At 35.7% G+C, this 576,716-nt stretch overlaps 5 protein-coding genes, 1 long non-coding RNA gene and 7 pseudogenes across 12 annotated transcripts in view; 8 read left to right on the top strand and 5 right to left on the bottom strand.

Moving 5' to 3' along the window:
• Window positions 1-8,948: 8,948 nt before the first annotated feature.
• Window positions 8,949-58,472, top strand: NFXL1 (nuclear transcription factor, X-box binding like 1). Its single transcript, XM_016161204.2, is given in 24 exon segments — window positions 8,949-9,018; window positions 9,377-9,563; window positions 9,566-9,610; window positions 14,543-14,716; window positions 17,933-18,042; window positions 20,006-20,136; window positions 21,469-21,647; window positions 21,872-22,033; window positions 22,121-22,221; window positions 22,843-22,957; window positions 23,713-23,837; window positions 24,558-24,680; window positions 28,043-28,133; window positions 33,023-33,143; window positions 33,368-33,527; window positions 34,255-34,346; window positions 37,224-37,245; window positions 37,708-37,848; window positions 44,502-44,668; window positions 47,488-47,557; window positions 51,184-51,288; window positions 53,988-54,074; window positions 54,876-54,929; window positions 57,107-58,472. Coding segments are annotated over 23 exon segments (2,736 nt in total). The 5' UTR covers window positions 8,949-9,018; the 3' UTR covers window positions 57,281-58,472.
• Window positions 38,385-38,503, bottom strand: LOC118609197 (annotated as a pseudogene).
• A 6,259-nt stretch (window positions 58,473-64,731) lies between the features above and the next one.
• CORIN (corin, serine peptidase) lies at window positions 64,732-262,389 on the top strand. Of its 3 annotated transcripts, XM_016161189.2 has the most exons (23): window positions 64,732-64,939; window positions 65,214-65,417; window positions 100,924-101,068; window positions 112,647-112,847; window positions 131,994-132,201; window positions 152,200-152,381; window positions 192,852-192,965; window positions 201,088-201,195; window positions 202,408-202,518; window positions 204,348-204,464; window positions 207,227-207,334; window positions 214,019-214,250; window positions 217,686-217,831; window positions 218,607-218,714; window positions 225,831-225,944; window positions 227,794-227,904; window positions 228,940-229,069; window positions 241,692-241,808; window positions 244,220-244,269; window positions 244,431-244,605; window positions 254,041-254,312; window positions 256,349-256,482; window positions 260,428-262,389. In XM_016161189.2, the coding sequence occupies exons 1-23, from the start codon at window positions 64,868-64,870 to the stop codon at window positions 260,608-260,610; spliced, it is 3,342 nt and encodes a 1,113-aa protein (XP_016016675.2). In that variant the 5' UTR covers window positions 64,732-64,867; the 3' UTR covers window positions 260,611-262,389. The 3 variants fall into 3 exon arrangements, with proteins under 3 accessions (XP_016016675.2, XP_016016676.2, XP_016016677.2); XM_016161190.2 differs by lacking the exon at window positions 65,214-65,417 and having other exon boundaries at window positions 260,428-262,388; XM_016161191.2 differs by lacking the exons at window positions 254,041-254,312; window positions 256,349-256,482; window positions 260,428-262,389 and adding an exon at window positions 249,461-249,545.
• Window positions 188,592-188,710, bottom strand: LOC118608770 (annotated as a pseudogene).
• Window positions 193,792-194,367, top strand: LOC107519002 (annotated as a pseudogene).
• A 770-nt stretch (window positions 262,390-263,159) lies between the features above and the next one.
• On the bottom strand, window positions 263,160-365,629 carry ATP10D (ATPase phospholipid transporting 10D (putative)). Of its 5 annotated transcripts, none has more exons than XM_036227963.1 (23): window positions 335,976-336,301; window positions 334,961-335,287; window positions 332,557-332,751; window positions 319,381-319,585; window positions 317,287-317,372; window positions 310,053-310,159; window positions 309,632-309,763; window positions 309,104-309,231; window positions 308,732-308,984; window positions 303,649-303,887; window positions 296,962-297,150; window positions 294,974-295,208; window positions 293,872-293,978; window positions 292,976-293,102; window positions 291,209-291,393; window positions 287,593-287,899; window positions 284,806-284,882; window positions 283,699-283,824; window positions 280,837-281,037; window positions 276,117-276,197; window positions 274,854-274,958; window positions 270,824-271,011; window positions 263,160-265,088 (listed from the first exon to the last, which is right to left on the bottom strand). In XM_036227963.1, the coding sequence occupies exons 1-23, from the start codon at window positions 335,993-335,995 to the stop codon at window positions 264,731-264,733; spliced, it is 3,978 nt and encodes a 1,325-aa protein (XP_036083856.1). In that variant the 5' UTR covers window positions 335,996-336,301; the 3' UTR covers window positions 263,160-264,730. The 5 variants fall into 5 exon arrangements, with proteins under 5 accessions (XP_036083856.1, XP_036083855.1, XP_016016669.2 ...); XM_036227962.1 differs by having other exon boundaries at window positions 294,599-295,208; XM_016161181.2 differs by lacking the exon at window positions 335,976-336,301 and adding an exon at window positions 365,356-365,629 and having other exon boundaries at window positions 264,426-265,088; window positions 294,599-295,208.
• On the top strand, window positions 336,192-336,310 carry LOC118608728 (annotated as a pseudogene).
• On the bottom strand, window positions 336,413-336,531 carry LOC118609145 (annotated as a pseudogene).
• An 11,964-nt stretch (window positions 365,630-377,593) lies between the features above and the next one.
• On the top strand, window positions 377,594-377,712 carry LOC118608744 (annotated as a pseudogene).
• A 1,757-nt stretch (window positions 377,713-379,469) lies between these two features.
• On the top strand, window positions 379,470-391,171 carry COMMD8 (COMM domain containing 8). Its single transcript, XM_016161180.2, has 5 exons — window positions 379,470-379,602; window positions 382,826-382,981; window positions 386,687-386,839; window positions 389,208-389,363; window positions 390,438-391,171. Exons 1-5 carry the CDS (start codon window positions 379,537-379,539, stop codon window positions 390,456-390,458), a joined length of 552 nt encoding a protein of 183 aa, XP_016016666.2. The 5' UTR covers window positions 379,470-379,536; the 3' UTR covers window positions 390,459-391,171.
• A 17,455-nt stretch (window positions 391,172-408,626) lies between these two features.
• GABRB1 (gamma-aminobutyric acid type A receptor subunit beta1) overlaps window positions 408,627-576,716 on the bottom strand; it is a 368,322-nt gene continuing 200,232 nt past the window's right edge. The window contains exons 5-9 of the mRNA XM_016161179.2: window positions 503,352-503,434; window positions 435,245-435,382; window positions 434,989-435,141; window positions 431,891-432,135; window positions 408,627-409,369 (exon numbers count right to left, since the gene is read on the bottom strand). Of these exons, the coding sequence (XP_016016665.1) occupies window positions 409,025-409,369; window positions 431,891-432,135; window positions 434,989-435,141; window positions 435,245-435,382; window positions 503,352-503,434 (964 nt within the window). The 3' untranslated portion in view covers window positions 408,627-409,024. The remainder of the gene's footprint in view (window positions 409,370-431,890; window positions 432,136-434,988; window positions 435,142-435,244; window positions 435,383-503,351; window positions 503,435-576,716) is intronic.
• LOC107518999 lies at window positions 462,973-470,611 on the top strand. Its single transcript, XR_001598998.2, has 3 exons — window positions 462,973-463,058; window positions 463,301-463,347; window positions 467,838-470,611. It is a non-coding gene; the product is annotated as an uncharacterized LOC107518999 (long non-coding RNA).
• Window positions 514,343-514,461, top strand: LOC118608869 (annotated as a pseudogene).

Consider the following 576,716-nt stretch of genomic DNA (forward strand, 5'->3'; position numbering starts at 1 on the left):
CTCCTAAGTACTTTTAAATATACAATACCGTATTATTAACTATAGTCACTATGCTGTACACCACATCCCTATGACTAGAAATTTATATTTATAACTAGAAATTTGTATTTTTTGACCCATTTCACTTATTTTACCCACTCCACCTTGGGCAACTCTCTGTCTGTTTTCTATATCCATGAGCTTGGAATTTTTGTTTGTTTTAGATTCCACATATAAGTGAGGTTATATGCTAGTTATCTTTTTCTGTCTAACTTATTTAACTTAGCATGTACCTTTGATACCCATCCATGTCACAAATGGCAAGATTTTATTCTTTTTTAAGACTTAATAATATTCCACTATATGTAAAATATGTATTATATAATATGCATAATTATATGATATATATAATTTTACATATTATATATATAGCTCACATCTTCTTTAACCTTTCATCCATTGATGGACATTTAGGTTGTTTCCATATCTTGGCTATTGGAAATAATGCTGCAATGAACATGGGGATGCATATATATTTTCAAATTAGTGTTTTCATTTTATTTGTATAAATACCTGGAAAGGAATTGCTAAATCATATGGTAGTTCTATTTACAATTTTCTGAGAAATCTTCATACTGTTTTCCATAATGGCTGCACCAGTTTACATTCCTGCTAATAGTGTACAAGAGGTTCCATTTTTTCCACATCCTTGTCAGTGCACAAGAGGTTCCATTTTTTTTCCACATCCTTGCCAGCACTTGTTATTTCTTTACTTTGTGATAATAGTCATTCTAAAGGTGCGAGGTGATATCTCTTTGTAGTTTTGATTTGCACTTCCATAATGATTAGTGAGACTCAACATCTTTTCATATGCCTGTTGGCAATTTGTATATCTTCTTTGGAAAATGTCTATTCAGATCCTCTGCCCATTTTATAATTGGATTGTTTTAAAATTATAATTCCAAAATGATTGTCTCTAAGTAATCAAATGCAGTACAGACCTAGATAAATTGTGTACCTTATAATGTTCTCAGTGAGAAATTTTAAAAGATCACGAAAAGGCAAGGCTTGATTAGGAAGTCTTAAGAAGAAATATTTTCTCGCTTTTATAGAAAGTCATGGGACATCTGAAGTTAGAAAACTGTATGCATTTTGTTTCGTGAACTCTGAATACATTTTATTAGAGGTGGGTGTAAAAAATGATTAAAATGGTGGCATGTGAATAAATGGTGGGGGAAAGGGAGTACTAGTCCAGAAAAGCGAAGGCTGAGAGAAATATGCTTAAAAAGCAAACAAACAACAACGGCAACAACAAAGAAAACTAGATGATTACTAGGAGAGTGGAATGACTCATTGTTGACTAATTCACCACGTTGTCTGATACTCCATCTATAAAATTGCCCCCGAAGCTGAAAACTCCCAGACCTCTTTGATGACTAAGAGGAAAGAAATATCTGTCTCATGGGGTAAAGAGACCGTAAGGCTCATCTAGTCCTATAGCCAAAAGTAAGGTAAACAGAGTGATCTAGTAGCCCTTGAATTTGCTTTACTGATTGGACTTTGCTGTTTGCTGCAGTTTTAGGATACACAACAGATAACGGTACAAAAATTCCAGGAACAATGTTCTCAGGGGGGATCAAATAATTCTTAGAAGTGAATATTTACCAGAGTTTTGAAGAAAACAAAAAAATATTTCTGAGTAGAGAGAGGACAGGTGCAATGATGGTCTAGGGCGATCTGTTCAAACTTTCTTAATTATGATCCATAATAAATGACCCATATAAAATGCATTTTGTATTGTGACCCAGAAAACACACAGCTATAACAAATCTTTCAGAAAAAAATACTCACCCTTATAACCCTTATGTAATGCACCAGGAACTTTTGCTTTTATCTATTCTATTTTTTTTAATGTCTGTTGAAAATTACTAAATTGGTTTCATGATTAATTAATGGGTCACTACTGGCAATTTGGAAAAACGAAAACAAAACACAACTCTTTCAGAGACTGGTAAGTAGAATTGCCTAGAAGAGGAAAGAATTCACTTTAGCCTAGGCAGAGATGAGGAAAATCATGTGATGGGGGAGAGAAGGGGAAAATACACAATAGTAGAGGTTCTAGAAGTCTCTTCATGCAAAACATCAAGACAATAACCCCTCACAGTGCTGTCACTAGGAATGAAACATAGCTTGGTTAGAGTGGTTGCTTTTTATTTCTTGAGACCACAGTGTACCAATGAATTATCCTGCTCCCAGGTCTCTCTCTCTCACTCTCTCTCTCTCTCTCTCTCTCTCTCTCATATCTGAATGTCAACCCCACTTGAAGAGATTTCTCTTCTACTTTTTAGAGGATTTTCTTTTAACACATTCGGAGAAATAGTGAGTCTTTTAATAGATTACAGAGGAATGGCAAGCATCTTATACAAGATGCATTGAGTTTACTCAGAATTGGAATTTCTGCTAGACTTTAACTCTGGGCTGGGAAGAAGAAAAAAATATCTGTTGGTTTTTTGGGTGCTCCAGGGCAGCGCCCCAAGGCTGTAGCAGTTCCTAAGAGGAAACAGGCAAGTAGAGCACTAGGAAGTCTGGATTCCATATGGAGTTCCCGGTCTCCAAAAGACTCTTATGCCCAAAACCATACACTGGCGCTATATTAGACCTCAGGTCTCAGGGATGAAGGCAAGCCTGAAGAATGTCTGAGATAAGTCCGTTACAATGGACAGATGTTACAAGTTCCTGTCTAAGAAACTACATCTTTCACTTGTGCACAGGTCCCTAGACTTCCCCTTGTACTCAAGAACATTGCTCTTACAATTTGCTCCCTTCCCCTGGCCCCCCCGCCACTGTGCATATTTCCCCCCCCTCTATGGAATTTTCCCTATCAGTGTGCAATGGTTCAGATCTTGAACATCTACCTGCCACTTGACCCTGTATTTGCTTCCTGCTAATGCCTCATTTCTTTGCTCTCCTTTGCTGTAAAACTTTTTTTGTGGAATTTGTCCTTGCAGGGTTCTTCTCTTACTGATCTTTCTTGAATCTGGTGCATTTAGGTTTTTCTAGTATTGCTTTATTGAAACCTCTTGTCAAGGTCACCAATGATCCCTACATTGCTAAACCTAATGGTCAGTTCTCAGTGCGAGACTTACAAGACCTCTTAGTAGCATTTGGTAGAGATGATTGCTCTCTCTTTCTTGAGAAACTTTCTTCACTTGCCTTTTGGGATACTTGGCTTTCAGTCACTTTTCCAAATGAACTTTCATCTCCCTTGGTTTCCCTCCTTACTAAGTCTTTGTCCATGGCCACAATATTCACTCCTTAAGTGAACTCATATATCTCATGACACTATAACATCTATATTCTGAAGACTCCAACTTTATATCTTCCTCTGAACTCTGGACTTGCATAACCAACACGGTAGTTGATATCTCTTTAGGTGAATACAATATAATAAGAAATATATATTTTGGTCTTTGTCCTTAGCTCCTGATCTGAGTTCCTAAACCCCTTCTAATTTCCTAAGTGATAATAGCTATAGGAGCATCTTTTATTATATTTGATTTTTGTCCTGACTCTTGAAACAGCTTCAGAGTGATAAAAGTGAAAAGAGCATCTTTTGTTTTCATAACAAGCTCCTTTCAACCATATCTGAATTTATGTTAATCAGGTTGCTTCTAGGAAGCTTCTAAGGATGGAGGCACTGGTTGCCAGGAGAATCAACCAGGTGATAAGAATTGGAACTTTAAACCCCAATCCACTGACCTTGGGCAGGAGTATGGAGGCTGGAGTTTGAGTTAATCACTAATGTTTCAATAACTTAATCAATCAGGTCTATATAATAGAGCCTCCAAAAAAATAAAACAAAAACAAAACCCTAACTCAAGGGATTCAGAGAGCTTCTGGGTTGTAAACAAATGGTAGTTCTGGGTGGTTCTCCCAGAGAAGCTCTGTGCCACTACCCACATGCCTTGCTCTGTGCAGCTCTTCCAGTTAGATGTTCCTGAGTTGTATCCTTTATATTAAGTTAGTAATAGTAACTAAACTGTGTCCCTGGGTTTTGTGAGCCATTCTAGCAAATACCAGATATGAGAGGGGTCATAAGAAATCCTGATTTTATAGCTGGTTGGTCAGAAATACAGCAACAACTTGGGACTTAGGACTTGCAACTGGCATCTGAAGTGGTGTGTGTGTGTGTGTGTGTGTGTGTGTGTGTGTGTGTGTGCGTGCGCGCGCGCACGCATGCACACGCGCGTTGGAGAGCATTCTTGTGGAAATGAGCCCTTAACCAGTGGGGTCTGTACTCTCTGGGAAGTTAGTATCATAAGTGAGTTAAATGTAAGATACCTAGGTAGTGTCTGCTGAGAACTAGACAATTGTTTGGTGTGGAAACCCCATAAATTTGGCGTTAAAAGTTTTGTGTGCAGAGAAAAACAGGAAAGTTTACTTTAAATGAGTACTTGAAGTGTCCTAAGTAGAATTCATAATTTTCTTCTCAAACCTGCTCCTTCCCCAGTATTCTCTATCTTAAACACTCCTATTGACTTAGTTCCTTAGCGGAAAAACATGGAGTCATCTTTTTTTTGACTCTTAATCTCATACCCCTAAACTAATATGTCAGCGAATGTTGTCAGCTCAATCTTGAGTCTGCCTTTAACTCACCACTTCAACTTCTCATCTAAACCATCTTTCACCTGGCTTACCATACCAGCCATTAACTGGTCTCTAAGTTTAGTAACTTGCTCCCTTTTCTTCAGTAGTCCATTTCCACAGAACAGTCACCGTGATCTTTAAAAACAAAATCAAATTTTGTCATTTTCTTGCCTCATCTTGCTTAAAATTGAATCCCAAATTCTCACCATTTTACATCAAATGGCCCTGTTCACCTCTCTGATTAGGTTTCCTGCTGCTCTTCTGTCTGCTCATGCTCTTTGTTATATTGGCCTCCTTGCTGTTCCTCAAACAAACCAAGTACGTGCCCTTTTATGGGTCCTTGTAGTTTCCATTTCCTCTTCCTAGTAAATTCTTTCCCCAGTATCCAATGGATGTTGTACCTTCATTCAAGTCTCTGCTCAAATGTCACTCTGATAGAGTACCCTTCCTGACTACTTGCTCTAAATTGAAACCCTCTTCACCTTACCTCCCTACACAGATAACTACTTGACATTAAACTTTTTTTTTGTTTGTTATCTATCTCCTCCACTAAAATGCAAGTTCCATGAGGACAAGTGCTTTGTTTCATTTATTGCTTCATTTCCAGTGACTAGAAAGTGACAGGGATGTAAAAGGGGCTTTAAAAATTTTTGTTGAATAAATAATTACATGAATTTTCTAACCAGTCTTGAGAAGATAAACTCAGAGTTTAAAAATTAAGTTGATTGTAAGATTATGATTACCGAAACATGATTATTTACACATCCGAGTTTATAAACCGAGAGTCATACTGACTACACTTTTAATCACATAAAGCCCTTCCCAGCTTAGATTTTTCTATTATTTCTACATTAGTTTTCCTAAAAAATCTTCCTTTTATGATGTCACCTCCCTTCTCCTGAACCTCAGAGTGGCTACTTACTGTCAACATTGAGACCAAATTTTCTACTTCTGATTTCAAGTTCCTCTCCAAACCTATTTATACCTTTGCCTTTCCTCTGCTGGGATTCATCTGTCCACTTCTGGGATTCAAGGAGATTTTTTCCTTTCTGGTTCAAACATGTGTCATGTTTATTTTCATGTCTAAACTTTGGCTTATGCTGGTTTCAGACTATCACTCAGAATGCTTCCTTCCATCCCATTTAAATCTTACTCTGTCCTTTATAATTTCCTCAGTTCCCAGTATTTTCATGAGCTTCTACATCCTGATCCTGGTACTTACAGCAAACCCTTCCCATACCCAGTGCCTGTCAGTATTGAATATTGGCTAGACTCAATTACTGATTGATAGATGGATTACTTAACTGAATATTTTGAAGAGTTTACATTAAATATGAGTAGATGTTAGGTCGATTTCGCCTGTGTTATGAAGGTTTTCCTAGAAAAAGTAAAATAGCACAGTATAAAGAAAAATATTTTATTTCCCTGAAATTTACATTATATAATACTGTTTATATCATTCAATTCTTCATATTACTTTTAAAAAGACACACACACACACAAAAAAAAGACAAAAAAAAAAAAAAAAGAAAAAAGAAAAACGAATCAGTCCCCTAAAGTTATGTGCATTTTAACCTGGCTGGGAAAATTAACATAATTATTTAATTTTTCTAAACCTTCTCTGCACCACATTTAACAGAACATCTTTCTTACTTATTTTGGCTGGTATATATTGCACTTTATGTCATATATTTCATTCTCAACACTTTTTCCTTGTGTGTGTGCGTGTGTGTGTGTGTGTGTGTGTGTGTGTGTAAGTTGCAGTCAGTTTGGTTGGGTCATATTCAGTATTTCAAGTAAAACTGATATAAAATGTATACAGTGCCTGTATCAGTCTGGGTTGAATCAGGAATAGAAACCACACAGTGAGTTAAATTTAGTATAAAGAATTATTAAGCCCCAACAAAAGGATGATTATAAGAAAACCATATGTAATATTCTAAGGCTGATGGAGAGTACCCAAGGAAGGACAAACTAGGAAGGGTCCCCCTCTCCAAGGTCAGGGTTCAGATCTTATTAAAGAAGGTGTAGTTTCAGCCCACTGGATAGCAGACAAGCTTGCTGGTTCATTCTGGCCACAGCAGCTGTGCAGTCCTTCTGGATTGCAGGTGATCAGAAACCTGTGGGGTGGGCATGCAGAGAAAATGGGAGCTAAGGTACAGTTGTACTGTGCCTGGGTCTGAAGTGAAAGTGTTGGCAGGTGAAGGGCATGTTGACTGCAAAGTGAATGGGAACTCATAGTGTTGGTGTTTGCAGGAAGCCCTAGGGGCAAATTCCACCTTGAGAGGGCTGCTACAAGGTGATTACAGGCCAGGAGGAGGCTTCAAGGCCGCTGACCCACTGTGCCTTAGCAGGAAATACGGGAGAATACTTTCCCTCCTGTAATATCTCTCCAGTGCCCTCTGCTGAGAGAATTTAATCTGGTGCTCTCTGTGGAGATGCTGAAAGGAGTTCTGTCCATTATCACAGAGCATATATTGAAGGGTGAATTGAAGCTGAGGGGCAATAAATTGATAACTGGCACAGTGTTTAACTAAGCATAGATAGATTTGTTAAGGATAAATGTATTTGGGGAGCTATGTATGGACACACTGGCAAAAAGAATCCATATTAGGATATGCCAGTAATGGACAAATTAATACAATTAAATCACATTTTTCAAACGGCTAGACAATAAAAGTGCTCAGATGTATTATTTTTCCTATATTTATTTTATAATTATTTTTAAAATTGAGGTGTATCATATAGTTAATGGCACAAACCATAAATATATAATTTTTTTGAGTTTTTCCATATGTACATACAAGTGAAACTACTACCCAGATAAATATAGAATTTTTCCATCATTCAGGAGGATGGATATCTCATCCTTCTTCCCAGTTAAAATCCTCCCACTCCCACCAGAGGTAAGCACTAATTTGGCTTCTATAACTTGTTCAAGAACTCATGAAATTGGAACCAAAAGTAACTACTCTGTTGTGTCTGGCTCCCTTTGTTTAACATATCTTTGAGGTTTACCAATCTTGCTACACGCATCAGGATTTTTTTTTTTTTAGTAGTATTCCTTTACATGTATATATCATAATTAATTTTCTATTCTGTTAATGGACATGAAGGTTGTTTCTAGTTTTTGGCTTTTATGAACAAAGCTGCTATAAGGATGAGTTTTTGTGGAGCTATACAGTTATTTCTTTTAGGACTATATCCAGAAGTAGAGTTGCTTGGTCATAGTGCTTTAGAAATAGGTCCATGTTTAGTTTTAATAAATAATGCCAAACATTTTTGAAAGTGTTTGAACCAATTTCTGTTCTCATCAGTAAGTATGAGAGTTCCAGTTTTCCATTATTGTCAACACTTACTATTGTCAGTCTTCTGTTTTTAGCTATTTGTGTAGCATCTTTTTTAAGAATTAAAATTACAACTGTACATTTTTCAGTCTTTGTAATCTTTAATTATATTTTTATCTTTTTCATATATTTCTCGGGTTCTGTTTTGATTACTACAAAGAACTTTTATTTACTCCAAATATCTGAAATTTCAAAGTAAAAATATCAGCAAAGGTAGTTTTGAAAATGTGTTCTAACTTACATATGCTCCGTAGTCCCAAATAGCAATCAATATATTTCTCAATCCCAGACAGACCCCCACATTTTTGAAATCTATCTATCTAATCTATCTATCCCTTCTTGGAAAACTCAGCAAAGTCAGAAGGTCCTGGCTCTCAACTACTTTCCTTAACAAAATCTAATTTAGAGAGCTGTTGTGAAGGTAAAATCGGCGTGCTCAGGAAAAGCATATTATAAATTATAAAAGACCATTATAATAGGCGTTAGATTTATCTTCTACATCGCTTTAGCAATTCAGAAGGCAGCAATATTCCGTTTTCCCGCCCTCTTCCCTAACATAGACTATTTTCATTTTAAGTGCTTTTAAACGTCAGTAAGAAAAGTTTTCTGTCAGGTAAAAGCCCACAGGCAAGGCTAAACATAAAGGGCAGTCAATTACAGACACACCGACAGAATGCTGATACCCAGCTGCATTTAGGCAGAAGCAACACCATCCTCTAGGGTAAAGAACTTCTCAGGGCCGACACACCTCTCCACCTTGTGCCTCTCTGGCCGTCAACCTCAGCGGAGACCGAGAGCACGCCGGGAATTGTGGTCCCCGAAGGCCCGGCTCAATCAGCGCACGCGCTCAGCGCTCCCTCTAACCGCTCCTCCTCTCCCCACCCCTGACACTCCCGGATAAGGAAGCAGCCAGTGATGCCACGCGTTCTGCGGCCCGTGGACGGGTGCTTCTGGGAGTTGTAGTCGTCAGGGGCAGGCACTGTCGGTAAGGAGACGTAGCTTTTCTAGGGGTCCACCACTGCAGTTGATTCTCCGGAACCAAGGGGTCAGTCGGTATCTCTCCCCTCACCGCGCTCCCTCAGAGGCGGAGGAGGCGCTTTCCTTTTCTCCCTCTCTCACTATCTGGTGCTGGATGCTCCTTGTCCCGCAGTCCATTTCTCTGCCTAGCCCTCTCCTTCGTCGGTCCATCTCCAAAGCCCGGTATAGCAAGCAGGGACGCGCCCTCCGGGAGAGACAGGGCCGCGACCTTTTCAAATCTTGTCCCCGCCCTGCGGAAACCCCTCTCATTCGGCACCTCACACCGGCTTCCCACGACTGCTCGCGTTTTCCCCGCCTCGGCGCTCCTGCGCTCACTCTCATTCCACTCTTCACCTCCCCCCCCCCTTTTTTTCCCCTTTGCACAGATGGAAGCTTCCTGGCGTCAGGTGGCCGGTGGCCGAGGCCGAGCCCGAGGACGGGCCACTGCAGCCCCCTCCTCAGGAAATGGAATCCATCTCCGCGGCGCCGGAGGAGGGCGAGGGAAGGGGTCTGTGGGCGCAGGTGGTCCTGGCTGCAGCCCCGGAGGAGCCGCGACCGCTGCGGCTGCAGGTACCGCAGCCCCGCGGGATCTGAAGCACCGTGGACTTCCGTAGCCAGGGGTGAGGGTGGCTTCCGACCTCCGTCTCACCTGGAGGGCTGCTAAGGCACTTACTCGTCAGAACTGCCTCTTCCTTTGCTCTCACTCCTTTTCTTTTCCTTCGGGAGTTTATTATTGGCCCCACCTCTCAAACCTTTTGGGCAGCTACTCTTTGGCATTCTAGGCAGATTCCCATCTTAATTTTATCTTATTTTTTTAATCTTTAATTTTAATTTTAATTGATATCAGTCTTTGTTACTTCTTTGTCCAGTGTTCTTCCCCTCACTCTGCCTACTGAATCCCTAGACCGAAAGTTGCAAATTGTGGCCCGGGGGTCTTATTTAGCGTATACGGTGGTTTGGTTCTGTTAGCAGATACTTTAGATCTAAATTGGTTCTGATCTTTTTTGTTTTTGTTTTTCCTTTTCTTTTAAAAATCTGGTAAGCAACTTTTCTTGTAAAATAATATACGTGGTTTTAGTTCCTTTGTATGTGGCAACAGTCCCTTGGACTGAGTAGCAGAAATCCCATTTAGATTGGGCTTAGAGACTCCATTTCACATTGTCTCTCTTACTTCTGGAGCTAGTTGTCATTTGCCCTCTTTACCTGATTGCTTTAGTTTAGTAACTTCAGTTGTCTGTATCCTGTAAGCACTTTAGCTGTGGTACTTTTCTCAATTCCTAGTTGTAAATTTCATGTCCTTTCCTGGATATAACTGGTGTGTCCTCCTCTAGCCTGTCAATAATGTCCAGGGCTGTGTTTTAGTGGAGCCTGAGATCATACACACGACTCTTAAATTGGCCTTGGTAGTGGAGTATTTGGGGCCACAGGAATAATCCTTGAAATCATTTCATTTTTGTGTTTGGAATGTGTTTTTCAAAATATATTTTTTGGAGGGAAGAGGAAATGGAGCTTCAGAGTGTTTATTCTCCAAAGCTGATTTAAAAGTAGAGAGTGTTCATACACACAATTTGAAATTTTCCTTACTTATAGAAGAGTGCATGGGGCCATGGGAATAATCCCTGATATTTTATTTTTGTGTTTGAAATGTATTTTTCAGAATATATATTTTTTGGGGGAGGAGCAAATTGAGTTTCTGAGTGTTTTTCCTCACTAAGCTAATTTTCAAGTTAGGTGGTATTCTCTTAGCTTTCATTTTCTAAGTTTATGATGTTGGTGGTGAGGTTAGCAAGCAGGGAGACCTGTGAACAGTTTTGGTAAACTTTCTTGGATTTTACAGGTAGTAGAAAAGCAGGCATTCTGGATGATTGAGATTTGACTCTAAGAAATAATTTATGGGAAGATTGCTTTGTCAACTTTCCTGGAGAAAATCTTAGGTAGATAAATTGATCAGGTTATGAATGTTTTTATTTTGTAATTCAGCCATTTAAAAAATATATTTAAGTGCTAATTTCCCATAATTGATATTCGACATCTCTTATTATATATCAAGTTTGAGTCATGTCTTCTAGCCATTACTTTTCTCATAACATTCAAAGATTCTTACATGGGCACTGTACATTTTCCTCCAGTTTTATTTGAAGTGCTACATAACCCTCAAAGAAACTGTCTGCAACAAGAAAAGGAAAACATTTCATGAGGAAATAAAAGATAAAACATCATTAAGTACAAATACGCCACCTAAAATAAGAAAGCTTATTTTGGTGGTGGCTCATCAATCGCAAACATAAAGTAAATTCCAAATTAATAATTAAAAATTTTAAATTAGTAAACTTAAAAAATCCTCTCAGTATGGGGCCTTATGAGTTCAGATCAATTCAATGTTTGTGCCGTCAATAGGAGTTTATTAGCACTTAGTCTTTGGTCTTTGGTCTTGAGGCTTTGAAGTCTCATTGGGAATGTGTTATGAGGTAATCTATTGGTTTTTTCATTTGTTTGTTTTTTGCATTTAACCAAGTAACAAAATGACAAGTACAGACAGTGCTAAAGAGAATAATGGAAGAGCTAATCCAAAACTTATTTAGCATTTCTTTTTGGAATAAAGTTGTTAATACGAAGCATATTTTCTGTTAGCAACATTTTGTGTGGATGAATGTTATTTATATATGTTTTGTGACCACATTTTAAAAAATTTATTTTAATAAGTTTCAAGTATACAGTATATTCGTTAGACATCTATATAGTTTGTAAAACGATTCCCCCAATTGCTCTGTCTCTTCCCTCACCCTCCACCTAGCCAATGTATTAATGCTAACTGCATTCCCTATACCGTGCTCCCCATCCCCGTGACCATCCATCAGCTACTAATTTATACTTCTTTAACCCTTCACCCCATTCTCCTAGCCCCCTAACTTCCCCTCACCTCTCTCTGTCACCAAATTATCCATTATATTTGTGAGTCTGTTTTTGATTAGTTTGTTCTTTTTATTCCTTAGATTCCGCATTTAAGTGAAATCATATAGTGTTTATCTTTCTCTGTCTGACTTAAATACCTTCTGCGTCCATCAAAGCAATATCTTTTTTCATCTCCTTCCTTTTCATAAGTAGAGGTCTTGTTTTCTTATCCTTTCAGCCGCTCTATCTTTTGGTTGGAGCACTTAATTCTATTCCATTTAAGGTACTTATTGATAGGAATGTAGTTGTTACCATTCTTTATTCCTATTTTTGATACATTTTTTTCTTCTTAAAGAAGTCCCTCCAACATTTCTTGTAATACTGGTTTGGTGGTGATAAATTCCTTCAGCTTATTTTGGTCTGGGAAGCTATGTGTCCTTTAACTCTAAATGATAGCTTTGCTAGATAAAGTATCCTTGGTTGTAGATCCTGGGTTTTCTTCCTGTCGTATATTTTGTGCCAAGCCTTTCTGTCCTGTATAGTTTCTTTTGAGAAATCAGCTGCCAGTCTTATGGGCGTTCCCTTATAAGTAATTATCTTTTTCTCTTGCTGCTTTTAATAGTCTTTCTTTATATTTAACCTTTGGCATTTTAATTATGATGTGCCTTGGTGTGGACCTCTTTGGATCCCTGATTTTTGGAATTCTCTGAGCTTCCTGGGGTTTAATGTCCACTTCCTTCATCAGGTTAGGGAAGTTTTCTGCCATTATTTCTTCAAACGCTGTTCAACATATTGATTTTCTTCAGTTACGCCGAACAGACAGATATTTGGAGCCTTAATAATGTCCCATATTCTCCTTAAATTATTTCTAAAGTCTTGGCATCTTTTGCTATTCTGATCGCATGTCCTTGGCATTCCCATCCTCTAGATAGGGCGTTTGATTCTTTTCTTTATTCACTTTGTTTATTTCTTTGTTTATTCCATTTAATATACTCTCATCTCAGATAATGTGTTCTTAATTCAGACTGGTTCCCTTTTGTAATTTCCATTTCCATTTTTATGTTTTTTATCTTTGTTGAAGTTCTTAATTTATCTACACTTCCCAGAAGTTCATTGAGCTTCTTTATAACCAGTGTTTTGAACTCTGCATCTGTTATGTTACTTGACTCCATTATATCTGGATCTCTGTTCTGTGCTCTCATATGGTTTCTCATTCTTTGTCTTCTCATTTTGGCTGCCTTTCCGTGTCTGTTTCTATGTACTAAGCAAAGCTCTTAAGTCTCCTGGTCTTATTAGTATGGATTTGTGAAGTAGGTATCTAGTGGCGCAGTCCTGAGAGGGGTTCAGCTGCAGGCCAAATTTAGCCCAAGCCTCTGCCCCTCTGAGTTTACCTGTTAAGATTCAGCAAGCAATCCACAGATGCTGTGCTTATAGTTGCCTCAAAAGGCCACACCAGAAACTGAGGCCAGCTCCCTCCAGTGTGAGTCTAGGGGCTGCTCAGCAAAGAGCACCTGACTTGCTGAGGATATACCTGGATGAGGCTTGGGTGGGGCCGCCAGTTGGAGGAGTGGAGTTTCAGGGAATCCTCTGGCCGAGAGACCTCTGTTATCCAGTTTGATGATGTCATGGCTATGGTGGCACTCTGTTTGGTACACTGGGAGTGGAGAAGGCTCAACAGGGAACAATGGATACCACAGGCACTTCTGTACAGTGTGAGTCTCTCCTTGACCCTCATTCCAACAGTGTCTCCCTGTAAGTCTCTGGTTCCCCCTGCACGTAGCTGAATTGGCACTGGTGCTCAGAGCAAGAAGGTCCGTCACTATGAAAATCTGCTCACGGACATGGTCCATTTAAGAGGCTTCTGCCGCTCTGTCTCACTCAGCCACTTGAGACCAGGCAGCCCCACGTCCTCACCCTGTCCTATGTTCTGCTGTTGCAGGGTGCTTTCTTGCATTTCTCCCTTGTTGTATGGCTTGTTCATCTAGGTCCCAGGTGATTTTTCCTTGCTATTGCTTCTTGTTTCCGTCACAACTTTGATTTGGTCGCCAGAGAGATGAACAGAGTCTCTATCATCTATGCCATTTTTTTCCTCCCCTCATGACCACATTTTAATAAAGGCAAAATGTCCTTGAGCTTTCTAAGACACAGATTATGTAAACATAGTGGGAAAACAGTGAATATTGTTTGGCCAAGCCAGGATAGGCTGTAGTGAGGAAGGGGTTTGTTTAAAAAAAAGCACCCACCTCCTGCTGAACTGAGTGTGTTACCAGTGAGCATGTATCCCACCTCCTAAAAAAAATCACTGTATATAATTTATTTTTTAAACATAATTTTGTTACTGTCCTTATCTTGAAATTATTTACCATTTTTTGATATTTTTATCATACCTTTATTATTGATTTGTTAGTCACTCAATTTTTAGAACAATTCATCACATTTAGCAGGATATTTAACAAAAGTCAAATTTTCATCGTGGTATTCCCTTTAGTTGTGTGACAAGAAATTTGAAAATACTTTTTTTCATGGATGATAATAAAATAGAATGCTCCAAAGGTGATTTTTAAATCTGTGTTTTAAAATAATGTGTTAGAACATCATGCCTTACATTTCAAGGGATTGTTTTGCAGAAATAAAACTCATTTTTATTTTCTTTTAAGCAGAATTAATGTCTCAAAAGAAATTTGAGGAAATCAAGAAGGCTAATCAAGCTGCGGCCAAAAAACTTGTTGAAGAACACTTTAGCTCTTCCTCTGAAGAAGAAGGAGATGAAGATTTTGAAGGAAAACGAGGAGAAATAGTTGCTAATACATTTATAACTTACACTACTCAGACAGGTACTGTATGATCTTTTAATTTTGGACTTTTCGATTTGATATTAATAAAAATATATCCCTGACTTTTTAAAAACACTTTTACTCTATATGGAGTAGTTTTTGCATCTTAAGAATGGACATTGTAGGGTTGTAGAGTTGATTTTTATATATTTTACTGCTTGAATTATATGTTACGTAACACTAATCTTTCTATAAGGCAAATAGTATGGCAGTGCCCCTCACAGCCTTAGAAGTTCTTCTCTGCATTCTATTTGGCATTTCATTAGAAAGTTAGGAGGGGGATGTGAAATCTCCCTGTGAGCTGAGTAGGGTCAAGTTGTTTCTGGTTATGATTTGAGTAGGCTTGAGGACTTTGATCACTCCTTTAAGTCTATGCGTCATTTTTTTCTTTTTCATTGTATTAAATGTGTCTTGAAGTCAGTTTCATTTCTCAACTTTATTCCTTTATATCTTTCAACTTTTGACTTTCATACTTTTTTTTTAACTAAGTCTTCCCAAGTTTAATGTGTATAATCACATTATATGTTGTTTATACTTGGGTTACTCTTAAAGCCATATTCATTTATGAGAGAGAGGAGCCAAAGTGATGCTACTGTGAAGGATTTGGTACTAAGTGTAAAAATAGATTATTTTAAAGGTAAGTGTTTTACACTTTCCACATTTTATACTTACAGTCATTAGAAACATTTTTGCATGTATTACCATTAGTTGACTTATTATACTGATGACATCATAGGGATAGGTACACATCATCAAGTAGGTTTCCAAGGAATTTACCATATTTGCTAAGGAATTAAAGATTAAGAAGCTTGACTAAGAAGTCTGGCTCAGCCAGGTAAAAGTTGATAAAGAATAACCTTAGGATAGGAGGTTTCTTGCTTCTGGAGGGCTTCATCATGGAAAGTAAACTTAAGAAGTTTTCTGCTTCAAGAGGACCTCATTTAAAACATTCTAGATAGAGAATGACTTTGTTTTTAAATAGGAAACTGATAGATGTAACTCAGTATTTCTTCCTAGTGTTTCGGAAACATAAGTTTTATTCATTTTTATTATGGCTTTCTACATGGTAAGGCAGTTTTTCCTATGAAATTTTGTGTCACATCCATAAATACTGATTGTTTCTTTGTGTAAGTAAGGATGTTTGATCACTTGATTTAAGAACAATAAATATCAGGATAATGAGATGGTTTTCATCTCATGTTAGAGAATTGGGCGTCAGAACTTTACCAAAGAACTTTATTTGTTTTGTCTTAGCATAGCCTTTGTGCTTTTGTGACTCTTCTCTCAAATTTCAGACTTGCATGTTCAGCTTTCTGATGGGTATCTCTCTCTTGCTGGCCCATGGACACATCAAACATATGTTGAGAGATACTTTATTTCTTCTCTTATTTTCTTTATCTCAATGAGTAGCACCACAATTTTCCCAGTCACCTATCTAAGCCAGAAACCTGGGAGCCCCGATGGTACATACATGGCATGAGTGCATTTCATTCACGATCACTCCTCCCCTCTGCCCATATCAGACATCTCATCCAACACAGCACTCTTTCCTTCTTAATCTTGACACGAACATCAACTTTTAAAAGAAACACAATCTCAATGTTACCGAGTCCTGCTGAATTTTACTTCCTAAATTTACTTCCTAAATTTCTTAAATCACCCTCTTCTATCCACTAACATTGCCATAATTCAGCCCCCTACAGCTGTTTAATATGTGAATTAAATCCACATGATAACTGTAAGGTAGCTATTACTATTACTATTTTAAAGGTGAGAAAACTGAGACATAGATACATTAGGTCATTTTTGATTTATCTACTATAACCTCCTCTTAACTGGTACTTTATGCTTTTAGTCTTGGCCTTCCTGTCCTCAATTTTCTTCAGTTGCTGGGGCGATCTTTTTAAAAATGAATAACTTCAAATGCCATGCTATCTACCTTGACATCTTGGGCAGTATACTTTATTGTTGCAGCCAAACTTTAATACAGTTTTCAAAGAAATCTTGCATAAATCTTAAAAGGTTCATCTTTATTTTGTTAAAGCCCGATTCATCTTGTTTTCTTGTTTTACCTGTTTGCTGTTAAATTAGGGGAAATTTCAAATGTTATACATTTATTAAAGCTAGCTATGCTAAAAAACAGAATAAGCATACCAAATATGATTATTAAGTCTGCTTTTAAGGATACTCTTTAAACTTCAGTGTTTATTTACAATAAAGCAATTATAATTTATAATATTTTATAGTTTTTAGAGTAATTTTATGTATATTTTGCTTACTATCCTTAATTATATTTGTAAATATTATGGTAGAGCAAATTTTTATAAGGTCTGTGCTTACTTAGATGATTTTAGAAAGTAAAGAATTATCCACATGTCCTATTAATTTTGGTGTCATGTGTGCTTTTGGTAGTTCTGCCTCTCATTTTGCTGTTACTTGGTATTTCTTGGACCTTCCTCTAGTAACCCCATGTTGCAGCTTAGCATAGTAGTTAAGAGGGTTCACTTTGGAGTCATACTGAAGTTGCTTAATTGTTCTGTGCTTTAGTTTTCTCTCTGTAAGATGAAGATAATACAGCTCATTTAATCCTCCTGAAATACTAATAGTACAGTGCCTGGCAAGTAAATGATCAATAATTGCTTAAAGAAAGTATAGTCTAATAACTTTTTTTTCCCTTAGAAGTTCATGCTTCTTTTTAAAGCAGAAATAGTGAACATAATTTCATGAAACAAGGTTATTATACTGTAATGATCTCAGGATCTTTTCATTCAACAAGTCTTTATTGAGAATATGCTGTGTGTCAAACAGATAAACACACATGCTTGTATTTAGGTTAAATGGGTCTGCTGAGCTTTGACTTTCAATTCCTTTCACTTAGCTTTCTGATATGCTTTCCCTTGTCATGACAGCTTCTTGCTCTTGCCTATGGCTCTGCCCCCACCAAAGTTGTTAAGGACTCCAACAGCAATAAAAGCAAGTACACTCTGAGAGAGGGTTAAGGTACTGTTTTTGAATCAAAGAGAGAAGATTTAATGCATGGACTTTGTGACCCTGTGGCAGCTCAGCCAGCTCACTGGTTATTTTTTTAAACTTCTAATTTTTAGCTATATTTTGAGCAATTGATACTTCTAGACAGTTCTCACATAATGTGCTATTAGTGAGTTTGTGTTATTTTCAGATATTGCTTAACATGGTTTTCAATTTTTAAATTTCAAGATGGAGATACTTGTGAATTAGAGAGAACAAAGCAGTATGTAAATGAAGCCTTTCAAGCAGGGGCTATGACATGCTTAATTTGTATTGCTTCAGTGAAGAGAAACCAAGCAGTAAGTTTTTCTCCTTATCTGTATTAACATATCTCCCCAAAATATTTTGTTGCATTTACAATACTTAACCATTTATTATGCCTTTGCTTATTTTTGTTTAAAAATGCTTCATTTGAGAACTTTATTGATCTTCATTTTATAAATCTGTAATTAAAAAAAATTATCACTAAATGAGCATCAATATTTTTAGCACTATTAATATAACTGAAGCATGTATCTTCAGTTTTAATTCACATATCAATTTGATAAAGCATTTTTAGTATCTTTATACTTTAGATATTCCCACTAATACTGAAATGTTAAAATAGACTATATTCCATTACTTTCAGCAGGTTTTAAAAAAAGATAGATATGGTCCCTGCTTTCAAGATAAGTAGAACATAACAGTGACACTTATGGTTTATTGGTGAGTTTCTCTTGTGCTAAAGGCACCGTGGAAAGTGGCTGGGGTCATTAGGGAGAGATGGATTCAGACATAACTCATGTAGTTATGTACTCAGAGGCACTATGGCCTAATGGCAAAGTTATCTATATGTAAATTTAAAGGAGCATTAATGAAGAATTAAGGAGAAGAGATGACTGAATATGATAAACTCAACATTTAGATATCAGATCAATCCATTGCTACTATAGCAGCATTACCTGCAGAAAGAAAATCAGGCCAGATGAAATAGGTTGGTCATATAGAGTAAATCAGAAATTTAACAGGTTGGATAGGATAACTTAGCAGATGCAAATGCCTTTGGAACCTGGAGTCACATCTGGTTGGTTTATTATAATTTCATCTTTAATGGATGAATAGTCTCTGCATGGGAATACAATCCCACCTTAAACACTTGCTGTGTATGTGGATTTTTTTTTTAAAACATCAGTGCTTTCTCCTTGGGAACTCAGCCAGGACATGGGTGTACTGCAGAAGTACTGGAGAGTTAATACTCCTTGGGGCAACATTCTACCACAGGGACTTGATAGATGAGTGCCCTAGCCTCCTCTTTATTAGGGATTGAGGCTGTGAGGCTGGAGTAGTCCCAGGAATGCTTTCCATGGTTCTTTACAGGGTCTTAGCAGGACGACACTTTGGCTCTTAGTGGTAAAGTTTAACAGCAAACCATTTATTGGCATTTTCCCTTCCCAGCTTGTCCCCCACTCTGAATTTTAGTCTTTTCTCAGTCATTGATCTGGGAGGAACTCTTAAGAAGTTGGGTTTTTTTGTTTTGTTTTTTTTAGTGCTACTGCCAGCTTATGCAATATACTACATGTCTGATTTTATTAAATAGTTACAAAATGTTATAATTAAAGGAGAACTGAATTTTGTCAGTTACATCAAAGTGTTGGAAGGTTTTAAAAATTAATTTACTATTACTCCTTAAACTTTTAAATTATACATATATATTCTCAAGGTTTCTTACCTAATTTTTAGAATTTAGCATTAAGTCCTAGACTAATAGGTTTTATATAACAAAAGGGCATTCCTTTGTAGTATTATTTATATTTGGACTAACCAAAATGTCCAACAATCAGAAATTGGTTAAATAAATTATGGTATATAAATCTACATGATATATTGTATAGCTATAAATATCATGTTGTATTTGATAAGGGTAAATGCTTATCCTATGTTAAAAGAAAAGGCTATAACATTTCGTATCAGTATAGTATGACCTCATTTTTTTAAAAAGTATGAATATATTTTTTAAAAATATTAGAGACTATCCAGATTGTTAGTAGTTATTCCTACATGAATGAATCTGGATAAGTAATAATATTTTTCTTAAAAGTGTTCTCCATTTAAATAAATTTTTATAAAGAACATTTCTTCTGTAATACTGGAAGGAAACTTTTTTTTTCTTTAATCCTTGGTTTGCTCTTGAAAATAATTTTGTGTGGTGTTTATTGTAAAGTATTGTATAATTATCAAAGAAAATCATTGCATATGTGTTAATTTCTGATATTATTGTCTTAGGTTTGGAGTTGTTCAGGATGTTTCTGTATATTTCACATGCCCTGTATCCAGAAGTGGGCTAAAGACAGCCAGTTTCTTGTATCTTCTTTGACGGATGATGATTTTGGAAAGAAAGATTATCCCTGGCCTTGGTAATTTTTCTAATTTAGTTAGACTATCAAATTGTAAAATAAATGAAAATCATAGCTCATAAGTTGCTTTATTGGCAGTTTCAGTATCCAAGTTTGGTCCTCAGTTAACCCTGTGGTTTGTGAAGACCTAGAACTCAGTGATGGCTTTTATTCCCCTCCAATTTATGTAACTACTAGTTCCTTTCAATAACTAAAAAATCATTCAGACTCTTTTTCCCTGCAAAACAACTTCTTTGTTATCCTTTTTAAAGAATTTTTTTTTCTACAGGACTAAAATCCTTTACAATTCTGGTACTTCTCTTCTGGAGTCCATATTAGTATACATGAGTATCACATTGTATAAGATTCTGTCATCTAACATTTTAATATTAGGCTTCTCAATTTTATCTTCAAAATCTCTCAAAACTGCAGGTATATATAATTCAGTCTTACTAATTTTTCTACATTTATTTTATTAGTTTGGCTTATTCATAATTACTTGATCCTGAACTTCGATTATATGTCTTAAAAAAGTTCAGGAGTGGAAACTTTATATCTCTGCTAAATAAAGACAAAAGCAAATTTATCCATACTGGCAACCTGAAGGGTAGATTTATTGTCAAGGTAATGAGGCATAAACATCAGAGGCTTTGTATGTTCATATATTCATTTTTGTAACTACTTTTATATTTGTAAATTCAAGTTCTTAACAGAGGCCCTTAAATCATATAAGGTTCAGGCTTCAGAAAACCTGGATCCGTATCGACCTCCCCTTATTACCATAAATAATGATATACTTGTAAAGTCGTGGTAGTGTAGTTTTTAAAAACATTTTAGATGCACTAGTTACTTTGTAAAAATAATTCTCAGTTATCTGTGAGAGATTTTATTCCCATATTACTAATGGGGCTACTGAAGTTAATTGAAGTAAAATGTGTTCAGACTTCTTTTTCTCATAAGCAGTGAAGCCAGGATATAGCTGTATTCTAGATATGTGCTGTCTAATACAGTAGCAACTATCCATATGTAGAATTTAAATTTAAAAAAATTATAAAAGTTCTTTTCCTTTCTCAGTTGTATGCATTAGCCACATTTCAAGTGCTCACTAGCCATATGTGGCTAATGAATACTATAATGGACTTGACAGCTATAGAACAGTTCCATCATCTCAGGAAATTGTGTAAGACAGAGCTGTTCTGGATGATTGAAATGGATTTTAGTAAAATCTTGTTTTTTACTAATATATAAATGGAAGAGAGTACCCTACAGAAAACTGAGTATTCTGTGTTACTTTATATTCCTGTCTCATGTCACTTTTAAAAAATGAAATTAACCAATAATTTTCCTTTGTAGTCCAAAATGTAGGTTTGAATACAAACGATCTGACACGCCTAGTAGGTACTATTGCTATTGTGGAAAAGTAGAAGATCCGCCTTTAGATCCATGGCTTGTGCCTCACTCATGTGGCCAAGTATGTGAGAGAGAATTTAAACCTCCTTGTGGCCATAAATGTTTACTCCTCTGTCATCCAGGTAAGTTATATCATTGTAATTGTTTGAGGATGGTTATTTCTTCTTATGCTGAGGCAAAAAAATTATGCAAGTTAAATTCAAAACTTAAATTTACATAAGAAAATATTGGAAGATAATGCCTTTTAAAGTACTAGTAAAGAAAACTTTAGAAGCCGCTGGTAGGGGTAGGACTTGAAAGTTTTAACTTGATTTCTGATTTCTTTTTTTCTCTCATTGGCTTCTAGGGCCCTGCCCTCCTTGTCCAAAGATGGTCACAACTACTTGTTACTGTAAGAAAGCAAAACCCATCCCTCGTAGGTGCAGTGCCAAGAAATGGTCCTGTCAGCTGCCATGTGGACGAAAGTTGCTTTGTGGACAACATAAATGTGAAAATCCTTGTCATGCAGGTGAAAGGTCATAACTTTTAGCCAAAGTCAAAGTAGTCTCTATAGCTTTTATAATGTTTCTGTGCTAATTTATCATTATGATTTTAGGAAGTTGTCCACCCTGTCCAAGAGTCAGTAGACAAAAATGTGTTTGTGGTAAACAAGTAGCTGAAAGAAGCTGTGCAAGTCCACTATGGCACTGTGATCGAGTAAGTATATATGTGTTTTGGGGGGTAGGTATTAAAGAATTAGAAATGCGTATTAGGTTTAGTTGGTTAAAAATAGAGAAAGAATGATAACCCAGATGGATTATATTCACATTTTAGGAAACTCTTTCAATTTAATATTGGAAAGGGGGGTAATTTTTTTCCAAATAAACAGCTATTTGTTGAATTTTCGATTCAGTACATATGTACTGTCTTGCTAGCTCTTTCACCCTCTTCAACCAATATCCCTCCCCACTTCTTGAGTTAATCTAAATGAGGAAGTAGGATTGGTTTTATAGATTTGCTTATTCTAGAATTGGCATGGTTTTAGTATCATTTAGAAACCTTTAGTGGGTGGCCATATGAAGCTGTATATACTTTTTTCCTTTATCATATTTTAAAAATAAGCTCTTTGATGCATAAGAAATATGTGCATGTATAAACATGATATAAATCTGTATATATGTTTATATATATATATAATACCTATGTAAAATATAAAATATAACATGATGTGCATAAAGAAGTTGCTTATATGTGATTGAAAAATGGATTATGTCAGGTATAAAGTCTTTCTGGTTAACTTTTAAGTCCTTCATTAGTGCTTTTTGCATTTTATTTTAGGTATGTGGGAAAACACTGCCATGTGGTAATCATACATGTGAGCAAGTTTGTCATATTGGTGCTTGTGGAGAATGTCCTCGATCTGGGAAAAGATCCTGTCCTTGTCAGAAGTCAAGTAAGACTTTAAACGTTCAATGGGATATGATCATTTTTCATGCTAACTAGAGTACTTTCTTAATTAAATTTCTCTGGGAGTTCACAATTTATTTTCAATAATAATACAAATTTGATGTGTGGTTTCTGTACAGTTGGATGAGAAGACAATATAGGATGTGGATTAAAAACTCAGACTTTGGCGTCAGACATATCTGGGTTCAAATCCCACCTTCATGAACTATGGTTTTCTTAGGTTAAATGGGGGCAGCGATAGTACCTTCTTCAGAAATGATTGTGAGGATTTAGTGATAAAATGCACATAAACTATTTAGTGTACTGCCTAACTCATAAAGGAAACGTAAGACTCATAAGCTGTTGTCTTGTGTATCAGGTTATAGACAAATTTAGTTTGGGTTGCTTTGAGATAGAGGCTTTTTAAAATATTTCTATATCGTGGAATTCTTCATAGAGGTTTACATGATCTTACTCATTTCTTTAGATAAGTATTTCTGAAGTAGTTAGCTTATAAAAATGAGCTTTTTGAGGATGGTAACTTGTCATGTGGCAAGTTCTTTTTAAAAAGCATTAACTTTACAAATATTAGGGATAATTTTCATTAATTTTTTTTCCAATAGTTATGCAGATGCAAAAATTCATAGTCTGAAAGGGCTATCATTCTTTAGGGAGCCAAAGGAACATGGCCTGTCGTTAGTGCTTACTATCACTAGTGCTTACTATCTTACTATTAACATTAACTTTTCGTGTGTTTTTTAGAATTTTCTTTGCCTTGTACAGAAGATGTACCAACTTGCGGAGACAGTTGTGACAAAGTACTTGAATGTGGAATTCATAGATGTTCACAGCGTTGTCACCGAGGTCCTTGTGAAACATGTAGACAAGTTAGTCATTTCTTGTAATAATTACTTTGAAGAGCTATCTATTATAATATGTCAAATGGAAATGTACTGTAATTGTTTTCCATTACTTAGTTTCATAAACATCTGTGTCATCTGGTTGAGTGTGACCTAATATTTATGGTGAAGAAGCAGGAGAGTATGCCAGAAATCAATCCAAAAATTACCTTTTGTTTGTTTTCTCTTGGTAATAGTTTGAACATTCTTATTTTTGTAGTCTAGAGTGGAGTAATTTGTTCCCAGAAGACATTCAAAGCAATGATGAATTAGGCATAGTGATGATGGAAAGAAACAAATGCCTAGACTTTATTGAGACTTTAAAGTAATGTATGTCCCTTTGGTTATGACTGTACTACCAAGTCAACAAATTAGCTTACTAGATAATCCAATTTTCTTGCTTTACTATAACAAGATGTGCAGATATGGTGTAACTAGATGTAAGTGATTTTAATGTGTGGTGTCATTTTACTATTTAATATCAAATTCATAATTTAACAATGGAAATTCATGTGAAATCTTTTTTAGGACAAAATAAGATACAAACAAACATTTCAGGAAATTTACCTTTCGTTTTGGTAGTCTTTCTTTCATACAAATTTGTGTTAAAACTTTCCTTCATTTTTTTAGTAATTATAGAGATTACAATATAAAAAAAAATCAGGTTAACACAAGTTAGTTTTTATAGTGTTTATTTTATTCTTCCAGGAAGTAGAAAAGCATTGTCGTTGTGGAAAGCATACAAAACGAATGCCATGTCATAAACCTTATCTGTGTGAAACTAAGTGTGTTAAGATGCGTGACTGTCAGAAGCATCAATGTAGGAGAAAGGTATGTGTAATAAGATTGGGACACTAATTTAAAAATTGTCTTGAATTTTTCCTTTGTGGGCCTGTGATAAGCACCATCTTAACATGTTCCTTAAATATTCAGGCATATTCTATGCTCCACATATGAAATGTTAATAAATATTTTAGATTGATCCTGATTGTTTGTATTAGTGGGAAATCTTACCAAGATTTTTAAATGAGAAGGGGCTCTTTTTGTCCTGTGTATAATTCTCTCAGCTGGGTCCTTGAGCTGTTTCTGTTCCCTGACTTTAAAACATCATATTAGTGTTAAGAATGATAGTTCATTTGGTGGAAGAGGCTTAACTTCTGTTGTGATATCTTATTTGTAGACACTTGGTTCAGTACATGGTCGCCTGGAATATTTTATTGTGTTCATAGATTTGAGGCTGTTTTAGGTCCCTTTTATCATTATGAATTATCTCTGATAAGAGTCCTCGCTCTTAAATCTATCAAAATATAGTGATTTCAGCTTTCTTTTGCTTAGTATTAACAAGGTATATCTTTTTTATTCTTTTACTTTTAACTTATGTTTTATACTGAAAGTGGTTTTCTTATAGGCAGTTCAGATTTATTTTATTTTATCCAAGCCAAACAATATTTGTCTTCTGATTCAAGTGTAAATCATTTACATTAATGTGATCTTTAATATGGTTGGATTTAAATCTGTTATTTTACTATTTGTTCATCTGTTCTTTGTTCCTTTTCCCTCTTTTTCTAATTTCTATTTTATTGGATATTGTTTTTCATTGATTCCATTTTAACTCCTTTTATTCTCATACATTTTATACCCAAATACAATGTTTTTGAAAAAATACGAAAAATGTAGTCTTTTATATTTATCATCAAACTCATTATTTTTGGTGCTTTTCATTTTTTAATATTAACCGAGGTTACTGTCTAGTTTCATTTTCTTTCTATCTGAAGTACTTCCTTCGTTAATTCTTTCAGCTTTTGTAAAATATCTTTAGCCTTTGTGAAAAATATTTTTACTGTCAAATTCTAGTTTGATAGTTTTTTTCCCCATTCTTTAAAGATGTTGCTCTACTATCTTTTAGCTTGCATTTTTTTTTTCAACAATGAGTATGCTGTGATTGTCTTTTTTCTCCTGTAATTTTTTTTTCCTTTGGTCATTTTTAAAGATTTTTCTCTATTACCAGTTTTCAGCAACTTGTATTCCTTGCTATAGCTTTCTTTATGCTTCTTTAGTTTAGTTTTTGTTGAGCTCCTTAGATCTGTGGGTTTATAGTTTTCATCAAATTTGTGCAATTTTCAATCTGTATTTCTTAAGACTTTCTCACACCTGTTGCGTTCTGAGACTGCAGTGATTTGTATGTTATGCTACTTGAGGTCTCACAGCTTACTGATGCTCCATTTATTATTTAGTTTTTAAGAATTTCTGTGTTTTATTTAGCTTTGTCTTTAAGTTCATTAATTTTCTTGTCTAATCTGTTTTTTATTGCATCTTCTGTTTATTCATTTCAGATGTTATATTTTTTCATTCTGAGAGTTAGATTTGGGTCTTTTTTTTTTTTTTTTTTTTTTTAATATTTTCCATGTCTGTCCTGAGCATGCTCATGCCCTCTATCTTGAATATACAGATGGACTATACTTACAAGGTCTATTTTAATGTCCTTGTCTACTAATTGTATTATCTGTCATTTCTGGGTCTGTTTATTGTTGATGAATTTTTCTTCTTCCTTTGTATTATATCTTTGTGCTTCTTTGACTGCTGGGTAAATTTTGATTGGTTTCCAGACATTGTGAACTTTGCATTTTGGGGTGCTTTTTTTTTTTTTTTAAGCTTTGTTCTGGGTCGAAGTTAAATTACTTAGAAACTATTTAGTTCTTTCAAGTCCTGAGTTTCGTTAGGTGTGACCAGAGTACTCTTTTATAGGGCTAAATTGGTTCCAGTACTGAGAAAATAACTTTTCCAAGTACTCTACATGGTTTCTGTGTATTAGGAAGTTCTTCCACTCTGGCCATAGGGAACACAAAGTATTCCCAGCCTTGATTAATCTCTGGAAATTTTTCTATCTTCTCTGTCCAGTGGTTCTTTCTCAGGTTTTGGGTAGTTTCTTTTTACAAATGTACAGACCAGTATTTGGCCAAAGACTCAATGGGTCCCTTCTGGAATTCTCCAATGCTTTCTTTATACTGCTACCACTTCTCTACAAATACTAGCCAAAATGGCTTCTCTGAACTATGAATTTTGACTGCTCAACTTGGTAAGACCACCCGACTCTGCCTGTGATTTTTCTCCCTGTACTGTAGCTTGTAACCTCCAGGTCTAAGCTGGTGCTAACATAGGACTCACTTTGTTTCTTTTCAATGAGGGATTGCTGTCCTGTGCTGCCTAATTGTCTAATGTCTGAAAACTGTTGCTTCATATATTTTGTCTGATTTTTAAGGCAGGACAATAAATCTAGTTGTTGTTTACTCTATCATAGTCAGAAACAGAAGTGTCTCATGGCTTATTCAAGCCACGGACCTCAAAACCTTTTACCACATTGCTGCTAGCGAAGTGATAGGCACATAGTTTTGGTAAATATTTGTCTAATTGATTGAACTATTTTGACTTTCAGTTGCTTTTCAATAAGGGGTATTTTGTTTTCAGCTGTTTTTATATACTTAAACTTATTCTTAAGGTAGGTTACAACCCTAAGTTTTCTTAGGACAGTTGTAGTCTATATTTTTTTTTGTAAAGTTTCGGTACATGAGAAGTTAGAATGGCAAGATAGATTTTAAGCAGTTACCTTTTGTTCATGAATGAAAGCTGGGACAGGGCATAGACAGCTATATTTTTCACAAACAAATAGGGAATCATAGAAGTGACAAAATAATGAAAGCTAGAAGTAAGCAGCCTGTCTCGGCTTTTCTACTTCAGTTTCTGATTCCATGGTTCGAAAATAACTGCTAAACTAATTTATACATTTAACTGATTTTATTTTAATGAATTTTTTAAAATAATCAGGCTAATTGTTTGCTTGACTTGACTAGGGTTTGACCAGACCTGTTTCTTTGATTAATCTTGTCAATCTCTGCATAGATAAGTAGAAATAAAATTATCTTATGGGAATATTTTAAGTCATAGAATAATTAGCTGAAAGGCAAGAAAATTTAGCTTGATATTATTAAATTAGGACATTTTCTGTTTAAACTTACAAGTTCTTAATATAGTGTATTAACTCGAGAAGAATGTTGATACTCTTGAATACTTTTATTCTTATATTGAAAAGAAGTATCTTTTGCTTTCCATAAGTTCTGGGGATAACTAGTTAATGACATTCATATTATACATGATTTTCAAATTACCTGTTTTTTTATATATTACTTTCTCTTCAGTGTTGTCCTGGAAACTGTCCACCTTGTGATCAAAACTGTGGACGGACTTTAGGATGTAGAAACCATAAGTGTCCATCTGTCTGCCACAGAGGTAAAATTTAACAATATCTATAATTGTGTTTGTATTTACATAATGTTTCTACAGTCGATGGAGAGCTTTCACATTGATTATCTTACTTCATCCTCTTAGCAACCTTGAGAAGGTAGGGCAGTTGCCAAGATCATGATTTTATGGACAAGGAGATTGAAGTTAAAGAGGGTTCAGTGACGTACTCAGGTAAATATCTAGTAAAGCAGTATAGTCAAGGTTTGAACCCAGATCTTCTGAATATAAAAGTTTTGTTCTTTCTATAACATCGTGTTGTTTCTTCCTCCCAGCTTTTCCCACACATTTTTTAAATTAATTAGTATGTTCTTAGTTTTTTAGTTTTATTTCGAATTTTAGACATTTATGTGGAATTAATCTAGTAAGGGATCGGATATATCCTAAGCTGATGGTTCTCAAACTTTTTAGTTTCAAGACCCCTTTATATTCTTTTGGGACCCAGTGAGCTTTTGTTAATGTGGACTATGTCTGTTGTATTTGAAACTGAAATAAAATGTAATATTCATTATTTTTTTTTAAATGTAGAAATAAACCCATTACTTCTAATACAGTAACAGTTTTTCTTTTGTGAAAAATTTTAGAATGGTATTGTTCACATTTTTACAGATGTCTTTACTACCTAGCTTAATAGGAGATAGCTGGAATTACACATCTGCTTTTGCATTCAATCTGTTTTAGTATCATTTGTCATATCGCTTCTGGAAAACTTATTCCATGCATGTGAGATCTTGCTGACCCCCCTGAAAGGCATGCCTAAGTTATTAGATATTGAAAACTGAGTTAACTTTACCCATTTGAAGTATGTTGATATGAAATGGAATCTACTAACAAGTTGTATAGGGTAATTGAAAGAGTGTAGACTTAGGGCAAGAGGTCCTGGTTCCAGTCCAGACTCTGCCTTGTTGTGGCTTTATGGCCTGAGACAAACTATTATGTTATTTTTGTTATCTTCCTTTGTGATGACATGCGTGCTAGATATCTTAGTTAATATCATAATCCACTCAGAAATCTTGCAACTGATATGGCACTACTGCTTAATATAATAAGGAAATAGGTGAAGAGAGACTGTTGGCCCAAGATCATAGATTTAGTGGCAGGATGTGAACCCAAACTTTAATGAAATTTCCATTATACTATATTTCCTCCCCTTTAGGAAAAGTGACAGATTCCATTAATCCCATATCCATTTTCCTATGGATGTTCTCTGATTTTTCAGTATCTTTGAATTGTGAAGTTTAGAACTAGTTTTTCGGTTCTCATCATTACTAAAAGGATTTTATTTCTTTTATAGTCACATTACATCGTTGACTCATAAAATTTAAATTTCATTAACATTCTAAAGTTAATCATTAATTTATTCAATAAGTATTTTTGAGTGTCTGCTAAGTACCAGGCATTGGGATTACATGAGTGAATAATATTGACAAAGTGTCTACTCTTAGGGAACTTATTTTTTTTACTCTCCCTAGTTAGAATACAAATAAATAATCCAATTAATATAGAATATCAGATAGTGCCAAGTAAAGGAAGAAAATTAGAAAAAAATTAAAATGGTGGTAGTTGTAGTTAGTATGTACTGTTTTATATATGGTGATCAGGGAAGGACTCTGAAATGATGACATTTGAGATGAGACCTGATCAAGCCATGTGGATGGAAATGGATGGGGTATTGTTCCAGGCAAGAAAGCAGCAATTTCAAAGGCCCTGAGTCAGCATTTGAAGGAACTGCAAAGGGACCAAAGTAGACACTCAAGCAGACAAGTAGTAGGAGAGGAGGTCAGAGAGATGGTGGGATAAAGGAAAGGATGACCAAGGAAAGGAAAATGTGTATAGGGTCTTATAGTTGTTAAAACACTGGCCTTTAAATAGAATACCTGACTTAGTTGTATGACCATTAAAGAAATTGGATCAGTAGTTTAAAATTTTCTTCCTAAGAAAATATCAGGCCTAGTTGATATTTGTACATTATTTTTAATGAACAAACATTTAAGATATATATAAGTTTAGTCTCCTCATAAACTATCTGAGAGTATTCGTAAAATGGGAATGTGCCCCCGCTCATTATATCATCTGAAAGTAAAGTAAGAGAAAATTATAAGCCCATCTAACTCATGAACATGTTTGTAAAATTAAAGGATTTTCGCTATTCAGATCCAGCTGTCCAGTACTATTAGCCATCCCAAACCTTAATCTATCATAACCAAGTTATGTTTATTCCAATAATGTGTGGTTAGTTTAACATTAGTAAATCTAATAATGCGATTCATCACATTAACAGATTAAATATTAACAGGTAGGAGATTATTTTAGTAAATGTCTAAAAAAGTTGATAAAATTCAACAACCATATATGATGAAAACTTAACTGGAAATAGAAGGGAGTGTCATTAACCCGATATAAAGTATCTACAAAAAAGCTAGAGCAAGAATCATACTTAGCGGAGAAATGTTGAAAGCACATCCCCATATTATTTTGAAGCAAATCCCATAAATACTTCAGTATTCATCTCTAGAAGATGAATTCTTAAGCTAAAAATAGTTAATATATTTCTTAATATCGGCAAATATCTGGTGTTCAAATTTCTTGTTTTCTCAAAAATGTCTTCATTTTATACTTTAGTATGTAAGATTCAAAAATCTATGAAGATTGACATGTTGTAATTGGTCAGTATCTCTAAAGTCTATTAATCTATAATTTACTCCATCTCTTACTTGTTTTTCGTTGTCACTTATTTGTTTAAGAAATGAGGTTGCTTCATTTAGTTTCACAGAGACTCGATTTTGCAAAGTACATCTCTGTGGTATTATTTGACATTTTCCTCTGTATTTTCTAGAAATTGTTCGTGGGATCTAGAGGTTTGATAAGACCCGGATTCAGTTGTTGTTTTTTTTAATTGCAGAGTGCTTTTTAAGAAAGGGAATTATTAGCTCCTAACAAAATTTACCTTAATGCAAAGCATGTAGAAGACACTATTGTGTAACTGTCACCATTTGTTTAATCTACATTATGTAAGGCATATAGAATCATTATTTCATACCATTTTCCATCATTCTAGATACCTTCTTAATCAAAGTAATTCTTTAACTCAGAGAGAGGATGCTAACTACATGTTTGCATTGTGAATATACGAAAGTTTGATTTATAGTTCTTTTAAGTTCAAGGTCATCTGTTTTTTACGGTTCTGGAATTACTGAACTAATACCCATGTTGGCTATTGATCCACTGGCCTCTCTCTATATATAGTTACATTTGGTATGCTGCTTTTTCATTTAAAAAGTATTATCCCTGAAGCTATTTTAATTTATCTGTTATGTTCTACAGGTATCTGTAACAAATTCTGTTATCAGTAGGAAGACTATTCAGAGAAATTACCCCTTATTGTTCTTAAGATTTAATTTTTAAAAAAGGATAAGTGATAGTGTGGTTTGGAGTGGTAAAAAGTTTATATTTGATAAGTTCCTCTTTGAATTGCTGAAGATAAATAAAATTTATCATTGTTAAGTGTTGAAATTGATATAATATGCTAAATGAGAATGGACAAATGTCAGTATTAACTTTAAAAAATGTGACATCTAATTATTTTTTTAAAAAGCTCAAAATAAAATTTAATCATGTGGGTCAGGATAACTTGGCTTGTATTGCCATTAGGGTAATACTTCACTGGATTATTTTTTACTTATCAAAACACTGAAGTATAAATTTGACAATTTATACAATACTTATATGTTTTTGACCTATGGTACTTTTTACCTTTATTTCCTTTTCCTCTGTTCATTATTTGAATCACAATTCTATTCTTTGTTTTAAGGAACTATTTTGAACTTTTAGAGGCTTTAACCAGGCTCATCAATTAATCTGTTTCTTATCAGTTAATTGCTATTCAGTAGTTTGCTTGGTCCTGACATCTAGGCAGCAAGTCCTTAAGATATTATTTACTGCTTAGTTGAAGACCAATTCCCTTATTTCCTTTCTGACGGAGTACTTGCTTGGGAAAACTAGAGTGGGAAGAAAGCCCTTAAGATGAAGTCAGGGCCTTGGGCAGAACTTTATATCCTGTTAAAAAAGGTTTCTTTCATTTTGTTTTTGTATATTTCTACCAATCCATAACAAAAGAAGGTAAAAAACTGAAACCCAAATAACTTTTTTTTTTGAAATGTTTAGAAGAAAAATACTTGGAATTATGGCCTAAAATGAGGGTTTAGAATTTAGTCTTTTATAAAGCATCAGTAATAGAAAGTTGATGGTACTTGTTAATAATCTGATGAGAGAAGTTACTCTTACTAGGGAATTTATCTAAAAATAATGTACTTGAATAGAAATATGTATGAAAATAAGCCAAAGAGGTTATTGTTAATATTAGAGTTCCCAAAAACTCAGATCTGTTTTGCTTGTGTAGTTTTACATGAGTAATGTGTTAAATTTGTTATTTAGAAAAAGAACACCTAGCAAATTTTAAAGAAAATTCTAAAACTTTTTATTGAAGCACAAGTATAGATACAGAAAAGTATATAAATCATAAATGTACAGTTTGAAGAATTTTTACAAACTGAACATAATGGTTTAACTAGAACTCAGATCATTAAACAGAACATTACCAACATTTCTAAAACCCTTCTCATGTCCTTTGTAACCATCCTCCTAATTTTGAACATTATAGATAAGCATTTCTTGTTTACTTTATGTAAATGGAATCATATGCTCTGTACTTCTTTTGCCCAATGTTATGTGTGTGAGGTTCATTCATGTATTGTCATTTCTTCATTCTCATTGTACAGTATCCCATTGTACAAATATACTAAACTTATTGATTCTACTGTTGGTGGGCATTTGGGTAGTAAAGCAAATTTCTTTTTAAGTTTCAGACTTTTTTTCAGGTAGTTGCTATCCCTGCCCAGAAACTGTAGATGTGAAGTGCAACTGTGGTAGTACAAAGGTGACAGTACCCTGTGGCCGAGAACGTACCACAAGACCACCCAAGTGCAAAGAACAATGCAGGTTAGTGTGAAACTTTCCACAAACTTACATTTGTGTCTTACAAATTTAAATTTATATTGACTTTTAATATTGTTAGTACTTTCAATTTTGCTTTAATGTTTTAAAATATTAATACAGTATGCTCATTCTATATGGAATCATAAAATATATAAAAAGATAATTGTACTTTAGATATAATTCTTCAATGATCAAAAGTAATTTAAAAATTGTACTTTATGATTTAGTCGACCACCGACTTGCCATCATACAAGTCAAGAAAAACATCGCTGTCACTTTGGCTCATGTCCTCCATGTCATCAACCTTGCCAAAAAGTTTTGGAGAAATGTGGTCACTTGTGTCCTGCTCCATGTCATGATCAAGCATTAATAAAGCAAACTGGCAGGGTAAGGGAATAATATTATTAAGAGATAGTGCATGGCTGTGGGTTATATTTTCTTAATTTTACTTAGTCATTCAACAAGCAATGAGTAAGTACTTAATGGATGTTAATCACTGTGATAGAAGCTGGGGTACAAGGTAAATAAGACTTGGCCTTTTGTCTAAAGGAGCTTACAGTATAGAAAAAGAGAGAAACCAATAAAGAAATGTTTGCAAATACAGTATGAGAGTCATGTTATAATCAAGATGTAGATAAATTTGGCAGTCTTCCTTCACATATACAATTTAGAGTCATAGATACTTCCTAGTGTCCTCAAAGATTCAGTCACATTTCGACCAATATTTATTGAGTCCGTAACTATATGTCAAGCATTCTTTTACGTCCCGGGGAGACAACAGTGGACAAAATAATAGAGATTATGTTCTACTGTTGGAGTTTATAATTCTGTTTCTCATTCGCCTTTTGGTTTATGAGGAGTGAAGAAGGCTATACTGTTTCTGTTCTGCCATTTAAAAACTGCATTCTGCCTCTTTTTTAAATATGTGTTTGGAGGGGAACAATCTAATAGACTGCAGATGGAACAGAGTATTTCAGTAAGCACAGTTTGTTGATTACTTTAAAAGTTTCAATCTGCTTGAGTGAAGGATACATGGAACTGTTTTCTTAGATTCTTATGCTGGCTATTTGATATTATCCCTTTGACGTAAACTTGTTGTATATTTTACTTGTAGCACCAGCCTACAGGTCCTTGGGAACAGCCTTCTGAGCCGGCATTTATTCAGACTGCATTACCTTGTCCTCCATGTCAAGTTCCTATTCCTATGCAAGTATTAGATTTTAACTTAAAAAAAAACACAACTTTTGACATAGTTGAAAGTGTATGTTAAGTCACTTTTTCCCATTTTCTTTGTTCTATTCATCATTTTAGGCCTAGCCTATAAACTAGTTTTTTGTCTTCAGCTTCATTCTTTTCCATAAATGTTTTTCCTATTGCTTAAAAACTTTTCTAGATATCTTTTTAGTCTTTTCCACCAACTGGAGTTTGATGCCCTTCTTAGCTTCCATAGCAACTTACGCTGACAGTAACAATAATATATCCAAGAGATCATTATCTGTTAGTTTTCCTGACTGATTCTTATGCCAGTCTGTAAGCAACTTGAGAACAAATGAAAACCAGATTTTAGCTGAGGTGAACTTGAAAGGAGGGTATTTGAGGGAAACGTTGGAAATGAAAGGAAGTAGTCTTCTGGATAGTTCAGCAAATGGCCTGGACTGAGTTTTAAAGAGTGAAACCTAGGATAATAGGGAATCTGTAATGATTCATACTTTCAGTAGAGGTTATGGAATATAGGGGAAGCATAGCATTAGGAAGCAACATAAAATTAGAAAAGGGGGTATTGTCTGTATCTAAAGTTCCAAATCAGATATTGGTATGTTTTGTATATTGGTCGTTTAAAGAGAGGGTTTTTGTTTTCTTCTAAATGTTCCTACTCCTGCTCTGTTCTTCCACAACTTTCCTCTCAGTTTAAATAGCACATATTTTTATATATTGGTTGTATGCAGTCAAGCTGGGAGGCAAAGTGTCGTTGGGAGCTATGTTTATAAACAGGGTGATTTTACTCTGTAGATTTAGTGGAGGAGGAGGTGTAGCTAACACAGAGGTTCTTATGTATGTACTCAGTAATTGTTAGAGACTCTTCTTTTATGAAGGACTTGTAGGTCATGAGAGAACAAGTTGTACATAGTATCTCTTACTAGTTTAAGTTATTAGTGATTATCAGTGGCCTAAATTTTTCCTTTAGGGGAAACAGAAGATGAGACATTGATGTTTTGATTCATAGGCACTAAAATTGACATATCATAATCAATTACCTTTGATTCCTTAATCTGTTTCATGGAAAGATTATTTAACATACATGTCATACAGAATAGTTTCACTGACCTAAAAATGCACTGTTTTATATCTGTTCATCCCTGGCTTCCCTCCTTCCTCAAACCCTTGTGCAACCACTGATCTTTTTACTGTCTTTATAGTTTTGCCTTTTCCAGAATGTCATATAGTTGGAATTATACAGTATATAGCCTTTTGAGACTGGCTTCTTTCACTTAGAAGTATGTGTTTAAGTTTCCTCCAGGTCTTTTCATGGCTTAAGAGCTCATCTTTTTATCACTGATTAATGTTCCATTGTGTAGATGTGCCACAGTTTGTTTAGCCATTAGCCTATTGAAGGTCATTTCCAAGTTTTGGGAATTATGAATAAAACTGCTGTAGACATTTATGTGCAGGTTTTTTTGTGAACATAAGTTGTCAACTCATTGCATAAATATTTAGGAGTGCAAAGCCTGTTTAGCTCTGTAAGACACTGCCAAACTGCCTAAATCGTGGCTGTACCATTTTGCATTCTCACCAGCAACAAATTAGAGTTCCTGTTTTTTTACATTCTTGCCAACATCTGCTATTGTCAGTGTTTTGGATTTTAGCCATTCTAATAGGTGTATAGTGATATCTTTTTGTTTTAATTGGCAGTCCTCTAATGACATCTGATGTTGAACATCTTTTCATATACTTATTTGCCATCTGTAGGTCTTCTTTGCTGAAGTGTCCTCTTTTCAAATCTTGCTCATTTTTTAATTGGGTTGTTTGCTTTCTTGATGACTTTAAGAGTTTTTTATTTTATTTTATGTTTTAGATACAAGTCCTTTAGCAGACACATATTTTCCAAATATTTTCTCTTCGTCTGTAGCTTGTCTTTCATTTAAGTGTTTTCATTTAATACTATTTCATTTGAGTGTTTTTCACAGAGACGTTTTTGATTTAATGAAGTCCAACTTAATTTTCTTTCATGGATCATGCTTTTAGTATTGTATCTAAAAAATCATCACCAAACCCAAGGTCACCTAGATTTCTCCTGTTTACAGTTTTGCATTTCACATTTAGGTCTGTGATCCATTTTGAGTTAACTATTGTGAAAGGTATAAGGTTCATCTGGTTTTTTACTATATGGCTGTCGCTTCCAGCACCAACCATTTGTTGACAAGACTATCCTTTCTCCATTCAGTTGCCTTTCTCCTTTGTCAAAGATCAATTGACTTAGATGTGTGGGTTTATTTCTTTGCTTTTTGTTCTGTTCCATTGATCTATTTGTTTTTTTCCCCAAATACCACACTGTCTTGATCACTGTAGTTTTTTAGTAAGTCTTTGTTATTCTTCATACTGGGTTGGTTATCTGTTTTTTTTGTCTTTTCATATAGATCTTAGAATCAGTTTGATGTCTACAAAATAATTTGTTAAGATTTTGATTGGCATTGTATTGAATCAAAATCAAGTTGGGAAGAAGTGACATCTTAACAATATTGCACCTTCGTATCAGTGAACATGGAATATCTCTCTGTTTATTTAGATATTGATTTCTTTCATGAGTATCATAATTTTTCTCATATGGGTGTTGTATATAATTATTAAATTTATTCCTAAGTATTTCATTTTTGCGTGTGTGCTAATACAAATCGTGTCATGTTTCATGTTTTTGATTCCAGTTTTTCATTGCTGGTATTCTGTATCCTTTCTGTAGTCACATATTATTTCCATATGTGTTCATCTTTTATTCTTAATAAAACAAATTAGTAGAGTTAGCATCTTTGCTTTAGGTATTCTCTTTGAAGAATTTATAATGTTTTCACTTCATTTTTTTTCTTACAGGCAATGTCTTGGGAAACATGAGGTGAGTTATAGACATAAGTTTTAAGAAGAGGTATAATCTATACCTCTTCTATACTAGGATTATTAGCAATAATGAAGTCAGAGTATTATTTCAGTATTAAAAAACAAGAGCTTGTCTACTAATTTAAAAAATATACAGTGCTTTTTTTGAGAATTAGTTATGAAAATGCATTTTCTATAGAATCATTGTATTGACTTTCTCTTTTAGAAATAGAATATTTTCCTTTTTGGTATTCACTTTTTGGATTTTTTTGATAGGTTACTTTGGTTTTGATAGTAACTGTTATTAGTGAAAATGTGTTAGAGCTTTGTGAAACTGTTCTCAGATGGTAAAAGTTGTTTTGGAAACATGGGTCCAAAAGGATATGTGTGTGTGTGTGTGTGTGTGTGTGTGTGTAACATGGGTCCAGAAGGGGTATGTGTTTGTGTTTGTATGTTGTGCTAATTTTCTTTTTTTTTAAAGGTGAGTTTACTACCATGCCATGCTGCAGGACCCTACTCTTGTAAGAGACTTTGTGGACGAACCTTAGATTGTCAGAATCATACATGTATGAAGGAATGCCACAAAGTAACTGAAATTGATGCTTCTACTGGCAAAAACAAGGTAATGTTCTAAACTTGGATATATATATACTTCCATATCTCTGAATTTAGTCTAGAGCATTTGCTCACAGCTATTTTTTAAACCTGACACATATGATAGATGGTGTTCACCATTTTGGTAAATTCCCAGTCTTTTGTTGGAAGTAAATAGCATCACAGATGTGGGGTATGTATGTGTGTGTGAAATTTAATAAAAGCATTTTAGAAATCAGCTATTCAAAGATTGTAAAAATTGCCATTTTATAAGGAAAAACAAATGTAACTAATCAACTTTTAAATAATATATAATTTCATTTTAAAAGTAATTCAGGTTTTTTTCTTAGACTTCCGTTCTATTAGGGAATCATAGTAATAGCTAGGGTGCTTAATGAGGAATAAGACAAAAATTTCAAGTTTCTTCTTATTAAGTAACATTAAATTTACAAATGTTTAAGTTGTTATTATTTTTAAAAATTTTTTTAGGAGAGGCAAACCTTGGTTGACCTCACAGATTGCAAGGACCTTGTCAGCTTACAATCCCTTATTTTTTAATTTTTACGCCTACAGCACCTGGTCTTCCTAGGTGGTCTCCCATCCTGGTACTGACCAGGCCTGACCCTGTTTAGCTTCTGAGATCAGACAAGTTCGGACTTGTTCAGGGTGACATGGCTATAGACACAAATGTTTAAATTATTAATATGAGTTGTATCATTGAAATTTAACTTCATTGTTCTAATTATAATGATTCAAAACCACTTTGACTAGTTAAAGTATATAGCTGCTATATGGCTTTCCTAAATTTTCAGAACATCAATGAATCAGAAAAAAACTAATTTTAAGAGCAGATTTGACAATGATTGGGGAATTCTCTTTGATTATCCCACCATTGCTTCCCACCTGGGTTAGATGTGGCAAAATATGGATTTAAGTTATGTGCAGTTTTTCTCAATTTAGCCACATGTCCATTCCTATCATTCACTCAAGAAAGGCAAGTGAGTGAAAATTATGTTATTTTGGGGATAACTTTGCAATCACTCTAATGTATATATTGAAAACAGAATACTTCAGAAATTAAAAAAATTAATTCTTTGCCATAAAGGCTCAATTGACACCCACTGGAGAAAGGTTACTAGTTTATATCTCTTAACCCAAATGCCTCTGGAATTTTTAATGCAATTTCTGCCTTGAGTTGTAACACAGAGCCTTCAACATAGCTGATGTTAAGTATGTATTGGTTGACTGGAGTCAAAGCTCTTGTAGTCCTATCATGATTATTCTTATGTGCAGTGGCTCTGATTGCTACCTTTATCAACAAATATTCCTGTTGTCTATTCATTGGCCATAGCGAGTGGAACTGTGGTTGACAGAGGAGAGGTGTGAGACTGATGGCAGTGGAAATGGTGTGTTTTTCAGGCCAACATGGGATCAAATATCTTTTTTTGTGACTGAAAGAAGAACTAGAGTAATGAGGATAGTGTTTTTCATTGGAGAAAATCTGTTACCAAAAGTAAATAAAAAATTTATATATACGTACGTAATCGCATGTACATATATTTCTTTGTAATTATGTATGTTATAAACTCTTGCCACTCGGTATTGTCCACAAACCAGCAGCATGGGTATCATCTGGAATCTTGTTAGAAATGCAAAATATTAGGCCCCACCTCAGCATTTTACCAAGATTCCCAAGTGATTGATAATGCTCAAAAATGTTTGAGAATACTGCTAAAGGTAATATGTGTGATGTGTCATGTTTCATTATTTTTTTTCTGGGGGGGTTCCTGGATTTATTGAAATGTAATAAACAATTAGTTGCTCGTATTTACATTGTACAATTCAATGAGTTTTTTAAAATTATAGTCGGCATGCTATATTACTTTTAGTTGTATGCATAGTGATTAGAGGTCTATATAACTCACAAAATGATCACCCCACTAAATCTAGTACCCCTCTTCCCCCTTACATATTTATAACAATATGGTTAACTATTCTCCTTATTCTACACTTTATATCTCCATGTCTATTTTGCAACTATCCATTTGTAATTTTAATCTCTTTGCTCTTTTTCACCATTCTCCCAACTTCCCTTCCATCTAGTAGCCCTCAAAATATTCTCTGTATCTATGAGTTTATTTGTGTTTTCATCGTTGTTTATTTTGTTCTTTAGAATCCAAATGTATGTGAAATCCGTGTGATATTTGTCTTTCTCTATCTGACCCATTTCATTCAGCACAATACCCTCTAGGTCCATCAAGGCAATATCTTTTTCCATCCCCTTCCTTTTAGTCTGTGTGTGTCTTTTAATCTGGAGTGAGTCTTTTGTAGGCAACATGTGTAGGAGTCGTTTGTTTTCCAATCTATTCAGCCACTCTATCTTTTGATTGGAGCACTTAATTCTTTTCCATTTGAGGTACTTGTTGATAGGAATGTAGTTATTACCATTCTTTATGCCAGTTTTTAATACATGTTCTTTCTTTTTTAAGAAAGTCCCTCTAACATTTCCTGTAATACTGGCTTTGCGTCGATGAATTCCTTTAGCTTATTTTTGTCTGGGAAGCTCTTTATGTGCCCTTCAACTCTAAATGATAGCTTTGCTGGATAAAGTATCCTTGGTTATAGATCCTGGGTTTTCATCACGGTGAATATTTTGTGCCATGCCTTTCTGTCCTGCATAGTTTCTTTTGAGAAATCAGCTGCCAGTCTTATGGGTGCTCCCTTGTAGGTAACCAGCTGCTTTTCTCTTGCTACTTTTAAGATTCTCTCTTTGTATTTAGCCTTTGGCATTTTAATTATGATGTGTCTTGGTGTGGCCTCTTTGGGTTCATCTTTTTTAGACTCTCTGAGCTTCCTGCAGTTGTATGTCTTTTTCCTTCACCAGGTGAGGGATGTTTTTTATCATTATGTCTTCAAATAGCTCTTTAACTTCTTGTTGTCCTTCAGGTACCCCCATGACATAGATATTTTTAGATTTAATTTTGTCCCATATGCTCCTTAAATTATTATTATAGTTTTGGCTTCTTTTTCCTTGCCATTCTGATTGAGAGTCCTTGGCTTCCCCATATGTTCATCATTTATGACTGGTTCCCTTTTATAATTTCCATTCCACTTTTATGTTTTTTATCTCCTTGTTGAAGTTCTCACTGAGTTCATTTATACTTCACCTAAGTTCATTGAGCATCTTTATAATCAGTGTTTTGAATTCTGCATCTGTTAGATTATTTGATTTCATTATCTCTCGATCTCTGTTCTGTTCTCTCATATTGTTTCTGCTTCTTTGTCTTCCCATTTTGGTTGCCTTTCAATGTCTGTTTCTATGTACTAAGCAAAGCTCCTAAGTCTCCCAGTCTTATTAGTGTGGCTTTGTGTACTAGGTGTCCAGTGGCACAATCCTGAGAGTGGTTCAGCTGCAAGCCAACTTTAGTCTCAGCCTCTGCCTCTCCTGGGCCACCTGTTAAAATACAGTAAGCAATCCACAGATGCTGTGCTTATAGTTGCCTCAAGAAACCATATCAGAAACTGAGGCAGCTGCCTCCAGTGTGAGTCTTGAAGATGGCTCCACAAGGAGCATCTGACTCAGCAAGGACACACCTGGATGTGGCTTGGGTGGGGCCATGAGTTCAGGGAGGCGTGGTTTCAGGGAATTCTCTGGGCAGAGTGACCTCTGTTATCCAGTTTGATGTCTCAGCTATGCCAGCACTGTGTCCACAAATTGGGAGAGGGAGGGCTCAACAGAGGAGCAATGGATACTGCCAGCACTTCTGCTGGGGACTAAGCCTCTCCTCCGGCCCTCACTCTGACAACTCAGTGTCTCCCTCTAAGCTCTTGTTGCCCCCTGAGCAGCCAATTCAGCACTGGTGTTCAGAGTGAGGAAGTCTATCACCTCAAAAATCTGCTTGTGGACACGGTCCCTTTAAGAGGCATCTGTCCCATTCACCTACCTGCTCTGGAGCAGGCAGCCTTGCTTCTTTGCCCCTTCCTACCTTTTGCCATTGCAGCGTAGTTTCTTATTTCTCTCCCTAGTTGTAGTTCTGTTCATCTAGATCCCACCTGACTTTGCTTGCTGTCTGCTCTGTTTCTGTCACAACTTTCATTTGGTCCCAAGAGGGGTGAACAAAGCCGCTATCATCTACGCCATTTTTTTCCAGGCATTCTCATTGCTTTTTTTAAAAAGAGAATTTTATTATAGTTTTTAAACTTGCTAAAAGACTAGAACTTAATTATTCCAACCACTAAAAAGAAAGGATAATTCTATAATGTGATAGAGGTGCTAATTATTGCTATGACAGTCATATTACAATATATAAATGTATCAAATTAAATGTTGAACACCTTTATACAATCTCAGATATATTTCAATAATGAGCAAAAAAGATTTACTTATCAAAATTAGTTTTCCAATTTCTGTTAATAACTCAAATGTTTTTTCTGCTTTCCTTCTCATCATCCCATTACTTAGAATTAATTGCTCTCTCCTCCCCCCTGGATTTCCAGAAAGTTGGATGAATCAGAAAAAGCTCATTTTAAGAGCTGATATGACTGATTGAGGAATTATTGTGGATAATTCCAGTATTGCTGCTTAGGTTAAAACAGCTAAACTTGTTTTATTTCCTAGGTAATCTCTCCTATTGGAAGTGATCCAAGAAGATAGCTTAGCAAGTATAGATTCAGTGATTTTTTTTTTGTTGTTGTTGTTGTTGTTTTCTCATAGCTGGAAAGAGGCTCATGTCATCAGTATAATTCTTGTTTTGCAGATAGAGAAACTAAAGCTTGTCAAATGACTTGTCCATGATCATACAAGAGGGTAGCAATTCAGAAAGGAGTATCCTTGATGTCTTAACTACCAGCCCTGTGTGCTCTTCTATTCATAGTATTTAAATGGAGATTATTGCAGATGTACCACATAGCCAGAAAGAAAAAATGAAATAGACTATATGTGTTATCTTTGGTTAAATTTGGAAATTCTGTGATTCATTGCCTGTCCTCCTCCCAATCTTTTCTATTTCAGAAAGTTTATTGCTGTTTTAACTCAGTTGTGCAGATCAAAGACGTAGGACCATTGCTTGATTTTTTTCTTCATTGTCGTTGTCTCACAGCAAGTCTTGTTAGGTTTATCTTTAAAATAGATCCTGAATCTGATAACTTCTCCTAACCTCTACCTCCAAGTCACCATCACCTCTTACCTAGATTTCTACAGTATTTTCCGAGCCACCTTTCTATTTCTACTTTTGTTATATTACATCAGCCAGATTCATCTTTTTAAAATGTAAATCAGATATCTGCCCACTCAAAAACTCTTTAGTAGTTTTCAGTCACTGAGAATAAAACCCGAAGGCCTAAACAATGGCCTGTAAAGCTTTATGATGATCTAACTTCTGAGTACCTTTCTCACCTCTTCACTCATTCTCTTGCTTGCTCACTTCTGCTTCTCTACTTGCTATTTCCTGAGCATTCCAAATTTGTTCTTGATCAGAGCCTTTGCACTTATTATTGCTTTTCTCTGGAACTCCACATTCTTATGGCTCTCTCCCTTGTTTAACTCAGTTTCTGTTCAAATTCTGTTCAGAATTTCCAGAAGGCTTCCTTCTTGTTGCATCACTCTCTCGTCCTGCTTTATCTTTTTCAGATTATCTATGAAGACGTTCTAGTATGTTCTTTACCTTTCCCGCTTAAATGACAGTTCCTTAGGCCAGGGATTGTTCCCATCTTGCATATTCTCAGTGTGTGAAACAATGGCTGGCACATAAACGCTGAGTAACTACTTGTGGAATAAATGAATATACTTTTTAAAATAAAAAAATAGAAATTGTTTATAGAAGAATTGTCATAATTTGAAACCCTTTTTCTTTTAAATTCTACATGCCAAAAATAGCTTAGAGTTTTATTGACATAACTCTTGTAATCAGGGCCGTACTTAGGTATGATAATAAAAAATGTTTAACCTTGAAGACCTAATATCCATATCTATAGCTTTATTTTATCTAATGTATGACGTGAAAAACAATGTCCTGCAATAAAAATCTTTAGCCTTCTTTAGTAGATAGATACTATTTAAATTAAGTTATTATGGCAGAGAGATGATTTGTTAAGTTACAATTGAGATAGATTTATTTGTATTAAATGTAATTTAGTTTTGGCTTATTGAACAGTACGTTAAAAAATAAACTGCTGCTCATTTTTTTTTCTCTATATGTTTTTCTCTTTGGTGAGATGAGAAGACTGTCTTTAGAACACTGACTACTACATTGAGAATTTTTATTTATGTGTTAATGGTATATTGGTTTCTTTAGTTTGATGGTGATTATGCTTATTGGGTGAAAATGAATTGATAATGTTATACTCTATTATTTTTTTCTGCCACTGACTATTCTTTAAGAAGTAATTTACTTTTTTAATAGAGATATTTTGTGTAATCAAGTTCGTTTTAAAGGTGAGGAAGTTTTGTTTAATGAGGTTTGTAAACATAAAAATCTTTGTGAATAACGGTCATATTGATAATCTTACTGTTCTTCATTTTGAATATTTTTAAAATGCATGAAAGCATGCATAATTTTATTAACTGTTTCTAAGAGCTGCAGAAGTACTTACTTTTAATTGGATGTGTAAGTTTTATAATTTTAATGCATAGAAACGTAAGATATCTGTACTTAGGTGATTTCTTTCCATGCTATTTATCAGGCTGGCCGAGAATGCCTTCAGTGTGAAGAAGGGTGCTCCAAATCACGGCCAGCGGGCTGTCCTCATCCATGTGTTTTGCCGTGTCATCCTGGGGAATGTCCTCCCTGTGTTCAGATGCTTAGAATAAAATGTCACTGCAAGATCACAAGCCTATATGTGGAATGTAGGTAAGTGGACAGAATAAATATTCTTGTTTTATTAAAATTATTTTAATTGATAACGTTTTATAATTCAGTACCCTTTATACATTGTATAGTCTAAAGCAGGGGTTCCCAACCCCTGGGCCATGGTCCAGTACTGGTCCATGGCCTGTTAGAAACTGGGCTGCACAGCAGGAAGTGAGTGGTGGGCAAGTGAGTGAAGCTTCATCTGTATTTGCAGCCACTCCCTAGCACTAACATCACTGCCTCAGCTCCACCTCAGATCATCAGGTATTAGATTCTCAGAGGAGCACTGGTCCCTGGTGCCAAAAAGACTGGAGACTGCTGCTTTTAGGAATAGTTTTCAGTGGTGGTTCTTAGACTCTAAAAGCCTAAGTTTTTCATAGAGACCTGGAAGGAAGAAATGTAGACTACTTTACCTTCTAGATACTTCACCCTGATTTCAACCAGGGTAATTCTGGTTTTTTCCATTCAGGAATTCTATATGAGATATTTGTAGGAAAAAACTTGTATAGCTGCTTTTGAAGAAATAGGAAAAGTATTCCTGTACCAGATTGTTCAGATAACAGTGTCAAAATAGAATTTCATTGGATCAAAATTGCCTTGTGCATAGTTACTTAGGCATATTTTTAAATTATAGATTTAAAAGGTAGAATTTATTACAAACGTTGCTGTTCTGGCGTTTTTCATACTATGATATGACCTCAATATTTTCCTTATTTAAGAAAAATGAAAATTTTGTGAATTATGTGGAAGGGAAAAAGTTTCCATTTTTTTCTATTTAATCATTTAATTTAATTTACATAACTTATTCAGTTCCATTTCACCCAAGTCTGTAAAGTGGACTTTTTGTAAATATGTTTTACTCAAGTTAAATTTGGGAATATAACTTTATTTCTGACATTTTTGAGTATAAATACTTTTTGGAAAATGCCTGTTAATATCTTAAATTTGTTTTTTGTCACTTATACTCTAGATTCATGCTTTGTTAAATTTTAAAAGTCAAAATTACTTTGTTGAAATTTTAAAAATAAAATATTATAATTTTTAGCTTCAGGAGTTTTGTAGGGAGAGTAAAGTGGACAATTTTGCTTTATTGATGGGTGATATTGATAAAAAGAGGTTGTTTTCTTTGGTCTTTTGGATCCTAAATCTTTCCCACTTGCCTCTTTTTCTCTTTGTCTTGTGGTTTTCCCAGAGTGTTGCCTTTCTAAGATTGGCTCTTTGATTGCTGCACACTTAAAAAAGTCTCTTTCCCTTAGTGCTCTGATCTACCAAGATTTTTCAGTATTTTTATACTTAGAGTGGACTTTCCTTTTTCTGGCATGATATTAGCTTCCCCTCTTTTCTGCTCAGTTTTTCCAGAATTTCACTGGCTCTCTGAAAAGACTTCTTATTCTTATGGGAGCTTCAGAAATAGCCATGCTAGGAATTAGTATTTATTTTTCAATAGATAATTTGAAGTTTGTAGACATTTCTGTTGTCTAATTATACCAAGATCATGGGATTTGAGCGATTTTATTTTTAATGAGCTGAATGGTTTTGGGGGGGGGGGAACATGTGGATACATTTGGATCGAGGTGGCTTCCATTACCTCAGCAATATCCAGAGTTCCTTTTTCCTTTTCTTGAATACCTATTTTGAAGTATATGTTTTTATACAGAATTCTTCATTTTCAGTATTCTGTTAATTTCTTTGCTTTAATTCAGCAAATTATTTCATAAGTCATCTTTTCCTTTTAACCCTTTTCTACTTTATGTATATTTCTTATATAGAAATTAGATGTAAAAGATACAGACCTTGAAAAGTAGTTAATTTTTTCTAATTATAGAGTAACAGGAACAAAATGATTTTAACTCTTAAGTTCAGAGGGGAGCACCATACTTGTAAGATTGAAAATATGGAACATTTAGTAGAGCAAGCATAAAAACTTTGTGATATTGTTAAGTAAAATTTTGCCATGAAGATTGCATGTTATTTTAAGAGTGCATTTATAGCCAATTTGATACAAATATTAAGATTATAGTTTCGACATTAGTGAGGCCAACTTTTGGCATATTTTGGAAATTGTGTCTAGTAAAGGGAAATAGAGAAAGCAGGAAGAGAAAGAATAAAGGAAAGGAGAAAAGAGTAATGGGGAGTAGAAAATTGAGAGGTATGATAGGGATTTTTAGATTATCACTGGTTACCGACTCGTGCAGTATCTATTATGGTTCTATTCAACTACGTATTAGAAAGTAGTTTTGTTCCTTGGTGTTTGTGATTATTTCTGAATTACCTATTGAGTCATGTGTAAAAGCACAGACTGATCTAAAATGATCTAACCTAAAATGAATTAGTTCTAACATTAATAGGTAGCTTATCCAAAAAGAACTGAAAAGGCTTTTCTAATAAGCTTACTGCATTTCCCACTGAATAGCCTAAATTTCCTAACTTGAAGTAATGTATTAAACCACTAGTTTTCAATCTTTTATGTAGAGGCTTTAAGAAGAATTGTAATTATGAATAATGATTGACCTATAGGGAAAGATGGTATAGGAACTATCAAAGAGAGGCAAGGCATAGATGGTATTTCTTGTGTGTTTTGTACTTCCTTCTTGCAATGATTGCCCTTTTGGGATTTGATTTCTAGGTAGTTGATGTAGGGCTGGAAGGTTCGATTTATCAGAATAGTTCAGTAATTTGAAGCAATTGTTACTGATAAAGATACAAAATATTTTTCAAGAAAAAATAAGTAATTTTATAGGTATGTTTGGAATTAGGAGTTATTTTCGGAAAATATGGTGTAAAAATGACTTTGTCATTAAAACTTCCTCTATTTTTAGAAAAATAACCACAGCTGATGTAAATGAAAAGAACCTCCTCAGTTGTTGCAAAAATCAGTGTCCTAAAGAGGTAAGCTTTCACAGAACCTTTTAAGTTGTCTCTCCTGGATTTTCTTTTCTCTTGTTTGGTCACTCTATTTCAGGTCTTTTTTGGACCTACTAAAAATGTGGGTCCAGAAAGAAAAATGTAATTGATGTCTATAAAACTCTATATGATTAGTGTAGATGCACATTTCTATATGAAATTTGGGGATATGCTGATTAGGAATGACCCTTTGAACATTTTTTAAAGCAGTTTTAAAGATAGGTTATATACTTTATGCAATAAAATATTCACCTAATTTATGTTTATCCTCCTAATGTGATTCAGACTTAAAATATAAATGGATCAAAAACTGTGTGACTCATAGGCCATTAGTAAATTCATGGTAGGTTATAAAAAAAAAAGGTGTGTGTGTGTGTGTGTGTGTGTGTGTGCGCGCGCGCGTGTACTTGAAAGTTCATTATTATTTTGAATGAATTAGTATAAAGGATTCATATATAAAGTTATTTTGAAAGAGTCAATGCTTATATATGCATTATTTATATTTGAACTTAAAAGAATTAAAAGTGGTTCTAAAAAATTGTTTAGAGTGAAATAGTAAAAACTCACTAATTGATTTATCCTGGCAATAATTTGAGAAACAATCTGTATTTGGCCAACCTGAAAGTAAGGTTGCACCATTTGTTGTTGTTGTAGATAGGGCAGTGACAATTATTTGATTTATAAAGTGGACATTTATAAAAGAGTCCTCTTATAGATGTACTAATAGTACCTCTTCTCTTTTAATTCTTGATCTTTGTACTCTTACCTAAGTGTTTTGCATCCTACTTAGAGTCAGGAAGAGATGACAGCAAAGTCGTAAATGTAATAGCAAGTCTCTTTGACTAAATAAAACAAATCAATGGATGATACATCTTTTTGTTAACTGTATTTTCTTTTAACTGAAACTTTGGATACTTTTTAAGGAATTCTGTTTGGAACTAGAACCTGAGAATTTCAAAATTTATGTAAGATTTAAAAAAAAGGAGACTATGTCAAGCAGTAAATGATTATTTTAATAATCCTGTCTTTGTTAATTTAAGTAAAACTAGAGGCATGGGATATTTCAAATTTAATTTTCTGAATTCTTCAAATCTTTAGTTTTTCTTGTTAAAATCAGTTTTCTTCTGTGTAATTGAGATTCCAAGTAAAAAGTAATTGAGACGGTTTTATTTTTAATTTGACACAGTAACTTGGTATGATATTGTAGTTAGAAATAAGATAATTTGGGGATTGCTAATTTGTAACGTACTCTTTCCTTGGCTGTGATTCAGTTTTCATGTTGTACTGACATCTGGTGGGACTAGACAAGTGGGCAATATTTACTTAAAAATTTGTTATCCATGCTCATGATTTTGGATTCTAGGCCATTATGGAGCCCCTGGTATTGCTAGTCTCCTTGGATTTTCTTGAGAAATATATCCTTAGGCTGAGAACAGTCAAAATGGCTATTATATTTTGGAGCAACCTAGGAGTGAGCAGGTGAATTTCGTCGTGTCTAATAGAACTCATTCTAGTTTATGGCCTCTTGATATTGGTAAAGCTACAGCAGTGGTTCTCAAACTCTAGTGTCCATCAGAATCACTTCAAGGGCTTATTAAAACAGATTGATGGGCCCCATCCCTGAGTTTCTGATTTCGTAGGCCTGGAGTAGGGCCCAAGAATTGTTAGCACAGACTCAAATGGTGTGCTTGCCTGCGCATATCAAAAAGAAAAAAAGAAAAAAGAAAAAAGAGGCATGAGCAGGAGTTTGCAGCAAAGTAAAATAAAGGTTTATTTAAGGAGTTGGCGCCAAGCCCAGAGACACAGGTGAGCTAGTGTTCTCAAAAACCAGGCCCCCCGATGGCCTCTAGTAGCTAGGTTATATAAGGGGAAAATTATTAATCATGGTGACTATGGCAGTTGAGCTTGTGGACTCTACTGAGTGGTTGGGGCTAAGGCAGGGAGTAGTTGATCATGGCTTCAGGTCCTGATGTCAGTCATAGCCTTGTTCTGTCTGGTTTCCAGGGGCATGTGGTCCATGGGGCTGTTCAGCTTTCATGAGTCCAGAGCTGAAACTGAGGCCAAAGTGTTATCTTTATTTAATGAAAACCTTATTCTAGTTTGAGGTTTAGTTATTGTAGCTTGGTCATGGTTGATGGACCTGAAGCTTTATTCTTAAGTGAGTTTGATGCTGACCAGAATGTCCTAAGGGCTTAATAATTGAAAGGAGCGGACATATAGTGTATGTACAGATAGGAGGATCTGGTGGCAGGAATGCAGGTGAGTCATAGGTCTGTCAGGTTAAACAAAGCTAGCTTGGATTAAAGCAAAATGCATGCTAAAGAAATGAAGTTCATTTGCAGTTACAGAATTTCCCTAAAAATTTACATAGCGGCGATACTGTTGGTCTAGGACCACAATTTGAGGACCAGTAGTCTATAGATTCAAGTCATACTTAACATCAGCTAAGAACCATGTCACTTTAATCTGCAGAAGATCTTGTACTCAGAGTTAAATATGAGATTCTGATAAATTCTGATGTACTAATAAATTCCTTTTACTTTATCTTCCCCTCCCTTGTGCTACAGATTTCTTATGAGCAGGGACTATATCATATTTATCTTTGTACTCAGTCCCTAGTTCCCTGATTGTACATATGCGGCAGCTGGTAAATGTTTATTGAATGTGAATGAAAGAATGACCAGTGGAAATGGCAAAGGCATATCCTTAAAGCTCTGCTACTTCTCTGCTGTCTTACTCAATGTGTCCTCTGGACTGTTGCAGTAGATTTGAATTTAATTAAAAGAAAATTTAAAGATACCATTGGGTCTTCCAACTTTAAACTCTGCCCCACATATATATTTCTACTTAAAATTTTTTTTTCTGAGTTTGGTTGTTTTATTACTGCATAAGCTTTTCCACTTTTTACTTGGGCAAATAGCCTCTCTGTAACTCAAATTGTTCACATTTGTAATGGAAGCAATAATAATAACCACTGCAGAGTATTAAATGTAAAGGTCTTAGTATATGGTAAGTGCTAGCTGTGGTGATAATGGTAAGGGTATTTATCCACAAACAATATTGTTTTGCAAGCTTTCCTTAATTATTTTTAAAGGGAGCTTTTTAAATTATTAAGAGTAAAATGGAACATTTGAACTAAATAGTATTGGTTATTAGTAAGCCATATGATATGTCTTATGAAAGTGATAGCAGAATGATGTTAAGGGCTGAGTAGGGTAGAAGAAAACCATCTCACTTTGAGTGGAAAGGGCAGGGCATCTCATCTTAAGTGAATATTAGGGTTGGATGTTTTAGAAAAACCTTTTGCTGTGAAATCTGTAATGAAGATACAGTCATTATATATTATGCATTCTAATTGGTTTTCTTTGTGACTGCTTTTCAGCTCTTTCAGAATATAACTTGGCTTTTGAGATAACACATCCTTGCACATCTAACAGGGAAATGGTTATGTGATTTGATTATAGTTAAGGTTAATTAAAGGGGAAAAAAAGCCAAAAAAATTAGCCAGTTATCTAGGATTGACTGACCCTATTGCAATGGACTATTGGAAGGAGAGGTAGAGTATGACTAAAATGCATATATGTAATTGCTTTATTTTGGTTTTATTTTAGCTTCCTTGTGGTCATAGATGCAAAGAGATGTGCCATCCTGGTGACTGTCCTTTTAATTGCAACCAGAAGGTAAAACTTAGATGTCCTTGTAAAAGAATAAAAAAGGTAAATATTTTAATTTATCAGAAATACCTCTCTATGTAAATTTTTTTTGATTATATTTTGGTATTCTGTGGCTTTATTCTTTGCCTTTTAATTTTAAGGTCATATTTCTTAGAATCTTTGTTATTAGTCCATCTATTTCTGTAAATGCTTATTTTAAAAATCAGCTTTATGTGACAATTTAGTTTTCTGCAATTTAATAGTAAAAGGCTATTTTATGTTGGAACCAAGTTCAGTGCCCTTTTTTTGGATAGAAAGAATTGGTGCACTCTACATCTGAACTCTGCGTAAGAACACCTGTGAGTAATAAAGTGAACTTCATGGTTTAAGAAATGATCTGGAATTAACCTTTATTGCTCTAATGAAAACTGTTTTTTTTCCATCAGTATTATGTTTCGAAAAAAAGACTTCCTTTTTTTTCTGCTTTAAATTCACTCTTTGATTTATTCTTTTAACAAATATTTACTGAGAATCTTTTATCGAGGATCTTTTCATTTATTTTCACAGCTCCTACTGTCATTATCTGGGGCTGATAACTTCTGAATTTAAATTTATAGGCTTGACCTCTTCTGGAGTTGAATTCCTGTGTTTTAGATATTTAAATTGGACCATTTTTACATGGAAATCAATATTTAGTCAAGCCACTTTAATCTGGGATGTCTCAAGTTTTCTCTCAAATCTCACGTGTCATCCTTATCCCTTATCTGCCGAGTGGGTGCAGTTTGCCGTCCATTAGAACTGTGGCAACGGCTTCATAACAGATTTCCTCGTCTATAATCATACTTCCCTGATCTAACTTCTTCAGTGGTTTTTCATCCTTTATGGGGAAAAAGATGCATTTTATTAGAAACGTTTACATATATATATGTAATATATATATACACACAGACTCGGCACACAGGACAATTATGCTGACACCTTTGCCTGTTTCTCTTGTCTAGTCTCAACCTCTAGCCGTCAGTCATCTCTGTGAATCTGTTTCTTAAGCGCCCTAACATTTATGCTATATTTCCCTTTAGTCTGTGGTTATATATATGTATGTGTGTGTGTATACATACACATATATACTTTTTTTCTGTGTAAATTACAATGTGCTTTTCCTTTTCTGCTCTGCTTCCTAGAATCCTGTTAATAATTGTCGTAAGCATTTCCTTGTTTGGAGAGTCTGCCTTTCCTGATTCCCTTGGGAAGACTTAGGTGTTCTTTCCTATTGGTTTTCTTTCTATTAGGTTTTAGAGAGTTTTCTAGAGAGTTTTGTGATTTCTAGGGACGTCTGTAACCTTGTTTGCTCATCTATGAAATGGTTTATACATAAATTAATTGAAAGGAATAAAAGAGGTAGTGCCCGTATAGCACAATGACTAATATGTTAAATAGCATAGCATTGTGTTTAATGTTTAGTAACATAGCAGTAGCTGCTAATAGTAGCTGCTATTATTATTGCTTTAGTACTTATCATTATATTCTTTTCTGTATTATACATCCCCTGTCCCTAACACTGTGCTCGGCATGGAATAGGCACTCTGTAAGTTCATTTTGAATGAGAAAAGATATGAGCCCTCTTTTAGACTGATAGATTAATGTCTGCAAACACACAATATTTATTTTTGTCTCTAATGTTTGTACATGATATTTTTCCTTTTTCTGGATCATCTTTGGAGACAAGACTGTGTTTATCACCAACCTCAGCCAAAGAACTAAATAGTAAAATTTCATTATATAAAGTGCCTTCACTGAAGTATATGTACTTTGTTCATAGGAACTGCTGATCTTGCTTCTTAACTCTGATAGATTTGAACTAAAAAATGAGTCTGAGGGTATAGTGAGAGAAGAGAAATTGATACAAAAAGATACCCTTATAGTAAAAGTGACATCTAGCAGCAAGAAGTAGGGAGCAAATAAAAGATAGATGAAAGATCTACAAAATCAGAGTCTAAGACTATTTAAAATAAGGACCACTTATTTTATGATAGCATAGCACACAGATTGATCATAGAATTGATATAAAGTCATTAAGAAAAGAGTAGTTTTATTTTTTATTATTTTATTAAGGAGGCAGTGAAGTACAAATACAAACTGTAGAACAATTTTCATCTAAATTTTTTTTAAAAAAGATTTACTAGTTGAGAGAAAAAATTATAGCTCTCTAGAAAACTCTATAGAACTGCACTATCTGAGTTGGTAGCCACTGGTCATGTGTGGTTCTTTAAGTTTGAATTTTAATGAATTATTAAATAATATTAAACATTAATTTCCTTGATTTCTTTAGCTGTAGCTGAGTGCTCAGAAGCCATACGTGGTTAGTGCTACCCTGTCGGTAGTGCAGATTTAGAATATTTCCATGATCTGAGAAAGCTCTGTTGGATGGCACTGCTCTCATTGTATTCCCTGAAGGCTTTAGAAGATTAGCAAGAAACAATAAAAACTGAAGTTAAGTTGATAGTGGCACTTAGTAAATAATTATTAAATGAATATTTTAATTTTATGGTATTTGCTTATTTGTAATTAAGAGAAATAAAGTAATAATAATTATACTTTAAACCAAGACATTTAATGCTTGCAACCATATCATTAAATATTAACGAACATGACTATTAAATAATTTGCTTAAGTTTAAAATTGTTAGGGAAATTTTGCTTTTTTTATGGTATATAGTTAGGATATTGAAGGAAAAAAATCTTAAAATCTGAAATTATTTATAGGAATTGCAGTGCAACAAAGTACGTGAAAACCAGATTTCAATAGAATGTGATACAACGTGCAAGGAAATGAAACGGAAAGCCTCTGCGGTAATGTCATGTTAAATATCATCTTAACGTGCTAATGGCCTTCCCTGTTTATGTTGTGCATTCCTTTATGTGCTTATTATGAATGACTCAAAATCTCATCTTTTTTGCTTTTGTAATTAAGCCTAGTTTTATAGGCCTATTTTGAATCCTCAGATGTGCTTTTTATTGTCTAGTATGTACTAGATTTTTAATTCTCTGTACCAGTTAGTGTATGTCATCTGGGACATATTTGTTGATCTTAATGCTAGTGTAAGCCTCCAGAAAATTTGATTAAAATAATACAAAAATAAAGTTTCAGATGTCTTTGCTGTGTGGGTTACCTCTTATGTCACTATTTCCCTCAGTCAACCCAATCACTGAATAAACTCTTAATTTTGTTTGAAACTAAGGTTTCCCTTCCAGACATTTGAAGTAAATGGTCAATTTCAGCTCTAGACAAAGAGTGGTGTTTAATAATTGATTATACCTTCTTACTGTGGTAACTCAAGAGAAAAATCCAGTTTTAAAAGCATTTCAGTTTATACTATTGTAACTCCTTGAATTGCGATCTAATATCTGTTATAACTGTTAAATTGAAATGTTTATATGAGATATAACATTCCACCTTTCCTCACCCTCAGTCTGTTGGACAGTACCTTGGTAATACTTTTCACTATAATATTTATGCTTCTTTAAATAATTTCAAATATAAAACTCCAAAGGGTTGTAATGGGTTAGGGGAGCCTTAGTGGGAAGATGTTAAAATTCTATTAAAAATTTGATGATTACAATGTTAATTTACTTTTAAATGTCTATAAACAGATAAAAGAAGCAGAAGCCAAAGCTGCTCTTGAAGAGGAAAAACGAAGACAACAGGTAACTGAACAAAATACCCAGATTTATGTTTCTTTTCATCGTTGTTAGTTTTGATTGAGACACAAAGTATAATCCAGGTACAAGCTAGGGGCTAGCCAATTCTATTCTGAACTGAAAATAACATAGTTCCTACAAAAGAAAATTCCCTATTCACTTACTTTAACCCAGGTATGCTGAACCTCTAAAGAAGCACAAGGTCTCATATATTCCCAGATATTTTGTATATTCCCAATTTACTTCCTTGCCAGTTTCATCTGTTCTCCAGCCATAAGAATTTTAACTCCTATTTTGGTTGGGAGCAAGGATTGCAGTACAGTGATGTCCTTTATAAGGCATCTCCCGAAGCCCACGTCTTCACTCATCTAAAATTATTTGAGTTCTGTTTTACTGAGCTGTAGATTTTCTGTAACAAATAAGTGTTGTTTACTAACCAATATATTGTTTTAATAATACATTTCCCTATTTCCCCATTAGGTTCTTAAATGCAGGATTATTATTTATTCTTTGTTATTATCTAGATAATAAATACATTCCTGATACCTCTAGTTTGCTCAAATACTATATTGAGCATATACTAGAAAGAGTGGCTTAACTTTCTAACAGTGACATGTAATTATTTGGCAGTTTGCATTTTGAGCTACTCTATACTTACCAAGCAAGGTATATTATATGTTTAAAAGCTACTTTTATGAATGAGGAAATTAAAACTTTCATGACATGAGGGAGGACATTAGAAATAATTCATGTAGCAAATACAAGTGGCCAAATGATCTCTGATATTTGATGATTTTATAAAGTTGATTTGCCTAATATCCCAAAACAAGTTGTCAGAACTAATGTAGTAAAACATGGGTTGGCCAAACTTGTGGGAGATTAAATTATTAAGAATAGTTTATAGTGTCCTTCACCTTCTTATAAACCATTATGGATGGTAATCTTAAATATATTCTCTATTTACTGACCTTTTAAACAGTATATAAAATATAAACATGATGACCATAGGTCATCATTAAAGCATCATTTGTTTTACTGTGTCAGTAATTGTCATGTTTGGCTGCTTTTAATATATTTTCACCCTTTTTTATATACCAGCAACCACTCGACAATATTCTTAATTTTGGTTCATTGAAGAATGTCACCTTTTATTAAGTAGATTAGGTCTTCTTCAAATGTAGTTCATAGTCAAAGTAGTAGATATATTAACTGAATTTTATATTTTCTATTAAATAAACATTTACAGAATCTTGCATGGATATTACATATATATTTTAGTTAACATGTTTTAGTTAATAACTGCACTATGGTGTATCATATTACATTACCATGTATTAAAATTTGATAAGTAAGTTCTTAACAGTAGAATAAAAACCCACATTTTATATGAATGTCATCAGTTATTCTTTTTTTAGAACCAAGGTTGGCCTCTGCTGTCTGGAGGAAGTGGTCACCTATCTGGTGTGATTTAAATGGTGCTGAAAACCTCCTCACTCATCCTCAAAATAGGTCACCACCTGCCAAAATAGGCTGATTTTCCCAGCATTAGGGTCATTCATAGGACCTTGAATGAAGGTGGTTATTCTCAAAAGAAAAACAAAAAACAACAACAAAAAAACCCCTTTTTTCCCTAAAATATCATTTTGATTTAAAGCATGAAGCAATTTTTATTTTTAAATGTATTTGATAAAGGGAAGAATCAGTTTCTGGCAGGTTTTTTCTCTACTCACTTGAATTTCTTCCACACAAACCATTAATGTTTATTACTAGCACTGAAGAAAACTATAGTTAAAGGTATCACTGGGCATCTCTTAGCACTTGCTAGAAGTCCTGTATTGTAGAGTCTCAGTAAATTAATGGTGTGTTGAAGTATAAAATTAATGTCTCTATTTTGTCAGACATTTCTGTATTTAGTTTCAAAGTCAAGCCTATGGTCTGAAATACTCTTTTCTCACTCCTTACTCCCTTTCTGCTTTTCTAAATGAAATTTGTTGAATTGAATTAGTAATGGGGAGAGGGTTTTTAAAAATAAATAAATACATACATACATACATACATACATACATACATTATATACTATTACTATTAAAATATTTCCCAAATTGATTTATTTTCATCTAAGTGGAAAATTTCAAATCAATATATGTAATAGATTTAATAAAAATAATACTCTCTTGATTTAGGCTGAACTGGAGGCTTTTGAAAACAGACTGAAGGGTCGTCGGAAGAAGAACAGGAAAAGAGATGAAGTGGCGGTTGAGCTAACGCTGTGGCAGAAATATAAATATTATCTCCTTCCGATGTGTGCAGTTGCAGTTTTAGTGTTTGCATGGTACATAGCCCACAATGTGGATTAAAGATTTTTTTTCTGTTAATATACCTCAGATTGGATTTAGATAAGTTGTTAAATTTGGAGTATTAGGAAGTGTCTGTCGTAGAACATGATACATAATACATTCATCTCTCTCTTCTCTTCCAGCTATTGTTAGAAGGACAGACTGTTAAGTTTTATCTTAATGTATGAGAAGTGGTACTATAACATAGTTTGGTATTAAAAGCATGACTAAAATCGTAAAACATTTCATAAGGCATAGTTAGTGGCAGGGTAACCTGTTCGTTGTTCATTGTGCTTCCTTGTATTAACAAGAGTTGTTTCATTTACTATTTCAACCTTTTTTACAAAATGAAATTGAAACTGAGCCATATGTGTAGTAAGAGGAATATTTCACAATGTTTAGTTACTTATTAAAAGGTACTTTTCTTTATCATGTAACTTTGTACTTTTTTAAAAAAAACGATTCTTTAAAAGACTTTAAATTGTAACATGATGTTATATAATTTGATTCCAGAAATTGTTTTATTACTGAGGTATTTTTATCAGTTATTGAAATAAATTTTTTTGTAGATGTTCCTCAGAGGAAAATATAATTGTTTTAAAAATATGCCAAGTTAGATTCATCACATGTGGCTATTGTGTAAAAAGCTTTCAACTAAAGTTGGCATGTTTTATAAAACTTATATGTGTTTTCAAGTCATAATAAAAGAAAAAGTAATATTTATGAGCTCTCTGTGCTAAGCACAGGGCTTATGAGCTTTATGTACTTTATTTTCATTTTTTCTTACCATTATCCTATAAGTAGATTTATCTGGAAATAATTATTCTTATGAAAACAAGGTGATAGAGAAATATCAGTATACCAAGTCTGTTTGAATTGTAAGTCATTTTAAATGGTTTGCTATTTAATTTTTTGTATGATTGTTTTCATTAAAATTTTTCATACCAAATTTATAATCTAGAATATTTACTATTATCTAAAATATTCAGGAGCCTATAATTTTAGGTTAAGTATTAGTATCCATGTATAAAACTCCAAAATTTGATGCAAACATAGTAACTGTTAGTAAAAAGTAGTAGGAGTATGTTTTAAATAGAAGTACAAAGAAGGATTTTTAAATTTTGTGAAATGTAACTCAGATTTTTAAAAATGTCTTGTTGATTAATCAAATATTAGCTGGTGTCTAAAATTAAAGGGCACTCATTTCTTTATAGGCTTTGTGTTTTGATTTTAGTTTTTGTTTGTTTGTTTTTACACCTTTCCCAATGATAGAGTTACCGGGCCATTGTTTCAGATGCTCTAAATTAGAGTTGCTACTCTCAAGTCATCACCTTACTCTGCTCTAAAATGAATATTAAAGAATGTGAATGACTAGGCATCTACCTGGGAAGCTGTTTTCATGTCTGTCAGACTCCTCTTGGTCTGTTAAGCCTAAAGCCTCGTTCATGTCTGTTTTATAAGCTTCCGTTCTTGCTACCTTTTCTTTATAATTTAGAAAAAAAGAGTTTAGTGAGGAAAGGAAGAGATTGAATGAATGACAAATTAAGCTGTTTGCTGGTTTTTTATTTGCTTGGCTAGTATCTCAGAGCTTAATTAATTTACTCAGAGTCACACAGCTATTCATTTATTCCATCAACAAATACATTTCCTATGTGACAGATACTTTCTAGGTATAGAGATAACAGGGATCTTTCTCCTGGGAAGCTGCAAAAAGAGAATGAAAGAAAAAAAAATAACATGATTTTATGTGTAATAGTGTTACTAAAAAATAAGAGAAATAGTACAGAAAGTGGTAAAAGTGGGGGTGAAGGGCACTCGCTACTTTATACTGGAAAAGTCCCTCTGAGATGGGGTCATTCGAGCTGTGACCTGAATGACTTTCACTTGAAGATCTGAGGGGAAAGTCTATGAGGGAGAAAAAGCAGCAAGTACAAAGACCTTAAGTTGGAGAGATGCTTGGCATGGCTGAGGAACAGAAAGGGCTGTAGCCCAATAAATAAGAGGAAGAAAGTTAAGGCTCAATTAATATGGTGCTTGATAGACTGTGATAAGGAACTAGAGTTTTATTCTAGTCACAGTGGTAGCACCTCCAGTTTTAAATGGGGAATAGTTTTTGTTTTTTAAAGATTGCTGGCTGCTGGAAGAAGAAAAGACTAAGGGAGCAGGGGTAAAAGGTGGGGGGAGGGGGAGGAGATGAGTTGGGAGGCAGCCTAGGCTGGAGGCACTGGCGATGTGCAAATTCAAAGAGTGATCCAGTTCCCACAGTTTCCCATTGCCCAGAATGAGTGGCATGAGGATGCTAGAAAAATCACTGCATGATGAGCAGAAGGAGAATGACTGAAACCTGATAAAAGAAATAAGTTCTTTAAGGGCAAAATGAAGTTAAATTTGGTGTAAGTACAATAATTTGTTCTGAGGGAAATAAAGCAGTACATGTCCCTTTTGCTTCAATGTGAGCCAATTACAGGAGACATGGAAAAAGTTATCAAATAGCCACTAAAAATAACAGATAAAATTGTGACTGTGATGGCCTTATTTTTGTCATCATAAAAGTTTATTAGCTTACTATTTGAAATTTATGGTACATCTACATTGAAACCTTTGAAGTTTTCCAGTTTAAACACTTAAGGATAGGCCAACACTTATTGTTTATATTTTAATTAATTTTACTATTCAAGTCTAAATTCAAATAATCTCAAATGATTGGCTATAACCTTAGCTGAAATTGCCAAATGTAGTTTATTGAAACAAGCATTGAAAAGGTTTGCTTTTTGCAGAGGAGTCTGATGCTTGAACTTCATGGCTATGAATATTAAAGATTTTAAACAGATAAGTATCTGTGGTAATGTTTAAAGATGACCTGTAAGAATTTTTTGGCTCTGCAAGTTATTTCAAATGATGCAGGTGACCCTGTCCACTTATGTTTGCCCTTCCTTGGGTATTGGAAAACAAGACAGGTGCCTAACCTCTCTGGAGCTAGAGTTGATGTAAAGTAACCATGTCTCTTCTCTGGTTTGTAGAAGTTGCTCTCTTTATTGAGTGCAGTGATTAGACCACCCTAAGCCTTGGGCCTTAGGGTCTACCTATCAGGTTGACGAACTTCAGAGAGAAAGGAAGAAGCAGAGAACTGGTTACTACCTCCTTGAAGAGATGTAAATTTGAAAAGGGTGGGAGAAACTGGGAGCCCCTCGGCTCTCCAGAAACTCTTAAGGGACAATAGAAAATAGGTGTCCATCTGGGAAACCATTTTTGTATATTTTAAGTCCAGTGAGCAAGTTTAGGTCTGTTATTTGCTGAGCTGCTGTTCTTGCTAAGTTTTCTTTCCAATTAATGTGGGGGCATGTATTTAAATGGTGCTGTGAAGAATTATCCATGTACAACCTGAAATTCCACAGTTCAGATTTATTTGAATTAAAACACTTCTAAAGAGACAGTACCTATCCTCATTACCGTCATCTGGCCATCCTCTACCTTAAAATACTTTTTCTTCATAGCACTAAACAGTACCTGTCCTTGTATTATGTATTTATTTATTGTCTGTCTCCTTTACTGTAAGCTCTATGAGGGCAAGGGTGCAGTTTGTTTACTGCTGTAACTCCAGAGTGGGGAACCTTGCCTAGCCACACAGTAGATGCACATTACTCCAGAATGACTTGAAAAAATAGAAATGTATTCTCTCACAGTTCAGGAGATCAGCAGTCCAAAATCAAGTGTCAGAAGGATTGGTTCTTTCTAGAGACTCCGAGGAAGTAACTGTTCCATGCCTCTTTCAAAGCTTCTGGTTGTGGGCATCAGTCCTTGGAGTTTCTTGGCTTATAGACACATCACTTCAATCTTGCCTCCATTTTCACATGTCTCTGTCCTTTCCTGTTTCTTATAAAGATACTCTTTGTACTTAGGGCTCATCCTCTACCAATATATTCTCATTTTAACTAATTACATCTAAAAAGAGCCTATTTTCAAATAAAGGTTACATTCTTAGGTTCCAGGTAGACCTCAAATTTGGGGAGGGACACTAGTCAACCCACTGATGTGCTCAATAAATTTATGATGAGTGAATGAATGAATTTATAGTATAATTCTAGGCTGTAAACATTGGGCATTTTTAAATTACTGTCTCAACAACTGGGCTACATACAGAAGGTAGGGGTTAAGAGGTCAGCCTAGTTCCAGATGGCTTGCGCTCCAATTCAGGTTCTGCTATTTCCCAGCTGTGAGATCTTGGGCAATTATTTAACTTCTGTGAGCCTCAGTTTCTCCCTCTTCTGTAAAGTGGTAACAAGGAGAAATAAGTACCCAATAAGTGTTATCTATGACTATGTGTCTGCAGCTATTTTAAAGCACTTTATATTTTAATCCCCATAACAGCCTATGAGGTAGGTTTATTACTATTCTCATTTTATAACAAAGGAAACTAGGTTCATTTCAAGAATGAAAAACTAAGAAAATAATACATATTGCTTTGTAAAGTGCCTGGCACATAGTGCTTAGAAATTCTTAACTAATAATAATATAGATAAATGTGACTTAATCTCATAACTTCAAGACTTCTTTGACAGATTGACTCACAAATCAGGAAAAAATTATTGTGAACTGAGGCACCTCACGTTTCGCTCATAGTGTCATTGTCCTTGAGGGGGTTACTGTTCCTGGGACGATGAGGCAGGATGCTGGCCAATGGTAGGGACATTGGGGTAGTCAGATTGCAGCATGGGGCCCTGGTGATGGGGAAAACTAGCTCTAGGTGTGTGAAGATGCTAAAAATATAGTTCCTCAGAAACTTTTTATGGGCCAGTTCTAATTCCTTCCCAATGACTGGTATATTAGAGTAGGGGATTGATGTCCCAAAAATATTACATTCAGCCAACAATGTCTACACGGGCTAGTTTTGTGATCTACAGAATGTTTCAGCGTGCTAGAATACATTACTTCAGATGTTATGTTGTTTTTCCTATCTAATTAAATTCCTCTCCCTGCAACAAGTAAATGTTAAGTCTATTCTTTAATTTTTTTTTTTTACTTTAAAGGTTTTGCATCTTCAGATATGAGCTAAAAATATCACATTCTTACTCTCTAAAGCCCCTTCCCACATTATTTGCAAGTATTTTTCCATAGTTTATTAATGTGTTTGTTTAATGTATGTATTCCATTCGACAAAGTTCTATGAGGGCAAGAACTCTATTTTCTTCATTTAATAGCTAGCAAACCCTAAGTGTTATTTGAATGAGTAACTAAATAGATAAGCCATGGAATAGCATATCTGTTTTAGCCACTGCTTGCCTGTTATTCTGGCTGCTTCTGTAAGCCAGCTAGCTTTCTTACTTTCAAATTGCCTTTATTTGTAGTACTAAGCACCGAATTGGTCTGTGATATGATGATGTGACTAAAGTTTGATACATAAAAACCAACCTTTTCAGAGGTACATTAACTACCTTTAAATAAATTTTTCCACAAATCCTCTTTAAGGTTTGTGTTTTTTAAATCATCTAATTAGTTGAATATATGCTTGAAATGCTAAATGATGAAAATTTCAAAAGACTAGAAATGTTTCTAAAATTAAAGCATTTTAAGAAACTAGGTGATGGTTGTCTCTGAGTTATAAGCAAATGTGACAGAAAATTTTTAAAGGAATAATTCAAATAGGTCATTGGAGATTACTGTAATTTCTCTGCATATTCAAATTGTGAAACATAACATTTTTATGATTTCTTACATTATAAAGGTTGATACGAAGAATATAAAAAGCTGTTTACCCTCATACAAAGAATATCTCAAATATTTGGTGCCATTGGTAACTAGAACTGGTTGGATTTTCTTGCTGAAAGGAAGTTTAAGGAATGCTTATTTTACACCATTATTTAAACAGCTTTAGTTCTCATAAGAACACAGTAGTGGAAGAGAAAGGGAGTCTTACCTCCTCTGGCTTTCTCAAAATCACCAATTTAGATACTTTAATTTTATAACTCCTGTAGCACCTCCACCAGAGGGCAGAATGTGGAAGAGAAAGGAGGTAAAAGAGATTTATTTTTGGCTTCAGAAGGCCTTGAGGATTGAATCCAACTCTCATTTTATAAACAGTTAACTGTGGGCCCCAAAAGGTATAGCTGGCAGATAAATTGCCTAGGCTCTTGATATTTTCAGGCTGGTGTCCCCGCAGTGATGACATGTGATAAGACAGTATCTTGGTCAGAAGAACACAGTCCTGAAATGACACTACCTTCAGAGAACCCCAGCTCAGCACTTGCTAGCTGTGTAAACGTAGGCTGCTTGCTTTGATTCCCTAAATCTTTCTCTTCTCTAAAATAATATTAACCTATTTCATGAAATGGTTGCTAGAACTAAAAGCTGTATGTTAAATGTTTAGTATAAAGCCTGCCACATACTAAGTTTTTGTGAATTATGAAAAAATTTTCAGATACTGGATTCCAAATCTGACATTTGGAACACTAATGGAATCAATGTTTCAACTGTTGTGCTATATGCACATGCAATATTTTCTACTTATTTCAGAAACAAAATTTTACAAATTATATCTCCCCCACCCCCAGCTATAATATTCGAGGAATAGGTGCTTGATACATATTTCATGGGCTATGTATGGCCTCCTCCAGAATAATGGAAATAGATTTACTCAGTAACCTCGAGAAAGTTTTGAAATTTCCATTACAACTTGACTGAGGTTGGATAAAAACATATTTTTAAGAAAAAGGCGAAGTAGTCCCCCCCCGCCCCCAACATTTGACAACTTGGGCTTCAAATGAAAAAGTAATTTTTATCGTTGTAAATGCCCGCAGTGCATTCCTAGACGCTGCCTGAGGAAGAGCGGCTGCTAGTGAACTCAGAAAGGCAGAGTTGTTGGTCCCTAAGGTTCAGCCTGCGGATACCCTCCGCAGGAAATCGCGAACCAGGTTTATGGAAGTAGGCTGGGGTTCTCCCGCTCCCTGAAGCCTCAGCAAAGTCTTAGGCAGTCTTGCAAAAGCAGTTTCTTCACTAAACATATAATATAAGGCAAGTTTCCATTTGCTTAATGCAAATAATGCTCGCCCTAGAAACGTTAAATCTTTCCTGAGATAACAAACTTGGCCTCTAATTTCCAGTGCGTGCGGTTGTTTTGATTTTTACTTAGCTAGCTCTGGCTAAAAGAAAAAGGTTTAGGATGTGATAAGGAGGTTTTGGAAAGTCCAGAAATAACTCCCTTGCTCCCATTTACTTCGTCTCCTACAGCCAAACTTTCTGGTCTCGTCCTTTTCGTGCTGCCATCATCGGGTAAAAGTTTGAGGTGTGTGGGGGGTGGGGGTGGGGGAACCGGCATTCGCTTGGCTTCGTGTCTGCCCATGAAGAATAACTTTTTTGAATGCAAAGAGGTGGGGTTGCGGGGGATCTGTTATTAAGGGTTCTTAATGGGTGGGGCCCAGGGACGGGAGTGAAGGGAGGGAGTGGTCCGCGGGTGGGATCTGTTGAACAGACAAAATGTGGGGCTCCTGGTCCCTTGAAGTTCAACTTGTCTCTTCCTGACTGAGGAACAAGGCATCTGTAGTGCTTCTCCGAGGCGCATGTAGGGGAGAGAAAGGCTACCAAGATAAGAGTGGAGAGAGGAAAAGGGGAGACATGTTCTACATGAAACAGTCCCCTGCCCTCCCTGCGGACAAGCGCTACCGCGGAGCCAGGGCCCCGGAGCAGGTAAGATCCACCAACTGCGCGCTCTGCCGACAAACAGGTCGGATGACCTCTCAGTCCGGATGAATTCAGGGTCAGCCCCTCCCGCCCCTCCTCCCCTTGGGTGCCACTTTCTTTTCCCGCCGTTGGTGAGCTTTGGCTTTCCCAGCCCCTCTCTCGGAGTCCTGCAACCAGTCCCCGGGCGCATAGTCCTCCACCCCAGTCGCCCACCATCATGAGAAGGGTTTTCTTCAACGTTCGAGTCAGGTCGGCCCAGGGACCCCGCTCTCCTTGGCAGGGGCGATGCCGAATCTGCAGAGTCCCTTCTCCACCCGGCGCCTTGCACGCATCAGGTGGACTCTGCGGCACGCGGGCACCTGGGGAGGCTGCAGAAGGAGCCGTCGCAAGCAGCCCCTCCGGGACCCTCGGCTTCCTCTCTGCGCCAGCGTCGCGGACGCCCGGCATCTGGAAGGACTGCGCAGCAGCCTTGCCTGCCCCAGATGTAAGCTTCCTATCCCTGTTGCTCTCGCCTCAGTCTTGTCCCTCTTAGGACCAGGACTGGCGCTCGGTTCCTCTGCAGCCAGCTCGTGCCCAGATCACTGGACCATTCTGGGCGTTAGCATCCCAGAACAGGCCCCCCTTGCAGTGTGCTGGACCTCCTGTGTCCCCTGAGTGCAAACTTTGTCTCGAGGGCGTGCCTGCCTAGGCTTTCCGGCTGTCGGCCGCCGGGGGGCGCAGGTTCTGAGCCGCTCTGGGTTTGGCCGGCTCCGATCCCGTCCGGGGAAGGTATAGCGTTGCTCCCGGTTCCGGAGAGGAAAGGTAGTGGTGAGGAGCACCCACGGACCGTCCTCATTGGCCTGAGCCCCTAGAACTGGTTCTAGTTTTCGGCTGCCTTTCTTCTCCTTTGGTGTCAGGAGGGTCCCGACCAGGTGGAATAGGGGAGTGGTGACCGCTCTGTGCGGCAGAGACTGAGGGCTGAGAGGACAGGAGGAAGGTGGTTTCGTGCCGGATCCTGTAGCCTCTTCTCCAGCTCCGGTGGCGGGCGCCTCACTCTGGTGCCACCCGCTCGGGGCCAGTGGATGGCGGTGTAGGCGCTTTTTGCGCGGCTCGTCATTGCAGAGGCAGAGCCCTGGGCACTCGGAGCTTTGAGCTCGTCAGGGAAGCGGCGGGGCTGGGCATTCCCAGTGGAAGCTGTCCGAGCAAGTCATTGAGGCGCTTTCCTTCCGCGGGAAAATTGAGAACAATGCGCTACAAAGACCAACTCTGGTATAAGTCTATGACTACTGTATGCACGTTGTAGTTTGTACTTTTAATTTTTTATTTTTGGACAGCGATTTACTGATGGAAGCCAAACTCTGTAAAGGAATACTGACTGCTACCAGAAGGGGAGCGAAGTCGGGATTTAGTGATCACTATCCAAAGACACATTGTAGTTGAAGGTGTTGAAATTAAAGTGCTGGAAAACATTAATTTTTGGCAAAACTCAAAATAAGAAACAATACATTTTTCAAAGTTATAAATATATATATATATTTTTGGTCACGGTCACAACATTCGACAACTTGTTTGCATTATTTGGTGCCAATAGTTTTGTTGTGAAATGACGCTAAACATCATTCTCCAAAACCCAGTTCCTAGGGGTTGAAAGGTTAGACTAGAAGTCTCCACAGACCCGTGTGAGCGCTGAGCTGAGTGGTCAGGTTTTCCAGAGACTCTTTTCCAGGACGTTGATTGTTGCACTAGGATGAGCTATTTTTAGAGTTATTTGGGTGTGGAATCACATAAACCTCCAAATGTTAATATGCCAGAAAGTTTTATTTAGGGGAAGGAGACTCTTTTCAGAAGGTTCCTTACAGGGTAGGATTACAGTACAAGGATGAAAGACTCAGTTAACCTTCCAGGAGGTTAAAGAGACAAAGATTGCTTTATTAATCTCACCAAGTGTATTTCCAGGCATAGTGTAACTTTTTTACAAGATGCAAAATTAATCCCACCAGAGACCTTTCTCTTAACGCTGTCGAAATCTTAATAGTAATGAGCCTGGAAGGCATCAGTGTTTCCAGCACAAACCAGCTGTGCTTTGGTTTGGGGAAGGCCGCATTTCCCACAATGGCTTCATCTGGATTTCAGCTCTGCTGACTCTGTGGCCCTACAAGCCCCTCAGTTGCCCTTCTCCACTGTTGGGACGAACGGGGAGGTTAGAAGAGAAGGTGGACATCTGGGTCTCTCCAGTTAGTCTCGCCAGTCTCTGAAACTTGTATTTTCATATCTCTATACTTTTAGTGAGGCTTTCTGTTGATCATTTTCCCTTTTCCCTTACCTCCAGCCTCCCTTCACATCAAGACCTGTGGCTTTAGAGATTCTGAGTGTCTCTACTGCTGGGTGAATGTGTGCTCCTGGAGGACCAGGACAGCTATGGTATAGAATTTTTGCTAAAACCTTTGGGGGAGAAGGTTTCTTTAATGTTAGTCAGCAAGTATGCATCCTGTTTGCTCCATCACTCTCCTTGGCATTCCACTTTGCCTGACTGAGTGGAAAACAGGGCTGGTTGGCTAATGGGTACTGACTTGTATAGAATATGAGGTCCACACTAAACACTTATGGAACCCCTGGATCTATCTACCTATTCCTCAAAACCCGTTCAGACATACATATGCATGTGCACGTACACACACACATGTAATTTAGACTGTTTCAGAAGGATGGGAATGGAAGAAAACAAAAGAGTAAAAGGTGCTGTAGATTATGTGTGTTGGTGGGTAGAGTATGAATTTTGGTGTCAAAGCTAAATTCAAATCTCTTAAAAGCTGCAAGGCCCTTGACAAGTCAAATAATCTTATTGAACCTTGATTTCCTCATCCAGCAAATGGGGATGATGTTACTGACCATCTAAAAGGACACTGTGAAGATTAAGTAAATCTTAATTATGTCCCAGCAACACCATGTATAATATTTGTACATTCTATAAAGTTTCCCTGACTTGTTTTAAATTATGGAGTTGGTCCCATCTCAGACTCAGTGAGTCTCCCAGGCTGTTCTTCAGAGCCAGCCTTCCTTGATTCTAGAGCTGTGCTGTCCAGTAGAGGAGCTGCTAGCCACATGTGATTATGTAAATTAATCAAGATTAAATCAAATTACAATTCCAGTTCTTCAGTCTACTAGCCACATTTCAAGTGTTCAATAATCACATGTGACCAGGATAGTGATCACTTTGGATAGTGATTATTGTATTAGACTGTATAGCTAGAATAGCTCCTTCATTGCTGAATGCTCTTTTAGTTCTAGAGCATTCTTTCGGCTGAGTGATAATTTAATGAGACTCCTCTATGATACAAGTTTTCCTGCCCAGCACCTCTCTTTGCTTCTTTTACACTTCTGGGGCATTCATTGAATTATACATGGCTAGGTACATTTGTAATCAGCCAATAAGTGTGTGTGTATCAGTCACAAAATCCTTGGGAATTCTCCCCTCAGCCTTGATTTTTACTAATTTATTAATTATTCTCTTCCTTTTGCAATGAGCTTTGTAGCTGATGATTTTCCTGCTTTTAGAGCAGAACCTTTAATATAAAAGAGGGCGGTTCTTCTCCCCCCCATATACCCTTACACATTGTACCATTTTTCACAAGAATAACAATACTAGAATACTAGGTCCAATGGTTGGATCAAAATCCACTGAGTGTCGATTTATTCAGATTTGAAATTAATGCTCCACCTGCTCTGTTGGACCCCTTTCTGAACTTATCACCATTTGAGCAACAGAAATTTCTTCACTCACAGTTCTGGAGGCTGTAAGTCCAACATCAAAATGTCATAAGGGCCATGTCCCCTGCAGGCCCTAAGGAAGAATGTTTTCTCCCCTCATCTGGGCTTCTGGTGGTTGCTGGCAGTCCTTGGCGTTCCTTAGCTTATGGCTGTATCACTCCAATCTCTGCCTCCATAGCCACATGTCCTTCTTCCCTGTTTCTCTGTGTTCTTTTCCCTTATTATAAGGACATCAGTCCTAATCCATTATGACTTCATCCTAACTAATTACAAAGGCAAAGGCCCTATTTCCAAGTCAGGTTACATTCTGAGGTTCTGGCAGATGTGAATTTTGGGGGACACTATTCAAGCCAGTACAGATGCATAGGTAGGTAATCCTTTCCCTGCCTCTATTCCTTACCCTCCAGAGGTTTATTCTGTTTCTGGATTTTGCCAAGCTTGCCTTAGAGCAAGTACAGTTCATAGTTTTTCTTATTCTTAGACAATCACCATGCAGGTTGGGAGATCGTGTGTGCTTTCCACGTGGGTGTGGAGTACATGGGATGCTCACCTTTGGATTGCTGGATTGGCTGCCCTGTCCCAAGCCTGTCACTGTCCCGAGCCCTGTTTCCAGCCTCTGCTTCTTTCTCTTTGCTTAAAAAAGAGCCACCATTGTGCTAAAGCACGGGCTCGTCTGCCTGCCTCGTCCCTGAACATTCTGCAGCGCTGTTTGCTCAGCCTGAGCTCTGCTGAAGAGAACTCATAAATTCTATTTTCCTCTCAGTCTGCTGGCATTTGCCTCCATCAGCTCACCTTTCAGCAGCTGTTTGAATATTCTTCTGGTGCTTTTCTACTTGTCCAAACCATCAGTGTCAGTGGTGACAAGCACGGTGTCAATGCATGATAGGACTAGGGGATCCAGGGCAGTCCTGTAGGTAATCCATCTTGCCATTCAATGTCAGTGCTGAAACTGTCAGCAGCTCAAGAGGACACCAGTGGAGAAGGGCCAGTCAGCCAACAGGCTGGTGCAGAAGTGGGGCAGAAAATATAGGGGTGAGTTTTGAAGACCTTTTTGGTGCCACTCGTTTGTGCTTAGCCCAGGACCTTTATTTCCAGAACTTGGGAGACCTATAACAAGAAGACCTCATGCAGCTATGAAAGTAAGCAATGCCAATCTCTCCACAGTCATGGAAATCATTTTGCTGTAAGTGTCACAGCAGCATAGTAAAGGTCGATAGCACTGGGAAATCTTAATCTGGGGCTCTATGAACCCCATGAATAGTGCAAAATCTTTATGGACAGTTCAATGTGAATTTTTCTAGCTAGGGCACCATAGCACTCCAGAGGTTAAGACCTGTGTGCGAGACCTAAATAACTTCTACTAATGAGAATTCAATTACATAGCCTAGCCAAAAAGAAGAATAGATTCATCCATTTAGGCAGCAAAGATTTAGGTGCCAGGCACAATTCTAGGCACTTAGGATGCACCAGTGAAAAAAACAGATAAAGATTCATGTGTGTGAAGCTTAGTTTCTAACTAAGCAATACATATTAAATCTCCAGGAGCACAGGGACGAGGTAGCTGTTGGATTAGTAGGAGTCATTTGGCTTGTCATTCTAGGCAGTTCCCTGGAGTGAGAGCACAGGAAAAGAGAAGGAACTCTGCTGTTAGTTTCGAACCTGGTGCCTTTTATACATATCCATCTTGCCATCCTACATGTCGTTCTTGTTTAGAGATCTGTGCCTTTTTGTCCTCTAACTTCAAGCCAGTTAATCTGGTACTCCACTGACGAGCCTGTTCCATCTCTGGAAAAACTGACTGTGTGGGATTTATTGACAGAAGCTATGCTGGTCTCCAGCATGGCACTTTCCTGAGGATTTTCAAGTATTATTTTGACTGTACATGATTTTCACCCTTGTGGGTCTGTGTCTGAGGCTCGTCCTGCAAGTGAGATGCCGCTCCTCTGTAGTGTGGTTTGGAATCAAAGCTACATGATTTTACTTAATTTCTATGAGGGCCTTTAAAAGAATTTTGTCCAAGTCTAAAAACATCCGAAATGGGAGTTCTAGTCTTTATCCGATACAAAGTTGCTATGAGACTTTACCAAACCAGTTAAACTTTTGATCTGGTTTCCTCACGTGTAAAATGAGGTAGTTGGCCTAGACACTCTCCAAAGGCCTTTCCAGGCCTAAAAGCCAAAGTTTGAGTGCGGCGGAGAGAATGAGCAGCACACCACACTGCGCCTTTTTATGTTTTCTTCGCCTCCTCCCTTTCTGGCAGTAGAGAAGTGCTGCCTAGGCAAGGGCATCCTAGCTGGCCTGAGTTTCCTTCCCTCTCTGTGGGTCTTTGCCGATTTTTCTTACAGTGACTTATTGCCAAAGGGCAAATTGCCAGTTCAACCCCAAGAAAGACGGATCAGAGGAAATCTGATCACTAGAGCCCAGGTTTGTTTGGGGATATCTTCTCTGGTCGTAGGTCAGAACTGAGCCTTTTTCCTAGGCACGCAGCTTGAGGGTGGTATAAAGAAAGGGAAGAGAGAGTCACTGGTGTTGGAGGCCTTCCAACAGGGGTCCCAGGATCAAGCTGGGAGCCAGACACACCTCTGGGTGCAGCTGAGGTGTTTTACACAGGAGTAAATCTTCCTTAAACAGCTAGGTAGGATATAACCTTTCTGCATTCAAAGTTACAAAATAAAAAATGATAATGTGTTCAGAGTAGAAAAGAACAGAATTTTCAGGTAAAGAGAGATCATTCTGTGATCTCTGAAATTAGGAAGATTGGATGTAAAATAACTCAGGATGTTGCTGAGCCTGATTGAATTGTTAAACCAAGCCAGGAAATAACCTAAAGGCCACCTGGCGCTGAGGCATGCAGACCTGGCCTCAGGCTCTGTTCATTGTTTATAAGCCAGCTGCCCCTCCACCAAGCTAATTTTCCTTAGGCTCAGTTTTTTTTCTCTGAAAAATGGGAACGATATCCCTTTCACGGGGTTGTGATTGAGGTGTCAGTGAAATAATGCTTTGTGAAGAAGCTTTGTAAGAACACAGGTTGTTAGATAAACGTATGGTTTTTTAAAAATTATTTTTTATTTTTTTGGCTACTGTTAACTAGTGGATATCTGTTATTTAGTTGTGCACATCCCTAATATAATATGCATCTTGGTTTAAAATCTTAATTCTGTGTGGTCAGTGCTCTCCCTTGGGAAGACTGGAAGAAGAAATGTTGCTTTCAAAATCTAGGCTCCCTTATGAGTATGAGCAAGACAAAAATAAAACAATTGAAATTTAACATCACCCTGCTTCCTTTATGGCCTATAGTAGCACTGTCCAGTAGAAATATAATGTCAGCCACGTGTAATTTAAATTTAATGGTAGCTACATTTGAAAAGTGAAATGAAACATGTAAATTTAATTTTAATGACATATTTTATTTAATTCAATATATTGACGATTTTATCATTTTAACACTAGGTCTTCAAATTTCAATAGTCTCGCAGCACATCTCAATTCAGATGAACCAGATTTCAAGTGCTCAACACTTACCTGTGGCTTGTGTCTGCCTCACTGGATAGTGACAAAGCTATATGCGTGTGGTAGATTGTTTCTAACTAAGCCCCAACTAATATATCCACATCCTAATCCCTGGGGCCTGTGAATGCCACCTTACTTGGCAAAAGGGAATGTGCAGATGTGATTAGTTAAAAATTTTGAGGTGGGGGGATTACCAGGGATTATCTGGGAGGGCTTGATGCAGTCGAGATGTTCTTAGAGGAGGGAGGCAGGAGGGTCAGAGTCAGAGCAGAAGGCAATGAGATGATGGATGTAGAGATTGGAGAGATGTTCTTTGAAGATGCAGGATGGGCCATCAGCCAAAGAATACAGATGGGCAGCCACTGAAAGCTGAAAAAGACAAGGAAACACATTCTCCCCTTAGAGCATTCAGAAGGAGGCAGCCCTGATCACAACTTGACGTTAGCCCAGTGAAAGCCCAGGTTAGACTTCTGACCTCCATAATTATAGGAGAATAAATTTGTGTTGTAAGCCATTGTCGCAATTTGTTATAGCAGTCATGGGAAACTAACACATTTTAATACCCCAATATTAACATCATTTTCAAGACCCTTTTGAGAAGGCTTTTTCCTCTGGCTACAGCAGCTTAAATAATTACAGTTGGCTTCACCACAGTTTGGCCAAGGGCACCCATGTACAGTTGTTCTGTGAGTTGGTGCCATCCTCACTGAGCACTGCTTACTCTGACTCAGTTTCAGCCTTTGATACCAAAAACTTGATGTCTTGTCACTACCCTTGAGGACAAACAGGGGAGAAAAATTTTTCACGTTAAGGTGCAGTACACAGGAGAGAAAAAAAATGACTTAGAAAGTTACTGGCTGTCTTTACTATATGTTCAGTGTTTCTGTAAATCTAAAATTATGCTAAAATAATGTCTATTAATTAAAAAAATGCACCACCATACGGGTTTGGTAGGGATAGTTTTGCCCTTACACCGTTATCTATGAAAGTTAAATGAATGTGTGATTAGGCCAGTAATTCTCAAAGTTTAGAATGCATCACAATCACCTGGAGGGCCTGACATACCAAGGTCCTTGGGTCCAACTGTCAGAGTTTCTAACTTAATAGGTCTGGGGTGGGGCCCAAAAATTTGCATTTCTAATCAGTTCCAGGTGATGCTGATGCAACAGAAACATAGGTAGGCAAGTAGGTGCGGAAGGGGCCCTGGGAACACCTGGCCTGTGAGAAGGACTCCCAGGCCTCTGGTTAGCTAGCGCAGGGAAAGGCCTGCAGGCTGTGCTTCCCTGCCCTACCAGGTGCACAGAGAGTCCTCTTCCAACAATAAGCTCAGCAGTCATTGCTAAGGAACTTCAGATTCAGCACCACTCCTCTTGTTTGGCTCTGTTTTGTATCTCTCGCCCTGCAGTCTAAAGTAGATGACAATCCTGAGATCCCCAAGTCTCAGCTAAAAATACCTCATTCACCACAAGCCAGCTGACTTCTCAGATTTCCCAGCTGGAGTGAATCCTTTGGACCTGGGGCTACCCCAGTGGAAAGTCAATCAACAAAAAACAGCAGGTTAAAAATAGTCCTGGGGAGGCCCTTCAAAGTTCTTATGCCCAACTGCCCACTTGGGGTAACTGATTCTGGATGTAAAGTCGGAGGTGGGAGGATTAAGCCAGGAGTGGCTGAATGACTGACCAACTGTGTCCAGTCTCATTCTGTAGAAGAGTTAGAGCAAACTTTAGTGACTAGCTAGCTTCCTCTCTCCCCCTGGTCTCTGTGTTTTTTAAATGTAAGTTCTAGATTTGATGACTATAGCCCTGGTCTGTGGTGATTTTTATCCTGACTTCTTTTGCATAATAATAAAGCTGGGCTTCTGAGCCTTTCTGAAGGTGTCCTTGGTGAGAAAGGAAAGCTGGCCCTTGGAAGGACCTACAGAGCTGACTTGTCAGAGTCTGGGTCATCTTATAACAAGCTTAGCTTGCCTACTTTCTCCCTCCTAATAGCACCAACAGTTTTGTCTGTATTGTTTTAAATTTACCTGTCAGCTGCATGTCAATAGGAAAAGCAAAAATACTGTCTATATTTCTAAGTGACAATATTCTCTGATTATTCAATCATTTTGTGTCAGAAATTCCTTAAAGCAGGCAAGTTTCTCCCCTCCTTCCTTGAAGAGAGCTTTGGTGAGAATAATCTTTCCAGAAAAACTGTTTATTCATCCTAATAAAAGTAAACAAAACCCATGGGACACTTTAATTTGAATTTTAAATTAAAAAAAAACTAATTTATTATCTAAATTTTTAAATGTGGACTGACTTTTCTTGAAAAAAATTTGTTGTTTTTTCACTCACATTTCTCAAAGACAAAGGAAAAGTATAACAAATTATCCAACTTGGCTTTTTTCCTCTTAATAGAGTGCTGAATGCTCTGTAGGGAGCTCCGGAAATAGGCCAACTTTGATAGGAAGTAATGAATGCAAGGCTTCTGTGATGGTCTGGCTGCTGAAGCATACAACATGAAATGCACACATTCACTTCCTACTACTTTAAACTAGCTGAGCAGGCTGAAGGATCCAGATCTTGTCATTTTATTTCTCTTTTATACATAAGGGAGAAAAAAGTGAATAAAGGAATAACATCGATTGCTTTCTATAGACTTTAAATCTTTGTTTAGATTTTCCTATTTCTTGCCCCTTGGTGAACAACTAGGTTGTGAATTTTTTCTGTGGATATAGCAAGACAGGCTTCGTGAGGTGGCCAAAGGGGCAGCATGGTAGCCAAGACTCCACAGGGTAAAGACGACCTAGGGTGGAGGGGTCAGAGATCAAACAGGATGAGGAAGGTGTGGATGAGTGTACCTGAGGTGAGATGTTGAAGCTCCAATAGGATGACCATGGAACCCTTGCAGGAGATGGCACTTGGACAGTGGGGGATTTGTTATACACCAGGGGACTGATCAAATAATTACACATGTTAAGAATAAGCCGTTTATGATAAAAACTCTCAACAAAGTGAGTTTAGAAGGAACTTACCTCAACTTGGTAAGGTCATATGTGATAAACCCATAGCTAATATCATACTCAATGGTGAAAAGCTGAAACCTTTTCCTCTAAGATCAGGAACAAGACAAGAATGCCCACTGTCGCCACTGTTATTCAACATAGTACTAGAAGTCCTAGCCACAGCGATCAGACAAGAAAAATAAATAAAAATAAATAAATAAAACCATCCAACTAGGAAAGAAAAAAGTAAATCTGTCACTATTTACGGAAGATGGAAAACTATATATAGAAAACCACCAAATACTGTATATAGAATCCACCAAAAAATTAATAGAATTAATAAAATAATAATATAGCTGGTTACAAAATTAATATACAGATTCTGTCACATTCCTATACACTAATAATAAACAATCAGAACAGGAAATGAAGAAAACAATTCCAACTCATGATTACATCAAAAAGAATAAAGTACATAGGAGTAACAATCAAAGAGGTGAAATATTTGTATGCTGAAAACTATAAGACATTGAAGAAGGAAAACTGAAGAGGATAAAATAAGGAAGGAAGAAGGAAACTGAAGAGGATAAAATAAATGGAAGGATACACTGTTCTCGTGAATTGGAAAGATTAATATTGTTAAAATGATCATATTGCCCAAAGCAATTTACAGCTTCAATTCCTATCAAAATACAAATGTTATTCTTCTCAGAACTAGAACAAATAATTCTAAAATTTATATGGAATGGCAAAGAAACAAACAAACAAATCCTGAATAACCAAAGAAATCTTGAGAGAGAGGAACAAAGTTGGAAGGTGTCATGCTCCCTGATTTGAAACTACACTACAAGCTATAATAATCAAAACAGTACAATTCTGGCACAAAAACAGACACATAGGTCAATGGAATGGAATAGAGAACCAAGAAATAAACCCTCTTTTTATATGGTCAACTATGATGAAGGAGGTACAGATATACATGGGAGTATCAACATTATCTTCGACAAAAAGTGTTGGAAAAACTGGACAGATACAGGAAAAAAATGTAACTGGACCACTCTCTTACACCATACACAAAAAGAAACAAAATCAGTTGAAAACTTAAATGTAAACCCTGAAATCAGAAAACTCCTGGAAGAAAACATAGGAATTAAACTATCCGACATTAGTCTAAGTAATATTTTTTTGGACACATCTCCTTGAGCAAGGGAAACAAAAGCATAAATAAACACATGGGACTACATCAACCTAAAAAGGTGCACAGTGAAAGAAACCTTCAACAAAACAAAAAGGCAACCTACGGAATGGGGAAATATATTTGTAAATGATATATCCAATAATATCCAAAATATCCAAAATAATAAGAAACTCATACAAGTCAATAACAACAACAACAGCAGCAACAACAACAAAATAAAATACAGAAAGAATCTGAATGAAAAATGGGCAGAGGACATGAAAAAAACCCATTTCTCCAAAGACTTACAGATGGCCAACAGACATATGAAAAGATGCTCAACATTACTAATTACCAGAGAAATGCAAATCAAAACCACAATGAGATACCACTTCACACCAGTCAGAATGGCTATTATTAAAAAGTCAACAAACAACATGTTCAGAGTTCAAAACACTGGGTATAAGGATGCTCAATGAACTTAGGGGAAGAGTAGATGAACTCAGTGAGAACTTTAGCAAAGAGAACATAAAAATAGAAAACATAGAAATGGAGATGGAAAACATAAAAGGGAAACAGTCATAAATAAAGACTACAATATCTGAGATGAAGAGTACATTAGAGTGAATCAACAGATTGGATGAAGCAGAGAATTGATTGAATCAGTGACTTAGGGGATGTGATAGTGGAGGACACGATCAGAAAAGATAATCCCTCAAAATGAAGGTAGTTTAAGAGGCTTTTGAGACAAAAATCATGCACAACAACATTTCTATCATATGGGTACCAGAAGGAGAATAAAAAGAGCAAAGCATTGTAAACCTATTTGAAGAAATAATGATGGAAAACTCCCCAAACCTGATGAAAGAAATAGACATACAATCCTGGGAAGATCAGAGAGTTCCAAAGACAGCCCAAAGAGGACCACACCAAGACATATCATAATTAAAATGCCAAAGGCTAAAGATGAAGAGAAAATCTTAAAAACAGCAAGAGAAATGCAATTAATTACTTAGAAGGGAGCTCCCATAGGACTGTCATCCGATTTCTCAACAGAAACTTTGTAGGCCAGAAGAGATTGGCACAAAATACTCAAAGTGATGAAAAGCAAGGACCTACAACCAAGATTACTCTACCCAGCCAAGCGATCATTTAGAATTGAAGGAGAGATAAAGAGCTTCCCAGAAAAGAAAAATACAATATTACAGGAAATGTTAGAGAGACTTCTTTAAGAAGAAAAAAGTTTGTATAAAAAATAATGAATAATAAAATGGAAATAACTACTTATCTATCAACAAGTACTACAAATGAAAAAAGCTTAAATTTTCCAATCAAAAGATAAGGTGACTGAATGGGTAAGAAAACAAGACCCATACATATGCTGCCTGCAAGAGACTCACTTTAGATCAAAAGACACACACAGATTCAAAGTGAAGGGATGGAAAAAGATATTTCATGAAAATAGAAACAAACAAAAAATCTGCAATACTTATACCAGACAAAATAAACTTTAAAACAAAGCCTATAACAAGAGACAAAGAAGGACCCAGTAATCCCACTTCTGGAGAAACCTCAAATACTACTTTAAAGGGACATGTACATCCATATGTTCATTGCAACATTATTTATGATAGCTAAGATTTGGAGGTAACCTTGGTGTTCATCAATGGATGAATGGATAAAGAAGTGATGGTACATATATACAATGGAATATTACTCAGCCATAAAAATAATAAATATATAGATAGATAGATAATACATAAATACATAAAAGAATGAAGTCCTTACATTTGCAACAACATGGATGGACCTAGAGGATATTGTGCTGAGGGGAGTAGTCAGATAGGGAAGGACAAATGCCATATGATTTCACTTACATTTGGAATCTGAAGAGGAAAATAAACAAAAGAGAAACAAACTCAGAGATTTAGAGAACTTTTGAGGGTTGCCAGATGGAAGGAGAGTTGGGTGAGTAGGTAAAAAATGGGAAATAGATGAAGTATAAACTGGTAGTTATGAAATAGTCATGGAGATGTAAAGTATAGCATAAGGAATATAGTCAATAGTATTGTAATAACTATATACAGTGTCAGAGGGGTACTAGATTTATTGGAATGATCATTTTATAAGTTTTATAAATGTCTAATCATTGTTTTACACCTGAAACTAATATAATATTGTATGTCAACTATAATTAAAAAATAAAAAATATTAAAAAAAACAAATGTGTTCTGAGAATTTGATGGGAGCAATGTAATTTGATGTACAATGTAATTTCCTGTGGTTATGTAAGAGAATGTCCTTGTTTGTAGGAAATAGCCACTAACATATTCCAGAATGATAGGACATCCAATTAGCAACTTAGTATCACATGGTTCAGAAAAAAATGTTCTTTGTACTGTACTCCTAACTTTTCTATAAATACGTGCTTGTTTCAAACTTTTTATAAAAGAAGAAAAAGGTAAATAAATTTTGTTGAATAATTTCAGGAGATATAAAAGCTTTAATACCTGTGTCTAAACTGGACAATTTTACTTGTAATTATGGTAACTTTTTTTCATTAAACTTATTGGGGGTAACATTAATTAAGAACATTATATAAAGTTTAACTGTACAACTTTATAATATGACATTTGTATACTCTAGTCTTCACCATATATTTGATCTGCTTTATATTCTTCATTCTCCCCCATTCTCCACTCCTCTGATAACTGCCATTCTGTTTTCTGTATCCATGGTTTTATTTTGTTTGTTTATTTTGTTTGTTTGATAACCTTTTTTTTGAAAGCAGTAAACAAGTTAATATACTGTTAATATACAATTTAATCTTATATTTCTTTTCCAAAAAATTTCTTTTCCAAAAAAATTAATTGAAGACAGAAGTATTTATAGTCACTTAATTCATGATTATAATTTTTAACTACATTTTCTTTGGAAAGGATACATTCAATACACAAAGTATAGGCAATAAGCAAACATTTAAACATATATTTTTTATTAATTTGTTTTAATTTGGATCCAGAGGTTTGTCTTTTCATAAACAAATTAGATACATTTATAATATAAATACTTTAAAAACATTTATCATTTATGTTTGGTTTTATCCCAAAGTGCAGACAACTTTAGCACTGAAGAGAAACTCAGGAGAATTGACAGATGTTATTCTTTGCAAAATACCGTATTATGATTTTTAAAATGTTTTATTACTTGGGAATACTAACTGGAAAGATGTCAAAACAAAATTTAAAAATATGACAAATTAATCAGTGAGGTTTATATTCTCAAAAGCCTTCTTTTTATCACCAGCTTCTTATAATTTTAGGAAATATTGTGCAATTCTTAATACTTTGGAGTCTTTTATCATAAATATTAAACATTCATCACAGTTTACATTGTAAATATGTGTTAACATTAAAAACATTTGAATCCATCAGTAGAAAGAAACTGGGAAAGCAAATATTTAATTATGGCTGAAATAATTCTAGTAATTCAATTTTAAGTGCTCGTAAGTAAATATTCATTAAAAGTTCTTGTCTTTGAAGTATTTTCAGTATTAGGCTCTCTATGTTGTAGTTAAATTGAACATGTTAAGTTTTAATAAAAGGGTGAAAGTCAGTTTTCTATGTTCATTTTCACATTACCACAAATTATTTACCTTATACTATATAGCACTCGTCACAATTATAATTAAATGAATATTTGCATAACTATTCTCTTTCTCCTCTGACAGATGTGTTCCATGGATATTATTTTTAATATCTGCTTGGCATAGCGGTCCAATTTTGAAGGTGTGGTTCCCTAACTGTTCTTACAATTAATTGCCTAGCTGTAGCCTTCAGGGGACAATCAATTTATATTTTCTTTGAGGTCTTGCCCTTCCTCTTCTTTTTTTATTTCTTTGGGTTCTAGCCATATGTTTATCTAGTAAACACCAAAAACATCTCCCTTTTTTTAGTAGCCTCTTTAAGAGTATTAGAGTTGGGTGCAACTCCTTGCCATTCTATATATAGACCTTTAAAGTCACATTTTCTCCATCCTATTTGCCCAGCCCATCAGCTCAAAGCTCAGCCTTTCTCTTAAGGAATTCTACCTTTTCCCTCAGCTTCATCAATTTATTGTTTGAAAATAAGACTAAAGTATGTTTTTCAAACGATTCCACATCTCCTTGACTTCCTGAGTTAAACTAATTCTGCCAAGACAACGTTCAATGCACAGGCCTTTCGAATTGACTATTTAACATTGCATTTGTAAAAATTTTATTGACTTGTGTTTCTATACTTTGCCCCAAGAAGACGGAATACACTATAATAAAGCTGTCCATTCTTTTTTGTTTGTTTGTTTTAAGTAAAAATCTGCCACCTTTCTCTGACATATTCAAAAATAAGGTCTCTAAAATCTAAAGCCAGGGTCAGAGGTTATTTAATTAACAAATCAGAATGAATTAGGACCATGTGATGGAGGACAACTAAAACTTGCGAACAAGCCCCATGCATCTGAGGCGTTGCTATCTCCACTTGTTGGTTTCTTTCTTTGGCTCCGAATATAGTTTAAAACAACATAATAAGGAATGGATATGGGGACAGCCCTTTTTCAATATCTGTTCTAGGACTAAAACAAGTAATCAAAACTAGAAGTTTACATCTATTCCTGGAGAACCAAAGGAACTCAGCTGTTTTGTAGTTTTCAGGCAATGTACTTTGTTCTGCTCACCACCAGGATCTACAGAGGTTTAATCCTACCTCAGTCTCACCTGATACACCGGACCAAGCTACACATGTGTAGCTTGGGGGCAGAGGCTGCAAGAGTTCTCCAAAGGCTAAAATCCTACATTGACCAGGTTTGGACAGGTTGACCAAAGCTTAAAGTCTCGTGCTTTGCCTGCCCAAGAAATAATCACTCCATATATATATTTTCTCCCCAAATACCACTCCTTATTCTTCCTCAAGATCCCTGGTTCAATGTAGTAGGTGTTAGGACCTAATTGATTATGCTTCTCCTCGTTGACATTACAATTCTGTGTTCTTTTATGTGCCAGGTAGGGTGATAATCACGATTAAAAGCCATAATGTTTGATCTCAAAAAATATACCTTCTCTCTGTGGAGAAAAAAAACAAACTCTTGGTGTTTACTTAAAGACCTAATCTTAGTTAATACCAATAGAACATGGGAGAAGTTCACTAACTTAAAATTGCATCTTGCATCAGAATGTAATGCTGACTGTGCACTACGTGTTCAGCAGATGCTTGCTGAACAGCCCAAGTGCTTCTCCATAAGGAAAGGTAAGTACCTTGAGGAATATTTGGAAATAATGGAGGACCTATTTTGGTCACAGTGCCTGGGAAGGGGGGTAGAGTTACTACTGGTATTTATTAGGCGGTGGCCAGGGATACCAAATGTCTTAAAATAATGTAAGAGATTCTCCTCAGTGAAAAATCGTCCTGCTCAAAATGTCAATTATATTACTTCCTCTTGACCTCTCCCACCCCTCAATCAACACACAGATGCTTTGAGACCTATGGGAATGAATACTCAAGAACTACTGTTGTTTTATGTTAGTGCAAAAGTAAAAATTTTATTTATTTTAAAATATAATAACGGTGATTCCATGCCCTAGTTCATTCTGCCCCTATGGTTGACTTGTAGTCCTGTACAAATCTGCATTGTCCGGTCACAGGGCAATGAAGTCACCTGTGAAGTTGCATATCTCCTCGGAGGTAGGTGCTCAACTCCCAGAGGACAGGGGCTGCCTATAGCGCAGCTGTGCACAGAATACGTGCTACATAAGCTTGAGTCTAATAAACGAAATTAGAGAGATTTTAACATGTAGCATAGGCATGTTTTGTAATGGAAACCTCAACATTAAACTTCTCTGTATTTTCCAACTAGAATATTCATGAAATGTAGCCAAACATATGATGAATGTTGAGTTTGGATTGCATCCTTTTGATCCAGGTATTCACAAAGAAATTGCTGCTACTTCTAATACATAAAACTCTTACTTGTGCTTTTTTTTTTTTTTTTTTTTTACAGCAGGATTCCTTTCAACAGGTAGGTTCAGTAGGTTAACTGTTTTCAACATCTGTTTATGTTTTACTTTGCACTGAAATGTCTGAAATGGATTGTTGTAGAGTATAAAATTTATTTTGTCTTGTATTCATTCTCTGATTATTTTCAGCTGTAGAAAGTCAATATTTTAGTTTTCTACTCACTTGACCAATCTGTTTCAATTTTTAAAAGTCACAACATTTCCATTGTTATTGGATCAGTGAGTCAATTAGGTCTCTAAGATTTACACAAATTCAATAGGTTCCTAAGTGCTACATGAAAAAATAGGTTTGGCTTCTTTTGTCAATGTTAGGCTCCTCTGGATTTTGCCATAGCTTCCTTAAAAATGCAGTAACTTTTAATCAGAATGTGAAATTTAAAACATTTTTATGAATAAATGTCAAATATTTAATTTCCTGAGGAATGAATAACCCAACCCTCCTTTTTTAATCCCCCAAATAGCCTTCATTATTTCCAAAAAAATACTGAAAAAAATTGACCTTTAAGACTCTTTAATATATGCAGGAAGAGTTCTGATATCTGAATTAAAATGAATGTTTTATTACTTTAAGACTTGTGTCTGCCATAAAATGATAAGATTAACATGTTTGAGATTGAGGCAAAGTCATCAAGATAGAACTCTGAGTCCTATTTATCTAACTGTCTAGATAAGGAGTTGCTTGCAGTTTCAGATCATCTTCTGTAACTATCAGAGAAATGACCTTCCCACTTTGTTCTGAAGGAAATGGGGTTTACTTTAAAAGGTTCTCCCAGTGCCTCTGAAGACATCTCCTCATTTGAATAAAGATTATAACTTTCCTCCAGGGAGGCTGAATTGAGCAAACTCCATATTATATATTGGAGAGAAATCAGGACTCAGAACTTTCTGAACTTGAAAGAATTATTATTATTATTGTTATTATTATTATTTACTTTCATTTTGCTTTATTCATTGCATTTTATTTTTAAAATATGTGTGGTTGAAACAAGACACTTATTTTCTATCCCTTATTTGCAGACATGAAATTTGATTAGGACAAGGTGATGACTTTATAAGTTCACCTTGGTTTTCATTGATGAAGACAATATTGTACAAATTGCCTCTGAAACATTTCAATCTTTTCTGTCATATCTCAGACTTCAGCTAAACAATACTACCCTCAAAGCAGAAACACTAAAGTGATATGGTGCCTGAGTATTGGGTTATTATTTAGTCTCCTCAACAGGAAAAATATTTTGTCAGTATTTAGCCTTCTTCTTGAATATCCATTCTGGGATGTGTGAATTTAAAAGTTGGGGGAGGACTATCTGTGCAGTTGTTATGTTAATTTTCAAAGGAGAAACTGTGGGCAGAGTTGGCTCACAGAACCATGTGTTCTGGTGTGAATTGAGTAATTTCATTTTTGAGAGAGTGCATTTGAACTTTGTATGCTTCAATTAAATGCCAGAAAATGGGATGAAAAGACTTACGGAAAACCAGATGCTTATTCTTCATGCCTCTTGGGACATTAAAAACAAGCATCACAACAGAAGACATTCGGGTCTGACATTGTTCTCTGATGGATGATTTTGGAGATGTTTTGTTTATTGGTAGAGTGGGAGCTAATATTGTAGAAAATTGACAGTTGCCTGATTTGAGAATTATCTAAATCACTGATGTCTTATTCAATAAATATACTTTTAACTTATGTAAGGAACTCTTTCACAATTTATTGAGAACAGAGACAAATGTCTAGCACTTATTTAAGAGGAACTTCTTAAATAAAGTGGTAACAATTGGCTTGTCTTTTGCTCAGTAGACAGTGGAGGCAGGTTGGAGAAGCTCCATCTCTAACACTGGAAAAACAATTCGGATCACATTTTAGAGTGATGGTCGTGTAGGACAATGTTTCAAGCTGAATATCTAATTACAAGTGGAATCTTAGTGTCTGCATTGTTTCAGGACTATGACTATATTAACAAGTGACAGTATAATATCCCCAACAGAGTTTAGAGAGAATTTCTGTGCCCTGTTCAGACCACACCAGTCAGAGCAACCTTGTCATCCTCATAGGATGTTCTCTGTACTGTTGAAACAGCAAAGTGTGATTGCAATTTGCAGTTAATCACCTTCCTACCTAGAGAACCAAGGTGCAAAATTAGTCTCAATTCAATTTATAGTGTGTATTTTGGATGAATTCTAATTTTAACATTGTAAGAAATTTTTCATTGTAGGACAGATGATCATCAAATTTTGCCATAATTTTGCATATAGTTCCATCCATTAAAATGTGCGCTGTCATTTTGGTTTAAGAATATTTTGATATTTTGACTTGGTCATATCATAAACTTCAGAACACTAAATAGAATTTTACTAAATCCATCAGATTGATATATGAATTAGGACAACTTTTGAGTAGCGCTATTTGTGCACCTAAAATTCATAAACTATTGATTTATCATCCTGTATTTTTTATATTTTTTATTGAAATATAATAGATAATTAGTTGCTCGTATTTATATTATATAATTCAATGAGTTTTTCATTTATAGTAGGGTAACAATAATATATTAATTTCAGTTGTACAGCATAATGATTAGAGATTTATATAACTCACAAAGTGATCACTCTGCTAAATATAGTACCCCTCCCCCTTTACATACTTATTACAACATTATTAACCATCTTCCCCATGTTATACTCTACATCTCCATGTCTATTCTGTAACTATCCATTTGTACTTCTTAATACCTTTGGTCTTTTTCTCCATCCCACCAATCCTCATCCCATCTAGTAGCCCTCAAAATAGTCTCTGTATCTATGAGTTTTGTTGTTGTTGTTTATGTTTTTAGATTCCACATGTACATGAAATCATGTGATATTTGCCTTTCTCTGACTTCATTCAGTGCAATAAACTCTCGGTCCATTAAGGCAATATCTTTTTCCATCCCCTTCCTTTTAGTCTGTGTGTGTCTTCTAATCTGGAGTGAGTCTTTTGTGGGAAGCATATGTAGGGGTCTTGTTTTCCTATTCATTCAGCCATTCTATCTTTTGGTTGGAGCACTTAATTCTTTTCCATTTGAGGTGCTCGTTGATAAGAATGTAGTTATTACCATTCTTTATACCTTATTTTTCATATGTGTTCTTTAATACATGGTCCTTCCAACATTTCCTGTAATACTGGCTTGGTGTTGGTGAATTCCTTTAGCTTATTTTTGTCCGGGAAGCTCTTTATCTGTCCTTAGACTCTAAATTAGATCTTTGCTGGATAAAGTATTCTTGGTTGTAGATCCTGGGTTTTCATCACAGTGAGTATTTTGTGTCAAGCCCTTCTGTACTGCATAGTTTCTTTTGAGAAAACAGCTGCCAGTCTTATGGGTGCTCCCTTGTAGGTAACTAACTGCTTTTTTCTTGCTGCTTTTAAGATTCTCTCTTTGTATTTAACCTTTGGCATTTTAATTCTAATGTGTCTAGTGTGGGCCACTTAGGGTTCATCTTTTTTGGATTCCTGGGGTTGTATGTTTATTTCCTTCACCAGGTTAGGGAAGATCTTCATCATCATGTCTTCAAATAGCTCTTCAATTTCTTGTTGTCCTTCAGGTACCCCTATGACATAGATATTTTTTAGATTTAATTTTCTCCTATAGGCTCCTTAAATTATTATTATAGTCTTGGCTTCTTTTTTCTTGCCATTCTTTGCCTTCCCCATTCTCTCTATCAGGGGTTTGATCCTCTTCTTTATGCACTCTGTTGATTTTCTCTAATATACTCTTCGTCTCAGACAATGTGTTCTTCATTTCTGGCTGGTTCCCTTTTATAATTTCCACTTACATTTTATGTTTTCTTTTTTTTATCTCTTTGTTAAAATTCTCACTGAATTCATTTATACTTCCCCTAAGTTTGAGTATCTTTATAACCACTGTTTTAAAAAAATTATTTAGTTTTAATTCTTTAATTTTACCCCATATTTGGCATCTACCTCTCCCTCTTCCCCTTACCCTCTGGTAAATAAACACTGTTTTGAACTCTGCATCTGTTAGATTGTTTGACTCCATTATTACTGGTTCTTTGTTCCATTTTCTCATATGGTTTCTGCTTCCTTATCTTCCCATTTTGGCTGCCTTTCTGCATCTGTTTCTATGTACAAAGCAAAGCTCCTAAGTCTCATTAGTGTGGCTTTGTGTAGTAGGTGTCCAATGGCATGGTCCTGAGAGGGGTTCAGCTTCAGGCCTAGTTTAGCCCCAGCTGGTGCCCCTCTGGGGGCCACCTGTTAAGATTCAGCAAGCAATCCACAGATGCTGTGCTTATAATTGCCTCAAGAGACCACGCCAGAAACTGAGGTCAGCTGTCTCTAGCATGAGTCTTGGAGTTGGCTCAGGAAGAAGCACTGGACTTGCGGAGAATACAACTGGATGTGGTTTGAGTGGGGCCGCGAGTTGGTGGAGGTGGAGTTTCAGGGAATCCTCTGGGTGGAATGACCTCTGTTATTCAGTTTGATGATGTCTCAGCTATGTTTGTGCCTGTGTCCACACACTGGAACAGGGGAGGACTCAGCAGAGGAACAATGGATACCACTGGTACTACTGCCCAGGAGAGAGCCTCACCTCTGGCCCTCGCTCTGACAACTCAGTGTCCCACCATAATTCCCTGGTAACCCCCCTCACACCCCCATGCACCGACCAGCCAGCATGGTGCTGGTGCTCAGAGGGAGCAGGTCCATCACTGGGAAAGTCCGGTTGCAGACACCATCCCTTTAAGTGGTGTCTGCAGCTGCTGCAGCCTCTGTCTCACTCAGCAGCTTGGAACTGAGCAGCCTTGCATGTTCGTCCCCTCTTACCTTCTACCACTGCAGGGTGATTTCTTATTTCTCTCCCTAGTTGTAGTGTTTCTATTCATCTAGCTCCCAGGCAACTCTGCTTGCTGTTTTCTCTGCTTTTTTGTCACAATTTTGATGTGGTTGCAAGAGAGATGAACAAAGCCTTTATCATTTACACCATGTTTTTCTGGCCCTGACCATTCTGTATTTTTAAGTGTACATATTTCTAATTCTATTTAAGAATGTAATCATTTTGATATTTTAGGAAATCCATAGTATAATGTCGCATTATGATGGTAGAATTAATCTTCCCATTTCAAAATACTCTGTTAACCAGCAGCAATTTATATACTATTTCAAAGTTGTCTGATTTTTGGTTGTAATGTAAACAAATCTCATTTTAAATAAAAACATCGACATATCTCCATGTTCAATGTTGCACCTTAAAAGTAGCAAACTGATGTTAATCTCTTTGTAAACTATATCTATAGGTGAATATTATCATTTCTAGAGCTATTGTAGGTCAAGGGTGGCATATGTTTACCAAAACTTTGGAATGCTAAGGAAATAGTATTTTTTTTTAATTGTTGTTATTAGGCTTTTGATCTATTAAATATGAACTTAAATTTCTTTTCTATTTCAATCTTTACTATTAAAAATGATGTTTTTTATACTATGCTCAGTGTACTAAGCAGAATGATATTCATATCTTTGAAAACTGATGATCAGGCCCAATCCGTGCATGCCATTTGCAGGGCAAAATATTCTAAGCTATAGAAATTGTAGAAGATTCTACATTTTTCAGAATTCCTTGTCATTCTCTGGCAATATTTTATAAATTTAATTCTTGACGATATGCTTATTTTTGTAAAATTTTCCATCTCTCAAAAAGATAAAGAAAATTCCAGGTAATTTAAGTTTTATTAGATAATTGATTAAGATTTTAAAGATAATTTTGAAATACATGGTCTAGAGGAAATTGAAAATGCCACCACAGATGGGTCATTTCTAAAACATATCTCTGAGAGAGAGAGAGAGAGAGAGATGGAGGGAGGGAGGGAAATGGAGGGGATAGAGGGAAGGAGGGGAAAATATGGTGACTACATGAGGTTATAGATATGTTAATTAGCTAGATTATGGTCTTTATTTCACATTGTATACACTATATCAAAATATCAAGTTGTATGCCTTAAATATAAACAATTTCTGTTTTTCAAAAAAAAAAAAATCTCTTATTGTCCAACCGTTGAGGTGGTAATCTTCTATTATGCCATGTCTGACCTGGGAGGAATTGCAGAACCATGAATACTCAAGAAAAAGTCTATTTCTTACCCCCAAAAGAGCAGCTATACTGAAGAATGGATGCTTTTGAAACTCCATATGTTGAGGGCTATGAGACCTGGTTCTTCATAGGTTTGAGGCATCTGGTGTCAGCTCTGCATGACTCAGTGGGTGAAAGCTTAGTTTGTCTTTGTAGAGACAGAGCTGGCATGGATAGTGTGTTCCAGGGAGCTCTGAAAGCTATAGTCTAAAGTTAAGGCCAAATTAAAACCATTTCTTGACACCTATTTTGGTTCAGAAAAGGAAATTGAGTGACCGAGTATCATTTTAGATTCTGCCTTTTTTGTTGATCACTTTGAATTATTTTTGTTAAATACTCAAACAAAGCCCTAAATTCTTCATCTGTAAATGGGTATGGTAATAGCGGCCGCCTAGTAGAGCTGCTTTGATGATTAAAAGCATTTCTATATGGAACCCATTTAGAGGAGTGTCTGGCTCACAGGAAATGTTCAATGGATTTCTTACTATGTTGTTATTATTACTATTATTATTATAACTTAGTAATCATTCACACATGGAAAACATTCGATTCTTCACGCTTCTAAGAATCTTCTGATCACCAGAGTGCATTAGAAGAGTTTACTCATTCATTACTTTAATGTTTTATGGAGTGCTCTTTGTAAGTACTGGGACTATAATGTTAAGCAAAGCCCAGAATGGTCCCTGACCTCGGGAAGCCTACAGTGTGGCAAGAATAATCAACATAATCTAATAATCACACAAATACAAGTTGTAATTTAACTGGGATAAAGGGCAGAAAGACTAGAAGTAGTCATGGGCCATGCAGAGTGAGTCCTGAGTGATTGTAGTGGGTTGGGAGTTTGAGAGAAGCTCTTCCAGGAAGATAGTACTTATAAGGAAGGAGCTGGAAAGAGCCAGGTGGAAGGTGAATAGGGAAGTACAGGGAATGAGTGGTGTGCAATGAGCCTGGTATAGGAAGGACAGACCTAGAAGTATCTTCAGATTTTGCTACTCAAAGTGCGGGACTAAGCCCACCAGCAGCAGTATCCCCTGGGAACTGGTAAGGAGTGCAGAATCTCAGGTCCCAGACCTGGTTCAGACTCTCCCCACATGGGTTACATGCACATTGAAATTTGAGAAGCATTGTCTTCAATATCATGTTAGGAAAGTTGGTCTTTGTTTTTCAAGTCGCTGGAGGGTTTTAAGCAGGAAAGTAACACATCCAAATGAGCATTTTTAAAAGATCACTTGGGGTACAGTGTTGAGATTGGAAGGGGAAAAGGGAGGATGTGGAGAAACAAGATAAGAGATTGCTAAAATAGGTAGAAAATGTGAAGACTGCAAGGTGACTTAATTCAGTGATTGCCTGCATTTTGACTAACTCTACTTTTCATTGTTTGCTCCCTATTAATCCCTGTTTGAAAGCATTTTTGCTATCACACTATATTTAGTAATTTATAATTAAAGATTGCTAAGTTGTAATTTACTCATTTATAAATTTTTTCTTCTGAGTTTATCTGATCAATGACGTATAAAAAGAAACAAGTTTCCGATTAGCAGAAGATAATCCACTGTGGCCACACTGAATTGCTGTTAATTCTTGTTGAAAGTAAGCAAATGACAGTTACATTACCTAGCATGAAAACCCTAGATATATGATGTTTAAAGACACCATTAATGGTTTTACTCACTTCCATCGAAAGTAAGTATATCAAAACCCCAACATTTTGTGGGGGCGGAATTTTGTTGGGCTTTAATTGTGAGTCATTTATTTATTTGAGATAATATATATGCATTCTGATCCTTCTGTATACTGCACACTGGTTAGTTGCCTAAGGGATAAAAATAATGTTCTGGGGACATGGTATAACTATTTGTTGAATGAATTAAAAATGGATCTTAGCATCCTGAGATTACAGTTTAGTAATTTTAATATGTACATACATGACCAAGATCCAAAGTAGAAAGTAATAAATGCCGTAGTTAATTTAGAATTGCTTCAGCTGCAAGTAATAGAATATTCAGGTTGATAGTTATTTAACAAGAAATTATTTATTTTTTTCTCATGTAAATTAAGTCTGAAAATGAATAGGTCTAGACTGATAGGGCAGCTTCATAAATCCATTGGGGATCCAAGTTCCCTCTTTCTTGATACTCAGCCATTGTCTGCACACGGCTTTCATCTCTGGGTTTAAGATGATTGCTTGAGTTCCAGCTATTACATCCATATTGCAGACATCAGGAAAGAGGAAGGATAACACTCCTCTCTTGGAGAACACTTTCTGGAAGTCACATTTACCACTTCCAATTTCATCTCATGGTCAAGAACCGAGGACATGGCCTTACACAGGTGTAAAAGAGGCCGGGAAATTCTGTCTTTATTCTAAGTGGCCATTAAATTTTCGCCCAACCAAAATTGAGGTTTCTGTTTCTAAGATTAAAGGAAAAAAAGATGGTGGGAGTCAATTAATTAGTCTGCGCCACATCCCAGCAATTTAGGTGAGGCAGAGAGAGATTACTTCTGTCTGGGTAATTAGGAAGGCTTTCTGATTGAGGTCAGATATAAGTTACTGATTTAAAGATTTGGGCTTATGCAGTTCGATGTGAGAGAAATAATTTGAATAGAACCATGAGTTTTAAACTATGTGCTGAGGTACCCCTAGACACTGCAGTGACTCAAAAATACTTCGTTGATTATTTTCAATTTTTGAGGGAAATACAGTAATACTTGGCATTTATTGGTTACCAAATAAAATACTAGCTTGAGGTAGTTCACAGTTTCAACATTAGATTGTGCTATATTCCTTCTGATGTTGTCCTATCCTCGTAAAGCTGGGTTGTTGGTGCTTACTGTGTAAAAAGTCATACCACGCAAAAGTCCATGTGGAACAGGCAATGAATGGTGGCAATTTCAAATGGGATTCCACAGTTAGAGGTGATATGCAGTACCCTAAAGATATACACATCCAATAGTAAGTAATTGCGGTCAAGAATGACATGAAAATATGGTTTAATTTTAATTTATGTGTAGTGTTTTTTCAAATGGCTACTAAGTTTTTAAGATACAAATACTTCTTATACAATTATTGGACTAAACTTTTTAATCAATTGAACTGTCAGGCATTTCTTTTGGACTAGTACCTCTTAAAAATTCCTAATAATGATAGTGCCATAAACCAAAAATGTCTGGGGATCTCTCATTTGGGGGTTTAATAGAGTTACAAGGATACTTCTTATGCTCTTAACATAGGTAGTGTTTAAAAAATATTGTCTGTAATAAAATCCATCACAATATACTTTTTGAAATGCAAACTTTCTGACTTTAGAGCTTGTAATAGGAAATGTGAGTGTGGAATTGTACTAATAGTCCTAGTAAAAACTCATTTTATTAATTTTAGTATATCTTCCCTAAAAGGGAAATGTTTTTACTTTTTTTTAACTAATATGTTTTTTCCTCCAAGTATTTTTGGATGACCAGGGAATAATCTTTATAAAGCATATATCGTTAAAAAAAGAAGCAGTTATTTACATTAATTATGTACAGATAAATTTTTTAGGTGATTTAATATATTCATTTATTCAACAGGTATTTTTTGTAATTTTATTTTTCAACTAAAGTTGACGTTTAGTATTACTTTATATGTTTCAGGTGTACCTACCTGGCACTAGACTAATGAATTACAATATTGACTATATTCCCTATGTTGTATTTCGCATCCTCATGACTATTTAGTAACTACCAATTTATACTTCTTTATCCCTTCATCTTTTTTACCCAGCCCCCCACCAACCCCGTTCCAATCCGACAATAACTAGTTTGTTCTCTGTAACTATGAGTCTGCTTTTGTTTTGTTTATTTATTTTGTTCTTTAGATTCCACATATAAGTGAAATCACATGGTATTTGTCTTTCTCTGTTTGACTTATTTCACTTAGCCTAATACCCTCCACATCCATGTCATTGTAAAGGGTAATATTTTATTTTTTTATGGCTAAGTAATTCCATTGTATGTGTATAGCACATCTTTATCCAATGTCTATTGATAGGCATTTAGATTGCTTCCATATCTTAGCTGTTGTAAACAGTGATACAGTGAATATAGGGATGCGTATATCTTTTTGAATTAGTGTTTTGGATTTCTTTGGGTAAATACTCAGAACTGCAATTGCTAGGTCATAAGGTAGTTCTATTTTCTGTTGTGGGTGCACCAATTTGCAATCCCACCACCAGTGCACGAAGATTCTCTTTCCTCTACATCTTCACCAACACTTATTTTTTGATTTGTTGATGATAGCTATTCTGACAGGTGTGAGGTGATATCTAATTGTGGTTTTAATTTGCATTTCATATGTCTATTAGCTGTCTGTATGTCTGCTTTGGAGAAATGCCTGTTCAGGTACCCTGCCCATTTTTTAATTGTGTTGTTTTCTGGTGTTGAGTTGTGAGTTCTTTATAAAATTTGGATATTAACAACCCTTTATGGAATGTATCATAGGCAAATATCTTCTCCCATTTAGTAGGATGTCTTTTTGTTTTGTTGATGGTTTCCTTAGCTGCGCAAAAACATTTCAGTTTGATGTAGTCTCATTTGGTTATTTTTTTCTCTTGCCCGAGAAGATATATCAGAAAAATACACTTCTAAGAGAAATGTCAGAGAGTTTATTGCCTATGTTTTTTTTTTCTAGGAGTTTTATGGTTTCAAAAATCATAAAAGATTTTTTTTTTGTATATGGTGTAAGAAAGCAGTCCAGTTTCATTTTTTTTTCTTTTGCATGTAACTGTCCAATTTTCCTAACATCATTTATTGAAAAGACTGTCTTTACCCCCTTGTATATTCTTGCCTCTTTTGTCATAGAGTAAATGACCACATAGATGTGGGTTCTCTATTCTGTTCCATTGATGTATGTGTCTGTTTTTGTGCCGGTACCATGATGTTTTGAATACTATAGCCTTGTAATATAGTTTAGTATCAGGTAGTGTGACACCTCCAACTCTATTCTTCTTTCTCAAGATTGCTTTGGCTATTCAGTGTCTTTTATGGTTCCATATAAATTTTTGGATTATTCATTCTAGTTATGTGAAAAATGCTTTGATATTTTGATAGGAATTGCATTAAATTGGGAGATTGTATGTCTCTAGGAATGTATCCATTTCTTTCAGATCGTCCAATTATGTTGGAATATAATTGCTTGTAGTGTTTTCTTATAATTCTTTGTATTTCTGTGTTGTTAATTGTCACTTCTTTTTCATTTTTGATTTTATTTATTTGGGTTCTTGCTCTTTTTTTCTTGATGAGTCTGGTCAAAGGTTGACCAATTTTGTTTATCTTTTTAAAGGACTAGCTCTTGGTTTCATTGATCGTTTGTGTTTTTTTTCAGATTCTATTTTGTTTACTTCTCCTCTGATCTATATTATTTCCTGTCTTCTGGTAATCTTGGGTCTTGTTTGCTGTTCTTTTTCTAGTTCTTTTAAGTGTAAGATTAGATTGTTTATGTAAGCTTTTTGTTGTTTCTTGACATAAAACTGTATTGCTATGAATTCTTTCTTAGTACCATTTTCTCTCTGTCCCATAGATTTGGGGTCATTGTGTTTTCATTTTCATTTGTCTCACAGTATCTTTTGATTCCCTCCTTGATCTCATCATTAAGGAAGATCTCATCCCAGTCATTGTTTAGTAGCATGTTATTTAGCCTACATGTGTTTGTGTATTTTTCAGTTTTTTTCTTGTAATTGATTTCTAGTTTATACCATTTTGATCAGAGAAGACACATGATATAATTTTAATCTTCTTAAATTTACTGAGACTTGTTTTATGGCCTAACATGTGGTCTATCTTGGAAAATGTTTCACGTGCTCATGAAAAAAAAAATGTATATTCTGCTGCTGCTTTGGGGTGAAATAGTCTAAACATATCAATTAAATACATTTGGTTTAATGTGTCATTTAAGGCTGCTGTTTCCTTGTGGATTTTCTGTCTGGAAGGATTTGTCTAGTGGAGTCAATGGGGTGTTATAGTCTCCTACTATGAGTGTATTACTGTCAATCTCTCTTTTTATATCTGTCAATATTTGCTTTATATATTTAGGTGCTTCTATGTTGAGTGTATAAATGTTTACTAGGATTTTATCCTTTTGTTGGATTAATCCCTTTATTATTGTGTAATTTTTTTCATTGTTACTTATTATAGTCTTTGTTTTAAACTCTATTTTGCCTGATATAAATATTTCTATCCCAGCTTTTTTTTTTTTTTATTACCATTTGCATGAAGTACCTTTTTCCATACCTTTACTTTCAGTCTGTGTATGTCTTTTGATCTGATGTGGGCCTCTTGCAGACAGAATACGTATGGGTCTTATTTTCTCATCTGTTCACTTATCCTATCTTTTGATTGGAGTATTTAATCCATTTACATTTAAAGTGATTATTGATAGGTACATAATTATAGCCATTTTATTATTTATATCTATGTTTTTTCCCCTTCTTTTCTTCTTAAAGAAGTCCCTGTAACATTTCTTGTAACACTTGTTTGGTGGTGATAAATTCTTTTAGCTTTTTCTTATCTGGGAAGCTCTTTATCTCACATTCAGTTTTAATTGATATCCTTGCTGGGTAGAGCAATCTTGGTTGTAGGTCCTTGCTTTTCATCACCTTGAATATTTCCTGTGAAGTACTTCTGGCATTCAAAGTTTCCGTTGAAAAATCAGCTAACAGTCTTATGGGAGCACACTTGTAAGTAACTAGGTGGTTTTCTCTTGCTGTTTTTAGGATTTTCTTTGTCTTTAACCTTAGACATTTTAATTATGATGTGTTTTGGTGTGGGCCTATTTGGGTTCCTCTTGTTCAGGACTCTCTGCACTTCCTGAACTTGTATGTCTATTTCCTTCACCAGGTTAGGGAAGTTTTCAGTCATTATTTCTTTAAATAGGTTCTCAATGCTTTGCTCTCTTTTTTTTCCTTTTAGTACTCCTATGATGTGAATGTTGTTATATTTAATATTGTCCCGGAGGTCTCCTGAACTTTCCTCACTTATTTTGATTCTTTATTTCTTTTTACTGTTCCAATTGGGTGTTTTTGGCTACCTTTTCTTCCAAATCACAGATTTTATCTTCTGTTTTATCTAATCTACTTTTGATTCCTACCAGTGCATTCTTCATTTGGGTTATTGTATTCTTCATTTTTGACTTTTTAAAATGTATTCTATGTCCTTTTTTATGATTACCACCTCTTTGTTGACATTCTCACTGAGATTGCCTATTCTTCCCCTAAGTTCATTGAGCATCCTTATAACTAGTGTTTTGAACTCTGTCTCTGGTAAGTTGCTTGTCTCTGTTTCATTTAATTCTTTTTCTGGAGTTTTTGCCTTTCATTTGGGACATATTTCTTTGTTTTCTCATTTTTGTTGCCTCTTCCCATTTGTTTCTATGTATAACATACTTTTGCTATGTCTCCCGGTCTTGACCAGGTGACCTTATGTAGTAGGTGTCCTGTAGGGCCCACTGGCACAGTGTCCCTGGTCACCTGAGACAGGTGCCCGAGGAGTGTCTCTTATGTGGGTTGTGTTTGCTCTCCTGTTGTAGTCAAGCCTTGATTGCTGTCAGCATGTTGGTGGGCAGGACTGACTCTCAGGCTGACTGGCTGTGCGGTTTGGCTACACCCATACAGTATGAGCTGTGTGTGGGCTGACCCTGTGGAGTAGGATTTGCTTCAGTGGACTTCTGTGCCTGTTGAGACCTCCCTTTGGGTGTGCTGCTTGTGGGGTTAATAAGGTGGTTCTTTGCAGTAGTCCGATGCCAGTCTCTGAATGTGTTGATTCTGGGGCCCCTTGAGAGAGGATCCCGTGCAGGCCAAGTTCAGCTGCTGCATGTGACCTCTCAGTGCTACCTGGTTGAAGTTAAGAAGTGATTTGTGATTGATCACTAATTGTGCTGGACCTAGAAGTCCATGGGAGAGGCTACATGCTGAATCGAGGCTGACTGCCACCAGCACCAGGCCTGAGGAAGCTCAGCAAAGGGTCTAGGACACTCCGAGTTCTGAGGCTGCCTACTGGCTGCCTGTAAGGCTCGACAGGTGAAGGAATCCTAGGTGGTATGTGAGTTGTGTGATGCTAGGTCCCAGAAAGTCACCAGGGTAGCACTCGCCAAGTTAGTGCAGACCCAGATTTGGTGCCAGTACTGAGCCTGTGGCCATTCACAAAAGTCCCACATCACAGCAAGGCTAGTTGCTGCCCATCTGGCGCCCACCGACCCTGGAGATTTGTTCAAGATCACTACATCTTGGGCTAGGGCAGGTCTCCGACCACCTGAACTGTCCCCGGAAGTGCTTGAGACGAAGTCTGCTGGTCATTGCCAAAAAAGTCTCCTGCAGAGAGGGCTGCCAGCCAGGAACATGCCTCCAACAATTCACAAGTTGTGTGGGGCGGGATCCTAAGGAGTCGCTGGGATGGAACGAGTGGACCTCACTATGCCAACACAGATTCAGAATTGGCTGTGTAGGTGAAGTGCTCAACATAGCAAGATGGCACTTATGTGCAGGCTGCACTGGAAGAGGTCTCAACACAAGGACAATTGTGGCTGTCCCTCCAGCACCTGTCCCAAAGCCGTACAACTCAGCCCTTCCCCAAATGTCTCTGACACCTCCCAAGCTACAATCTGTTTTCCAGAGCCCAAGGTGAGTGCCTGTGAATGAGTGAGTCATACCTGGGGCCCTTTAAGGTGATATCTGTGTTTCTAGCAGCTTTCACTCTCACCTGGATGGTCTGAATCCTCAATGATTTTTACAGCCAGATTTTGTGGGGACTCCTTTTCCCAGAACTGGAAATCTTGGCTGGAGAGTCTTAGTGTGGGGCCTCGTTCCTTTAGTGGGACTTCTGTGACTGAGATTACACTCCCAATACTCAACAGCCACACACGGGTGTGGGGCCAACCTGTTTCATTTCTCCGACCCTCCTACCAGTCTCAATCTGGCCTCTTTATTATATCCTAAATTATAGGAGTTAACTTTGCTAGTCTTCAGATGGTTCTTCAGATTGTTTGTTCTATAATTTAGTTATAATTTTAATGTGATTGTGGGAGGAGGCTAACACAACATTTACCTATCCCTCCTTCTTGACCAGAACTCTATTTAACAGGTATTAATCTATTTCTGACTATATTCAGATGCTGTCCTAGATGCTGGGCATACACTGATGAGAAAAGGGTGACATTTGCATATATATATAGAGAGAGATCAACTGAGTTAATAGTAGTTATGCTATAATTATGTTTTTATAGAAGCAGGAATAATTTTGTACTTTCTAGCTCTATAATATTATAAATATTTGTTGGTTCTTATAGTTTATAATATCCTTGAAATTTGTGCTTTCCTTTCTTCTAATGTATCACATATGGTTTTGATATTCCTCCCCCCCCCCCATTTTGAAGATTATTTTTATCTTTGAACTTTTGTAACCATGTATTACAATGACAATTAGGCAGTTCTGTCTGCCTGTAGCCACTTATAAAGTTATATCATGTTTCATTATGGACCTAATGAAAAGATTAAAATCTGATTTTCTTAAAAGAATTTATATTTTAATTTAGTTATCACATTAAATTTATAGATTTTAAAATACCCATATATGCAGAGATATACACTGATATTCTATGTCAATGGTTAGTAAACTTTTTCAGTAAAGGGCTGGATAGTAAATATTTTAGTCCTTGTGGGCCAGATGGCTCTGTTGCAGCTACTTAGTGCTGTTGTTGTAGCAGGAAAGCAGCTATAATAATATATAAATGAATGAACACGGGTCTCTGCCAATAAAACTTTATGTACTAAAACAGGCAGTGGGCTGGGTTTGGCCCAGGGGCTGTAGTTTGCTGACCCTGCTCTATATTTAATGTGTAAAATTTATCATGTGGGAAGGTTCAATGATTAAAAATTAGTTCTTATATAACCCATCAAAAAGGTTTAAGAGCAAGTGTGTACAGTTCCCATCCACTTATTCCTACTCTGAATTAGGGGATTTGTGAGGGAGGGTAAGTCTGTTGTCCCTAAGAAGGCACTTGGTTTCTTTTGTGCTTAACTTTTGCTTTGTTTTAGCCTGGTTGTTAGTAGCTATTTCCATGGCTAAGATATCTCTGGGTGAAGCTACCTAGAGAGGCACCCAATATCCCTAGTTGGATATTTCTGGTTCATTGACTCATGGGTAGGTCCTGACCTTGAGAGTGATTCTTTCATCTGAGGAGCTGATGGATGGAGATCTCTTTATTCTCAAGCAGTTTCTTCCACTGCTGCTGTGGAAGTTTCCCTAAGAATGTACCATGTGTTGATAGTGAAATGCTGCAGGAAGGTAGAACAGGATAAAGACTAATATACCTGAAATATCAACTATGGGCACCTTGACCCTTGAAATCTAAATAAAAGAAAGTCAAAAGCCCACACATCCTTGTGGAAGTCAAAGCCCTTCCCAAATCTCTGCTAATCCATTGGGCACATGGTTATTATGATCAACTCTGGTTCCAGGCTCTCAATCTCCTGAATTGGCTCAGTTTGGAGGTCATTTTTCATGGTGCTTTTTCTTGTCATCTAGTGATACACACAGCCTTTTTCTCACTCTTGCTGTAGTGTAGAGAACAAATTAGGGAGTACAAGAAAGGTTATAGGTAAACCATACAGGAGGAGCCATTTGCAGTGTTCCAGGCAAGATATGATGGTAGTGTTTACTAAGAGGCTGGAGATGTTTGCTTTGCACAGTGATATATTTCAAGTGCCCAAACAGTGTCTGACTCATGATAAATGCTCAATTACTTTTTCCTGAGATAGAGAACCCTGGAAGAACACCAGATATGGAGGTGAAGGTGATTTCTTTGGTTTCAGACCTGTTGATTTTGAGGTATTTTTGCAATATCCACTGAGGAGATGTCAAATGGCCAGCTGGATACAAAGGTCTAGAGCTCAGAGAAAAGGTTGCTATTTAAAGATATGTCCCATGTTTAGGGCTGGCAATTGATGCCATTTGTGTGGGTGACATTGGCTAGAAAGGGTGAATGTGAGAAGAAATGACCAGAGAAGTAGGAGAGAGAAATCAGAGGAAGAAAGTACTTGAAAAAGATGGGAGTGGCTAACCAAGAATTTGATCTCTCAAACAATACTGAGATGTCATTACAATGATGATTGAAAATGCCATTTGGATGTAGCAACATGGAGGTCATTGGTAACCCTAGCAAAAGCTGTTTTGGTACAGGGACAGAAACAAGTGCCAAATGGTAGTGACCTCAAGAGTGAATAATAAAAGAGGAAATTTGGACGATAAATATTAAAAACTCAGAGCATTTTGAATGTGAAAAATGAAGAGAGAGAGGATAGTGGCTGAAGTGGGATATAGGCTTCAGGATGGATAAAAAGATAACTGAGAGAAACCTAAGCATGGTAAAAAACTGATGGCAGTGATAGAGGAGTAAGGGAGATGCTGCTAAGCACCAGGCATTGAAAATGTACGATGTAACTTGAAAGGGAGTTTGGAACTCAGGAGAGATTCCGAAACAGTTACACAGAGGTTGTCATTCAAGCTCTGTCATTCGAGAAGCTGTCAGAGGAGAAAGTGCAAGGAGAATCAGAAGTCCAAGACAGAACCATGAGAAATACCTTCATTAAGGAGATCAGAAGAGTTGCTCATAGTGAGCGACTCAAATCAAATTTAATTCCATCTTAGACTTCTGTTGAAAAAGTCGCTGCCCCAAACTAGCTATTTGCAATAAATAAATTTCCAGACTTCATTTCTGGCAAGAGATTGAACTAAGTAAAATTTAAAGTATTTGAAAACGAGAGCTGTATCGGAACCATCACTGTTGCACCTTATCATCCTCCTATAAATGAATAGGCTGCGGGCGCTGTGTGGACAGCAGAGAATGTCCTGAGAGATTGTCATTGTTCAAGTGGCCAATAAGACAAGCTCTCTTTCACTGTTCAACTTGTCACTAAATACATGGTCAGTAATATTGAACCTTGCTGAATCATTAATGGCTGAGAAGTTATTTTATCCAGATTCATGCAGATTTGGGTTAGGACTAATGAGACTAACAACAATGAAGTCTGGATAACATCTTGTCTACACCTACTCACCAATATCTTATCACTGTACTAGACAGTCTTTGCTTATAGCTCTGGGCCAAGGTGAGTTCTTGCCATGGTAATTTATAGCTTTTTGGAATAATAGCAAACTGACAAATAGTTTTAAAAAATCAAGATGGAATATCATGAAAAGTTTGTGTACAACTGAAAAACATTTCAGAAATAGATGATTTGCTCTGCCTTGAATGTGGTTGTACCATTTTGTGTTCATTTATTAGTATGATTTGGCTCTAAATAGATAGCTGTACTCTACAATTTCATACTATGTATTGAGTTACTTTGTAATACTAAAACTATGTTTTATATTCTTCTTTTTTAGGTCATTGTATCTGATGAAGATAACCTAGATGATGGCTGCTCTCAGAAGCTGACGACTACTAATATTCTTCGTTTCCTATTGCTGGTCCTGATTCCATGTATCTGTGCTCTCATTGTCCTGCTGGTGATCTTGCTTTCCTTTCTTGGTGAGTGTTGTCGTTATTAAAGAAAAATAAAATCAATATTAAAATTAGCATGATTTATAAGAGTGATTTCTACTTAGCACTTATTTAACCTAAAATATCAACTCAATAAGAGGGTTATCTGTTGACTGTCTTATGCAATCTGCAGTTTCAGTTGCTATAATCACTATACTAGTTTTATATTAATTAATGTTAATTAATTCATATTAATTAATGTATTAATTAGTTCAAAACATTTAAAGAGTGATTACTAGGTAGCAGGAACTTTGAAAGTCCCTGAGAACTCAAAGATGGTTAAATTAGTCTTTCTTTCTCAAGAATTCACAGTTGTGAGGAAGAAATAATTATCATACAAGGCAACGCATGTGGATGATAGAGGTATATACAAGGTGCTTTGGAGGTAGCCCAAGAAGGCTTCATGGGGCATTTTAACCTTGGAATAAAATTAATAGAAATTTAGGTTAGAAGACAGTAAGTAGTACAAGAGTCATATTTGGTTGAGAATATCTCAAGTGCAAAAGTATAACCTTATGAAAGATGGAGGTGGACTTGGGAAACTGAGTGAAATTCTGGCTCTGGTAGGGAATGCAGCTACATTGATAGATAAAGTGCAAATGACACAGAATTTTGTATGTGGTCTTAAGGAGTTTGGGCATTAGCATCTAGGTCATTAGTTTTCACTCAATTACATAGAACCAAGATTTTGAGGAGGAGTCTCAAAGATTATATAATTGTTTGCTTTGACTTTCTATTAAAAAAAATAGATTTTAAATGCACACTGAAACTAAATTACACACTAATTTTTAACCAAGAGGAGACTGACAGCCAAGTAATTTGTACTGGATTCATTTGTTTGTATTTGAGTCTTGTTATCTGTCTTTAAATGAACAATATCCTAAGTTTAAAAGGTGAGCCATTGGAGAAAAACAAACAAAATATTGCCTTTGATAGCTACCTACTGCTATGGATCAGATTTTTTTTGAATGTGTACAATCAAGTAGAGAAATATATAGCAAGATGATGCAGATCTAATAACATTATCAAAGATTTTGAATTTCTGAATTTCACCAACACTACCTATTAGTTTCTTATTAATTGGTTCATAATAAGTTAAACATTTAGAATGTATAAAGTAAATCTCAATAAACTTCAGCTATGTCTATTTTATAGATATTAGGATTTTTAAATTAATTAATTAATTTTATTTAGTTTCAAGTATACAGTACATTGGTTAGACATCTACATAGTTCATAAAATGATCCTCCCAGTTGCTCCCTCCCTTCCTTGATTCTCCACCTAGCCAACATATTAATGCTAACTGCATTCCCTATACCATGCTCCCCATCCCCATGACCATCCATCAATTACTAATTTATCCTTCTTTAGTCCTTCGCCCCATTCTCCTAGCCGCTCAATCCTCCCTCCCCTGTCCCCGACACCAAATTGTCCACTATATTTGTGAGTCTGTTTTTGATTAGTTTGTTCTTTTTCTTCCTTAGATTCTGCATATAAGTGAAATCATAGTGTTTATCTTTCTCTGTCTGCCTTAAATACCTTCTAGGTCTATCAAAGCAGTATCTTTTTCCATCTCCTTCCTTTTCATATGTAGGGGTCTTGTTTTCTTATACTTTCAGCCACTCTATCTTTTGGTTGGAGCTCTTAATTCTTTTCCATTTAAGGTATTTATTGATAGGGATGTAGTTGTTACCATCTTTATTTCTGTTTTCGATACATGTTTTTTCTTCTTAAAGAAGTCCCTCCAACATTTCCTGTAATACTGGTTTGGTGGTGATAAATTCTTTTAGCTTATTTTTGTCTGGGAAGCTCTTTATGTGTCCTTCAACTCTAAATGATAGCTCTGCTAGATAAAGTATCCTTGGTTATAGATCCTGGGTCTTCATCCTGTCAAATATTTTTTTGCCAAGCCCTTCTGTCCTGCATATGTTTCTTTTGAGAAATCAGCTGCTAGTCTTATGGGTGTTCCCTTATCTGTTTTTCTCTCGCTGCTTTTAATATTCTTTCTTTGTATTTAGCCTTTGGAATTTTAATTATGATGTGTCTTGGTGTGGGCCTCTTTGGATCCCTGGTTTTTGGAATTCTCAGAGCTTCCTGGAGTTTTATGTCCATTTCCTTCACCAGATCAGGGAAGTTATCCATCATTATTTCTTCTAATAGCTGTTCAACATTTTGATTTTCTTCAGGTACGCCAATCAGATGGATATTTGGACCCTTAATAATGACCCATATGCTCTTAAATTATTTTAATAGTCTTGGCATCTTATCTCTTGCTGTTCTGATTGCATATCCTTGGCTTTCCTATCCTCTAGATAGGGCATTTAATCTTTTTCTTTATTCACTTCGTTTATTCCATTTAATATACTTCTCATGTCATATAATGTATTCTTCATTTCAGACTGGTTCCCTTTTTTAATTTCCATTTCCATTTTTATGTTTTTTATCTCTTTGTTGAAATTCTCTACACTTCCCAAAATTTCATTGAGCATCTTTATAACCAGTGTTTTGAACTCTGCATCTGTTAGATTACTTGACTCCATTATATCTGGATCTCTGTTCTATTCTCTCATATTGTTTCTTCTTTTTTGTCTTCCAATTTTGGCTGCCTTTCTGTGTCTATTTCTATGTACTAAACAAAGCTCTTAAGTCTCCTGGTCTTATAAGTGTGGATTTGTGAAGTAGGTGTCTAGTGGCACACAGTCCTGAGAGGGGTTCAGCTATAGGCCAAATTTAGCTCAAGCTTCAGCACCTCTGGGGCCACCTGTTAAGATTCAGCAAGCAATCCACAGATGCTGTGCTTATTATAGTTGCCTCAAAGGCCACACCAGAAATCGAGGACGGCTGCCTTTAGTGTGAGTCTAGGCAAAGAGTGCCTGACTCACTGAGGATATACCTGGATGAGGCTTGAGTGGAGTCACAAATTGGGGGTTTCAGGGAATCCTCTGGGCGGAGAGACCTCTGTTATCCAGTATGATGACATCAGGGCTGTGGCAATGCTGTGTCTTCACACTGGGAGGGGAAGGACTCAACAGGGAACAATGGACACCACTAGCACTTCTGTAGAGAGTGCATCTCATTTTTGCCCTCACTCCGACAATGTCTCCCTGCAAGTCCCTGGTGCCCTCTGCACGCAGCCTAATCGGCACTGGTGCTCAAGGTGAGCAGCCCATCACTGCAAAAATCCACTTGTGGACACGACTCCTTTCAGAGGAGTCTGCAGCTGCTGAAGCCTCTGTCTCACTCAGCCGCTCAGGAATGGGCAGCCCTGCATCTTCGCCCCATCCTACCTTCTACCATTGGAGGGTGATTTCTTGGATTTCTCTATAATCGTATGGCTTGCTCATCTAGATCCCCGGCATTTTTCCTTGCTGCTGCTCCTTATTACCATCATAACTTTGATTTGGTCGCCAGAGGGATGAACAGAGCCTCTATCATCTATGCCATTTTTTTTCTATCAGCTATTAGGATCTTATAATTATTTGAAAATAATATTTATTTGTTATAAAAATGCTTGAAAACCACTACTGTGGGTGATAGTTTACTATTGGTTGATCTTCTTAAGTGGGGAGAAATCTGATCATGTCTACATTTGCAAAAGCCAACAGACCTGATTACACTGCAGAGCACTGGAGCAGAAAGAAATAAAGGCAGGGAGATCAATTTGCAGCTCTAACTATAGTCTAAGATGATAAAGATTAGAATTAAGGCATTTGGTGCATTCCTCTCAACAGAAATTAAGACGGATTGGATTTTGGTAGGAGGGAGAGAAGTAGAAGTCAAGGTTGATTCCTAGGTTTCTTGCTTGGGCAACCAGTTTGATTTTTATTAATGTAGCAAGCACAGGTGGAGGAGTAGGATACAAGTGGAGGGAAGGTTGGAAATTTAGTTTGAACATTTTAAGTTAGGGACAACCAAATACAGTGGGATCATAATTTAAGTGCATTAACTTGAGCAAATTCAATAGTGCAGGACATAGAGGAATATAAGAACTCTAATATCTCACCTTCCTAATGGAATTTCAAGGGAAATTGTGACTTTGTATGTTTTTTGGCTTATGTGCTGACTTTAGAATTTAACTTCCACTTCACTGTTACTGGTCTGAAGATAGAAGTATCCAGAAGGTAAGCTGAGAAGGGCGTCCTAACTGCAGTTGTAAAGGTGGAGGACCCTTGGTAGTTGAAGCTGCAGGAACAGATGAATGGTGAAGAGAAAGCGTACCAATGAAAAGCAAAGCCCTGGAGGGCGCTAGTATTTAGGGGGAAGATAAAGAAATGAGAAGGAATAAGAGAGACGGGAAGAATGATCAGAGAGGAAGGAAAGGAACCTGGAAATGCTGGGTTTCACAGAAGCCAGAGGAGAGAAGCATTAAAGGTCAGAGGGAGAAAGTAAGAGGATGGCAGGAAAACATGCCTCAGCTCAGGGGACTGCGGGGTTTCTATTGCAGGTGTAGTTGTCCTGCCCTGTGTGCCCTGTGTGGCCTGCTGCAGCCTGCTCTCAGGCTAAAGGCAGGAAAAAACCCTGCAACTCATCTTGGTCCCTCTCTCCTTCCAAGACTCAGCTCCTCTCCAGGGTTTCCCTGCTTTTGTTTCCTCTCCAGTACCCTCCTGAAGTTATGTTTTGTATCTTGTTTAGAGTTTATATTTGCTATGCCTAGGAAGGTCTGTCTCGTAGAAGCTCTCTTAGTCATACCACTGTCATTTTAAAAGTTTAATTCTCATGATCTTGTGTTTAGTGGCTCACAGGCATTGGAGACTATTTTCTTTCACTCTCAGAGTTGAATATAAGTTTAGAAAATACTTTTAAATAGCTCAGTGATTCGAGGCATCTGACCAGAGGAGGGGTGTTATTAAAGTAGTGCTTTAAGTGTCCAATTTTAACTTAATTATTTATTAAATGCTTTAGCTTTTGTTTTTTTACAGCTTTATTGAAATGTAATTTACATAACATTCAATTGCTTTTAGTGTATTCACAGATAAGTATGACTATCCTCACAGTCAATTTTGAAATATTTTAATTACCTCAGAAATGAACTCTATACCCTTTAGCTATTGCTCCCCCTCTCTCCATTTCCCCCCACCCCTTAACCCTAAGCAGCCTCTAATCTACTTGCTTTCTCTATAGATTTCCCTATTCTGGGCATTTCACATGACCATATGTGGTTTTTGTGACTGGCTTGTTTCTCTTGGCACAATATTTTCAAGTCTTGTCCATGCCGTAGTATGTATTAGTAACTCATTAGTTTTTATGGACAAATAATACTCCATTGTGTGGATATACCACATTTTGCTTATCCATTTATCAATTGATAGACATTTGAATTATTTCTATCTTTTAGCTATTTTGAATAATGTTGCTATGAACATCCATGGACATATGTTTTGTGTGTGGACTTGTGTTTTCATTTCTCTTGAGTTTATATCTAGGAGTGAAATTTTTTTTCACTTATGTGTGGTATTAGATGGTATACCAAGTTGTAACCTTTTCTAGGTGCTATTTTGGCTAATACATAGGTAACCTTTAGAAAGTGGAGGTTTTCCAGACATCTTCAAATGTATTTGTTTCATAGTTCTGCACCAGATGATTTGATATTGATATATTAAATATATATAAATACATATAGCTGCCCAAATAAACATTTCCTATTTTATAACTGATTTCTTTGTCGTAATGAGCAATAAAATCATTTTATACCTTTGTTCAAGAAACCTCATTAAATTCTGCTTACTTTATAAAATGTTCTGTTTGATTTGAATTTATAACTATGCTCTTCCAAAGTTTCGTAGTTATTTCTGGGTCCATAAGGGTTGCTAAGGGATGCTGGAATGCCAATTATATATAAATAACAGTCACTGTAGCTTCATAAATCAGAGATAATAGTGAGAGAATTATTGATTAGGAAAAGATAATAAAAGCCCTAGGCTAACAAACACAGATGCACTATGTGTCTCTAATTTTGTCTGTTTGGCCTTCTGTCATATATAAAGTCAAGATGGTAAAAGACTCCTGAAGATAAGAGTTGGACTTTATGAATAATTATTTCAGCAACAAGCTGTGGAAGAGAGCAGTAGCAAATTGTTTCTCACTTCAACCCCTTAAACTGAAGCTGGAGCTACAGAGATTTAGTTTAGTTTTACATTTCTAAATTCAGTAGTCAGTCTAAACTATCTATTTGATTCCAAAGATTTGGACTCCAAGGATTCAAGTTTTTGAAAGAAATTGAAAGGAAAATTGAAAAGTGAGAAAAGTTTTCATTTCTTTAGTTGTAATACTGAAGGACCATTTGACATAGAAAAAGGACTTAGAATTTGACACTAGGAGATCTGGGTTTAGGGTCTTACTCTTCAATTTTACTAGATGTGTGACTTTGGAAGCACACTACCTTTTCTATGAGACAAAGAATATAATTCTTATTCATTTCACAGAACTGTTATGGAAGTCAAATAAAATATTTGTCAAAGTTCATTATGAAGGTAAAGAATTAGTTTTTGCTAATGAATATCATTATTAAATCAGATAACTCTTTTAATATATAGTTTTATTACACTTAAATTTAACTAAAAATGTGTTTATCTCATTTTAACTCTATCCATAAGAGATAAAACCTTTTTATTAAGACCCGTTGTCATAGCAATCCTATAATCCACAACCCATAACCTCATAAACCAAGCCATTGCCACCATATATTTTAATTGCCAATCAAGTAACTAGAAAGGAATAAAGTTGACTGACTAGTTGATTTGCAATGTGATGACAAGTTTTACATGACTTTCATGCTTAGGCTTGAGAGTTACTTTCAGAAGCTAACTAATTTCTTGTAAGAACTAAACCAGCAGTAGGTTGTACTGCCATCACATGACTAGAAGAGTTAGCCTATGCTGTGGAGTACTTATCAGGGATTGAACCTTAAATTTACATGTAATATTAAAAGTAAAATTACTTTGATATGTTGAGAAGCGTTTAACAAAACTCCAATTGCAGATATAAATTGGTACTATTCATTCCTCTAACAAACATTTGTTGAGTTCCTGTTATGTACAAGGGAGTGTGCTGTAGGCATTGGGCACAGCTCAAATAAAGCCTACCCTCATGGACTCCACATTCAATAAGGGAGGAAGGCATTAAACAAATGATTATATAAGTAATTAATTACAACAGAGATAACTCCTATGTGGGAAAGGACAGTTGCTATGAGAACTTATGACAGGGGACCGAACAGTACTAATGACCAGCACTCCTATCTTATTTGGGGGCACCCTCATATGCCCAGTAATTATAACCCAAAACCTTGAGGTATCTGACTCTTTCTCTAATGTTCTCACAATTTTGTCTCTGAAAGCTTTCTCTCCATTGTTCCTTTTATCCTCACTGCTTTTGCCTTGGGTCAGGCCTTACTCTTCTCTCACTTGGACTTTTGGAGTAGCCTTATAACTTTCTCTAGACTTGACCTCTTTCAAGCATCATGTTGCTGCCAGAGTGATCATTCTAATGTTCCACTCTATGTCAGATACCTCAAAAGTCCTCCATCACAGCAAAATCAATTCCAAATCTTTAATAGGAACTGCCCTTCACAGACTGGCTCGTCCTCCCTCTCCCTTTTCTCTGGCCAGTCCTCTGTGTGCTAGCCATGCTAAATTAACTGCTGCTAGGCTTTTGCATGTCTTTCTCACTTTGCTCTATCTAGAAAGTTCTCCATTCCCTATTACCACACCTCCCTCTTTATCACAAATGCTTTGCTCAAACCCAGAAGACTCCTAATCATCTTTTAAGATTCATATTGAGTATCATTCACCCCGAAGAAACCTTTCCTGACTTTCTCAAATGGAATGGCAGTTACTTCTCTACTTTTGTCACCAGATTTTCCTATGCAAATCATTCTCAAAGCACTTGTAACATGATTTGTATTTTTAGATTTCATGGCTGTCTCCATCAACTAATCTTGATGATAAGAACTCCTTACTAGATTTTGTGTTCTCAGCAAAGAGTAAATAAAAAATTCCTGGCATATAGAAAATGCAAAATAAATGTGTTACCACATGGATAGAGACATAAAGATAGGAATTAAATTAACTTCAAACTCACGTCATAGGAAGAGAAAATTTTTTCATATATATGGTGGTTGATTTTTTTTTTTAACCTGTGTACCTTGTTTAAAGTGAGAAGTATCTGTGGGTATATATGCATGTGTATCTGCAATGTCCCATCTCAATTCTTGGGTAAGTTAAATAACTTACAGATTTCAGTTTCCTTCTCTTGAAACTCCATGAGGTAGAGTAGCATCTGTTTCCTAGGGTTGTTGGAAGGCTAACTCAGTAGATGCTTATAGTGAGGATACTTAGCAAGGTGCCTATATTACTTTCCTATTGCTTCTGTAACAAATTATCATGAACTTGGTAGCTTAAAACAACACAAATATATTACTTTAGAATTATAGAGGTCAAAAGGCCAAAATAGTTCTCACGAGGCTAAAATTAAGGTGCTGGTATTCCTTCTAGGTGCTCTAGGAGACACTCTGTTTCCTATCTTTTCCATCTTCTAGAAGCTTCCTGCATTCCTTGGCTTGTGGCTCTTTTCCATCTTCAAACTGAACATTGGCACATTGAGTTTTTCTCATACTGCATGGCTCTGGCACACACTCTCTCACTTCCCTCTTCTGCTTATGGGGACCCTGTGACTACCTTGGGCTTACCTGAATAATCCAAGGTAAATTTATCATTTCAAATTTCTTAACCTACATCTGCAACATCCCTTTTGCATGTAAGGTAGCATAATCACAGGTTCTGAGGCTTAGGATGTGGACATCTCTGGGGCAGCATTATTTCACCAACCACAAGGCTTGATCCATTCATTGTAGGTGATTGCTAAAGCCTGGCTAATATTATTGGAATTATAGACAATTTCTTATACATTGTTAAGTAGAGCTGTGTTATAGGGCTGAAACACTTTTGAGCTACATAACCTCGATACAATGTGGTCTTTTATTAATAATTTAGCATAAAAGAGCCACAGTTATTTCACTTGAAAATTTCCTTAGCCATTTTGTTATGTGGGGATATACTTATAGTAAAAGGAAATTGGTACTGATTTACAAGTACCTTAGCAGCCCAAAGGAAAATAATTTTACTTTTATTACTATCATTGTGTAGTAATGACTAGAAGTTATTTAGCACTTACTGTGTGTCAGAAACTGGTGCAAGTGTTTATATATGTATCAATCAATTTGACTCTAATGACATGAAAGGAGGTACTTTTATTTTTCTTATTTTATGAAAGTTGAGAGTTTGCCCAAACTTTCAGGATGGTAAGTGCTAGAGATGTGTTATAAACTCAGGTGGTCAGGCTGTAGAACCTATACTTCTAACCACAACCCTATAACAATAGGAATGTGGAAAAGAATGGAGCAACGCTGGAAGAATGAACACTCTACTTGGGCTAATAACTCAGCATTTTTATAGCTCATTGTGGTATAGCTTGAGAGTACTTAGTCTTATTCAAATCTAATTTTTGTGCTAAAAAAAAAAATCCTCATAATAGACAAACAACTGTGAGTTGAGAGTTGGTCGGTTTCCAGAGATGCTTGAAAACAAATTGTCTAGTGAGTTCAGGCTTTTAAAGACGGGTCCTTTAGGCTTGTTCTCTCAATCTTTCTCTATTAGTCTGTCTGTCTCTCCCAAAAATATACTTTATGGACATTAGCTATAGCAACTTTTATATATCATGTATTTCTTCTCTCTATTCTGCCAGCCTGCTTTGTACATAGAGTTTAAGAGTAAGAAAGCTGCTTTTGTTAAAGTAGTTTAAGTCAGTGTTTTTTTTTAAGAAAGTAGGTGTTTAAAGGACTTCTTTGAGTAAAGAGATGTTATTAACACATTCATCACTGTGGTTAAATGAAAAAGATAAAGCAAGATTATTAAGGCTAATTAGTACAAACAAAATGTTAATAACAACTGTTGGGTATTTTATACAATAAGAATTCCATCTAAGTGATTACTCAGGGATGTAACTAGGAGGAATTGGCATTGCTAAAGGTAAGAGAGAACTGGGTCCTGACTCACAAGATTAGCATGATAAATAAATAAATAAACTTTATGGGCCTTACATATTCATTAGAGCCACATTGGTGGAAACATATTATGTGAAATATCTCTTTATGCCAAAACAAGTAAAGAAGAAAACAACTAACGAATGAGTAAAAAATTATATCTAATTGATTAGTAAAATTTTCTGTATGAATGAAATGTATATTATATGGTAATCAAGTCTATCACAAGATCCAGGATAAATTCTAAATCATTTTTAAAATGAAAACGATTAAATGAAGTCTTTCATTTAACGTACTGCATTTGATATTTACTCAGAATCACATAGACAGTTTGGACAGTGTGTTACCTGCACCACGTGGTCATGATTTAGCTTTAATGCTCTAATGTTTTATATAGAATCCCCTGGCAGATGAAACTGTTGACCTTAGTTAGCTAGAAAACAGCTGCTTTTCTATTTTGATTTGTAGTCAATGTTTTCCAAGTGTCAAACACATGTAGAGAAATTTTTTCCATAGACTGATATTAAACATTTTATTTATATTTTTTATTTTTAATGGTCCATGGACTGTTTGAAAAAGTGAGAACCAATTAGAGCATTTGCTGTAAATGCTTTTAGAAAAAAATCTCCCTTGAGTATTTCTATAATGGATCAATATCACATTCATTTATTTTGGTAGCATACTCAGCTACAGTGCTATGTTCTAGAAACAGTCTGTTGTCTATTTTGGCTGAGTTAAAAATATGTATCTCTTTCAAAATTTTCAAAAGTTTCTGCCTAAAGTCAAAGCTAGATGATTCCCAAAAGTCAAATTTGACTCTTTATTTTGTCAATGAATGAATACTTTGAAAAAGTGACTGTTGATAATCTTAAATGACTATTTCTTATAATTATATTTTATAACTTCTGGTTAAAGATGAAGATAATTTAGTTTCTTCTTTTAGTTTTGCTGAAATTAGAACTTTACTTTTTTTTTTTTGGTTTCAGTAAGTACTGATGCATAAATGAGCCCTATTATTTTTATTTTTATGTTATACATAGTTCACTGAAATATAGTGCAAAATGCAAAGAAATATAAGGCAGATATAGAGATATGACAGCATGTGTCCGGAATGCTGAATAACATAAAATGGCGGGTGAAGTTGAGAAACAGAAAGCAGAAAAGAAACACTGTAAGATTTACCTGACTTTATTTATTTGTGGTGAGTCTCAGAGGAGGTGAAATTGCCCTAAATTCTTGGAGAACCGAGAACCTGGAAATAGTCATTTAAGTTTATGAACTTCAAGCTCTTGAGAAAGCAATCATTTTTTTTTCACAGCATTATGTGATTTGCTATAGAAGAGAAGCTCTACTGGTTTGTCCCAAAGAAGTGGGTAATGGTGTTAGCTAGACATCATCTTTCTGTTTGTGCCTGGATAGAATGAGACGTGGTGAAGTCTCTCTAGAGTTTTCCTAATATTTTAAAAAATAAATACTTCTAGTAATGTTTTAAAGTATATTTTTTTAATTTTTATTTCTGTCTTTCAGGAACATTAAAAAAAGCCCATTTTAAATCAAATGGAAGTGAACCTATGGCCACTGATGGTAAAAACCATATGCCTGACATTATTCTTAGAAATATGATTTATAATGAGAGCGAGGTGACATCTGCTACACATCCTGACGAATACATGTCAGCCTGGACCAAGAATATTTCACTCCCAAGGGACCAAAGTCGCAAGAACACAAGTAAGTCTGAAGGTGCTGAATGCGCATGTCCTTTAATGTCTGTGGAACACACAGGTAGAATTTTAAGTGTGGCAATGGATGCTCTTAATTCACAGTCACTTACTGGTCACACAGCCAAAGCTCTTCTCACTTATCTGGCCTCGTGGGATGCCCTATTTCTAAACATGAAATGCCATCAGCCCAGCCATCCAGACAGGGACATAAGTAATGAAAATCTATTAGTGTTATTCAACATTTCTGAGGCATAAAATGTATGCTGTTTGCTCTAATATAATGGCATTAATTTTGTGGTAGTTTACCTCTGAAAATTTGTGCTTCTGTTTTAACGTTTTAAGTGACTTAATTTGAGATGGTTAAATTAATAAGTAAGTTATGTTACTTATTTTGTTATTGGTACCTTGTAGGAGGAATCCTAACTCTATAGTAGAATGCCAGGTGATTTAATAGGAGCTATTCCCCATTTTGCTTTTGATGTGTTCATGTATTCTTTTTTCCTTCCTCTTTTATTGGCTGTGCAACATATTTTGTGTGTTGGTGACTGACGAATAATCACAGCTTAAGGAAAATGGCATGTGCAAAACTCTTTTTTGAGGACAAATGGAAGGATTTGTCAGTTATTCCGGTAAAAGAGCTGGGAGAGAAAGAGAAGACAGAAAGTGTGGAAATGGGGTCAGTTAGTAAGATGGTAGCGGATGATATTCTCTGGAATGTGACTATTTCTCAATACCCCTCAGATTTTTTAGTAAAGTTACTAAGCTTCTAGAGTGTTGATGGGAGTGAATTTGTGTGGAAAGTGCCAAAGAGCTTAGGCTCTGATCCAGCCAGTACTGATAAAACATAATCAGACCAACGTCACCGTAAGAACTTTCTGTGCAGTTGTCTTGATTATTATTTTCTACTTCCTAAAACAAAGTTATGTGATTGAAACTTCTACAAAGCCCAACCATCCATGATCATTTTCTTGTTTATTCCTCTCTCTTTCATGAAAACCCACAAAGGGAACTCAGAACTGAGGTCTAGGAAGGAGTATTCATTTTCATTTTGAGCCAGGAAAGGAAGGATTAAGCTGACTCTTAGCAATCATGGTATGTGTTTGCCAGTGTCTGAAAAAAGCAGGATTATTCTATTTCTTTAGGTCCAAAGAGACAGACTGTTTGGATTCCATTGTTTCACACAGCATCTGTAGGTATTAACTGTTTCTTATGCTTGTTATTCACCAGCGATTCACACGGATTTGTGCTTATTACCTGACAGTAATGCTGCAAACCTGAATTATGCCAAGTAAAATTTATTTTCCTCATGAGTTTAATTTTGAGGTTTTTAATATTTTGATCATGTCTTAAGCACTTCATTTATAGGACAATAATTCCCTCTCAGAAGAGCAAAAGTAATTTAAGCAAAAACTCAGTCCAGTTAAAGTGGTTGCAATTATGGCCATTGTTATTTTCTTTTACTAAGTGAATTTGTTTCTATTTTGAAAGTTTCATTATTTGTTAAGATTCAGGTAGAGGTGACGAAAGCATATCCTGAAGAGTAAAGAAGCATATGGTACTCATTGCTCAGTTTGGAAGCTTGATGGAAGTCTGTTTGACTCATTTTCTTTTTCTACGACTGAAACATTGCTTGAGAATATGAACGAACGTAATCTAATATGTAAAGGAAATCCTAGCAAAATTGAAATAATTAAATAAAGGCTGAAATTTTTAAATATGTGTCATTCTGTGTTGTTAATATACTTGACAGCATAGAGCTTTACTGTTTGACCACACAGACCCCCACCAGACTGTCTATATTAACTAGAATTGTTTATTGCAAGAGATTCAATAGTTGTTCACACATTTGAATAATATTGCTAGCCTGTCATTATAGAGCTTTTGGTGGTTTTTCAGGGCATGTTTGAATATGTTCTGTGTGATTCTTAAATTAACTGATGAGGTATACAGGAAAGGTAATATACACCATTTTTCAAGGTATGAAATTAAGGCTTAGGGAGATTAAGTTGGCATATCCAATATCACTTGTCTAGTAGCTGGTGGACATGAAATTGGGATCCTGATCTTGAGGCTTTTAGACCAGTGCTCTTTCTAGCATTTCATGCTTCCTCATTTAATTTTATTTGCTTTCTTTGCAGTAACAGAGCATTACTGAGCAAATTTTAAACTCTAGAAGAATAGTAGTCTGTTTTCTTTACTGCAGTATATTCCATGATCAATAAAATAATTGTCAAATGAATAAATAAATGAACTATAATCATTTCAAATGTTAGTAGTCTGATTTATCAAATTTTAGTTATGTCTAACCACACTTCTTCACTTGATATGTATTTAACCAATTTTATTTAAAGCATCATTTAATGCCTTATATCTGTATTAACACCTAACATAGAATTTGCTTTATTTTTGAAGTATTCTCTAACAAAAGTGTCATTTTAAATTCCAGGCATATGTAAAAGTTATTTAAGTCTACTTCAGTACAAAAATACAGTAGCCAGACATTCTATCCTACCCACATATCCTGGGTAGGAAATCAAGGAGAGAACTCCTGGCGAAGGTACCAGGAAATAGCCTTTCCTTAAGACATTTCCTCCTGGGGTTCCTTAATATTATGCCAAAGCATAGAATATAGTAATTTGTAAAGTTTTAACCAGAACCCTCCCCCACTGCCCCTTACTACTCTGTGTAGCAGAATTAGGCTTTGTAAATGTGAAATAGGCTTTATGTGATATCTGTTACTTCTGGTGTTTAATTAGTTTCATTTTGAAAACCCATGGTAATACGGAAAGGAAAAAGGTCTGAGTTAGCTTTCATGCTATATTTTGGCAAGGGATTTTTCTGTATTTGTATTTTTGTTTTCATTTTTCATTTTTTTCTCCTTATATATTTCATAAATATTAAACATACATATTTTTATGTTTTTTAAGGAAAGAGATTGAATTGCTGATTAACCAGCCAAAAGCTTTTGGGTTAAAAATAATATGGCACACCGTACAATAAACTAGGAACTCTGATCAAGAATTAGTGTCAAGAGGGTGGGTTAATGTGCTGAAAACTTGAAATGTTCTGTTCTCTCAATATGCTCTTTGGTAACAAGCTTCTAAATCTATATCATATGAAAACACATCATACCTCTCATTCGCTTAAAAAAATGGTTTTTTGAGATAAAGTCAGCACACCATAAAATTCATGCTTTTAATATGTACAATTCAGTATTTTAAAAATATATTCACAGAGTGGTACAACTGTCACCACTAATTTTAGGACATTTTCCTCAGTGCAGAAAGAAATGCTGCATCCATTACTCCTCATTTTCCCATTCTCCCAGCCTGCGTCCAAAACTAATCCAGTTTCTGTCTCTATGGATTTGCCTGTTCCGAACATTCCACGTAAAGGGCATCATACAATAAATACATGGCTTTTGTGACTGGCCTCTCATATCTTTCGTGGATATGGGCACAGCTCTGCACATGTACCTGGTCTTCTAAGATCCCAAGACATATATGTTAGAACTTTTCAAAAGCCCCTTTGGACATCTCATTCTCCAGTTTTTACTTTTAAGGTTTTTGTAGGCCTCTTACTTCTAACAAGTGTTCTTGCTTCGGCTAGTTGTGATATTAAACAATTGCCACAGATTGTGCTCAACAAGTACCCTGGGGACAGAGATGTTTGAATAGAGAAAGCTCTGAATCAGATCAAGGAAGACAAGCTCTGGGAATGGATCCTTACCAAGGGACTTCCAGATAGATTGAATGGTAATAATCCCGTGGAGATGGCTTTTGTGGGAGCTTCAAACCTGTCCTTCCTTCTCCATTGTCTCCTAGATTGCTATTTTCATAGTCAGCATGGTTGCAAAGCCATTGGTTTTTAAGGCTACCATCAAGCAGAGAATAAAGGGAATGGGCAAGTTAAAATGCTACAGAACTCATGGTTCATATATTCACATATTTTTCTTGATAAAATATTTACTTAATTGATGCAAGCTTTTGGTTTAATCCCAAAGTTCTGAAAATTTTGATTTTGATCATTTTTTTTTTTTTTTTTTTTGCAGTTCTTTTACTGCTTTCATGGAAGAACAGATTTTTGGAGACTCTTACTGTGCCATTCTGAAAGTGCTTATTACCCTTCAATAAATTTTACCTCTCTTCTCTTTCATTTCTTCCAATATTAGAAGTTGAATTTTCTTCTTTTTACAAGGCATAAATATGACTATCTTATCCATATTCATTTTAAATAGAGGTCTTTTCCCCCACTTTTTTTTTGGTGTAAATCATTTTATTCCTTCTCCTTCCTTTTGCATCATATTACTCTATCCTTAACCTACAGTTACCCATGTTAACAATGTAGTGTATATGATTTTTGGTTTTCTTCATGCTCATACAATTACATATGAACACATACACACACACACATGCAAAATAGCATACATATAGAGGTGATTTTGTCATTGCTTGTTTTCTAAAAAATGGGATCACATTTTTTACAGATATTTTTTCACTTAATATTTTTCTTATTCAAAAATACATTATAACGATCTCTAATTCATTGTTACAATGACTGAATAGTATTCAATGTTGTCATTATACCATAGTGTATTTCAGCCATTCTTCCAATAATGAGCACTCACCTTATATTTAGTTTTTTGTTTTTTTTTTTCTCAGTGAACTGCACAGTCTGTCTTCAGAAGACAAAATGACCTCTATTACAGCAATGAAGCTGTCTAAATGAAGCTGATTGTTAGTACTGATAACTATGTACCAAAATGCTCTAAACACATATTCCAAATTTACTAAGCATAACAAGGCTCCTTCTTTTTTTTCCCTAATATTTTCTAATCCTATCAAAAATGGAGCCCTAAATGTTTTCATTATATTTTTCAAAAATTAGTTCTACTGCCTTCAGGGTCATGCACCCACCTCTGTAGATTCCTGTCTGGAGGTTATTATGCAGTTTGGAATGGGAGTCTATGCTTATATGTGTAGATGTGGATGGGTGAATGACTTCGATGTACCCAAGAATTGTGTACTTATCATTTCTCTGTTATGTTGTTGGACAGTATTTCTCCATCTGGGGTCCTATGGACCTCAGATATATTCTGGGGGATTTAAGAATTATCTATAAATGTTTTCCAAATGTATGCTTTCATTTCACTGATAATAAATAATTTATGTAAGCCTACTCTTAATAACCTGGATAATCTTATGTTATATAACAAGAACTTATACAGGTTTTTATGCCTATATTTGAATTTCTACTTATGATTAAGTTGCTGCTAAGCTATAATGCTTAGACTATTAAGATGATTGAAGAAGACAATTTAAGTGATAAAAACTTTATTTAACATTTTATGAAGTACACCGTTTCCTTTAGGAGAACTAAAAAATGGGGCAAAAGACAGGTAGCTTTTGTAGAATAAAGAATAGAGAACAAGAAAGACACAAATAGAAAATTCTGATTATCTGGGGCCATGTAGTCAATCTCGTTTGGTGTAAGAAGGAACAAGGAAATAAGTATAGAGCCCAGAGTTGGTTTGGCATTTGGAGGCTGGCTGGCTGGATGTACTGCGTTTCTGGTCAAGCAGAACATTTACAGGAGAATGACAGTTGTTGAAGTTTTGGCTTGCTGACCTGGCATCCCAGGCAGGAGTGCTCCTCTTGGGCCTACAAAATCATTTCAATAGACATTTGCCAGCCATCAAGTAAGGAACAGAGGCAGATATGACATACTTTCTTCCCAATCACAGAACAAAGTTATGTACTGGCATGTTGTACAAAGGTTATCTTTGTGGCAGTTCAAATAGAGAAAAATGGTGACACACTCAGCCAGATTATGTGATAGTATAAGCTCCCCAAATACAGAAGGACTTGTGCCTCAGGAGTCAGCACCATATTAATGGTATTTAAGAGAACAATGTTAATATTAATTCATTAATATAACTCATTTAAATTTTATTAGTTTAAGTTTGTTTCTATTTAATTTTTATATATTAATTTTATAGTTACATTAAACCTATAGGCATAAGGGAATTTATATATAATTTCATGTATGTCTGTATAACTTTCTGTGCAAGAACCTGTCCAATTCTTCAGCTTGCAAAATATGTTTTAAGGTATCTGAGTTCTAGTTGTTTGTGTCACCTTTCTAGAAAAAAGCAGCAATCCTCTATAGCAAAATTTCTTAACATTTATTTTTCCAAGGACTCCTTTAGCAATCTGGTAAAGCCATAGGTGCCTTCTTAGGATAATGTTTTGGTGCTTAAAATAAATAACACAGAATCACAAAGGAAGATAATATTATTAAAATGAAGTTATCAAAATATTAGAAATATAAATTCATGATATAGTAGTACATGATATAGAAATAATAATATCTAGCAGTAGGTCAATAACTATAATTTTATAAGAGATGAGCATAAATAATTTGAAATGTTTATAATAACTTCATGTTGATATGAATATAGCTATGATTTCTAATTTGCTTTTCTATGTTTGTTACTTACCTTGATAATTTAAGTGTGCTAAATTTCAGTTGGAGGTTAGTAGAAATAGAGATGCTATTCTCTCTCATCTAGGTTATTCACAGACAACAATTCTACCTATGGGTCTCTTGGGGTCTTTGTACTATGATTAAGGACATATAATCTAGAAGGAAAGAGTTTTTTGGTACCTGGGAGAGTCTGAGGCCTAAGAAAGGCTGAGAGTCTAAGCTGCTTTTTTACGAATTTGCTGCTCCAAAATCTATTTTAGCTATGATCCTGGATGCCATCCCATGTGTGCTCTGCTGGACACCAGTGTTAGACCCCAATGTTCAAGTCCAACTGACTTGCCTCTCCTATATAGTAAATCACATTCTACATACTTATAGAACAGTTATGAGATTCCGACATGGGCTTCTGGTTAACATCAACATTTAAGCAAGAACAAGTGAAGCATTTAAATAATTGTTGCATGCTTGAGAGGTTAGCATGGTCACATTCTAGCAAAGACCTGTACAATTCTTGGGAGGGAGAAAGGAAATTCTAATGTAGGAATGGGCTCTCTTTTTTACTTCTTTTTCCCTACTCCCTTTTCCTCCTCCTCATTTAATCTTTAGGTGACTCTGTCCCTAGGATGTATTCTCGAGTTCCAATCCGAGCGAGCAAACTCAATCATTTTCAGAGCTAGGCTATGAAAAGGGTAAATGGAACAGTGTGTGGTTCACTCTTCTTTGGCTACAATCCCATTTCCCCCTCTCAGATTTCTGGGCAAGACTTCATGACCCTCTTTTCAAAATGAATCCTGCAATATCCCCCACAGGCGACATGTACCCCCAAAGGTAATGTGCCTATAACACAAATGAGTGTCAAAGTTAAATAGTCATGTCAAAAAAGACTTTTGGCTCAAACTCTTTTTCTCCAGATTTATTATCACAGTTTCCTCTTTGGAAAGAACAGCCCAATATCCTTGATCTATGTACAGAAAAACAAAAAAACAGTAGCATGCTGATAACAGCACTGCGATAATAATTCTGATAAAGTTCAAGAACAAAAATGATCTTTTAAGAGCCAAATTCACAGATAAAAGTTAAAAAAAAATCCTGTAATTTACTTTATTCTCTTGTTCTGAAAGAAAATTGGCACTGTGTATAATATATTCTTTTTCTTGAATCATTCAACTTGCTGACTGTCTCAGGGTTTTGGTCTTTGTAATAATTTTGTGTTGAGAGCAAAAAACTCATCAGTAGGAATCTGTTTGCTGTTACTTGTGCCTTTGGAGAATATGCCTTTTCACTTCCTTGTAGTTCAAAGAAATATGGTAATAAGTTTTCCAAGCCAAAAGCTTTGCATCGATTCATATTTGATGCAAACCATTTCTTATCTTTTTAACGTTAGCATATTTTATTCTTCTATTTTGCTGGTCTGCATTATTAACTTAATATTTGCATGTAGCGTTTGAATTGATGACTTGCAGTACTTTTTAATAATTATATTAATTGGTATACACTTATTATGATGCCTATGTACCCTTCTAAGCTTTCTGAGACATCCCAACTTTTGAGAGCCTAGGTTAGTACTCTTGGAAGAACCATTTGTTCATCGACAGCTTTTTATTGGGTTCCAAGCTTTGGAGTTTGGCTATGTAGACTATAAATTTGGATCAAATAGAAATCCTGTCCTTGAGTGGCCAAGTAACTGCTTGGAGACAGACTTATTATTTGTAACTTGAGAAATTCTATAAGAGAGATTCATAGAAGGAAGGAAACGTGATCCATTTCAGTTCTTACTTCTTTAAAAGACAAGATTGCTTTTTCCTACCATTTTATGCTTTAATATAATATCTTTGTAAATATTAATGTTTTATTTACAATTATAGAAGTAAATTTTAGTTAAAAGGAGGTCCTGGAGTTTCCATTTTTAATCAAATTATACTGTTTTGTTCTTACATTTAAAAACTTATTTATAGTATAACTGTGTTAGATAGTTATAGGTAAGTTAGATAAATTGAACAGAGCCTTTGGTTTTCAATTTTATGGGAAGGCCAACCTTGCTTTTATAGGTATTAATGAGAATTTTATCACCTCAGGAAGTGAGAGGTCTAGAATTGTACAATTTTCTCCTTGTAATTAGTTTCCCATTCTTCTATCATTTATTAAGTAATCAAGCTCAGAGAGTCTGTTTCTGCTTGGATTATATGTTCATAAATGTGCACTGGATAAAGACCTTAGGATCTGCATTTCAGGAGACTGATTTATGATGACCCAATGGCTGTTAAGCCACAGTGACAATGTTACCATATTATGTGTCCTTTAAAGTCAACAAGATGTTTTAAAAATAAATGATATAAGAGGGTTACCATGGGAAAAAAATAAGGACCTTAAATCAGAACTCTTTGCTTGTTCTAGAGTTTGGGGATTGGGCAAATGGCCATGTTATAGCCAATCATTAGAGGTAGTGAAGCAGGTTATTTGTGGGAACATAGCAAGCAGCATCAGCATTCAAGTAGGGACCCATTAATCCTTCCTTCTTTCCTGTTTCTCCCTTTGTAATGGACAAGTCTATTGTCTTCCAGTCCCACCATTGTGTTTTGGAATAACATAACTTGTCTATTTTCACAGGTTCACAGCTGGAGAGGAATTTCGCTTCTGGAGAAATTGTACCTTGAGTCTCCTCTCACTCATATCTGATTTAGATGATATTTAGATGAGACTTTAGACTTTAGACTTCAGTTGATACTGAAATGAGTTAAGTCTTTTAGAGCTGTTGTGATAGAATGAATGTATTTTGCATGTGATAAAGATGGGGATTTTGCGGGGCAGCAGTGAAATGTTTTAGATCCGATGTTTTCAATTCACAGTTGCATTTCTGGAATCTTGTTATTTCCTTTTCTTTATAGAGTTCAACTGTTTAAGTAAAAGAAGTTTGTTTTATTTTACATAGTATTTCTGGACATTTATAATAAATAGGCTTTCAGGTTATTTAGTCCAGAGTATTTCAGAATCTTTTCTTTAAATAGTTATTTTGGAGCAGAGTGGCATTATAAAAACAATGCTATCTGGGACCAGGTGGGGCTATCTTCCCCAGGGACTTGCATACCAGTCAGTGAGTGGCAGATTGGATGATACTTTCAGGTGACATTAGCCCTACAATATTCTGCTAATAAAGAGCACACTTGTAACCTAAAAAAACTTAACATAACTTCTAAAGATCTACTTCACATTGGAAGATATGGCTACATTTCAATATAACGAAGTACTATTTTTAACTGGTAAAATTCCTCTAATATTTTCTTACTTATAAGAAAAACATTGGAATGAGACATCAAAAATAATACAATAACAATTCGAAAGTTTAACTTGTTAAAACAATTATATGTTCTACCATAAGTACAGTTGAGATTAGTCAAATAATTCAATCAGTTGTAATATTTTTCAAAATTAGGTAAAATAAATGACAGAACTTTCTAAAAGAAAAAAATAAAAAAATATTTCACACAGAAATTTTTAATCAAACACAGAAGTAGAAAGAATAGTACAGGGAACGCTCATGTGCCCTCTCTTAGTTTATCAACATTTTGTCAGTTTTCTCGGGATCCTTTTTAAAGCATTTTTTCCCCCCAGTGCTTCTTATATTAGAGTTTTAACTTGCTCTCATAATTGAGAGTAGGGCTGCTCTCTGTATTGTTTGTACAGAAGAATTTTGATATTAGCTGGTTTTTAATTAAAATACCCTACTTCATTAGTTTTAAGAAATCACCTGGAGAAAGCAAAGGCTTTACAGAGCAATATGTTAAATCTTCTATTAAATATTTAGTTAATTCATCATAATTAAAATACATATTCCAAAAAGTTCCAGTTATAGGAAAAATTACAGTATCCCTAGAAACAAAATTGATTTGATATTTCCCTCTTGGATTTTTTGTGTTGGGTATTCCATGCCTTTCCTGGTACCCTTTAGATCTCCACCTTTCTAGGTTACCATTATATCTGCCCCGTTTGAGCATAGGGCGGTCCCACTAATTTCAACTCTGATTCTTTGCTCTTCCAATTCATTCATTTCTCTGTTTAAATTTTCCATGTTTTCTTTTTTAGCTTTATTATTGCAGAGCCCTCTGTTCCAGTTACTGCCATCTCCATCCTAACAAGAAAATGTCAGGGAATGGAGAAATTTCAGAATTCACATTTTTCAAGGCTAAGTTTCACAGTCTTTTTTTTTTTTTTTTTGCCATTTGACAAGCGAATTGACATTATCTACTATAATTGGTAACAAGTGGGAGACAAGTATTCCAACAGTTCCTGTTGATATCTTCTTGATAAAGAAGAAACACTCTTCTTAATGCCCAACAAATGTATTCAGTTTCAGTTTGACCGAATTCATCTAATCTATCCATGGTAGAGATATGCTATAGTCATTAATATTTTCTTGAGAAACTCTCTATGTATCAAGGACTCAAAATAACCGACTTATAATGGATTGGCCTTACTATGTACACTGTAATTCAGAAGCATGTAAAAGGCAGCAAACATTTTAGCACAATAGTTGCCACACTGGCATCAGAATATATTTTCTTTCTTGGCTAAACTTGGGAAAAATGTGGCAACTTACAAGGGCAGAGCATGGGCTCCTCACTGGTCCTGAGTATGGACAGTTTCCTTGGAGAAATGTGTGACTCTCTAAGCTGTAATTGAAATGCAGTATGCAATATATGAATGAATGGACAAAGCCAGGGATGCTTGTGTGTTTGATTATCTTTGCCTCTGACGCTTTAAAGTCATTAAACAGGCAGAAGTCCTCTGACTTAACTGGAGTCCCCAATAGCTTTTAAAATGATCACCTTTATTTCTTACCTAATGTTTTGTTGAAATCCTGGGACTGCTGCTCAAATATTCCTTTGTGGAGAGTTACAGAGGTCCTGGAGGGAGGGCTCCTTCTCTAAGCACTGGCCGGCTTCATAAGCATGTCGACCTGTGTAGTTACATAGGGCCCTAAGCATAGGACTCCACACTTTGTTCAGTGCTCTACTGTCACCTTGTTCAACTTATTAACAGTAATATAAATAAATATAAATGTGATGAATAATATGTTATAAATAAATAAAATAATATAAATATACTTTGAGCAATGGGCCCCACATTTTTATAGTACCCTAGCTGCCCCAAATTATGTAGTCCATTCTGCTCCTGGATTTTACTGTGATTGGACCGACTTCAGTGTTGTATCTGCCCTTGAACTAAGCACAGTGCCAAGCAAAGCCATGAGCTGACTCTCATTAGCCATTCAAGTCCCACACCTGGAGCTGAAGGTAGGGAAAGGCCTCCCAGATATCATGGCTGCTATTCAGTTAGGAATGTGGGGAGTTTATGCTAAGGGTACAACCAAAGAGAAATCTTCTACTCTTCCCTTCTTTTTGTTTTATTGAATAGTTGCCCATGTTTTACTTTTAAATTTTCATCTTAGGTTGTCTTGTAATAAGATAGAAGAAATATTGATTAAAAAGAAACAGTATGTCATATGTATTCCAAAAAAACAATACTAGAAATTATTCTTAATATTTTCTTTTGAGTATGGAGGGCATACCTTCCCTCACAATCTTATTTCCAATAAAGTCTTCCTTTGCAGATTCAGAGAGTAAAAAGATAAACTTCAGCTCAGCTTGACGATGACTTGTTACAGATTTTAACTGCAGAGAATTCTGAGTTAGAGAGGGTTATCTGAATGAGCATTATACAAATATATTAAGAACCACAATACCTAGCTGGTATAATTCAGACCTAAATATGCCGGTCTGCCCTGTCATTTTGTTCTTCCAGCACTTAAACTTTGTGTGTTACTAAATCTAAAATGAGATTCCCCAAAAAACTATACAGGGCTGGAAAGTTCAATGAAATCCCATCACTTTTATGAGCAGTGAAGTTTAAAACTAACTGTGAGGTAGTGATTTTACAATAAACCTTGCCCTCAATGAACATTTCTAGGTCATTTCTTATATTCTCATTATTATGGAATTTATTTTTACTATAGCTGGCATAAAAAAACAAATAATTTTCCTATGTCATATGCATGAAATAACATCAGCTAAATAATAAATAATAAATTGTGGTTTAATTTCAAATTATTATTTTTAAATTATATAGCACAAGCCCAGTGACTTTATTAAATAAAGACTTAATAAATATTTTCTCAATGAATAACTAATGATTTTTAAATATTTAGGAGTGTTTTTTAAAAATATACTACCTCGCAGTGTTTTATTTTGCAAGTAAACAAAACTAATTAATGAAACTGTGAATTTTAATCCTATATATATTAGTCAATAATTTTTCCCTCTATAAATGGATTCATTATAGAATTCAGAGGAAAAAGGCAGAATGAAAGCTTAATGTCTCTGCCTCAGTTTTCCTACCTACATAACATGAATACAAATACCTCTCCTGTCTAGTTCACAGAGCTGTTGTGAGTCCTAAATGAGATAATAACGATGACGAAACTGTTATAGCTTATTGTATCTGCTAATGATAGGCATTGTGTAAACATCATTTAATCCTCACAATAACCCTGTAACACAGATATTATTATCTCCATTTTGCAGATAGGAAACTGATAAACAGAGAAATTGGGTAGCTTTTCAGAGGCTACCTAAATATAGACTAATAAAGGCAGGATTTGAATCAGACTGTGGAATCAACATACGATGTATAGGAAAGATATTTTACAAACTTGAAAATACTATACAAATTTGAGTTATTGTTATTAATCATTCATAATTGTAGGATAGATAAGTAGATGGGGACAAGATATGTAGTTCTTTTAAAATTAATGAAAAAAACTGATAAAGATGTGACAGCCAAAATATTATATCTTAGTTCTATGGAATATGAATAATTTATATATGTTATATGTTATATATATAATATATGATATATATGAAAACTTGAAGCTTGGCAAAAGACTTTACCAGAATACTTGAGGTTGCATTAAAAATGTTAAGACTGGAATATATGTAATTATGTAGAAAATATTAAACCCCAAACCTCATGCTTCCAGTAAAAGTAGCTAGCTCTGACTTAACAGTGATAATTTACACAGCAATGCATTAGGTGCTTACATTTTTTTTTTGCATAAATTAGCAAGACATTGGCTTACCTAGGTCTTAACTATGTCTGTAAAGACTTTACAAATATAACAATTGACTCATTAAGAAAATGCGTCTTACTTTTTTCTCCTTAATTATTTTATGAGAAATAAAATAATTATCATGTTCGGATTCAGAGATCGTTACAGTTCGTTAAGAAGCAAGATCTTCACAAAGAAGACCTGGCTTTAACTTTCTTTTTATTCATTCATTCATTCACTTAATATTTTTTTATTTGTTTGTTTGTTTTTTATTATAGTGACACTATTTAACAAAATCCAGTGTTTCAAGTGTACAATTCAACAGTAAGGCATATATATACTGAATTGTGTGTTCACCGCCCAAAGTGAAATTTCTTTCTGGCTTTAGCTTTCTGTTCCTTCTTATCTCTTTGTAATTCTCTTAGGGAACTCCAAGGAACATAATATCTTTTTGGATTGGTTTTTCCCAGAAATCGTCTGGCAAGACATTTCTTTTCACATGAGTTATCTCAAATAGAGAAAGACTTTCATTGTTCCACTCTGCTGATGTAGTCCTGACCTGGGCTGACTTCGTGGTGCAGCAAGGATAGGCACTAAGCACTCCCAGTCCAACTAGTCCCTCAGTGAAGATGAGTACCTTATTTTTAATAGCAGATTCATTTTTTTTTCTTTTTTGAGAAGGTTTAGTTTTTACCAATCTTGAAGAAGCAGCTCTACTGCTGGAATCCAAAAAGATTCATCAAAATATTGTACAATGAGTGAAGTAAATTTACAACTGTAAAAATGGAATAGTATACTTGACAGAATGACACAGTAGAAAAACATAGGCTATGGGATCAGAAAGACCTAGTTTTAATTTCAACTCTGAAGTTTAAAATGTGTGTAGCCTTGAATACTTTCTCACCCTCATTGACTCTGTCTCATCATCCATAAAATGGGAACAAAAACAACTTTTTCATAGGATATGGGGGCTTTAATAAAGTGTTATATATATAGTACCTAGCAAACAGCCAGCCTAGAAGGTGCTTAAGGATCTTTTATCTATTTCCTTATCTTTAAATTGTTTGATTTTACTATGAAACAATAAGGAAAAATGAAATTTAAAATATATTTTATATTAAAACAAAACAGATACTAATGGCTTATTCAGACTTTTATTGCAAAGTAAATTTATCTCATCTTATCCTCTCTCTGAATTGTGTACTTTGCTTGTGGAAGGTTCCAGTGCTATTGAAACAACAGTTGAACATCAGCAGTATGAAGGCATTGTCTTCAGTTCTTTACCTCTCTTGATAAAGTTGATCCTTACAACCCTATATTAACATTATTATTATTTTTCTTTGCAGATTAGGAGGTTTCAAAGGTTCAGTAATTTCCCCAAGATCACACAGCCCTGTGGGTGCCTGAGTTTGGATGCAGGCTCAATGTAGCCTCTTAGCTTCTCTTTCTCTCTCTGGAAGTAAGCTAGCTTTTACTTTGATAGTTTATAGTGTGTTACTCTTCTCAGCTACAATGATTATTTTTACCCCATTCTCCTCAGAGCTCTGCAGCATTCTAGTGTATAGGTGCTGAGCTATTCATAATTTGTAAGCGCATTGTCCTTTTTCTTGGTTATGGTGAGGTCTCATGCTAAAAGCAACTGAGCATGCCTAAGGGTAAGTAGATCATGTACCTTTTAGAGGAGAGGGAAGGTAATTCTTCTCTTACTTTTCAGCTGCTGCACTACAGTCCAGGGGTAGTCCAAGATAGGAATCAGTCTGGTGGAAGGAAGAGGATGAGATGACCCCCTAAACCATGAAAAATTCTAGGGACTATTAAAAACAATAGTAGCAATAGTAGCCATCAACATTCGTACCCTCAGGTCTCAGAAATACTGGCTTTTTATATCTACTCCCTACTCGTTTAATAAGAAACCTTTTAGTGTAAAGACTTCGTTCCATTTAATTTCCTCATTCATTCGGTGATTAACTGTCAGATGTCTGTTATTTGATATCCTAGTCCTTTCTAGTGAAGACAAAGTCTCTACTCTGATATGGGAGAATACTGGGAATAAATAAATAAACAAGATTCTACCAGGAGGTAGTCCTAATGTAACAATGAAAATAAAGCAGGTTGATGTTACGAAGAGATGCAGGAGCACTTTGAATGGGAGGATTTTAAGAACTTTTGCTGTCCCCTGAGAAGGCTGGTTCTCTGAAGCAGGGCTCTGCTGTGTGGCTCCCTACCCCTGCAGGGCAATTGACCTGACCTGATTGATCTAGTGAGAAGAAAGGAGTTGCTGCCCTTTGATGTTCGTATTTAATATCTGTGAATCCTAAGTAAAGGGGAAATGATGACAACTTACATATTATAACAGGAACAATGAAAACAGGATGCAACAAGCAAAACGCGTAAGCATGAATATGAATTATTGAAAAATCAAAAGACTAGGCCAAATTGCTTCTTGACATCTGAATTTTATAATATTCATATCGCCTAAATATTGAGTTCTGGTCTATTTCTTAGAGGAGAAATTCGGCTTAAAAACAAATAGTCTTAAACCTAATAAGAATAGGTTTAATCTTTTCTTAAGGAGTCACATCTGCTTCTTTGGTTCTTGCCAAGCATTAGGATGATGACTATGTGTATCAATGCCAGACACCGTTCGTTTGTTTGTCACCCCAGTCTAGGTGATAAGCTCCATAAGGGCAGGGACTTTGATTTACATGGTGTCTTGTGCTCTGCACCTAGAGTAGTGGTGTTTGAAACAGAGTAGGAACTCACTAGATATCAGTCGAATGAGCACTGAGGAAGAGCAGTGAGGAAGATCACACCTGCCTCTGTGGAAACTGTGGGGCCCAACACACAGTGGTATAAACCCAGATGAGAAGATAGATGCCTCTAACTATAATGTTTGGATAATGGGGGCTGTTGTTGGAGGAAAGATACCTGGATTTGGGATGGAATGACTTGAGCTGAATTCTGGCTTTACCGTTTACTAGCTGCTTGAATCTTGCAGGAACTTACTTAACCGTGTTTCCTCACCTGTAAACAGTAACTTGCAGGGAGGGCAAATGAACTAATATATGTGAAAAGGCCGAGAACAATGCCAGGGTGTTATAGATGTTCAGTAAATAATGAGGATAAAAATATACAGATCAAAGTGGTGAATATGAGAAGGTTCCAAACAATATAACCAAAAAAAGGCAAGGATTTAAACTAGAGAGGGAATAAAAGATATCATCTGGGAAGCAGTAACAAAATTAATGATGGGCTGGATGAGAGCCATGAAAAAGAAAAACTCGTAAAGAAGCCCAAACCTGCCATGACTTTCTTCTCAAACCACTAAAAAGGTCTGTGTACAGACAACTCTCCTTTACGACTCCATCATATTCTCAGGATATGGAAGTAAGATGAACAAATGTCATCCACGAGGGAGTCCTGTGAAGCAACTTTATGAGTTAAAGTGAGCCAATTTAGGTAAATTAAGACAAACCAACTGATAAAATATTGTCCCCTGATACGCTGAGATTCTCACTAGTAGCCCTTCAATTACATGTGCAATCATATGTAAGAAGTAAGCAAGGCTTCCAAGGTTCTTTGTTTAGTTATTAGTCAAAAGATGACAAAGTACTTTAGAAGGTTAATATTTTATTATTTTTAATTTAAGAAGTTATTTCCTATCAAATAACATTGTTATGATGTGATATAATTGCTATGGTTTAGATACTGTTTCGCTTTTTTTTCGAAACAGCTTTTTTATTTGATTTTAGGAATTTTTAAAAAGAACTCACTGTTAAAATAAATTCTGTGTAAGTCAAAATCAAATACAAATATTTAGTAGATTGCATCAATGGAGAATAAGATCATTTGTAATTAAGGGATGGTAGAATATGAGTGTTATAAAAATCATTAGTGTAAAAACTCAGTGCAGAAATGTTTGCTAAGTAAATTAGCATTTTATTTTATTTTATATTTTATTTATTTTATTTGATTTTATTTATTTCATTTTGTTTTATTTTATTTACCACTACCAGAGTGGTTTGCTAGATAAGATTGGCTATGGATATTATTATTTTAAGATTAGTTACTCAGGACCTTTGATTGTGTGTACATTAGTTTAGAAAAGTTAACCATTTATTCTTAAGTTAATTTTGCATTTAAAAATAAACATATAAATAAGAATTTCTAACTTTACATTACCTATTCTTCAAAATAGAAAAAACAGACTTTATCATAATTTCCAAATGAGCATATGGAACAATCTTACACCAGACCCATCTTTCATTCCTAATTCTAGTGTCTAGAAATATTAGCAGTATGATTTGAGTAGAGAAAGCCCCAATTTGATCTAGAAATTATTGTCAGATTAAGAAAACAGCAAAATCAGTAACTCATCTCCTCAAATCCAAGCAGCACTTTATTTTTATATTTTAATGTTTTCTAAAATTGGGACCCATCTTATAATCAATGCATAGTCTGAAAATTTTTTATTAGTTATTTGTCATTAAATAATATCTTATTAGCAATGGTGTTTTAGAATTGAGAAGTTAATAAAGATAAATATTTCTATTTTATTAGAAATCATTACTTCGAGAAGTGATTTTGTTCTTCAGATCTATTTCTAATTTTTTCCTCTTTAGTCTCCCACTTGAAGTAATTGTTATTTAAGAGGAGATACATAAATTGAGTATGATGTCTATATGAACTCTATCCATGGTGTCTTTTACACGTACATACATAGCATTCCTGACTTCTCATTTCCATTAGACTCAGTAGCAAGTTCTCAGGGGAGAAAAACAAGTTTTCCCCTTTTTCCTCTACCCTATGGAAACTAAGTTGTATGGAGTACCAACAATAAATGAGTCTATTTTTAAAAGTACCTTTCCCTTTCTTCAGAGGATTAGAAATTCCTGTATAAGCAGGTTTTTAAAAACAATATCCTGGTACACCAATTGTTTTGTGACTTGCTATTTTCATTTGTCACAAACATCATTCTATATGATTAAATAATCTCCTAAAGCATCTTTCATATATTCAAGTATTCTGTTGTATGTCTCATAATGTTTTAAACCAGTTCCCTTAGTTGAATGCTTAGGTAATTTCTATCTTTTAAAAATCGTAAACTATGCGATGATGAAGATACCTGTAGATAACCATGTTCACAGTCTGCATTATTTCCTTAGGATAACTTTTTTAAAGAAATGATATTACAGTTTCAAAAATATGAATGTTTAAAAGATTTTTTTTTGATATATACTTTACCACCCAGCTGTGATCCAAAACAGTGACTGCCAATTTATATGCCCACCAGCTAAGTGTGAATGTATTTTTCCACACATTTGTCCAGGACACAGATGCTCTTCCTCTGTGAATATAAATAGCTTGATTTTATTATCATAAACGTGCACATGTGTGCACACACACAGGCTTAAATGTATATATGTATGCATGTGTCTGTATATCATTTTTACTTACAGAATATATTTTATATTATGAACACATTTAACCTCTTATATCAAATGAGTTTGTAAACATATAATTCTGATGTGTCTGTTCCTAAATGTAATTATCTTGACTTCCCAGGTACCTGCATGAACATCACCCACAGCCAATGTCAGATGTTGCCCTACCACACCACGCTAACACCTCTCTTCCCAATTGTCAAAAAAATGGACATGGAGAAGTTCCTCAAATTCTTCACGTACCTCCATCGCCTCAGTTGCTATCAACATATCATGCTTTTTGGCTGTAGCCTTGCCTTCCCTGAGTGCGTCAGTGATGGTGATGACAGGTATTTTGGAACCAAAACCTTGTAGTGATAAGAGTCATTTGTAGCAGGTCTCGGAGAGGAACAAAATTATCCCAAGCTACTTTTGTTTTTGTTGTTGCTAAAGGAGGGGGAAAAAACACACACCACTCATAGCTGTAATTTTTTTAAACTACACCTTTTTTGAAAACCTGGAATAATTTTATATATGGTAAGAAATTATTCAGTATGTTAGATTGATACTATCATCTGGGCTACTCAATCTATTTCAGTAAGAGTCTGGCAGAAGACAGCATACTCAAAGAGGTAATTGGAAAGAGTTTATTGATAGGACTATTTATGAAGATGTGGTTAGAGTTAAGAGAACAAATAAGTAATGGGAGCCATGAGGGCCTCACTATAGTGGGGTGTAGTTCTACCTTCCATGCCTTGAATGGGAAAAGTGTGGGTAACACTTGGAGAGAGCTGTAACGGTGGGTGAGAAGTCTCCTGACAGACCAAGTGCTGCAACCCCAGACAGAGGTGCACAGCCACTGCCAGCCCTTTAGTCCTGCAGGGAGAGAAAAGAAGAAATAGATACCCTAACCTCATTCTCCTTCCGCCCTCTCATTTGCCAGAGCCTCATGCCAACTAAATTTATCAACAGCCTTTGGACAAGGGCAGGAAATAAATGTGAGCTCCATAGATAAGATGCCAAACCTTATCTAAATATCAACAGCTCAAATATCCCTTATCTTGTCATCTAAATCCCATATGGATGAGACACTGAGTGATTCTCATGGTCAACTCTGGAACCCAGAGCAGGGCAAGGAGGGTGAAGGGTAGACGCAGAGGCTGCCCAGCACAATATCAAATAGGATTAGAAATCGTTTTCTTTTCTTTTTTTTTACTTAAATTTATTTTATTTTTTTATTAAGTTTATTGGGGTAACATTGATTAATACAATTATATAATTTTCAGGTATACATTATCATTTGACATCTGTATATTTTATTGTGTGTTTACCACCCAAAGTCCAGTTTCCTTCAGCTACCATATATTTGATACCCTTTACCCACTTCTCCCTCCTCCTACCCACCTATATTTGACCCCCTTTACCCTGCGTACCTCCCCCTGCCTTCCCTACCCCACTACTAACCACTACTCTATAGTCCTCTGGTAACCACTAGCATTGTCCATGTCCATGAGTCTCTGTTCGTTTGTCCTGTTCCTTTGTTGCTTTTAGGTTTATATCCCACATATAAGTGATATCATGTGATTTTCAACTTTTTCTATATGGCTTATTTTGCTTAGCATGATTATCACAGGGTCCATCCATGTTGTTGCAAATGGCAGTATTTCATCTCTTCTTTTGGCTGAGTAATATTCTATTGTACATATGTACCACAGCTTCTTTAGCCAGTCGTCTATCGTAGGACACTTTGGTTGCTTCCATGTCCTGGCCACCATGAATAACGCTGCTGGGAACATTGGTGTGCAAATATCTTTTCAGATATGGGTTTTCAAATCTTTGGGGTAAATACCCAGTAGAGGGATTGCTAGATCATAGGGTAGATCAATTCTTAGTTTTTTGAGGAACCTCCATACTGTTTTCTATAGTGGCTGTACCAATTTGCAGTTTCACAAGCAGTGTATGAGGGTTCCTTTTTCTCCACATCCTCTCTAACATTTGTTATTACTTGTCTTGTTGATTATAGCTATTCTAACAGGTGTGAGATGGTATCTCATTGTGGTTTTGATTTGCATTTCCCTAATAGCTAGCGATGTTGAGCATCTTTTCATATAGTTGTTGGCCATTCGTATGTCCTCTAGGGAGAAATATCTGTTCATGTCCTCTGCCCATTTTTTTGATTGGATCATTTGTTTTTTGTTATTGACTTGTATGAGTTCTTTGCATATTTTAGATATTAGGCTGTTATCAGAGGCATTGCTTGCAAATATATTTTCCCATTTGGATGGTCGTCTCTTTACCTGGTGATGATTTCTTTTGCCGAGCAGAAGTTTTTTAGTTTGATGTAGTCTCATTCATTTATTTTAGCTTTTACTTCCCCTGCTTTTGAGGTTAAATTAACAAAATCCTCTTTAAGTCCAAGGTCCTTGAGTTTAGTTCCTATGTTTTCTTCTATGCATTTTATTGTTCAAGGTCTTATATTCAGGTTCTTAATCCATTTTGAGTTAATTTTGGTGTGTGGTGATAGACAACAATCTAGTTTCATTCTTTACAGGTGACCTTCCAGTTTTCCCAGCACTATTTATTGAAGAGGCTTTCCTTTCTCCACTGTATGTTTTTGGCTCTTTTGTCAAAAATTATTTATCCATATAAATGTGGGTTTACTTCTGGACTCTTGATTCTGTTCCACTGGTTCATGTGTCTGTTTTGCTGCCAGTACCATGCCCTTTTGATTACTGTCACTTTGTAGTATAACTTGAAGTCAGGCAGAGTGATGCCTCCAGGCTCATTTTTTTTTCTCATGATGGCTTTGGCAATTTGGAGTCTTTTGTGCTTCCATACAAATCTGATGATTTTTTTTTGTTCTATTTCTTTAAAAAATGCCAATGGAATTTCGATGGGCATTGCATTAAATATGTATAATACTTTAGGTAATATGGTCATTTTAACTATGTTGATTCTTTCAATCCAAGAACATGAAATATCTTTCCATTTCTTTATATTTTCTTCAATTTATTTTAATAGGGTCTTATAGTTGTCATTATATAGGTCCTTAACATGTTTCGTTAAATTTATTCCTAGGCATTTTATTCTTTTTGTTGAAATTGCAAAAGGAATAATTTTTTCCACTTCTTTTTCTGACACTTCATTATTAGAATATACGAATGCTATGGATTTTTGAACATTGATTTTGTATCCAGAAACTTTACTGTATTTGCTTATTGTTTCTAGTAGTGTTCTTATGGAATCTTCAGAATTTTCTATATAGAGAATCATGTCATCCACAAATAGTGACAGCTTGACTTGTCTGTTTCCTATTTGGATGCCTTTTATATCTTTCTCTTGCCTGATTGCACTTGTTAGAACTTTCAATGCTATATGGAATAGCAGTGGCAATAGTGGACAGCCTTGCCTTGTTCCTGATCTTAGAGGAAAGATTTTAGTTTTTCACTATTAAGTATAATGTTGGCTGAGGGTTTGTTATATATGGCCTTTATTGTGTTAAGGTACCTTCCTTCTATACCAATTTTATTAAGTGTTTTGATCATAAATGGATGCTGTATCTTGTCAAAGGCTTTTTCTGCATCTATTGATATGATCGTGTGATTCTTATCTTTTAATTTGTTTACGTGGTGTATCGCATTAATCGATTCGCATATGTTGAACCATCCCTGTGCCCCTGGGATGAAGTCTACTTGATCGTGGTGTATAATCTTTTTAAAATGTTGCTGTATTCGGTTCGCTAGTATCTTATTTAGGATTTTTGCATCTGTGTTCATGAGAGATATTGGTCTGTAGTTTTCTTTTATTGTGTTATCTTTACCAGGTTTTGGTATCAGAGTAATATTGGCTTTATAAAATAAGTAGGGAAGTATTACTCCTCTTCGATTTTTTGGAAGAGTTTGAGGAGAGTAGGTATTAAATCTTTGAATGTTTGGTAGAATTCACTGATGAAGCCAACTGATCTGGAACTTTTATTTTTTAAGTTTTTGATGATTGTTTCAATTTCCATACTGCTGGTTGGTCTATTTAAATTTTCCAGATCTTCTTGATTCAGTCTAGGAAGATTGTATTTTTCTAAGTACTGGTCCATTTCTTCTAGGTTAGTATATACTTTTTCATAGTGTTCTTGCATGATCCTTTGTATTTCTGTGATGTCAGTCATAATTTCCCCTCTTTCATCCCTGATTTTGTTTATTTGTGTCTTTTCTCTTTTTTATTTATTTAGTCTAGCCAGGCATTTGTCAATTTTATTAACCTTCTCAAAAGAACCAGCTCTTTGTTGTATTTATTTTTTCTATTTTTTTGTTTGTTTTCAATTTCGTTTATTTCTGTTCTAATTTTGACAATATCTTTCCTTCTGCTGGCTTTAGGCCTCTTTTTTTCTTCCTTTTCTAGTTTTTAAAGATGAAGCATTAGGTTATTTATTTGAGCTTGTTCTTCTTTTGGGAGATAGTCCTGTAATGATGTAAACTTTCCTCTTATGACCACTTTTGCTGTGTTACGAAAGTTTTGATATATTGTGCTATCATTATCATTTGTTTCTATGTATCTCTTGAGCTCTCTTTTTATTTTTTCCCTGACCCAGTTATTCTTTAGTAGCATGTTGTTTCATCTCCATATGTTTGTGGTTCTTCCTGATTTCTTTCTGCAGTTGATTGCTAGTTTCAAAGCATTCTAATTAGAGAATATGGTTGGTATGATTTCAACCCTCTTATATTTATTTAGGCTATTTCTGTGTCCCGTATGTGGTCAATTCTTGAGAATGTTCCATATGCACTAGAGAAGAATGTACAAGCAGCTGTTTTGGGATGGAAGGCTCTGCATATGTCAATTATGTCCAGTTGGTCTAATGTGTCATTTAAGGATGTTTTTCCTTATTGACTTTCTGTTGTTTTTGTCTGTTTCTCCCTTTAGTTTTGTTAGTAATTGTTTTACATATGATGGGGCTCCTTGATTGGGAGCATAGATATTAATAAGTGTTTTGTCTTCTTGGTGCATGATTTCCTTTAGCATTATGAAGTGTCCCTCAGTACCTTTCTTTACCTTTTTTATTTTGAAGTCCATTTCATCTGAAATTAGTACTGCTACTCCCACTTTTCTCTAAATGCCATTTGCTTGAAATATCATTTTCCACCCTTTCACTTTGAATCTACATTTGTCTTTGGAACTGAGATGTGTCTCCTAAAGGCAGCATATTGATGGGTTTTGTTTTTTGATCCATTCTGCAACTCTGTGCCTTTTTATTGGTGAGTTCAGTCCATTTCCATTTAGGGTGATTATTGAAATATGAGGTCTTCTTATAGCCGTTTTATCTTTTGCTTTCTGGTAGCTCAGTGTTTCTCGTGCTTCCTTGTCCTTGTGTTTCTGTTTTCTTTATTTTCGTTGGATTTTGTGGGTTTTGCCTCTGGTTCTTCATGTTTTATGTTATATACTTCAGTTCTGAATCTTTGGTGTGTGGTTACCATTACGAATATGCAAAGGATAGTTTTACACACACACACACACACACACACACACACACACACACATGCAGTTGTCCATTTTCTTCTGTATGTGCCTTATATTGTTTTAGATGAGCTGACACCTTTCAGTATTTCCTGTACTGCAGGCCTTGTAGTGGAGAATTCTCTCAATTTTTTTTATATCTGGAAAGGTCTTAATTTCACCTTCATATATAGAGGAGAGCTTAGCTGGATACATCATTCTAGGCTGGTATTTCCTTTCACTTAATAATTTAAATATTTGATTCCATTCCTTTCTGGCTTATAAAGTTTGCGCTGTCTGACGATAATCTAATGGATTTTCCTTTATAAGTTACTGTCTTCTTTTCCCTGGCTGCCCTGAGAATTCTGTCTTTGTCATTGATTTTTGATAACTTTAATACAATGCGTCTTGTTGAAGTCCTTTTTGGGTTGATATAATTGGGTGGTCTGACTTCTTGAATTCCAAGCTGCAGCTCATTCCTTAGATTTGGGAAATTCTCATCCACTATTTGTCTGAAAATTCTTTCTATTCTCTGCTCCTTTTCCTTGCCTTCAGTAATGTCCATTATTTTTATGTTTCCCCTCCTGATGGTATCAGCTAGTTCTTGTATTTCTCTTTCATTCTTCAGTTTTTCTCTTCTTCCTTCTGATTTATTTCTAGATTTCTGTCTTTGATATCACTGATCCTTTCCTCCATTTAGTCGACTCTATTTCCAAAGCTTGCTATTTCATTTTTCAACTCTTGCAGTGTATTCTTCATCTCCAGAAGTTCTATTTGATTCTTTTTGAGGATATCAATTTCCTTGCTCTGCCCATCTGCTTGTTTTTTAAATTTCTGAAATTGTTGATTTGTGTTGTCTTGGATCTCATTGAGTGCTTTCAGAAGTACCATCCTGAATTCTCTGTCTTTTAAGTCACATATTTCTATGTCTGTAAGCTTATATTCTGGAAATTTTTCTTTTTCTTTCTGAGATGCCTTGTCACCTTGGTTGTTCATGTTGTTTAATGGACTATTTATGTACCTGGGCATTGATGGAAGTGTATTCTGTTGTTTTTCCAGAAAGAAGATTTATTATATAAAGGTCTATCTTTAGCCTGCTGCAAAGAAAGCACTTTTTTTCCAGGTTTCCAGTAGGCGGCATCTAAGCTTCTTGGATCCCTACTTTATATGAAGCCTAAATGTCTTTTTCATTTCTTGTAGATATTTAATCACACTTGCTACTCTCAGTTTCAGTCCCTGTCAGTGTTAGCAACAGTTTTGGTAGCAATTGCTCAGATTCACCTGGGGTTCCGAGGTGATCGGTCTCGGTCTCGGAGGGTATGGGGGGAGGGCCCTCTAGATTGGGAGTTGGGAGCTGCAGCTCAGCCTTGGTTTTGGAACCAGGGCCTGTAAAAATCAACTGTTGTTTCTCTGCTGTCTCATCATGCTTCTCTGCCTTCTGCCCTGATGACTGGGCCCTGCTGCTGGCTGCTAGAAGTACTGGCACTTCCAGGCAGGCTGATAAGGGGAGTTGCTGCACCTTCTCCCCTCCCCCTCCCTCTCCCCCTGCAGAGAGCTCCAGAGGCTGTGAGAGGTAGCTTCAGTCTTGGTGACTTTCACTCAGATTCCCCTGGGGCTCCGCATTGATAATGATCTGATAATGATCGGTTTCAGAGGGTATGGGGGGAGGGGCCCCCTGGGTTGGGGGTTGGGGGCTGCAGCTCAGCCTTGGTTTTGGTGCCGGGGCGGGGCGGGAAAAGGCAAAAACATTGTTGTTTCTCTGCTGTCCTGTCCTGCCTCTCTGCTTTCTGCCCTGATGACTGGGCCCTGCTCCCAGCTGCTAGAAGTTCCGGCACTTCCAGGCAGGCTGCTCAGGGAAGTCGCCGCACCTTCACCCCTCTCACTCCTCCTTCAAGGAGCTCTGGCAGCTGTGAGAGGCAGCTTCTTTATTTGTCCCAGTCCACCACCCACACCCGGAGTTCTGACCTGTGGTAGCTCTTATGCACATATCCCACACTTGGATGTGGTGGTGTGCAGTTTGGGTATTTTTTGTTGCATTTTAGATGATCAGCTTATTCTTTTTTTCAAGGGGAGAGATCTGGGGACGTCTCTCACTCCACCATGTTTCTGCTGGAATAGAAATCATTTTCAGTAAAAGTAAATCAATGAACAGTTTGTCATAGAATATTCGAAATACTAAGTATAAATTTTTTTAAAGCATGTGCTACAATACATTATCGCATATAACATTAATTATTCTTTGGAGTAAAATGTTAGGAAGTTTTCAGAATAGTAATGTTAGAATAAATTGCATTTGCATTTTCGAGTACAAATAGAATGCATGTTATTTCTACTAATTTAATTAGTGTGTAAAATATGTTTTTGATAGAGCAACGCCATTTATTATTTTATTTGGAAAAAGCCAGCATTGCCATAGAATGAAACTAGGTAAAATAGAAACTGTAGATTCTGAATTGTAGAAGTAAGTAAAGAATTATTAGCAGACACAGCATTCAGGAAAACGTTTTGCTAGAAAGAACCTTTTGCAGAGGGTGCTTTCATGGTAAAAAGAGAGAAAAACTCTGTTAGGCTTTTCCTGGACTTAAAACGATGGATGATAGTAAAGAGGCCCCCTGTGTTCCTAGAACAGTAGCAGATGACAGGGTCGTTGTATTAATTTCCTAGGGCTAATAAATTATTGCAAACCGGGTGGCTTACACATCAGAAACTTATTCTCTCACTGTTCTAGAAGCTAGAAGTCCAAAATCTGGCAGAGCCATGTCCCTTCTGGAGCTTCTTGGAGGAGAACTCATATTTTCCCTTTGCCAGTTTCTCCTGATTTCAGGAGTTTGTTTTTTTCTCCCTCCATCCGAAGACAACGTAACTAAGGGAGATTAGATGAGCTGAGAGATGAGGGAGGCTGAGGATTAGGGTCTTTATTTATGTCTTCGTGTGTCTGTAGGGGGTGATGCTGCTTTTAGGGTACTCTAGATCTCTCTCTCTCTCTCTCTCTCTCTCTCTCTCTTTCTTTCTTTCTTTCACTTGTGACCACCTCACTCTAGTCTCTGCCTCCATCTTCGTATTGCCTTCTCTTCTGCATGTTTATGTATTCTCTTCTGCCTCGTATGAGAATACTTGTCATTGGCTTTAGGGCCCATCCTGACTCCTAAGATGATCTCATCTCGAAGTCCTTAATTACGTCCACAAAGACCTTTTTTCCAAATAAGGCCACATTCAAGGTTCCAGAGGTTATGACATGGACATGTCTTTTGGGGAGCCACCACTGAACACACTGCAGTGGCTGAGAAAGTAGGCTATGGAGTCACATCTGTAAAATGGAGATAATAGTTGCATTACAAAGTTCATGTGTGGAGTAAATCTCAGAGAGGGCTTGGAGCAGTGCCTGGCTTTTAGGAACAGTTTAATAGATGTCAGCAATAGTTATCAAATAGTGAGTTAGAAAGAAGAGGAAGCACTAATAAAATCAAAGGCACAAAAAGTATTAATAATACATGCTGAGTATTGAAGGATTGGGGGAAAATGTGGAATACTATGTGGATTAAAAGAAAATTAGGTAGAATGCTCAAGGATGCTGGACCTGGATTCTGTTTCCATTTCTCCTAAATTTCAAACAACTTCACTTACATTTCTTTGCTTTAATTTCTCTGTGGACTCATGTGTGTGCATAAATAAAACAACGAAAGAAAATGCATCCAGCTTCTAGAAGATTCACTTCATTTTGATCATGTTTCTTAATTGAATCTCTACTCTCAAATTAGTTGCAAAATCCTAGTTAAGTTGCTCATAGTCTTCATGGCACTTTTAGGTTAAAATTTTTTTTTTCTCCTGACCTGGTTCATCTTGAGAATTTTCCATTTTCTGTTATAATGGATAATAATTTATAGTCAGCTTTCAGGTGTCCTTTGGGGACTTATTCTATTTTTTGTTATTACATTTATTATCATATTTAATTTTATAATTACACTATCAGATCCATGCTTCGTATTGTCACTGATAATGTGCGTGAGAACTACAAGCTAAATTTAATAAGCAAAATAAGTTGAGAACAATAAAACATATTATAGTCAAACTTTTTTTTTTATATTTCACTACTGTGTATACTTTTATATGAATTTTCTCTACTATTCAAATAATGGAGAATTGCTTATATTTCATCCTAGAGAAAAATAGCTACTTGGTAACATTTGAAATTTAACTTAAAAAGATATAATAGGATGTTATAAATACTATAGTTTTTAAATTGATTTTTTGAGACCTTAGATGCTCATTAAAACTATATCGTGTAACAATAAACTTTAACAGCATCTACTTTAGTCTGGGTTGTACTTAATAAATATATGTATCATGTACTATAACACAGGCTAATGGAAATGGATTATAATCTATATGGATTCAGTGAAATGTATCTTAAAATATAGAGTTTTAGCTGATAAACCCTTTGGGTAATCCAAAGAAAAATATGTGGGTTAGAAAAAATAGCTTAAAATATTAGAGAGAAATTCACAATTCCTGGGCCCAGAGAATAACAAAAGCTTCTGGATGACTTTTGATACATGAGGTATACTTAAGGTCTCTGGTTTAAAAGACAAAGCAGGTACTGCAGCCCATGCTTCTGATGTGTGATTATCATCCTTTCCCACCTTATTGGATAACAGGCCTATAACTTTGTCAAAGCTGGAGTGGAGTTAATTTAGCCTAGAAGATACAGCCTTGGCTTTGCTTCTAGAACACACCCAGGAGACCCTGATGATTGTCATCACCCTACTCACATCTTCTAATACTTTGCAGAGAAATTCTCCTCCTGAAATGAGGCTTGACATGTTTTGCTATAGATTTTTCCCTCTAGAGTGTTGATTTGCCTCTGGGTCCTTAGCAGAAATTCTTAATAGTTGGAAATAAATAAAGTTTTTTTTTTTTAATCTAGCCAGATGACTAGAGATTAAAGATTATATCTCAAACTTGGGAACTACAGAATAGTTCTTTGTAGTATGCTCGATCCCTATAGGATTGTGGCGAGGATCAAATAGGCTTCCTCAATTCGTTTCTTCAAAAGCACTATACTTTTTCCCAAGTAAGTGTGTTCACTGGAGGTTAGAGAAAGCAATCTTAAGTTTGGGGGCAGATGAAACCTGATTCAAACCATAGCTCTGCCAGTTGCCACGTATAAAGTCTTGGGGCCCTTTTTTAACCTCGTTGACCCTCGGTTTCCTAATCTCTGTAATGATACTGACAATACCCACTTGATAGGGTTTGTTTGTGTGTATTAAACAATGGTTTTCATAAAGTTCTCATACAAAGTCTATACTATCTGACACAGTGACTTCTCCATAAACAGAACTACTATTATTCATATAGTGGTCAAAGATGGTATGTAAGTTTCTGAGAGGGTATAAACTTCAACAACCTCTTTTAGAGATGCAAGATTTGTATGTTTTTCTCATTCTTCCTATCTTCTAATTTATTTCACACTTAGCTGCCAAAGTAATAATTTAAAAACGCAAATTAGTGGCATTCCCCTGTTTCTAAGGCTTTCCAATAGACCTAGATTACAAGCTAAACTTCTTTCTCAGCTTTTGAAGCCTTCCTTGGTCCTCTAGTGTCATTGACCCTGCTCCAGCTGTGCTGGCCTTTCTGTTTCTCAAAAATGCCAACCTCTTTCCCACTTCATTTACATGCGCTGTTCCCTTTGCCTTTAAGGACCTGCCCTACCACACCACGCTCACATCTGTCTTCTCACAGAAATGGAGTTCTCATACTGTAATGTTTCCTCACACTGAACTGTCTACTCAAAACACATCTCTGCAAAGAAACCGTCTCTGATCGCCCTCAATAATTTCCTGTCCTCTTTCATTGCAGCAGATCTATGTTCTCTTTTGCTTGTTTGTGTGTCATCTGTTTTACTTTATAAACTCTTCAGTAACAGAGAACTTGTCAACTTTGTACATCATTATATACCCAGTGTCCAGAATAGTGCCTGGTACATAATATGTGCTCAATAAATATTTGTAGGGATGGGTGAATAAATAAATAAACTCTTCACTTAGGGAGCTCTCTTAAATGTCTAGGTAAATGCTAGTTCAAAATCTGTTAACCTTAGTTGTACATTGATCCTAAAAATTCATGCATAAATCTAATTCTCTACCTATATTAAATAAATTACAATTTTAAACTGAGTTGGATAATATTCCCAGAGATGATTTAGGTTCCTTCTGAGTGAGCTTCAGCTGGCAGAACAACTAGTTAAAATATATTAACTTGATCTTTTTCATTGTTGTCAAAATCCTGGACCTAAACTGTTTCTGAGGATTGTATTAGGGACTCAAGTGCTTTCTTTTTAAATGTTGACTTCTGTGCGCTTCGTTAAAAAGTCTTTAGGTCAACTCTAGTTGAAAATCTTAGCCTTTAGGTTTAGATAAAGAGCAGAGAAACAAAACAATCATAAAATGTCTAATGAATAATGGCCAGGATGGTGGTTCAGAATCTGTTTGTGTGAAGAACAGTTGAGGGACCTTGTGTTGTGAAGCTCTGAGGATGCAATGTGGCCATCCTCTGATATTTCTGGGCAGGGCCTGGAAGAGGGAGCACACTGTTTTTGAATGCGTCCACAGTGCAGAGATAGAACCAATAACTGAAAGTCACAGAGAAGTAAATGTCTAACTTAACTAAAATTAAGAACTTTATGGATAATAAAGCTGCATTGTATATGTATGGAATTATCATCTCAAGAAATGATAAGTTGTTATCACTGGAGGTAAAGAATCCAGCACCTTATGGTAAATTAGTTTCTCATTGGATTAAGGGGCAGATCCATTCATAATGGCCCATGAGCTCTGAAAACTTATGAAAAAAGATGAAAAAAATTAAATTTACCATAACTTTTCTCAAGGGTACTTTTATATTTGCTTTTGGAATAATAATGAGAAAATCCAGTGGAAACTTTATGGGGGGTTGTATTGACACCCCATGTTGCAAATCCGATAACAAGTGGTCACCTAACTGGCTTCATAAAGGATGAGTTGAATTAAATGTAGGACTTCTGCTTTGCCAGCTGGTTTGCAGATAGGGAACCTGCCATCCAAAGCCCTCTTTCTCTCCATTTTGACTCTCAAGTTCTCACCTAAATAAATGGTAAATATTTAAAGTGTATCACCTTGTGGAGTTGCTAAATTATCTGCTTTGGACACCTGTGTGTCTTGGCTCATGCTCAGAGTTAAAAATTCATAGTAGAAAATAGAACTTCTGACACTAAATAGTAAGCTCTGTTCCCCTGTTGCTATGCTTCTGATGCTTAATTCTGTGAGTTTTGCTTCTAAAATATTGATAATCAATCAAGATTGGAGCTATGCTATGTTACTATATTCCATTTGCCCTATATTCATCTTTTAAGCTTTAATTTTTGCTAAAATCCTGATAAGTAAATAAAAATTCTAGGTATAATTTTGTTTCAGCAACTAGGGAGGAATAAAAAAATGTTAAAAGAAACAAGATATATTAAAAATTTTTTTGGAAGGCACAATTTTTTCATTTCTTGTAAGTGCCCTAGACTTCCTTTTAGAAGTGGCAGTGTGCCCTGGAAATATGAGTGCATACTCCAGTTCTCAATATTTAAAGTTACAGTGAAAGTTTACTGTCATTTCAAATGCACAGATGATATGATTCTCCTGCTCTGACTCCATGTTACTGAAGATGGCCATAATATCAAGATTGCTTCTAGCTGAATAATCAAGATGGCACCAAAGTTGATACTGGAACAATTTTTTTAAAAAAATATTTCTATGCCAGCATTATAAAGCCTCTCTCCCACCATCCAAATTATACTCACAATTGCTACCACTGCATATTATTATTTTGCTACAATATTTTTGAGTTAAATTTTACTGATAATGTTTTCATAAAAAAGAAAATTTGTCTGCCTATAGTATAATTTCAGAAGGCTTACTATGTTCCTAAGTATATTATTTTATAAAACAGTATATATCAATCTCCAATGTAAATGTAACCTTGAAATCATCTTAAAAGCCAATTGGAAAAAATGACTTGATTTAAAACAATTTTTTGAAGAATTCAGAAATTATGTAAGTTCAACTAAACTTATTTTATTCTTATCTAAATGGAGAATAATTACATACTGCTAATTTATTTTAGTGGTTTATCTATGTCCCAATAACTTGATTGTGTCACATTGGGGAATATATGGAAACATTACCAAATTAAAATTTTTTTATAATTATAATTGTAAAAAACTTATATACAGTAGTAGATTTAAAAAAAGATAGCTTTTGCTATTACCAGCTAAATATTCTGAAAGTCATTCGTCGCTTACTTCCCTGATTTTATTAGAATTTAGATTGAATACTTGAGGTTCAGTTTATTCAAAGGTCCATATTTAAGATGTCATTTCATAATGTGCAAAAATCAAAACAGCTGCAAAAATAATTTAACAATTGCAGGTTTCTTTTGTGATTTATTAATCCTCTGTCCCATGGGTCCTGGTAAATATGCCAAGTAAAAATGAGAATTAGGTCTGTGTTGGTTAGAAGGGTATAGAATTTTCTATTTTTTTTTTTTCAGGGATGGTTGTGTGGTATTACAATATTCACACCAATCTTAATTTAAGCTGTGTTTTTCTGTTGATATTTCCTCGAGTCTATCTAAGGAGGACTGGTGGCTGTGGTAGTAGAGGGAAATAATGAGTTATTATTATTGATCTTATTCAAGTGCATGACAGTAATTTTCCTTTCAATAGACATAAAAAGAAGTTTCCTTTTGTAGGAGATGACATTTATACTTTTATCCAGTGGTCATTTACTTCTCCATATCCACTTCCCTCCATTCCACATTTCCTCACAGATTGCTTTCAACAATGGCTATTTTCTAGCTACCTGTAGGGCTCAGCCCAAAGGAGCCACCAACAGGAATGTAGGAAGAGAGGTTGGGTAGTGATGCCCTAGTTTCTTCTTTGCCAGATTACCTGGGTTGCCTGCATGCCACTAGGAGAAGCTATGGCTCCTGTCAGGCAGCCTTCCTTATGTAGCTCTCTGTAAGTTCCAGTAGCTGCCCCTTCCCTTTGTCCCTTAAGTCTGAGGGCTAATAGCAACCTGTCCCAGCATACGACACTAACCTTGCCAGCGTTTTTGTAAGTGACCCTTTCATTAAATGCCTTGCAGTGATCCTACTTCACCTGGTCATTTCTTTTCTACTGGAAATACGACTATTACCAATGAAAAATAAGGCAGATGCATTCCTGGTTTTTAAAGAGTTTCAGACTGATGTGATCCAAAACTACCGTGATTCTTCCCTTATTTCTCTTCCAATGTTAGACAATGACATGTGCAAACATTCCCCCACACACTTGTCCATCTCCATGTCTCTTAAATCCCATTTTAAGAGGTCTCTTAAGGCCATCAGAATGTGTTAACATAGAAAGCTGATGTTGGTCCATCACAGAGAGAACAGGCCATCTGTTCTTTTTTTGTCTTTCCTACCAGTAGTGATGAATCTATGCTTCTACGCCATTTGTGGATTTATGTTTCTGTGTTATCTGTGGCTCATATTTGTGAGAAGAGGCCAGCAAGGTGAGATATTTTGGAGCATTGGGGTGGAGTCGTAGTTTCTGGCTATACATTCTCTTTTTTAGCTTTAAGGTTTCTCACAATATAAAAAAGGAAACAGAAGTAAATTATCCTGCAAAACCTTTCCAGCATTAACATTCTCTTTAAGGCAGTGGTCCCCAACATTTTTGGCATCAGGGACCAATTCTCCTATGAGAATCTAATGCCTGATGATCTGAGATGGAGCTGAGGTGGTAATGCTAGCTGTGGGGAGCAGCTGCAAATACAGATGAAGCTTTGCTCGCTGGCCAGCTGCTCACCTCCTGTTGTGTGGCCCAGTTCCTAATAGTCTACGGACTGGTATCTGTCTGTGGCCCAGGGATTGGGGACCCTGGCTTTAAGACTAAGGTCTGCAGCTCTGGGAGCTCCCTGTGACTGTGACTATGTAACAATCATTCACTGAACAACCTAACAGAGACAAATTTAGGAATATATTTTTCTAAAAACAATAATGTGATTCCCATCAATGAATAGTACATCCTACCTCAATAGTATACCCCTGACCAAGTGACATGTCAAAGAAAAGTGTACTAGTTACCCACTGCTGTATAATAAATTGCCACACATTTAGTACCTTGAAAGAACACACATCTATTATCCATATTTTCTGTGGATCTGAAATGTGGGAATCACTAGGGTCCTCTGCTTCAGGGTCTGTCATGTGAGTACAATCAAAGTGTTGAATAGGGTTCGGGTCTTATCTGAAAACTTGACTGGGGAAGGATCCACTTTCAAGCTTATATGATTATTGAAGAATTTCAGTTTCTCAAGGGCAGTTGAACTGAGGGCCTCAGTCTCTAGCTGGCTATTGGCCAGAGGATACTCTCGAGTCCTTGTTATTTGGCCCTTCCTGATATGGCAACTCGCTTCATAAAAGGCAGTAAGGGAAAAGTCTGCTAGCAATAGAGAAGTCACAACCTTGTACTTGATGTACACGGTCTCAACTTTCTGTGTACCCTAATGATGGAAGCGACATCCCATTCCCTTCTCTTGGTTGGCAGAAGGTCTCTAGGCCAGCCCACACAAAGGGAGGGGCTTCCCCAGGGTGTGAATACCAAGAGGTGGAGATTGCTGGGGACCATCATGGAGTCTACCTGCCATGAAGACTCTGTTTTTTAATGGATAAAGAATTTTAAAACCTGAGCTCTCCTAATATATTTAAAGTAGTTTATTTGCCAAAAATAAAAAGTGGCAACTAAATGCAATGTGGGATCCTGAATGGGGATCTTGAGGTTATTTAAATAGGGCTCTTACTTTAGTTAAAGATATTGTACTAATGTTAATTTCCTGGTTCTGGTAATTATACTATAATTATGTAATGTGTTAGTTAGCCTTAGGGGAGCCTGGATGAAGGAAACTTTCCGTACTATTTTTATGACTTTTCTGTTAGTTAAAAAGTAATTCAAAGTAAAAAGTTAGAAAAGGTGATTTAAAAAAAAAAATTGTATCTATTTTGTAGCTGTATCTTATTTAATAATTTTAACATTATGTCTTTATCAGAACTTCATTTTTTGCAGATAAAATCTATAAAGTTTGTGGGAGAATGAGGATATGTTGTTCAAAGGGCACAAAAAAGAAAAAAGCTATAATTTGGGGGATAAATAAATTCAAAAATTGGGGGTAGATAAATTTCCTAAAAATTATATAGGTAAAATCCATAGTTTTTTGGTAGGTAAATTATTTTATAACATCTTTCCTAGTGGAAATACCAAAAAAACCCCCACTATTACTATATATTAGAACTATTCATATATATTTTTTTTCTGCTTAAACTGTAGTAGAAATGTGTTAGGAATTTTTGCACAATACCAAATACACATCACACATCAATTTAAAATAATCATCGTTTCTAAAATAGTATTCTGATAGCCAGATCCAGCTCCTCCCCTGTGCTGAGCACTCTTTTCAGATGTCAGTTGACTTGTTGCTTGGTTATAGACACTTATATTCCAAAATAGTGTGATCTGTCTCAGCACACTGTTCCACGTGCTGAAAAACAAAATACTTCAGCCCTTCATGGGCAGTTGGATTTCATGCAAAGCAAGAACAAATGGTTCTTCATTTTACTCACTGTTTGAAAGGACTGCTAGTTATTAATACTCTACCACTATTTCGCATGTTGTAGTGTGACGATCTAAAGCTTATGGGTCTCGGTTGGTTACACCTCTTTAGAGAGCTATTTGGAAACACTCTAGACATTTTTCTTAGGCTCTATTTTTAGAATAGAAGGCCTAAATGGTATTTTAATGTCTCTATATATTCCCAGAACAAATCTCAAGAAAAAAATGTCTATCGCCTTTTGAAATTTAGCAGAGCTGGTGGGATTATCACTGTTCCTCTGAGAAGCATTGTGTTAAAGGAGAAAATTTGATTTACAGAATGTTACTGGTAAAAGGACCATGAAAAATTAGCACTTCCAAATCCCTCACTTTTCAAATGAGGAAATTGAGTCTTGGTGTGAATGGACCGTTGGCCCAAGATCAAACAGTGAGGAGTGGCCATGTGAAAGTTTTAGGGTGGTGGGCTTACCCTTTCCTGCAGCAAATGATCGTAGTAAGAATCAATGAGAATAAGTCAGTTTCTGAGTTAAAGATTCAGCTATAGAACATGAAAACAATCTGCTGGGCTCCTGCAGGAACCTTCATCTCTCTTACTACAGATGATTCTGAGAAAATGTGGAGTGATCCAAAAACATATGGGTTCAGAAGTGAGGAATGGTCCAGGAATCACTAGGGAGAGTTGTGCCTCAAGTATTAGCTTTGTGGTGATCTCCCCACTTCATAATTTTGAAGAAATTCCAACCCTCCACCCCCTGTAAATGGCACCTGACATTTCATCAATTAGAGATCCTTTGCTCCAGCAAATCTTCTAATGATGCAAAAAACTTTGTGAGGGTTAAGCTTCCATCTGTTATTATGAATTACTCTGTGTTATTTTAATCTCTTTTCTTCTTTGAATGCCTGATTGTGATCTGCTCTCTTGGGGAATGTAATTTTGATTGTAGACAAAGAAAAAATGCTTAAGAGCACATAACATTCTGGTGGGGTGCTGGAGTGGGGGTGGTCGGGACGATATCAGACACGAGGACCCAGGTCAGGGACTAGAAGGCAAAGGAAGAATGCCAAAGCCAGAGCTAGCTTATTGAGCAGCTTTACTGCAGGCCGTCTCACATCTGGAAAGAAAAGAGGAATGACTTCACCTTTCCCTTATGTTTCTTACCCTTTTGACAAATACTGATTCTTTGCAGGTTAGCTAGGAGTTTTTAGAATGAAGGGAGAACCAACCACTGTATGTATGGCTAGTCCACTCAAAAAGCACAGATCAAGTTTTGAGCTAACCTTGAGTTATGCTTTTGGAACAGATGCTCCTGAAGTAAGCACGGACATGTAATTGAGTGGTTAATAGAGTGGGTCCTTGGGTTTGAATCCTGGCTCTTAGTGACCTTGGATGAATCTCTTATTTTTCCTGTGCTTTAGTTTCCTAATTTGGGTATAATATATAGTAATAGTATCTATCACTCAGGACTATAGTGAGAAATGCATGAGTTAATGCGTGTGAAACACTCAGAACAGAGCTTAGCAAAATGTGAGCAATTGTACAGGAATTCTAAGTTTGACACCTTTCTCAACCATATACTTAAGTTTTATTTGAAAAATTATAGTCTCTAAATTCTCTAGGATAAGTTAAAAGTATTATTTAAGTAATATTTTCTTAGTCTATAGATATTTAATATATTTCCTGAGCAGCAGCCAGATGTCTTCTTTACAGTGAGGTACTTGCTTTGACCATTTCATGTTTTATGTCCTAAACCTAATCTTTCAAATGCAAAACTCTCCTTCTACATCTTCACTAACAAACTTAATTATATATTAATATAGGTAGATAATTATTTGTCTATCAGGACTCTAAAAGATATTTAGTTTTAAGGCAGTTTCTGAAAGGAAGATCAAAAGCATTCGTACCTGAATGTAATTGCTGAGCACCCCTTTCCATATTTTGATAACAAGATCTTTCTCCCAAGATTCTTTTATAGGACTCTATCAGTTTTACTTTAATTCAGTGAATGGCACATCCTATTATGTTTCTGTAAATGATAGAAGTATAAGTTGGAGATTATAAATGTGCTTGTTGATCAAGGAATTTAAAGCCCTATTACTAGGCCCTTAAATGAGACTAGACAATATAGGAGAGTAGATGACTGAAAGTCCAAATATTTGGATTCTCTTTCCACTTCTGCCATTAGGATGCTGTGTGACCTCTAGTTCATCCCAGAATCTGGGCCTGTCTCAAATGAAGGATTTGAATGAGGTATTGTTTAAGGTTTCTTATAGATTGAATAGTGTGTGATTCTGCAGTATCTTAGTGACCCTACGTTTGTGAAGTGTGTGCTTTGTGTTGACTGACATATATATTTTCACTCCCAGTTTCCTTACAACCATTTGAAATGTCTCTCCAGATCACCGGCCAGAGTGAGGGATGCAGTCTATAGCTGAAAAGTAGAAAAAGCCACCTAGCTCTGCAAATAACAAGTCCATGGCCTTGGCTTTGTAATGTCCTAGTCCCCAGACATAGAGCTGTGGAGCCAGGAGTGTTTGATTGCCTGTCAGATGACAAGCTCTGGGCATCATTACTCTTACCATCAACAGACAGTTGTCTGCGTTTTTCTCTTTTGCAGAAGATAAAATAGAAAGATAATACTGCTTATAAACCGTAGATAAATACATTGTTTATAACTGTAGATAAAGAACTGAGTTGCCATTTATCTGTATGTTTCTTTTTCAGGGCTACAGTGAAAATTAAGGAACAGTTTTCTCTCTGTGTCTCAGAGATACTTTGGATTTCTCAAAGGGCAGATAAAGAAATGAGATTAACCTATTTTGTGACCTACTTTTGCCTTTCCAATTTAGGGGCCTTTATTTCCATGTCAATTTCCTCTTTTTGGTATTAAGTAGAGCTCTTTTGTTGGTTGACAGCTTTACTTTAGCACAGGAAATCTTTAAAAAATCATTGGAGATCAACGCTTCTATAGGAGATAGTTAGATATGTTATGGAACTAACTTATTCCCCCTAGAACTATGACAATAGGGTGGCTGAAATTCTTGTTATAGGATTGAATGTATAAATTTAAGTTGATAATTATAGTAAATATAAATTAAGATAACATTGCAGCCCTGGTGGCCAACTTTAATTTCATTAGTATTTCTAGAAGTAGTCTGTAAAAACATTAATTTTTACCTTTCTCTTTTCTTTTAGTCATGGACTTCTGCCTTGTAGATCCTTTTGTGAGGCTGCGAAAGAGGGCTGTGAATCAATCTTGGGGATGGTGAACACCTCCTGGCCCGATTTCCTCAAGTGCTCCCAGTTTAGAAGCCAAACTGAAATCAGCAACGTCAGCAGGATTTGCTTCTCACCAGAGCAGGAAAAAGGAAAGCAATGTAGGTGTCTGTGTTTCATTGCATTTTTAAAAGTTTTAATTGAAATAGATCATTTATACAAAGGTGTATACGAATAATGTTACAGTTCAGTAAACTTTACCAAAGTGACCAGACCCATGTAATCAGCATCTGATCAAGATATAGAACTTTAACAGTACCACAGAAACACTCTCAAGCCCCCTCCTAGTCATCTCACCCTCCCAAAAGAGCCTCTCTTCTGACTTCTAGCACCTTAGGTAGTTTTGCCTACTTTTGAGCTTGATATCGATTGGAGTAGTCCAGTGTGCTCTCCTTTTGCATCTAGTTGTCTTTGCTCAGCATATGTTTGAGAGATTCATTATGTTTTCATCTTCCTGCGGTTTATTCATTCTTACTGTCATATACCACAGTGTATTTTCCTATTCTACTATTGATGGATGTTTGAGTTGTTTCCAGTTATTATAATAATGATGCTATGACTATTCTTGCACATGTCTTTGATTGAACATGGTTATGTATTTGTTCAGCAAAAGAGTTTTTAAAAGCAGTTAAATCAATTTATACTCCTACCAGCTATGTGTGAAAGTGGCAGTTGCTCCAAATCCACCCCAGCACTTCGTAGTACCATCTTTTTCATTTTGGCAATTCTGATGATAGTGTTGTGGTATCCCCTTGTGGTTTTAAGTTGCATTTTACGATGAATTTGATTGAATTTAAAAAATGTTTTTGTTATTTGAATATCCTTCTTTCATGAAGTGTTTTCCAAGTATTTTGAACATTTTTTTTCATTGGGTAGTCTGTCTTTGTTCTTGTTTTAGAGTTCTCTATGTATTCTTGATATAAGCCATCTGTTGGATATATGTGTTGTTAAGATCTTTCCTCCCTCTTATTAGTGTCTATTATGGAATAGAAGGTCTTAATTTTAGTAGGTCTACATTATCAATCTTTTCTGGTTCTCAGATTTCTAGACTCTTATGCTACAGTATATAAAAGCATCTTTCTAAGCTACTAGGGGGGCCTTTTAGCTTTCACACATGAGTTATAGTTGCTCTTAGCTTTGAGTTATCCTTTTCTAGGACATTGATGCTTAGCAGTAAGCTATTCAATCCATTGTCCTTATAGTTACTTTCTTCTGTACTTCTCAAACACTTGATAAATTACCCCATTTAGTGCATTCCTTTCTATAGATATACTATCCCAATTAACCCCCATGAGGATTTTAACAATTAGACCATCCTTGTATGCTAGGGAATGTCTGTTTCTACCTGCCATCAAGGATGGCAAACTTCACTGCCATTTCAGCAGTGAGTGATCCAGATTGATGACCTATCACTTCATTCTCTTTCTTGGACCACTCCTGTGGCTGTTGCCAAGTTGGATTTTCCAGAAACAGTTACTGAGATGAAGTTTGTCATCTGGGGTATTTACTAGGCATCATCACTCGTGTACAAGAGGGGAGAGAAACACAGGATTGTGCAGAGGGAGATGTTGAAATGAGATCCAGACCCATTAAAGCCTTAGCTAAATCCACAGGGAGTTCTGGAGTGTATGTGGCCTGAGAGAGTTGTTCCAAGTTGGGACAGTGTCGTACCATGTAATGATGTTTCGATCAACGGCAAACCTCATATACAACAGTGGCCCCATAAGATTATAACAGAGCTGAAAAATTCCTACCGCCATGTGACATGTTGCTGTCATAGCGCCCTGGAACAATTCATTGCTTATGTGGTGATGCTGATGTAAACAGACCTACTGTGCTGCCGGTCATATAAAAGGATGACACATAAGATTATGTACAGTACATGATACTTGATAATGATAATAAATGACTGTGTTACTTGTTTATGTATTAACTATATTATACTTTTTTTACATTATTTTAGAGTGTATTGTTTCTGTTTATAAAAAAGTTTGCTGTTAAACAGTATGCTGTGTTATGCTAGCAACAGCTTCATACATGTTGTGTTCACCTCACTTTTTGATCGTATCATTTTCTCTTGTGTTTGATTTAATCTCATGTTGTTTTGTACAGTAACATGCTGTATAGGCTAGTAGTTTAGGAGCAGTAGGCTACACCATACAGCCTAGGTCTATAGTAGGTTACATCATCTAGGTTTGTGTAAGTGCACTCTGATGTTTGCACAATAAGACAATTGCTTAAGGACTCATTTCTTAGAAAATATCCCTGTTGTTAACCTGGGCATGACCGATTATCTGCCCATTAGACAGTCACTGGATGTGGTCCTTCCTGAGAAGGGTGTGGGTTGGGTGGGGCAGCTCTCTGCCCCTGAGGCAAAACCTGAAGGAGCTAAAGGCTGTTGACTGTAGATGAGGGCAATAAATTCTCTCCTGAAGGGCAGGCACATAGAGTGTGAACAGAGAGATCACCTTGATCCAATCAGATACTGAGCTGATTTTGCTGTTTACAAGACAGTATTAATAAGGCTCCATCAACCTCTGCTTTGTTTCCATTCTCAGGACTCACTTCTTGAGAGAGCCCTACTGAGAACCTGAGGTGTTTGCATTCTGCTCCTCCTTTGGCATCCCAGATTATAATATTTTTCTCCTTAGAACAACAAGATTGCTGGAATTTTCACTTTACTTTGCAGAGGTTTTCTGCTTAGCTCTTTAAGGCAAAAAAAAAAAAAAAAAATGCTCTTTCTGGCAAATGCCTTGAAGGGAAATCCTTCTGAGTGTGGTCTGTGTTTCCTTCCTCACTGCTTACTTGACCCCTGGATACCTAGCTCCTTTGGCAGCACCAAAATGCCTTTTTTTTTTTTTTTTTTTTTTTTTTTTTTTTGTCTCTCCACGCCTGTGGGACTGCCAAAAGCTCTGCTGGCTTCTCTGCGTCTTTGCAGAGGTCCCATGTCCAGATTCTGAGTGTCTAGCACCATGCTGAGAATTGGCAAATTCCACAAGGGAAAAAGCACCCACAGAATGTAGCTGCTGGTTCTGCAGTTATTTTCCCTCTGAGATCTTAGCCACTCACCTCCCAGTTGTCTCACCAGCAATTAGATGTCTTTAAAGAGATGTTTCTTGTGTTTTATCTGGCTTTTCTAGTTTTAAGTGATGAGGACATTGACCTACCACAAGTTACTACATTGTAACTAAAAGTAAGAGAGAGTTATTTGTTTGTTTGTTTGTTTGTTTGTTTGTTTTTAACACAGTGTTTACTAGAGGTCTGGTGCTATATTAGGATTCCCTCCAAAAGATGGTACATAGCAATAAGGTATCAGAAGGATGTGTCAGTGTATCTAAAAGAGAAGTCCTTTGAGTCTTTTATTTTCTCTTTCAACTATATCTGCCCTTGTTCTGATAAGAATGCTTTACTGGTGATCATTTAGAAAAAGTAGCCTAATGATACAGGACTTAAGAATCCACAGAGAAAATTTGGAAATCAAAACATTATTGGTGTTCTTTAACAGTGATGGTCAAAAGGCATTAGTTCTTAAAAATTAAAATAATGCCAGTAGTCTTTAATAGGTCATACTGAAATGCCACTTAATATAAGTTCTCTAAATATCAAAAGATATTACAAACCTTCTGATCTTGGAACAGACTGATGACCCATTTATATTTAAAAACATATTTAAAAAAGATAGAAACTGCCTAAGTATACCTATCTGAGATCCTCTATTTGTTATAGTCTTTTTAGAATTCTTGATTGTAATATTTTTTTCTAGAATTAATTTCCTGAAAACAGTTCTGATAATAGTTTTCAGAAATTGTTTGATGCAACATATTTCCAGAATTTAATTTTTCTGTCTCACACTCTATAACCAGGATGCTAGCCATCATAGATATGTTCATAATTTGTGTGTTAGGAAGAAAGCTACTGCTAGTTATGATCTTTGTGTATATATCAGAACATAATTTGCAGCATACACATACAGTTTCTAAAAATGTATTCATGCACTAAGAACATACTGTACACCATAAAAAGTTATTTATTATATAATATTGTCTTGATTATACATGGATTTATGCTGTAGGACCACTTATAAATACAACTGAGTTCTTTTCCCACTTTTTAATTCAATAAATATTGAATGTTCAGAACATTAACCTAGGTAAGCTAAAATAATACAAATAATTACAGTGTTTATAATATTAGTTTATACCCATCTAGTGTGTTGGTTCTCAACCAAAAATGATTTTATAGCCTCCACCCGGGAACATCTGACAATATTTGTAGACCTTTTAATTGTCACAACTCTGTGGACAGAAGGAGTTACAACAGATATCAGGTTGGTAAAGACCCACTGTGCTGCTAAACAACATGTAATGCACAGGACAGATTAAAACTACATGGCCCAAAATGTTAACAGTGCTCCATTTGTGGAACCCTGTCTAGAACTTTATGTTTCGCAAAGTACTTTCTAATAATAATAATAATGACAACAACAACAACAATCATGTTTCCTACCTTCAAGGAGCATTAAATCTAATCTGGTATACCTGTATTTGAGAAACACTGTAAAAAGAACATTTGTAACTACACCTAAACATGTCATCGCACAGAAAACTATAAAGGGACACAGGTTTAATGTTAATGTAGTGTAGTGGAGTCAGTTACATAAAGAAATTCTGAATTTAGGAAAAGGGAAGGGTCTCACTTGGCAAAGAGGAAGAGAGAAGTTGTCCTGGTGTAGTCATTCAGCCCTGTGAACTCATGTTGGGCTGCAGGTTCCTGCTTAGCCTTGGAAATGAATGATGATTAAAAGTTGACTCCCATCTTAGTCTGCTCCTTCCCACTTGTGTAATCATTCAGCCCAAGAAAATAGTAAGCTCCCCTTTACATCATGGAACCAATTCTCCTTTCCAAAGTGCTTTCACAGCTGTTAGCTCACTTTGCTTTTAGAGTAAATTTCTGAGGTATTATCATCTTCATTTTGTAAATTAGGAAACTGAGGTTCAGGGAGGTCATTCCAAGGTTATTTTAAATCCAGCTTCCCAGGCTCTATTGTCTACCCAATAGCTCACCATTCTGGGACCATCCTGATTTGATTATTAATCCTTGAATCATTACTCTGTCTTACAGCTCCCTTCTCACAAGAGCTTTCAAAATGTCTTTTCAGATTGAGTTGAGCCAAAACCCACAACTTTTAACAGCTGCTTTTTCCAGTTCACAGCTCTGTAAATTCAATTCTTCTTCTCTGAGCATCCTTTGAACCTATCTCTGGAGGTATTTTGTTCTCATATAGAATGGTACACAGTTGTCTTATCCCTTGTATCTTACATTGATGCTGGATTCTGCAAAGTAAATATGTACTAAAGTGATAATGCTGTGGGAACTGTTTTTCAGAGGTTTTAAAATAAATATTTGTGTATGTTTCCATAGTTGAGTTGTGAGAACTCAAGGAGCTAAAGGTCAAGGCCCATCAATCATTCTGAGCTTTCTGACTAATCTTTTACTGTACCTTGTCTGTGATCGTATATGGAAAGTAATTTTTTTAAAACGGTATTTCTGTGGCTCTAAAATCCTCTCCTCTGTCAGGAAAGAACTTTGGCTATTTGTTTTCATTTCCCACTTCCTTTTCCTAGTATCTTAATTGCTTTTCTAGCTCTGGTTGCTGATAGCAACCATTTCAGTGCATTAGCAGCAAAATTGTAGTTTCAGGATCTTGGTAAAACACATATTCTGAATTTCTCCTATTGAATTGTGGGTTCATTTGGGAGAAATTATGCAATACTATTTCTTTGAGATACTTAGGGTCAATGTTTTGCTGGAGACAGGTAATTATAGATAGCATCATGGAGTTACTAAAAACTAGCCATGTACTTTTCATTACAATAAGTAGTTGACTGAAATGAGGTTTTCCTAGAACTTCAAATTTTCCTACATTTATAATTTTAAATTATTAAAAAATTAAATTATAAAAACATTTTCTTTCTTCCATATATAGCTGCTTCTTTTAAGGGCATCAAACTTAGATCTGAAGACTTGTATTAAAGCCTGACCATTTAACTTAATAACTCTGTGGTCTTGACCAAGTTTCTTAAATGCTTTTAACCTCTCTTTCCTCATCTTTATAATAAGCATAACAATACCTTGATGGTAGAACTGTTTTATGGGCTCAATGAGATAACATATGTGAAAGAATTTTATAAGCCATGATGCATTATGCAAATGTAAATACTTCGATTTCACAGACATTTAGAAGCATATTTTATGTACTAGGCAGTTTATCAGAAACTGGAAAAAGAAAGATGACATGCATACTTTTAAAGAGCTCATAGGCTAGTGGAGAGATAAGCATAGAGGCAGAGCCTGAGAAAAAGATGTGAGCACAAACGGTGTATGTGAGAGAGACATGGGACATAGGGAAGTAGAGGTGCGATTCAGGGAAGGGAAGCTGGACGGCGAATAAAGGCAAAATTAGCAAACCAGCTACCATGGTGGGCAACTGGAGCTGGATCTTATGGGTCCCCAACCTTTTTGGCACTAGGACTGGTGCTCTTATGAGAATCTAATGCCTGATGATCTGAGGTAGAGCCGAGATGGTTATGTTAGCACTGGGGAGCAGCTGCAAATTCAGATGAAACTTCGCTCACTCACCTGCCACTCACCTCCTGCTGTACGGCCCTGTTCCTAACAGGCATGGACCAGTACTGGTCTGTGGCCTGGAGGTTGGGGACCCCTGACAACATATGGCTCAGAATTACCTTGCTAGAGGGGTGAGGTAGCTGTTGTATGTACTTACTTTCTTTAGCCTTTGAAATTGATAGTGTCTACTAAGACCAATAAGTACTATATCCTGTAAGAACAGAGACCTGAGATTGTGTAGGAGAAAGTGCAAAACTTGGTTGCACCCTGCAATGAAAGGCTTTTGTTCCTGTTGATTTCTGCTTCATCTGTAGCTTTGACTTTGGTTTCTAGAGCTCTGTTCTGTTTTGGGCTGCTTCTCACCACTTGGGCCAAACTACAGTCTCTTTCCTCTTCCTCTATTGACCTCTTAAATGTTAGCATTCTGCAGGATTCTAATCTCAACCCTCTTTCCTCAACATTCTATACATTTTCTCATACTTGATGGAAATCTCATACTTGCTTGTGGCCACATAAGTACTGATAACTCTCAAATCTATATGCCACTTCAAATTTTATTCCACTTCTCCTAGTTTCACACCCACATCCCAATATCCTTGCTTCCACCTCTCAAGCAAGGCTACATTTTTCCAGGTCTCCAAAAATTTCCATTTATGTTGCTGAATCCCATGAAAGTTCTCAGTTCTCCTCTGACTTGAGACCTCCTTCAGCATTTGCCACATTTAATCGCTCCTCGTTCTTGATGAACTCTTTTCCTTTGGCTTCCAGGTAGGTTTTCCCCCTTCTTTGACCACTTATTTTCAGGCACCTTTAATGTTTTTACCTCATTTTTCTCACCTGTAAATATTGGGGTACCCCAGGGTTTAGTCCTTGGACCTCTTCTCTTTTGAGGACCTAATTCAGGCTCATAGCTTCAAATACCACCACGCACTGACACCTACCAATGTGGTGTAAAGCCTGCATTTCCTCTAGACTCCAGACCTGCATGTATATTTATGCTTCACACACACACACACACACACACACACACACACACACACACAGCTTTTTATTTATTTCCACTTGAGTGTCTAAAAGTCATGTTAAATGTAATATGTACTAAACTGCCCTAATAGTATCCCCATAACTGCTCCTCTCCAAACTTTCCCCATCTAGTAAATAACTTTATTTTTCCAGTCGCTCCAGCCCAAAACCTTGGGTCATCCTTGGCATTTCTTTTTCTCCCACATCATATCTGGTTTGATAGCAAATTCTACTGACTCTATTGTCAAATATATACCTAATCTAACCAATGCTCACCACCCTCACAACTACTACTGGTCTGAGTCATCTCAACTCGTGTCCGGGTTATCTTTCCACGTCCTTGTTAGCTTCCTAGCTGCCTCTCTATGCCCCCGCAGAGCAGCAATATGTTTTTTTCCACTATTCAAATCGTATTAACATCTCTCCTTTCCAAGGTTTCTAAAGACTTCCTCTCTCATTCGATATAAAAAACATCATCCTTATTGTTGCATTGCATAACTCCAGGAGAGCACCAGTCACACAAAATTCAATGTAAATAATGCCGCCAGGAGTTGTGCAATATAGACATCCAGCCCTATATCATCTGCCCCTTTACCTCTCTGACTTCTCTCTTAATAGTTTCCTTTTTGCTCTCTATAGTTTTCTTTTTACTCTGTTCCATCTGCCTCCAATGCTCTTCCCCCAGGTATCTTCTCTCAGTTCTTTGAAGCACCTGTCTGTAGGGATGTAACATAAGCATGTTATGGAGAGCAGCCAAAGATAAGGAAGAGAAGCTATACCAGCAACAGCTATCATTATTATTGTTGTTACTTGGGTAGTCATAGAGCTAAGGACATGGAAGAATTCTTAATAAACTTCATGATCCCTCATCTGGTACTTGAATTTCATTTTGTTGTGAATTGAAGTTTGAAGTGTTTTTTTTTTTTTTAATCATTTAAAGTCCCTAACAACTTCTGTCCATCTGTGAACCATGAGAAATGTTCATCTTGTGGGTTTCCACTGTTTTTCTATGAGAACCACAGTCTTGTTTTGACTTCACTATGCCACATACCCAGCATAAAGAAGCAGTGCCAAACACAATAGATTTCTTGTCGAGCCTAAATACTGCCTGTTCTCTTTGGTCTCAGTAATTCTTGTTTATAGATCATTTGAGATTAGGTTTCTATTCTCTGTCAAACATTTCTTTGCTTGAGGTGGCACAGTGGTTCCAAAACAGAAATAAGGAGGTTTTCTTTCTGCACCTGGATTCATTCTTCTCTCTCTTTACAAGTTAGCTGCATGGTTCAGGGCTCAATAACTCATAAGCCCAAGATCATAGGTTGATCCCTGAGCTTCTTACAGAGTATTATTTTGTTCAGTGGCTAGAGACCAATGCCATCTACATTTTGTTTAGTATGGTGCCTTGCAATCAGAAATCTACATTTGTAGTCTTACAGATTATGATTAAATATAGAAATTTTTAGCTACAAGGCAAAAGTCTATTTTTGTTTCTGTTTTTTGTTTTTTTCAATATATATAATCATAAGTACATAGCTCTAAGCCTATTTGGTCAATAATCAATTTAATTACTCCAGTAAGAATGCTGATTATTCACACTCTAAACAATTCAAAACATTATCTATTTTAATTCTAAATCCAGCTTTACATCTTCCATGGCGGTCAATTTAATTATAGCAGATACATCTTTACAGAACCAGGTAGTTGAAAATAAATTGCTGTTTTTTTTTTTTTTTTTTTTTTCATGCAATGGAAACATTAGCTTAATTTTAAGTTTCGTTTTTGTCTCCAAAAATTCCCGAGGTAGGATACTTTTAATGTCTTTTTGGTGGACAGAGTTCCTTAAACTCAATCAGTCCTCCTTGAAATTGAGCTACAATAATGTGGCAATTGCCTAGTAATTCAGGCATTCTAGAGTTTAAACTCTAAATTCTGGGCTGCCCACTCAAACTAATGCATGACTCGGAGTCATCACATCAAAATCTGTGACTCTCTTCTGAAATTACAACTTCCTTATGTCAAATAGCATTGCGATCTTCATAACTTTAATTCTACTGAGCTCAGCGATTGGGAAGTAATTGCAGTTTCTGTTTTCATCTGCTCAATCCATATGTTTATTTTGTGTCTGAACCCTGACACACATTTAAACAAAATGAGCTAAATTCTTATTGAGGAAGAAGTGTACCATAGTGTTTTAAAGCCGTGGTCTTCTAAATATTTTTGCTTGTGTAACTATAAAATGATTTTGAAAAATTATATACTTGCACAATTTTAAGTTAATATTTAAACGTTTTTAATGATGACTGTAAATAGTGACAAAGACTACAATTTAAAAGATCTTATAATAATTGACATTTTAAAATGAAACTGTTACATCATTCTTTTAAATGTGTCCAATGGAACTTAAATACCATGGTGATTTGGCATGCACCAACCATTTAAAAATTACAAGCTCTTCTTTTAACACTCAGAAAATTTTACATAGCTCCCCTTACTCCCCAAACTCAGATTTCTATTCCCCTTCTCCCACAGAAGTTAATTTCGGTGTAATCTCTTTTTAATGCTTATAATTATTTTTATTGCCCTATTATACATCTCTAGAAAAAAACATGTAGAAAAATGAAAATCATTTCTTAAAATTTTTTTCTTCATTTATGAGGCTTTTGAGTGTCAATAATTTTTGATTAATTAATTATAATAATTGTGATTGAAATATAAGTGTTTATAAATAATTACTAAACTTAATAGTGACATTTGTTGGAAATTCATCTCTCGATGTGCTAGATGGGATGATTTTTTTCTTTTGAAATTGGTTGTGTAGAATATAACAAGGTTTGGCATTGATTCTATCTCTATTCTCTTGTCTTCTAGATTGTAGTGCTTTGTAAACTTATTCATAAAATTTAGTACATGAGAATAAAAGGAGTTTTATTATGATGATGGCGCTCAATATTTCTGAGTGACTTTCCAGTTTAATGTCAAAAGTCATAGTAATAATCTATCATTAAAATTATTTTTAATGATTAGATGACAACTTAATTAGATTCTTCTTTTGTTTTTGAAAGAACAGAGTTGGAAAGTAACTTACCTGCACATGAATTTATTATTCCATCAATAGAGACTATATTGACATCATGGTCTCAATTTCTGAGCCCTTTATTAGGATTTATCACATGTCTATGTCTTACTCTTTCAGTTAGAGGTACTTTGTTTAATCCTATGTACTCAAAAAGAATTAGAAAACCTAAAATATTATTAATAAATTAATCTTTGCTAATACAATATTTTTGATAAGAAGCTTTTCATATTATCATGTGCTTTAAATATATGTACTAAAACTTTGGAGTTGTTCATTTGATCCATTCAGTTTCTTTAGAAGTTAACTAATTGGTAAAGCTGGTTTCCAATGTCAAACTAGTCAAATTAAAGTTACTTTCTGCTAGAAACAGGCTGACTTTATTTTTTAGTTTATATTAGTCTGTTAATATGTGTTCCCATGATAAGAATCTTTCATTTATTTTTTCTTAAGTTATACAATAAAATTCACTGTTTTTCTTGTGTATAGTTCTATAAATTTTAATATATGCATAGATTAGTGTAACCAACAACATAGCAAGACATAGATAGTTCTATCAACCAAAATATGTCCTTATGTTGTCCATTATAGTCAAACCTTCATTCCTAACCCAAACCCCTGGAAACCGCTCACTTGCTCTCCAAATCTACAGTCATGCTGTTTTACAATGCCATATAAATACAATCATATGGGATGTTATTATTTGAGACTGTCTTCTTTCACTTAGCCTAATACGTTTAAAATTCATCCATCTTGTTACATGTATCGATGTTTTTTTGGTTTTTTTTTTTTTACTGTTTAGTAGTATTCCATTGTATGGGTGTACCTCAATTTATTTATTCATTGACATATTGAAGGACATTTTTTGTTTCCAGTTTTAGGTAACTATGAAAATTATTGCTAAATATTCACTTACAGTTTTTGTAAGCAAACTTCTCTAGGCTAAATACCTAGTTGGTTAGTCTATGTTTTATAAGAAACTGCCAAGCTATTTTTCAGAATAGCTGTATTATTTGCTTTCCTATCAACAATGTATATGAGTTACATTTGCTCCACAATCTCATCAGCAGTTGGTATTGTCAGCTTAATTTTTGTTGTTATTTTTGTGTTAGTCATTCTAATAGGTGCATAAAGGTATTTCACTGTGGTTTTAATTTGTATTTCTCTAGTGACTAATGATGAGCATTTTTTAACATGTGTATTTGCCATTGGTATATCTTTTTTATTGAGGTATCTGTTCACAACTTCTGCTCATTTTTTTCTTGGGTTGTTTGATTTCTTATTGTTGAATTTTAAGAGTTCTTTATATAATCTGAGTGTTTGTCTTTTGTTAAATAAGTAATTAGAAAATATTTTTCCCTAGTCTATACCTTGTCTTTCCTTTCTCTTCACATTGTCTTTTATAGAGCAAATCTTTTTAATTTTGTTGAAATTCAAAATATCAATTTTGCCTTGTATAGAACACACTTTTGTGTCATAAAACCTCTTTGCATCACTCATATGAACAAAGACTTCTTCCTATAATTTCTCCCAAGACGTTTATAGTTTTCATTTTATTTTGATGTATGGTGAGTTAATTTTTGCATAAGGTTTGATGTATAGGTCAGGTGGTAATGTTTTATTCTTGCACATGGATTACCAATTTTTCTAGGACCATTTGTCTAAAAGGCTATCTTTTCTATATTAAATTGCTTTTGCACCTTTGTCAAAAATTATTTGATAGAAGTATGGCTATCCCTGCTTGAGGTCTATTGATAAAATAGACTTCAAGATAAAGAAGGTAACGAGAGTCTAAGATGGACATTTCATAATGATAAAGGGGACAATACAGCAAGAAGGCACAATACTTTTCAATATATATGCTCCCAATTAGGGAGTACCAAAATGTATAAAGCAACTACTAACAGAACTAAAGGGAAAAACTGACAAAAACACAAGTAGGTGACTTACAGACCCTATTGATAGCTATGGATAGATCATCCAAACAGAAAATCAGTAAGGAAATATCATTCTTAAATAATACATTAGACCAATTGGAAATAATCACCATTTACAGAGCCTTTCATTCCAAAACACAAGATTATACATTCTTCTCCAGTGCATATGGACCATTCTCAAGGATAGAAAACTAGCCTCAACAAATCGAAGAAGATTGAAATCATACCAAGCATATTGTCTGTCTGCATGCTTTGGAACTGGAGATCAACTGCAAAAAGAAAGCAAGATAAACCACAAACGTGGAGATTTAACAACATGCTACTAAAAACAAATGGGTAAAAGAAAAAATAAAAGGAGAGATTAAAATATATAGAGAAATAAATGAGAATGAAAATATAATATAAAAACTTCTGGAATACAGCAAAAGTTGTATCCCAGAACTTTTAATGAGAGGAAGTAATAAGAGAGAAATATATATTGTTACAGGCTTATCTCAGGAAACAAGAAAAATCCCAAATAAGCAACCTAACATTACATCTTAAAAAGACTAGGAAATAGGTGAACAAATGAAGCCCAAAGTCAACAGAAGGAAAGAAATAATAAAAATTAGAGCAGAATCAAATGAAGTTGAGAAAAGAAAACAATAGAAAAAACAATGCAACAAAGAGCTGATTTTTTTTTAAAAAATTGGCAAACAAAATCATAAATGAAAGAGGAGAAGTTCTGACAGACAGATACCACAGAAATGTAAAGGATCATGTCAGAATACTATGAAAGAATATATGCCACCAAATTCAATAACCCACAAAAAAATGGGCAAATTTTTAGAACTATACAACCTTCCTAGACTGAATCATGAACTGGAAAATCCAAATAGACCCATCAAAGATATGGAAATTGATACAGTCACCATAACCTCCCAAAAAGTAATAGTTCAAGACTAGGTGGCTTCACTAGTGAATTCTACTAAACATTCAAAAATGATTTAATATCCATCCTTCTCAAACTTTTCCAAAAAATTGAAGAGAGGCAATACTTTTTGACTTATTTTATGAGGCCAACATTGCACTGATACTAAAACCTGGTAAGGATAACACACAAAAAGAAAACTACAGACCAATATCTCTGAAGAATACAGATGTTAAAATCCTAAACAAAATACTAGCAAATTGAATACAGCAATATGTTAAAAAGATTATACATCATGATCAAGTGGGGTTCATTCCAGAGGCACAAAGTTCAACACACAAATCAATCAATGTGATTACCACATAAACAAAAGGGTAAAAATCATATAAAAAGGGATTTGACAAGATACAGCATCTATTTATGATTAAAACTATTAATAAAATGGGCATAGAAGGAAAATACGTCAACATAATAAGGCCATATATGATAAACCCTCAGCTAATATCATACTTAATGGTAAAAACCTTAAACCTTTTCCTCTAAGATCAGGAACAAAATGAGGATGCCTGCTCTTGACACTCTTACTTCCATATAGTATTGGAAGTCCTAGATAAAGCAATCAGGCAAGAGAAAGAAATAAAAGGCACCCAAATTGTAAATGAAGATGTTAAATTGTCACTTTTTGCATTTGACATAATTCTCTATATAGAAAACCCCAAGTCATTAAAAACTATTGTATATAATAAATGAATACAGTAAAGTTTCAGAACATAGTCAATCTTTAAAAATCCACAGTGTTCCTATATTCTAGTAATGAATTTTCAGAAAAAGAAATGAAAAAAAAAAAACCAACCAATGATCCCTTTTGCAATTGCAACATAAAGAATAAAACACTTAGGAATAAACCTAACAAAGCATGTGAAGAACCTATACACTAAAAACTATGATATTATTAAAAGAAATAGAAGAAGACACAAAGAAATGGGAAGATATTCCGTGTTAATGGATTGAAAAAATCAACATAGTTAAAATGGTCATATTACCTAAAGCAATATGTAGATTTAATGCAATACCCATCAAAAACACATAGGCATTTTTTAAAGAAATAGGACAAAAAAACATCAGATTTGTATGGAATCACAAAAGATTCAGATAGCCAAATCAATCCTGAGAAAAAAAGAACAAGGCTGGAAGCATCACACTACCTGACTTCAAATTATACTATAAAGTTACTGTAATCAAAACAGCATGATATTGGCAGAAAAACAGACATACAGACCAATGGAACAGAATTCAGAGACCAGAAATAAACACATGGACATATGGGCAAATAATTTTTGACAAAGAAGCCAAAAACACAATGGAGAAAGGGAAGCCTCTTCAATAAATGATGCTGGGAAAATTGGAAAGCCAGAGGCAAAAGAATCAAACTAGACTGCTATCTGTTACCATACACCAAAATTAACTCAAAATAGATCAAAAACCTAAGTAAAAGAACTGAAACAATAAATTGCATAGAAGAAAACATAGGTACTGAACTCATAGACCTTTGGATTTAGAAAGGATTTTATGAATTTGGCCTCAAAGGCAAGGAATGGAAAAGCAGAAACAAATGGATGGGACTATATCAAACTAAAAAGCTTCTGCACAGCAAAAAAAAAAAAAAAAAACCATCAACAAATCAAAGAGGAAACCAACTGAATGGGAGAAGATATTTGCAAACAATACCTCTGATCAGGAGCTAATATCCAAAATATGCAAAGAACTTATGCAACTCAACAACCAAAGACGATCTAATTAAAAAATAAATGGAAGACCCGAATGGACACTTTTTCTAAGAAGACATACAAATGGCCAACGGATATATGAAAAGACACTCAACTTCACTAGCTATTAGGGAAATGCAGTTACTACCTCACACCTGGCTATTATCAACGAGACAAGTAACAGTGTTGGAGATATTGTAAGGAAAAAGTTACTCTCATAGACTGCTGGTGGGAATGTAAATTGGTACAGCTACTATGGAAAACATTATGGAGGTTCTTCAAAAAATTAAGAATAGAATTACCATATGACCCAGCAATCCTTTTTCTGAGTATTTACCCAGAAAATTTTAAAACATTTGTTCATAAAAATATATGCATCCTGATGTACATTGCATCACTATTCATGGTGGCCAAGACATGGAAACAACCAAAGTCTCTATTGATAGATGACTGGATAAAGAAGTTGTGATACATAAATATAATGGGCTATTACTCAGCCATAAGAAAAGGTGAAATACTGCCATTTACAACAACATAATCTTGAGATAATAATGCTAAGTGAAATAAGTCAGACAGAAAAAAATTGAGAACCATATGATTTCAATCATATGTGGGATATAAAACTGAAAGTAGCAAACAAATAAGAAAAACTAATAAAAATTTATAGACACAGATGATAGTTAAGTGGTTATCAGAGGTAAAGGGAGAGTGGGTAGATAAGGATAAGGGGGGTTAAATATATGGTGACAGGAGATTTGACTTTGGGTGATAAACATATGAAGCTATATACAGATGCTGTATTATTGAATTGTATGCTTGAAACCCATATGATTTTATTAACCAGTGCCATCTCAATATATTTAATAATAAAAAATTTTTAATGAAAAAAAGAAAATTAAAAAGATTATTTGAGCATATTATGTGGGTCTATTTCTGGGCTCTTTATTCTCTTCCCTTGATTTTTGTGTCTATCTCTCAACCAAAATCACTGTCTTAATTATTATAGCTTTATATTAAGGCTTAACATCTGTTAATGTGAGGATTCCAACTGTGTTCTTGCTCAACACTTATTTTTCGTTCTAGCACTTTGCTTTTCTATATAAATTTTAGAATCAGCTTATCAAAAAATGCTGCAGAGATTTTTGATTAGAATTGTGTTAAAGCTATAGATCAATATAGAGAGATGTCCATTTGATATTAAATATATTGAATCTTTTAAACCATGAATTTGGTTTATTTATTAGGTCCATCTTAGATCTCTTATTAGCACTTTATAGTTTTCATTATATAGATCTTGCACATATTTTGTTAGATACTTTTAGAGCTACTGTAAAAGGTACTGTTTTTAGAATATTGGTTTTCTATTGTCAGTTGCTTTTTATGAAAAGCAGAATTCTAAGGTAGTCCCCAAGATTCCAGTTTCCTGGTATATTCACCTTGTATAATCTTCCTACCTTTGAATGTAGGTGTGAACCATGAATATGATGGTATTCAGTCCTGTGATTAGGTAGTTATATGTCACAGTTGACTTTTAAGAAAGGTAGAGTGTCCTTGGTAGGGCTGACCTATTTAGGTGAGCCTTTAAACTAAATCTTTCTTCTGGTTTTCTGAGCATTTTTATCATGAAAGACGTTAAATTTTATCAAATGCTTTTCTGCATCTATTGTCTTGATCATGTGGTTTTTCTTTAGTTTGTTAACCTGTGGATTACATTTATTATCTTTTGAATGTTGAACTAGCCTTGCATTCCTGGGATAAACCTTGCTAGGCTAATTATTTTGTGTCTAGGTATGATTTCCTTTAAATTTATTCTACTTGGGTTTTGCTGAAGGGAAAATCAATTAATTTTAAATTAAGCTTCTCTCTGGTGAATATGGTTTAGGCCTTTAAAGAATTAAAAGAGAAAAAAATAATGGTGTTTTAATAATAGTGTTTAATGATAATATTATTATAATAATAATTATTATAGACAACGCTCACTGAGCATTTATTATATATGAAGTGCCATGCTAAGAGTTTTAGAGAGATTTTCTTCTTTACTCCTCATTATGGCTATTCTTATTATGGACTTGTTTGTAAACCTCACCCCCAAATTTATATGTTGAATCAGCAACTCCCAATAGAATGATGTAGGAGGTGGGGCCTTTAGGAGGTAATTAGGTTTAGATGAGATCATGAACTAATTCCATGATGTGATTAGTGTCATAATAAAAGAGACTAGAGCTTGCTCTCTCTCTGGCATATACTGAGGAAGGCTATGTGAGAACATAACCAGGAAAAGGGCCCTTGCGAAGGTCCTGACCATGCTGGCACCCTGATCTCAGACTTCCAGCTTCTGAACTGTGAAAAATAAATGTTGTTTGAGCCACCCAGTCTGTGGTATTCTTGCAGCAGCCCAAACTTACTGAAATACTTCCCATTTTCTAGATGAGAAAACTGATGCTTAGAGGGTTTAAGTAATCTCAAGAATATAGAAGTAAGACTGGGTAAAGCTGTGATTTGAATCTCTTTGAATCTGGACCTGTTGAGTTCATAGAACTAGGACATCACTGTTATAAAATAGTGCACATATTTTGAAAGGAGAAAAGAGGGTTTGTGTACATTTAATAGCATTCAAAATTAGCACAAAATAGTGGTTCTGTATACAGAGACTACTTATTTAAAAATTATTCTTTGCAATCACTTAATTAGAATAGATTAAAGATTAGACCTATAGCATTAGGCCCATAAAAGAAAGGAAGGGTTTATTTTTACAAAAAATACATGTACAGGAACATTTCTCTCTATATATAAATATGACATGATTACATATATAAATCAAATGCCATTTATTAACCATATAATTTGTGGTTAGATAAGCAATGATTACCTGAACATGCCCCAATCAGCTTCTCTATTTTCTTCTTCATGGGAATGTTCTTATTTTCCTTTTTATGGTTGGCAGTTCAAATAACTCTCAACACAGGGCAAAAAAAAAAATGGCTATCTGGATTAGAACTGCTGATACTGGCCTGGTAAAAAGAAGTTTGGAGTTTTGCTCTCAGTCTCTTCAGACAAGGTGTCAGAAATGTGTAGCTTAATTTAGGCAAAGACTTTGCACTGACAATAAGCCTGCCTACCGGCAGTCTTCTAATTGAAGAAAACATGCAATGTTCAGATCTGCCCAGTATAGAATAGCAGTGATAAAAATAGAAGAGCTTGACATATTTTTATTTCACGAAGTCCCTTATTCTGCAAGTCAAATACAGACACAGACATGAATGTACTGACATTTTTATTTCTGTTATTTGTAGCACATTTTTCTATTTTTATGAAGCAAAGCAATGCGAGTTGATTTGACTGGAGATTTTACACAAAGTAAAATGCAACATCATATACTTCCTAGCAAGAAAGCTTTAGAATACCGTTTTAGAAAAATCAGTTCAAATGGAAATGACAGAATGTTTTAGATGAAATATGAGGTTGATCACTCAAAAATCTTGGGAAACATTTGACAAGTTACTTCTGTCCACTTAATAGCACATAGAGGGTCTGAAAGAGTTAATATCTTCTGAAATTGCCTAATACACTCAGCCAGTGGTCCTACAGGATCTGGCTTTTTACTCCATAGGATTTTATGAAATATTATTCTTTTGGGTTGTTAAGCTGTTTCCAATTCTCTCAATTTGGATTTCAGAAGACTCCTTGCTAAGTATAACTTTTGAATAAAGGATTTTTACAGATTTTTATAGGCTAAAATCTGAAGACTGGAAAACTTGCTTAACTGTGAAACTCAACAGCCGGGGGATTAATGTTTGAATGTTATAACAAAACAAGTAGTATCTTGTTCTGATAGAAAACAAAACTGTTTCATATGATTTAATAGCCTTGTTTAGTAGAACAAATTACTAGAAAGATCTAAGTGAAAGAAATTATTTTTATATTCTTTTTGTTTTCTGAGAACTCAACTTGAAGAAATCCATTCACTAGATCTGAAGCAGCAACTATGTGCCATTCACACATAGAGCAAATGTGTATGGAGTGCCTGTGTGCTCAGGTTGTTTCAGGCACTCGAGTTTCAGGCACCCACAAGATAGATTGTCTGTGTTCCCACGGACTCACGCGTTGGAGACTTTGATCCATTGGGGAGAGGAAAAGGTAGAAGGAATGATGACAACCACGTGTTCACCACGCATCTAGTGCCCAGTTCTCCCAATTTCTTCTGGTCCTGGCATGATCCCTGAAGTTATATCAACTGAAATTCCTATAACCAACAATCATTAAATGTAATAGATTACTTCTTTACTGTTATGCCTCATATAGGTCTAATAGATTGAATATGAATGATTAAACTACTCTAGAAATTTGTTACTGGTATCCTGGTCCCATTTTATAATCTCTTTTGTACAGGGCAAATGTCATCGGATTTAAAAATAAAAACAAGACAACAAAAGCAGTTGGTCGTTTAACCTAACAAATGTAGGTTTAATTCCATTTTAGGAGAGAAGTAGGTTGTTGAAAGCGGTTCTGAGCCAGTGTTGTACAAGTGAGAGATAGTATGGATGGATTGGGGGCAGTGAATGAAAGGACTGAATGAAGGATTTCTTGGCTGGAAGAATACAGACTGGTTAGAGAGGAAATGAAAGCTGGGAAAACTGGAGGGGGCCTTTGAAACTAAGAAGTGGAGTCTGCGTTTGATAAGGAGGACAATAGTGAGGCCACTGGCAGGGAGGGGTGACCTGGTCAAAGCTGTGGGTGAGAAAAAACATTTTTCATCAACTGGTAAAATTGAATATGTACTGGTTTTGCATGCCTGAGTTGTCTGTTAGAGCCATTGTTGTTGCTGTGAAAAACCCTGAAGGATATTACAATGGAAAATAAATGAGAAAAATCCATGGTTCTGAGATCTGAGTTTCCACACAAAACATTACTTTTCCTTTAAGCAAATTAAACACAACTTCTTTTGTTCAAGAGGCAGGCATCTTTTTGGTCTTGCCAATTTACTTTTTAAAGATATGCTTTAGTCCTGATTTTCATAGTATTATTTCTATAGGAATTTTGTTTACAATGTCAGTTACAACTAATAGGTATTTCTCTACTTTCCATTGTAATGAATATATTCTCTTTATATATTTTTGTGCACATTATTCTTTCAGTTAACATTCATTTTTAACAAGTGTGAATGTGACTTCATTTTCATGTTCTTTTTTGTAATCTTTGTAATGTATCAATATTTTTGATACATTAATGATACATTTTTGATATTTGAAGACTTCTTTTTTTAAGTTGATGCACAGAAATAAAATGCCTATTATCTATATTGAAAAACTGAAGCTTTTCTAATAGCTGTATTTAGCTATAAATTATAACTGCATTGCAAGAGAACATTATAAATGGAAAAAATACTTTATATATTTTTATGGAATATGTGTAATATTTGTAAGATATATAAATATATTTATAAAATGTATACAATTTACATATTTGTAAAGTATATATATGAAGAAAAAAGTATAAGAAAAAATAATGGACTACAGTATTCAGACAACAGCTTTAATCTTATTTCTGAGAGAGAGCAAAGTGTTTAAATGCTTTTTGGCTAATACCATCATGTTGACTTAGAGCCTTTTGAATTGCAGAAGTTATATACATAAAACTTTCTTCTTCATTGCTATAGCTTCATTTTATGCCTTTCTTCTTCCAAAATCATGCAGTGAAACCAAAGTTTAGGTGTGTAAAAGCCCAAGGATAAATCAAATATTGCAAGATCATAGTTGTTTGCACTAAGCACTGAATACTCTGAATGAGTCTTGTATAAACTGAACAGATTTGGGGAGCAAGTTGGCATGATGTAATGAACCTTATTCTCATCATATATCTTTGGGTTACTCTTTAGTGCTTTTAGGGTAGATGTGCTTTTTAAATAACCATTACCATTACATTTAGTTCAACTGAGTATATCAAATGACAAAAAGTAGTAGTCTTCTACTTTTTTTTTCTCTTCAGGGTGGGTACCTCATGCCAAACAGTTGCAGAATTTAGTCTTCTCTCAAAGGCTCCCTAGAGGAAGCTTGAACAATATTCCTTAGCAAACCCGTTCCAATCTGTTGTACTTCTTAGCACAGGAAATTTGTCTGTGCCTCATATTGCAGCACAGGCATTTCGTCGTATTAGTTCTTAGTGGAGAAAAAGATATTTGGGCACTTTTCTCCATGAGAGCCCTCTTTATGTGTCTGAAGCATATTATGAAAATTGAGACGGTGGAACTAACATCATCAGGAGGTCCTGACAGAAAGCCAGACACAATTTTGGTGTGTTCTTACTTCTGGTAGATTATTCCTGGTTCCATGAGCATAGTCTTGGCTTCTGATGCTAAGGATGTGGAGATGGTGATGTGTTTTCAGTTTGTGATATTCAGCAGATTTTGATGGCAACATTTACTTATTTCTTCTTTAGGTTAGAGTATTCTGCTTTTTTTTCCCTTAGTACTTTGTATTTTAGCTACCCTAACTAAAATAAATTGTATCATTTAATGCTTATCATTATTTTAGTTCTCTTCACTGTTCTTATTTAGCCAAGATAATTTAGAATTCCATTTCTTTAAGAATCTTCTTTTGCTTTCTTAGAGCTTCTTTCTTTCATTATCCCAATTGCTACCTAGGAATATAATGGTCTTGAGGCCAGGACCGACTCTTATCAAACATTTAAAAATATTAGTCACAATAGTAACATTTAAAGCATGTATATAGTCACTCTTCTAAGTTCTTTTATTGCCATCCAGTTTTTTACTGTATTAACAATAGATTTGTTGATTTAAAATTATCCCAATTTTTTTTTTTTTTTTTTTTTTTTTAGCTCAAGAGTCAGCTTTGTCAGCTTGTTCTAAATCAGGGATGTATACATAAACTACAGCCCATAGCAAAATACAGTCTGCAGCCTGTTTTTATAAATAAAGTTTTATTGAAACACAGCTATGCTCATTCACTTATGTACTGTCTATGGCTGCTTTTGCTCTACAGTGGCATAGTTGAACAGTTGCAACAGAATCATATCTGTTGCAAAGCCTAAAACAATTTATTGTCTGTCCCTTTATAGAAAAAGTTTTCCAACCCCTGTTCTAGATTAATTCATGTTTGTTTAAGAGTACTGGATTGGACATTAGAAAACGTGAATTCCAATCCTGCTTCTGCATTCTAATTAGCTTTGTGACTTTGGCCAGGTCATGTTGACTCTCTGGCCTTTGTTTCCTAATCTATAGGATGAAGAGACAGGACTGTGTGAATATCAGTCTCTTCCAGTTTTAAAATTTAGAAAATTTAATCAACACTATTTTACCTAAAATAATTTAGAGTTGATTTTTCAGATTAAATTTTGGATTTGTAATAATAATTTTGGATTATATTAGATACACATCTAAATTTCCCCTAAATATTCGATGACATAAAAATAATAATGACACAGCTTGCCTACATGAGGTCAATATGTGCCAAGTACAGAGGCAGGTACCTTACCTTATTTTTCTTATCTTTGAAATACCTCTGCATAGTGGGAGTGAGTGTTCACACAGCTGGCAAGAGGCAGAGCTGAGACTTGAACCTGATTCTAACAGTAAAAGTCCACGCTCTTTCCACAGTAGCTAACCATCTCTTTTCATGTGCTACCTCTATTTTAACTAGGTTATTTGGATATATGGTAGCATCTCACTTATCCAGAGGTTGCCACCTAAATAATTCAGAATATAACCAATGATTAACAAAGCAAAAAATGATTAACAACAAAATAGATGTTCACTCAGAAATAAAAGTATTTCCCACGGTCCTCTTTCGTAGCCTGTTAACTTTTACTTTTGAAACAAATCTAAAAACTTGCTTTTTTTTTTTTGGCTTCCCAGATCTCTATACCTAATGACAAACAAATTGGAAATGGAGATGGGTAGAACTACTGGTGCAGGTGTCTCTACACCAGTAGAGATGCTGACTGCTGAGACTGCATATAACAGGCAAGAACCTAAAGCTGGCAGCAGTCTTAGGCAGCTTAGCACCGGGACAAGGTCACCCCAGGATCTTCCCAGTAGCCCTGGGAAAGTTTTGCTGTTAACCATAAAGGCCCCAAAGCAGCAAGGAAATGTTAAAAATTAGCACACTCAGTTTAAAAAGGTAGAGTACAAGTGTTCTGTTTCACAAAACTCTAATAAAATCTTGAAAGATATTTAAAATGTTAAACAGATATACTTTAGTTAACTGAATTTTTCACTATGTGGACTATTTGCTTCCTTAAAAGGGCTGAACAAATGAAATACTGCCAAGTCCAGACTATTTAAAAAATCTTTCTCCAAATTTTCACCTAGTTCATCTTACTTTTCTTCGTTATTACTATTCATTGTTCACTCTCTGAAAACAGTGCTCTAGAGATAAGTAATTAAAAGTCTGACTTCTCAGTTTCGTCTATTACCAGATTCTTTCCACACCTAATGAAGTGTTAAGATTTTCCATTACCTCTTTATATTCCCTATGACTTTAAAGAAAGTTTGGTTTTCCTAAGATTCTTTTTATTTTTATTTTTTTAAAGTAGAAGCCCATTTTCTTCTTTGGTTTTGTGGATATGGGGAGTGGATTTTGTGGCTCTTCCTTTTATGTTTCTCTCTTCCACTGAGTTCTTGGTTTCTTCTCTTTGATGCACAGGCTTTTCCTTCCATTTCAATTCTCTAACTCATCACTTCTGATTTTCTGTTTTGGAAATTTAGGGACATTTAACTAATTTATCCCTCATACCTCTGTGTATGGGCATCAGGGGAGACAGGCTTATTGCCCACTGATACCGCAAGCCTGAGGCAGTGTACTTCCTTAAAATATATCTCTTCTTCATTTTGCTGCCTAAATTATGTCAATTTAACAGTGTCAGTAATAATAAAGAAATTAAATTTATCGGAAGTTCACTTGGTGTCAGATACTGTGCCTAATGGTTTGCATGTATTGTCAATCTTCATTATAATTGTATAAGGTAGGTACAAAAGTACAGGCAGCCTTTATATTTGCAGATGAGTTATTTCAAACGTAAAAGATATTTTCTCGCTGAAGCAGTGCTGTGGATATGTCTCTAGGGGTGGGTTTCCTAAGCCTGTTAAACTCGAGGCAGACATGTGTAAATGAATGTCTTTGTGGGAAGGCACATACAGAGTCCTCACTGGAATGGGATGGACCCACCTTCTTCCTGGGTCCTAACTTTCAAACCAGGGACTTTATCCTCAGATCTTCTTTATGGACAAATGAACTATGGGAAGAAAATCTCCCCAGGTTCAAACCATTTCAATTCCTTATAGAAAAACTAATCTGCTGTAATAAAAGAGATTCTGAAATACAGCAACTTAAAGAAAATAACATTTTATTTCACTATTAAGCAATCCGAGATGAATTTTCCAGTTTGCCAAGTCAGGCCTGCCCTAGGAGGTCATCCAGAAACTTGGATTCCATACTCTTTTTGATTCATAGATCTCAAGACCATGGTCTTTAGCTGAGTGAGTGAAGCTGGCTGAGTCCTCTGTGCTCCAGCTTGTGGGAGGGCAGAAAGAGGAAGTATATGGCAGCGAGGCCCTTTTAAGTAGTCAAAGTAGAGAAAGAATCTGCTTATATTATATTGTGGAGACTTTAGTAACATAGCCACACCTAGCCCCAAAGGGGCTGAGGAATGTATTCTTTAGCTGGATAACCATGGGTGCACCTTAAACTCCACTACTATTAAAATGAACATAGTGGTCCCAGCCGTATCACAGTGGTGGTTCCCCGTCTAGACAGTGACTCCAAAAGGATGGAATTTGCTGGGTGTGGCAAAAGAGACATGGGTGGAGGATGGGTGCAATGACCTAGCGGTTTTAAGAAACAATGAGATACTGGGACCCCTGCCATTGTAACTTCTCAGACGGGCTTGTCATATCCTCATCTCGCCCTCTCTGCCTTTCTTTTCCTTTCTTAGAGGCTGAGGTCAGGGCCGTCTTAATGGGCTGGTGATCTGTGCAGTGCACAGGGCGCCGTGCTCAGAGGGGCTCCTGGCTTGGTTCAGTGCTCTGCTGCCACTGTTTTGTAATTCTTAATAACTTTGTCTTTATGCTTCTGTTTTGTAAGTGAGGTTTGACGGGACAATGGAACATGTGTGTGAATGGCAGAGATATGCTTGGTGGTAGCATGTGCACATGTAGCCATGTGCCAACTGGCACAATGGGTGCTGAGCACCCATTGGCCTGGTGAACCAAAGCACACATATATGCCTGAGGACTGTCTGGGGGCCCACAGGGCTCCAAGGTGGCCGGGCCAGGACCTGGCCCCAGATTGGTGGCCATGATGGTGCTGCAACCACAGAAGTAACAACAGAAGGAGGTTTCGAGGGTGGTAGCCCTGGGGTAGAGGACGGGCTCCACATGGGGACCTCCGGGGGCCAGCCTGGTCGATCGTCTCTGGAGCCTGTCCTTGTGACATCTGCACAAATATTAACTCTCCGGCCTGAACCTTGAGATAGGAGCTGCTAGTGCTTGGGCATCAGACTTTGTTAGTAAATTGTTATACATGAAAGCATACGTGTGAACATTGCAATAAAGCATGTATCAGGGACTTATTAGAATTTTTCAAAGATTTTAGAATCCTTGGTTTTAAATGCTCAAACATTGCAAAAATGGTTATCCACAGGCTTAGAAATAGAAATTACATTTTACCATTGTCAGTAGAAAATAATAGTATTTTCATGTGAACTTCGCATGAAACTTTTGTTAACGAGGAAGGTAATATAAAATGAAACTATTCCTTAAAATTGACGATACAGCTATAGAATGTATGAATGGATGTTTTGAATTATATAACATTTTGAAGCCACTTTCGATTTTTTGTATGATGTTCACAATTTACGGGAGATATCAGAAGAAATAATGAAATGCAGTTGCATTAATTTATAGTTAAAATTAAACTCATACTTACACAAAACTGATTCATATGAGGAGTTAAATCTCTTTATTAGATTTGCTCCATGAGAATCATCAGCTCTAGATATACTAAAATTTGTATTTCAGAATAATTTATCAGAAATTTATCTCAATATTATCACAGCCTATAAAGTACTCGTAAAAGGAACAGTAAAAGTTGCATACAAAAAAGATCTTCTTGAAATTAAAAATTAGCAAAATCGTTTGCAATCTTGCATTTTTTTTCAAGCATCAAGGCCATTTTCAGTTATATAGATTGAAAATAATTTTGCTACCAGTATACATTCTGATGAGTTAATAAATAAATTTGGAGAAAAATGAGACAGAAAATTCACAGTAATGCGTTGTTAGTTATATCATATTAAATTATGACACAAAACATTATTTTTGTGTAATTTATGAGTTCGTTTTTCTTCATATATCGCTATTACTGCTATTCTGTTTTATGAGTAATAAAATATTTTTAAAGAAAAATTTTATATTTTCATCCCCCTTCTTTGTCCCCCGCTGATCCCATGTTGACCCTTGGCACTCAAGGACCTTTACCCAAGTATGTCCTTGCCCAGGTATGTCCTATGTTCTTTTTGTGCCACCCTTTCTTATATTTTTTATGCTAAATTCTCAATATCTTTTAAAAATGTCGATAAAAAAAGATAAATATTTAAAGTACTTTCTCCAGAAATATTAATTGCTGATAATGGCTTTGTCTCTTGATGTCTCTGTAAGGCCTTATGATTTCTGCCATATCCAGCACTGTGCCTTCTGCAGACAGGCTCTGAAATTCTTGGTGGGGTAAATGAGGAGTTCCAGGAGCTGCCTTTTAATTGAGGACTTCTGACTTAAGTTAAATGAGTGAAACCAAACTGAAGAATTTCAGCTGGGAAATATTTTAGGCAGGGAGACCTCCCAAGATCCCTTAGAATCAAGCCAAATTTTATAAAGTATTTGGCCTCCTTTTCTGTCTATATTTGCAAATGGCTTTGGAATGGCTGTCACAAATTTTTCTTAGGATGATAATTGCTGAGAAAAATTGGCAGTTTTCTTCAGAGTTCTTAAAGCAGAGAAGTTTGGAGCTTATGGTACTAACATTTCTGGAGAACTTTTCTACGGTCATGAAGAGTTTCATTTAATCTGGGTGCTATGGTGAGATGTTCTAATAGGCATTTATAATGAGATTTTACTACAATGAGATCACCTGCTGTAAAATCCATTTTGATTTCTCAAAAGTCATATTATGTGTAAATTATAATTCTAAAAATACATAAAAAGCCACTTGAAGTAAAACTGGCTAAGTAAAAACTGGATTTCTGAAATTATAGGTTTTTATGAGAATGGAAATATCAATTCTGAAATAAATGCACAAGGTTTGAATTAGTGTTCTCTAATGCATTAATCTATGGGGATTTGTATTTTGAAATGTAAAATGATTTTTAAAATAAACGTGATTTTATTTTAACATAAATACTAAAAAACACATAAGATACAATTGTTTTCAAATACTGTCACACACCTAAACACTTCCCAAAAGTATATTACGAATTCTGTGATTTGGTTTATGATGTGGTCTCCCTCTTGTGGTTGGTATTAAGAAACGTACTGGCTTGAAAGTAGTCAACAAATTTCTTCCCTTTGCCATTTTGTTGAAACAAATCTAGAAAGCCTTGAGAGATCTTTCATTCTATTCCATATAGTACAAATCAGGCTATGTATTTTATATTTGGACCATTTCAGCAATATGGGCAACTTTCTTATTTCAACAAAAAATCAGTCAATCTGTGTGTCTTTCCTCTATGGCCATATCAAAATCAGTTTTGACTGTTAGGAAACCTGATCTGTTTTCCCCATCTCTGCGGCTTATTTTTAGTGTATTTTGGCCAGAATGTGTCCCATAACTTTGGCCATGGTATTTTCCATTTGCTCTAGAAAGGTCCTGGGTTGAATGCAAAGTTAATTTAGCCTATGCTATATGTGCCACTCTTCTAGGTCCTATGGCTATAGCATGAAATAAAAAACATAAACCACTGTCTTCATGGAGTGTCTGTTCTATGACACATATAGATATGGTTTAAAAAGACATAAATCGTAAAGGCTGAATATTTGACCTTATATGTATGTAAAACTTTTGTATAGCTAAAGAGACTACAAATTAAAAAACAATGATGGCCTGAGAGAAAATTAGTGCAACAAAAGGAGCTCTAATAAATGAATAAGGAAGAAAACCAATAGAAAAATGTGCCAATAAGAGTAGGCTTCAACTGTGGAAGACTTTTCAGTTCTCTGTAGTGATAATAAACAAAAGTGGGATTTCAAATTTACTCAGTCAGAGAAACAAGCAAAGGATGCCCTTTAGAAAAAAAGATAAGTCACCCAGCTGGAATTCCCTGTGAGTCCATCTCTATAAACTGCTCACCAGGTGAGGGCCTCAGGTGGAGTTGCTTTCACAGGCTCTGTGTGCTGAGTCTGGCTGCCATCTTGTGATCCTGCTTAGAATTACACATTCCCTACCCCTCTGGCGAGTGGGAGAAAATGGACCTTATTCGCAGCAGTATCACCCCCATGCTGAGCTCAGTCCCCTAATTCGTCCACCACTAACAACCCTTACATCATAAAGTTTCCCAGGGTTAATTTAAGCCCATTAGGTTGATCAGTAGAGTATTTCAGGCAGACAAGACTATGTCACTGTCCAAATTTCAGTTATGAGAATTTAGAGTGATAGGCACATAGTCTTAGACTTTCCATTCTCTGCAGCAATGTCTTTCCTCCTTTCAGTGATAAAGTAGATCATACCCCGTAGCCAGATTATTTGCTATACATTTGCTAGTCCCTGTATGTCTCCCCTGAAACTTTGGCCTCTCCTGACACTTCATCTCTTCCTGCCTTAGCTCATTCTGTTTCCCTGATTGGATTCCTGTATCTTGTTTACCAGGGGAATTATTCATGTTTACTAGGACAAAGGGTCATAGGAATCCTGAGAAGATTTGAGGAAATATTTTAGCAGTGTTTTCCTCTTTTCTCTGAGCCCCTGGGTGCTATGTACCCAATCTTCTGGTCTCAGCAAGTTGGCAGCTGTGACTCTGGAATGCAAGTTAATTAAATTGTGCTTATATTTAGTTTTAGGCAAGTTGACTTTTTTTACATGTTAGGTTTAGTCTGTGTAGCTTTGTTATATACAATCCTGGTAACTAGGATTCCTAGGAGAGATTTTATGTAGCTGTGCTACGAAAAGTATGCAGTGAGAGAAAATGGAGGAAGCACGGGACAGAAAATTCAGAGAACACCTCTGTGTTCCACCAGCTTGTAAATCATTTAGCAGGGCACAAATGATTTGACAGTAAAAGTCAACTTTCCTAGAGCAACTGACTCCCTTTTCTGTCTATGAGCCAAAGAAAAATTAGGAATTCTATCCCTAGGTGTTGTTTCATGAGCTTTCAGAACCATGTTGTTTTCCAGTTATCTTGGTTGTTACAAAGAATCCAGTTGCCTCCACCTTCCAGCTCTGCTGTATCCAGGAGACTGGACCCTCTAGTTATTTGTGGGTTAACCCTTTAAGCACAGGCATTTTTTTTAACACTTTGTGATGGGCATCTTGAGAAGTGAAAGACCTACTTCCAAGTCTTAGTAAACAGAATATACTGGGCTTTACCAGGTATGGTGGCACTTGATATCCATTATAACTTCCCAAAGAAGCACAAAAAGTAATATGCTTATTATATACTATATTTAATATTATTTATTATAATATAATAGTATTAATTATTATATAAATACAATATTAATATTATTGTTTATTATTAATATATTATTTATATTATATATTGTATATTTATTATAATACTATATGTAATAAAATTACTTCTTTTGTCTTTAGAGCCACTCAATATCAGTATGGGATATTAGGGTGAATGTTAAAAATGAACAGTTTTAAATCATAATAGAGTTTAGAATTCAAGTTACCTGAATATTTGGTGGTGGTTTAAGATTGAAGGGTCAGATAGCTTAGAAGTATCTGAGTTTTCCCAACTTTGCTTTGACCTAACCAATGGAATTTGTTCTGTGCCTGTGGGCTACTGCATGGAGGCAGGTAAGTGGGGTTTGTTGTGATCAGTTAAGAGGAAGGAAAGTAGAGAGGGTCTTGGGCAGAACTCTGACCTTGGCCTTCAGAATCTTGGAATTCAGTTATTTGATATGAAAGAGAGGTGACATCCTACAGCATCCTGAAGATCAGTGAATTTTTAAGAATGATAATGCTATGAAGTACTGTTACAATAATTAATAATAGAGAGTAGGTGGGAAAGAGATATAGTACAGTCTTCATGGGACTGGAAGTGAATTTTTCGACATTAGGATAGAACTATAATCTGTCTCAAAAGATATTTTTTCAAAGTTCTTTTCACAGTAAATTGTAAATATATCTGTTTATTCTACTTCTGGGTCTCAAGCCAAGTAATATTGCAAAGTCATAGGTAATTTATTCTAGCTTTTATTGCAGCTTTTGCCAATACATAAAATGAACTAAAATAAAAGAAACTAATATTAAAAATAAATTTGGTTTGAATTCCAAATGAAATTCACAGACTATTAACTTGTAAAATGCAATCAATCCAATTTGTGTAGCTGTACAAATAAAGAAGATAACATGAGAGAACTCTCCAAACTGATTATTTTTCTTTGTTCATCTTTCTCCTAAGTTTTCCCATAGATGTTGTGCCTGAATTACACATTTAATAAAGGTCCGAAAAAATATTAATATGTATAACTTTTCAGATACTGTCACATGCATGCAAGAGAGTTATTTTCTTTCCTAATCATAAATATCTCTTTTTTTTTCTGTTAGATTTAGATGCATGGATCTAACTCTTTTATAGGAAATATCCTACATTTGTTTGAAATTTGTCAAGGGTAATATATATATTGTTCCATCATTATTATTTTATGATTCTAAGTGAATAATTGTCAAATGTCATTTGAGACAGACTTATGTTTGTAGAAAATTGCAAAATATTTTAAAGTGCCATTAAATGATAATTATTTGTTTAGAAAATAAAGTGTTTATTTCCTAAAGCAAATTCAGAAAGTAGGACACCTCAAAAAAAATAAAACTAAATGTTTGAGCAATAATCTCTGAATTTAGAACTCTCTGTCAGCCTTGTTAAGAGGGTGGACTATAAGCATGCAGTTTCTAAATTGCCAATGTTCTTTAGGAAGTTGAAATTATGTTATTGTGCTTATTCGAAGGAAATCATAAATAACAAAGTCCTTGTGTACATGTTATTTTCCAATAATTTTTGACAAAATTGCTTCAGAGCTCTGTTTGGGACTTTCAGGCACTAAACCTTGAGGTAGTAAACTAGTATGTCTTTTTAATTAGACAGTCCTTTATTTGAAAGTTTTCTTTTTCTTTCTTTCCTCCTTCCTCCCTCTGCGCACTTCTCTCTCTCTCTCTCTCTCTCTCTCTCTCTGAAATGTTGAATGAATAAAGATTCTTTTAAAAAAATTTCTTTACACGTCTGCTTGTCAGTCTATTTCTGGCAGTCTCTGATCATAAACTTGACTTCTTGCTTTTTGCTCTGCTCTTTCTTTACTTACTACTCTGTAATTAGAATTAAAATCTACTGAGCAGGGTTTTGTCTAACTTGATTTTATACTGTGATTTTACTTGGGATGTTGAATGATGAGATAGAACTGCTCTCTAAACTCTATTTATATTCGCTCTCGTATCAGAATACCACCAGCAATAGATCAACTTTTGCTTCCTTCTAATGATTTTTAGATAATTTCACAACAATTTATTTTTTTCGTAGAAAGATGTATCTTCCATCATACTGTGTGTCAGACAGTATATATTTTTAGTTCTTGTTTGGGGGAATTTAAGCTGAAGGCCAGATGGCAAAGTCTCCATTGAATCAAAGCATAGCTTTATTTCAGAAGGAAAAAAAAAAAAAAATGAGTCAAGGAGTAACTTATTACTGAGGACTTTTAATTGGGGAAAATATTTTGGACTTTCTTCAAATAAATGGTTTCTCAGTAATTGAAACATGTTATATAATAGGCATTGAGAGAGTTTGAACTAAAGACTAGGACTGTAGTTAAGGGACCGCTTTTACCTTGTCTTTGCAGCAAGGTGGGCACCACAGATCATAAAAGAGGAAGTAGCTGTGGCACTTTTATTTTTAGAATATCTAAGACAAGAGCTCTGTAAGTGCATTCATTCAACAGGCATTTACTATCTACCATATACTACCTTGGAACAAAGTTGTATAAGGTGCTAATAAAGTCCTTTGCTCCCTGGGTAATAAATGAAAAATCTGTGTAATAGAGCAATCTACTAAGAAAACTAAAAAGGTATGTGTTATCATTTGTGGATTCTCAGAAAAGGGAAACTGGCATCGAGGAGAGAAGGATTGAGCAGGGCTTGTGTGGGCTTACTCTGAGGGGGGAGGATGTGGAAGTTTCTGGAGCGATAGAGGCGATATTTTGCAAGGGCCTCTCTCTCCTAAGGGTGGTACAAGGATCCAAGGGAAGAACAGAGGAAGAAGATTTAGCTTTCAGTTCCTCAGAGAACACTGAGGCCTCATGGTTCTAAGCCCTTAGGGTCCATTACATCTGTGGCATGCCAAGTCCAAGTCTAGTCCCTGTCTAGAGCTGTCCTAGATGCCCCACACAATTGTCTCCCCCTGAGATCGTGCCTCTCTCCCACGCACGTGAGCACTGGTTCCTGCTAGTGAGAAACATGTCAAAAATCAGTCCCCTTCTAAGCCTCTGGGAATTTTCCTACATCCTCTGCCTGAATAACATTTCTTTTCGCTTTTTTGAGTGGGGAAGTGTGAATTAATTTGATTTAAAAAAATAAAATGATGTGGCATTTCTGGCATCACAGTGGGACTGAGTTAGGTCCATGCCCACTACCCTTCCAGCAGGCCATTCTGAGCTTGTTTGTCTCATTCGTGGTTCGAGGTCTCACTTTTCACTCTTACTTCTCGTGTTTTATGTCCTTCCTGAACTCTGCCCCTTCCACCAGCACTCCCTACCCCCTGCTCCAACTCAAAAGGTACCTATCCTGTGTTCCTTTCTTTTAAGCTTATAATGAAAACCTAATAGCCCGAGAAGCTCCTGTGCTTCTCCTCGCTCAGCATCTCCCATCACTCAGACTCCCAAAACAGCTCCTACTCCTTCTCCTTCTCGTGCTCCAGTGGACCCAGTGTTAAATTATAAGCTCTTTCAGACTGAACACTTAAAATCCAAAGGGTGAAAAGTTGTCGAACTTTTTTAGGGGGCAGCAATAACTTACTTTCAAAGGAAATTTTACATGGACTCAAATGTGTAAAACAGGTAACAGAAGAGCTCTCTGGTAGAGGGAATGAAGACCCCCCCTGATCCCATGATGTGCCTACAAAGTCCCTTTGCATGGTATCCTAGAGTTCTTCTGAAAACCACCATTTTAACCCAAAGAGTGAGTATTGTGAGTGTAGGTTAAACACACTCACACAGGCCAGCGGGGAGATGATTTTAGGTAGAAGGGTCTTTTATATCATCCTAACATATGAGCAAATGCTGCTCAGGAGCCAGACTTTTGTGCAGGTGTGAATATCCCTCTGTCATAGCAGTTTATTACCCTAGCAATTTAAAGAATAAAATTGAAAGATATTTATTGCCTCCAAACCCACAGGACCAAGAAATAGGAACAATCATGTAGGCCTGCTAGGCACCTTGTATTGTCAGTTCATTTATTCATTCAACAATATTCGATTCTATTCTAGATTCAGGACGTAGAAGTGAGAAAAACTGCTAGGAGCCCTCTCTCAAGGAGTTCACATTCTAGAAGGGAGAGAGAGACAGTAAGCAAACAGTAAACAAACAAATATCTTATGCCAATGTAAATTATGTGAGCCATAAAGAAACAGATTTTGTTTGTTTGTTTGTTTGTTTTTAGCAGACTTTCATTCTGATGGTCTTTAGCATCAATGTTATTAGAAGTGACTAGCATGGTGCCCCATGTTTAATAGATGTCTAGTAGATGTTCAAGATGAAGAAGAGAATTAGGAGAATTTCTTACCTTGTCAGACAAATACTTTTGAGGAAGCCACAATACTTTTAGTGATTGAATTAGCAGACAGACAGTTATAAGACTGGCTTCATTTTTAGAGTATAAATATATTCCTGATGTCAATGATCCTCCATCCTGAGCTCTTGTGTCTTCAGGAGTGGTCATAGTTTATTTGACCTGAGCCAACTTGTAGGCAGAACTTAGTACCACCCTATGCTCCCCACAAAGAATGTACTCACACAAAAGTACTAAAAAATGTTTTTTAAAACTCCACTTTCCTTGCAATCTACCACCCTGTTTACTTGTTCTCTTCTGCAGCAAAAGAGTTGTCCTTCCTTTCAAGGCTACTTCCTCTTCTCTCCTTCTCCCTTGAACATTCTCTAGTCTGACTTTCGTCCTCACCACTCCATTGAAACTGCTCTTATGGGGATCCCTGCTGACCTCCACATTGCCAAATCCAGTTGTCAATTCTCAGTTTTATCTAACTTGACCTATCAGCAGTATTTGGCACAGTTGATCATTTTCTCCTCTTTGGTACACTTTCCTTTACTTGGCTTCCAAATACCATGTTTGGCTGCTTGTTTTCCTCCTAATGCACTGACCACTCTGTCTCAGTCTCTTGGGTGGCTTCTTCTCTTCTCTATAGCTACTAAATATGGGGTGTAATAGCTCAGCCCTCATTCATCTTCTCTTCACCATCTCACGAATTCTCACTCTTCACTATCCTCGCCAACTGTTTCCTTGGTGATCTCATCCAGGCACACTGGCTTTAAAATGATTTGCTGATAATTCACACATTTATATTTGTAGACTTGTCCTTGAACTTATGGACCTTGAACTTATGTATCCAACTGTCTATGCAGTATTTCCACTTGGAAGTTTACCATGCATGTCAGACTCAACCTGTCCAAATTCTAACTCCTGATTTTTTCTCATGGTCTTGCTCTTCTAGTAGCCTTCCCTATCGCAGTGGATGGCAGTTCCAGTCTTCTGACTGAAACTTAGTCATTAGCTCTTGTCTTTTCCACACAACTGTCATCTAATGAAGCAAGAAGCCCTCCTGGTCCCACTTTCATGCTACATTCATACAGCATCTAATCGGGTCTCAGAACCTTTACTGCTACCCCCTCCAAGCTGCCATCATCTCTTTCTAGATTACTTCAGTAGCTTCCTAACTGTTACCCTACCCCTCTAGAATATTTTCAAAACAACAGGCAGAGATCCTTGAAAACATCAGTCAGATTATGCTACTCTTTACTCAAACCTTGTAGTGACTTTTCTCTTTTTGCCTAACTTACAAAGTTCTTACAAAGCCCTATGTGGTTGGGTCCTCCCTTCCGCTCTCCCTCTTCTTTTCCTTTCCTACTCCCTCCCTCACTCATTCTGCTCTGGCCTTACAGATCTCCTTGCTAACACCCACTAGGTGTGCTCTTACCTCAAAGCCTTTGCATTGACACTTCTTTCTGCTGAAATCTTCCCCTCTGTTTTGATTAACTCCCTCAAGCCTTTCAAGTTGTTGCTCAAATGTCAACTTTCCATGAGGCCTACCTCAAACCCTAATTAATTTTGGGACTTGTTCTAGCCCATCCAATATCTATCTCTCTTAGCTGTTGTATTCTTTTTTTTTCTTTATAGCCTTTATTTTTTTCTTTATAACCTTTTGACCTAATATAGAATAATTTTCTTTTTTATTATCTTCATTTATATTAATTGTTTCTCTAGAATGTACCTCCACAAGGCAAGGGATCTATTCTGTATTCATTGATGTGACCCAGGCTCCTACAAGAGTTGGCTAAGTAACTGAGTGGAAAAATTAGGGAGCAATGCAAGCTTTGCTGATTTTATACAGCAGATGAGGGAACTGATTATACCTCCTGTTCCTCAGAAAACAAGTTGAAGTATTCTATTAGATATTTCTGTTTCCCAAAGGGTTTTCTCTATACTGTGCTCCTCAAGGAAGGTCAACCAACTTTTTTTTTTTTTTAACACCTACAGCACCTGGTATTCTGAGATGGTTGCCCATCCAAGTACTAACCAGGCCCAACCCTGCTTAGCTTCCAAGATCAGGTGAGATCAGGCACGTTCAGGGTGGCATGGCCGTAGACTTCAACCAAATTTTACATTTATCTCTTCTTTATGACAGTGCCCAGCACACTGACTCCTCTCTCTCTCTCTCTCCCCATGAGGATCCTCACTCTTTATTTATATAGAGCTTTCTGACATAATCCATACATATTTACTCCAAACATATTAATGTTCAACAAAATGAAGGGCCTTCCAGTATCTTAATAGGCAGGATAAAGACTAAGTTTGCTTACTTGAGCATAACTTTGGATTTTTTCCCCCTCTGCTCTGCACCTCTTGTCACCCCAATCATTTTATCAACTATTATGACCAAAGATACAGTGCTGGCCTCAAGAAGGATTCTTGTATTAGGGTGCTAAAAGATTGCACTCATTCTTTTTTTTTCTAGTTAAATAACTTTGCAAAAGGTAAGAGCAATATGGCTGACAAGAACTTCATTTCAAGCAGCATATACAATGAAGGACTAAGAAGCTCTTAGTACAGCTGCAGGTGATAATGCTCTATGCCCGTTTGGCTTTCACTTCAGAAGAAGATTTGAACCTGAGCTTCAGACTTTAAATTAGGACTCAAAGACAGGGGGAATGAGGATACTATACTATCAGAGATTGGTGAGTAATTTCTGAAATAGACTCTGAAAATTAGCAACCAGGGTAATGAGAGAATTTTCCAATATAAATGCTGCTTATAATACATAGGCAAAGAGAACTGAGAGGGCTGAAAGCAGTTGAAGAAAATCTAAATTCATTCAGGTTGTGGAGGTTATTTCAGCAGTCTGTTATCAGAGACAAGAATACTCAAAAGAGCTACTCATCCTCATGGGTATATACTCTTCAGAATCCATGGTATTCTGAAGTCCAGGTGATTCATAATTGACTCCATTATCTGGATGTGTAAACTAATGAGTCTTAGGCAATATGTATTTGTATATTGCTCTTGTTGCATTAATACTAATCAATTGTCACTTGTATAAATGGAAGTCAACTTTGGTAATAAAACATCTTTAGTTGATAAAAGTATCTTTTATCAGATGATGATCAGTAGAATATATGCTACATGAAGATGAGAAATTATTGTTGTTTTCTTCACTGATGTATTTCCAGGTGCTAGAATAATACCTAGTACACAGTAGATACTCAAACATTTCTTCAATTAACAAATGAATCTTCCATATATCAATCTGCTATTGATTTAAAGTGCAATATATACCTCTTAGAATTAGATGGTGTTAATGGAAATGGTATCAAGAATGTATAATAATGTGCCTTCATCTCAGGCAACCTCTCTTTGTCACCACAAGAGCTAAACCTAAAGGCTGTTGGAAGATGATTATTATAAAACAGTGAAATTTATGGTTGAAAAATCTCTAGAGAAACTTTTTAAGAGCTCTCTCAGGATGTTCTCCAAAAAATCCAGAGCCGACATTAATTTGTCATCTCATCTGATCCAATTCACCTGAAGGAAGAATATTTATCTTCCATTTAGAAAGAAAAATAAAGACAAGTTAGAACTTTTACTTGAATCTGTTGCCCTTGAACTGACCATATATCAGGTGACTTCACACCTGCCCCTATATCAGAAAAAAGAATTGGGTACGGTGTGGAAGATTGGGCCTGGAGCTAGGACCTTACTATTCTGGGGTGGTTTTGACCTTTTCCTAGATACTTGGCTTTGGGGAATTGCTATCTTAACCACTTGACACTTTAGTTTCTCTATTTGTAAACTATTGCTTTCCCCCAAGGAAGTTATGATAGAATGCCTACCTGTCTACTTTATGAGGCTGTTTGGAAATTCCAGATAAGATGTGTTTGAGGTACTTTGCTAGTTAAACAGCTTTTCACAAATAACAGTGGAAATTCTGAATATAGGTTAAGGAGGAATCAAATAGAATAAACAAAAGTTATTTCAGTTTTACAAAAATAATAATGATTTATGAAACTATGAACTTCTGAAGAAAGAATAAAGAAAGAATTAAAAATATCCTAAAACCGAGGGCAGGCAGCCTTCTCATTGAGGAACCACACAAAAGAAGTCAGTTTTTGCTGAATCGGCCAAGATATGAGATTCCGATAATCAAAACAATGCAAGCAATGCAATGTTTTAAATTTGATCCAGATTTGATATAACCATACAAAAGAAATGGCTTTACTGGAGTAAAATATATAGGGTCTTAAAGATGAAATCTACATGTTAGGAGACATTTAATGTTGAGCTTTCAGCTACATTTCCGAGGAATCATCAGAACCATAAGGTAGGGAATGCAATAATTCTTTTGAGGCATTGCAGCTGCTGAAATGCAGACAGATGGAATTTATGCACTCTCTAGTATAATGTAGAAACAGTCTCACATAGGATAAACACTATTTCTTGAAAAATTTCAACCCTAGAGAGAAGATATTGTATAGCCTGGCTGGTAAAATCTTAGTGTTTTTCATTTTATATCTGGTTTCCTGTGTACCCTCTAAGAGTTTGTACCTGTTGCTGTAGGAATGAAATCCTGTGCTGAATCTTCTAAGACTATACAAAATGTAAACATGTTTCATATTTTGGCTGTTAAAGTCCATAGATGTAATTTGTATTGATATGGAAATTGTGAGATATAGTGGAAAACCAGAATTTTGTTGTTAATAATGTTCAGATTACACAGGAAGTAGCATCATAAGAAACTTATCAAATTAACTAGTACTTAATGGTCAACAAATCAAAACTCTGATTTCTTTGATAGCATTGGAAAATAATCCGTTAATTCAATTTTTTCCCTTTGCTTCGCGTCAATACGTGACTTGTTCCCATCAAATATTAAGAACATTCTGAGTGCCAGCCTCTCTGCTGGGGCCCAGGAACCTGGGAGTTGTGATAGACTTGGGATTCTCAGCCTGGAACATTCAGTCTGTACTTTTCTGTATTTCAATTTCTGAGTTAAAATGTTACATATTTCCTGGTTCCTTTTAGTTTGTCAACAAGATTTATCTCAACAAGGAATACATGATTTAGGGAATGGTGATAGTGAAAAGGCAACTGACCACACTAGCTTTTGTGGAGAGAGGGAGACAAAAGGCACGGAGAATAGTTTTTAAGGGTTGTGTTTATTGTTACTCTGAATAGGGAACTCATGAAGAAAGAAGCTAGTGTTTCTTTTTTTTTTTTTTTTTCTGATTCATAAAGTAAGACACAGTCATTATAAAAACATTTGTAAAATATAGAGTAAAACTACAATGAAGATAAAATTTACTTTCAATTTTAATACCAGGGATAACCACAGTAACCTTTGATATACTTCTTTCTAGGCCAAATCCTATTATATACTTTTTAGAACTATATGGTGTTTTTCTACTTAAATTATCTTTAACTTTGTCTGAAGACATTAGGTATTTTCTATAATATTCTTTTGAAAATATCTTTCTACCTTTTTATCTTTCATCTATTGTTTACAGTAATTTTGAAACAATTCATTATTTGTTGAATTTTGAGAACAAAATGAGCACCGTTATACTAAAAACAAATACCAAAATGCAACCATTTTAGACAGAATAATTAAATATTATTAACTAATATTGTTTTGTAACCTCTATGCAAAAATAGACTTTGATATTTTTAACTGGCATTTTTATGAAAGCAAGTAAATATATTTCAAATACAGGGGCATAGAGTCTCTATGCCTATGTAGAACACACTTCAATTGACTATTTTTACTATAACTTTCTCTGTGCAACATTGAGTAGCATTTTAAAAGGTAAGTTTTTTCGTTTGTTTTGTTTTTTGTTTTAGTGTTTGTTCAATAAATAGCACTTCACTTTGAAGTAATTTTCAGCTATTAAGAAAAATACTCTTATTTGGTATTTTCCCCACGGCAGCTGTAAAACTGATGAAGGTACCCTCTGGTACTCTGAGAATGGGTGCCCGTCTCTCTGCAAGCCCACTGGTGAATTTTCTTGTGCTTTCGTCATGTAAACAGTCTTTGTATTATTCCCAACTAATTTCACAATTAAGGTTCATGAGGGCCAAAGAAAAACTGGTCACAATAAAACAAGGAATTCAGAAACAAATCTGTTGAATGACAAGAAAAGTTTTTCTTTCTGTTCTTTATTCATCCTAATTTTAAAAGGAAAAACAAAACCCCCAAATCCTTATTCTGACATTGTTTTTCTGCCTCCCTCTTTCCAGCGCTCTGTGGAGGGGGTGAGAGCTTCCTTTGTGGCAGTGGAACCTGCATCCCCAGGACACTGCTGTGTAACGGCTACAACGACTGCGACGACTGGAGCGATGAGGCTCACTGCAGTGGGTGACGGGCTGTTGGGGGCCGGGGCGGGTGGGGCTCTGCTCAGGGCCAGAAACCACAGCCATTCATTCCATGGCCGAGTCCTGACAACCATCTGCACTTGTGTAGACTACTCTTAGTTTGCCTTGCTAAAGTGAGCAAACACGTTTATCTTCTCCCTGTGTGACAGAAGAGTGTTTGCACACCTTTCAAAGGCGTGATTTCTGTAGCTCAACAGCTAGATGCTGCATTGAAACAGATCAGAGACTGAAGTGTTTTTACCTAAAATATCCTAAAATTGAAAGGTGGCTTTTTATTTATTTCGTTTGGGTGAGGAATTTTGCTTTTATTTTTAAAGCTTTATGAGTATAAAGGTCAACTTTCTCGAAAAGGACATTTTTAATAGGAAAAATTTTCGTCCTCATGATTCTTAACTTTTATGACACAGCAGATGCGAAGCCTGTTGTTTGTTTACAGTTCCTCTAAATCTGAAGATAGTCAATTGTTTTAAATCCATGGATTGGCGGATTCAGTCTTAAACACCTTCAGCTTACTTACCAGTGATTTGATTAGTTATTTCAACTGAATTGGTTGGTGGTTTGTGCACCATCGTATTAGCCTGCTTGAACAGACTTTTTGACTTAGGGAGCAGAAATTTATTTTTCACAGTTCTGGAGGCGGGAAAGTCCAAGATCAAGGTCCAACAGTTTTCAGTTTCTGGTGAGAATTTTCTTCCTGGCTTGTAGGCAGCGGTTCTCTTCCTGTGTGCTCACATGACCTATTTAGAGAAAGAGAGGGAGAGTCAGCAAGAGAAAAGGGAAAATGGAGAGAGAGGGAGTTCAAGTAAGGGAGGGGGAAAGAGAGAATAGATTTTTTCTTTTGCTTCTGTAGACTGTGAGCCTCTGGGGTCGGTAAAGGATCTCAGGATGGCTGGGAGAAAACTTGCTCTAAAAGCCATTGACTGGGCAGCTGCTGGGAATATCATCTTCCCAAACTGGAAGGCTATTGCCAGCTCCCCGAAATCCTGGAATGAGACACTCACCTCCAGGTTGGCTACTCTACCTGAGAATCCACTTGCTATCTACGGAGCTTAATATCAGGCCAGTGTAGTGAAGGCTGGCTTAGTAGATGACTTTGAGAAAAAGTTTAATGCCCTAAAGTCTCCTGTGCCAGAGGATAAATATAGTGTTTGGCGGATGCTGAAAAAGAAAATGTGAAAAGTTGTACCGAATTTTTATCTCTCTCTAAGACCAGGATTGAGCAATATGAGCTGCAGAAGATAAAGGACACAATTCCATTTGATCTGATGACCACTGAGGACTTGAATGAAGTCTTCCCGGAAACCAAATTAGACAAGAAGCCTCACAAAGCAATTCCGAATTTATTAACTTGAGTCTGGGAGCAAGCTCTGGCCCTTGAATTATAAACCCTATACATTAAATATAATTACATAGTAAAAAAGAAAGAAAGAAAGAAAGAAAGAAAGAAAGAAAGAAAGAAAGAAAGAAAGAAAGAAAGAAAGAAAGACAGACTAGAGAGATACTGAGAGAGGTTGGGGGAGGGGTGTTGCTCTGGTGTCTCATCCTCTCTCATAAGGGAACTAGCCCTATTGGATTAGGGCCTCATCCTTATGACTTCTTTCTACTGACATCACCTATTTGCAGACCCTGACTTCAAATACAGTCATGTCAGAGGTTAGGGCTTCAACATGAACATTGCGAGGACACAAACATCAGTCCATAACAAATATATCTTCAGATTTCAAGTTGTTTTGTATTTATGCAATAGGTAAAAAGGAAAAATTGGCCTCAAGAATATGTTGTAGGATCTGCATCCAAAACAGCGCCTTATGCAATTGTGTTCTAATTGTTTCTTAATAGTTACGTGACCAGCAATAGTAACTATGAGAAAAGCTGTTTTACTGCCCATAGAAGTTGCCAAGGCTTTGTAAGAGCTCATGATTGCTAACGACATTTGAGATTCCTCTGGTCTGTTTGCCAGGTAGACCAACTTTTCTTCCATCTGAAGAGTTAGAATGCTTACTCGTCATAACTTTTGAAAGGCAGTATATCATAGTAATAGTTCAGGTCAGTGTTTCCCAAACTGGTGTTTCACAGTACCCTAGTGTTGAAAAATTCTTGAGGAAAAAATAAGTTTGAGAAATGCTGACTGTCAGAGCTACTTCTTAGATAGTTTCAATGCATATTTATATCAAAGTTTCTAAGAAATGTTGCAGTTTAAAAAAGACAGTAATTTTGCTTAACTTGGTATTTCCTCAAAATTATTTGTTCATATACACCTTCACCTTTATTTATATATTTATTTATTTGTTCATTCACAGATTTTCTATTTTGCATCCTATAGAACTTTAGTTATGTCATCCATATTTTCAGAAATGTTTTTCACTAAGATTTTTTTTTTTGTAATTTGTAATTCTCTCTTTGGGAAAACCTATGGCAGATGACTTTACATGGAAAACATTTTTATAGGATGTATATTTACATTAAGAGAAAATATTGTGCAAAGCACCCTCACTAGGAAATTTAAAAATAATTCAATAGAATTATGTCCAATTTGTGGAAATTGTGGTGGAATCTCTTGTTATGGCCGATGTTGTGGCATCACTCAAATTCTGCACGTGCCCCTGCCCAAGCGGTGGGCCAGCACCGGCTTCCTCATTATGTCCCTCCATTGCACGGAGCATTGCACTTTCAAATGTGCTGCGTTTGCTGAAATGGAATGTGAAGCGCTAGATTTGAATATAGCCTTGAATGGATCCAAATCTAATGCTATTTTCTTTGAACTGTGACTTGTCTTTATCCACAAAAATTCAGATTTCATGAATGATTATGTTCTAATCATCCATATGACAAGACAATGTTTATTTTGTATCCTCTACTATACTTGGGAAATAATTGTCTATTACAGTGGCTCTCTGGGTATCTGGGGCTCCTTCCTGAGTTTCTCCCCCAACTAATTTTGTTGTGCTTATTAGTCTCTTCCTAAGTATTGGTAGAAGGAACAGACTTCCAACTACCTGGAACAATTTTAGCGATATAGTGAAAATTTTTGAAAATTAGGAAATTTTCTTTCAAAAGTTCCTAGCCCTATGACATTAGTACAGACAAATTTCCCATCCCTGATTTTCCTTGCCATCAAGACTGGCTGAACAGCAGCGCTTCCAGGAAGCTCCCTCCACATGCAGGGATGCTAATTTAGGTGGTTTCCAAAATTATGTTTCCAGGGAGGCAAATAAATACTTCCATCAAAATATTTTCATCAAAATAATAAAAAGAAGTCTACAGCCATGCCACCCTGAATGAGTTCATCTCATCCGATCTCAGAAGCTAAGCCGGATTGAGCCTGGTTAGTACTTGGATGGGAGACTACCTAGGAAGACCAGGTGCTGTAGGTGTAAAAAACAAATAAAAAATAAATAACAAAAAGAAAATATTTCATTCCACACTAAAGGAAGGAAGAAGGAAGACACTTCAGATAGCTGGGATTTTTACTTCTGTTTAGTGGCAATCTGCTCACGCTGCATCAATGGAACTATTAATATTCTTGAGTTTCTGTTATGTGTGAAGCACGTTCTGAATACTTAGTAAATATAAAGACTGTTAAGACATGATTTCTTTCTTTATGAGGCTTTTAGTCTAATCAGGGAAATGACATAAACATAGAGATCTTTGAGTGTGGTATTTTAAAAAAAGTATAGTAGGAGAGATGTCATTGGTAGGTCCTATGAGCAGGGAAGAGAGCAGGGTCACTAGGAGTGGGATCGATGTGGAGAAAACTGATGGAAAAGATGGGATTGAAAGCAATGCTTGGACTGATGTGATGTTTGCATACCCTGGCAGAGCGGTTCTCAGTTGGGACAATTTTGCCTCCCGGGAGACATTTTTCAATGTATGGAGACGTATTTGATTGTTGTATTTGATCTGTGGGGATCAGGGCCAGTGCTACTGGCATTAGTGGTTTGAGGCCAGGGATGCTGCTAAACATCTTACAGTGCACAGATTAGTTCCTCCTACAACAAAAAATTACACTGGCCAAACTGTCAACAGTACTGCTTTTGAGAAATACTTCTTTAGGGTTAGAAGTCAGCAGTTGAAAGAACATAAGGAGGCAAGAAGCCTGGCTTCATTTCATAACTCTGCTATTAAATAGCTGGGCAACTATGGGCAAAGGATTGAAACTCTCTGGCCATCTCAAAATGAAGGGATTTATGGGTAGCAATTGAGTGCTCATATTTGAATCTTGAATTGAGGCAACACATTTGTGTTTATAGACTCGTAGAGACTGAGCAAATTAAGTGAAACCCTAGATAAAAGGTTTTCTGTTCCTTAGAGTTCACCCTTAATTTAGTGATAATTTTAAGAAACAGCAGTTAATAGTGTGAGATGCCAAACTGAAGTAAATATTAACATGCATATACTTCAGAAGTAACATTTTATATCAAGGTGTGATGAAGAAAAAAGACCTAGAAAAACTTCACCTTAGGTCATGCAAAATTATGCTTGTATTGAGCAAGAAAATCACAGCAAGTAGCTTTTGAAATTTTTGATTTGTTGGCCCCAAATTGTGCTGACAACATTTCTTTTCAGTTCAAATAAACATTTATTCCAATAAAAGGAGGCACTGTGATCTTTGCTATTTGCTGTGTATTTCTGGCTGTGCAGTGCCTCTGGTTAAGGTTTTGTGTGTTTATTGGTCACACAGTCTTTAGGGAGGTAACAAGTTGTTTTTCAAATGCAGCTAATTTTGTCTCTAACCTCTGAGAATGGCTTCTAACCAAATAAGCCATAATAGTGGAAAGTTAAATCTGTAACTGTGTGAATAATGAGGAATTTTCATTAATGTGCGAGTCATTTTCATTCTGAACTCATTTAATGAATGGCAACATTAATTTAAAAATATTTCCAATGAGGTATCTTAGAATGAATTAGTGGGGATCTTAGAGTGACCTCCCAGAGGACACGTGAATATGTGGAAGTTTTTATGTTCTCAGGTTAATCAGATTCTGAAAGGCAAAGGCATGTTTGAGTCCCCATTCCTACAATCAATCAATCAATCAGTAAATAAATAAACACATAAATAAATAAATAAATAAATAAATAAATAAATAAAGTGTATAGTTTAAGAAAAATTAATCCATATGTGGGGAAATGCAAATACTTTTGCACTAATGGTCAAGTTGAGAACTCTGATTTTTGTCGATTCTAGTATACTGCTTCAAAACTTCCTGTAGGATTAACGTACACTGAAACAAAACAAAAATCAAATAGATCATTTTTAACTTCCCAAGGAAATGTATATATCTTGATACACAAATCCCCCAACTCTGCTCAGCAGGCTAGAGCACCAATGTCATCGTAACTCTTCTCCACTCAGCTCGCATGTGTGCAGTAGTCCCAGCCAGCAGTAGGGTGCAGGGCAGGGAGTTAGTGCCCTCTGCGGAACAGGGAAAAATAGTACTGTCGAGGTGAAAACTAGGACCTCTTTTTAGTTCTTATATTTTCCCTTATGATGGTCATTCTTGTTTGAAAATTAAACAGCCTCGGGGAAATTTTTAAAAGTACTTACAAATTTCTGCATGTGCATAAGTGTGACTATATGTGTGCATTGTGTTTGTGTGTGTACACTGCAGCCACTCTTAATGAAGGTGCTGAACAGATGATCTCTAAGGCCCATTTCAGTTTTAAAATGATGTGATTCTAAAAGTTTTTAAGTAACCTCTTTTTAGAAGAGTAGGACTAGTTGCTTGAATACAGGCTTCTGCCTGAAGAGCAATAATCAGCTGGAATTCAAAAGACTTATTTCTCACTTCTTTCCTTTGTTCTTGCTCGTCCCTCTGCCTGAAACATGGTGAAGTTTTCATTCCATCCATACTACCGAAATTCTGCCCATCTTCCATGATCCCTCTCCAGATCTAAGAATCTATTTTTGCACTTAATTCATTTTAAATAAGAGGAAAGATAATACAGTTAAGAAATCTAGTTTCTATTCGATTGAGGTTTTTTACATATATATTAATTTTAAACATTTTTACATCTAATTGAGGTATAATTTAGATACTATAAATTTACTCACTGACTTTTAATAAATTTATAGAGTTGGGCAACCATGACCACAATCTACTTCTAGTACTTTTCATCTCCCCCCAAATTTCTCTCCCATGTCTTTCCAATCAGTTCCCAGATAACCACTTCTACCTTTCTAGCTAACCACTGCTATGATCTCTGTCTCTATAAGTTTGCCTGATGAGAGAATTTCATAAGCGGGTCACCCACTATGTAATCTTCGTATCTGGTTTCTCTCACTTAGCACAATGTTTCTGAGTTTCATCAATGTTGTCACATGCATCAGTAGTTTGATACTTGTAACTGCCGAATAGTAGTCCATTATGTAAGTATACTACATTTTGCTTATCCGTTTGCCAGTAGTTGGGTGTCTGGATTGTTTGTAGTTTCTGGCTACTGTGAATAATGCTGCTGTGAACATTCACATACAAGTCTCTACTTAGATATATATCTCATTTCTCTTGAGTAAATTTCTAAGAGTGGAATTCATGAATCATGTGGTAAGGTTATGGTTAACTTTATAAGAAACTGCCAAACTGCTTTCCAAGGTGGTGTTATTATTTTATATCCCCACCAGCAATGTGTGAGTTCCAGTTTCTCAAAATCTTTGCCAATACTTGTATTCTCTGTCTTTTTTATTATAGCCATTTTGGGAGTATATAACAGCATCTTGCTGTGGTTTTAATATGGTTTTCCTTAATGACTAATTATACTGAGCACCTTTCCATGGACTTATTAGCCGTTGGTATTCATTCTGTGAAGACTTTCTTTTTAAGTCTTTTACCTATGAGTAATTGGGTTTCCAAAATTATTATTGAATGTAAGAGTTCTATATATACTCTGGATATAAGTCTTTTATCAGATATATTATTTGCAAGTATTTTTTTCCAGTATATGCCTTGCCTTATTTTCTTAATAGCATTTTTAGAAGCACAAGTATTTTTAACTTTGTGAGGTCTATTTATTAATTTTTTCTTTTATGACTTGTGCTTTTGTTGTCATACTTGGAAAATCTTTGCCTAACCCAAGGTCACAAAGATTTTTCCCCCTATTTTTTTCTTCTAGAAGCTTTATAATTTTGGTTCTAATACTTGTCTATATCCATTTTGAGATAATTTTTGTGTATGTTTGGAGGTAAAAGTCAGAGTTCAGTTTTGCACATTTAAAATCTAATTGTGCCATCACCACTTGTCGAAGAGCATCCTTTTCCCATTAAATTGCCTGGACATCTTACACGTTATTTTCCTATACCTTTTAAGTAACTGATCACATCTTAATTTCATAGATCAGTTAGTTCACAGACTCAGATTTTAACTAACACACTCAAATTCCCATAGCTAGTAGATGGCAGAACCAGGATAAGAGTCCTGGTTTGCCCAAACACAAGACTTATCTTCTTTTTAAAATTTCCTTGCAAGTTGTTTATTCCAACATTAAACCATAGCTCCCTGAGATTCTGTATCACTTATTCTTATCTTGCCACCATAACCTAGGACAATAGTTGCTTATTTAAGGGTTATGATATTAAACACTCAATTGACTTAACTGATAATGTTTGTGTGAAAGTAAATAATGATTCTATAATCTAAATATTTTTTTCTCTCTGTTAAATTTATGCTTATCATTGACAATACTAGACTTTCAGTATAAAGAAGACATTTCTAGAAAATAACTACTCACCATCTATTAAAATCATTGATTCTTTATGAACATGAACTTTATTAGGAAATATAACAAATTAAGAATGTCTTTTCTCATATTTGACTATAAAGGAGCTTTCAGGTGACATAGAGTAAAAGTCAGATAAAGACTTACAAAGTGATAAAAAACTTTGGCTTGGGAGCCAGTGTGTCCTAGTACTGGTTCTGCAGTAACTTGTTATGTGACCTTGAGCAAGTCATTGCATCTCTCTACACCAGTTTCTTCACCTGTAAAACAATAGACGTGGACCGGGTTATCATTATAGTTTCTCTCTATAGATATACTTTTGTTAAATAAAGTGTTACTATAATGCCCTGTTCTGTTCTAATGACACACAAGTGGCTTCTCTCATTTGCAGATTGTAGTGAAAATCTATTTCACTGTCACACTGGCAAGTGTCTTAATTATAGCCTTGTGTGTGATGGATATGATGACTGTGGGGACCTGAGTGATGAGCAAAACTGTAGTAAGTAGCATTGTTTTCCTAAATGTTTTCATTTAAAATCACAGAAATTTATAATCTAGAACTTATAGCTTGTTTGTTGATGTAATTAGCAGGTTAAATTACTAAATGGTTGGCTTCTCACTTTTTAGAAAATGTAAGTTTTTTCAGTTACTAGTCTTAACCATGTTTAATGTGTAAATGTAATACTTTTTACATAAACAGTCATACTAAGGACATGCTAAAGAATTTGAGTGAAAGGTATGTACAGGTTGTCAATATGTTAATATTTTCTCTCTGAAAATGTTCTGTTTCTTCCCTTCTTCTTCTGGTTGCTCGTGTTTAGATTTTGAGCACTTTGAGCAAAACTTTGCAGACAGACATACTACCTGCATCTTGATCCTCTTATTAAATGTAACCAAAATCCCTCCTTTATCACCAAGTGATACAGAGATGGCTTCCATAGTAGCGACGTGTAGGTTTAAGGCGACACATTTATTTGATGTACAAAAGCTGATCTTATCTTTTAAGAATGAACCTGCCTTATAAAGAGTTCCGTTCAACTCTGAATGCCATCCCATGAATTTAAACCAGCAAAATTCCTCTTGCTTATTTACCTTTTTGACTTTGAGATTAGCATTAGGATGTTTAGGTAAGATATCATTGTGTAGCATAGGAACTTTGTAATATGAACAGAAGAACAAGTTGGGATGATGAGGGGCACTGGACAAATGACGTGAGATAGTATTTAGCATTAGAGAACATCAAAAGGAATGTTGGGAAAGCATCAGTAGTATGATCGAGGAATGCTCCAGAGTGGCAAGTCAGAAACCATGATAAAGTTATCACAAATACGTTGAATCAGCTACCTACCTTGTGAAACCAAAATGAGAGTTCTGTTTATTTGAGCCAGTGTAAAAGTCACCAACTTTTCATAAGGAAAGAAAACAGTGATGAGACAAAACAAAAAACAACAACAAGAACAAACTATGGGTCTTGAGAAAGCTGGGCAGTTTTTTTTTTTTCATCTGAAAAACAGGTAGGTTATGGTGATGGTGGTTAGTGGGCCACACGCTTGGGTGGGAGGTGAATTGTGCCAGACCCATCATAGAAAAGTTGTTGAAGATGTAGGAACAATTGGAACAGACTCTCTTCAATTAGAACCATGAGCCAGACAGGTCTAAGTGTTTGTCATGCTGGTTCTCTACATCCTCAGGGACTTTTCCTTTTGTCCAGATTGCAATCTCACAAAAGAGCATCGCTGCGGAGATGGGCGCTGCATTAAGATAGAGTGGGTGTGTGACGGTGACCATGACTGTGTGGATAAGTCTGACGAGGTCAACTGCTGTGAGTGCCCTGAGGATTTTTATTTTTCTCCCCCCTCCCATTTCTTGCCTGTTTAAACCAATATACTCAAGGTTCACTAAAACATTGAAAGGGAAAGATTTTTATGCTTTGACCCTCACCCAGAAAGATGATTGAGTGGTGTGAGGACAATAATGATGTCGTGTATTTGATTTCCACATGTTTCTCACTAGAACTCCAAGCTTCATTTGGCCAGTCTGGCCAAGCAGGTGTCTGTTTTCTCTCTCCTTGTTCCCCGAGTCTCCTTTCTGCATCTGTAACTTTGTCAAGGGGGATGTTCTTCATTCACAAAGGCTGGGGGACTTTTTGTTTGCGAACAATATATGAGTGGTTTACCTTCGTGGCAAGAGCCTCCAAACATGTTCTCTGACACCGTTTGTGGGAGAACATGGGAAGAATTTTCAGACAAGAGATCTTTTAATGCTTATAGACTTAAGCAAAGAGTGTGATAATAATTATAACTTTATAGCCTATTATATTCTGAGTGAGTGAACAGTCTTCAGGTAGCTCTTATACTATCTAGCTAATAAAATCAAGTGTGGCTATTAATTATCTTGTCCCCTAAAAACTACATTATACTCAATAGGGAATAATAAAATGATTGAATAGAAGCAGCTAGGTGTTAAAAGAGAGTAATAGTAACCTGAAAGAGTTCATATGATACATTTTATGCATTTGAATAAATTAAACTTTTAACTCCATCTTTCACTATTCAATAAAAGTAGACAAAATTGATATGTAAGACACTGATTATATAATTTGCCTATAATTTGAGGCAAAAATAGAAATGCAGTTTGTATGTTTTTTATTTTGACTTAAGAAAAGTCATATAAATTAACAAATGCAATGCCGAGTTTTCTCCTTCCCTGAATTGAATTTGAACCGGAGTATCACCTGAGTCCTTGCTTAGTGGAACACAGCCGACCAGAGCAAACTATATCTTGACTATCATCTTGGGAAAGTGAGGACATGATGCTCAAGTATAGTGATTCTGGTGTTAAGCCTTGATCCAAGAACAGGGAGTTGCAATGTTCAACAGTAATTCATTGAAGGCTGAGGTCATATGATACATGGTTTCTGATGCTCTAAAGCGTGGGAGGGATAGAATTTAGACAATTTTTGGGAATTGGAAGGTTAAAGGCCACTAGACCATCCCTTTCCAACATCAGATGTCATAGCAAGTTTGAAATAAAGTGTTCATTTTGTGTTAGATACTGTGCAAGTTCTTTCATTTGTATCATTTCATTGGCTCATTAGGTCAGGTTGCATGGAATTAAATGCTGGGGCTAGGAGTCAGAGAAACGTGCCTGCATGTTCTGGCCCTACTTTTTAATAGCCATGTGACTTTGAGACACCACTCAACTCTCTAAGTTTCAGGTTCTTTATTCTTAACCAGGTTTGTACTATCTACTTTGCAAGTTTGTTATGAGGATATGAGATTAGATACATAATACTTTCAGCAGTTATTACCATATAGTAAGCCTTTACTAAATTGTGCCTTTTATGTTAGTATTATCACCACCTCCATCATTACTACTACCTCCCATCCTGAGGTTATAAAAAAAAAAAATGTTTATTTTCAGTAAATGCTATTTAATAAGGCATGAGAAATTTTAGAAAGGAAACTTTCCATTTCAAAAACACTTGGAATTTAAAAAATTAGTGATACATTCGTTTCTTCATGCAGAGCATTCAGGTATTCAGGATACTTCACTTCTTGGTGATACCAGATAAACCAGAACCATTCATGTGATCTGCAGACCGAAAGAAGTGCTGATAAATGACATGAAAATCATTTGTGCTTGTTCCAGCCTGCCACAGCCAGGGTCTGATGGAATGCGGAAATGGACAGTGCATCCCCGGTTCCTTCCAGTGCGACGGAGATGAGGACTGTAAGGACGGAAGTGACGAGGAGGGCTGCAGTGGCAGTGAGTGTGCGCTACAGCCCTGAAACGTTTCCCGGTTGGTGGGCCTTTGCTTGGCAACGAAGCAAAAGTTGGAAGTTGCCAAATGCTTAAACAGGACTCCCATACAGATCATTCCGGGTTGCCTAACACAGTGGTCCTCACGGCACTGGTGAGACAGAAAACCCTCTCTTGTCATAAATACGATTCTCAAGCTACTTATACTGAAAAATCACTCCTAACCGTGAAGATTAGAGGTTAAACACTTAAACGGCGTGGGAGGATTCAGTTAACTGCTTGATGGGGGAAGGCAACACCATGATAAAGAGAAAAGTTCAGTGTATACTATTTGATTTCATTAGATTAGATTCCAACGAGAAGAAATTGGCTTCCGAAATTAAATGTAACAGCTTCCTAAAATAACTATGTGTAGAGAAGAGGCTTATGCCTCACATTACCAAGCAACGTACTTAAATACACTTTAAGTGTAGTCTGATATCCATTTGTGAAACTCAGAGAGAAAAAGTAAGCCAAATAAATTGGTTTTTAAAATGTGACCCTTTCTGTCAGATTGTTTTAAGGCCCAGTTTGTGTAGAAGTGTCTCTCAGTACAGGGCTGGTAAGACCATTCCTAGACTTAAAAATCATTATGTTTGTGTATAAGTGACCTTGCCACTTACCTTCTTCATAGTCCAGTTATTAAGAATATGGTTGTTGCAGCCCAGGGGGCTGGTTCAAGCTCCGGCTCTGTTACCCACTATCTGGTTAACTTTAGGCCAGTTACTTAAGCCTGTATGTCTCAGTTTTGGTGTTTGTAAACTCAGAATAATAACTATTTCATAGAGTTGACATACGGTGAAAACTCAATAAATGTTTGCTATTATTACCTGGAGATAGGCATGGTACAAATAATTACGCACGTCCATGTCTTACCTTGAAGCGATATAGGCCATGGGGAAAAGTGGGGGTGCTGGGAGACCATATGTGGTATGCATGCCCTGGCAAAGAACCTCAGGGACCCTTCCCGTAAGAAGAGATACTGGAGCTAAGATCTGAAGAATGAATGGAATTAACAAAGGAGAGCAGGACTGGAGAAAGCCTTTCAGATACAGGGAACCATTTGGCCAAAGGTGCCAAGGAGGGGAGGAGCAAGGTATGTTCCGGGTACTGGAAGGAGGCCATTGTACTTAGAGAGGTGAGAATAAAGAGGAGCGTGCTGCTGCAGAACGACTGTCAGCGAGTGAGTGATTGCAGGCTGGTTCTACTCAGCAGGGCTGAGGAGGAAAGCAGACCCCTTCTTTTAGGGCTCTGGGCCCTGTTGAAAGTTGAGGACTTTACAACCCTCAGCTTCTGCTCTCTGCCTTTCTGTCTAGTCTCCCCTAAGCTCCGGTGACTCCAACCTTTTCGCTTTCCCACCCCAGGCTCTTGCATGTTCTGCTGTCTGCCTGGGAAGCACATCCTTCCTTCTCATCTCAACTTAGGCCATGTGCCTAAAAAACTCCTTTGAGAAGCTCTCCCCTTCCTGCCCTACTTTGTTTCTATTGCTCCTTATATGTACTTCCAGTGAAGCAAAGACCACACAGCATTGTAAATTTCTGTTCATAATGATATCCCTAATTAGAGCATAAACTAGCATCCTTTTTTTCATTTAATGCTCAGTACCTAGCTTGTCACATAGGAGGCACTTTATATGTACTAAAATAATGACTGTGTGTTGTCTTTAAAAAATTTCTTTAAGAGACCAAACTCATAGAAATTAGCCAGACTTACCTTGCAAAAAAGATTTAACTCTGCTGACTAAAAAAAAAAAAAAGAAAAGAAATAAAAGAAACAATGCCATCTCTTCTCTGCAAGACTATGGTATATTGCACATTGGAAATATTGCATATTGGAAACAAGAGTCCAGTATAATAAACATTGTCTTGGAATTATAGGTAAGAATGATGGTGTGTATACACATACTATCATTTATATGTAAAAATGCCTTACAGGTAGATGACAGGTCTAAAATTAATTGAGTGTAATGGAAGAGAGCTAGAAATAGAAAGGCCCGGTAATTTACGACCTTATCCATTTAATCTACAAATGACCAGGAAATCAATGGGAAAGGGAGTTTCCTCTCTACATACCTTAAGGAAAAGCAATTAGGCTGACATTACTGTTGTCATTCATTGGAAACAAGAAACCTAATTCTCAGGTCATCATAGCCAGGCCAATCATACTTTCCAAAGACATACAGAAAATGCGGATAACAGCTGCGCCACGATAAAGTGTCTTTATTGTGTCGGTGTTGATGACCTACTTCTTATTAGGGAAAACATTTTCTTTTAGAGAGAAGACTAGAGTTGGAAAGTTTTTAAAATAATACCATTTACATTCAAAATTTCAGGATCTTTATATTGGTCCACCCTCAAATTACTTAAATTTTATTTTGTAATCAAGTATATGCACCCATCCAAATATAAAACACTTTTTCCAATAAAAGCAGCAATACCTCGTTTTTAGTATTAGTTTTAGTTTTAGCTTTGTTTTGTTTTGTTTTAGGATAGGTTGACTCATTTCTTCATTCTTACAGAATCCTTTTGGAATAACTGTGTTGTATTTCATTGTCAGGAAAATGAATCCATAAAGCACCTATTTAACATGTGTTCAACATTTTCAGAGAAATTGGAAAGAAATTAACTTGTGTCATTCCTCAGCTACACCACACGTTCTTGATCCTTTAGATCCTAGTGTAAGGAATTTACATGGCGATGAAAACGAATGTGCTTTCCCCCCTTCTGTAGGTCAGACTCCATGTCAAGAAGGTGATCAAAGATGCCTCTACAATTCCTGCCTTGGTTCATGTGATGGTAGCTCTCTTTGTGACACCAACAACAATCTGAATAACTGTAGTAAGTACAGCAGCTGACAAATGCAATCCTTGTGTCAGGATGTACATTCAGCCTTTTTCTTTTGCATTAACTTTAAAATGATGAAATCTGGAATCTCTCCAAAAATATCTATATCTATTTTCTTTTTCTGTTTTAAAGGTTGCATGTGGTAGCAGAAAAGAAACAAAATGTTCTTAATTAACTGAAATCAGAAACAAATGTGTCATTATGAATGGACTATAAATCCACATCGCTTAATATCATTACCATTACTTTCAACTCAACATCAGCTCCTATATATTATTTTCTTGGCTCCATCTGCAGGCAGATGCTATCTTTCTTCCTTTTTAAAGCAGTTTCAAAAATGGAAACTTTATCCAAGAAGCAAACATGAAGTTCATCTAAATAGCCACATACAACTCTGGCTGTTTTTTAAATAAAATTTATTTTCACCTTTCCAGGAGCTTTGCTGACCTAAAATGATCTTACAGCCATTATGTTAATGTGTTTCCATGGAAACATAACAGCTCCAAATGGTGTGAAAGAGGGGCTCTCTATAAGTGGCTTTCAGGAGGAGGAGTTATTAGGGGAAGATGGAATGGGCAGGCATAGTAGAGGGCTATGTAGATTCTCATGGGAAATTGATAATGAATCAGAAAAGCCCCAAAGGCTTTTCTAGTTTTATATATATATTTTTTTGCTTCTGGGCCCTGCTTTCATATTCCAGTCACTGTTTTCACTCTTTGTAATGAAATTTGGCCTCGCCTTCAGCTTGGGGCTTGATATTTGAAAGCAGGTCCTTCAGCTTTTGTTCAGCAAGACTGGAAGCCAGGGAGTCGAAAGGCTGATGGGTTTGGATCCTTGGGTTTGCTAAAGTTTTGGGGTCCTGGTTTTACTCAGTGGCCTTTTTGGGTTGATGTAGAGCTCATAGGGACTATCCCCATAACCACTAGGGAGCCTCAAGGGATGAAACCTGTGTACTGGGAAGGAATTGGAGGGAAGCAGCCAATTAAAAACACAGACTGACAGGACTTTTTATTTTCATGAGCACTTAATGACTGTTTGACTGAAAGCACAATACCCAGCCTTCCTCCACTCATCATATGAGAAAATAGTTCAGATAGATATTAGTTCGACCAGTAAGAGCCACTGCCATTTTATTCACTCTGAAATAATTAAATGTATATTTAAATAAATGCATATTGTTTCATTTTCTTTATCTCTCAACCTGCTCTGTAACTTCTTTAGAGTTATTTCTTTACCTGGAACTTGAAATGAGTAATGGGGGTTGTCTGACATGAAATGTCACTTACTATTCAAAAAAGTCAAAAGAGCATTGATAACGCATGTCAAATTTGGGTGGAGAGTAACTGGATGTTTGTTATCCTACTTTTCCATATTTAAAATATTTCAAAATTATAAAAAAACCTGAATGTTATCTTTCGAAAAAGAAGTTATAGGAAAGGCACTAGATAACTCTGGTTCATACATTCGACCAACATTTATAGCATGTGTACGATGTCCTAGGCACTGGGGTGGGCACCGAGCACTTTCACGGTGAAGAAGGGAGATGTGTTTCCAATCTCCCTGCAGACAGACAGCTTTTTAATGTAGGAGGACATACCGCTACTACCGTCTTCCCATTCATATATACTACTTTGGTTTTCTCTTTATATTCTTCAAATATACTCATTTCCCTAGTGCCTCATTGTCTTATCAGCTTCCTCATTCACCATAGATGTTCTTGCCAGGTTCTCGTCATATATTTTCAGCACTGACATCCCTTCTTCTGAATGACAGGCACTGGACTAGTCACTGGTCCCCACTCCTGTGTTATTAAAAGCAGTGTAGATGCCTAACTTCTAGTTGAGAGTAAAGATGTTATTCCTTCTTTTTCAAAGAGCTTTAGGATGACAGGTGTGTTTTCTGTAAAGGTGGGTAGGTAGCATCTCCTCTTAGAAAAATCTTCATGTATTTGAAAATTTGATTAATTATTTAAAGATCTTTACCACTAGAGAGACGATTATTACTTAGATTCTGAGGCACAACTTTCTTTGGCCCCCTGACAGTGGAGAATATGAATTTGGAGAACATGGATATTCTGTCTGTTAGAGTCAGCATGTCACTGGAGTTGGGATTCTAGTCCTTGAAGTTACTGGTTCTAGTCATCCCATAAAATATTACATACCTTTCTAATGGTCCCAGGTAACTCCAATGTGTATCCAAGATTGAGAATTATTACTTTAGTGGCCTGTTCATGACCAGCTTGCAACGATATGTGACATCCCTGGAATTGGATGTAAAAAAGTCTCCACAGTATTCCATTTTTCAATGGAAAAGGTTCATGGCTTATCTCAGATTCTCAGACATGCCTACAATTTAAAAAATGCCTTAAAACCACATCTCTGATAATATTGTGTATTTATAATCTTGAAGTATCACAGTATCACCACATCTACTCATAGTCAAGAATTTTTTAACATCTTTGCACCCTGCTGGGAAGCAAACAACAGATATATCTTCCCCTTTGCTATGGAGGTACTAATCCATCGCTTCTGCTTTATAATATGCAATCTATAAAGCTGGGGAACCTGGTGGAAAGAGTAGCTCCCCATCTGTGTGCGCCCTTGATTGCCACGGCTGTTTGAAGCCAGGTATGATTGTCAAGCTTCAAGGACTCCCACAAGTTTCCCCTGGTGTTCCTCAACCTTTAGTTCTATGTGTTTACTCATGCATTTTTTTTTTTTTTGCCTCCAAGATCCAGGAAGAAATGAGCAACTTTGCTCTTCAAATAATTTGCAATGGTTTAGAAATTTCCTGTCCGTTTTTTTCAGTCTCTAGTTAGAGGGAACAAATAGTATCGGGTCTGCTAAAAACACCAGGTACCATAATGGGTGATGACTTCAGTCCTTGGGAGCAAGTAATAGATGAGTATAATGATCTCTTTGTAAGAGCATTCTCAATTAGTAAGTGAAAAATAAAGTATTTAGTTAGAATATTGTTATTTGGCAACACAATGGATGAATGGGTCAAAGCACTGAGCCATCTATAGCTGCAGGCATCACAAAAGGAGAGAAACACAATGTGCCTTCTGATGAGAGAACACCACAGCATCTCTATCCTGCCAGTGGGTGAGACCTGATCAACCCTCTAGGTCTGGATTCAGCTGCTGATACTCAGGAAATAGAGAGGATGGGGGAACGTGCTCACCTCACCAAGAGTGTGCAAGCAGAAAAATCCAGCATCCTCTACAGATGAAATCCTTGGGTTCTTCAACAGTTCAGCTGCAAAGGAAAAATAAAGGGATGGAAAGGGAACCCCGATATTATAAGAGACTTAAAAGACAAAAAAAATTTTTTAAATGAGCAAGCCTGAAATATAGTGAGCTGAAGGTGCTGCACATTTAGTTAATAAAACTATAAAGAAGAGCACTGAAGTGATAACTTTGAAACTTAGCAGTTACTTTTGCGGGGAGAGGAGAAGGCTGATGTAAGACAGTATATGCAGGAGCATCCTGAATGCCTGGCAAATGTCAGTGTCTCAACCTGGGTGGAAGTTACAAGGGTAGTCACCTTATAATAACCCACTAAACTATTAAAAATAGTAATGTACATATATTGAATCATTAGGTTAAACACTCACAACTAATGTGTTATATGTGAATTATAACTCAATAAAAATGATAGATTTAGAGCTTGAGGCAAGGATAAATCTTAGAATATTATATTTGCCAATGGACATTGAAAAGTGACATTTTTCATGTAAATGACCATCATTTAATACCTGATTTCCATTAGCTTCAGAGTAATGACAAGGATGTAAGATCATTTAGCTAACAAATTAGTTAACAATCCTGTCTTTAGGTTGAGTTTTAACAAATCTCGTTTCAAACTTTGGAAGGTGAGATATCATTAAGACTCCACCAGGATCATTGTTTTTTAAACAGATATTATTAAATCTCATCTAGGTTCAGCATATTATGCTAAGCACTGTGTCAAACTCCTATTGATAACACTACTGTGACATTTGAACGTTCTCACATGTTTGTGATATGATCGCCCTCTAGTGGCTATTGTAAACCAGGCTAGTGGGTGAGTCTCAAAAAGTTTATTGATATTATAAATCATAGAACTTGAGGTTGTCAGATATTATGAGAGTTTCTCTTACTTAGCACTTTATGAAAAATGCCTTAGGAATGAATAAAACACAAGATTCAATCAACCATATCACATTCAGTGAAGATCTCCCGAATAACATTATAACTTGATTCTTTCATCTCTCTTAGCTCTGAAACACTTAAAAGTTATGTCTTATTTCAAATCGAAAGCAATAAGTTCTCCACATGTCAAAGAGAGAAAAATTATCTATGTGTTATTTTTGTTTATCAACTAAATGAAATACACCAATAAAAAGTAAAACTTGGTAGGGTGATAGAGGAAGAGAGATAAAGGAAAGTCATATGCAATAAAAAAAAAGACTGCATCAAAAATCCATGTAAATAATCTCATTTTTATATAATTATAAGTATATTTTTAAAATTAGGAGAAATATACAATTAAACTGCATTTACTGACTTGAAAAATGGTCATGATAATTAAGCACAAAAAGTTGAGTAATAACAGTATAATTCTGCTTTCACAGAGACAAACATACATCTCTGTCTATGCATGTAAATGCTCATAGGAATAAAGATGAGCAGTGAAAGGCATCAGAGGATTCAAACTCATCCGTTGACTTTAAAAGAAAGTGAGAGAACAGGAAGTGGGAATATGAAGAACTTTTTCTTTACGCATCTTTGTAATGTTTTTATTGTTAAGAGGCATATGCATTTTTAAAGTAATCCGAAGTCAAAATACGTAAACGTTCCTCTTTCACAAATTAAAGGATATAGTAAACTCAACCAACCCCACACCTCCTCTGTTTCTTTCTCTTCCCTCCATCCTATACTCACCTTGTACTCACCCTCAAGATTGTACCAACTTTATAGTGTTACGTCTTCCCCAGTAAACCAAGAGTCTTGTTACACTTTGTCCATAAGACTTTACATCAGCCATCAACCCTCCTTATCCACATAATCTCTGTGAAGCCCTCAGATTCTTTAAATGGAGGAGTAGTCCTGGAACTGTTTTAATATTTCACACCAATTCTTACTGCTAATCTATTTTCATGCATACCATTTCTTAGATAAATAATTAAATTTAATTTGAATAATAACTCTTAATAAGGCCTGGAGTCTTCAGGCAGCCCAGGCTGTTCTCTGAAGATACTTGCTCAATTCACTCTCACGTCTGGGAAAGTGGCAATGAGGAAACAAGGGGCCTTTCTCTTGCATTCCCCAAAACCTGCCCAAACCCAGCTTATCCTTGGAAGTCTTCATAAGTCCCTCTTGCTCTATCTTGCCCCTCTGGGCTCCTAGCGTCTGTCCAAAGACACTATCCTAGCCTGTTCGTACTACTACAGCTATCAGAATGTGTGCCTTTCTTCCTGTGAAGATTGTGCAGTACATCTGTGGTAGAAACTTTATTTTTTATTATTTTTACATTTTAAGTGCCTAGGATAGTTCTGACACTCCCCTCCCCTCTCCCCTTTCCTTTCTTCATTCTGGCACTATCCTAGGTACTGACTTTGAGATCAAGAAATATAGTTTCATTTCTCAAAAATCTCCAAATTGTGTGTGTGTGTGTGTGTGTGTGTGTGCGCACGTGCGCGCGCACATGCACACACACATACGCACCTGCACATGGGGTGAGGCAAGTAAGTAAAGAACACAGTAAAAAGCAATGAGCATATGGCAGGAACATGCCTAAGATGCTATGGCACTAAGCAGAAACTCATACTGAGAGTGCGATGGGGAGAGTGGTCAGCCAGGAAGGTTTCCTGAAAGAGGTGTTTATGCTGAGTCCTATAAGCCAACGGCAATTTAGCTGGATGGAGAGGATGAGAAACGATCATCCCAGGCAGCAAGTGCTATATGCACCTGGCAGCTAGAACCATAACTGCATTTGAGGGGTGATTACAAGTATGTCAAGAAAAGAAAGGGGTAAGAGAGGAGCTAACAGTGCACACAAAAGCATGTGATTATTTAACTATCTGATGTCACCAAGGAAATACTGCTGTTGGGATAGACACAGGCAATCAGGCTGGAAAGTTAAGGTGTGACTGGAGTAGTAAATAACATGGGATGCCAGCCTAACGGGTTAGGATTTTATCTCTTTGGCAATGGATAGCTAACAGATAGCCTCCTCTGGCCCTGAAATCTTAGTCATGTTTAAATCTGTTGATCAACAATAAAATATAGAAAAAAATCATTTAATTGCCTACTTAGCCAAATTCATTGTTCTTTTTTAATGGCTGTGAAAATGAGAAATATACTAGTTTAGAAGTAATGAATACACTGGAAGAAGAAAACAAATTAAAGTAAGTGAAAGAAATCATGAAATAGAATCACTTTCAGGTAAGTTGAGCCTAGGGAAAAAATGAGAAAGACTTTCTAAAACATGGGCCACGTATACAGAAATGAATCTTGGTTTAGCATCTCCATCAACCAAAGTATTTATCTTTCAATAACAATATTATATACTGCTTGAATTGTAGCCTTAGCTACTTTAAAGAGAAATATACAATAGACTTCAATTTTGTAAGTTTTTAAGGAATTGTTTGTATGCAATATTAATATATATGTATGTATATGTGTTTTCTTGTTAGGTCAATGTGAACCAATTACTTTGGAACTTTGCATGAATTTGCCCTATGACTATACATATTATCCAAATTACCTTGGCCACAGGACTCAAAAGGAAGCCTCCATTAGCTGGGAGTCCTCTCTGTTCCCTGCGCTTGTTCAAACCAACTGTTACAAATACCTTATGTTCTTTGCTTGCACTATCTTGGTACCAAAATGTGATATGAATACAAGCCAGCGTATCCCCCCTTGCAGGTAATATGATGGGATCTCCCTAAGAAGCTAAGAATCTCTGTATTTAACAAATTACATATTTAAAAGGTTAAAAAGGAGGGATTCTAAGAGAATACTTGAGTGAGAACTCATTCTTGAAGTACCAAACAATGGAGGTATGAACTTTCTTTGATAATAGTTCATGTACTTTAATCAAATAAAATCGTTTGTATGCCATTTTGGTTGATTGAGAAGAGTTTTTAAAAATGTGAGTTAGCAGAAGATGGGGTAGTTTTTGCCTCTTTCTCTGGAACATCGATGTGATTAAAATGCTGCCTTCTGATAGCTCTCAGAAGTTAGAGACATTACACAAGGAGTGGCCTGAAGAAGCCATAAAACCATTGCCACCAATTGAACAGGGAATAGACATTGCTGATGATATTATACCTGCTTCAATGAAATAAGAGACAGTGTATCAAAAGTGCGGCTCAGACTTAAGATATGAGTGATATCCTACAAGTTAAGAGCATTACTATGGAGTCTACTGTCTGATTCTAGCTCTGGCTTTTCTCTACCTGCAATGTAGCCTGAGACAAATTTCTCACTCTCTCCCAGCCTCAGTTCCTTTAGCTGTAAAATAAAGATAGTAATGGTTGTCGGGTTGGGTTGTTGTGAGACTAAATGAATATACATAAATGTAATGTACCTTCAATTGATTTTAAGCCCTGAGTAAATAGTACCTCTGATGATAGGACAGGAATACAACTGATCAGTGGCAGTTTGGCCCTTCTCCAATGACATGTGTCAGAGAACATGTATGTTCGAGATAGCCCTCTCAGAGGTGGGTTGCTGCTTTCTCTTCCTAGTGCTGTTTTCCATCAAGGGGTGAACCTACAGATGTGCTTGCCTACATGTGAGTGTTAATTATGGAAACCATATGCTGGGATCAGAAGTCACTTAGAGGTTTAAGAAAAAGCAATAATATCAATATAGTAGACAGATGGGAAAACAATAAATTATAAACCAACTATCAAGTGGATAACAAGGTAGGGGTCACCTATAGAGTTGGGACAGGAAACAATAAAATTTCAAAATAACTGGGGGAACTGAACAATTTGTACAACTAAAGAGAATAAAACATTTTTGGCATGTGCAAATGTAATTCCGAAAATTTCTTTTAAATCTCTTTAAAAGTATCGTTAATAAAACATCTATCAATACTATGTTAAAAAGTTATTTTTAAATTTTATTCCACTTTTGCTAAGGTCAATGATTATGAATAATTACTGTTAATAGTACTTAACAAATTCTTGTCTTCGACTTTCTTTTCATATATATTTTAAAATTTCACTAATGCAGTATCCTCTAGAACAAATTTACATTTACAGATAATTATAATTTCAGGGCTTAAGTTTCATATTATAATGCCTAAGCTGAGACTGATCCTGAAATGTTTTTCAGTCAACATTTTGGCGAACTTCTTTTAGATACTTTGGTTCTGTTCCTTAGGTTTACACATACACATGCATCTTTCATTGTCAGGGCTAACAAAATGAATTAAACATTTTGATATTTATTTATAAGAAAAATTTGTATTATGAAGCAATACATAATTCTGTTGTCAAGTCTGTTTATTGATCTTAAAATTAGTTTTTAAGTTATGAGTTGGACAACTCTAACATTACCAAGCCCTTACTATGTTCTGAATACTTTAAAGTACTTCTGCCGTCTCGTCCTCAAAATCACCTTTTGAGGTAGGCCTCTATGGTCAGGGCTGCTATCTATAGCTGAGCATCACACAGGTAATGGTAAGAACAGCGCCCCCTGCAGTTGTAGTGCTATATAGTGTACTATCTCCATTTTTTAGAAAAAAAAAAGGAAATGGTAGAACCAGGCACTATATACTCTTCCATATAAATTAAGTATTATACAATTAATTTAAAATATCAGCAGCAATTGAGTTACATACTTTAAAAAATAAATCTACAACAAAAATATGCAGTCCAACAGAAAGCTATTGAACACATTGAACTTCCCGTTTTTGCAAAACTAATATGGGAAAGCCACGGCTTTGTCTTCTCTCCAAATCCCTAGGCCAAACCAGCATCGAGTTATGTTCTGTCTTGTTAAGACTTAAATGTAGACAGAACTTTCTTTGAAACTTACCCATTTGATTGCTAATCATTCCCTACCTTGTGAAAATTAGCTTATAGTTTAAATTTCAAAACTTTTGAGAAATTAGAATGTACTTGAAAGGAAATAAGAAATTTGCCTAAGAACTTCAGTAACATCTGCTTAAAAAAAAAACTATTTAACTAATTTCTTGGTATTATATTGAGGCAAAACCATGTCCTCTCTTTCTCGCCCCATACCCCTTAGAAAGTAAAGACATCTTTCATGAGACATGTTGATATATCAGTTTAAAAATATTCTGGTACAGATGAGAACACACATAAAGCACCTAGCACAATGCTTAGTATATCTTTTCTTTAAAATAAACTATTTTAACGAACTTGAGCTCAACAAAGATGAATTTGGGAGAAGTACCAAGCTTTTCAACAACATTGGACTAAGTTATAGGAATGAAGGCAATGAAAGCCTTAGATAAACCAGGTTGGCACATGCAATGGCTCACGTGGCTGGTCACCGGAAAGAGAGAAGGCTGAGGGCGTTGTATAGATTCCATGACCATAGGTGGTAGACTATCCACATTGATGCTGGGGATTTCCCTGCTTGGAACAAAATGTTAGGAATGTATCTGTCTGAAAAACGAAAGAGAAAAAGTGAGAAAAGCAAACCACATGGACTCAGAAGGGAATCCATGTTCTGAATGTTGTTTAGGGTACAGACCTGCAACTAGTAGACAAATAGGTCCTAGAGATCTAATGCATAGTATTGTGAATATAGACAACGGTACTGTATTGTAGTCATCAAACTTACTAAGACTCTGGATCTTAATTATTCCAACCACACACAAAAAAATATTAATTTTGTGTCATGCTAGAGGTGTGCTAACTACAACTGCTACAGCAATCTTCTTATATCATATAAATGCATCAAATCAACATGTTTTATGCCTTAAATTACATAATGTTATATGTCAAATATATTTAATAGAAAACAGAACAATCGTCTACTTCTGTTTCTGCGATGAAATTTCTTTTGTTGAAAGTATGTTACTGGAATGTGTTCTCTTTGTAGAGATATTGCTTGCTTTGGTTTCCCAAATACCTACTATGTGACTGTACATCTACATATTTTGGTATACACACTCACACACACACTCTCATACACTCACACTCACTCGCATACACTTTCACACATACACACACACACACTACACATACACATACACATACGCATACACATATACATACACTACACATACACACAGTATTAGAACCCGTTGGATTCCTAACACAGGTCGCAGATGTAGCTATTTCTTCTTCTAATGTTTTGTTTTTCTTGTTCTCTTAGAGCACTGTGTGAGCACTCCAAAGAACGCTGTGAATCTGTTCTCGGGATCGTGGGCCTACAGTGGCCTGAAGACACAGATTGCAATCAGTTTCCAGAGGAAAATTCAGACAATCAAACCTGCTTAATGCCTAATGAAGATGTGGAAGGTTAATTTTTAAATTAATTTCGGTGGGGTATCTAACATGGATTAAAAATCAGCTACCTTTTTTGAAGTCTCCATAGCTGTTGTTGGGGTTTTTTTTTTTTTTCTATTTAATTGTCAATCAGGCTGCACAGGTGAGTGAATCTATGAATTTGATTGCTTTGAAGAATTTGGTATTCACCTGTTGGACATTGTTTTCATTTTAAAAATAAATTGCAGAGATGAATTTAATAATCTAGGATTTAACTACACTTCATTTTAACCACATTTGACTAACAGAACCCGTTATATATGGGTGCTGCTTTTATGCCAGGGGTCCTGAAGGTAACAATCAGGACTTGGCTCCTTCATGTGCAAAGCATTCGGGGACCTTGGTAGTCCAGGATTTTCAGGTAGAGAGATGGAATCAGAGACCCGCCCACCAGGTAGAAAGACTGCGATGAAAAACACTTTTGGTACATTAAGGGCGGCTGGGTAGTTAAAACCATTGACTCCACAGGACATTTTAGGCTCTGTCAATTGTTAGGTCCTCCATTATGGAAAATAGTTAATTACCGGAACAGCTGATCTGAAGAGATGATGCCACAGGTGAAGGGGGAAGACACTGATAAGCGGACAGAAGAAAGCATGTTAACTCTGGCTGGTTCAGCGTCTCAGAGAAACATCCTTACCTTCAACAATAGCTCCTTAATGGCATCCCTCACTTAAATAGATAAATTAGCTAATGGTTCTGAGTTTTCTGTTTATTGACAGTAATATGACCCATTGCTTTTAAACAGAATGTTCACCTAGTCATTTCAAGTGTGGCTCAGGACGGTGTGTCCTGGCTTCCAGAAGGTGTAATGGTGAGCCTGACTGTGACGATGACAGTGATGAAGAAAACTGTGGTATGTATGCGAGATGGCACTTTTCTTGAATGTACACTAAGTGGTTAGGGTAAGGGAACGTGTTAAAAAATGTCAACTGTTCACTAATGGTTGTAAGTAGTGATTACAATTGAATGCTAATATATTTTCCTCTTAAATTATCAAAAGACAAGACATGAACTGATGTTTCTCCTGTTAACTCTATTGATTTTCCCTAAATTATATTTCTGTTTAAACCTTGATGATATATGTGCAAACTCTTCATAAAAGAAGAAGCACTTCATTAATGTAAGGAATTATTTTTATTATTAGAGATTATAAAGCTGTCGTCATCTGTTTTAAAGTCAGAAAAATAGTGTCTTTGCCTATCATTCCCATGTTGTTAGATAGGCATCTATATACACACAGACAGAGTTCAGGCTCCAACATACAAATTTAATTGGGATTTATTTTCATGCCCTCTCTGATTTTGTCTCTCTTGGCAAAGGATAAAACTCTTCCTGACATTTCTGTCATTATGCTCCAAAGTCACCAGTGGAAAGGCCAGAAGTGCCAATAGTAATTTAAGTGGAGCTAATTTCCATTTTATTTCTCTGCAAGCTTTTATACTTGTAACCTCAGAATGTGTCAGGGCATAGAAAACAGATAATGCTTTTACTAAACAATATTCTGGAGTAAAGCATTTTCTGCTAAATATATTGACACTTTTTGCCATTGAAAGCACATAAAAGCAATACATCTTTTAAAATCATTTTATTCTTTTGGCCTTTTAGGCATGAAATATTTTTTTTCTTCCAAAAATAAATTTTCCATAGTAAACATTGCCCTTCTGGTCTAGACAAAATGTCACAAACAATCAACTGAAATCCTATCAGCTGCTATAAATATGGACGAGTGCTTCTTCTAGAAAGCTAGTGCTGTCAGAATAATGGTAAAATGACCAGGGACGAACATACGGTGTTTTGAGAAGCTACTGTTATTTGCTCATCTGTGGTCTTTATGTAGAGAAATAAATAAAGACTCATTGAATATCCCTTATATAAGTGGTTTGTTAAGAATCTATTAGGTTTATTTGCTAAACAATGACTTTGATGGGTTATGATATTCTGAGATGCAATTTTAAATGGATTATTTTAGATGATTCAAAGAGGTTACATGGTATTCTGTTGCGGGGTAAGGCTAAACCTAAGTTTGAAGTAAGGGACTAAATATTTAAGAAATGTAAAAGATTAGTTTAAAAAAGAAAGCCTTACCAAGACTAAAAGACTAAAATATAGAATATATTCTGCAAAAAATTAAATAATAAAAATTTCAAAACACTATAGGATTTAAATGATCCTAAAATATGAGGTTTCTAGTTAACTAATGAGTTTTCACCCATGCTTTAATCACACAAAGGCACACCAGAATGACACAATAAATTGTCTAATCCCTAACAGACACTCAAAATATTGATGGGACTACTGAGAGTTCTAGTTAAGGAAAGTTAAAAATGGGTAGGGAATTAATACATTTGGAGTTATAGTAATTACCCCAACAGTATTAAGCTACGAGAAAACTCTCATTACCTTTTCCAAAGCAACTAATAACAGAAAATTTACATACATTTCCCTTTGGAATGCATGTACACATTTGAATGCACATGTCTGATGCTCTGCGAGGATGTGACTCTCAAAATCATATAAGGGAGTCACATAGAGGAAGGCTTAAAGGAGGACTATTGGGAAATCGTCCAGTTCCCACTTTGCCTACTTGCTTCATTTGTCTGTTTCCATAGGCCTGTATGGGCATAGCATCGGTAGTGCAAACGTCAGTTCCTGTGAATCTAGGTTTTGCCTCAGGCTTCTTGTTTTTCTGATTTATTCTGTCCATTGTTGAGTTGAAGGCATTTAAATGCTTGGATTTTACTGACTAATGTGACAATTAACTATTCACTCTCACACATCTGCATTATTGGGTTTTCTCCTCAAAGCAAGACTTATTTAATTTAGTTACAAAATAATTGATGTTTTGGAAATCTGCCTTGTATCTCTTTGGCACATCTGCAGGAGGAAAACATAGTTACAAAGGCACATCATTAATAAATACACTTTTGAAATATATGCATTAGAATTTAGCAATGAACAATGTTCTTGTCTGCTCTTATAAATTTTTGTTGTTGATGTTTTCATTGTTTAATTGCTAATGTAAACAACAATTAAAAACATTATCAGTATTAGTAATGTTTCAGCAAGTGTTTGGAAGTATGCAAATCTGAACACAACAATACAGAATTGCTTCATGGAAGGGAAGCCTAAAAGATGGGAGTAGTTTGTAGACAGTTGTATCAGAACAGAAGCCCTTCATTGTCTTAAAGGTTGACGGTTGTTAACTGAACATATACTGTATAGATGGAGATGTCTGTAAAACTAGCGACTTGATGAAACAAGTTGATTTTCAATCTAATATTTTGAAAGTATTGATATTTGAGCAAAAAAGGCAAAGATCTGGGCAAAGAAATAAATGAGAATGACATAAAAGAAAGGAGACCTAAGGAAAAGAACAATGGAGTTCTATTTCTGAACTTGGGTTTCATTGCTATAGATTAGAGTCTGTGAGACTGATGTTAGTTTATGCTAAGCCTATGCCCACAATTTGTGTAAGGTACCAGCAGGAGCAAGGTGCTGCCTGGGCTGTCATGTGAACAGAAAATCTTCTCAATAGGGCAGTTAAATGAGAATATGGGTAAAACAGTTTCTTTATACCTTCTGTAGAAATAAAACCCTTTATCACATGAATACAGCATCATGATTACTAATTGATCACACTCTACATAAAAGCATATACTCCATAAGGAGAAAGATTGACAGTACAAATGTCCAAATGTAGTAAGTGCATTTTTGTTTATCTTCAAATAATTAAAAAGCATCTTGTCATCTACCTTTGATCTCCTCTTGGACTCAAATAAAATAAAAACTTCAACCTGATCTTTTTTTTTGGAGTCAAACCCCTTTAGGCTGTATTTAAAGCCTCGGACTCTGATATTTGTGGATTTTACAGCTTGACTTTAAGTTTTCCAAAGGCTTTTCTATTCATTTGGACACTTTAATAGTATTCGTGTAATTTCTCACAAAGAAAGGCTTAATTAGCTTTTTTTTTTTTTTTTAGCACTCCAAGTAGCCAAGCTCCATGACTTTATATCCCTTTGTCTCTTTGCTTATAGAAGACATTGACTCCTTGCTCTGTGACTAGTAGAAGACAGAGTGAGAGTCATTGTGTCATATCATGTGCTTTCGGGATGAATTTTCAAGATTGATATCTAATCGCGCAGTAGGGTTTAATTTTTCCATGTTAACAGAGAGACATTCTCGTTCTCTTTAGATATTTTGCTACTTGGTTAACTCTTTGCTATCTTAACTGGTGTCTTGGGGAGGCAGCCGGAATGGCAGAGTGTTCGCATAGACTTGGGCTTGGATTTAAATCCTGACTCAGCCCTGAGAGGCTACGTGACTTTTGGCTAGTCACTTAACTTTTCTGGGCCTCGGTTACCTCACTTGTGAAATGTGGAAAACACTCACTTTATTCCCCACAGCTTGGAATGCTTATAATATGACTGAATAGTCCTACCTGCCATGGTGCTAAGGAAATCCAGGAGGCAATGCCCTTCGAAGGTCACCCCAGGGATTTCCCTTGAGGGAGGTAGTCCTGTCTCCCTTGTCCTTACCTCTGACAGACTAAGGTGTTTTTTTATAGCAGAAGGCAGCAGACCGACATGCCATGCCCAAAACATGAGCTGGGCAAAGTCTCTGGTTCACATAGCAAACATGGGCAGCAGGGAGGTGCCACGTCCTGGAGGTGGCACTTATTTTGGGGTGGGTGTCCCCATCTCCAGTATTATAGTCACTGAGGGGAGTCCCCAGCCTGCAGTTTAAAGCTCTTTGTGTTTCTTCATCCTGCCTCTTTACAGGATACTAGGCCAGCACATTGAAGAGGATAGTTGGCACCGAAAGATGAGGTCAGGAATTATTAGGAGGACTGCTGAGACTTTTTAACTGAAGATGAGCCCTCTAGGACTCCTGCCCCTGATGGCCATGCCCAGAGTTTAGTGCTGTCGCTCTTAGAGCCTGGGGCTCCATTGCCCAGGGTCACAAGCTCTGAAGGGGCCTTTATACCTGCTAGTCTTGAGCCTCACTTCTAAGGCTCCTGTGATCTGCTCTAAGGTCACACCCACAGCCACTTCCTGGAGCACATGCCGGTCCAAGTTGGGTAGATCCAGACTATTCCAACCTCTGGCAGCCCTGGAACTCAGAATCACTTTGACCCCTTCCTCTTGTAAACAGCTCCTTCTGAAGATGTTTTTTGATTTCATGCAGCTCAAATTAGCAAATCTAATGAGTAGGCCTACTTAACCTATAAGAAGTATACAAAGCATCTGCCTTAAGGTGGTTTGTTGCTTTTACCTATGATAACGACTTTTTTGGTAGAGGAAAAAGGTGCCCCAGTTCAGGAGGGAATTGCCTCTGGCAGGGAGGCCTGCTTCACAGAGTTTTTATGCAAATGAGAGCTAGAGTAAGTGATACCTAGGGTGGCAAACCATCCCAGTTTGCCTGGGAATGAGGGTGGTTCTTAGCAGGAGGAATGTTTAGTGCTCAAACCTTGAAAGTCCCTGGCAAACCAGGATGTGTTGGTCACTTTAGCAACACTCTGTGGCCTTGATGAGTAATCGTTGTCATAATATCTGCATCAGGTGGTTGTTATTCTGACATCAATAATTATTACCTACGGTGACTTTAAGCGTCTCAACCCATCCATACCTGTTTTTAATGTTTAATGAAATCATACTCTTTCCTTTAAAGCATACATTTAAAACATAATTACACCAAAATGTCACTTTAAAGAGAGGGTGGTTTTGTCACAAAATAATACTATCATCCATGTGACTAATATCTTGATCTTTTCAACCTACTTCATTTGTGCTCATCATAACTCCACAAAGAAGATATTAGGCCACACGAACTTTTAATTAGAGAAGAGAAGATACAGAAGAGTAAATTAGTGTTTACAGAGCACTCATTTAATCTTTTAGCAACCTTGTGTAGCAAGCATTATTATGACCATTTAAAAGATAGAAAGCTGAGGTTCAGAGAAGTTAAGTAACTCATCCAAAGTTACACAGCTAGTGAGACTGGAGCTAGGATTCAAATACAGGTGTCCGACTCTAAAGCTGTGCTACCTTCGCTTCTTTCCCTTCTATATAATGCAGATTATCATTTGAGGAAGGACTGCAACTAAAGATTTGCACCTGGATTCCAACTGGATCTCTCTTGCTAAGGCTGGATTTGGAGAAGTTTATTTACTTTCTTTAAATCTCAGCTGCTTCACTTGTAGAATGGTGATCATAATACTGACATTGTGGCGTTCTTGTAAAAATTTAAACTCGTATCTAGAATGTGGGTTTATAGTGGGTAATAAATATCTTTAATTACCATCATTATTATCTATGAGGATGCAGGCCTTATGTCTTGGATCTACTTTTCTTTCATCATCTCGCTCCAAATATCCAAGTTCTGCATGCTCTAAGGCAGGGTACCTTGTCTGTGAATAGTCAGAAAGACACATGCTATTTTCTCTCATCCTCTACTAGTATGTGGTGGGGTTTGTGATGAGAGAAGGTGGCCCCTAGAGCTGAGCAGGCGCTGAGGGATGCCGAGACCTCTTTCTTGAATTCCCTTGCTCTCTGGTGGAACCAGCATCTGTGCCATTTGGTAGGAGCTGTGCATCAGAGGGCAGACTTCAGGCTCTTTCCTTGATCCCCAGGGACCTCAGGGACTATCATTGGCAAAACATTCAGGTGATGTCTGTATCCTCTGATAGCTGAAAACTCAAAATAATATTCCCATGAATTCCTAGAGTAGATGTCCTTGGGACTAAGACCATTTCAAATGTACAGCTAATAAAGGAATTTTACTATTTATTTCCTATATTTTTGAATGATGAAACACTGTAAATCTAATTAGATCTCATAGTATAAATTTCCTTCTTGGTGACTTATTTTGATAATTGTTTTCAATAAAAATTTTGGAAAAGCAATTTTTTTTCTTATAATAGATTCCAACAAACCTGAGCCAATCATCTGTGAAATTTCTCTGAATTATTTGTACTAGGTCAGATAAGAAATAGCATTTTTTAAAGAAAATTTTTTTTTTTTTTTGATCATTGCTTTGCATATCACTCACTTTGAACTAAAAGATCTTTCCCTGGGAATGAGAGAAACTTTTTATTTCTTACATGATATGAAGTTCCATTTAAATACACATGTGTTGAGGCCTGCCAAGTGCTAGTTGCTATCCTAGGTAAGGGTGCAAAGGGTACCCAAGGATGAATGGCATGTGATCTCTTCCTTTATGTACCTCACAGCCTGGTGAGGGACATGGATCCAACTACAGTGACAAAAACACATTAGACTTTTGGCATATTTTTGCAGACATATGAGCCACACTACATTTGATTTAAATGGCATTTAAGATCATTGCAATTGCTTCTATTTCATAGGCAAATTACAGTTCAAGCTTATTGTCTTGATCTGGTGCAAATTGTGTTCTTTTCCATATTAATTGATGGTACCTAACCTCACATCTTTGGTACATTACTGAAGTAAGTAACGGCTTTCATACCTGGCTCTTAAACTAGTTTTGTAGGTGTTTGACATAGGAGGAGCCTCTTTTGCTAAATACACATTTGTTGACTGAAATTACATTTTTAGATAATAAATATGTAGATCACTAGGTTTTGGCATATTTGCTTAAAAGCTTAACTTACTATTTCATAGATGAGTTTTAATGTGTTGGCAAATTGACTCAGAAAGCAAAAGGAACAGCTAAACATGAATGTTAATGTATAATTGCTTTTTTATTTTTTTCTCCATTTCTCATCTGCTGCTTTTGATCTTCTCTTAAGAGAGCTACACTATTTATATTGCAGTATAGAGATTATCAAGTATTTCTACTTAAATTTTCTTTTTCATAGTGTACAGGAGTCAAAACTCTTTAAGAAAATAAATCATGCCTTTATGTTATAATTTTTCTACATTGCTTGATCAAATTCATCTTTATTTTTGCCTCCACATCTATTGCAAATGACCTTTCCTTCTGTTTCCAGGCTGTGAAGAGAGAAATCTTTGGGAATGTCCAACCGATAAACAGTGTTTACAACACACAGTCATCTGTGATGGGTTCCCAGATTGCTCTGATCATATGGATGAAAAAAACTGCTGTAAGTACTTATGCGAATTTGTCAGCACAACCTCTTATTTTAAACACTAATTACTTTTCATTTCGAATATGAGCTAGAAATTTGGAAATATGTATCAAAAGCTTTTAGTATGTTCAGACCTTTTGACCAAAACTCCACTTGTAAGAATATGCCAAGAAAACGATCAAGCATGTATTAAATATATGCACAAAGATATTATCCTAGCATTATTTATAATATAGAAAAAATTAAAATACCACAAATATCCAAAAAATAGGGAACATAAAATCCAACCATAAAATGAAATAATATGCAAACATTAAAAATCAAATTTGAAGAGTAATTTCCCCTGGTTTTATTATATATCATTAGGTGAATAAAACAAAACATAAAGTATTATGTGTATTATCATCCTGAGTTTTGAAAGAATATTTATCTACATATGGAAAAATTTCAGAAGGGAAGGTTATAATAAAAAGTTTACAATTATAACCCCTGGATTGTGGGATTATTAAATTTCTGTGCTTTTCTATCTTTTTTACCTTTTCTAAATGAATGGTCACTACTTTTAGAATCAGTAAAAGATACATAACTCTTAAGATATTTTACCTACTAGTTACAGAACACCCAACTCAAACCAACTTGAACAATGAAGACATTTATTATCTTTTATTACCATTTGTATCATATATGACACATTATCATAGAAAAAGCCAAGTATAGGGGGGCTTCCTGAGGCTGGGTGCAGGAGTTTGGCACCACTTTTTTGATCGATTCTGTTAGGCTTGACCTTACGCTAGCTCCCACTAGGGTCAAAGGTAGCTCCCCAAAGCACCTGGCGTGCTTTGCTCCCTAATCATATCCAGTGGGAAGGAGTGAGAACCTTGTCCTTGTCTCTTGAACATCAATTAGGTATTCGCTCAGATTAGCTAGCTTTGAGCAGGGTCCTAGCTAGCAGTCAGGAGCCTTTGTGTGGATTAGAAAAGACAACATTTAGACAGATGAAATGCAAAAAGAAGCACTTCTTACAGAGAACCAATTAGAAAAAGAAGCTGATTTCTCCAGGCTGCCTCTGTCCCAGGCTGACACATGGCCTGGCCAGCAGAGTTTGGGCAGAAACTATATTGTAAAGCACAACACACAAAATCATAGACCAAGACCCCAATCTTGGATCACATGTTTACTCTTAGACTAATAACTGTACTCAGAACAAAACAATTGTAGTCAGAAAAATGCAATGTCTCACTTAAAGAAATCAGAACCTCTGGAGCTAGGGATGAGATGAGGGGGGTTGCTGAACAAAATCAAATTTCCTTAAAAAAAGAGGGAGAAAGGAGATAGATGCTTTGTAGGAAATCAAGGAGTTTTACTATGATTTTTAAAAGCCCAGGAGAGAATTAGGATGTGACTCAGAGAGTCATTTAATAGCAGAGATGTAATAAACAAACAAACAAACAAACAAACAAACATTATCCATATATGTGAACATTGCTGGTTTTCATCCTATGGTGACCAGTGTGTTCATCCCCACTGCTCTGTGAGTGACACTTCAGATTTTAACCCTGTTTTTAAATCTTTGGTATTTCTGCTGCTCTGGGTATCACTTTTTCAATCCTTTTGTTAGAATTAGAGAATCTAATTCTCTTGGAGAAAGTTCTGTTTAAATGCTTGTTATTTGTATGGATTGACATCTATGAAATGAGATTTTACCAATTTTGATTTTCAGTCTTAACACCTGTTTGGAAGCCTCAGTGACCTCATCTTTTCTTCCTTCCACAGTCCTGTGGGCCAGTGATCATGTACATGCTGGTGATAATCACATGTATCTGTAAAACATTTCTGTCTTCTTCTTTCTTGTTCCCTGAACCAGCGTTTTGCCAAGATGATGAACTAGAATGTGCAAACCATGAGTGTGTGTCACGTGACCAGTGGTGTGATGGTGAAGCCCACTGCTTAGACAGTTCAGACGAATGGGACTGTGGTAAACTGCTTGTTTCTACCATCTGCTGTGCCTCTAGTGCCTGTCAGACATTTAAGCTAAATGAATCCTAAATGAATTCATGGATTTTACTAACCAAGTTAATCTATTTTGCTTTACTATTGAAAAGCTGACAGTAGTGATTCAATGTTATTTCCAACTCATAGAAAATTTCCCTCAAGTTACTTCTCTATTTGTAATGTCTACATTGTGTAAAAACATTTGGGTTCAAATTGTTTTGACCTTGCAACTGCCAGAATATAATTTTTAAATTTATCACCCAGCTTCAACAAAGATCAGCATGTTGTCATTCTTGTATTATTGACACCCCCTGGAATAGGATGTTAAAGTGGCCCGTCCGTCTTTCCTATCCTCAGGCTCCACATCCCAACGAGACTTCCAACTATTACTCCCTTAAATGGACAGGACTTAAAAGCATCTCCCATTATTATCTCTGATGTTGCAGTTTGTAATCTTGAGTTTGATTAATTCCGTTGTCCCACATTCATCACTCTTCCATTCACTCACCACTTATTTCAGTCCTTTGCATTATCTGGCCGAATCATAGTTACCATGTGTTTTGTCATTAATTGCTCACAAATTACCTGTGATTCATTAAGTACAGAGGATTTTTTTTTTATAAAATAGGAATTATAAAATATTGATTCCCATATGCTTTCTAGAAGGAAATGATATAGTTACAACTAGCTCCTTATAATTATGCAAATAAACCCATGGGGATGGACCCTGTCTCTAGCCATCTTCTAAGTAAAGATAAGTTAAGAACTACCTGTCTCTTCACTAGCGTCTACAGTTCTCTGAAGGCAGAGAACATTTCTAATTCACGTTTTTAATCCTCCACCACACTGAGAGCAGTGATTTGCACAGAGTAGGCATTCACCAAATGGTTCTTAAATAAAATTAATAAAAATGAATACATGCAAGTGAAGCAGAGGCATGTAAATTTATCATTTAGTTTCATAAGAGGAAATGTTTTTAATTAGGGTTTTCTCTCTCTCTCTGTTTTTTTTTTTTCAGTGACCCTCTCTAAAAATGTGGACTCCTTTTCATTCCTGACTGTTTATAGATCTGCCACAGAACACCTTGTGTGTGGGGATGACTGGCAGGAGACCTTGAGTCAGCTGGCCTGCAAGCAGATGGGTTTAGGGTAAGGTCAGTAGTTTGTAGCACTGATGAGTTTCCCAGAGGGCTTCACGAAACTTGACAATAATAGCTTCCTTATGAGAGCAGAGCGAGTGAGTGCTCGCAACAGAGCCCTCCACAGCAGGGGAAATGAATCAGGTGAGGGGACCACATTTAACTACAGGCACCTGCTATGAAGAGTCTGGGTTGAAAGCCTGCCTTGATGAAACCTCTAAAAGTAAATGAAGTAATTGCATTTTAAGTACTTCTGAAATGAAATGCTTTCATATTTATAAAAGCAGTAAGATAGCTTTCTCTGAGGAAATTGGATGGGAAAATTTTACAATTTTCCACCAGAGATTATTGAAAATTCCTTTTTAAGAAATACACATTTTTTAAAAAAAAATCAATTGTGAAATAGAACTTGAAATTGCTAGTATTTCAATTTACCTTGTGTAATGCAGAAAATGTAGATCAAGAATTAGTTCATCATTTTTACGTCTTAGTGAAATGAAAATATACTCACTCTGGCTTTGACACAAACACACTGAAATAGATACTTTGAAAATTGGGTACTTGCTATTTTGTGGGGTTTTTTTCCCCCATATCTACCGGGGGTGGTAGAATAATAATTGAAGAGTCTTAGAATATATATGTGTGTGTATACATATTTTTTTTCTTTTATCACAGTTGTATGTGAGATTTGAGGGAAATTTAGAAATGAGAGAAATAAAATATAAAGGAGTTATATAATTCTAGAATAAAAAAATAAAATAAATAGCATTTCCCAGGATTTCACTGAGCAAACTTAAAATGATTTTACAATGATGAGCCATTCAATTATGATATCTCAACTAATAGCATTTTTGTTATCCCAGTATGAAGAATTATGTAAATCCCAATGTCTTCAGTTCATTTTTCTATGTAAAAACCATATCTTTGGAAAATCGAGTAACTGATGTTAATCTATAATAAAAGAACGTTAAACTTACCAAAGTAGAACACTTATATTTGCCAAGATCCATTCAATTATACTTGATCTTCACAACTTCCTTATTGTGTCTATGTGAAATGGAATATTATTTGATCAGAAATAAATTAAAAGCTTTTCGAATGTGCTTTATTTTCCTCTCACCAAGACACAATGTTATTTTTTAATATGAAAACTTGATTACATAATGACAGATGATTCCACTGAGAGTCCTAAAGGAAAGTAAGAACTAAAAAGATTTTAAAATAAAATTCCTTTGACAAGCCACTCTTTTTCTACTGTAAATAGAAGGGATTTCATTTAAATATTCTACTTTATGTTTCTTCTAATTTTTTGCATGTTGGATTTTTTTTAATTGTGGTAAAATACACATAACATAACCATTTAACCATTTTTAAAAAGGGTACAATTCAGTGGTATTTAGTGTATTCACAATATTGTGCATAATGTTTTTATGCATCCATCCATATATCAGTATTTCATTCCTGTTTATGGCTGAATAATATTCCATTGCAGAACTATACCACATTTAGAAAATTTGTTGATTCATTTATAGACATTTTGGTGATTTCTCCTCTTGGCTATTGTGTGCATTTATATTTTAAAAATTAATCTTTTTATTTCATTTGTTTCATATCCCTGACATAGTGGGAAAACATCATTTCAATATTTTAGATATTTGCAATCTAAATTTACATTTAGATTTAAAAAATAACTTTATTTCACAGAAGGGCTAGGAAAATCTGAGAGAGCAATATGATTGGGAAACCATAACCGTTAATGGATAAGTAGTGATGTCTTCTGAGGAACTGAGTAGGAAAGATAATCCTAATATTTTTGTGCTTTTTGATTGCCTTCAAGTTTACTCTTCAGTTTACTTGTGTGGCTTTTGAATTGACAGAAATCTGGAGAGCCAGGTTGGGGCAGGAATGAAGATGATGGGCAAGATGAGACCAAGTTTCTGCTGAGGGGATGGCCCACTTAGGAGCTGCTGTTAGCAGTGTTCTGGGAGTGCTAGTTCACAATTCTGCCACTGATGCCTCTAATTAACTTGAAATAATCCTGTGCCTTTGAGTTATTGTCTCTAGATTTAAAGTCTCTAATAGGAGGGTCTGTCTGGCCATGACTAGTCATTGACCTGCATCCCAGTTGTCAGAGGAAGGGAGAGGGCATAGTTGTCCTCCTCAGCCTCTGGAGTGAAGCTGGCCTTCCTTTCTATCTTCGAACATTCTCTGCATTAGAAATCTGAAGTTTATAAAACAACCCCAACTAATTCAATTCATCATCTCCTTCTCATTATTTTTCAATTATCTGCTTATGGGCCTTGTTCTGGAATAGACTTTATGTGGAGGATGCGAAGGTGAATAACATCATCAAAGAGCTTCTAATATAGTGAGGAAGACATATGAGCAAACGAGCAAGAATAGAAAGGTAGAAAAAAAATTCAGACTTGTTGTCATCTGAGAATTGTTCATTTATAGCATAGCACGTGGCATTCCTATTAAAATTATATAAGAAAAATGCTCAACTCTAATATTATCTTGAGAGTCTAATATAAATTTATTAATTATTCATCATCTAGTAAACATTTATAGAGAAAAGTATTGTAGTGTGGTATCCAAAACTAACGTATCCTAACTCCAAATATGTTATTCATCTACTTGGGAGGGTACATTTTGGAGCTCATTAAAAATGCAGGTCTATACCAAATTACATGTCTTGCAAGGATTCTACCAAAGTGCTTTCATAATATAGGCAGCTGATTAAAAACACCTGCACTGGGAGTTTTTCAAACCCAAATTATGCCTTCCAGCACAAATGCTAGGTTCTAAATAAGTGCTTGTCCAAATGAGAAGATTCAGAGTTCTTTGCTGAATCTGGAAAACCTTTTACCTCCATCTGCAGGTATCTCTAGAGTTTACTCCAGCTTGGAAGTATGATGACTATTTGATTAGATAAGGGTATAAATCAAGTTACTAAATTCTCATGACAGTATATGGACTTTGCTACTGGCATGTCCAGTATCAAAAACATATGGACATTTATTTGACCAACAATACAAATTAGAATTTAGACTGCCTTCTAATACTTGCCAAATGCTCAGTTGAGACATCCGGTATTTGAGGAAGTTGGTCTAAAGGAATGTGACTCTCTGTGTCCCTTAACTTGAAAAACTTTATCTCTTTATAAAGTTAGGTCATCTAGAAGCAGGCTGTACTAGTTTGGCAAAAAATTCCTTTAAGGAGTTAGTTGTAATTTGACTTTATGCCCTAATCTTCTAGAATTGGTTAATAGAAGAAATATCTTTCATAAACATTTTTCTGTGTCTTGGGCAAAGTCACTAAAACAGCACCTATTATATAACTTAATAGTCCCTGATATAAGGGTTTACATTATAAGTTTTCCTACTCCCAGGAAAAAGTTTCTAACTGCAGATTTCATTTGTCATATAAAAACTATTTAATCCAGGATGGTTTACTTATTGACTTCCATGAATCTCAAAGACAGATTCAGTCCCTTGTAGTAGTAAATTTAGCCCAGGTGGCTGGTCCTGTACATGTAAACCATGGGAAAGAAACTCAAAACTTTGTAGTCAGCTTGAAAAAATTGAGGTCTATAATTCATATACCATAAAATTTACTCTTTAAAGGGTACAATTCAGTTGTTTTTAGTATATTCACAAAGTTGTATAATTATCACTACTGTTTAATTCCAGAACATTTTCATCAGTTGGAAAAGAAACCTCATGCCCATTAGCCGTTACTCCCAGTTTCTCCTTCCCTCGGCCCTGACAAACACTAATTTACTTTCTGTCTCTGTAGATTTGCTTATTGTGCATATATCACGCTGATAGAATCATACAGTATTTATCTATATGTCTGGCTTCTTTCAAAGTTTATCCATGTCGTAGCATCAGTACTTCATTTCTGTCTATGGCTGGAAAAGGGTACATTATATAGATATAACCACATTTGATTATCCATTCATCAATTAATAAACATTTGGGTTGTTTCCTCTTTTTGGTTCCTATTAATAATACTGCTATGAACATTCAAGTACAAGTTTATATGTGAACATATATTTTTATATTCTGTTGAATATGTACTTAGGACTAGAATTACTGGGTCAAATGGTTACTCTATGTTTAATTTTTAAAATAACTACAAAATTGTTTTCCATAGGAGCTGTACCATTTTATACTCCCACCAACAAATGCATGAGAGTTTCAATTTCTCTATATCTTTTCAACACTTATTATTATTTTATTATAGTCTTTATCTAACTAAAAGAGATCACTGATTGTTGCATTGATAGTAGGCTATAAGAGGGAGAGCAAGGATAGGAACAGGAAGACTAGTTAGAAGGCCACTGAAGTAATTCAAGTGAAGGATTTTTGGCAATTCAGATCAATATATTAGCAGAGGACATAGTGATAAATGGCTTGATTCTAAATATATTTTAAAAGTAGAGCCAACAGGACTTCCTGAAAGATTGGATGTTGACTAGGAGTTGAGAAAAGTTAACAAAGAGTCAAGAATAACTTAAAGAATTTTGGCTGGAGCAACTGGAAAGATGGGATAAAAATAAATTGGATGGAGATGTGAATGGAGTGAGTTTGGAGAGAAAGATCAGTTCTGTTTTGGATGTCCTAAGTTTGGTATGTCTATTAGGCATCCAAAGGGAAATGTTTATAAGGCTTAAATCTGGAGTTTGTTAGAGTGATCTTGACTAAAGATATATATTTTGGAGTCATGTGAATACAGATGATATATAGATTTATGGGACTGGGTGACATAACGAAGAGTGCTTATAGATAGAGAAGATAATGTAGGGTTGAGCCTAACATTAAGAGGATGGGAAAAGAGAAGTAGAAAGCCAAAGGAGATGAGAAAGAACAACCAGCAGAGTAGGAGTATGTGATATCCCGGAAACCAAGTGAAGAAAGTGTATCAAGGAAGAGGCAGTGGTCAGTTGTAGCAAATGCTGCTGAGAAATCATATAAAATGAGGACTGAAGACCAAGAATTATTTTCAGCAATGTACAGGTCATTGCCATGAACAGTTTCAGTGGAGCGAGGGGGCAAAAGCCTAAGAGATAATGGGAATAAATAAAAAAGAATAAGTATAGAACTTTTTTGAGGAATCTTGCTGCAAAAGGGAACAAAGAAATGTAGTCAGAGACTGGTGGAAGGAGTAGATGTTTGGTGCCTCCATTTCCATGAAAGCACTCACTAAGCGTTGAATTCTTAATAGAGCCCAACCTGCCATAGTGCGAACATCACGTTCAGTCACTATAGACTGAACGTTTGTGTCTCCCTCCTATCCCTGCCAGAATTCGTATGTTGAATCATAATCTCCAGTGCGATGGTTGTAGGAGGTGGAGTTTTGGGAGGTGATGCGGTCAAGAGGGTAGAGCCTCATGAATGGGATTACAGATCTCAGAGAGCTCTTTGGTGCCTTCCCCAGGCGATAGCCATCTATGAACAAGGATGTGGGCCTTCACCAGACACCAATCTGTTGGTACTCTTATTGTGGATTATTCCCAGTCTCTGGAACTGTGGGAAACAAATTTATTTTTTATAAGCCACCTAGTCTATGGTAATTTGTTATAGAAGTCCTAATGGACAAAGGCAGACATAGTTTTCTGTTAAAAGTCTTCTCTCATATTGTATATTTTTTAACTAAATAACTTTGTACTATTTTTCCCAACTGGTAAACTAGTCCATCTTTCTACAACTTCATATACCTTCATATAGTTCTTCTTTCTGACGGGTTTGTCTTTTATCTATGTTCTATGGTCACATTCCTTCTTGCCTCTGCCTCTGTCAGTACATGCATCATTTTCTACATTTTCTTTTCAAATTATTCTGGGTCTCTTTCAAGCCCCATAAATTCTATAAAGCCTTTCTCATCTCCTTCATTTTTTCCCCCTTGAACATCTTGTAGTACTTAAAAATCGGTACTACATAATTTCTCTCTTAATTCTACAATGTCATATATTATTTATATATTTTTGTATTCTTCATCTTATTTCCAGAATAGGTTATATAACATAATAATGACTAAGCTTAATTATGTGTTAGGCTTTTCTGAGTACTTAATACATGTTATTTCAGTTTATTCACATTCTAATCCTGTAGGATAAGTAGTATCGTTATTTATACTTTACCTATGAGGAAACTGAAGCTTAAAAAGTCAAGGAACTTTGCTAAAACACAAAAAATACAGAGCCAGGATACAAGTCTGAGCAAGAGCAGAGGCATCTTGGGTACTAGGAGTAGATCCCCCACAGCACCCAGTTGTTCAATAAACATGACCTTATAGACATGGCCACCCAACTTCTTAAACACAAATTCTTTTTAGTATTGTTTTACATGGGAGTTTTGTGGCAAGTCTTAATACTATCTTGTGATCTCATCATTGTGTGATTTTAAAGTAGATAGCAGTGAGGAGGTGGGGGATAAGAGAAATTTATCATGCATGATCACAGTTCAATTGTTTTTAACTTGTCGAAATGTCACTTAGAGTAATAAGTAGATGCTTGGCATATTCTAAGTAGAACTCAGCTGAAGCAAACTCGTAAAGTGTTATTTTCTTTCACACAGAAGATTTATAGTTTTTTCCAGCAGACATGTAGCTTGGGCACAGGGAATTAATTTCCTACTCATTTCCAAGAAGCTACTGGTTAAATGACTGCCCGGGTGAGAAGAAAATCATAGAGTCCAGCATGTAGGTTAGTGTTTTCTGAAACATGCTATTCCGAGGTGAGGAAGAATAATACTTTTCCCGAAAAAGTGCTACACCATAAAGAAAGAGAAAATGTTTTTTTAAGTTCTTTTGTGGGACCATGAGGCTTTAATAAACAAAGCAAAGTAGGTCTACTAGTTTTCCTGAGAGCATTTTCATATGATCACTCGAAAGAAAGCTCTGCCAGGAAACTGGAAATTTGTGAGCAAATAGAATCTCAGACTGTCAGATGAGTTAATAATTTATGAAATTAATGGAAATTTCTCAGTGGTATAGAGAAAGTCACCATTATTAACTAGAATGGACCAATATGAGGTCCTGAATTAATTAGGTATTTTTTTAACTCACATTCCAATTTAAAAGTTGATTATTAAAAAGTTGATTATTAAAAAATTGATTTGCATCCTGATTTATAAAATCAAAGATGTTTCCCATGAGTTCTCCAGAATTAAATACTGTTCAGACCCAGCTTTTGGCCAAAAATATCATGGTAATTGTGAGCAAGAAGATTTTGGAATGGGAAGAATTAATCTCCATAACGTCTCTGGGCGCATCCGATTTCCCAGTCATCATAATAAATATAGCATTGTGTCCCGGGAAAATGAGAATGTGATTTACAACTTAAATGATCCATTAGGAATTGAGTAAAGGGGCCTGTGTTACTTCTGTACGAAGTCCTTATATGGTGGCATCCTCATTTTGGAACTATGCCAGCAGACTCCAAGTGATAACTTCTGCTCTAGTATGTTCTTCATGTTGTCTTTGAACCTACTGCAATTTGGCTTCCTTTCACCTCCAAGGTAGGACTGATATTATCTACATGGCAAACCCATTGGCCCTTTCTCATTTTCAAACAGTTTGAACTCAAAATCCAATTTTCTGGGCTATAAGACTGCATAATCTGACCTCTGCCTCCCTCTCACTTCACGATATTCTAGCACTCTCTACTTCTCCACTAAAACATATTGACTTCATTACTGATGTTCAAACACTGCAAATTCTTTTCATCTCAGGGATTTTGCCTTCACTGTTCCTTTTGGTTGCAATACTGATCCCTAGACCTTCACATGGTTACCTCCATCTCATGATTCTCTTCTCAGCCCTTATATCAACTACTTAGAAAGGCCTACATTCTTGAAGCAGCTTTCTCCCTTACCAAGTCACTCTCTATTTGCTTCTTTTGTCTCCTTCAAAGCAATTACCAGTATCAGAAGTTATTTTCTAACATGTTTGTAATTTCTTCCTCTTACTAAAATAATAGTTCCTTGAGGGGGGGATTCCATCTATACAACACCAGTGTGCTGTCTTCATTTTCATTTTCATTCCACTTTCTCAACCCATAATCATCAGTTTTAATCCTTGGTCCTGCACTTCTCTCTTGCTGTTAAAAGTAAAGAAGACCTTGGTTTGGGGGATTTGTGCTGATTTCATTTTTTTAAACAGTCCCAACATAAATATGACATGAGCATGAGAAGCTTTGTTATGCAACACCCATGGACTTGATGAGAGTGGGACAAGAATAGGCCAAATTGCCTATAGATCTGATTACTCACCTAATTTTTGAAATATAAAATTTCTTTTAGACTATCAAGATGTTTCAGAATTCTGGATAAGTTTTATATTCTTATTTCTCTGTGTGTGCGGGATTATACATTTTTTTTATATGTCTTAATACCTCACAATTCAAGAAGAAAATTTGAGTGAACTCCTTTTGCTTCTCTGCGCAGTACTGCCTTTAGACCCTAAGCAGCGGGCCTTTCCCTGGGCCCAGTGGTTCAGAGCACTGGTTCTCAGCCAGAGGTGGCCCTGACCCAAGGGAGCATTTGGGTGTCTGTAGACATTTTTCATGGTCAGTCCAGGACTGGTGAGGTGATACTAGGATCTAGTGGGAAGAAGCCAGGAATGATGCTAATCATCCAATAGGGCTCGGGACAGCCGCACATAGCAAATAATAATCTGGTATAAATTTTCAATATGCCAAGGGTGAGAAACCCTGATTTAGAGGAACCACTCTGGCCCTCCTTCTCCAGCCAGGCTTCACCCCATGGGGCAAGAATTCTGTCAGCCAAGGAGTTATGCTCACCTAGACCCTGGCTCCTATTCTAGAGCAATGTTTTCAAAGTACGGTCCCAGATGACCAGCAAATGAGCACCTGGGATCTTATTAGAAAGACAACTTTTTGGGCTTCATCTCAGACTTACTGAATTGGGAAATCTGGGTAAGGGGCCAATAATCTTAGTTGTAATAGGTCCTCCAAGTAATTCTGATGAATACTAAAGTTTGAAAACCACTGTTCCTAGGAGACCAAGAATTCCATATTTGAACCTAAAAAAATATTTGTCAAGATGAGAAAAAAGGATACATTTTTAACTGCTTGTTAACTTGATTTGTAACATCTAAATACATAGACATGTGATATGTGGGTTTCCATTTGTACTTTTGCTCTAGGCCCCATGAATATTTGGGATGGGTCTATATTAATGTCCTAGTTTTCTCAGGCTGTCAAATGAGGACATTGGATTAGATCATTGTTTAAATTTCTTTTTCTGCCTTTGATTTCATGGCTACCATAGGAGAATGATATGGATCTGACTACATTCTCTGCACAGACTCTCTTAGGAGACAGTGACTTTCAAGCTTGGTCACCGGAGAAATGTTTTTGCTCTCTACACAACAGGATTTCTTTAATCTGTCTCTTGTTACTAATTGTCAAACAGAATTTGAGCAGCTATTAATTCTAGCTATTAATGGCATGATTTATGTTTATATATAGTATTCAAAATTAAAAAGTACAGATACATATCTTGATAACTATGTAAATTGGTATTATTCTTTAAAGGGGAAATTCATACTATTAATCAAAAATTTAAATTTTGATTCAATAATTTTATTTCTAGGACTTTATTCTAAAATGATACTACTGCATATAGGCAAAGGTGAATGGTAAAGGGTGTTAACTGTTGCATAGCCAACAATTGGAAACAACCTATATGTGCGTGGAGAGTGGATTGTTTAAATAATGTATGCACATCCATATAACAGAATACTATGCAGTTGTAAAAGAACATGGTGTGTGCTGTTGATGGAGGGCCACAAAGTATTTAAAGTATTGGCGTGGTAATCTGACATCAGACCTCTGGCATTGAGATACCAGCTCTGCCACCTACTTGCTGTGTGACCTTGGGCAAGTTACTTGTTCTCTCTTTGTCTCAATTTTTCTATCTCCAAAATGAGGAATAATAATAAGGCATATTTTACAAAGTTGTTGAGAGAATTAAATAAGATAAAATGAATTAATCTTTAACTACTTTTGTAAAGTAGTTAAAAAATGTTATTATTATGGAAAGACTTCAAAGATAAATCATTAAAAGAAAACCTCATAAACACTAAACAGAATAATATGTATAGATTTAAAAAAAAAGTATATATATAAAAATTATTGAAATAGCTTATGAAGGATACTCAAATGCTATTTCCAGTGGTTGTTTCTATACATGAGATGGGAAGCATATTTTTTATTGCAACTTTTAAATTTTTTTCCATGCATAAATATTACTTTTATAATTTTAAAATTATTGAAAGAAAAAAACAAGAAAAATTAAAATCACACAGATGTTCAGATTCTGTATGATGGTAGAAATAGAACCGTATGGATTCACTATTTTTTAATGAGCCATAGAATGACATTTTTAGTGCTGAAAGATTTAATTTTGTGCATGAGAAGGATGCTAGTGTTGAAAGATTTCATGGAAAACTAATTTTTATAATGATTCTCTCCTCTTCCTGATGATGAATTTCTTTGATTTCCATTTGATGTAACTAAGAGATTCAGGTTAAATTGCCATTCTTGTTGGAGGCTAAGGAATGAAATGTTAAAATGTCCAACATGCAATACTCAGTGGAACCATTCCTTGAGGTAACGGAGAGGGCCTTGTAAGGTGAAAGACTGAGTGTTCTTTGTAATATTTTTTCTATCCAGCATCAGTGTAAATCTTTTGCTGAATTGTCCTACTTATGAAAGTCCATTGTGGCCCTATGAATACCTGCCTACAGAATGACTTGATTAAATAAGTCTGAAGGTGATCTTCCTTTGGCTTTTTGCCAATCAAGTGCCTGGATTTAGGAGGCTACAGTTGTTCTATTGCAGAAAGGAATTCCCAGGATGGAAATATCAAGAGAAACACCATGTGTGTTACGTATGGCCTCTGACTTTTATACTTTCCATCTTACCATGCCGCCATGTACAGCACTTCTGGTATTGATAGAAAGCCAGACTCTCATTTTGATTGAGGAAAAGAAAAGTTCTCATTTTGAAGTAGGTTTTGTGAAGTCTTCAATACTCTAACAGTTCATTCAAGTTTCTAAATACATGTAAATGTTGTACAACTCTTTTAAAAGTGTGGTCAGGGTTTATGCTATTTGTTTCAAAATTGAATGATTAGAATTCATTATTAAGAATTGTTTTTGTTTTTAATCTTTGGTTCTTATTCTATTAACAAGTGTTCTCCTTAGGGATTTTTATTTTTTTCCTTTTAAAAAGCAATAAGATTTGGGAGGTGTTGTTTCTTTTATTTTTTATTTGTAATTACAGTAGCTTTTAAATAATTAATAATTAGATAGAATTATAATTTTTTCAATGTCTCTGAATCTAACTTTACTTCCCTTCCTGTGCACCCCACTTTTTTGCAAAAATGGCATCTATTATCAATAATGGAAGTCACTAAAGCATGCAGGCCTGATGCTACTACAACTTTAAGATTTCCAGGTTCATTTGACCCTTTAATGCTGCTTGTCATTCTTCTAAGTTATCTTTGATGTGTTTCTCCAAACACTTCCTCCAGGGATCAGTTCCATATACACATCACTTTCCTCTTCATTATGCACCCCCATCACTCCCCTAACTTTGATCTGAGCACCTCAATTCCTACTTGAAAAAATAAAAAGTACACACTGTTTGATTTAAATTCTCTCAACGAATTCTCTTGAATTCTCACCCCCTCTCCAATTCCAATAAAGTGCCTACTTCCTTCTCTCTTACTTCTTATCAGGTTCAGAGGAGCCTTCCTTCTTCCTGTCTAAAACCAATTCTTCCACCTCTTCTACTACCCTTTTTAGCATAGCTAAAAGTCCAAAAGGTTTTCTTCTTTAAATGTTGGTTGCTTAAATAAACTATTTCATAAAGAGTTGGATATTTTACATAAAAACCTAACTAGTTTTGAAAATAAGGTGTTAAATCTTGGATACAATATAACTATATTTATTTGAATGATTGAATGAGACAGTCACAGGAAAGTATCAGTGGAAGTTGAGTGAAAATATAAGTAAAGAGCAAAATAATATTGTCCAACTCCCGTCTCTTTCCAGAACACGTGCATAAAGATTTTTCAGTATGTTGAAAAAATTTCACTTACAATTTTATTCTATCTAAGAGGACACTAAATGTCCATTGATTCTCTTTACTTCTTAATTATTTTAATTTAAGGTATTACTATATTACAGGATTACATTGAGTGAAAAAAAAAAAAGGAGAAAAGAAAAACCAGCCAGATCAATTTTATTTTACTTTTGACCTCTGTCTAAAGTTGCTCTTGTTTTTTCAGATATTGGAATTTTTACATCATATACATTAGAATTCTAACACCTCACAAAGTTCAAATACATGTCAGAGGGAGAATGTCTAAAACATCTGCAATAATTTGGATCTCTTTTGCTTCAGTATATTTTTCAGTAACTTCTCCTCATGCTGATCACATTTCACACTAAATTTCAAATACAAATCTCCCTCTTGAAATATTGATTTATAATGTAATATTTTTTTTTTGGAAAGAGAATGAGTGCTAAATAATAATATTACCTGGTCAAAACTCATTGCATTTTAACTATTTAACTGATATTTATCCTTTTATCAGAGAACCATCTATGACAGAATTAATACAGGAACAGAAACAAGACCAGGAGTGGCTGATACTACATTCCAACTGGAGGATCTTCAATGGGACCACTTTGCATGAATTGCTGGTAAAAGGGTAAGTATGTAGAGTGGGTAGTGGAGTGAGAGTCTATGATCAGGGGGCCCTTCTTCACTTTCTAATTTAAGATAATTCGAATTTTTCACATCAATAAATTGCTTCCATAGAATGGCTACTGGCCCCTATATTTCAACATCGTTTGGCTTTATTTCTTCTTTCTAGACATAGTTTTTCTTCTCTTGGTTAATTATGTTTAATAGTGATTACTATCATGGTGCAAAGGAGGAACTTGTGTTCTAATCCCTGAGTTTTTTTCCCATCTTACTTGAAATAAATTCTCATGTCTGCTCTTTCTACATAGGCTACATGTAACTAGTTAACAGAGGGAAATGAACTAATGACAACTGATAAAACCCAAAGAGAAAAAAAAATGAACACAAAATGAAATTATAATTAAGTAGCTTTGAAAGTGTCTAAAAAATTTCCCCTAAAATATCATAGCATCTTAACCGGGGCAGCCTCCCTTGTCTATGGAAGGGGTGTAGGAGAAAGAGAAATTGAAGGAATTAACAGTTATTTAGTGTTTATTACCTTATAGAGACATAGCTGTAGAATATTTAAATAACTTGCTCAAAACTCACAGCTCACAGAGGGTAAGTGATAGCCTTTCAACTCAAACCAGGTTTATCTCCAAAGCTTTTAATACGTGCTAGAAAAGCCAATTTTTAAGAAGTGCAAAGAAGAAAACTAAAGGTGGGCCATTTTTCTTTAGAATGTCTTGACATTTTCCCCATAGACCAAACCATGTAACTAAATTTCTGAATATTTGTCAACTGAAGTACTTCCTCCAAATCAATGACCCAAATCTTTCAAAAGAATGATTTGTTTCCCCAAACTGGGAATGCCAGAAAAGCCCTTTCAGATCAAATACACACATAAATAAATAAAGTAACTTATTCTAAACTGGGAGTTCGTAGAACTGGTTATAGTCCTGGCTTAGTAAAAGATATGTGATCTTATAGAACCATAGTTTCCTATAAAATAAAAAGCTGAGATGGATAGCCTTTCGTGTCTTTTCCTAGTCCTACAAGCTATGATCTTGGATCTAACACGTACCAACTAATTAATGAGTATGTCTTCTATGCCAGGTTTAGTGCTAAGCTCTGAGGGGAAAGAGAAGTGAATGAGAGTAACAAGGGCCCTGGTCTCAAGGAATATACATTGTATAGATGGACAGAGAGATAATAAGCTAGTAAATAAAACGAATTTCAGATATTTGGAAGTGCTACAAAGATGAGAGAGAGAAAGGAGAAAATACAACTTTAGGTCATGAGCAGGGAAAAATGAATGTGCTTTTTTTTGGTATTATATAATTTCTTGTATACAAATAATTACACAATTCCCCATGCGAATTTAGCAAAAAGTAAAAATACAGTAGATCTTCAAAAAGGAATGTGGAAGTGACATAGAGATGAATATATATGTATATACATGTATAATATATACATTTGTGTATATATACATTTTTTTTTCCTGAGAGGTCTAGGATTCTAAGCACATCACAGTATTTTTGACAGTCCCAAGTGCTTTGTCTTTTAAATAGTGACACTGTGAATAAATGCTTCATAGTTGGAAGAGAACTTTGTGATTAAAACTTGATATACCCTAAATTGAATTCATTGATAACTATTTGAACATGATTCATGTTCTTGCCTTCAAAGGTTAACTCCCAGTTTTAGAAAGTCTTTCCTTTCTTGAACCCACACTTCCTATAAATTCTACCTGCTGGTTCTAATTCTATCCCCTTCTTTCTGTCTGCTAATAGAACCACGGTTTAATATCAAGTCTTGGCAAGATTCTTTTCCAGTCTAAGTATTCAGTTCCTTTATTTGTTCTCTAACTTTTTTAAGTAACATTTTATTTCTTTCAAACCATTTCTCAACTTTTTTTTTTGAACACACACATCCTTTCCATAAGCATTAAAATCTGACATGTCCTTCTGTGAAGCAGATTCTATGAAGCAGCCCAATGCCCTTCCCTTTCTTCTCTCTACTTTGAAAATCATGGTTTGAGTTAATATTTTGGATGGTGCCATCAGCCAAGATGATGTGGGAAACTTTGCTAATAATAGTTTCTCTTCCTATAAGTTTAAAATTAGATTTTGATGATATTAAATAAACTAAGAAAAATACATGGTGTATATCTGAAACTAATATAATTGTTTGTTAGCTATATTCTGATAAAAATCGTTTTAAAAGAAAAAAAGATTTAAAAAATTACCCGCACCCCTGAGGTGATATCTGACAATGACCCTGCCTTGAGAATTTCTTCTGTTAAGTATAATCGTTACCTGAAGAATGTGACCTTGCATAAGAGTTGAACCTATGTCTTGCTTTTCATTGATAGTGTTTGAAGTGAACAATACCTCTATAACTTAATATTATATCATTTTATGTTTCCAAATCTAGGCCGTCCTGTCACAGCAGAAGTAAGATTTCTCTTCTGTGCTCTAAACAAGGTGAGAGGATAGATGAGTGGTGTAGCAATGGGGTATGAACTGAATTGGCTCAGGGCGGGGGGCGGGGGGTGGGGGAAATGACCGCTGCACATGACGGCAAAGAACCAGCCATCTAGCGGGATTTGGCAGTGAGTCACACAGTCTTTCCTGCTCCTTGGTAGACTGTGGACGCCGCCCTGCCGCCCGCATGAACAAGAGGATTCTTGGGGGTCGGACAAGTCGCCCTGGAAGGTGGCCCTGGCAGTGTTCCCTGCAGAGTGAGCCCAGTGGGCACGTCTGTGGCTGTGTCCTCATTGCCAAGAAGTGGGTTCTGACGGTCGCCCACTGCTTCGAGGGGTGAGCTGCACCTTTTCTTTTTTGCTTTGCCTGGATTTTGTCATTTTGCCTCTTGAGAATTCTTAGGGCTCATGTAGTTCTATGAAACCACTTCAGTGCAAAGGCCACTGTTCTACTTCCTGGGCCTTTATCTACTCGCATTTTTTATACCCTCAGTATTGTCAGCCTATATATATGGTGCTCATTTATTGGCAATGGATGTAACTTACTTATGATTTATGTCCTAAAGAGGGAGGAAGAGAAAGAAGTTTAACAGGTTGACTCTCCAGCCAGCATTAGCTCTTTCCTAGTCCTGTTATATATATTAAATATATCTAAAGTTAAACGAGATGATTTACTTGAATACTACAATGAGGTTAGGATGCTGGAGGACCTGGTGAGGAGTTTGGGAAGCAGAGTTAAAAGTACAATATGTGTACTATCAGGGTTCTCTAGAGAAATAGGCCAATGATAGAGAGAAAAAGAGAGGAAACTTATTTTAAGGAATTGGCTCACATGATGAGGTAGCTTGGTGAATCCAAAATCTAGTGGGGTAGGCCAGGAGATGGGAAGAGTTGCAGTTCAAGTCCAAAAGCAATTAGCTAGTTGAATTCCTTCTTGTTCATGGGAGGTCCGTTTTTGTTTTATTAAGGTCTCTAATTTATTGGGTGAGGTCCATTCACTTTAGGGAGGATAATCTGCTTTACTCAAAGTCCACTGATTTAAATGTTAATTTTACCCAAAACACATCTTCACAGAAGAATCCAGAAGAATGTTAGATAAAATATTTTGGCACCACAGCCCAGCCATGTTGGCATATAAAATGACATATAAATTAACAAATGTCACTACAGAATGTCTTCATTTGTTCCGACTATCTGTTGGTAGTTTAGGAGCAAAAAAACTAAACCAAACAATAACAACAATAAATAAACAAAAACAGAATATTCTGGGAGTCAGACATCTGGACAGTTGTCACTGCTTGGGGATGTCTGGGCCTTAGCCAGAAGGTTCTAAGGCTAGGAGCTGCAACCACAGAAAGTCTGGCGGTCAGTATCGTCTGGGGCCTTCTGATTCCGAACCTCCATATGGGACTCACAGCATGGTGGCTGGCATCCCCCAAAATCAGCTCCCCCGAAAGGGAGCCAGAATGAAACTGTGTCATTTTACGACCCAGTCTCCAAAGACACAACACTGCTTCTACTGTGTGGTTGGCCAGAGCCCTCACAAGCTCCACCCAGATCCAAAAGGAAGAAGCACAAAACTCCCCTCAGTAAGAGGAGTGTCAAATGACTTGAGGACATTTTCATAAAACAAACAAATAAAAACACCATATCACCTATTTTATTTGATTTATTTGCAAGAATTTTATCAAAAAGTAATATTAAATAATAGAAAAAATTAAAACAAAACAACTCACAGTTCTAGAACCTAATTAAATTGATTATTTTCATTTGATGAGGTTAATTTCTAAGAAAAAATTCAATTTCATTCTTTTTGCCTTCTTGTCTACTATAATTTTATTATTATTATTTTGCCTATTTCTCTATTATTATCAGCTTTGCCATGTACTGTGTGACCATGGGTCAATTTGTTAACTTCTCTAGGTCACAATTTTCTCATCTGTGAAATGAAGGAAATAACAGTTCCTGCCTCACAGGGTTGGTGGTGACATTTAGTGAGATAGTTTGTGTAAAGCCTTGAGAACCATGCATGGTATCAGTAAGACCTTGATAAAAGTCAACTTTTCTTTTTAAAAATTATTACTAAAACCGTGCATTCCACCTTTTCCCTTAGCATTATGGCGTGAGTATTTTTGCATTTTGTCAGCACTGTATGCATCTCCTCTCACACTCTATTTTCTCATCATGCTCATGCATACCCCATTACAGCCTGGTCAACGTTCCTTAGAGCTACAAATAAATAAATAAATATTTCTCAAGGTGTTATTGTTTACTTAAAATTTAGAATCACTCTATAATTTTGTTTGCAATTTGTTTTTCTCATGTAGCGTTATGTCATAGATACCCTTCTTGGTCAGTTGATGTAGCTCTAGCTCTTTCTTTCTTCAGTCTAAATGGCATTCCATAATGTAGATTTACCAAAACTTTTTGTATTATTCTTCAGTTGATGGACATTCAGGTTAGTTCTACTCTGCTACCATTTTAACAGTACTGCAATATGTCCTCTTATACAAAGATACTCACCCTCTTGTTTCTGCAGGATAGAGTCCTATCACATATATTTAATTCAACATGAGGTTAAAAAGGTGAATACATGTTTCCTTCCTTGGAGTGCTAAGCTAGTGAGGACATTTTGAATAATAGAATATAATGTGATAAATGACTATAAAATGTAAATATATATGTCCAGTTGTTTGATTACTTTGGGAGGGGGGAATTAAAAAAATCAAATCAGTACCTCCTTTTGAGAACATTTAGTGGGTAAGACCCAAAATGATTTGAAGAGTCTATGTAGTATGTCAGGAAATACACTGCAATGTTATTGCTTCAGAAGGGGCCAGATGTTTCCAGATATCTTTTCCAGTTCTTATTTAAAACTTCATGATAAGCAGAAGGTTACACTAGCAAGAGCACATTCGTCAAAAAATGATCACCTAAATGAATCCAACGGTTCTTTAAGGGAACAACATTCTTTACGTGCTAGTTAATCCAGGTTCATACGCCACTTTCGTCATTTCCTTATGTGGTATTCAAGTTTCCTCTTTCACTGACAGATCTGTGAAGTTAAGAAGAAACCTTGCAATTGAGGAGAAATATGTGTTTATAATTAAGGAAATGGATACAAAATCAAAGGGCTTAGTGAAATTCCATGGAACACTAAACTTAACAGAACTGTCAGGAGGGACCTGGCCTATCCATAAGCAACTAGAAATTGCCCAGCTTCAAACAAGCCTTCATCTGAATGTGTGCTAATAGCTCTGATTCTGTTTTACAGTTTCTCTAGTGGCCCTTCAAGCTTTTGAGAACTTCTAAATTATAAGCCTTACTCTCTGCTGGAGCTATGAATTTCTACAATTAATGGGATTTACTTTATATCCTGATCCCATACTTTGGCAAAGCCCAGTGTAGTTCTTCTTGAGCCTGTCTCTCTTTTAATTATATTGGTGGAAAAAGACAAATTTGTTTTGCTCTTCCATAGAAAGGTATTTAAAAATCCCAAATGAAAACGAAAAACAAGATATTAAGCTGATCAAGTCCTACATGCCCTAATAACAATTCAACTTCAACAATTCTAAGGAAGAAAGGCTAACGTTCAGGGGTAATATAACAAGCAATTTCCCTGCCTTCTCCCACATTTGAAAGACAGAAGGATGAACTTTCCAGGCTGGCACACAACCAGTAATTTCTCTCCAGAGAACCTGTATGAAAAATTATCATCCTACTTTATGACCGTAATCCCTAACCCTGCCAGGGCACCCTTATCTTGATTTCTACCACAGACTTCCCTCTATCAAGACTTTGGTTGCCTGTCTACACTTCTTCCCCTATTATCTCAGTCCATCAGTCTCCTTTCTTCCTCCAGCTAACTTAGTGCTTTGGCCTTGTCACTTTGGTTTTCTCACCGGCACCCTCAACTTTTTTGTCCCTAGACCTTTCTACCTACCATACATATCAGACAGACCTCCAACAAAAAGTGAATGTGAATACCACATTTTCTAACTGCATATTCATGCTCTTCAGAACCGAGGGAACATTACCCAAAATGCTGATTGGTGTCATCGTTTAGACCTTTAATATTACTCAAAAATCTTTTCACTTATTTCTGGACAGCTTTCTCTTTCATTCTTTACAAAACAAAATCATTGCGCTCGCCCACCTATCTTGTTCTAACAGTCTTTTAACACACTCAGAAAAGGACGTGAGAGGTTTGGTCTGACTTTTCATTACTGAGCCCATGTTGTGTCTTCATGATTACATCTTTATCTTCTAGGTGCTTACGAGCTACAGCAGTCATTCACAATTTGGTTTATCATTCCATCGATTTGAGGGATTTGATCCATTCTCATCACTAATAATGTCCACTGAAAGGGAATTCTCCACTTTGGATCCATACCTCCCCTGGGGTGCTGTTTTTCAGCATCACTGGAGAGTTAGTAAATGTGGTTGTAAAAAGCCCTTGATGATTCTGACCTGACTCCATGCCCCTCACTGTTCTGTTCCCTGGAGGTATTCTCTGTCTTTCTCCCCTCTCTAGTGCAAAAGATCTGGGTGTAGGGTGTGGACAGCTGTTGGCATAAACTGTGGGCCAATCCCCATAGTTTCTGAGGCTTGCAGAAACTGGGACCTCTTCCCTTTCCAATCTTTTTAGTTACTGTTTCTTCTAGTCTTGCAGGTACTACCTATCCATATGCTCTGCACCTGCATCTGAACAGCTGACCACTCCTGAAGAATAACACACACCTGTCTGCTAACTGAGCTCATGTCAAATATATGATTATGAATCTTAAATGACCATCTAACAATATGGGACATTTCCAATATGTTTCTGTAGTGTAGTCACTTTTCTCCCCTCAGAGAAAGCTGTTTGACATCTTTTCCCTTTCCCCTGATCTCTTTCACTCTCCACTGATTTCACCTCATACTTCATGGAGAAAACAGACACCATAATATATTTCACCTTATCTCATCCCCAATTCCAACAAATTACTTATATCTATGACCACATTCCTTACTTTCCCTTGAGTCATGGTAGATGTATTTCTGACCCTATATACTCTCTCATCTTTTCAATGACTTTATTCCTAAAATCATCATTTCAATTTGGCATTAATTTTTCCCTTTTTGCTGGATCATTACCTTCAGCAAACATGCTACAATGTCACTAATTAAGGCCCCTTCGCTTGACTTCACAGCCTTCTTCAACTATTGCTCCATTTGACTACTATTCACAGCTGAACTCCTAAAAGTTTTCTACAGTCACTGTCTCCACTTTTCCACTTCTCATTTTCTCCTCAACCTACTCCAACTGGGCTCTCATCAAGGTCGCTACAGAAACGGTATTTATCAAAGTCTTTAACTACTTCTATTTTGTCAAATCCAAAGGTGAATTTTCACTTCCAGCTCACTGGAACTCTCCCCAGTATTTTGTCATTACATCCTTCTTGAAATATTTTTTTTCACATTTCTTTTGGAGTAACAAAAAAAAAAAAAATATTGTTTTCCTCTTATTTCACAGCCTACCCTTTTCTTTCTCCTTTTCCTCCTTTTTTAGGTCACTGGATGTTTTAGTGCTCCAGAGTTGTGATAAACTGCAAGTTTGTGTCCACCCCCCATTCATATGGTAAAATTCTAACCCCAAGTAGGATGGTGTTTGGAAGTGAGTAATTAGACATGAGGGCAGAACCTGCATGATAGAATCAGAGTCCCTGTAAGAAAGCTAGTGCTTGCTCTCTCTTTCCTTTCCCCCTCCCTCCCCTTTTCATTCCCCCCTGACCCTCTCTCTCCATCTCTCTCTTCACCCTCTCTGCTTTATAAAGATACACCAAAAAACCAGCCATCTCTAAACTAGAACCTGACTATGCTAGCACCCTGATCTAAGACTTCCAGCCTTCAGAACTGTGACAAATCTTTGTGGTTTAAGACAGCTGGGCTATGGTAATTTGTTATAGCAGCATAAGTTGACTAAGACATGGGTACAATGTTTGGCTTTCTTATCTATATACTAAAACATGGTTTCAAATACTTGCTCATATTTGAACAAATATGAATATCAAGTATTGATGAATATCGTATTTGGATATCAGATATGAATATCAAATACTTGTTCATGACCTCCAAAATTCTGTCTAGGCCCGACCACCACTACCACCCACCAACTTTACACATACATATTTAACTGTTTAGATGAGATGTCCATTTGAATGTGCAATAAACATTTGACCATTTACATAGCCAAAACAAAACCTGATTCCTTACCTCTCCCACTGATCAAATAACTGTGTGGTTCACAAACTTTTCCCATTTCAGTAAAAGGTATCATTATCCACTGGTTTGCTAATACATAAAACCTAGGAATCATCCTTAATTTTTCTCACATTCACGTTAGCGGCAAATTCTGTAGGATCTTCCAAAATATTATTCTGACCCAAACCCATCTCAGTATTTTCATGCTATCATTCTAGTCCAAGCCACTACCATATCAAGTCTCCATTATTATATTAACTTCCTAGGGCTACCATAATAAAGTACCACAAGCTGGGTAGCTTGACCAACAAAAGCCATTGGTTTTATAGTTCTGGAGGCTAGAAGCTGAAGAGCAAGGTTTTGGTGGAGCTGGTTCCTTTTGAGGGCTGTCAATGACAATGCATCTCACCTAGATTCTGGTGGTTTACTGTCAATCTTTAGCATTCCTTGGCCTATAGAAGCATCACTCTGGTCTCTGCCTTCATCTTCACATAGCATTCTCTTTGTGTGTATGTCTGTCTCCCAATTTCTCCTTTTACAAGGACATCAGTCATATTGGATTAAGGCTCACCCTAACGACCTCATTTTAGTTTTGGTTACTTCTGTAAAGACCTTATCTCCAAATAAGATCATATTCAGATGTACTGGGGGTCAGGACTTCAACATGTGACCAACCAATTCATAAAAACTATTAAAACAGTTTCCTGTTTGGTCTTTTGACTACTCTTGTTTCTTTAATGTCTTTTGTCTACAACAGTGATCTTTCTAAAATCTGACCATGTTACTCCCTCTGCTTAAAACTCTATGATGGCTTTTCATTATAACAAAAATAAAACCTTCTCATCATAGCCTTTTAAGATTTAGTCCTACCTCTTTGACTGTCCCTTCCTCTATTCTCCTGTCAATCACTGGGCTCCAAACATTTAGCCTTCTTTCTGTTCCTGAAATCCTCCATGTTCATTCCTACCTCATCACCTTTGAACTTGCTGCTTCTGCAGTTTAGAGCACTTTAGTAGAGTTACAAAATTGCTTCCTTCCCATCATTAAAGTCTCGCTTTTGTTAAAAGCCTTACCTACCCATCTTAATAAAAGGGACGCTCCATCAGTCATCTCTTTATTACATTATATATTTTTTTCACTTCAGAGTGCTCAAGGTAATACACGCACATGCGCGAGCACACATGGATGTGCACACACCCACACCCACACACACTCATTCTAGCCCAGTAGAATGGAAGTTCTATAAGGGCATGAGCTCTGTCTTCCTCAGCTCTGTGTTTTCATTTCCTTTAGCATGGCATATAACAGTCACTCAATAAATATTTGCTAATTAACTAAACAGCTCCTTCTCAGAGTTTCTTAATAATCACATCTGTAGTTCTTTTAGTAGTTAGGGCTATAATTTATCTGGAACTAGAAATGTTAATTCATCTACAGAAGGTCAGTGATCTCTCACTGTCTCCTCTCATATCTTAGACCACACATGGTTTCAACATTTCAAAGCATTAAACACTTGGAAAATGAATCTTCTGGATTTTGTTCAAAGATCATCTCCTTGAATGGAGAAATGGGAAGTAAAGGGAATTTTACATAGTTCTGCTTTGTCTTAGTTATCTACTCTTTGCCACAAATAAAAATTTTCCTCTTTTCATGTTTTTATACATTATTTTGCTGAGAAGCTATTTTTATTTTTCCTACTTTTTAAGCAAACTCCTGCTCGCTCTATGACTAAGACTTTGACAATTGCTATGGTTCCATGCCACTCTTCTGAAAGACTTCCCAGTTTAAAGCTCTGGGATCCTTATGTAGGCACATTTAGTTTTTAGCTGATTCTTCATTTTCTTACTGCAGTCATTTCCGAGGGGAGCATCAGAACTGGCACTTAAACTCTCCCATCTCTGTTGAGCTGTACTTGCTACATATGTCTCAGGATGGTTGATCATATCTGTCCTTTGTTTTTCAAAACAGTCTGAAATCTGATTCTTGAAGGTCTAAGATATGTATCTGACTGTCCTATTCTCTTGCTTTTTTAGACCCTGGGATAATAGAATTGTTCAATTTCTGTAATTTCATCGCCGATGGCTAGCTCCCCATCACATCTAGGAGGTGTGTTCCTGCAAGCTGCCATCCTATCGTCACTAGTCCGTCTCCGCCCATTCTAAGTGCTTTCTTTCCCTTCTGTGGTCAGCACCTGATTCCTATGTTGATGCCTGTGGAGCCTTCTCTTTGTTTCAAAGAAGTTTAGAAGAAAGGGATTTAAAGGACCAGCATTCTGGTCTGTTACCATCACTTAGTATCTTGGTGCCTTTAGGCTAGTCACTCATTTGCTCCAAGTCACTGCTTTCTCATTTATAAAATGGATTAAGAATTCCTATTTACCTTTCATGGCTGGCAAGAAGACCATTTGAAATAATGTGTATAGAAATATTTTATAAATTCAAAAAGTAGAGATCTTACACTAATTAAGGATCCAGCCTGCTAACCTATTTTGCTTGTATACATTATAAAATTTTTAGCCAGCATTTAAAACTGTGGACATTTTACATACAATCCAGAACTTTGGCTTCCTTTGAACAGCCGGAAGGTCAGGTTGGTGGGCAGTCCAACAAGACAGCAATCAGCAGGAGCTGAGGGACAGATGACCCTCCAGGTGGGCAGGGCTCCTGGTGTGACATACTCTACTTATTGATGTACATCCAGCTCCTTTGTGCATTTACTTTGTAGTCACCCGATTCTAAAGCCTATTCGCTGTGTGTGTTACAGAAACTTCTTTAGAAACACCAAGGGCAGAGCATAATATTGAAAGTAAGAGGTTCGTAAGATTTATAGAACAGCAATGATGCCGTTGTGTGACATTTGTTACAAATTCGATAACCTTTAAACTACCTCCAGATCTTCACTTAGCTATACTATTTCTGGAGTAAGACTTGCAAAATAGAGTGATTTCTATCACAGATGTTATAAATATTAATTTTCTTTTCTTAAAAAGGAGATATATTACATATAAGATATTAAAACAAAATCACAAAGGGTGAAAGGAGGGAAAATTTTGTAAGAAATAGAAAATCTCTAAACTTGGCTAGCCGAATGAAGTGAAAATGTTCTACTTTCATGGGATCAGGTGAGGGTGGCCAGCGTGGGGGAGAGGCGGGACGTTATGGGTGCAGCATGGAGGTTTCTACTTCCCCCAGGAGAACACGGGGTGGGGTTGGCGTCAAGGGCACAGAAGTGGGAAGCGTCCTGGCCACTCCACTGTGCACCTGCCCTTTCCAGGTACCTAGCACGTCCCAGTGTGGAGATTTAAAGAAGAAAAGAAAAGAAAACATGACATTTTCATGTCTAAAACTAGCGTTGAGTATGGCGAATTGCAAATCAAAGTGAATGGTTATTGAGTCCAGAGCTGTTGTGCCTGACTCTGTATAAAAATCCCCCTGCCTGCTACTGCCATAATGCATCTGAGATACGAAAGTAGCTGAAGTTTCTCTCTAGAGATTTTAAGATGCCAACAGCTCTTGAATTATTATTTTAGGAGAGAGACTGCTGCTGCTTGGAAAGTGGTGTTTGGCATCAACAATCTTGACCACCCATCATCATACATGCAGACGCGCCTCGTGAAAACCATCATCCTGCACCCTCGCTACAGTCGAGCAGTGGTGGACTATGACATCAGCATAGTGGAGTTAGGAGAAGACATCAGCGAAACTAGCTACGTCCGGCCAGTCTGCTTACCCAGCATGCTGCAGTCATTAGAACCTGATACATACTGCTACATCACAGGCTGGGGGCACATGGGCCACAAAAGTAAGCCAGGATCATCAGCAGCCCTTGCTTTCAGCTTGTAACTAAAAACACTGGGTTATTTCCTAGCTTTTGGCAATGATTTCTCATTTTCACTTCTAAAGTATAGCCGCAAATGGTAAATACTAGGCATGTGTATCGTGGCACTTAACTTGCCAAGCTCAGATGCGACCTCAAAAAGCCTTCTCCACACCTCAGAATCTTTCTCCAGGGATCTACTACCAGTGTTTTAGAGCTTCTGTGTAGGATGAGACTTGTCAGTCATCCCTGCTTGGACTGTCTCCACTGCTATTTTGCACAATCTGCAGGCAAAGGCACACGGAGCCTCTATCTAGTAGTTAGTCGCACTCCTGCAGTAAGGCTGCACAGTCACATTTCCAGTTCTGCATTATGATTTGGTCTTGTCAACATCTTTAACACAACCTGTAAGTTCTAGAAAGAAAATCAATTTGCTATTTGCCTATTTAGAGTGATTAAAATTGTTTGGCTCCCTAGATGATTTAAACATATAAAACATAAAAATTTAAAAATTTGTAGTACTTACTCCCAGCCCCCAAAATGGACTCTCTCATTTTGCTTAACTTATTGAAAGTTTAGAGCAGGAATTTAATCAAGGAGACGTTTTTCTTAGAGGGTAATTCCCGGCCACTCCGATTGTATCACGGGCACTGCCATGGCTCTCGGGAATGGTGATGCACGGTGGTGTCCTGTTATCTACATTAACAACTGTCAATTCGAAGGACGTTTTTTTTCTTTTAATTGAATCAGATAAATTTTGAATTAAGTTGAGTTTATTTTCATATGATCAATTGAGGACAGAAAGAAATTCAATAGAAGTTGTTAAGTCAATGACTTCTGAGAAGCTCCCATGTAAGAACTTCGAAGGTATGCAATATCACCATTCCTGCACGTCTTGATTTTTAAAAGCTATAATTAGTACTGTGACATAAGATAAGAGCAGTGTATACTTTTTGTTGCCTCCAAATCAAATTCACAGCAATAATATCTCATAAACTACATATATCGTATAGCATAAAGAACAAGGGTCTGAATTCAGTGAAAAAGATCTGATTGACCCTGATTGTATCACTTTCTAGCTTTCTATACAGTAGATAAGATAATAGCAACTGTCTAACTCACAGGATTATTGTAAAGATTAAAGACGGTAGGCTCAGAGAATGCTAAATGGAAGTGCTGGTACCGAATACATGTCAGCAAAGGTTTTCATTACCATTCATTCTTTTGACAACTCAGAAAACTTTCACTGTCTGCATCACATTGATTTTTCCAAACATGATTCTTTCTTCCCGTAAATTACCTTATACATATGCACTGCTCCACCATCGCTATAAGAACAGTGTGTATAATTTTGTAGAATGGTGAAACAACAAAAATTTCATGCTTTAAGAAATCCATTATTATTCTGCAAGAACTTTGAAGCAAATGGAATTCACATATTCTCTCCGCTGACACTAAAGAATGGCTTTGTTCATTTCAATATCTCTGTCATATATTCTAGGATTAAAGGTTCTTACCTCAACTAATGGCTACAATAACACATGGTGAGGCACATTCTTCAAACCCAGGACAGGGCAGCCCTCTTTCTATCACAGTGAACAGGTGTTGAGACTGGTAGCAGAGTAGGGCTGATGTGCTGAGCTGACACTGAGCTGGCAGCCTCCTATCTGGGGCCGAGTTGTGGACTCATTATTTTTCATTTTATTGCAGTGGCTGTTGTTTTTATTACAGCATATATAATAAGAGGGAGAAAGATGAGCCAAGTTACCTAACCAAATTACTTAACCACTCTGTGCTTCAGTTTGCTCAATAAAAAAAGAGTTTTGACTAGATGATTGTTCTGAACACTTCTAACTAGAAAATTCTGATTCCAAACAAGCCTTGTCTTTGAAATGACATTTGGAATAAAGTATATGTTTTTTGGGGTGTAAAAATATAATCACTTTATATATGGCTAGCCTAATTTTTGAGTCATTTAGGCCTTTTATGCACTTATTTTTTATTCTTTTTTAAAAATCCAGTGCCTTTTAAGCTGCAAGAGGGAGAAGTCCGCGTTATTTCTCTGGAGCAGTGTCAGTCCTACTTTGACATGAAGACCATCACCACCAGGATGATATGTGCTGGCTACGAGTCTGGCACAGTAGACTCGTGCATGGTAAGTTACTTCCTGGTTACCGAGGCAATTCAGTTCAGCAGTAACTTCAATGGGTCCCCATAAACTCATTTTTATGCATGTGTGGCCCTTCGGAAATATTTTTTGAAAATTATTTGTTACCAGATATTTATTCACAGTGTGGCTTCCTTCATCCGGTCCCCGAACAACCCGCCTCACTACCTCCATGCTCTTCTCTCAGGTTGCCTTTGGCTTTCTCATCCACTGCATGAGGAACAGCACCTAGACCAGCAACAGGAAGAAAACACCATTGTTCTGGTCCATGTCATGGGACCATTTTTGTGGCTAAGACAAATGTATGTCTAAGAGGAGGAGCAGGTTGTAATCATGGCCCCAACCAGGCTGTCCCAGGAAGGAAGGGAACACCAAAAGATGTTCCCTCTACCAGAGTGAGGACATTAAAACACACACAAGCTCAGTTTTCCAGGCATGTGACAGAGCTACCTCCATCTCAGCACATGGTCACATTGACGTAGTTTGGGCCTGCACTTAATTGTTGGCATGTCTTTAAATGTCACTGAACATGATCTTTAGATACTCAGGATTCCTGGTCACAACAATTCACAGACTTTGCTAACTTAGCCATTCAGGGAAGCATTTTATTTTTACTTAAAAATTCATTGAATAGTGTACTGGACTGGCTTCCGGGAAAGGAGAAAAAAGTATAAGCACTTAAAGAAGCTTATGACATAGTAGGGACAGCAGTTATTATATGTCACTGCTAGGAAGGGCTGTCATTTCATTGCTTTGGGGTAGATCAAGTCGCCCCCTCCCGCCAACATTATAGAATTGAAGAAGAGATGCAACAATGTGTTACCACTAACCTGATAAAACACTTTTGCTTGTCTTATTTCAGAGTGGGCAAATCAGGGGATTGGAAATGGCCCAGTGGCGATTCCTTAGACAGTTGTCAGGGGAAAGAGGGAGGTAGATGGCTGGCTCCTTGAGTTTCACTGAGACTATCTTCCCTTTGGCCTTGTGACCACAAATTATTTAGCTGAGGTGAGCAGTGGTAGAGGAATCCCTTCCTTCATGCAAGAAGTCCAGGTGTCATTTCCCAAGCCCCCCCTCCCCCCGCCCCCAAAAGTGTTTTAGGAGGCAGCGTGGTGTGGTGCTTGGGACACAGCATTTGCAGCCTGAAATATCTGGGTTGTATCCCATCTCTGCTAGTATGAACAAAGTGACCTGTTGAAGTTGTCTAACCTCTCTAGAAAGTTTTCTCATGAGTAAAATGGGGCTGATTCCAATTTGCAGGGTGTTTCGAAGAGTAAGTTAATAGATATGAAACCCCTATCTTTCACATACCTGCATGTGATGTATCACACATACACTCGATGACGAGTATGAATAGTAATTATATGAATGTAAACATCTATAAGTCAGTGCTTACTTTGTTGCAGGATCTCTTCCAAATGCTGTATAATTACTCATTTAATCCTTACACTCACTCCTTGCAGCTACCATTGTTTTTCGTAGTTTACAGATCAAGAAGAGAAGGTAACAGAGACATTGAGTAATCTACTCCGTATCACCCAGCATGAAGATAGTAGAGTGAGGCTATGAACCCAGGAAGTCTGGCTTCAGGACCCATATTTTGGGCCACTACACTATCCTACTAGCAACGATTAATGTGAACACATTTCTCCCTGTCCCAGGAATGTCTTGGTGTTCTACCCCAAAGTAGTGTCTCTTTATCTCTTGGTAATTGCTAAGGGCAGGGCAGGAAGAAAATTTTCTTCTTGAAAGAAAATTGAAGGCTGTGCATACCACAGGCACAGGCATGTTCATATTATGAGGTCTGATGGGAACCGAGTCATGCCAGCTTCTACAGCAGTAGGAATTCAGTGCTGTGGATATCTCAATTGCATATCAGAGGTTCTCTACCATGGCCCCAGGTAGAAAACAACAAAAAACACAAAACAAACAAAAGCTACTTTTTACTAGGTCTAGAGCAAGGCTGCTCGTTGGAATCTTTCATTATCTTCCTTATTAACGGAACACATTGAAAGCCATGGGCACCTCTGTTAAGGCCTAAAAATCATAGGGATCAATGCTGGAGCAAAACACAAGCTGTGGCCTAAAGCCCAATCGTGCTAAGAGGCCAATAGGACCAAAAAGACAGACCAGACAATTTGTGCCTCAGCTGTATTCTCCATTTTGTTCTTAACTGCTGCTTCTTCACCTCTTGTTTTCTACCTTACAAAGGTCTACTGTCTCACTAAGCCCATCTCAAACCCAAGTCTTAGGAAGGCACTCTAGCTCCTCTCCAGCTGGAAGAAATCGCTCATTCCTTTGAAGACGCCTTTATTTATAGCCCTTAGATTTTGCTTTCATGTAAAGATATTCTTGTTACTCAGTGGCCTTTTGGCTTTTAGGAACAAAAATAGTGACTTCTTCATCTGTGCAGATTCTAGCATGGTGTTTGCAAAGAGTAGATGCTAAATAATTATTTAGCTAAAATTCTGATCTGGAAATGTAGAGCTGACCCATAAATATGTTCCATTTTAAATTACTCTCTGGCATAATAGCTCAACCTAAATAAGTCAGCATCTTGGCATTTCTTTTATATGTAAAAGAAGAGATGAAAAAATGTGTGGGTTATGTCTAATAAAAATATTTCCGGTAAATTTTGCTTTAAAAAATTCAATTAGGCTTTTGGGCAGAACAACGTATTCAGTCCCTTGCAAGGTCTATGCTTTTTATTTAGGCTTAGGGCAGTGGTCAGTTATGAACGTAAAGATCACCACTTTCACAAAAGGACATAGCAAAATTGAAATTTAATTTTGCTTTAACAGCAGTCATATTCACTAACATTTCTAAGAAGCAAGATAGCTCAGTAGTTATAGAGTTGGAGTCATGGTGCCAGACTGCCTGAGTTTAAATCCTAGCTTTGCCAATGAACAAGTTATAAACTTGTGCTTCAGTTTATCTCCAAAATGGATAAAAATAATAATTATTGTTAATATCAATTCATAGGGATTCCATAAGGACTAGGGGAAGTGTTTAGAAGAGCATCAATAAACATGATTATTTATTTTCCAACATTGCCAAGTGGGAATGACCATAGATATACTTCCAAGTTTGAAACTCTTGTAAGGCAAGGAATATTCATAAATTTTCACCATGAGTTCACATACTTCCTTATTTTCTAGGGTATTGATCCTTCTTTTCTGAGGCAGTGGAGAATACACCTTTCTGACCTACTCTGATCTTTTCAAATGCAGCAAATATTAACATCTATAAAGTCATATGTATGCAAAAGAACTGAATAAATTAAATTGACACAAACTTACATATTAAGAATGAAAATCTCTGTGCATGTGAAAAAAATATAGCCTATAAATAAAATACTTCAGATAATTCTCATATGATATTTTCCATTCAAGTATGCTAATTGAAGTGGTACTAAAAACTATTAAGAAATGCAGTAAGTGGCCCCTGAGTGTGCTTTACTTAAGGCATTCAGTTCATAGCAAGAATCTCAAAAGTAGCAGTGACTTTGGAATATCTTTCTATATGGCTTTGTGAGAAGAAAATTGAATATCCTGTTTTAGGTATTTTCTACATTTGTAAAATGGATCAAATTTAAAGAATAAATTATGAGAGAACCAATAGTGATACAATAAATTTAAAAATATATGACATATCTTGATAAGTATGGGAAATACCTAAAAAATGTCTTCTGATTTCACAGAAAGAATATACTCCTTTGCCAAATCACTCTGTCCTTTTCAAATTGAGTTTAAACTGTTCATTTGAAAATTCCATTTGTGTAGTGAAAAGCATGTTTCCTCCATAGGTTGATAACACTTCATTGAAATTTTCCAAAAAGTTAAGCTGGATTTGGTTTTATTGTACCCTCAGGATAATGGACACCATTAGGACTCTGAAATACTAGTGACTAACGTCCACTGCTATTCATTACAGGGTGACAGCGGTGGACCTCTTGTTTGTGAGCAGCCTGGAGGACAGTGGACATTATTTGGTCTGACTTCATGGGGCTCTGTCTGTTTTTCCAAAGTCCTGGGGCCTGGAGTTTATAGCAATGTGTCATACTTTGTTGAATGGATTGAGAGACAAATATACATTCACACCTTTCTCGTAAAGTAATTCCAAAGATGATCAGAAACTTTGCCAGTGATACTCAAAGAAAGTGGCCTTCTTGACTGTGGAGAGCTTCCTGCAGAGAACTGTACAGAAGCACTTTCCGTGGACAAAGATGCTCACGAGTGCACTGCAAATTTTCATGTTTATTTTAGTCTAATGTGATTTAGGTTTTTTCTCCCAAGTTTATTTCTATCTTAAGTTCAATGAAATTTTTTTTTTTGTTTTTTGTTTTTGTTTGTTTAAGAAGCAAAGCAGATATTGTTCTTTTGTTAGCCTAACATTGACTAGCACAAAATTATCAACTGTGGAGAGAGTTAGGATAATGAAGGCGCTAAGGTAACAGGTTATAAAAGTTCCCTCTAATCCAGTCACAGGAGGGACATTGAGATCCAGGTTGACTAATCTTTGCCAGCTTTTGCTTCTTAAGTACAATAGCATAGTGGCAACTTTTAATATTAACATTGGAGACTTGCTTTTGATTTATTAAAAGTCAAGATAATTTACATGCTTAAATTATTTACTATTACTCTTCTAAAGTCTGCAAAATTCTGCGCACTTATGAAAGACCATCAGAAGTAAAAGACAAGTAACATCTTTATAGGTAACTGAAATAGCAGGACATATTAAATGCAAAGCTCTTTAGACATTGGTATTAGCACTTGACATAAGATTGGCAATTCTAAATTCAAATCAAAATGGTAATGTGGTATAAAAGTCTCCACAGAACCTTCCTATAGCTGGGGTTTGTTCAGTATATTGGTTGGCCACCTTGAGATTTCAACAAGTAGGAAAATATTCACAGGAAATATTTTGTTCTGCCTATGTGACAATGAATTTGAGATTAAGCTTCACCAAAGAAGAACTTGTTTTAGACAGGACAGATGCAATTCTTTAGGAAGTTAAATTGCATGCCACCTCCAATTAAATATTTTCCAGTTTTCCTGTGTCTATCCATTCCAGAAAGTACAGAAATGTATCTCAAAGCACAGGAAAACTGCAAAACATTTTGTAATTTTCCTTGAAGGATGTCTACTCTCTGGTGTTGCCATTTCTTCCCATTGATATTAAAACAAAATTTTAAAGATGCCTTTAAACACTAGATCACTTTATGCACACTGATTTCTGAATTAGTGGTTAAAGTATTTTTCCACATTGAAAAGCTTCAAAACACAAATATTCACATATACCCAGTTTAATCATCCAAATGCCTTTGAACAGGTAGGATTTCCTACTGACCTCCACCAGCACCTGGACTGCCTCAGCATTCCACTTAGAGACTGCAATTTTATAAGTGTATTTTTGTACTACTTTCTTATGTGCCCATATATTTGAAAATCAAAAAGCTGTCCTGATACTTTTCAGGTTATTTATATCTTCTTCTGTAGTTTATATAAACCTACTGAGAATGTAAAATCCAGCAACTGAATTTTGATCACAACTGTATGAAAGTTTGTCATTTTCGTTATAGTTGTAGGTATATACTTAATGTAACAACTTTTAACCCTGTTCAACTTATGCTCAGTGAAATGTACATACTATACTTACTTTAAATAACCATTAATACAAATAAAACGGTATAATCTTTGTTTTGATGGATATGGAGCATGGATAGCAAGTCCTAGAAAACTGTCTCCCTTTATAGTAGATGGCACCCAGCTTCCCACTAGTCAAAATTTGCCTGATATCTTACTCTCACAGGAACATGCCCTTATTTTAGAGTCATCTGTCGATGACTCTTTGCTTACTCTGAAATTAGAGGTTGCTAATGGTCTCAAATCGCTGTTGAGTACTCTAGCCCTGGTAAGAGTGTGAGGATCTTTAATGTCTAGAGTACATTTTGGGAAACTGATCCAATTCTTTCATAGCCTTTTGAGGCAAAATTACACCCCTAAAATGTGTATTAGCCAATTTCTTTTGACTACTAGGAGTAATAATACAATGCTGGGTCCGCCGAAATTTGGTGAAATATGCTGCCTACCAAAATGCAACAGATCGCATCAGTTTGGGTAACTTGTGTAAAAGAGTTATTCACTTGTAAAGACCTTTTTAAGACTCAACACAGAATCCAGTTCTCTTTCACCTGAGGGCCAGATGTGTTTAAGAACCTAGAATTTTTCAAAAATTTAAAAATACACTTTAGCATCCAGCAAATATACAATTTTTGTAGCAAAATACATGAAAATTATATTGAGTATATAAATAGCTTCACATCTGTTTAGGGCATAGAGCTTGTGCCCAATTCATGAAAAAATTTTCAGTTTTCAGAGTTCTTGGGATTTTGGAATTGTGGATGAAAGACTGTGGCCCCATACCACGAACACTCAGGACTTCCATTTACTCACATGTACAGATACTTCACATTTTGGAGAATGACCTTATGTGTATAGTCTTTTTATCTTATTCTTTTTTATCCTTACTTCCTAACCCTTTATTTATTAGTTAATATATCTATCAGAAGATGATGATCTTAGGGAATGAATGTCAGCTGCTAAGAGGATGACAGATAATATGACAGCACTTATTTGCTACATATGAAAAAAGACACAACAATATTCTACTAAAAGTTGTATTTTGGGATTTTCCTTCTAAGTTTTGGTACCAATTATAGTTGGATCCAATGAGTATCTACAGGAGTGAAGATGGTTTTTCAGTACACGTTATTTATTAAACAATTTATTTAAAAAACACCCATAAGGAAGCATAAAGCACTTCCATTAGCTACATGGGATTCTGCAAGTTCTGAAAATGAGTCTATATAAAAGACTATTTGCAACAATATCAGAAGCCTACAAAAAATGGCAGACCAGGACAATAGGCAGCAGGTAGAAGATTAAGCCCTGAGAACAGTTTAATAGTCATTAAGACAACCTTGATATAGACATGGAGATTTCATGAAGGAAATTCTGGGTGATTTGTGGCTGAAAATTTTCAGATAAACAAATAAGGAACTTTAAACGAACTCAACAAGGACACATAATCTTATAATAGCACCTGACCTTACTTGGTATAAACTAGTTTTTTAGTTCCAACTAAAGCCAGTACACATGATTTGCAACAGCAGTTAACCTGCTATAGACATTCAGGTCCTAAAACGTCTTAAATTTTTCTAAGAACATCATGGAATCTTCCTGAGAACCACCTGTATTAATCTCAATTCACAATATCTCATTTTTAGAAGTTACAACATCGGAAAAGTTGCATGGTATTGGAAAAACTACGAACCTTCAAATGGTCTTTGGAAGATTGTTTTAAAACTGATTGTCTCATTCTGATCAGGCTATTGTCAGTTTTAGAGTACAGGAAATTGCCAAACGAACCGACCATAGGCTCAGCTGATTCTGTCTGCCTTAGCTATGGCCTTTTCCCCTCAATCAACATGTGCACATAGGCAGACCTCAAGGAAGGTATCCCTTTGATGGAAGCTGAGAGAGGAACATGTTCCCATTACCAGATGAAACCCTGGCATCCCCCTGCCCCTTCCCAAGGAAGGCTCCACCTCGGGAGCGCACTCGAATGGCCAGAGCGGTAGGTCTAACATCCTTGGTCAGAAGACTAAAGGCATCTCCGCAATGGAAATAAAAAGCTATTAATAATCACTAACTATATTTTAAATGGTACCATTATTATCTTATTTTAGGTACACTGTTGTTTAAAAGGCTCTTGGGATTTTTTTTCTCTGGAAATTAACCATTTATTACATTTTTTTCCATGTTGAAATCTCTCAGAGTCCTAACTAAACAATCCAAAACTACTTTTTTTTTTTTTTCCTTAATAAAGAAAATCAGATTGGAGTCTGCTCATTTAAAGTATTTCTCTGGAACTATATCTCAAATGAATCCCCTTGAAAATGTCTACAAATCTAAGACAATTAAAACGCTTTTACAAAATCCAAAAAGTTTCATAAAAGCATTTGATTCTGAATTACATATTTAACTTCCCCAAACTCTGTCCAGGTCAAATTCTATCCTCTTTTACAAATGTGTCTATAAACATACAATAAAGGTTATCTCATTGGCTTTTCCAAGCCCAGTAAAATGTTCATGTCCTTTAAGGGAGAATCCGAGTTTTTCATGCTTGGTAGAGGTGCCTCTTCAAAGTCTCTCTTCCAAACTTGAAGGAATACTTACAAATCTAAAGAGGATATCCTGCTTTTTGAACCTGAAGGTCCAGTCATTCCTGAGGTCTTAGTTTCAGAGTAGTCTGAGTCTAACACAGTTTCACATAGAGTTACGTTTCCTTGCTCCACGGCACAGGAAGTTGCTGACATCATTGCAAAGACATCAGAAGGGCCAGACATGGGTCTTCTTTCTGACTTGGCAGTTGAGTGTTCAGCATACTTAGATGTCACTTGACCCATCTTTCCAGCCTCTCTCCACTTCTTGAGGGCTTCGATCCTTTCCTCTGGAGTCAGTCTGTCAAAATGCTTAGCCCTCAGAACTGGAGACGGAAATAGGGATCCCTGAAGAACCCGGTATATAAACCTAGGTTGCAAAAAGCATTGTGGAATTACATTCATTTCACATGAATTATGGGACAAAAAATACCCATTAAAAAAAGTAAAAGGCTCTGGTGGCCATTTGCCTCTTTGAAGAGGAAGGATAAACAAGATGTAAAATGAAGATAACAATATTAAATAAACTGATCTTTGTTAAGCACTTAAGGAAAAGTGAGTATCCTTAAGTCCTTGTTAAATAACTAACATAAAATCTATAACAGTAGTGATACCAATAATGCTACCTCACAGGCATAATGTTAGGTTAAATAAGAAACTATGGGAGATGGCTCCATAGTGTAGTGGTTAGCACGTCTGCTTTTACACACAGAAGGTCCTGGGTTCGCGCCCCAGGTGGAGCCATGGGCCATATCCCGGGTGTGCTGGGCCCTGAGAGCGTGCCATGAGTGTGTGGGAGAAGATACCTCACCTTCGGAGATCCAGTTCTTAAAAAAGGGAGATGGCAACATCCGTAGGTCGGGGGTGGAAGAGGGGGAAGGGAATTAAAAAGGGTGGGGGGGCGAACCACAGCAGGCAGTATTGGCACATAGCAAGTATTTACAAAATGTCAGCTATTAATGTCCAATGGCTACTATAATAAACCACCGTAAACTTGTCCTTAAGCTGGCAGTGTTTATGCTATTACAGCATTCTCAAAAACCTTGTGAGTTGCCAAAATATGTCATGGGGATATATGCCATTAGATAAGAGGCTCCTCCCCAGATTTTTTTCTGTATAATCCCATCTTCTCTCGTGGTGGCTGCAGAGATGGTTGAGGGGATCCATGAGTCATGGGTCTAATCTCTTAAGCATTAGCAAAAGGTTGTCCAGCCACATTCCTGGCCTTCTCTCTAGAGCACACCCCTAACAGTTAATCTCCTAATTTTAGTAACTTTCAAAAGCTAGATAGGCTGAGGATTTCCTACATCTTGTTCCTTTTGGCTTACCAGTTCTTTTCTTTTTTCTCTCACATTTACAATAAGCAACACGAAGAAACCAGGCCAAATCTTCAACACCTTGCTTAGAAATCTTAGCTAAAAATCCAAGTTCATCACTTACAAATTCTGCTTCCCACAAAACAGTAGTGTTTCATGCCACTATATTGCAAATATCCACATATCTTAAATTCCCAATAACATGTTCCTTATTTGAGTCTTCACCATCTGTGCCTTTAACTTTTACATTTCTAGCAACATTCTGTTTCTGATGATATATGTATTTTCTCAGATGATATAAGCTTTTCCTACCATGCTCTTTACTTTCTTTTAAATTCCCGCCAGAAGGAATTTGAATGTCCAAATTTCTACCTACAGTCTATTTAAGGAAGGCCAGTATTTTTCTATGATGTACCTCAAAATTCTTCCAACCTCTGCCCATTATCCAATTTCAAAGCCACTTCCACATTTTTAGGTATTTGTTACAGTAGCATCCATCTTCCTAATACCAAAACCTATATTTGTTTCCTATGGCTGCTGTAACAAAGTACCATAAACTCAGAACTTAGAACAACAAAAATTTGTTCTCCCATAGTTATGGAGGCCAAGGATTCTGAAATCAGTTTCACTGTGGCAAAATCAAGGTTTTGGAAGGCCCAGACTTCCTCTGTAGGCTCTAGAGGAGAATTTACTCCTTGCCTCGTCCAGCTGCTGGTGGCTGTGAGTATTCCTCAGTTTATGGCTGAGGAAACTAGTGCCTTCTCCTCTCCTGTCTGTGTCAACTTTCTCCCTGCCTCTCTCTCGTAAGATTACATTTAAGGACAATCTAGATAAAAACAGGATAATCTCCCTGTCTCAAGATCTTAAACTTAGTCACATCTGCAAAGTCCCTTTCTGCTACATAGGGTAATATTCACAGGTTTCAGGGATTAGGACATATATATCTTCTAGGGGGTCACATTTCAGCCTATCATAACACTATTAGATAGAATTGTACAGTTAATACTCTTGAATGAATTTTGAAGGCTCTAACTTTATGTTCCTTCATGAATTCTACAAGTTCATCTTGTGTTTTTAATTTGAAAGCTGGTAATAACAGTGAAAACTACAGAAACATCTCAGTTCAACAGCGATATTGTTAAGTATAAAACGATAACCACTATATAACGACTCAGGTGGGGTTTTTTTTAATGCCCTTCTAGAAGAGATGTGCGTTAGCAGCAAAGGTTTGTGACCATTGTGCCTTATGATGGCATTATAGATTGGTGTTGGCCAACTTTTTTCCCCAATTGGCTAGGAAGTAATATTTCAGTCTTTGTGAGCCAGAGACTATCTTTCAGAACTATTCAACTCTGCTGTTAGAGAGCAAAAGCAGCCATAGACAACATGTAATTAATGAGTATAGCTATGTTATAATAAAACTCTATTTACAAACCAGACAGCAAGCCAGATTTGGCCTGTGAGCCACAGTCTCTCAACCCTGTTAGAGAATAATACGAAATCACCATCGTTTAAAAAGGTAAAACAACTATTTGCTATAGTGTTTTTAGCTAAACAGATTTATAAAACTATAAGAAAGTACTCTAAGAGAGCTTAAAAAAAAATCTATAGATACATACTTCTATAGCCATTTCTGCCCCATGCAATATTAGAAATGAAGTTAAACTAAAATGAGAAGGATAACTGAGGCCAGATAAGGGAGGGAAGTTGTACAGTTTTATTTACAGATTGTAGTAGAGACTATTACTTGTCCCTCAGTACACATTATCCCCTTTCTTCCTTTTAGAAATCCCCAGATTTTAGCCAGAGTCTACAGACCAAGGTTCTAGTTAATGGAATATGAGCGATGATGTGTACAACTTCTGGGGTATGCTATTACAAAAAGAAAGAAGGGGGGGGGGGGGAGAGAGAGAGAGAGAGAGAGAGAGAGAGAGAGAGAGAGAGAGAGAGAAAAGCTGCTTGCTCTCCGTTTTCTTTTTCTCCCTCCTGCATGCAGATAGGGACTGAGATATGCTGATGGTGACTCATTTTCAATCACGCAGATGAGGGCTACACCCTGGGGAGATGGCAGAACAAACAGATAGTTCCTTGGATAACCTCAAGAAGCAAAGCTGGGTGACTTCAGAAACATGGTGAAGTGAGAGATGTCCAGAGATCTCTCCCCTTGAAATAACAATAAGCTGAACATCTAAAACTCAACAAAAAACCACCCAATCTGCACATCAGCACATCTGAGCAAGGGATCTGCACATAAGAGCTACCACAGGTCAGAACCCTGGGTGTCAGTGGACTGGGAGAAACAAAGAAGCTGCCTCTCACAGCTGGAGCTAGCAGTGCAGTGGGTTCTCTGAACAGTTCTGCATGGGAGAGCTGTGAACTCTACACAACAGCAGTGCCCAGGGATCAGGGCAGAAAGCAGAGAAGTAGAGGGGATAACAGAGAAGCGACAGTTGATTACCAGCCATGGTTGCAAAACATGAAGTTGAGCCATAACCTCGATCCCCCAACAAAGAGGGCCCCTTACCCCATATCCTCCAAGACCAAACACCACAGAGCCCCAGGGGAATCTGAGCAAATGCTACCAAAACTGTTACTATCACTGACAGGGACTGAGATTGAGGGCAGCAAGCAGGATTGAATATTTATATATATAAAAAAGGCATTATTAAGAATGAGGCCCAACTTCAAACTATACTACAAAGTGACAATAATCAAAACGGCATGGTATTGGCAGAAAAACAGACACATGGGCCAGTGGAACAGAATTGAGACTCCAGAAGTAAATTCATATTTATATGGGCAAATAATTTTTGACAAGAGTCACAAACATACAGTGGAGAAAGAAAAGCCTTTTCAATAAATGCTGCTGGGAACACTAGAAAGACATCTGCAAAAGGAAACTAGACTGTTGTCTATCATTGCACACCAAAATTAACTCAAAATGGATTAAGGACTTAAATATAAGACCTGAAACAATAAAATGCATAGAAGAAAACAAAGGAACTAAACTCAAGGACCTTGGTCTTACAGAGGCTTTTATGAATTTGACCTCAAAGGCAAGGGAAGTAAAAGTAAAAATAAATGAATGGGACTGCATCAAACTAAAAAGCTTCTGCTCAGCAAAAGAAACTGTCAACAAGGTAAGAGACAATCATCTGAATGGGAAAATATATTTGTAAGCAAAGCTCCAATAAGGGCCTAATAACCAAAATATACAAAGAACTCATACAACTCAACAACAACAACAAAAAAATGATCCAATCAAAAAATGGGTAGAAGACCTGAACAGACATTTCTCCCAAGACATACGAATGGACAACAAACATATTCAAAGATGCTCAATATCTCTAGCTATTAGGGAAATGCAAATCAAAACATTGAGATACCATCTCACACCTGTTGGAATAGCTGTTATCAACAGGACAAGCAAGAACAAGTGTTGGAGAGGATGCGGAGAAAAAGGAACCCACTTACACTGCTGGTGAGACTGCAAATTGGTACAGACGCGATGGAAAACAGTATGGAGGTGCCTCAGAAAACTAAGAATTGCTCTACCATATGATCTAGAAATCTCTCTTCTAGGTATTTATCCCAAAGACTTGAAAACTCATATCCGAAAAGATATTTGCACACCGATGTTCACAGCAGCATGGTGGCCAAGACATGGAAGCAACCGGTGTCCTACAACAGACGATTAGATAAAGAAGTTGTGCTCCATATAAACAATATAATGTTACTCAACCATAAGAAGAGATGAAATACTGCCACTTGTGACAATGTGGATAGACCTTGAGATAATCATGCTAAGTGAAATAAGCCCGGAAGAAAAAGTTGAAAATCACATTGTATCATTATATGTGGGATATAAACTTAAATGCGACAAAGGAACAGGGCAAACAGACTCATAGACATGGACAACAGACTAGTGGTTTACCAGAGCGGAGGGGCAGAGAGGGAAGAGGGAGGTAGACGAGATAAAAGGGGTCAAATATGTGATGAAAGAAAGAAATCTAACTATAGGAGGTAACACATAATTACACACACACACACACACACACACACACACACACACACTAAATTGTGCACCCGAAACTTACTAGATTTTGTTAACCAATGTCACCAAAAAAAAAAAAAAAAAAGAAAAAAAGAAAAAGAAAAGAAAAGAAAAAGAAACAAAGACACTATTTCTAGATCCTAACCAAAGTTTTTTTAAAAAATGAAATTCTGATAAGGCAGGGCTTTTGTTTTGCTTTTAATTGACCAAATCTTGAGATTTGGTTTTCAGAAGAGGGGAAGGGAAAGAGAAATACAATGAAAAAAAAGTTCTTTCTCTGATTAATATTTTTCTAAGCATCTGATACTTAAAGTTTTACTTTAAATATCATAGAACCATAATGCTTACAAATAACAAAACACATGATAACTGTTAAAATACAACAAATTTTTTAAAAAACAAAGTTTCCTTTCTAGAGACATCGAATATAGATTATATACATTTAATTATAAAATAAAGTGTACTAGGTGTTAAAAAAAAAGAAGAAGAAAAAGAAGAAGCAAAGCTGCCCATCCCTGTGGACTGTCAACTCGATAGAGTTTTCCATGAGAGAAATAAGAGAAATAAACCACTTTCGTTCTCTGGTAAACAGTTAAAAGCAGTATTTTAACTAGTATACAGACTGACTTCTCCACTGCTAAACAGGGTGTTCTGCCATCCATTCTTAGTATCTGCTTAGAGAATTCCAAGCCTATGATTTCACTTACTCTCTTGATGATAAAACGAATACCATACCTGGGCAGAAGAGCAACATAGGTTGTGAGGACACAAACTAAGTAGAACACTGGATCCAGCATGCACTCCTGCATAATCCAATAGGGGTTGGATGGTGGATTGCAAGTTACACACATGGCTCCAAAAACCAAGGCAAAGAAAAAATAAGACAAGATGCTACCAACGATGACCAGCATGTGGATCCAAGTCTGCAAGACAAGAAAACAGGGGAAATGAACACTCATAGAGTTTTGCAGCCTGGCAAAATCTGCTGTGTTGAAGAGACAACATGTCTAGGCAATGGGTGAATGGTATAACAAACCTCAGGGAATAAAACACAATATACTGAAAAGCAAAGAGCATCTTTCAGGAATAGCTCATGTCACTGTTCAAATCATGTAAAACTAAGTCAAATGCCAAAAGGTAATTCTGATGACCAGCTTATTCTAATCATGAACCATGAGGTGTTTGGATTTTTTTCATGTAGTCACTCATTGGTCTGTTTCATTAAGGTGATACCTTAATCCAGTGAATCTCAAAGTTTACCCATTCACACAGTTGGTGGGCATTACTGTTGCTCACCAACGTCCTCTCTCTTTTCCCCTAATTAGTATGTGAGAGGACTGTACTTTCCTATTCTCTTGAAAGTAATCATGGCTACATGTCTTTTCGACTTATAAACTTTTAATATTTTTACTATTTTTAAATTTCATTTTATTATTAGTTGCAAGTATACATGTCTTGCTTTGATCATTGAAATGTGAATGGAAGAGATAAGCAAAACTTTCAGGTTAGAAGCAAAGAAGAGCTGGTGTACAATTTTCTACACTGTCTCCTTTCTTTCTGTGTTAACCAAGGAGTTTCCCTTGTGGACAATTCCAGATAGTACAGCTATAAGACACAGACTGAGTCACAGAGCTGTCCCTCAGGACAACTGCTTTAGAGCTATCTAGAACCTCAGTTAACTTTTAAAATGCGAGAAATAAATCTCTGTATCACAGTATAACTTAGCCACCTTCATATCCATGTATGGACTGCAATAAAACTTTTCTTAATATTTTTCTTCAAACTGGCTCACTATTAACTTTATTTAGAGGAAAAAAAAAAACATTACTACCTTTAATGTAACAATAGCATTACCTTTCATGATAGTGCTGAGTCTGGAGTCTGGTCTGTTTTTTTTTTTTTTTTTACAAAGGCAAATTAGCAAGAGTTGTGATAAAACATAACTACAAACAGAATTCCTCTTTGACATAATCCAAAGTATGACGAGATAATCGCCCTCACATTATGTAGCGTTCAGTGTTAGCGCAGTGTACAGTACCACCGAAATCACAGTGTATACCACAGGGATGTATGTCGTACTTCTCGGGGAAGCATTGCCTTTATTAATCTTTTTTTATTTTCTAGGGCCATACTTTCAAACAAGATCCAATGTTCTCCTTTTTGTTTAACCTTGCTAAGTATTTCCCCACGGTCGATATCTTCACAGGAGTCACAAAGACTATTAATTTTTTGTAAAATGTACAAACTGCTCAGACAATGTGAGCTCAATTCTTAAGATCATCATGCCTCTAAAACAATGTCTTTTTCTTGCTTTCTCCAATGGCCTTACTTTCCACTGAGCCCTACTGCATGAAAGTTTTTCTAGGTTGTGCTTTTGGAAAGTGCCTTGAGGGAATTGACACATTAGAATGAATGGACACAAGGAAGTTAAAGGGAAACGGTAAAAATCAACAAGATGTGGGAGGTGGCAATGCGATTGTGAGCAAGAGGTGAAGGGAAACTGATGCGCATTCTCAGAACGGCTGACTCTTATTGACAAGGGACCTTCAGTGGCCATGAGTGTGAGAAACAATGTTTAATGATGCATCCTTTAAAAAGCAGCCACTGTTCTTGGCACTTAGCTTTCACTCCCCTTCTCCTGGGTGAGGACACCCAGCATTATGCACACTCTTGGTAAGATATTGCTCCTCTAGCCAAAGCCTATGATTGGAGCTAAGGAAATGTAATTCTGTCACCACAGACTAAATTTGGGGCATGAAGAGGCAAGAGCAGAAAGAAATCTGTTGGAGCCAGTTCAGAACACAGTACCATCCTGACAAGCCTGCCATCGGTTTCTGTTCCCTGGATCTCTGAATCTCCTGTGGTTCTTCAGGATGTTTTTGTTTCATTTCGCCATGGCTCCTAATATAGGGAGCCATTTGCTCAGGTTAGCCAGAACAGATTGCTGCTGCTCATTACCAGTGAACTCCAACCGACACACTTTATGTGTTAGATATTCCAGAACACTCATAAATGTCAGCATTTATGACACTTCCTTAGGCAGTAACTACAAGTATCTACACAATTGCTTAATAATGAACTTAGATATTAAAACAATGCCAAATATTTTAGTTCTAGAATTCCCTTTATTTTCCTTACCTGGTATTTGCAGATATTAACCTTTTACTACACTTTAGACTTGTAAGGTTTAAGTACGGCAAGTTACAAGCAAAGCAAGGTATAACAAAAATATTCAACCCCACTTTAGAAATTATTATAAACAATTTTATAATATAACCTCATATAACATTTAAAACTATAACCTCATTTAGCTATTTCTTGTTTGAAATGCTTCACTACCAGGATGGTAAATATACATCAAACACTGCTTAATCATTTACCATTCATTTTTCCATTCAAATATTTTTGGAGTACCTACTGTATGCCAGTCTTGTCCTAGATAATGGTAAACAGTGGTGAAAAAAATAAACATGAACCCTGCCCAAAGAGATGATAGTCTAACACAGAAGAGAAACAACAATAAGATAATCAAATAATTAAGTGAATAGTTATAAATTTTTATTAGAGCAGTGAATAAAACAAGAGGATAGTATGAGAAAATAAAAAAGGGCTTTTGGGGGAAGTAGCATTTTTGTCATTTTTGAGATCTAAAATAATATATAAGCTGGGTAAAGAACAGAGATCCAAGAGGGAATAAGGAATACTCCAATCAGAAGATACGGTAAATGCTAAGGCCCTGATATGGTAACAAGTTCAATATAACTGAGAAACTGAAAGACAGACAGTGCGGTTCCAGCCCACAAATAAGTGGAAATGAGGTTGGAAACAGAAGTAGAGGCTTCACCACATGAAGCCTTAGAGGCCATCTTAAGGCTCTTAGATTTTATACCAAGTACTGGGAAACCACTGAAGGATTTTAGCAAAAGGAGAACAAAAAGATATGATTTATGTTTCAAAACATGACTCTGGTTGATTTGTAGAGAAGGGCTGGAGAAGTCAAGAGCAGAGGTGGGAAGATGAAAGAGGCTGCAGCCATAGTCCAGGAAGAGATGACAGTGGGTTTGACTATAATAGAGACAATGTCAATAGAAATGAGTGAGCAGCATAAATTATCACAGAAGTAGTTTATTCTCCAGAGGTGGGTGGGATGTGCTTCATCTGCAAAGAACAGTTTACAGTTAAGTTTTCATTATCTAAATCCTACACACTAGCTTTGCTATAGAGAGCTACCTTGGAATCATTTTGATGAAAAGACTTAAGTTTATCATTAAGTCAGCAGCTAAGTTCAAAAAGACCTAGCTTTAAATGAATGGTAGAAATTCTGGAGGGAGAAAAGATAATTTTTTTTTTTTTAATTATGAGAAAGGCATAGAATCATCAATTACTAAAGTCAGCATGCCAGGAATACGGAATAACACCTCTTTTAATTTTAGTTGAAAGGCATCGGCTTGGTTTTGAAGAATGTTGGCCATAGAAGTGTAATTGTTTCTCCAACCTGACTCACCCCTCCATAAATCATCCATCATAGATATCACCAAGGGGACCAGACAGGCGTTTTCTACTGTCCCTAGCTGCACATCAACCTCAGCATCATGGCACTCAGCAATTAGTAAGAACAGCCATGAATCAATCACCCTTCTTCTATGGAGTCATCATTCTTCTCATTACCAGTTGTCTTCTAGGCATGAGGGCTTAGCAGGGTCACTGATAATAGAAGACATTCCCCCAAGCGCAATGGGTTCCAGGCTACTTCAGAACTACTCACCAAACTCTTGCTTTCAATGACCAGATGGAAGAGAATGATGAACAGAGCAGCTGTGTTCAGGGGGTTTCCGAATGTAAAGATGTCAATGTCGGAGCCCTGGTAGGTCTACAAGGAAAGGATGAAAGGTGGTGATCTCAGATCGCTGCACACACTCAGTGCCATTCTCTTTAACTGGTCATTTCAGATGAACTTGAATGTTTCTGAAAAAGAGAGACTGACTCTCTCCCAGACAGGCCATCTAATCCTTGAATTTTTCAGTTGGAATTCCTCTTTATTCTGATTCATAATTCATCTTCCTGGAAACTTTTACTCCTATTTCTAGCTTTTTAAGATGTGGAAAAATATCATTTAACAGAGCTGCAGACCTTTAAAGCAGCTACTGTGGCTAATCTGTTTATATCTCTGGTAAGTAAATATCCCCTCCTCTCCTACATGTATGTTTTCAATTCCTTAAAGTAATCCTCAAATGATACGATTTTCTGATCTTTTAAAATTCTTGTCATTCTGTTGTGAATATACTTCAGGTTCCCTTATCTATATTACTCTTGAAATGCAGTACCCAGAATATTCTAGCTGGGAAAATTCAAGTCATTTTATTTGAATAAGACCTAAAGAACAGAAATTGTTACTTAGAGACAGACTATCACCTTTTTTGGTCCTTAATACTGGACTTTCACTGACACCACCCATGATCAAACTTGCCCTCCTCCAGGGAGAGGTATACATGGGTGGGCAGTTATATCATGCTGCTCTGTGCTTGGCGTTGGCCAAAATTTTTAAATTAATGTTTACACATTCTTTGCCTAGTCCCATTTTTTTCCATTTTTTATCTGTAAAATAGGTATTTTAGTTTAGGGAGATTTATTTAAAAGCTTAAATTTAATACTTTGAATGTCATTCCGGTAGAATTAGTCCAGAACTCACTAACAATAGATTTTATCTTCTGACTTTGCCTCTCTGATGTTAGCTCATCTAATTATATTGCTGAATTTCAATTTTATTTAAGTTACTGACAAAATTATCAAGCAGTACAAGACAAAAACGAGACCTAAGAGTACTCAACTGGGCACTTCTTTCTAAATTTAATTTATTACCTAACATTTTTTTTTGGTTGAGTATAATCTATTCAGTAAATAATCAACTTGATTATTTGAACATCCTACCTGATATACCCATTCTATATGTTAATACCAGCAATAAAGTACCAGCGAGAAGCATTACCTATTCATTAATAACAAATCCTTTAAGCAAAAAAGGACTCACTAAGTAAGGCACAAAGAAGCAGACCAGGCTTTGATAGAAGGCATCCAACACGGTGATCCAGAAGGTGAGGGGTAAGTATGCCTGAAAAAGAAACAGATATTAGGGAGGAAGATTAATAAGGGTCAAAGAAAAATCAAGGAACAACACAAGCCAGTATTTGTTGTTGCTTCTTTGAGAGAAAACTCTATTCTTTCATTCCCACTCACAAAAGAAGTGGGATTTGTAAATAGTGGTAGAAGAATGTGGAGTGCTAGCTGAATGAGTTCACAGGTGAACAAAAATCCCTGATGGAACTCTTCAACCCATATTGCTTTTATCACTGGGTCAACCTTAAATCAACCTGAAACAGGGGAAGAGTAGTACTAACTTTCCATTTCCTGTTGATATGAAATTACTCTTGCAAAAACTTTCCAAATCCATCTACTCCTATCTCCACTACTCCCTTCATTTTAATTCACTGTCAGCTCTTTCTGTGAATGACTGGATAGCCACCTAACTGACTGCTCTGCTTCCTCTCCTACCCTCAGTCCAATCTTCTCAGGTCAGCCATTTTTAAAAACTGTAAATCAGAATACTCCATCTTCTCATCAGTTGACTGCCTTCTATTCCTCTGATGACTTCTCACGGCATTTCCAATATAATCAAAGTTCCTTCCCATGGCCTATAAGGTATGCCCACAGAAGCCCCTGCTCTCCAAGGTTCTCCTCCCATTCTCACCCTCATCATTCACCATGCTCCCACGACAAGAACTTTATTCTGTTCCTCAAACATGCCAAATCCATTATTTCTTTGGGGGCTTTACCTGCGCAATTTTCTCGGCCAGAAATGTTTTGCCCTGGACCTTCCACATAACCAGTTCTTCACTGTTCATATTCTAGCTCAAAAATCACTTCCTCACAGAAGCACCCCCCAGACCAAAAAAAAAGGCTCACTCAATCATTTATTACCATGGCATCTTTATGTCTCTCGTCACCATTAAAATAATCTTATTTGTTTGCTTAATGATTTCCTGTTTCTCTCAACAGAATGGGAACTTTACAGATTCTTTGATTTCTTTTACTCAAGTGATTAAAACAGTACTTGGCACATAGCAGGTACTCAACAAATACCTATTGAATTAATAAGCTACTCTTATGTAAGTTTTCATGCGCTAAACTGCTTCCTACCAAAAGCTTATAGAAAGAGAAAGATCAAGTAGAGACACTAGTCAAGTGATTGAAAACAGGTTTTCAAGCAAGAGCCAACTCTGACTGAATGATAATGTACATGCAAAATGATTCTGAGGCTGCATTCAGACCCACTGGGAAGGATAGGGTGCTATGGTTTATTAATGACGTCTGCCACAGACAAGAATGATAACCATGTATCATATCCCATGTTATTTCTTAACATGTTTTCAGTCTCATTTCCTTCCAAATGCAAAAAAAGAGGCTGAAATTGTCTTGAAAATGTCTAATTATCTCCTAAAGAATACAACATTATAAAATATACAAATTCTCCTTTTATTTTCTTCCATTCTTCAAAAGACTACACTTGGAATTTTTATATTGATCATTTTTTTTTTTAATCTCTTTGTCCTCTGGAAAATCAAACAGTGAAGATTCATTATTTCCAGTCTATTTTTCCCTGTTACCTTCATTTACTATTTCCTCACAGGAAATAGTCTACCTGCCTTTCTTCATCCAAGTGTCCAAAGAATCTAGGAAGCATAATCAAATGGTGGAAGAGCATATAGCAGAATCAAAAAAGAAAAAAAAGCGACAACTAAAACACTACTGGACAAGAGAAAATAATTTGAGGATAAGTTAAAATATAACTTCATGCTTTTGGGGAAGCAGAGGTTGCTCAAAAAACCTAGAGCAGAAAGGTAAAAAATACAATTTCTCCATGGTCAAGTAAGTAAGAAGACGTAGGGAAGTAGAGGGAGAAGGGCCAGGAATAAGATAAATGAGAGGCTGAAAGGATCTGGAAACTGAAAGGGAAAATCTCGACATGAAGTCAAAGCCAGAACAGAGGTTGGGGTGGGTGATGAGAGATGGGTAACAGATGATTGCTTCTTGGAAGGGAAGTATCTGACTGTAGCCTTCCAGATCCATCTCCTTTCAAGGAAAGAGATTCTACAACCCTGGAGAGTGTACTTCATGACACTGAAGACAGCAAATGGCCCAAGCATAAAATAGAACTTGTTTGGAGGCCAAGTTCAAAGAAAGGACAACTCTTCTGGAAGGTAAAATAAGTCAATTACCTTTTACCAATGGCCACATGCTAGGTATCTGCCTATCGCTTACCATATATTATAAAACTGGCCAGTTTAATAGAACAATGTGTGCACAGAATTGATAACAGGTTCGACAATAGGAAACAATGACCTCAACACTTCGAAGGATAAGGATGGATTACAATCTTCACCTGTGCAAATGGGTTTTTTTTTTTTTTTTTTTAATGCCTACAGCACCTGGTGTTCCTAGACTGTCTCCCAGGCCCAACCCTTCTTAGCTTCCAAGATCAGACAAGATCAGGCATGGCCATAGGTGCAAATGGGCTTTTAAAACACCCGCTATAAAAACTTAGACGGTCCCTCCTTCACCCCACTTTTCCCAACAGACTTGGAATCTAATTTAGGCCGGGGGTACAGGACAACCTTCATTAATACTGAGCACACATTCCTGCATCTTGGCCCTGAACTTTAAGTCAGACTGGGCTCCTTGATAAAAACCCCATGTAGTTATGCAATCTGAATGGACTGTATGATATTAAAGGATTATAAGGATTTCTTCTTCCCTGAAAGCTGAATGTGTGACTTCTCTGTTGGCTGCTCATATAACCTAAGGAAATTAAATTAGTCTCTAGTCTGGAAAAGCAGTTCAAGCAAGAAAAAAGTTGGTCTGACAAAAATAAATGCATTATTTTAAATTCAAGATTTCCTCAAGTTTCTGATTAATTTTGGGGGGGGGGGTAAAATATAACAATATTGAGAGCTTAATATGGCTAGAATTTTTAGACATATTATCTTACTTATTCCTCACACCACATCTATAAAGTAAACTGAAGTACAGGCAAGTTAAATAACTTACCAAGGTCACACACCACAGAAACAGAATTTAAAGTCAGGCTAAGCATAACCCATAATTTCTAACCTGTGCTGATCCGCATTATTGTTTTAAGAATAGTGAGTAAAGCCCAACACACAGATTTCATATGGTGAGTCTCAGTAATGTTTGTCCAGTCCCTCTATAGAAAACCCTCTTCCCGACCCTGTCCACGTGGTTCAGCCCCGAGGAGGAATGATATATGTCCCAAGCCTGATCAAATGAGAAAATATTCTTTCTAGCCACAGTGATAAACATAGGGACAAGTGATAAACAAAGGTAAAGGCTTCCGCCTAGGCCAATGAGTCACAACCAGGACATTCATAGGTGCTTTAAGAATAACAGTGTTGTCACCATTACTCCTAGATTTTGCAGCAATATGAGCCAATAAATTTCCCTTTTTCATTTAGCCACTTTGAGCTGGTTTTCTGTCACTTACAACTGAAAGAGTTCTCAATAGAATATCTGACTAGACTGACCCCTCAGCTCTGTCCACTATCTAGGTGTCAATAGGTCGCTGGTCCACCTTACTACCCTCTACGATCCCGACAATGAACTTATGAGAGCACTCTGGATTTCTGGCAATAAATACCATGGTGGGGAAACCCAAAGACTAAAGATAGCATCAGTATTCTTTCTGTAGCAAAGCGTTCATGGTAGACACCCTGTGCTCAGGAGCCTGGGTCTACCTGCCCTGGGCACTAGCTCTGGGAAATGGGCTGACTAGGTACTTTCCTGTGCCTGACCTTTCTCATCTATGGTGTGGATAATGATTGCATCTCTATCTTGCAGGGTCATTTTGAGGATCAGATTTGTGTATGTTGTGCACTTAAAAAAGTGCTTGGAACATAAGAGGCATTATATAAATGCTTGTTAAGTACTATATCAATTAGTTAATAATTAAAATTACTATTAAATTTGTGATGAATTAGAAAGAAAAGAGTTTCGAGATAGCTAGATCAATTAATTGGCCACTACGATACCCTAAGAGACGATGAGGGTAGTGAGAGAAGGATGGCGAGGGGTGGCCAGATATAAGGGATAAATCGCTGGGAGACTGAAAGAACTCAGAGATCACTAAAGTGCAGGTAGGCACAGTTTTAGGACAAGGGGGCCATTAAGATCACGCTACTGTTCTGAGTGAAGAATCTACCTTTGGCTTTGGAACCAGGCTGAGAAGGGTTCTGACACTGGCTCCGCCATTTTTCAGTGGTGAGATTTTTGGAAAAATTACTTAATCCTTTTGAGGTTCAGATTCTTCATCTTAGAATGGGAACAATACCAGGTTCTCTCTCAAAGCGTTTTGTGTATGAGATAGGGATGTTTAGCAGTTTGCACAATTAGATGGCAGAGTGGAGTTTAGTAAATACTAGACATTACTAGTTATAAAGTCTAAACACTGGATTTCTTCTTATACGCACTCAAGGTCTTTCATAGTTTTACCTGTGTTCACCTCAGAAGCAAATAAGTTAATATCTGCCAGGTTAGTAGAGATCTTTTAAAATAACAAGACAATACGAATAGTTTTAAACCATTCTGAATGTACAATATTTTAGCTGGACTGATTGAAAAATACCCTGACTTTGACAGTGGATATAAATTAGTCTAAGTGTTTTTGCTTTAACACCTACCTCTGATTTCTGACCACTCTTATAAAGTTCAGGCAATTGTACAAGGGTCTCTGCAGACACATCTTTCTCCAAAACACCATAAATGACAGGAGGGGCAGATGTGAAAAGGAGGTTGAAGAAGATCAAAATCCAATAGTCAGTCATGGATGTTCCTGAAAACCCACAGAAGAACTGATACCAGAAAAGGAGGTTCACGTAGGCCTAGGGACACAAAGAGGAACATTCACTTCTTAGAAATGGCCATTTTGACCTGTATGATCTCAGCCTCTCTCAGCACAGTTTCCTCACTTACAAAAGAGAAGATAAGCACATCTTACCGTGTGCTTTTTTTTTTTTTCTTTTTTGGTAAATGTTTTATTAAACTAAAAAAATATACACATAAATACACATACATACATACATATAAACACATACACACACTCTCTTTACTGCGTGGTGCTGGCACTGTTCCAAGAGCTTTCCATAAAATTCAATTAATCTTCATAACGACTTGGGAATTATTCTTGTCCCCATCTTACAGATGAAGAAATTGAGTCAAAGAGAGGCCTAGGAACCTACCCGAAGCTACCTGGCTAATAAGTGGCAGAGCTAGTATTCGCCTTGAGATATTTTAGCTGTAGATGAAGAGAACATAGCCTAGTACCTGGTATGTAGCAGGCATACAACAAATGTTTATTCTGGGTCCACAATTAGCTTTAATGGTAAAATGGGATGATGGCAGCAGGGTGGACAACCATCCCAGTTTGCTTGGGACTGAGGAGTTTCCCAGGACTGAAGAATTCCCATGAGATTCTTCAGTGCTAAAACTGGGATAGTCCCAGGCAAACTAAGACAATTGCTCACCCTAGAGGCCAGGAGCATATATCCTGCACTGTTCCCTCCAATATTCTGTCTCCAACAAATTAAATTCATATAGCAAAAGCTCTGTGCCATGAAGCAAGGAAGGTCAGAGAAAAGGATAATGGACTTAGATACAGGGAGTCCTATTTCAAGGCCTGGGGACACTTTCTATTGATTGTCTGACTTAAGGCCATTTTTTCTCACCTCCCTGAATTTTGATTTGCTTGTTTAGAAAATGAGAAATATATCATCTCAAGGCTTAGTATCAAGATTAAGTTAAAAAGTCCTCATGACCTGTAAAGGGCCTCACAAATATTAAGATGCTGTAGTTGTTGGCATCATAGGTACACAAAACACCTTAGGAGCCACAATCCCTTGGACAGTTTCTTAGTCCAGGGTCCATGGACATGCATTATGCTCAGTTCCTCAAAATGTATCACTTTTCAGTACATGTAGTTTGGGGCACTATTCTAAAGAGTGAATCCATAGTTATCATAAGTATCAAAAGGTTGTCCAAGACCCGGGAACTCGTCTCAGAAAGATAAGCTACTCAGATGGCTCTGGTATGGGCCCTTTTCTCCACAGTTTATAAAGCATTCATCGTTGGCTAGGTAATTAAGAGAAATAAGCCTGGATACCAGTGTGAAGGGACAGATAGGGTCACAGAGCAGAAAGGCCACAGGTCCTTGCTCCCTGGTGATGTACTCTCTGCTAATAAACACGCCCTCTCTCCAAGAGCATGTAGCATCTCTTTCTAATATTAGTGATTCTTAACCTTCAGGTTTAATCTGGGGTTAAAAGGAGGTAGGAAGGGAGTGAGTTATTTCACAGTAGAAGGTAGAAAAACGCAAAGATGTTTTTTAAAAAAGAAAAAAACCTGGGATTGGGGCTCCTCATTAAAAGTCATTGATCACTAAGTCCTGGAATTTTAAATGAAAAATTATGGCTCCCTACAGAATCACACAATCCAGAGACATAAATTTCAAGAATTTCCACAAAACAACAAAGTTTTATTAAAGTTTGATTAAATGTGCTAATTCTAATTAGTAAAGTACTCAGTGCATCCTAAAAAGTTCACTGTGCTTGAGGAAAAAATGCTCCTGCTGACCTGTCTCTGTCTCTCTCTGTCTCTCTCTCTCTCTCACACACACACAGCCTTAAAACACACATTTAGTATATCCTAAAAATAACCCAATAAATTTTTCCCTACAGATGGCATTTCAATAGAGCAATATAAATTTGCCTACTAACATGCTACATGTGAACTTTAAAAACTAAAAAACATACTTTTTCTTAAAAAAAGACATATTTACATTATTGCCCCACCTAAAAAGGATTTAAGTGAAGCAATATAAGATCAACATGATTTTTTTAAAAAAGAAACTGAAATTTAAATGGTAGGCCAAAGCTTAGAAGCCAGAACATCTTGGCAAATTCTGGCCTTTTAGGAATTATGTAATTAAAATCAAGTTCCTTTACCATCAAATAACTACAAAACACAAATATATTTCATAGGCTTGCTAGAGAATTCTTGCATCTGTGAATACTACCCAGCTATAGGCTAAGGCATCATACTGGGTTTTTATCTGTATCTTCAATACAACACAAGGGACATCAATTTGGGGACAGTATATATTTTTTGGTATCTCCTATAAAATGGAAGCAAATTGTTTCATTTTCTACTGACAGACAGTATTAAACATTTCATAATTCTGCTTGTCACAACCTTTATATAGAAGGTCAAATATTGGATTTTAAATGAACTAGACAGGACTTAATTAAATTTAAATGCATAGGGAAAAAAACATGCTAGCAGATGGACAAGCCTAACAATTTGCTGTCAGTAGCTGAAACAGCACATTCCCAGAATATTTCTCATTAGACAGCAGGAGTGCTCCTGGCTGCTCCCAAAACATCAATACATGAAGTGAGCTTAGCCCAGGGCACTTCTTCTTTACCCCTTAAGCAAGCAGGATTGGAAGGTGGGAAGAGGGAAAGGCCACATTCTCTGGACCTACATACCACGTTCTTGTAGAAAAAATAGAGAATCATGTTGGAAAGTCGTGTATAACACCAGTGCCCATGGACAAGAAGGAGCTTACTGAGATGCTTAAACTGGGAAATGGCAAAGTCACTGGCCATCACAGCCTGCAGAGACAATGAAGAGAATGTTGCCCTGAACAATCAAACATGTCAGAGGAGAAACAGCATGGCACCTGACCGTCATCAGGCTCACATTAGTCAAATATATTTTAAACCTTGCATGCAGACCAAAAACCCCTCAACAAATGAAAACAAAAACCCAGAACCCAAACAAAAAAAATTAAACTCCAAACAAACAAAAAGCATAAATACTAGAGACTTAACGGGTTGCCTGAGGTTATTGTTCAGCTTTCCAATATAGTTGAATAAAACAAGACTTCACTGGTTACTCGTGATGTATTTTCAGCAGATGTACTTCTCCCTAGAAAGCAGCTCCCTTAGCAAGAGCTCTATGCATTACAATATGCATTCACTTCTCTTCGATGAGGAAAATATCAAAGGTACTGCAATCATGATTTTATGTAACTGTATAGTGTTAGGCAAAGAGATATTTGAATTTTTTATTTTTTAATTTTTTCTACAGGTGTTGTAATTTACAATTCTTGGGAAACCCTAAGCCTCACATCTCACTTTTCTCTGACAAAATATGTTTCATATATGAAAAAGCAGTCTTTTGGGTAAGCTTCTATCTGAATTTTGTGCCTAAAAAGCTATCCAAAATGCACACACATATGAGTACAGACAGGACACTCTCACCCCCTTCCTTCTCTCTTCTCTTCCACCTCTCTACCTCTTTAGGATCTTTACATCTTTTATTCAAATTCTTAGTAGCTTTTGTCAGTTGTAAAAGTCACATAGTTATTGCAAGGCTAAAAACATGTATTCTTATAATCTAGATAAGCTATATTTCTTAAACTGAGCAAGTGAACCATATAGCTAAAATTACCCAGGAAATAATCAACTTTCTATCTGTCATTTCTGAACTAACCACAGACAGCCTCACTCTACCAGAGATTTTACCATGGAGAACATTGCTTTTGGATGGGCGGGTAGTTCATGGTATTTGGGTACAGAGCATCCACTCACCTGCATGCCTTCTTGACCTGAGATCCCTATCCCTACGTCTGCCACCTGTATCATGCTAACATCATTGGCACCATCACCTTCATGGGACAGAAGAAAAGGTGAGAGACATATGAATAAAGAAAAGATGCAAACTTTGCAAATCGAATGAGGCCACTCAAGCAAAAAAATCCTTCACAGTTTATCCCATGTCTCCAAGGTACCTGAAAGCTGATTAAGATTATTTTTCAATTAGCGTTGACATTTAATGTTATTTTATATCAGTTTCGGGTGTACAGCATAGTGGTTAGACATTTACATAATTTACAAAGATGCTCCCCGATTAGTACCCACCTGGCACTATACATAGTTGTTACAACATTACAATATTATTGACTATGTTCCCTATGCTGTACTTCATCCCTGCGACTATTTTGTAACTACCAATTTATATTTCTTAATCCCTTCACCTTTTCCTGTCTACTTTCAATTTTCCAGATATAACCTACTTTCTTCCGGCCACTGCACATGCTGTTTCTTATAGCACTGCCTTCATCACCCCCGCCCACCTTGCTGGATTTCAGTTGTTCTTGCTGCAGCTTAGATGTCGCTTCCTGTGGGAAATCCTTCTCCTATTCCTTTCAGATCAGATGCCCCTTCCTTTAGCTCCAGCACCACCCCATGTATCTCTATCACATGGTATTATGCTTTCCATAGATTTCTTGGTCTCCCAACACACTGGATGCTTCTTAACAGAGCTATTACATTCCTGTTGGTAATGAACATTTGTTGTTGCCAACTACCCACTGACCATTCATTTTTTTCTGGTAATAGTATCCTGATTTTCCTTGAGAACTCTTGAGTCCATGCAGTTAGTGAGGACAAACCCAAACCCCCAGATTTAGGACAGTCAACTGACCCTGGCCTGGATGATTAGCATTATCTGTTACCTGGCCTCAGTGGTTGGTTCAGAGGTGAGGTACAAGACTCAACTTAACTGATATAATTGATACGTCTGAGGGGTCTAGCTTCCAGAACATCTGGATCTGGGGGCTTGGACAATTCATTCATTTATATGTTCATTTAATAAAATAGTTGAATAAAATTCTACCCAAATCCTGATATGTTATTCCGGCAACTTGAAAAAGGTACTATTTTTTTTCACTCAGGTTGTAAATAGGACAGGATCTAAACCTGGGAATTTTCAGAGGCCATATCAGCATCCTGAGGAGAAGAAGCTACCTGAGACTGAAAACAATCCTAGTGAAAGCAGAGTCTGGAACAGAAGGCTGGGTCCTTATCTTGCTACTCTCTAAACACTGAAGTATCTCAGAGCTTAATCCTACACTGCTTCTCTTCTCCATTTATATTCATTTTTTGGTGATCTCATCTAATTTCAAGGCTTTAAATATCATCACTAGACTTAACGGTTCCCAAATTTATATGTTTAGCCAATTCCTCTTTGCTAAATTCCAGACTACGTATCCAGCTGTCTACCTGACATCACTACTAGACATCTAATGGACTTCTCAAACTTAACATATGCAAAATCCTACTCCTGACTCCATTTTAGTAAAAAGCAGCCCCATCCTTTCTGTTCTTAGAAACAAAACCTTGTTGTCCCCCTTACTTCCTTCTATCATATAGCACATCAAATTCAGCAGCAAATGTCACCAGCTTTTTCTTCAAACCATATCCATTACCTGACCACATCTACTACCTCCTCTGTTTCCATGTGGGCTCAAACCGCCATAGTCTCACGCCTCAATAGCCTCTCTACTGGTCTCCTCTCTCATGTCCTTGCGCCCCAACAGTTACTCTCAACACGGCAGCCAATGTGATCCTTTTAAACTTTAGGCAGATTGTGTCCCACCTCTGCTCTAAGTCCTCCAATGCTCCCTTATTCTTCAGATAAAAGCCAAAAATTTATAATGGCCTCCAGGAACCTACATGATCTGGCAGCCTGCCACCTCTCTGCCCTTCACTAACCTGCAGAAAACTCTTCCCTTCACTCAGTCTGCTTTGGCCTCAAACAAACCAAGCAGTCCACAGCCTTCACTTTCACTGTCTTCTCCGCCATGAATGTTCTCTGCCACAGACCTCCCGTGGCTCCCTCCTCATTTCCTTTGAGTCTGGCCTCCCACACAAGCTCATCAGTGAGACCTTCTCGGAAAGACATTTAAAATAGCAGCCCCTTTTCCCTCCCCTAATGCTTTACATACCCCCAGCTCTGTTTTATTTTTTCAATTGTATTTTAACTATCTGATATTTTATATTTTTATGCCTTTTTTGTTTTGTTTCATTTTTCATTTCATTTGTTCACTATATACGCTCCTCCTAGATGTAAGTTCCTTAAGAAAAGGTGCTTTGTCAGTTTTATATACTCTTATATTTCCATTGCCTAGAAAACTGTTTGGCACTGAAGACAATAAATATTTGTTGAATGGATAAATGAACTGTTCTTGTCTCTGAATTAAACTTTCCTGAAGGCAGAACTCCTAGATTTTTCAGTTCTATGATTTAGTATATTACCCTCTTCAACCCAGTTGAGTTTGGGTTCTAACATGTACCCCAGAGTCCTGACTATAATATTGTTTTCCATGTCACATCTCTACCACCTGGTTCATAGGAAGTGGTGAAACAGGTGATGAAGAGAAAGGGGAAGGCAGTAGGAAGATGGAGAGAAAGAAGGAAAAAAAAGAGGGAAAATAGGGAAGGAAAAGGCCAGCTAGCCAGAAGGGTAAACAGATATACAGAAGGAAGAACAGACAGAAAATGAGAAGCACGGGGCTGGGTTCTACCCCCACTCACCAATGGCTAAGGTCATCACCCGGAGATGGTTGCGTACCAATTTCACCACCTCGCTTTTCTGCAGTGGTGTGGCTCGGCAGCAGACCACAGCTTGACAACAAGCAGTCAGCTCTAGGAACTGCCTTTGCAGACTGTCCTGCAGTGCGAACTCCAGGGTCTTCCCAGTGATAATGAGTCCGGCCCGTAGCCCTGAGTCCTGGGAGGCAGGAGGCTGGTATAAATCCTCACTTAATGATGCTTGCTCTGTAGAGGGTGGATTCTTCTTAAGTTCTTTCAAAATTGTGCCCATCAGTATCTCACAGGCATCCTTGAAACAAGAGGAAAAGACAGTTAGCCTTGGGGGCTCTTTGGTGGCCACATCCTGCTAAATTTGTCACTCTCATTCTTTAGCAATTGCTGCATCAAGGCAACCCTAGGTAGCAAATCATAAGTTACTTTCTGAAGACCTCACAGCTCTCCTATTAAGACTTCTGTGTATATGTGGGCATCAGTGAAATTTACCTTCTCAAATAGTGAATCTCAAGAGCCCTTTGGTCTTATTCTGGCAGTTAGTATCTTTTTGACTTTAGGCAAATTATGTAACCTCTCTGAGCCTACATGTTCTCATCTAAAAAATGCAAATGTCTACATCACAACACTGTTGTAAGGAATAAGTAAAATAATACATGCAAAGCTCCTAGTGTAAGGCATGACACCAGAATTTAAAACAGTAATTATTTTTATCTTCTTTTCGATTCCATACATTCACTCATTCTTTCATTGAATATTCATTGAGAATTTACAGACTTACTCTGGTCAGGATGTTCTTAGTGGTTGGTGCCTGACATTTAACTGGTGTACATCCCTCCACTCTCCTCACCCTACACTAGTTAGGAAGTTCTTTAAAGGCAGATATTACTTTTAATTTACTTTTGAAGCCTTCACAGTGTCTAAAAGAAGGCCATATCAAGCACTCAATAAGTATTCGCTGAATGAAATCTACTCAAGAAGACCAAAAATAACTTATCCAGAAATTATTGTTAGATGACCACCAAGAACAGAGCCAAGCAAAATTTAGGTGTTGTGCTTTTATGTTCATACGCTAAGCCTGAAATAGTTTATTCAGGCAAGAGCCCCTCACTCAGATGTCATTTACTCTTATTTCAAATGCTGTTTTATCAAGCATTTGTCAACCCATAACAAAATAAGACAGGTAGGGAAGAAGTAGATAGGAATATGTGGGCATGATATAACAAAGACTTAATAACCACTTAAACTATAAACAGATTCAACTTGAACATGGAGCTACCTGGCACCTGTGCCTTTGGAATGAACCTGATCCCAACACTACACAGTATTCGTGGCCTTCGCATGCTCATTATGCACAGAATGCTGTCTAAGCGGATGTCCTCTAAAATACGAACATAAATTTTCTATAGTTTTATGATTCTAGACTGATTACATAGATGTTTTTATCCTCTTATTTGCACATGTATGTGTTTAGTTGTAAAAATTAACTATTTTCATTACAAAAGTATATATGTACATACACACACGTAGTCGATCTTCATTATTTGTGGGTTCTATATTTGTGATTTCACCTACTTGCTAAAATTTATCTGTAATACTACAATCAATATTCATGGTACTTTTGCAATTATTTGTGAACGTGTACAAAAATTTTGAGTCATGAGATGTCTACTTTTCCAGCTGAAGCTGAACAAGGTGATGTGCCTTCTTATGTCTGCTCTCGTATGTGAACAGTGTCCTTTTCACTGCCTGTTTGGTGTCACATTTTTCACATTTTTGTGCTTTTTGTGAGTAATTTCACTGTTTAAAATGGCCCCCAAGCATATCTACTGTTCCTATGGACAAGAAAGCTATGATGTGCCTTATGGAGAAAGTATGTGTATTAGATAAAGCTTTGTTTAGGCCTGAATTATAGTGATGTTGGCTGTCTGTTCAGTGTTGATGAACTACATTTACTATAATTTGATTTGCAAGCTTAGGAACAAACATTGAAGGAAATTTGTAAAAGTGAGGTACTATACTATAGAAATGAGCAGACATTCTATTAGTTGCCAGGTGGCCCACTTAGAAAGTCACAGAGGGAATTCCTTCACTAAATGACAAGCTGGGCTCCATGACCTTCAATTCTTTTCTTAATTCTTAGCATCTCCTGTAGGGTGGGGAGCAGGAAAAAGAGAAAATAATACCAGTGACTGAGCCTCTACTATGTGCCCAGAACTTTGTATGCATAGACGTGAGTCATCACAAACTACACTATGTTCACAATGTTCTGTTAGTTACCTAGAAAATCCGCACAGTTAGAATAGCTATTGACAGCAAAATAAAAACACATCTTTTGTACTTAGAACAGTCCACTGTGGATACTCTGTAACGATTTCTTGAATTGGTAGTGTTAAATATTTTTACTACAAATTGTATATTTATAAATAAATTTCGCAATCCTAAAGATGTTACTGCTTACAAAAATGTCAAACTCAAAATTGAACACTAAGAATTGATTACTTCGATTACTTTTCCTTTTTAATGTTCATTAATTTACTTGCATTTGCTAGTATCACATTAATTTATATTTTCTCATTTAATGCCTATAACGCCCTATGCAATGCGCATTACTCACATTATAGGCAAAAAAAAAAAAAAAAAAAAAAAGGCTCAGGAGGCTAATTTCCTAAGATACACATCTGGTCACTGGCAGGCCAAACATTTAAAGCCAGGTCCTACGAGCTTTAGGGCACATCCAATTTAGCAACTAAAATGACTAAGCATTTTCTTGTGTTCAGCCCCTGGGTGGTATGAGGAATTGGCTGGTGGTTGTGGTTATAGGTCCCTGGGCCACTGCCAAGGAGAACCCACTCTGTGCTGAATAAGGAAAATTCTTTCCTCATAATGTACAATCTAGTTGGGTTGTACATAAAAACAAAGCTAACCAGACATGGTAGACTGTGACAAAAGTTCAAGATGTGATCCAGATAAGAAGCTCCAGAGGATTTCCAAGAGGCCAACTGCCGTGACAGAATGAATGTAGCTAAGTCAGACTACTGAGGAAGGAGTGAGGAAAGTTTTCCAAGCTAATTAAAAAATATGCATAAATCTTAGACTATCACTATATTAGGTATTAGGAATCTCCTGAAAATAATAAAATGCCTCTTTAACTGATTAGAACATTTGTGTTAGAGACTGGGGTGGGGGGAGTGGGTGTTGAGAAAAACAGGCTGGGTCCAAGCCTCTTATGTGCTTTCTCCTTGAAAAAAAATATTTTTCCCTTTCCCTTAAACACTACAAATTTTTGATATTTTCAGGAGCACTATCTAAGAATTGCCAGTAGAGGGCATGGTTACCCTGAGAGTCTATTTTTAGAATTACATAAAAACATTAGTCACCTGGTTCCAAAAGAAATTATCACTTCCCTTCAATCTAAAAGGTTTCTCCAAGCTTTTAGAAGAACTATGAAAACCTCACAAGTACAAGCTAGGCTGCTAGATAGAATAAATAATTATCAAGGAACTAATGGTTATCAGTTTATCTTTCTCCTTACCTTCATCAAATCAAAAATGCTCTACTGGCTTTGAAAAAAACAAAAAGACTGGTGTAATCTCACTATACATACTTTACTTTGGGTATTGAGGACAAAGAGCTTGTCATCTGGCTCCAGTAGTTTGCACGCATAAGCTATGTTGACAGCTGTCTCCTGCTTGTCACCTGTCAGCATCCAGATCTTGATGCCAGCTTTGTGAAGGGCTTCTATAGACTCAGGGACCCCCTCCTGCAGACGGTCTTCAATGCCAGTAGCACCTAAAAAATAACCAAAGTGCAATAGGGCTTCTAAGAAACAAAAGTCAGCTGAAGCTCACCTAAGCTATAATTGAATTATATCTGTTAGCCAACTAGTCCTTCTCTAGTAGCTTCTAAAGATCCAAAAGAAGTGTGAAGACCCAGACCAAAATCATATATGAGGTACTATTCGGGAAGGAAGCCTTAGAAATCAATGTGTTTTATCAAACTCACTTGTTCTTCTTTTGGGTAGCTTTCTTCTCTGTAAATTGAAGGCGGCAGGGTGTATCAGTTGCTTATATAATCTGCTCTATTATTTTATATTCCTGTGATACTCTCAACAGTAAAAGCAGGATTTTAAAGAATGCTCTCATCAGTGAGACATAAATTTTTAATGTTCTTTCATAGTGCAACTCCATGATTCCCTTTTCTGAAATAATTGGGGCCAGATAAGCTTTGGAATTTAAAAGTTTTGCAGACTTGAAAAAGGTAATATGGTACCTATGTCCTATTTTGTAATATCTGATAATTAAGCATATTAATATTTTTGCAGTAAAAAATATAAATGTTCACGCTAATTAGGATAATAAAGGCTTAAAACAGTCTTATCAAATCAGGCCTGATTTTGCTGCCAAACAACTTTTGGCAATTGGCCCACAGAGCATTTTAGAGTTTGAAATTTCAGATGGGAAAATGTGGACCCTTGATACTTGCACTGCCACAGAGAAAAAGACTTAGCAGTGGGCATCATTACTCCATTGGCTAGGTACTAAGTGAGGTCATTGGTTTTCTCTGAACCAGAGGAATCGAGCTCAGATTCTGGTCCATTGGTGTATTAGTGCTTCCATTAGAAACTAGAGTTCCAGACCCTACGGCAGACACTTAGAATTATTTGGGGAGCTTCGAAAAATTCAAATGTACAAGCCACACATCAGATCAATTGAATCAGAATCCCTGGGAATGGGTTTTCTTAAAGTGCTCCAGATGATTTCAAGATACAGCTCAATCTAAGACAAGAGATGTCAGTTGTACAACCTTTAGTTGAAATCAGAAAGTAAGAGAGAGAAATACATTTCCTTAGTCCATTTGCAGGTGCAGAATAAAGAACATGGGCCTGCAGCCAGGAAGACCTGAGTTTCTTCCTAGCTCTGTCAGTTACTAGCATGAGACTCTGAACAAGTCACTGAACTGCTCTGTGCCCCAAGCATCTTCCAAATAAAGTGAAGATTTGTTGTGCAGATTCAAAAAGAAAACATATGTTAAGTAACTTATCCAATGCCTAGTGAGAAACTTTAGCTTTCTTCTCTTAAACCTGGATATTTATTTGACTTTGTACAGCATGTTAAGTGTTGTGTTTTTAAATGATCTTCTTAAGGATGATCACCCCGATCCCACCAAAAATGAAATCTAGTTCACTGCTCTGGGAAACAGAATGGAAAGGATTAGAAGCTGGGTAGAAATCAGACTGGGCAGGATGGGGAGAATCACATACATCTATTAGATTAAAGTGGAAAAAAAAAAAAGCACTGGTGACTAACTTATTTAGAGATGTCGAGTGTTTTTCAAAATTCTCCATTCAGAAAATTCAGCACAGTCCACTTACCAAGTAAAGTTAGTTTGTTCTCCAACCGCATAGCAGATTCAAGTAATAATTCTTCCCTGTTGTCAATGCTGGTTTCAGCTAAAAAATGATTCCTCAGCCATTCTGCATATTCAGTGTCAGTCATGACCTATGGAGTGAAAAAAGAGCTAAGAGGCAGGCCATATCGAGGGGGAGATATCAAGCAATCAACTTGTTTTAGGTATTCCTTTCTCTGGGCACACTCATGCCAGGTCTTTATCCTCACACACCTGGTCACAAGCTTCCTGAATTCTGTGATCAGACCAGTGTAACACTGATGATGAATGGGCCCTATAGCTCAGTATCTCCAGGAAATTCTAGGCACCATATATGATGTAAATGAGTTAATTATACCAGGGAGTATGCAGTTGGGAGAAGTCTCCACTTAGTTAAATTCAGGGTGATTCAAATGGTGCAGTTGAGAAAGTGGTATCAGAATTGTTCAGGTTGAGGTATGATGTAGGCAGCAGCATCTCTGATATCTTCTGATGGTTGGTTTATGGGGTTACTTATTTGTAAAAGTAAAAAGAGAGAGGGGGCCACATTGGTGAAGCAAAAAAACTCTTGTTCCAAATAAAAACTAAGGTCAATTCCTGGAGAAAGAACCAATGATATATTTTCCTTTGTCTTCAGGTTGCCACAGAGGGAGACATCTACATATGTCAGTTCTTATAAAGCAGAATGTAATACAGGGGGTTAGGTAGTTTCTACTTGTTCACACATAGTTGTAAAGATGAAGAGTGCAATATCAAAAGAGACCCTCTTCCTTTTCAGTGAAATGATCCTGCCCCTGATAAAAATGTAGCCCAATAGATGTCAGATTCTCCTAAATCAAATTACTTTGTGGGTAAGAATGAGCAGTGTACTAGTAGCCTTACCTTCTTTGCTATACATAAAGTGCGTAGGCCTTGTTTGGCATAGTCATCCAAATGTTCCTGGGTTTTCTCCCTTATTATCATTTGTTGTTTTTCCTGATTTGCTCCATCTGAAATAATTAACAAAACACAAGTGTTCCCACTGGTCTACCCAATTACAGACATATTTTTAAAAATAATGATAGCTTAAGCCACAATGAACAAAAGGCCTTTAGGTTTAAAAATCCAAATGTGCATTTATAAAAGGAACTCTCAGAATAAAACTTTCCCTTTTCTTTCTCTCTGGGGAGAGAAAAAGACCAAGAACTAAATACAACACCATCCCCACACCATCCACAACAAGAGTAACTTATAACAACATCAGCAGTCATTCATGGAACACTTACCATTTGTTGGGCACTGGATAAAGGCTGTACATGTGTTATATATGGTATGACACTAAAGGTCTGAGGAACCTATAAAGAAGGTACTATAATCCCCATTTACTGAAGATTTAGGCAAATAGTTAGGTAACTTCATTAAGACACAGCTAATGGCAGAGTCCGCACTTGAATCCAAGTCTGGGTCACCCCAAAACTTATATGCTTTCTCACCAAATCCTAAGCAGCTCCCCTTGCTTCACCAAGTGTGACTGACCCCCACATATCTGGCTTGTTTGCTTTCATAAAACCAACGAGAGTGGTCTTTTAATCTGAGCCCTTCATACCCTCTCAGTTCTGTACGAACCTACCTGGGGAAGCCATGGAGAGCAATTCCATAATAACAGAATCAGCGCCCTTGGTATACACCACGACTTGGTTGGAAAGGGGGTGCCGAACCACAACAGACATTCTTTTTCTTATCGAGTCAAAGGGCAGGATGTGTAGGAGCTGAAATGTTAAGGGTCCCAAAGCAGCGAAGTCCACCACGACCTGCTCTGGTGTCCGGGACTGTAAAGTGCATTGGTAAGCCCTGGCAGCATATACCAAGGCCGCTTCATCTGGGCTCTCGGCCTCATAACACAGGTTAGGGGCCAACGGCTGTCCAGGGAGGGAATCCGCCTTGCTATTTGCGACACCCACATCACCATTTTGTTTCTCTGTTTCTGTTGGGCAAGCTGAGTTACCAGAACTCTGCTGGCTCTCTCCTGTCTGTGAGACCTCTTCCTCCACAGGTGAAGCCAGTTTCATTCGACTGAAGAGAGAGAGTCTGCTCACAAAGGTGTTGGGGACCCCGGAAGATGGCTCTTTCCCACTGGCAAGAGATGGTGAACTTGATCTTCGGACAGACAATCGTTGGAAGAGGTTTTTAATTTCTTCCAAAGATTTAGTGGGCATTCCACTCAGTGAAGACAGTCTAATCTAGGAAAGAATTTGGGAAGGTCTCATTAATCAATCAAAAGACATTTGTGACAACTTTGAAGTCAAACTGGGAAAAAATTAGATATGAAGAGTTACACTCCCTTAAATAGCTAGCAGACTGCTTCGCACTTAAACTGCCATAGAAAACATTAACAAAAATAAAAATAGCCATAATGAAAAATATGTGCTAAGGTTGATGGCATTACAAATCTCTACAACCGTTTAGGAAGATATTTGACAACAGATAGTGAAAGACTTAAAATGCTAGTATGGTTAGTAGTGCAAGTACTTATAGTAATTTTTCCTCATGAACTAATTTAAAATACAGAAAATCAATAATCTTCATTATATGTACCCTTGCAATAACAATTTAAAAACTATAAGCAAATTAAATAATCAACAGCATATTAGATTAAGAAGACCAATTAACTGGATCCTAAAATTTTCTCATTCAGAAATACCCAAAGAATTTTTCCCTAAAGATTATTTTTATAATAGTTTGAGGAACTCAGGATGGTCGATTTTCAAACTTATTTTTGAGGTGAAAAATACGCCTCAATCACAGATGAGCTTTCTGTATTCCACATGAATTCTGATTAGTTTTTTATTCACTGCCTATCATTACCTTGAAATATGAAACTTAGGCTCTTACATGCCTACAGAGATTTTATTTTAGGCCATAAAACATTATATTCTTTGGGGATAAGGCATCAATATTTCATAAGCAGAAAACACCAAAAGATGCCTACTTTGGAACGAGATGTGCACGAAGAAGTATTGGGAGAAAACAACACCCCGCGATTTATTCTCTAATTACATAATTGCTTTTTAAAGGGCAACTTTCTAGTTGAAACCTTATAGCAATGTAGTTTCTGATCAAATGAAAGCTTAATTAGAAATAAGTTATTTTTTTGTTAAAGCTGACCACCTCTGAAGTTGCCAAAAGAAAAAATGGTCTAATGGAAAATTAAAATTTAATGGCGTTGTGCTGCAAAGTGGATTTTAAGTGAATGTGTGCAAAAGGGGAGGTAGTTATACACAAGAAAGCCAGCACAGTAAGAGGTGAATCACCAGTCTCTACATCGAGTTTTTCTTTTTAATTGAAAATTAATTTTCCCTACATTCTAAGCTACAAATAGACTTTCGTGGAAATTGCAGAACCTAGTTATGTTACAGATGTATTAGATTTTACATTGATTGAAACTAACCCAACTGGTACCTGAAAAAGGGACATTATCATTAACTATGATAATTAATCTAATACTTTATATTTTGCTTAATGTAGCACATACAATGTTGGAAGTCTCCAAAGTCTCAAGGAAAGCTTCTATTTGGTAAGAAAACTAAGCAAAATGAACAGCCACATTCCACAAGCACCAGTTTTCATCAGCTACCCTCCCAGAGGCAAAATAGTGTAATAGCACTGAGCCACACTTTTTGGGTTCAAATCCTACTTCCTCCGCAAACCCATCCTGTGACCCTGGGCAAGTTACTTACCCTCAACTGTAAAATAGGAAATAGCAGAGTAATAGTACCTAACTCATGAGGTTGTTGAGGGTATTAAACATGCTAATAGCAGTAAATCACTTAGAACACTTTAAGTGCAGAGTACAGATAAAATGCTGTATAAATGTTAAGCTGCTATATTAGCCACTATTATTATTAACAATTATTATCCATATAATAAGACCAGTACATTTAAATCCAAAGTTCTTTTCTGGAAAGTGATTTCTGTTTATATTAGAGACCTTACTTTCTGTCGTGGTTGGTTAGGGGCGGAAACCACCACTGTGTTGCAAATTGCCAACGCAATGAAGAAGTCGACGATGTACAAGGTCTCCAATGGAGGACCTGGGACGGTCTCATCTAGGGAGGTAAAGAGCTGAGGTGTAATCTGATTAAACTTGTCCAAAAGCCTGGTGTCTGGAACCACATCTGTTTCCTGGAGATCCAATAAGACAAAGTGTTGTTATAAAAAGTACCTAAATATGACAGTTTTAAATCTACATGACAATTAGCTTTTATAACCAGAATCTATAAAGCATGAGACAGTAAACTTTATTATTCTAAAAAAGATTCATGGGAAGTGAGAATAGAAAAATAAAAGACAAAAAAATGGAAAATCCAGAATATACAATGTTAATGGAGACTGCCTTGACTATTAAACTAAGCAGGAGAAAGGAATAATAACGCCTTTCACCAAAATCTAGTTGGCTGAGTGTTTTCATATTTTGAAATACACAGTACCACGGCTACATTTTATTGCATCTAGGATTCTACCTTGGGGACAGATTCATCCAATAGCAACTGATGAGTTATCGAGTCTTTTTTAAAGTGAGGGTATTATTCATACCATGTTATTTTAACATAATATTTCATGGCTCAAGTTACTGCTATTGTTAAAAACTAACCTTCCAAAATAAAAATTACTAAGACCAGGTTACCAGATTTATCATCACTTCCTAGTAATATTCTATAAGACATTAATGAGGGTTCTTTGAAGAAATTTTTAATATCCAATATATTTGGCAGTTCTGCCCTATGCCCTCCTCTTAGAGATTCTTTGTAGAAAATAGCTCAAGAGATTCTGCTATTAAAATAATACACTATTTTGTTTAACACCATACTTCTCACACTTGCTTAGGAGTATTTTAACAACAACAAAAAAATGTTATAGCAGAAATCTCTTTATAATCTAGTAACATATAGTCAACTACTTGAAATTTTTTCAGATGAGTCAAAAGAGGGACTTCAAATCAAATTTTCACAAAAATACCATTGTATTCTAGAATAGATTTGGATGCAGTTGGCTGTAAAGCATACTGAATGCAGGAAAGCCCGGAGAGGTGATTTAGAGAAAAAAGTAAAATATGGAGATGTGTGTTATGAGACTCAGGACAGTGGCTTATATTTTATGCTTAGGAGTTTGGAGAGAATTAGCATAGGCTTAATAAGAGTACAGGCTGGAAATCATATGGGTTTGGGTTCAGGTCTTAGACTCACTGTATACTAGCTAATGGCCTCAGGCAGCTTAACTCTCTAAGCTTCATTTTTCTCTTCCAAATAATGAATGGTGACAATTACACCTACCTCACAGGGTGGCTATATAAAGTAAATGAGACAATGGGTAGGTTGAGACCAGCACAACAGGAACCCAAATAATGTAATGTTTCTTTTCCTTCTCAAATGATCCACTTACCCTCAGGCAGGTTATGAGGTTCACAATGGATTTTAAAGGTTCAAGTTATCTGCTGTCACAAAACATTCTTAAATTTCTATCTAAATACATAGATATCTAGTGTCCTGTAATATTTGACATAGCAAAATTTGAATCGTATAGTTTGAAGGAGTTCATGAATGAATTGGCCACATTGCCGCATGAGACTCAAACTAGTAACATTGAACTGGTTCCTGTATTAGGCCCTCAATACTCATAGAACCACCTTTTCCTCAGAGTCAGTAAAAGAAAGTCTGAGAGACTTCTCAATGTTCAGTCAACCAAGGGGTATCTGGGAAATCTGTTGCTTGGTATTTATCAAGGCCTAGTGCTTATGTGACTCCATAGTTTGGAGAAATATATGCAGAGGCATCCTTCTCAGAAAGTTTATACATATTAAGCAAACAGCGAAAAGTCTCATACTGAAATAAGTTTAAGAAATGTTTAAATTAAACAGATTTCTTTACTGTAGCACTTCTCAAGAGTTTAATGGGTACTAGGACTCTGAGAAGAGGCTAGTATGAGCGGGCTTCTCAAATTTATTTTTTAGTCATGTTTGTTCCAATGAACACATCTGGGATTGAGTGAGAGAAACTTAGAAGCTAATAGCGATCTCATTGAACCAATGAGCTCCATACTGACTGATACTGGCTTCAGAACATAAAGACTACTGCATCCTGAAGTCAATCTAAGACTAATGAAAGGTTTGTAACTTTGTCTTTGTGAAAAATGCTATTGACACAAGTCAATCTGATATGTAATTTGGGGAATTTAATGACTGCATGACTGAGAGCTTGTGCTGTGACCACGAGAATAAAAAAAGATATTAAAGCTGGCCAAAGCTGGGGCCCTGGTCAGCAAATCTGTGTTTATAGAAAGTACTGTCAAAATAAAGATGAGAAAAATCTAGAAACTCAGGACTATGCAAGATCCTTAAAAGCATCATGAAACAATATATATAAATGAAGAGCCCAGAAAAAGATTTAAAGACAACATATCAAAATGAAGAATGAAGCATTCTTCCACTTTCACTGGTCTCTCTAAAATAAGTTAATCCCTAATGGCTGAGATATTTAGTTGCTGACATGAGGAGAATGTATTGAACTATCTATCACATGTATAAGACTGTATCTATAGGCATTTTTCTTGAGATCCAAATCTTCCTAGAGCCTGCATTAAAAAAAAAAAATTGAACTTTGCTCATTCTTCTGTGATGGACAATTTCCTCTTCTATGAACTTCTACTACCCTGAGAACCAGGCACACACTATCTAGCTTTAAATGACTCCATGCGCATGTACATCTCTCCCCATAGGGTCTGTCAGTTCCTTTAAAGGAAGGACTGTATCTTGTTTATTGATCTTTGGATTCCTAACTTAGTACCTGGCACTTGGATAAGCAAGAAAAATTTACTGTTGTCTATTACCTACCAAACACTTGTTGATTTTACATTTCACAAAGAAAAGAGTAGATAAACAGACTAAAAATATGTTACTCTTTAGAAAACAAATACATAAACCTCTCCCACTTGGATTCAAATAGACATTTTTTTTTTTTTAATGCAGAGAAAAGTTATACTCCTAATTGGAGAACACAGGGCATGATGTGGATAGATTCCAAAAATTGACATGGTTTCATGATGGGAGTACAATGTCTTTGCCTTAATTTTATAAAACAGCTACTTAAAATTTTAGATTTGCCCCCAGGATTCATACTATGCTTTCCTACCAGGTTGCAGATTTCACGCTCAGGTTACTCATCCCCTTACCCCATATAAATCCAAATTAAACAAGAAAACATCTGCCAAGATTCCTCTTTGCCTACTATATGGTATTTGCTGAAACTTTAGGGTGGCCTTAACATATAGTGAATGTTAAAAATGTTTTAAAACTGAGAGTGACAGGAACTGACTTAGTTTATGTGAAACCTAAAACATCCAGAGTGTAGTAATGGTCAAAGATACTCTATGTGGGAAATTAAGTTGGCCAAGCAGCTCTAATACTGTGCCCAACTCCTCCTCTAGTTCCACCTATATCTGCGGTTTTTATTTCATTTTCCGCTGCCACTCCCACTCCAGTTTTAGGGACTCACCAATCTACCTCTACAACTTTGGCTTAAGTATGGAAACAGATGCTTTCTTCTGGCCCCCTCACATTCCTAAATACCACAAACCTGAAGAAAAAAGACAAAGGCCAATCACCATACATTGGCAATTCCTTTTCCAGACCACAATTTTCTACAGTCCTGTGATTCTGAGCCTTTGCATGCACCACATACTATCTGTCCTAAGTGCCTTTCCTTCCTCTTCGACTCTGTAAACCCCAACTTAGTAGTTTAATCTTCACTCAAGTTTTACCTCTTTTAGACAGCCTTTCTGATCCCTCCTCTCCTCTTTAGAGATGCTCACTACCTTCTATATGCCCTCACTATACTTTGCATTATTGCATCTCGAACACAGCATTATATTTATTTACTTATACATGTCTGCCTTCTCTACCCAGAACAAACCTGAAGGATGAAGCTTGGCTTATTTATTTTATATCCCAGTGTCTAGTATTATGCCACTGAATCTCATTAACCCATTAATTAATTCATCCCATAAATATTTATGGTTGAGCTATGGTGTCAGGCACTCCTCGGGGAAAGCAGTGTGCACATGATGGAAAGGATCTCGGCTTGCACGGAACTCACACTCTAGTTGGGGGAGACAGTGAATCGAAAACACTAACCTATAAACAAATAAGATGCTTCTAGATTGAGACAAAGAAAGATGGGGGAGGGTGAATGGAAAGTACTTTGGATTGAGCGGTAGGGAAGTTTACTGAGGAGGTGACACCTGAGCTGAGACCTCAATGACAGGAAGAAAATACAATACAAAGGTCAAAGAGCATATCAATCCAGATAGAATGAACTGTATGTTTGTTATAGGAAATCCTACAGAGAATTAAAGAAGCATAAAAACATTGGCTTAGAAAGTAAAGGTTTCCATTTCTAAAATAGGTAACATGAACCCATGGCTCATGGCCTTCAGTACAGTTCTAATGCCCGAAGGCTAGCATATTTTTGCCAGCACTTTGCCTAAGATCCTCTCTCTGGCTCGAAACCTCCTCCACTCCCCGTCTTCCCACCGATGTAGGTGCCATCTTACAACCTCCCACTTCTAGACATCATGGCTCTCAGTGTGCTCTCAAGCTGGTGTTCTTAGCTTAAGCTCCATAGACAGGCACTTGGAATCGCATGCAAAATTTTTACAGATGTTAATTTCTAAGGCCAAAGATGTATAGCTTTCTCAAAATAATCTCCAAAAGATCAATACTGAGTGATGATCTCATGTTTCAAGACAAACCTAATTATCCTATAAAAGGATGTGGTATTGAAAACACAACACAGAACCACTATACCAGAGCACCTACATAAAGAATGACATGTGTCACTGGATAGAATATAGGGTGCATGAAAACAAAATGGACTGAATGGGAAGGCTGAGCCCGTTATGCAGCTTCATTTAACAACCTTCAAAAATGCTCTGAGAATGGACACGTGAGACACTAAGATGTTAAGAATTCAGGATGAGTAAGTCTTTGCTCTCAAGGAGCTAAATGGTTTATGTCAGAACCAGAAATAAGGGTAACGTAAGAAGGACCAAAGGAGAGAAGGAATGTGTGCACAGAACTCAGAAGTGGAGAAGAGCTCTTGAAGTCTTCATAAGAGAGGTTATTTAAGGTAGTTTTTAAAGGAATAAGTATTTTATCAGATTTGGTAGGGAGAGGAAGGTTGTGAAGGGAGAATACATTAGAAAGGGTAAATGGTATAGATAAAAACAAAGATTTTAAACTAAGAAATAATCCTTTGCTCCAAGAAGAGAGTGAGCCTGGATCAGGAAACCAAGGAGAGTATGGCACAATCCCCCTTGGCCGCTAATACCTTGCTACTTCCACTAAATGTGAGTCGACCTATGATTAACAAGGTGGGTGGAAAGTATAAAAAACCAGTAGAAGGATAGGTAAAAAGATAAAAGAGAAGAAAATATATATTTCTGATATAGCCTGAAAATGAGTTAGAAGAGGTTGCATGTGTATTCTTTCATTTTTTTTTTCAGAAGTTGGTGAAAAGTTAAGTTTAAACGTTTAGAATAGCCTGACATATGGCAAAGATACATAACAAGTTTTACATCTTTAGTGCCACGGAAGCGAACTAAATGAGTTGCACTGAAATGATCACCTTCATTGCTGCAATTTTTTGTTGGCAACTTTGAAAAGAGCCAGATTTCTCTTAAGGCTTTCATAGGACTAATGAGACCACTGGGGTCTACTCAGATCATGTCTCTACTTTGAAAACCATATAATAGATTCGACGTAGAAGCACAGTTTCCCCAAAGCTGATTCATTCTTGTTATGCCACCTACTTTAGAGATCACTGACCAGTTACAGTCTCATGGCTGAGGAATCCTCATCTTGGTAAAACACAAGTTAATGAAATATGGAAGGCAGAAAAAGATAGTTAAAATTTTATAGAAGTAATTTTATAACACAGGTTTTTGATTTTCTAATTCTTTTGATTTCTAATTCTTTCATACAAGTATCTTTCCTTTTTCCCATCTTCCACAAGACCCTCTATATTTTTCTGCAGTAAAATGGGTTTGTCAATGGGTGTGACTAGACAGTTCTTAAAACTTCCCTCTGGGACTTATGTACATATCATGTTTAGCTTTAAAATGGAAATATTAAAAAATCCCCCTCTGACATATAGAAATGGGGATGAGGACACAGGTTTGGTGAAATTTGGGAGGAGATTACAGAAAATAAAAAGGTCTTGGATGGTACCAAAAGGCTTTTGAATTTCCCTATCATTTAGACATATTTACCTGTCACAAAATAACTGGTAAGGTTTGCTGGTTCCGAGAGTGAGCCATGGTCCTTAAATCAAGGTAACCTCTTTAGGCTCAGACATGATTGGTCCTGATCAGAAATACTGTAGGGTTTTTTTTTTCCCCTCAGAAATTATATACTACTTCTCAACACTGAATTATACCCCAAATTAGGAAGTTGTAATATTGTTTTTTATACTTCTAATTATGTGTGTGGCAATCACACACATAACTGCAATTACATAGTCTCTTTTCAGGTAGAGAAGGCAACAGAGTTTGGCTCTCTTATAATTACAAGGATGTTCTTTTAATATCCATTATGGATGTACAAGATTCAAGTCATGCATTTACACTTACAATGGGGCTACTGAAAGCAGCCTGTCTGGAATGAGGCACTTCACTGGCTCCTTCTCCACTTCCTAGAGCAGAACAGCTCCCAGCAAGATGATTCGAAGGTTTACTTTCCAAAGGCCCATTATGAACCGTCCTGCAGCTGGGAGCTCTCAGTTTTGCCATATTGCTGAGGGAGCCACTGGGAGTGTCTGCAAGATCCTCATCTTCAGAGATGGCTTCTTGATAGGACTCTAACCTCTTGGCTGAAGGATAAAAATCACACTGGGTCATTACTTGAGAAGAACCATTTGCAAGTTGAATATGTCAGGCCTTTACTTAAACAGCTTTTCCACTTCTCTTCCCTGGCCTCCAAACTCCCGTCCCCCAATATCCTTAGTTAATGAACTTACCTCACTGAGAAAAGTAGAAGCAATCAGAGAGGAATTCCCTTCTTTTCCTACCATCAAATCTACCAACCTCTCTCTGTTTGTATCCAAACTCTCTCTGTCTTCCCTCCTACAACTATGGATAAAGTTCTCAAACCTTCCACTTTTGATATGCATCCCATCCCTCAGGCCTTCTAAAGGACTTCATCACCATTTCAATTCTCCCTCTTTTACTATAGCCATCTCTCCTCAAACAATCTCATGGCTTTCTGTCTGTTTCTCTGCACTGACACGGCTCTTGTTAAGGCTGCCAATGAGCACCATGTGACCAAATCCAGTGATCCCGCCTGCCCATATAGCTCCTGGCAGTATTTAAGAGTTGACCATTTTCTCTTTAAAATGGCTCTTGGTTTCTCTGACACCATGTGTACCTGTTTTTCCTCCTGCTTCAATGGCTATTCTTCCTTAGTTTCTGCTTGCTGTTTTCTCTTCTCCTCAGCCCTTAAATATTGGGCTGCTGCAGGAATTCTTTCCCTTCTCTACCTATATAACTCTTCCTTGGTGATGTCGCTTGGTCCCATCTTGGAAATATCATCTCTGTGCACATGACCTCCAAATCTATACCTTCACCTCTGACCTCTAATTGGAATCCAGACTCATATATCCAACTCTCCACTTGATACTTCCAGTTGGATATCTAGAAAGCTCTTCAAGCAGATATCACTCACTTCCCTCAAGTCTCTCACCATGACCCTTTGTTAGTGAAAGCTTCCCGGATCTAACCACACTATGTATTATAAATCCTCTGCCAGCACTTACCATCTACAAACTATGTATCTTATTTGCTTTTATTTTTTGAATATAAACTCTGAAAGGGCATATAATTTTGTCTATTTTGTTAATATGATAGATACTCAATAAATACTTGTTAAATAAATAATAGAGACTTTGAATTGAACATGGAGAAACGAGAACTCTCCTTCTCTTCCCCCTCAAAATTACTCTTTCTCTGGTCTTCTCCACCTTTGTAAATGGTACCTAACAATTTATCTAGTTGTTATTACAAAAACCTAGGATTCTCCGATTCCTTTCTTTTTCTCCAGCCCCCCGTATTCAAAGCATCACTAACAGCTGTCCATTATTTATCCAAAATATATCCCAAATATCTTGACTTCTCTCCATCTCTATTACCTTAGTCCAAGCCATCATCATCTCTCAACTGGACTAGTGCAAAAGCTTTATAACTGGCCCCCTTGCCCTCAGCAACCCACTCCTCACCCAGTAGCTAGTGATCTTCCTGAAAGAGAAAGCAGATCAGATCCCTCTCTGCATGAAACTCTCCAGTGAATTCACAATTCACTAAGAATAAAATCTGAACACCTTTTCTTGGCTTATATAACTCAAAATGATCTGACCTCTAATTTTATTGCCCCTCCTTCTTCCACTTCACTAATCCAGCCTCACAGCCTTCTTTACTTTGAAAATCGCCAAGCTTATTTCAGCCTGTACCAGCTGCTCCCTCTGGTTCGAAGGCTCTTGCCCATCAACTTTAAGATTATGTAATTCATATTTAGGGTCTAATATCCCTCTTAGAAACAACTTGTCCAACTATCCAATCTAAAAAAGACTTCAAATCATTCTATATCATATTAACCCATTTTAATTCTCTGCAAAGCACTTTTCGATATTTAATATTTTTTCTTAACTTAAAAATTAATTTATTTGTGACTATTTAATAGAAGCTCTGTGAGAATAGAGGCTTTAATTGTCTTGTTTATTATTATGTCTAGTAACCGGAATAAAGAGTAAATAATCAATAAATATGGGCTTGTTGAATTATTAGTTGTCTATATGTTTAGTCCCTGGAACAAATTTCTAAGTTGTAGGGTTTTAAAACATAAAATACCATTGTCAGATGTGTTTAGTTCAATTACATATGTGTAAGGGATTATTTCCAAGCAGCAATATTCCTTATGGAAATGTCCCCTAGGTAACATTATTGCTAGAAAACTCTGAAGGGTTAACCTGTTTTCATTTTGGTGAAAATAATACATCTCAGAATTAATAATGTCTCCTGCCCTCCCATGGATTACTAAGAGTGAGAAAAAGTTATTTGTAACACAGGAAAAGGACATGATCACTTTACCAAGGAAATTCAAATGACCAGTAAACGTATAAAAAGTTAAGCATCTCATTACTAATCGAAACCAAATTAAGACAATGGAGTGCTAATTATGTCTCCAAAAATCACATAGACTAAAAAGAATAACTCTGTCCCAACATCATTGGGCATGAAAAACAGGTTTCTCTTTTATTTCATCTATCATAATTTTAAATCTTATTTGTCTATCTTCTTGCCTAAATTCTAAGCTACATGAGATCAGGGACTGATGCTCACAAAACATCTGCTGAATGAATAAGTGGTGTTGATTGCAAGCCCTGTTATAATAGCAAACGAAGCTTGACCACATACAAAACAATACTATGCATTTAATATTATTAACTGAGTTAAAAAAAAAAAAATAGTCCACAGACATTGTTGAGTAAAAGACGCAAACCACAGAACAACATATTTCAACTTATAAAAGGGAAAATGTGTAAATACATATGTTCACATACAGAGGAATATGCATAAAGAAATGGATATTATATATTCATCAAATTGTTAATGGCAATTAACCGATAGTGAATATGGCTTTTAATTTGTTTTGGACACTTCTCAATTATCTTCATAGGAGCACATACTATGTTTATAAAAAATAAAATTAATGAAGGTCAATTCTTTAAAGAAAACTTGTAATTTACAGATTTACTTCCTTAGTGTAGGAAGTTCAGCTTATTTTTCCTTTTTTTTAAATTTATTTTTTGACATTATATATTATTTTATATTAGTTTCAGGTACACAACATGGTGGTTAGACATTTACATAATCTATGAAGTGATCCCCCTAATTAGTCTAGTACCCACCCAGCACTATACATAGTTATTACAATATTATTGATTATATTCCCTGTGCTGTACTTCACATTCCTGTGACTATTTTGTAACTACCAATTTATACTTCTTTCAGTTCTCTGTATCTATGAGTCTGTTTGTTTTGTTCGTTTGTTTTGTTCTTTAGATTCTACATATAGGTGAAAGCGTATGGTATTTGTCTTTCTCTGACTTATTTCACTTTGCATAATATCCTCTAGGCCCATCCATGTTGTTGCAAATGATTTCATTTTTTTATAGCTGAGTAACATCCCATTGTATATATGTACCACATCTTTATCCAATTGTCTACTGACAGGCACTTAAGAGGCTCCCATATCTTGGCTATTGTAAATAGCGCTTCAGTGAATATATGGCACCTACATCTTTTCGAATTACTATTTTGGTTTTCTTTGGATAATACACAGAAATCTAATTGCTGGATCATAATAAGGTAGTTCTAATTTTCTGAAAAACCTCCAGGTTGTTTTCCATAGTGGCTAGACCAATTTGCAATCCCACCAGCAGTGTATGAGAGTTCCCTTTTCTCCAGGTACTCACCAATGCCTGTTTTTGATTTATGATGACAGCCATTCTGACAAGTATGAGGTGATACCTCATTGTGGTTTTAATTTGTGTTTCTCTCATGATTAGTGGTGCTGAGCATCTTTTCATGTGTCCATTGGCCATTTATATGTCCTCTTTAGAGAAATGCCTATTCAGGTCCTCTGTCCAATTTTTAATTGGACTGCTTGGTTTTTTGGTGTTGAATTGTTTGAGCTCTTTATAAATTTTGACTACTAACCCCTTATCAGATATATCATTGAAAAATATCTTCTCCTATTTAGTAGGTCTTTTTGTTTTTTGATGGTTTCCCTTTGCTGTGCAAAAACTTTCACATTTGATGTAGCCTCACTGATTATTTTTTTTGTTTCCCTGATATTTATATATATAAATTAGTAGTAACAATGTCAGAGTTTATTGCCTATGTTTTCTTTTAGAAGTTTTGTGATTTTGATCTTACATTTAAGTCTTTAATCCATTTTGAGTTTACTTTTGTATGTGGTATGAGAAGGTGGTCTAATTTAATTTTTTTTAGTGTGTATCTATCCAGTTTTCCCAACATTTATTGAATACACCCCATTGTATATTCTTGCCTCCCTTGCCATAGGTTAAATGACCATATTGGTATGGGTTTTATTTCTGGACTCTCTATTCTGTTCCATTGATCTATGTGTCTGTTTTTGTGCCAGTACCATGATGTTTTGATTACTATGGTCTTGTAGTATAGTTTGACATCAGGTAGTATGATACCTCTAACTTTGTTCTTCACCTTATTTTTCCTAAAATTAGATGTTCTTAACTAAGAATTAATGAATACCTATCAGCTGAATGTTAGGGTTAAAGTCCCTATGGAATTATTTTCAAAATATTTTTTAGGGCGATGGTTCATAGTTTCATTAGATTCTTCAAAGTATCTATAATGCAGTATCACTGTCACCATCTGCAACCCGTGACCTTCTATCACCACTGGTAATTTACTGTCCTTTAAAAGAAACGACAACAGTAGATTCTTTGACTTTGACCTACTAACTTTTGAAGGGATGACAATTAAGCTTACCACCCATTTGGATGAGCTAAGTATCCACAGCTTAAATAGAGCATTTCCATGCTAGAATTATCAAACCTTTAAGTGAGTATAAAAAGACCAATATTAAGGTTGGTTTTCATAGACACCCAACACTCACCATTTTCTTCATGGCAGTAATCAAAGCCTGCCACACTACATCTTCTAAAAACCATCTTATTCTCAGTGAGGGTTCCTGTTTTATCAGAAAAGAGGTACTGAATCTGTCCAAGGTCTTCAGCAATGTTGAGGGCGCGGCACTGAATAGTAGAATCCATTTTCTCATTGTAGAAATCCGTATCACTTTGAATAAAATATATTTGTCCAAGCTTCACAATTTCAATGGAAACATAGAGAGAAATGGGAATCAAGACCTAAGAAGAACCAAATGATTTAAAAACCATTAAAGGGGAAGGAAAAGGATGAGAAACTGAATATAGCTAAGTATGTAGTAAAAATCTTAAAATTCTATGATGCGCTTGACAGAAATTACCTGTAACAAAATGATCATGGTCCAAAACATATAGAATCCTGCCAACACTGGTGATATGACATGTCCGTCAGGCTCAGGGATATTAAAAAAGAGCACATTTTCATATCTACTCAACCAGATTCCATGACCTTTCAAAAAACACATAGATATTAAATAAATGTTACATATATGTAACAAATATACAAATATGGAATTTTATTCCTAAAGAAAGAGAGATGAGAATATTTATTTTGGTTGAACATCAATTGCTTTTGCAAACGAATTCAAATTCAAATGACTACACATCCCCTATCTTTCTTTCTTTAAATTTATTCCCAGTCCATTCAGTGCAGTGGCCACAGGTAACAGGATATAATCAATATTAATATTTTGCAGGCCAAAGAATGACAGAGATAAGAATGTGATTTAAAAAAATCTTTGGCAAATAAAACTTCTGTTATAAAAGTCTAACATTCATAAATTTTTAAAAATACTTTTAAATGAATATCTTGCTGAAAACATTTTAGCAAATAATCAAATTTTACCTACCTAATGCACCAGTTAAACACATTATGAACAAAAGCAGGACACACCAGAGGACATCTGTATTTGCTCTTCTTTCTAATTTGCTGCGCTTATACCTTGGACCACTGTTATTCAGCATTGCTTTGGTTTCATGGCCTACACAGGCAACAAGATATGTCGGAAAATGCATAAATTAAAGCCAGGTAGCAAATATCATATTTTAAAATCTCTCTGTCAGACAACTTCATAAAAAGTAGTTACATAACATATTTTGTTAATTTAGTTTGCTTTGCAATCCATTTAGAAAAACAGAGACCAATGATTAAATTTATCAAGACAAAATTTCCTTTCTGCTTTTACAGACTGCATTTTGAGTAAATGGAACATGTTAACTTGTAGAAAAGCACAAAGGAGACAATGGTGAAAAATCAGAAGTGTAACCAACCTGCATAAACCACAATGCCCACAACAGCCTCTGTGTTTCTAATAGTGCATCCCCTAAGCAATAAATTTTCTTTACCGAGACCCACGTAGTCTTTGTTGGAATGTTCTCTGTAAGAAAGAGAGCATATAGATTCATTTTTAAATAGCAAAAGTGGGAATATAAAATGATTTTTAGTTTTCTTTATTGGAGTATTAATTTAGGTAGTTCACAGGAAAGGTCTCAAATCTCTGGTCCATTTGCTTTTGTTATTTCAGAGTTATCTGCTTTGGCTACGCAAAAGGATGCAACAAGTTTCTAACTACCATTGTTTTCTATTGTTCATTTTTTTTGGTCAATTTCTAGTTTTACAAAAGCCTAAAAACATTCCAAATAAAGAATCTGTTTTTCTAGTACAAACTATATTTCAGTAATTAATAGCTGATTATGAAGGGAAAGTTCTTGGTAGAATTAGAAATCACCATTTTCAAACCAGATGAAATCAAAGATTATTCTAGGCAATGATAATTGGTAACTGCTAAAATCATTAGATGAAAGGCTGATGGAGAACTTGATAATGAAAGGATAAGGCTCATAACAAAAATCTTAAGAGAACTACCAATAGGTCAAGGGGACATCACAGGTCTGCAGATGTTGTGGGATAGGAAGTGCATATCTCTAAGGGAACCTCTATCAGGGCAAACAAACCTGGGATCTATGGCTTCTGGGGATCTGTGAAGCCTTTGAAATTGCATACAATATTTTCTGCATATGTATGTTGTTATTTGCATGTATATGCATTTGTCTAGGGAGAGAAACTCTTTCATCAGATTCTGAAAGTTTCTCTACACAGTTTACAGGATAACAAGAGGGCCAGAGTAACATGTCACCTACCATCACTAGATGACAGTTGGCCAAATATAAAATGTGATAAACTCTGCAAGCAAAATGACTTGATTTATTCAACATACGAATGGTATGGGGGCAAAAGAAAGGGCAGGGGGACAAAACACAGGGAGGATGCAATCAGCTCAATCTAGAATGTGGTAAATTCCACAAGCTAAATGACCCAATATTTTGAGAAGGAAAATATAGAGACAGATCAACCAAATACGAAGTGTAAATATTCTATTGATCTTGGTTAAAATATATTGACTACAAAAAAATTTTTTTTGAGATAATTGGAGAAATTTAAACAAAGACTAGGTACTAGATGATATCAAGAAATTGTTCTTTAGTTAGATGCAATAATGTTATAACTATGGTTTTTAATAGTCTTTTTCCGCTGTATATTCATAGTGAAATATTTTCAGTAAAATGACATAGTATAGGAGTAGAGGAGGAAGTGAGAGGATAACGGAAACAAAGCTGGCAAAATTATAAAATAGTTAAACGGAGTGAAATTCCATGAGTGTTCATTATACTTCTCTAATTATGCATATTTGAAATTTTCTGTAATAAAGTTAGAAATTATTAAAGTGATTACTTGATTGAATTACTATAGTAGCAAAAACAGTCAAAATCATTGAAAAAAATTTAAAATAAGCAAAATGTACTTCATAATTTTGAAAATGCCCTCTTAAGTTCAGTATTAAAATTAGATTATTGTCTAATTTTATTTCAGTCTATACACTTCAGTCTATAAGCTGTTTCTTCTTTCTTACATACAGGAAAATTGCCATTATGTTTGCTATCCTTGCTAACTGGAATTATAAGGAAAAGAAAATAAAAACTCTTCGAAGAAGGTTTCATGTCACTAAGGAAGAGAAAACTAGATGTCATTTCACTCCTATAATTTGTAAAGCACTTTCATCTAAGAGGTGTATTCTTTCTTCATATATATAGATTTATGTACTGAGGGAACTACAGGGTTATGGTCAGAGCTAGAATGACCTTGGGTTTAATCTAATTCAACTTTCTGGTTTTACACATGAGGAAATTAAATACCAACATTTACATTTTCATGTAGCATTCCCAGGCAAGTACCACCCAATCTTCATCAATATAGCGTGTTTTAGCCCTAGAACCTTTATAGGAACAGATTTAATATATTAAAGTATGAGTTCCAAATTTCCTTAGTAAGTGTTAAGATATTTTCCCCCCAGGGATCCTTATTTTTCACCATTACATCAGTCTAGTAGTCCAATCAGATGAAAGCCCAGGTTCTGTATTGGCTGCCTCCACCCAAATGCTAAACATGTCCTGCACCTGATGGGTGTGTGATATCTGGCACTTAGAGTGTGGGACCCCTGGATTCTACATGAAGTACTGACTAAACACATAGAGCTCTCACCCATTCAAAAGCCTATCTAACATCTGCTATATGACTAGCACTCTCACCAGATGCTGGGAATGGAAAAACAAACACACAGTCTTAACTCCTGTGGTCTAAGAGAGGTGACTGGTATGAAAATACATAAGTACAATAAAAATATTATAACTATTATGACAGAAATCTGATAGTCAGCATACAATGTGGGTGCAAATAGGGAGGAAGTCAGTTCTGCCTGAGAGAAATAAGATCAGAGAGGCCATAATACAGAGAGTGAGTTTGGCATCTTGATTTTTTGATTTTAGAAAACAGAACACAATATAAGAAAAGGACAAGGGGCTAGTTTGGTGGCTAAAAATAACTTCACAGAAAATCACTGTATCTACCTGGGTTCATTCTCTCATTAAATGCTTCTCTGCAAAGCCAGCTCTCAAATATAGACATCAATAGAGCAGTGCCAGGGAAGTCCAATCACTAAGGAAGAAAGAATCTGAGAGCGAGGTGGAAATGAGAGCATCTTCCATGAGGAAGACCACTTCAGCGGTCAGACCATGTTAGTCAGAAAGTAAGGCAGCACATGCTGAAACAAACCAGTATTAAAAGAGCTTATGGCGAATGGAGGAAGCAAAGGGCAAGCAAACATGGCGTCCAGGAATCCAGGGGCAAGTGACAATGTAGACTGCAGGGAAGCATGAGGAGCCTTGGGACTAAATAAGGGTTCTGGGGCAAAACTCTTTACCTAGCATAGATGGAGTCTCAGATATTAGACAAGCTGTCGGAAATGGAACACAGGATCAGAATTAGCAATGGCAACAATGATTTTACAATTAAAACAACAACAACAACAAAACTACTACATGCCTGCTTGTTCAAATTCTGGGCAGAGTTCTATGCTTCAGATCACACAATGCTAGGGTAGTATTCCTGATATCTCATGCTCATAAACAAGATTCATTCTGCCACAGGCAAGTCTGAGTTTGCTAATAGATTCAGCATTCCCAGCTGTGAGGAGAGGACGGCTGTATGGGCTGGACCCTAAAACAGATCTGACTTCAGGTTTAAAAATGGCAGTTCCTGAATCTGACATTTACAAGAGGAAACTTTATGAATGGTCAGCAGCCGGAGGAAATAATCCTTGGAAAGCATTCATCCTAAGAGATGGCTTGTGAGCATGTTTCTGATGAGAGGGACATCTGCCTAATGACTCTTCATGAAAGTCACCAAAAATAATTTCTCTAATATTAATCCCAATGACTTCAGGATAAGTATTTCATATTAAGCAAAACATACAAGGTCTTTCAGAATCTGGCCTCTTTATGATCGACTTTATTGATCACCCACACTGCAGCCATACCTAACCACTCATGACCTCACAAATGCACCATGCTCTCAGGCCCCTATGCCCTGCCTATGTTGCTCCCTCAACCCAGAATGTCATTCTTTGCACTTAGTTGCCTGCCTGGCATCTTCTTATTCTCGAAGGTTTAATTCTGGCATTACCTCCCCACCTGAACCAAGCCCTTTATCTTTTCTATTGCCTAGTTCCCCATCCCTGTCCCACAACGTGTCTGTATCAGGTGCTACTTAAAGATGCTACCACTATATTCTACACTTGCTTCTATAATAACTCATACTCCTTTTAAAATTTTAAACAATTTTATTGAGGGAAAACTACACACATTTAAAGTAAAATTTGATGTTTTGACACGTTTCCCCTGTGAAATCATCACTGTAGTTAGGATAATAAACATACCCATCACCCCAAAAGTTTCCTCATTCCTTTTTAAGCCTTACTCATCTTTTTTTTTCAATTACAGTTGACATTCGATATCATTTTATATTAGTTTCAGGTATACAGCATAGTGGTTAGACATTAATATAATTTACAAAGTGACCCCCTGATAAGCCTAGTACCCATATGACAACATACATAGTTATTATAATATTATTGACTATATTCCCTATGCTTTACTTTACATCCCAGTGACTATTTTATAACTACTGATTTGTACTTCTTACTTCTTTTACCTTTTTTACCCAGCCTCCTCCAATCTGGCAATCACCAGTTTGTTCTCTGTATCTGTGAGTCTGTTTCTGCTTTATTTTGTTCTTTAGATTCCACATATAAGCGAAATCATATCTTCATGCCCTTTCGCAATCCATCCTTCCCAAGCTCCCCATTCCAGGCACCCACGAATCTGCTTTCTATTACTATAAATTACTTTTCATTTTTGAGAGATTGTATAAACCAGATCACATAACATATATTCTTCTTCTGCTGCTTTTTTTTTTTTTTTTTTTGGCCTGGCTTTCACTCAACAGGATCATTTGAGATGTATTCATGTATCACTAATGAATTCCTGTTTGCTGCTGAGTAGTATTCCATTGTGTAGGTATATGACAACTTCTTTATCCATTTACATGTTGTTGGACATCTGGATTGTTCCCAGTTTGGGGCTAGTACAAACAAAGCTGCTATGAACATTTATATACAGGTTACTATATATTTTCTTTCCTCTTACATAAATACTGAGGAATGGAATGGCCAGATCATATGGGTGTATGTTTAATTTTAGGAAATTTCCAAACTGTTTCCAAAGTGATTGTACAATTTCACATTCCTATCAGCAGTATATGTGTTCCGGTTCTTCTACATCCTCGACACTGGTATAGTCGGTCTTAACTTTAGTACTGGGGCTCCGTAGTTTTAACTTGCATCTTTTCACACAAATATTTGTCATCTACATATCTTCTTCGGTAAATTTTCAAATTTTTTGGCCATTTTAAAAATTGTAGTTTTCTTATCACTGAGTTTTCAAATATCTTTATACACTGAATACAAGTCCTATACCAGATACATGCATTGAAAATATTTTCTTCCAGTATGCAACATGTTTCCACTCACTTAACTGTCATGTGAAGAGAAAAAGTTTTTAATTTTGATAAAGTTGTTTTGTTTACTTATTTTTTGTCCTTTTATGGATTGTGCTTTTATTATTATGTCTAAGAAATCTTTGCCTAACACAAAGAACCAAAGATTGCCCCTATATGTTCTTCTAGGAATTTTATCGTTTTAGGTTTACACTTATGTGTAGAATCCATTTTTAATTTTCTAAATGGTGCGAGGTCTAGATTGAAGTTCATTTTTTGAATACAGATATTGAATTGCCGCAGCACTATTTGCTGAAGACTAACATGTTTTCATTAATCTCTGCATCTTTGTCAAAAACCAGTTGTCTATAAATGTATGGGTCAATTTCCAGACTCCACGATCTTTTTCATTGATCTATTGGTAAATCTTTATGCTAAAATGGCACTAGCTTAATTATTGTACCTTTATAATAAGTCTTGAAACTAGGTGATCATAGCCCTACAACTTTGTTCTTCTTTTCCAACATTGTTTTAGCTAATATTTTTAGAATAAACTTATTAATTATTAATTTCTAAAAATTAACTTGCTGAGATTTTGATTGGTATTAACCGAATCAACAGATAAGTCTGGGAAAAACTGATATCATAACAATATTGAGTCATGTATGAAGAACATATATCTCTCCATTTACTTAGGTCTTTAATTTCTCTTAACAGTATTCAGTGGTTTTCAGTGTTCAGGCCTTACAAATCTTTGTCAGATTTATTGTAAAGTATTTAATCTTTTCTGATGCTATTATAAGTTGTATTTTTTTAAATTATAATGTCTGAGTGCTCATTGCTAGTATATAGAACACAATTGATTTTTGTGTATTGATCTTTTCTACAACGTTGCTAAACCCACATATTAATTCTTGTAGCTTTGTGTAGATTTCATTAGATTTTCTACAAAGACCGTCACATCATCTATGAATAAAAGATAGTTTTACTCTTTTCTTTATTGATGCTCTTTATTTCTTTTTCTTGCCTGACTGCACTAGCTAGAGTCTTCAGCACAATCTTAAATAAAAGTGGTAAGAGTGAATATTTATGTCTTGTTCCTGATCTTAGGGAAAAAATATTCAGCCTGTTACCATTAAGTATGATGCTATCTGTAGGGTTTTCATAAATGACCTTTCTCAGGTTGAGAAAGTTCCCTTCTATTTCCAGTTTGCAAGAATAGAATTTAGATTTTGTCAAATACTTCGTCTATATATATATATGAAATGATTACCTGGTTTTCTTTTTAATTACTTAATTGTGGTTTGTTAATATGTGTTAATATGGTGAATTACATTGTTTGATTTTCTAATGTTAAACCAACACTGCATTTTTTGGGTAAGTCCCACTGAGTGATGATATATTATCCTTTTATGTATTGTTGGATGTGATCTGCTAAAATTTTGTGTAGAATTTTTGCATTTATGTCCATGAGAGATACTTATCTTTCTTTAAATGTCTTGTATGCTGTTGGTGTCAGGGTAACGGTATCAAGATAATTCTGGTGTCAAAAAATCAGTTGGGAACTTTCCCTTCACTATTTTTTCACAAGAGCACTGCTATGAAATATTCTAACTTTATCCTCTTAAAAATAAGGAAAACTAAGAACCAAAAAGAGTAAATAACTTGGGTCAAGGAATAAAGCACTTAATTGGTATAAGCCAGGCCTAAAATTAGGTAAGACAGTCAATTTTAGGCGCTCTTGCAAAAAAGTATGTGGATGTCACAGGAAATCTCCAGAATGAACACTGTCACGGCTTCCCATGACACTTAAGCTGTCAGTTCTGTCCAAACACCTCCTTCCAAACAGCTAACATGTCTTGGGCTTAATAAGAAGCTCATGTAATATACATTCTTACACCACTGAAAGACATCCTACGGTTAATTTAAAAACAAAATTTTGTTGTTATTTTTAAATATACACAGGTAAATATTTGCCAAATCTTTAAGGTGGGTAAACATAAGGTCATTAATGATTTGACTTGGATATAAGTACAGAAAAGTTTTATCATGTTAAATATAGTTGCAACACACAATTCCTCTCATACCCACAAAGGTAAGTCATGTATTACTCACAGGAAGCCTCGGAATCTGTTGAGATCATTGTTTGGATTTTCACATTCTATCCTACTGAAGAATTTCTCAGGATCAACCTCAGAGTCCTAAAAATAAGTAAATAAATAAACAAACAAACAAATAAATAATTTTTTTAAATCACTAAACAAGATCGAGATTAAACCCTTGAGATTTAAGTGTTTACCCTTCCAATTTTGAAAGTAAAATGAAGGCATGCTTGCCGCAAAGTTTATGTCACAAATTGCCCACATGAAGGAGAGTATAGGCATAATTATGAACAAATAAATGGGATCGAATCATCCTAGTGTGTAAATAAACATCAGCAGGTGATAAAAATGCCCAACTCATATGCTGGAATCCAGGCAGGACTCTGCAGTAAACACCCTTATTTAGAAGGCACTGAAAAACTAAAAATACTTTTGTTGTTGTTCTTTAACCAGACAGGTAGTTTCTGATAGTAAATGCATATATGTGAACACTGAGCCCATGTGCATATTTTATTTTTAAAAATTAAAAAATAAATTAAATATCAATATCTTAACAATATTCTCTAATAAATCGAACAATAATTTTAGAATGTTCTATGAAACCAATGATCAAATAAGAAAGTGTCTATATAGAACATAGGCATGAACTCACTAAGAACAATCTCTGCCAACCTTATCTCATTTCCTTTTTTAAAATATTTTTTGAGTAATAAAAGAAATGCTGTTGCTATAGTTCATAAAATATTACTATCTACATTGTAGCAAATGTATGAAAATGTGAGTTATAATCATACAATTGGATTTGCTAATAATATTTGAGTTTTTTGATAAACTAGACTCTATTTAGCACTTTAAACACATAAATAAATTTCTTCCTCCCAGATCCATGTGGTATTGTAAATTAGGTCAAATTACTAGTTGAAGAAAGAGAAACACAAAGAGGATCAGTAATTTGCTACAGGTCTCAAAACAAGAAAGTATTAAGAGCCAGGATTACAACTGAGGTCATGAAATACCAGAGCACTCACCCTTATTTGAATCCAAATGTGCTAATAAACTAGCACAACCCTCAAAGTAGGTAGGTAGTGGCATATAATAGAATTCCAAGTTATATAAGACTTTCGTCAATGTCTTAGGTACAGGAATGCTTACAAAAGTGATAATGACAATAAGCTCAGAGGCATATCAATTACAGAGGATCTAAATAAAATACATAGGTATTTATATTCAAAAGATAGGCCCCATGTGATATGATGAAATTTACTAAAGATAATGGTGTTCTTTGGCTAAAACTTTTTTTTTTTTTGGTTAACAAGTATAAGATGAAGGAAATCTGGCTTAATAGTTCAGTTAAAAGACCATAAAATTTTAAAATACTTTATCTCAAGCGCTTTCAAAGAAAAGGGAAGGGAAACTAATATTTAGGCATTATATATGAAACTTTTACCTATATTACTTCATTCGAGTCTCAGCAATGCCATGAGGGAGACATAATCATTTCCATTTTAAATAAGGAAACTGAAACATAAAGTGTGTAAGTGACTTGGCCAAAATCACACAGTAAGTAAATGGCAGAACTAGAATTCATTCAAACTCATGTTATTTAACACAACTTCAAAGTTCTTGCTTCCCTTACCACAGCACGGTAAAGGGTCTAGGAGCTCTGCAGCATGAGAAGCTACAAAATTCTTAAAACACCTTGGTATACAAGTAATTACAGATTTTAAGAACAATGATCAATTTATGTCTCCAGCTTCAGTAACATATACAATCTAAGCTTCAGGAAGATAAATTAAAAGGTGATTATTTGTATCACAAAGTAATTTTCTAAATTGAAAAATAATTATGTTAGGTTCCTTTAGTTCAGTTCCAAGAAATACATGATGGACAGACTGAAATGTCTGAACTCCAAAGTCATTATATCCTATTATCTATAAACTACAGCACATGTACACTGATATCTGGAGCTGAATCAAGCCTTCTAGGATTCTATTTTGTACTGGTAAAAAAGAATTTTAAAATCTCTTTACCTGTACACGCAAAAATAAGCTCAGTCATCTTCTCAAAAGAAAATGTTAATGCCGCTAGGTGAGAACGCATGATTTACCTGCTCTGCATATCCCCGAACCACCTGCCTCTGTTTTAAATTGCTTTCACCATCAAGACCAGACGTCTCAATATGACAGATTCCATCTGGATCAGTGGAAAAGAGTAAGACCATATCTGCAGGAATAACCTCATTACAGGAAAGGCGAATAAAGTCCCCAACGGCAACATCTTTCCAGCACTGCTCAACATACTTTTTCTCTTTCCTAAAATTGAGGAGGGGATAAAAAGTTTAAAGAGAATATCAAGTCAGAAATATATACAATAGGTTTTTTTTTTTTTGAGTTTTACTGTATAATTTAAAGCATTAGGGTGAATATTGACCCATTAAATGCTAAAAAGGAAGCCCAGGAATTGAGGTAAAACCTATATTCTACAACTTGATTTATTTGAAAATTTAGTTACTAAGCTGCTAAAACATGTTTTTCAGTTATTTTCTCCTGTGAGATATTTGAACTATTACGCTGTTTGAGTGTAATTCTGGAATACAATTAAAACTAACATTTTATTGGTTTATTCACATATGAAGAAATTCCTATTCTATGGTCAGGTGTCAAGGACTAGAAGTATACTAGACACACCATCTGCTCTCAGACAGAATGGATAATTAAAGAAAACACAAAAGAAATGAATATCTGCACATAATATTAAAAAATCATTACACTACCATATTCATGTCTTTAATTTTCATTTAATAAAAAACTGGTTAAAACAGTCCTTGGTCTGTTGAAACTGGTTCTTAGAAAGGAAAATGGCAAATTTTATCCCTTTTCAAAATTACAGTTTTCCCATTCTATATATTCAAATTCTTTTAAAAGAAAGGTATGTCATTTGAGGTTGACTTGCCTTAAATACTCTATGTTAAATTTTTTGCCAAACTTCTCATGCCTTTTCATGCAAACAGCATGAATTATGTTCCACAAAGCATTTTCCTTAGAATAGAATGAGGACACTTGTATTGCAGAACATCTTATCAGCTATTTAGGCAGCATTTCACACACAATGCTATCAACGAATGTTAGAAAAGTCTATCTCATTTCCCTATTGCCCTCTGAATATCTATAAACAACTGGTATTTGTCACAAAAATACACTTATTTTAAAAATAAGATTTACTTTCTATTACATTTATGGGACTAAATATTTAAATTCATTGTCAAAGCCTCGGAAATAGTTATATTCTAAGTTATGCAACTTATATATGAAAAATTAACAAGTTAAATAGAAATGCCACCTTAGGTCAATACCTGTATAACTTGTTATACAGAATTATATCAGATTATATCAAAAATTTAGCTTAGGGGCTAAGATATACATTTTAAGGACATATTCTTTCAAAATACCTAATGCACCAGGTTGAATCCAACTAAAGAAAATCAATTACCTAGAGTTTATTAGATCACAGAGAAAAGTAAATTAATAATTTATTCTGTCTACTAAACTTTTTCTTAAAGTTTGTGCACACCAGTGAACACCAGTTCACTCGTCCACGGAGGCAAGTAACAGGAAAAAGGTCAAAAAGGTAGGCACAGGTCATAATTTGAAGACTCAGTCCTAAATGCCATAAATTGAAGTAGGAATTTCATTCCACAGAAAATGGGAGTCACTAAAGGTTCACAGGAAGAAGGATGTGATTCTACTTCTCTTGCACCTAGTAATGGAAGGATTATTGGGTAGCAGATTCATTAGAAGTAGAAATGGCCATAAAACCAATGAAAGTTAGTAAAATAATTCAGGGGAGGGATGAAGATGGTCAGAATAAAGGCAGTAGCAACAAGGATAGATAGAAGAAAATTAAATCAATACATATTTGGGTACTAGAGACAACCAAGTTTTTTCACTTACTACATGTAAAGGAGTTATCAAGGATGATACTTGGTTTCTAACATGAATAATGGAATGTCTCAGATTTTGGAAGCAACTGGTTACATCACAGGAGAGAGAATACATTCAGTTTGGAAAGTTTTTATTTGAAGTGGAATATGCAATTGAAGATGTGCAGCAATTTGAGGATTCTGATTTGAAGTTTATGAATAAAGACATACATTTGGAAGTCCTAGGTACACAGAGGGCAGCTGACACCAGGTAAGGATATGAGATTCTTTAGAAAAAGAGACTCCACAGTGAGAGAAAAGTGGAAGAAGAACAAAGAGGGAATGATGTCAGAGAAACCAAGGGAAAATAAAATTTCAAAAAAGGAATAATCATAGTAAAAAAAAAAAAAAAGCCACAAAGGAGTCATACCTCTGGTTTATTAGGATGTCTGCTGTTCATAGAGAAGATGATAAGCATGACATTGATGATGGAGCGCATGTAAAAGAAAATGAGACCTCCAGTGCATCGGAGAATGATTGGAAATTGAAGATGTAGAATATTTCATTAAGTATAGCTATTAAAAGAGAAAAAAGGTGAAAATAACCATTTCAATAAAAGTAAGTCATAGGACAGAGGATGAGAGAACTGGGAATGCACACAGGATGCAGCATGGAGCCTATGGAAAAAGCGAGGTAGAAGACGGGATAGAACAGGGAATGTTGTTTGATGCTATGGAGAAACAACAAAGGATGAGATTCGGCATATATATAAAAGGACTAAAATTACAGTAAAGGGAGTTACTGCTCTATCTAAGGTCAGAAGAAAGTAAGTGAAGATGTAAATGATGTAAAAAGTAATTTGAATTACACAATTCGTGCTATTGGCCTCCACTTTTTTTTTTTTTTTTTAATAAAGAAAGCTATGAGGAAATTAGCTGAGAATTTGTGAAGGTAGGAAGAGAAAACAGACAAATATTAGGGTTAAAGATTTTATTTGTCTTTCAAATATAAGAAGTAGGATTCTTCGGAAGGACAAGTCTGTTTATTCTACATTAGAACAAAATTCAAATGAAGCCAATTTTAAATCGAATCAAATTCATTTTTCCCCATTTAGTGTACGTACTAGGAGTTTTTTTAAAAAACACAAAATTTCCCCAATAGCTCCAGGTCAATCAAAATATACTGATTTTAATTTATGCCTGTTACTATGTTAGGTGCTAAGAATACAAAAATTATTAAGTATGGTCACCACCCTATAGGAGTTATTGTCAAAATTTGAAAAAAGAGACACAAACAGTAATTTCAAAGAGAGAAGCATGCACAGGCTACTATGAGAACAGAGTTCGGGCGCTGAGCTCTAGCTGAGGTGAGTCATAAAGAATGATCAAGAGTGAGTCAGTGTATCAGTCGGAGTACTTACGCTGTGGAGGCACAAAGCCATAGGGCATTAGGAAGCATGACGTGTGAAAGCAATGACAAGCTAAGCGACAATGCTCACTGCCATATTTAACTAGCTTTGAAAATGTATTATTGTGGTTGAGATAAAATGTAGCAATATTTCCTTCTTTAATGAAGAATTGAAAGTAGTTAGAGGAGCTTCTTCTCCCACAGCCTAAATGTATAACTAGATTTTATTGCATGTACTTGGTTGTTTCTGCTTCTGTACTGCTCTTACTGGACAGGACACAGTTCTCACAATACCTCGCTCAGGTGAACTCTTAGATCCACTGTTTCTTTAAGAACTTAATATCAAACAGCTCTACTGCAAAAGCACTGAGGAAAGCTGGAAGAATACCCTGGAATTAAGAGTGATTCTGCTGGGGTTGGGAGTTGGGAGGAAGGAGAAAGAATGAGAGAATGTGGACTTATACTTCTAACTTTAACAAACATAAAAAGAGAGAGAGAGGGAGGGAAGGAAGAAAGGAAGGAAAGAAGGACGAGGAGGGGGAAATGGCATACATAATAGAGGTTTTGTTCATCCCTCTTGGGAACAAATCAAAGTTGTGACAGAAACGGAACAAAGAGCAAGGAAAGTCACCTGGGATCTAGATGAACAGACATACTACAACTAGGGAGAGAAATAATTAATTAATCTGCAACAGTAGAAGGTAGGAGGGAGTGAAAATGCAAGGCTGTCTGGTCCAGAGCATCTGAGTGGGACAGAGGCTATGGTGGCAGTGGCAGCTATAGATGCCTCTTAAAGGGGCCATGACCACAAGTGAACTTTCTCTGTGATGAACCTGCTTACTCTGAGTACCAGCACCTGGTTGGCTGCATGTGGGGTGGGGGTGTACTAGGGACCGACAGGAGGACACTGAGTTGGAGTGAGGGCCGGAGATGAGGCTTTCTCCTGGGCAGAAGTGTTTGTGTTATCCATTGTCCCTCTGTTGAATTACCCTTCCTCCCAATGTATGGATGCAGGATCCATCATAGCTGAGATATCATCAACAAATAACAAAAGTCCCTTGGCTCAGAGGCTTCCCTGAAACTCCACCACCCCCAACTCATAGCCCCACCTAAGCCACATTCAGTTGCATCCTCAGTAAGTCAGATGCTTCTTGCTGAGCAGCACCTAGACTTACACTGGAGGCAGCTGGTCTCGGTTTCTGGTGTGGCCTTTTGAGGCAACTATAAGCACAGCATCTATGGATTGCTTGCTGAATCTTAACAGGTGGCCCTGGAAGGCCAGAGACTTGGGCTAAATTTGGCATGCAGCTGAACTCCTCTCAGGACTGTGCAACGGGACACCTACTACACAAATCCACACTAATAAGACCGGGAGACTTAGGAGCTTTGCTTAGTACATAGGAACAGACACAGAAAGACAGCCAAAATGGGAAGACAAAGAAGCAGAAACCATATGACAGAACAGAGATCCAGATATAATGGAGTCAAGTAATTTAACAGATGCAGAGTTCAAAACACTGATTATAAAGATGCTCAATGAACTTGGGGAAAATGTAGATGAACTCAGTGAGAACTTCAACAAAGAGATAAAAAACATAAAAATGGAAATGGAAATTATAAAAGGAAAACAGTCAGAAATGAAGAAAACATTGTCTGAGATGAAGAGTATATTGTATATTACATGGAATAAACAGAGTTGATAAAGAAGAGGATTGAAGCACAGATATAGAGGATGGGGAAGCCAAGGACACTCAAACAGAATGGCAAGAAAAGGAAGCCAAGTCTATAATAATAATTTAAGGAGCTTATGGGACACTATTAAATGTAAAAATATCCATCTCATAGTGGTACCTGAAGGAAAACAAGAAGTTGAATAGCTATCTGAAGAAATAATAATGGAAAATTTCCCCAATCTGGTGAACCAAATAGATATAAAACCCCAAGAAGCTCAGAGAGTCCCAAACAAGAGGAACTCAAAGAGGCCCACACCAAGACACATCATAGTTAAAATGCCAAAGGTTAAATGCAAAGAGAGAATCTTAAAAGCAGCAAGAGAAAAGCAGTTATCTACAAGGGAGCACCCATAACACTGTTAGCTGATTTCTCAAAAGAAACTACATAGAACATACGGGCTTGGCACAAAATATTCAACATGATGAAAACCCAGAATACTTTATCCAGAAAAGCTATCATTTAGAGTTGAAGGAGAGATAAAGAGTTTCCCATACAAAAATAAGCTAAAGGAATTTATCGACACCAAGCCAGTATTACAGGAAATGTTAGAGGGACTTCTTTAAAAAAATAACAATAAAAAAAAAAAAAACATGTATCAAAAACAGGCATAAAAAATGGGAATAATTACATTCCTATCAACAAGAACCTCAAATGGAGAATTAAGTGCTCCAACCAAAGGATAGAGTGGCTGAATGTATAGGAAAACAAGACCCCTACATATGCATACAAGAAACTCACTTCAGATTAAAAGAAACACACAGACTAAAAGAAAGGGGATGGAAAAAGATATTGCCTTAATGCACCTAGAGGGTATTGCGCTGAATGAAATGGTCGGACAGAGAAAGACAAATATTGCATGATTTCATGTACATGTGGAATCTCAATAACAAAATAAACAACAACAACAAAAGTGGAAATAAACTCACAGATACAGAGAATATTTTGAGGGCTACTAGATGGGAGGGGAGTTGGGGGATGAAAAAAAAAGGCAAAGGGATTAAGAGGTTCGAACAGACAGTTGCAGAATAGACATGAAGATGTAGAGTGTAGCATGGGGAAGATGGTTAATAATGTTGTAATAAATATGTAAGGGGGTAGATTGGTACTAGATTTAGTGGGGTGATCGCTTTGCAAGTTATGCGACTCTCTGAATCACTGTGCTGCACAACTGGTATATTATTGCATGCCAACTATAATTGAAAAAAACCCCTCATTGAATTGTACAATGTAAATACGAGGAACTAATCATCTATTATAGTTCAATAAAGCCAGGAAAAGAAATATTAAAACATAAATAGGAAATTTAATTGAAAAAAAAAGGTGGGATTAAAAACACAATTTTTGCTGTTTTTTAGTATTTTTCCAATAAAACATTAAAATAATTTATAATAAAGAAATAATGTATAATCATCGGGCACAACAGCAGTTAAGAGTTGTCAAATGCTTTATATTCATCAATTCATTTATTTTTGTATCAATGTTATGTGGTTGGTACAATGAATGCATTATGGCTCCATTTTACAAATGAGAAAAAAAAATGGCTTTGATAGGTTAAGTAACTTGCTTAAGGTTACAAAACTTCTAAGTCATCCTGGGATTTGAAACAAGGCAGGTGGTTTCACAGTCCATTTCTCCAGAACTAGACTTTACTCCTAGGTATAGTGATTTACTGATGATGATCAACAAATAAAAAACCGCTTTAATTGTGCATTAGATATTGAATTTCAAGAACCATTGCTTTGAATTTGTATGTAATCCACAAAAGAAAAAGACCACAAACAGCCAGAGCAATCCTTTGAAAAAAGAACAAAGCCAGAAGTACCAAACTCCTTGACTTCAAATTATACTACAAAACTACAATAATCAAAATAGCATGGTATTGACAGAAAAACAAACATGCAGACCAATGGAACAGAATTGGGAACCCATAAATAAATCCACATATAGATGGGCAAATAATTTTTGATAAAGGAGCCAAAAACATCCAGTGGAGAAAAGAAAGCCCCTTCAATAACTGGTGCTGGAAAAATTGGAAAGCCGCATGCTAAAGAATGAAACTAGACCACTATTTGACACTAGACACAAAAATTAACTCAAAATGAATCAAATATCTAAATGTGAGACATGAAACACAAAAATACATAGAAGAAAACATATATTGGTCTTAAAGAAAATTTTATGAATTGACCCCAAAGGCAAGGGAAGTAAAAGCAAAAATAAGTGAATAGGACTGTATCAAACTAAAACACTGCTATACAACAAAAGAAAACCATTGACAAAACGAAGAAGCAACCAACCAAATTGGAGAAGGTATTTGCAAGCAATACCTTCAATAAGTGGCTAAGATCCAAAATATATAAAGAACTCATACAACTAGAAAACAAAAAAACAATCGAATACAAAAAAATGGGCAGAGAACTTGAATAGACACTTCTCCCAAGAAGACATACAAATGGCCAACACATGAAAAGGTATTTTAATTGCACTAATGATAAGGAAAATGCAAATCAAAATCACAATGAGATACCACCTTACACCTGTCAGAATGGCTACTATTAACAAGACAAGGAATAACAAGTATTTGAGAGGTTGTAGAGAAAAAGGAACCCTCAGACACTGCTGGTGAGAATGTGAACTGGTACAGCTACTATAAAAATCAATATGAAAGTTCCTCGAAAATTAAAAATAAAGCAACCATATGACCCAGCAACCCCTCTTCTAGGTATCTACCTCAAAATTTTAAAAACATTTATTCATAAAAATATATATGCCCCTATTATTCACGGTGGCCGAGACATGGAAATGAGTGTCCTTTGATAGATGATTGAAGAAAGAAAATATGGTACATATATACAATGGAATACTACTCAGCCGTAAGAAAAGATGAAATACCACCATTTATGACAACATGAATAGATCTTGAGAATATTGGGCTAAGCGAAACAGTCACATGCAAAAAGTCAAGAACCACATTTGCAATGACAGGGATAGACCTAGAGGTTATTATGCTGAATGAAATAAGTCAGAGAGAGAAAAATAAATACTGCATGATTTCACTTAATGTGGAATCTAAGGAACAGAATGAACAAATTAATCAAAAACAGACTCACAAATACAGTGGACAATTTGGTTACAGACAGAGGGGAGGGGAGTTGGAGGGCTGTGAGAATGGGGTGAAGGATTAAAGAAGTACAAATTAGTAGTTGATAGTTGGGTACGAGGATGGGGAGCATGGCACAGGGAATGAAGTTAACATTAATATGATGGCTAACTGGAGGGCAAGGGGAGGGAGGGAGCAATTGGGGGGATCATTTTATGAACAATATAGATGTCTAACCAATGTACTATATACTTGGAATTAATTTAAATAAGTAAATTTATTTTTAAAAAATAAATTAAAAAAGAAAAAGTCAAGAACCATATGATTTCACTCATATGTAGGATACAAAACAGAAGGCAACAAACGAACGAACAAAACTAACAAAAAACTCGTAGACATAGACAACAATATAGTGGTTGGTTACCACAGAAGAGGGATTGGGAGAGGTAGAAGAGGGTAAAGGGGGTCAAATATACAGGGACAGAAGGCAACTTGACTTTTGGTGGTGAATACACAATCCAATATACAGCTGATGTATTATAGAAGTATGCCCTTGAAACATATAATTATATTAACTAATGTCACTCCAATAAATTTAACAAAATTTAAAAACAAAGAACCATTGCTTTGGAAGATGTCACACATAAGGTTAATTAACTCATAAGGCCACTGATATTTAGCCTTATTTCAAGAATCATGAAATTCTATGGGTTTATGAGATAATCCTAAATGTTAATTTTAGCTAGTATTTTGAAATTCCTAACATCACTGTGGTGGTCCTTAGAGATCAGAAAAGAATGTACATATCTGAAGGGCTGGCATTATATCTATTTTTTGTTTAAACCTCTCAGCAGGCACTCGAATTTTTTGAATGATTGATAGTTTTGTTTTTAATACACTTCTATAATCCTGAAACAAACCTTAAAATCTAACAAATGGCTCATATTTTAAAGGCAATCTTAATAAAGTCGAGTTTTCTATAATATTTCATTCAAACTTAACTGGAGTTTAACAGGTTTAAGTGTTTAATTTCTTAGTGTTTATTTCCCAATGATGCCTTCCCCCCAAAAATTAAGCACCTTGCAAAAGACCACATATTAAAAATAAGCACCAAATTACCTACATAGCAATGTTAATATGCCTCTTCCACAGGCTTGCAAAATTTAATTGCCTCATACTTTTATCTAAATTTCGCTGAGGAATAATCACTCTAAAGTGATTGCTTTATATTTCATAGAAATTTAAGTTAGCATATTTAAATCAACAAGCCATGGTCTTGCACCCTACCTTAATTTCTTCATATCCTTGTAAATTTGTTCCAAGAACAATTTTGGGGGGAAAAGGTAAGCATTATTTCTCCTATGACACCAAATGAAAGCAAATAACATAGAACATACATGAAAAAACAATTACTTGATTCTATTATGAAATACGATTATAAAATGGTACCTCAAAACAGGCTTTAAACTGAATAACTGAATAGAATATACATCTTTAAGTGTATATACAAATCATATAAAATATATCTGGACAATATCATTTTAGATATAGAAAAAAATTATACCAGGTCTCATTAGGCAATTTTAATATTTATATAATCATACAGTGTTCTAAGAGTTCTCAAATATTGATGAAATGACTTGATAATGTGACAAACATAAGTTCTAGCAAACCTACATAATGGCTAACCTTTACTTAGCAAATGGAAAGGGTTAGGCACTATGCTTGTGTTATTACTATTATATTCATAATGAAGGGAATGAGGTTTACCTAGCTTCCATAATTTGCCCAAGGCTACACAGCTACTAAGTGACAGAATCAGGATTAGAATTTTTAGAATAATCTAGGAAAGCAAACAAACACACATTATTAACTCTAAAGTACCAAAAAATCATCAATTATTTATATACTATAATTTATATTTAAATATATATAAGAAGCATTCTTTCCATTTGCTGAATTTGGCATTAGCTGGGTAATCTTGATTTTGTTCATCATATAATCACTGTAAAGTATTACTTCCTACAGGTGTTTTTTGATGGTGAGACTGCATCAACATTTCAACTCTCTAACCTTGGTATGTAATAAGACCTTAAATGTCATCAAATTATGCATAGCACTGTTTTAGTAAAATGCTCTATGACTTTAAAATGAAAACCATGGGCCTTTACTATTATTTTCATTTTTCTATACAATATTACAGGGTTTTTTTTTCTAGTTAGACATTATAAGACTAGACATGAGTATAGATTACTCCTGACTATAAAGAAAAAAAAAATAGAATATTTCCTTATTTAAATATAGCTCACATCACCTTACAAAGGAGAAAAAAAGTTATTTTATTCTCTTTATAGATATTTTAAAACAAACATTGAGAAAGCCCCTGAAGAATTCTAACAACGAACAAAGTTCAGAATCCTACAGGTTTCAGCTTGAACATCACTTCTTCAGAGAAGCCTTCCCTAACCATTTGCTCACATAAAAATGAAGACAATTCTACCACCAGAACAAGCCTTCAAGTTATTTTTCTCCCCAAACAAGAAGTATGTCACTTAGTTGAAGTCTTGGTCAGTCAAAAGAGTCTTACATTTGTTCAGAATATACTTCTGTTTATTATTATACGACTTTTGAACCTAGATATCTTTATTGTGAACTGGTAACTAGAATGGAACAGACTCTCTAGTCTGACAAATTTAGAATTACTACATTAGGAACTGAGAGTCTATATAAGAGCACTAAAGTCAACCCCAGAAATATACCAAATGCTTTGGGATCTCAGAAGGAAGAGTGAAGGCATATATCCACGAGAACCTGTGAAGTCTTTTCACAGACTGAAATGGGTACTCGCGTTTGGGCTCAAAGCTGTCTTTTAGGTCTTCTAACTTTAAAATCACCTCTAAAGGGATTGATAACTTTGAAATTTCTCTCTATAGCCTTTCCTTCCTTCCAGAGATTCTGTAGTGCTCCTATTTGCCCACTGGGCATTTGCACTTGGATGGCTGTCTTGCTATCATCTCCAATTTATTCTGAATTTAATGCTTCCTATTTCTATTAGTGGTACACTTATCCTTCAAAGCTCAAATCACAGTTCACCAAATTTAATTGGGTTCTTCTTCACAGTACCTCTTCCATGAATCATGTCCCATAGTTTGCATTTACTTCCAGTAGTACCCTGGATTCATTAGCATAAAAAGATCAACTTTATTAGTAGAGGCTATTCCCATGACTCAAGAAGACGAATATGCCTAAAGCACAGCTTTTAACATATTACTTCTCTGCTCAAAAGATGGATTCCTTACCTCTAAAGGAACATATCTAGGATGGTTAATGTCATGAATCACCCTCACTGGGCCATAGGGTGTTCAGCTATCTGAGTAAACAGTATTTCTGCGTGTGTCTGTGAGGGTGTTTCTGGAAGAAATTAGCATTTGAACTGGTGAATTGAGTAAAGCAGACGGCCGGCCATCCGGTGGGCCATCCGGTGGGCATCGTCCAATTCACTGAGGGCCTGAATACAACAAAAGGCAGAGGAAGGCTGAATTTTCTCTTTGCCTTACTGTTGAACTGGGAAACTAACCTTCTGACTGCAGCACTCCTGGTTCTCAGGCCTTCAGACTTGGACTGAAATCCACATCTTCAGCTCTCTAGCTCTCAGGCTTTCAAACAACACTGCCAGCCCTCCTAGGACCCTCGTTTACAGATGGTGGGATTTCTTAACCTCCACAATCCCATGACCCAATTCCTCATAATCAATTTCATTCCTATTGGTTCTGTTTTTCAGGAGAACGCTGACTAATCAATGTCCTGGTGATAAAGTCCCTCCAGTAAGTCTCAAACTCCCTTTTTAACTTTTTATTTCTCATTACTGCTCCTTTATTTGGTTACGTCCCTCAGGCCAAGTGAACATGCTCACTAACCCAGAATATTCCAAAAACCTTCTAACCTCTGAAATGAAAATGACACCATAAACGTGTTTCTATAGCAATTAACATATTAGATTCAGAATTTCACAATCTGTTCTAATGATTAATTCTTAAAACGTAGATATATTTCTTATAAAAGAGAATTCCAGAAAATTAACATTATAAATTTTGTAATTCATTTTTCATAAAAGCCATAAAGACTTAAATATATTCCTCCTCTTTGATCTAGTAATTTCTCTATGATTATAATGTCAAAATAATAATAAATCTTTATAACTTTTATATAAAAATACCCACTGAAGCATAAATTCTCAAAATTATATAAATATGGAAAATATTTAAATAAATTACTTTAGAGTCATATGACAGACAATGTAGCTGTTAAAAATATTGTCTTGAAGGATAAAGACATGGGAAGTATTTATAGTATAATATTAGGCTAAAAGAATTAGAAAAATAATATGTAATTTTGTAAAAATACACCCAATGTGCACACACCACAGTGTTATAAACAAATGCCTCTGGACACTAGCATTGCAGGTGCGATTCATAAATGTAGGCGTAAAATACATAACACAGTTCAAAACTCACCTTATCAGACTTGATTCTTGGCAACGCAGGCTTTCCGTTTCATAAATATTGTAAATAAAAGTCTCCATCAGAGCAAATATGCTTCTAAAAAGACGCCCTGTTACAAATACTTTATGTTGTTGCTGCAGTGGGAAGGTTTTTACTGGCTCTAGTTTTGTGCCCAAAAAGAATATTCTTCTCCATTTTTCAGAATCCCTTCCCTCCATAGTTAGCTCTTTTTTCATATTCCATCTTGTTTTTAAGATCCATTCACATTTTTCATACCCCATCCTCTTCTAATCCCAAACTCTAACATCTAGGATTAAAAACTATTTGCTTGCTTTCCTTCTTATAGTCTGAAGTTTAATTCTTATAATTCTACTTACATGTAAGTTATAGAACCTTTTGCTTTATCAACTCCTGGATTGACTATGGCTATATGTACTCTTGTAATCCTATTACAACTGGATTAAATTCACTGTAGGTCTTTTATAAATATTAGCTGAAATCAGCACTATTGCCACCACAAAAAGGGTCCTGGTTATATCTAAGGGGGAAACAGTAACATCCTGCATATATATTTCTGAATGACACACGTGTTTTCTCTAACTCAATTCCTGTTATACTCACCTACTGTAAACTTTAGTTACTAAATTGTTGATCTGTTTGTCAATTTTATATTTTCGGTAATCTTCCAAGCCATCTTTAATTGCGATAATTGTAAGGACCACCACCAGAGGCAGCATCGTAATTTCCTTTTGGAAGGCTTCTACCAAAGGCACCCAGTTCAGAACGACTAGAAACAGGAAATATAAATTGGCCGCTCTACAATCCAAACACATATAAGGAGGTGTTAACAAATCACATTAATACCTAAACTGAAAGAGGCAAAATATCTTAGAGTGCTTTCCTACAAGTTTCTATTAGTTGATTTTGGATGCTACAAAATAGAGAACATATCTGAATAAACAATTTGTTATTCCTGTAGATATCTAGTTCAAGGCACACTTTAATAAATGAGAGGTATTATGCATTAAATACATCACAGTAAATATTGGAAAGTGACAGTCTTGAATTTTATAACACATGATATAAAGCATAATAGAGAATACTATTTTCTTTTTAAAAGATCAAAAAATTTAGAGGAAATTCAGTGTTAATGCACCGTAAAAATAAACTTAAGTAATCCAAAAGTCTAGCCTTCAGAAGTTAATTTGTATGTCCAAACGTCACATTCAAACAAGGCTCAACCATTCAAACAAGGCTCAACGTAAGTAGAAAAGAATGAGGGGTTTTTCCTCCCCTTGAGACCAAACTTTCAACTTCTGTTTTTATGCTATTGAGAACCACTTTTTTAGGAACTCCCTCCATTCCTCTATTTTACACATTAAGCACTCATCCACTGGCCCCGAAGGTGAATTCAAGTGGACTCTTTTCTTAGGAAACAAAATCTCGATGCTGCATAGCCCTTGAAAAATATGGTAACATATTTTTCCTATTACCATCAAACTTCTCAAAATCAACACATATTTCTCCTTCCTCACCTCCAACTCCTTTTTACTCTGAAAATTTCTTCCTTAACAACTTTTTGCTACTTTTTTGGCTTCAATTATTTCCATATGGACTGTGTTCAAACCTACAATGATGGCTCTGAAATCTTCAAGTTTCAGATATGAATTCCATGAAGTGTACTAGATTGCAAACTCCATAAAAAATAGAAACACCCATGATATTTAAAGGCATTAATTCAACAAATTCACATTTATAAACATATCCACTATTCAGTAAGTCCATATAGAACATATACAAAGTAAATAATGAGAATGAACATATGTAGAATGAATAATGACTAATGAGAATCTCTATACTCACACCAGCATCTCAAATTCAACATTTATAAAAACAAAATCATCTTACAGCAAAGCTTCTCTTTATTTCTGTCTTTATCTGTTAATCCTCCTGGTCATCTCTGCTCAACAGGGTCACATCATCCTGTTACTTAATTCCCCATGACTAATCCATAGTATCTATGATAGATTATCCTTCTTTTCATTCCCACATTGATCTATGTTCAGGTCTCCATTACAACTCACCAGGATATACACAGTATCTTCCTAAATGTTCTCTCTGCCTTCCATTTGCCTTTCATTGTTCTAGGGGCAAGGCAAGGACGACTTCCCAGACTGCAAGCAAACCTGCGCTACTGCCTTTCTGCTTTTACTCATACTCCTTCCTCCATCTGAAATGACATCTCTGCCTTGAAAATCTCAGTCAATCTCTATATTTAAGTTCAAATGCCACTTCCTCTTCCATTGCTCTAGCTATTATTATTTCTCTTTTTAAGGCTTCCATTCTAGTTGGAAGCATTTTATAATGCTCGTCATACCTACTAGGTCTTTACATTGTTTGTATACACATCCAATTTCTCTTGCTAAATAGCAAAGTCCATAAGAAGCACCATTTAGACTTGCATTTCCTTCTGGGACTAAATTCATAGGAGAACTTCAATAAATACTTTCTAGGCTAAATTATATTATTGTTTCACCTAACAACTTCTTACATTTGCATTTTCTTCAGAGCTCTACTTCTCCATATTATCAAGTAAGGAAAAGCTAAAATTAAAATGCAGTGTGGTTTAGTGAAAAAAAAACCACAAAAGCAAGAGTCAGAAGACTCAAAACTATAGCCCTTGGCTGCTACTTATCACTGGCATAGCACTGGCTAAACTGTAGTGTCAAACTTAGGTTCCTAATATATAATGAGGATAATAATGTCTTCTCTGGTCAAGAGAAAACATCTTACCAATTATAAAGTGCTATGTGAATGTAGGGGGTCATCATTCTACAAGACTTCACTAGAATCATCAAAGATAAATTATGTCACAAGTCTTAGGCTTAGGTAATATACAATGTTATTAAAAATCTTCTATATCAACTAGAAGGAAGGGAAAAAATTTTTAATTATTTCCGTAAATGAATGAATGAATGTAAAAGAAAAAATATATATAATTTCTTTTTCCAAAAAATGAAAGTACCTGTGAAATTGTTCAAATAAATTTCTTGGCACAAAATTCAGAAGTGTGTACTTTGTAGTTCGTATTCGATTATTCACGTAGGTTCCAGAGAACTTTTCATATTCTTCTTTGAAGGGCTGGAGGTGGGGGACAACCACCCTGTGCTTTCCTGCCAGTTTGGGGGTCTGAGAGGACTTGCACCAGCAGGCAAGCAGCGAGGAATAGTTGTATGGCCTCTCATTGTCATCCCTGTTTGTACTGCTCATCAGCTGTTGCCAGTGACGTCGGGCCCATTGAAGAGGCTCAGTCATGTCCAAAATGCGGTGAGATCCAGGTTGTGTAGGTGATCTGGCAAAACAAATAAACACAATCCACTAAAATTCCTTGTAAGTTTCTGGAAAGACTTAAAGAATATTTATGATAGTAAAATGAAAAATTTTTTTCCGGACCAAATAAATATGACCCAATGATTCAAGGTACAAATGGGAAAGCAAACTAGTAATTGGAACTCCACTTTAATCAAAAATCTTTGGCTGATCATATGATCATCTAATCAACAAGAGACAGCATCTAAAATGCCATTCCATAACTTGAAGCAAATAATTTGGGCCAAATGTGTACAAGTCTCTAAGTAATCTGATCATCAGTTTTCTCATGTTCGAAACAGGCATGCCACATTATAGGAAACTGTGAGGACGAAATGAATACCACGTAAGTCCTGCAGTGTAAAGCCTGATATAGAGTAGGCAGTCAATGAAACCTCTTTTGTGCAGATTACAAAAATGTCCACAAATTATTTCCTTCCCTGTATGCATATCCCTTTACCCATCGAGTGGTGGAGTCTTTCTCTACCCATTGAATCTGGACTTGAGCAAGTGTCTTGCTTTGGCTAATGAAACACTAACCATGACACAAGCAGAGATTTGAAAAGTGCTTGCTCATGGGACTCCCACTGCTCTTGAGAACCCTGTGGCCACTACCATGTGCCTGAGCTCAGGGTAGTCTACTAGATGATGAGCACACATGATCCACTCACCTCTTGGCTCCTGTCAACATATGGGTGACAATCTCTTCCTTATTTTCCTTATTTCCAAGTTTTTCTTTTTTCCAAGAAATTCAGCCCTGCCTACAATGTAAGCTTATTAATTTAAAAAAATAAAAAGGAAAAAACTCTAACATTTATTAAGAGCACACTGTATTCCAAGCACTTTGCAAAGCACTTTACATGCATTATCTTAATATTATAACATCAGTCTATGGCCATGCCACCCTGAATATTCCTGATCTCGTTTGATCTTGAAAACTAAGCAGGGTTCGGCCTGTTTAGTACTTGGATCAGAGACCACCTAGGAAGAACAGGTGATGTAGGCGTTTCTTTTTTTTTAGGTGAGGCAACCCTTGGTTGACCTCACAGATTGCAAGGACTTTGTCATCTTACAATCCCTTATCTTTTTATTATTATTGTTTTTTTTATGCCTACAGCACCTGGTCTTTCTAGGTGGTCTCCCATCCAAGTACTAACCAGGCCCGACCCAGCTTAGTTTCTGAGATCAGATGGGATCAGGCTTGTTCAAGGTAGCATGGCCGTAGACTTGTAAGCATTTAAAAAAAAAAAAAAAAAAAAAACCTCAGCAAATTAATATTATAACATCAATCTGATAACACAGGTATTATTTCTATTTTACAAAAGAGTAAACAGGTTTAGAGAAGTAAGGTAACTTGCTGAAATTCATATGGTTAGTACTCAGGTAAGGCTGATTCAAACCAAACCTTTCTAACTCAACAGTTTCTGCTTTTAACTGTCCATGAGCTGCATTTATCTTTACAACCAGAGTAACTGGAACTCAGTAGATACCCAATAAAAGTTCATCCAGGAGATAATGAGCATGTTAGCAAGTGTGTGGAGGGCAAGGTATGGAGGCTTTGGTTTCTATCCTTGATTTATCAATGTCATTCCATGTACTTACCCTCTTTGACTGAAGCTCACCTCTGGAGTCTTATTTAGTAAATCTACAAGTGTGTCCTGATGATCTGAATTGTTAACAAAAGACCCCAGATGAATCTAATTCAGGTGACCCATGACTTCACCTGGAGAAAAACTAGATTCATGTTCTAGAAGCTACACTAGGCTAGAAATACAGAGATGGTTAAGACCAAGCTCCCCTTCTCTAGGAGCTCAGGGTCTAGAAAAATAATAGGCATAGAAATACATAAATACAATCCAGGTGCAAAATAGTGTTCAAGGCACTAAGGTAGTCTGGGAAAATTATTTAAGCTTACTTCCTTTCCAAGTTTTTTTCTAAGTGTATAACATGTCAACTCTTTTCTCTAAAATGTTATATTAATCAGAAATTAAGAGTTTCCCTATAAGGACATTAAAAATGTATCTACTTTCATGGATCTGAAATCATAAATCACTACCTTACAGTATTGGAAGTTTTGGCCCAACTATATTAGGTACTTTTAGTGAATTAATGTTTTTAATAATCCATTCTTGCTAACACATTTATTTCCTATATATTGGTCCTTAAGCAATCAAAGAGATTACAGTTACACAGCATCGCTTTATTACTGCATTTACAGAAAATCAGTAGAATCATAAATAATCTTCTAAAAACCCATCAAATCTTTAAAAATTATATGACCTAAATCAAAATAATAAAAAGAAATAAGAGCAGAAAATCACTTTTAATGGAAAGAATGCAATAGCCTCCAAATGTGTATATTTGTGCCTGGATATTAGACCTACTATCTATAACTTCTTTTATCAGTGAGAGAAAATATCCATAAAGTTGGTCTTACCATTTTTATACTAGCAATAGAAACAAGAAAAAAAATTGTCTCTGTCCAGTTCTGTTCTTTGGAGTTTGCTCTCTAAAATATTTGTTCATAGAGAGCTAAATAAACTAACATCCACTGGCCAAAATAATTCTCACTATCTTTTCGACATATTTTTTAAAAAGCGTACCTTTGAAGTAATTTGAAAAGCCTGGTTTACACTTCAGTATATAGAAATAGCTTCTAACCTAGATTAGGATTTTTGGTCCTGCCCCAAACAGCCACAGAGACATTTGGTCTACACCAAAACATCCTTACAATCTGGTCCTATTAAAAAGTCTGCAAGCACATTTGGTCCATGCCAAATAGTCCCTGATATTTAATCCTGTCAAAAACATCTATGCTTAGAAAATGTCCCTGGGTTCAAATAGCCCCGTGTTTATTTATACTTTTGGTTTATAGGATTAATACAAAAAAAAAAAAATACTATCATAGATCAAAGACCTTTAGGCATAGACCAAATGTCTCAGAGGATGTTTGGACAGGACCAAATGTCCTGCAAGACTTAACCTATAACTAGTGATGACAGTTTGAGTTATTAAACTGCTCATAACATATTTATAAATCTTCCCCAGAATAAAGATGTCAGATAGTGCTTTTCAGTGATTCAATAGATAATGTAAAATATTTAATATAAAGTGCTTTTCATGCATTTTGCCCCATAAATATCAGGGGACCATTATGACAAACCATAAATTTTTTACAAGGTTTAAATCAATACAATTTTATACTATTTCTGGAAACTTTAAAAGAGAAGTTTCATTTGTAATTACAGAAGATCCTTGAATAGCATTTAATTCAACATTGTTTTGTTATAAGGTTGATGAGATACCATAGAATTTAACTTGTTTATATCAATTAGCCTATGGTAAGAGTGGTTTTGTTATAGGTCGTTTCATTTAAAGTCACAAAACCTATCAACAACGTTATGTGAGGATTTACTGCAAAATCTTATTAAGACAGAAGTGTGTATATCCCTCTAGTGTCCAAATCTCATACAGTAATATAGACTCTACTTAGTTTTAAATTTCAGAATATAATTTCTCGAGGATGCAATTAAACAAATATGACACATGGGTGATGTTAACTTCTGGTAATTCATGGTTTATCTAATAACCACATACTAGCAAAAATACTTACTGGCTTACAAAAACAATCAGCTTTTCATTCCACATATCTACTCATGAACTTTATTTTTTTCCACTCAGTTCCACAGAAACAAATCTATGACTGAAAGACATTTCATTGCCAAAGTATTCCTAGGTTTACCTTCCTCTGTACTTTTTCAGTCTTTAAAGTTACATTAGTTGTCCTATTTACTAACACACTGCCTCCTCTTTCCTCTGGCTCACTGCTCTTCTCAGCATCCTTCCTAAGCCATGAAAATTCTGTCCTATTTTCTAAGGCCAGGTGGCCTGCTATTTTGTAAAGATTCTCCCACCCTTAAGCACTTCCGCTTTTTTCTTGAAAAGTGATTATTGGATCAAAGGACTGATCTACATGAGAAAAGTTACTAGTGTTCAAGAAATAAAAAAATAAAAGACCAGGTGTGGAAGTACTTAACAATTAACATGTGCTAAAATCCTTTCAAATTCCCAACTTAGTAATTAAATCATCTTATACTGAGCAAGAATGACCAAGGATCAACTTAATCACTCTAGCTCAGTGCTTGCAAATTTTGTTACTCACCAGGCAGGCAGAAATACATTCTAAAATGCAACCTGAAACACACATAAGTATATAAAAGAAAAAAAAAGTCCTACAAAACAATTCTACCCTTATTAATTGCAATGCATGCATTTTCTACTCCACAGTATTCTTCATTCTCATTTATTCATCCTTTCTCCCTCTCCTTCCCTCCCTCACTCTCTCTCTTCCTCTTGCTCCCTCATTTTAATACTGATCAAGATGCACTAAGTTGGTTCCAAAGCCCACTAATGTACTTGCTATTCACACTCTGGAAAGACACAGATTGCATATGGCTCTACAATGGGTTGAAGAACATATCTACTTTCAGTTCCTTTTATGATAGAAAGCATTAAAAGATAGCAGTTGAACTAGAAGGTTCTAGGGAAGGCAACACTTTACCCATCACAGCCAGGAGCACGTAGCCTTTTAATCTTCCCCATGTACCCCAATAAACTTAAAAGTATATTAATTCCCAGAGGAGGTTCTGTTATGAATAATTCACATAAGTATTCAGGTAAGGTAAATTTCTTTAAGATATGAAAGAAAAGCAAATCAGAGTAAGTTGCACCTCATCAAGAATCAGCAAGAATCATATTTTAAAGCTTAGACTTTAGAGATTTTTTAATCTGGAGGCCACAAACCAGCCGCCCTAAGCAAAATTCTATCTAATAACATATTTTGCATCATAGTGTTAGCAAAAACATTGTTCCAATTTTTTTGAATGCAGAATATTTTTAAATGGAGATAAATTGACACAAAATATTGATAATTGGCTTCTTTAAAAACAACAACAGAATATTGGGTACATTTTTCACATGGTAACAATTATCAGAAGCTTTTTTACTATAGCTCCTAACCCTAAGCACTCTGCTTACCACTTTTTGACAAGTCAAATTCCTCCTGCTCTGTAGACCAAGGCTCAAATATTAGTTGCACCACTTATCAGCTATGTGACCTATGTAATTAACCTCTGGGCCTCAGCTTGCTAATCAGTAGAATAAGATACCATTAAGAGTCATAGACACACTGTGGACAAACAATATTTGTCTCTCCTCTTTGGCTGTTTCTTCAGTCATAAATAAGTCAAGGCTGGAAACCCAGTAAATTGGTCTGTGTCCAAACTTTCAATATATTGCTTTCAAATCAAATAAAGTTGTCCAAGTTTAAGTAAATGCTCAGTTCAGTGTATTTGTTGACACTTGAGAAATAATTAGCATTAAGGAGGATGTAAATAGAAAACCAATCACAAAAGGCAGCCATGTTATAAAATGACCTTCATGTTACCTGATCTCATCCTTAACCATTCTCTCCAAAACTCATTCCAATTATGTTCATGAACAAACTATATTCCAGTTGTCTGGTGGTTACCAAGCTCCTCTGATAAGAATCTTCTGGGGATCCTGTTAGTCATAGTCCCCTAGGGTCCACCTTTGGAGATTCTAATTCAGAGGAGCTAGATTGGGGTCCATGAATCGGGAATTCAGTTAGTACTCAGGTGACACATCAGGGAGGTTGCAAAGCATAGTCTATATCCTGCACCTTTGGAAATGCTGCCCTCTCTTTCTGGAAGGCTAGTCAGTCATATTGCCTATTTATCACAACAGCCCTACTAATCCTCTAGACTGTTTTAGCTTTTAACTTTGAAGTGGAGGACAAGGAGAAGGAACCACACAGGAGATACATTAGGGCACACCGTGCTCTGCTCACATTACAACCCTCAGCCTTGCTCAGTCACTGCACTTATTACAGTGTGCATACAAGTAGCTTCATTCTTCAAAGTCAGGGAATCAGTCTAATTCCTTTCCAGAGTCCACATATTCTAATCTTAGCCAAAGTTAGATGATCAAGAACATAGTATAGACTACTCATTTCCAATCTGGATGCCTTTATTTCTCTTTGTCTTCTTGCTGTAGGTAGGACTTGCAATGTTATATTGAACAGAAGTAGCGAAAGTGGGCATTCTTGTCTTGTTCTCAATCTTAAGGAAAATGCTTTTAGCCTTTCCTAATTGGGTATAATAATGTTAGCTGTAGGTTTGTCATAGATGGCCTTTATTATGTTGAGGTATGTTCCCTCTGTTCCCACTTTGCTGAGAGTTTTTATCATGAATCGATGCTGGATTTTGTCGAATGCTTTTTCTCCATCTATTGATATGATCATGTGATTTTTATCTTTCAATTTGTTAATGTGGTGTATCACATTAATTGATTTGTGGATTAAACCAATCTTACATCACACAAATAAATCCAACTTGACCATGGTGTATAACATTTTAGTGTATTGCTATTTCAGTTTGCTAATACTTTGTTAAGGATTTTTGCATCGATGTTCATCAATCAGGGATACTGGCCTATAGTTTTTTGTTTTTTGCTTTTTTTTTTGTATTGTCTTTGTCTGGTTTTGGAATTAGAGTAATGGTGGCTTTGTAAAAAGTTAGGAAGGCTTCCCTCCTCTTGAATTTTTTGAAATATTTTGACTAGAATAGGTGTTAATTCTTTAAATATTTGATAAAATTCACCTATAAAGCCATTTAGTCCAGGACTTTTGTTTTTTGAAAGTTTCTAATTTCTGATTTGATTCCATTGGTGGTAATTGGTAGGTTCAGATCTTCTATTTCTTCTTGATTCAGTCTTGAGAAATTGTATGTTTCTAGGAATGTATCCATTTCTTCCAGATTAATCAATTTTTTGGCATATAATTGCTTGTAGTACTTTCTTATAATCTTTTTTATTTCTGTGGAGTCCATAGTTAAATCTCTTTCATTTCTGATTTTATTTGTTTGAATTTTCTTTTTTTTCTTGATGAGTCTGGTTAAAGATTTATCAATTTTGTTTGTCCTTTCAAAGAACTAGCTCTTAGTTTCATTGATCTTTTGTATTGTTTTTCTTTTTAGACTCTATTCTATTTCATTTATTTCTGCTCTTGTCTTTATTATTCCCTTCCTTCTACTTACTTTAAGTTTTGTTTGCTGTTCTTTGTCTAGTTCCTTTAGGTATGAAGTTAGACTGTTTAATTGAGATTTTTCTTGTTCCTTGATGTAGGCATGTATTGCTATGAATTTCTCTCTTAGGGTGCTTTCACTGTGTTCCATAGATTGAGTTGTGTTTTCATTTTCATTTGTTCCTTGATATCTTTTTATTTCTTCCTTGATCTCATTGCTAACTCATTCATTGTTTAGTAGCATATTGTTTTGCGTTTATGTGTTTGTGTATTTTCCAGTTTTGTTTTTTTTTTCTTGTAGTTGATTTCTAGTTTCATACCATTGTGGTCATAGAAGATACAAGATATTTCAGTCTTCTTAAATTTATTGAGACTTGTTTTGTGGTCTAACATGTGGTCTATCCTGGAAAATGCTCCATGTGTACTTTAGAAGAATGTATATTTGCTACTTTGGGGTAAAAAACTCTGGAGATAATGAAGTAAAATTGTTATTATTTGAAGATGACATAATATTATATAGAGAGAAGCCTAAAGATTCCACCAAAAAACTGTTAGAACTGATCAATGAATTCAATAAAGTAGTAGGATACGAAATTAATATTCAGAAGTTGATTGCATTTTTATACACCAATGATGAACTATCAGAAAGAGAAATTAAGAAAACAATCCCATTTACAATTGCATCAAAAACAATAAATACTTAGGAATCAAACTAACCAACGAGGTAAAAACCCTGTTCTCAGGAAATTATAAGTTGTTGTAAAAAGAAATTGAAGAAGATACAAATAAATGGAAGCATATGCTGTGCTCATGGCAGGAAAATGGCCATACTTCCCAAAGCAATCTATAGATTCAGTGCAATCCCTACCAAAATACCAAGGCATTTTTCAGAGAGCTACAACAAATAATCCTAAAATTTATATGGAACCATAAAAGATCCCCAAGAGGCATAGCAATCTTAAGAAGAACAAAGTTGGAGGTGCCACACTAACTAATATCAAACTATACTACAAGGCTACAGCATAAAAAGACACACAGATCAATGGAACAGAACAGAGCCTATATAATCATTTAATCTATGACAAAAGAGGCAAGAATATACAATGGAGTAAAGACAGTTTCTTCAACAAATGGTGTTGGGAAAGCTGGACAGATACATGCAAAAAAAAAATGAAACTAGACCACCTTCTTACACCATATAGAAGAATAAACTCAAAATGGATTCAGGACTTACATGTAAAACCTGAAACCATAACACTTTTAGAAGAAAACATAGGCAGTATACTCTTTGATATTGCCATTAGTAATTTTTTTCTGATGTATCTCATCAGACAAGGGAAAGAAAAGAAAAATACACAAATGGGACTACATCAAACTAAAATGTTTTTGCACAGCGAAGGAAACCATCAATAAAACAAAAAGAAAACCTACTGAATGAAAGAAGATATTTGCCTACGATACATCTGACACAGGGTTAATATCCCCAAATTTATGAAGACTCATACAACTCAACAACGAAAAAAACAAACAATCCAATTAAAAAATAGGCAGAAGACCTGAGTAGGTATTTCTCCAAAGAGAAAATATAAATGGCCAAGACATGTGAAAAGATGCTCAAGGTCACTATTCATCAGAGAAATGCAAATTAAAATCACAATGAGATATCACACCTCACACCTGTCAGAATGACTATCATTGATAAATCCAAAAAGGAATGTTGGACAAGATGTGGAGAAAAGGGAACTCTTGTACACTGTTGACGGGATTGCAAATTGGTGCAGCCATTATGGAAAATAGTTTGGAGGTTCCTCAAAATATTAAAATTAGAACTACCTTTTGACCCAGCAATTGCATTTCTGGATATTTATCCAAAGAAAACCAAACAATAATTCGTAAATATCTATGCATCCCTGTGTTCATGGCAGCACTATTCACAATAGGCAAGATATGGAAGCAACCTCAGTGCCCATCAATAGACAACTGGATAAAGAAGCTGTGGTTCATATATATGGTGGAATATTACTCAGCTCTTTAGAAAAATGAAATCTTACTATTTGCAACAACAGAGATGGACCTAAAGGGTATTATGCTAAGTGAAATAAGTCAGACAAAGATAAATACCATATGATTTCACATATATATGTAATCTAAGGAACAAAAGAAGTGAACAAATTAAACAAAAACAGACTCACAGATACAGAGAACGAACTAGTGATTGAAAGGTGGGAGGGATATGGGGGTGAAAAAAATGAAAGGATGAAGAAGTACAAATTCATAGTTATAAAACAGTCACAGGGATTTAGAGTATAGCATAGAGTATACATCAATATTATTGTAATGGCTGTATGTAGTGCTGGATGGGTGCTACAGTATTTGAGGGGATTACTTCAAGTACTGTATAAAAGTCTAACTTTTTTTAAGAAATAAAGAAATGAAAAAAAAAAAAAGAACATAGTATATATGAGGTTCAATACTGTTTGTGGTTTCAGGCATCCGCTGGGGATTTAGAATGCATTCCTGCAGATAAAGGGAGACTAATGTACTTCTGTTTTCTCACTAAATCTTTCTACGCCCAGTTCAAATGGAAGGAAAGTCAGGCTGAACAATGAAAAAGGAAACAAGGTGTTTTCGTTTCCTTTTCCCATACGACCTCTTTAACTGGAGAGTCTGCCAGGCAACCAACTAGCTGAGGACAGTAACACCCTCTCTCAACTGTTCTCAGGGGTAAGTAGAGCAACCTAGTAGACAAAACCTCTAAGGAACAGCAATGTAAAACATTTTTAGAACTTTTCAAGAACATTATTCATAATCCTAAGATTCAGCCCTCTCCACAAAGAGATGATCTGTCATGGTTTTCCAGTAATAAACAAAATGATCCCACGCTTTATTTGACCTGATACTATGCCACTGATTAGAACCCCACCATGAGAATTAATTTAAAAAATTGTTATTTTTTAACACACAAAGAACCAAGTGCTTAAACTTCAACTATCATCACTTAGAAACAGGATGTATGTTTCAGGTCTAGATATTGTACTCCCGAGTAACCTGCTATCCTTAAAGGCAAAGAGAAGATTTAGTACTTCATTAAAAAAGAAAAAAAAATCTATAGCTTACCTAGGTTTTTCTTAGTCTCCACTCTTAACTTCATTTTTATTTAAGAACAAACTACTACCACATGAGAATTTAGATCACAAAAAGCTTTCTGCTGGTTAGTGACAGAAAAATACCAGTAAAGATTAACAACAGTGTGAAAAGGCTTGCATGCTCCTGGGCTGAGCGTGGCAACTTGAAGCCTAACATTACACTGAAATGCAGTGTCAAAAAACATCCTGCCTGTTTTGTTTTCATTAATTGACATTAGCTTTTTATCTAGAATTTAAAAGATAATTAATATGACCACAGATCCTAAAGATTAAGATTCTTAATACATTTTAACACTGGGAGAGAGAGATTGGGTATGAGATTAATACAAACCAAATGCTATATATATTCAACTTGCAATAGTATTTCATGGCAAGGCAACTATATGGTAGAAAACAAAGTTTCATTGCAAGTAATCATTTATCATCATCACGGGAATATCTATAAATACTAAAAATATATATGTATAAATTTATTTATGATTGCCATGAGAAAAATATAAACCAATTTCACCTCTGAATATTGATGAAAAAAATCAATAAAATTTAGCAAATTAAATACAACTCAAAATAATGACTGCTGTTTGGTTTCTAGGGGTTCAGAGTGGCCTCTGACAGCCAGTAAAGAAATAAAAGTCCAGGCCCTACAACCACAAGAAACTGAGTTTTGCCAATGATCTAAAGAAGGTGGGAAGTGGATTCTTCCCAGAGTTTTTAGATAAGAACTTAGCCTGGATGACATCTTAATTTTAACCTAGGAGAACCTGAGCAAAGAACCCAGCGACCTAGACTTCTGATATAAAGAATTGTATACTAATAAATTGGGGATGTTTTAAGCCATTAAAATTTGTGGTAATTTGTAATGTATGGCAATGGAAAACTAATGCAGAAGGCCCAAAAGTAGATCCTTGTGTAAAGAGGAAGATAATACATTGCAAAAGTAGAATTTCAATTCAGTGGGAAAATGGTAATTTGTTTAACAACTGGAGAGTAAGTGGTCTCCTATACTAAAAATAAGAATGCTAAATTCCCACTTTATACATTCAAAATAGATTTTCTATTAAAATATTTTAATCAGTTTTAAAATATAATAAATTCTAAATTAAAAATAAATCTTTAGATAAATTAATAACAAGTATAAAAATTATGTAAATTTACTAGAAGAAAATTCAGAATATTTTTATTATTGTTACCCGAGCACATTTTTCTTGAGCAAAGTTAGAAAACATGAATTATCTAACTATTTGTCATCTATCTTATATAGCAAAAGTCATAAATAAAATTAAGAGACAATTATTGTACATAACTGGCAAACTCTTAGTATTTCTAGTATCCAAAGTGTTTATGCAAACTTACAAAAAAAAAATGAAGAGCCCAATAAAATTGGGAAAAGAATATGATAAGCAATTCTCAGAAGAGAAATTTCAAAGAATCAAAAACATAAAGGAGCACTCAACCTCACTAGTCACTAGAGAGTTGCATGTTAAAGCTATCATGAAGATACTGCTTTTACCCATTTGACTGATAAAAGTTAAAATGAATAAGTATCAACAGTACTGGCGAGGATGGGAAGAAACAAACCCTTTGGCAATAGGAGTGTCAACTGCTACAATCTTTCCCCCCACCAAAAAACAAAATTAACAATATTTATTAAAATTAAAAATACATATAACTATTGAAAATTAGCATTTTAATAGTGAATTGACACAGCAATGACACTTCGGGAAGTCTTACCTATAGACATGGGTATAAATACAAGACTCTGTATTGTAGAGTTTTTTTGGTAGTAACAGCAACAATCTAGATATATTATAGAAGCTCTTCAATTGGAGAATATATATCTACATTGTGGAATATCATGCATCTATTAAAAATGACATATTTCCAACCACTGACCTAGGCTGGTAACAATTATGTATTATTGTAAGAAAAAAAAAAAAAGCAAATGACAGAAAAATATAAATATAATGATCCAACTTCAGTTAAAATGAAAGAGAAACAGACCAAAATGACTGATCTGGGATAAGTCATTTTGAGAATGACAACTTGGATACAGTTTAAGTTTCACTTTTGTTTACTACCTAACCAATAAACAAGATTTGCAAGGATATACACAAGACCTAGAATATACATGAATGTGCATAGCTCCCATCACCTCCCTAATTCAAGAACATATAACCGCTTAGTAGTTTTGTCAGCTGTGAGCCATGAGGAACCTGCCAGGTCACAAGATCCCACTAGCTTTTCAAATTCTTAGGCTAGAAGAGGTGCCACATTAGCCCACAAGAGTCTATTGAAGTAATCAAGAACTATCTGACTGTACTATAGTTTCATAGATCTAGGTTTCATTTCTTACTGCATTGTTGAATCTACAATTGGCCTGTCCTTGGTTTACTTCACTTAATAACACAAAATGCCTAAATGTATGTTTATATACATTTGTAAGAACCTGGATAAAAGTATATAATAATTCACGAGGCTATGATTTTAGTTATTTCAGTGTGGGAATAAAAAGGGGATAGGCAATTAACTTTTCTTTCTTAAAATGAACATGTATTGATTTATAATTTTTAAAAATTAATTGTCAAGGTTTTGTGGGAAGAGTTGTAATTAATAGCTTTGAAACAATCTAATGCTGCCCTAAGCATGAGATCAACACGATGCTAGATGATTCACTATTCCATTTATAGCAGCTGAAAAATCTTGTTATTAAAGTCCTAAAATCTACAAGCTATCAATTTTAGGCATAAAATCAATTAAGAACAGAAATAAAGAATATAAACCAAGCATTGCTTTAAAAATAAGTACTAACATTTTTATAATAATTACTATTTACAAAATACACTTCACATGTCATTTACTTTAATCTTCACAACTTGGTATAAAATTTCACAAAATGCCAAAGAGGTTTTATAAATCAAGGCATGCAATATTTGACTCCAAAGTTACACCTTTCTAACTATACAATTCTATTTATATATAAAATTTTCAGTCATCAAATGTGATCATTTAAAACTAGATCATTTCTACTTTTTTTTCTAAAAGATATTACAGACTAAAATCCTTCAATAAAAGAGTATACCTAAAATAACTTATCATACTATGTTCCTTCTTGTACACAAATGTACTTGAAAGCAGACACTTCTTAAAAACCCTGTTTTCCTTAATGATTAATGGAAGTTTTGTAGCAGGGCAGATTATCAAAGGTAAATACAGGGTAATGAATTCCCTTGAGCCCAGTTAGTATTTAAAATTTTCTGAGATCATCACCAGCCAACAAACAACTTCAAATATATACATGAGCTCACTTGTCTAAGAGAGAAAAACATTCTAACGTGTAACCATTTCGAGATGTTCTGCATTTGTGGTTGTCCATTTCCAGCATGCATCATAATGTCCTGAATCGTGCCTCTGAGTTCTGACTCAGCAGCTCTGGGATAGGTCTCGAGAATCTGCATTTCTAACAAGTTTCCGGTAGTGTTTATGCTGCTGGTCCAGGGAATACACTTTGAAAACCAGTGCTCTAGGCTAAGTAACTTTATTTCAATATGTGTAAAGTTGAAATTAAGAGTGAACAGTTAATTACATATCACTCCTGTTACCGGGAAGTCCATCTTTTTGAATGTATAGGCCAAGGCTATGTACTAATGACTTGACACCAATACCAGTAGATCCCCTTATCTAAGGCTAGAATTAACTAAAATAGCAAAAGTCTAGTTTCCACAAAAACCCCCAGAGGTTGGTGATGAGGCCTTTGAGACTGATTCTTTCTGCATATTTAATATAGTTACAATCAGTTTCAACCAACATTTCCAAAAGCTCTCAACAAGGCAGAATGATTGGTCCTGGCTTTTACAGACATATAACCTTCTTCCCAACCAAGATGAGAAAGCTCTAACAAACTATGAAAGGGATTATATGCCCCAAACTTTGGAATAAAGAGAAGTTATCTAACAGGGTCAATAAAAAATACAGAGAAATATTATAGCTATAAAATAGGAAATGTTTCACAGTAGACTCAAGATATGAGTCTCCTTATCCAATATATCACAGGCAGGCCCCCCTGAAGCACAGTGAGCCCTGATAAAACTTAGGTTTGTTCCAATCTGGGTCATCTCTGACCTACTTGTCCAACTCTCTCTTTAAGAGGCTTATTACCTCAGGGAGACTGATTCCTTATCCAACAGGTAATAAGCAGTAAGGTGGCAGTAAGACCATTTGATGTCTTTGCTGGTTTCTTTAACGCATCAGGTGCCAAGGTGACATGTTGTCATGGCTCCTTTAGTAATTATTATCCTACTCTCTATAAAATGAGGAAGTGTTTTTCTTCACCCCACATAATCTTTGGAAAATAAGATAAACGGTTATAAATGTATCTAACATGGGCTTTGATGATGACAAAAGTCAATTTCTATAGTGGGAAAATTGTGGATATCGAATGATAGTCACACATCCTCAGTGATCTCCATTATGTGGGAGGAATCGGATTTGCCCAATAGTCATCTTACTGCTCTGTGTGCTATTTAATATTCTCTCTTAACTGAACTTCTTGAACTAAATCCCCAGTAAATGTACATATTCTGTATTTTTTTTTTCGATATATACAAGAGGCCAGTTAAGGGTAACAGATCACTAAAAACATTAGTTTCTTTTGATAACTGGTATTATTATCATGGGAAGAATCTTATATAGGTACAGAAAAAACTAAGTCATGGTATTTTTCACTTTTACCACTGACAGAATTCTTTGATATAGTTATATCATGTTTAGGAGCCTAAATGGGAAAAGGTCAACTCTCATAAAGCATATGCCTCTTATGAATCTTTAGAAAAGAATGCTTAAGCCGAGTCCACTCATTTGCAGTTCACTGAACAAATGTGACCTGAAAACCAAACACTATGGTTGATACTGAGGAGACAGAAACCAAAGACATTACTCTATATCACAGAAGCAGCCTCTAACTGAGGGAAGGTACTCTCCACAGCAGTGAATGACATATTTTATATCAATCCTGATGAAGAGTCAAATTAGAATTTTAAAATCCAACATGCTTATCTTGAAAGAAGACAAACAATCTAACAGATGCAGAGTTCAAAACACTGGTTATAAAGATGTTGAATAAACTTAGCAGAAATGTAGATGAACTCAGTGAGAATTTTAACAAAGAAATAAAAAACATAAAAATGGACGTGGAAAGTATAAAAGGGAACCAGTCAGAAATGAAGAACACATTATCTGAGATGAAGAGTATGTCAGAAGGAATCAATAGAATGAATAAAGAAGAGAATCAAACCACTGATATAGAGGATGGGGAAACCAAGGACACCCAATCAGAACAGCAAGAAAAAAGAAGCCAAGACTATAAAAATAATTTAAGGAGCCTGCAAGACAAAATCAAATGTAAAAACGTCTGGGTCAAAGGGGTACCTGAAGAGAAGCAAGAAGTTGAATAGCTATCTGAAGAGATAACGATGGAAAATTTCCCTAACCTGGTGCAGGAAATAGACATACAACCTCAGGAAGCTCAGAATCCCAAAAAAGATGAACCCAAAGAGGCCCACACCAAGACACATCATAATTAAAATGTCAAAGGTTAAATACAAAGAGAGACTCTTAAAAGCAGCAAGAGAAAAGCAGTTGGTTACCTACAAGGGAGCACCCATAAGACTGGCAGCTGATTTCTCAAAAGAAACTATGCAGGACAGAAGGGCTTGGCACAAAACATTCAAAGGGATGAAAACCCAGGATCTACAACCAAGAATTCTTTATCCAGCAAAGCTATCATTTAGAGTTGAAGGACAGAAAAAGAGCTTCCCAGACAAAAATAAGCTAAAGGAATTTATCAGCACCAAGCCAGTATTACAGGAAATGTTGGAGAGACTTCTTTAAGAAGAAAAATCATATATCAAAAACATGAATAAAGAATGGTAATAACTACATTCCTATCAATAAGTACCTCAAATGGAAAAGAATTAAGTGCTCCAACCAAAGACAGTGTGGCTAAATGGATAAGAAAACAAGATCCCTACATATGCTACCTACAAGAGACTCACTTCAGATTAAAAGTCACACACAGACTAAAAGGAAGGGGATGGAAAGATATTGCCGTCGTGGACCTAGAGGGTATTGCACTGATGAAGTCAGATAGACAAATATCTCATGATTTCTTGTACATGTGGAACCTAAAGAACAAAATAAACAACAACAATAACAAAAGTAGAAATAAACTCATAGATACAGAGAATATTCTGAGGGCTACCAGATGAGAGGGGAATTGGGGGGGGTAGAGAAAAAGGGTGAAGAGATTAAGAAGTACAAATGGACAGTTACAAAATAGACATAGAGAGGTAGAGTGTAGCATGGCAAAGATAGTTAATAACGTTGTAATAAACATGTAAGGGAAAGAAGGGTACTAGATTTAGTGGGTGATCACTTTGTGAGTTATATAGAGCTCTAATCACCATGCTGAACCACTGAAACTAATATATTATTGTATGCCAATTATATTTGAAAAAAAACCTCACTGAATTATAAAAAAAAAAGCTAAATAAAACAAGGCAGGAAAAATGTTATAGTTGTAGGCGTGTCTGTATTGGGAACTAAAAAAAAAAATCTCAGCCATACTCATGGTGAGTTTCTAATGTTTATTCTTAAAGCTGAAAAAACATAAACATAGATTAAAATGTTAATGACAGCAATCTTTAACACTATGTTTTGACATTGGTAATCCTAGATATTCCTAGAATATGTTACTAAAATGATAGAATGCATGTCTTTGAGATTTGATTACTCCATTCTAATAAAATATTATTAATTCAATAAACTTAAAAGCGTAATAGTATCTACTATTTAAAAAGATATGCCAAGATCTGCACTTGGGAATAAACATACATTAACTTTAATCCTTACAACAAGTTACATATTATTATCCCTACTTAAGGATGAAAAAAAAAATGTGGCTCAGAGTGATGGAGAAACTCACCCAAATGGCCCAGATTGATAAATGGCTACTCAAGCCTAACCCAAATATAAGACGGAGTGAAGCCTCTGCTGCTAGTAGAAGGCTCTGTTATAGGGCAGAAACACTTGATCAAGAAGTTGGCAGAAGGTACACAGCCTCTGGCAGCCTACCAAGGAATGTGAGAGTTGGGAAAAGAAGAGGACTAGTACAAAGGATCTCAACAAGTCATTTAGGTGTGAAAATACTAAAGGCGTACTTCATTTGTTAAAATTAATAAGTTCATATAATTCTATTTAATTTTAAAACATTAAATACATTTGATTAGAAAGCTCTTTACATGTAATTGAAATATGATTCGATGTATAAAAATAAAATGTACTTATAAATAAAAGATTCACTTTTGACCCGACTTCGGTATCATCTGATCTACAGGGATGGATAAGCAACTGACTTGTAAGCATCTTTCACTGCCCCTCCTTCCTGTATGGCCTCACTTCCCTGCTTACTCATTTTAAATGTTATGGTCAATATCTCTTTCTTAGCTCCTCTCTCACTTCTTGGCAAAGCCTTTACCCTAGTTATATTCAAATCAGTTATATGTAAGTCCCTACCTACTTTGCTCCAATACCTACAGGTTGAAAGTGCCTAGAGAGAAACATATAACGTGCCCGATTAGTGTCACTTTTAATTATTGACCATAAACCACAAGTTGGCTGTACAATGTCAAATGCAATAATACAGCATTTTTAGTTTCTTTACTTTCCCATTTTAATAGACAATTGTTTCATACTTTCTCCTCTAACTTTCCGTATCTTCCTCTCGACTTTCTTCCTGCTGATGATCTTCGTTTCTATTTTACTGAGAAAACCAAAACCATCAAAAGAGAACATCTACAGTTTTCCCCCACATAACTGCTCTCCAGCTCCAACCTCTTCCCCAAACTCCAGACTCATAACATCTGACTGCCAATTAGGCAGCCCATCTCCAATTGGTAACGTGAAAAACTGAGCTCCTGGTACTCTCCCCAAAACCTGCCCCTCTACCCTTACCCCAAACTCCAGATTAGCCCTATCAGTTGCTGGCAGCTTCATTTTTCTAGATCTTAAGCCCAAAAGCCTATGAGTCATACTGAGGTCCTGTCTTCCCTGTAAATCCACACACAGTCAACAAATTCATTAACTGTTTGCCCTACTGAAAAAATTATATACCCAGAATCTCACCACTTTGGATCTCCTCCTCCACTATCACCCTAGTCCAATACTATCACCTACTTCTGTTAAAACCTAAGTTAGATCTCAGCATTCCACAATTTAAAACTCTCGAAAGGCTCGCATCTTGTACTAATAGCTGTTGGTGCCACAGGTATCTGCCTCCCAAAGTCCTCTCTTTCACCAATAACTCCTCCCCTCTTTCACTCCATCTCCACACTGCTTCATCTCAACAATCCCTATCCTTCCCTGTTTTATTTTTTCTTATGCCACTTTCTAATGACATATAATTATTTTTGTATTTCAGCTTTTGTTATATCCTCCCTCCATCAGAGGAGGAATTTCAATCTCTTTTGTTCACCAATGCAGCCTACGCTTAAAACAGTGTCCGCCACAGAGGAGATGTTCAGTGTGCTTTTGTGGAATGAACATGCGAATCAAAGAATAAATAAAATAACATCTCTCTTACATGCAGTAAAGACCAGAATACCTAGAAGTGACATAAGCTTAGTTATTTCATGGTATTTCATTACAGCTATTATAATGCATGCTAAAGTTATTATAGTATATTAAGATCTACAGCATGTAACCCTAAAACGGCCACTAATAGGACTGCAACAGGAAGACATAAAAAGGGAAATAAAACAAGTGGAGTCTACTTTTAAAAATAACTGTGGTATTTCAATTTGAATGTTCTAAAACTCTTAGGAGGAAGTTCTTCTGAGTAACATTTTTTTTTTTCAGAAAGCTTAAGATTTATCCCTGTAAGTATCAAAACAATTTCAGCCAGGATGGAAGTCATTTCACATGTGTTCTCAATTTTCCTATATTTTACATAGCATTTGAAACAAATTTTCTTCTCTGAGAATTCAGCACCAATGCTTAAGCACCAATTTTTGAAAAGTGCTCTATATAGTGATGCCTTCAGGGTCTTCAGAACATCTCCATAGGTTTTCTTCTAGTAGTTAAAGAGCTCCTTGTTCTAATGCTCATGTCTAATTTTATAGGTTTGTTTCTCCCTTGGTCACTCAAGTATTTCCTTTTATCAAGACTTAACTCATACTTTCAATTACCTTAGAATAGTTAATAAACATAAATAAATTGAATTGACAACCTCAATGGTTTTCAAAGAGAATACAGAAACTTAGCAAGACTTATTTAGTCTAACCTATTTTCACTGTTCAGAGATCTCTTTTCCTTATATCTGTTTAATAAATAGGTACTAAAAGGCTATCAGCCAAGCATTCTTCGAAGCACTGCAACCAAAATGATAAAATGCCCTACATAAATTTCATGGTTCTTACCCTAAGGAACATAGAATCCAGCAGAGGAACAGGCATGAACTTCAAGAGATTCTCTCATTACTGGAAATTCTTCAGAATTTATTCCTCACGAGACAGACTTTGACATGTTTTTGGCCAGACTTTAGAGCAGCAAAAACTAAGAACATTAAAGCACTAACCAAGAGATAAACAAGTAAATTCTGAAATGAAGCTAGCCCCCAGATAGGTGCTCATTTTGAAAACTAGAGCCAAAATATCTTTTTAAACTGGCAGAAGAACATAAATTTCCTGGTGTGCTATCTTTACTCATTCATATTAAAGAAGGCAAACTCCAGCCTGCCTGCCAAGACCCAGTGAATATGTCCTGATCAATGAAAATCTTACCCAAAGCTTGTTTTCTCAAGCTAACAGATCAGAATCACTTGGAAAGCTTGTGAAAACAGATTCCATCTCCTATACCTACACAAACACGTGAACGCACGCAGGCACACATATGCTTTTCAGTTTTTGATTCAGTAAGTCTGCAATGGACCTGAGAATTTGCATTTCTAATAAGTTCAAGTGATACTTCTGGTCTGTGGACCAGACTTTGAAAACCATTGACCTACACACTGCAAAAGTGCTTAGAAGAGACTTATTTTTAATTTCTAAATATGTTTCCTCCATGAATTCATTATCATTAAATAATATTTCATGCAACTAATAACTTCTTTCTCAATAGATATAACAACATATCGTTGTTTAAATAATAGTGAAACTACTTTTTTATACACAATAGCACAATCATTTTCTGGATAAGTAACCACAAAATTTCTTTAAAATGCAAAAATATGCTTAAAATAATAAAGAAAAGAAAAATGTAATAGGAAAGTGGAGTTATTTGTAGCTAAAATGGAAAGAATTTAGCTGCTGAATGATGGTGTGTGTGTGTGTATAGTGCCAAAGAAATCAGTAGACTACATGTTTTCTAAAGTTCTGCAGATTAACCTGAGCTATAAATATAAATCAAAGGTGTCATAGACTACAATTTTAATTCATATATCTCTTCTTAAAGTATATTGCATTACTGGATATATGATGAAGATAGACATCATTTCAGTTGAACTATAAAAAGGATATTTCAGTATAATCGAGATTTATTAATTTCTAAAAACCATTTAAAGATACACTTCTGGAAGCATTTGAGTGACTTAAAATGTTATAAATATTCCACAGAAAAGTATTATTTTACGATAGCTAAAAATTATTCATCACATGATTTAATGTAATGAAGCATAAATTATGTGTTATTTATATAAAGATATTTAAAGTCTCAAGGCCTGTAAGTTAAGTATTACTAAGTCCAATATATAAACACCAATAAGGGATAGATGAAAGCTATAAATTGTATTTAAAAGATGTTGATGGTGTTCCCTGAAATTATAAAATGGATTCATGACAAATGGTCAATTCCAACAGTTACTCAATGTTCCCCACCCTCCAAAACACATTTATAAAATGAGATAATATAATCAGCTATTTTCAGAAAAGCAACAAAATGCATCCATAATTAGCAGAAAGATCATGAGCTTTAACAAGTTCAAGTGACACTAATGCTCAGATTCAGTCAGCCAATTGTCACAAACTCTTAGCCCTTCTGAGCCTCAGTTACCACATTTGCAATTGTAAACACCATCGACTACCTCACAAAGTTTTGTGAAGAGGTTTATTAAATGATATACAGTGCTATTATCCTGAAATTGCACAATAACTTCATTCTCTCAAATAAAGTGTGTTGAGCTCCTACTATATGCCAGGCACTGTTAGAGAGAGGAGAGATAAATGGAGGGAACTAAACATACAAAAGTCTCTACCTTCTTGGAGCTTAACTTTTAGTGTTCATTTATTTTACCTTGTCTTAGGCACAGTGCTGAGTACTTTTAAAATGAATAAACATGTCCAGAACAGGTCAAAATATTCAATTCAAGAAAAAGGATAAAACGAGGGTAATCATGCAGTATATAAATCTAGAGAAACAGAAAGTTTTATAAGAAGGCATGACACGAGGCTGGAAGATGGAAAGGGAGAAGGGGCAGGCTTCCTGGAAGAGAGCACTTTAAAGAGCCTTGAGAAATGTCTAGACTGATGAAGAGACTTGCAGATTTTAGAGAAGGAAATATTATGAATAAAAGCAAGGAGGCTGGAAAACCCTGTGTGCATTTAAGTAACACTGAATTGTTCAATATGGCCAGTGTTTCATGTATGTATTAAGGAGTGACGGGAAATTAAGATGGAAACCTACGTTAGAACCACATTAAGTTGTTACTTACTAAGATGTAGAATTTATACTTAGTTTGAAGGAAATGAGAAATCATTAAAGATATTCCAGAAAGTGCAGTATGATATGGACATTTACCTTTGTAAGAAGTATGATAGATACACTGGAATGGGTGAAAAAGGCAGTGAGACTAGATTGGAAAAACAGAGTAACATGCTTTAGAACACAGTTTACCAGTAACCTAAGGAGTGGGATCATTAGAGATTTCCAAAGGCACCTCGGATGGATCTCTATAACAACAGCAGACGTTTCAGAAACTACAGATCAATACCTTGAGAATAATAGAAATCATATGTAATCACAGCACCCAAACATAAGCACTATTAACATTTGGTTTATTCTCCACCTATAAAGAAGTTTCTGTACATAATCACTGCATTTTTTTTTCAAAAGGAGGACATCGTTGTGTAACATACTTTTTTCATTTCTCACATCATTTATATTTTTTAGATCATTAAACATTCCCCCAATAACCTCACATATTTTGATTTGCTTTCCATGTTTTGTTAACACGATGTGTGAAAACATGGTAACTTATTGCATTGATGAGTATCCTTCAATTGTTAGGAGGTGAACATCCCCCTCGCACTCTAACCTTAGAAGAGTCAAGATTGTTTTTCTTTTGTGAATTGCCTGTTTAAATCTATTTTTCACTAGGGATCATTTTCTATAGGGGTGTTCATCAATCTGTCACTGTTTTTAATATCTTTTGAAAAGGGTATGCTGGCACATGAAATACAGAGCTAAGAGTTTGTCTTTAAAATTATGATATTTCTTGGCAATATTTTCCAAAATGGTATTTTTGCAATTATATGCCTAATATATGTAAGAGCTTAGTAAATATTTATTAAGTAAATGATATTTTATATGTATTTATTTTTCAAAGTTATATTCTACAACTATTGGAATGATGATAGTATTCAACACACACATAATTGTTTCAAGATTTGATAAATCGGGTCTACTTTTCTCAAGTACTGACAAGTTTTAAATTCATCTTCGCCAATGCATTGAGTTCTGAGAATTCCTTAGTGATTTTGCTTATAGCATTTTCTTTGACCTTCCTTCATTAAAAAGACTACTTCCAATTCTATCAGACAATAAATAAGACATATACTGAAGGCTTGAATATGTGGGCATTTTTTTTTACCTTCTAATTTTTAAAATTGATTCTAAGAAGTACATTTGTCTAATAATGAGTCATCTCTGTTTTATTATAAAATATAATTAAGTTCTGATAATTTCCTTCATTTTATGTTGGGAGCCAGGCTGCCCAAAGTCAGAGGAAGCCCCTCGCCTAAATATAGGAACGACTCAGACCTGTAAAGATAAATGCTCTTCCTGACATTGCCCGGGGGAATAAGGTTCCAGGAACTGGAGACAATAGTATAATCCTTTCAAAACAGCTAGCGCTTTGCTCACGTTACCAAGATAGATAAAGAAAGTTAAGAAGTTAAGACGTCTTGTGATTAGGTAACTCCCGCCTAAAGCTACATGTTCCCTTCCTTAAACCTGCCCCTACATATGTAACCCCCCTACTTACAATAAACGAAACCTGATCAGAAAGCCTGTCTTGTCTCCATTCTTTGCGCCTCTTGTCCCCCTTCTCCTTCAGTCCTAGGACCTCCGTTGACTGTCCCGCGGGCCGGGACAAATGGCGCCCAACGTGGGGCTCGAGAATCCTGAAGGAGTTGTGCTGAGAGTCGGACCCCAGAGAGGACTGGCCAGTCAAGTAGAATAGAAGAAGCGGTCACCACGGGAGTACCCGACCCGCGGAAATGAGACCCGAGAAGTAAGCGGACGACTTCTCAATGGGATAAGACATAACAGTAGGAATTTAGAGCTTCTGGAGAACCAAGAGTATAAGGCGCAAAGAGTAAGGGTTACATTAGAGACTCTTTGATTACCTGTCTATAGTGGGACAGGAAATCAGCGTCCAGGAAAGATTTATTGAGGGACTTAAAGACTCCCTTCGGGCGTGCAGAGTCAAAGTTAAAAAGAAAGATTTAGTACAGTTTTTTGAGTTTTTAAAAGATATTTGCCCTTGGCTCCCGCAAGAGGGCACGATAGATGAGAAAAGATGGAAAAGGGTAGGAGATGCCCTTAATGATTTTTATAAGTGTTTTGGCCCCAAAAAGGTCCCAGTGACGGCTTTTTCATATTGGAATGCCATTAATGACATTTTGTGTGTCCGCCACCACCCGGATAATGTGAGAGATATTTTAAAAGAGGGAGAGTCCTTCTTAAAAAGAGAGTTAGAACGCAGCCACTCCTCATTAGAGCCAGGTCTCCAAAAAGAGACTTCAGAAAACTCCCCTTATTCTAAACAAGAAGACCCCGTTTCAATAAATATGCCTCCCGATAGTAAAATACCCTCCACCCATACCTCTGACTCCACGCCCGATGCCAAGATATAACAGGGATGGGAAAAAACCTTTAAGATGCCTAGTTCAGATTCCTCTAATAAGCCTGGGTGTTCTGTAGATCTCTACCCTTCTCTAAAAATTTTCCACTCTGAGCCTAGACGTAATGATGACTATTTAAGCCCTGAAGAAAAGGCTGAGTTAAAAGAAGATGCCGCCAAATATCATAACCCAGACTGGCCGCCCCTAGTAACAGGGCGGCCATTGTCTTGCCCTCTTCCCTACCATTTCCAAATGCCCGCCTTTACTTATGCTTTACCCTCCACTGCACATGCTTTGGGGGGCAGTTACCCACACGGAGGAGTCCTCTCCCCAAAAGAAGTCACTATACAGATTCAAAAACTTAGAGAAGCCATCCAACTTAAAAAAAACATAATGACCTAGTCAAAGAACTGAGGAAACTAGATCTTGAATTAACTGCCCCAGGAGGCAAGCTTCCGACACCTCCTTGCACCCCTAAGAAGACCCGAGACCCTCCCCCGCCTACCATAGTCTCAAATGCATCCAATTTGCCTATAAAAAGGGACCCACTCAGGCTGTCTTTAAACCGTTTTCCGGTCACTGAAATTCCCGGTCCAAAAAGAGAAGGGGAGGAGGAAGAAGGGGACCCTGTTAGACATCATGAGCACCTTGGATTTAAAACCTTAAAAGAATTAAAGTTAGCTGTTACTCAATATGGTCCAGTCGCCCCTTTTACACTCTCTCTTCTAGACAGTCTAGATGATATGTGGCTCACGCCAAATGACTGGTACCACCTTGTGTGAGCCACCCTCTCTGGGGGAGACTTTGTTTTATGGAAGTCAGAATTTTCTGAGATTTGTAAAGAAACCGCTCGCCGCAATCTAGAGGCCAATGGAGAAAACGCAGGGTGAACCTTTGATATGTTAAAGGGAAACAAGCCACATGACACCAATGAGGCTCAAAGCCAATATCCGGCCTCTTTGCCCAGATACAAAATGCAGCCACTAAAGCTTGGAGGAAACTTCCTGAAAAAGGGGCTGCAACTACATCCCTTGCTAACATAAGACAAGGGCCTGATGAGCCTTATGCTGACTTTATCAGTCGCTTTACCAGCGTGACAGAGAGATTCCTTGGTAGCTCCGAAATTGAAAGTGATTTCATAAGGCAGTTAGCATTTGAGAACGCCAATTCTGCCTGCCAGGGAGCAATTCGTCCTCACCGGAGAGGGGGGGCTCTTTCAGATTACATCCGATTCTGCTCAGATATTGGTTTTGACCATCGGCTAGGCCTTGCCATCGGAGCCGCCCTAAAAAGTGTCATGTTTGCCCCCCACCACAAAACAGGTGTTTTAATTGTGGCCGAGAGGGACACTTTGCTAAAGACTGTAATGCCCCTCGACAGAGCCGTGTTAGACCCCCAGGGTTATGCCTAAGGTGCGGGAGGGGGAGGCATTGGACCACCCTGTGCCGCTCCAGAACAGATGCCCAGGGTAACCCTCTGCCTTCCAACCAGGGAAACTCCTGGAGCAGCCAGCCCCAGGCCCCAAAGGAGAAACAAAACCTTGGGGCGATCCGGTTTGTTCCCCCGACACCCAGCAACCACGGTTTGTTTCAAACCTCTCAAGAGCAACCTCAGGCAGTGCAGGATTGGACCTCTGTTCCGCCTCCCACACAATATTAACCCCTGAGATGGGAATCCAGGCCTTGCCTACTGGCACCTTTGGCCCCTTGCCTCCTAATTCCTTTGGACTATTGCTAGGAAGAAGCAGCTCTATAATGAAAGGCTTACACATTTACCCAGGAGTTATAGACAATGACTTTACTGGAGATACGCAAGGAGACAGAAAAAGAGCTAAAACTTGCGGGGGCGCAGAGGCATATTACTGCGCCTCCTGGGGGTGTGAGACTCAGGGGTCTTGGAAAACTACTGATAGAGACGCCCTTATTGAAATAATCAGAGACCCTGGACTACAGAACAACTGTAAGCCATCTCCCTATAGACCTATGCTAGACCCTAGCCTGCACCCTTTAAATCGACCTAAGCAGCATGTAATCAACTCCTAATCAGGTTCAAGGACAAAGGCAGAAGTCATAATTGGCTTACTGGGAAAAATTTCGGAATCAGGCAATACCTGAGTGGGACAGACTATGGAAGAATAATACAGCTCAGGCTACAAGTCAGCCCCGCCCCATCTGTCCCAATAGGACCTAACGTGGTGCTTCCACCTCCTGTAAAAAGACCTGACCCCACTACCGCTCTTGCTGCTGACACCCTAAAACCTACAAATCCTGTCACTCCTGTTATCCCTAACAGGGCACCCAAGATTAAAACCACCAGAGATTCTATGACTGCCCTTATTCAACATACTTTTCTTACCTTAAATCATTCTAACCCCAATCTTACAAAATCCTGTTGGTTGTGTTATGTTAGCCCACCCTTCTATGAAGGCATAGCAGTCCTTGGCGATTTTAATACCACCACTGACCATCATGAGTGCCGATGGACTCAACAGGGGACTGCTAGATTAACACTTCAATCTGTCTCTGGACATGGGCTGTGTCTTGGGACAGTCCCACACACACATTGACACCTATGTAACCAGACCACAACAGTGACTCGTGATGATAAGTATATTGTTCCCCCTATAAATTCATGGTGGGCTTGTAGTAATGGACTAACACCTTGCATTTATAGTAATCTCCTCAAAAACAATCAGGCTATATTTTGTGTTCTAGTCCAGTTGATTCCCCATTTAACCTATTATACAGAAGAACAGTTTTCACAAACTTGGGACCCAAAAAGCGACTTTAGACTATTAAGAACTAAAAGGGAACCTATCACTGCCGTGACACTTGCGGTACTCCTAGGCCTCGGGACCACTGGTGCTGGGGTGGGTATAACCTCTCTCATTCTCTCCAACAAATATTATTCAGAGCTCCGGTTATCTATAGATGAAGACATCGAACGCCTAGAATCTGCTATCTCCCATCTACAGAACTCCTTATCATCTTTGGCGGAAGTAGTCCTCCAAAATCGTAGAGGGTTAGATCTATTACTCCTTCAACAGGGAAGCCTCTGTGCCGCTCTAAAAGAAGAATGTTGTTTCTATATAGACCACTCTGGTGTGGTCAAAGATTCTATGGCCAAAGTCAGAGAGGGTTTAGAAGAACGTTGTTGTTTTCCAACATATACAGATATCCCCCATTAGTCAAAGTTTGCTTTACGTCACTTTGTTTTTACAAAAGACCTATTTCATATCTGTTTTTGTTAACCAAAAGAAAGATTTTCACTTTTATGAAAAGGCAAAAAGCAAAAATAGCACTGATTTTGTTTTGCAGTAACCTACTATAGAGGCAAAGGCACCCCAGCAGGGAGAGTGGCCTAGCCAAGCCCTTTCCCCAGGAACCACATTCAGCATCAAGCCTCTTTTACCTTTAAACTGAGTTTGTGAGCATCTGTGCTTTAACTCAATTTATGCTGTGCACCCATTAGCAAGATATAGCGTTAAGGTATCAGAAAAGCCTGAGAGCTCATAAGTGTTACACTTAGTGTAAAACTGGATATAATTAAAAGTATTTGGTATGATTTAGTAGTTTTTCCCATATAAATTAATGGTAACTGCTTCTTCGCTTTATGCTATTTTGACTTTACAGGAATACTTTACTTTTGGATAATGGGAGAAACCTGTCTAGCGTTGATCTAAATAAAGAGGCAAGCTCAAAATAAAAAATAAATTTAAAAAAGAGAAAAAAGAAGAGAGAGAGAGAAAGGGGCAGAGGTAGAGAGAGAAAGAAAGACTGTTTTCAGTCAGTTCAAAAGAGGAATTATTTTATCTATCAGAATGTTCGGTTTTGTGAAAAGGTAAGTATGGGCACGTGCATCCACACATACACAAAACCCTACCTTTGTCGTCTCATTTCGAAATTCAGAAGGTTAAAACTGTTTTGGCTCTGTCTCAAAGGTAATGAAAAGGATGAGGGTTGAAAAACCAGGAGTTGTTGATTCCTTAGGAAGATGATTTTAATCGAGAATAACAGGAATTGCAATTTGGGACACAAACTAGCAAGCTACAAGCAAGTCCGCTAAGGGTCTGGGGTAGGCTATATTTATAGGCAAGTAATGTAAGGTGGGAAGACTTCTGTTAGAGTCTGTTAAAATCAAAACAAATGGAGGTCAGCTTCGAAAATTCCTCAAGCAGACAAACCATTCCAGTTATATAAACAAAGCTCAATTAAGCCCATTCTGTGAGTCCAACCTGGCCTGGGTCATTTCTTATTCATGTCTCTGGAGACAGAGGTTTTTACAAGCTTATGGTTTATGAGCAAAACTGCAAGTTTGATATGAGGTAACCTCTGATTAATTCCCTGATATTTAAGAAAATATCAATGTTATCGGTTTTCTACAAATCAAGCATTTATTGAAAATCAGTTTCTCAGTCGTTAGATTTTGTTTTCCTGAGGACACACATGTGAGATTTTTCTATTCTGTATCCTCTGGTTTCACTTTAGATTGAAATTCTTTCACAACAGTATGATCTCATTTTGACTAAAAAAAAAAAAATCTCCACGTAGGTACGTAATACGTATTTGGAATGAGAAAAGAAAAAAGTCTAGAAGGAACAGACATTACCTTTTGGGGTATATTGCTGTAGGGGCTCACACTGGGGCAGTGAATGAAGTTTACTCTGCTACAATGATCATGTGTTACATATTTGCTCTTAATAAGCCAGCAACGATTTTTTATGATTGTATTCTTCACAGAAATGTGACCTAGCCAAATTTAAAAATAATCATCTCCTCTGGAGGTACTTTTTTTTGATACATCATGTTGACGCTGGTGGATAAAGTCAGTCCTTGTGAGTCCATCTTTCAAAGTTGAATGGAGTCAGAGGTTTGCTCTCAGATGATAGAATTGTTTTTCTCCTTGCAAAGAACTAGGTGAAATGAAGCCAGAATAAACTTTGCTCTTATTTAGACATACTCTCAATACCAGAGTTAATGTGTCCAAATAATTAAGAGTAGTTTAAATACATCCTTTCAACCCTCCAGACTGGAGGATGTCACTAATCACCCAGATGTCTCTCTGCTGTACAAAGTGTGACTACCTGTTTTATAATATAAGATGAAGGATGCCCCAAACAACAATTAAGTTCTGCAAAGTTAGTGTTTGCCTGGAAGAACGCGATTTTTTGCGTGCTTCCTTAAAAACTGTTTCTGAGCAAGCGCCAACACAAACACATTTTTTCTTCCTAAGGAATCGACTCCTGGTTTTTCAACCCTCATCCTTTTCATTACCTTTGAGACAGAGCCAAAACAGTTTTAACCTTCTGAATTTCGAAATGAGACGACAAAGGTAGGATTTTGTGTGTGTGTGGGCGCGCGAGCCCATACTTACCTTTTCACAAAACTGAGCATTCTGATAAATAAAATAATACCTCTTTTGACCTGATTGAAAACGGTCTTTCTTTCTCTCTCTACCTCTGACCCCTTCTCTTTCGTTCTGCAACAGCCCTAAAGTCCCATTTTGAGGCACTTTATAAAAGCTGAACACAAATACTGGGGGAGGGGAAGAGAGAAGAAATAGAGGAAAAGAGGGTGGAGAGTGAAACAGAAGGCAGGGAAACAGTTAAAGGGGTTCGCTCGTTTACCCTTACCAATTCCGCCCTCGGCACACATCACAGCATGACGGTCCCGAGTCCCAAGACGCAAGAGAAGAACCACGCACAAATTCGAAGACTGGAGACAGGTTACGCTTCTACGCCAACCCTTTGCCTTGTGAGGGGGAAAGAAAGAACACTTCTCAGACAGCACCCAAACTCAGCTGGCCCAGCCTGAGCCGAACCCGGGTGGAGCCGGCGACCACTCCTCGCCTTTTCCCTCTGCTCCTCCTTCTCCGCGGTCTCAGCAGCCCCCGCGCTACCAGCCAGTCGCCCGCCGCCCCGCCTCCCGTGGCGTCAGGGGGCGGAGCCTGGCTGCCGCGACTTCTGGGCTCCAGCTGTTGGACAGAGCTGCCTGTGGGCCCAGCGCAGATGTTCCAGAGGCCCAGACCTTTACAGCTTTACCGCTTACTTTCACATTACAGTACAGGTTGCCGGCATTTGACAATTTGGTTCATTCTTGTTTTGCTGAAATTCTGTTTAACAGTTCATCTATTTACCAAGACTTGAAATGTTTGGCAATTATTTTTTGGAGTGTAAAGGGATCAAATCTAAACATTTCTTGTTATTATTTTGTAACTAAAAAAAAAAAAATGAGAACAAGACCACAATTCCGATTTAGTCTTTTTTCTCACTCCTTGACCTTTATTCTCTCCCTCACTCAGTATAATGTGTCTTCATCTGCACACCTGCCAGGCTGTGTTAGCTTAAAACTCATGGCTTAAAAAAAATTTTTTTTCACTCCTAAATAAAGTCCAACAACACGTCTGATCTCTCAAAAATTCTGAGCAACTAAGTGCTTTGAGAAAGAGAAAGGGCATTTGGTGAAGACAAAACCAATGATGGCGATAATTCAGACCAAAACCTAATAATCACTGGCTGCCAACTGTTTTATCTTATTGAAACAAAATAAAGAGAAGCGAAAACCTCTGGGACTCTCCTATTTGGTGCCTCTGTCTTCCAGTTTCTCAAATGTGTAGTGAGAGTGAAGAAAACAAAATGATCATACAAATGTTTCACTATTGATGAAGAGCTCACTAAGACAAACATGGCACTGACTTAAAAACTCTTCCAGACCAGACTGGAGAGGCCAAACAAGTTCCTTCACCCAGTGAGAAGGTGCCTCTCCCAGACAGGGAGAAACAAGTTCTGGGTGTGGCTTCCTGTGATGGCCAATTTGGGAAATCTTCTATAGGCAAGGGCAAACCTCCAGAGTTTAGTCAACTCAGGGAATAAACCCTGCCTAGCAGAGCAGACTTTCATTTATATGGCCTTTGAAATTCCTGGACCTGGTAGCACTTTTTGCAGCCAAGTGACTGTCTCTAACATAATTAAGACAGAATAAATTTCCTATCAAGCCAGCCTTCTTGAGGACATTTACAATTTAAGTGGGCCTCCCAGAGTTTCCCCAGTCAGCACGGATACTGTTGTCCCAGTAAAGAGTCTTCCTGAGAGGAAGCATACCAGGAAAATTCAGGAAGGGGGATGGTATTTGCAGTCTGTTTGGACTGCTTAAATCAATGGTTTTAGCTAGCTACACAGCTAGTCAACTGGAGAGCCTGATGTGAAGGCCCCACCCAGGGCAATTAAACTGGAATCTCTGGGGGTGGAGCTCTGAGGGTTTCAGCTCTCCAGTGATTCTAATCTGCAGCAAGCACTGAGGATCACTGGCTAAAATCTGAATTATTGTCTTAGAGGAACATCTACATTATATTTAAGTAAAAATAAAAATGCAGTACCAGAATAACATGAATCATTTTGAAATACAACTTATCCTCATATATATTATTTATATTTGTATATTTTAATATAAATGTAGAAAATATGTGATAAGATACACATGAAAATTGTTTACTCAGTGGGGAAGGATGGAAGAGTGAGGGGATATTACTAGCTTCCTATTTGTTTCTGTATCATTTGACTAAAGGAGTATGTATTCCATTTATGATTTAAAATATCGAATTAAATTTAAAAAATTAAAATACTTATAAATGTCATTACAAATTACCACTATTAATGGATTCAGTTTGTTCATTTTTGCAAATGTTCCTCTAATATCTAACTTTTCTCCTAAGGATTATTTGTATTTTGTAAAAAAAAAAAAAAAAAAAAAAATCCATAAAATTTTTGATTTAACACATTAGCTACCAAAATATAAGTATTAATCTATACAGTTATTTGTCAAACTTAAAATATACTTTCTTGTAATTTCAGAAATATATTCCATTTTTATGTACTTATCTTCTCACGATGTTTTTAAAAAATTAATATTCGAAGTATATGATATAGATGTAAGGAAATTTCGTTTTTTCTAACAAAAAAATTGTAATTAATATCTCAATATTAATAGCTTTATAATTAATTGTCAGGATACATATGGCATAGAAGCCAAGTACCTAGGTTTGACCTGGCTTTAAATCTTAGCTCTGCACATTTTTAGATATATGATCTTTAGTTTCATCTCCAAGCCCCATAGGTAAAACGATTCCAATAATATCAACTTCAGTGTTATTAACATTACTTCAAGTCATGCCGCTAAAGTACTTATGACTATGTAAAGCAAATAATAGCTGCTTCTAAGTGATAGTTATCAATTCACTGGCTTCTATTTTTCCCTCTCTTGTCTTCAACAAATCCAAAGATTATTAGCATGGCAGCAGTGGACTAAAAATTTATCAGAAAACATTTTTATAAAATAGTAAGCATGATTCTTATGACCAATGATACGTCTTATTCAGTCATATATTAAAAAGAAACATATTCATTCTTTCAGGCTACTGCCTTCACATGTAACACAAAAGACAATGTTTTGTTTGTTTGCCTCAAAATATTTTACATATGCCAGTGTTTCCTAAGGTGACACACAAACTGATTTTTCATGATTCATAAGCAACTATTTTTTTTCCTCTGTCTTTGTTACCAGAGTGTGACTCAAGCACAGATAAGTACATTTCCCAGGATCAGCTTTATGACTAACTTTTGGATCAAAAGAGAGAGATCAATGCCTCAAGCAATAAGGGCTTGTTATTTGTAGATGAGTCCCGATTTTAATAAATTAATCACTGGATTTTCTCTCTTTTCTTTCCTTAATTTACTGAGCACTAACGAAACATTTGTATGTTAGGCACCGTTCTAAGTAGTTTACATCTATTACCTCATTTAATCCTACGAGTTCAGTGTTCATTTAGAGCAGAGAAATCTGACATGCAAAAATAAAGCAACTAGCCCAAGATGGCACAGCTAGTAGATGAAAGCCCTGAGGACCCACATTCTATTTTGGACTATTCAGCACAGCTTTCAATGAATTTGGAAGGTGAGTATTAAGTGATTTTTGTTGGGAGAATGTAAAATAATGCTATGACTATAACTGCCTTGTTAAAAATAGAAATTCTGTATTTGTTAGAAACACGAATATATCAATATCATTACTATCAGTTGTAGAATTGGCCTTAATATTCTGTGTGTGCATTTCTTAAAAAGAGGAATTACATTTCCTTCTCTGTATATCAACTGATTCACTTTCTTCCGCATGAGAACAAGTCGGCTTTTAATTTTATAAAATCTCTTTTACTTCAGTGATTGCACAAATCATCAAAAGGGGAAGCTCTATAATGGCAGAGAGTCAAGCTGATCTCAGAGTTCTATATATGTCCACATACCTCTTCTTGATCCAGTTTGTAACGTGATGAAAAAAACTATTAATAGGATAGTAGCAGAATTCTTCACATGGATCAATGATGACCCTATAGAAAAGATCAGTCCTTTACTTAGACAAAAGTCGGTCCCAGAGCTTTTGTCTGAATTTAGATGTAGTTGAAACAAAGATGTATACATTTTTCTGGATATTATGTATCCAGAATTATTGGCCAGAGAAAGCAGGGGCCCGAGGGCTTTGGAAAGTAGAAGGTGGGTTATAATTTCACCTAGAGAGAAGATGGAATCCAGCCTCTGAGGAATGGCATACACCCTTGTCCCAGACATGGAAAACGGCCAATGATAAACTCCCTAAGCAAGTATGACCAAGAGATTTTAAGAAAGTGATGTCTCATAGTCACCTTTAAGCAGTTTCCTTTTCTGTGGTACTGCATTCCTTGCAAATCAGAGCTTCCCAAACAACAGGCTAAGGATGTGCTGCAAACAAACAATCTCTTGCCATACCACCCTCATTTCTCCTCACGTGGGCGGAGTGGGGAATTGAGGTGGGGGTCTGGAGCTCATCATGGATAAGGATAAGGAACCCATGGAGCTGATGAAGAGGTCTGTGATCCAGGTTCCCAAAGAATGTTTGTTGGGACTGGTGAGGAGGCTAAGCAAGCAACTCTCCGGGCCTGGTCTCAGTTCTCTCTTTTCACATATTTTGAGTAACTCCATTTTCATCTGTGGGAGACTGTTGCACCTTAGCACGTATGTTCTGCAAGTTAGAGCGTGACATAAAAAATTGAATTAGGTTCAAAATCCATTTACATTATCACAAAGAATTTCAATATTACATTTCTCAGTGAAGTATTTGGTCGAACCATGTGCAACTGTCAATATTCAACCAGTTTGACATCCAAAAATGGCAATTTAATATAGTTTGACTAATTAAAGCAAGGGCTATTAGAGTTTTAAATATAATTTCAGCTCTTGCAAATTCCAGTAAGATTGTAAAAATAGTTTCTCATTGATGGTAATTAGCAAGAATTTAAATAAATCATAATATTTGCCCCAAATTTTATGTAGCCATTATGTAGCATTTCAAACATAAAACTTCATATAAAAATGCTCATGGAAACAGTCCATGTATTGTATAATTCCCTTTCTATGAAATGCCAAAATAGGTAAATCCATAGAGAGAGAAAGTAGCATAGTGGTTGTCAGGGTTTGGGGAGAGAGAGAACAATGGGCACCAGATTTCTATTTGGGGTGATGAAAATGATCTGAAATTAGGTAGTGACAAAGGTTATACAACCCTATTATAACCACTTAAAAGGGGTATTTAAAATAATAAATTTTATGGTTCATGAATTATATCTCTAAAAAATTACATGACAAAGATATTTATCAAAACAAGCAAAATATACTCAATAAAAATGTTAAATTCATTACAAAGAAATTTTAGGTAAAGTCGAAGTTTTTAATATCTCTTTAATATTATATTATTATAATTCTGTTATATAAAGAAAATGCAATAAAATTTTACACCAAGCCCCACCAATATAGATCAATTAGTTTATCTCATTGGGTTGTACAAATATCACTTTCAACAAATGTCAAAAAATGTGATGAAAATCTCGATGTTGTATTATCTTCCAATCTTTAAAAAAAGCCTCTTATGCTCAAATGTCCTCTTAATAATGTTTGGGGAACTGGACAGAAATGTCTAGGCCTGAAGAGAAGTGTCCAGAGAAAAGATGGCAAACCGAATGCTATGTGACCAGCTGGGATTGCAAATTCCAGGGTAGCACACATTTAGTGCGAGAGAAATCTGGCAATCAAGAAGGAGTGGTAACTGTTTTATTTAAATGTTAAGGACTAAAGTGGCCTTAAGGCAGGAAGAATTTGAGACATGGGTAAGATCCTTTTCTGCCTGGTGCAACATTGATTGAACACCCTTGTGTTATTACCTTGAAAGCAGATTTGCAGATCTCTCGAAGCAGTTTGCAACTTTGTTCAGAGTTCTATTCAACTTTTCCTGCACTCTTTATAAGGACTTCTAATAAGGGTAACCATAGTTTGGGGTGCACCAGGAGTCATTGTCTCAGAGGTTTGACATGTCTCTTACCAAAGAATCCTGATTTGGAAGGTGAACTGAGAGGGTTTACCGTGCGCGAGATTCTTTATATAGATTCTCCAAGAAAGCACTATTTTCTTCCTCATTCCAAGTAACAGATATGATCAAAGAAGTTACTAGGGTTTTCAGATTTAGCAAGTGAAAATAGGGGACACTCAGTTAAATATGATATTTCAGATAAACAATGAATAATCTTTTGTTATAAGTGTGCCTTATTGATTGCATAGGGCATACTTACAAAAATAATTCACCGTTTATCTGAAATTCAATTTTAACTGGGTGCCCTGCATTTTATCTGTCAACCCTAAAAGTCAGTTACCCAAACTAAGAGGCGCAGCCTAAAATTAAAATCAGTCAGACTCTAGAGCCACACTCAGTGTTGGACTAAACCTAAAACTCAATCAGCCTTTCTGTCATTTCTCTAGTTATTGCAACTATTCCTTTAATCAGGTGCTGGAGAATTCAGCGGTGGTACGACAGTCCCTGCCATCCAGAAATGCATATTACATACGAGACAAAAACAAGAATTAACAATCTAATATAAATTAAGTGTTTTCAAGTGGTGCAAAGTGATAAAGCATACTACAGAAGAGAAAGTATTTATTTTAGTCTGTAGGATCTGCTGAGAAGAATTTTTAATTAGTGACATCCTTCAAGTCTTAGCTCAAATACCCTTTCTCTACTCTGTGTCCCACGTCTTGGAGGTGAAAGCAATGTCTCCCTCTGAATTTTCATAGCTGTCCCTCACTTAAAATATTTATCACTTTCTACTTCTTAATATATGTAGTTATGTACAGCTCTGATTGTCCCAACTGAAACAATTGTCTTCAGACATTTTGTCTTTGTGCATAGGAACTCCCCAAAGTCAGCTAATTTAAAATTAATCTCACCAAAAAAATTACCTTCACAGAAATATCTAGAAAATTTGTTTGATCAAATTTCTGGGTACTGTGGCTTACGAAGTTGACACATAAAATTAACCATCACAGGTGGGTACATGGATTGCTTAAACTGTCAATACACATTAAAAAATTAAAACAAAGTCAATATCTTCCTTTCTTTTGGAGGCTGAGATTATAATTTGGAATATAATCTCCTAAAGTTGGCCAAGACATCTGTGAAAGCCCCTGTTGACAAATAATAAAATAGACTTTTTAAAAAAATGCCAAACGAGGGCTTTTTGGAATGCAAGGGAATGAAATATGTAAACAAGCACTACCGAAAAGGGTAAGGATGGTCAGGTTTCCCTGTTCCCACATGCTTGGTCCTGGCCCACAGCATCTTTACCTATTGATAAGCTCCCAACTGGAAGTTCATGGCATTTGCTGAAGTTTTAGTTGAGATTTGAAGGGAAAATCTAGAAAATATCCTAACGATTGCCTTTGTTGATCAGACAGGCAGAATTGAGCGACAGAAAAGAATGCTGGCTAGACGCTCAAGTAACTGTCTCCTTTGCTGTACCTAGAACCACTTCTTCAGGCACATGCTAGCATTGACTATTCCTCTGAAAATTATTATTGCTTATGTCTACCCAGGGTATAATGTTTAATGTTCAGATTAACCTGGGCCATTTGTCATCTAGGAGACTCATTTACTGAACCCACAATGAGTACAGAGCAAGACAAATATTTATTTCTCAGTTTATCAAAATGTTGTTTCTTAAAACTTTTATGTGTTTAACATTTCATAAATCAAATTTTATTTCAAATGCCCTAGAGGAGTTTATCATTAAAGTAGCTGATAATGAATCCTTTTACAGTGCTAAATTTTGTTATGTTTCTTTTTTTTAAAGAGATAACTAATGATGGGAAGTGTGCTCTACAGACCTGCTAGGTTCTGAGCGGTCCTTCACCTGGTCCCTCACTAGGTTATTAACGTTTGCATAAAATCCATTTGCTGTCATTGGCATAGGGCTTTTATGAGAATTATGAAAAATATTTTGAGTGTGTGTACTCCATTAAACCATGTTTTACAGATTCTAAAATAGCTTATATTATCTTTTTATGTGCTCTAAATTTGCATAATTTAATCTATGCTAAAATTTCTTTGATTAAAAAAATCTTTCTTCACATAAAAAAGATTAGAATAAAATGGATTTAACAAAACTGAATTTATAAAAGTGTCTGTTTCATCTGTGGATTTTAAAAACTTACTATCTAGAGCATACATTATAACTTCCACTCATCATTTTCATTACATTCCAATTTTAGTATATGTGCTGCCGAAGTGAGCACTTTCCTTACATTCCAGCATATCAAGTGGGTAACTATAGAAGGAAGTCAAGATATAATTAGCCTTATCGAATTTTGTTCTAAATGACTTTGTTGGGATAGTCAGAGTCTGGCTTGGACCTGACCACTGGTGGTTTATATCCTGAGAGCTTCAATTTCTTCTTCTGTAAAAGGAAGTGAGATTAGATACCTTCTGAGGTTATTTTGGCTTCAAACACTGTAATTATTTGAGTTCTAGTTTTGTCTTGCTCTGCTCTATAATTTCGCAAAAATGCCAACAGAAGAATATCTTAGAAAAATCTACCTGCTTTGCTTTGAATCTGAATATTTCTCATAATAGTACATATTGGACATTTCTTTTTTCTTGGCATCGAATTTTGATTTAAAAATTTGCTCACTTGTGGATATATTGTGACACTGGGTATTATTATCTGTCCTTTTGTTTTATGTGATTCCTTGCAACTAAATTGCTATGCTCACCCTTTCTGCCTATGGATATTCAAATCCTTCCAAATCCTGCTTATTCTTTTACCAGGATGACTCCAATCACCCTTGATAGTGAGCTCCCCTCCATCTGAACTAGCTTGGACCTGTCATGGGACCTCTGCTTTTACTTTCGTTTTGTTTTGGAAATTTAAAAGATCTAGAAAAGTATAAAGAACATAAAGCAAATTTATAGTATCCTACCATTCAGAATTAACTGCAGTTACCATTTTGGATTATGTTCCTCCAATCTCTTGTTTCTTTAAGAAAATGTTATATATGTCACTAAAGTCTCTTTCAACACTACTCTAAGTCACATTTCCAGAAGCTGCATGTATATGTTGTGTAACCTTCCAGGTCCTTAAAAAATACATGCGTGCATGTGTGTGTGTGTGTGTGTGTGTGTGTATAAGCATTTTTTTTTTAACTAACGTACATTGTGGTAATGGTTACGTAACTGTACACATTTAGGAAACTCTACTAAACTGTACTTGGAGGATTTTATGTTGTGGAAATTACCGAACTATTCAAAAAACAAGTGTAGTACATTTAAAGTGAAAAAGCATTATCACTCAAAACATTCCCTGGGGTGACTGTAATGTGCTATCTTGATTAAGAACCACTGACTGAAATCCTAAAAGCTCACAGATGTGGAGCCTTTCAGTACAATGATTTAAAAAGGTGGCAACTGAGAAAAGGGAGGTCTTACATGCACAGAACCTTCATCAGAGAGACTAATTGAGCACTTGACATGCCATTAGAAAAGACTGTCAACCCCTGAGGATATTGTCTAGATTACAGTGCTTTACGTCTAAGGTCCAAAATTGCAGTTCACTCAAGGATTTCACTTTAACAGAGCAATTACAGAGCTTTTAAGATACTGTATTTTTTAGTGCTACACTGAAATAACTGTTATGTGCGATCTCTACTGCCCTAAGTCAAAATGTCTATTTGTTTCAAAGATTTCATTAACCGAGAACTCAAATGGATTAAGCTACAAGAATATTTTTGATAAAGAAAACATGGAATAAGGAGGTGTTAAAAGCATTTCTTAATTAAAAGCTCAGAAAGAAAGGCAATAGCCTTCCGTGTATTACATTCACCAGAATGAAACAAGACATTTATCCAGCTTTCTAAGAAACTGTTTTTCTAAGCAGCCAAAATATCTGAGTTTATACAGACAAGATTAAATCCAAAACCTCTAGAATCTTTACAAATTAGCTATTTACAACTTCTTTCAATGTAATAAAACCAATGCCAATATAACATTTAAAATTTTCTTTTAATGGTTATAAGATAATAAACTTATTCAAACTTAAAGGCCCTTTTCTCTCAACAATTTAAACAGGAGTAATTTTACATAGATTGCAATGAGAATATCTAAGCACATCTTATTGCAACATATCTAATTAAGGTGAAGGAATTAGTCAACTTCAAGTCATAAGATAATGTGAAAAGCAAGTTTGAACTGAGAAAACAGATGTGGAACACTACACACAACTTCCTTTAATATAGGATGTCATAAACTCTGAATAATGAATTCCTCAAACATTTGTCAGACATTGTAATTACTGACACTAATATCAGTCCATGGATAAAAGGAGTGAGCCCCAGAATTTAGGGACAAAAGAAAGTTACTTGTAATTTACTGGTAAGACAACCACAATGATAGAGAATATAAATTCTCAGAGTAACTCTGTGGAACAGAAGTGTTTCTTAAATCTTGGACAATAGTCTACTTGAAGCAATTGTAAGCGCGTGGCATCAGGTAAGAAAGAGTAAAAAAAACCCAAAGTTTTTTCTTCATAGTTGAGATGAAAGGATGTTTTGCTCTTTCATTACCTAAAAATATCCCTGGAATGTAAAAGGATGTTTAGTTTATCCCAATTTGAAGGAAACATATTTTAGATCTATTATTAAAGTAGTTAACCTACTCTGACCAATACAGAAAGTGGTATGAGGGGTACAAAGCTGCTGAAACATAACCTAAAACATGTAGTTAGTTTAGTGGCCAGCAGCAGGCTGAAAGTGAGGATTCACGTTATGCAGTGCCTTGGATAATTTAAAGCCAGAATCCAGGCTAAGGCTGTAGTTCTATGCAATAAGATTGGAAAATAAATTCCTATCAGTGTACATTGATTGTTATTTGTTGTATTTAGCAAAATATTGAAAGAAGAGAATGAGTTCAGGTAAGACTTAAAGCAAAATCAAGGTGTTGGCAGGTTGGGTTCCCTCTAAGGGCTGAGAAAAGGATCTGTTCCAGGTTTCTCTCTTGACTAGGAATATCAAACCATCTCTCTATGCCTCTTCATATTGCCTTCTCTCTATGTGTCTCTCTGTGTTCAAATTTCCCCTTTTCACTAGTCATACTAGATTATGGCACACTCTAATAACCTCACCTTAACACAATTACCTCTATAAAGACCTTATCTCCAAAAAATGTTACATTCTGAGGTACTGGGGCTTGGACGTCAACATATGAATTTAGGGGGACACAACCTGTAACAGAGAACACAGATATCAGGAGACAAATAGCAGTCTCTGCCACAAGGCCCAGATTATGAAATCTCTCATCCTGTGCCTGAATAATTGGCAGAATCCATCTCTCCCTGCTCAATTATTTATGGGACTTCATAGGGATGAATACATTCCATTTCTCTCTTTAGCTTTTCTTATCCAGGCAACTCACCAGACCCTTTAGCATGGGTGTGTGTATATGTATGTGAATCTGTCTCACATTGTTCCCAGGATTCCACATTACCTGTGCCCAAGTAGTACTGCTACTGGTTAAAAATAACAATTAACCTTTACTATGAGGAAACTACATTCTAAGTGCTATGATAAACACATTGTATGCATTATTCCATTTGAACTTCACAACTTTAATAGGTGGGTGGTAATTTCATCCTCATCTTCAATAGAAAAAAAACTGAGGCACAGATTATTTACCCAAGGTCATGTGGCTGGTAAGTGGCAGAGATACAATCAGAATGCAGGTCTGTCTGACTCTGCAACCTGTGCTCTTAACCAGTATACTATATTGTTCCTTGCAAGTTTTCACTAATGTAGCAGCTATAGTTTATGGCTCAGTCTCTCAGGGCCTAAAATCTCAAGATGGCTCAGAGAACACATGTTTTACCTTCTCCTACAGTCTGGATTTTACTTCTATACCTTTCTCTCTTACAAAAGCATACAACCTACCATCATGTTCTGTAGATCTTAGCTTCAAAATATATTTTGAGTCTTTTCCATTTGTACCTGATTCCCACTTCCACCACCCATCATTTAAGCCCCTAGAATATTATGATCTGTGGTTGTAAATTAGGGCATATTAAATTTAATACCTATAATAGTTAGGATTAGTCTGGAACATCCTCCAAACTGGTTCTCCCAATTTCACTCTTGCCCCTGAGATCTGGTTTTCTAAAGGAAATCCGTTTTCCAGAGTATAACCATTTAATAACGCAAACTAGTTCATGTCAATTTGCTAATTAAAATTCCTGCCTAATTTTCTGACATCTCTACCTCTCCTGCCTTGTCTACTAGAGTTCAACTACACAAGCCTTCGACTATTAGTCTGTTAAAGAATGAGTAAATGAATGATTCCCCCAAGGCATGGTAGACTAAATTCCCATTTCCTTTCAGCCCAGAATGAAAAAAAAAAATCAAATTCCGAAGAAAAGAGTAAATTCTTTTTGGTACCCAGTGCTGCTTGAAAGAAAAATCAGTGCCTAATTCTGTGTCCTCTATCTATGGCTATGCCACCATGAACAAGCCCAATCCCATCTGATCTCGGAAGCTAAGCAGGGTTGGGCCTGGTTAGTACTTGAATGGGAGACCACCTAGGAAGACCAGGTGCTGTAGGTGTAAAAAATTAAAAAAAAATAAGGGATTGTAAACTGACAAGGTCCTTGCAATCTGTGAGGTCGACCAAGAGTTGCCTTGCCTAAAAAGTGAAATAATTATAATTTTTTTTTTATAACTGTGTCCTCAGACTAAATTCTGTGCCTTGCTTACTGAGCCTATTTGCATTATTTAGTAATCTGACATATGGCCTTAGGTAAGTCTTATTACCTTAGAATCTCTTTCTGTCCTCATTAGGGCTGGTGAAATATATATACTGAGACCACCAGTTCCAGACTCAGACCAGTGATTTTGCAACTTCTACCTACATGACCTTAGACAAGGTCACTATCACTTTGCCAAGCTTGTTTCCTCATCTTTAAAGTTGGGATAATACCCACCACACAAGGTTGTAGTGAGGATTAATGAAATAAAATATATAATTTTTTTGACATATAGTAGATGCTTGATAAATATTTTTATTCCAACTACTACAATGTATAAAAGTTAGTTTTTTTTTTTTTTCTTAGAAAACAGAAACTCTACCTTCGGTAGACTTACTGACAGACATTTATTAGGTAGTTTTCCAGATTCTTTCTCATTAACTATTACTTGGGGAGTATGCACAAAGACAAAATGTCTGAAGACAATTGTTTCAGTTGGGACAATCAGAGCTGTACGTAACTACGTATATTAAGAAGTAGAAAGTGATAAATATTTTAAGTGAGGGACAGCTATGAAAATTCAGAGGGAGACATTGCTTTCACCTCCAAGACGTGGGACACAGAGTAGAGAAAGGGTATTTGAGCTAAGACTTGAAGGATGTCACTAATTAAAAATTCTTCTCAGCAGATCCTACAGACTAAAATAAATACTTTCTCTTCTGTAGTATGCTTTATCACTTTGCACCACTTGAAAACACTTAATTTATATTAGATTGTTAATTCTTGTTTTTGTCTCGTATGTAATATGCATTTCTGGATGGCAGGGACTGTCGTACCACCGCTGAATTCTCCAGCACCTGATTAAAGGAATAGTTGCAATAACTAGAGAAATGACAGAAAGGCTGATTGAGTTTTAGGTTTAGTCCAACACTGAGTGTGGCTCTAGAGTCTGACTGATTTTAATTTTAGGCTGCGCCTCTTAGTTTGGGTAACTGACTTTTAGGGTTGACAGATAAAATGCAGGACACCCAGTTAAAATTGAATTTCAGATAAACGGTGAATTATTTTTGTAAGTATGCCCTATGCAATCAATAAGGCACACTTATAACAAAAGATTATTCATTGTTTATCTGAAATATCATATTTAACTGAGTGTCCCCTATTTTCACTTGCTAAATCTGAAAACCCTAGTAACTTCTTTGATCATATCTGTTACTTGGAATGAGGAAGAAAATAGTGCTTTCTTGGAGAATCTATATAAAGAATCTCGCGCACGGTAAACCCTCTCAGTTCACCTTCCAAATCAGGATTCTTTGGTAAGAGACATGTCAAACCTCTGAGACAATGACTCCTGGTGCACCCCAAACTATGGTTACCCTTATTAGAAGTCCTTATAAAGAGTGCAGGAAAAGTTGAATAGAACTCTGAACAAAGTTGCAAACTGCTTCGAGAGATCTGCAAATCTGCTTTCAAGGTAATAACACAAGGGTGTTCAATCAATGTTGCACCAGGTAGAAAAGGATCTTGCAGGGAAAACGGTGGCTGTATTTCTGCGCACGCGCACAAGAGCTCCTGCAGCTCTACGTCTGTCCCCGCCCCACCGGAGAGAGTCACGTGGGGGACCCACACACTTGAGGAGCGACTGGGCCTAGTCATGTGACCCAGGCTCCAGCTTCGTCCAGGGATGGAGCCGGAAGAGGGGACACCCTTGTGGCGGCTGCAGAAGCTTCCAGCCGAGCTGGGCCTGCAGGTGAGGAGAGCGCAGGTGGCGGCAGCGCGGGGCGAGGGGCTCTGGATCGCCCCGCGTGCGAGTCAGGCCCTGTCCGCCGAGACGCCTTCGCAGGGCTGGCTCCGGTCGCCCGTGGAGGGGAGAGGGAAGGGTGTGATTTCGTGTGGCCGGTCTCCGGCTTCCTCTAAAGAGCTGAGGAGGCCGAGACTTGGGGCGCCACATCCGCACTCTAGCTTGGAGTTGCCCTTCGAGGGGCTTTGTGCGCACACTCTGCGGGACCGCACCCGCTCGCTGGTGGAGTTGACCCGTCAGCTCCCTGGCTTGGCCCGGGACCCAGTGACTCTGGGCTGGGGTGTGGAGCTGCTACATAGTCTTTGAAAGCTTACAGTGCCAAGTAGGGAGTTTGCAACTTCTCACATAAGTTTCTTTCATTCATTCATCACGTACCTTCCGAAAACTCCCTGTGCACCGTGCTAGGTGCTGAGGAGACTTTGGTGACCTAGAAAGCATACTTGGCCCCCTGAAGGGCGACCCAGAGAGAGAGAGAGACCGAGAGAGAGAGAGAGAGAGAGAGAGAGAGAGAGAGACAGACAGACAGACAGACAGACAGACAGAAAAGGTAAGTACTACCATAAGTACTACCAACAACTGGGCGACTTGCTTTGGGTAGGGTGGTCCATGGTGGCCTTTCCCTCAGGTGATATACGTTGGCACCTCCAATCTAGTAAGAACTTGGCTCGTGAGGACCTGGAAAAAGCCTCATTCATTCTTTCAGCCGACTTTTTGTTCAAGTCTACCCTGTGCTAAGTGCCCTAGTGGAATAAGGTAAAATAGTAAATGAGATGCAGCCTATGCCCTGGTGGAGCTTGCTGTCTAGTAAGGAAACCAAACTGAGTTCTCCAGTGATGAGCTTGCGGAAGGGGCAGCAACCTGGATTTAAAGGGAGCAAGGGAAGGTTTTCCAGAGCAGGAACATCTAGATTTCTAGGTTGAGTCTTGAAGGATGAGTAGGGACCAGAAAGGCCAGAGGGGAGAGAATGTTTCAGGCAGAGGAATAGCAGCTACCAAGGTGAGAAGAAGAAAGGCAGCCTCCCCCATTCCCACCCTCCCTACCCCTGGGGGGTTCCAGGACCTGCTATAGTTCTTAGAGGCTGAAAATGGGAGTAACAGGCAGAACTGGGAGACTAGGGCTGGACAAGCGAGCAGGAATCGGGTGGCTCCAGTCTTTACGCTATGCTCCTGTGTTTAGCCTTACAACCAAAAGCACTGGCAGTTTATAAAATATTGTTTTTGGCAGCAGCAACATTTTAGTGACTTTGAAAGATGAGAGAAACGTGGAGAAGTACAAAAACTGTAAAAGGAAAAAAAAAACCCAATGGTTGCTATAAGAGGAAAATCTGACTGAGAAGTGTTCCCTCCCTTGAACTTTCAAGCAAAAAAACTTAATGCTCCAAATATTAGACCTGAGGGAAATTTGTCAACCCATGAAAGAAAACAATATATGCAAAATTCAGCTTCAGCATTAGCTCTGGGAACTGTAGTTCTGTTTGCCTTCTGACTTAACACTACTTACTAACACTTTGATTGTAATTAATATGTTAATATGTTTACTCCCACCATCTCTATCCCCAAACAATTCAGGCCATGTGAAGTTATCCTTGAACACAACTTCTTAACTGGTCTTCTTGCCTCTAGTCTCTATCTTACTCTGAACTCCTTCAGGGTAAATACTTGTTTTATATCCACAATTCTTGAGAGTTGTTTCTGGCCCAATGTGGGTTCTTAAATCAGTGTTTGTCGAGGGAAGGAATCAATTAATATACATAAAACTAACTTTATCATTGGGGCAGTCATCTGGATCCCAAGCATTGGTAGGCAGGCCTTTAGTGTCAATGATTGACAGCTTTGCTTAAGTCCCAATTCTTTTCCATTTACAGTGGATGAAGGGTGGGGATGAGTGCTTAGTGTACATAATGTGATAGAGGGGTATGTTGGGCAGCTTTTATAAGTCCCCAAGTTTGACCATCCATCTTCCTTTGTTCCATTTGCAATGGGAAAGTTTGGGCAGGGTAGGAGGGAATTAACTTAATTTCTACCAGGATCAAGAAAGCCATCTTAACTCTCTTCTATGATTTTACAAATGAGGAAATTCATACAGTGCTTTATCCATCATTTGGAAGTGGGGTCATCAGTTGCTCGTCTTTGTTCTGATATGTGTGGTGTTATAGAGAAGGAATTATCACTTAAAATGAGTGGAATATGATCCAGGGGAATAGAGTTGGAAGACTCACTGCTTCAATGTGTTTCCAAGTTATTTGGCTTGGTTCTTACAAGACATAAATATCCCCTAAGAAACCATGATAATCATTTGCCTTGAATAGGGCTGACATAGTAGGTACTAAGTTAATAATATGTTAAAGACATGGAATGTAGTAGTAGGAACAGTGATAATAAATAATAATAAGAAGAATGATAACAATGGCTAGCAATGTTTAAGTGTTCTGTACAAGCTAGCAATGTGCCGAGTGATCTGCATGTATTTTTATTTGATACTTAAAACAACATTATGGAGATATATATTATCCTCATTTTACACACGAGGAAACAGAAGCACAGAACATTTTAATAACTTGATAAAACTAAGTAAGTAGTGGAACTAGGATTCAAACTAGCCAGTTGCATTCTGAAATACACAATCTTAATTACTATGTTGAGTTGTATGTGTCTTAGGATTCCTATTGCTGATATTAAGGTAGGATAGAGAAAAAGGAAGGTAAAAACAAAAGAAGAGAAAGATACTGAAGAGACCAAAAGAAGTAATATGAATGTTGTGAAAAATGGAGAAAAGGAAAATATAGTTTGTAGATCTACAGTAAAAGACTTTGATTTAAGAGTCATACTTTTATTTTTTATTTTTTGGTTCTTGGTATAAGTATGATGCCTAAGGTCTCCAAGACGAAACTGTTATACTTACCATCTTCCTTTCAGGAACATTAGAAAAACAACAGTGTATCTATAAAATTATTTTAGCTTCTGAACATGGACAAAATTATAGAAATTCTGGTTTTTTTTGGTAAAGATCTAACTTTTAGTTAATAAAATAATGTTAAAAATAGTTGCATTTCCACCTTAGCTGCTCTTGCAGATAACATGAACTTCTCTCAACATTTGTTTGCTACAGGATGGTAAATCTGTTATATAATTTTACTCATAATTACATTTCTTTCCTTTTTTTTTCTCTCTAGCTTCTTCACAAAATAATCGATGGCATCTGTGGCCGAACTTATCCTCTCTACCAAGATTATCAGAGTGTTTGGGATTCAGCAGAATGGGTACATGTTCTAGAAGATATTACCAAGTTTTTCAAAGCTGTAGTTGGTAAAAGTTTATCTGATGAAGAGGTAACTATACTCTACACTTCTATATCTTATAATAGATAATAAATAAATAAATAATTTAGAGTTCAGATTTTTTATTGAGTTGGTCTTTAGGGCACTATATAATACAAGGGCCATCATTACTAAGTATATATTATATAACAAAGACATCATCATTTAAGTATAAAATTTGTGGAAGTTTGAGTTTTTGTAGTTTTGTTTTTGGTTGTTTGTATTTTTTAAATTGTGGAATATTTAAATCATATAGAAGAAAACAAAAGTTAAATAGCAACACCTATATTTCCATTACCATAATCAAACAGGTGTTAACATTTTAATTTATGTATTTCAGTTTTGTTTGTTTTAGAAATAAGGCATTACAAATATACCTAAATATCACCAGAGTATGTCATTTTTTTCCTGGATATCACCACTCGTTAAGTTGATGTGCATGTTTTATATTCTATATTGTATGTCTTTCATCTTTAAGCAATGTACGCAGTTATTTGAGTTGTTTAACTGTGTAACATGTATTCATTCTTAATTTTTTAATGCAACATTGTGTTTTAGATTTATGAATATTGATAAATGTAGATCTAGTTTATGTATTTTAACCCCTTATAGTATTTGATGATAGGAATTAGTAGGACTTATTTTTCTGTCTCTCTTCTGATGAACAGTTAGGTTGTTGCCTCTTTCATTTTTACTAATAATGCTTGCTGCAAACATTTGTGTGTCTTTGAACACACATGGGCCAACTTTTCTAGGATAAACAATTGAAGTGAAATTGCAGGGTCATGAGGTATCGTCCCATTTAATTGCTTTAGTACTTTTGTTGAAAAGCATTTGGACGTGCATGTTGTGTAGGATGCCCACTTTTAAAAAAAATGGAGTTATGTATGTTTGTAATTTTGACGTGGGTAATATTCTGGATGTGAGTTCTTTGTCAGATATATGTATTTTAAATATCTTCTACTTTGTTGCTTGCTTTTTCACTCGCAGCGGTGTCTTCTCGTGAACAAAAGCACTAAATTTTAATCAAGTCCATTTTGTCAATGATTCTTTCCATGGTTAGTGGTATTAATGCTCTGTTTAAGAAATATATGTGCCAAAGTCATGACGATGTTTCTGTATATTATCTTGTAGAAGCTTGATTGTTTTAGCTGTCACATTTATGTTACTGATGCATTTTGAATTAATCTTTGTGTACGAAGTAGGGGTCAAATACAAATTTTTCACATTAATTCCACTTTACCTAGCACCGTTTATCTAAATGACCATCTTTGCCTCATAGAATAACTGTGCAGCCTATGTTGTAAATCAAGTGGCCATATATGGATGATTTTGTATCTGGACTCTTTATTCTACTCTATTAGTCTATTTGTCTATATTTGCCAACAACACTGTCTTAATAACTGTAAAATTAAAGCTACATTATATTGTTTTGATATCTAATAGTAGATGATCTTCAACCTTGTACTTCTTCAAGATTGGCTTGATTATTCTAGCTCCTCTTAATTTTCATGTATATGATAAAATGAGCTTGTCAATTTTAACCAAAAAAAAAAAAAACTATTGGAATATTGATGGGAGTGTTAATCAGCTTGGGCTATCATAATAAAATACCATAGACTGGGTAGCTTAAACAATGGGAATTAATTTCTCACAGTTCTAGAGGCTAGGGCATCTAAGATCAAAGTGCTAACTGTTTTGGTTCCCTGGTGGGGGCTTTTTTCCCTCACTGCAGATGGTTTTCTTCTTGCTGTGTCCTCACATGGCCAGGGGAAAGAGACAAAACAAATTCTGGTATCTCTTATAAGGGTACTGATCCCATTGAGAGGGCTCCACCCTTATGACCTCATCTAAACCTAATTACCTTTTAAAGGCCCCATTTCCGAATATCACTTTGGAGGTTAGGGTTTTAACAAAATGAATTTTGAGGGGGCACACCTAAGTCCATAGCATGAGTATTGCAATAAATCTCTGGATCATTTGGAGGAGAATTGGCATCAACAATATTGAGCCTTCTTACCTATGAACATGGTATAACCTTCCATTTATTTAGATTAGCTTCAGTTTCTCTCTACTATTTTGTGGTTTTCAGTGTAGAGGTCTTGCAAATATTTTGTTAGATTTATTTCCAAGTAACTGATGTTGCTGATGTTCTTTAATTTTGTTCTCCAATTGTTTATTGCTAGTATGTAGCAACAAAGTTGATTTTTGTATACTTATTCTGTATCCAACATTTTTTCTAAATGTATTTATTATATCCAATGGTTTATAAATTTTAAAAAATTTGTATACAATTATTTTCTTTTTAAATTTTAATACCTTTTATTTCTTTTTCTTCCAACACTGCACTTGCTAATGCCATCAGGACAGTGTTGAAAAACAAGAAAGTAGTGCCTCCTTATTCCTAACCCTAGGGAGAATGTGTTCACTACTTCACTGTTAGTATGTTAACTGTGTGCTTGTATAGATATCCATTATCAGTTTAAAGACGCTTCCTACATCTCCTACTTTGCTCTTTGCTGAGAATTATTATTATAATGGATATTGAACTTTATTAAATGCTTATTTCCTGAATTTATTATTTCTCACCTTAATTAATGGGTGCATTGCATTAATTTTTTAATGTCAAACTCACCTACATTGCCAGTAAAAGCAAAATGAAACACAACCCTGCTTGGTCATGATGTATTATCATTTTTTATGTTTTTTTTTTTTTTACTTGATTTGCCAGTATTTTGCCTAGAACTTATTTCATCTGAATTTGAGTGATACTGGCCCATGAGTTTTCTTTCCTATAATGTGTTCATCAGGGTATGAAATTTTATTCTGGTCTCATGGAATGAATTAGGAAGTAAATTTTTCTATTCCTTTTCTCTGGAAGAGTTTATACATGGTTGTCTTTATTTCTTTTTTCACCTAGTACTGTGTTATCATGTTGCTTAATTTTCAAATATTTGGACTTGTTTTTAATCAGTTATGATTAAATTACACAGTGGCCCAAAGATTTTGAAGGTATAATTCCAATCCTTTGTGATTTGCTACGTGGCTCAGCCTATGGTTCATTTTGGTGAACGTTCCATATACAAGTGAAAATAATATATATTCTACAGTTGTTGGGTGTTGTATTCTGTGTGTAGATTAGGTTAAGTAGAAAGAGTTTTTCAATTCTATGACTTTTTTTGTCACTATTGGTTACTGAGAGGTATTAGATTAATTTTTCATAATCCAAATGTGAAAGTAGAATCACTCATTTCTTTTTAGTTGTACCATTTTGCTGCTTTGTATATTTTGAAGCTGTTATTAAGTGCACACAAGTTTATGATTGTTATATATTTCTGTTGAGGAAACCTTTTGCCATTCTTCTCTGTTTCTTGTAATACTTCTTTCCTTAAAGGCTATATATGTTGTCTTATATATTAATATATTGATACCAGCTTTATTTTTTGAGCGGTCTCCAGATGTATTCACCTCCATGCTCTTCATAAGTCAGTGCTTTTCTTTCACTTTCTGTTTTGCAACAAAAATTTGTTAAAACCTCGTTTGCCGGTTATGCATTCTCATCTTGTTCTTTTCATAGTTACAGAAGTAGTTTTTTTTTCTTTTCATTTACTGCCATTTTAAAGGGTGTGTGAAAGGAAAGTGGAACTATGTATTTATATTTTAAACGGAAGAAGGTCCTTTCACTCATTTTCTAACCATTTCTTTTTATTTCCATAGATATCTCAGCAGTTGAATCAATTAAATTCATTTCATCAAGAAGCTATCATAAAATGCTTGAGAAGTAGGAAAGATGAAATCAAGCAGGCTCTGTTAGAAGAAATTGTTGATATTTCCTCTGCACAGCTACAGGATTTTGATTGGCAGTTAAAGGTGAGGATCTACTTATTTATGAGTATGTATGTTTTTTATTTCATTTTTTGAATAGAAAGATTCATTTTTTATGACGTTATACATCTAAAATTTCTTTTATTTTGAAAATTGTCCCCAAAAGGTATCAAAGATAATTGAAATTACTTATTTTTCATTAATTGGATATCAGTACACTATAAATATCCATGTACAATAACTTTATAATGATAATAAATTTAATCAACTAGAGTGTGAATCATTATATGTCATAAATAGCAGGTCTTATCTATTATATATTTGCCTTATATATAATATATGAGAGAAAAATATTTAATGTATAATTTTGGCCAGAAGTTTCTAGACCTTATAGCCTTCCCCAAATTGAAAAACGTGATTCTACTTCCAGGGGAAAATCTATAATGTGTTATTAAAACAGCATTTAAAAATATTTTGAAAAGAGAGTCTTGATCAATAGGGTTCATAAAGAACAATTTCAGGCCAAGTTTCTATCCCCTATAGGGTACCTACACGTAGATGAGGAGAAAAATACATTGTGGTTCTTGATTTTAGCATGGCCCTGAGTAAGGTGTCTCATATTATCTTTGTGGATAAAACAGCGAAAAATGCAGGAAAATAATTCAGTTATTTGGGTTCATAACTGGATAAATAACCAAAACCCAATGAATTTGTTTTAGCTGAGAAGGAGGTCTCTGTGATTGTGGTCTTAGCCCAGTCTTCTTCAACATTTTTATGAATGTTATGCTTATCAAATCTGAGGGTGACATAAAACTAGAGAATATATGTTTTGATAAAGTTAAAAATTTTAAATTATTTTAAAGCAGATTACAGTGGTGGACCGAATAAAGCAAAATAAAATAAGCCGAGATAACCTAAGTAGAAGATTTTTCATTTAAGTAAAGCCAACCATTACTATAGAAGATATGAAAAATATTTAGTTATTTTTATTTACCAAAGGGTAGCTTGAGTCAACAGTATGATTCAGTCTTATGTTTTGTTGGTAGAAATGCTGTTTTTCAAGCAAGAGTTCGTAGTTCTAATGTATTCTGTTTTCAACCATTAAATCTTTTTAGTTAATGTAATTAGTTTAATAGTCCTTTTAGTTCTGACTGCCAGACTTAGAGATAACTTAAACAAATTGGAGCCCAACCAGAAAAGAATGGCCAGGAACTTAAAATCATAGTACATGAAGTTGCTTTGAAACACTTGAGACCATGTACCTGGAGAGGAGACAACCTGGTAGAAATGTGAAAATTATCTTTAAAGGACTAAAAGTCATGTAGATGAAGGAATAGATATATGCTCTTTTGCATCTAGGGGTAGGACAAAGGTTAAAGTCTATAATTTACAATAAGATGGGTTTGAATTCAACCTAGGGAACTTTTTTTTTTAACAGCTATGAGTATCTGAAAATTATTTTCACCTCTTCTTGAGTTAACATGTTCTTTATCATTGGCGGTATTCAAGCATCAGCGGAGAAAACACTTATGAGAAATATTGCGGAGAGTTACCTGTAAAGTACGGAATTTAAAGGTGATACTTAAAATCTTGGACATGATGAGTCCTGTTTTTTAGTGAGAGAAAAGAAGAGATATGTGAGGATTTGATTCTATAATATATGTACCACAAGAGAGATCTTTTGAGGTTTGCTGTTAGGGAAAGAGTCCCTTACCATTGCCCAAGATAAATTTTCAAGTGGCAGCTCTCCAAAGATTCAGCTGTCTTGGGGCTGTTCTGGCTCAGATTCCAGAAAAATTGAGTTTCACTTTGCCATGTGGCAATGAAGCCGTGGTGCTTGTTTCAAAAATATTAGTATCATGAGTATTTGATTCTTTTATTTCCTCTGGGATACTCTCTTTAGACAGAATAGAAAATGAGGTAAATGTGTCAAGTGTTTTTGTTGAGTAGCTCTAATTGCAGATGACATCTTGATAATAGTTATCAATAGTTAAGTAGAGTTAGCTGATCATGATTTAAGTATCTTTATTTCTGAGTTTGCTGGTATTTTTAGTTGTATCTTTGTATGTGGTTTTTTATCCTCTTGGTATCTTCAAGAATTCTGTTTCTTGATGCATTGGACCCATTAGATGCATATGTACTTCCCAGCCATAACTCTGCTCTAGATTTCTACTTCTGCCACAATGTGCTGACTGGCTGTCTTTCTATCCTAACCTATGTCCTCTCTTTTATTCACTCTCTTTCCATTCTCTAAATATATGTTAGTTTGGCATGAGTTTAACTTTTTTATTTTCTCCGCCTTTCCCTATACTTTAGAGCAAACAAGTATTTTTTAAATGTATTATTCATAGGCTCTGATGCATATTTAATATATTTTAGTGCTTATTAATTACTGTTATCTCATTTTAAACAGCTTGCACTTTCTAGTGACAAGATTGCCACATTACAAATGCCACTTTTAAACCTTCATCTAGATGTAAAAGAAAATGGTGAAATCAAACCATATTCTGTTGAAATGAGTAAAGAAGAGCTGCAGAATTTAATAAATTCCTTGGAAGCAGCTAATAAGGTATTTATTTTAATTTTGTTGTATGATTTAAAATATTTAAGTTTTGATTAATATCATTAGAGCAATGTAAGAAACACTCATAGTTCTCTTTTAATATTTCTTTTGTTCTTTATATTTTATGTCAAGTAAAAAAAATACTTTGTTGATATGTTCTACATCTCTAGTTTGAGATATTAAATTAATTATAACTTGTAATTTTAATTACTTAGTTTTGAGCATAATTTATCAAGTAGTTATATTTGAAAGAATAGTAGTGCTGTTCTAATAGCTAGATTTGTTTTGCTCCAGTGCTCATTAATGATAAAAATTAATTTTTTACCTTGGGGCTCTGAAATTAGATGATTCTGAAGAGTTTTTGTGGTTAAAAATAGGATGATTTTGAAGAAAAGAGTTTCTTATTTAACTGGACAATAATAGTACATTTTTTTAGGTGCAGGAAAGAAAATATAGCTTGTAGATATTTGACAAAATCAGGTCAAGACAAGATAGAACTAATGAATGACTAAAAGCTTTACCTTTTCATGGGAATGGCTGAATAACAGTAACCATTTCTAGTGTTTAATTAATGAGAAAAATAATATTTAAATGGTAGAAACTACTGCTGTCAGGAAGAAATAAAATAATTACCTTTGTTACGTGTATTCCTTTGTTATCACTCAGCATTTTCTCTAGCAGTGAAGTTTCAGTGATTAAAGTCAGTTATTCTTGCCAACCTCTCGTGCCAGTGACCAATCTTCTTGACTTTTTCTTTTTTAAACCCTGGTGTACCACAGCTTCCCTCCATGTTCTGAAGTTAATCAGATATTCTGGTGCCTCGATGACTGCTCCAGTAACCATAATGGTTTGCCTTTGAATGGGGCTAAATATCTGAGGGGTATATGATAGACCTGGTGTAAATATGAAATGATTCTGAACCACAGATCCTGGCAGGCATGTGCCTGCTATCAGTTACTGTGCAGCGTATTTGTTATCAGTTCTCAAGGCACTTCTTCAGAGATTTCAAAGCATCTCTTTTAGCAGATATTGGCATCATTCTGGTATAAACTGATTCTCCCCCATGCTTTGTTTTTTAAGGTCGTCCTGCAGTTGAAATAACTGGAGATGATCAATGCCCACATTATCAGATTCCACTGCTACAACTGATATGACAGAGTGAATACTGTGTGTTCAGAAACCTGTGAGAAACTATTAAGGCAAGCTGAGAAAGCAGCAGTATTGAGATTACAAAGATAAAAATTATCAACTTCCCTAAAGAACAGGAAATTACATGGTTGACAGGAAATGCATAGAAAATGAAAGATAAAAGGCTATAATAGTGGTTTATATTTTCATAATGACTGTTCTGTTTCATTTATTAAATATTCGAGAAATCTTTATAGATATAGAGTTTTATTAAAAACTAAAAATAGGCTCTAAAGTAATGTAAACATACAAAGCACAAATATACTTGAATCTTTCTTAACAAAGTAAGTGAATAGCAAGGACGTGTATTATGAATACATATGACTAATTTGTGATATTTTTTAAAAATCACATTTAAAGAATGTATAAGCTGCATATGTAACTCAGGAGATTCCATATCTTTTTCATTTCAAAGGAAAGATTATAAAATGTAAAATTTCTTAGAGAAAGAAGCTCTTCAGACATGAACAAGAAAAAAATAACAATGTATGTGAACAGTTTTGAGTTATGAATTCTAGAAACTAAAATCTTATACTAGAACATGGGAAAAATGCAATAACATGGTTACTTTTGTATTTCTGTGTCCAATTGGGAGAGTATGCTCTGATTAAAAAGAATATATGTCATTGTGTAGTGTATGTATTATTATTTAAATATTAGCTAAGTCTACATATATATGTTCTTTTTTGTTTTAAACTCTTAATATTGAATTTGACAGTTTGGGATGTTAACAACTTTATTGGCAAACAGGTCATTTTTAATTTTAGTTAACTTTAAAAGCAAGCATTCTGAACAAATAAAAAATACCATTTTTATATATTGCTTTATTTCAGATGACTTTCTACATTACACAATAATACATAATTAATTGCTACCTGCTATTTGGAAGCTTCATCACCCATTAGATCATCAGACTGTTATTTGAGGCATTCAGAGCATTTATTACTATTCTTATCATTCAGATGATAGGCTTAGGGAGGTTAATAAATACCTGAGTGGAATCTAGTTGGTGCTACTCAAAATGTGTCTGTAGACTAATGCTAATCTATGAACTGTTTGTTATAGGTTAGTGATTAGATGAGGAGCCTGTGCCAGAATGTTCATCAATGTACTGCTTTCTTCACTGAGAAATTTTGGTTATGAAAAAAAAAAATGACAGTTGAGCTAAACAGTGTGCTTAGGGAGGTAGCGAATTTACCTTCTTGTGCAAGTTCCTAATGTCATTATGGACCAGTTTGTAGACCAGCACTTTAAACAGTACTGATCTAGGGTCCTTCTGAATTTCACTTCTCTGTATGGTACTTCCTCTGAGAAGGAAAAATTCCTGTTCTACTTTGGTCCCCCTCTCACCACATTATCACTACATTAGCATATTTAAACACTATTGAAATCTGACATACTATAAACTGCACATACTTAAAGTATGTAATCTGCTAAATATTCACATGCATACCCAAGAAAGCATCATCTCAGTCAAGATGGTGGACTCTTGAAAGCTTCCTATACCCTCGTAATCCCTGATCCTGCACCCTTTCCCCATAGATAACCCTTAATCTGCTTCCTGCTGCTAAAGATACAGATTCGGTAACATTTCCAAGAGATTAATATAAATGGAATCATACAATATGTACTTTTTATGTATATGTGATCAGGCTTCTTTCAGCATTATTTTGAGTTCATCCATGTTGTTGCATAGGGTTATAGTTTATGCCTTTTTATTGTTGAGAAGTATTCTGCTATAGACTTCTACCGTAACTAATGTATCTATTCATCTGTTCTTGGATATTTTGATGGTTTAAAATTTAGGGCTAGTACAACACACAGAATGCTGTTAACATTCTTGCATATGTGTTCGTATGGACGTATGCTTTCTTATGAATGGAATGAAATGGCTGGATCATCTGGTAGATCTATGATTATCTTTTCAAGAAACTGCCATACTGTTTTCCAAAGTGATTTTACCACTTTACATTCTATACCACAGTCTCCTTAACAACACAATACAGTCAGTTTTTTTAATTTCATCTATTCTAATAGGTGTGTAGTGGTATCTCATTGCTGTTTAATAATGACAAATGTCGGACATCATTTCATGTGCTTATTTGGCATCTGTATATCTTCTTTGGTGAAGTATCTGTTCGGATATGTTGCCCATTTTTAAATTGTATTGTTTTCTTATTGTTGAGTTTTAGGCATTCTTTACATATTGTGGATACAGTCTTTATCATATATATATATATTTATATATATATATACACACATCTATATATATGTCTTACAAGTATGTTTTTTCCCAAATCTATAATTTATCTTTTTTTTCCCCCTCTGTAAATAGACTTTATATTTTTAGAACAGTTTTAGATTTACCAAAAAATCGAGCAGACAGTACAGGAAGATCCCAGATCCTATATACCCCAGTCCAGTTCCTCCTATTATTAACATCTTCTATTAGTATGGTGAATTTATTATAATTAATGAACTAATATCAATATATTGTTTTTAACTAAATTCCGTAGTTTATTTAGACTTCCTAAAAGTTTTCACCTAATGTCCTTTTTCTGTCCCAGGGTTCCATGTTATATTTAGTTGTCATGCCTTTTTAGGCTTCTCTTGCTGTGATAATTTACCATACTTTCCTTGTTTTTAATGAGCTTGACACTTTTGAGGAGTGTGGGTAAGATATTTTGTAGGATGCCCTCTAATGGAAGTTAATGTTTTTCTCATGTTTAGACTGGGTGTATGAGTTTTGGAGCAGAAGATCACAGAGGTAAAGTGTGGATTTACATCATGTATCATGGGTACATACTATTAACAGGATTTATGATGACATTGACCTTGATCACTTGGCAGAGGTAGTGTTTGTCAGGTTTTTTTCACTGTGAAGTTACTCTTTATATTTCCTTTTTCCATACTCTATGTACCCTTTGGGAAGGAAGGCACTATATGTAGCCCATACTTAAGGAATGGGGAGTTGTGCTCCTCCTCCTTGAGATCAGAGTATCTACATAAATCTTTGGAATTCTTCTGTACAGATTTGTATCATTTCTCCTAGTAATTAATTTATTTAATTGTTTATTTAGTATGGACTCATGGATATTAATTTTATACTTTGGGTTATCATCCAATACTAACTTTATTACTCAAAATTTTTTTCAGCTTTGACCAGTTGGTTCCTTTTCTTTTGACATACCTTGGTTCACGGGGGTGGGTTTTATTTACTTTTATATTATTTCCTTAACTTTCTGGCAATACAAGGTGTTCCAGGCTTCTCTTTGTATTTCCTACTCAGTCCTAGAATCAGCCATCTCTCCAAGAAGTCCTGGTTCATTTTACTGAACAATAGAACCCAAGTTAGGTGTGTTTATTGCTACTGAAATGTCGCTTCTTTTAGGCCCTCTCCGCTAACAGAACAAAGAAATATATGCGTATAAACTAACCTGTTTACTAACCTGTTATATAAATATTTCTTTATATAACCATCTGTATTTATATTAAGCTACAAATGAGTTCATCTTGCTGTCTCCAACTCCAGTCCGTTATCACATGGATCATTCTAGCTTGCTACCCTTCCTAGCTATAAATTCATATTCCAGAGGTGATAAATCTGACTTCCACCATCTACCATCCATTTATTCAGTGGTTCAATTCCAGTGTATACACAGCACTATCTGAATTGTTAATCAGCACTCCTGTGGGAAATGACTTTACCTTTTGGGAGGTATTTATGGGCTGTTGCTTTTGCCTTTAGTCTTACAGACTGCAATCATTTCTGAAGTTACTTAGGTCAGTACTTTTTCCCACTGCTCCCTTCAGTGAGATTGTTTTATACACTTGTTAGATTGTTTACCTTCGTCTGTATTCCTTGCTGGGATCCCCCAACTTCTTAAATGACTTTTAAATTTGCATATATTAAGATTCACTCTATTTAACAGTGCTCAGTTTTGACAAATATCTTATGTCATGTATCCACTGTACAGAATAGTTCAGCACCTCCGAAATCCCCTCTGATTTACCTGCTTATCCCTTTCTACCTTCCTCTGAGCCTCAGACAACTAGTAATTTTTAAAATGTCTTTATGGTTTTGCCTTTTCCAGAATGTCAGATAATTGGGATTCTACTGGATTCTTTCACTTTGTGATATGCATTTCAGGTTTTTCCATGTGTTTTTGTGGCTTGGTAACTCATTTCTTTTTGATCTCTGAATAATATTTCATTGTATAAATGTACCACAGTTTTTCATTCTTTTGAAGGAAATTGGTTGTTTTTACTTTTTGTCAATTATGAATAAAGCTACTGTAAAACATTCACAGATAAATTTTTATGTAGACACAGGTTTTCAAATTAACTGGGTAATAAATACCTAGGTTTGTGATTGCTGGATCATATTGCATAATTAAGTTTAACTTTGTAAGAAATTGCCAATTTTTTTTAAAGTCGCTATACCACTTTGCATTCTTTAACTGTGGCAAAAAACACCTAACATAAAATCTACTCTCTTAACAAATTTTTAAATGTGCAGTACAGTATCGTTATCTATGTACACTGTCGTACAGCAGTTCTCTAGAACTTTTTCTTCTTGTATCACCGGAACTCTACCCATTGAACAGCAACTCCCCACTTCTCCCTCCCCAGTCCCTGGTAATCACCAGTCTGCTTTCTGCTTCATGTAAGTACGATCATGCAGCATTTGTCCTTCTATAACTAGCTTATTTCACTGTAATGTCCTCAAAGTTTCATCTGTGTTTAAACATATGATAGGATTTTTTTAAAGGGCTAAATAGTATTTCATTGTATGTATATACATTTTCTTTACCCACTAATCTATCAATGGACATTTAAGTTGTTTCCACTTCTTGGCCATTGCGATTAATGCTGCAATGAATATAAGAGTGCAGATATTTCTTCAAGATCCTGTTTTAAAATCTTCTGGATGAATACCTGGAAGTAGGACTCCTGGTAGTTTTAAGTTTCTGAGAAACCTCCATACTATTTTACATAGTGGCTCTACCACTTTACATTCCCACCAGTAGTGAACAGGGTTCCAATTTCTCCATATCCTTAGTTGATACATGACAACACAGATATACACCTACCTTATGTTAGCTTCTTATTACCTAGAATCGTTACAGCAAATCTTAAACATGCTACATATATGTTTGTACCTTTTCCAATTTAAATAAAACTGGATGGCCATTTATTTCTCCATCATATAACATAGCCTTCTGGAATTAGTAGCCAGTGTAGGATGTCTCTCAAATCCCTGAAAACTGAAGGCCAAGGCTTTACTGATTCCCAGTTATTTTTCTGGATGGATGTTAGTCATCCCTGTGACTCATATTGAAACGCTGTTCTAACCAAAAATTAAGGGATAAATGAGCTTCACACCTTTAATCTGTTAATTATTTTATTGCCAATATATTATGTCTGAGGGGGGAAAATAAATTTGGAGGTTGGAAGTTTTCAAATGAGGAAAGACTGACAAGTAGGCTAACTCTAATATTTACAGTGGAGATTTTTTTTTTTAATTTGACATCACACACCTCACAAATGGATGCTATGAAAATCTGTTTTAGGCATTTTTTAATACAGGAAGACTTCATTTCTCTTTTTCTAACATATAAAAACTTATATGTTCAAATTTTTGTAAGGTTTGTTATTTAAAGAATATATATGTATTTTTAGAAAAAGTCTAAGTGGTACAGAAATAAGCTCCTGGAAAAGTGCTGGTATGTTTTTCACCCCAATTGTTGGATAATACTACAAAGAAAGAATTTCTTTCAAATAAAGGGATTTCACTTAGTATTAAATCTTACAGTGAAAGTTCTCAATTAATAGATTAGAATTCTAAACATTTTAAGGATTATAAAAAGATATGCCTGATATCTTGCATGTTTTTAAAGAGTACAAAGTAAGCTTTTTATATGTAGGCATTTTTAAAAAAGTTTTATTTGTGTTTTAGGAATAAACAAGCTAACATGAATAGTACATATTTACAGCAATAAACTACATTTTAGAAGCTGCACAACGGCTTTTGTAGGTACCGCTGATGGTTTTTGACACAGCTTTCAAATATGTTTTTTTTCTTTCATTTGCTGCAACATTTAAAATCTTGTAGCTCAAAATAAAGAAAACAAACTTATTTTATAGCAAAACCACATCATTAACACAGCTACTGAGTGAACTACAGTCCTGTGACTGCTAGGGTATCTGTGAGTCCTGAAATTGAGAGCACAAGTGTGTCTTGTGTCCATACCTGATTGCATGTAAGTTGATTTTGCATTTTACAAGAATACATAATTACTCAATGAACATTTAAGAATACAAAAAAGGCCATGAAGGATAAAAAGTTCAGGAATCAGAGGTTACCAAAAAGTTTCTTACTCACTGGTTCACTGAGTGAAATCTATTTCTTCTTTCATGTGTATAAATCACAGTCTACAAGCTTCATGGATTTTGTCCACAGATAGGTTTTGAGACAGCAAAAGCATAACTTCACATACTTTAAGCACATGAAAAGGTATTAATGAAATGGCTAGAATATTTTAATCAAATTCCCAACAGAAAGGGTACAATCAAGCACACTGTATGAAAGTTTGATTTCAAATGTAAACAGCAACTACAGGAAATCACAAGTTTCATTAGACAGAACAATTTCAATCAGAAAATACAGCATATATTGATATAAAATAGAAACTTGAATTATAAAAGTAAGGAGCTCACCTTTGCTTGACATTTGTTAAACCTGTCTCAATTTATTAAAATTTCTATAGGTTTCCAGAAATACTCATTCTTGCCATTTAACTTTATTTGGGGTCTGGTAGATATATAAAAGTATTATCTGCTTATATAAGAAAGTAAATCCTTATGTAGAAAGAACAAAAGAACATTAAAGTGTTGTAATTTATGTTTCCTTGCAATTAAAAGAATTCTATTTGCTGAAAAATAAAGAAGGAAAAAGGGTTTATAAGAACTGTGTAATACCAATCAGCATATGGATTAGCTAAATCATATTTGGTAGTAGGGTAAATAGACAATGCAGCAAATTAAATAGTGGAGATTTAAAAACAATGAATAAAACATTTAACACTTTCTAACATATTTGGCGAGTTTGGTATAAGAAATTTCGAGAGGCAACGAAAGTTATGACTTCATTCTGTATATACGTAGCATCTGCTCTTGAAAGCCCCAGCTATTTAGTACAGGGTGCTAATGAATTAAAATAGCAGGAGACTGGTTTGGAAAGTTTACCTAATTTTTGTCTTTAATTAACTTTTAGGTGAGGTAGTAGCCAAAGAAGTGTTCCATTGCTGGCAGGATAGTAATTTTCTCATTCTGTAAGCTAATGAGTCCTGCTTTCCCAAACATCCTAAATGACTATAAAGATCTCTGCCTCAGTCTCTTTGGGTAAAGTTAAAAGTGTGAAATAACTATTCAGAGATGATAGAGAACCAAAAGAATTTTTCAAGCAAGCCACCCTAATCCAGATTCAGTTCTCTCAAAAACAGTTTTATTTGTATTTATACAATATTAAAGTTTCCAATTTACATTTCCATTAACCTTTTTAAATGACACAATGACATTATTTCACATCAGCCATTAGCTTCCAATTACAGTGGCACAAAATGCTTCCTGGTGGTCAAAAAAAAAAAAAAAAAAGCATATTTAAAGACTTCAAAAAAATTCTGGTTCCTGTAAACATTTATATTATTTGGAATTTCCAAAAACCTCATGCAATCTAATGACTTGCAATAATGCCACATGGTTGTTTTTATCAAGAGGGTTACTGGTCCTCTCTAACATAAGTTGAGCAACACAGTTAATGAACATATGCATCTAATCACTAGTGTTCCCTATTTAGAAGAATAGTGGATATTCTGAATATAAAATGTCACTTGTATATATAATTCTGTTTTCTATGACACTGCAGTGAGGATAATCAAGGGGATTCCCTGAAAATGTCTAAGGGGTATTGTTGCAAAATAGAAAATATTTCAAGCTTTATCCAATGAGTATTTTAAAAAGACACAAGAAACAGATTAACGTGATTTGATTAGCTTTAAAAAAAGCAGATACACTGCAATTCAATGTATTTGGGGAAATATCAAGTAGAAAAATATGTTATCTAGTAAAACTGGGGTGGCTGGTTGCCACTCTGAGGTAAGGCTTGCAAATGATATTTCTTATGCAAATATGTAAATAATACAACCAGAGGACAAGAAAGTTAACAATTAAAAGGAAGAGGGGCAGAAAAGGTATTTCTTCTCCGTACATCTATTTTGCAGTCTTGAGGGACAGTGGTAAATGTCATGAACAGCCCATCCTTCTCAGTTCTAAACCTTCTATTTATTTTTTGGCAGAAACGAAATTTGGTGTGCAGTGCTCTCTGGGAGTAGTCTTTGAATTCACACTGGAGTGTTCCAATGATGCAGTGCAGTCCCAGCTTTGACAGTAAAAATCCCACAGAACCCAGATTCTAAGGCATTTAATATGGTAAATGTGAGTAAAGAGGAGAAAAAGAAACTTTAAATGCAAAATTTTCTTTTCTTTTTTTTTCTCCATAAAGGAAAAGCAATAATAATTAGCATGGATAGTTCAAATTCTGCTAGAGCTGGTAGGACCTAGAATGGGGATATAAAGGTTCATTCTGTTCAGTCATGAGCAATAGATAGGAATCTCAGTAACCACTTTGCCCAGACCCCAACCTGGGTTCAACTGTAACTTTGACTGCATTTTTAAAATCCATTTAGAGATTGTAGACATATGCTTGATGGAACTAATGTAACATGGGGGAAGGAACAGAGGGCACCTACTACTTCACAAGGTATTTTCTATAATGCTGAAGTATTTCCCCTCAGGAAAAAGTGTTTCTCTATGACCACAATTACCAGCGTGGGTTATTTAATCAGCATTTACAGGCCTTCTACCCTGGACAGAACAATAGATACTTCAGGCAACACAAAAGAATTAGAAAATGGGGCATCTACCCTTAAGGACCTTACGCTTTATTTAGGAAGGCAGAACTTCTGTTTGAAAAACTACTGGAAAACACACAATCAAAATACCTATTATTGGACAAAGTGGCCACAAGAATTGAGAGATTGCTAGCAGGAGAGAGAACAGTATGAGAGAAAGTTGCTCATAGCTGGTTTTTTGAATGATGTTGTCCCGATTCATAATCCACCATTGGGGAGGAGCTAGAAAGAAGAAAATCTGGGCAGTGGAAATAAAATGTAAAAGTTCAAAGAAAGCAACAAGAGAATTTTGGGATGATATGTGGCCGTTGCAGTGGAAGGATAGGAAAAACCTGAGGATTCTCTTGCTTGATGCTAAGTAAGGGTAACAATGAGAAATAAGGTGAGCATAAGTACTGGAGAAAACTGAAATCAGACTTCATAAATGATTCCATAGGGAGCCAAGACGTATTTTCTCCGAGGTGTTACTATTAATTTATGAATATTTCCCATACCCTCCAAGTATGGGAATTATGAGAGCCCATTATTGGTGTGACTATAGAATTTATTATGTAAATGGAAAATTCTGAGAAAGAAGATGGCTCTGTTGATAATTATACACTACTGGGGCTGTCTCAGATAAACTGGATCATGTAGTCCCCAAACGATGATGTTATCTAAAAAGAACGGGGGCACAATTTAAGCTATTCAATTGTTGTGCAAGCTATTTTTTCTCCTTAAGAGAAGAATGAAAGGCTTTAGTGTGTATGTGTGTGTGTGGGGGGGGGGGGCGGTAGGTGCGGGAATGGGGAAGGTGGAAGAGAAGGATAAAATAAGAACAAGACTATTTACTGGGCATACATAATATCTAGCTGTTAGGAGTGGAAATTATTATCTTTTCTCCTACTCTCCACTCAGTTTTGAACTACCCAAAACCTGGATTATCAAGGCAAAAAGGATTATAGCTAGGCAGTGTGGTAGAGTAGAAAAAGCTTTGCATTTAGAGCAAAGAAAAGCTGGGATTGAATACTAACTCCATCACTAACTAGTTATTAGATCTTGAGTAAATCATTTCATCTATTTGATCCTCTATTTCCAGATATTTGGTATTGTCATTATAACTTCACAGGATTGTGGTGAAGATTAAATCATAAATTATTGGAAAAGTGTTCTCTGATTAGTGGAAAAGTGTTTTCTGATGCCTCAGACCAAAGTATGACAGTCATTATTGGATATCTACCCAAAAGCCATTCTCTTTTTCTGTTAACATGTTCTCCTCCTTTTTTTTTTCAGGCATTGGGCAACTCTGGGCGTCAATATTGTAAGCCATTGCTCCTACCAGTAACTGGTTCAGGAATGGATGTGTAATGCAAGCCTGGCCAATGGGACAAAAGAGAAGACTAATGAGGGTGTTTTTTGGGGAAAGGAGACCCAAGAAAGGATGGTACTTGTTTCTGTCACTTGATATGAATGCATGAGTGTACCCATTCTGCAGCCGTAACAGGTGCTGATAACATGCAGACTTAGGAAGAATGGGTTATGGAGGGGATCTGGGTCCTGGATGACATCATTGTTCTAATTGAAATAATTAACCCCGTTACCGCCTCATTTCTGAACTTATTATCATATGAGATAGTAACATTTTGATTGTTAAAGTTACTTTTAGTTGCATGCATCTGGATGAATTCTAATTGATATACATATTAGTATTAATCTCAAGTCGGTGAGAATTTGAAGACTTAAAAGTGCTTCTTCTGTTTTTAAAAAGATGACATTAACTGTGAAACCATCTGTACATAAAACCAGAAAAACAAACTCTTAGCATGCGACTTTTAAGAAGAGTTAATACACCTGCACATAGAAAGATTAGAACAATAGTTATTGTAGGGTATGTGAGGTAGAGGGGCAGAACATTAGGCTACCTTTACAAAAAAGAGGCCATCCCATTTATAGACTGGCCTGCCGTGGAAGGGAAAAATTTTAGGTTCTCTGATAAAAATTTCAAAAGAGCAGGTATCTTGTAAAAATGGAAGTTGAGAACATCTATGTGCAGGAATGCATTGTGAATTAGGTTCAGAGGCTGGAATGCGAAGGATGCATGCTTTAAAAATATAAATCACTAGAAATTCTAATCACAATTTAACAAGTAAACTTTCCATTTTGTCTTGGCTGTGCCTAAGACATTTGGCAGATTTGACTAGTTAAGAGGAGGGTGGGAGGGAGTGGGAGAAAAGGGCATTGAGTGGGTAACAGAGGTTCTAAAGACCTGGAGTTTTTTCCAACTAGATGGGAGGCTGCTTCTTGAGAGCTCAGTCCTATCTGCTACTTCACTCACAGGACGCAAGACAACAATGCGGTCCAGGACAAGGGAGGAACATTGAGGAGTACTGCAGCAGCATTACTACACAAATGTTGCTTAGAAGTTGGCTTTTCCACTCACGAGGGACATTCTATGGCTTTTGCTGACCGAGAGACATCTTCAGAGATCTAAAAATAGAGATTATACTGATTCATGTTGTCTGGTTCTCCAGTGATCCTAATGAGAAATATTATACTGTAGACCATTACTAAAATTGTAAGATAATTTTTTTTTGCCATTTGCCTGCCAATTTAACATTATGTTCTATATATTTTTTAAAAGAATATGAAAAGTATTGAATTTGATTCTCTTGACACCCTAGAGGCTTACTCCCAAAGACACGCAACAAAGAGCATTACTATATTTGTAGGGCTATGTCAGCAGAGGCCACGGTACTTATCTATCATTCTGGGAACCTCCTCAAATGAACCTCTCTAAAATTTCCTTTGAAATTGGAGGTCATTTGGTGGCATGTCTAAAGTCACACAACTGGGCAGTGGTAGAAACAGCATAAGGGCCAGGTCAGGAGGTCCTAATTCCAAGATGTCCTCCGTCCCACTATAACTTCCCTCTCCCCTCCATACAGCTCATTTATTGTTAACTTGTCAAGTTAGGTGGCACATTGCGTGGCATATGTTTAGAGAATTCCTTATTCTCTTAGAAATGCTATCTGGAGGAAAAAGATGCTTTACATATTTTATGAAGGAAATTTAGACAGCATTATGACCTGTCCAGTTACTAACTATATTTAATGTCTGCTAGAAGATTGAGGGAGATTAGGAAGAGTGATACATAGAGGTGGAAATCTGTAATAGAAATAAGATACAGAAGAGAGGAAATGGGTCAAGTTCCTAGAAGATGGTCTGTAACTAGTGGTGTGCTACATGAATGATAAGCCATTCTGGGAAAAATAGAATTGATTTTTAAATGACGTAAATGAAGGAGGGCATGGATAAATGAGTTTGATGAAAAAAAATTGATACTGTGTAACTTCACCATATTGCAACTATAATGTAAGGTCTTATCACAGAAATTTGATGTAGATAATGAAAATTTTTCTAGGCTTGAGCTAATAATTTTTATTTCTACTATATGTTGAATTAGGCTGAGAGAGAGAAGGTTTATGTAAATACATGTACTCTTTACATAAAGGGCAGAAAAGAAAACCCAAGGCTGTTCAGAAGAGGCTACTGTGATTATACAAGCTACCTCCAGAGGCCTTTTAAAGCTAATAGGAGTAGGAATTTGGAAAAATTATTAAAATTCATTATTTTTGTGGTTTCAGTTGAGGGTGTGTAATGCAAATCCAAAGAAGCTGAAGCTTTCAGCTCTTCATGGGCAAGATATCTTAAGAGGTTTGGAAATAAGAAAGAGGAAAAATAATGAATCAATTTCATTGGGTTAAGGCATGAGGCAAGATGGTATATAGTGCTGGCAAGGAATGAACACAAGAGAGGTAATCTATTTTACAAAGCCAAAACTGCAAAATTGACACACATATTATATTTTGATAATTTTCACTTATAAAAAATTATATTGGAAAATATCTTCCCTTTTCCATTTTTCTTCAAAAGGAAACCCAGGGAAAAGTAGGAGCCATATAGCATTACTGATTCCTCATATTTGTCCTTTGGCTTCCAACTTGGGCTGTTTTAAGCTAGTGAATCCGTGACCCTAAGGCAAATACATGAAGTTATTTGGCCACTTTTTTACTGATTTTTAAAAATTAATTTATTTTTCTGTCTGCAGATAAAATGCAGGTACAGTCATTCAATGGAATGGTTTTCTTTCCTACTGGTTCAGAAATACTATATCTACTTTACCCACATTTAATTCCTGCTGAAACCTTTGTGATGAATACTGGTTGCTCCAGGATGTGTGAGGTATCTAGGGGCCAATCATGGATGGTTGTGAGCCCTTTGATGTACCAAGGACTTTTTGATTAGAAAAAAAACAAAACAAACAACTCTTAGATGTCTGGAATTAAAATAAGAAAATTTTTGTCTAGCAGACAAGGAAAAAACAGACTCAAAATTTTTCCCTTACTCTTCCAGGAACTTTAGTATTTTGTGGTTTACAGTTCTTCTATTAAAAAAACATTTCTTTTCAAATGTTTGCAATTAAGTTTTCTGTCAGCATAGTTATTTTCAGTTAACTAGAAAAAGTACAATTGAAGGAAAAGCACATTATATCCTGGACCTAGAAACTGATTGGCCTGATTAGTTCAGACAGGGCATTTTTCTTATTCAATTGATGGTGGGCCCTAGTTGTCACATTTTGGAACCAAAATGTCTCATAAGATAGCATCCTGCATCCCCTGGCATTTAAAATGCTGGCATTAAAAACCCTGTCTTGCTAAGTTCTTACCTCTACGAAAGACACTGCACCCTAAAATATTACAAAGAAAGCAATCTATGACTTTCCTTGATTGGATAATCTGAATTTCTTTAGCCACTATCGCTCTCTCTGGGACTGCCAGTTTGCATGGAAACACATCTTATGGCATAATATCCCACCATTCTGAAGATTTTTTCAAGAATATTAGGACTTGGGGGAAATATACTTGAGAATAGTTAAGTATCAGATTCTCTTTTAAGCTTAACTAGCATATGTCAAACATATCCAAGGTCCCCAGTTGAAAAACACTCGTTTGAATTACCAATACTTCTCTTTACTTTTTAAAAATAATAAAGTAGTTACCCCCGAATCTTTCAGAAATGAATCAGCCAGTTGGTATAATCAATTTTATCTGCTATCTCTTCCTTTTCTCCTTCCTGTCATTTGGACGTTTGACTGTTTACACTGATCAAACTTATCCATGCACTTTTATTCTTATTAAAAGTTCTGGTAAACATTGTGGAAGGGAAAAGCTAAAAGCTAAAGCTATCAGTGCAAATAAAGCTTTGGATTACCTGTGGATTTGATCATCTCTTCCACTCCTTACCCCCTCAACAGCATGGATAATTTGGTATCTAAATATGAAGTCATATATGACATAAAAACACATCTACTTTTCATGGTACATTTCCAGGAGCAGCTTGCTACAGTTTTTGCCTCTGCTGGTGCGCTGTTCTTGAGCCCCATAGGTGTGCGGCCTTCCTGGCAGCTTCCGTCCTATTCAGTGGGTTTGGGGCATAAGCCAGTGATCACACACACCTGGCAGAGTTACACAACTGCACACACAAAATCACAAAAAAGAGCAACAGCTAAAAAGATTCTGGTTTGGGCCCAAGTCACTAGTCATTTCACTTCATGAATAAAAGCAAATGCCTTATAAGCTTACATTATTTACAGTGCTCAGATTTTTCAAACGTTCACCCAAAGCCGAGGACCACCACGCAACAGGGAACAGTTCAATGAACTATGTACAGAATTTACAAGGAAGTTTACATAATATTCTACATTCCATTAACAAGTTTACCTTTGTGTTCACTGTTCGCTTTCAGGAAACCGAGATATTTTTGTTTGTTTCTCGTCCTCCTAATCCCAGTAACTGCTGATTGAACCAACATGAACAAATGCTTGCACGTGCCTTTTTCCCCTCTCTGGGATATATGATTACACTTAGTTTAGGAAAAAAAAATTGTGGCACATCACCCTTTGGTAAGATACTATTCAAAATTGTCCATATAAGAAATCTTGGAGATTGTTTCCTTCTAGCATTATATATATATGTTTATGTTTAACTTGGTAAATTTTAATTGAGTGCTTTCTTAAATGAAAGTTTATAAAGTAGTCATTGATTTTAGAAAGATGAAATTTAGTCAACATTTCTGTGTATTGTGTATAATGTTTGTTTAAGGAAAACCTGTCCTTGAATCCATAAACCAAACTTTATTCTCTGCACCACGTTTTTCTCTTTCCATTTTCAGTATCCTTCATTGATTGTAATGCACAATAAAGATGGTATGCATGACAACACATAGCATTTAGTCAGCAGAATTACCAACCAGTCTGCTGTTTCTATTTGGCAATGTAAAGGATGGAGGCAATAATCCTGGATAAATCAAGCCCAAAATATGTCTTTGCCTGGGTTTTTGCTTCACAAAGCTTGTAAGGGTAATGTACATGTCACCCCTGATATGTTGAGCTAAGGAACATGAGTAGTCATCTTCATCAAAGGAAAGATGGGAATTATGCTGAGCCTCACAAGTTAAGTCTATGTCACAATTTATGTCACAGTTTATGAACTGTGAACATGGGATCCCTGAACATGCCCATAGTGTAAGAGAGTCTATGTAATTTTCAGCCTCTGCTACCACTTTAGTAATGGCTATTTTCATGGCAAAAAGAAAATAACCCAATAATAATCAAATAGTAACCCCTCTATTATGTAATGATCTGAATCTTTCAGGAATGGAAACCAGTTTGAGGGATCTTAAGAAAATCTAAACACTTTCCTGTTTTATGCACATCATTTTGGGAAAAATAAGGGATTTAGGCAGAAAGAGAGTGAGTGGGGGCCAAGGAGGGGAGGGTTTGGCTAAGAGGTGTCCAGAAGAAAGAACTGGGGACGGAGGTCATTAATCAGAAATATGGCAGCTTCTCCATTTTTCTGGTCACCATTGTCTCTAAAATCAGAGATATTTAACCAGATTTGCATAATGGTGTCTGTGACCCCTCTATAGTCCAGGAGGGTATACAGTGACACCATTTTGTGCCTGATGGATTATTCAGGCTTACTGATTTTACATTTTACAAAGATTAAAATACAATAATTCGAAACATCCTTTTTTTTTTCCTTAGAGATATTTTACATCTAAATTACAGGCATCAAATTCTTTAGACTTTTAAGGCAAGATGAAAATAATAATGAAAATATAAATTACCTCAATCTTTTCCAAGAAGAATGATCTAAATAGATAAAGAAAAATTGTTTTGTTAAGGAACATAGATTACAGATATTTCCTTTCTGATTTAGCATTTCATCCTTAAAAACTTTTTAAAGAACTTTAACACCATAATGATTCATTTCTGTTAGGCATTAACCAAGTCTCCCTTCCTGTGTCTAAAATAAAAAATGGCTATGCAGTGGTTCCTGGTGCTCACTGGGCACTGGGGATATTAACCATGTGATGACTGGTTTGGTCATGTTCCACTCTATTTGGGCATTTTACAGTGGCAAAGCATCTCTCCCTGTCAAGGAACTAGTCAGTTTCAAAATGGATCGATCGCTTTATCCCCAGAGGCTAGATATTTCCTTGACCAGGGAACTATAATTATACAATTAAAAGCTAAGTGAAAATTTGGTCTCCATACTCTACTAATTTTATGAAACCACTGAGATAATTTTTTCAGTTAAACCAGAGTTTTTATATCTTTACTAATTTATGTTATCTATAGTCATAACCATTCACTTGTTTTAGGGTTCTCTTTTTCTCTTGATTTCTAAAAGAATACCTTATAATACTCCCTCCTTGGGCTCATCATTAGGAATTCAGCCTTATCTTTCAATTAGGACTATAATTTCTAGCAGGTGATGCTATTATAAACATGGACCCTCATCATGGCCTTAGGGAGAAAGCCAGATCATCAGATGAGGCACTCATCCCTATTAATACTTCAATTTTTATTTTACATTAATGGAGTAGGTCCCAATCACCTCTATCTCTGCTTGGCCAACTTAAGGTTTCACTCAATCTTACAAATGAACATATAGAATTCCTACATACTCAAGTTCAAAATTAGTGAGGCTTTAATGACATAAATTGGGATGAATCTCAACTGCAGCTGATTGGACATGTTTATAATTATATGTTGGGCTATTGAGGGATGCCCCTTCTGTGATGACCATGACCAAAGTAATCTATGAGCAAGATAAGGTAGAGCAGTAATGACAGTGATTAACGAATAGAGACAGGGTCTATACTTTAGGGGCTGGTGTAAATATTTGAAGGCCCGTGAGTTTGTCTTTGTTGTTATATGTGATTCTGCTATTTTGAAGGTTTTCTTTAAAATAGAAATCTGACCTCAGAGAAGAATGACACCAAAATAGGTGCATGTGCATTTCCTGAAGCAATCATCTCATATCTCGAAATGCAGAACGCAGAGAGCAGAGCCATAAAGTGCTAGTTGAGGCCTGTGTAACTAGCTTGTCACCATTAGATACTGCTCTCTGGAAGGCTAAGAAATATATACTATTTGATTTAAGATTTGGCAGTTTAGGTAACTGCCCAGGCACCCTTTCACAGCACATAAGTCTTGCCTTCCTCATGGAAAGGGCTACATTTTTCTTAAGCAAAAATTGCTCGCCATCCTCTTTTTTGAAGCCCTCCTCTCCTCCTCCTTTCACTCTTTCTGGAGCAGGAACTGGGGAAATGTGATGGCATGGCTTCATGTCGCCCCGTCAAGTGATTCCAGGCTCATGAAATGAATATGACTGCTCATTTAAAACAAACAAACAAACAAACAAACAATCATTAACTTAAACTCCTTAGTCTCAAGAAAAAAAGAAAAATGTTCTCACAGTTACCAGATTGAATTGTAATGTTAATTTTAACTCAGTCTGGAAGTCTGAGAAAGAGCATTTTTCAGAATATCCAGCTTAACGGTGAGGTGAAGCTGGTAGATTGAGTTTGCATAACCTGTATCAGCACTTGCCAATCCCTCCCTCATAGTCTGTGGAGCTGAGACTTCCTCTACAGGGAGTTAGGGGAATTTGGGGAAAAGTACCTTCCTCTTCGAGGTTCCTTTTTGTTTTTGCTTCTTCCTGGAATTCTGTAACTTGTCAATGGCTTTGTTTTTTCTTCTGAGATCCTGGAAATTTTGTTATTTTTTGGCAGCATGAGATTGTTACAGTTTACCAGGAAGCAGTGTGCACAGAGAGCTAGGCCCTCTTTTCATTCTTATTAAAAAAATAAATCAATAAAATCCAGGGCAACTAGGAAGGACTGCTCAGGATCTACTTATGTACTTCTCTTGTGTTTGTTTGTAAACATGGCAATTAATAAGCTCTGAAAGAGCTGATAACCTGGACCACAGTAGACTGGAAAAAAATTTTTTTTTTGAAGTAAACATGGTGCAGTAATAAAATTGATATGCAAGACCTAGAACCAATTAGATGGCTGAATCTCTTACCTCAAAAAGCACAGCAGTATCGCTGTTGGGGACCTGTGGGGTTAAAAATCAAGGAGAGGAAAGTAGTTGTTCACGAACCATTAGGACAGACCTTAGTGTACATAGTACAGCCAATAAACGACGTTGAAAAGAGAAAAGGTAATAGGGAAAAACATTCGGGACCACTTGTCTATGGAATTCACATCAGTCAAATCCGGGATTTTGACTTTTAGCTGCGAGGCGCGCCTGCGGATGCGCCCCTTGCTGTGCGCGCCATGGCGGTCCAGCGCGTGCCCGTACGCCTCGCGGCTGCTCATCGGCTTGCGGTACTGGATGCTGGCGCTGTCGTAGGAGTACATGGTGGCGTTGCGGTCACTCACGCCCGTGAGCACTTCAGAGCCACTCGTCTCGTTCCTGATTTCCAGGGTGCTGAGTAGAATGTTACCATGGGCGTCGACCTGACGGAGAAAGGACACGCTCAGACACAAATGCCGGCATATTCACTTGTTTTCGTTAACCTGTAACTGATGACACCGCATGGGGCTTATTAAACACTGCCCCGCTAGACAGCTTGTTTTGCGTGGCTCCTGGGCCAGGAGACACATTTCGTTTCTCTCTTTCTCCTTCCCTTACCCGCCTCTCTCTCACCTGCCATCTATCACCTATTTTATCTGTCTATCCATCCAACCATCCTTTATCTCCAGTCACAAAATGTGTATGTGTGTAGACTATGTATATTTATATTTGTATTTATATATTATTTTTGTTATTAATAACTACCATTTATTATGTACATATATACATATATTGTTTATATATGTATACATGTAGGGCATTTTTCTTACAAAAGTGGTACATGGAAATGTTTAAAACTAGAAACAAGAAATAAAAAAGTAAAAGTTTATAATCTCACCTTCAGAATCCATTATTTTTAATATCTTGCAAACCTTCCATTCTTCTTTTCTATTCATAGATATTTACAAACACAGGCTCACCGGATATATTTTGCTTTGTAACCTGCTTTTGTCAGCTAGCAGTATAGCCTGGTCATTTTTCCACATTATCCTCTGTGACGTAATTTCTTAATAGTTTATATGGATACACCATAATCGAATCAATCTACTGTTAAATGTTAAGGTTAAACAAGTTTGCAAGGGACATCTATAAGCTAAGTATTTGTGCATATCCAAAATTATTTCCTCAGGCTAGATGACCAGAAGTAGGATTCATGGGTCAAAAAGATATGTCTGGCTATTTTGACTTTTGTTTCTCCACCGTTATTCACTGTCGCTCCCTGACATTTCAGTGATTACTATTAGAGATTTCCTGGTTCTTCTCTATGCTATGTCTACACACACAGTTTTGCAGCTACAAGAAATGTGGCCTACAATGTGGCTTTGTCTAACTTCAAGCTGATGTAGCTGATGTACCTGGAGAGACATGGTTCATTCATGCAAATGATTTTAAGTAATTCCGAGGGCAACACAGGCAGCTGCGTTTGAATCTGGTGTTGTTAGCATAGTACCTGATTTATATTAAGTGCTTCATAAATGCTTTCAAATGAGACTAATATCATTTGTCGGAAACCCAAGTTATAGGAATGCAGGGAAAAGAACTAGGTAATGAAGAAAGATAGAAGTATAGGAGGAGGCAAAGACAAACAAGAGAGAAAGAAAAGAAAGGTATGGGGAGGGGTGGGATGTGATGTTGGAACATCACATATGAGAACTAAGATTTATAGTGTCCATGATTGCGCCTAGCATTATTGGTAGGTGCTTTTATATATTATTTCTTTAATAGTTAACAACAAACTGCCTCAAGTTTACTTCCCTAGGAAGTGCCAGCCCTGAGATTACAACCCATGTCTTCCTTAATTCAAAACTCATGTGCATTTTACTGAGAAAAGACCACTTTATAACTCTTGGCCTTTACTATATCCCACAGTGAATTTAGTGATATAGTTGATAGCTTTAAACTTTGAGTAGTTAGAAAGTAATAGTGACTGAATCTGGCCTCTCTCTCACTCTCTTTCTCCATTTTCATCTATCATCATCTCCCTCTCCAAAGCATTTTGTTTTAATCTAACTGAGCTACCGGCTATACCCTCATGGGCACTTCTGGCTTCTTTATTCAGGGAATTGTTATTCATTTTTGTTGTTGCTAATAATTACTATTACTGGATCCTGCTGTGTAATTTATCTCAGTTATTTCTCATAACAAGACTATGAAATATATGATAGTTTACTAATTCAGCAGACGCTCAGAGAACTTAAATAAATTGCCTAAGATAAAATAAAGGATAAGTGCCCAATTTAGGATTAAAACACAGGATACTCTTTGTCTCAAATATAATTTTTCCTCTTCTTTGCATGTTAATGTGTTTTCTTAAAGTCTCCGTTTAAATCCTGCTTTTTTCTGTTTACCTGTGTACTTTCTCTGATCATAGTAACCTCAAGAACTAACTTACTTTTCCTCTTTCTCACCGAACATTTATTGACTGTTTACTATGTGCCGGATACAGTGTTAGGTATCAAGAATGTGTGTGTGTTTGTGTGTGTGTGTGTGTGTGTGTGTGTTATAGTGTAAGTCTATGGTTAAAAAAACATGCATATGAAAGTTTAGATTACTAAAGAAGATGGTATAGTTGAAGTGACAAGGAGCAAGATGTTGAATTCATTAGGAAAGGGACGAATACATCCAAAGATAAGGTGCACATGATTTTGCTACGTACTGTAATGTTCCAAACAAGAGAATCATGAAACAAGGACTTTGTCCTTCTTATAACAATCTTGGAGATAGAAGAGAGAGACATAATATTGGGAATGACATGAGTTTTTAACTAAATGATATATGGTACAGTATAGACCATGATTAGATGTTCGCAAAAGTGATAAATCATCAAGGGTCAAGGCAGTCTTCATGAAGAAGCTATGGCTTATCTTGACTCTTAAAAGAAGAATAGAGAACAGAACCAAGGATTAGGAGTTGAAAACTGTTTTCTCATCTGGATTTTGTTATTAACTCAGTTTCCTCATCTATAAATGAAAACTTTCTCTAGGTAATCTCAAAGATTTGTTTTCAATTTTTGAGTCTTTGATTATGGAGAATATTCCAGGCAGAGGGCACACATAATAAAAAAAAAAATGTAGAACTGAATAACTTGATCTTTAATGTATGCATCATTAAGTTATATTATGAAATTGCTCTAAGCAAGCAAGTTTCTAGAATTTAGAATCAGCCAGTGAAACATTCAGATGTTCCTCATTAAACAGAAATCATGGCAAACGAAGTACATTTTATTAAGATATTTTGGTTAACCTTGGTGCAGACTCAAATGCACTTATAAATTACATGAGGTTTATTAGTTTGGGCAAATTGCTCGAAATAGTAATTGACCTACAAATCTTAGTTTTAAGTGATTTGATATATAAAATAACGAACCTATTTTTGCAAGTACCAATGAAAACTGATTTCATCACTGTGTAGTTAAAACAACATTGTTCTTTATTAGGAAAATTTAAGAAGTATTATATAACAGTTCTTCTCCATTTCCAGTCTCTATCGTATAGTCTAGATTTTATCTTAAAACTTGTTACAGATTCAGTGAGTGTGAGTGTGACTGAGTGAGTGTAAGTGAGTGTGTGTGTGTGTGTGTGTGTGTGTGTGTGGTGGCATGCTCATGAATTTTTCTGAGGTGTAAGATTTCATCCCCTATCCTTCAAGCTTTTTGCCCCAGGGGAAGGTGGATATGTTGTAGTTACTTCACTGCAGATGTCAACAAAGTCCTTGTTTCATGATTCTCTTGTTTGGAACATTACAGTACGTAGCAAAATCATGTGCACCTTATCTTTGGATGGCTCTGCCTTAACCTCTGTCCTTTGGGAAAGAGCAGTTTCGCTTTGCCTCAAATATTAAGAACACTCAAGGTATCCTTATATCCATGTCTATCACAGCTTTCTGAAAATAATATCCACAGGGAAAGTAGCCATTGTTTTATCACATCTTCAGAAGCAGCAAAGAGCCATGTGGTGCATTGCTTCCACATCAGCAATGGTCAAAAGCTGCCTACTTATTAAAGAAATATTGACATCTGAGTTGGACATGATCCAGACATTGGAGATTTTAAAACCCTGAAGCAGAAGGGAGTGAAGTAAATGAAAATGTCAACATACTGGATTTCTTGGACAGATGGATGTCCTAAGACGTTGCTGATGTTGAAATAACTGTTCAGTGAGATAATCGTTCTCTGCTCCTTTGTTGCCATAAAGTAAGGGATTTTTCACTCTAGCCCCCAGGGCAGGAGCTTTGGGAGGAACACTTCCGGCTTCTTTTGTCTTTCTCCTTTTTCACTGCTCCCCACTGACCTGTCTGATAGCTGCATTTGGAAGAGGAGACAGGAATACTTGGCTCTGTGACTTCAGGATTTTTCTCTCCCTCTGACTTGCTTGCAATATAGTTAGGGATGTTCATGTCGAACCTGCTGTGTCAGTGGGTAAGGCCTGGAGTTGCTCAGTGGTTCCAGTGACTGGGAAGGTAAGTCTGCCTAATACTGGGGGTGATGGTGACTGCATTCTATTAACTACTATTTCCTCAAAACAACATCACTAATTCTTTCTTTTTATTTTTAAGTTTAGAGTATTATTGGACCTAAATTTGAGAAAAATATAATTATTATTGAGGCTTCAGGAAAACCAATAAATAAACCCTCTCTCAGACACAAGCTTTAGATGACTAGTAAAAGGTAGCAGAGAATGAGGCTTAAGGCTTACATCCCCCAGGACTTGATCATACTTCACCCACACCCCACTCCCTATTAGGTACATTTTCTGTTCTATAAGAGATAATTTTAGGCAGATCATGGATAAATGTTTAAAATATTAATAATACATTCATCCCCTCATTATTTACTCAATAAATATTTATTGAGTGCCTACTAATATATCAGCACTATTCCAGACATTGATGAAGAAATAAACACCTCCCTAAGCAATAGGACAATATAGCCCATGTCTTAGAAATTCAAAGATCTCAACTAATAAATACTCTTAATTTTGTACCCTACTGTTCAAACTCTGTGACTTCCCCATCTCCTATTGTTTCCAAATGTTTTACTAGACAAATGCTATGCCTTCTTTCAAAATCAGGTTTTTAATTCTCTTTCAACAGACTTTTTAAAGTTTTTTTTTTTTTCACTATGACTATGAGCTCCACCTTCTCCTTGCCTGTTGAGCCTTTCTCTCATTTTCCCTCCTGACCTTGAGGCCTGACAACTATAGACAAATCTTGGAAGGGCTCACATATAAAGGAAAGCCTGGGATTTCACCTCATAGACCTGAGATGTGGGAGAACAGTCCAGCTTCTGGCTGGTGAACCCTCTCCTTCCTTCCTTCAGGGCAGTGCTTATTAATCATACTCTTGTTTTTAAATTCTGCAGACACAATGATCCTGTGAAGATAGTAGTGAGCAAAACAGACAAGCTTCCTGACCCATTGGCAATTACATTCTTATGGAAAAAAACATCACCATGTTCTTTACTAGAAAAAGTTAAGAAGTGTCTTATAACAGAAGGAGGCAGTACCCTCTTTGCCCTAAAACTAATTTTTTAAAAAATTGAGTAGCATTATGATGAAAACAAAATAGCTGTATATATTGCTTTTAATGTATTTAGAAAAATATAACCAGCATGTTAACTTGGTGATTTTGTTCAATTTCTTTTCTTAACATTACACTTCCGCTAAGATTTCATTACAATGAGTAAAACATTTTAAGTAATTCACCATTCCTTATTTTCTTCTGGACTGTACTACCAAACTGCAAACAAGATAGCGCTGCATGGATATTTAAAGGGTCTCAGTTTCAGAATAACTGTAGCAGAGATCTTGCTTTTATCTCTTCTTATCTAACTTATTCCTCCTTCTGAGTGTCCCACTAGCATCTTGCTCCAGGAGAGCCAGGACTTGGTCTTATTCACTACTGTTTTCCCAGAACTGAGAAAAGTGGTCTATAGGGGGCATTCCATAAATATCTGTTGAAAGAATGAATGAATGAATGAATGAGTAAAGAGTTAAAGGGCATGATGGTTAATTTTATGTGTCAGCTTGGCTAGGCTATGATGCCTAGCTGTTTGGTCAAGCACTAATATAGATGTTGCTGTGAAGGCATTTTGTAGATATAATCGACACTTATAATCAGTTACTATAAGAAACGGAGATTCCACTTGATCATGTAGGTGGACTTGTTCTATCTATCAGTTGACAGTCTTAAAAGCAAAAACTGAAGTTTCCCAGAGAAGAAGAAATTCTGCCTCGAGATTGTGCTTCTATACACTAATAACAAACTATCAAAAAGAAAAAATTAAGAAAACAATCTCATTTACAATCACATTAAAAATAATAAAATACTTAGGAATAAATTTAACAAAGTATGTGAAAGACCTATACACTAAAAACTATAAGTCACTGATGAAAGGAACTGAAAGAGACATAAATAAATGGAAAGATATTCTGTGCTCATGAATAAGAAGAGTTAATATTGTTTAAATGTCAGTACTGCCCAAATCAATCAACAGATGCAATGCAATTCTTGTCAAAATTCTAGTGTTATTTTTCACAGAAATAGAACAATCTTAAAATTTGTATGGAGCTACAAAAACCTCTGAATAGCCAAAGCAATCTTGAAAAAGAACAAAGCTTTAGGCATCATGCACCTGTTTTCAAACTATACTACAACGCTATAATAATCAAAACACTATGGTATTGGCATAAAAACAGACACATATAGATCAATGGAACAGAACAGAGCCCAGAAATAACATATATAATCAATTAATTTATGACAAAGGAGCTGAGAATATACAGTGGGGAAAGAATAGTCTCTTCAGGAAATGGTGTTGGGAAAACTAGATAGCCACATGCAAAAGAATAAAACTGGACCTTTATTTTGATTCATGCACAAAAATTAACTCAAAATGAATTAAAAACGTTAATACGCTACTTGAAACCATGAAACAACTAGAAGAAAACATAAGCAGTAAGATTCTTGGCCAAGACTGGTCTTGGTGATGTTTTTTGTTGCAAAGGCAACAAAAGGCAGAAACAATGAACAAGTGGGACTACATCAAACTAAAAAACTCTGCACAGCAAAGAAAACCATCATCAAAATGAAAATATTTACAAATTATGTATCAATAGGGAGGTTGATATCAAAAATATATAAACCTAATAACAAAAAACAAAAAACCTAAACCCAAACAATCCTATTAAAAAAGAGAAGATCTGAATAGACATTTTTTCAAAAGAAGACATGCAGATGGCATACCTAAAAAGAAGACATACATAAAAAGATGATCAACATCACTAATCATCAGAGAAATGCCAATCAAAACCATAATGAGATATCATCTCACACGTATTAGGACGGGTATTATCAAAAAGATAAGAGATATCAAATGTTGGCAAAGATGTAGAGAAAAGTGCACTATTGATGAGAATGTAAACTGGTAGCCACTATGGGAAATAGAATGAAGATTCTTCAAAAAACAAAACTAGCATATGATCCAGCAATTTTACTTCTGGGAATTTATCTGAAAAAAATGAAAACACTAACTCAAAAATATATAGGCACCCCCATGTTCATTGCAGCATTATTTATAATATCCAAGATATATAAACACTTAAGCTTTCATTCATATATATTTTTTATTCATTCATGTATAAATATAAATATAAACATATATATATATATAACTTAGTCATTAAAAACTAATAAAATTTTGCCATTTGCAACAGCATGGACAAACTTGAGGGTATTATGCTAAATGAAATAAGTCAGACAGAGAAAGACAAATACTAAATGATCTCATTTATATGGAGAATCTAAACAAGCAAACAAACGAACAAAAAACAAGCTCACAGATACAGAGAAGAGATTGGTGGTTGCCAGAGATTGGGGGTGGGAAGGTGGGAGAAATGAGTAAAGGGTGTGAAAAAGTACAAATTTTCAGTAATAAAATAAATAATTCCTAGGCCAGTAATGTATAGCATGGCGGCTCTAGTTAATAATACTGTATTACATATTTGAAAGTTGCTAAGAGAGTAGATCTTAAAAGTTCTCATTACAATAAAAAAATTCTGGGTCAGGCCTGGTTAGTACTTGGATGGGAGACCACCTAGGGAAGACCAGGTGCTGTAGGCATAAAAATTAAAAAATAAGGGATTGTAAACTGACAAGGTCCTTGCAATTTGTGAGGTCAACCAATGGGTTGCCTCGCCTAAAAAAATAAATTGTAACTATGAATGGTGATGGATATTAACTAGACTTACTATAATCATTTCACAATATATTCAAATATTAAATCATTATGTTGTATACTTGAAGCTAATAGAATGTTGTATGTTGATTATACTTCAATAAAAAAATAAAAGAGAGAAAACTATGTGAAACCTTAACATCATAAACAGAATGGATTAGAGAAAAAAGAGAAGAATAACTGAAGTTTTTCAGAGAGAAGAAATTCTGCCTTAAGACTGTAGTAACAGAAACCCTGCCTGGGTTTCCACCATGCTCTATGAACTTTGGGCTTGCCACTTTTCACAACCACAGGAGCCAATTCCTTAAAAAAATCTTTTGTCATATCTATGTTTGTTCTGTTTCTCTTAGTTCCATTTCTCTGAAAAACCCTGACTGATACAAAGGATAAGGCAAAATTCATGAGGGTGTTTCTTTCTTTCTTCTTCTTCTTTTTAATTCATTTATTTTTATTATGATGACATTGGTTAATGAAATCCAATAAGTTTCAGGTGTACGATTCGACAGTAATGCATATAAATATCGCATTGTGTGTTCACTGCCCATAGTTAGATTTCTTTCTGTCACCACATATTGGGCCTCTTTTACCCTACCTGCCTCCCTCCTCCCTACCTACACTCTGGTAACCACTAGTCTATTGCCCATGTCCATGAGTCTCTGTCCTGTTTGTTTGTTGCTTTTAGGTTTATATCCCACATATAAATGATATCATGGGGTTTTCAACTTTTTCTGTCTGACATATTTCACTTAACATGATTATCTCCAGGTCTATCCATATTGTCACAAATGGCAGTATTTCATCTCTTCTTACGTCTGAGTAATATTCCATTGTATATATGTACCACAACTTCTTTATCTATTCATCTATTGTAGGACACTTTGGTTGCTTTTATGTCCTGTCCATCATGAATAATGCTGCTATGAACATTGATGTGCAAATAGTTTTTCAGTTATGGGTTTTAAATCTTTGAGGTAAATACTCTGTAGTGGGATTGCTGGATCATATGGTAGATTAATTCTTAGTTTTTTGAGGAACCACCATACTGTTTTCCATAGTGGCTATACCAATTTACAGTCCTACCAGCAGTGTATGAGGGTTCCTTTTTCTCTGCATCCTCTCCAACGCTTATTATTTGTCCTGTTAATAACAGCTATTCTACCAGACGTGAGATGGTATCTCATTCTGGTTTTGATTTGCATTTCCGTAATAGCCAGCAATGTTGAGCATCTTTTCATGTTTGTTGGCCATTGTATGTCTTGTTGGGAGAAGTGTCCGTTCGGATCCTCCACCCATTTTTTGCTTGGATTTTTTTTTGTTGTTGTTATTGAGTTGTTTGAGTTCTTTATGTATTTTGGATATTAGGCCAATATCAAAGGTATTGCTTGCAAATATATTTCCCATTCAGATGATTGTCTTTTTAACTTGTTGATGGTTTCTTTTGCTGTGTAGAAGCTTTTTAGTTTGATGTAGTCCCATTCATTTATTTTTACTTTTACTTCCCTTGCCTTTGAGGTCCAATTTATAAAATCCTCTCAAGTCCAAGGTCCTTGAGTTTATTCCCTACATTTTCTTCCATGCAATTTATTGTTTCAGGCCTTATATTCAGGTCCTTAATCCATTTTGAGTTAATTTTGGTGTGTGGTGATAGACAACAGTCTAGTTTCATTCTTTTGCAGGTGACTTTCTAGTTTTCCCAGTACCATTTATTGAAGAGGCTTTCCTTTCTCCACTGTATGTTTTTGGCTCTTTGGTTGAGAATTATTTGCCCATATAAACATAAGTTTACTTCTGGACTCTTGATTCTGCTCCACTGGTCTGTATGTCTGTTTTTCTGCCAATACCATGCTGTTTTAATAATTGTCACTTTGTAGTATAGTTTGAAGTTGGGCAGAGTGATGCCTCCAGCCTTATTCTTTTCCTCAGAATGATTTTGGAAATTCGGGATCTTTCGAGCTTCTGTACAAATCTGATGATTTTTTGTTCTATTTCTTTAAAAAAAAAAGCCAACAGGGTTTTGATGGGGATTGCATTAAATCTGTATAATGCTTGAGGTAATAAGGTCTTTTTAACTATGTTGATTCTTCCGATCCAAGAATACGGAATGTCTTTCCATTTCTTTGTATCTTCTTCAATTTCTTTTAATAGGATCTTACAGTTTTCATTATATAGGTCCTTCACATATTTTGTTAGATTTATTCCTAGGCATTTTATTCTTTGGGTTACAATTGCAAAAGGAATTATTTTTTTCCGCTACTTTTTTTCTGACAATTCATTATGAGAGTATAGGAAAGCTATGAATACAGAAACTTTACTGTATTTGTTCATTGTTTGTAGTAGTGTTCTTGTGGAGTCTTTAAGGGTTTTCTATATAGAGAATCATGTCATCTGCAAATAGAGACAGTTTTGACTTTTTCATTTCCTGTTTAAATGCCTTTCGTATTTTGATCTTGCCCAATTGCACTCACTAGGACCTCCAATGTTATATTGAATAACAGTGGTGATAGTGGACAGCCTTGTCTTGTTCCTGATCAAGAGGAAAGGTTTTTAGTTTTTCATCACTAAGTATAATGTAAACTGAGGGTTTGTAGTATATAGCCTTTATTAGTTAAGGTACTTTCTTCCTATACCGATTTTATTGTTTTGATCATAAATGGATGCAGTATCTTGTCAAAGGCTTTTTCTGCATCTATTGATCTGATCATATGATTCTTATTTTTTAATTTTTTTATGTGGTGTATCATATTAATCAATTTGTGTATATTGAACCATCCCTGTGCCCCTGGGATGGAGCCCACTCAATCGTGGTGTGTAATCTTTTTAATAAGTTACTATATTCAGTTTGCTAGTATCTTATTTAGGATTTTTGCATCTGTGTTCATGAGAGATATTGGTCTTTATACAATTTTCTTTTCTTTTCTTTCTTCTTTCTTTTTTTTTTTTTTTTTTTTTTTTTATTATCTTTATCTTTACCAGGTTTTGGTATCAGGGTAATATTGGCCTCATAAAATGAGTTAGGAAGTATGGCCTCCTCTTTGATCTTTTGGAAGAGTTTGAGGAGAACAGGTATTAAATCTTCTTTGAATGTTTGGTAGAATTTACTGTTGAAGCCATCTGGTCCTGGCCTTTTACTTTTTGGTAGGTTTTTGATGATTGTTTCAATTTCCATACTGCCGATCGGTCTATTCAGGTTTTCCAGTTCTTGATTCAGTCTAGGAGGTTGTATCTTTCTAAGTACTTATTTATTTTTTCTAGGTTTTTAAATTTGGCGTTATGTACTTTTTCCATAGTATTCTTTTAGAATCCTCTGTATTTTTGCAGTGTCTGTTATAATTTCTCCTCTTTCATCCTTAATTTTGTTTATTTGTGTCCTTTCTCCTTTTTCTTTAGTGAGTCTAGCCAGGGCTTTGTCAATTTTATTAACCTTCTCAAAGAACCGGCTCTTTGTTGCATTTATTTTTTCTATTTTTTGTTGTTGTTTTCAATTTTATTTAATTCTACTCTAATTTTTATTATTTCTTTCCTTCTGCTGACGTTAGACTTCATTTGTTCTTCCTTTTCTAGTTTTTTAAGATAAAATGTTTGTTTTTTTTATTTGGGATCATTCCCGTTTTTTGAGGTTGGCCTGTAATGATATGAACTTACCTCTTATGACCACTTCGGCCATGTTTTAAAAGTTTTGATATGTTGTGCTATCATTATCATTTGTTTCTATGTATCTCTTGATCTCTCATTTTATTTATTCTCTGACCCAGTCATTCTTCAGCATCATGTTGTTTAATCTGCAAGTATTTGTGGTTCTTCCTGCTTTCTTTTTACAGTTAATCTTCAGCTTTAAAGCATTATAATCAGAGAAAATGGTTAGTATGATTTAACCCTCTTATATTTGTTGAAACTATCTCTGTTTCCCAGTATGTGGTCAATCCTTGAGAATGGTCCATGTGCACTAGAGAAGAATATATAAGCAGCTGTTTTGGGATGAAAGGCTCTGTAAATGTCAATTATGTCCATTTGGTCCAGTGTGTCCTTTAAGATGTTACTTCTTTATTGATTTTCTGTTTGTATGATCTGTCAATATCTGACAGTAGGGTATTTAGGTATTCTACTACGATAGCGTTTTGGTCTGTTTCCTCAATTCTTTTAGTTCTGTTAGTAATCGCTCTACATATTTCAGAGCTCCCTGATTGGAAGCATAGATATTAATAAGTATTATGTCTTCTTGGTGCATGATTCCCTTTATCATTATGAAGTGTCCCTCAGTATCTTTCTTTATTTTTTTTATTTGAAGTCTATTTTATTCCATATCAGTACCACTACTCCTGCTTTCCTCTGAAATATCATTTTCCACCCTTTCACTTTGAGTATATATTTGTCTTTGGAGCTGAGATGTGTCTCCTGCACACAGTATATGGCTGGGTTTTGTTTTTTGATCCAGTCTGCAACTCTGTGCCTTTTTATTGGTGAGTTCAGTCCATTTACATTTAGGGTGATTATTGAAATATGAGGTCTTCATAAGCCATTTTATCTTTTGCTTTCTGATAGTTCAATGTTTCTATTGCTTCTTTATTCTTTTCTGTCTTTCATTTATTTGTTTGTTTGGGTTTTGTAGGTTTTTCCTCTGGTCCTTCTTGTTTTATGCTATATACTTCAGTTCTGAATCTTTGGCATGTGGTTACCGTTACAAATATGTAAACTAAAGTTATATACATATAGTAGTCCATTTTCTTCTGCATGTGCCTTATTTCCATTCTCCTTTGAGAATTTAGATCTTTGAATTCTTCCCTTTTCTGTTATTGTTGTCTCAGTTTGCACCTATGTATGCTGAACACTCATTACAATTTTGCAATAGCAAATCTCCTTTTACTGTTTAAACTTACAATGATTTGTTCTTAATAAAGGTTGCACTCTTCTGCTCTTATCTGCCTGCTAGTCACTTTATTCATAGTTATGTATTTTTTTTTGTCATTTTGTTTTAGGTGAGCTGACCCCTTTTAGTATTTCCTGTAATGCAGGCCTTGTGGTGGAAAATTCCCTCAATTTCTGTATGTCTGGAAAGGTCTTTATTTCTCCTTCATATCTAAAATAGAGTTTTGCTGGATAGATTATTCTTGGCTGGTAGTTCTTTTCATTTAATAGTTTGAATATTTAATCCCACTCCTTTTTTGCTTGTATGATTTGTGCTGAGAAGTCCAACGATAACCTAGTTGGTTTTTCTTAATAGGTTACTGTCTTCTTTTCCCTGGCTGCCCTGAGAATTCTGTCTTTGTCATTGATTTTTGATAATTTTAATACAATGTGTCTTGGTGAAGGCCTTTTTGGGTTGAGATAATTGTGTATTTTGTTGATTTTTTGAATTCCAAGCTCCAGTTCATTTCTTAGATTTGGGAAATTCTTGTTAACTATTTGTCTGAAAATGCTTTCTAATCTCTGCTCCTTTTCCTTCCCTTTGAGAATGCCCTTTGTTCTTATGCCTCTTCTCCTGATGGTATCAGCTAGTTCTTATATTTCTTTCATTCTTTTTCATCCTTCAGTTTCTATCTTCTTTCTTCTGATTTATTTTTTGATTTCTCTCTTTGATATCATCGATCTTTTCCTCCATTTGGTCGACTCTATTTCCCAAGCTTGCTATTTCATTTTTCATCTCATTCAATGTATTCTTCATCTCCAGAAGTTCTATTTGGTTTTTTTTTTTTTGAGGGTTTCAATATCTTTGCTAAAAAGCTCATTCTGCTTATCTAGTTTTTTTTCAAATACCTGGAAGTGTTGATATGAATTATTTGGACCTCATTGAGTTTTTTCAGAAGTACATCCTGAATTCTCTGTCATTTAATTCACATATTTCTAAGTCTGTAAGGTTATTTTCTGGAGATTTGTCTCTTTCTTTCTGAGCTGCCTTGTCACCTTGGTTGTTTATAGTGTTTAATGGACTATTTCTTCACCTGGGCATTAATGGAAGTGCATTCTGCCTTTTATTCCAGGAAGATTTATTATATAAAGGTCTCTCTTTATCCTGTTGCTAAGGAGGTGTTTTTCTTTTAGTTTCCCTGCTTTATATAAAGTCTTAAAAATACCTTTCTTTTCCTTATAAATATTCAGTCTCACTCACTACCCTCAGTCTCAGTCCCTGTCAATGATAGTGACAGTTTCAGTAGCATTTGCTCAGATTTCCCTCGGGCTCTGTGGTGTTTGGTCTTGGAGGATATGGGGGAAGGTGCCCTTTTGGTTAGGGGCACCCTAGATGGGGGCTGTGGCTCACCCTTGTATTTTGCAAATTAGGCTGGTAACAATTAACTGTTGCTTCTCTGCCATCCTCACTTCTCTTCTGCCCCCACTTCTCTGCTTTCTGCCCTGATCCCTGGGCACTACCAGTGTGTGGAGCTCACAGCTCTCTCAGGCAGCTATTGAGAGAATCCTCCACATCTTCTCCCCTACCCCTTCCCTAGCAGAGAGCTCTGGCCCCGAGAGGCGGCTTCTTTGTTTCTCCCAGTCCACCACCTGAATCCGCTGTTCTGACCTGTGGTAGCTCTTATTTGCAGATCCCTCGTGCAGACATGCTTGTGTACAGGTTTTTGTTGTTGTTGTTGAGTTTTAGATGTTCAGCTTATTTTTGTTTCAAAGGGAGAGATCTGGGGACATCTCTCACTCTGCCATGTTTCTGACATCCTCCAAGTGCTTGTTTCTGAGGGTAGTTTCAAATGACTAAATTCCAGCAACCGTTGGTGCGATGACTGTATTTTTTCCCTCAATAGAAACCATAAGCAAATGTACAAATTTATTTTTCTAGCTTGAGTCTAACCTTTCTTCCACCCTCTCATTTTCTTTTTCTCTCTGCCTCCAACAACTTCAAACAGTGCCTTAGGCTGTGAGAAATGTTGCCACTCACTGAATTTAATTGTTTTGGATATTTTCAATATATAAATTTAGCAAAACTCATTTCAGTGTAATTGGAATAAAATATAATCTTGTTTTCAGTGGCAGTTTTAAAGCCCTATTGAGAAATACCTCTGGATTCAATCTACTTTGCAAACATAAATTTATTTCCTTCTTGCTAGCCAATTTAATTAAATTCATATTTATTGAGTGAGTCTGAAGTACAGACCAGGAAGCCACATGAAATGATGCTTGCCACAGAGCTGCCCTCCAGAAACCTGCAATCTACTTAATGAAGCTTGAGAGAGGGACTGGTTGCCTCCACTTGTAGAGAATCGAGAGCCTCAGAGCCACATCTTCCATCTGCCCATCCTTCTCATATAACGTACTCACATAACGTGCTGCTGCTGTCAGGCACTTGTTCTCATCAGGACTGCCAACCCTCATTCTCTTAGCTTCAAATTCCTAAAACCTTTTTCTTTGGTGGGAAGAGGAGAGGAGGAAGAGATGAGAGGCTTTGCTGGAAATTATTTGCTTATCTTGACAATTAGTGGAAGAAGTGAAAACTTAAATATTTTGAGAAGCAGTCAAGTACAAGCCTACATAAATCTAAACAACTTCGCATTATATTATTCAATAAATAGAGAAGATAAAGATAAAATGAAACAATTGTCAATTTTCTAGAACATTACTCAGGTAGATAAATTATTCCTGGATCCCTTTCTTTCCCTCATTTCTCACATTCAATGTATTAGCAGATTCTACTGACTCTACTTTTAAAGACATCCTGATTCTGACTACTTCTACCCACCTTCACCTCTTGATGCATAATTGATCTTCCTCTTTCCAGGAATGCAGCCCTACAGTCTTTTCTCTACATAGCAGTGGGAGTGATCTTTTTAAGATATAAGAGATCATGTCTCTTCTGTTTTAATCCTCTAGCTACCTCCTGAGACAGAATAAAATCCAAATTTCTCATTTGAATCTACAAAGCACCGTGTGATTTGGTGCCTTCAGATATCTCTGCCCTCATTTCTTACCACTCTGCCCCTCAAACACTGCTCCAGGCACATCAACTTTTTGTTGACTGTCCCTTGATGCTCCTAAAGGGCATTTTTACCCACTGTTCCTCTCTCCTGGAATGCTCTTGGCCAGGTTGTTACCTGGTTAATTTCTCATTTTTTTCTTCCCTGCATTTACCATCATTCATCATTATATCATGTACTTATTTATCCATTTGTCAGTGACCTCAGCTGAAATGTGAGCTCCAGAGGGGCAGTTGCCTTTTTGCAGCAATTGTTTGTCATTGTATGTTCCCCTTACTCTTCCGGATCCAAGCCCGAGATTCTTCTAAGGAGGGGCTGATAAATATCTGCAGAATAGGGAACTCCAAAACTCAGATTTAGAGCTATCTCTCTGAGCTCTGCTTGGGTTTCAGTGGCCAAGGACACCTGAGTAGCTAGAATCTCTAGGATGGTGGTTCTCAGACATCACTGTGAATCTGAGTCAGTTGAGGAGCTTGTTAAAAATACAGGTTTGGGCTCATTTCATTCTAGATTAAAATCTTCCCAGTCTGCATTTTACACAAGCATTCCAAGTGTCCTACTTGGTTCTGACATACTTGAAAATTTACAAAACAGTTACTTTACTTCTAGACAATTAATAATTAATTTTAAATATGTGTTGTTAAAGCCTGAGTGATACATGACATGAAGGCTGGAGAATAGTTTCTTAAGTTGATATTAGTGGGAATTTGTTGAGCTTCGAGTAGAAAATGATGGAAACAAGAAAACAAAAGCTATACATAGGGCATTTTCCACATGAGCGAAGCACTCACTGGTTGCTTAGACCGTCCCAGTATTTGAGATGATTCCTTTTAGAATTAAATATAAAATACATTATAACCAGCAAATTCATTCAATTCTGAATTATGCAAATAAGGATAATTTTTCAGATTCACCTTCAGTGAATCCTCTTAAAATGTTCACCCAAAATCTCATTAGCAATGTTTTGTTCTTCAGGTATAGAAAAAGTAATGAATGGTCACAGTAATGAATGATTGCTTTCGCATAGTTGAAGAGATATTTAGAATGCATAATGTCAATACATGTGTGAACATCTTGAGGTTTGTAGAATACTACACTTAAGTGGTTAAGTCTGTATTACTGTATCTCATCAGGTGAAATCTACTTCACCGCATTAGCCAGAGTTTCCCAAGACAATCAATACAGCACTTCTACTTTATTCCTCATAACTGGAGAAGATTATGGATTAAAAGCAGAATGGAATTATCAATTAGCTTAGATTCTAAGGTACGAATTTCAGGGAAAAGATACATTAGGACCACTTAAACTGTCAACACAGGTTGAAAGTAATCTGTTAATAATATACATGCATTGTTACCAGTGACTGTCCCTAACAAAAAATAAATATTCTTCATTAGAAAATATTTGTTTTATATATATATATATATTTTAATTTTAGAAGCTATCAAACAGTTCTCACTTTAAAAATGGCTTAACATTTTTGTATTTTCATGTAGGAATCTAACAGGAAAAAAGTTCCTAATGACACATGAAGTCTAAGAGCATGCCTACTTGTTTTGTAATCAATCTGTACTTGGTTTGTTATTTTAAAAGACAGTTAAGTGCCTGATTTGTGGTAGGCTTTGTGACAGGCATTGGAATATCAAATATAGAATATACAGTATCTATATTTAGGTCTACTTTGTTTTTTTTTGCAAAATTTATTATAACTTGGCATTACATGTGTGCTTATGTGTGTGATGTTCACTATTGGTTTCTCCCATCCAAATGTAAGCTTTTGTTTTAGTCATTGCTATCTGTATCCCGAGTGCATAGAGAGTATTCACATAGTATAGACTCATTAAATATTTGTTAAATTAAAATCAAATATTAGTTAAATTAAAAGAGAGATAGGGATAAGCATAGGGTTCAGTGGAAAACTATAAGAGGAGCACCAAGTCAGCTTGAGGAGTGAGGGAAGACATTCGTCAAGAGGTGAATCTGGAGAACAAGCCAAACAAAGTTTCTAAAGGGTGAACATGGCAATTTGGGAAAACTGTAAGTTTTTATCTTTGGAGCAAAGTGTATGTTGGTGAATGAGAGAGGGAGGAATAATAGGCAGAAGAAGAAAGCAGAATGAGATCACGGTGGGCCTTGGATCCCACACTAAGGAATTTGGATATTTTCCTTTAGGTAAAAAGTATGAGATGGGTTATGATGAACGCCTATTGGTTTGACCTGGCTGATACTATTGCCCCTTCCTCTGATAGCATTGCCCTGACTTCCTTTGGTGTGTGGGGTGAAGGTGGGCCTGATTGCATCTTCTAGGAACTAGCATGTGACCCAGATTTGAGCTGTTAGTGTTTTCCACGGTCAGAGAAATTGATTTGTGCATGAGAATATGACTCCAATTGGTCCTAAAAGACTCAATCCTAGGACTTTTTTGTTATGACTATTTACTATTAGAAAGAACTTTTGCGCTGGGGTTGTAGAGCTTTGATGCTTACAAACTCTGGAGTTGTGGGATTACCATGAGAGAAGGATCTACTTGAAATAAAGCCCATGTAAAGGAAGACAGAATTAGGAGATGAAGAGAGATGTTTTATGATGATATTATTTGAACATCTGGACATAAGCGTATGTTGAACTGGAACTATGTCTGGACCATTCAGTTGTATTGGCAAAAAAAAATCCCCCTTCCGTTCTTGTTTCTTAAGTCAATTAAGTAAGTTTGATTTTTTTTTCTTGTTCACGAAAACAGTCCTTGTTGTTCGGGTATAGAATAAAATGGGCAATGGAGAGAAAGAGAGAGATTTGGAGATTCTTGGAAAGGAAAATTAGACTGCTGAAGACTCTGGAGATTAGATAGAATTAAGCCAAGGGTGAACCAAGCCAGATCTGGGAAGGGGTTTGAGAGCTAAAGAAGATCATAAACTGTCATGGCAGATTTCTCTAGAATCTAAGATTCTGTGCTAACATAGTTAACAGTTTTATCAAAGGCTGAGGTAAGTGTCCCATTTGGCCTGAGGATGAGGCAGTATTGTGGGGCCCTGAGCCTAGGTTCAGAGTCTAATATAGATATCTAGCTGTTCCAACATAGACTTAAAAAATAGAGCTGTTTGCTTTCCTGATGCACTCTGTATCCTAGAATTTGTTATAATACAAAGCTGATTTACAGTTAAAAATTTGTCTGAAGTATAGGTGTCTAAAATTGTAGATGACTCACCATGAAAAATAAGAGTCGGGGAAATAGACTAGATTACAGTATCAGTATTTGATTTTGAAGAGAAAATTCTATTTCCTGATTGTTGAAATTGCAACTGCACATGTGGTGTGAATTTTTGGCAGATTCCAGCAATGTCTCCCATGACTTAGAATAACTTTGAATCAGTCTCTCATCACAGACCACTCATGCAACCATTCCATCTTAGGTGGATCCGTATGCAAATGGGTAGGTATTGTGGCCAGCATATATAATGATATACATTCCAGGTTAGTATAAAAGTGGCAGAGAAGTAGCTTACTTACAACCTAGTTGTACTGTGAAATCTATCTTTGAAAACTCTAAATACCATTTCTAGTTTTAAATGATGCCTGAGGGGTTCATAAATCTACAGTCTTTATCACCTTGGAGGCTGAAACTCTCTTAATGTCTGGATTCAGCATCTGTACTCATGAAAAGATGCTTCAGTACAGCTGGTGGAAATATAAATCAAGTCACAGCAAGCACTTCTGAGGCTTCAGTGCAGATACCCCTTGACATGATCGCCCAACCAAGGCTATCAAAAATAATATGTGATAAATGATCCGTGCCACTCTATGTTCCAGGATACCAAGACAAATATTAGGGATCCTTAAGATGAAAATTGTCTGGGAACACAGCATATATGTCATTTGAATTCAACTGTTTGTGAGTATCTAAAAAAAGGGGGAAATCATTCAACCATTATATGAAAGAAAAAATCTAATATCATTTTCTATTTTTTTTTTTAAATTCAACCAGGGGGTAGCATTTTTTAATACCATGCAGGTTTCATTATTATCTTAACTGCTGGAGATGATACTCTGAAGAGATGACATAATACACTTGCATTGTTATTGACACATTGTCTGAGCCCCTGGTTTTAGAATATGATAAGAAAGTTAGAAACTGGAAAATCTGAGTAGCTGTAGGGGAAAAACTATTATAATCACAGACGTCATGCACTATAGTTCCCTTCATTTGAGGGTTGATTCTTTTACTAGGTTTTGCTTGTTTTCAGTTACTCTTCCATGTCTTCCAGCAAATTTTAAAAAATCTTTGCTCAGGGTTTATAATTTTTAATCTGATACAAACTTCTCTGGCATGACTTAATATGATTTGACTTTGAATTTTGTGAATATCCAAGTCTATCTTTCGGTGGACTTTTTTAAGTGCTTCACCTGACAATTGAAGGCTTTTTCTACTATTTCTCCTGAAATTCAGATTTTAAAAAGTCAATTCATCTGAATTGTTCCCTGATTTGAGATCCAGTGAAATCTTACTCTGTGTAAATACAGTGTTATTCAAATACCCTGTTTATAAAGTGAAGATTAGTTAAATGGGAACATTTTACTTATTTATTAGCCTTCTACTAAGTCCTTTTCAGAGCAATATATATTATACATCTAGATATGATACGCCATATGAGACTTTCTTTCTGCCCTTATGTGTCCCTTAGCACCTTAGAAAAGTTTTGGTGTGGAATCATGGCAAGTGCCCAAAGAGTTTGGTTAAAATGTGCTTTATAATCTTTTTATTTACTAGGAATAAATAAATTTCACTTTGTTTGGCCTTTCCATTTAATTACCTCTCCAGAAAACATTGCTTTTCTAGACAATTGAAAGGCCCTATTTTCTCCTTTTTACCTTTTCAATTCTATTTTTGAGTGTCCACCTAGTTCATATCTTCTGAATTTTCCTACCAGTGAACCTATACCACTTTTTTTATGTAGGGCTTTTCCCCAGGATATATCAGTTAACACACATTCCAAGTTATGTAGACAGCCTGCTAGTCGGTTCAGAAGGCAACTGAGATGAGGATGGGAATAGAAAAGAACTGGCATTTCAGATATATTCTTCAAAATAAATGCTGTTCTGTCTCATTTTATAATCCAGTCACCTCAAAAAAGTATAATTTTTTTTCTTAGCAAGACTAGAAAGTTCTTGAGGGCAAATTCCGTGCCTACCCTTTCTCCCACAGCATCAAGCACAGTGTTTCATACAAGAGTAAAAATTTATTTAAATGTGTTGCTTTAGATTTTGATCATGTGGCTAAATCTGTATGTTCCTTGCTTATAATTTTCTAATTACCTGACAGTATTCATCCAATTTGATATCTTAGTAAAGAACATGAAGGTATATACACTTTGAAGATTCATAATTTGGTTTCTGCCTGATTCCCCAACCCATTTCATGCTACTCTATTTTCTCCCTCACTTTCTGTGCTCTTGCTACATTGCTCTTCTCTCAGTACTTTAAGACATCAAACAATTACTGCCTAAGAGCCTTTGTACTTGTTATTTACTTTGCCTAGATTGAACATGGCATTGTTGCTACTTCTCATCACTTAGGTCTCAGATCGAATGGTAAATTCTTCAAAGTGGTCTTCCTGATCACCTGATCAAAGTTCCCTGTTTTCTCTAACCTGAACCAAACCATTCTCTTGCCCATTATCTATTTTACTTTATTCATAGCACTTACTATGATCTAAAATTATCCTCTTAATACTGTTTGTCTGTGTATTGCCTGTGTTCTGACATTAGAATCTAAATTCCATGAAGGTAAGGAGCTCTGTATTGTTCAGAGCAGTACCCCCAATTTAGCTAGACAGTGGCTAGATGAATAAATATTTGAGTTGTCACCTGTGTGCCATCTTGAAAACAATTCTAGTGGATACAGTATTTCAATGTACATAATTTTAAATAGACTCCAATGAAAATGGCATAGAGTTAGAGGCTACAGAGACATTTAAAAAAATAAACAGAGCATTAATTTTAATTTAATTCCGCCCAGTGACAGCATAGGTCATTAGATCTATCAATGAAAAGCAAAAGATAAAGAGTGACAATGTCTTATATATAATGATAATAACTAATACTTACTGAGCACTTATTATATTATATTCCAGACTTAAAAAAAAAGAAACCTCATGCAGTCTTTATAACAACTCTGTGAGATAGGTATACTATAATAATCTTCATTTATGGGCGATGACCTTAAGAGCAGATGTTAAATAAGTTACATAGGTTGATTTGCCTGAAGTTATAAAGTCAAGTGAGTGGCTGAGCTGAGAATCCAGTTGGGGCAGTGTGATTCCAGTCTGTGGTGGTAAGCATTGTGGTATAGTCCCTCATTTCCACTTTGGAGTAGAGAGTTTATTCACTTTTTAGTTATCTCACTTACTGATCAAGCAGATCCGGATTTTTTAAACATATATATATATATATATATATATATATATATATGTATGTATGTATGTATGTATGTATGTATATATGTAGTTTTATAACTATATAGTTTAGGATAAAGAATAATGGACTTTGGGTTGAGTTTGAGGCTCAGGTAAGTGATTAATCCGTATAAACTTTAACCTAACTTCTTTAACTCTCTGTTCTCAAATATGTAAAGTGAAGAATTGTTTGAGCCATATTTAAGACAAACTAATATTTTGGTTCTCTTTTTTCTATAATGGAAGTCCTGAACATCAATGAAAAGCAAAAGATAAAGAAGAGTATTGTTAGGAATATTTTATACGTTACCTGGACTTTATTCATCTCTAGTTTGTTCTTCTCATTGGCGTTCTGGTTTTGTTTGCCAGCTCCCTTTTTCTGAGGGCCTTTTCCGAAGAAGATATAATTTACAAAAGCGTATTCCAGCAGAGCCAGGAACACAAACACAAAGCAACCCATCAGGTATATATCAATTGCTTTAACGTAAGGAATCTTTGGCAGGGTCTCCCTGAGGTGAGTGCTGATGGTTGTCATTGTCAGCACCGTGGTGATTCCTGTGAGACAGAAAGACACAGTTTAGCTGAACACACTTGTTAAGCTGTCCTTTCTAAGATTGGGGCCCCAGAATGATGGCAGTAATGCAATAAACAACTGGACAGAAAGGGGAGACATTTTGGAAGACAAAGCTGCAGACACCCTACATACTCCATGAAAAATTATAAAATAGGATACACTATTAATGGAGAGTTGAAGACCACATCTCCCTTAAAAAAAAAAATAATAATGCACAAAGAAAAAAGTAGTTGGAAAGGTCTAATGTCAAATGTCTATCATTTTGTTATATGCCCTTCTTTCCTCTTCTTTGTCTCTCTCGTCTCCCTCCTAAATTTGTCCATGTGATTCTTATCTCCACAGCAGCTACAAGCAAACTGAAAGTTGGTGACTAGTTTGAAGAGATCTACGTAATATCATAAATCTGTAATATACTCAAGTCACAAAGACAGTATTATGGTTTAAAATAAGAAGCATCATTTATAGTGAAATAAAATTAAAAGAAATAACATATAAGAAAGTATGATTTACATCAAACATTTGCTTTATGTATTTGTTAGATATAATCTTGTTGCTTTGGTTTTTCAAATATTACCTCTAGTTTCTTGATTCCAGAGCCTACAATGAGTTAGTTCTCTGGAGTCAAGAATAAGATTTCTTTAAAAATTCAACTTGAAATATTTAAAGAAGTTTAAGACTGTAAGCTCTTAAAAGGAAGATTCTATTTCATCTACTTTGTTAAATATAGCATTCTTAACCATATAATGTTTGTGTGGCTGCATAATAAAGATTTGGTGGTGATGATAATGATGATGAAATGATAATTGAGAAAAAACAAGAAGTGAGAAATTAAAATTTCAGGTAGATAGTTTGAGTTGTAATACTAATATTAAATACACATTTGTATACTGTTTTACAGTTTCAAACAGTTACATGACTGTTATCAGTTTGTTGAGTATGATATAGCAGATATATTATTCTCTTTTTATAGCTGAATAAACAGAATGTTTTAAAAATTCTTAGGTTAGTTATTTTGCTGTAGATTACTCAGCTAGGGGGAAAAAGGCAAAGAAATGTTAAACAAAGGCATTTAAAATAAAAGCAGAGAGATGGGAAAGTAAAGTCTGGCACTCGATGGTGATCCTTAAAAATAAAGGCAGGAAATGTGAAATGAATTACTACAGACAAAGAAAAGCTTGCAAAGGATATAAAGATAGAAAATGAAAAGGAAAAAATAAGTTTAGCACTCATTTTCCAATCAGATTATTCTAGATAGACTTCCTGATTTGACTAGTTATCTTTTAGAAGAACAGATAAAGTAGGAAGTCAAAACTACTATACAAGTTAAAATGGTTTAGATCAGTGATGAATTCAGCTGTGCTTCACTGATATGAAATGCCATTATTTCTTTGAATAAAAATTTAAATTTCACCTATTACAATTCTAACTAATATCTTTGACAGAAACAAACAATTCATTTAAAACTCCACTAAATGCATGTATGTTTTTACTCATTGGTTTAAATTTTTAAGCAAGATAGATGAATAAATAAATCTCTTTTCTACATAGATAAGTTTTAAAATATTATGGGTTTTACATTTCAAAGAACATGTTAAGTCAATACCTTTATATGCTGATATATATCTAATCAAAATATCAAATATCATTCATTAGCTTTGAGGATAGAAGTATAAAGAGAACCACAATTCATGACCTTGACTATTGTTATTCCCTGCTATGGACATCATTCAGTGTTTTTCCTTAACCATAGCATACACATACCCATGTTCACATTGAATATTATGTGTAGATACATATCACACATATAATATGATAAACTATTTGTTTACTTTTCTCAGTCTTGGAATGTTCAAAGGTTAGTAAGTGGCTGTCAGCACTTAACTTTGTGAGTCTCATGTTCTCAGCCATTGGAAATGAGCTGTAGAGATGACAATTAGTTTAGGTGTGAAGGGGTATGATGATCATTAATCCAGTTCAGTAGTCTCAGAAGAGAAAAGATGTGTACGTTAGCTTAGTTAAAAAATATGCTTGTGTGTGTGTGTGTGTGTGTGTGTGTGTGGTATGCACATGCATAAGAATAAGCCCCAGAAAGTGATAACTGAAATGGCTCTATGATCAAATAATGAGAAAGACCCACACATGCTCTGATTCATCAAACAGATCTTATTCATTCTAACTTTCCAAAAAACCGTTTAAAGTTTTTAATATAGCCTTTCAACTTGCAGTAATTACTCAACCATGGCAAGATTTATCCTGAATTTTGCTCCTCCAGGAAGGAAACCATTTTAATTTTGTCTTGATCACAAATCATTAATATGGCTCATAAATTGCATATTCCTTAGTCAACTGCAATGAGCGCCATTTAAGGGACACTCAGATCAATGATTTAACTTTAGTTAGCGTTTGAGAGATAGTATTTCTCAACAGTTGACATAGCTTGTTAATAATCATGATGTTTTGCTTTTTCGAAATCCATTTGAGAATATGCATTATAAATGTTCTCCACTGTAAAAAACGAGGACCAAAGAGAAAATCACCACAAAGTTAGTAAAAATAAGTGTAATGAGAATTTAAAAAATACTCAAAGAAGCACTTATTGTGTTGAACATACTCTAAGACCTTTTTTTTTTTTTTTTTGGTAAAATGTTAAGATATTACATGGTAAAACTTTCACTCTGTAAGTGCTTACATTTAGATGTTTTATTATCGAGTACTCTTATGTAATCTCATTCTATGGCTTGCTATGAGAGAAGCCCTTGCCTATCATTCCTAACATTGGTTCTTTGTTTGATGCTAAATCCCCCCAGCTCTCTGCTGTGCTGAGAATGCATTACCTAGTGCGACTCTGGCTGCAGATGCATCATAGTTGATCCAAAAAGACACCCAAGACAGAATTGTAATCAGTGTGGAAGGCATGTAGGTTTGCAAAATGAAGTAACCAATGTTTCTCTTTAGACGAAAACTTAGTGACAGTCGTGGATATGACCCTGAGTTGAAAACAATCAGAAAAAAAATCAGATCATCATTTGGTGGAAACCATCTTCTTTCTTTCATAGTGCTCCTAGTGCACTTTTGGGGAAACATCCTCACCAGTTGTGAACTCCACCTTCTTGGACACCATCTTGTAGTCAACAATTGAAAACTGAGGCAGCTCAATTTTATTAACTCCAGTTACTGCTCCTTCTCCTCCATTCCAATAAAACTCAATGTCATCAGTGGTATAGCCATCTGAAACCAAGAATATATCATAGTTAAATCTAATTCAATTGGTCTAGAAATTCGACTAGGAGTCGAAGAGAAAATTCCTAGTAAGTGATGGTAAGATGACAGTGCCGTAAATAAGTACACTATGTAGGGCTCATGTTGAGTGCAACTTCTGATGGGTTGGTTGTGGCTGCATTGAGAAGACGGATGAATCTTGCTTTAGTGGACATAAGTTCTGTGATCATTCAGTAATAAATCTGATATCACTGCTGCATGTTTATTCTCCTCGTGTCTACCAATGGGCACTCTTTGGGGGATGGCTGGATTCCAGGTGCCTGGACATAGATTTTTATTATGTATAATCTAACAACAAGTACAATAATAATCGAGCATGTATTTATTAAAAAGGAAACAGAAAGGGTAAAAAATGAAATATAATTAAAGACCAAATGTACACATACCAATTAAAGGATTGAGACATTTAAAAAATATATAAATTTCTTTTTTAAAAAAGTATGCAAGCTTCATATATTCTGATTATTGTTTATAGGTGAAAATTTTAAGAACTGTACGAATTCTTGGTGATAATTTTATAACTTAATACTCGTGAGGGCAAGCATTAGTTAATTTAAGGGGAATGTGTGAAGGGTTGTAGATTGCAATAGAAGGGTCTACCCCAAAGCTTGTTCTCTTTCCCCTTCCACCTCTGCTTCTACTTGCCAGGGGTCTAGCTGGACTATGGTCATCTTTAAGAGTAACTTGCATTAAAAAAATAAGTATGTGTCTATTTAAAAATTTAAAAATTCCTTAAGGCATATAGAAAACTATATTTGTCTCTACCTGCTAGAAATAAAGAAGATCTAAATTTATTTTCGATTTCTATTCATCTCCAATAAAAAAAAAAACAATTAAATCATTTTCCATTAGAATTATTAGGGCTTATGTTTCAAAGGTAAATTTTAATAAACATTATGCTGACCTACTTTTAATTAAAGCTAGTAAATTTTTTTTGAAGAGATTAAAAAAAGAATATATTTAAAATTTAGAAGTGGAATGCCAAGGCACCATCAACATATCACTGTAAGAATGTAAGATAATTCAATCTATGCTTCCTTTTTTTTTTTTGAGGGAAAATAAACCTGACTTAACTTTATTGTTTTAAAAATTTCTAATTTCTCTTCAAAAAGCTTTTTTTTTTTGAATTCTTATTTCTGAATTCATTGAACTCACAACTGTTTTGTATTTGTTACTTTTGCCACTCTATAGAGATTATTATTTGCTGTAAATATTACAATTTATTTTATTTTATTTTATTTTATTTTATTTTATTTTATTTTATTTTATTTTATTTTATTTTATTTTATTTTATTTTATTTTATTTTATTTCTCTTTAAACTATATCATCCTTCTAGGTCCAAGAACTTTCCCTCTCTCAATAGGGTAATCTTCCGTATTCGGTAACTTATTTTATAATATTCCAAGTATAGGCATAAAAATAGAAGACATACACTTTTATCTATATATATCTCTTGATGTCTGAGAGGCTATGAGACTCTCCTTACTTATTAAACTTAGAAAGAGCTCCATTAGACTTTCTGGCATATTGAGGATTTATACTGATTTTGGGTATGGGTTTGTAAGACCGATTCTTCAAATCTTTTTTTTGAGAATTTGACATAAAGTTATAAACTTCTGAACTCAAGATAATGAGAAAACAAGCCATTATTGGGAGAAAATATTTGCAAAAGACACATTTTATAAAGGACTGTCATCTGAAGTATTCAACAATTTGTATATTTTGGATTCAACAATAAGAAAACAAACCTAATTTAAAAATGGGCTAAAGACCTTAACAGATACCTCACCAAAGAAGATATACATATGGCAAATAAACATATGAAAAATGCGCCACATTATATATTGTCAGAGAAATGCAATTTAAAACAATAATGAGATACTACTACGTATCTATTAGATTGGTAAAAATCTGGAACACTGACAATACCAAATACTAGCGATGACTTGGAGCAGTAGGAAATCTCATTCATTGCTGTTGGGAATGCAAAACTCTACAGCCATTTTGGAAAATATTTTTTCAATATCTTATAAAAATTAAACATATTTTTACCACACAATCCAGTAATTGTGCTCCGTGGTATTTATCCAAGAGTTGAAAACTTATTTCTACACAAAAACCTGCACATAGATGTGTACAGATGCTTTATTAATAATTGCCAAAACTTGGAAGCAACCAAGATGTCTTTTGGTAGGTGAATGGAATATTATTCAGTGCTAAAAAATTATGAGCTATCAACCCATGAAAAGACACGGTGGAAAGTTAAAGACATATTACTAGGTGAAAGAAACCAATATGAAAGACCGCATGCTATACGATTCCAACTATATGACATCCTGAAAAAGGCAAAACTATGGAGAAAAATAAAAGATCAAAAGCAAATAAGAAATAAAAAATAATTGCTGTACGTATTACAGATAAAGGTTAATTTTATTTATTTATGAAGAGCTTTTATAAAAAAAAATGAAAAGAACCAAAAACCTAATGACAAGTGGGAAAAGGATACAAATACAGAGTTCACTGAAAAAGGAAAAATGCCCAGCCTCAATGATAATAAGAGATATGCAAATTAAGATTAAATCTATATTAAGATACAATTTTTTGCTTTATCACTTGGAAAAAATTGGCCAACTGATGACACATTGTATTGCTGAGCATGTGGGGAAGCAGATACTCTCATATGCTGCTGGTGAAAGTATAATTTGGTATGACCCATATGGAATTCACCATAGCTTTATTTATCAAGATATAAATGTATATACCTTTTGACCTAGCAATTCCTATTCTAGAAATTTGTCCTACAGATTAAATTCCACAACTGTGAAGAGTATCTGTACAGGATTATTCATTACAGCACTGTTTCTAATAGCAAAATATTTAAAACAGTGTAATAGAGGAGTGGTTCACTAAATTATGGCACATTAATGTGTTATTATAAAGCATAAAATGAGGAAGTTTTTATATATAATATAAAAAATTATCTGAAGCTAATTTTAATTTTAAAAACCAAAATTCAGAATGATGATATTTATAACATGCTAACATGTATAAAAAGCTGGGAAAAGCAAAAATACATTTGTGTAAGCTTATATATGCATAAAAAAACTCTAGAGGGTCAGATAACAAACTAACAATTATATTTTTGGGGGGAGTATAAGTAGATGGGCAATAGGCATGGAAGGAAAACTTTCACTATATATTTTTAAATTTTTTGATTTTTGAACCAATATATTTTTAAATCAAAACATTAAATTTAAAATAAGGAAATCATAGAATCTTGAAGATGTTCTACATGTGAGCAATGTTCTCCGATGTGAGGTTTCAAGTTCATACAACCAGTGTGACTATAGAATGGGGTTCATTCAGGAAAAATTTAGCTGCAGAGACATAGTGGAGCACAAATTCCCCAAAAGTTCTCATTATCCTACTGCCTAGACTCATTAGAGTTAGACTAAGTGCACTGTAGCTATGATTTCAGAAGAGACAAGCCCTGCCTTGTAATATTGTACTTTTTTATAGGATTAGATAGACAGTTGTATGATCACATGATTGTGTGACAATGGAGGGTCTGGTAGAGGAGGTGAACTAGTAATAAAGGCATAGCCTTATGAACTCAGCAGCTGGGACCAGCCTCTGCTTCTGTCCAGTTAACTTGGATCTGCTGAGTCTTCTCTCTGCCGGGAAGAGGAGAATGAGCCTCCAGGGGCATACAGATCTGTCTCTTTTCAGAGACATAAAAGTGTCTATCACCACAAAATCAGATCAGTTAAAAAGTTCACAGTGTCCATGAAGTAAAAACGATCCAATTGGCTTGAAAGAAGTGCTGATGCCAGGCCTGGAAGAAATTTCTCCCAAGGATCTATTTTATATGATGCAAAATGCCTTGGCATCATTCATTTAGGAAGATGACATAAGAAGTAAGCTTTTTTTTTTTTTTTTTTTACTCAAAAAGATAGATGGAATTAAAATAAGTACAGTTTAGTTTTAAAAAATCTTTTAAGGAGCCAGGACAATATATCCCAAACTTAAACTCTCTTAGGATACTCATGTTTCACAAACAAATAGCTGTTTTATTCTGAGCTAGATTGCACATGATTTTCCTTTTAGCTGGCAACATAAAATATTTAAACTGTAAGTATTTGTCAGGGAGGAAATTCTTAAACCCAGTATATAAGTAGGCGTTAAAAACAGGGCTGATGGAACAGCGTTTCATGCTAGCTTCTATGTGCTGTACACCAGAGGTACCTGCTTGCTTGGGATCGAGCACTATTCTAGGCACCAAAGGCCTACAGTGAATTAGACTTGGCCCTGCTTTCCAGGGTCTCGATGTTCAACAGCAGTCTCAGAAAACTGTTAATCTGAAGGAGTCAGAGATGTATTTGCAGAGGATTTGGCCAGATGGTTGGAGCAGGCCAGCCTGCCAGAGGGAATAGCATATAGAAGGAATAACATAAAGGTAGGATAATATCAGTGGGAAACTGATTTACTTCAAAAAGTTTACTCAATAAGCAACTTAATTTTAGCAAGAAAACTGAAATTTACAGGCAAAGTTGAATATGTACAAACACTATAACATCTTGAAGGATAAAACTAGGCTGAGAGGAATAAAAAGGTTAGGTAGTCATGACTGAATGTGGGAAGAAGTATAGTTAGATACTCAAGGCAACTAGTCACAGTCCTTTCTGATTCCAATTGACTTTCATCAATTCGACAGCGTGCTTGCTTTGAACCAAGCACACACAGAGCAATGCTGAAATTTACTTGGCTTATTTTTCTTTCATTAGACTCTGAGTTACTTGAAGTCAGGGACTGGTTTTCATTCCTTTTTGTACCTCAGTGTCCAGCTTATGTACCAAGTTCCTAGCATATAGTCAATATCCAATAAAACTTTATAGAATATTGGATTCTTGCTTCTTATCATCAGGGATTCTTGCTTTGTGTACCAACCTTAACTTGACAAGCAGGCACTAATGTATGCAGATGTCTCTACTCAATATGTGCCAAGTGATGGAAGAGTACTGGAATTATGGTGGTGAATAAAACTAACATTGCTCATGTCCTCTTGGAGCTTGCAAAATGTTATACATTTCAACACAAAATTCCTTCTGTAGCAGGTACTGTGTGGATTGGCTTCCTTTAGCATGTGTTCTAATTGTCTTTAGGAAAGATTAAAAACTACATTTCCTAGATTTTCTTGCAACTAAGGGTATGGATATGATTTAGGTTTCCTGAATTAGATGGAGTGAGTGATCTCATAGGTGGTGTTTGAGACACTCATTTTGTTGGTGCAACTCATATAGTCTGGAACCAGGAATTCCGATTTTAGCTTTTGTGCTCCTCAAGTCAATATGGTGGTGGGAGCTACCTGAACACCAGCTTCCTGATTGTGGTGGCGCTGTCAGCTACCTGGGAGGGCCAGTCTGCACAGGGTTCTGGGAGTCTTTTCTAGTGGCCCAGCCTAGAGCTCACAATTTCAGTCCTTTAATTTTGTAAGCACCACTTCTCTGTTTTAAATCTCTTTCTGTTTAAGCTAGCCAAATGAGTTTCTGTTATCTGCAAAAGAAACTGGATTGATACACTCTCTCTTCTAGGGAAGAATTATTTGCTCCAGGTTTGGGATTACCAGTGCTTTACATGAAAATCTCTGTTGTGGTTTGTGCCAGGCTTTCATTTGATGTTTTATATCTTGCTTTTTACACACTGCTCTGTACTCATGGGGCTAGGCTCTCTCTGGCTTCATGTTAAACGATGCCCTCAAAATAACTGGCTGAGGATGAGAGGTGGAAGAGGGAGGAAAGGCTCTTGATTCTGGCTCTGGCAATGTGGTGGTGTCACGGTTGCCTGTGATTGCTGACAGGGCAGTGGGGTGATTCCAGACTCTCACAGATGAAGAAGTGGCAGCATGTTCTTTGGCAACACCACAAACATCTAGCGCCGCACCTCTAATAGGATGGCAGCAGATTCAGACTTGTGGGCTCCAGCACAGGGCTGTTAGCAACTTCTGACTTTTGCTCTTTTAGCACCCTTTTTAACTTCTACTTTTTGCTTTTCAAGGCCTTTTAATTTTTGTAACCAATTCTCTCTATTAAATCCCCCTTTGGAAAAACTTGAGTGGTTTCTGCTTTCTTGATGAGATCCTATCAATTATATAGTACATCTTATAATGCAAATATTTCATCTGTATACATAACTTTGTGTTTACCTCTGCCTTTTATCTCCTTCATTCCTCTTTATATTATGTTTGACAGCAAGGACCTTCTTTTATTGCTTTTTTTTAAAAAAGTTCCTGATGCCTAGAACAGATTCTATCCACAGTAAGCATCCCATGCATATTTTTGAATCAATGAATTAGTGAATGTTGTTTGCTGCTTAGAGTTCTAAGTTTATTTTCTCATACCGGTAACCTGATTTAGGTAACTTATTTGGTAGCATTCTTGAGCTAGATTATTACTTGATTAAGACGATTCTGCTCACAGGAACCTTACAGGTAGGTCTGGGCACCAAGGAAATGGAAAAAGCTGCTTGTTAATTTTAGGCTTATTGAATAACTAGGTGATAAATTACAGCCTCAAGCTGGTTTTTGAATTATAGGATCCTAGGGAAGAAACAGGTAAGCAATAATTGGATCGAGAGTCCAGAGATGGTTTGCAGTTTGGGGTTGAAAAGGGAAAAGGCAAAGGAGGAGCCAAAATAGCACCCCTCATTGTCTCCCACTTCTGAAGAGCAGCAGAACAATTCAATGCCACGGATCACTGCAGATTTCAATGCTATTTAATAGTTTATATGGTCAGTAGTCTGGGTCTATATTTCCAAGCTCACTTGCACTTTTTTAAAAAAAACTTAAACCAGTTAGGCTTAGTGTTCAAGGTACTGAGATAATTATGGATTATTTGGGGGAAAAAATGCTCATTCTATTTCATGTAGAAGATTGAGTTCTCATGGGAGCAATAATGGCAGCTGGATCCAAAGGAAAGAATAGAGGCCTAGAAATACACTGTTATTCAAAGGTTACACAAGAACATTTGCTACAGAGAGAGAACATCAATTTACTCACACCTAAACAGCCTATTTACCAAAGGTTTTCCTTTATGAACCAGTGACTTCACACAGTGTCTCAAAGCCCGAACACTTGAATAGCAAGGATGCTGTTTCCTAGCAACAATAACTACATAGAAACTCTCAAATTTTCCTCTCAGCCCCTGGAGACTTCTTAGTGGTACAGATAAAATTAAGTTGGTGTCGGTGGATGAGAATGCATGGAGCTAGTACAAGTGCAGAAGTATCTGGATGTTAGTATTCCTCTTTACTATTTGAAACACTCCATTTTGGATGCATTTTATAATCTGGAAATAAAAATTACTCCCCACTGTGCTTAATAGAGCTGGAAGGGAGAATGGTCTAAAATCGTACTTAACTGGGTTTTAGATAATGCAGAAATTTATGCTTTAAATCCATGAGTGGGCCTAAGTAAATATATTTCCCCTTTGTGGAGCAGCCATAGCCTTATCTCGGATTTCATTGTGTAGGGCTTGATTGGCTTAGGCCAATTATTAAAATATTATCGTCTTTCCTACTGGTGACTGGCTCAGGGTTAAGCAATAGCCCAGGTCTAAGACAATTAGTTTATAGCAGTCCCCTGGCCAAATTAATTGTTCAGAAATAGGCTTGTGACCCAAGTTGGTTCAGTCACAGAGAAACCTAGGACTTTTGTTCAAAAGTTGGAGGAGAGAAAAATTTCTTTTCTCTTTTAGCTGTTGACAAACAAGAAATGCTGAGTGGAGAGTGGCCAGTCCAGTTATAGGAGTCAGTATGTTCTCTTCCTGTTTACATAAGTCATTACTAGCACCTAAGCAAAATCACACTCTTAATCAGCATTTCAACTATGGCTAGGAAATGACCTATTGAAATAAATTTAGTAGTCTTTCACTTCCCAGTTTTTCCTACTCGTTCCATATGAGGGCAGAAATATTAAAAATTTATCAATATTTTTCTATCGTAGCTGTGTAGATCCTTTCCATGACAACATTTTTAGATGTTTGTAATAGCACATCTTCACCATTTTTCTGGTCCCATGTTAATACAATTTTTACCAGCTTTATGTCATGCCTATTCCACTCATGATATACTTGGTGTGAGTGGCTAGCAAAGATCAGGACTTTTCTTATTCCAGTCACCAGTTTTCAGTTAAAGCAGCGTAAGTTCAAATTAGCTTTTTGACAGTCACATTATTTTTTTCCTTTGGACTCATTATGAGATCTAATATAGTGCCCATTAAATTTTATCTAATTCTATTTGACTAGCTGTTCTTGCCTGTCGAGATTAGAAAACCAATAAGGTCTAATTCTTCCGATGGCTCCAAATCTGTTATAACATTTACTTTAAAGGCTACTTTGGATACGTTCCTCCCTCATATCTGTATCTCCATGATATCCTTAGAAGCAGCAAGCAAACCAAGGAAACTTGACAACCCACCATTTGAATGATCGTGCAGTCCCTAGAGATGGCCATCTCGCTATTTTCTCAGTCAATGCAAGAATTATTTAGGTTTTAGATAATCATTAGAAAAGATGTCCTTAGAATAAGTATAAACTTATCTTCTTAGAGAGTATTCATCATCTGATCCTTGTTTACCCCCTGTGTTAGTAGAAGAAAAACCCAGTACCTTTTCTACATGACAGTACTTCTGTTTTTAAAGACATCTCTTATGATCCCTTTCAGTTTTTTCTTCTCTGGGCTCTGGTCTTTCTCAGGATAGTCACAGTCTATGAAGCTCTTCTCTGCTCAGTAGTTTACAGTTTGCTTTATGACCCTTGAAGCTTGGAGTCCCAAACTGAAAAGTGGCATGTCTACCTTGCTCTTCTACCTCTTGAGTTCTCTGGCTCCTTGCCCTGCATTGACTTTCTCCTCAGGTTAATCCTGTCCTGGTCATTGAGACAATCTTGACTGATTTAGGAATTAAGCAGCAGCATATTAGGAATTACATAGTGTCCAAATATGTTTTCTGATATCTTAAGTATCCCTCGAAGACCCATTCTTATTTTCAGCCAGAACCAGGAGCTAATGAATCAGAAACAAAGTCAGGATTCTCGGGTCTCCTACTCCAGTCAGGCCTTGGCTCCCCAATGGTTGGCCAAAACATAAATTCTCAGAATGAGTTTTCTAGAGTAACACCCTTTCATATCTGATTGCTTAATACTGCCTAGTCCATTAATCCTTGTCTATACGAAGTCCTCCCTATTTAAAGACTTTTAGACCCCAGACACTGTTGCTTTTGGAGACACCTTTCCACAGTATATTAAATATATTAAAATGTATTCACATTCCATGTTAAATACAATTTACATGTCACTATAAAAGCATTGGATTGCGGCTGCCTTGATAACATGTTATATTAATTTTAATATTGTAGTTTTATGTATGTATTTTGGAGCCAACAATTTGTTTAAAAACCTTGAAAAACTGGTAGCATATTGACATTTTGCCTATAGTGCTTGATGGCAAAATGGTTTGGCTGAACCCCAGATAACAATGGAGTTGTAGGGTATTACCTAAGATATCCTTCCGAGCTTTCTTTGTTTGAAATATATCCATTTCCTCTTAAATTTCCCACTGGTGGAAATCCTACTACCATCATCATATTTTCTCACCTGATTGTGGCCCACCCTGACTTCTTAACTAGCCAGTCACCTGAAATTTCTCAAGATCCAACTTCCTGCCAAAGTGGATTGTACTCAATAGCTGTCTTCTTGGTTGTCGAGGAGTGGTCTCTAAGCCTCTGTCTGACCCTATTCTGGTCTTTTATGTCATACCTATTCTACTCATGATATTCTTGGTTGAGTGGCTAGCAAAGATCAAGACTTTTCTTATTCTAGTCAACAGTTTTCCATTAAAGCAGCACAAGTTCAAATTAGCTTTTTGACAGTAACATTATTATTTTTTTCCTTTGGATTCAATATGAGATCTAATATAGTGTCCATTAAATTTTATCTAATTTGATTTGACTAGCTGTTCTAGCCTGTTGAGATTTTTTTTGATCCTTATTTGCTCACCCTCTTAGTTTCATGTTATCTTCAAATTTGATAAACATGCCTTTTATCATTATTCTCTTGACTGAGACAAATGTGGAACGGCACAGATGAAGTCAGAGCCCTGAAACCCTCTCTTGGCATTCTCCCTGTAGGTTGATACCAAACGTCTTTAATCAGCATTTTGCAGGGTGGCACCATCATTTATCCATTTAATATTTGCTTAATTGTTTTAGCCTCAAGTCTTTATCTCTGCATTTATCATATTTCCCTGAGTCACTGATTTTGTAATCCTATCAAATAAGAATGTGAAGTCTGTTTTGACTTGCGTTTAGAGAAATTAAGCAGCCTGCATAGATTACTGATTTCCTTTCTATAGGATCTCAGGTTAGAATCTTGCCCAGACTCAACCTCACCAGCCTAAGTGTCTTAGAATTTACCTTTCTTGTCTTCTGGAACAATAGGATGGTGGATTCCACTCTGTAGACACCAATAACCATTTGAGGTACCAGTTTAAGTCTATAGGCTCATGGTAACAAACTTTGCTTTGTACAGCTTCCTTTAAGAATGCTAATGGAGCAATATTGCTGTAATTTAGGTAGGTGAATATGTTTTAGGAAAGTTATTGGTCATTGATAAGAATTGGTGCTCTATGGTATAAATCAGTGGTAGATTAAAAGATCATCACACCTAGAAATGCTAAAATTTTATTATTAAATGCTTGTCTTATATATTTGTTGCCAATTAATTTTTTCAAAACAGCCACCAGCCTTCTACAGTTTGTCTTAATAAACAGAAAACAAAAAATTTGTTTCAGAAAAAAATTCTTATTCATCTCTTTCCACTTCATATTAGTAATCATGGAGTAGATTTTTTCTGAGATATTTATGCAAATTTTATTTTATACTCTTGAAACCCTTTTAAACGTTCTGTATATTTAGGGAACACCCAAACTCCTTGCACTCTCTCATCATAAAAAAAAATAAATGGCAAAAACAAAAACAAAAAAAAACTTGGGCAAAAGATGAAAATAAATTGTGACTGTTAAATCTTTTTCCTAAGTTCTTCCAAGATCTAGGTACAACTTTCTCAAAAAGATGAATTTCACAGTACTGCAACCAAATAAAACATGTACTCTTTACAAAGTTTGGTGAGAAATCTCTGTTCAAAAACTGAGAGAGCTTTTTGCTTACTATTGCCATTATGAAAAGGAGAGGGCCTTGCTTGTTTAATTCACCTCAAGCAAGGTCTCAGAGTTACTGTGATTGAATGTCTTCTCTGCCAGTAATTTCTGCACCCACTAGAAAGGAAGATCAAAACCTCTCTTCACTGTAAAACACTTGTTTGGTTGTGGGCAAATGCCTTTATGCCTGTATTCTCTAAGCAGTGGAGTGACCACATTCACTTGAACACATGAAAAAAAAATTAACTCTGTAAGCAGAGAATCTCGTTTGTCAATATCAGAATATTGATTAAGATTGTTTTAAAATCCAATTTAAGATTGCATATTTTTTTAAAGAATGTCTCATCTATTTGGCATCCTTAAAGGTATGCATCATTATTTTAAAAAATGAAAAACAAAACCAGGTCTAGTCTAGCCCGATTTCGACAAGCATCTAATATGCTACACGTAGTTTTATTTTCTAAAGTATAAACTATCTTTGAGGATAAATAAGACCATGAACAAGTAGAAACCAAGGCAATTATCTAGCTAATTCAAATGTGGTATTACTTTAATCTTACTGCTTCGGCAATGTTATTAATGGCTGGAAACCATAGAGTAATAGTTTAAATGATAACTCCAGTTGACTAATTTTATTTTAATGACCACTTTTTATTGGAAATGTGAAATATTCTTCAGAATATCTTTATGGTGTTTTTATTTTGAAGAGTCATGCACATCCTAATTTTATTGCTTATGGATCCACCCTGAGTGGTTACTGAGTTTTGTTTTATTTAAATTTTTCTTCTTTTCTTTTTTTTGGGGGAGAGTGTTACTTTTCAACAAGAAATTCCAATGATAAGAAATGGTGATTTGTCAATAAAATACATTTTTGAAGAATACATTAAATTAAAAAACTCCACTCAAACCAATCATGATAAAACATTTACAGTATGCTTTAAGAGGGAAAAAAATCATAAAAATGTATGTGGATGTGTACATATAACCAACCAAGAATATATATGAAAATAGTTAATAGTGATTATTCTGAATATTAGGATTATAAGTGATTTTTTTATTCCAAATATTTTATGTAGTAAACATGTAATGCTTTTATTCATTCATTCATTCATTCATTCATTCATTTGGCGAGGCAACCCTTGGTTGACCTCACAGATTGCAATGATCTTGTCAGTTTACAATCTCTTATTATTTATTTATTTGTTTGTTTGTTTTTCGTTTATTTATTTATTTATGCCTACGACACCTGGTCTTCCTAGGTGGTCTCCCATCTAAGTACTAACCAGGCCCGACTCTGCTTAGCTTCCGAGATCAGGCTTGTTCAGGGTAGCATGGCTGTGACAAACATGTAGTGCTTTTAAAAATAAAACCTCAATTAGTTATTTTTGTGTTCTAAAATTGCCCAAATATATTTTGGTAGTCAACGTCAAATGTTTGAAAATTACTTAAATAACCCCTAGAGGGCACTCAAGACCTTCCAGATTCACAGTCTCTGACTCAGAATAATGTCTGAAAATTGTATTCTTTTCAGCTTCAGGATTTTTAGATTTTTTGTGATGCTTTTAGCTTTGGAACCCTGATATCCACAGGTTTTATTTTAAAATTTATATTAAATGATACTAGAACAATTGTGATTAATATACCTTGCCACAAATTCAAATTTTCAGCTAGAAATCTGTTTATATTTAAATACATGCAACTCTGATTACTAAAGCAATTATAAAAAATAAGCTGTTTTGTTATATTTAATATTTAAGTAATAATCTTTTCACTAACATCTTGAATAGGACAGTCTATGTTATTTTAGCTATGCATATGAGTTAACAAATATCCATCTGCAGTAAGTGACATGGACTCATTCTTCATAGCTCTCAGTTATGTTTATGCAGCCAGTAGATATAAAATACACTAAATTAAAAATTACTATTCTATTAGCTCAGAGTTTATTTTAAATTTTTATTAACTTACTTGCCTAGTTCCTGAATTTTTTTTTAAGGTATATGTTTTTTAGTCCCATATCTCTTATTCACTCACATTCAAATGACATTTATTGAGACCTACTCAATTCAATTTCTCAACTTGATGCTTTCCCCATTTGTGGTTACAGAGTTATATAGTCCCTGCTCTGGGTTTTTACAGATGTATTGAAATAATTTACAATAATCATATAGTAGGAAGCTCTTATATTTTAAAAAAGGTGAATTTTATTTCCCAACAAGGTATATTTCTCTGGTACTTCTCAGCCATCTTCAAATATCTCATGTTTTTTTGGATCAGCTTGGATAGTGGTAGCAATATGAGACCATGTACTTTCGTGGCTCACAAACTATTATACAGTCTCGTATAATTTCTTGGCCTTTGGAATCCATGTGAATAGAGTGTTGTAGAACTGACAGTTCACAGTTGTTTGTTTTTATAGCTTAACTGCACTCATTCCCAAATGCTAGATTGGTATCACAAAGGTTACTGTGGTAGGCACGTTGGGCACATTAATATCTATGTTTTAAAAATTGCATTGTGTCTGTGTATGACACAGAAAAACAACTATCCAATTATTATTGGTTTTGCTGGAACTGATTTTTCACTCCATGTAATTTGGCAGTTACATTGATGAAACATGTGCCTTGCTGCCATTTTATTTATGTTGAGGGCTTTATTTCTGAGGTCCATGAAATAGGAAGACAAAGTTAAATTCGTCTTTGAAGCTGATTGGTGCAGAAGTTTGGTAACAGCAGTTATGAAAGGGCATTGCTCTCTAGTTATTGCCTCATCTCAGGCAGGGGAAGAAAAACGGTGATTATCATTTTTACTTTTCAGAGGGGGAAAATGAAAGTACAGACTTCCATGACCTGACTGTGAAAGCCAAGTACTTCCAAGTTTCTGTCTGTGGAAATGGGGCTAATAATCTGCACTCTCTGACTCACAGGGAAGATAAAAAAAGGTCATTTTGTGAAGTGCTTTTTAGAAGCAGTCTGTGATCAAAATACTTAGAAGCATCACACAGTCAGTATGTGTTGCTTCAGAATGGGTCTCTAGCAGTGTTTCTCAATTGAGGATGCTTTCTCCAGTCAGAAATATTTGGCAACATCTGGAGATGTTTTTGGTCATCACAACCTGGGGATGGGTGTTACTAGTATCTAGTGGGTAGAGGCCAGGGATAATGCTAAATTTCCTACAATGATCAGGACAGCAGTATTCCATAAGGATATCCAGCTCAGAATTTTAATAGTGCTGAGGCTGAGAAACCTTGGCCAATAGCTATAGAATGCTGTGGCTTCATATAGAAACTATTTGTACTGACGATGTGACAAATAGTTCATAATGATAGATCTCATTCTAAGCAGATAGAACTTTTGGGAAAGGAAGATATAGAATGTTCTGTAATCAAATTGCAAGTGGAATGTCTTCACTTATAATACAAGGGCCTCATCTTTACCTCTGGCCTAGACAATAAGATTGTGGTCACACATGACTAGGGGTGGGTATAGGGAAAGGGACCCTTGGGGAACCTGAATAATAAGCAGGCAAAATTTTTGACTCTTTGGTTTAAACGATGTTGCCCTGAAAGTCAGATAGAAGAATGTCTACACATGCAAACTTTTGCAATTCCCTTCACCCTGAACTCCCACAACACACACACTAGTTAGAGACTTCAAGGAAGGTAAATGTGGGAAGAGAAGTAAAGAGGAAAGAGTGAGATGTGAATTTGGGAAGCCTGTGTCAGCCTCTGTCCCTTCAACCTGGGTTCTGGGATGCGGGGTGTGATGCTAGATAGCCTCTTAAAGTTTTGGATCTGAGCAGATCCTGCGTCTTATGCTGAAGGCTAGCAAGACTTGGAAAGAAGGCTTTCCATTCTATCATCTGAGAGAATAGGCAATATGCTCTGTTAAGGCTGCAGAGTGCCAGAGACAATTCTATCTGTTTCTTGCACTATGAGAGAACCCGTGGTCCTCTGAGATCTCAGGGTAATCTCATTGGAAAGATGCAGCAGGCATAGGGAACAAAGACCCAGTTAAGTCTTGGGCACATTACTAGTACTAGAGAGTTGGGTGAGAACTGAGACAGCATCCACAGAATGCCCAGTCCCCATGGGAGTGAGACTGATTTCACCTGTACTGAGCCCCAGACAGGAAAAGTTACTGCTGAGGTAACTTGAGGCCAGTCAGAGGCCAACGACCCAACACACTGAGCATGGCAGGTGGATACCCCCACCCCAACCCCATGAACCAATGTGTCTGTAAGCACCCCCAGAGCCTAGAATGAACCCCATGGGGAAGGGTGTCACAACTAAAGTGTGAATTGACTAAGGTGCATCTCTTCTATACTCCTGATAGCTTTTACCTGGGTGTCTGTCCTCTGAGCTCACTGTCAATGTCAGGGGGAAGAGCAGGAAGATAGAAACAACTCTGATATTACTGAAGTGTCTGAGAAATTAATTGCTGGATTTAAGAGAATATAGGTGGAAGTTGTTAGATTGAGCCATACAGTCTAAAATTAAATTAAGTTTTAGAAAATAAAGACTGCATTTTGACACATTTTAGTTTGTAGACTTAAATTCTTACGCATTTTAGCTGTATCTTTAGAAAAAGTACAAAGATCATGAAGTCTAGTTTTATACCCAATCTCTATAGAATATTCAAGGGCCATAGACATGAGCAACAGGGGAACGACGGAATAGGGGCCCAGCCTGGAGGCAGCCCAAAGAACACCCTACTTATAGTTAGAGAATCCTTCCTGCATCCCCAGAGACAAAAGAAAGGAGGTTCATAGTCTTAGCTGGCCTAAACCAGCTACAAACACAGTTATGCGCAAAAGTACTGCTCATAAATTCAGCCTTATTATAGCAACATAATATCATGACTATGCCTAGAAGTTCATGAATCTAATTATAACAGACTGAATTCTGGGTAAGTGTGTGAGCGCTAAGCAAAGTTATATAGCAGCCAGGTGTCAATCAAGGTGACCTCATTTGCCATTTGCTTAGGAAAATCTTTGGGACCACCCTATTATGGCTGCCAAATATAAGGCAGACCTCTTCTTCCCCATGGGTTACAGCTCACCATCTTCCTTGGCTGTAACCTGTACCCTCTCCTTAGGGGTGCGTAAACTCACTTCCATATGGCTAGCTGGTTTTAGGCTTGACCTGTCTTCTACCTCACACTGTTTTAAATAAACAAATATTTCTCATATTCACTAAGTTAAAATTCATTTCTTTGGCAGTGAAAGGACCTAGAAGTGAGTGTGTTACTGAAACTCTGATCACTCCAACGCTAACAGTATGAAAATTCTATCAAAAAGATGTACACTTAGATGACATAAAACAACATGTTTGGAGATTTAAGTGTAGATTGAACTACTTTTACTCCCTGAGGAATCTCCATTTTGACCTTTTTCAATTATATAGATGGGTCCTCAATTTCCAAAAGTGCATGATACTAAACTATGGATTTTTAAATAAAATAATACTGTTATTATTTTCTGATTTTCAGAGATAATTTGGTTTAGTCCATATGCTGCTGACCAGAGAATTCTGGAAGTGAATATAATTCTGGCTGCTTATCTATATTGGGTTTGGAGCAGCCACTTTTGGTTATTAATCTTCATTTCAAAAGGAAGATTTTGGCTAGGTTACTTTTCTAAAGCTTAGACCAGTCAATGCTCCTGAGAATTCTTTGAGATAGTTCATATAAATATTTGTCCTTGAAACCCTACTGCTTGGCTAGTTCTTCCCTGTTGAAGATTACTTTTTACTAAAAGGTATTATTTGGCAGATGACTTGTATTGACATCTGGTTAGATGTTCCATATAGTGGGGGTGAGTCTTTTAATTCTGAAGCAAGTAATACATATAATCACAAGAAATTCCAGAAGAATAACATAAAAATATGTATAACAAGTTAGAAATCTTACTTCAGAATAAACCCCGAAAATAAATACTAGTGGTTAAAGAAATATCCTATATTAAAATCACCCATGTCCTCCTCTTCCTCTGTGACCAGAATTATAACTGCCATTGATTTAGTGTCATGTATGGGTCAGATCTAGAGGTAGACATTTTACACACATGACCACATCAGTCATTCTTTACAATAGCTATTTAAGATTATTATCTTCATTATGAAGATTAGGAAACTGAGGTTTAGAAAGTTTAAATAACATGGTTAGAAACCTTGTTAGCCCAAAACATTTCTTCCTCACCACGCTGCTTAGTTTTATACTAATTAATTTATATTATTAGTTTATACTTTTAGTTTCATACTATAGAAAGAATTACTCTATACCCCATTAGGTTGAACCACATGAAAATGCTGATATTTGGCTTTTTTTGGACCTAAAACAGTAATTTCATATGGTTAATAGTATGCTGTGGCTCAAGGCCCAGTAACAGTTGTGGGTTTAGGCAACATGGGAATCCTCAGACTGATTTTGATCTGTTGTGCTATTTACATCTCAGATTGCACTGCTAATCTGTAATCTTAACTAGAATGAAGAATTTGAAAAGCAATGAATAAGTCATTTTGAACCCATCACCCCAGGAGAAACAATGTCAAAGCAGTTCTGATGTGATGAAGAGAAACAGACATGAATCCAAAACCTAGATTCTGCTCTCAGCTCTGCCTCCTACAGATTGTGACCTTCAGTAAATCGCAGCCACCCTGAATCTCAATAGCCTCCTCTGTGAAACGAGGCTAATTAGAACTACTTCACAGAATTGCGAGGATTAAATAATTTAATTAAAAATTTATTGCAGGCTTACTATGCCAGGCGTTGTGATGAGCTTTTGGTATAAACAGATCAATAAAATCTTTCCCCTTTATTCTTAAAGAGCTCATTTTCTTAAGAGATATAAGAAGTAATTACAATATGATGTTAAAAGTGCTAAAATAAAGGAATGTACAAAATGTTACAGGAACAACGAGGAGAAAATGTAACACTCATCCACTAGAGCAAAATCTCAAGAGAAGAAAGATCATACATCTCATTTGCACTCTAATATATCCTTACTAAATATTGGTCGAATGACTGACTGACTGACTCATGGTGTTGAGAAGTAAAACTTCACTTCCTGAGCCTCTTCCAATTCCTCACTGTGTTCTCACTGGTCAAATTATGTCAGCCTGATTTGTGTCTCTATTCCTTTTATGAACCTCTCTGAACTAGCTTCTTTTTATTTTGCAATTCAACAAAGAAGAAAAATACATTACATGTGTGATTTTCAACTGGCAAGACTAAGAAGTATTTCAAATTCACAGCAAAGGAAACAAACGATTCATAGAGTGAAAAGGCAACCTATGGGATGGGAAAAAATATTTGCAAACCATATATCTAATAAGGAGTTAATAAACAAATATTAACAAATATACAAGGAGCTCATAAATTCTATAGCAAAAAGCCAAACAACCCAATTAAAAAATGGGCAAAGGACTTGAATACACGTTTTTCCAAAGAAGACATACAGATGGCCAACAGGTACATGAAAAAGTGCTCAAGATCACTAATCATCAGGGAAATGTGAATCAAAAACACAAGATGTCACCTAATACCTGTTAAAACAGCTATTATTAAAAAGACAAAAGTAAGCGTTGGCGAGAACGTGGAAATAAAGAAAACCTTATGTGCTGTTGGTGGGAATTGAAATTGTTATAGTCATTATAAAAACAGAATAAAGATTATTTCAAAAATTATAAAAGGGAAATATTTTATGGTCCAGCAATCTTACTTATGGGTATATATCTGAAGGAAATGAAATCGAGATCTTCAAGAGATATTAGCACCCTCATATTCATTGCAGCATTATCCACGATAACCAAGATATGGAAAAAACATAGATGTCTGTCATGTTTGAAAGTAGTATAAATACAATGAAATTTCATTCAGCTTTTAAAAAAAGGAGATCCTACCATTTGTGACAACATGGATGAGACTTGAGGACATTATGCTAAATGAAAGGTAAATATTGTGTTATCTTCTACGTGAAATCAATGGCTTCTTAACTGTCAAGTCAACTGGGCCCTTTTTTGCCTCTGTATTACCTGAATTCTTAGTTGTGTTTATTGTTGATGATTACTTTCTCTCACAAGCCCCCACCTCCTTTCTTTCTTTTTTTCTTTTTCTTTTTTTTTTTGAAATGACATTTCTGGGTTCTTTCTTATCTGTCCCTAACAGTTTTTTTTTTTTTTTTTTTTTGTCTTCTTCCTGGGGTTTTCTCTTAAATCAAAAAACTCTGATGTTCCTTAGGGAACATCTTACTCTTCTTGGATAGTACTTACACCATTGGTTTTAAGTATTAAAGATTATTTCTAAATCTTATTTCCAGGATAGAATTCTCTTTTAAGAGTTAGACTTTAAATTTACAACAATATACATGTTATCCTCATGAAAATTCCTTTGGCATATAAAACTAAAAATGCTCAAAAATGGGAGTCATCATCTCATCTTCCAAACATTTGTCCCTCTTCTATTATCTTCATGTGCCCATTACATGATGCTATCATTTACTTCATCACTCATAGGAAACATCCTTGATTCTTCTTCACTGACTGTGAATGCTATTACCAATATTTGATTTTCCTCTCATTCCTATGAGAGGTCACACTTTTTGGACTACTTGCAATTATTAAAGGCTATGTAACTAATTCTGATTGGTTGGCTGTAACCAAAAGTAAAAGGTTATTTCAGACCAAAGCCAGTGTCTCAATCTCCATGTTTTTTCTCTTCCTGTAATGACCCAGAAACTCTCTTTTTTAAGAGGTGCTGCTATAAAATTATAGAATCCCCATCACCTGGGGCCCTGAGTAATTAGTGGAGCAGGACCTCTCTCCCACATCAGCATATGATAGACATTTAGTATAAACAGAGTAGCAATCTCTGTTGTGGTAAGCCATTGAGATTTTGGTGTGCATCTCTGACCTGTAGCATGGTGTAGCTCTCACACTGATATATTTACCTCATCTAATACATAAAAGCTTTCAAATTTCCTCTTTTACTGTCTTTATTATTTTACTTCTATTCATATTTTCTTTCCTGAATTGCTTCCACAGTTTCCTAGCTGTGTTCACTAAATACTCAAATTTTTATCCTTTCAAATTTATTTTCTACACATTTATCAGAATGTTTAATTTAAAATACAAATATGATGATATCACTCCCAGCTTGGATCTTTTAATGATCCCTTATTACCTAGAACAGTAAATTTTATTTTTATTTTTCCCCCTCTTTAATCCTCTCCATACCCCACAACTTCCACCCCTGACCTGTGGATGTTGCTGTTTCCCTTGAGGAACTGGATCTCTGAAGGTGGGGCATCTCCACACACACACTTGTGGCATGCACCTGGGGCCTGGTCCATGGCTCCACTTGGGGTGCAAACCCAGGACCTTCTGCATATAAAGCAGACATACTTACCACTACACTATGGAGACACTCCCACTATAATAGTAATTTTTAAGCTGCATTTCCTTGAACAGCTAATTGGTGTTCTGGAAAAAAATCCCTAAAAGACTAATGTCCCCAGTTTCAAAAAGTTTGTGCAGTAATGCACACAGTCTTGGAGATTTATAAATGCATATCAGTAGAATGTAAAATTGCCACATTGTACTATAATTATGTCTTTACATGTCTGTCTCTATATTAGATCATGAACTCCTTGAAGTCAGACACCAAACTTTCCTTACCCAGTGTCTTGCACATGGTTTTCACGATATTGCTTGTGAATCTAATGAAAATATTAAATAATGTGTCTTAATGAATACTTTTTTACAAGTCACAAATCAAGGCTCTCAAGGTTGATATTGTTCCTATTCTAGAGATGAGAAACTTGATCCTTAATTGAGCACTGTGCCTTAAAATCACATGACAGGTTAAGAGATAGAGCTGGATCTTAAACCCAGGTATATATCTAAAGACTATGGTCTTTGTATGTAGACAATTGTACTGCTCAGTTATTGAGTCTATGATATGTCCAATGATTTGATGATGTGAGAGTAAAATTCTTACAAGTGCGACTTTCCATTTTTCCCTCAATTGGCAATGTAATCCAAAACTAGGGCAAAGGGGATACAAAGTACCTCACATTCTGAAAATAACCACAGACAGTTGGGACTACATGTCTCTTTCTTGGTGTACTGAGAGGCAGCAGATGCTGTCATTTCAATCACCATTCCCACACCAGCCCAGATAAAAAGAATGAAAGGAGAAAGAAAGGAAAGGAGGTATGAAGAAAGAGGAAGTGAAAGAGGAAAGGACTGATTGAAAAAATTGTCAAGGGCTGAATTGTCAGTTAGTGGCGAATGTTATGGCTTCCTCTTAAAGATTGGGAATACCTGCAAGAAAGGGACACTTTGAACCTCTTTCCAGCAGTGATTGTTTATTTAGGCACAGACTCGTTGAGATGTCCCTGTGCCTGCAAAGAAAGGATGTGAGATTGCTATAGGGGGTAGAAAGAGGGACAACAGAGGAGCAACCTGCCCTCCACTGTTTAGCAAGATTAAGTTTCCAGTGGCTCAAAGGGACCATCTAAAAGGGCTGCCTGAAGGGCAAGTGGGCCCAGCAAAAGAGGTTTGGTGATTCTCAGGGTCAAGGTGTGTGTGTGTATGTGTGTGTGTGTGTCTGTGCGAGTGTGTGTATGGGGGGGGTGTTGGTGGGAGGATGGTAATTGATAGTAGTTGTTTATTTTCATATCAGGGAACCATGTGGTAAGGAATGCCCACACCTCTCCAGAAGTTACTCATAAACCCAAAGAGAGAGGTAATTTTTGTATAGTTGCCATGCAGAGAGCCCGTTTAGTCAGACTGGGCTAGATGGAGGAGCAGTCACTCAGTCATGAGGCAAAGACTATTCTCTTCTGTTATGCACATTCCTTCTCCTAATGTCTGCTCCCAGAGAGGAAGGCAAGGGAATAGCACAGACTTACCTTTCCCTTCTACTGCAACTCCTCCAGTTATAGGGTAGGGGAGAGTGGTGACTGAGAAGAGACCAACTTTTATTTATTTATTTATTTATTTATTTATTTATTTATTTATTTATATTTTTAAAAAGTTCTCTAATGTCGCCTGATATTTGACCCTTTTACCCCAGCTATCTCACTCCTCCCCACTACCCTTTGGTAACTACTAGTCTATTATTCATTTCCATGAGTCTCTGTTTGTTCGTCCTGTTTGTTCGTTGCCTTTAGGTTTATATCTCACATATAAGTGATATCATGTGATTTTCTACTTTTTCAGTCTGGCTTATTTCACTTAGCATGATTATCTCGAGGTCCATCCATGTTGACTTTTAAACAAGACCGAACTTGTTGGTAAATAACTGAAAGTGGACAGTTATGGAACTGGCTGGAGACACAAGGATAAAAAAGGGATTCATCAACACATTGGGGGTCGAAATTAGAGAGAGGAAAAATGAACTTCTCTCTGTTTGTATCCAACAAGTTCTGACTGTTCAGTTAACCAGTTACCTAAAAAGATTTATAAGGTGATAATCTCAATTGCCTCACACAAAGTAAATTTAATTCAGTTGGTAGAATGTGGCAGAAAGTTTTGCCTACTCCTTAGGGGAACTCCTAAGAACTTGTTCCTGTCTGCTATAATGATCAACTTATAAGCAGCTTGGTAGTGTCCCTGGGATGTCAAACCCTAGAATTTAGAGGCAACTACTAATTTATGTTGTGATGGGAGACCCTGTAAGACAAGCAACTGACCACTGCTGATTGCCTCTAATGTTCCAGATGTTTACCCACTTGGGAACATATAAAACATTTGCAGGTCACCTGATAAACACTTCACCTTCCCAGAAACCCAGAAGTCACAAATATCGTGAAGTTTCTTTCATCATAATCCTTAATTTTAGCCAATTTAAATTTGACCATTATTCTGAGTATCGCCTAAAGTATCCCATGATAAATCCTTAAACTGAAGATAAACTAGCAGGATACAGAACGATTTGCTTTACCAAATCCTGAACAGCCATTTTTACAAAGCTTGAGGACAAACATAATATGTTGTGTGTCTTTTTTTCTGATATAAAAAAATCAGGTTTGAGAGAGTTACTTAGGAAACTTAAGAGAAACATCTCTGTGATACATCTAACTTTGATTTTTTGCTCTCTGTTTCATTTAGTGTGGGCTGTAAAAGAGAATAAAAAAGAAAAACAAGGATTGCAAAGATAAAGTCACAAAATAACCACCATTTATTGCATGTTTATGGTCAGTCTTTATTCTCGAAGTTATAAAAAGATAAGCATTTTCCTATTGTCAATTTATTTAATGCTGATATCTTCACTTGTGTGTATTACTATATTTTCATGAAACCAATCAACGAACAGTCTTAGGAGGGTGCAGGGTTAGCCTAGATGAGGTTCTGGATAGGCAAAGTCTATCGGAACTAGAAGGCAATTTGAAAATTGTTCTTTCACTTTGCCAAGTGGAAACTAAGGCCCAGAGAGTGTAAGTCGGCTGAGCTCACACAATGAAGCTGAGGAATGGAAAGTTTCAAATTAGTAAAAGAATTTGGTAAGGATATGGATAGATTTGACTGTTAGCTTAACTGTTGCTACAAACCGATACTGGCTTAATTATAGGGAATGTACACTTAACTGAGGAAATTACCTCTTTTGTAAAAAGAAGGGTGTGTATGTGTGTGTGTGTGTATGTATAAATAGAAAAGAAAGAGACGTGACAAATATTGTAACTGGGATCTAGACACAACAAAAATTTAGTAAGTAAATGAGTCCAAATTCATTTTACTGATAGGTAAAACTAATGCTCAAAGGGCTAAGATTTGTTCATGATCACATGGCTAGATAAATAGCAGAACAAGATCAAGAAATTGGTCTGCAGTCCTGGGCTCTACTCACTAAACTGTCTATATTCATTCTTCGTTAGTCATCAGGTCAAATTTTAAACATTTCCTAAAAAATAATAAAATTTTATTTTACTAAAAAAAAATCAACTTAAATAATCTTTGTGGTCATAGACCACTGAGACTATTAGCTTTTATAAGAATCTGAAGCAGCGTATGGTGAAAAAAGCAAGCCAAAATGCGGATAAAAGGCACATTGCCAATTGCAACAATCTACTTGCCACTCTTACATTTTGTGTGGATACTTTGTCATGGGGGCCTCTCCTGTGTATGGTAGGTTGGTGAGCAGCATCCTTGTCCAGAAGCACTTCCTCTCCAGTTATGACAACTGGAAATGTCTTCAGACATTGTCAAGTATCTCCTAAGGGGCAAAAGTGCCCCAGTTGAAGAACTACTGGATTAGAGTGTTAGGCATGAGCCCATGGGTGCTGCAGAGTAGATAATACAATTTAGATACAGGGCCAAGAGACTGGATAAAGGGAGCATGGCAGTTCTTGACACATTCAATTACATGATATTTATATAATAACTCATACTGAGGATGCATATACCCACAAACTGGGACTGAGAGGCATCATAGGACATGTTTTGAGGTGTTTATAAATAAAGGTATTAGGTTTCAGTATGGTAGTAGTGATATGACACTGGGCTTGGAGCTTCCACTTTCATAGCATAGGCTACCTCCCTGATCTCCATACTTAACTATGGCTGACTGCCTGAGGTTCTAGGACACTATTTAAGAAGAATACCTTACCTGGGTGATGAAGACTGCTTGAGGAGAATCAGTTGCCCTCCACTTCCCTTTCCCCTATTTCCTGTGACCTAGAATGTGGATATAATTAGCCAGCCTTGACATCGATAAAGTCACCTGCTTAGGGGATGACACCACCAAAAGATGAAAAGAACCTAGGTCTCTGAAGATGCTTTTGGAGCCAAGCCTCTTCCTCACCCTGGACCACCCGCCTACTTCTGAACTCTTAAACAAAAGGGAAACAAGTGTCTTTTTGAGCCAGTGAATTGTGGGGTTATTTGTTCTTGCAACCTAATCTGTGTCCTGCTTAATATATATATGGCAACATGGCAAGATGAACAGTGAGTGGATTAAGGCTGATGGGAACTACAAAGAGCTGTCCAGTTGCACAGCAAAGGGATTTGCTGGAAAGAAGAGCCCATGAAAGCGGTTTTTAAGACAAAATAACGTTTACTTGATTAGACTTTTCCTGCATTTGTTGACTCTATTCAAGTAGAAGGTCAATTATCAACACCTTTTTTTTTTTTCTTAAATAGTGCAGGGTCTCTGAGCAGATAAGAGAAGTGCAGTAAAGTTATCCCTTTTCTGTCAGGTTGAGAGGTCTGCCTCCTTAGAGCTGCCTTTCATAGGGAGAGGAAGCTTTGAGTTTAGCTGCTATTTTCTGTCCATTCCTAGAGTGGTGTGCTGATGTGAGATACAAAGAAATGTCAGACATGGTCACTCCCTAAAAGCACTTACATTCTAATTAGAGATACCTGACCTGTATTAAGAAAAACATGCTGTAATGTAGTATATGGGCAACAGTAAGATCTCTAGGGAATAGTGCTAGAAATGGGTTTTGAATGGCAGATAATGATAATGGTAATGCTTACTAATTATTTAGCACATGACATGTGCCAATGATATCCAGATAAGCAGAGAGGAAGAGACACTTCAGGGAAGGAAATAAAGAGGCTTAGAACGATGGAAGTCAGAATATACTTGCTGGGTATGTTCAGGTTTTGCTGAAGGAATGCTGCATTGGGTTTGGGAGACCTTGGTACTCCAGGTAATGACCCACTTACGATGCCACAATCTAATGTCACAAAATCTCTGAAAGCAGCTTTATAGTCTAAGAAGCAATAGAAATTGAAAATTGACAGCTTTGAAATCAGTTAGGTAAATTCTGATGCATAAGTCACAGTACTACTGTTCTAGGCATGTAAACATTGCAACTTTTCATCATGATAGAAGCCAAAGTCAAAGAAAAATTATGGATGCCATCTCATGGAGGAGTCCATCCTTGTCATGGGATGTTATTATTCTGCTAATGAAGAATACAAGGAGAAAATGTTTTTGGAAAGTGGGGTGTTCAGATTCTTTCCTCACTCTACTTTATGTTATTCTCCTAATGCTAGACTCTCTGTGTGGTGGACAAACTTAAAGACTTTTTGAAGCCAGATTGTGAATCTCAAAGGGCTGAATTTATCCCATGGACAATTAATGTAATTGAGACTTTTAAAACCAGGGGGTAGCATAATAAAAATGTCTTTATGGAGATATTAATGGATGGAGGACAAAACTGAAGGAAAAAGGCTAGTTAAGATTTTTTTTAATGTAATAATTCATTCTGATGTAATTTGAGGGCCATTAGGAAACTGCGCTAGCTTAGTGAGGGCCAATTTTTTTTCTGGTAGAGGTTATTACAATGATTCACCTGTATATACATTAGAGAGATCTGGGTCTTGGAAAAATGGTTCAAAATACAGATAAGTTTGTATGGAAGAGGAAGTCAGACCCATTCTAAATAATGCAATGGCCCTGGAGGTATGTCAAAATGGAGACCTTTTGGCAGCCTATGGGTAGTAGGAGAGCACTGAATGTTACAGTAGAGAATGCCAAAATTAAATTTTCCTATGACGTACTTTTACCTACTGTGTCAATCAGGGTCCCAGCAGAAGACAGATGGCACATTATATGCTGGAAGTTAATAAAAGGGTTATTTACAACCCAGTGACAGGACTAAGAGAAACCAACGAAAGATGGCCAAGTATTCCAGAGCCAGGGACAGCCTGGGAGCCTGTTACTAACCACTCTTAGGACTGAAGGGTCAAGAAGAGAGAGCAGATTAGCTGTTCTCGGAAGCCAGAGGAATCCTGCATAAGATTGTTAACTGGCCCAGTGGCCTTGGTAGAGAGGTAGAGTCCATTCATGGCAGTGAGGATACCACAGAAATAGATACCTTGATCTCTCTCCTCTCAGTATCCAATATCTTGTACATGCTTCCCATTGATAAAATCAGCCAGAAGACTGAGAGTAAGCAAGCCCAGGGACATGGTCCATGAAAGTCAACCTCTTATAGCACAGAACAGAGTGAAGAAAGGTGGAGAGAGATGTGGGTTAGAGATGTAACAAAGGGGAGACATCTAACGTGAATCTTCCTGGTGTCACTAACCACTAAAACCCAGGATAGGAAGAAATGATCCCTATCCAGAATACTTCTATAGTGGGCCTTTTTTTAAATGAAAGTTATCCTGAAAATGCTAGAATTAAATTAATTCAAACTAAATGGCAATTCTTTAATGAATAAATAATAGATTAAAAAGTAGGAGGATATTGAAGGGATAAACAGATTTTAAAAAAATTAGATTATCTTTTGTAATTTTACCTAGGACTTACCATACTTAAACTGCTGAGGCTCCGTCTGTTTCTGGTTGTAAGCAGTTGAAGAAGGCTGAACTGAAGATTAGAGAACAATAGTGTAGGCATACCTTGTCTCATTGCACTTTGCTTTATGGAGCTTCACAGATATTGGATTTTCATCAACTTTGAGGTAAGACCCTCAACCAGCTATCTCCCTCAGGTGATGGTTAGCACTTATTTTTAGCAATAAAGTACTTTTTAATTGAGATATTTATATTACTTTTTAAACCTAATGCTAGATTTGCACAGTTTTCTATGCACTGGAAAACCCAAAAAATCATGCAACTTACTTTATTGCAGTGATCTGGAGTCTAACACACAATGTCACTGAGGTATGCCTGTATTTTTTTTTTTTTTTTTTTTTTGCATGAGGACCGAAGAGGTGGAAAGATGGATGGAAACCAAGGGTACACTTTAAGGTATGGTTTACTAAAAGTTTATCTCTTTCCCTTCTTTGGCTTATTGCTTTTGTTTCCTCATTACCTCAAGAACACATGCTGATGTTATAAATCAACATTCTAATATTATTTTTAAAATTTCTTGTCATGGTATATGTTGACTATATTTTCTCTGTTTTCATTTTAGATTGTTCTGCTTAATTCTTCAGGATTCTTGTTTTTCCCTTGTCTTAGCTTTCTCTTTCTCTCTTTTTTTTTCTATTCTGTTTAAAGGAAAAAAACAAATATTAATCAGCCTTTAAAAATTTTTATGCTCGGCTTCTAAATATTGGTTTTAACTTGGATTTATTTGTTTTAGCTCTTACCTTTCATCTCTCCAACTTTTATGGTTCTAGTATTTTATCTCACTGGTGCTAGCCTTTTTATCTTTTTTATTTATGTTTGGTTTATCTTTAAATTTTTACACCTCTTATTTTCATGTTTCAATTTTTTTTTTAAAAAAAATCACTGGGTTTAATCTTTCTTTTCTTTTATTCTTTAGGTTTTATCCTTAATAAACTTTATATTATTTAGGTTAAGATTTTTCTTTATTTTATTTTTAGACTTAATTTTATGCTTTGATTTGCCCCTTATATTTCTTCTCTGCCTTCATTATTTTCCTATAATGTTCTTGCTCCTCTCTCTCCCTCTTTCCTTCTTCTTTATTTTGCAATTTGCTTTTGTCATTATAAGAAAGCAAGAAGCTTGGCAACATGAAGAAAACTTGTAAAACAAATTGAACCTTCTAAGGCCTTTCTCTCAACTGTTCCTCAGTCACTTTTCTACTATCCCCTCAATGACCTCTCAGTTTATTGAAAAATAATCTCCTAAAATATTCACTCTATAATTCTCAAAAAATCCACAGCAGTACCAGTCTCTTTTAGACCCTCTTCTGTTGGTTGAAGTCCTGTCTTAGTCTATTCAGGCTATAACAGAATACCTACCATAAGGTTGGTAGCTTACAAACAACAGAAATTTATTTCTCACAGTTCTGGAAGCTGGGAAGTCCAAGATCAAGGTGTCAGCAGATTTAGCGTCTGGTTAAGTCTTGCTTTCTGGTCCATAGAGTGCCATCTTCTTGCTGTGTCTTCACATGGCAAAAAGAGCAAAGGAGCTCTCCAGGTTCTCTTTTTTTAAGTATACTAATCCCATTTATGAGGGCTCCATCTTCACGACCTAATCACCTCCCAAAGACCCTACCTCCTAATATCAGCACATTGAGTATTAGATTTCAATATATAAGTTTTAAAGGGACATAAATATCTAGTCTTTTGCAGGTTCTAAGGCTAAAGCCTCTGTTATCTTGTTTTCCCAACACATGTAGTTTGTACTGTGCGATTTTAGATCATTTCTATTTTCAGTGATTAGATAAGAATAGCACTGGTGAGAAGGCAATTAGCCTCTTTCCTCCTTTGATCTCAGGACTGTTACTGAGGTCCCCAAATCATCGGATGGAATTTTCTTCTTTCCTGGTTCAGTATTTTGAAAGCTAGTCATGGTTGATCTTAATGTCTACCTACCCCTGTCAAAGTGAACACTGTTTCTCCTTCATGATCATTTTATTTGTTCTTCACAGCCTACATTGGTTTTAATTACCTATGGTGCCTCAAGTGCCATGGCTGCTAGGTGGTGTGATGGAGCCTAACTTGGAGTCATTAGGGAAGGAGCAGGATTGAGCTATTTTTGTCAAAATGGACTTATTAATCTAAGTGGAAAATTATCCTCCAGGCCATTCTTACCAAAGTTTACTTTAAAATGAAAAGAATCTGTTGTTCATTCTATTTCTATTGGTAAACTGAGGACCAGAGTAATAGATTATATTATAATATGTCCCTGCTAACTAATATCTTAAAAATGACCTGGGAAAGTCATCAAATATCCTTTTTAACCCTGAGATAACTATTTCATCATCCTGTAATCAGAGTGAAATTAAAAACAGAGAAGAGTAAAATGGATGGACCGATTTTCAGACCTGGGAACTGCCCTTCTCACCATTACCAACACACATGCGCTTGGTTAATCTCTATATGTCATGGCATGTGGTGATCCATAGTATACAGTATATATAACATGGTGCTACAGGAGATAGGCTCTGGAGGGAGGCTGGCTTTAGATCCTAACTCTCACACTCATTAGATAGTTCTATCATGAACAAATTACTTAAACACTTTCTGTCCCTATTTCTTTATCTCTAAAATAGGCATAATAAATTATACCTATTGCTTGAGATGTAAAACGCTTATCACTTTACCTGGCACATCATAATTTATCGGTAAATTTAAACTGTTAACAGTATCTAAGAATCAGTTTAGGGGTTCCTACTTTCAGGAAATAATTCAGGATTGAGCCCCAAAGATGCATGAGTGCTCTCTCATGCTTAGATGCATATTCTCTTCTTTCAGTCTAGTGCTTCATACATCTCTTCTATATAGCAGTTTATGCATATTTCTTTATGCTATTTTATAATGTGCTAGTGGAATGTCTTTACATGCATTTTTTTCTTTTATCAAATAAATATCTTGATGTCAGAGATTATGTCTTTTTCACCTTTATATTCTCAATATCAAACACAATAGCTGGTACATAGTGTGTGTTTAATAAATATTTAATAAAAAATGAAAATGAATGGTTGATGCCTGAAGACTTTTAAATGATTGTGCCTTAGGTGCCTTTAAAGGAAGGTAATTCCTTTTACTTCCCAAGCAACAGATGGACAATAACTGAAACTATATTGCACTTCGTTCTGTCTTCTGAGTATCTAGATGGATAGGGTTCCTGTGCAGTTAAAATAGTGGCCAGGTTAATGGATCACTATGAAAGGAAAAGAAGTCTATGGCCCTTTAAAATTTCATGATAAACTATAAACTACTCATCCTTTCAAAAATGTTCAAATATTATAAATCTATGTGCAATCGATAGCTAGAAATGTGGGCAGATTCCGAGATATTATTGCTGGAGTTTTGAATTTTATGTCTGAGGTCATTCTCTTTATTCTATTATCTCTCTCTTGCTTCTACTCTAATTCATTCCTCTGCTTCGTAGCCAAATTTCTACAGAGTTGTTTTTGATTCCTGCATTTCTTTATTAACCAGTCACTCTACTCCAGCCTGGCTTCTGGTCCTACCACCTCCAAACAGTTTATTTAACACAATCTACAAAGCCCTGAGTGGAATGTTTCCTCTCTTCTCCAACCTCTTCTTCCTCAGGCTCCCCTCTCTCTGAGTCCAGCCACTCTGGCTTTAGCTTCGGATTCTCAAATATCCACATTCCTTCTTGCCATGGGTTCTTTGCATAAATTGCTCTTTCTCCCTGAATCTGGAATATTTTTTTATCTCATACTTTTGGCTAGTTTACTACAAGCCTATAAGATATCTTCATAGGCATGTTTTCATTTAGTGCCTAGGAAAATTTTCTTTTGTTGTTAGAGACAAAAATAATAATAATAATAAAAACATAAAATAAATAAATAAAATAAAATAAAATAAAATTATCGGTGTTCTCTTGACTTCCTCATTTTAGTTTGTTTTATTTTAATCCTATAGACACAATGAACCATGTAAGGCACCATGTTGCCTTCTTGCCACTAGCTTCTTGAGTGTCCACATTGTATAGTGGTTACTGGCCTGGACTCTGGAGTCAAATTAACTAGGTTTGAATTCTGGCTTCTATATTTACCTCTGTTTGATACTTGTAAAGTTACTTAAAATTTTTATGTTTTCAGTTTCTCATTTATAAAATAGAAATAATGATAATACTATCAAAGTGTTGTGAAAAGTAAATGAATTAACATGAACAAAGCATTTAGAATAGTGTCTGGTGCATAACAGGCACTCAGTAAAAATTGTTAATATTCTTATTTCTTATCTTATCACAGCTGGAACTGCCAGAGAGCTTCATGTGTAAGTGACTTTTGGGTCTTAAATGTATGGATTCTTGACTCAAAATTCCATTTTACTTTGCATGTAATAACACGTATAATATTTAGAGAATAGTTTTGATTCAAAATTCAGATTCTAAAGTAGAGTCCCCTTTGTAATGATAGACATTTTACATTAAATAGGAGGGATGCTCTTTGTTGGACTAACTGTAAGGACATTAGGATTTGCTCCAATAGAACTGTACAATCGAATCAATAGCAGAAAGTATCTGTGAAGCAAGGTTTTATCTGTACTCTCACCCTAACAGAAACATGACTACACATAGTAATTAGAATCCAGGAATAGAGGCATGTTATATTATCAACATAGGCAGTTCCTTACACACTCGTTACATGAAATTAGCTATTTCCTTACATATTTTAAGAGATTGGATTTCATTTTTATTTCAGAACACCAAATAAATGAGAAAAACAATCAACTCTGAATTACAGTACTCTTGCAATCAATCGTTTAAACAAATTAAGGGCAAAGAATAAGTTATTTCTTAGATTTGAAATCCTAAAAATGATCTACTCTGTACGCTTTGTATTTCAGAAAAAAACGATCTTCCTTATGCCAATGACAGATGTCTCTGTAGCCACAGACTTCACCAGCAGAATAACAAGATGATCCTCAAGATTGTGCTGCATGTGTTTATTTTTTTAAAAGCTTTCCTGTAGAGAGTTGAAAGAGCCAATGCCTTTATTGTACATCGTGCGATTATATTTGAATGAATTAGGTGATCCCCCCACCTCCCACCAATGTTGGTCAGTGTAAACAGGCTCCCGACGTGAAACAAAATAGAAATTAATTTTTACTTCATGTCTGGTGCAGAAGACACTCAGGTAGAAACACAGATCACTATTTTGTTTAAAAGGGAAATCTGCTTTGTATAAAGGGAAATATTCAGGCCCTATCTAATTGTGGTATTTTCAGTTTAGGATCTTTTGACCACAAATTGCCCTCGGAATTTCTTTAAAGGGAATATGTGAGCTTGGCTAATAACAGTAAAGTAGAATGGGAACAGAGGCAAGTTTTTGTCTAAAAATTTTAATAACATAGAATTGGAGCTAGCCCTACAGAAAATGATATTAAAAACAAAATAAACAATAAGACATTGAAATTCTTTGGATAATCTCAACAATTCCTTTAAGGATTTAATTTAGTAGCTTCACTATTTATAAATTTGTGTAATAATGGTGCCTTTATTTTACAGAATGCTTTCATAGCAAATTTCCTCACTCTGGGTCATGTTTTTTTCAGCTCATAAAGTGCTCTCTAAAATCCTTAGTCACGTTGAGAATCTGATTTGACTTTTAGGCCAATCAAGGACCATTTAGATGAAATGAACTAATGCATGTGCAAGCACTTTGAAAAGTACAAAGCACTCTACAAATGCAAAGTGGTTTTGCTGCTATTAAATAACCAATGGAAGCCTTAAGTTGGCTTTTCCAAACATTCACCTTTACTGGCAACCATTGAATAACAAATCTTCAGAAAAAAAGACAGATGTTCCCCATCATGATGTTCATTGCTAAGAGGTGTACTTCAGACCTCACAATGCTGCCTGAAGCCCTCAAGGTCTGAAACCTTTGACAGACCTTTGAGATTCTAGCCAAAAGACATTAATTCTTGAACAAGAATATTTTGTGTAACCATTTCACTGTGTCATAATGCAGTTTATTTCATTTGATTCTCCCAATGAGTTTAAGTACTAGGAAACTAGTTCTGGAATTTCTTGTGGAAAACACGATCTGAAATTTCCAAGTAGCTGGGCATCATCGCCCCCAAGTTATTTAATTAGCACATAGGAGACGCTTGTTACAGGTAATATTTGACAGCAGGACTGTGGGCGGGTTGTGGGCAGGACTGGTCTTTAAAAACTAAGGGGGTCTCCCAAACAAACTATAGATGTAGCATCCAAACTCAGAAATTCCCTGAGACTACATTTACGTTAGGGTGTTTTCCAATATGTTGCATTGAAATTACTACTGTTATGGGCTAAATTATGTTCCCTCTGAAATTCATGTTACAGTCCTAACTGGTTCCCAGTACCTCAGAACGGGGTCATTTTTGGAGATAAGGTCTTTATGAAGGTAACTGAATTAAAATGAAGTTATTAGTGCAGATCCTAATCCAAGATGACAGATGTCTTTACGAGAAGTTGAAATTTGGATACAGGTACCTATAGAGGGGATTCCGCCTCCTGGCCGCCTCTGGACTTGAGCTGCAACATTAATTCTTCCCTGGGGCTTCAGCCTGCTGGCCTGCCCTACAGACTTCAGACTTGTCAGTATTCACAATTTGGTAAACCAGTTCTTTAAAATAAATCTCTTTACATACACCTCACTTGTTCTGTGCCTCATGAACCCTGACTAATACAACTACCTATAGACATTTATATTCTTAAAAAAATATGATAGAAACTACCCCTAAATTATACATTCAACTTTAGTGACCAAGTGAATGATTTTGGAGGCATGCCAAGGGTTCAAATCTTGGCTCTGCCATTTTCTAGCAATATGTCTTTGAGCAAGCCACTTAAACTTCACAGTTTCCTCATCTGTAAAATAGTTAATAACTGGGTTGCACTGAGAACTTAAAGAAGAAAATGCTGAGCATTCAAAAAGTGACCAACATTTGCCACATATATGAATGGACATTTAAAATCAGTTCACTGCTTGTCACAGAAACTCCTTCCTTTATATCTATTTATAATGATTATTTTCTAGTCTTTTCTCCATTTCTTCCTCAACTACTGATGCCTAACATAACTCCCATACTCTTATGCCTCAACTTCTCAAGCTTTTTTGTCTGTATTAAGTTGGTTTAGGAAATTTGATGTGACAGGTGTCACATGTCTAGCGCTATTTCATTACCTATGCTATTTCATTATAATTGTTAGGAAAAAATTCAAAAAACATGAATTTTGGAATCAGAACGAATGGAATTTGTAACTTGGCCTCTGCTTAGCACTGTAGTGACCATTGACATGTTTTTTAACTTGGTCTTCATTTCTCCATTTGTAAACCGAAAGTAACAATAAATTACTGACCCTGAAGGATGTTTATGAGGATTAGACATAATGAGCTGTAAGCTCTATTGTAATAATAATATATTATATATGTAGTGTGGGACTGGGAAAACCTGAGATCTATTGTAACCATTCCTTAGCCTTAAGAGGTATCAAAAAGGCCAATAAAACAATATTTTTTATCTGATTAGGTAGCTAGTCAGACATGAGCGACAGGAGGAACAAAGGAATAGGGGTCCAGCCTAGAGTCCGACCAAAGAGCATTCAATAATAGTAGAATTTTGAGTAAGCACATGTGCACTAAGAAGAGTAATATAGCAGCCAGGTGTCAATCAAAATCACCTCACTTGCCAATCATTAGGAATGCCTTTGGAACCACTCACTACAGCCAAAATATAAGGCAGATGGTCCTGCCCATTTTTATGCATTTCTGATTTCCCTTCCCTTTTGCCTTTCTTGGTTCTCTCTCTTTTTGGTCACCTACTGTGGCCTTTTTGCCCCTTTGTACCCATTTTGGCTTGTTTATGTTGGTTACAGCGCTGAGACCATTACCTCCTTGGGATATACTTTGTCTTTCTCCATGGGCCTCCCTAGGGGCATTCTTTGGCATTCCAAAATATACTTTTGATAAAACTATTAAATCTCAATGACCTGTGATTCTTCACTGCCATCATTTGAGGAAGAACTGAGGAAAAATGCTAACTACACAGCTGTGCCATCATTATCTCTCTCACCCCCCTACCGTTGGGGCCACACCAAACTCCTATTGGTTCCAATGGTGACAATTATATCAGGCTTGTAGCCAAAGAAAAACAACAAATAGGTGTCAATTCTTTTAATTTTTTTTTTAGGGTGACATCATTAATGAACATTACATAACGGGATCTTCCTAGATAAAAGAACCAATTAAATAAACAACAACTAGATCAACACCTCCCAAAGTATTTTTATTAAGGTTTATAGCCCATTCTCCTCTGGCAAATTATACCAGCACCCTCATCACTTAAGTAGTACAAAGGCTGTCTTACCTAGGACAAGTACTTTCTAACTACTAAACATAGCACTTTCTCATTTCTCCTTTGTCCTTAGTACAAACGCAGCAAGAGAGGGCATGACAGACAAGACTGAGTCAGTTCCTGATTGCCATGGTCATTAAAAAAAAATCTTTGCCTAAAATTCGCTCCTTGAAAAAACCTGTTTAGAGACCAAAATTTTAAGGAACTGCAGGGTCCACACTCAACTGCTGCTCTAAAGCCACTTGGGACAAGTCCATTTTGTGACTCACACTGTTGATGAACTAAATGACTAGATCGATTTAAGCATACAGCAGAAGCACTGCTCCCTCAGGGCCCTTGATGTATCTGCATGAATGGTGTTAACAATTTCTATAAATTAGGAAAACAGTAATTAGGCCTACTGAGTTGAAATCCAGGGACAGAAATGTTTTTTTAATAGTTATAGCCACAGATAGGAAAGCAGAGCCGTAAAAAGAAATGTATTGCCTTGCTTAATAACCCCAGGAAATCTTCAGACCATATTGTTTTTCTCTTTTAGTCTCTGAAAAAGTAAACAATTCTACTCCCAACCTTTAATTCTTTCTAAGATTATTCTCACTTGTGAAAACTGAATCTTCATTCTGAAGGAATGCAATCAGAGGCTGGAAAGTACAGTAGAAGTATACATGGTGAGAGTGAATTCATTCAAAGACATCTAGACACCCAAGCAAGTGCTTCTTGAGTTTAAAGATGATACTGCTGTGCTAGTAAGTGCTTAACCAAAGAAACTCTGGATGCTCATAAGCAGATGGACAAGTGGAAACTGTTCTAGCACAATTAAGAAAATCAGAACCTAAGCTGACAATGGGAGAAAGCTAAGAAACACTTAATTTTCATTATGGAGCCTCAGAAAATCTTGGCAATTGGGAGTGCCAGGTACTTTTGAAAATCAGGGTGACAAGTGTCCAACAACAGGGAGTTTCTTAATTATGGTACATCCACACAGTGGAACATGATGCACTGTCCAAAAAAAAAATGGAGACTAAGTCTATGATAAAATATGATGAAATACCCAGAACATATTAAGAGAAAATTCCAGGTGCAAAATGATGTATATGGAACACCACTTTTGTTAAAAAAAAAAAATGGGAAAAATAAAAACATATAATTATATTTTAGTGTGATATTATAATTTATAATAAAAATATATATTTGCAATGGGAGCATCTTTTGTCATTATATTTAGTCTCTTGTCCTCAGTTTCCGAAATTGCTTCAGAACCATTAAGGTGAAATGGATATTTTGTTATGCATAACACAACTCTTTTCCACCACAATTGAGTTTATGTTAATGAGATGGCTTTTGGAAAGCACTTAAGGATGGGGGTTGGTTGCCAAGAGAACCAACCATGAATGGAGGATTAGAGCTTTCAGTTCCATCTCTGATATCCAGGTTGGGGAGAAGAGCTAGAGGTTGAATCAATCACCAATGATGTAATCAATCACGCCTATATAATGAAGCCTCCATTAACACAAACAGACTGGGTTTGGAGAGCTTCTAGGTTGGTGAACAAATGGAAATTCAAGAAGAGCAGGTTGCCTGGAAAGGGCATGGAAACTTTGTCCTTTTCTTATATCTCGCCCTATGTATTTCTTCCATCTGACTTTTTCTGCGTTATATGTTTTTATAGTAAACCAATGCTCTAGAAAGCATAATGATTTTCTGAGTTCTGTGAGCTGTTTTAGTAAATTTATTGAACCCAAGGAGGGGGTTGTGAGAGGTGCAGGTAACAACTGGGGCTTGCAATTGGCAAACTGAGTTGGAGGGTGTCATTGGAACTTACAATTTGTAGTCAATTTGTCAGAAGCACAGGTATCAGTCTGGGCTTGTGACTGACCTCTGAAGTAGAGGACGGTCTTGTGGGATTGAGCCCCTTTATCTGTGGAATTTGATGCTGTCTTTGGGTAGATAGTGTCAGAGTTGAGTTGAAGTCTTAGACACTCAGCTGGTGTTTGGAAAATTGCTTGTTGGTGGGGGAAAACTCCTTCTACATATTGAAATTGGGCACAGAAGCCAAATATTTTGTATTTGCATAAAGAAACCCAGAAGAATAAATAAGGAACTAATAAAAATCATGAAGTGATGAATGAATTTAGAAGGAAGTGTGTGGGGGGATGAGATTTCTCAATATTTACTTTCTAATTTTGTTTTTACTTTTTAATTATGTAAATGCAGACCTATTAAAATAATTTAAAAACAAAGTGGTGCAAAACATGTTTCTGATAAAGGACTGGTGTCTAAAATATACAAAAATCTCTTAACATTCAACTCTAAGAAAACAAACAACTCAATAAAAAAAAATGAGTGAAAGATCTGCACAGACACCTCACCAAAGAAGATTCTCAGATGGCAAATTGGTATATGAAAAGATGCTCAACATCACATGTCATTAGAAAACTATAAATTAAAACAGTAGCGAGATACCAGTAAACACCTAAAACCCAAAACACCGACAGCAACAACAAACAACAAAGATATTGTTAGTGGGAATACAAATGCTATAGCCAGTTTTGAAGATAGCTGGCAGTTTCTTAAAGAACTAAGTATACTTACCATGCTACCCAGAAGTTGTGCTCCTTAATACTTACCAAAATGAGTCGAAAACTTATGTCTACATAAAAACCTGTACATGAATTTTTATAGCAGCTTTATTCATTATTGCCAAAACACTGAAGTAACCAAGATGTCCTTTGATAGATAAATAGACAGTCTGTGGCATATTCATAAATGCAATATTAATTAATGTTAAAAAGAAATGAGCTATCAAGCTATAAAGAGACATGAAGGGACAAGATTCTTTGCCCCTTCTACCACGTGCAAACACAGCAAGATAGCTATCCATGAACCAGGAAGCGAGCCCTCACAAGACACTAAATCTGCTAGCACCATGATTTTGGACTTCCTAGCCTCCAGAACTGTGAGAAATAAATTTTTGTTTTTTAGTTACTCAGCCTATGGTATTTTGTTATAGCAGCCCTAATGGATTAAATAAGATATTTATGATTGCAATTACATGACATTCTAGTGTTTCCAGAATGAAAGTTCTATCTGGTACTTAACATGATAAAAAAGGTTCACAATAAGCCTCATCATTATAAAATTTAGAATATTAGGGAGCAAATGGAATATTTTAAAATGCTACAAAAAAAACTACGTATAGAGATTCAAAAATCAGAACAGCATTGGTTTTCTTAATAGCAATTTCAGAAGCTAGAAGACACTGGAATCTTGCCTTCGAAAATGAGAGAGGAATTAACTAACTTCTTACATGGGAGTCTTTATACATAAAAATTTAATCAATTGTCAGGGAAAAATGTAGGCATTGTTAGACATGCAAGGTATTAAAAATTTTATCTTCCCTGTAGCCACTCTCAGGAAGCTACCAGGACAGTATGTAAATTCAGGAAGGTGATATGTGGAATTTAGGAAACAGAGGCTCCCATACAAAAAACAGACAAAAAAGTCTCTAAGACAAAGGAAAAGGAGGTCCTAAGATGACAGTTGTGCAGGCAGACCTGGAGAGCAATTTGTTCCAATGGGAGTGAGAGAACAGAATTCCGGGAGTGATGGTTCTAGAAAAATTAATTTGATAGATCACCTGTGTGTTTGAGAAAAGATATACACCTAGAACAGAGCTTGAGGATAATTTTGTAATGAGGAGGAGGCAAAATTATACAGGAAAGTGAATTTAGTTATAGTATACCAAAGAGCTCAGCTGTGAACAATTTTCACAGAGTTGTAATAATGTGAAAATTAAATATCAGTATAACTGGAGAGCATATTAAAAATATTAAATATTTACCAACTGGTCTAATATGGGCCATAAACCAAGGCATACTGCACACTGGGTAATGCTGAGGGCATTTTGCTGTGCCAGGCATTACTGTATTCATTGCTGGATTGTGGAAGGATCATATCTGGGGGTTCTATTGCTGAGCTAATAGAGGTGTCACTTGGGAACCTCAGAGAAGTCACTATTTTCCAATTTATAGAGAATTTTTTCAATGTCTTAATACTAGCGGATACTGGTTGATTATTAAACATCAATATTAGGGAGCTGAAGGAGAAAAAATGTGTGTGTGTGCATGTGCGTGTGCATGTGTGTGTGTGTGCGTGTGTGATGTGGGAGTGTGTGATAAAAGGTATAATGTATAAACCTGACAAATTAAGAAGTAACAGTACAGTGACATTATTTAGAAATGCGAAAATAAATAACAAATTAAAAGAGTTGAAATAAGTTAATGCTGGTTAATCGGAATGGAGGAAGATGAGAAGCGTAAGGGGACAAGGGACTACTGTTTTAGAATAGGCTTTGAAAAACTGTTGAATTCTTAAACCATGTACATGTATTACTGATAAAAATAAAAATAGAAAGTGAATGTCAACCGTGTACCAGTTTCAGTGATATTTCAGGGTAGGTATTATCATTCCCATATTACTATAAGGAAGAAAGGTAACTGATGGAAATGGTGTCTTTTCTCCTCTACTGTTTCACCTGTCAAGGTGGGAAAAGGAATATTTTTTTATATATTGGAAGACAAATTCAAGGCATTTATATCAAGAAGAGTTCCGAAAGCATTAACTTATATTAAAGATTAATCTTATTCACCTTAAAAAGAAGTTAGCAATAATTAAGTTTTGTGTTTCCTTGTGATGGAAATGTCAAAGGAATTACTTAGCATGAACTCTCTCAAAATGTGTCTTAACCTCACTATGAGAAAAAACACTGAATTGGAAGGGCCTTGATGAAATTCATTATTACATTTTTATACTTTTTAGTAGTCCTTGCTTAATTAAAAAACACTAGAAAGAAAATGAACCACCAGAAAAGATTTTTTAAAATCAGGTGAGGAAGATTACTTTTTTTGGTTGGCTTTGGAAACAATCTCATGATTATCTGGTTCGCGATTTTCTCACCTAGCACTAGGGCAGAGACTGTAGACATAATTCTGTTTTTGACTGTCATGGCAACTAATATGGTAGTTCTGTGGTAGGGCATCATATCTGTTGAGTTAATGAATGACAGGCGTTGGTTTTCACAGAGCTGCAAAGGTTGCAAAATCAGCATAATCTTTAATATTTATATAAATTTTCTAAAATATGGGAAGGAACTTTTGTCTCATTCCATTTCACTTATTCATTCACTTGATATATCATTACTGATATATCTCAGTTGGGTATCTTTTCCTGAAAACTAGTACAGGAAAAATATCACTTTCTTCTCTCAAATTATAATGAAGTGAATCGTTCACATTGACCAAATCATAAAATGTTTCACCTCAATGGCTATGAGGTGACCATAAACCCAGAGTTGATTTATTATCAATGTCATTAGGGTTCATAGCACTCTGAATATATTGAAAAACATATTATTATTTTTCTGGATGGCATATATGCTAGTTAACAGCTTACAACACAGTAAAATTATGTTACAATTTCAGGTGGAAATTTTTGCTCTTTCTGGAGGCTATTATCCTGGTTATTGTGATGTTAAGAAGACATTAACACTTATTAAATACTTATATGTGGTAGATATTTTCTTACAGCAACCTTATGAGATAAGTATTATTGTCCTTACTTCACAGATGAAGCAAATGAGGCACAGGGCATCATAATGATGGCCAGACCTAATAGCAAAACTGGGATCAACCCTAGAGATATTTGATTCTTATATCATGCCTTTTCTACTATGCTATAGAGAAGCTGGCCAGTAAATCTTGTTATTTTCGTATAAATTAAGACTAGATATATTAAAATCATACACATATATTTAAATTACTTAAAGAAATGTATATTGAAAGTCCAGTCTTTAATAGATTGGGATATATATTAATTAATGAATATCTTAAAATCTCATTATATACATCTATAATGTAAGCCCAAGAGGAAAATATTTTAAATAATGAGAAAATAAGAACTGGTTTCAAGTAATAAATTTTTTCCAAGCATTAATATAACTGAGACCTATAAAACAAATTGCAGTCATTATGCAAAAAACTTCTTATACTCTATGAAAAAAATAAAAGCATATTATAAAAGTATATTGAAAAGTATAGATTGTTATATTCCATCCTTAACATTTTCATAAACACAAAGTCAGAAACTATTTCTAACGTTGATAAACAGCTAACAGAAGCAAAGACTACTACATGTGAGAGGGCTACAAGGTGCGTGCACACAAGTTCGCTTGAATGTGTATAAAAATAAGCTGACATTTTTATAATTTTGATTAGAGAAATATATCATGAAGACTGAACTGCCTAAGGTTTGAGAATTAGTATAAGAGCTGTGATTCAAAATCCTCTATTTCATTTTTAAAAATAAATATTTACTTGAGTTAGTTTCAAGTATACAGTACATTGATTAAACATCTATATTGTTCATAAAATGATTTCCCCAGTTGCTCCCTCCATCCTCTTGCCCTCTGCTTAGCCATCATATTACTGCTAACTGCATTCCCTGTGCCATGCTCCCCATTCTCGTGTCCAACTATCAACTACTAATTTGTACTTCTTTGATCCTTCACCTCATTCTATCAGTCCCCCAACCCCCTCCCCTCTGTCTGTCACCAAATTGTCCACTATATTTGTGGGTCTGTTTTTGATTAGCTTGTTCTTTTTGTTCCTTAGATTCCACACGTAAGTTAAATCATATGGTATTTATCTTTTCCTGTCTGACTTATTTCACTCAGCATAATAACCTCTAGGTCCATTCATATTGTTGCAAATGGTAGGATTTCATTTTTTTTAATGGCTAAGTAATATTCTATTGTGTGTATATATATGTGTGTATATATATATACACACACACACAATAGAATATTACTGAATAGTGTATATATGTGTGTGTGTGTGTGTATATACACACACAATAGAATATTACTTAATATTAGATAATTTCTTTATCTATAATCATCTGTTGATGGACATTTAGGTTGCTTCCATATCTTGGCTATTGTAAATTGTGCTGCCATGAATATTGGAGTGCATAGGTCTTTATGAATTATTGTTTTGGTTTTTTTTGGATAAATACCCAGAAGTGCGATTGCTGGGACAAAAGATTAAATTTTTTGAGGAACCTCCATACTGTTTTCCGTAGCAGCTGTACCAATTTGCAATCCCATCAACAATATATGAGGATTCTCTTTTCTCTGCATCCTTCTCAACAGTTGTTCTTTTATTGATGATACCCATTCTCACATATGTCAGGTGATATCTCATTGTGAAAAAAAATAATTTGCATATCTCTGAAGATTAGTGACCTTGAGCATCTTTTTATATGTCTATTAGCCATCTGTATTTCCTCTTTAGAGAAGTATCTGTTTAGGTCTTCTGCCCATTTTTAAATTGAGTCATTTGTGGGGTATTTTGCTGTTGAGTTGTATAAGTTCTTTATAAATTTTGGATATTAACCCTTTATCAGATGTATCATAAGTGAATATCTTCTCCCAAACAGTAGATTGTCTTTTTATGTCATTGATGGTTTCCTTTGCTGTACAAAAACTTTTTAGTTTGATATAGTTCCACTTGTTTATTTTGTCCTGTGTTTCCCTTGCCCTAGGAAATATATCTGAAAAGAAATTCCTATTAGTAATATCAGAGAGTTTACTGCCTATGTTTTCTTCTAAAAGTTTTATGGTTTTGGGTCTTAAATTTAAGTCTTTAATCCATTTTAAGTCTATTCTTGTATACAGTGTAAGAAGATGGTCTAGCTTCTCTCTCTTTTTTTTTTTTTTTTTTTTGGCATGTATCTGTCCAATTTTCCCAACACTATTTATCGAAGATACTATCTTTACTCCATTGTATATTCTTACCTCCTTTATCATATATTAAATGAGTGTATAGGTGTGGATTTATTTCTGGGCTCTCTATTCTGTTCCATTGATCAATATATCTGTTTTTATGTCAGTACCATGTTGTTTTGATTACTGGAGCCTTGTAGTATAGTTTGATATCAGGTAGGGTGATATCTTTAAATTTGTTCTTCTTTCTCAAGATTGCCATGGCCATTTGAGGTTTTTTATGGCTCCATATAAATTTTAGGATTATTTCTTCTAGCTCTCTGAAAAATGCCATTGGTATTTTGATAAGGATTGCACTGAATCTATAGATTGCTTTGAGTAGCATGACCATTTTAACAATGTTGATTTTTTCTACCCATGAACAGGAGATATGCTTCCATTTATTTCTATCTTCTTCAATTTATTTATCCAATGACTTATAATTTTCTGAAAACAGATCTTCTACCTTCTTGGTCAATTTGTTTCCCAAGTATTTTATAGTTTTCGATGCGATTGTAAATAGAATTGTTTTCTTAATTTCCCTTTCTCAAAGTTCATCATTAGTGTATAAAAATGCCATTGACTTCTGAATATTTATTTTGTAAACTGCCACTTTACTGAATTCATTGATCAATTCTAACAGTTTTTTTTTTTTTTTGGTGAAATCTTTAGAATTCTCGCTATATAGTATCATGTCATCATCAAATGAGAGTTTTACTCCTTTTTCAATCTGGGTGCCTTTTATTTCTCTTTCTTGTCTTATTGCTGTGGTTAAGACTTCCAGTACAATGTTGAAGAGGAGTGTTGAAAGTGGGCATTCTTGTCTTGTTCCTGATCTTAAGGAAAATGCTTTTAGCCTTTCCCCATTGGGTGTGATGTCAGCTGTATGTTTGCCATATGTGACCTTTATTATATTGAGTTATGTTCCCTCTATTCCCACTTTGATGAGAGTTTTTATCATAAATGGATGCTGAATTTTGTCAAATGCCTTTTCTGCATCTATTGATACGATCATATGATTTTTATGTTTTGATTTGTTAATGTGGTGTATCACAGTAATTGATTTGTGGATATTGAACCAACCTTGCATTCCAGGAATAAATCCAACTTGATCATGGCATATATTTTTAATGTATTACTGAGTTTGGTTTGCTAATATTTTATTGAGGATTTTTGCATTTTGAACTTGATTAAAAGGCTATGTAATCCTTCCAATGAAAAAAACCTACACATATTTTTTCAGGTCAGATTTGTTGAACTCAAAGTTTACTTTCTTTCTTTGGCCTTCGTAGTGGCGCACTCTATGGTTTTCTTCTTATTTCTCTGGCTATTCCTTTCTGTCTCTTTTCCATTCTCATGGTATTCAACTCAATCATTAACTATTAGAGTTCCTCAGGCCTCTTAAACCTTCTTCATTTCTTACTCTACATTAACCCCTCAGGGAAATTCACTGATCCTTATATAATTGTCATAAAACTATTCAGATGATTCACAAATTTATATCATTAGGGCAGACCTCTCTCTGTGCTCCATATCTGTATCATACATCTAAAATTAAACTGTAATTTCTTCCTTGTCCCCCATTCAGAACCTAAAACATTTACATTTTTTTCTATTTTTGGCAAATGGCATCCTTGATCATCCACTAATACAAGCAAAATACCCTAGAAATAGTAGGAGTCATTCTTCATTCCTCCATCTTTCCCATTCATACTGAATTCTTCACCAAATCCCAACTGTTTTTAAGTTCTAACTCTCCCTTGCATTTATCTGCTTTTTTCCACTTTTATCCCAGTCCTGGCTAGCATCCTCTCATCCTGGTCCATTCTGATATTTTTTAACAAAATGGTTTATTTGCTTTCTCTGCCCGCATCAATTTATTCTCTACACTACAGCTAGAGAATGATTTTTTCAAACATAAAAATCTTATCACGTGAGTCCTCCTTTCTTCAGTTTAAAAATTCTCCAGTGATGCAGTGTTCTTAGGATAAAGACAAAACTCCTACAAGATCATGCCAAGTAAGTCCTATACCAACATTTCTAGCTTCAACTCACACAATGGTCTTTTCTTCCCTCGTTTGCCAAGATCACTCTTGCCATAAGTCTTGAATTTAATGTCTGCTCTGTCTGGAATGTTTATTCTCATTGCCTAATTAATGCCTTATACATCTTTTAGATCTTTAAACAATAGATATATTCTCAAGGCAACTCTCTTGACTTCCATAAATCCAATCCTTCTAATTTACCCTTTAATAGACTACTTCATAGCAATATTTACACCCCCCGTTTTTTTTTTACAAAATTGAGATGTTTAATTAAATTCATATATAAACTTCATATACTGTTTAAAATTTAAAACACATAGAAATTTAAAATTTGAAGCATATATAAATATCATTACTTTATTTTTTCAATGTTTACCTTTATTGGTGTAAGTCTTTGATAAATGCCTGTCACCGTCCCCAGCCTGGAAACTGTTAGGGGTCGTTGGGATCTCTCTACTTTGGTTCGCCAGTTATCTAGCTACAGAGTGGCTTAATGAAGTAATTAACCAAACATTTCTGATTATTTGATTCCAATTCTAGAAAATATTTGTTTCTAAGAGAAGATATTCGATTGTTCAGAAAAGAGAGGAAGTCACATATTTTGGTAAGATCAGATGTAAATTATAACAATGTCAATAAATGTTTCACTAGGTACTGAAAAATAGCATAATCCAGATAGTTTTACTCATCAGAATGTTTAGTGGCAGTGACAGGCTGGAGATACCCCACCGACTCTTAAGATTTCAAGAAATTTTCAGTCCAGCCATGAACCTTAGCAGTTTTGCTCTTGTTAATTGCTGAACTCAAATCCTTGGTGGCCTGAAACATATCAATAAGTTTGATTTTAACTTAGTTATATATTCTTTGATGTTTTCCCTTTTAAAATGATAAACAATCACTATTTAATATTTTCTTGGTCCTCAGAATACTAGCTTTTAGTATTCGAACCATATCATACCAGGGTGGCACCCTAAAGAATATGGTAAAAGTTTAGGTTTCCTTTTACACCCAGTCTGTTCTTTTCTCATCCTCAACTAATTGTTGATTGCCTTGGAGCAAACAGCAGGAGGCAGTGTTGAGATGCATGGGTCTGTGAACTGGATGGTATGGTATGATTCTCCTTTAACCAGCTATATTTTTCTAGAATACCCCTTTTTGCTATTTCATAACCAAAATTAGAAGATTGGGTTAATAATCCCACAGGTTATCAGTTAATCTTCAAATTCCATGATTTTTCTCCTAGGAATTGATTTTCTTTATTGTGCTTTATACTGTCAACCAAAGTGCTTTAGTAACATAATCTAAAGCAACAGTTTCTAAAGAGCTGAGAATCTATATTATGTAGAGAATCTATATTATGTATCTTTTGAGTCAGAAAGATCTGCATTCAGAGTCTTTGGAATTAACTAGCTGTGTATTTTTAAACAAATTACTTAAAGTTGCTGAGCCTTTATTACCACATCTAGAAGCTAGTGTTAATTCTTCCTTCATAGAGATGTTATGAGGATAATATGAAATATGTATTGTATATGAAACACAATACTTGGCACATGGTCTACAACTACATATTAATGCAATTACAATATTTATTTATAATAACCAATACTTCTTATTGCTCCCTCTGACCCTATGTATGCTCCCTAGTAAGTGTAGACATTATTTTCTGGTATATATGTGACATAAAAGCTTCAAATTTCTGAGCTTTATTGAGGAATCAGAGCCCATCAGTCATTGTCAGTCATTCTTTGCATTAGATTAGCTGACAGAATCTTCAGTGAGGTCATTATTTTTAGCTTTGGAACTGTTAGAAAGTCTGTAGGAGATTTTCACAGCATTCAACAAATTAGCAAAGGTCATCAAAACAAATACAGAATTCATCGGCTCAAAATTCTATTAAACTAGTACTGTCATATTAAATTAAAGAACTTTTTACTGGCAATATTTCCTTAAAAGAATCAAGCTTTGTGTTTAAATTTGTTCCATTGTTGTTGTATTTTAAAGTCACAAATTTCAATGGGAAACTCATTCATCTCCTATCTGCAACCACCCCCTTATGTGATCATGTGATTTTCTTGTAGTCTAAAATTTCCTCACCTTTACTCTTTGTCCAAGTTCAAGTCCCATCTCTATCGAAGCCATTCCTGAATTCTCTAACCCTGATCTCAGTTCTGTTTTATTCTCAAAACAGAAAGAGTTGTGTTTTTTTTTTTTTTTTTTTTGAGTTGGGTGGGTTTGATTTTGATCTTATCTGGCTCTGTACAAAAGCATTAGACGTGACAATTAGGCTCCTGTATCTTCACAGATGCCCTTAACGACTCTCACGTATGCTTGGTGGATTCTCCAATCTCATGGAGCAGCCATCAACCAGCATGACAGATTATCTGCACCATAGACACTGCCCAGATATTACAATGTTGAACTTCTTGCTTTCTATATTGCCATAATTAATATTTTAGAAGAAATGCTTGAGGGTAAGGTAATTGGTCCATTTCTCTGAATGAGGCCTTTGAATCAAGCCAGAACGCAAGGTTGCTGGATCCTACAGCAACATCATTTTGGGTTAAATAGAGTTGCTTTACTGAATTGCACTTTGGTATTATGCCAGTAGACCACACCGATGGATAGTGTAAGAAAGAACTGGAGAAAACTCAGTGCTCTCTTTCCGAATACCTACTGGGGAAATACTACTGAATAGTAAATTAGGTTTTGTCTTTTGGAAAATTTGAATCTTACAAATTAATTGTGTTTACTTTGCCTTGGCCATTAGAAAACTTAGTGATAAATCTGTGGTCCACTACTTTCAACTGTGTAGTTCACCCCTGATAGTAGGTATGGCTTTATAATTTTTCTGCTCATAGTTTCCCTTTGCTCTGGTTATCATATCTGCCTACTTTAAACCTTTTGCACTGAAAGTATTTTTGTGAGGTGCCTCACATCTTTTGTAGAATGAAGTGGAGATTAAAAATAAATTCTTGATCTATTTCTTCAGTGAATTATAGCAATTATAGTTTACGGACCATTATTTAGCAATTATTTCCTGCATTGTGTTTTTCTTTCATTGTTTTATATCTCTACAACTTGGTTTTAAGCCAAAAAATAGTCTAAAATTTTTCTTCTATCCTCCACATACTGGCAGTGTAGCAGTTTACTGACCTTTAAACCAGACTCCTGCACACAAGTCTGCTTTTAAGTAACTAGCTGTGTGATTTTGACCTCAGTGTCATTGAGACTCAGGATTTCACTCCCCTCTTCTCTATGTGTGAGAATTGGCCTAAATAAACTTCAGTGTCCTATCTGGTTCTAAGATTTTGTCATAAGTGCTTATGTTTCCTAAGAGGATTTTTGCCAGATGCAGATATTTTGGGACAGATATGACTTAATAAACTAATCATAGATATGAGTGTGACCAGGTGACCTATTTATTGCAGAATATGCAGGGGATGAAAAGAAGGGCTCTGTCCAAGGGAAATTTGCTATTTTTTTCCATTAAACAAAGAAGAGGACACTTTCAGACTCTTCAGTTAAGAATTTAAGCTAGAAAAATAATTACGAGTGGGTAATAAAAATAACTTAGAAGGCCAAGGATTTTTTAATTATAAAATTTCACACATCGCAGTGCTGATCCCAGTTCTTTTAGTACAAAAGAGGTAATGGGATACTATAGAAGAACCATAAGTTGAGAGATAAAATATAAAACCTATTTTCAAGTCCAACATTGGTAACTAATGTAGATAAATAACTTATTGTCCCTTTCCGTGTCTTTGTTTTTTATTAATGAAAAGAGAAAAAATATTTACCAATATCTGTAAGATGTTTTGTGATGGCAAAACAAGACAATGTTAGAGAATAAGTACAAAGTGTTATACTATTATAGATTATTGTGATAATTTCCTGAGAGCATGCTATGAATCAAGAAATGACATCTGATGACTCAGTGGATATTTTGGGTCATTCTTTTGACTGAACTGGATGATTCTGCAAAGTTGTAATATTAGCCTCTAGATATTTCCCAAATTTGTGAATGACCCAACAACATAAATTCACCCCCAAATACAAATTCAATAAAGTTAAGGAAAAAGCCCTATTAAGATATATGTTCCACAAAGACTGGGTTCATGTCTGTTTTTTTTTTTCTTTCATTGCACATAAAAAATTGTATCAAATGTTTGTTGAATGCATGGAAGGGAAGCTGGATGAATGACGAGGTATCCTCCCTGGCTGTGTGGTTTGCTCTTTTACTATGCCAGTTAGGGCATAGGATTTCAGGTTGTACTTCAGAAAACTTATAAATAATGAGACATGAAATTCTGAGATTACTGTGACATGCCTGTGTTAGATTGCTTATTGTCAACTTGGCATCACCACTCTATGTATCATTTAAGCGAAGCTAGAAACAGAATCTCCTTTTCCAGGTTAGAGTTTTCCAAAGAGAGGCATTAGTATCAGATTTAGAAGATGCAGGAGGAAAGGCCATTATTTTCTGGAGGCAATTGCTGCCAGAGATATGGACAGCTACTTACTGGGGAGCTCGTTGAGTACCTCTACCTTACTATAGAGACAGAGGTAATTGGTGAGAACTTCCTAGAAATCCTTGAGCATGAACAATGAAATGGCAGAGATTGGTTAAAGAAACCTCTGCTCATTAGCATTTCCAGTCTTTGTATGCTCTTAGTTTTCTATATTAAAGACTTTAATATCTTGAATATATTGAGTGGCCCTTCTGTTTACCTTAAAGAAACTTGACTGGCAACAGAATCTTAAATGTTAAATTTGAGAATGCTAAGTTTTGACTAAATGAATTTCTATAAACTGAGTTATAGTTAGCACTTTGAGGGAAAACAATAAGATTTTTAAAAAGCCATTTAAATAATATTTAACAAACTGTTGCTCTTCAGCATTTGCAAAAACCTTTCAGACCTAAGAGAGTCAATAAAGTTTTCCAGAGTGTCTTATCTTTTTCCTTGGAAAAAGCTGGTTTGATAGGTATTTCCTATAGTGAAGAGAACAGATTTTAAACAGATATTGCCTATAATTTAGTTTGGGTTCAGCTACTTTTAAACCCTGTATATTTGGCAAATTCATTTAACTTCTCTTGGGCTTGGTGACTCCATTAGCATGATGGGAGTCATGACAACTATCTTACTTTTCCAATAGGTTGTTGTGGGACTGAAATGAAAATGTACGAAAGTATTTCATGTATGTATATGTATATGTATATGTGTGTGTGTGTGTGTGTGTGTGTGTGTGTGTATTATTCTCTAGGCTCACGTTCATAATTGGTCAAACATAAATTATAATGGAGATTGATAGATTCAATAAAAGTAATTTCCAAAGCATTGAAGCATTTCTACTACCCCTGAGCCTAAGCTTTGTACTCATTGTGTGTATACACATCACCATGAGACCTAGCCCAGAGTGGTCCATTGACATAAAGGGCTGTGGCTAAGAGAGAACATTATACTGCAGGGCTGAGACTCCATGGGACTACAGTGGAAACATTTTCTGCTCCAGTATTAGACAGTTCTCCAACTACTTGAGCCATAGGTCAGACCATGAGGATGGAGGTGTAAATGCTCTTCACTCAGAGGGTCACTGTTGTAATCACATTTTATCTTGAGGTAATTGGGCAAGAACACATCAAATAAGCTTCTCAAAGCCACAGAGAGAACGTCTAATTCTACATACTCACTGGCAGTGAGACTATCCTGAAGTTATTAAATAAATATGTTTAGGATTCCATGCATGTGATTTATTTAAAGCAGACTGTTTTAGTCATTGCACTGAGGGAAGACAGGGCTATAGACTAGAGCAAGAGAAGAAGACAGGAGCCAGCAGTTCAGAATTGCTGAATGTCGTCATGGCATTGGACAGATCTAGCAACACTTCAGTGCCAAGTTTTCATGCTTATGAAATGTAGGTACACTCGAGTTTATCTTTCCTTGAGCAGTCTTAAAATTATTGGCTTTATCACTTCCTGATCCAAAACACTGTGCATATGTGTCTGTATATATTCACACACCACACACACTCCTCCTTCCCTCTATCTAGTTTTTCTTATCTTCAGCACCCTTGTCACAGTATATTATACTTCTGCATTATATTTTATATCAGCGACATTTTTTTTATTATTATTTTCTATTCCCCCATGACAGATTTTAAAGTACACATGGACAGGAGCTTTATTTTGCCTAGAACAGTTCATAATACATGATAACAACTCTAGAAACTTTACGGGTAAATAAATAAAGTTGTGAGTATCTGAATTACTAAAGATTTTTTTTTTTTTTGACATTCTGCTTGATTCCATAAACTCTTAGATAGAGATTGGACTGTTAAATTTACAAAGGAATACATTTTTAAAAATGTAATGATGGATTCCCCAACCCATTTTTTTTTCCCTTAAGGAAATAGAAGCTTTATCTACAGTTATTTAAGGGCCATAGTTCATCAAATGCAATAAATAATGAACATTTCCTTCCCGAGAATTAGGGAGAAGAACTATGGATTAAATTCTTTGTCACATCACTTCCTTGTCTGTATAGCTGGCTGAGCAATTATCTGCATGGTGCTTCATAGAGCATACAAAAGAATATTGAAAACTAATCTGCTTAGCAGTGAGATGCACAGAAATATGATGAAACCAGTAGTTGTTTTTAAGCTGCCAATTACAGGGAGAGATATGTGTCCACAGAGTCTTTTCAAGAGATCCCAAGTTAACCTAAAAAGAACTGAGTCACTGACCTGTGAACCTGACAAAAAGTACATTGGACTTTAATGCTAAGTTAAAATACCAACAGAGTGTTTCTTTAGCTGATGGTCAATGATCTACTTTCTAATAATCTGAACCCCTTGAGAATGACATTCATGCTTCTGTACAAGTGCTACTTTAGGACTATGATATAGTCATCTTGTCAACCTAGAAGCACTGAAAGTGTCAGGAATGGTATATGCATAATAAACACTTGTAAATGATGAAAGAGTCAGAAACATCTGGAAACCTAGAACTAGACAAATAGGGCCAAGAAGAGCAAGATAAGTAGTCATTCCTGGCACTCTGTCACAGTCAGTTTAAGAGAAGAGAGGAAGAGGGCTTTGGTTGATGATATACAGAAAAATTGTCTTTTAAGGTAAAAATCCAAGGTAGATGGGAGAAAATGGTTAGAAATGAAGAGAGTAGAGTGACAATAACATTGACAGCAACAGTAGCAACAACCAGAGTGATAACAAGTGTGGCAAAACTGAAGAAAAGCAGTATACATAACCAATACAACAGAAGTTGGAACAGTTCAGAATTTGGGAGAGGGTGGTACCAAACATCTGATTGCCCTCTAATTTGATAATAATTGTGACCACCATTTATTGAATAGTTAAAATGTGCTAAGTGCTAAGTACAAAGCACTTTACATGTTGTCCTAATGGAATGCCATAAGGATCCATTACTCCCCAAACCCTCCCGCTCTGTCTGATAGAATACAGTCCAAGGGAACACACAGTTCAATGGAACACATGGCCCAGTCTAAGCAAAATCCCCTCTATCCTCAACCTCCTGGTCTACATGACTTGTTCTCACCAAAATCTTGCTCTCCCTTACAAATACAGCTTACTCAACAACCCTCTCAAAGTACTAGCTGCTTTTCCTTCTATATTTCTGGTATTGGGACTGGGAGTTGTATTAAGTGACTCTCATTGTCTCTTTTAGGCTATTCCCTTCCCTCCTTTCAAGAAACTTCTGACTTTTAATCTCTTGTCATCTATTGCTGTCACCTGCCAATCCAAAGTTAACTTTTCTCTTTTCTTTATATGTTTAGTTTCTTTTAACCTACATACAGATTATTTTTCTACCTCAGATTTTAACTTTTTCATCTCTTTTTCTGCAATGATCATTTACTCCATTTCACCTTACTTAAAAATATAGATCTTGACTATCTAGAACAGAACTTACAAAAATATGCTTTTCATGTGAATTCTAGTACAGCAGTCCCCAAACTTTTTGGTACTAGGGACTGGTGCTCCTCTGAGAATCTAATGCCTGATGATCTGAGGTGGAGCTGAGGTGGTGATGTTAGTGCTGGGGATTGGCTGCAAATACAGATGAAGCTTTGTTTGCTTGCCTACCACTCACCTCCAGCTGTGTGGCCTAGTTTCTAACAGGCCACAGACTGGTACTGGTCTGTGGCCAGAAGGTTGAGGACACCTATTCTAGTGGACTGCTGTATAAGTCTTAGAGCTGGTATCTTGTGTCATCTCTGTCATGTTTAAAGTTTCTGCATGTATTTATACCTCCACATATATTCAACATATAGCTCACCTTGACACAGGTGAATTGCCTTTTTGGTGGTCTAAATTTTGGCAAGCGAGCATAGTATCTGAGACATTCTATCTCAGCATGTTTTGGTGTTAGCTTTTGCTACTTATATCCTAGCACTTTGTCATCATCATCATCATCATCATCATCATCATCAATACTGTTATTCGGCATCGAATGGAACAAAAGATATATTTTTAAAATGTTGTTTATGCATGAAATACTCTTCAAAATAAAATATTAAGAAGAGTAACTATGACCAGCAATCACAGTAACAGAAGAATACTTCTTAAATTTCATGGAATATAGGAAGAAAACAGAAAATTTAGCAGATTTGGGCTTGACCTTTTGACTATGTCACTAGTTTAAAGGTCTGAAGTAAATAATCAGGACAATAGGGAAAATATAATATAATTTTTTTCTTTCTTGGGGGAGATACTTCCTAATACCTCCAATCTAATATTAGATGATAATTATGTAAAATATCTTCCCTCTAAAATAACAACATACCGTTTTGGCATAGGTAGCACGTACAGATTTAAAGAGGAAGAAATAGAATAATGGCAGCAATACTAAGAATAGGATATTATATGTAAAAAACCATTAAAATTCCAGAAGTGGATACTAAGTGAAAGCAGGTGATCTGAGAACTCATCACCATGATAGTCGGGATGGAGAAAGTGATGAGGAAGTGGACACTGAGGATCTGGACAATGGCTGAATCTTTGAAGCTAATGATTTATGATAGAGCTAATAATGATCCCTAGAGACTAGGATACTTAAAATGAAAATTATGTTAGGGAAACATCTTTGTCTTGAGTTTGCCTAATTGACTAGAGATGGATCTTTTCTTGTTAACATGTTAATTATGTAGAAACACATCATCACTCCTCCCAGGAAAACACTCGCAAAGTACAGGTCCTAAGGTCACCATGGGGATCAGAGTGCAAATCCCTTACAACTGCCTTCGCCTTGGATGAAGCTAGAGCTTCAACACATCATTAAAGATGTTTAGTTGTAATCCTGAATCATCAAGAAAGAATAAATAATGTTTAGAATTCTCTATTGAAGAAGATCCACCTCAAAATAGTTAAAGTCTGGCAAACTTGCATTCTTCAGAGTGACTCATTAAATCTCAGGTGTCTAGATAGCTGAAGTGTAACAATATTATGTTCCTTCTACTAAAAATCTCTAGTTAGTGGACGTAAAGTCAAGTAAAAATCATTAGAATATTTTACAATATTCTTTCTTTGTTAAAACTAAATCTGCTCTACATACAGAACATTTGCCAAAGTATTATTTTTAATGTGGGTTTCATAGTACTATTGACATACTTTGTCTGGAATCTCCCACATATAAAATAGTAAGCAACAGATGTTACACACTTAAGGTATTTAACAAAATATAAGCTGTTTAGATTCCAGTGTTTGGGAGTTATTCAGGTCACCTGGATATTATTTTCTCTTTCAATTAATTTTAAAACTTAAAACTCCCTTGAATCAAATTCTGAGCAACTAGTGTGGCAAAGGGGTTTAGCTAATCATTTAAATCTCGGTGAGAAACAAACAGACTAGGAAAGTAGATTAAGAAACACAGTTTTGTTTGTTTGTTTTGTTTTACTCCAGATTCTTACTATTCAGTGTAGTTCATGGACCAATAACATAAGTATCACCAGGTAATATGTTAGAAATGCAGACTTTCAGACCCCAGCCCAAGCTCATTAAACCAGAATGAATTTTAACAAGATACCCTCAAGCACATGAACATTTGACAGTGCTTCTCAGGGAGCATATCAGATAAGTGATGGGTTTCCACTCTGACAGTTTCAAGGCAAGAGTAGGCAGCTCTTCACATCTATTCAATGAAATTTTTGTCTGACTTGTAGGTCTACAGAATCTAAGTACTGGGAATACAATCTACTTGGAATCGATGCAGTCATCAAGCTCTGTGACAAATCTGGCCTTTTATATAATCCAATGAGTATAGTCAGTTCCTACAAGACAGGAAGCAGGGAGATGAAGATGAATATAGAAATTATTATGATATTTTTTATAGTTGAAAAAATAGACTGCTTGATTTCAGTTTCATAAACTAGTCCTGGAAAGCCTATTGATATGCATTCATTCAAGTATAAATTTTAATTATCTTTTTTCTTTTTTTATGTGATAGAGAATATTACTAAAGCAGCTGATGCATATGCCTCTCTTTCCCAAGTAGATAACTCTATTTACCATAGACAACATCATTTTGAAAATTAATGTTTCATTGGTTGCATTTATATTAATATGTGGTACTTATATTGGAGCTATAGAAGAAGCCACCTCAAGACTGGTAGGTGGTGCTGGGAAGCTAAATGGGCTGATCCCACAATCATGTGTGGCAGTTAAAAATCAGGAGAAATATCTTGCCTGAAGAGGTCCCCCTTGAAAAGCATCCTAGCCCCACACAAGGGTCCCCAGCCCAGGATGCCAGTACCAGAAGAGAAGTCCTATAAAATCTGGATGTGAAAATCAGTGGAGATTGTGGCTGAGTGAGATGGAGGGCTGTGGGGAGTCCCGGGTGTTACTTTTAGAGGGCCAGCACACAGAATTACCCACTAATGGACTCACTCACTCTGAGCACCAGTGTTGGGGCGAGAGCTCAAAAGGCATCAGGGACATATGAGTAGGAACTGAATTGTCTGGCTTCAGGACATGTGCTAGAGGGACAGCTTTTGCTAAGACAGAAATGCTCATGGAGGCCACTGTTCCTTTGTTGAGCCCTGCTCCGTCCTTGTGTGCACTTTCAGTCTACCACCATATCTGAGTCTCCATCAACTTGGCTAACACTGGTTGCCCTACTCTGGTGATTCCCTGAAACCCTGCCTATGAAACTTGCAGGCCCATCCAAGTTTTTCCAGTGGCTTTTCCATACAAATGGCCTGATTTGGCTCATGCTGTGGACTTTCCTAATAATCTCTCAAATATTTAAAAAAAAAAACCCAAACAAGTAGCATCTGCCTCAGTGTGACCTGTACATCTTTCTGAGAAGCTATAAGCCTGGCACTGGTGGCGCGGACCATGGTTTGTGACTTGTCTTCTTGAAGTACCTCCAAGCCCAGCATGGTGGGGGCAATCTGAGGACTGCTTGGTGGCTTATGCCAGGTAGCCTTGGGCAGGGCATAGGCTGTGGCTGAACTTGACCTTCATAGGCAGGGTTTCAGGGAATCACCAGAGAACTTGACCTGTAGTGGGATCTCTCCCAGGATACTCAGTAGCCAGCTTTGGACTGAGCCTGAGTACCTCCAGGGCCTACATTCGAAGATGACACATTCAAAGGGCAGATTGGACAGACACCAGAGCCTTGATAAAGCACATTGTACTTTCTAGGGTCGATCCCTACACTATAGCTTCTTTACTGTGGTCACCAGCCAGTAGTCACAGGCAATCATTCCGGGGGTCAATTCTTCCCACTGATGTGCAAACAGCAGCCAAGGCTCAACCACAACAGGTGGGAACACACAACCAATATAGGGGACACACCATGGCACCTGCTTCAATTGGGCAGAGAAGACTGTGCTACTGGGTCCAATAGGATGCCTACTAAATAAGGCCACTCTGCTAAGACTGAGAGACATAGCAGCCCTACCTAATATATATATTTATATATTTATATATATTTTATATAATATATATTTATATATTTATATATTATATTATATATATATTATATATATTTAAATATATAATATATAAATATTATATATATAATATTATAAAAATATTATATATATTTATATATTTATATATATATAAACATAGGGAGGCAGCCAAAATGGAAAGACCAAGAAGCATGTCCCAAATGAAACAACAGAATGAAACTCCAGAAAAAGAACTCAACAAAATGGAGACAAGCAAGCTACCAGATGCAGAGTTCAGAACACTGGTTATAAGGATATTCAATGAACTTAGGAGAAGAGTAGATTAACTCAATGAGAACTTACATAAAGAGATAGAAAACTTAAAAACAGATATAGAAAACACAAAAGAACCAGTCAGAAATGAAGAGTGCAATAACTGAAATAAAGAATACCTTAGGAGGAAGCAATTTAGAAGATAAGGTAGCAGAAAACATCCAATCAGAGCAGCAACAAGAAAAAAGATTCCAAAAATATGAGAATCATTTAAGTGTTCTCTTTACTTCCTTTGCCTTTGAGGTTGAATTCATATAATCTTCTCTAAGACAGAGGTCCATATGTTTTTTCCTATGTACTTTGTACTTTATTATTTCAGGTCTCATATTTAGGTCTTTGATCCATTTTGAGTTAATTTAGGTGTATGGTGACAGAGAGTGGTCTAGTTTCATTCTTTTGTATGTACCTTTCCAATTTACCCAGTATCATTTATTAAAGAGGCTCTCCTTTTTCCATTGTATGTTTTTGGCTCCTTTGTCAAATTATTTGCCCATACATATGAAGATTTATTTCCAGTCTCTGAATTTTGTTTCACTTTTCTGTGTGTCTGTTTTTCTGCTAATACCATGCTGTTTTCATTATTGTTGCTTCGTAGTAGGCTTGGAATTTTCTGTTGGAGTATAGCTGTCCAACTTGTTGTAATCTCAAGGGGAGAGATCAAGGGGGCCTCTCACATCACCATGCTCTGACATCACTCCAAAAAGCTTTGATTTTAAAGATAAGAATAAGCCAATTTAAATGTGAAAATTGACACCTAAGTGAAAACTAAATTATATATGTATATTGTTACATGGTTCCTATGTGGATGTGGTTCGTGGAACAATTCAAGTCAAGAATATGTCTATTTCTAAGAATATAGGTATTCATGCAACACAATCATGAGTAATGAATGGACTTTGAAACTAAAGCATCACTGTAGTCAGGTCTAACACTACAGAAAATAATGTGGAAAATAGTATGTGTAAGTCATTTAGAAGAGAGAGGATTTCTGACCATTATGTGATCTGTTGCGATTATAGAAGTAACCTGTAAAATAATGATTTTTCTTAAATTTTATTAATGTTCTGCTTAACTGGCAAGAATATCAGAAAAATAAATACCCAACTAGGAACTAAATTTAGAGATTTGGTAGAATGGAGAAAGACCAATTAAAACTTGTTTTGTGCTCAATTGTGTCTACTTTCCATCCAGATAGGACATACCTAATAGTCACCCAACTCACACACACCCTGGAGAAGCTAGAAAGAAATTTTATTAGAACACAATGGAAAAGGAGTTTTAAGAGGCTATAATATACAGGATAAAGCTTTGACTTTTTAGAATAGTTTAAGAAGGATAGGTATTAAATCATCTTTGAATGTTTGATAGAATTCATTGGTGAAGCCATCTGTTCCTAAACTTGTACTTTTTGGGGAGGTTTTTGATGATCATTTCAATTTCCTTACTGTTGATTGGTCTATGTAGATTTTCCATTTCTTCTTGATTAAGCCTAAGAAGGTCGTGTATTTCTAAAAACTTGTTCATTTCTTCTAGGTTATTGAATTTGGTGGCAAATAGTCTTTCATAGTATTCTCATATGATAGCTCTTGATCTCTCTTCTTATTTATTCTTTGACCCAGTCATTCTTTAGCAGCATGTTGTTTAATCTCCACATATTTTTGATTTTTCCAAACTTCCTTTTGCAGTTGATCTTCAATTTTAAAGCATTGAGGTGGGATAATATGCTTGCTATTATTTCATTCTTGAATTTGTTGAGGCTAATTTTGTGTCCCAAAATATGGTCTATCTTTGAGAATGTTCCATGTGTACTAAAGAGGAATGTATAATCTAGTGTTTTGGGATGAAAGGCTCTGTAGATATTGATTATGTCCAATTGGTCTTTGTGTCACTTAAGAATGATTTTTTTTTTTAATTGATTTTCTGTTTGGATGATCTTTCCATAGCTTTCAGTGGGGGTATTTAGGTCAGATTGCTTGAGTTCAAATCCCATTTGGACGACTACAGTGTTGTGGCTTGAGGCAATTATTATCTTCGTGCTTTGAATTCTTTCTCTATAAAATGGGAGTAGAGCGATAGAGTTTTGGTGAAGACTCAGTGGAAAATCTTGGTTAATTGCATGGCGAATGATACATAATCAATAACTATTAGCTATCATTATTAATAAATTTGGATACCAAATGAACCAAAGTCCTTAGTTTAATAAAAGTATCCAGTTCTAGAACATCAAAAGTCCATTATAAAATGTTCTTTAAATGTTTGATTAATAGCTAAAAAGTTTAAGCAAAACAATAAGCTTTATTTTGATTTCCTTTTTGGAAGCTAGCAAGAAAATGGTCATCAGTCAGAGCACCAATGAGGGAAGAAACTTCCAGAAATATAATCTGTAAATCAGAGATATTCTCATCTATACAGCCACTTATCCATACATGGAAAATAAATTTAACTGTCTATAGGGTTGAAGTGAACAGCTATAAGGTTAACTTTATAGTCAAGTTAATTGCAAAACTAATTTTCATAGAAAGAACTTGATTCCTTCACTGGTTTTCATTTTATAACTTAAAATATCAGAGACTTTTTGGAAAGAGTGTTCTTTTTTTTTTTTCTTCCCAGTTTCAAAGAAGCAGTCTGGAAAAGGAATAAATTAATTCAGAAAATATTTTCTTCTTTCCTACACCCACTCTTCTGCTCATCAAAAAAGCTACAGGCACTAAAATTCATTAACATTTCTATGAACATAAATGTGAAATATTCATTTTCATTAAGTAGTCTACTGAATGTGGCAAAATCAAATTTATCCAAAGAGATATCCAATGCTGCTAATTTCCTTGACAATGGAGACATAAAGCAAAGGAAGCTATGAATCATTCATGAAGTTCAATTTACTTCTGTTATTTTTGGTGTTTAGCGTCCATGAATAGAAAGTGTGAGGCATGTTTTAGATGCTATTTTTAAACTATTTTAGATCAGAATTAATGATTTGGCAGGCAGCAATAAAGTAAGAATGATTCAAAGGCTTTGCTGGTAATTGCCCTATATTTCATTTTCCTCGTATTTAGATGTTCATGTATTCATAATATTTTTTTCTATATTCTAATATCCTTTTTAAATCGGGATCACTTTAGAACCAATATTTTAGGCAAGCACATGAAGCAATTAACTGGCAACGTAATTAAAGAGAATAAACTCCCAGAGTTCTAGATTTCAGGGCTGAAAGAGATCTTTAAGATTTTGTCATTATGGCATCTCAATGAGAAATTTCTACCTTAATGCTGGTTAGGCTGCCATTTCCAATTAATCAAGGTGTCTCTTGATTAATTAAGGGGAAACCTTAAGCAACATATTTCATTAATAGGCAACTTGGCTCATTGGTAAGTATTTTTCTTATTAATTCTACATCAACCTTCCTGCAACTTCTACCTACCTATTCAGCTGCTGTTGTATCACCAGCACTTAGCACATAGAACACATGTGGTCATCTCTTAAGAAATGCAGTTGGACTGAATTGAATGTGTTCAAATTTAACATTGAATGGGTTAATTTTATGTGTCAATTTCCCTGGGCCACAAAGTGCCCAGATATTTGGTTAAACATTATTCTTTCTGCTCCTCTGAGGGTGTTTTTGAATGAGATTAGCGTTTAACTAATAATAGCAGACTGAGTAAAGCAGATTGCCTTCCCTAATGTGCACAGGCTTCATGCAATCACCCGAAGGCCTGAATAAAACAGAAAGACCAACCTTCTTCAGAGCAAGAAAGAACACTTCCTGCCTACCTTTGAACTGGGAAAATCAGCTTTTTCCTGCTTTTAGACTCAAATTGAAACATCACTTTTTCCCTGGTTTCAAGTCTTCTGGCCTTAGGACTAGAACTACATCATCTGCTCTCCAGTTTGTCAACTCGCCCTGAAGATCTTGGGACTTATTTGCCTTTATAATTACATGACCCAATTCCTTATAAAAGTCTTTCTCACTATACATGTCCTACTGGTTATGTTTCTCTGGAGAATCCAGACTAATACAATGAACAACATCAAACATAAGGTTTTTCTTCTATAAGATAACATTTAAAGCATTCAGCCGTGGCTGTTATGGCTTCCCCAAATTTTCTTCCCAGATATCTTGGTAGCTTCCTCTGAAAAAATTTATCTTAATATGGGCATTAAGAACTGGATGCAATTCTCCACATGTGATTTTACAGGGAGAGATTTTGTAGAACTGTTCCTATCTATATATGAACACTATACTTTTGTTTTTATTTCCAGGTGTTAATGTAACTATTAGCATTTCAACTCTGCAAACCTCACATTTTCTTGGAATTTTCCTTAGTTAAGTTAAAGCATTTTATTTAGGTAGACACATTTTTCTTATTACTTGCCATTTTTGTGAACAAGAAAACAATTTATTTTAGAAATACTCTAACATGATTATGGCTTAACATTTCTGTGTACATGTTGTTACTATGACAATTTAAATACAATTATTATTCTGAGACTAAAAGATAGGTTGAGGACATGGGTCACGAAATTAAATACATTAAGATAATTACTAAGTTAAAAGTTTCCAAACCTTAAAAAAAAAAGCAGGAAACAAATATAAAAATAACCAAGTATCACTAAATGTTACCTTCGTTTCATAAATTGGTTGTGGTTCAGGCAAGAGGGATGCAGACAGTTAATGATTCAAGTAAACAAACAAAAAATTCACAGTGATTCATCACATTTACCATCCCGTTAAAATGCCTAAAGTAATTAAAACGTTAGGTTTTTCCCTGTCTCTTGGATGACACATTTACAATCTTAAATTTCTGAGATAATTTTAGAGCATATTGTACAAATGAAAGTATATTTTATTATAAGTAAAAAAAAAAAATCTCTGCCTTAAATCTTATCTGAGAAAATTAAAACCAGACCTCTATCTCCTAAAATTTAAAAGGCTTGAAAAGTTTGAAGCCAAGAAATTTATCATATATTCACTCCACAAATATTTATTATTAGGTACTAGACTAGGTTTTAATTATTCTGTTGTGAACAAAACAATGATCCTTTACTTCATAGGGTTTATAATCCACAGAAAGAAGAAATAGTAAATATGGAAGCATACAAATACTACTAAATGCTGTATGGGAAACTAACAGAATTTGGAAAGAGGATAGCTAGGGGTTTCTAATTTAGGCTGGAGGTGTTGTCACAGGTGAGAACTGAAGAATGAGAAGAAGAAAGCCAAAATCCATAATAAGCAAAAGCATTTTAGCTCAAAGAAACAAGATTGTAAAGATAATGAGATAGAAGAAATATTGATCTGCAAGAAACAGAATCCATGGCATTTGAGTTTAGTGTAGTAGGCAAAGGCAAGATAGCTTCAGGTGAGAATGACAATATTGAGGGAGGAAAGTCACACAGGAGCTTGAAAGTCAAATTAAGATGCGTGGAGAGTTCTTTTGGTGCAATGGGAAGTCTTTGAATAATTTTAAATGTAGAAATAATATGATCTGATTTATATCTTGCAAAGATTATTGTGGCTCCTGGGTAGAGAATGTGCGGAAGGCAAAAATTGCTACAATGATTTCATAAGAAGTAGTGGTGGTTTGGTGGCAGTAAAGTTGGAGAGAAGCAGAAGGGTTTGATAAATATCTTGAAAGAATAAATGGTACTTGACAATAAATTGGATGGGTAGAGTGTGAGGAACACATTAACAATCCTAGGATTCTGATTGGTTAGTGAAATTAAGGATACTGGAAAGGAAACTCATTTGGGAGGAAAAAATTGATAGTTAAGTTTTGAGCAAATAAAGTTTAAGATGCCTTTGAAGTATAAAAATAGATATACCAAGAAGAGTGCTGTGCACATAAACCTGGGGCTTAGAAGAGTTCTGAGCTAGAGACATAAATTTGGGGATCACTGGGCTAAAGCTTATTTGTAAAGAGAGCTCCTTTGTGACCTTTCTGAGAACAGTGTCTGTGAAGGTAGGAGATGGGTAGGGAAGTTCCAGATTACGGTTGGTTAAGAGGAAGTTGAGGACTAGATAATCGATTTAGACCATTATTTAAGTAGTTCAGAGAAACAAAAAATAGTAAGAGATCAGGAAAAGTTTAAGAGGAGATCTGGGAGTAAAGTAGAGATGTTTTATGATAAGAGTTTTTTATTTATTTTTAGGCTGTGAGTAAGAGGTAGCATAGAGAATGAGATTGAGGTCTAAAGGATCAGAGGTGGAGGTATATAGGAACTTGAGAAAATCAATTATCAGAGGAGGAAGAAAGATGGAATCCTGAACACATGGGCAAGGGTCAGGCTATAAAATAAGAGCATCTTTTCCTTTGAAATACAAGCGAGCTATCTTAGAATGGTGAAGATAAAAAAAGTTTAGAAGAAGATAAGTGAGTCCACTGAGAGATTTCAGGCCGGAAGTGGTTTCTACCTATTTTGGGTGTAGCAAGAGGGAACACTATCTGCTGATACCTAGAGGTGAGATTAGGGTTGAGATTTTCCTCAATTATTGCTGTAGAGAATGGAAAAAGGTATCCGAATCCTCCATAATTATTATCCCAAGCCCTTTCTATATGTCCATGAGGCTTGTGGCTATCAAACCTTCACATGATAGCTTTATTGATTTCAAATTCCAAACCCTCTTAACATTAAATTCCTTGATTGATTTTTCTATATGCCATTAACTCTTTTTATAGTATCCCAGGGCTATGAAGCTATTAATCTGCTCCAAGTTCAACTAATTTTCAATTTAACAAGGCTTTATGGCCTTTCCAATTTTAATTGATTAGATGACATTAAAGAAAAGCAAAACATCTTTAATTTGTATTACAGGACCTAACCAAGCAAAATATTTTCCCATTCTGTGACTATGATTGAAGAAATACAAACAAATACATTTTGTAAGGTAGGTAAAGTTTCTAGTCTATTGGTCATAAAAGTATGATTGCTTCAAACTTACACTGGCAGAATGTATGCTTCATTATTCTTATTTCCCAACTGACACTAGAGCCTCTCCTTTGTAATCACTTTAAAGCTCAGTTGTAGTCTTCATAAATTGTCAGTTAAGGGAGAGCTGTTTCAGTAAATAATGCGACACATGTTTCTTCATGAAGAGTTAAAAATAGATGATAACAGTTTCAGTATTTATTAATACTTTTCTTGCAACATATCAATTTTGTACTTAGGCAAGAACAAGTAAATCTCATTTGAACTTCACAGTATTGCCATATGTTACTCTATCACTTGGAATTACTATTCAATATTTAAGATCTTTTCACGTTGCTTTATCTATTGTTAGAAAGGGATACATTTTAAGCAAAATATTAAGGCTAAGAAATGTTTTTTTAGGTTAGCAATGTTGGAATTAAGGACTGCTTGGTTTCCTGCATCCACAGACTACCCTCTCTCTACAGTTGAATCATTTGACCTTTGGCCTAAAAGCAAAATTCTGCCCAGCTTCTGGAACCTATTTTAATCTTTATTAGGGATAATTTTTGGACATAGAGACTAGTCGTTGGTTGATTCAGCAGCCTCAGCCTAGCTGAGAGTAGTTCCAGTCGGTGCTATACTTCTAATCATTGATGTTCTGCTCCTTGTTCACCTGTTGATTACAGTAATCTTTGATAGTCAGATTATCTGGATTTGAATCCCCACTTCACCACTATCCATGCCCTGTGCCCCAGGGTAAGTTTTTTTTACTTCTCTGAGCTTAGATACTTCATCTCCTAAATATTGTTAGAAATACTTATTTTACAGAAGTGTTATATTAATGCCTACCTTTGGTCTGGCAACTAGAAAGCAGTTCTGTATTTTTTCCCCCTTTCTCCCAAGTTCCTGCCTTTATAGACTTGTCATTATACAGATTATTACAAATCTGAATTTCTGTTTAGCTTTACATAAATGTTCTGAGGGACACGAGTTCTATGACCTGCTGTTGGATCACTTTAATGATGGCCACCATCTGTTTGCATTCCTACACATTAGCTGACTTTAGGGTCCCCGTTACTATGCCTCATCCATCTGTCCAGACAGTTGATTACATCTTACTAAATCGTCACAATGATTATCATATGCCTGGGTCACCCCTATTGCCTGACACCGTTTTATGATAACTTTTGACTATCTGGCTGTTTGTGCTTCCCCCATTCCTGCCCCACAAAACTTATATTTTATTTCTGTCTCTTTTATAGTTTTGGTTTTGTCATTATATGATACGATACATGGACCTAAAAGTCATCTATTTTCTAAATATGAATAAAGTAAATTGCTTATTTAAAGAAAAATATAAACCTATAATAGAAAAACAGTATGTATCATAAAATAAAATATGCATTTTGGGAGAAAATAAATAGTGATAATTTTCCTTTTGCCAATTTACTGGTCAAAATTCATTACTTCTTTAAGTGAGTGATGCAAACCCTAAGATCTTTGAATTTTGAGAGGATGTCATATTCTAATGAAGTCCAGCAGAAGCAAAGGTTAAAAATCACAATCAATGGAAGAGATGTCAAGGGTAAAGGCAACCTGTGAGTTATCCTTTTCTTTCCATGTCAGTTCCAAAAGCTAATGGTTTAGTTGCTTAGCTAAACTTCTGCCTTATTTATAAAATATTGCTAGCCATTAATAAATGATTTGGTTCATATTTCATTTCTACCTTTTGGTTTTGGTTGTTGTTGACACAAACCAGATGTTACTATCAATATTTCACACATTAATACCTATCAACCAACTTATTTATATAAGGCATTTTAATATTAATTAAAGAATAGCTCATGAATTTTCTTGTTCATTCCAGGTTCTAGTGGTAGTAGATCAATGTCTATATCTGAATCTCTCTCTCTCTCTTTCTCTCTGTCTGTCATCTCTCTCTTTCTCATCTCTTTCTTTCTAATCTAATCTATGTCTATGTCTGTATCTATATCTATATCTATCTTTGTCATCTATCTATGGCTATATAAGCATATTTATATCTATCCCTATATTCACTAAAACTAGAAAATTAATGTAATTAGTTAATAATTAGACAACTGAGAATACATTTACTCTAATAATACTATGAGATCACCTGGAATTTTCCCATTTTACTTTACTATTTTGATACTTAAATTTGGAAAGTGTTTTGATCTAGATACATATTTTTCTATTTCTCTCTATCTATTAAGTGGTATGTTAATGCTCCGAATTAGCTACTGCACCTTTCTGTGCTCCTTAAAACCAGGAAATGGCTTAAGCCTGGTATTCACAGTAAATGGGCTCAAATGCCTGCTTGTTGATGGCTAATAAACAATGAAACAAAGATAGTCTATCAGATTAAAACTTAGAGATTAAAAGATTCAAATTGTTAAGAAAGTAATCAATACAAATCAGCCCAAGAAGACAAACCGGAATTAGTTACTAGACCTGAGATGCATCAAGTCTCTGGCCCGAAGCACAGGCCTCATGAATACTACTTATGCTTCTGTTCTTCCTATGAAGAAAGACAAATGAACACAAGACTCTGTCATACTGTTTTTCTAAAAGACAACAATCTACAATCCTTTGGGTGAACAGACTATGAAACCACAAACAATCTCATAATTTTTTACCTATTAAAGTATTTTTTTCTTCCTTATTAATACAGTTTTGGTACTGGGAGACCTTGGGAGAAACTCTACTCTGAGAAAGAGAAAGCATGAGTTTATAAATTGTTCAGCTCAACTAAGTGGACTTTCCCTAATGGTTCAAAAAGATAACTGCATTGAAATGACCCTTGAGCCACCGGTATAAGGGAAAATGTCACTAGACTGTGAACCCCTTGAAAAGTTGGCAGCATAGCTGTAGCTGAAAATATCCTAGTACCAATTACTCAGTGCAAGGATAAATTTAATTGGGTCAAGCAAACATCTCTCTTTTTCATTCCCCTGTCCAAGTAACTCACAACTTTCAATCTCCAGAGTGCAGTTTTGTTCATCCAGAGGATATCTTCGTAAATCCATCATACATGCAGCTGTGGTTGTAATTCTGTCAGGATGAGAGAAAAAAGATAGCTTCATAAACACGATGACCTTCATTTCCAGGCTTCCTAGCCCTGAACGATGTCTACGAGTTGGCATAAAAATTTTGTGATTAAAGATTTTGAATGCAGGCAGAGTGCATGAGTCTTTTTGCCACTCACTAGTAGTGTGAGCTTGGACTAGTTAATTTATCTCAATGAGCCACAGTCCCCTTATCAATCAAAACATCTACTGAATACGATGGCAGAGAGAATGTATGCTCCACAAATGACGGTCATTACTATAACTATTATAATCCCATGGCCCTTCTTATATTTACTAGCATTCTAGCAATGCCTCTGCCAGTATCTGCAGCAAGTCTCTCCTTACGAGAAGTAAGACATCTACATTATGCACCAAAGCCTACCTTCTATTCCTGCTACAAACTAATAATAAAACAATAAAAACAAAAACAAAACCCAAATCTATCCTCTATAACTTTTGGTACCTCACATTTCCCACTACTAGAGAGGTCTGTCAGATTCATCTTGGAGACACTTGTCTGTCTATATTAAGCAGGTAGTATACCATGATGCAAAAATGCTATCCTAGAAATGTAGGGAGGAGGCAAGAGAACTAAATGTTAAATCAAGCTATATTCAGAAACTACAACGTGCTGATCGGCTCTGCAGCCAGACCTTGAGGAAACCTACAGAACTAGCAAACCATTTACCCACACCCTTAAGAGAAAACAATCTTTAAGTCATGCCCATCACAAAATAAACAAAATCATTTATTTCCTATAGCTAAAACTATGGAAAATCTATGGATCAAAGGCTAGGAATTACCAGCAGCCTTTCTCACCATATACTCATTCTTTCATGTTATATACTCTCATGTAACATACTTTCATGTTACATATACTCATACCATCAAAAAAAAAATAGGTAAACAAAGTCTTCGAACTGTAATTTATAGAAACTAAGAATGATATATAAATTGAATTCCTGGAACACTTGGGGATTTTTTGTCTTTGATTTTTCTGTCTTGGTCTTTTCTCTGTCCTTCTCATTGTCTTTTTGCTTTGTCTTTGTAAGTTTGAAGCAATCATACTTTTGTGACCAATAGAATAGAAACTTTATCTTATCTTACAAAATGTACTTGTTTGTATTTCTTCAATTACAGTCACAGAGTGAGAAAATATTTTGCTTTTGAGGCTGCCAAGGTGAGTTTTTGTTTTGGTCATTTGTGTTAACCTAATAGGCACCTTCTTAAAAACATTATCAGGAAAAAACCCGAGCCCATTCTAATTTCTCTTTGGCTTTCCTTATAAAAGGTGAAAGTTCACTGTGTGAACATTGGGACATTCCCTTAGCAGCCTTTCTTAGACAGGACGTTGGTCAATTTAATCAAATTTATTTGAGCATTAGGCAAGAGTAAAAAAATTTAAAGTTCAATTAAAAAAAAATTCTTCAAAGTATTTTACAAAAAATTTGAAGGCTGGTTGTGTTCCAAAATTTAGCACATGAAAAGATTTTGCTAGATTCCTTCTTCCTTTCTGCTCCCCTAATCATATGAATTAATTTTTTTCATTTAACAATATATCATAACTATCTTTTGTTGTCTAAAAATACAATTTATTTTATGGCTTACATGGTGTTTCAAACACCCTCAATGAGACAACCCAATAAATATTTTTAAATGTTTTAAAAATTATCTATTTATTTTTCTATACTATTGATTTAACAGCTGCTTATGAATAAAAATTATAAAGATATGAACATTCTCTAGAAATTACTAAAGTGTGGCCAACTTTATGATCCTATGACTTAGCCAATGCTTCTCAACCAGGGACAATTTTTCCTCACAGGGGACATTTGGCAATATCTGGAGACATTTTTGATTGTCAGGCTGGTGATGGAAACGAGATACTTGCATCTAGCGGGTGGAGGACCAGTGATACTGCTAATGTCCTACGATGCCCACGACAAGTGCTAACAATAAAGAATTATCTATTCCAAAATGTTAGTAGTGCTGAGGTTGAGAAATTGATTTTTAAACAATTTTCCTCTGAGGAAAATTTTACTAAATGAAATATTAGAGAGAACTTCAACATATAAAATACAAATGAAATAACTAAAAGCTATATTTTGTTAATATATAAGTACCATATAAATTCAAATGTTGACATCTATTTTAATGAGCACACAAATTTGAAAGCAGGGATTATGATAATTATGGTCTTAAATCTCCCTTAACACTAAGTATTTTTGTGTTGTGTTTTGTTTGTATAGTATTGAGAAAAATCCTAAAATAGTGGAACACTTGCTTCAAAAATCTTACATGACCAGCCATGGGCTACCCTGAGTTATTGGGGAAAAAAAACCCTGTTTGCCAAGTAACCACTTCTATAACTAATGACACCTTTACAAACGGATCAGATACACTTGTAGGTGGTTGGTCTCTAGTAGGTGCTTAATGATAGACTAAAAGGAGGCCTTATTTTCTTCAAAGTAAAAGTGTGCCATGCTCTGCATAAATTAAATTAACCTGGCTACCTAGGTTAATATTGCGGTGGTCTTGAATACATTAAAATGTAACAGTATGCAATGTAGTGTGCTTATTTCTTATTATAGTTTAAAATAATTATAATATTTAAACATAAAATTAGAATTGAATATTATTTGTGAGACTATTAAAGAGCTTTAGGGATGTTTGAGAATATCATTCGAGTCCTATTAGTCCGCATATCTCACTTAATTGACCTCATTTTCAGACACTTGTCATCCGGCTAGTTAACCACATCATATCAAAATCAGGACAAGCATCAAAATCGTAAACTACACCACTGATTCACATGTTGTGAGGTTCGGGAGTTTTTACAAAGCAATTTGAAAAGCTAACAAAGCATTGTCTGTAAAATAAATATTGAGTGTCTCATGTGTATAGGTCCTACAGTTGTAAGTAGTAAAAAACCTAATTTTTGGAAAGCGTAACTGAATTTACTATTGCTACCCATTATGATCAATCCATTCGTTAACTAACAGATATAAGAAATCTAATTGATGTTACCTTGGGAAATCATATATCAAACTGGAGGCTTGCCCACGCCTTGGTATCTTTTCAGCTATGATCTCCTGGACCAGTTAACTTCTACTTCGAAAGAAAGAAAGGGAGGGGGAATCAAGGCAACTCCAGGAACTGGAGCTGTAGAAAGTGCCTGAATTTCTCTGGAAAGCACTGACATTAGTGAAACAACTTCCTTCTATTTGCTCCAAGTTTCAAATTCTCAAGAGAATCTCATTGGCCCAATTTGAATTAGGTGCCAACTCTCCCAAAATATTTTAGTATGAGCAGGAAGGTACTCATAAATTCACACTGTGGCCTGTAGAAATTTATGCAACAAAGTATCGGTCTTTGCTAATTTAAGAGTTTGGCATTTCTAGATTTTGTAATGCTTATGGCTAAATGAGTCAGATGCCTTGAACTCTATGAGGAAAAAAAATGCTCAGAAGGAATTCCCAAGATCATCAATTAAAAAAAAAAAAAAAAAAAAGAGGTGTCCTTGGTCATAGTTCTATTCATCTCTTCTGTCTTCCGGGTAAGAAACAACAGTGAACACCTCTGAGAATGACTGCTCCCACCCTGTTTTTCCATTTGTTTACTTCATTGAAAGTAATTGCACAGCAGTGGTTAGTCATCTTTGCAATTAATTAACACATTCACATGAAAATGTACTCACATTGTGGCTGAAACAGCCTAATATTCTAAATCTTCTCTGTAATCAAAGGTGCCAAAGATCACAAAACTGAATGGGTTGAGAACTTCGAGAGTAGAGTGTTCTTTGAATTTCGTTTTTTTAACTTTCATACTCAAGTCATTCATTCTGAGTGTATGAAAATATTATTATAGACTGACAGCAAATGAAAGTACAATAGTATCAGCTAAAGGCAAAAGCATTAACTGACCTTTTTTTTTTCTGAACATAGACTTCTCAGAGGTACAAATAGATTCACAATAGTATAACCTTCATCCGTCTTCTTTTAAACCCATTTAGAATAGCTTACATTATAATCTGATTTACTGACATTTTGAAGGTTAGGTCAGAACACTATAATAGACAGTTAAAACTATAGTCCCATGATACTTGGGAATGGACAGAAATCATATTGCTGTAGTAGTCATTTATATGCTGCATGATCATTGACCTTGAGTCACTGTAATTACAAATCATGTATAGTTGATGTCTAAGGGTAGCGTAATCCTCATTGCTGACAAAACACAATCCAGAAGATCCTGCCTGGCCCATAAGTAACTTAAAATCTAGCTACACACACACACACACACACACACACACACACACACACGTACACGTATGTACATATAGAGAGCATTTATGCAAATAAAAATGTCAATTTAAATAAATGGACAAAATTATATAAATGAGGTTGGGATTTTCTTATAATTTTTAATTTTATGGGGATGAACTCTCAAGTTTTAAACCTCACCTCTGTAGAACATAACTGTACAACTTAATAGAATCTGTATTAAAAGAACATGAGAAAGGAAAGGGGGGAAAAGCCTGAAAATGCTGAATTCTAACCACACTTGTATGACTGGTGTGGTTGATAGTGAGTACCAATTATAAGATCGTAATTAGTATCACTTAGTAAAGTTTGTACAATGGCTTTTTTGGCCTCTAGGCTGCACCCTTAATCCATGTGAAGTATATCACCCAAAGAAACTGATGAGAAAAATGGGTTGGTTAGCCTAAGTTATAATCAATCAATGAGTATATGGATTCCCCTCCCCATCTAACATTTACTGGGTGGTGAAAAAAATATGTGTTATTTTAGGTAGGCTACTGTGTTTAGAAAAATACCTTGGTATTTGAAGGTGAAATCCTGAGAGTATGAAACAAGCAAACAAGAGGAGATAAACTCTGAAATTTAAGAGGAACTTAGGTATGGGAAGCAAAATGATAAGGTAGCAAAAAAATTTTTAAAAGTCATATTGAATATTTAATTTGAAGCTTTTTGCATTGTTATGACAATAAATTTTTGTTTAAGCAAAGTTTCTCACCCTCTCCCCCCACAGAGTAAATCTTTGTGTAAATGTTCTATTTTTATTCTTGGAAAGGGGTGAAATTCCATATCTTGGCAGCATTCATGGCACAGTATTCTATAAATTGAACCAATTCAGCACAAACTCTGTTCTGAAACCAATTCAGAACTTCAAAGCCAAAGATGGCCAAATCATATAAACCCTTTAGGAAATATCATTTCAATATCCACTTCTGTCCTCACATCTCACTGTGACTCTCCTGCTTTCCTCATATATAAATACATGTGATTACATTGAGACCATCCAGATAATCTCATCTCAAAATCCTTAAATTAATCACATCTCCAAAGTCCCTTTTAATATGTAAAGTAACATATTCATAGGTCCTGAGATTTAGGGGGTGACTATCCTTGGATGACCTTTATTTTGGTTATCACACATGCGTTATTTATTATTTAAAATAGCCTTTTTATGCCATTTAAATGCCAGTTTCAAAGATAAAGAAACTGACACTTCATGGGATTAAAAAATGTTTCCAAGTTTACATATTTAAAAAAGGATAGCACTGGGATTCAAATTCATATTATGCTAGGTTCAAGAGGTAAGGTTTATTTTCTCCCCAGTTATTATTTTTAGGCAAGTCTAAGCAGAGAACAATTGGTTTAGTAAAATTTCTCCCACAAGCAGTAAAAAAAAAAAAAAAAAAAAAAAGTTGACCTTACCATATATTTTTAGCATTCTTTTAGTTGTCAGTAATTCAGGATATCTTTTCCCCAGTCAATAATGAGTATAAAAATAATAGAGGACTTTTGCCAGGAATCAGACAATACTGTGAGCATTGAGGCTACAGTAGTTAAAAATATCCAACTGCACCTTCATGCCGTCAAAAAATTTTTGATTTTATTTTAGTATTATCAGTTCTCAGAAAATACAAGATAGAGACACTATCTCTTGGTTTCATAAAATATGCCAGTAGGGTATGCTTATCTCTCATTTGGAACTTTCATTTATTTATTTATTTATTTATTTATTTATTTATTTATTTAGCTATTTATCTATCTATTTATTTATTTACTTACTTACTTACTTTGCCATTTTTGTAGAAACCCAAATATTTTACATCAGAGAAATATTTACATTATCAAGAAAGCATGAAAGCACTCAGGAGAGAGAGAGTTCAATCTTACACTCAGTCTGTTGGTGGCAATTGGACCAAATACGTGTTAAACTTGATTTGGAATATTCCATGAACAGAGATATTATGTAGGTGTGTTAAGGGGCAGAAATTTTCAAATGGCCAACTTCTGCTTGCTTGTTTAATGTTTAACCAGGGTATAGTTCTAGGAGATGTTCTGTGTAAAGATATGCTAATGTTAAGGGCGTAGTTATCCTGTGCAAAGATATGCTAATGGCTAACTCCTGCCTCTGTAAACCTGCTTGCTTGTTTAATGTAATTGTAGGCTTTATAAGCGACCTCCTCTGAAAGCTCTGGGCTGACTCTCTAGTGGGGAAAGTCAGTCCCCAGCCGGCTAATGGAGGCTGATTCTTTTGTAGGGAGAGTCAGTCAACGGCTGGCTAATAAAGGCTCATAATTAATCTAAATTGGCTCCATGGGTCTTAAACTTGATCGCACCACAACAGGTGTGATGCAGCATAGAATAAGTATAGAGAAGAGGATTGTTATATTCACAGGCAAGTTTGATGCTTGCTACATAGGAGTCGCTCAATTAACTTTTAGTTATTATTTTTAAACTACATGCTTCTAAAAAATACATACATTAAATTTATTAATAAAAATACATTTAAAAATTAATACATGATCATAGTAAAACATCTGGAAAAATTTCCTTTCTTCTAAGTATATTGTTTAATAAAGTTGAAATTATACTGTATTTAATAATTTCTTTTGCTGCTTCTTGCTTAACTTTTTGGTAAGAATTTTCTTAAGTCATTGATATTCTCATGAACAAAATTTTAATGAATTCTCAATTCTGTTATGCAGATGCCCTATAATTTTCTTAACCATACTTCCATGGGAAGACATCATTAAGTGTTCTTTGGTGATGTTTTAAAAATCCATACTACACTCATTACTGCTCTTATAGTTTTAGTTTCTGATTTTTTCATTTCAGGTTCTGCTTTCTTCCCCCTCTGTTTTGTGCTCTTAGTGCTGAGTGTTAATGACACTCTTCTCAGTGCAATCCCAAGCACTCATTTTCAGGTAATTAGCTACATGCCAAATGTTGTGTAAATGGCCTCATTTTTATTCATTTCTGTTGGGCTCATCAGGTGACTCATGAACCACTTTGTGAATATGAAAAGCAGTTAATAAATCAGAGTGGCTGGGGGTTGGAGAGCAAAAAAAAAAAAAAGTAATAATAAGGCAGTAGTAATTAATAGACCTTTGTCAAGGATCAAATGCCGATCTCAGTTATGTTTTACCATAAATGTCTGGCTGAGTTCGAGACAGATTATTTTTTCCCAAATTATGTCACTATATTTATATACCTCTGGAGTATAAGAGCAAGTTTTAAATTTCTACCCTATTTAATGTTTTCTAGTAACAATTAGCTGAGATATGTGTTAGGAGGAATAAAAAAATAAGGCTACCTTCTCCATCTTTATTCTCAACATCTTGATCATGAAGAATTTCTGTAGCAGACAAATTGTGAGGAATTAAAATAATAACAAGCCTTTAAACAATGGAGAAGGACTTAGAAATTAAAAAGTCGGTCAAAGAAAATGTTTAGCTTGAGTCGAAGGCCATAACTTAATAATCAGTAAGTTCAGGATAGTTAAGCAGGATTCAGACAGAATTAGGATGTAAAGTGAAGATATGGGTTTTCTTTCACAGTTATTAATTTTTTTGGCTTACTTGCAAAAATGCTCTACTGTTTTGCTACATAATGGTTTCTCCCAGAAAAAAGAACCAACACAGTAACTAAAAGATAATCAGAGTAATCTTGAAATAGTATTACTGAAGGAGAGAAGGTTCAAGAGTGATAGAACATTAAAATACTGCATTGTCTTAGGACATGGCTTTCTGTTGAGAAATAACACAAAATAAAACAAAATCCAAAACAAATACAAGTAAGGCAGGAGAGAAATTGGGCAAAATTTCCAGCTCCCATGGGAATGAGAGGAAGGCTCGAGAACATAATTCTTTTTTTTTAAAAAAAAATAATACACTTAAATTCTCTTAAATTAGTGGGAAATATTTCTAGCACAACAATTATTAGCTTTGTGGTATATTTACTTTTAATGTCTCCTTCCAATCTCTTTTGGCTTTTTACATGTTTGTAACTGTGTTCCAGATTTCCTTTTCTTCCCATTAAATTTTAACATCATAACATTTTTCTCTGTGGCATCAAGATTTTAATTTTTTTTGGTAGAAAACATTATACTTTATGTTAGACATTTAAGTGGTTTTCTATTTTATCAGTTTAAAATAGGTTAAAATAAACATTTTCATGAGCATCTGACTTTTTACCATTATTTAGATTATTTCTTTACGATAGATACTCAATAAGTAGAATTACTATACCCAAAGATACATATATTTTGATTCTTACAATATATATGGACAAATTAATTTCTTAAAGGATAGTCTGAAATTATAACGCAAAGGAATACTAACTTCCCTCTGCTACTGCTTAACTGAATGCTGCACTGTTGTTGTTTTTTCCTTGGTTGATGAAAATTGGTACTTTCAATTTATTTTTTTGATTACTAGCACAGTAAAGTATTTTTAGTAAATTTGTTTACAGTTCCTATTTGGAATCATTCTTTCACTAGAAACTAAAATCATTAGTCATATATCAATGTATGATTAAAAAACCAAATTTTACCAAATATCAGGTAAGAGTGAAAAGAGTCCCATTACAGATTAACTTTGCTGCTGTCTTGTTTAATTAATTAGGTGAATAAATAGATGTTCAATTTAACATGTCTGTTGACATGTATTTTCATAGTTTCACTGTTATTTTTTTTTGTGGTATAAATTATAGAAATAAAAATCTAAAATAAAGCTTATGTTGCTTTTTTGGATTCATAATGAACACCATCAAATTTAAGCTAAGTGAGAAATGATCATGTATTCTAGAAGACAAACATAGGAAGGGGATTTTATATGTTTCTAAGTTAATGATGAAGCATTCTAGATATGGCAATTATAATAAAATATAATTTATGTCCCAGTGCTTCTAGAAAGTATAAATAAAGCTACAAAATATAATTAACTTTTTTATACTAGATTTTATAAGAACAAAGTTAAATAGATAAAATTTGGAGGCCTCAGTGTGACCCAGCCATTCTACATCTAGCTGCCTACTTACATACAAGGAGGCATGATAGATATGTTCATGAAGCATTCTTGTAACAGCAAAAATGGGTAAAGGCCAACCCTCCAGCAAAGTGAAATGGATATACAATTCTGATGCATATGCAATGGGCTACTTAACAGAAGTTAAAATGAATAAAATAGATCTATACGTATCAACATGGATATTCTTCACATAGTGTTGTGTGAAAAAAAAATGAAATCAGAAAGAATACCTGCCAAAAATATTATATTTACTTAAAATTTACAATCCTAAATTATATTTTTTAGGCAGTCATGCCTGTGCATGTGCGTGTATGTGCATATGTGTAGTAAAATGCAAAAATATACATTGAAATGATACACATGGCAATTTTGGCATAGTATGTAGGGTTTGGGGGGAGAGAGGTAGGAAAAAAAAGAGACAGGATGCAATGAAGATGGAGTTGGAGTCTCTGAAATTCCTCTCTCCCTTCTTCACCTCTTTCATGCTTTGTTTCCTCCCTCCTCTCTCCATTCCTTCCTCCCTCTTTCCTTTCCTTCCTTTTTCTTCTCCCTACCCCCTTCCTCCCTTCCTTTTCTTATGTCTAGCATTTTGTCATTTTCTTTGAAGAAAGATGAAGCAAAAAGGGCAGCATACTAACATTTTTTTTCATTAAAAATAATTAATTAATTTTAATTAGTTTCAAATATACAGTACAATGGTTAGACATCTATATAGTTCATAAAATGATCCCTCCAATTGCTCCCTCCCTCCCCTGGCCCTCTGCCTAGCTAACATATTAATGCTAACTGCATTCCCTGTGCCATGCTCCCCATCCCTGGGACCATCCATCAACTACTAATTTGTGCTTCTTTCACCTTTCACTCCAATCTCCCAGCCCTCCAACTCTCCCACTCCTATGTCCATCACCAAATTGTCTACTACATTTGTGAGTCTTTTTTTTTTTTTTTATTAGTTTGTTCTTTTTGTTCCTTAGCTTCCACATATGAGTGAAATCATATGGTATTTGTCTTTCTCTGACTTAAATACCTTCTAGGTCTAGCAAAGCAATATCTTTTTCCGTCCCTTTCCTTTTCATGTGTAGGGATCTTGTTTTCTTATGCTTTCAGCTACTCTATCTTTTGGTTGGAGCACTTAATTCTTTTTCATTTGAGGTAATTATTGATAGGAATGTAGTTGTTACCATCCTTTACTCCTGTTTTTGATACATGTGTTTTCTTCTTAAATAAGTCTTTCCAACATTTCCTGTAATATTGGTTTGGTGTTGATAAATTCCTTTAGCTTATTTTTGTCTGAGAAGCTCTTTATGTGTCCTTCAACTCTAAATAATAGTTTTGCTGGATAAAGTATTCTTGGTTGTAGATCCCGGGTCTTCATCATGTCGAATATTTTTTTTTTGCTGAGCCCTTCTGTCCTGCATAGTTTCTTTTGAGAAATCAGCTGCCACTCTTATGGGTGCTCCCTTATAGGTAACTACCTTCTTTTTTCTTGCTGCTTTTTAAGGTTCTCTCTTTGTATTTAACTTTTGGCATTTTAATTATGATGTGTCAGTCTATGGCCATGCCACCCTGAACAAGCCCGATCCCGTCTGATCTCCAAAGCTAAGCAGGGTCTGGCCTGGTTAGTATTTGGATGGGAGACCACCTAGGAACACCAGGTGCTGTAGACATAAAAAATAAAAATCAAGGGATTGTAAGCTGACAAGGTCCTTGTAATCTGTGAGGTCAACCAAGTGTTGCCTAGCCTAAAAATAAATTTAAAAAAATGAAAAATAAAACCCTCAAAAAAAAAATAATTCTGACACGTCTCGGTGTGGACCTATATAGATTCCTGGTTTTTGAGATTCCCTGAGCTTCCTGGGGTTGTATGAGTATTTCCTTCACTAGGCTAGAGAACTTTTCCATCATTATTTCTTCAAATAGCTCTTCAACATCTTGTTTTCCTTCTGGTACACTGATGAGATGGATATTTTTACCTTCAATAGTGTCTCATAGCTCCTTAAATTATTATTATTGTCTTTGCTTCTTTTTTCTTGCCATTCTGAATGAGTGTCCTTGGCTTCCCCATCTTCTATATCTGTGGTTTGATCCTCTTCTTTATTCACTTTCTTTATTTCTTTGTTTATTCCATTTAATTCCTTTGTAAATTCCATTTCAGACTGGATCCCTTTTATAATTTCCATTTTTCATTTTTATGTTTTTTATCTCTTTGTTGAAGTTCTCACTGAATTTATCTACACTTTCCGTAAGTTCAGTAAGTGTCTTTGTAACCAGTGTTTCGAACTCTGCATCTTTTAGATTGCTTGACTCCATTATTTCTGAATCTCTGTTCTGTTCTCTCATATGGATTCTGCCTTTCTGTGTCTGTTTCTATGTACTAAGCAAAGCTCCTAAGTCTCCCAGTCTTATTAGTGTGCATTTGTGTAGTACGTGTCCCATGGCACAGTCCTGAGAGGGGTTCAGCTGCAGGGCCAAATTTAGCCCAAACCTCTGCCCCTCCAGGGCCATTTGTTAAGATTCAGCAAACAATCTACAGATGCTGTGCTTATAGTTGTCTCAAGAGGCCTCACCAGAAACCGAGGCCAGCTGCCTCCAGGGTGAGTCTAGGTGCTACTGAGCAAGGAGCACCTGTCTTGCTGAGGATTCCCTGGATTTGGCTTGGATGGGGCCGCGAGTTGGGGTAGGTGGGGTTTCAGGGAATCCTCTGGGCAGAATGACCTCTGTTATCCAGTTCGATAACATCAGGGCTATGTCGGAGCTGCATCCTCTAGCACTCTGTATAGAATGAGTCTTGCCTCAGCCCTCACTCCGACAACTCAGAGTCTCCCTGTAAATCCTGGGTGTCCCCTGCATGCAGATGAACCAGCAATGTTGCTCAGAGTGAGCCAATTTATCACTGGGAAAGTCTGCTCATGGCACAGCGCCTTTAAGAGGCATCTGCAGTTGCCATTTCCACAGCCTCAGTCCCACTCTGCTGTTCGGGACCAGGCAGTCTTCATGTCCTCTCCCTCTCCTACCTTCTGCTGTTGCAGGGTGGCTTTTTAGAGGATTTCTCCATAAGTTGTATGGCTTGTTCATCTAGATCCCAGGCAATTTTTCCTTGCTGTTTGCTCCTTGTTTCCATCACAACTTTGATTTGGTTGCCAGAGGGATGAACAGAGCCTCTATCATCTATATCATTTTATCTCCTTAAAATATTTTTAATCACTCCATTATGCTCCAATTTGATATCCTTGGATATCCTTTGATATCCTTGGAATTATTCTTAGATAATTCCCCAAACTGGGAGTCCCCAACCCCAGGCTGCAGACCAATACTAGTCTGTGGCCTATTAGGAACCAGACTGCACAACAGGAGGTGAGAGGCAGGCCAGTGAAGGAAGCGTCATCTGTATTTGCAGCCGCTCCCCAGCATTAGCATCACTGCTTCAGCCCTACCTCAGATTATCAGGCATTAGATTCTCATAGGAGCACTGATCCCTGGCACCAAAAATGTTGGGACCACTACCCTAAATAACCCACTTACGCACTTATTTTAAATATTGTTTTGAATTAGTTGTAACCATCTTCCTGTTCCCTATCCCAGAATTACCATAAAAAGTAAAGAAATACAAAGTTTCTCTCCCTCTCAAGTTGACTACCTAACTGTCCTTTATTAGTAAACAATGATTATAAACTTGTGAAATGAGTCCCATCAGTCAAGAAATCCATCAACTTATATAGATCTTTTTGTTTGAAACTGATATACATTTTCTTACATTTCTCATCACAATTTGCAATTATACATTTATTTAATTACTTGTTTCTTATGTGACTGCTTGAATACATGGTAAGTGCTACAAGGGAAATGATCTTGCAATGATTCGTATACCAGGGAGTCCTGCCTGGTGTCTGGTACAGAATTTGTCTGTCAATTAATGGAGTTAATATGTAACTTTAAGGAAACACTGAAATCATTACTTCTCTAAAACAAAACAAAACAAAACAACAAAACAAAACAAAACAGAAAAAGACTAGTGTGCTGTCTTTATTTAAAAACAAACAAACAAACAAAAAAACTATGCCAATGTTGCTTGGAATACAAATTTAGGATAAAAATCCATTTCCCTCATTCTGATTCAATTTCTTATTAAAAATCACCTTGGGTACATTTGCTAAATAAATAGCCATAGGATATTTTTGGTTGGATAATTTCTAGGACCATGAAGGTGCTCAAAGCATACTTAAATTAAGCCAAATATCTGTTAATTAAGCCAAATATCTCATCTGTTATGACATTTAGATGCTCTGTAGCTTAAGAGAGAAGTGGCTATAACATTGGTATTTGCATTAAATAGTTCAAATATAAACATAGGTTCAGGTACTCTTTATTTCCCTGCTATTGAGAGTTCAGATAGATTAAGGCCTCAAAGTACACAAAGTTGGTTTCCATTCTAGAAGCAAAATAGGGATTGTTCTTGCCAAGAGGATGAATGAAAGTAGTCTTCAGTGCTTAGTCTGTGTCAGTCTTCCTTCTTACGTTGAATGAGCCAGCACCTGGATTTTCCTATGTGAAAAGGATGAATTTACATGGCATAAAAGAATTTTTGTTTTTAATCATTAAAACATCAAATTTACATCAGCATCATTAGAATTCTAACTTCATTTGCAGTTAATAATAATAATTCATGTTGTCTGGCTGATTTTTCAATTTAAAAGGTGAAGAAAAATGAAGGGATATTTAAATAATCTAGAAACTAAAACAAATGAAGATAAAAAAAGAAGCAAAAATATCTTGTAATAAGAAGTAACATGATGTTCTTCTCACATTTGTAAAATATATGTATATAAATAGTGTACCTTCAACATTTAAGGATAATTTTAACTATCGTCGTTACCCTCCGTTGAATATTAATAAGGCACACTTATCTATGTTTAAATCCATTTGTATGCAAATACATAATTTATAGTTATGGCTGTGATTAGTTTCTTTAAAGACAAGTGATTTTTTAAGATAGTTTTTTCTTTTTAAACAAAATTTTAGTCACTAGAAATTCATACTAAATAGATGTACATTTCTTTCCATCTTCCCTTTCATACCACTATTCCTTAAACTAAAAAAATAACAAAACAAGGCATTCTTTAAAATGCTTTATTCAGAAATGATATGTATGAGCTCTTATATGGATTGCTGAAGTTAAATATATTCTCCTTAACAAGGGAAATCACACACACACACACACACACACACACACACACACACACAGCTTTGCCTATGTTACAATAAACATAAAGTGATTTCTCTGGTTATTATCCTTGAGAATAATAAAATTCATAGTGACCATTTTCAGGTTTATGGAAACCTGAATATTCCAATTAACTTTGATAATTAATTGCTCTGAATAAAAGACTGTTTTAATACCTTGACTATTTAAATGAATAAAGGATGCAGTCTTATTATCTAAGAAAATGTTTAAGTTAGAACTATATTTTGATGGAAACCATTATCCTACTAAGTAATGCAAAATTCTATACTTAGTAAATATTTTTCATAAATTCTAATTATTTATTAAGAAAATATTGTGCAATAAACATATAAAACCTAATAATTTTTAACATTCCATATAATAATATCATAGAAAAAGATATCTGAATTTTGAATATGCAAAAATATTTGAATGCATTTTATCAATTTAATATTTATGAATCTTGTACTAATTAATTGTCAATAATCTTATGTCAAATGGTATATTTAAAAACATTCAAAACTTATAATATCATTTATGTAAATAGAAGGTATTACTGATAGAAATGTAAAGATCCCCCTCTTAAAAATCATTCCTTAAAATTTCACATTCAAATATTCTATGAATAAATTGCTTTATATAATATAGAAATTTACAGGCTACATTTAATACTGCAAATAGAAAAATGAGAGTGGAAAGACAGCACTGGGTACTTTGCACATATTATCTTCCCAAATCTTCGACATCCCTTCATGCTGGGAATTGTTGGGTCAGAATAGAAATCTGTTATATCAGAGGAGGAAAACATATTATGACCACAGTTTTGTGTTTCTATATTTACTCTTGAGCTATGGCAAAGTGTAGATTTGGATTTATAAGCATTCTTTTTTTTCTAATTCAGAAAGGACTTTATCTCTCATTTTGCAGGAAAACTTGTGAAATAATTTGAAATGAACCAAAAAGTTTACCAGTTGTTTTATCTAGCCAGGGTTATCTCACCTCTTTTATTGTCTAATTGCTCTTTTGCAACTCCAGATATTATAGAAAAATAATAGTAACGTAAATGATTCTTATCCATAGAATTGCAATGATAATTAGTTATCATTTGGTGGATACTGGCCAGTTTTGTCAGTTTGCATTTGTAAATTCTTTTCAGTGTGCTATGTCTTTTCAGTACATCCATCCTTGGATTTCCCTTGGAACTAGGTGAGACATCTTACTAGTTCTCTCATTAATAAGTTAATTGAAATCTTTGATATATGTTTGTTTTATATTTTTGTGTGGTTTTATCTTTTTAAAATGATTGCCCTTTTACAGTTTTGGAGACAGTCTATCAAGATGACCAATGGAGTTACCTAACAGAAGCAGGTGAAATGTGTTGCCAGAGAGGGGTACCTTATAGGCAACTTAAACTCAGGCATGTCTTTTCTTGGTTCCCAGAGGTGAAATATGTATTTACTGATTCACTTTAAAGTGAAACCCAAGACTAAAACTTTTCTGACTGTTCTTCTCATCAACTTCATCTATCGATTTTTAGTGTTTTGTTTGTTTGTTTGTCTCTGGTTTGCTTACAGCCACAAAGTTACTTCCCATTAGTGACAATAGTGATTGAGAATTTGGTTTCATGGTCTGACCATTTAATGATTTCTGTGAGTAGGTTAATGGATTATGGACTTAGATATGCACACTCTGTTGGATAAGAGACAAGAGTCTGATTTGTTAGTCTTTTCTTGTTTGTTTTATCTATTTGTCCATTTTGAGCTCAAGTCAATTAAGAATCTTGTACCCAGTGGAATTTAAAGCAGCTGTTTGATATTTGTAACATGAATTTTCATGTTTCTATGTTTATCTTTGACCTGTGGCAATAGTGTAGATCTGAATTTATAAGCACTCTAAATGTCTTTGTAGCTAAAATTTAAAAAGAGAGTTTGGAGAAACATGGTGGAGTGAGAGATGTCCCTTAATCTCTCCCCTTAAAACAATAATAAGCTGAACATCTAAAACTCAACAGAAAACGCCCAAACCGAACATCAGCACATCTGAGGGTCAGATTTGTGCATAAGAGCTACCACAGGTCAGAACCCCGAGGACTAGGAGAAATAAAGAAGCTGCCTCTCTCAGCCACCAAAGCCCCCATAGGAGGAGGGGGAGGGGAGCAGATGTGACCAGTTTCCTGAACAGCCTGGCCTGGGAGTGCTATGAACTCCATGTGGCTGGCAGCAGTGCCTGGTCATCAGGGGAGAAAGTGGAGAAGCAGGACAGAGAAACAACAGTTGATTTTTACTGACCCTGGTTGCAAAACCAAGGCTGAGCTGTAGCCTCTACTCTTGACCCACAGGGTTCCTCCCCCCATACCCTCTGAGACCAATCACTGCAGAGCCCCAGGAGAATCTGAGCAAATGCTACCGAAACTGTCACTAACACTGACAGGGACTAAGACTGAGAGTAGCGAGCATGATTAAACATCTACAAGGAAAAAAAGAGACATTATTAATGCTTTATATAAAGAAGGGATCCAAGAGGCTTAGATGCCACCTACTGGAAACCGAAAGAAAAGCACCTTCTTTGCAACAGGCTAAAGAGAGACCTTTGCATAATAAATCTTCTTTCTGGAACAAAAGTAGAATACACTTGCACTAATTCCCAAGTAGAAAAATAGTCTATTAAACACTATGAACAACCAAGGTCACAAGACATCTCAGAAAGAGAAAAATCTCCAGAAAATAAGCTTATAGATATAGAAATATGCAACTTAAATGACTGAGAATTCAGGACAGTATTTCTGAAAAAACTCAATGAGTTCCAAAATGAGTCTTATCAACAAGTTCAGGAATTAAAAAAAAAAAAAAAAACTAGATGAACAGAATGAGTTCTTTAGCAAGGAGATTGAAATCCTCAAAAATAACAGAATAGGTCTTCTGGTGATAACAAACACATTGCAAGAGTTGAAAAATGAAATAGCAAGCTTAGAAATAGAGCCAACCAAATGGAGGAAAGGATTAGTGATATAGAAGATAGAAATCTAGAAATAAATCAGAAGGAAGAAGAAAAATACAAGAATGAAAAATAATGAAAGAGAAACACAAGAACTAGCTGACAACATTAGGGGAGGAAACATAAGATTAATGGACATTAATCAAAGGCAAGGAAAAGGAGGAGGAACTTGAAAGCATTTTCAGACAAATAGTTGACGAGAATTTCTCAAATTGAAGGAGTGAGCTGGAGCTTGGAATTCAAGAATTCAATGGAACACCAAATTATCTCAACCCAAAAAAGCCTTCACCAAGGCACATTGTATTAAAATTATCAAAAATCAATGACAAAGACAGAATTCTGAGGGCAACCAGGGAGAAGAAAACAGTAACTTATAAAGGAAAATCCATTAAATTACCCTGGACTTCTCAGCACAAAATTTACAAGCCGGAAAGGAATGAAATCAAATATTTAAACTACTAAGTGAAAGAATCTATCATCCTAGAATAATGTATACAGCTAAGCTCTCCTTTAGATATGAAGGAGAAATTAAGACCTGTCCAGACATAAAAAAATTGAGGGAGTTCTCCACTACGAGGCCTGTACTATAAGAAATACTGAAAGAAGTCAACTCACCTAAAACAAAATGACAAATATATATATATATATATATAAAATTAGGAGTAAGGTGACTATTAGACAAATAGAAGTAGAGGAGTGCAACCCTTACGAAGAACAGGATATTATAAGCTTAAACAATAAGGAGCCAAATTTGCAACGGGGAGAGGAGAAAAGGCACATACGGAAGAAAATGGATGACTATATACATATAACTATCCTTTACATATTCATAATGGTAACCACACACAGAAGATTCACAACTGAAGTATATAATATAAAACATGAAGAATCAGAGGCCAAACCCACAAAAACCAACCAAAATAAAGAAAACAGAAAAACAAAGGCAAAGAAACATTTAAAACACTAAGCTACCAGAAAGTAAAAGATAAAATGGCTATAAGAAGACCTCATATTTCAATAATCACTCTAAATGCAAATGGACTGAACTCACCAATAAAAAGGTGCAGAGTTGCATATTGGGTCAAAAAACAAATCTAGCGATAAGCTACCTTCAAGAGATTCATCTCAGCTGCAAGGACAAATATAGACTCAAAGTGAAATGATAGAAAATGATATTTCAAGCAAATGCCATTCAGAGAAATGTGGGAGTAGAGGCACTAATATTAAATGAAATAGACTTCAAAATAAAAAATGTAAAGAAAGATACTGAGGGACACTTCATAATGATAAAGGGAATCATACACCAAAGAGAAATAACACTTATTAATATCTGTGCTCCCAATTTAAAGCTGTTACTTCCTTATTGATTTTCTATTTGGATGATCTGCTATCTCTATAAAATCCTATTGGCTTTTTAAAAAAAGAAATAGAACAAAAAATCCTGAGATTTGTATGGAATCTTAAAGACCTTGAATTGCCAAAGACATCTTGAGAAGAAAGAACGAGGCTGGAAGCATCACTCTGTCTGACTTCAAATTATACTACAAAGTGACAGTAATCAAAAGGGCATGATATTGGCATTAAAACAGACACATGGATCAGTGGAACAGAATCAAGAGTCCAGAAGTAAACCCATATTTATATGGGCAAATAATTTTCAACACAAAACATACAGTGGAGAAAGGAAAGCCTCTTCAATAAACGGTGCTGGGAAAACTGGAAAGTCACCAACAAAATAATAAAACTAGACTATTGTCAACCACTACACACCAAAATTAACTCGAAATGGTTTAAGGACTTGACTATATGACCTGAAACAATAAAACGTGTAGAAGAAAACATAGGAACTAAACTCATGGGCCTTGGACTTAAAAAAGATTTTATGAATTTGACCTCAAAAGCAGTGGAAGTAAAAACTAAAATAAATGAATGGGACTACATCAAACTAAAAAGCTTCTGCTCAGCTAAAGAAATCATCAATAAGGTACAGAGACAACCATTGAATGGGAAAATATATTTGCAAGCAATGCCTCCAATAAAGGCCTAATATCCAAAATATACAAAGAACTCATAGAACTCAATAACAGCAATGACAAAAACAAACAAACAAACAAATGACCCATTCAAAAAATGGGCAGTGGACCTGAACAGACACTTCCCCCTAGAGGACATACAAATGGCCATTAAATATTTGAAAGGATGCTCAACATCGCTAGCTATTAGGGAAATGCAAATCAAAACTACAATGAAATACCATCTCACATCTGTTAAAATAGAAATAATCAACAGGACAAGTAATAACAAATATTGGAGAGGATGAGGATAAAAAGGAATCCTTATACACTGCTGATGGGACTTCAAATTAGTACACCCACTATGGAAAACAGTATAGAGATTCCTCAAAAAACTAAGAATTGATTTATCATATGATCCAGCAATCCCTCTCCTGGTTATTTACCCCAAAGACTTGACAACTCATTTTGCACACTTATGTTCATAGCAGCATTATTTACTGTGGCCAGGACATGGAAGCAACCAAAGTGTCCTATGATAGATGATTGACTAAAGAAGCTGTGGTACATATATACAACGGAGTATTACTCAGCCATAAGAAGACATGAAATACTGCCATTGCAACAACGTGGATGGACCTCGAGATAATCATTCTAAGCAAAATAATCTAGACAGAAAAGGCTGAAAATCTCATGATATCACTTATGTATGACATAAACCTAAAAGAACAAATGAACAGGGCAAACAGAGACTTATCGACATGGACTATAGACTAGTGGTTACCAGATGGTAAGGGGTGGGGTGAAGCAGGAGGTAGAATGGGGTAAAGAGTGTCAAATATGTGGTGACAGAAAGAAATCTAACTATGGAAGGCGAACACACAGTGCAAATATATATATGCCTTATTGTTAAAGTGTACAGGTGAAATTTACTAGATTTTGTTAACCGTCACCATTAAAAAATTAATTAATTATTAAAAAATAAAAATAAAAAATAAAATTCAGAAAGAACTTTACCTCTCATTATGAAAGTATTAATAAATTAGATTATAAATTCTTAATATAAAGGGCTCTGTCTTGATTAATTTATTAGATAAATAAATACTAATGTCGTTATATTTCCTAAATTCTCTGAAAATAAGAAATACTGTACTTTTAATATTTTAAATTTTCTAGACTTAAAATATTTTCTTATCAAAGTTCACATGGAAACATTTTATGGGTCCAAGTTTACCTAATTAAGGTAAATCTTTGGTAAGTGGACCTAGTTTAATAATTTTAGTTTAATGTAAAATAGTTATCTTTTCTGACTGATCAGTATTAAGTATAAGGGAAGCATATATTTTATTCTACTTTCATTTGCTTTGCCTTGACTTATACAGGTTTTCTGATCAAATATACTAACACTAATTTCTATAATATTTAAGATTTTGAAAAATGTAAATTCGTATTCAAATAAATTGAATCATTATTCTGACAAACCATATTTTAACAGCAATTCTGTTTTGTACTATGCCAGCTTGAAGATAATGATATTTAGCTTAAAGGCTTGGACTAATATTAAACTGTGTTAATTAATGCATAATCATTGGGTGCCAGAACAATTTTGAAGTAAATAGCATCCTTTCACATTTTTTACTAAGCATAATTTTAAATTTATATACCTTTGCTTCATAGTTTTTTATGCTATGGAGTAAGCTTTAGCTTTGGGGTATGTTAATGAATGTTTATTTTTGCCACTTTAAAAGGATGTAGATGTCTGTAAAAATGTGTTATGTATGTTTATGAGATCTGCTAGTCTGCTGGAAACTTACACATGAGAGACAGTTTTCAATTTTTCACCCCCTAAATTTCTTTGTGAAATACAAATTCATTTCTTTGGTTAGCAGTTATAATTAACAGGGCTGGCTGACTATTCTAGGGTAAAAGCAACAAGAAAATACATCTGTATAAGTGTCTTTATTATTCAAGGTAAAAGGAATAATTTTATCCTAAAACCATGGTTTTCAAAATCTTTTGTCTCCAGATCTATTTACACTCTTAAATCCCATCCATGTTTACCATCTTTAATACTAAAACAGATAAGAAAAAAAACCATTTTATCATGTTTTTATTGATTTATTTAAGAGAGCGGTGATGAATGCATTGCATGTTAACGTCTTAGTGTTATTATGAAAATAGGTCTAATTACATAGACCTCATGATAAAAAATGAAAAAAATTACACTAAGTTGCGTGTATGTTCCAGAATATGAAAGGACAATCCCAGCAAGTGAATTTTATTTGCTTTGATTTATAATAATTGAGTCTGAAAATAAACTCTCAAATGTATCACAATTTTAGCAAAGTGTGACAAATTTTGGTGGGTTTACTTACTCTATTTACTTATTAATGCCTTTTTCTACAGTGTAGAAGATTATTCTTTGCCTTCTGTGTAATTGGTTACCTAGGTAGCAAAGACTCTGTCTTTTAATTTTCTGTGCTTTATATTAACTTTATTATGTCCTTGGTTATTAAAAAAAAAAAAAAGGCAACAAAACTGGCATCCATGACCCTAACTTAATCAACTGCTTAGATCTCTGAAAACTTTTTTGATTTTGCCATTCTTGAATTGGATGTATGTCTATATCTATAGCAGCATCTACATCTATATCTACATATTTTTTACCTATAAAACTATCTTTTAATTTTCCTAGAAGACCCTTGAAAACCACTTAGTAATTTTATAAGACCTGAACATGAAGAGTTGTCAAGATGAAAGATATTAAGTTTATATACATAAAATATTATTACTATGAACCTTTCAAAAAGTGTAGGCTTTAAAGAAAGTCCCTCAAAATTTGTCCATGTCTTTGCTTTCCATAAAATATATTAACCTTGTGAGGAACACTGTTCAAAAATCTCACCAAATAGTTCTCTCTAGTTTTACTATATTACCATATATTTCCTAGATATATCTGAGTCCTATAAATGCTTTGCCTAAAGATATTAAGCAAAAATAGTATAGTATTTTCAGTCATAATTTCAGTTACTTTTTAAAGCATTTAGTTATCCACAGTTTTAGTTTATTAATTTTTATCTAGAGAGTAAGGTCTCATTCTGGCTTCACGTGTGTCATTGAAATTTATTTCTAGATAAAACTGCAAAGTAGAGCATTTATTGCTGTATTTTGAGGCCAAATACCTCATTTACTGGATCTTTCTAACCTTGGCACAACTGAATCCCATTCCGTGAGGACTTCCATTATTCACTGCTATCTCATTTCTACTTCTAGGTCATGTAATGCAGTAGTTTTAATGCAGAGGTCTATGAAACTCCCAAGGCTAAAATGGCAGAGGAACTAGTGTGGTCAGATTTTTGGCCGATTCGTCTCTCTTATGGCTTAACTCACTAACCTAGTCTATATATAGATGCAGTAAGGCTGGCAAACTGTCTTATAATATACTTGGGCTTCCATTGCTCACCCAGCATTCCTCTATAATTTTCATAGTTGAATCTACTAATTGGTAGACTAAACTCTTAAAAATAAAGCACATGCTATTTTAGGGAGTGGCCAATTTACCATAATGAGCACATATAAAAGACTAATAGAAAAAGAAATTTTATGTGTCGGAGTTTAACTAATTTTCCCAGAATGCAAGCTGAAGGTTGAGAATGCAATGTATAGGTTTTTCATATCATTTGGTCTGTTATAATCTATGAGAAATACCCACCCTCAACAATAACTGCAAAGTCTTCGATCTGTAATTACCATCGTTTCAGGTTCGACTTCCAACTGTGATGTAGTAAGATTATTATGTCAGTTGGATCTTATTTCAAAGAGATAATACACATTTTTTTCCCCTGAGTAAGAATATTTAAAATAATAGCTTGAAAATGAAGAAAAAAATGCAGAAATAAAGACTTGAAAAGATGGCTTTTTTGTTGTTGTTGTTATCACTCAGACAGAAGGAGGGATTAAAAGGGTCTCTGTGGACCGATGATCTCTGTTTCACATCATCACAGATGATAATGGATCCTCAGGGAACAGTCAGAGAATTCCTTTATGGCTGATATGCATGTCTCTTTGGCTCAGAAGATAAAAAATAAGAACCAAAAACTCTGGTGCTGATTCTTCACTCACTCACTCACTCACTCGTATTTATTGATCCTCTTTATGCAAAGCACTATGTTGGTGAATGTGTGTAAAAGCAAAACAGATATGGTGCACATAAGGTGTATATAATATTAGAAATATAAGATTTGGATGTAATCTTTGAGATTAAGAATGTGAGCTTTAGGTAGACTTTGTTTTCACAGCCAGGCTTTTTTAGCTATTGACCTTGGGTTAGTTACCTGATTTCTCTGTGATTTAGTTTCCTTCAATATAACATGAGTTTATTTTAGAATTAGATAAAATAATACCAGCAATGCATTTAGAAAATTGCCTTGAAGGACAAGGACTCAATAGATGCTTGATATTATTATTATAATTAAATTAATTATTACGAGCAGTCTCAAAATCACTAAACATCGGTCATAAACTTGATACATTTCAAGAACTGCTAGTCCTTAGGAAAATATCACTAGCATCAAGGTACAAATAATCTCATTGGTTACACAGACATAGTATGTCAAGTGCTCTGTCATTAGTATTAGAGTAGTTGTGTGTTAGGGATTGTATTAGTTCTTTATTGCTGCATAAATTTACACCAAAACTTAGCATCTTAAAACAACAAAATGTGTTATCTCACAGATTTTCTTTTTACACCAGGAATCTGGGTTTAATCTACCTCAAAGCCTTTCACAAGGTTGTAATCAATGTTTTAGCTCAGCATGTGGTCTTATCTGAAGGCTCAACTGTGAGAGATTCTCTCCTAAGCTCACTCACATGGTTATTAGTAAGATTCAGTTCCTGGCTGGTTGTTGGCTGGAGCTCTTCTTCAGTTCTTTGTCATATAGGCATTTCCATAGGACAACTTTCAACTGCCTTTCATTAGAGCAAATGAGCAATAGCAAGAAAAGCCAACTAGACTGAAGCAAGAGTCTTTACAAAATATAATCTCGGAAGTGACATCTTATCACTTTTGCTATACTATACACACTTGAAGTGGGTCACTAAGCACAGCCATACTCAAGGGAAAGGAATTACACATTGTGTGAATACCAGAAGGGGGAATCATTGAGATCTATTTTAGAGGCTGTCTAACGTAGGGAACAGTGCCAAAACAAAGAGCAGAGACAGAAAGACTTTAAAAGTAGGGTTGGTATTATCTGAGTTTTAAAACATTATTCGCAGAATAATTCACAGAAAACATTTGGGGGAATAACATTCTAGGTAGAGAGAATAAAACATGTTTAAAAGCATGTGAAAGAACATGATGTGATCAAGCATCATGTGAGAAACTACCTTGATGCCATGGTAGCTTTCAAGTACAATAATAAGCATGCTTCCTAAAGGTCAAAGAACAGAAGAATTCACAGATAATATTAAAATACTTGTATCACATGACCTATTAAGTCAATTTAAAACACAGTGAGAAGGAAGGCAAAAGAAATGTGCATAGCACAAGGATAGGACTTAGGATAAGACACAAGTGGGTATAATAATCTCACTGCCTGAATTCTGGAACATACAGTGTTCATATGTCCTCTCTCTCTTTGCCACCTCAGACTTCTCCACTAATGGTGTGATTACAAGGACTAGAGTTGAGTTCAATCAAGGTAGCCCACAGAAGGTACTCTCTGTCACTGAGATGTAAGGAGATATAGAGGGACAATTACATCTAACCACAGCTTTGTCTTAGCAATTAGCTCCTTGAACAGCCATGGATTTCATTTGTGTCTATTAGGTAGAGTACATGTGAGGCCAGAATAGGAGCTTTTGGGTATTACTAATGGGTGGCCAATTTTGGGGGTGTCATAGTTGTCAACTGATGATCAAGATTTTGATCTTTCTATGCTTTTCTACCAGTAAGTAAACAGTTATATTTTTTTCTATTTATTTTTTCTTTGATGTGTCATACATGTTATTAATTTATTGTCTACACTGAGTTTATCTTATGGATTCTAGCTATGTTTCACAAACTACTTGCTTACTTATTATCTATACTTAACTATCATGTGAGTTTTGCCTATACTTCGTGTACTACTGACTTACTGTTTATGCTCAATACTTCTTATGAGTTTTATCTATCATCTATCTGAGACTACTTTACTTCCTTCCTTTCTCCTGGCAATTGAATCTCAATGCAAAATACTATTTTCACTGAAGAAAAACTATTTTAGGAGTGGTTGGGTGAAAAATGGACCTCCAAAGAAATTTTAAAAAATTGTTAACTTTATACCAGACATATGTTGTACTATTCATTTAATCCTCACAACCAACCTAAAAGGCCAATTTTATTTTAGACATAAAGAACCTGAGGATGAAAAAGATCTATCGAACTAGCCAAAATCATACAGTTAGAAAATACTAGAGTAAGGATTTGGACTTAGGTAGTATGATGCTAGAGCTTAGATGTTAACCCCTGTGTAAACCAACTACCACTGTTTGGTAGTGGAAATGGAAGTGAAGAGAAAGCGGGGAGGTCTAAGGAAGTAATGATTGGTAACTAGATAGTATATGCTTTGGATAAATTCAAAGAGGAAAGTAGAATTAACCAGATGCTTACAAATAAATTGTGTAACAATCCATCTTATGCGATATATGGAAACGTAACCATTAATTTTAAAATCATTTTAGAGAGTTTTCAGTCAGTAAAAAATTGCTGTCTAAATAAGAAATAAATCTTCAGTTATAATTATATTGAGAAGCTATGCGTAGTAACCTGAAAATCTCATGGGAATGTGATCTGGAGAAAAACAAGCTTTTATCTTTCTAAGAACTGGGGAGCATATTGTCATGAAAGTCAAGGATCTCTGATGATATGAGGACAGCACACCAGTTATAGTCCTTGTGCTATGCACATTCCCAAGGTCTAATGTATATTATGTATTTTTATAATCTCAAATTTTAAAAATCAGGATCTATCTATCATCTATCTATCTATCTATCTATCTATCTATCTATCTATCTATCTATCTATCTATCATCTATCTATTATCTATCTATCTATCTATCTATCTATCTATCTATCTATCTATCTATCATCTATCTATTTCAAACGCCTACAGTGGTAGGTGGTCTCCCATCTAGAGATTACTAACCAGGCCTGACCTTGCTTAGCTTCTGAGATTAGACACGAGATTGGGCATGTTCAGGGTGGCATAACTGTAGACAAATCAGGACTCTTTTATTTCAGAACCTGGAATGAAATCTCTCTGTAGCTACTCTCATTTTGTATTGGAAACTTTACATGACATTCTTAGAAAGAGGCAGGTCTATTTACAAATGCTGAGAGTAGAGATACTTTCTTCATGGGATGCTGACCTCTAAACTCTATTGTCCATTCTAAACTGTTACTATCTGACACATCTTATGAGGTGCCATTGTTTTATGTTTTTTTCAGTTAAATATTTTTAAAACTATCATTTTTCTTCTTTAAAGAGTTAAAGTTTTATTTCGTGTCTGGGAAAAACCATCTCCAAAAATGCCTTTTTAAAATTATGATACCATTTGTTTTGCCCTTTCACAGTCCAATCTTTAGGACAATTAGATTCAAAAAGCTGACATGAACCAAGCGGGAATATAAAGATCATGGTTGCTCTTTAGCTTTGGTTATAGGATCTTGACAAAAGAACACTGCTGGAAAAGCACTTAAGCTCTGGTTTTTAGGATTTATTAGAAAAAAAGCAATATTAATGCTACATGAAAAATTAATATAAGTAATTTAGAATTATATAATACAAGCCCTATCGAGAGAAAAGGGAAAAATAATTTTCTGCTAGGAAGAAGGAACATAAAAATTACAGATATTCTTTCCTACACAGTAAAGTATTGAAAACCAGTATGAATTTGGTAGATTGAGTGTTATTAGATATGACCAATGTGTGGGAGAAAACACCACTAAACTGAATTATATAAGGACATGTATTGGTGCAGAATTCTTCTCGTTTATTCCTGCTTTGTAGACTTTGGTGTTTGTTCCCCCGGTGGGCGATGAGGTCCTTTTTTGCATGCTTGTTCCTGCTTGTGGAAGGGCTGAGGCTGGCAGTTCAAGAACTTCCCAGCATGTCTAATATTCAGACTCCAGCTAGTAAACCTGTTAATCTCAGGGGACAGAGCGCGACAGACCTCACCCTCCTTGATTCAACATGCCCTGGTGGGAAACTGGGCTTGTCTCCGTTAGGCACCTTCTGTACTGTGTTAAAAGCCTACTTCAAGGAAGAACATGTGAACCATCAGACAATTTCAAGAAAATTTAAGAAGTTTTTCTGGTTCACAAATAAGCAATTCCATTTGGCAGGTTTAAGCAAGGCTCTTAAAAAAACATTTTACATTAATTTTTTAAAGTAATTGTATCTTTACATTAGTTGTTATAAATTAATTGTACTTTTCTACATTAACTATGGCTAGAGTGTAGGTAGTAAAACTATAGTCTTAATTCTTTAGATGTAGGTCAAGTAAATCCAGTATAACTCACAGAAAGAAAATTAAAGTAAAAATATTATATGAGAAGGGAACAATACTTGTTTCCCTTTGCTACCTAGAAATGATTCATAACTCATTATTCTAATCCTAATATTAAGTAGTCCAGGTCAAATAAAGATAAGTTAAAGCTTCAGAGATTCAGCTACTATTTCTTAATACAAATAGAAATAAGCTTAGTTAATAAAAACACAAAAAACAAATAAACCATCCTCTCCCCACCCCCACCTCCCCCCCCCCACACCAAAAAAAAAAGGAAAAAACAATATCTGGCCAGAATAAAAGATAAGGAGTTTGCATGTTATGGTGCATATATTATTCGTAAGCTGTGTTCCTTTTCCAATCTTTTATTCTTAATTACTTCCTGGGCTTCATCCCTTGTTTATAATCACTTTAGGTCTTCTGTGTCTCAGAGTTTGCCATCAACCTCAATGTTCTCCATGTTCCGATATGTACTAGTTTTCTATTGCTGCTGTAACAAATTACTACAAACATAGCGGCTTAAAACAACACAAATTTATTATCATACAGTAGTTCTAGAGGTCAGAAGTCTAAAATAAAGTTTTTGGCAGAGCTGCAGTCCTTCTGAAGGCTTTAAAGAGGAATCAGTTTTTTTCAGCTTCTAGAGATAACTTGTATTTCTTGGCACATGACCATTCTTTATTCTTTGTATTATTCTGACCTTTGTCTCCATAATCATGTCTCTCACACTAAGCCTCCTGCCTCCTTTGTAAGGGTGCTTGTTATTACATTTAGGCCTCCCTGAATAATCTAAGTTAATAGTCCCAACTCAAAATTTTAATTTAATCACATCAATAAAGTCCCTTTTGTCATAAAAGGTAACATTTCATAAGTTCCAAGGATTTGGACATGAATATCTTGGTGGGGGTGTTATAATTCAGCCTGCCATAAGATGCGTGACTTCCTATCCCTCTGGCCTCACACTAGGGACCTTCTAAATAATAATTGCCAACAGTTATGGAGCACTTACTTTACTATAAACTTGCCATTTTCTATGGCTTATCTCATCTAATCTGCAAACAATCTTCAAGTTAGGTACTATTATCACCCTATTTCACAGATGAAAAAATTGATGAACTTGCTTAAGATTGTACAATAAATTGCCAAGCCAGGATTTGAACTTGAAAGGTAAGGCTCTAGAGCTCAGGTTTTTAAAAACTATGTTATGGCATGTTCCATATAAATGACTTTGAACACTACCTTCACATTCAACCACCTACATTCATGTTCACATCAAGAATAATTGGAGCAGAACTCCGTATAAAAAATCTGAAACTCCAAAATTCTCTTTTCTTCTCTTTTCTCCAACTTTTTATTTAGAGAAATTAAAAACGTATGTATAAGCTGAAAAGATAGTACAATGAACACCTGTGTTCTCTTTCCTTAGCTTCACCAATTATTAACATTTTATCACATTTGCTCACTCTTTTTCTATTTCTCTCTCTCTCTGTCTCTCTCTCTCTCTGTCTCTCTCTCTCTCTCTCTGTCTCTCTCTCTCTCTCTCTCTCTCTCTCTCTCTGTGTATGTGTGTATAACCATAGAATATATATATATAGTATTTTTGTAAACAATTTGAAAGTAATTCAATCATCATGATGCTTTATGCCTAAATACTTTAGCATGAATCCTCGAAGAACAAGAATATTTCACACTAAAAAAAAATGACAAAACTATTATTACATGTAAGAAATTTAACTTCGGACAGCTTGTCTATATTAAAAATTATTCAGTTAGCCCAAAAATAATTTTTATAGCTATTACTTTAAAAAAATGTCCAGAATCGAATCAAGAACCAAACATATTTCATTGCAATAACAATTTATAACAATTTAGTGTCTTTAACCTATATTAACCCTTCATCCCTTTCTTTTTCCTTCTGGACATTGACATAGTCAAAGAGTCCAGGTCAGTTATCTTGTAGAATGTCTCATGATCTAGATTAATTTTATTGTCTTTAAAGATTATATTCAGATTTAACACTTAGTGGACATTACATAATTCCTATTGTTCAAATCAAAAGGCACTTAGTATACATTTATATTATTATTTGTGATGCTCAGTGAAATTACTTGGTTAAGGTATTACCTACTTCTCTCTTTATCTAGATCAATGATTTATCATTTGAATTACTCTTTTTTTTCTAAGCTTGACTCCTCTGAATCCTTCAAGAGTAGACACTGCTTGTTGGCACACACTAAACCTTTACCAGCCTCCCCCTGACTACTTGGGGAACTCCCCTTATGTGTGTCAGCGAGATGTGGGAAGTCTGCTGGAACTTCTAGGAAAAGTTTTGCTTTTCTAATAAAAGGCACTGATAACACTGGGACCATCCCTCCTCTACTTTCTATTTTTCTAGGTCAAATGAAAATGTGATCAAAAGCACAGTGTTACAGAAAGACTGGTTTTATTACCTTCATAGAGTTGCTGAACCAATGTCCACAGCCATATGCCTTTAGAGTTCATTATGTGAGAAAAATAGACTCATCTTTCTTTAGACCTAGTTCATTTTCTAATCTTTGCAAGCTGAATTCATCCTAACTGGTTGACTTCATTATTGTGAAAAACACTAATCTTGGTGAGAGCAACTTGACAGTTTATCTCTATATTTTGATCAAATGCTGAAGAACAATGTGACACAGCTGTCTAGGACAGTTTCAATACGAATACATGGTTGTCAACCTGAGTCATGTCCTAAATCTAATTCTGCATTTCTTTAAATTGTCTTTGGTGAACTCTATTCTATTGAACTCAAGCAACAATTCCAAATGTTCTCTACTCTTATTAAGTTCCCTGAATGATAGCAACCACATATAAGATTGCCTAGCATATGAGCTCAATAAGAAAATTAAATCTTTTTCATTCTCCTACAGTCCTTATATACCCATCCTTAGCATTTTATTTGAGATAAAATTCTGAACTGTTTCCACAATCCTATTCCTTCGCGTCAACCCAGGACTTAATCAGTCCATTATCTATCTGTCTTTCATACTTTCTATTTACCCTTTGCTGAAATATTTCCTTGGTTATAATCTATGAAAATGTTTCAGACTTTGCAATACAAACAGATATACAAATAAACAACAAAAACAAATAACAATAACAAAACTATTCCCTTGGCCATGCTTCCTGTTCTAGCTATTGCTTTCCTCTTTCCTTCCCTTCTTGGAATAGTGTCTATATGCTTTTCTTGGCATGAAGATCAATGACTACACTTAGCCTTCTGTGCTCAGAGGTCACCACTGACTGTCATAATGCCAAGTTCAATGGCCACTTTTCAGTTCTTACCTTACTGAATGTCTCTGAAGTGCAAGATACTGTTGGTGGCTTACAGCTTCATAAAAATAAAACTCAGTTTTCTTGGTTTACATTCTACTTCTCCTTTTTGGTTCCCCTTTTCTCCGACTTTCTCATTTCTTCTTTTTATAATGAAATTCTTCTGGTTTGTCTATCTCTTAAATGATGGTATTGTCCTCAGTGTCCTCTTTGGCCCCTGCTCTTCCTACGTACATAGCTACTGGTAGAGTCAATTTTGTACTTGCTTGCCCCTCCTCTGCATTTAACTATTTTCATGACTGCTAGTCATATTGACCAACAGTGGCCACAATACCACCAATAGATACTTCGCTGTGGACCTACCGAAGTGAGAGCTCAGCAAATGTAACACATTTCTATAGAGTCTTTCGCTATTTCTCCTTCATTCTCCCACACTGGCTGCTGAAAGTATCTGGTTTCCCAGATTCCCTTGTAATCTCCAACTTATCTACTTACAGTAGTGCTCCAGGAGACCTACCATTAGAGACCATTCGCTGATGCTCCAGCATCCTTAACTGAACTCTAACTTTCACATTCTCCCCAATGTGAGTAAAGTTTTATTTCTTTAATAAATCCCTTATTCCCAAATACTCATGATAACCCTGTTTGTACTCTGTCTGACACTGACACTTATCCAGACATTTATGTAAGAAAGAAATAAACTTTGTTTTTATTTAAAGCAGTGTACTTCTGATACATAAATCTAATCTGTATCTTTACTAATTCAGAGAGGATCATTAAGCATTCTATTTTGGACGCATTGATTTTGAGATGTCTACTGATCTCAAAGTGGAATTTTAAATAACAAGTGAATAATCAATTCTGGGGTTCAGGGAGAGGTCAGAGCCAGATATAGAAATTTGGGAATAATCAGTATATAGATGATATTACAAACCATATAACTGGTTGAAGATTGAGAAAAATGTTTAGGACAGAAAGGATATTCGATATTCATAGATCTGGCAGAGGATGAAAAATCAATAAGTACTGAGAAGTAATTAGTCAGTTAGGAAGGTATAATTAGAGGTTAGAAGGTGTGACATTCTCAGAAGAAGAACATATAATGCTTCAAGAAAGAGTTTGAGTCAAATGTTCCTGAGAGGTATAGTAAGATAAAGATGAAGATGAAGATAACTTTGATAACTTTCGTCTGAAATTAACAAGGTGAGGTTTCACTGGTGATCTTGACAGGTAGAGTGATAGTTAAGATATCTTGAAGAAATTAAGGCAACTATTCCAGTGATTTTGACATAAGGTATGGGGTGCTGGCTAGAGTGTGCAAGGTCAAAGTGGATATTACAGCATGTTTGTGTGCCGTAAGGGATAGTCTAAAAGAAAAAGGGAAATTTGGTGATGCAAGGAAGTGAAAGAGTAATTGTAGGAGCAAAGTACCTGGGTAGCTGGAGGGGGTGGAAACTAGTACATACCTAGAGATCTTGGCCTTAGATGACTAAAATAGCAGCAGTTCATTTGCCATAACTGGAAGTGTCAATCTATGTAGGGATATTTTCAGGGGCTTGGCAGATTTGCCTCCTATAGAACAATGTGGTAGTTCTCTTCTGATTGTTCTTCTTTCTTTGTGAAATATAGCAAGAACAATTGCCAGAAGTGAGAAGATGGAGTGGGTAGCAAAGACTTGAGGAGAGAAGCAAAGATGTGTAGTAGTAGTTTCTGAGCATCTGATAGTCAATTGATTAAGACAATATAGTAGTATTGCTGGACTGTGCTGAGGGCTTCTTAAAGTTTGGTTAAACATTTATAATTTAATTAATTGTCATTGTTAGGAGTTTTTCTCTTAGTCATGTTCCTCCATTCATACAAGCATGGATTTAATTGCACTTAATCAGAATTGAAACTTTTCTAGGCAAATATTAAAGGGTGGAGATAAGGGAGTTGAGTATATATGTAAATGAATAATAATAGTGATGGACAATGGATTCTAAGCTCAGTAAGGAGGGAACTGAACTCATTGTTTGTAGGAGGATCAATGGATTTGAAAGTCAATAGGATTGATACAATATTGATGAGTTTTTGTTGGCAAGCTGGGAGGAATTAGAGAAATACAGATTCTGTGCGTTAGCATAGAAAAACTATAAGAAGTTTGATGTCCTTCAGTAATACTCTCAGGAGTGTTAACAAAAAAACACAATCCTATAACCTAGTTATTATAGACTCCAGTATTTCCAGAATACAGTTATTTGTATAATATTATTACAACCTTAATCAAAAACTTCCCCCAAAACAAAAGTACTGGACCAGATGGTTTTGTAGGTGAATATTACCAAATATTTAAAGAATAATTAACATCTATTCTTCTCAAACTATTCCAAAAAATTCAAGAAGAGGGAAGGCTCCCTAACTCCTTTTATGAGGCCACCATTACCTTGATTCCAAAACCAGACAAAGATGTTACTAAAAAAACACAAAAACTACAGGCCGATATCTCTTATGAACATTGATGCAAACTAAATTCATCAATACATTAAAAATATACACCATGATCAAGTTGGATTTATTGCTGGGATGCAAGGTTGGTATAATATCCACAAATCAATTAATGTGATATACCATATTAACAAATTAAAAGATAAAAACCATATGATCATATCAATAGATGCAGAAAAAATGTTTGACAAAATCCAGTACCCATTTATGATAAAAACTCTCAACAAAGTGGGAACATAACTCAATATAATAAAGTTCAAACCCACAGCTAACATCATATTCAATGGGGAAAGGCTAAAAGTATTTTTCTTAAGATCAGGAACAAGACAAAATGCCTACTTTCATTGCTCCTCTTCAACATTGTACTGGAAGTCTTAGCCACAGCAATAAGACAAGAAAGAGAAATAAAAGGTATCCAAATTGGAAAGGAAGTAGTAAAACTCTCATTATTTGCAATGGCATGATACTATATAGAGAGAACCCTAAAGACAGCACGAAAATAAAAACCTGTTAGAATTGATCAATGAATTCAGTAAAGTAGCAGGTTACAAAATAAATATTTAGAAGTCAATGGCATTTTTATACACCAATGATGAACTTTCAGAAAGGGAAATTAAAAAAAAAAATCTTATTTACAATTGAGTCGAAAACTGTAAAATACCTGGGAATCAAATTAGCCAAGAAGGTAGAAGACCTGTTTTCAGAAAATTATAAGTCATTGAAAAAAGAAATTGAAGAAGATACAAATAAATGGAAGCATATACTGTGCTCATGGGTAGGAAGAATCAACATCTAAAGCAATCTATAGATTCAGTGCAATACTTATCAAAATACCAATGGCATTTTTCAGAGAGCTAGAACAAATAATCCTAAAATTTATATGGAACCATAAAGACCCTGAATAGCCACAGCAATCTTGAGAAAGAGCAAAGTTGGAAGTATCACACTCCCTGATACAAAACTATACTACAAGTCTACAGTAATCAAAACAGCTTGGTACTGGCATAAAAACAGATACATTGACCAATGAAACAGAATAGAGAGCTCAGAAATAAATCCATGCCTATATGCTCACTTAATACATGACAAAGGAGGTAAAAATATACAATAGGGTAAAGACAGTCTCTTCAATAAATGGTATTAGGAAAATTGGACAGATACATGCAAAAAAAAAAAAAAAAGAAAAGGAAAAAGAAAGAAATGGGACCACCTTCTTATACCATATACAAGAAAGAATCAAAATGAATTAAAGACGTAAATGTAACACCTGATACCATAAAACTTCTAGAAGAAAACATAGGCAGTAAACTCTCTGATATTATTAACAGTAATTCTTTTTGGATATATCTCCCAGGCAAGGGAAACAAAAGAAAAAATAAACAAATGAGACTATATCAACCTAAAAAGTTTTTGTACAGCAAAGGATACCACCAACTAAACAAAACTACAACTGATTATTTTGGAGAAGACATTTGCTAATGATACATCTGAAGTTAATATCCAAAATATATACAGACCTCATACACTCAACAACAAAACAACAAACAATCCCATTAAAAATTAAGCCGAAGATCTGAGCCCATACTTCTCTAAAGAGGAAACACAGATCGCCAATAGACATATGAAAAGATGCTCAATGTCGCTAATCATCAGAGAAATGAAAATTAGAACAACAATGAGATATCACCTGACATGTGTGAGAATGGGTATCATCAATAAAAGAACAACAAGTGTTGGCGAGGATGTGGAGAAAAGGGAACCCTCATACATTGTTGATGGAATTGCAAATTGGTACCACTGCTATGGAAAACAGTCTGGAGGTTTCTCAAAAAATTAAAAATGGATGTACCTTTTGACCCAGCAATTGCACTTCTGGGTATTTATCGAAAGAAAACCAAAACCAATAATTCATAAAGATCTATGTACCCCAATATCCATAGCAGCACAATTTACAGTAGCCAAGATATGGAAGCAGCCTAAATACACATCAATAGACAATTGGATAAAGAAGTTATAGTTTGTATATACAATCGAATATGACTCAGTCATTAAAAAAAAAAATTAAATCCTACCATTTGCAACGACACGGATAGACCTAGAGGTTATTACGCTGAGTGAAATAAGTCGGACAGAGAAGAAAGATAAATATCATATGATTTCACTTACATGAGGAATCTAAGGAACAAAAAGAACAAACTAATCAAAAACAGACACACAAATCTAAAGGACAATTTGGTGACAGTCGGAGGAGAGAGGGTTTGGGGGGCTGGAAGAATGGAGTGAAGGGTTAAAGAAGTACAAATTAGTAGTTGATAGATGGCCGGGGGATGGGGAGCACAGCATAGGGAATGCAGTGAGCCTTAATATATTGGCTAGGTGGAAAAACAAAGAAGAGAAGGAACAATTAGGGGGATCATTTTATAAACTTTATAAATATCTAACCAATGTACTGTATTCTTGAAACTAATAAAAAAAGTCACAAATTTTCTCAAATAATAATAGAAATAATAATGATAACTACTATTCTAAGTATTTACCAATTTAATCTTCACAATTACGGAGATGATAATATTATAATATTTATTTCACAGATAAACTAATTGAGGCATAGAGAGCTTCAATAACTTATCTGGTCACTTGATAGCAGAGAGTCTGGCTCTAAGTGTCCCAACCAACATGTATATGGCCTCATAACATTTGTATTACTGTGTTGTAATTTTCCTATTATTTTCCTTTAATAGACTCTTGATATTAATACATTTTTAACAAAAAACATACTGTACAATGAATAAAGATGATTTTATTGTAAATAATAAAATATAAGTGTAAAATGATCATTAAAAACCAATATTATTAAGTTTTAGTTAGTTATTGCTGCATTCCAGAGTCTCTGAGAAAGAGGCTTACTCTCTGTTACAAAGAGTAGCAATAATTGGAGGAAGATGAAGAACTTGTGCCAATTGGGAAAAAATATGAAATACTTTGAAACGGACCAAAAAGATAACCTTGTATCTTATCTCAGATTTTCATTATTCTTTGAATTATTTTACAACTCAATAAGTTGTAGAGAACGATGATAATGCAAATGATCTTATCCATGGAAATTCAAATTAGTTGCGTCAAGTGAATTGAAACTGATTATTGCCCCATGGATAGACACATTTTGCATCTATTTGTAATTTTATCTCAGCATCCCTTATTCTTCTAGATGTGTGGGGTCCTTTGAACTTTTTTTTTTTTTACCTAGTTGTAACATCTTACTGGTTCCCTTTTTAATCAGTGAGTTAAATCCTTTACACGTGTTCATTTTATATTGGTATGAGAATCACAATTTTAGTTAAAAAAGCTCTATCTTTTAACACACCAAAAAGATTTTTGTCCCTTTTGCAATCAGAAGGAAAGATAAAATTTGCGAAGGCAATAATTTCTTCACTGTGTTATTCAATACTATTTAACATTATTTTCATTTAATGTTCCTTGGCATGCACTCTAGATAAAAGTTATCCCGTGTACCACCACCTTTGATAAGCATCTTGCACTTTAGCAACACTAAACTAGATCATTTTTCAGGCTAGGTTGCTTTTCATAGTCACCCATGGAAGTTAAAAGCTGCAACTCCAGCAACCAATTGTATGTACTTGTGATCTTCAAGAGAATATATTTGAAAAGATGAAAGACAAGTAAATATCAGTTAAAAAAATATGTATGTGCTAGGATGCATCAGGATCTTAGAAAGGAATTCGACCCAGGTTGATGGGATGAGAGAGGCTTCCTTTAAGGGACTATAGGGGATATAGGTAAGACAAAGAGCTGTGAGGCAGGAAATGGTAGATATGTTGTGCAAGGGTCTAGAAGCACAGGAGAATGTGAGCTTTTGGAGAACTGAAACGGTGAAGCATGATTAGAAAATGAATTTTGATGTAGCATTAGATATAGAATTGGGAGGTGTATTAAAGGGCATTTGTTGTCAGTGTCTTTCAAACTTTTTCTTAACTTCATTCTCTAACAAGACATGCATTTTAACTTTCAACTCAACACAACACACAAAATATTTAAGATTCATAAAGCAACATTTACCCTTAATACTTAGAATGCACTTTAGTTTATTTTGTTCTGTTCTGTTCTGTTCTGCTCTGTTCTGCTCTGCTCTGGTCTGGTCTGTCTCTTCCATTCTGTTCTGTTCTTTTCTGTTCTGCTCTGCTCTGTTCTGTTCTGTTCATTTGTAAAAACACTTGTCACCACTTGTGAAATTAATTTCACCCAATAATGAGTTGCTGTAGTTTGAACATCATTGGATTTTGTTAATTTATTTACCAAACTAAGGAAATTGGACTATCCTGAAATAAGCATGGAAGTGACCTGATGTTTAAGTGCTGATTATTTATTTGTTGACTGATGAACTGAATACTTGAACTCATTCATCTATCAATCCATCCATCCATCCCAAAGAAAGAGAGTGGAATAAAGACTTTCCTATGCTCAGATAACACTTCAGTTTGGTTCCTTGAGGGAATATGCAAATAAGAATAGTGAATAATGAATATGAGCAGTGTAGTACCTAGGACTCTGACTGAAGGAACATAAGTACAGCTTGTGCTTGCTGACCTCCAGAAGCCATCTTTAATGAGCAGTAAGACAGTTCATCTAAGTCACAAATTGTCACCATAGCTTCTGTTTCCTTAGAAACAAGGCAACTGGTGAAGCTTTTGGCTCTAAAAACACAGTGAAATATCCAGTAGCCAGATGGTCTGGCAATTGAAATTGTCATGCCTTTGTGAGCATTTATCATGAGTTGGCGTCATACGAGAAAAGCAATTCTTTCAAGTGAGATTTGAGGAGGGATGAAAAAGTGTGACCAGCAGGAGTCTGTTGGTAATTGGCACTGAGGGGCAGGCAAGAGGCAGAAACCTGAAGACTGAAATTCCACCCAGTCCAACAATTTCTAGTTTTTGCTTCTGTTGTCATTTGTCCTACCACTTTTTCACCCATCGAGTGCAGCACTGAAAAAAAAATGCTGTTTTCATCCTCACAGTGTCTATGAACAAATACAATTTTGAGCACTTTGGAATACCTCTTTGAGGAAACAAATTTCTTATACAACCCCTGCAAATGGAAAATGCTAACCACAACTAGACAGGAGAGAGACTAATGTCAATATTTTATTATTCCCTGGCATGTATTTCAGAGATATTTGTGCTTTGTCAATATCACTGCTATTGGCAAAATACTTACTAGACAATTATATCTGAACAGAGGCCATATTATAAAGTAATAAAGCAGTAATAGTAACTTTAAGTGCTGACTATATGCCAGGCACTGCACATAAATACTTAACTTTATTAAAGCCATTATGAGGTATGTATTAGTATTATTCTCATTTTGCAGATGAAGAAACTGAGGTTTAGAAAGTTATTTAACTTGGTTAAGGTTACAGCCAGTAAATTGAGTGCAGGTGGAATAAAACCTGTGCTTTTAGCCATTAAACAACCTTTTCATTTGTCTCCCCAAATATAAGGTGGTAAGATACAAGAGTTTCAGAGTAGGGTTTGTAAATGTTTTGTGTCATAAATCCCTTTCACAGTCAAGCTAAACCTATGAACGTCTTCTCAGGAAATGTATAGATGCAAAAAAAGTAAAGAAAAGAAAAACAATTATTTTGAAATAATATAGTTAACAAAATTTAATAAAGTAAATATATATATATTTTAGTAAATAAGATCAGACAATGGGTCAAACATCTTTCATAATTTTTTAAAAATAATTTAAAAACTTTTTTCAATTATGGTTAACATACAGCATTACATTAGTTTCAGTTGTACGACATAGTGATTAAACATTTATATAACTCATGAGGTAATCACCCCAATAAATATAGTACTCATCTAACACCATACGTAGTTATTACAATATTATTAACTACATTCCTTATGCTATATTTTAAGTCCCCATGATTATATTGTAACTGCCAATTTATACTTCTTAATCCTTTCTTCATTTTCACCCCCTTCCAATGCTCCTTCCATCTTGCAACCATTGAAGTGTTCTTTATATCTATGAGTTTGTTCCTATTTTGTTCATTTTGCTCTTTAGGTTCCAAGTGTAAATTAAAATATGACATTTTTATGAATTACTCCACTTATCACTATAGTCTCTAGGTTGATCCATGTTGTTGCAGATGGCAAGATTTCATTCTTATTTTATGGCTGGATAATATTCCATCATATGTATGTATGTGTATATGTGTGTGTGTGTGTGTATGTGTGTGTGTATGTTTTGATTGGAGCATATATTTTGATTGCAGCATTCAATCAATTCACATTCGAAATACACACACACACACACACACACACACACACACCCCTCTTCTTCATTCATTCATTGATGGACATCTAGGTTACCTCCATATCTTGGTTATTTAAATAATGCTACAATGAACATATAGATTCACTTGTCCCTTTGAAGTAGTGTTTTGGGTTTGTTCAGATAAATACCCAGAAGTGGGATTCCTGGGACCTTCTCGTCTCTTATTATGGCCTTTGTTTTAAAGTCTGTCTTATCTGGTATGAATATTGCCAACCCAGCCTTTTTTTTAATTTCCATTTTCATTAAATATCTTTTTCCATCCCCTCATCCCGAGTCTGTGTGTATCTTTCAATCTGAAATGAGTCCCTTGTAGTTGGTATATATAAGGGTCTTGTTTTCTTATCCATTTGGTCATTCTATATTCTTATTGGAGCTTTCAATCAATTCACACTCAAAATAATTGTAGATGGATATGTAGCTATTGCCATTTTATTATTTATAGTTTTGATATTTTCTTCTATTTTCTTTCTTTTTTTAAAGAAGTCCCTTAAACATTTCCTGTAATTCTGGCTGGGTGGCAATGAACTCCTTTCACTTTTTCTTGTCTGGGAAATTCTTTATCTTTTGATTCTAAATGATAGCTTTGCTGGGCAGAGTAGTTTTGGTTGCAGGTCCCTGCTTTTCATCACTTTGATGGTCTTGTGCCCATCCCTTCTGGCCTGCAAAGTTTCCGTTGAGAAATTTGCTGACAATCTTATGGGTGATCTCTTGTACATAGTGAGCTGCTTGTTTCTTGCTGCTTTTAAGATTCTCTCTTTGTCTTTAACATTTGGCATTTTAATTATGATGTGGACCTCTTTAGGTTCACCTTGTTTGGGATTCTCTGAACTTCCTGATCTTTTAGGTTTTTTCCTTCACCAAATTAGGGGAGTTTTCCACCATTATTTCTTCAAATGTGTTTTTAATTCCTTGCTTTCCCTCTTCTCCCTCTGGCTCCCTTATAATGAGAATGTTGGTATACTCGATATTGTCCCAGATGCCCCTGAACTATCAATTTTTTTTGGATTCTTTTTTCTTGTTGCTGTTCTGATTGGGTGTTTTTTGCTACCTTATCTTCTACATCACTGATTTAATCCTGTTTTATCTAATTGACTGTTGATTTTCTCTAAAGTATCCTTCCTTTCAGTTATTACAGTCTTCATTTCTAACTGGTTGGTTTTAATATTTTCTATCTTCATTTTTACATTTTCTATCTCTTTATGTAAATTCTTACTGAATTCATCTACTCTTCCCCTAAATTAATTGAGTATCCTTATAACAAGCATTTCAAACTCTGCATCTGTTGGATTGCTTGTCTCCATTTTATTAAGTTCTTTTTCTGGAGCTTTGTCCTATTCTTTCATTTGGGACATATTTCTTTGTCTCCTCACCTTGGCTGCCTTCCTGCATTTGTTTCTATATATTAGGTAAGGAAGCTTTGTCTCTCAGTCTCAGGAGAAAAGCCTTATGTAGTAGGTATCCTGTAAGGGTGGTGGCACAGTCTTTCCTGGTCACCTGAGCTAGGTGTTTCAAGTATGTCCCTTGCATGGGTGGTGTGTGTCCTTCTGTTGAGGATGAGGCTCGGTTGCTGTTCATACATGAATGGGAGGAATTGACCCTTGGGCTGATTTGTTGTGAGGACTGGCCAGTGAGGGGCTGACTCTATGGAGCAAGATTTGCTTTAGGAGGGCTCTGGTTCCTTTTCAGTTTACCCATTGGGTGTGTTGTCTTCGATACAGTCCTGGATAGTACTCCGGCTTAGTCAGAAGCAGGCCACTGGGCATGCTCGCCTGGGGCCTATTGGGAGGGGCACTGCCACAGGCCAAGTTCAGCTATAGCCATTGCCCTGCATGGGGCCCCCTGGCAAGAGTCACCAAGCAATCAGAAATGCCTGCCACTCATGCTAGGCTTAGAAGTGCCTCGAGATGCCAAGCCATAAACTGAGGTTGGCTGCCACTAGTAATGAGCTTGGGGCTGTTCAGCAAGAGATACAGAGTATGCTGAGGCAAGATGCTGCTTGTTTGGGTTTTGTAAACCTTTGAGAGATTTTATAAAAGTCTACAGCATGAGCCATGATAGGCCATTTGTATGAAAAATCCACTGGAGGTGGCTTGGGTAGGCCTGCAAGCTGGGTGAGGCTAGATCTCAAGGAATCACCAGGGTAGAGTGACCAGTGCTAGCCAGGTTGATGGAGACTCAGGCATGGTGGCTACCTGTGTCTGCAGGCTGTGTGGGGTGAAGGCACATTTAAAAAAAAAACAAAACAGAGGCCTCTACTAGCACTTCTGTCTGAGAGAGAGCTGCCGCTTCAACCCTCTCCCTGAAGCCAGACAATTCGCTTTCTCCCTATATGTCCCTGGAGACTTTTGAGCTGTTCCTCCAGCACTGGAGCTCAGAGCAAGTAAGTTTGTCAGTGGGTAAATTCACGTGTGGGCTATTTAAGAGGAGTGAGTGGGACTCCTGCATCCTTCTGTTTAACTCAGCCATAATTTCCACTGGTTTACACACCAAAAGTTGTGGGAACTTCTCTTCCTGATACTGGAACCCTTGACTAGGAACCCCGGTGTGGTGCCAGGACCCTTTGCTCTAACAGAGTGATCTCCACAGCTAAATATTGCTCCTGATTCTTGACTGCTACACGTGGGTGTGGAACTAGTCCATTCTGCAGCTTCACCCTCCTACCAGTCTCAAAGTGGCTTCTTATGTATGTACCCAGTTGTAGGACTTCAGATGACTCAATGATGGCTGTTCTGTAGTTTAGTTGTAATTTTAAGAGGAGGCAAGCATAGCATTTACTTACTCTGCCATCTTGACTGGAACCAATATCTACCATACTTTTTAAGTAGTACTTAGAGTCATTTACTCTAATTTTGAGTGATACTTTAAATATGTACAATAAATGGAATTAGAAAAAAATCTGGTATATCAAAGCTTTTTATTGGTTAGAAGTCACAAGTACTGATAATTCACTAATATTTGTTGCCTACTTTTATCATGAAAATAAATGTTAAATTTCTGATAGAGTTTAGTGAAAATAAATATGTAAATCTTTCCCATCAAGCTCAAGGACTCCTAGAATCCTATATATCCCTTCCAGGGAACCATGGATACCAGAATAAGACCCCTTGTTCTCCACCTAGGGTCATTTCGAGCCTCTAATCTCAGTCCATGAGACTTTTCATAATATCCTGAGACACTTTTGATTGTTATTTCAGGGGTGGTATACTACTGGCTTCTAGTAGGCACAGAGGCCAAAGATACAGTTAAACATGGTATGATGTGCAGGACCACTCCAGAGAACAAAAAATTATCCAGCTGAAAACATCAGCAGTGCTGGTGTTAACAACCCTGCTTTAGAGCAAGAAGATATAGGTTGGAACCCAAATGCTAGACCTCGTAAGCTGAGTGATCTTGGAAAATATTTCCATTCTGAATATTGGTTTCTTCATCTATAAAATGAGGGTGTTAAAGATCTACATCATAGAGCTTTTGTGAGGATAAAGTAAAATGGAATAAAAATGTGTAATGAAGTAATACATCACATGGGTTGTTTTCAAACTATGTTCTTTTGAGTCATTAGATTACAAAGAATTATTTAGGTCAATTTCTAGTGACTGATGGGAAGGCTACAAGGTCAGAATTTCAGGCATGTACTCTATACTTTAACCAGAGAATTTCTACTTTTTATTTATTATATATTAAACTTCTGTGAAAGATATTATTGAAAAAGAAAAACTCTTTGCTGCTCAGTGTGCAGCAAAGAAAAGTATTCTGACCCCTTTATTTCTTAGTATTTAATTTCTTAAATGTACATATCAGTGCAGGGATTGTGTTAGATAACATTACTTTTGGTCATAGTTTGAACAAAGAAACTTGAGAATAAAATACACACTCAATTTGCTTCCATGTGTCATATGTTAGTGATTATTTTCTCTATACAATCATAAATCACCTTTCCTCCTACTGTTGACACAGAACAGAACTTTTCCTTTTTCAGTTTCATGCGTATGATAATCAGTTTGCTTTCCTTTGAACTAGATAATTATAAGAATCACAGAATATCCAAAGCCTGTCCATGTATATTTACATTCACTAACACAGTTACACAAAGGATCAGCAAGAATACTACTGGTTCTGTTGGTTTAAATTAAATTCCTTAATCAATCCCCTGAGAAGTGTTATTTAGGAGGTAACTGCCGAATGTGCATGAATCTTTTATGTGTTTCATTCTATAACAGTTTCTGGAAGGCTTGAAAATATGAATTTTGCACTATAAAAAATGAGTTTCTGACATCAGACAAGGCATCTACTGGTTTCTTGATATTGGGATCCTAATAATACAGAATGACACAGCGGAGCACAGATATGGTAGTCTTCTTGACTTAAATATCCCTCCATCCATCTCCCCCTAAGAGTAGCAGAAGCTAACATCTACTGATTGTTTCTGTATGCCAAGACTTATTTATTTGGTTTCCAAAATAACCCTGTGAGGTCATAACTTTCATTATAATCCACTTTATCAACTGAGGAAGCCACATTTCAGAGAGGTTGAGTAATTTACCCAAGTCATTTAGTTTAAGTAGCTGAAAGAGGATAGAAACCCAGGGTTTTTTGCTTTGTTTTGTTTGATTCAAGAGTATGTTGTCATAGCCACTACCAGAGACTTCCTTTTCTAATTTAACCCTTCACCTCTTTGCTCCAGCAATGTGGTGATTGTTTAAGCACTCCATTTTCAGTAGGACTAGGAGTGGGATTAGTTACAAATGGACAGACAACTCTGGTGTGCTTGCTCCTCTGTCATTTCTTACCAATGGTAACTTGCTATAGATATAGAGAGGAAATAGAGGTAAATTGGATCCTTTGTGGTTTTTCTCTTCCCATGCTTCATTGACTACTACCATGAAATCCTCTCTCACCCCTTTGCCCAGGGAGCTGCATGTGAACCACTCATTAGCATAAAAGGAAATTGTCAAAATAGATTCAGTGAACACAGTTGTCAAAATTTTAACTCTTTCACTTTTCAAAGGCTTTATTTCAAGCATGATATGAAAACAGTTGTTGACCTCTTCCCTTGACTAAAAATGCAATCTTATTTAAGCCAAATGGGGCTGGTCATTTGAACAGTAGCTAAGTCCAAAAGGAACGATTCCTTAAGTTCCACATAGAAAGTTTAGTCAGTGAGGAGCACTGGGGATGAGACAGCATGGCCCTTGTGAGTCAGCAAGGATAAAGCCCTTGTTTCAGTTCTCCTTCTCATGGCCCACTGATGAGAATTCCACATTGAGAGTGGTCAATGTACTGTCTTTTAAATTTTCTGCAGGAGTGATGCCTGCCTGTGTTCCTAAAATGTTGCTCAAACCTTCATCTGATTCAAGATACTTGTGTGGGCAGCAACCTTCTTTACATGCTGACATTGAGCACTGGGGTCATATGATACCTGTAGGAGTGAGGGTATGTGGAGAAAAAAGCTCCCTATCTAGGTAACATAGGCAACATGCAGTAATTGGAACCAACATGCTATATCTAATAATTCATAGACAGCCAATGAAAACAATCCTCTTCCATGCACAGATAATTTTATATGCCCTGTAAGTACTTAACAAATGTTTTCTAATAATTGTAAGATCCCAGAGGGAGGGTAATAATGGGCTCTGAGTCTGTGGGTGAGTCTTATATTGACTGAGGTAATTTAAGAACTAATTGTAATATTAATTGAGTATTAACTATGTGCCTCACACTGTTTAACATTTTATATACATTATTTCTTATAATCTGCATAAAATCCTGTGAGAGTATATTGTTTTTAATCTTCATTTTACAGATGAAGAAACTGAGACTTAGTGATGTTAAGTAAATTTGGCAGAGATCAAAAAACTGGCAAGAAGTAGAATTTGAGATTTAGTGACGTTAAGTAAATTTGGCAGAGGTCAAAAAACTGCCAAGAAGTAGAATTTGGATTTGAGCCAGGAACTCTTAGCTGAGAAATAAGGAAAAAAATAATAAAGAGGGTTGAATAGTAAAGGGAGATGGAAGAAACATCCATCCATTTTTCCTGAAAGAAAAAATATATATTTTTATGTATGCAAATGTTAGTATGTATGTGTATATATGTGTGTAGAGAGAATCTATCTTCGATGTATGTATGTGTGCACACAAACATTTATATAAGTGTATATATATATATACACTTATATATATATATAAAATGGGAGGTAACATAAATCTCAATAATAATAAATAATCATAACTGGCAGATATACTGGGGTTGAGGGGGTGGGGCGCCTTGATCTATATTCTCTCATATAATGGTCCTTTTAATTGTCTCTCTCTAAACTTTAAGTTTCTATCAGAACAGGAACTATAGCTTGTTTATTGTTTTATTCCAGAGCCTGGGGTAGGCCCTGACTAGCCCCGGGTCACCAAACCAGCCAGTGGGATTTAAACTCAGGTAGTCTGGCACTAGAAGCAAATTTTTAACTGTGACTGTGCTGTCTCTCACAAAAAAATCCTCTCCTAAATACACTACATTGTGATTTTTGTGCAGGGCTACTTCCTTGGTGCATTGGATTTTCCTTACTTTCTGCACAAAAGTTTTCTAGGAAATAAACTATCCAGAGAAATGTTACCTGACTCGGAGCTTAAGAACAAAGCTGAATATCAATAGCCCTTTGCATCATCTTGACAATTTCTTATTTAGTATGTGCATTGAAACATGAATAAATATAGCAGATTAGGATGCCCCAGATGACTAGGAACTGCCTGGGAGGATTTTATTCTGCAAAGCTTCTGCATAACATGATAGATGGAAATGCTCAAGAATACTGCACATAAATAATAGACTGTATATTAAAAAAGAGAGATTCTTAAGGCTTTTTAAAGCCAATGCACCATAACATTTTTTCCCCCTCTTGAATGCTGTAGGTAGGTCATCTAAATTATTGATATCTAGTTTGTGGATGATTAACTATCGAATAAGCTAGAGTTCACTTAAGTGATGATTCACATCACCTAGTTTGTGGATAATCGATTGTGGTGCTTCTGCTCTATAATTTTTGGCCCTGTTTATTGCCTATAAGCAGTCCCATAAAATTAGACTGAGGCAAAGTCAGAAAGTAGAAATAAAATTTGTACAGATGTGCAAGATAACATATTAATGATGAGAAAACTTGGAAATAAGCTAATTGTCCAATAAAAGATTGTTAAATAAATTTTGTCATATCCGGAGAAAAGAATATTATTATAGTAAAATAGAGTTTATAGTAAAAACTTAACATACTTAATGATTAAAACATGATAGACAATGGAATATCTAGAGTATTTGACATCTGAAATGCATCATTTAAAATATTCCCTCCTCTTTTAGAGGACAAAATTATCTTTGGTAATAATCATGAAATGTAACAAACAGTAACAATGGCCAGAAAAAAACATGAATAATAAAATTTTTTTTGATCATGAACTTTTTATATGATTACATACATGCCAATAATAATAAGCTAAAGTAAATTTTTAAAATAAATACTACAGTACAAAAAAGAAAAAAATAACAAATTAATGCTTTTAAAGTACATATTTTTTGGAAAAGAAGGAGGGAAAGCAGGTGCAGAAATACTTCCAAAGACTGACTTCCTTGTTTCAGAGAATGATTTGCACATAGAATGACAGATCTGAAGTAACTCAAGTTCTGTTTCTTCATTTTGACTACCACTGTTATTTCAAATCTACTGGTTAAGTGCAGAAATGTATAGAATATAGTTGAATACATGAACTGCACCCAAAGTGAGCCTGAATGGTTCTGAACCCTATAGAACTTCCTTCTGAGAGGGATGAAAATGTGTAGTTAATTCTCTGTGTCATTGACCACACAAGGAGTCTTTAAATTAAATCCCGTGTAAATCACGAAGTTTATTAAAATGGGAATAACTGAAAGGTGCTAATTTGAAGTTTAAAAAAATATTTTGTTTTAGTAAAATTCATCAGCATCTTCATTAAATATTTATAATGTAGATCAGTAAAAAATATTTTTGGAGGAGTATTAATATTATTCCTTATGGTTAGAATTGCTGGACCTTTGTGGTAATATATAAAGCAGGCTGAATTTTAATTGGCCTTATTTATTAATTATTGCTTCTAATTTCTCTCTAATACCTCCTCCCCACTTCCTGCTCACTGTATGCACCTGTGGTGAGCCACCCCTACTGTCCCACTTCTGATGGTGACAAATCTCTGGGTAAAATAAGATATCAGATTGTGTGTAAGATATACTGGTAAGGGTCTTTGAGACTGCATTCTGTGCAAGGAAAGTTGAAATGGTCCAGTAAGATTTCTGAGGTTTCTGCAATTTGTGATACCTGAAACTAAATGTGCCACCTAGGCAAGAATTGAGTAAGCAAGGGAAAGAGATGCTTCATGTTGGATGATGACCAATAGAGTCTGTTTCTGGAAAAAAATATAAATGCCAAATGCACAGATGAAGGTTAATTACATTTGAGTATTCATTAAGTTCATCGAGTATTCATTTCATTCTTCATGAAGTTAGTCTTAGAGGCACTGCCATCTAAGTGATTATCTAATATGTGTCTTGTTTTTGTTTTTGTTTTTGTTTTTGCTTTTGCAATAAACCCTCCAAGATTCAAGCTTATCTCTGTGGATCCAACTTAAAGAATGGTTAAATTTTAAAAAATGAACAAACAAGAGATCTGATATAATAAACACTAGTCAGGAATATATAAAAATTTTAACCACAGTTAGGCTTTTTGGGTCATGAGTTAATGAATGCTTCTTTTTTTCTTAGCATTTTCCTATATTATCTACTATGATCATGCATGTATTGCTGGCTTTTCAGAAAAAAATTTATAAGATAACTGTATTTCTATTTTCAACTTGATTGGCTTTAAAAGAAGAGAAGAAATGACTTTTATGTTTATAATTTCTTACACAGAAGTTCTCTTTCTTCTGGAAAAACTAATGGCAAAAAGTAAAGGGTTATAATCTGCCGAGATTAAACAGTTTATTCTGAGCTGTTTACCTGAATTTTTATTTCTATGCTGTGGGGCAAAGAGACCGTTTGAAAATTTCGTAGGGTAGTAAGAGACTAAGATAATGGTCAGGTAGTTACTTTAGACTGGAAAGGTGAGGTGGGTTAGTGCTTTTAACAATCTCTTGCTTTACTGAAAGGTTATTTTTGAAGATAAAAGTACTGAATGTTCCAAGTTCCCACAGTTGTCATGGAAACCTTTTAGCTAGCTGAATAGGTTAGCAGGATTTTATGTTCCCCGCTTCGACAAATACAAGACATGATTCCAGCTTTGCATTGCTAATCAGAAAACTTCTGTTTTCAAGTCTTCTAGTACTTCATTAGTCACCTTTTATTAATATTTCTTTTCTTCTCCACAACATAAAGCAACAGGCAAGTTCTCTTTCAAAAATCATTTTCACTTTAGAAGCAGAGCCAAAATCGTGACTGGGCTGACCTTGTTGTGTTTGAAAGTAATATTGCTTGCAGCGCTGAAAGGCTCCTGCAGGTTAATTTAGGCTCCTGCAGAAACTCTTCTATTTGTACTGACTTACAGTGGTTTCCTGGAGGTAAACTCACTTGCTAATAGGCAAGAATTATTCCTCATTTTAGGAACAACAGTCTGCCCACATCAGCTTATAAAGCACAAGTAAGCTTTAGGAAAAAGGCACCCTGAAGCTAAAGCCAAAACAGCCATATCACATGGGTGAATTCAGATCCAGCAAATCTTTTTCTCCTCACTTGTCAGTAACAACCTTCCACATTGCTTTGGAAGGTAGAAGTGGTCTAAGAATCTGAAGGAAAACTGGGAAACTAACAACTGCATTGCAGACAAATGTCTGACCAATTTGGTTAAACTATTTGAAGATGAAATTTGTCAGGTTTCTTTTAGAGTCACCAGAGAAGAATCTTGAGGGGAGGGGTTTGATAAGGGTGCCTCAGAAGAACAGGCTTGTTAAGCAGTATATAAGTAACAAGTATAATGTAAAGATAAAGAACATGGACTTTCTAGCTATGTGAATTTGGGGAGTTCATCTTGTGTCTCAGTTTTTTTTTTTGTTTGTTTGTTTTTGTTTTTTAATCAGTGTAATAGAAATAACATCCATCCCATAGGGCTGCAGTGAAGATTAATGAGTTAAGATCCATATGTGTATACTACTTATTGGACTGACACATAACACCTGCTAAATAGGTATTTTTGGCCCGAAAAAGCAATGGGAATGGGGGAGACAGGAGTGATGGGAAATAAAGAAGAAGTAAAGGTAGAATAAGGAGGGGGAAAGGACCATTAAGGACAGGGCACTTCTGGCTGAGGGTAGTGTCATTACTAGTTACCTTAACTGTTGGTGTTGCCAAAACTCCCACCCTAGCTTTAGACCCGACTGGCTCTCATCTCTTACTTGATGCAACTAACTGAGAAGATTTTATAAAATGTTTACACAATGTTTTTCATAATATGATTATGCCCCATTAAAATCCTGCTTTATGTTGTTAAATGTTTCAATGTCTGTTCTGTACTAAAAAAAATGATACTTGCCTGAGAAACCTCAAGTTAATAAAAAAGTCCATAATGAAAATCATTGTTTCAATGGGGCAGAAAGGGTTTGGGATGAGGGAGTTTCAGCCTTGCCATAGCAGAGTTATAGTCCTTCTGGGAATTTTTTAAATAGTGAAGAAAAATGTATCTGTACATTCTTCTTGCAAGCTGTAATTAATAAATAGACTGATGTAAATGGATAAAAAAAAGTAACCAATCTAAACTTCACTGGGTAAACCTTGAAGAGTACGTAACACCAAACCAAAATCAATGATCTTGGAGACCATCAAAACAAAGTGTAGCACAGATCACAACTCCAATATTAACCTAAACAGTGGATACCAAATGAGGAGTTAGGCATGAAAATAAAACAGCCTTGGTTCATATTTTATATAAAACATGAGTCTTGCCATACTCACAAAATGATTTTTGATACATACTATGATAATTTTTCAGTACTTTTGTATAATAAGTGATAATTTATATAATGCAAGTTATAATCTCTATTTAATTAATCATAATATGCCAAAATAGGTTCTGAAAACTTGTCCAGTAGAAAAAAACACCTACTTCTGACAGTGGAGAATAACAATAATGAGTTTTTAACATTACAGCGTATATTTCTCTGCATTTATTCTCTCATTTTTTTTTTTCATGTGGTTCTTCTCAATCATTCTTCACATTCTCAAAGTCTTTTTATTCCCCACTGAGCATAGAATGTCAGATACTCAATAAATATGGTGCAAATATAATTTGGAGAACTTAGTGAGTAATAAAATAAAATGATACCCTCACCTCTTAGAAATGAATTAATTAATTATTTAATTATTTAAATCAAATTTCATTTTTATCAATGTAATATATGCACATAGTAAACAAATTTAAAAGATTTTAAGTAAATAAAGCAACCCTGTCCACTCTTTTCTACCCTTTAATCTGGCTCTCTGGAGAAAATAAATTTGAATCATTTTAGCTTTTTCTTCTGGTACTAACTTTTATATTTCAAAATGTTACGCTTTTGTTACTGCTTTGAAACATCCCATTCTCTGATACCAACTTAGTGTCTCACAATTCAGTTATATCTGGAGTTAGTACCTCGAATCCCACAAGACTCTTCCTAATTCAGATGCCAGTTAAGAATCCTGGATGTCCCCAGGCCACCTATACTTCTTCCTTGTCTACAAATTTGAGAGTTCCAACACCCTCTTTCAGGTAGGAAAATTTTCTAATACAACTTTCAGAACTTAGTCAAAGTACAATACTACAATTACAGTTTTATTATAAAGGATGCAGCTCAGGAACAACCAGATGGAAGAGGCGCATAGTTCTTGGTGGAACAGGAAGGAGAATTCAGAGCTTCCATGACTTCTCCTATGCATCTCCTATGCATATGGGCAAAGCACCCTCCCTACACATCAATGTGGTCCCCAGCCTGGAAGCTCCCTGAGCCTCTCATTGTCTAGAGCCTTTATCAAGGTTTCATTACATAAACATGATCGATTAATCATGGGGTTGAAATTTCCAATGCTCTAGACACCTGGTTACTTGTTTGTTTATTTGTTTTTATTTATTTATTTTTGCCAACCATCCCTGATCTTGAAGCTATTTAGGGACTCTGCTTTCACATTAGTATAAACTCAGGTGTGGTTGAAAAAAGGCTCTTTGTGAATAACAAAAGACACTCCCATCACTCAGGAATTTCTGAAGGTTTTTTAAAGCTCTGTGCCAGGAACTAAAGACAAACACTGAATATCTACACACACACACACACACACACACACACACACACACACATAATTATACTGCAACCACTATTTGATTTTTCTATTGCCTTCCTCTTATCATGATTGAATATTTAGCTGTCTTATACCCAGTTCCCTTATTTTTCCCACATAATTTACATACATACACACACACACACACACGTGTGTGTGTGTGTGTGTCTCAATTAGAGGTTAATGTTTGCATTGTTATGCTTATATAAATATCGCCCACTGTGAGCCAAGTAGTGTGCTATAATTATATTTCCTTTCTTGTACAATTTGTGTGTTTTTTTGATTTATTAATTGCCTCATTTAAAATTTTTTTTGCGGCATTTTTAAATGCCATTATAATTGGTCACATGGAGACATATATATATATTATAGTATATATATATACACTATATTTAATATATATATATACTATATTTAAGTACCCAAACAGCACCCCACTCCATGCCTGCGGCCCAGTCATTCCCTCTCATAGCTGTTTCTGTTTGAGTCTGGGTTGCTTGATCTGCATGTTTGGAGCACATCAGTCATTGTCAGACTTCCCACACTTCATTTTGTCTTTCCTCTTAGGTTCTCCTATTACTTATATCATATATGTTTTTTTATTATTATTATCACTATTGCTACTACTGTTATTACTTTATTTATTTTAGTTATTATTTTATTTTGCTATAGCACATTCTACAGCAACTTTCTAAGAAAGTGCACAATTGAAGGTAACTTTTTCTAGGTCTAGAATAAAATGAGAAAACATTATTCTACTTTCACATTTAATAGATGATTTATTATACATAGACTTCTGAGTGAAATCATTATCTCTCAAAGTTTTAGAAGTACTTCTCCACTAGTAACTCTAGATTTTAATTGTGCTGTTAAGAAGTCAGATGCTATTCTGATCCCTTTTCTTTGGATATGACTTAAACATCCATGGATCTCTCAGGAATCTGTTATCTCCAGGAGGCTGCGATTTCATAGTGATGAGTCTTAAGGTGGGTTTTCTTTATTTTCTGATCTGGGAATTTGCAGGACTCTTTCAACCTGGAAACTAACTTTTTTCAATCTGTGAAGATTATCTGAACTAATTTGATAATTTTCTCCCATTTTTTTTCCATTCTCTATGGCACTATTGTTTTGATGGTAGATCTCTTAACAATTGAATTTCTTAGTTCTTTCTCTCTCTCTTTGCCTATCTGTTTGCTTTTTATTCCCCTTTCTCTGAGGCTTTCTTGACTTTTATTTCTATTCTTTCATTGACATTTTTTCCCAACAGCTATAAAATTTTTATATTATCTGTTTTTTTCTTGTTGTTGTTGTTTTAAAAATAGCATCCTATTTGCATTTTATGGATACAATCTCTTTTTTTCTCCATGGATGTACTTTTAAATACTTTAGTTTTTTAATTATTTTTTTGTCCCTGTGCTGCCTCTTTTCCTTCTAAATTCCATTCCCCCCACCATGTGTCTCACATAGAATGATTTCTTCAAATTGCTGTTACCATTACCGTTTGATGGTTCATTTTAAGAGTGAGGTATTTAAAAGTTGCTCATGGCTTCACAGCTGATGGCTTGCATTTGAGGTTTGTTCTTTGGGTTCAGACATCATCCTATGTTTTACTAATGGTAGGTTTTCAAAGACAAATCTTTAGACAGTATATCCTGGTGTGTCAGTGGTCTATGAGCAGAGGTGTGAGAATAGGGCTGGGAGTTCCAGCATGAAACTACAGAAAATTTTAATTCTCTCCTTTCTCTTGAGTAACTCACCATGGTCTCATCATGAGTCCAAATCATGAATCCAAATTTTCTGGTTTATTTTCTTGAGAGAATAAAACTCGTCTAGCTTCTGAAAGTTGCGGAGGGTTATTTGCCTAGTTGCAAAAGTTACAGGAACAAACCTAGATCTTATTATTTATTAAGCCATTCCATCTAATCAGCTCTCTTTAACCCTAAGCCCTACTCTGACATTTTCATGAAACATTGTGCTAAGTTCTTAGAACCCAAGTTGATCTTGGGTTCTAAGGGGTATTATCTTTTACTTCATCATTACCTACTTTAGTAGACATGTAAGAGTTTAGATTTCCTTTCTTAGCTAAGTCAGTAACCTCTCCTTCATCAGCGTCCTACCTACAAACATTTGTCCACATTCTTTCTTTCCTCTAGGCTGTTGTCTCCTATCCAGTTATTTGTTTCTTTCTTCACTGAGGGCTTGTAGTGCTATTATTTCTCTCTTTTCATTTTGGTAATGTTAAAGGAGTGGGAAGAAATAGACTGATGTGTTTATTACTCCATATTCAACCAGAATTTCAAAAAATTTCATTTTTGAAACAATTTCGTGGTTTGATATTTAGGGAAACTTCAAAGTGAAGTGCCGAGTCACACATGCATTGATTAGCCTCCGCCCTTTCTTTCCAAGATAATATTAATCACCTGTCCTTCATGGTGTCCTCTTTGACTTGTCCTCATATTCACATTGACTGCCTATGTGTTAACGGAGAAGGTGGCCACTGATGGGTCATTTTAAGAGGTCAAGGAAATCCCTCTTACCTCCACTAAATCTCTCTACTCATGCTTTAAAACAGATTTAATTTTGCCTTAAAAAACTGATTCTTATTAATTTTTTAAGTCCCTTCTCATTATTTATAATTGAAATAAATTCAACCTTTATCTAAGGTTTGGTAAGGAGTTGGGATTGAGATAGTACTCAAAGTGTAATATGAATATCACTAGAATAGGGAGCTAGGACTGAGGAAGTTTGTAGAATGAAAACCCAATGTTGCTCTAGAACCTTTTGGACGTGAATTTGACTTCTGTTTCAGACCACTTGTTATGTGACCTTGAGCATATAATTTAACCTTCCATAGCCTTATTATAGATTGGTGTTAATAATACCTACTTTGTAAAATGTTGAGTAAATTCAATGAAATAATAAAGGAAAAACAAAACAAAACCTTCCACTGTCTAGAGGATTGATGAAACAAACAAACAAAAATACTAGACAGTGCCTTGCTCCTAAATGGATACAATAAACATTAGTTATTTCTAATATACAAATACACTTTACAAATATTGCAGGGAAAAATTACTTGTTTTAGACATGAAACTTGTTTTTTTCACTATTCACATGTATTTTGTTTTTTTTCTTACCTCATTTGCCATGATATGATTATAAGCATGATGAATTATCCAAATCATTAATCTTAGAATTTTGGATAACTGTGCCTCATTCTATGCAGTCTAGGGAATCCTCCTGCCCAATGTGAAGGTTAGATTTGTTTGTGTCAGAAAGTAAATCAACAGAGGCATGCTGAGATTGTTAAATGTGACTGTTTCAAAGATGGTTGTTTGTTGCTGTATGATCAATTTTCCTGTAGGTACTGGATTGAATACATTGATGGCAGTAATGAAAGTCCCATTCAGTAGCATATGGGCATAATCTGAAATAGATTCACTTGACTAAAGCTAAGGGAGTAGGCAGAAAGTTAAGTAGGGACCTAGGAACAAAAACATTTTATTAATAGTTTCTGTGAAATTTTTCAGAACAGAAATTTACTAGAGTGATAATAACCCTGGGCTGAGAGGCAAGAGGTCTAGATTTTAGAGTGTATTAGTGTAGTACTCATTTCCAATTTAATAGAACACTTTCTGGGGAAATAAATTGAACTGTTTTTACCCATATATGTATTGTATCTGATTATCACAGTGATTTTATAAAATATGTTTATATTTTGTGCACATAAATTAACTATGCTGAATATTGTAATTCATTAGGAAATCAGGTCTTGATTAGTAAATTGTCATTCTTTAAAATTCTGAATTTTTAAACTTATTTTGTATTGTGTATGTATTTATTGTCACTTTACAATTTTCTTAAAAAAATAAAGTATGTTCTGTAGCTAGTAACTTTCATTTGTTCTCAATTTTCCAAGTTTTTATTATTTTCTCAATTGTGGTCACATTGTTGTGTTTGTTTTCAATATCTAACATTTAATTTTATAGCATCATCCCCATAGCTTTTGATATCTGGATTAAGGAAATAATATATTTAAGTGTAAAATGGTAAGTACATAACTTAAATTTATCTAGGGTTAGAATGGGATTTGTGGCTTGTTACATTGTTACAAAAACTAACACAAACACATGGAACTGATATCTTGGCTGTGACTGCACTCTTTGAACTCAGATTAACAATTCCAATCAGTTCTGGAAAGTTGAACATCCTTCTGTTTTCTGATGATTTCATGTCTATTAGCTTTAGTTACATAGAACTGTGTATATCACTATATTATGACACTCTGTAATCAGGAATATGATACTACACATTGCAAGAAATTAGAAATTTAGAAATTTCTAAAATTAGAAATTTTAACTGAACAAAATATGAATATGAGAGACTAAGTGATGTTATCTAGAATGCTGCTTCTCATTCTCTAACTGTATTCTCATCCTTTGGAAAATAGTCATATACATCATGTACAAAGTTGTTAGTTTAAGTAGCTTCTTCAGAAACCTCACAGAAGCTTTGACTCCATCCTGTCTCATTTTGTTTACTACATGATTTTAATTGCTATCTTGCTAATAGAAGGATCAGATACTGGAGTAAGGTGTGAGATTGAGAAAACCAAATGTTGCCACTTATTTTCTTCATAATGGTGGTATTTTAGACCCTACCTGTTTTTAAACAGACTGTTTCTGTCATATAAAGTTGTTGAGGACTGGGTAGAGACTTTTTTCTTCCTCAAGTAGTCAAACCAGTCAAGATGCCAGAGAATGGATTTTCACTAGTCTTTTTCAAACACAGCTTTTCTTGATTTGTAGAAATCTATTTAACTATATGGTCATTGTTTGCCCTTCTCTGCAGGCAATTTCAAAATATGGAAGAGAAGACCCACCTCATCAACTTTCCTTCTCCCTCTCTTTTGCCTCTCTATCCTCCACTCCACCCAGCACTCTAGAAGCTTGGTGCTTGCAGTCAGATTGTAGGATTTTGAATCCTTGAATCCCCTACATTTTACCTGTGTTCTGTGATTGCCAAAGTAGAATAATTTGTTGACAATTTCATAAAAGGATTAATTTTAAAACTGTAAGCACTTTGTAAAGAAACTATGAAAACTAGTACAGTGACCCAGTCCCAGGAACAGAAGAGCTGTTACTAAGATAAGATGAAATACTGCCATTTGTATGAATGAATATTGAGATTATCATGCTAAGTGAAATAAGTTAGACAGAAAAAGTTGAGAACCATATAATTTTACTCATATGTGAGATATAAAATAGAAAGCAACAAGTGGACAAGACAAACAGACACTCATGGACAAAAACAATAGTTTAGTGGTTACCAGAGGGAAAGGGCGATGGGGGGAGGTTGCTAAGGTAAATGGGGTTAATATATAGTGATAGAAGACAATTTAACTTTGGGTGGTGAACATCAATGCACTATATATACGATGTATTATTAAATTATATCCTTGAAACCTATATAATTTTATTAGCCAATGTCACGTCAATAAAGTTAATGAAAAAAGAGAAGAGTTGTTACTTCCCCTAAACCTAAAGAGAAATAGGAAAGAACTGGTTCCTGGAAAGGAAGAAGAAAGTGCCACTTTCAGATAATTTGTGACATTTCGCTGTGGAACATAGTCAGTGTGATACAACATGGGAGGAGGGAATAAAACTTGATCTCACTCTGTTCCCTGATGCTAGTGTTCTGTCAAGTTCTCCCCTTAGCTAAACCCAACTGGAAACTTGTGCACATAGGTCAACTTCCTGGGGCAGAAAGCAGGAGGAAAAGAATGGAGAGTGGATTTGGAGGGGCAAGTGGAAGATATCTGAAACAGTAAATAATTTAGCCTGTGAGCCATGGTTTTCTGATCTGTAAAGTGGGTATAACTACAGACGTGGTGCTAATTAAATAAAATACTGAGTGGTGTCTGTAGTACAGTTCCTATTATAAATGAAGCGATGAGTTCACATTATCTATCATTATTATTATTTGAAAATTGTTTACCAAATAAAGATTGTCAAATAGTCAGTAGTCAAAGTACTAAATTCTTTCAAACCTGTTCTATTGCATTATGAATTTAAATATATGAAATAATTCAAAATAATTTTAACATATAATTAGAACTATATAGTTTATTGTAGATTGTGAGTCCTTGAAGAGCATCTTCAAACTAGGTTTCTTCCATTCTTTGACCTCATGCATCATCAAGTTCTGTCTATTTCTGCTCATCTCCACTCTGACTTAATTCAAGCCCTCCTCTATTCCCCTCTAGTTTATTACACCAACTCTTCAACTGGTCAACCTAGCTTCAGGTTTTCTGCTCTGAAATCCATTCCTACAGAACTGAACCTTCTAAATTGGATCTTAGGCTAACTAAAAAATTATACCTATCTCAGTAGCTGTGTAAGTTTCTCCACAGTCTTGGTTCTTACTTTCTCTTCTGGCTCATCTCTGATATGTGCTCATTGCATTACTCATCAATGACAAACCACAGTCCCTGCAGTGGTCCAATACATCATTCTACTCTGATGGTTCTTGAAGTGTGGTCCCAGGCCAGTGTCATCAAAGTCAGCTATAAACCGTTAGGGTTCCAGTCAGAACAGGTAAATGCTGTGCTTGCCCACATTAAAATTATAACAAAATTATAGAACGACCAACTTGGAGAGCCATTTGAGGACTAGATGAAAAAAGGCTTATAACTAAGGATATAAAGAAGCCACATCCAGTCTAGTAAGATGGGTGGAGATGCAAAAGAATCTGGTCTCACAGGAAGAGGGATTTCTCGGCTGCAGAGGTCCCCGCTGAAGAATGAGGTGTCCCAAAACCACTCTGAGTTCCTCAGCCTGGAGCACCAGTGTTAGGAGAGGATCTCCCATAACATCTGGCTGTGAAAATCAACAGAGATTCTGCCTGACCCAGTGAGATGGAAGGTGGCTGAAAACCAAGGAGTTTTTTTACATTGCTTGTGCATAGACTCTCTCACTCCCAGGAACTCACCTTGAGCTGCAGTGTAGAGACAACAGCTTGAGGGTGCCAGAGACATATAGGGAAAGACTGAATTGAGCAGCTTTAGGGCAAGAACTGGAGAGATAGCCACTATTGTCCCTGTGTTGAGTCCTTCTCCCAAGTAGCCTATAGTTGAGTGCTGCAGTTTTTCTTGGTCTTTGGGCTCCACGTGGGTGGTGTCTGACCTTGGAAACTGTGCTCCGAGCCCTTTAAATAGTCCCAGACTCAGTACTGGCACGAAATCTGAATGTGCACTAACTTGGTGAACAATATGTGACCCACCCTAGTGAATCCTTGAGACCCCATCTCACCCAAATCACATACCGCCAGAGGTTCTTTCAGTGGCTAAGCCTTAATAGGCAACTGGCAGGTGGCTGCAAGTCTTGGAGTGACTTAGGTCTATTGCTGAGCTTCTCCACGCCTGGTACTGATGACAGCCAGACTTATGTCACAACGTGGCCTCTCCCATGCATCCCCAGGTTCAGGACAGGCAGTGACCAACCATGGATCACATTGTAGCTCCTACAAGATAGCCCTGGGATGGTCACAGGCAGTGGTTGACCTTGGCATGCACATAAGCCTCTTCCAAGAAGCTGCAAAACCAATACACCCAGTGATGGCTTCAGACAACAACAGAGCACTACCTGATTAGCACAAAAGGTTGGTCTTGGCAAGCACCAGAGATTTCTGGGACAAATGCCACTCCATGGGGTCAGCCTCTGTACAGTAGTTAGTATACTAGTAGTCATGGCCAATCCACACAGCCAGTAAGCCTGAGGGTCAGTCCTACTCACTGATGTGCCAAAAGAAAACAAGGCTCAACTAAACAAGAAGGCACATACAACCCACACAAGGGACACTCCTGGAGCATCTGACTTAGGTGACTAGTGAGACTGTGTGACTGGGCCCCGCACCTACTACTTAAGGCCACCCTGTCAATACTGAGATTTACCTAATAGACAGAAACAAACACAGGGATGCAGGCCAAAATGAGGAAAAAAAGAAACATCCCAGATTAAAGAATAGGTGAAAACTCCAGAAAAAGAACTAAATGAAATGAAGGCAAGCAATCTACCAGATGCAAAGTTCCAAACATTGCTTATAAGGATGCTTAAAGAATTTAGTGAAAACTTTAACAAAAAGATAATTGTAAAAAAAGACAAAGAAACCATAAAAAAGAACCTGTCAGAAATGAAAAATATAACTGAATACACTGAATATAACTGAAGAATACACTAAAGGAAATCGATGGTAGATTAGATGAACTAGAGGATGGAATTAACCATTTGGAAGACCAAGTACCAGAAAATATTTAATTAGAACAGCAAAAAGAAAAAAAGAATACAAAAACAATGAGAGTAGTTTAAGGAGCCTCTGAGACAACATCAAATATGCTAACATTCACATCATAGGGGTACCAGAAGAAGAGAGAGAACAAAGAATTGAGAACTTATTTGAGGAAATAATGACATAAAACTTTCCTAACCTGGTGAAGGAAATAGACATACAACCCCAGGAAGCACAGAGAGTCCCAAATAAGATGAACCAAAAGAGGCCCACCCACACCAAGACACATCATAATTAAAATGCCAAAGGTTAAAGACAAAGAGAGAATCTTAAAAGCAGCAAGAGAAAAGCAGCTCATTATGTACAAGAGAGCTCCCATAAGACTGTCAACAGATTTTTCAACAGAAATTTTGCAGGCCAGAAGGGATGGGCACAAGATATTCAAAGTGATGAAAACCAAGGACCTACAACCAAGACTACTCTGCCCAGCAAAACTGTCATTTAAAATTGAAGATGAAGTAAAGTGCTTCTCAGATAAAAAAAAAGCTAAAAAAATTTATCACCATTAAGTCAGCATTACAGGAATGTTAAAAGGAATTTTTTAAGAAGAAGGGGGGAAAAACCATAAATGTGAATAATAAAATGACAATAACAATGTACCTGTCAATAATCACTTAAATGTAAATGGATTAAATGCTCCATCAAAAGACATAGGGTAGATGAATGGATAAGAAAACAAGACCCATATGCATTGGGTGAGAGATTCACTTCAGATCAAAAGACATACACAGACTAAAAGGGAAGGAAAAAGATATTTCATGCAAATGGAAATCAAAAAAAGCTGGGGTAACCATACTTATATTAGACAAAGTAGACTTTAAAACAAAAGCTATAATATGAGAAAAAGACATTTAATAATAATATAGGGATTAATCCAATAAGACATTTCATAATGATACAGGGAACAATCCTTTTAAACATTTATGCACCCAACATAGGAGCACCTGAATACATAAAACAAATATTAAACAACATAAAGGGAGAGATTGACAGTACTACAGTCATAGTAGGGAACTGTAACACCCATTGACATCAATGGATAAATCTTCCATACAGATAAATCAACAAGGAAACAACAGCACATTAAATCACACATTAGACCAGGTAAATTTAATTGATATTTTTAGAGTATTTCACCCCCCAAAAAGCAGAATATACATTATTTTTCAAGTGCACATGGAACATTTTCCAGGATAGATCACATGTTAGGTCATGAAACAAGTGCCAATAAGTTTAAGAGAGTGAAGTTATATCAAGCATCTTTGACCACGATAGTATGAAAATAGAAATCAATTACCAAAAAAAAAATCCTGAAAAATACACAAACACATAGAGACTAAGTAACATGCTACTAAACAATGAATGGGGCTAACAATGAAATCAAGGAGGAAATCAAAAGATACTATGAGGCAAATGAAAACAAAAGCACAACAACCTAAAATCTATGGGACACAGCGAAAGCATGCCTAAGAAGGAAATCCATAGCAATGCAAGCTTACCTCAAGGAACAAGAAAAATCACAAATAAACAATCTAACTTTACACCTAAAAGAACTAGAAATAGAATAACAAACAAAGCACAAAGTGAGTATAAAGAAGACAATAATAAAGATCAAAGCAGAAATAAACAAAATAGAGTCTAAAAAAACTACAAATGATTAATGAAAGCAAAAGCTGGATTTCTAATCATTTTAATTTTTCAATTAGAGTTGGCATACAATATAATATTAGTTTCAGTTGTACAACATAGTGATTAGACAATTATATAATTTATGAATGATCACCCTAACAGATCTAATATCCATCAGACACCACACATAATTATTACAATATTATTGACTATATTCCTTATGCTGTGCTGTACATCCCATGACTATTTTGTAACTACCTATTTGTATCCCTTAATTCCTTTCCTTTTTACACCCCCTCCCAATGCTCCTCCTTTCTGGCAACTGTCAAAATGTTCTCTGTATCTATGAGTTTGTTTCTGTTTTGTTTATTTTGTTCTTTATTTTGTTCTATAAGTAAGTAAGATCATATGGCATTTTTCTTTCATATCTTGACTGTTGTAAATAATGTTGCAATGAGTATATGGATTCACATGTCTCTTTGAAGTAGTGTTTTGGTGTTTTTTTTGTTTGTTTTTTTTTTTTTTTTTTTTTTTTGGAAAATACCCAGAAGTGGAATTACTGGGTCTTTCTTTGTCTTTTGTTAGAGTCTTTGTTTTAAAGGCTATTTTGTCTGATATAAGTATTGCTACCTCAGTTTTTTTGTTTGTTTATCTCTTTAATTTCAGTCTGTGTGTATCTTTTGATATTAAGTGAGTCTCTCTTAGAATGCATTGCATATGTAAAGTCATGTTTTCTTATCAATTCAGCTACCCTATCTTTTATTTGGAGCATTTAATCCTTTTACATATAAAGTAATTATTGATAAATATGTACTTATTAACATTTTATTATTCATATTTTAATTTTTTTCTTTCTTCTTTTTAAATAAGTTCCTTTAACATTTCTTGTAATACTGATTTGGTGGTGATGAACCTCTTTTGCTTTTTCTTGTCTGGGAAGTTCTTTATCTTTCCTTCAATTGTAAATGATAGCTCTGCTGGATAGAGTAATCTTGGTTGTAGATCCTTGCTTTTCAACACTTTGACTATCTTGTGCCCTTCCTTTCTAGCCTGCACAGTTTCTGCTGAGAAATCTGCTGACGGTCTTATGGGAGCTCTCTTGTACATAAAGAGCTGCTTTTCTCTTGCTGCTTTTAAGATTCTCTCTTTGTCTTCAGCCTTTGGCATTTTAATTATGATGTATCTAGGTGTGGGTGGGCCTCTTTTGGTTCATCTTATTTGGGACTCTCTGTGCTTCCTGGGGTTGTATGTCTATTTTCTTCACTAGCTTAAGGAAGTTTTCCTTCATTATTTGTTCAAATAGGTTTTCAATTTCTTGCTCTTCCTCTTCTCCCTCTGGTACCCCTATGATGCAAATGTTTGTACTTTTGGTATTGTCTCAGAGGCTCCTTAAACTATTCTCATTTTTTTTTTTTTGAGATTCTTTTATCTTATTGCTGTTCTGACTGGGTACTTTCTGCTACTTTGACTTCCAAATGGCCGACTCAATCCTCTGCTTCATTTAATCTACTGTTGATTCCCTCTTATAACTTCTTTATTTCAGTTATTGTATTTTATTTCTGACTGGTTCTTTTTTGTTTTCTATCTCCATTTTTATGTTTTCTGTCTTTTTGTATAAGTTTTCACTGAGCATCTACTGTTCCCCCATGTTCCTTGAACATTCTGTAACCAATATTTTGAACTCTGCATCTGGCAGATTGCCTGTTTCTATTTTATTTAGTTCTTTTTTTGGAGCTTTTCCTGTCCTTTTATTTGAGACATATTTCTTTGTCTCTTTACCTTGGCTGCCTCCCTGTGTCTAATTCTATGTATTGAGCACATGTACTATGTCTTCTGGTTTGCTAGAATGGCCCTATATAGTAGGTGTCCTGTGGGGCTCAGTGGCGTAGCTTCCACAGTCATCTTAGTCAGGTACTCCACTTGTGTGTGCCCTCCCATTGTAGCTGACCCCTGATTGCTATTGGCATGATAACAGGAGGGAATAATTCCCAGGCTGATTGGATGTGAAAAATGACTGTGACTATAGTAGAATAACTGTTGTTCAGGGACTGATTCTTTAGTGCAGGATTCACTTTAGCATTGCTCTGGTGCCTGCCAAGTCTGTCCTTTGGGTATGTTGTTTGTAGAGGTGGTTGGGTGGTGCTCTGGTGTAGTCTGAAGTTAGATATCAGGTGTGTGGCTCTAGGGCATCTGGGGAGGGGCTCTGGTGCAGGCCAAGTTCAGCCTTTGCTTGTATCCAGCCCAGGACCACCTACCATGAGTGACAGAGTAATCTGCATATGCTTCCCCTTGCGCTGGTTGTGGAGGTGCCTGAGGGAGGCTGAGCTATGAACTGAGGCTGGCTGCCACCAATATCAGGCTTGAGACTGCTTAGAAATAGGTATGGGGCACACCAAAGCCAGATGCTGCTTACTTGGGGTTCATGAACCTTTGAGAGATTATAGGGAAATTTACAGAATGAGCTGAGATAGGCTGTTTGTATGGAAAGCTGCTGGAAGTGGCTTGGATGGCCCTGCAAGTTGGGTGAGGTGGAGTCTCAGGGAATCTCTAGGAAAAGGTGAAGGGTGTTAATAAAATTGATGGACACCAAGACTTGGTGCTCACCTATGCCTATAAACTGGATAGGGGAAGGGCTTCTTTCCACATTTTTTTTTTTCCTTGGAGAAAGTTGCCTCTTCAGTCTTTTCCCTTAAACCAGATAATTCTGTTCCTCTCTGTATGTCCAGTGCCTCCACCACTGAAGCTCAGAGAAAGTGGGTCTGTCAGTGAGTAAGTCCATGTGTGGGCCCTTTAAGAGAAATGCTTGGTACTCCAGCAGCCTTCCATCTCGCTCAGCCACAATTTCTGCTAGTTTTCACAGCCAGAAATTATGGGAACCTCTTTTCCTTGCACTGGAATCCTGGGTTGGGGAGCTTGGTATGGGGCTGGAACCCCTCACTTCTCTGGGGGGACCTCTGTAGTCAAGCTATCCCTCCTGTTTCTTAACTGCCACAGTGAGTGTGTAACCAGCCTGTTTAACATCTCTGCTTTTCCTACCAGTTTCAATGTGGCTTCTTCTGTATGTCCTTAGTAACAGGACTTCTGTTCAGGTAGACTTCAGGGGGTTCTTAATGACGGCTGTTCTGTAGTTTACTTGTAATTTTGATGTAGTCATGGGAGGATATAAGCACAGTGCTTTTCCAATCCTCTATCTTGACCAGAACTGTCTGTATTTTTTATTTGTAAGCATGGTCAGCTCATTTGCTACTCTAACCTTAATAAAGTCAGAGATATTATTCATTTTCTAGATTGCATTAATGATAAGTTCCAACATATTGGATAAAGTATACAATTACTAGTCTCTTAGCTATTTTACTAAAGAAATTTTATTATGATATTTCTTTACAAATTCTATTATGGCCTTTTCCTTATGTACTGGAAAATTTTGTCCTAAAAATCTAAGCTTCAGAAATCTATTAGTTTTCCTGCATGTACTTCACATAGGCTACCTTAATGATTTGTTTTATGTTTTATTCAATCATTTTAATTTCATCCTTGCAAGAGTAATGGGGCTGATCAAATAAAATTGTTACTGTAATAAAAAAGAGTGGGCAGTGTTCAAGATATTATCCCTTAAGGCATTCGAATATGCTTGATCATTGGAAGGGAACAATTTGTAAATAAGACTAAGGAAAAAGAATTAGAAGACAAAAGATGTTGCATCACAAAGAAGATAATAGTAATGGTGAAGATACAAAGTTTAATTATCATAATTACTCTACAGAGGTATTTTCTATAATTTTTAAAAAGCTATATTTTCAAAGTCACTGTCATGGTTTGCCATTCCAGAGTTTCTTCAACTGACAGTAAAATTTTTCATACATAAAATTCCAATTTTTTCTGCTTTAATTAAAGCTCATATATTACAATTGGAGTTCTCTGTAGACATAAACAACTAATAAACTTCCCTTTCCTTTTAAATTTCTCATATGCATAAGGATCACACCATAATCATACCATCTCTCAGTTTATTTCTTTTTTTTTCTTAGTTACTTGATAGTATATTTGTTCAAGAACCTGGAGCCACATTGCCTTGCTTCAAATCATGGTTTCCCACTTCCCAGGGGTGTGAATTTGATCATCTGTAAAATGAGGATAGTGATTGTTTCTGCTTCTTAAGGTTATTATGAGGATTAAATTGTTGATGTATATGAAATGCTTAGCACAGTGTCTGGCACATAGTAAGCACTATAAAAGTGTTTGATATTATTATTGTTGTTATCACATTGTCTTTGAGCTTCTCCAAGTGATTTTTTAAAATCTCTCATTTATTTCAATAAAAATATTAAATAGGTAAGAAATCTGAACAATAAAGAAATGTATAAAATTAAAAGCAAAGGAAACTACTGGCAATTGTTTTTCAGACTTCCTTCCAGAGTTGTTTCTATGCTGCATTTTTCTTTTTCTTTTCTTTTAATGAAAAGACTGCTGTATACACAATGCTCCTCATTCTCCCAAGGGTAAAAATATGTTAATTAATACTAAAATGGTACTCTGGTAAGACTATCTAACTATTTAAGAATATTGCATTTCATTTTTTTTTAACCTTTTCAGGAGTTTTCCTTGTAGCATTGAGTGGTGCCACTTTGGTGACTATGGTGTTTGTGGTTTGCTGTCTGGTAGAACTGGCTCTCAATTTCCCTGTTTTCCTAGAGATGTGTAAACCTTGCTCCCACCTCTTCTCCAATTCCTTACTAAAGTCCAAATCCTCTAAAAAGTTTTCCAGGGAGCAAAGGAAAACTGTCAGTTCTTTATATGATTGCTTTATGTGATATATAATTGAACATCAGCATTTCCTACTTTTTCCTCTGAGTAACTGAGAACCTAAAATTCATAAGCAAAACTTGTAGGCTATCTGAAAAAAATTAATATTGGCTACTTGATATATCTTTATTACCAGTTATGTCAGGAAATAGTGCATTTTACATTTGAGCACACTAGATATATGAAAAAATTACAAAAAAATGAATCTAACCTATGAAATTTCTCACAGAGAATACTAGATTTAAAACCCTTATAGAAACAGACCTATAATTTTTGTCTCTTTGCATTATCAAGGCAAACAAAACATGAGTTAAACAAATATTAACCAGTGCCTTCATGATTCATGTTTCATGGGCTGAAAGGGAAATTGATAAAGTTGGAGATAAACTCTTGAACATTGCTATGTGAATGAGGATATGACCTTTCTGGAGGAGGGTTAGTTTTCCAAATGTAAGAGAAGAAGGTAAGTCAATGTTTGTCAATATTCCATAAGGAGACTGAGCAAAGATTGTTGGAAGTTCTTCTAATAAAGTATATGGATGGTCAAAGCGAGATCATACCTACAGTGTGTCAAGCTGCTACCCTCATAGTAGGGTAGGTACATCTGTGGTATTCTCCTACAGTGCTATGGGCAAGGCCAAATAACCCAGACATTCTCCTCACTAGCCAGCACTAACACAATAATCATTTAAATTGGCTAAAATGCTCTGGGAGGTGTGGGAATGAATCAAAACACCAATCCCAACATTCTACAACAGTTTAACACTTTTCTCTCAAGTCCAAATTACCTTCAGGAAAAAATGTCATTTTTAGCATGAAAGTTATATTGTCACCACCCACCAGAAGAAAACATTGTGTGCTGAAATATTTTTCAGTTCCTTTCACTGGAAAAAGAATCTGTAAAGCTATAATGATGCTGTAGAGTTAAAATACAGGAAGAAATGTAACAGCTTTCTGAACTGCAAAAATCTGAAAGTGATCTGCCAGGGAAATAAGGAATGCCAATTCATTATATACTAGGAAGGGTTAGGTTCTATATATCTACTTTCTGTGACTCTTTCTAGTGACATGGGCCATTGTAATGAGTATATACCATTTGTGATGTTTTTAATGTTAGAATTGGATGCTGGAGGAGGAAGGAATAGAAATGGATGAGGGAGAAGGAGAAGAAATGCAAGCATAACAGTCAAAATAATAATGATGGCTAATGATTGAATGATGTTAAGTGCCAGATGCCACACTATGCCCTTCAGAGGCCTGATCTCATCTAATCTCCACCAAAGTCCTATGACGTTGCTATTATTGTTTGCCTATTTTGCCTGTGAGAAGAGTAAAAGACTGAACATTTAAATTAGTTGCCTAGCCTCTCCATATATTCTGATGCTGTGAAAGGAAAGCTACCTTTACATTCTAGTTCTTGATGGTTCTAGATTCAGGTCTTTTCACTTTGTAGCTACAGAAATATCTTTAGGCTCTTACTTTGCATAGACAGCCAGAGATACTGCCTTTCTTGTAGCTGGAGCCTTAGATCAATACGATGTTTATATCAGTCACTTGAAAAACTGAATTTCCCATTTATTATGCAAGCATACTGTGTAGGAGGACTGTCTATTGGCAAACACAGCTCTTGCCTCTCAGAGAAATATCCTGATGATCACAACAGCAGATATAGGGAATTAGAGAGGCATTTCATGATTAGTCAAGATTTTTACATTTTAGCCTACTTTTTAAAAACTTTTACCTTTTTTTTTGTCTTTCTCTCCCATACTCTTATAAAACTAGCTCAGAAAAATTTAGAATCTGGAAATGATCTCCTAGTAACTGCCTGCAAAGTGGCAATAATCATTCCAAATAATATATAACCATAAACACGTTATTGAGATAGAGCGGCAGCATCAGATGATGGGAACTTCTAACAAGGCGAACAACTGAAAAATTACCTCTTGATCTCTCCACTGAGAATAAATTCATGTAAATCTGGGAAAGTTGAGCTGCTGCTACTGCTAATGTACCATGTGTAGTGATTAATTTTATTAAGTGAAATACAAGAAAAAGAAAGAGACTTGCAGCAGAAATGTGTGCAGAGATGAATGCCTTGGCCTCGGTGCTGCGCCCTGTGGCAGCAGAGAGAACAAGGTCAATTAGGTTGGCTCATCAGACAGTGCCAGAGCACAGAGAGTGAGGACCAGTGCTGAGTTGCTGCAGGAAGGCTTGCGAGCACAGGTCTGCATCCACTCTGTGGGAAAGTGATAAACAATATTGCTCTTAGCTTTGAGGTAATCTTGCTCCTGAGAAGATAGATTTACTGTACTTGAAAAGTTTGCCTTTTTTTTTTTTTTAAACTGAAATACTTAAAAACCATTAGCCATTGAAAATTTGATGGTTATAATTTCAGCTGAATCAATTTGCCAAGTTCTTTTTCTGTTTGGAATTACAAATTAAAAGTCTTTTTGACCAAGTAATACTATAAGTAAACAATATAAATAAATAATGCTATAGAACTAATGGGGCCCATTGCTAACTAGATAGACCTATTGCAAATTCATTTTTTCCCCTAAAACAATGTGCTAGTATCTACAAAAGCAAAACATACACCTAGCCCTCATCTCAGCCATTGTACCCCTATGAATACTCTAAGTATACATCCAAGAGATATGACTGTGTATGTTCACAAAAGACATTTACAATCAAATTTATTTATAATTACCGAAACTTGGAAGTAACCCAAAGAAGTCCACTAATAGATAATTAAAATGTGTTACATATACACAATGGAATATTACACAGCAACAAAAAAGAACAAACTACTGAAACATTCAACGACAAGAATGATTCTCACAGATATTATGCTGATTCAAAAGAAAATAGATACAAATTGTTGAAGACTGTATAATTCCATTTTTGCAGAGTTCAAAAACAAGCAATACTAGTAAATGATGATAGAAGTCAAAATAGTGGTTACCTCTTTGGGTGGGTTATTGTTTGGCAAGAGTTACAAGGAATCCACTAGGGTGCTGAAAATATTCAATATCTTAATCTGGGGGTAGATACATGAATGTACACATTTGTGAAACTACATCAAGTTAAACATTTAACATTGGTTTAACTGTATGTGTGCATTTTAATGTATGTGTGTCATACATCAAGCAAAAAATTAAAAAATATATCAAGACAAAACAGGACAAACAAAACAATAGAAATGTTTTTTAAAAGGCTGTCCAAGAGAAATAAAATACTCTGGGCCACAAATTTAGTTGCTGATCACGAACTTATTATATCCCCAACTAATGTTTCTAAAGCCATTCCTACCACAATTGAAGACTTAGTGTCTCATCTTTTAGCCATGTTTCCCCTTTTGGAGAAAAAATTAAGAAAGAAAAAAAGTTGTTATCTATTTCATGTTTATATTGGGTCTTTTACTGTTTTTTGTTTTTTTTTGTTTGCAGTTTGGTCCTTACATATTTGTGAATTTTCTAGTTTCCTTCTTATAATTGATTTCTAGTTCCATGTTGTTGTGGTCATAAAAGATTCTTGATATGATGTTGATCTTCTTAAATTTATTAAGATTTGTTTTGTGGCCTCACCTGTAATCTATCCTGGAGAATGTTCCATGTGCACTTGAGAAGAATGTATATTTAGGTGTTTTTGGATGAAATATTTTATATCTCTATCTATCTATCTATCTATCTATCTATCTATCTATCTATCATCTATCATCTATCTATCTAATAAGTCCTCTGGTCTAGTTAACTTTTTTCTCTTAATATAATTTTAGATTAACATTTCCTAGGATTGCCACAGTTCACATACTTGTTATTTCATGCTACTGCTTTTTATTAATAGACTCTTTACTTAACTATTCTACTATTTTTTAGAATTTAGGATGTTTTCAGTTTTTTATTCAAAGTAAATGAATCCTCTTGATTTTCCATTCTCAGTTTATTTTTTGAGATATATTCCTTGAAGTGGAGCTTTTAGACAAAGGCCATAAGTGGATTCTCACAGCCTGTTTTAATGCCATATTACTTCTAAAGGGCTGGCTTTATTCATGTTGTCAAATGAAATTTATAAGACTACCTATTTGTTATATCTTTCCCAATACTAGAGTATCTTAAAAATCATTTTAAAAAAATCAAAGTACAATGAGATTTAAAATTGTTTAAAAGAGCTTTAATATTTAGTAAAATGATGGCTGATTCCCTTAAATTAGCTAGCTTCTATACTTCTCCATTTGCGTACTATTTTTGATAATTTATTAAACAGAATCTGTATACTGACCATACATATTAATCTCAATTTTCTATATATTTTCAATAGTGAAAGAGTATCAGTTATGTTTATCTGTTATGTTTCCTTTACTCAGCTATTTTTATTTTACTGCATTTTGCCTTACAAAAAGATGTCTTTATATAATCTGGCATATTTTGTCTCTAAAACTTTCATTTCTTTTTAAAAAATTATTTATTTAAGTTAGTTTCAAGTATATAGTACATTGGTTAGACATCTATATAGTTCATAAAACGATCCCCTCAATTGCTCCCTCCTTGACTAGCTTGCATTTCTCTATCTTCTGTATCATTTAAAAATGGTATTATATTTTCTATATTTTATAAAATAAATTACATGTTCCTTTTTTTGACGGGAAGCTCATTACTTTTTATCATCTTAAAAAACACATAATATATTAGTACATTATCATTTTAGGGGGATTCAAGCAATCCAAAAGTATATAGAAACTATTAAACATCCTTCTTACTCTCTCCACTAACTTTTCTCCCTCCAGAGGTGACCATTTTTAACTGTTCATCCTTCTAACATTTTAAAAATATATTCGTATCAGTCATTCTGAACCAGAGTAATTTTTAAATTTTTTAATTAAAAACATTTCTTGTATTTTATTAGTTTCAAGTATATAATACGTTGGTTAGACATTTATATAGTTTATAAAATGATCACTTTATTTGCTCTTTCTTTCCTCTGGTTTTTCACCTAGCCATTACCTTAATGCCAGCTGCATTCCCTATGCTATGCTGCCCAATCCTGTGACCATCTATTAATTACTAATTTGTACTTTTTAACTCTTCATCCCATTCTCCCAGCTCTCTAACCTCCCTCCCCTCTGACTGTCACCAAATTGTCCTCTATATTTGTGAATCTGTTTTTTATTAGTTTGTTCTTTTTGTTCTTTAGATTCCACATATAAAGTGAAATCACATGATATTTGCCTTTCTTCTCTGTCTGACTTGTTTCACCTAGCATAATAACCTCTAGGTCTATCCATGTCATTGAAAATGGTAGGATTTCATTTTTTTTTTAAATGACTGAGTCATATTCCACTGTATATATGAACCATAACTTCTTTTTCCAATCGTCAGTTGATGGGTGTTTAGGTTGTTACCACATCTTAGCTTTTATAAATTGTGCTGTCATGAATATTGGGGTGCACAGATCTTTATGAATTATTGTTTTGGTTTTCTTTGGTTAAATATCCAGAAGTGTAATTGCTGGGTCAAAAAGTATATTCATCTTAAATTTTTTGAGAAACCTCCAGACTGTTTTCCATTGCTTGAGAGGCAGCTTAATAAAATAAAAATGTATGAGAGGTCTCTTTTCTCTGCATCCTCACCAACACTTGTTGTTCTTTGATTTATTGATGATAAATTCTGACAGGTGTCAGGTGATATCTCATTGTTGTTTTAATTTTCATTTTTCTGATGATTAGTGACCTTGAGCATCTTTTCATATGTCTATTGGCCATCTGCATTTCCTCTTTGGAGAAGTTTTTTAGTTGTAATTTATTATGGTGTAAAATGTGAAATACAAATCTAAATTATTTTTTATATGAATATCCAATTATACAAAAACACTATCAAAAATTACCTACTGATATTTTATTTTGGT

The sequence above is a fragment of the Rousettus aegyptiacus genome, unplaced genomic scaffold (assembly GCF_014176215.1).
Source record: "Rousettus aegyptiacus isolate mRouAeg1 unplaced genomic scaffold, mRouAeg1.p scaffold_m13_p_10, whole genome shotgun sequence".
Lineage (NCBI taxonomy): Eukaryota > Metazoa > Chordata > Mammalia > Chiroptera > Pteropodidae > Rousettus > Rousettus aegyptiacus.

Bases quoted from the DNA above. Each gene is read 5' to 3' on its own strand.
- CORIN (XM_016161189.2), top strand. From the start codon at position 64,868: ATGTTCTACATGAAACAGTCCCCTGCCCTCCCTGCGGACAAGCGCTAC. The intron at 132,202-152,199 runs GTATTTTGGAAC...CTTTTCTTTTAG, and splicing joins GTCAGTGATGGTGATGACAG to TCATGGACTTCTGCCTTGTA. The intron at 192,966-201,087 runs GTGGGTGACGGG...TCTCATTTGCAG, and splicing joins GAGCGATGAGGCTCACTGCA to ATTGTAGTGAAAATCTATTT.
- ATP10D (XM_036227962.1), bottom strand. From the start codon at position 335,995: ATGTTGACAGGAGCCAAGAG. The intron at 284,883-287,592 runs GTGAGTGGGGGT...TGTCCCATGAAG, and splicing joins GGTGATGACCTTAGCCATTG to GTGATGGTGCCAATGATGTT. The intron at 276,198-280,836 runs GTAGGTGTTAAA...TTTCTTTTTCAG, and splicing joins AGAGTGGTCAGAAATCAGAG to GCATACTTACCCCTCACCTT.
- COMMD8 (XM_016161180.2), top strand. From the start codon at position 379,537: ATGGAGCCGGAAGAGGGGACACCCTTGTGGCGGCTGCAGAAGCTTCCA. The intron at 379,603-382,825 runs GTGAGGAGAGCG...TTTTCTCTCTAG, and splicing joins CAGCCGAGCTGGGCCTGCAG to CTTCTTCACAAAATAATCGA. The intron at 386,840-389,207 runs GTGAGGATCTAC...CATTTTAAACAG, and splicing joins ATTTTGATTGGCAGTTAAAG to CTTGCACTTTCTAGTGACAA.